Source organism: Zootoca vivipara, chromosome 7, assembly GCF_963506605.1.
Source record: "Zootoca vivipara chromosome 7, rZooViv1.1, whole genome shotgun sequence".
Lineage (NCBI taxonomy): Eukaryota > Metazoa > Chordata > Lepidosauria > Squamata > Lacertidae > Zootoca > Zootoca vivipara.
The window spans coordinates 54,359,463-54,936,178 of record NC_083282.1 but is presented as its reverse complement, the minus strand read 5'-3'; the positions used below and the strand labels follow the sequence as shown (position 1 = coordinate 54,936,178).

The window sequence follows — 576,716 nt, the reverse complement described above, 5'->3', positions numbered from 1 at the left end:
CACTAATACGTATTGGAGTCCCCCAGTCACAGCCCCCGTGCACATATCAAATAGCGAGTGGAGAAAAGTAGCTTGTAATAGCTCCACGCACACATATCATACCCTCCAATGTTTCTCCAATGAAAATTGGGACATCCTATTCCATAATAAAGGGACCCAGGTGGCGCTGTGGGTTAAACCACAGAGTCTAGGGCTTGCTGATCAGAAGGTCGGCGGTTCAAATCCCTGCAACGGGGTGAGCTCCCGTTGCTCGGTCCCAGCTCCTGCCCACCTAGCAGTTCGAAAGCACATCAAAGTGCAAGTAGATAAATAGGGAGCGCTCTGGCGGGAAGGTAAACGGCGTTTCCGTGCGCTGCTCTGGTTCACCAGAAGCAGCTTTGTCATGCTGGCCACATGACCCGGAAGCTGTCTGCAGACAAACGCCAGCTCCCTCGGCCTATATAGCGAGATGAGCGCCGGAACCCCAGAGTCGGACACGACTGGACCTGATGGTCAGGGGGCCCTTTACCTTTACTCCATAATAATAATTTTACTATTTATATCCGGCCCATCTGACGGGGTGCCCTAGCTACTCTCAGTGGCTTCCAACATTTTAAAAAAAAATTAACATTTAAAATGGCTTGAGGGTTGGACAACTCCATACCCTCAACATTTGTCTGGTGAAAATAGAGACATCCTAAGACCTAAGGAATAGCAGGACATTCCAGGATCAAATCAGAAGCTGGGACAGCTTTTGAAAATCTGGGACTGTCCCTGGAAAGTAGGGACACTTGGAAGATCTGATATGGCATCTTCAAAACATTGGGTGTTGGTTTTTTCCAAAGCAGTACAGAAACAAAAATTTGCAAGCTCAGCTATTCCATCCCTGAGGACAGTTTTTTTAAAAAAAACTATTTGAGGTTTCTCTTAACATGCATGTGTAGATAAGCTGCAGATAAACTGCCACAATCCCAGTGGCTGAATCTTAGAAAGCAAGAACACCAGACAGGAATAGTCTAATCTGGAATAGGGCATCTCTATAGGTTCCTAAATCACATCTAGAGAAAGCCACTTCAGACAAAGGCAAAAGGAACTTCTCTGGATCCCTTCCACTTCCATATGGCCCTTTAGTACGGTATTTGTCTGAAGTGGCTCACAGGCTCGCCCATGTGCCAGAGAGGCAGAAAAAGCCACAAATCAGTGAAGCTCCTATTAAAGTCAGCCTAGCCTTGCCTCCATGAATCACTACCTTGAAGGTGGCACCGTGATAACATCACTAATCAGGAGGGAATAGTCAGAGGATGAACCGTGCACTGTGAATTATAATGGCTGCAAAATTTTATAGGCCCTGCTTATTGGGACTTATGGGCCACTGTGTAGCTCGTGGCTGAATCCTGTGAATGGAGCAGTTGTGCAGCTCCGCAGGGGGTATATTTTTTGACTGCCAGGCGTAAGTCACTTCCAGATGTTGTCTCACGGGAATGAAACAAAATGGCTCTCTCTAACCTAGCCTCTCTCCGTTTGCTTTATGTTCTTTTCAGAAGCCTGCCACTGGCTGGACAGATCCAGTAAGTGATGGTGCTAGAGGATGCTAGCACAATTGATGCCCACGAGGGTTGTATCCAGAGTAGGAGCCAATGGGCACAATGCCCCATTTGAGCACTGGTTTGTTCCAGTTCAGGTAGGTAGATGAGAGAGAGAGAGAGAGAGAGAGAGAGAGAGAGAGAGAGAGAGAGAGAGAGAGAGAGAGAGAGAGAGAGAGAGAGAGAGAGAGAGAGAGAGAGAGAGAGGTATTACAGTTCGTAATTTCAATTTTAAAAGCCTCTTTTAAAGAAAATGCATAACAAATCAGTGCTCGAGGTGGGGCAGTGCATCCATTGCTTGTTTTTAGAATAGGAATGTTTCTAGCTGGTGCCACCCAAAAGGGACCAGCATATCAAGCCCCACCAACATGACTCAACACAGCTCTGCTTATCCAAAATTTCCCCTGACTCAGAGTAGACCATTTCCAAATGAGCTATTGCCCTAACCATGCTTATCATCACCCTGGGGAAAGTGTGTGAATAGGAAAATGGGTAATGTGGGACTGTTTTTATTTATTCCAGAAAGGTGTGCATTATAAAAGTTAATGAACATCTTTAAAATGTCCTTATAAAGCTTATCACAAATGTATCTCATGCTTCCCGCAAGGAGACATTATTCATGGATCTCCCTCCATGTTATCCTCACAACAATCCTGAGGAGAGATAGTGACTGGCCTGAGATAACCCAGTGAGCTTTGTGGTTGAGTGGGGATTTTAACCTGGGTGTCCCCACCCACACCCCATCTTTGGCCCCAACTGCACTATGCATTTAAAGCAATATCATACCACTCTAAACAGTCATGAATCTTGGAAATGATTGTTTGGTAAGGGTTCTGAGAGTTCTTAGGAGACCCCTGGTGCCATCACAGAGCTCCAGCTGATTGGTCTTTGCAAGATACATTTTCTGCCATTAGGGCTGCTACATGGGAAAGGCCCTTCTTCATTCTGGTGCAGTTGTACAGAGCAGGAAGTGAAGGGAAAGGAAAGTGTGTCTAGGTCAGGCATCCCCAAACTCCCATGATCCCTAGCTCAGTGTTTCCCAACCTTGTGCCTCCAGCTGTTTTTGGACTACAACTCCCATCATCCCTAGCTAGCAAGACCAGTGGTCAGGAATGATGGGAATTGTAGTCCAAACCATCTGGAGGGCCGAAGTTTGGGGATGCCTGGTCTAGGTAGCAGATTCCTGCATATTTTTGTGCCACAGGGATATCTGATCATGAGTGACTTCAAACAGCTATCCCACCTTCCCCTTTCTTAGAACCCGGTTCACTGGTTCAGCAGCACTAGAGTCCAGAAGGAGAGGGCTTTTAATTCATCACCCTTTCCTATGGAAATGTTTTTCAGCCTACTCGTGTTTATTCATTTATAGGATTTATAATCTGCTTTTTGGATACCATGCTCCACAAAGCAGCTCGCATATATAAATGACAAATCCAAGTCCAAGTACAGTATAAAACCATTTTAAACCATTTCATAACAACCCTAAAAGCCTAACCAGTCCAGAAGCAGAACTAAAATGTAGTAGCAGTAAAACTCAGACGGATCCTGCCATCATAACAGCCCTCATTTTTAGCCCTTTCTTCTGATATGAAGCAACGAGGGCCTTGGGACTTCTATTGTTTCATCATAATCTGGGAGAGGAGTTGCCTGAAAGGGAACTATGGGCCACAGTTCTGAGAACCACATCCGATGTATATGAAACAGATTTGACACTGGCACAACATACCAAAAGTACACTCCTATCAAAATTGAGCTGCAATGACCCAATGCCGAAGCTGGTGGTGTGACAGTATTCAGACAGTTCTCCATGGAGGCAATGAATGATTGTGACTGTTATTACACCCAGGGTGGGGGGGGGAAAACTGCACTCCGTTCAGGATTGTGGACTCAGCCATATGATTACAAGGGTCAAGTGAAATTCTATCACACAATCACAACCATCACCTGGAGTTACAACCATGGATCTATGGGTGAATTATACACAGCTTCTGAACAATAAAATGCACTTCATCGCAAGTTATCCGCACACCGCGGTAAGTCCTAGAACCTGTTTTCAGAGCTGGTGCATGAGAGCTGTGGGGAACCGGTCCAGCCACATCGGCTCATACAGTGAGGCACTCATATGCATACTCTTCTGTTCAATCTGGATCTGTGTTTTGCATATCGCAAACATAGATACTGCAGCATTTACAACAATATGTCAAATTCCAGTTCTGGGCTGAATTCAGCACGTGGCTGAATATTTCCTTGCCATGGGCTGATGGAACTAGAAATTCAGCTTGGTCAGAACTTTTGTCCACATCTGCAATGCACTGAAGTGGCCACCCAGACACCTGCATCTTCCTCTGTTTTCTTGAAAAGACAAGAGGCTGTGAGTTTCCATGAGGTCCTGGTGTTGGGGGACAAGGGGCTTTCATACCATTTCCCCAATCAAAATCTTCTCCCCACACAGCTTTGGACTCCGCAATGAGAAAGATACTGGTACGTTTCCCCCCACAGGATGAAAAGCAGCTTGGGGGGGAGGCTGAACAGAAAAAGAGCTGGGAGGGGAAGAGTTAGGCAGCTACATCTTCCACTGGAATCTGCTTCCGGCAAAATAAAATAAAAGTCAGAGAAATATATATGTGGACCCAAGAAACTAAGGGGACATACTTAGTGAAGGCGTCCCAAATATATGACTGCAATGGGGGATGTTGAATGGGTAAATCAGTTATTTGCTTGCCAACAGACATCACTTGCAGAAGCATTTCCAAAAAATACACTGTAGTTCAGCCACAGGTTAATGGGCCGGATGCAAGAATTATGGGTGAATTTCTCTACTTTGTGCTACACGGAAGATTAGAAAACTCATGTTCACAATGCTTCCTTCTGACCTTAAAATCTATAAACATGATAAAGGGGAAAGTTTTATGCTGCAGTTAAGCCTTCCTGAGTAAATAACAGGAACATTAAGAAAAACAGATGGGATGAAGAAATGATCTATTTGGGAGACCAAAGAACGATTCCTCGGCTGATGGTTTCATTTGCAGTGTGAAAGCCTTGTTGAAAGCATGTATCCCTGCCCCACTTTGAGGTCTCATCTCCCTCTTGCAAGCCAGAAGACTTCAGCTGCCACTGCCACTGCCGTTATTATTGTTTACATTTGCTTGGGGAATAACAGTCTAACGCACCAGGCACCTCCATGGCACATTCTGCTCTCTACCTTCCCACCCTCTTCCTTCTTAGTGTAAACAGCTTTGTGAGTTTCATGTGCAATTTATTAAATTCAGGAAAATCCAGCGGAGGGCATTGTGTGCCGCACTCTATTTTAAGCACTTTATTTTATTTTATTCTTTAAAAAAAGTGGAAGAAATTTACTGCTGAATCTTTCTTTGCAAGAGAATGGTTATTGTTTGGATTAATGGTAGCTTTCGCAGCTGTAATCAAGGGAAGTTTGGCCACTACCAGACTGCCCTGGGCTCTATTCAGACTCTATTCAGAGCGTGCAGAAGGGAAGTTACTGATAGAAGGCTCTGCTGAACCTTAAAGGGGAAATCTAGGAGACTGATCCAGCTAAATCCCATTAAAAGCAATGAGGCTCCCTTTACTCATGACCAACACTCCACTTATTTCCATGGGACAAAAGTTTCTTCCATTAATTTAGCTACGTATAATGAATGCATCCAGTGGGGCAGCATCATGATGGCAGGCTCTGGTCCTGATGTACATATGCTCATCATCAGGGCTGGGCCACCCATGAAGCAAGGTGAGGTGACCACATCAGGAAGCAGGATCCACAGCGGCAGCAGATCTGGCCTCCGAGGAATGCATAGCCTGGTGGTGGTGCTGCAGTGACAACAGCTGCAGCACTCCTTGCAGGCTGGATCAGCTGTCTCCTAGGCACCTCGCCTCCCCCCGTGCCACCTCTACAGCAGCCTCTTGGAAACAGGAGGCACAACTGGTCTCCTCCCACCCTTGTGGATCTTTATTCTGTGCCCCTGCTCATCATAGTGTTTAAAAAGATCCTTGTGCATATGACTGCACTCTTGCAGGCTTCTCATGGGCTTCTGGTGGCCACTCTGGGGACAGAATGTTGGACTAGACCCAGCAGGGCTTATTATTCTATTCTATTCTATTCTATTCTATTCTATTCTATTCTATTCTATTCTTCTTCCTGCATCCAGCACCCCACTTTTCCAGAGCCATCCATGAATACAGTTGGAAGCACAATGACCACATGTAAGTTAGGAGCAGAGCTTCTCCCATATACACATTCAAAAACATGTGGGAAAGACTTTAGTCATGACTAGCTTTAGTTGGACTGGGACATATCGCAGCGACAACCTCTCAAACAGAGCTCAGCAAAACAAGCATTTTAAACACAATCAGGGACCAAACTTGTTGAGAGAGGAATTCAAGTGTCAACTCATAAAAGTATACCACATCAGCACAAGACAGATTCATTCCAATGGCTTTGGGGCCAGTAGAGCATTTGAAAAGGACCAAGGTGTGCACATCACAGAAAGATCAAAATGACGTGGATGCTTTGGAATTTGTAGTGCAGCTCTCGGCTTTCCAACAAGGGGAAGCAGCAACACAAAACTATGGGTGTGTTAACCCTTTTAATCCTAGCCCAGACACCACAGGCTCTGGTTCTGAGCTCGCAGCACTTTAAAAAAACAGGCATGGTATAAAATGTGTTCCAAACCAGTTGGTCACAACACCTTTCCCAATAAGATTGGGGTCATTGGCTTCAGAGCACACCCCATCCATCATAGGTCACCAAAGTGGTGCCCTTCAGATGTTGTTGGGCTACAGCTCACATCATCCTTGATCATGGGCTTTGCCGATTGGGGCTGATGTGAGCTGGGGTCCAAGAATTTCTAGGATGATGGAAGGCTACCTTGTTGGGTGTCCCGTCCTAGGATTTGCACACTACCCTGTATGAAACATGCTCGAGTCCAGCTCTATACTAGTGTGCAACCAGACCATAGCATGTAGATACAGAAACACTTTTTTGTTTATCTCTTTAACTGTTAAACATTTATCATTAAAATAGTCTCTTTGAATGCAAGAACAAAAAGACCATCAATTAAAAGAACCCTAGTGATTTCAAGCAGGTAGCTTCCTATTTTAAATGTATGCCTGTTGAGAGTACAAGGGGACAAAAAAAAAATGAAACAAATGAGTCATTTACTGAGCTATCCGATGGGAGGGGGGGTTCATCATAACTAACCTCCCCAAGGGCCCCATGGTTCCAATTTTCAATGAACCATGTTAGGAAATGCAGGCCTCATCCATTGGCTTTATCATCTTTCAAATCTCATTAACTCGCTTATCAAAACTCAGTATGTTCCTCATCAAGACTTACAGCAGGGTCACAGATCATAGCAAGATGGGTGAGGGTGAAAAGAACTGAAGCTATATTTTAATGAAACAAAAGTTGGAAAAAAGATATATATCTGTACTTTGACTCATGTGAAATGCTGACTTTTTTCGTTTAATTAATTAATTGAAACTTTATGGAGAAGTTTTGGGGCTGGTTACTTGGCAAGATCAGCAGGGGGCATAGAAGTTACTTAGGAACATAGAAAGGGACTTATACAGTACTCCCTTGCCCTCTTTGTCCATATAACCCAGTATTTTCTATTATGATTCTTCAGGATCTCATTACTTGGTGTTGGGCCCTTTTAACTGGAGATACTAACCTTTTTGCATGCAAAACATGCGCTCTATCCACCAAGGTGTCTAGAAGGAAACAGCTTCAGGAGCCACAGGTCAAGGTTTCACTGATGTAAATTAACCAGCTCTTCCTACCGTAGCTGTGTGTCTACCTGAAAGGCAAGAACTCAACCACTGGAGATGGATGAACCATTTGCCGAGTTCACCTGAGGAATTAGGCCAGAACTATGACTAGAGAAAGGCAACCCTACAACAGGGTGGGTAACCTGTTTCAGCCTGAGGGCCACATTCCCTTCATTGGCAATCTGCAGAGGGCCACATACCAGTGGGCGGAGCAACAAATGTGAATTTCACCTGTGCCCCCCATAGGCAAGATTCTGCACACACTCACATGCCCCATGCAACCTCCATCCAGGCAGGCAAGAGACATTGCTGGAGTTCAAAGACACATTCTAGCCAGGCAGAAACACTTAGGAGGAAAACAAGGCCACTGAGGGGTGCAGCCTGTGAAGCTTTCTGGAGGCCAGAGAAAGAGAGGCCTACAGTAGAGGGCTACATTTGGCCTGCAGGATTGTGGTTCTGCACCCCTGCACTGGAAGATAAAAGGTTGAAGATCAGAAAAAAACAGTCAGGCTTATTTTGATGCTCACATACTGTATTGTTATGTAAAAGTCCAAATCTGGAGTTGACCAAGAAGGAGTTATATAGGTTTTCTGTCCAATCAGGATGTAGTAGATCCTGCAACAAATTGGGGAGTAGGGCAGAATCAGGAGAGTTCTGCCCCTTCTGATTCTGCCAAGGCCAATTCCCACAGTCTGCTGAGACTGTAATACCTCTCAAGCGCATTGCTTAATGTAAAAAAATAAATCAGCTGCAGATGAATTGCTCAAACCTGAAGTAATCAAATGCGTACTAATTAACATTAGAAATGAAACAAACCAAGTGTGAATTAATTCAAGTTCAAATGCAAAATCTGTAAGCAATTTTTGTTTTTAAATCAAATGAACATCAAAAGCTCAATTATTTTCAAGTCTTAGGTCTTCTCTTCCCAGATCCTGCGTTGGAAAATTGGTTCTCGCCATCTGTATAAACCAGGCACCCCCAAACTCAACCCTCCAGATGTTTTGGGACTACAACTCCCATCATCCCTAGCCAACAGGACCAGTGGTCAGGGATGATGGGAATTGTAGTCCCAAAACATTTGGGGGGACGAGTTTGGGGGTGCCTGGTATAAACTCATGAGTATTATCCTAATTAGCCATGGGTAGTGCTCAACCACTGGATGGCCTCAGGTAGGATATCTGGTTGGTTATTATGTCACTTCCTGTCCCAAATATTGTTTACCTGCCTTTAACAACTCTATAGCAAGGAGAAGTGAAGGAGATACAGGTTCCAGCACCTCTCCAGCATTTCAGAAGGGAGTCATTCTAGCCCTACCTGGAGAATCTTGGATCTTCTGCATGCAAACCACATCGTAGCAGGGGTAGGAGATCCTGTGGCCCTCCGGATATTGCTGAACTTTAGGTAAAAGGTAAAGGACCCCTGCTGCAGAGTTAAATCCAGTCAAAGGCAACTATGGGGTTGCGGCGCTCATATCGCTTTTCAGGCTGAGGGAGCCGGCATCCCCATCTGTATTTACCTTTTACCTGCTGAACTGTAACTCCCATCATCCCTATTGATCACACTGGCTGGGGCTGATGGGAGTTAGAGTCCAGCAATATCTGGAGAGCCACAAGTTAGCCACCCACAATATAAAAAAGGGTTATTTTTATATGCCACAGCCAGACTACTCTTCGCTAGAATGTGGAAAGGAGACAGTATCCCCACACAAAAGAAGATTGGATAAACAAATTATGTGAATTCATAGAACTGGCCAAATTAACGGCAGCCATAAGACATCAGACAAATCAGAAACTTAGGATGGAATGGCAATGTTTTGAGGAAAAAATATTGTTCTAGGGATAATATGCTGATATGCATGGATTAAGTATGTAAATATGATATGAGGACAAAACTGATAAAAACTAAACTTGGAAACAGATTGCATAATATATAAAGGACGCAATGATAAGAAGACTTTATTGTATAAAATCTGTCGAATTGAGGTGGAGGGAAGTCACATGTGTATATTTTTATTTATCTTTAAGTTGGATTGGTATATATCTTTGTATAAGATAGTATAAAAATGGTTTTTTTATTATTTATTTTATAATCAAGCAGCAGCAGCATTTAGCCACCCCTGCTGCAGCATCTATAAGAAAGCTTCTCAAAGAAAACTGAAAGCTCCCCAGGTGTGGTGACCATATGGAAGCACAGAGCTAAACATTCTACTAGCAAATGTGCAATTCCTAAACACACACCTGCCAGATAAAGTCAATACAAGAGCAAGGGAGAGGCATCTGAATAGTAGAAGCAGCCGACACTTCTCCATGGGAAATGCCCCCTGCAGTAGCAACATGAGGAAAAGGGCTTCCCTTGGAAAATAATGCCCCGCACTCAAAAGGAATGTTCCACACTCCAACAGGTCTAATAGAACTCATGCTATTCTACTATATGTATACTGTATTAAAAAAAGTTAAAGTAACAATCATGTTTGAATCTGGACTCTCGGCAAGCCTAGCTTATTCTCTGCAGGTCAACTTTGACTTTGCTGCTTGAAATCTTTGCAACAGGGTAATGCTTGGAATGCATGAATGTCGTCTTGGAATTGCTGCTGTAACACTGCTGCCTAGGTTGGCTCAGCAGCCAGCAAATCTAATTGCTGGCCCAGCAAGCCATAGGATCTGGTAGTACAGCGCTGTAAACGAAATAAAGTAAAAACAGGTAGTGGAGCGAGCAGAGAATTTGAAGAAATGATTTTATTTTTATTTTTACAAAAAAAACCCAATGTTGTCAATTTCACATGTGCATATATGCTTGTGTGTGCTCATGGAAACTACAGTAACTATTTTGTTACACTGTTTTGCTTGTCCAAGTTTACCCAAACTGGCCATAGTACAGACATTAATCCTTCCAGGCTCCGACACAGTACAGTGATTGTGGAGATTATTTCTGTGGCTCTTCCTCTCTAGCCCAGTCTTAATGTTTTATCAGTAGATGAGTTATGGTGCCTGGCCATGCTGTTACCATTTGAAATTACAGCTGCTACAGAAGTTGCTGCAATACAGAGCAACACAGAATAGTACAAAACTAAAAGATTACAGCCTTGCTACAGTATGTTACAGCTTACAGAAGGGAAGCTTGAAACAGGAATGCCCAGGCACCCTGATCCTTAAAAAGGTGTAGCTGCAACACAGAGTTGTACAGACAAGAGCAGAATGCACCTAGGTTGGTGTAACAGCCTTTGGTGCAAGATCAGCAGGGCACAAGGGATGGGGAACCTGTAGCTGACCACTGGCCATGCTGGATGAGGCCAAAAGAAGATGGGGTCCCACAAAACCTGGAAAGTGCTGCCCTATATGTTTAAAAGGTAAAGGACCCCCTGGACCATTAAGTTCAGTCAAAGGCGACTATGGGGTTGGGGCGCTCATCTCACTCTCAGGCCAAGGGAGACGGCATTTGTCCACAGACAGCTTTTCGGGTCATGTGACCAGCAGGACTAAACCGCTTCTGGTGCAACAGAACACCATAACAGAAACTAAAGCACACTGAAACACCATTTACCTTCCCGCCATAGCAGTACCTATTTATCTATGTGCACTGGCATGCTTTCGAACTGCTAGGTTGGCAGGAGCTGGGGCAGAGCAATGCGAGCTCACCCCGTTGCCAACCTTCTGATCGGCAAGCCCAAGAGGCTCAGTGGTTTAGACCACAGTGCCACCCGCACCACCCTATGTTTATCAGTTTGGGGGGCATAGCACTCCCCTGAATGGATCTTTAACCTGACCCAGCAAGAATATTTCCCTTTTGTTTTTATCAGGAGTAGCCAACATGGTTCCCTCTAAATGTTGTTTGACTCCAACTCCCATCCGCCCCACCCAGCATGGCCAATAATTAGGGATGATGGGAATTGTAGTCCCGCAATATCTAGAGGGCACCACTTAGACTTATCCTGCTCTCGTGGTTTCATTCTGCAAACTTAATAGGCAGGCATAGGGAGGTTTCTAAGACCAGACATTAATCATTTCCACCTGAAAGGTGAAGGTGTAACCCAGGCATCCCCAAACTTCGGCCCTCCAGACGTTTTGGACTACAATTCCCATCTTCCCTGACCACTGGTCCTGTTAGCTAGGGATCATGGGAGTTGTAGGCCAAAACATCTAGAGGGCCGCAGTTTGGGAATGCCTGGTGTAACCCATCTATGTAGCACCACCGCAAAAAAAGCCATAGAGAGAAATAAGAGTTGGCCAACAAATGGAGGGCACCCACAGTCAACCCTTACCATTACCATCCCTAAGGGCTGCTTCACGCATGATGACTGACGAATATTCATTGCTGGATGCCACAGTGACAGGGAATAGCAGCCAATCCATCCTCCACCCACTCAGCCAATATACTTGAGTAGTAATATATCAGTTACATGCACACATTGCATTGCACTGATTTGTACACATAAAGCATTTTTATGCGTGCATGTAATACAAAGTAATAATGTGTACCCCCCAGTAGTAGAAAAATGTGGCATCAAATCTCAATTATAGGCCAACTTCAGTCCTAATGGTTTTGGCATATGCATACTTGTCACTAAGCCAAAAGGCAGTACTTGGGAGTGCTACCTGAAACAGACATACAGCATTTGGAGATGGGAAACTTCCACGACATATGCCTGACCTTTTCCTAAACTCCATGGGATCAGTAATATCTGCAGTCAGAAGAAAAAGAGAATGAGATTCTTTTGGGGTGTGTGAGGATGCACATAAAGGAGTCTCCGAGTTATTCTGGCACTTTGAAAGGATGCAATTCCCCAGCCGAGAGTAAGAACATACGGTATGCCTGATGAGCACCTGTAGGTATCAGCACTGATGTAAAAGTCACTGTGCTCTCTCTTTCAGCTGACTGCAATGACCTTGAAACTGTACTGAGATGGGTAATGAAACCCCTGTGGCATTGAGTTAAGATTCTGTCAGACTAGATCTAGGTGATGCCAACCCCCCACCCCTAAAAGCCATCTTGCTTCTCCTCTAGCAGTAACTGTTCCCTTCTAGAGCTCTCTCTCTCTCTCTCTCTCTCACACACACACACACACACAAGAACAAATCAAGTGTCCTGATATGCAGGGCAACCCATGCATGGCGAAGAACCTAGCAAAGGTACAATCCAAGTAACTCTGTATGGGATGTTTTCCTGCCTGCATACCATTCAACCCAAATTGCAGGGTAGATGAATGAAAGTGAGCACAGGTGGTGAAAATGCTGCCAATTGGATGTATGCCACAGCGAACCCTGAACCACATGCCATTCCAAGCTCATGGTATAGTTTAAAGTCGGATGTAAATTCTAACACATCTTTATTGTGGTATATAGCATCTGAGAGGCTACAACTATTTTTGAATGACACTTCCTGGTTTAAAAAGGTATAGGGGCCCAGGTAAGGTAAAGGTAAAGGTAAAGGGACCCCTGACCATTAGGTCCAGTCATGACCGACTCTGGGGTTGCGCGCTCATCTCACATTATTGGCCGAGGGAGCCGGCGTATAGCTTCCAGGTCATGTGGCCAGCATGACAAAGCCACTTCTGGCAAACCAGAGCAGCACATGGAAACGCCGTTTACCTTCCCGCTGTAGCGGTTCCTATTAATCTACTTGCATTTTGACGTGCTTTCGAACTGCTAGGTTGGCAGGAGCTGGGACCAAGCAACGGGAGCTCACCCCGTCACAGGGATTCGAACCGCCGACCTTCTGGTCAGCAAGCCCTAGGCTCAGTGGTTTAACCACAGCGCCACCTGGGTCCCATAGGGGCCCAGGTAGAATGACCTAAAAGCTGAGGAAGTTTTTGGCCTGTTCCTGAGTAAGTCAGATACTCATCTGTGGGACCCGATTGTTAGCTACAGGGCTAACTGAAATGTTAAAGGCTGTTTCGTATATCTCACTGTCTGCATACCCTCCGACATTTCTCTGATGAAAATAGGGACGTCCCATTCCATAATGATAATTTTACTATTCAAACCCCACACATCTTACTGGGTTGCCCCCGCCACTCTAGGCAGCTTCCAACGTAATAAAAACATGATAAAACATTTTTTTAAAAAAACTTCCCTATACAGGATTGCCTTCAGACAGCTCGGGGGTCAGATAACTCCATAACCTCCAACATTTCTCCAGTCAAAATAGCCTAAGGAAAAGTGGGACATTCTGGGATCAGATCAGAAACTGGAACAGCATCTCTAAATCAGAGACATCCATGGAAAATAGGGACACGTGGAGGGTCTGCTGTATGCAGCAGGCATGAATTCAAGAAATGCCAAAGCTGGAGGCTTTTCCTGTAGCCTTCAGTGTTTGCCAATATCTGTATAAAAGCCAGCTTCTGAAACAAACAAAAAAAGGGGGGGGACCTAACCTATAGCTAGAAATGCCCCACATTTCAACGTTCCTTAAAATATTTAAGCAGAAAAGGGGCCACTGGGGGGGAATGAAGGTTCAAAATGAGTAAATATAAACAGATGCACATTGGGGCAAAAACATCACAACTTCACATATAAGAGAAGTTGGTTCATATTTAGAGCCAATGTGGTGAAGCGGCTAGCATGGATGAGGACCCAGGAGGCCAGGCTTTAAATCCCTGCTCAGTCCTGAAACTCACTGGGTGACCGAGGGCCAGTCACAGTCACTCAGCCTAACCTACCTCAAAGGATTGTTTGTGAAGATACAATGGGAGGGAAGGTGGGCTATACATATGATAGATGATAGATAGATAGATAGATAGAATATGGAAATAATTTTTTCCAGGATGAGGGTTGGGAGGGGGGAAGTTCTGCTATCAGGCCGTGTCCATCCTGCCAGACACAAGTCTGCTAGTCTCTTACAACAGGCCCTGCCAGGTAAGATCATTCATGAGCGCAAGTTCAGTGTTTCTCCTCGCAGGCATTTTGCTTGGAGCCCTGCCGATTCCAATCAAGCGAAGCAGCGGCAGGAGCAGCATCCCTCATTTGCCAAGGACGGCCAGGAGACAGGAGGAGCAAGCAAAAGTTCTGTTGCAGAGAAATGCCTTCCAGGCAAAACATCCCGAGCCTCAGATTTCACCCTCCACACCTCCCCCTCTTGCTGTCTTGTAGCCTGTTGTCTGAAGGATGCAGGACTTTTATTATTAATCTTGTTGCTCCCGTGCCATTCTAGGGCCATATTAAAACTTAATTAGGGGGGAAATCTATTTCTGATTTGCATACAGAGAAGGGCAGGATTTGGGTTGATGAGAAATTAATATTAATATGCGCTAACAATCGTGCGCCCAGCTCTGATGCACAATGCAGGAATTGGAGGAGAGCGGATGGGCAGAGCAAGCCGTCCACCCACCCTCAAAAAAAACCCACCCACAACCACTCAGCTGGAGCATTTGAGAGAGCAGGACGAAGGCCCTTTGGAAAGAAAGGCGGACCTGAGCTGACAATCAGGGCCATTTTCTGAGCAGCTTCCGGAGCTAATAGGGATGAGGGCAAGAGGGTCAGCCTGATATGCAGATCAGTTCCACTTAGAAGGGACAAACATCTAATTAAGGCACGTCAGTCTGTCTTCACGCAGCACAAGCACAGTCACTACCTTCCCCAGTTAAAGGGCTCTGTTTCCTTTGCAAAACCCCATCATATCCTTTTCAAACAGGGGCAGGTGTAATCACCCGAAATCATCAAGCACTCACAGCATGGGGCACCTCCTAGACAGCAGTGTCTCTATCTCTGTCTTTGTCTCTCTCTCTCTCACACACACACACTCCAAATGGTGATAAGTGCTGTAAAGGAAATGGGTGAGCAACCAACCAAATGTCAACATCATCTCTGTGAAATGCCTGGTCCACAGGGTGTTTCATGCTTACTGCTGCCTGGGATGGAGGTTAGTCTGACAAAGGTACACAAGAGCAATGCAGGATGGTATCACCATGCTGCAGGAGAGAGATGTGCCTCTGTTATCAAGCAGCAGCAATTCTACCAGGCTACATCAGAGGGGAAGGTGGGACCACAGGACTTCTCCTTCCGCTCAGCTGAGAGTGCAGCCTTTGGCTTCTCCTTCCATCCCAACTGGTCACTACAAGAACTCTAACAAATAATTACTGCCTGAGTTTCCTTTGTCCCTCTTCCCTCCCTGACCCATCTTCCTTTTGTGTTGTGACTTTTAGATTGCAAGCCTAAGGGGAGGGACTATCTTGTTGATATTTGTAAAACACTCTGAAAGCCTCTTTTTTTTTCTTTTTTGGAAGAGTAGAGTAAATCGGATGTCTCTGAAATGACTTCCCCTTGAAGATGCATCTAGCACTGACTTTGCTGGTTCATGAAGACACTCCTTTTTGCCCCATTTTTGGGTGGGGGTGAGAACTGTAATGAGACGCTCAGTTTGAAGCTGCTGCTGATCGATCTGGTGTAATTTGAAGACGTTTAATGGTGTTTTCATTGCTATGTGACTGTTTTATTGACTTTCTGCTGTTTTCTTGTTGTATTCCGTTATTGTATTCCCATTTTTGGACCAGTTGGTGAAAGGCGGGCTAGAAATATGATGTATAAATAAAAAATACTAAGAACTCCAGCAGAACCTGGGAATTATATAAGCAGGAAGTAAGGCATGAATGGTCTCCCATGGTCACCTGACATCCTGTTTCAAGAGGCATCTCTTGCCCAGTTATGTATCCTAAATGTCTAGATATGCCCACAATGTCCTCCTTTGTCCAGATGTTCTGGTGGTATCTATCCTGTGTCCAGGCTACGGTGGAAGCTCAAGCAGTGGTTCAACCAGGAGCTCAGGCCCAAGCAGAAAGCCCAACCATCTAAAACCAGAAGCAGATTATGTTTTTCTACAGATGCATTCAAAAGGCTGGCCACTAACTCTGCCTTCTGCACAATAAGTATCAAATATTTAAGATCTCCCTCCAGTCTGGATCCTGGATATATCTAGAATATCAATCTGGCAGAAACTTTTCTGGGTGTAGGAAGCGATCTGTACTTGTATGAGATGGACACTTTGGGGGACCTGAGGTTTTAGAAGTGGCTGGTTGTGACATTTTGCACAAAGTCACACCCGTTGCAAAAACAGGGTCTCTCGTACACGGAACAAAGTCAAAATGCCAAAAATGGAGTGCAAGGAAAAGGCAGCACAACATGCTCACATCAGGGGTTGCAGACACATCTGTTACACATTCCTATTCAATTATGCAGGATTCTTTGTCCTGCATTAATTTGTTTGGTGAATTATCCCCTGAATATTTCAGCTCATAGAGTCTAAAGACGAGGCAGGTGATTAATAAAACATGGCGGCGTATATATCCCCTGAGCTCTTTGGAGCAACAGATGCAGCGTGTGACCAGTCCCATCAGTCCTTGGCCTGACCTGGTGCATAGCCCAGAACTGAATTTTAATCATTCATGATCTGCTAACACCAGCAAGCCTGTGGAGCTGATCCTGTCTCTGGAGGAAGGGGGTGTGATGCCAATGGACCTTTGCTGGGATAATGCATCATTCAGCACAGAATGCTGAGCTCAGTCGCAACAAAAGCTAGGTCAAGAGACAAGAGAGGTATGCGTAGAGCAGGATGAAGTGCAGAGAACAGACCGTTCAAGGAGCATCTCCAACTCTAGAGCTAAGCCCAGTGTGGGGCTGGAAAGCTTCCAGAATGGGCTGCATCTTAGGCTCCACCGGCACTATTCATTTAAAGCAGCATCATACCACTTTAAGCAGCCATGGCTTCCCCCAAAGAACCCTGGGAAGTGTAGTTTGTTAAGGGTGCTGAAAGATGTTAGGATACTCTTATTTGCCTCCCAGAAAGACAATTCCCATAGTTCACCCTCAAAGAGGAACAGAGCTTCCAAATGTCCCATTTTACAGGGATGTCCCTGATTTAGAGAAAACATCCCAGTTTCTCATTTGATCTTGGAATGTCCCACTTTTCCTTAGGATGTCTATTTTCACTGGAGAAATGTTGAAGGGTATGGAGGGATTGATTGTTAAGCCACTCTGGGAACCGTAGTTCTAGGACCAGCCCACTCATTAGCTTCAGTGAGATGGATTGGTCAGGGCTTCTCTGGAGTGCCTCCAGTCACCTCAGTTGGTGAATGAGGAGGTGGGAAAAACACCCTCAAGTGGTAGAATGTCTTGGACCAGCCCTGTGTAGGTCTGCCAGGGGAACAGGAGTCTCCTAAGAACTCTTAGCACTCTTAACAAATGACACTGCCCAGGATTCTTGTGGGGAAGCCATGGCTGTTTAGTGGCATGCTAATGCTTCAAATGTAGGCAGGAGTCTTCATTCTTTGAGGGATAACTGAATTGACCAAATATGCGCCTGGGAATTAGGACCTCTCTTCTTTCACATACACACACACACCAAGCTGTGTTTTGGAACCACTCTCCCTGTAGTTTTAGAACATTTTCAGCTTACAGCAAGAAACATAACAAATAACAAGATGAAAAAATCTTTTTTAATAATTCCAGTGGCACCTTTAAAAGGTAGAGGGACCCCTGATCATTAGGTCCAGTCGTGACTGACTCTGGGGTTGAGGCACTCATCTCACTCTATTAGCCGAGGGAGCCGGCGTACAGCTTCCAGGTCATGTGGCCAACATGACTAAGCCACTTCTGGCGAACCACAGCAGCACACGGAAACACTGTTTACCTTCCCGCCGGAGCAGTACCTATTTATCTACTTGCACTTTGACGTGCTTTCAAACTGCTAGGTTGGCAGGAGCAGGGACCAAGCAACAGGAGCTCACCCCGTCACGGGGATTCAAACCACCAACCTTCTTATCGGCAAGCCCTAGGCTCTGTGGTTTAACTCACAGTGCCACCCATGTCCCAGTGGCACCTTTAAGATCAACTAAATATAAGCTTTCAAGGTATGAGCTTTCGTGTGTGATACACACTTCGTCAGATACTCTGAAGCAGAGGTCCTCTGCAAGAAACAAATAGAGGAGGGCTGAGGAGTTCCACAGCCTGGGTGCTCCATCAGCTCTTTCGTGTGTTCTCACAAGCCACATCTCTGACGGAGATCGTATATGCAGGAGGACCACTCCAGCTACACCAATCAGAGTAGGCAACACCAGGCTAGAAGAACCAGGTCATTATAAAGGCGACTTCGTAGGCCTTTCTGTGAACAGGAAGATTAAGTGAAAGGAAGATTCCAGCGGCTAAGCAAGTGGAAAGCATGGCATGCTGCTGCCAAATCTGGGCCACTGCCTGAGAAGCTGAGGCCCTGAACAAACAGCTCCCAAACACCGGTGCTATCCAGCCCAAATGCTAAACAGCTTTGATCTTTTACCAATCCTTTCTAAATCTTGAGCTGTGTCTTGTAAATCTTTAATTACAAGAAAATTGCAACCCTAACAGTGAACACACAAACTGTGTTGCTAAATATTTAAAATTGCTACAGCGACAGATCTGAAGGGATTAGGAAAAGATATATTGGAGTGACAGTTATTAAACACTAAATCCCAGTAAATGTTACAGAGCAGATAAATAATGCAGGCCCCTGACAGCCATTCTGATGCTGACAGACCAGGAGAGACATCTGCTCTGGGGGGCGATTGGGGGAGGGGGCTGCAGGGCTGCTTGATGACTGACACCTCCAGAAGCACACCTTTGTGTTTGCTGGGAAGGAGGGAGGGGTGAGGTTTGGCGGAATAAAAAGGAAAGGAAAATGGCAGGCTCTGGAGCAAAGTGTGACTGGGTAAATGGCAACATTTTACAGACTCAAAATGAATGCTGAAATACTTGAGCACCTTGCCTCCGTAACTATGCAAGTGCAGGTGGAGAGAAGAGCAGTAGGCATTTCAGTCATGAAAACCAATTTCAGAATTCTCATTGGTCCAGAACCAATGCTGGAACCAATGGCACTGCATTATCCCAGGTCAACTTTGTTCACCTAGGCCACTATTGTGTACATTGGTACCTCGGGTTTACAAACACAATTGGTTCCGGAAGTCTGTACTTAACCTGAAGTGTACTTAACCTGAAGCGAATTTTCCCATTGAAAGTAATGGAAAGTGGATTAATCAGTTCCAGACAGGTCCGCGGAGTATTCAAACTGAAAATACTCAAACAGAGGCGTACTTGAACCGAGGTATGACTGTACTGCAAGTGTGGGAAACCTTTGGCCCTCCAGATGTTGCTGACCTGCAACTCCCATCATTCCTGGTCATTGACCATGCCCCAGCAAGCACTGACCATGCCCACACCTAGACTACTGTAGCTGACAGCTGCTCTCCAGAGCCTGCAGTAGAGGACTTCCATGTCAGCTGCTACCTGATCCTTTCCAACTGGAGATGCAGCAACTGCACCAGGGACCATCTTCCTGCTGAGCATGCACTCTCCCACTGATGCACAGCCCCTCCCCATCCAGCTATAATTAATAAGTTGGCATCCTGCACATTAAAAATATTGCAAATTTTAAAAACAACAGTTGCAATCTTACTCATTATTGCTAATTATATTTCTTATCTCCCAGCCTTCTTCTCATGAGAGCCCAAGACGGCTAACTACAAATGCAGAACATTAAAATCAAAGTAAAAGCAGAGTAGTCAAGTCAACATTAAATTATACACGGGCAAATGATGTCACTCTCATGGTGCTCCAAAGGGTTTTTGAAAGCCTCGGAAGCTCATTTGCAGAGATCACTTTTGGGTATATCAACACTGTGTGTGTGTTTGTGTGTACATTCTGCCACCTTTTTTGTTACATCTCCCCCCCCCCCAAAAAAAACCACCTGAAAATTGTAGTTTGGCCATGTTGAGAGATCTCTTTTAGAAGTCTCTAGCTCCTACCTTACACACACACACACACACACACACACACACACACACACACACACACACACAAACCCTTAGAGGTCCTTTCTGCTTGAGTGAGGATTGTTCCCATTGCTGGAAAATTACAACAAATGACCACTTATCACAGCATTGCATAAACACCATAGTAATTGCCACTTAACAAATGAATGGTCCTCTGTATCAAACCACTGAAAACATTTAAAATACCCTATATATTTCAAGACACCCTATTTTTTAATATATATAATTGTAAGTTTCAAAAATTGTTTCTAAATATTTTAGTGTTTCTAACATTGTATTGTTGTAGCCCACCCTCGGATCTTAGGGCGAAGGGCAGTTAAATAGTGCCGTTATTGTTACTCAATCATCTGACTTTGTCTGGTGGTCTTAAATGAAATTTCAGAGAATTACACCAAGACAGAGTGCAATCAAACCATGGTTTCTTGAAAGTACATTTGATTCTAAAGGATATATCAAGCCTCTAATGCATGAGTCCACTTCAGACAACAGCATGGGGATGGAGAAATGGTGCCCTTCCAGATTCTGTTGGACTCCCAGCTCCCATCATCTTTGAACATTTGCCTTGTTTGAGCCCAACAACACCTGAAATATCAGTTATTCCCGATCTCTACTATTACAAGAAAAGAGAGGTAGCTATTACATCAGGGGTGGGGAACCTCCAGCCCATAGGTCCAACCTGACATCATAGAGATATCAGGCAACTGAAAGATGGACAGCCCTGTCAAATTTGGCCTAACATGGTTCAAAGAGATAAGAAATTGGCCCACCTTCCAGCAAAGTTCCCCCACCCTGCATTAGATTATATACTGATTTACAATATGGATGGTGGCAAGTCTCAGGGTTACCTATCAGCTGATTTCCTCTCTCCTGAACATAGTTCATTTTCCTTCCTGAGATAACACAAAAATTTAATAAGCTACACAATGACTTAGGAGGCAGTTTTCAGAGCAAGGAACAATAAGGTATTTTCTCTCTACAGCTATGCCTGGCAACTACAGAGTAATCTTCCCACGGAAATCCGCCATGCTAAATCTGTTAACGTTTTTAAAATGGCAAATACAAAGTTGTGTGGGGTTTTTTTAAGGAAAGTTAGATGTTTCTCATTACTGGTCTTTAAACTGCGAGAAGCCTTGGGAGTCTTTATGAAGTAGTCAACGGAGCTGTTACTGCGCTTCTGTCAAAGTTGGCATCAAGGGATGACAAAACATGTCAGGTTTAGAAGACTTTCCTTGTTGAAACTTAAAGACAAAATTAAATCAAATCCTCGGGAGCCTCTACCAGCAATCCCAGCATCACAGGACTCTTGTTTAAGGAGTGTGCTGTTCAATGGAATGTTAATTTAACTTCCTCCCCCAAATATCTAGTTAATAAACCCAGATTTGTGGAATGTAGCTAAGGTGCTGACTGGAGGAGAAGGTGGAGGTGGCAGGCCACAGGAACAGAGTGGAGGTTAACAGTCGTTAAAAATATTTGGATTCAAATTAGTAGCTCAGTTTGAAGTATTTTCCCTTTTTCCAAAAAATGTTTTGCTTAAAACAAAAAACCAGACTCTTATGTGATTGTTCAACAAATATTGAACTATTCTGAAGCAAAATAATGAAATATATATGAGTGGACAATAAATCTTCCAAGAACAATTCAGAAAAAGGAGAGATATTGAACAGGGGCAATCGCAAAGAAACTCTCTAGAAAATGGTACAGAAAGTTGCAACCTACGAATAAGAGACCTTGTTACATATTTTCCATGTTGTTATTACGCCTGCCCTGTGGAACGCCCTCCCATCAGATGTCAAGGAAATAAACAACTGGTTTCTTGATACAAATGAATGGGAGTACCAACATTTCAGATTTCCATATTGTAATTCAGATCTGGGGGTCTGGATTGATCTGGGCCCCAATCCAAATCACAGAAATCAAATCAGGGGTGGCCTTGCACAACTCTAATGCTAACAGTGTGGAATGCAAGTAAGCTTTGGTTCTTGTACATGTCATGTCTCAGCCAGGGGAGCCCTCATTATAGGAGGGCTGGAAGGATCTGGCCTTAACCAAGCCCTAGATCTGGCTCCATCTGAGGGTGAGTAACCAGGATCTTGCAGCAACGAGGGGTCACCCACACCCAGATGAGTTCAGCCTCTAATTTCAAGGCCCAACAGGTGCCAGGTCCGAGGGTGGCAGCTTAAATACTAGGTAGAACCCAAGTCCATCAAGAGAAGTGCGTGACTGCAGGCAAGAACTCCAGGGGTAGAGGTCTCCTTGAGAGTAAATGTGGTTCCCACAACTCCAGCTCAAAAACCCTGGTGCTGAGCTGGAAGAGCTGCCTGAACAACATCTATGTACTAGTTTTGTGCCCTACCTGCTATTGCATCACCTGCCTATGCAAACCTGTCTACAGACTACTCTGACCTTGCCTCTTGCCTGAACCTTATGGTAAACTCTGCTAGCTTGGACCCTGACCTTGGATTGGCCCTGGAAACCACTAGTTGCTGCTCTACTGGTTTTGCCACTGGCAAGTTCCTTGTTTGCTTAGGAGCCAGATGAGAGCAGCTCTGATATTACTTTGGCCATGGTCACATACTAGGAATAAGCAACCAGAACAACCTTATAAACCCATCATTCTATTCTGTTTTAATGATTTCTTAACTGCCTTTCAGGACACATTGCCCTCATGAGGCAGCATACCAAAATACATTTAAAAACACATAAAACATCAGAAATACAATCCGCACAACAAATTACTGTTCACAACCGTCAATTAAAACCAGCAGCAGTTAAACACTTTCAAGCGCAGCATTGCAAAGGTAACAAAATAAAGAAATGTTTTTTGTTTAATTGACTTCAAATTCTCACCAATAAAATTAGCTCCAAACAACAAACAATAAGTTTAAAAAGCTAAATACAGTAGCAGCTGCAGGAAACAAACTGGTTATTAAAAACCTGAGCTCTTAAATGAAATCATTTATTTACCTGGCAGCTGAAAGACAACAAAGGCGGCACCAGGTACATAGGAATATGAGCAAGTTGCTTTCCACCCAACAAGACTGTTGGTGCTTCTAGTTCAGCATTATTCACAATGACTTGCAGTGGCTCTGCCAACCCTACCAAGAAATACCCAAGATTGAACCGGAGACATTTCAAATACAAAGTATGGGCTCTGTCACTGAGCTAGACCCCTTTCCACCAGAGGTGTCTTTGGGGAGCATGTTCCACAACTGAGGCACCATCACCAAAAAGGCCCCGTCTCTGGTAAGAATCCACTTACAATTTGAAGGCAAGTATACCCGGAGCCCAGCTGTAGGAGAGGGGAGCCAAGAACTAAGAGCTGAACTACAGGCAAGGAACTGAGCCAGGAGTCAAAGTCAGGCAATGCTCAACCAAAACAGGAAGTCTTTTATAGCCCTTCCTATTTAGCAGGGCTTGGGCAGGGGCAGGAGGATCAAACCAGAGCCTGAGAATACTTCACTGTTCCAACTACAGTTCTGTGGTTCACCATATGGGGCTGGCACACAGAGTTGAGAGCTCTTGGCCCTTGGCCCCTGGCCCCTTCCAATGGTGTCTGATCATAAGAAGGGAACAGTTTCATATAGGAACTAGTGGTAGTGGTCCTTCAGTAGCCCTGGTCCCAAAGCATACAGAACTTTACAGGTTAAAAGTCATCACATTGATTGTGCCTAGGGGGGAAAACCCCTTTTAGGTATTGAAGATCTTGGAATACCAGTGAGATGGGTTCCAACAGAAAAATACTGTTCAGCAATATACCTGCTGTATTTTGAACCAGTTGGATTCCCTACACAATCTCCAGCTGCGAGTCTCTGTACAAGGTTTACAATAACTGAATCTGGATGTTACCACAGCATGATGAACCTCAGCCAGGTTATCCTTGTCCAGGAGACACCACAGCTTGCAACACACCAGCCTAAGTGTCATAAACTGGCAGGACGACGGGAAAGAGGAAGAGGATCCCAGCCAGGGTTGTAGTCAGGACTGGGACACACCAGGGCAAGCAGAAGATGGGGAAGGAAGTACTCACAAGGTGGCAGAGGATGGCAAGTGGATGGAGGTCAATGCACAGGAACCAGAGCAGCAGGACCCCTCACCAGAGCCAGAGGGACCCCTGTCCCCACGAATACAGTGGGCTCTGGGGTGTAGAGAGCAGCAGGAGTAGAGCTCTAGTCTAGGAGACTAAGGCAGGCAAGGGCCCACAGCCCAGCTCTCTAGCTGGCCAGGTGAGGCTCACTAGGCTCTGGGAGGGGGGATATGATTCCTCAGCTGGAGTAGGCTTGGAACAGGTGAGGGTCGCATGTCTCATCAAGCCCAGATGCTGCAATCAGCATGCAAAAGGGAAGCAGAGCTGATGTGCTGTGTCTGTTCAACTGCTCATGTTGATGAACCTTAGCTTGGATATGCCCAGACCTCAATGGGACTGTGCTTTGGGTTTTACTCTGGACTGTATCCTGACTGTTGGATTTCAGACTTGGCTACTTGGATTGACATCTGGGCTGCGTTTCCTGACCTTTGGACTTTGTTTGTGTGGACTGACCCCCCTGACTTTGAACTTTGGACTTCACATAATGCCTTGGTGCCAGGTAAACCAGAGGTTCAGAACACTAAGCTGGTAAAAGGACGCTTCAATGTATGTCATCTGAGCATCACAGAAAGGACCACTCTCCAAATGCCAACCTTGGTCCTTAGGAGAAGTGTAACCCTTTTATAACACATTGAGCACACTCTTCCAGGTTACTGGAACCACCTATCAATATCATCTCTGGGTTGCAAATTGCAATTTGTTTGCCCACATCCAGCTCATTGCCCACCCTGGTCCCTTGCTCAGCATATCCACTCCCAATCTTCAACCAAATGAAAAGGAGAGCAGAGTCTCATCATCTCAAATGCCTGGATTTATGATAGCAACTTCCAGCCTAGGTACTGCAATAATGTTAAGCCCCAAGATATGCCTCGCTCACAGGTTTACAATGTACAAGCAACATGGGGGAAACCTGCAGAAAAGGAAAACGTGGAGCGCTTCAAGCGGAACGTCTGGCTGCGCTTTCAGGTAAGGATGTGTTTCAGTCAATAGAGTTCTACAAATTCCACGCTGGCATAGTCTGTTCTATTGATAAATCAACTTGACTTGAAGCATCCAACTAGCTAAGGGGCACTGGTGCTGGAGCAGAAAGTCAGTTTGAGGGGAAGGACAGTATCGATGTAAGATCAGGTTACAGGTAGGTAGCCGTGTTGGTCTGGGTCGAAGTAAAATAAAAAAATTCCTTCAGTAGCACCTTAAAGACCAACTAAGTTTTTATTTTGGTATGAGCTTTCGTGTGCATGCACACTTCTTCAGATACCTTATTGATGTAAGATCAATAAGGCATTGGCACATTCTGCTCCCCCAACAGCTTATTGCTCCCATGGCTGATTCTGAACCAAATGAAAAGAATGTCCCTCACTGAAAACACAGATATTGTGCCTCAGCTTCATTCTGATTGGATTTGGGCACAAAACGTCTTGTGAAATTACTATAAAGGTGAGTGCATAATTGCTGCGCACACTTTTTTCCTTGTCCATCAGCAGGATTTCCTTCGTTACGATTTCTTTCTGCCTTGACCACCTTTCATTTAAAGTTAACTAGAGTTTTCATACAGAATTCCCAGCTAACATTAAATATTCATTCATCCACTAAAGGCAAGTAGCAAAATAAGTTAATTATTCCTATCGGCCTGGCCTGCAGTCATGTGGACAGAGATGCAATAAGCAAAATTTAGTCCAGCTTCTCCCTATATCAATTCCCCTCACCCCAAAAAGTATGATTTAAATATGCCCATTATAAACATGAGGATAGATATATCCACAAATGGGCTGGAGGGTTGGTGTGTGCATGCATAGAATCACAGAATTATACAGCTGGAAGGGACTCTGAAGGTCATCTGGCCCAACCCTGTGAAAAGCAGGAATCTCGGCTAAAGCATGCATGACAGATAGCCACCCAACCTCTGCTTTTAAACCTCCAGTGAAGGAGAGTCCACAACACCTCTGTCAGAAAGTTCTTCCTGATGGTTAGCTGGAATCTCCTTTCTTGTAACTTGAAGCCATTGGTTTGGGTCCTACCCTCTGGAGCAGGAGAAAACACACATCCCTCACAGTCCCATCACTCAACGAGGAGCATGATGGTTATGTTCTGCCTCCAGAGCTGGAGACAGTAATCCTTCTGAATGCCAGTTGCCTGACAATGGCAAGACCTGATGGATGCTGCCCCCTGCCTCGTCTGCCTCGCCACACACAAATAAGTTGCTCAGGAAAGTTTAGGAAATGGCAAGATGAGCACATGATGCAAAGCAAACACAAATCTATCTGTGTGAGAGACTACTCCTTTATATTTAAGATGTCTGTTTTCCTGTTTGGTCCAACTGAGTGCCTCAAGGAGGCTTTCAAATTTTATTGGCCTCCCTTTATTACATAAAGGTTGTTTTACAGTGTGATTTGTGTAATGGCAACTCTGTTAAGCTGTTTTCTTTCCCCCAATTTCATTGTTCATATGAATTGCTTATATGGGGAATTCTATCTATTCTCTTCGAATATTTTATTTGTCCTGAACTTTTGTGCAGGATCATATCATTGTTATATTCTTGATGTATTTATACATCAGTGAGGAGAAAACCATGCACATCTACAGATACACACAGGCCAGCCCCTTTCTGTAAGGCTGGATGGCATAACTTTGTTGTCGTTTAGTCGTGTCCGACTCTTCGTGACCCCATGGACCAGAGCACGCCAGGCACTCCTGTCTTCCACTGCCTCCCGCAGTTTGGTCAAACTCGTGTTTGTAGCTTCGAGAACACTGTCCAACCATCTCATCCTCTGTCGTCCTCTTCTCCTTGTGCCCTTAGGGAGTCCTTAATAGGCGCTTACCTATTGAGTCCCTTCATGATATCCTTGAAGGAAAGAGTCTCTACAGGCTCTCGGAGCAGCTTAGTTCATTGCTGAATTGCACTTAGAACTAGAAAAGCACAGTGTCTGAGCAGGACAGTAGCCTCAGGGTGTATGTTGGGGCTAGGTGCCTCCCTGGGGATATTCGGTGCCCTCTCCCTGAACTTTCAGCTTTCATTTTCAAAAGCAAGTCTCTAGCCTTTTCACTTGCAGAGATAAAAGGGAGAATGTGAGCTGGTAGTATTCTCTGCAACTGCTCACCAAGATGCAATGCACTTAAATTATAATAAATATGATAGGATATTCTTATGATACTAAGTTGTTTTACATTGTTTTTAATATTGTGTTTTAATGTTGTAAACCACCCTGGGAGCTTAGAGTGAAAGGCTGGTAGTTAATAATATATGTGCTGTTCTGCAAGGATTCCTGGCCCCTTCATCACAAATGTCACAAATATCTATCTTAATTCACAATAAACAGATGCACTGAAAATGGCTGTGTGGGTATCAAACTGGCGTTTAGGAATGTTGAAAACCAAGTTTCAGTTAGGTCTCTCACTGCTCATGGGAAATATTGCATCACAGTAGGTTTTATATCTTTCCTGCTTCGCTTGAAAACAGGTATCAGGACTAAACTGATGCTGAAATGTGGAGTAGTGTCTCTTAAACGCACCTCCCTTAATTTTTATTCCAATATCTGAATCACATAGATGACAATATATTTTGAATTTTCTTCCCTTCAAAAATGGACTTGGAGGGTGAGCTGATATTCTGATTTGAAACACACAGCTGAATACGCCTACTCAGTTTCATTCCAATATCTCAATGTTCCAGGGAGAAATGATGGAATATAGAGCAGCTGAGTTAAACTACTGGCCTCTCTTTGCCTGGCCAATTAGATTTAGGTCAGATCAGTTGAGATAACTGAATGAAAGAACATAATGGAATGTATTCTGGGAGTGTGTGGAAGAATACAGCTTCACTGGCCAACAGGCTACAGCTATTAAAATTGTTGGAGTTTCATCAGCCCCTTCTAATAACCCTGTGTGTAAGTAAGTATCCTATAGGGATCCATAAAAATGCTGGGTAACCAAAGGCCTGATTAAGACAATCAGCAGCCCCTATCCAATTGCTTACAGCCCTGGGTCACAACACAGGTCACATGGAAGCCACAGCAATTTGCACAATGAAAACATGGTACCACTGTAATTCCAGTGGCTACACATATAGTCCCAACACTGAGGTTTCCAGTTCATACTCGTACAATTGGCACTATCACATGATCCATGCTGTCTCAAGACCTACTGACAGGTTTACAAATTATTTCCTGCCCTTTATCTGAAGTTCCCAGGGCGATGTAACGACATTAAAATATAATTTACATAGCGTAATGATAACAAACAATAAAGCAATCATAGGAGAAAAGCACATAATAACAGTCCCCTGTCCCACTTTTAAAAGGGCACATATTGTTTACAGTCATACCTCGGTTTAAGTATGCCTTGGTTTGAGTATTTTCAGTTTAAGTACTCCGCGGACCCGTCTCGAACGGATTAATCCACTTTCAATTACTTTCAATGGGAAAGTTCGCTTCAGGTTAAGTACGCTTCAGGTTAAGGACAGACTTCCGGAACCAGTTGTGTTTGTAAACCAAGGTACCACTGTAATGGCCAGAGGTCTGCGTAAGTAAATAAGAACATTTTTGCCTGGCACCTAAAGACATGTAATGATGGCGCCAGGCGAGCATCTCTGGGCAGGGCATTCCACAAATGAGGAGCTACCAAAGAAAAGACCCGTTCTCCTATTTTCATTTGCCGAACCCCTTGGGGGTGGGGGACCCAGAGAAGGACCTCCGATCACAAATGCAGGGTCTGGGTCAGTTCACATGGAGAGAGGCAGTCATTGAGGTATTGCGGTCCTGACCCATATAAGTTTGAATTTGGCCCAGAAACTAATGGGCAGCCAATGCAGTCAGGCCAGGACCGGCTTGGTCCTTGGGTTCTGCAGAATGCCTGTCTCTCAACTCTCATTAATTCCTGGCACTTCTCAGCCTTATGTTAAAATATCTAGGTTAGAAAGTCCGGTACCGTAGCAGTCTTTCTATTCAATAGCCATTGCTCACTTCCCACCTGTGAGCATCCTTCCGAAAAGCCCTCTCCTCCAGTGAATGGAGACATGTTCATTCTTAAGAATTGCAGCTTTTCTTTTGAAAAACACAGAACTCTTTGAGCCTCACTCAAGAACGACCCTTTTCAGCATGAAATGGCTGCTGAATAAATTCTGCTTGGCACATAAGAAGTTTCTGTGAAACTCATAGGGAAGTTTTTAATCTGTGATATTTTAATGTATTTTGGTATTTGTTGGAAGTCCCCCAGAGTGGCCGGGGAAACCCTGCCAGATGGGCAGGGTATAAATAAATAAATAAATAAATAAATAAATAAATAAATAAATAAATAAATATAATAATAAATGGGAGCACAAATCTAGGCAGGCACTGAGCCCCTTGGTTCACATTTCCTCTACACCTACTAAGGTATATAGCAGCTGGGAGCTCTTAGCACATTGTGAGCAATTGCTTAGCTCCTTGCAGAATGAGGCCCTTGCACCATTCATATCTGAATTATCGCTATGCCCTTTCCATTTGCTATCTAAGGATTTTAGAGGATAATGACCCTTGTTCAAGCTCTGACTATATTTTCATTTAGATTGGATGGAGGAGACTCTACTGAGCTTAAACGGACTCTTAGATGCACAAGAGGAGTTGACAGCTTCAGCAGGGGGAACAAACCACAACGGCTCCCTGATGGTTATTCCCAGTGATAATGTCTCTTCCACACACGAAAAGCCTACAAACAAAAATCTCATCTAATAATGCCAAGACATGCCCTTTGCTTGGCTTGATCATTGCCTTTGTTTACTTATCCAGTTCTTAGTGATTTGCACATTCCAAGAATATCCAAGTTGCCTATTCAGTTTGTATACTAAGCAGCACAGACTCAGGCACAGAATTTCACTTCCTGAAAATGTACGGTGTTCATCCCTTGAGGAGAGAGTGCAGTCATCAAGTGGTAACTTGCACATGTGGATAAACCACCATACATTAAAACACCATGAACAGAACATTGAACTCATTGCATATTGCAAGGGGAGCCAACTTAGCACCTTCCAAATATTTTGAACTACAACTCCCATCATACAGGCCCCATGGATACAGAGTACACATGTTCCATGGGGCCTCTTTTAGAAGACTCAGCCTGTACTTGGCCACTGGCCATGCTGGCTGGGGCTAATGGGAATTGTGATCCAACATTGTCTAAGTGTACCAAGTTGGCTCCCTCTGGCATATTGCCTCCAACACAATCCTTCATACATTCAGCAGTGAGTCATCATATGGAGTGATATTTAAATACCTGCATGTGTGAAGCAGGCAGCTTTTAAAAGAAAATAAATAAATAAAATAAATGCATCACTAAATAATAATGACGAATTCAGACACCCTTTTAAAAGGTCTGTAGAAATTTAGCTAAGACTCAAATTTAGAGGTAATGGCTACATCGTTTTTTTAAAAAGAAAGGGTAACTTTGCCACATTAAAATCCACTATTTCCAAGGTTGTTGGGGGTTTTTTTGTTTTGTTTTTTTTACATTTAGCTGTGTATGTTTGTTTATAAGTGAAAAAGACTGGTTGATACACACACAAAAAGCCATTGATGTTGATAGGCTATCTACGGTAACTAGCTTTTTATTATGTACAGTGGTACCTCGGTTTATGAACACAATTGGTTCCCGAAGTCTGTTCATAAACTGAAGCGTTCATAAACTGAAGCAAACTTTCCCATTTAAAGTAATGGAAAGTGGATTAATCCGTTCCAGACGGTCCGCAGAGTAACCGTTCATAAACTGAAGCGAACTTTCCCATTGAAAGTAATGGAAAGTGGATTAATCCGTTCCAGACGGGTCCGCGGAGTACTTAAACTGAAGCGTTCATAAACTGAAACATGGGTGTAATTGGTTCCGGAAGTCTGTTCATAAACTGAAGCGTTCATAAACTGAAGCAAACTTTCCCATTAAAAGTAATGGAAAGTGAATCAATCCGTTCCAGATGGGTCCGCGGCGTTCATAAACCGAAAATTCATAAACCGAGGTGTTCATAAACCGAGGTTCCACTGTAGTTTTATATCTTTTGCTTTCCCTCTAAACAATACAAGTTCAAAACAAATAGCTTTATAAGCCTAACCAGTCTAGAAATTTCAGAGGAAGTGGTGGTGGGATTGAAGCAGGGAGAGATGGGGCAGGATTGGGGGAGGGGATTGGAAGGAAGTCCCACTCAATTCAGGGAGATATGCATGAATAAATATGCATAACATAGCGCTGTCAGCCAGGTCTTTGACGATGCTGTCATCAGAGTATTCCCTTCAATGGTATGTGCTGGAAAACTAGTGCAGTACCTATTTTAGTTATAAACAAGTTGCCAGTTGGGCTGCATTGGTACCTAAGCCTCCAAATGAGTGCAAGTGATGTGAGCTTGGATGCTCCTGGTTGTGCATCTGCTTCACGATTCTCCTTCATCCTTTGAAGCAAATGAGGATGCCTGCAATTAAACATTAACTTTGGCACTGCGGACACATTAGCTGGGCTGACAAATTTCAGAGGATGCAGAGTCAGTCTTGCATTTATATGGCTGTGGGATTACTAATTCCTCCCTGTATTTATAGGGTTCAAGCCCTCCTTCTGCTTGCGCATCAGCATCTCACATCAAAGAAGCATATTTTCTATCTCATTTCAGCAGATGATTTGCGAGTCCCGCAGGGGTACCTTGTCAATTGGACTTTGCTGTATCAAGAACAAACTGGAGCTACTGCTCCCTTCTGCAGATCCCTCTTGCTTATTAGCAAGTGCTGTGCATTAATATTGCCTAGATCCATAACCTGAAAGAGTCCTCTTAAACTGGCATAGGAAAAGATAGAGCAATAGGCTGTGTTTCAAAACAGCCTAATCGTATTTAAACAGAGAGAAACCCACTGTTTGCTAAGAGAGGGGGGCTGGCTCTGTTGAGCTTGAAGGGGCACTCTTTGCAGGCACTGCTTGTTAGGAGCAGATTAGGAGAACTTGCAGAAAGGAAGAGAGAACATCTGCTGCATGTGTGCTCTGTAAGCAAGCTCATTAGCCCTCTCTTGGCTTCATTTGGCTAGAGAGATGACACTTGGAGAAGTAGATGTTGGGGCTTAAGGGAAGGCAAGGAAGCAGATGGGGGAGCAGGGATGCAGGATAAGATGCACCCAGTCTCCAATCCTGCTCTGCAAGAGAAGGCAAATTCTTTAAACACACCCACCAACACCAGGCTTCAGGATATTTAGCATTGTGTTTTCCCCCCAACTCGAGGGTCTTACTGCAACCATAGTTTACCAGACTTCAGCTCCAGAACTTGCTTTGAACTCCAGGGTTCAGCCCAGGAGCATATGTGATAATAATACAGTAATTTAAAAGCAGTAGAGCTTACAGGGGAAATAAGGAGGAGATGCTTATAACTCAGTGACAGAGCACCTGTTTTTCATGCAGGAGGTTGCAGGTTCAATCCCCAGCGTCTCCAATTAGGGCTAATAGCCTAACACTGGTAACATTTTCGGTGCTTGCACATTTTTGCATGCAACAAAAATTTGATGGAAAGTTGGGTGGGGGAAGGAATAATTGAGCAAGCAACTGTGACTGCTGCCCCCTCTCCTAGTTGCTATCCCTACGCACATGCTCCAGGGTAAGTGAGCAAACAGGGAGGCGGTCACAGGGTTGAGGCAAAACAGGTATCACTTGCTCACTTGACCTGTCAGGTGAGAGAGTGAGCAACTGGCAACAGCAATGGCTGCAGCTCCCATACCACCTTCTCCTGGAACAAGTAGGTGGCAGTAAGAAAGTGGGTGCAATATGGGAGGGGAAGGGCCCTGCTGAGGCACTAAAGTAATGGGTGGTGTGGCATGGCAAGAACACTTGTCTTGACCTCCCAACAGCTGTGTGGCTGCTTCCTGTAAAGGAATGGGGTGGGGAGGTTGACATGGTGCAAGCACATCAGCAGAGTAATTCCTGTGATCCTGCCAGTGTATTTGCACTGTACCAACCTTCCTGTTGCCTTGCCCCCTCCCCATTGTAACGTCTGATAACAACAAATGAGCAACCTAACATCAGATCCCCCCCCCACAAAACCCCTGTTGCTTTTGTTACTTTTATTATTCATTCATTCATTCAATTTAGCCTTACACTAAAAGTGAATTACAGTATATAAAAACAGCCAATGCACTTCAGTAACAATCATCTAGCTATAAGAGACATAAAAATAACACAATCAACAGAGCCACTAAAAATAATCACCACAATAATCAAAACTACCTCCCCGACATGATAAACACAATCACCATTAAAGCCAATGGGACTAAAAAAAACCTGAGAGCAATAAAAATGTTTTTAAAATCACCTTAAGGGAAATAAGAAATGTATTTGCTTGGTGCCAAAAATATGTTAAAGTGGTCACCAGATGAGCCTTCTTAGAGAAAGCATTCTATAATGGTGCGGGGGGGGGAGGCTGACCACTTCTCTCACACATAACCTGTCTCCTCCATTTTGCTGGAGATGGGGCATGCCACTTTCCCCAGTCCAAACACATCTCTGTATCAAGAAACCATTTTCTAACACAGGTGTAAGAAATCTTGGGCCCCCCCCCCCAGATGTCGTCGAAGTACAACTTCCTTCAGCCCTACGAAGCATGGCCAATGACCAGGGATAGTCGGAATTGTAATCTAGTGGCACTTACAGGGATAACAATGAGCTCTCATAAAGATACATCAACTGACTATTGGAAAGCATTGTTTCATCTAATGATGTGTGATGTCAGGTTTAGGGTGGGAGCGTGTGGCTTTCCAATATGGTTTCCAAGGCCAAAGTATGGCCCACAGGTCAGAAGTTCTCCACCTGATTCAATCCCAAACTCTGATCAGCCATCATGTTAAGATAAAGTCGTAGTAACAGCCCTATTCAATACAATCCAACAGCAAACCCTCAACAGTATTATGATGGAATTTGACTAGCTTCCTTTCTGTGAGAACACTGCTGCCAAATTAAATTAGTGCAAAGGTCAGGATTCTTGAAATTGGAAGGCTCTGCAACACTGCTCAGCACAGAATCTTCTAACGTAACACTCAGATTCTTGAGAATTTTATATTTTTAAAGGACCAGCCTTCTAGCCCTTACGGCTATAACCCTTATGACTAGCACTTGTGGCAGTGTAAAAACCAAACCAAACCAAACCAAACCATAAGGTGGTTTGCACAGGGTTTTCAACATGGGGTGGAATAATAGTTTCCCTACACCACTTTATGGACCCATCCCACTAGAAAGGACCAGAGCTAGCTCTGGCAAAATGGTCCAGTAGGCTATCGTGGTCAACAGGACCACAGTCAGGCCAGAGGCCAGCCTAGAATGGATCCAAATAAATCAGTATCATCTGGAACAGTGGTTCCCAACCTTTTTTTGGCCATGCCCCACCTAAGCATCTCAAAAATCCTGATGCCCCCTCCCCCGTGACATATATTTCTTATTATTCAAAAAGTGAACTCCCCCAGGGACCCAGGTGGCGCTGTGGTTAAACCACTGAGCCTAGGGCTTGCTGATCAGAAGGTCGGCAGTTCGAATCCCTGTGACGGGGTGAGCTCCTGTTGCTTGGTCCCAGCTCCTGCCAACCTAGCAGTTCGAAAGCACATAAAAATGCAAGTAGATAAATAGGAACCGCTACAGCGGGAAGGTAAACGGCGTTTCCATGTGCTGCCCTGGTTTGCCAGAAGCGGCTTTGTCATGCTGGCCACATGACCTGGAAGCTATACGCCGGCTCCCTCGGCCAATAATGCGAGATGAGCGCGCAACCCCAGAGTCGGTCACGACTGGACCTAATGGTCAGGGGTCTCTTTACCTTTACCTATTGACGCGGAGGAAGCCTAAAAGGCCCATGGGCGTAGGCAGGGGGGCAGGAGGGGGCAGCTGCCCCCCCCTAGAAGCAAAAAAAATTAATGTATTTTACAGACCATAACCAGCACTTTTCCCCTCCAAAAACTGAAGTGGAAAGGGCTTTGCTTTAGCAAGAGCATCTAAGTCTCCGCTTGCTGGGGGGGGGGAACACAGCAGTAACAAAAACACATCAAATAAATAAAGCAAAGTGGCTACCAGTAGTTAAGCAGTTAAGACAATGGAGCATATATCCCCAGGCAAGATTCGATAGCTGACCATTTCACCCTATTGTTCTTAAGTGGGAATTGTTAATGAGCATTCAGGAGCATTAAGAGTTCTATTGGCGATTTAATGAGGGTGCAGACTCAGAGGATTCAATTTGACTAAGGTGGCTCTGCAAGGCTAAAAAGAAGTGAATAAGAAAGGGGGGAGGCTGTAGCTTTGACAGACAGTGATGTTTATAAAAAGCATTGGTGTTCCAGTCTGCCCCTCCTCCTGCATCTGTATACTGTAAATCAGGGGTGGCCACCTCCCAAGAGACTCTGATCTACTCAGAGTTTAAAACTGGGGGTGATCTACCCCCTTTTGGGGGGTTCAGGTCAAAGCTGTTGAGTTTTTTTTAAAGGAAGGGAAGCTTCTTTTAGGAGGGAGGGAGGCCCATTTTTGTTTAGGGCTTCAGGTCATAGTTCAACTTTTTTGAGAGAGGAGGAAAATTTTGGGTGAGCTTTTTTTAGGGGTGCCAGTGACCTACCAGTGATCTACCACAGACATCCAGTGATCTACTGGTAGATCACAATCTACCTGTTGGACGTGCCTGCTGTAAATCAAGCAGAGAGAAAGCTGCTTACAAGGCTCCTGTACATGCAGAGTTCCAGCATCACAGTGTCACCCAGAGGCACCCACAAATATGAGTTATCCCTCTCTCTATTTCTTCCTTCCTTCCCTCCCTCTTCCATCCTTAATAAAATACGGGGGAGGGCAGATAAGCCCCACATAGAAAGCCCATCAACATGGGGGGATGACTATTTCAAATACGGTATTTACCAGTAATTGGGGGGGGGGCACCTAGGCCTCTAGGAGTTGGCTGCTATGCCTAGGAGTAGGACAATTCAAGAAAGCAGAATGATGCATATGCTATGGTAATATATCAATAGAATCATAGAATTGTAGTCGGAAGGGACCACAAGGGTCATCTAGTCCAACCCCCTGCAATGCAGGATTTTTTTCCTAAGGTGGGGCTTGAACCATGGTTGAAATATTATGCTGATATGCAGCAACGCCTCGGAGCCGTCGTGGCTGCGGCCGTGTCTTGCCTCGCCCTCGCCCGCCCTGCCACCCCCTCTCGCCTGCCTGACCCTCCCGTCCTCTCCAGCCAACGCTACCAGCCCCAGAAGCACAAGGTGGCCGCTGCTGCCGCCGCCACGATGTCATCAGGCCCGCTGGCCCTTTAGCCCCGCCCACTTTGTGGCCCCTCCCCTTCCGGGCCTTGGCCCCGCCCCTGAACGACCATGGCTTGCCCCCCCCCTAGTTTTGATCCTGGCTACGCCCCTGAAAAGGCCATTAACTGTTAATAACTCATTCTCGAATTGCCCCCCCCCCTATAAATCAAATTTACCCCCTGTGGGGAGTGTGTCCCACATTGGGGAACCATGGATCTAGAACTTCCTGGAGTTGAACCATAAACACATCCCTACAGCGCCTTGCCCAAGAATAGCAAATTCAATCACTGGATGACAATTATATAAATCTGCCATGAATCAAGCCTGGTTTTCTTTAAAAGGGGTTATCACCACTTTCTTCAAGAAGAGCAGAGCCCCACCATTCCTTAAGGAGGCATTGACCACCTCCAAGGCCCAGTATACAGATCTGGCTATTTCTACTTGTTAGGATAGAGAGTGATTCAGAGGCAAGTGGTAGGCCTCAAACCTCCAAGCAGCTTGCCAACATACTCCTGCTGCACAGACTTAAAGGTTCAAGTGATGTGTGATTATTCAGAGAGATGTACTTATGTGGGAATAAAGCTCACTGAATTCAGTGGGATTTCTTTCCAAGCTGATATGCCCTTATCCACAGGTATAAAAAAGCTGAAGTCAGACAATACCTACTATTAGGGCCAACATCACCCAACTTGGTGTCTTCCATGTTTTGGGAGTACAACAACATGGCTATCCTGGCTGGGGCTGATGGAAGTTGTAGTCAAAAACATCTGGAGGGCATCAGGTCAAAGAAGACTGCATTAGCCGGCGTCTGTCTTCTATAAGCACTCCTAGCACAGCACAGGGAGAGAGCCTCAGGTGGCCAGTTCAATGGAGCTTGATCCCATTGGAGCGATGAACATCTCAAATCAACATATATGCAGATGGCCCGACGTCTGTGCATCCAGCTCGGCTCACTGCACTCAAATTGTTAATTTGTAGCTGCTTAGGAAGCATCTCTGGAGACAGGTCCTATGGCCCGGGGGGGGGGTGGTGAGAGCTAGGAAGCAGAGACATTTGTAAATGTGAGATGAGCAACAGCCTAACTTGAGAGAGGTCATGAGCTGTCTGCTTTTTAGATCATTTTTAGCTACAGAACTGGAATGGGCATTTCTTGCAGATACGTGGCACGGCCTTCAGGTATTAATCCTTTTCTGATCAACCTAAAGGGCTTTAAATCAGGTGATGTGAATTCAAACGCACAAACGGGTGGGGTTGCAGAGAGAGAGAGAGAGAGAATATGAATATATTTCACTTTCCCCTTCAGCGACTGAACAGGAATGGAAAGCTTTGGGCTGCTGCTTAAAATTTCCCTGGTTCTGCTAGCATGAGAATCACTAACTGCAACCCAAACCTGGAATTGCACAAGCACAGGAACACAACAAAGCAACACAAGTAGCCCTGCTCTTGCAAAAATTACAGATAAATATCCAGTGTGAGATTGCTTTGATCCAAATCTGTTCATTTCTGCCACCATGATAAAGCACTGCCGGGAGCAGTTTGTAATGATGTAGGAGGGAAGGTCTAGGAAGCACAGCACAGATGTAATATGGGTTCAGGTGAGATTCTGCAGTGCTCCAGAGGGAGGGTGCCCCCTGCATCACCCTATCCCTAAAGCCATTATAAGGTGGCAGTAACCCTGGCACCATGAATGCCCATTGGCTTTAGCACCGTACCTTGGCCAGTTATAGCAAAGAGAGAAGCAGTAATTCCTAAGGTTGAAAAATGACAGATAGGTTTTATCTTATTTTATAAATGTGCATTCATAGGAACACTACGGTAAGTCAGACCATAGGTTCTTTTAGCTCAATATTGTTGACACTGACAGATAGGGATCTCCAGAGTTTCAGGAAGGGAACATGGCCAGCCTTACATGGAGATGTTGGGGATTGACCCTGGGACCTTCTGCATCCAAATCAGATGCCCTACCACTGAGCTAAGAGTCCTTCGCCAAAATCCATGTTCTCATCCCAACAGAGAAGTTGCATGTGAAATGTAATAGAAGAGTACAGTGATTAGAGGCAGTTATCATCACCAGCTTAAAAGGTAAAGGTACCCCTGACCGTTAGATCCAGTCGCAGACGACTCTGGGGTTGCGGTGCTCACCTCGCTCTATAAGCCGAGAGAGCCGGCGTTTGTCCACAGACAGTTTCTGGGTCATGTGGCCAGCATGACTAAGCCACTTCTGGCAAACCAGAGCAGCGCACGGAAACGCTGTTTACCTTCCCGCCAAAGTGGTACCTATTTATCTACTTGCACTTTGACATGCTTTCGAATTGCTAGGTTGGCAGGAGCTGGGACTGAGCAATGGGAGCTCATCCTGATCGGCAAGATCTAGGCTCAGTGGTTTAAACCACAGCTTCACCCGCGTCCCTCATTACCAGCTTGGATGGCTTTAAAAGAGGAATGGGTCAATTTATGGAGGATAAAGCTACCCATGGTTACTAGCCAGACTATGCTCCTGCCTTCATGGTTAGAGGCATTAATGCTTCAGAATACAAGTTGCTGGAAGCTGCTGGTGGTGTGGATGCCCTTGTGCTCAGGTCCTGTTTTGGGGTTTCCCACAAGCATCTGGTTGGCAACTGTCACAACAGGGTGCTGGACTAGCTGGGGCACTGGCCTGATCCAGCAGCCTCATCTAATGTTTCTACAGGCTATTATCTTTGGGTTACTGGCTGTGTCATAAGAAAGCTTTCACTCACCACTGCATTTCCTCCACTACAAAGCAGCAAGTAGAAAAGCTACCATTCTAGTTCTTTTGCACAGCAATTCAGTCTGTTAAAGATGTTAATGACACCTTAGCAGTCAGCCACTGGGGACATTTCCACGCACATTTCTCCTTGTGGCAGATGAACAAAGAGAAGTAACCACACATTTGACAAGTCTACCCACTTTTCTGTTATCCAATGTAAGAGCAAAAATGGGAGGCATGGGCAAAATCTGATTAAAATCTGTACAAAACTGCATGTGGCACTGGTGGTTACCAAGAAGTAAGGCCCACTCCTTGTTTCTCATGGAACTTAGCATGAGATAAAAGGATAGCTGAACACTACTAATGTACACCAAAGGTATAATGGCTACCACTTGATGTGCACAGAAACGACAGCCCTGTGCTCTAAAAGCAGTGGCGCAACCGCTGTACCGTTGAAGGCACTAGAACATCACTACTTTCAGGGCACTCAGAAGCTTTAACAATAGAGGTTGGGGCTCCACAAAATCAATAGCTTCTACAGTTCTCACAGATTAGAGGTCTGAATGTATATTTGAGCAAGAAACCAGAGGCAGGAGCACTGGCGAGAAAATAGAAGCCTTTATGTTACTTCAAATGGCTAGAATCAGAATCCGAGTAAGGAATGACAGATTGCAACCCACCCAGAGATTACTCCTTCACCGTTGCTCATGCAGTCAGAGAGGTCGCCATCAGTATGCCTTCCTCTTCATACCTGGCCCTCCAGCCCTGCTTACTGAAGTGAGGACAACTTTGGTTTTGCCCCACAGCAAAGAGAGAAGGTTGCGTGAGGATGCCCCGGACGGAAGTGGGCAACAGCAGCCTCTCCCATCACATATGCCAGAGATCGGGAACCTCTGTCCCCACCCCCCACAAATTCCCATCAGCCTCCATTGGTCAGGGTGATGGTGGTTGCAGTCCAACATTTGAAGGGTTGACAGGTTCCCTGTCCCTGACATGCGTTAAAGATACAGTGCCAATATCTGGGTTGAAGTCCAGCTACACTGTATCTAGGGAAGCACAAGAAGGGCTTGCTCACAGAATTTCAGGGAGGTCATAGAATCATAGAGTTGGAAGAGACCACAAGGGCCATCCAGTCCAAGCCCCTGCCATGCAGGAAACACCATCAAAGCATTCCTGACAGGTGGCTGTCAAGCCTCTGCTTAAAGACCTCCAAAGAAGGCGACTCCACCACACTCCTTGGCAGCAAAGGTGACTTAGACCACTCAGGATCTTTGGTGCTTTGAAGCAAAGTGTTCTCTCCTGATCATCTTACACACACAGCTACTAAGACGAATCTCTCATGCACAGAAGCGTAGCTAGGGGCACTGCAGGTGGTGTCCCAACACAGGGTGCAAGATCTGTGGCAAGGGGCGCGCAAGACTGGCCCCTGCCTTTTGTGTACATACCGCCTTGTGTAATGTACGCATTTTAAGAGTTTGTGAGCGTCAGGATTGCCAACACAAGACTGCCCTGCAAATTATTGTTTTTGTTTGTTTATGCAAATAGCAATGGGGTAGGGGGTGCACAACATATTGTTTGCACCCAGGCACAGTTATGGTTAGTTACAGAACTGTTCCTATAAGAAGCAGGCCTTCAGCCCCAAGGCCTAGCAAGAGCTATTTTTGTGTTCGGAGTGTCTGGGACATAGATAATGATGAGTCTAAAGCATGAATGGTAGAGAAAGGCGAGGAGCAGCAGCTTAGGATTTGGCAGTCCCGGATAAATTCTGGAGGGGAGGGTCTGTGCAAGAAAGATCAGGTCTATGCACACTAACTAAAAATAAACAAATACCTATTTAATTGGCCATGTTTCCAGTTAAACCTGGTTGTGATTGGGCTGCAACTTTTCTCTTGAAAGGTGAGTGCTAGAAAAAGCCTAGAGTGTTTTTTCTTGAATGAGGAAATAACACACACCCCTCCCCAAGAGCCTGTGTGTTACGCATCCAGAATTCCAAATTTCCTGGACATGTTCAACTGCATCCTTCCCCGGTCTGTGCTATTAATTCAGCTGAGTGGCTCTGGGAGAAGTGTTTTCAGTTGCCATGGTAACGGGTCCATGCAAAGTTGAATTTGGCGTATCACTGCCACCTACTGGTTGAGTGCAGCAAATGGGCACGAGAAGGTCTGTTTTAGGTCAGTTTCTCAACCTGTGTACCTTATTATTGATCTCCATCTTATCTTACTGGTTTCTAAAATTAGGGGGGGAATGCTAAAAAAAAAGTTGTTATGAATGTGTTCAAGAAATTCAATTAAAAATGAGCTTTTTTTTAATAATGGAGGGAAGTGCATTGGAAGCTGCATTATTCAAATAACCTAGTGCCAAGGGTTAAGAAAGGTATTACGTCCTAGCAGAGGGCGAAATATAATCCAGTGCATTAAAATCCCCAAACACAAGGAGCTCCAAAAGCCCTGATCAAACTGGGTGAGGGGCAATGGAACAGCAAATGGCCGTCAACATTTATGCCTACAAAACAATGTGCACCGCTGGTGTTTTAAATTGCCTACAACTCACCCAGGAAATATCTCTTGGTTATAACAGGAAAAAGCTGCAGCAGCGGCAAGGGCAAGCATTCAGTGCAGGGAAGTCTTGGGAAAAGGGCTGAATTTAGTGATCTTGTTGTACAAATACAATATTCGATTGCAGTCCCATTGGAAATGCTGAGGCAGAAGGTAGGGAGCTCCGACAGTGAAGTACAGCCAGATCCAATGACAGGTGGAGTTTTGTCCTCATCTTCCTCCTTGCTGTGTTCTACAAGGGCAGCACTGAGACTGTGGAGGAGGAATCTGACACTGGTGTAATGGTTAGCTTGTCAGACTAGGACCTGGGAGACTATTTGAATAGCCCTACATGTATAAAACTTAAGAGAAGATACAGAATAGCCCAACTAAAATCATCAGAGGGATAAATCGTGTTTCCTGTGGTGAAAAAGGCTTTTCTTTTTTAAGGACAACCAAGCTGAATATAGGGATGCGGGTGGCGCTGTTGCTGATCAGAAGGTCGGCGGTTCGGATCCCCGTGATGGGGTGAGCTCCCGTTGCTCGGTCTCTACTCCTGCCAACCTAGCAGTTCGAAAGCACGTCAAAGTGCAAATAGATAAATAGGTACCGCTCTGGTGGGAAGGTAAACGGTGTTTCCATGTGCTGCTCTGGTTTCACCATGATGGCCACATGACCCAGAAAAACTGTCTGTGGACAAACACCAGCTTCCTCGGCCAGTAATGCGAGATGAGCACCGCAACCCGAGTCGTTCGCGACTGGGCTTAACTGTCAGGGGTTCCTTTACCCTTACCTTTTTAAAGCTGAATATGCAATTGGTGGTATTCAACTAATGTACCTAACTTGCGTCATCTTCATTCATTTCAATGGGTCTACTTTGAGTAAAACTTAGTTGAATACCACCCAATATAAATCTGGCTGGTCTGGAATGTGTAAATAGACAAAACCTGAGATGCATGATTAGCCACATCTTATATGCTGGAAAGAGCCCAAACTTTAGCATCCAACAGAATTTTTCAGGAAGTCAATCAGTATGAAACCTACCTTCCTGAAGAACGGTTTCAAGGGCCAGTTCTACACAAATCTACCGCAGTAAAAGGATACAACTCCCCCTTCCATGCCACATTGTTTAGGGCAGGGGCCCCCAAACTAATGCCCGGGGGCCGGATGCGGCCCAATCGCCTTCTCAATCTGGCCCGCGGACGGTCCAGGAATCAGCATGTTTTTACATGAGTAGAATGCGTCCTTTTATTTAAAATGCATCTCTGGGTTATTTGCGGGGCATAGGAATTCGTTCATATTTTATTCCAAATTATAGTCTGGCCCCTCACAAGGCCTGAGGGACAGTGGGCCGGCCCCCTGCGGAAAAAGTTTGCTGACCCCTGGGTTTAGGGCTTGAACTTTTCTAGAAAAACGATGCAGTGCTTCCCAACCCCATGTATGAATGGCTACTTATCATTTTCCAGGAAGCTTACCTCTACCAATTCTCCATGGGGGGGGGGGAGACTTGTGCCCCACTTTGCCTCCAAGTCACAGCTCCTTAGAGGGCTCCCAGCTGCATAATTTTAATATGTTTTAGTATTTTAACTTTTGTATATTTTACAGTATGACTGCAATTTTTTTCTTGATTTTCTTGTTTTTTTGTTTGTATCTTTTTGGAAACTGCTTTGAGGGTTGCTGTTGGGTTTTGGTAGGGGTTTTTTTTACAACCGAGCATGTAAAAAAATTTTTTTGTAAAATAATTAAAACTGACCTGTCTTCTGAAACTATAGAGGAAATGAGCAGCACAGAGGAATACACACTTTAAAAAAATCCATTGTTTCTTATTCTCACTGTTGAAAAGAAGCTCCCTGGTAGGTTGGATACACCTGGAAAACTATGCTTTGACACACTTCAAATGCTACATGTATTTCAAATGCTACATACAAACGCAGAGTTTCTCCAGATAGTCCTTCAGACTCTATTAAGTTTAATGCCTACAAACTTCACTATGAATATTTGGTTTGGGATTGTTAGTTTCTTCAGCAAATACCCAGCATGCCTACATTCACGACAGCCTCACTGCTAAAGACAGCTCAATATTTTTAAAAGCTTTTATGTTAGGTTCACTCTACCAGATCTGTGATAACAAAGCACCTACAAAAAAAAAGAGAACTTCTAGCAAACCACCACTGGACAAATACACCAATGCCCACCTGCTTAATCTTTAATTAAAAGAAGAGAACAGGCAAGGGTGAGAAGGAAAAGCAACTAGTAAATATTTAATCTGGGCACGGTGATTACGTTAACAAGATCACTGGGGCTAGAGGAATGAGAAGTGGCACTTACTGAATGGTAAATCCCGACAAAGCCACCAAGGAGATAAATAAAATAACCCAATGAGGCAGGGATAAAAGTGATGCAGACAGCCAAGGCATTGATTACTATTAATGGGCAATAGATGCTGGGGAAAGCATTAGAGGGTTTTTTCATCCAAATGCTTAAAGGTGCAAAGCAGTTCCACGCGAGGATTAAAACCATGAAGATAAAGTGAGCAATAGTTCCAAATTGGGGGTCTGCAGCACCCGGGTCTGCGGCAACATTCACATAACAAAAACTACCATAGAGATACCATATTTTTTTTCAAAAGTAGGGCATTTATTCTACATTCTACAGCGGTGCCTCGCTAGACGAATTTAATTCATTCCACGGGTCAATTCTTAAACCGAAAAAATCCTCTAGCAAATCCCATAGGAATGCATTGATTTTTTTTATTTTTTTTTTGCCCATGTTGTTGTTTAGTCATTTAGTCGTGTCCGACTCTTCGTGACCCCATGGACCATAGCACGCCAGGCACTCCTGTCTTGCACTGCCTCCCGCAGTTTGGTCAAACTCATGTTCGTAGCTTCAAGAACACTGTCCAACCATCTCGTCCTCTGTCGTCCCCTTCTCCTAGTGCCCTCCATCTTTCCCAACATCAGCGTCTTTTCCAGGGAGTCTTCTCTTCTCATGAGGTGGCCAAAGTATTGGAGTCTCAGCTTCACGATCTGTCCTTCCAGTGAGCACTCAGGGCTGATTTCCTTCAGAATGGATAGGTTTGATCTTTTTGCAGTCCATGGGACTCTCAAGAGTCTCCTCCAGCACCATAATCCAAAATTTTTGCCCATAGGAACGCATTAATTGAATTTCAATGCATTCCTATGGGAAACCGCGATTTGCTAGATGAATTTTTCGTAAAACGAATTCGTCTAGCGAGGCAACCTCCGCTAGAAAAATCCTTTCGTTAAGTGAAAATTTAGTCTTACAGGGCGTTCGTTAAGCGAGGCACCACTGTACGTTTATTTATTGCTGGTGTTGCTGTGGCTGATTTTCACAAGGACTCTTTTGTCTTTATTTTGTTGCTTTAAATACTTAGTTTTATTTTAGGATGATGTCTGAATTTAACATGTTTTAAGCCACCTTGAGGTTGGGGCATAATGAACAAACAAATGGGGGGGGGAGTGAACTTCACTCACCATTTTGAAATAACTGGCTGAAAATGCCCTTTCCCCATTTCCCCCCTCATATTTCTATTTTTTTCCAATGCAGCAAAAAAATATATCTCCATATGGGCGGGTGAGGGGTGCAATAAAGATGCTAAGGAAGTGGCCCTTAGGGCACATTTTGTGCATCCCAATGAACTGAAAACAGCTTACTTCCAGGTAAGCATGTACAGTATTGGATTGTAGACTTAGGGATCTCTGCAGCTTTCACATAGTTGAACTGTGCAAACATTTACTTCAGAATCCAGTAACATTTTGACCGACCATTAGTGAAATGAGTACAATCAAAAGCTTTTAGACCAATAAAATTCAACTATATTAGCTTACTTGAACAAATATTCAAATTCACAACCTTGGTGAACTTTATCTGAATGGCTTCAGAGTTGGAATATCTGGATTTCATTCCATGTGAATTCAATCATTTAAGCAGCCAAGTAATTATTGCAAGTAAGTCAACCTGCATTAATTTCATTTTAAAATTAATTGCCTTATTAATGAGAATACTAATAACATTAATTAAAATTAAAATTAAGCAGTGGTAATTATGTTTTGTTTAAGCACAAGCCTTTAATGTTAAATGATTAGCAAATCCTAAGTCTCATAATCACACTAAACACAATGCACATGTGATTATAGCCCCTTCTACGTGGTAAGGACTTCTGGAAGTGAAAGTGCCCAATTATCCAAAATGTTTTCACATACTCACATCAAAAGTAATTAAAAGAGCTAGCCATTCTTTTCCCTTGACTTCTCTCAGGACCAAACAAATCCACCTCACCTCGCAAATCAGATATATTTTTTTCAGCACAGCCAGACACATCTAAACCCAGGCACACCTGTCTGTGCCACTTTAAACTTGGCGTGGTTGTCATAAGGTAGAGTGGGAGGCTAGGAGTAGGGAGACCCAGGTTCAAATCCTGACTCAGCTTCTGGGGGGGGACACTATCTGGAGCTCCTTGCAGTGACTATGGAACGGAACCATTGCATTCAGACCTTAAGCCAAGAGGTAGAACTGGACCTTGAGACCTTATAGCAATCTCAGAGACAAAAGATGCATACATATATTAGCTGCCAGGTGGTTTGCAGGCCCAATTTAAGGTGTTCAGACTAGTGTTTGCAGGCATCCCCAAACTGGGGCCCTCCCGATGTTTTGGCCTACAACACCCATGATCCCTAGCTAACAGGACCAGTGGTCGGGGAAGATGGGAATTGTAGTCCAAAACATCTGGAGGGCCGAAGTTTGGGGGTGCCTGGTTTAAAGCCTGGTGAGGGATCCCCTGATTATTCAGCTGAGAAGAGATGCTGAAAAGGAAGCTTCAGACAGGAAGGCTTAATGGAGACAACATTTCATCTATTCTGGTGGGAAGGGCCAAGTATCAGTACTAGAGCTTAGGTTTTGTGTGCAAAAGGCCCTCTGTTCAATCTGGCATTTCCAGGAAGGGATGGAAAAGATCCATCTCAAGAAACCTGGAAAGCTGTTTCCACTCCACGTAGAACATGATGCCCTGCAGATGTTGCTGGACTACAATTGCATCATCCCCGACCAATGGCTATGCTGCCTAAGGACTGATGGCCGTTGAAGTCCAACATCTGGAGGATACCTCTGGTGCTGATCATACTGAGCTAAATGGGCCAGTGGCTTGGACTCAATAGAAGGCAGGTGCCCACACTCCACTTTACCCTCTGAGCAGTCCCTCCGCATCCCCGTTGGTATGAATCTACAAGAGCTCAGGCACCCCCAGAGTTTATGGGGAAACCCTGTGCTATTGCAGCAGGGATGGGAAACCTGTGGCCCTCACAACTCATTTCTAACAATTAGCCGTACTGGCTGAGTCTGATGGGAGCTGCGGCCCTCCAGATGTTGTTGGACTCCAGGTCGCAGTGGGTGAGCTCTTGCACTGCACCCTGTGGGAAGGGCAGAGGTGGGACTTGTGTGGGCCTTTCCCACCTAATTGTGGTCCAGTAGGAAAGGAAGTGCACACCTGGATAGCAGCTCCATGCCGCTTTTTGTGTACAGATAGCAAGAGCCATGCCTGTGCACTTGTCTCCTATCAACACCTCTTGCCGATGACAGTAAAGAGCAGGTTTGCAATGGGAAAGATTGCTCTAGATAGCCTGCCAATTTCTTATTAGCATGTCACTGCAATAGTTCTCTGCTCCTGTGTGATGGCTGTCCCTCTAGGCCTTTTGCCAACACAACAAGCAGTCAGTTCCTTAGGAATATAACCTGAAGTATGTCCAGCTTTTGTCAACTGCTGTTTATTACTTGCAGGGATTTGGGATCTCTTCACAGGCCTTCGTTAGGCAGAACAGCAGGCCTCTTGTACTGTAGATTTTACAGGAAATTCCAGAGCCAGCTAGCTAGCCCACATACAATATTCGTCTACAAATGCGGCAAGTTGCTGCAGTTCAAAAATGGGGGGATTCTGGTGACATCAGAAGCCATGGAAACACACACAGGAGATACGGCATCAGCATTAATCACAAAGCCATCAGTGTAGTTGACAGCTAGAAAGCAGGAAATAAAATGGAACATGGAAAAACTTCAAGAACATACATTACTCAGGCAGGCTCATCCCTCAAAGATTTCTATCACCAAACAAGTTCCCGCTGCCTCATTTGCAGTTTGTTCAGATTGGAAATGCTGAGGAGGAGGCAGCCCAAGTTACAGAGTGTCCCTGTATTTCTCATCTCTTGGGAATTGCAGGGAGAATCTTCAACAGAGGGTTCAAAGGCAGAAGGGGCAGTTGGCACAACTGAGCTACCAGTCAGCATGGCAGAGCAAGGATAGCCAGCATGGTGCCCTCCAAATGCTGTGGGACTCCAGCACCAGCTACCCAGTGTAATAATCTGGAGTTACATATTTCAACATATGGGGAGCACCAGATTGGCTACCTCTGTGGGAGAGGGTAGTTGCTCCACCTTAAAACTGGACCGACAAGCATGGGGGTTTTTGGCAGTAATTTCTCCACCCTATCCAGTTCAATTGAAACAGTGCATATTTATTTAACAGGATTTAAATACCACCTAATCATTAAGTAAAGGTAAAGGGACCCCTGACCATTAGATGCAGTCGTGACCGACTCTGGGTATGCGGCGCTCAACTCGCTTTATTGGCATACAGCTTCCAGGTCATGTGGCCAGCATGACTAAGCCGCTTCTGGCGAGCCAAAGCAGCGCACAGAAACACCGTTTACCTTCCCGCCGGAGTGGTACCTATTTATCTACTTGCACTTTGATGTGCTTTCGAACTGCTACCGGTTGGCAGGAGCAGGGCCCGAGCAACGGGAGCTCACCCCATCACGGGGATCCGAACCGCCGACCTTCTGATCGGCAAACCCTAGGCTCTGTGGTTTAACCCACAGCGGCACCCACATCCCACTAATCATTAAGTAGTTTACATAAAATATAAAACATTCAATTAAAATACATATGAAAAGTACATGTTAAAAACCAGCTGATCTAACTTTATCAAAGTGAAATCAGCAGTTTTTAAAGTCTTGGTAAGCTTGAATGAATGAAAGAAGTTTTTGGTGCTGAGAATTCAGCCATGGTACATGTTTCATTTTTTATATATATACGAAAAAAACATTTCACCCTTGCTAGTAACTTTATTAGGACAAAGGTTTAAGAAGCAGGAAGTTCCAGAGAGCAGGTATACCTAGGTCTGCCTTCCTATATTTGCAGAGAGCTTCATACAGCAGGACCTTCCTGGGTTTCTAGGGCACTTCAGCAATGCCTTAAGCCGCAATGGACATGAAGCTCATCAGACAGATTTCTGCAGATTCCATTGCCACATGTTCTTCTTTACTGAATACCAAGAAAATGCACTAAAAGAATTGGAAAGCATTTCCTTGACAAGATATCCCATCAAGTAGTCAGATGCCAAGGTGAACAATTTCATCACACTCTAATAAACTCTTCTATGTTTTAAAGAAAGATACACTATGTCTACAAGGCAATCCAGGGCCAGGTGTCTCCTTTTCAACCAGAAGCAGGTAAAAAGGAGCTGTTCAGGCAAAAGCAATGGTGCAAATTCACATAAATATATCCTCACACCTGGAGTTTTGTAGGGGAGAGTGAGCTAGCCAGGTATTAATAGCGCAATTCAAAATGGATGCAATTAGGAAAGACCGCAAACTGCAAAGTCCCCCCCCCCAAGCAAATAAGGACTAGATGTACTAGGTCACCAAAATTATTATTTGGGGGGGGGGCTCAGTATGACCAAGATTGTAATTTGCATTTCCAAGTAAAAATTCCTTTGCATTGGACTGCCCTGTAATTGTTTGAAAGAGAAAGGTAAGTAGGTAGCGAACCCAGCAGTGAGGAAAATAGGAAAGCTGTTAGCTTAGGGATGGAGAACCTGTGGTCCTCTAGATGGTGTCAAGACTCCCAACTCCCATCAGCCTCACTTACCACAGTGAACGGTCAGGGGGAAGTATAAATGGTGGTTGTTGCCATTTGTCTGTCTCAATATACAGTGGTGGCGTGTCTGAAATCAAACCTCTGCATTAGCAGCACCAAAGTAACCTCCCCCAGGTGCAAGACTGAGCAGCCTATATGGAGGTCCTGGGCTGTCTAGATGACAAGATCTCCCTCTCGGCCTCACTGATGTGGTCCAAAGGAAGGCAGAGCAAAACATTTGACACCAACGTGGCTGAAGTTGACGGAAGGAGGCGTACAAGGATCCATCCGTCTTAGGGATAACATCTGGAGGGCCATAGGTTTCTCATCTCTGCCTTAGCTAAATGTAACCAAAGTTTAACTGGCCAAGAGGTTTCAGAAAAATGTGAAGTGGGTGGTTATCCATTTTGGAACTGGCCTTAAGTTTTAGAAATCTTGTTTCCTCACATTTATGGAAAATATTTCCTCTTGTGGTCAAAACCCAGTTCCCTCATTGCCATCTCTGCAAATCCAGGGAGGTTGTGGAACTCTCCTAAAGATTATTGTGGAGGTAGTAAAGCGGGATAGAGAGAAACTTCATCCAGACAGGATATAGCAGTGTGAATTTGCAGGGGTGGTGGAAAGAGATGGCAAGCCCTAGATGGCGGATGGGAGGTAGTCCTGGACTCAGCACCATCTGTGGAAGCACAAGTAATGGCTCAAGCTGCTATACTAACCACTTGCCTAGAAATTGATTATTCACTAGCCACATTGAGTAATTAGCCCTACCTTTGAAAACAGTTTCGAAACTTCCAATGGAGCAAAATGCTACAGGTAAGGGAAAGGTGATTTGAGCACATGGAACCTATTCCGACACCAGTTCCCTGTGTGTTTTGTAGCCCAAATCAAAGAGTGGGTTCTGATCTTTTAAGAATTTGGGATCAAATTATTTGAAAGGCTGCTGCATCCGTACAAACCTACTTGGATGTTAAGATCTGCTTCGGAGGCCTGGCTCACCCAGCTGTTATGCCTGCCATAAGGTCCATTCAGCTGGCAGGCATGAGGAAGAGAGCCTTTTGTGCAGTACCCTCCAGACTGTGAAACCATCCCCACCCTCCAAGGTGTGTATGACCTCCACACAAGAGTTTTCAACTGGGTTTTAAAGACTAGTATTTTCAAGATGGAGCAAAATAGAGAAGATAGCTCTGGTAGCTATTGCAAGTGAGCTGCATCAGTTTTTGGTTTTTTTTAGCTGGCCTGTTTTAAAGAACTGTGGGTGCTGCTGTGTTTTTAAAGCTATTTTGTTAAGAGCAGCCTTGGCTATGCCCCCCAAAGTAGCACATAGATTTTGTAAGTAAATAATACATAGGATTAAACTTGTGTGTTCCCTCAACCATTAGTGAATACAGGCACTCGCAATGCACTTCTACAGCCTCTACCTGACAAGGAGAGGGAATATTGCTGCCACAATTCCACGCCGCTGAATAACAGCTTCTGTTCCTTATCAAATGAATACTTCTCTCATAGCATATTTGACTCCTGTGTGTGGCAAATTTATGCATAAATTTAAAATATGTACCATATAAGGCAGAAACTTTCAATGGAACTAGATTTTTCAAGGCCTAACTATGTTTAACCCATTTATGATACCAAGAGCTTAAAGGTTGTCACTTTGGTTAACTTTGCTGAATTTGACATTCTCATTCCTTCATGCACTAAAGTTCCCTAGCTAAGCTGAGAATGGTCTAAATGCTACAAAAGTTTGAGCAGGAGGTTCCCTCTTGTAAGTAACTGATGCCATCTAGCTGCAGCTTCAGATATTTCTGTAGAGCAAAAAGCCTTTTTCCTTTTCAGTTGTGGGTAATTTTTATCTCCTCTCTTACCATCTGAAGATGTTTACGATGGAGGCGGGGAAGCAATAAACAATGCTCCAGGCTTAGTAACTTTGCATACAGCTGTTATTATTTCATAAAAATTTATACCCTGCTTGATTGTAAAAAAAACCCAACAACCTCAAAGTGGTTTACTAAAACATAAAACAGTAAAATCCAGGAAAAAAAATCACAATCTTACATTAAAATATATAAAAATAAAAATACTAAAACAGATCTACCTCTCAACTCTCTAAGCATCAAGGTAAGCTTGTCTGAACAATTGTTTTTATCAGGCCCCGAAAAGTGTACAGTGAAGGCACCTGCTTAATCTCAATAGGCAGGGAGTTCCAAATTGCACTAAACCAGGGGTCAGCAACCTTTTTCAGCCATGGGTCGGTCCAACACCCCTCAGACCATGTGGTGGGCCGGACTATATTGGGGGGGGGGGGGAATTGAACGAATTCCTATGCCCCACAAATAATCCAGAGATGCATTTTAAAAAGGACACATTCTACTCATGTAAAAACACGCTGATTCCCAGACCATCTGCGGGCCCGGCCCACGGGCCTTAGGTTGCCCACCCCTGCACTAAACAACCAAGTTCATACAAATGGGGAATGGGTATTATGTGGCACCTGTCAACTGTTCAAACCAAGGATCGCCAAGCATTTGCATTTCAAAATGTTACACAGATTAACACATATTCGTTCAGAAGGGCCCCAGAACAGTTGCAGGTCTAGGGAAGAAACTTTCAGTAAGGAAGTTTCAAACCTAACCCAGAGTTCCTCTAATCTTGGGTCAACATTTGAGTTTTAATTCTCAAGGTTCTTCTGTGAGGCTAAGAATATCTCTTTTTAAAAGCCTCGTGCCTCTCGAGCAAGGTCTTTCCTCTAGTAGTAACTGCATTACATTTCCACTTTCCATCTTCTTTAGAAGAGAAGAAAGCATCCAGGTTAGCAAGCCACTGTTATAAGAATTTTAAGGTCTTATGATATATAATAAATGTTCATAAATGTACCAAGCAAACACGTACATAAATATATAAACCACATGTCTGAAGCAGCACAGGAAGACAGTCCTGAAACCATTTTAACTCCCAAACTGACCAAATGTTTCTCTGCAAGAAGGGAGGATTACCATCTCAAAGGAATGGCCAGACTACCAGAAAAGGCAATCAGATAAGGCATTATCAGATAACCTGGCAGACAGGAAAAACATTCAGATTTCTGTTGTTGACCGCCTTTTCTGTGATGTAGGTATGGTGTATGGAGGGGTGGTCTTGAGCTCCAGGGCAGGGTATTTCAAAATGTCTACATAAGGGCAAGCACACATGGTTCGTGGTTCCTCCCCTCTCCTGTGTATGGGGGAGCACCCTGTTGCAACAGTCAATAAAAATCAGGCTTACTAGCTGCTTTGCTTCTCAATATTCTTTGGTTGGTCTTTGTTATTTTCTCCTACCGATAGAGAACCTACAAAAGGACTCTATATGGGCTCTTGGGTACCCCATAAGGGAAAAGGAGCACTATATCAATATAGTGCATTAAGAGCACTACATGTTCTCATTATGTCTATCGGCCAGCTAGCAGGCAGCAAGGACTTTCACTTTTCATTGAATTATATTAAAAGAAAAATATAGCAAAAGTAAAGATTAGCACATTTCCTTTTCTGGAATACGAATACATACATACAAATAAAATGCTTTGACTACCTACGGAGCATTTTTGGCCAACTTCAACAACAGGGTTCCCCACCCACCTAGTTAACTCTGCTCCGACCTACCACTTGGAAAAACAAATGTTTTCAAAAGTCCTTCAACAACACTAATGCAAACACTGGGTGCATCTTAAGTTTGCATTTAATTCATATTTGTGCAGTCAGCCAAGGACACAAACCAGAACAGGAATGCAGTGTGTAATTTAAAAAACCCCAACTATTTTAAAAAATAAATTCTGTGTCATGTTGAAAAATTAACTAATTTGTTATCTACAGCCTACTTCAGTGCTAGGAGTAGTCAAGCAGTAGTGTACGCAGACTAACACCTTTCTTTGGCTCTTACTGCTATCTCAAAACATACACCTATTATTAAGATAAGGATAAAAGAGAGGTTTATACGCTATGCTTCTGACTACTCTCCGTTTGGCAGTTTAGAATTAAACTATGCTTATCTTGTCCCTATTGTTAAACTGCATTCCCACAAATGCTCAATTCTCGTAGCAGCCGAAAAGGGCTTGGACAGGATGCTTATTACATTTCCCCGCCCCCCCTTTCCAAAAAGCTTGTGGTCCTCTCCTTCCTTTACCCTCACCACCACTCTTGACCATGGATTAATGGTGATTTGGATCAGTCCTTCTGATCATAGTCTAACACTCTAATGGCTACACCACATCAGTTCTTATAAATGTCTACAGCATGTTACCCCAGAGAAAAACCCGTAAAAAGTTCTCTTGTACCTACAAACATAAACATGCAATTCAGGTTATGACAGCCATTTCAAAATCACCGAAATGACAAAGACCAGTATTAGCCAGGATAGCAAAAGGTCCATTTATTTAATTTCAAACTGTAATTTCAGTCAGTGCAATAATGAAGTTCAGCATTGTTTAAAGATGAGATGCATTTGGAACAACTAAATTCCAGAAGCTAAAAAGTCACAGGCCTTCTAGTACAGATAACAGTATTTCAGGGGTAACAGTGTTTGCTGAGATTGCTATTTTAGGCGCATTCTGCAGTGAGCATTTGCAGATCTGGCTGGAAGAAAAGGTGCTGCAGCATGCTAATCGTTTTATCTTGAAATTTAACCTCATTGCTGCTCTGCAAGTCAACTTTGCATCAGAGATAAATATTAACATTTGAACAAAGCATCACATGTCTGATCAAACAATAGGGTAGAATTGCATTTCACACACTAGCAATTTTTAATTTGAAACAATGACAGAAAAGTACAAAGCAGAGGCCTGATTAAGCCTGCAGAAACACCCGCCCACCCCCCCAAAAAAGACAACCACTTCCATTCTGTACCACATCCCTCCTCAGCCAGGAGAGGAGGGGATGAGAGGGAGAGAAGGTGGGAGACGGACCAGCCCGGGATTTAAAACAGATCGTGATGTTATGCTCAACATTTTGCTGCTACCAAACACACTTGAGTTATCTCAATCCTTCACCCCACATTAATAAATGTTTTACCTTAATATACATAAATTTTACATTATCTCAATCATGAGCAAGGATGTGGAAATTCCTGAAGAAACATCATAACACAAGGGGAAGGTTGAGAACTCTGAGGCTATTATTTTCAGTGGTAGCCCCAAATTAAGGAGTACATCATTCGGATCTTGGTATTTAGAAGTTTCTTGAAACAAGTAATTCTAAACTGTTTTGGTTTTAAAAGGTTTCATAGGTATATATGCATACAATTTTAATAATGGTTTTGATTATCATGAAGAAAAACTTGGAAAAACAGGTGTGATCAGGGAGATCCCTGGTACCCCTGCACAGGTGGCCTGGCTTCCCAATTACTCATTTGATGAGTTGGTAGAGAACAGATCTCCTCCTCCCCATTAGCTGTGTTTCAACCCTTCTTGACACTAGGGGTGAATCTGGGGAGCCAGGAGAGAGCAGGAATAGCAGAGCAAGAGCAGAAAGAGGAGACAGGAAAAACAAACAAAAGAATAGCCAAGGAAAATCCCTTCCAAAATGGCATTCCCGCCTTTTCTCTTTAGCCGTGCCTAAAGCTGCTGGCAAGAGCAACCTACAGTGGAGCTGACAGGAAGTTGAACCAGTCAGGGGGCTGGCCCTATCCACCAGGTGTGCCCTCTCGGAAGTCTGACTTCAGTGGGTGGTGACAACCCACACTCCTTCCTCCACTGAAGGAGAAATAAGCCCCTCCCTTCACCCACCCCCACACAATATTTATAAACAGCATCTCTGTAATAGACAAAAACTCAGCAGTGGTACTTCAGACCCCCACTGCCAGGGGCCTTTTAAGGAAAATAGGTTTCTGCTTTCTTCTTATTTCAAGCTCCCCCATTTGGGAAATATTATCAACCATAGGCAGCTTGCTGGCAGGTAATAATAATATTATAATAATTTATTATTTATACCCCGCCCATCTGGTTGGGTTTCCCCAGCCACTCTGGGCGGCTTCCAACAAAATATTAAAATACAATCCTGTAGCGATCCCAAAAGAATGGAGTAAACACTGAAATAGCAGAAAAATTAAGAATCGTCCATAAAAATGCTTGCTAAACTCGCGCAAAAAGCCACCCCACCCCAATAAACTAAGTTGGTCAACCTATGCTGCCCAAACAGAAATTGTTAATGGCCACAGAAGATGAAAAAGTTACAGCGGTTCCATGGCCAGTTAAACTGCATGCCCTCAGGGGATATCTTGGTCAAAAGGGGCTTAGAAGAGACCAGGAAGCGTTTCTAGCAGACAACATGCCTGAGGGAGGTCAATGTCAGGTGGATTACCCAACCAGTACCATAAAGTTGCATTTGAAATTCTAAAGCAATAACATTCACTATATATGCCAGTTTCAATATGACAAAGAAAACTTATGGGAACAATCCTGTAGCGATCCCAAAAGAATGGAGTAAATAGATGACAAGATGTATATTATAGGCTTTAAAGTGCAAGATGCCTCATTGTAAGACTCGCCAACATGAACCCTTAGAAGGAACAAAAGGTGCCGAAAGAGTTGAAGAATATTGGTTTCATATTCAGGACTATTTGAGTAGGCCTATCTTTAGGGTTCACAGAGCTATTTGCCTTTAAACTTCAGAGATGGGGAATCTGCAGCTTAACAGATGTTGGTTGCCAACACCTATCAGTCCCAGCCAGAATGGTCAAGGACCAGGATGATAGGAGTTTAAGTCCACAAACATCTAGAGGTCCTATTGTTATAAGGTCTGCTTCTGCCCAGCCCTGATTCTTCCTGAAAAGGTACCCCATACCCTTACATCAAAAGTGGGACAAGAGTTAGCAATAACGAAGAAGAAGTAAGAGCAATGCCATCTTTTTTTAAAAAAAATCCCCCAACCTCCCCCCCCATTTACCTCTCTTCCCCTCTTTTTCCCAATGTCTCAACAAATGAAACTGATTTGTAAAAATGATAAATGGAAGAGAGAGAGAGAGATTGCACATACTTTTGTAAATCAAGAAACCTTTAATAAAAATACTTTTTTTAAAAAGAGAACCCGATTCTCTCCCTCCTACGGTGCACCATTACTCCAGATATCTACAATGGCAAGATCTTTGGCAAAATGACTAGTGGGGTTATGCTGCATTGATGAATATAGACAGGGCATTTATCTTTTCATCTAATAATTCACGGGTTCAAAAAGAATGTCCATCACGGCTAAATAAAACAGTTTTTAAATTATATTTTATGATGGGCAACTATATTTGCCCTTATTAAATATGTTTTGGCTTCTCAAAGGCTCTAGCCCAGGCATACCCAAACTGCGGCCCTCCCAATGTTTTGTGGCCTACAACTCCCATGATCCCTAGCTAACAGGACCAGTGGTCGGGGAAGATGGGAATTGTAGTCCAAAACATCTGGAGGGCCGAAGTTTGGGGGTGCCTGCTCTACCCTGTCACTTTTGAATAACTATCCAAAAATCAAGGGTTCTTTCAGATGCTACATAAATTGTAGACTATTCTTAAAGCTACAAATAACTTAGAAAACTGAAAGAGGGTGTAAGCCAGCCTTCATCAAGCTGGTGCCTTCCAGATGTTTTCAATTGCAACACTCATCAACCCAAGATCTGGAAGGCACTCGGTTGGTGAAGGGTTAGCTACATTATCATATTGTGAAGAGCCAACACCCAGAGAGGGACATGGAGCACCACCGCATTAACATTTCACAGAAGAGGGGCCATCATTAAGAATAGCCCCATGCACATAAACTCAAATTGAAGGTGCTTTATTCCCTAATTATGAGGGGTGAGAATTGCACAGGTATATTTTCTATCAAGCATTCACACTACCTTTGTGAATATTTTCAATACCACAATGAAAGTTATGCAGAGAGCAGGTATCTCTGCTCGTGGGTTAAATGGTACAGTAAGAGAAAAACACAGCTCAATACACCAGTGTTTCTCAACCAGTGTGCCTCCAGATGTTTTGGGACTACAACTCCCATCATTCCTGACCACTGGTCTTGCTAGCTAGGGATGATGGGAGTTGTAGTCCCAAAACATCTGGAGGCACACTGGTTGAGAAACACTGCAATACACAATAAGATTCCTGCACTTCAGAACTAGCACCATTGTGCACAAAGAATTGCTCATCTTACGGCTTTTACATAGTCAGCTGACATAGTTTTAACAAAGAACCCTTTGCCAGTCAATCTGATAAAAGCAAGCATGTTAATTTCCAGGCTGTATAAATGGCCAAGAAATTTGGCTCACAGGTTCACGTTCCCCTCTCTGATAAAAAAATATATATAAACATACTTCTAAATATAAATCTTTATCCTTTAGTTATAGTCCACTGAATGATGATCCTTGCTCCGCAGCACCTGAAAAGCGACATTGCTATGCTATAAAGGTCCTTATCACCATCTGAATCTGTCTCTTACACACTGGGCAAGGTGACCGGCCTTTTTTTAACATTTTTGCGCAAGTGAAACAGGCGACCAGATGAGCTGTCCTTCCATGGACAATATTCCCATTCCGTGGCCTCTTCTGACACATAATGCAAGGTTTCAGCAATTCCTTGCTACTCTCAAGGGACCACTTTTCTTTGTGCTTACCAAACTGCAACAAAGGCTCTTTGCCTGCAAGATCCAGAGAATCCACAGAGCTTCCAGGACGTGGGTTGGGTTTGATTTCTGATCTGCATGGGTCTTTGGACTGCATAAGTGGAGCAGATACTGTCCTTCGGCAGTCTGGGACATCTATCCCTTCTGTGTCCTCTTTGCTTTGCATTGTGGCAATGTTGGATAAGGAAAGAGAATGTGCTAACATGGGGCAGTCAGAGAACCAGTCTTTCCGTAAGGCCCAGCAGCGGAAACAGTATCGTTTAATGGGAGAGTTAAACTTCTTGCATTTTGTGCACTGCCAATAGTCCTGATGAAAGAAAGACATTCAAACCAATCACAGGTTTGTGCATTCATATAAAGGCTTTCTTACAGTAAAAACAGTAAGCAGCACCATCAACTGCGATATTCTGTTCTTAAGTCATGGATTAAGAGCATGGTTACTACATACTCAAGAGTGTCCACAATCACTCAGGACCCTCAGATGCCCACCCTTAGTTCCCACCAAAAAAAATCCTCTTCCAATTCTAACTTTCTTTCTTTCTTTTTTTAAGGAGATGTTTCTTTGGGGGGGGTGTCTATGTTTAGCGCTCTCTGTGTGCGAGCAACACAAGTTTTGTTTTGGTGAAATTGGTATTTTTTGTGTAACAATTTCTTTCGATTTTCCAAAAAGGTTGGGGACCATTGTGGTTGAACCCTCTAAATGAGATGTCCTTTTTGCTGAACCTCATCTTTATTGTGCCCCCTCCCACAATATCTTTGGAAGAACAAAGTCTCTACCCTGTTCTCTATACTGTATTTAATTTTCAATGTCTTATTCTAAATTCAAGAGTAGATAGCTCCTTAAGTCAGTTAAAAGCATATTTCTCAGACTCTATAAATATATAAAATCTATTGAACCTACACAATTGATGGTGGCTTACTTGATTACCTCATATATCATATACCTCATATACTTTCTGAGTTCAGAGCTATAGTTCAGTTGTCTGGTGCCAGGGACAGTCCAATTTGTCAAACTGGCACAGACTAAACTATACTCAAGCAGCAGCAAAACTTGGTTCTGCATGCTATGAGGAACAGGATGACTACTACTTCCATTGCAATGCAAAACCAGAAAAAGGAAAAATTGAGCAGAGAATAATGAAATAAAGTCTGTTGTCCACTGATAAGTACTGAGAAAGTGTCTTTGTGCTGGGATTAAAAGGGCAATTTCAGAAACTAACCAGAACACTGCCACAATGATAGAGATCATATCTCTTCCCTCCCTTGATTCATTTGGAATAGAAACCATGAAACATCTGTGCTGATCCACTGAGTATCAAAATGCTCCCACAATGACACAGAACAGTGTAGTCATGTTGTGAGACTATATTCAACTGGCTCTGTAAAAATATCCCAATGAATATATTCCAGGCAGCAAAAGGTTTTTTTGGCTCTTCTCAAAATGTGGAAAGATGATGACCAAATGAGACAAGATGGGATGCAGACACACACTTCTTTTCACATCTGCATCATTCACATTTAACATGGGGGTGGGGTGCTTTGCTTTAACTGTCAAGGAATGTAGGTGAAAAGGCCTGAAACCTCCTCTCTTCCATAGCTTACAGCCCAGCCTATTGCTCCAGCCAACTTTTCACTATTTCAGACTCCCTGAATCACAGCAAAGAAGGGAAAGCATACCTGGAACAACAGACTCTGGGGAGGCAAGGTTCCCTTCACTAGCACACTATTTTTACTGCTTAAGCAAAACACCCCTTTCCAAACCATACTAAAAGCATAGACCCATGAATGATGGTGTACTTTGGCCTTCAGTTATCAGTTTAGATATTTACTATGCTAGAAGGCCCTCTAAAAACTTTATAGACACTCTAAATCCCTCATTTCTCAGAAGATTTGAATTGGTCACATATCAGTTTTCCTCAGCCACTTGCTAAAAACTGGCCTCTGAACACCTGAGCTGTAAGCTATGAGGTTAAAGTAGTCTTCCATACAGGAAATAAAGTAGTTTTTTATACTGGTCATAAACATAAACATAACCAGCTATCGGAAGAATGGGAAAATGGTAAGAAGGCTGAAAGCCTGCAACTAAGCAGACTGCAACTGTTGAACCATGGAAACTATTGTGTTCAGTTTCCTTAGCTCAATCTTTGGATGATGACAAGCTGAATTACCACCAGTTCAGATGGTCCAATAAAACCTACAAATTGATTTGACACATCTGCCCTTTTAAACACAATAAAGGGACAAAAAGATGCACTGTATTTTGTTGTTATGGATGCAATAAGGAACTTCAACTACCTGAATAAAAATGCTTCTAACTTCTGATACTCAACTTTGTAGCCAAATTACGGCTATTAAGCTTCAAGTACATTTACCTTGGAGGGAGGATCTATGTCTGTGTCATCGTTTAAGGACTGTGTATCTTCAAAGTCATCAGATGATTCAGCTTCACTCACCTGCAAAAAGTACATAAAACCAAAAAGGAACATGTATGGCCATTAAAAAATGTATTCTCTCCCCTCCCCACCCCAATAAGAAAGACTTCTTTACTGTCAATATTTGCATGCTGCACAACAAAAAAATATTGCAATAAATAAAACAATTTGGATAAAAAGAACGATGTAAAACTGTAAATTCAAGGCAGGTGTCAACACTGATGGTATTCTACTATGACTACCAGCAATTATGGTCAACTGATGCCTATTTTGGCCTAACGTTGCCTACTACTTAATTCCTTCTGCTTCCAGAATTCCTTGCAGCCAGGCCCTACATTTAAATTTAAAATGCAGCAATATGGAAAGAGTCTTTCGTTTGACAAGCACTAGTTAAAAGCCCACTTGCGTGCGATTGGCACAAACGCTCCTGCTAATGCACGTGTTGAAAATGGACGAGGCCAGTGGCATGTGTGGTAGCCCAGAATGGAACTCCCATGTAAGTGTGAACTCCCCTGTATCCCACAGGGGAGCTGCAGAATGAATGTGGTTTGTCAAAAAGATTGAAAGCCACTGCACCAGATCATTGTTACACTTTTAGTGACTATATTCTCCCCTCACAACCCCCATGTCATCACTGCTATCTAGAGAATGGGAATAAATTGCATCTCGCAAAAGATCACAAAGCAAGACCACTTTATCACTACCCTAAGGAGTCTCAAAGTGGCTAACAATCTCCTTTTCCTTCCTCCCCCACAACAAACACTCTGTGAGGTTGAGGCTGAGAGGCTTCAAAGAAGTGTGACGAGTCCAAGATCTCCCAGCAGCTGCATGTGGAGCAGGGACACGAACCCAGTTCACCAGATTACGAGTCCACCGCTCTTAACCACTACACCACACTGGCTCTTGTAACACTGGTTCTCTTTAGTGCTCCGATGGCTTACACTTCCAGCTTAATATCCATGCTCATTTGGTGGAACAAGCACCATTCAGTTCCTTTGCTCTCGGGACTTACAGTTTTGCTCCCATCTTTTCCATCTTCACTGGCATGGTCACGGTCAATTGTTTTAGCTGGGATTGTAACACCAAACTGATCCGAAGCAGCTTCATTGGGGAACCACAAGTCATCAGTGGTATCTGAAACAATGGTGGTGTCTACATCCTAGAGCAAAAAGGGAAGACAGACATGGCATTTACTGATCTACAAAGACTTGTTCTCATTATATTCAATGATGCCTGAATAAAGCTACAATGTATGATCTTGCAAAATTCCTTCACCACGATATCAGACATGGTGCAAAAATGACTTGGCAGAGCATCGTAAAGACATGCTCTTGTGTTGCCACCCTTAGGAGGCAATACACTCATCCAATACAACAGGACTAGACAGTGCTCTGGACACCTCTTGAGATTCAACTGCTGTAACAGTGGAATCAAGATCCTGGCAGATGCAAGTAATTTTATCCTTAAAATAATTTGCAAACCAGTCACAGCAAGCTACCATTGGTTGTTACCTCCTTCTGGCCAGACCGTAAAAGGCCCTGCACTACCTGGAAAAGCTCTGCTGGCTGGTACAAAGAGAAGGTAATGGGAGCAGCAAAGTATGCTTTCTTTGCTGTCTTCACTGCCACTACATAGGCTCGATGATGAGCCCTCAGCAGTGTTCGGCGGCATTCAAATGGATGATTCAAAGTCTTTGCAGGTGCCATTTACCCTGCACTACTTGCAGGCCCCTTCTTTCCTGGAGTCTATCCATAATCAGCAAAGTCAAACTATGGAGAGTCTCAACAGTAAAGAAAGCTTGAGCTGGAAAGAGCCTATAAAGATCTCAGGAATTAATGTTGAACAACATTTACCTGATTCGTATGTATATCGGTTGAGCCGTTACTTCTAGACTTGTAGTTTCTCAGATTCCCTAAAAACCACCATGGAAGACCAGCCACATCCCACTCTTCAAGCACCAGATCCAGTGTGGGTTGTTCTTTTAAAAGGTTATCTACAGGAAACAACCAAAGTTCAGATTAAAACATATTTATTGTGAACTGACTGATAATTCTACGCATTGAGACACAGCTCACTCTCAAATTAATATCCTTCTGCCTGAGGTACTTTGGCAGGGGTAGCCAACATGGTTGTAGATACCAACTCCCATCAACCCCAGGGAGAATGAGCAATAGTTGATATGAGTGATAATCCTCAACATCAGGAGGGCACCATATCAGCTACACTTGCATGAAGAAATAAGGCAGAGCAAAGCATGTAGATACTCTCAAAACATAGGAAACTGCTCTATATACCAAGTCATAACATTTCATCAAGTTTAATGTTGTTCACAATGACTGGTAGCTGATATCCAGGGCTTCAGACCACAAGTCTTCCCCTGCAGACCCACCTGGATATGCCAAGGTTTGAACCTGGGACGTTCTACATGCAAAACAGATATTCTACTACTGAGCCACCCACCTTCCCCATGGAATAACTAAATGACTCCCCAGCAAGACTCTCTGCCATTCCTTAAAGATTATACAGATTGTATGACCTTCAAGTTCACTTTTGCTCACATGCAATATCAATTTTGATAAGGGGCTGTTGTTTCTATAACCATTTCCCACCTTAAACTCAGCTAAAATTAAAGGACTCACAGACAAGATGATCAGAGCAGGATGTTTTTAAACCATGTGACTCCAGCTACAAAAGCTGATGCTGCTGTACAGATTCTAGATCTGGAGTATTGTTTAGGACAGAGGTTTTAAATCTTTTTGAGTCCATAGCTCCCTTGACCAACTACATTCTTTCTGCAGCACCCCGTGGACCTCAGGAGCACAGTTATGTCACCCCTTGCCTGCAAAGCTGGCAGCCTCTTACCCTTTTTCCAATACCCTCCCTTGTAGAGTGTTCCCTCAGCATCCTCTCCCTTCTCCTTGGGAGTCCTCTAGGCAGCTGCTGCTGCTGCTGCTGCTGCTGCTGCTGCTGCTGCTGCTGCTGCTGCTGCTCTGGTCTTTGAGCTGTCCCCCCTGCCCCAAAGAGAGGTGCCTCCTTACACTGCTCCACATGGGCCTGGGACTTGTCTATCTGTTCCCAACATCAAGGGCTGGTGGACTGGCTGACTGGGCTCCCTTGCACACTTGCTTACTCTGAGGTCGCCTCAGCTCCTTGCAACCAGCACCCCAGGACCAGCCTCAGAGGCACCATTCACCTGCAGAGCTTGTAGCCAGGGCTACTGCAATAAACAGCTGTGCAAGCCTTTGGGAGGCAGAGACACAAGAGGACATCAGAAGAGGGAGGGAAGGGAAGAGGGACAGAGACCAGTGTTGCATGCGCGGCACCCCACTGGTTGAAAACCACTGGTTTAGGAGGTTTCTTTGGGCGTTTTTGTTGCTGTTACTTTTTTGTTAGATCTTATTATGACTTATGAGGCATAGTTCAATTTTGTCACATCTCTTTTGATTTGTTTTATTTATTGTCTATGACTACTTTACTACTTAAGTAAATCTTTTCATGTTGTAAGTCACCTTGGACATGGTTTTAACTATGGAAAGGCAGCATTCAAATAAAATGATGGTGATGATGCATCATACTTGCCCCCAACCCTTGTCACAAGATTAAGCTCCTGCCATCCAAAGAAACTTTTAAATAAAAAGGCACATTGCCTACAGTGAGGTGCCATCCCTATCTACCACCAGTCAATACTACTGAAAGGACGCATATTTCTACAAAATGCACAGAAGCAATCTAGTGAGGATAAATAACCCACCTGTTACAACAGAGATGAACAGAGAACTGTGACTTACTCTCAGTGCTTGTTGACCAATGTGTGAAGTCTGAACATGTGCATATGATCACATATAAAGGAAGCAATACTGAGAATAGAGCCCAGATCCGAATATAATAAAGAACAGCAAAATCTTGGCCAAATGTAGAACAAAGGAACTCATCTTGTGGCAGTCATGGCTTTCATCAGCTTCAAAGACTTGTACAGTACTCACCTTCATCCTCCTTGCACGTATTTGAGACAGTCAAGGCAGGTGTGTCAACTTCGTTCTCTTTTCGCCCAGAAGTGCAGCTTATGTCTGTGCTACTCTGCTTAAAGGAAGAAGGAGAGAGATAATCATTAGCCCAACAGGTCTTAAAAGAGACACAGGGATGTAACACTTCCTTTCTGAGTCACCAGTTGCAGAGCAACACCGAGGAGTTAAGAGTGTCACGGTTTGAGCATACAAAGCAAAATTAACAAAGCATATTAACCAATCAAGAATCTGGTAATATCAAGCAGCATTTCTACGTTATAAACCAGCAAAATAAATAAATAAAGTTGCTATCTACTCAATGACATCTAACTTCTTACCTCCATCACAAATCATATAACTCTTTCTCAAGCTGGCCTAAATGTATCCAACAATAGTACCAGAAAAAAGATCTGCCAGGTATTAGAAGCGTTTCAAGAAGGACACTACTAAGTAAATCTAAATCACCCTCTGTTCAAAAAATCCCATCCAGGAATACTGACAACAACACAAGCTGGTGTGACTGAGGACAGGAAGTGTTACACCCCAAAAAACATGTTCAGAGAATGGAACTCTGCTGGGTAGAGAACAGAGAATGGTCACTCTGTCCCTGGTCTGTGGACTCCCCAAAACTTCTGAGGAAGGCAGAGGCCCCCCTGTCAAGAAATTCAAAAGTTCTAGCAGTCCACCGTGCACAGGTACAGAGAAGGGGCAACTCTGTACGACAAAAGAAACCACCCATCAGGGTTTACCTTCAGTTGGTCTTGACTTGGATTATTCATGCTTTGATCCTTTGCGAGAGCAAGTCTCTGTGCAGCATCTAGACAGCAGGTAAAGAAAGAAAAAACCTTCCCCGGTAATAACCATTCTCACAACACAGAGGGGTCCCTTGACAAGCAACCAACAAATAGGTTTGGCAGCTGTAGGGTTAAAAGTGTTAAATGTGAGGGCATATAGTCCTATCCATCAAAAACCCTGCTCAAATTCCTACGCTATTCACAACTGAGGAATGGAATATGCACCTTCAAGCTCCTGACCCTTTAACTGCTCATGTTCTGGCCTCCCACATGGCACTTTGTGCCAAATCTTCCTAGCACTTTCAAGTGACAAACTGCTGTAAGCGCCTTGACATTAGAACAGCAAGTTTAATGGGAAATAGAAAGGGGTTCTAGATCCCAGGCTCCAATTCTGTTTTCAAGCAAGATACATAAACCAGCTTATTAACCAACACATAGAAATGTACCAATGCCCATCCAGTCATTACTTCTGCTAATGCTCAGCAAGGGAGACAGTTTAGTCCAGGCACCCCCAAACTCGGCCCTCCAGATGTTTTGGGACTACAATTCCCATCATCCCTGATCACTGGTCCTGTTAGCTAGGGATGATGGGAGTTGTAGTTCCAAAACATCTGGAGGGCTGAGTTTGGGAGTGTCTGGCTTAGTCCTTTCACTGCTACAAAGGAAGATCTGCTCCAGCAAGGCCTCCATCCTTGTGAGAAGGGTGGATAAAAATCATTTTTAAAAAAATTAATAAAATCAGTTTTTTTATTTAAGTTGGATTTTTTGAAATAAAATGCTTTTGGAGGAAAAAGCTTTCCAAAGATAATTTTCTATTTAAGTTACATTATAGTCCAAAGGCTATTCATCAGGAAATAAGGATTTGTTTTTAATAATGTAGCATATGCTATGTTTAAATTTTTTGGTAAATGAATTCCATTAATCCATTCACAATATCATGCTCTTCCAGAGGTTTCTGCAAGATTATTTGGGGCAGTTTTTCTAACAAGAAGATATTATCACAGATGCTTGTTTTTGCAGTTCTCAAAAGTGTGAATTTGTGTCTGCAGAGATAACATGCCTTTTCCTCACAGTAAAAATGTTATAAAATAAGCATACAGAGTTGAGGAAAAAACCTTAATCCCAATGTTTCTTTGCAAATTTATATACACAGAATCAACCCCTTACCTCTTAAATGCTAAGTTCCAAGAGATTCAATGAATAGATTGTTTGGAGTGGAATAGATCTGCACAAGTAGCTAAGAGTGAGTCAGTAAAAATGAAAGTGCAACCTTGTGAGCAGAATACTCAAGTCTTGGGATCTTTGCATAATACTTGTGCAAGTCAGTTGCATGTCTATGCAACTCAGACTTGAGGCAAGTGCTGAAGGCACTTCAGGGCTGGCAACCTCTTCTCAATCCAGTAAGTTCCAACAACTGCACTAACACTTAACTGTACAGAATAAGCACCTGAATGTAGAAGCAAATCCAAAGGGATGGTGGTGGAAATAGTAACTGGGATCTGTAAGTCCTTGGTGAGACTTTGAAGTGCTTGCCAGTCAACTTATAAGAGTTCACTGGTTCCAGGCCCTTCTTCCCAAGACTCGCCTGACATTGTCCAAACAATAAAGTCTCTACTTAGAACTTCAGTCCTGCAGCAGGAATCTCTGAAGTTCTCTGCTCCAGTCCTTGGTTTTCCTTTTCCAGCTTTCCACCAGCCTGTTTCTCCTCAGTCTGTTCTTCTGCAAGCCTGTTCCAGCCTAGGCCTACCAACTGTCTCTCTCCTCCCCTCTAGAAAAAGGAAGGCCAGACTCTCCAAAGCCAGGGCTGCTGGGAGATATAGCCCCTATAAACAGTTAACTTATTTAACCTTACAATAATTTCATATTTATCTATGTATTTCTAATAGTACTGTGTTTCTCCAAAAAATAAGCCACACCCCAAAAATAAGCCATAGTGATAGGCAGTTTAACCTTGTAGGTTAAACTGTACCATACTTAATAATAATAATAAAAGACATCCCCTGAAAATAAGCCACCGTGTGTGTTTTTGAGGAAAAATATAAGACGGTGTCTTATTTTTGGAGAAACCTTATTTCTGGAGAAACACGGTATAACCAAATAAATAATTTTGATAGAACTGTAAAAACTACTCTGAACATTTATTATTCCAAAAATGAAACCTTCATCTGGTTGCAAATACCGGTATTAAGATTATACCAGCAAAAATTTCTGTAAAAAATGATTAAAATCAAGTCTAACTAGTGATTTAAATTATGATTTAAATTGATTTGATTTAAATCAGATCCACCCTGCTTGTGAGCATTTACAGAAACACATACTGTTTCACTTTGTGTGCTTTAACACTAAACTATGGACTTGGCAGCAGTTTTCCGAAAATGTTCCAATAAATAGAACGGATTGAGAATTGAGTTAGGACAAAAGGATGGGAAGTTCACAAAAACTCGGATCTAGTTGCACAACCAGAAACAGATAGGTTAGCAACAAATGAGGCTAAATGAAAAACTGCTCTCTAGCCAGAGAATGATGATTCAGGGCCACTTGACAGGAATTTCATCTTTCAATACTGGTATTTGAAATGTGCATATCCACTCAAATCAATTAGCTGTAATTAGCCAATAACAAAATTGGAGGGATAAAACTACGGTTAGGAATACTCATGCACTGAAATTCTATCGTGTATTTATTTGTTGCCGCAGTTGCCATGCCCAAAGTGCACTGATTGTTCAAGCCTTTAAATGCTTGTTAATTTATTAAACAATAGTTTTCTTAATTTTTCAGGCCATCTCTCCTCTCTTGATTTTATTTGGTAGCATCAATAAATTTATTAAAGTTCACTTTTTCTATATTTTCCCCAATACAGTTACCCACTGAGTTTTTCTGAGCCACCCATTCGATTCTACAAAGATCTCAAATGCTAGTGAACAAGACTGCCCACTGAACTCAGGATGGCTTCAGAAGTCTCAGAGTGGTTTGCATATACTGTAATCCTGACTTGTCCTTTATTAAACTATGGTTTATTAAACCACGGTTTAGCATTATGTGTGAACTGTGCACAGCAGCTTAACTGGCTTGCTTAGTGCCAAGAAACCATACTTTGTTGTTGGCTTACGGTCTTTGGATTTTTTAAAACTATAGCTTAGTGATATGCATGAACCCAGCACCCTTCCTTAACCATAATTTAGCCTCCCAGTCCAAGACACTCACCAAACTATAAAGGTGCAAGGCAAGAGAACCTAGAAAACAAATCAATTTTTAGAGAAACAAAGTATAGCTTAGCATTATCTGCAAACCAGGCCAAGCTATACTTTCTACTGTAGTATAAGCCCACTTGTTTGCTCCTCAAAGGATTCTGTAGATCACTCAAGAATGTGCAAATGACTTCCAATAGTACCAATAAAGAACTATGCCACAATTAATCTTCATTAAAATTCCAAGAGAACCTCACCAAAACACACCTTATGAATAAAAACCAAGCTGGATGTAAAATGTTACGAATGCAAACTAAAATGTGTATGTTATATAAACAGTGGTGAAGCCATGGCAGCATCAAGACTGTGAGAAGTGGGGAAACGAAGTTTAATTCTCTCATTCTACCAAGGTTCTGAAGCTACTATTTTCATTTCAAATGAAACTCCCATTTTCATCTGACTGGCAAATATGGCCAACTGGCACCACAAAAGTGATGAAGAAAAGTTCTGAAGCCTTAAATCACTGGGTGTTGGAAATAGCTACTTACATCGTACATGCTTACATCTTTACTAATGCACAATACAAGGGCCAGCCAAGTCAGTTTTGCTTTTGGATCTTGCACCAGCACAACTCAAGGTGCATTCAGGCAATACTCAAATTCAACCTCAGGATATCCCCATGGTTGTCACCTAGGTGTGAATCACTATTACAAGAATGAACCTTCAATAATTGTTTATCACAGGATTTGCTCGGGCTGAATTAAAATGACTAATGAAAAACTGGTGCACAACTAGCAGATCACTACAAAAAAAATGGTTTTCCTTCACATTTTATTTGTGTTTCTCATGATTTCTATGCTTGCCATTTCATACAAGGTAAATACAGTCACGACTTGCAGGATATAGTTTGACAACTAACTGGAACAAATATTGTTAATTCGCTACAGTGGTACCTTGGTTCTCAAATTTAATCCATTCCAGGAGTCTGCTCAATTCCCGAAACGCCTCGAAGACCAAGGTGCAACTTCCGATTGGCTGCAGGAGCTTCCTGCACTCAATCGGAAGCCGCATTGGATGTTCAGCTTCCGAAAAACGTTCGCAAACTGGAACACTCACTTCTGGGTTTGGAGCATTAAGGAGCCAATTTGTTCAGGAGCCAAGCTGTTTAACTACCAAGGTACCACTGTATTGTGTTCTATCATATTATTTATCGCTTGTAAGCCACTTTAGGATTCATTTGAATGAAAAGCAGCATAGAAATAAAATTGTTTTTTCCAAATGACAGAAAGTGAGCAAATTGAGGACCTTGCCAAAAATGAAGGAGCATGGGAAGAGTTCCACAAGTAAATTTTTGTAAAGTTGCCAGACAAATAAAGATGAAAAATTGTATTTGATACACGTGTTGTGTTAAAAATATAAGAACTGGAAATAAACCAATGGTAGAGTATGGATCAGGTGTGGGGAAACCTGTGGTCCTCATTGTTAGTGGACTACAACTTCCATTTCACCAACCAATCGTCATGCTAAGTGGAGAAGATTGAACAAGAATCCAACAATAACTGGAGGGCCACAGGCATAATCACTCATTTTTAAATCTCAATGATGGATAACCTTTGGGATTCTGCTCCCTGCCGAGAAATTAAGCTAGTTCATCCATTTAGCAAAATCTAGAGAAAGTTAAATGCACTCTAGCCAGAGGAATAGAAGGCATTTAAATACCATAAATAAAGGGTTAACCACAGTGAGTTCACTCGGATTGAACGTTCTCTCAACTGTACTCACAGGGTTGTGTTTGACTATTACTCAAAACAGACCCACTGAAATAAATCAACTTAAGTCCATTGAAATCAGACCACCACCAACTGTATTAACAATCTGATCATTCTAAGTCTTGACACTATTGCCCAAAATGTGTTGAGGGTGTGTGACGGCTGTAGTGTCTCAGTACTTTCATCAGCAGACCTTACATGCTTTTACTTACCAAAATTAATTTTATAAAGCAATGCATAATAAACTTAGATAATATTAAAAGAAACCTACCTGTAAGAGTAACAGTAACAGAAGTCACATTCCGTTTCAGCATGTCATAAAATGGTCTGTGGAAAAATTATTTTTAAATAAGTATTTTTGTTCAAAGGACAGATTGTGGTATTATCACACTTATCAAACCTTCTCACCCTTCCACACCTATCTTTAAAGCAGGCATCCCCAAACTGCGGCCCTCCAGATGTTTTGGCCTACAACTCCCATGATCCCTAGCTAACAGGACCAGTGATTGGGGAAGATGGAAACTGTAGTCCAAAACATCTGGAGGGCCGAAGTTTGGGGATGTCTGCTTTAAAGAAAGTAGAAACAGCCAACACAGCCTGCAAATTTTCATTAGCCTAACTCATACAGTTGCCACCCTAGCTAGAGTACAAGCACAATTAAGCATCCCAATGATTTTTATGTTAACAATGCGCTTTTTGCCCCCCCCCCTTAAAAGGAATCTAGCTGTGGTGGGTTGACAAGCAATTTCTAAAAGGGATCATCAAGAGAGTAGATTTTACTTGTCTTTAATTACTTATTGAGAAGTATGGCCTTTCTTTGGACTCCAAGTTTCTTAACGACTCGGGTAGACAAAATAAGTAACAAAAAATGAAGTAATGTTGGGAGGCTTTGTTAAGCCTCCATGCAAGGCCAACATTTTGCCCCATTCCATGCCTCATGAGAAGAGAAGACTCCCTGGAAAAGACCCTGATGTTGGGAAAGATGGAGGGCACAAGGAGAAGGTGACGACAGAGGACGAGATGGTTGGACAGTGTTCTTAAAGCCACCAACATGAGTCTGACCAAACTGCGGGAGGCAGTGGAAGACAGGAGTGCCTGGCGTGCAGCGATCCATGGGGTCACAAAGAGTCGGACACGACTAAACAACTAAACAACTACAGTGGTACCTCTACTTACGAATTTAATGCGTTCCGAACTAACATTTGTAAGTCAAAAAAAATTGTCAGTCGAATTCCATAGGAATGCATTGGGAGAAAAATTTGTAAGTCGAAGCAACCCTATCTAAAAATTCGTAAGTAGAAAAAATCTAAACCGCATCCAAGATGGCGGACGGAGCTCCGTTCGTAAGTAGAAACATTCGTAAGTAGAGTTATTCGTAAGTAGAGGTACCACTGTACAATGCCTCAAGGTCTGACCTACATATGCAGCATAGCCAGGTGGTGTTAAGTGGCAGCATGGAGCAGGTCACAAGGCAGAAGTCATTTTTTGAATGACCACCTCTCCCCATTCTAAGAACTCCTTGCAAATAAAAATCAGCACGTAAGTTACAGAACAAGGCTACAACTTCTCTCCCTGGCATGCTGGTTTTCTACAGTCATACCTCGGTTTGCGACCGCAATCCGTTCTGGGGAGCCATTCGCTCCCTGATGAACGCTTCTGCGCGCACGCAAAGCTCCGATAGAGCGCTTCTGCGCATGTGTGCGCCACAGAACCCGGATGTAAATACTTCCGGGTCCGCGGTGGTCGGAAACTGAAGCGGTCGCAAACGGAGGCGGTCAGAAACCGAGGTTTGACTGTACTTGCAGTGAGGGAAGATGGAAATTGTAGTCCAAAACATCTGGAGGGCTAAAGTTTGGGGGGTGCCTGGATTAGATAGTTGCTTTACACACAGGAAACTTATTCTATTTATGTTTTAGAGATTTCCTACCTTGGGTCATTCACAGAGAAGCTTTCACAACCTAGAAGATCCCCCAGCTGGTCTCCTCCACAATACACGATGTGCTGCTGTTTTTTGTCATATAGCTGCTTCTTTGAGATATACTCTCCAAGGTAATGTACAAGCTAGGCAAATAAAAAAAAACCTTAATAAGAAATGCAGCAAGAATTAAACCAGTAAGGACTGTTCTCTATTACAACTGTTTCAGCATTTGTTGAACTTTTTCCTCTGTAAATAATACCACACGATAGTGCTCCTAGTCAGTAAAAACACTGTTGTAATTTTATATGGCTTCCACCATATTTTATGGCTCTCTTATTTTATGAATTAAAGCTTATCACATCCCTTGAACCAACGTAGATACTGAGGGTTGGATTCAACTAACACAGGGAGCTAGCAGAATGCAGCACAAGTGCAACAGGGCTCTCCCATGCTCTCCTGCCCCAGTTCCACTCTGGAGGGTCAGGAGAATCCCCAGAATAGTGATGGTGAGGAGAGGGGGAATCACTCCATCTGGCAAGCAGGAATGCTTGTGCTGATGGGGCAATTAAGACAACAGACTTTTAATTCCTCCAATTTCAGTCCTTTATCTTTCAGCTACCCACATGGCATAAGAGGGTCATAAATACATCAAGTGCTCCCCAACCTGCAGGTCATGGCACACAAGCCTGTGCAAGTAGGTCATAGGGTTGACAAGTAAAATCAGAATAATTACCACCTTGAACTGGGCCTGGAATCATAATGTACAGTAACTGTTTTAAAATAGGGGTTCGCAGAATTGGAGCTCTAAAAGGAACTCCACAATCCAGCTAAAATGGAACTCCCACATCCAAACTGCTTTCCAAGGCGAGAAAAAAATGCTCAAAATTTTTAAACGGGAACATTTCTCTCTCTCCTTAGAAAGCAGTTTGCATTCAAAGCGCTGGAGAAAGCACTCCAGGGATAACTCTGCAAACCACTTAAGGCATCGGCAACTGGGGGAGGGGGGAATAGGAAACACAGAATAAACAGACGTGGGTAGTTTTTTATAGTCAATATTCATTCCCTAACTAGAACCCCACTGGCTGGAGTTTGGATATATTGGGATCTCAAAGATGGCACAACTGTAGTTCTGTTTAAGAGGAGACTCTGAACATTGATATCTGTGCACCTTAAATTGTCTGGAAATAGAACTAATCTAGAGCAGGACTGAGAAACCACTGGTCCTTCTAGCATTGCTGGACTATAATGCCCATCATCCCTAACCACTGGCCATGCTGGCTGGGGCTGGTGAGAATCAGAGTCCAACAACAACTTGAGGCTCAAAGGTTCACCATCCCTGGTCTAGAGCTTAACAGTGGTAAACAGAAAGTGGCACTGGTTATAATGCAGGAGATGGTAATATGTAAGTAATACATATGATCAATGTTTATTTTATTGTATTAGGTAGATTTTTAAAAGCTGGGAATTCTGTATTAAGCAGATGTAAAGTACCGTAGTTGTCATTATAACGGTCAGAGAAGATTTTATATATATTCACAGCGTAATAAAGATTTGTCACAAATACCCTTCTGAGAAGCTTAGGGCCACTTTCCCATGGGTGTCCCAAACACTGCTCAGATACACTGCATCCCTTCAGCAGCCAAACCATACTATGGGCATTCAGGCACAGTGGCAGATTCAGCATCTAGATCAAGTATTCCCAATCAGCTAATTTTTTATTATTAACTATTAATTAATTATTATTATTATTATTATTATTATTATCATCATCATTACAGTATTATTATTACTTATACCACCCCACTCAACTAGCTGGGTTGCCCCTTCCAATCTGGGTGGCTTTCAACATATATAAAAACAATGAAATATCAAACATTAAAAACTTCCCGCTACAGGGCTGCCTTCAGAAATAAGGCCAATAGACACAGAGCCCCACTGCTTGCATGGTTTAAAATTAAGGCAATGACACCACAATCAGATAATGTCTGAACTGCAATCCAGATCCAACTGAAATAGTGCAGCCACATACTAGTATATAACACACAAGTGGAGCCTATCCTTCATGTAATACATTAAGCATAAAAGCCTAGTCTCCCCTCTGTGTCTCCAGCAAAAGGGGGGGGGAGTCTCACCTAGAGAAGATAAATGCAAAATGAACAACTACTAGCAGCTTCCATCCACTGCTGGGGGACAAGCCCTTACTGCGCTAAATGTAGGCTGGTGTGGCAAATTAACATTTTAACACTAAAACCCCTTCCATTCAAAGTATTCAATTTGTTTTTTGCAAAAATATTAGAAGCTAAATAAGTTATTTAAATGCATAAGTGTTTAAAGTAAGTCACGGAGCTCTACAGGAATATCTGACACATTCCTAATGAAAAGCCACTGCATTTAATTCCTAGCTGACAGGATACCCCTGTAAATCACAGCTAGTGTCATTTTTTAATCTTGTACACACTTTGCATTTTCATCTTAAAATAAATGATTTCACAGGGTTTCTTGGGTTTAGCTGACAAGACATTTCCAATGAAATGAGAGGAAAATATAAAAGTATAATTCAAAAACTTTCAAGCATCAATTGGCAACAAGAAACATTTCTAACAGTCTCTCAGGATTACAACTAATGCAGTTTCCCTCCCACTCTTAATACTGACCGATAGCCCTAAATCATTTTATAATAGCTATTCAACAATAAAAAAGCTGCTGCTCTTTTAGCATCTGCAACAGGCAGCTCAAAAAACCTTCCGATGAATAAAACACACACCCATGGCAATAAGGATGTGCCTATTTCACATGAAAGGTTCAGAAGTGCTGAGACCAAAATCTGCCCCTCCATATTTCAGCCTCCATGCTCAAACTAGGGGATGCATTATTAAGAACAGTTACAGATAGTCTTTAGGGACACCCTCCCCCTAAAAACCACTTTCACCAACACTGCTCACTCAGGTTATTGGGAACAAGCAGAAACATTTCATTCTAGCCACTAAATTATCCAGAATAAACTTGCAAAATTACACACAGAAGTATATCAATCACCAGAAGGAAATCAAAAGGTAGCAAACTGGAAATGTTAAGAGAACAGATGAAACAGCATCTGAAAGTGGCAAATGCTTGTGTCAAATAAACACTGACTACCAAAAAGAAGTAAATATTAGGGAGCATAAAACAGCATATATAATTCAAAGACCATATGCACAGTCCTCATTTTGTAGAAGTTACACTTTCCTCCTTCAACAGCCTAAACATGGGAAGTGAGAGGGGGTTTTCCAATAGAACTGAGCCAAAATCTATTCACAACTTCATTTGTTTGGGCTATGAAGTCAAAGGGGAGCATTTCAGCAATATTAGGTGTGGTTGAAGATTGGCATAGAAATACATAAATAATAATAATAATTTATTATTTATACCCCACCCATTTGGCTGGGTTTCCACAGCCACTCTGGGCGGCTTCCAACCGAATATTAAAAACAGTACAGCATCAAACATTAAAAACTTCCCTAAATAGGGGAAAAGTAAAATAAGGCAACCATCAAAACTGTTTCCAATACAGAAGAGTGTATGTATCAACTCACCTCCTTTAGTGTGAAAATTTCACCTTGAGCACCTGCAGCTCGCAGAATCTTCAGGAGTGGCGGTTTCGGTCGTAGCTAAGATATGGGATAAAGAGAGTTTTGTAAAAGCCATGTTCCATAACTTATGTGAGGTGACAGATTAAATGCTGCACATACCTATCCCAGAACAGGAAACTAAATGCTTCATGCAAGCCTGAAACACACAACTGCAATGTCCCATCCCCACCAATGTGCCTTTGGAACAAATAATTCTAAGGAGATGAAGTGACTAACAAACAATGCATAACCTCAATGTAAATCATACATTTCACTTTACCAGAGAGAGAGAGAGATTTAAAGAGAATGAGCCTGAGAGGCAACAGCAACATATCAAATCCCAAGTATCATAACACACATGTTGCTTCCCCACCTTCTCTCACTGCAGCAGTCATAATATCCAATTAGGGCCACAATGATGTTATAGCAACTCCAAATGAAACTTTATATGAGAGATACCCAGGCAGCTTCATAAGGCTGAAACAATGAAATTGCCTGAAGCAAGAAGGCCCATAGGTCTGTATTAAATACCTCATTACCCTCTATATTCCCAATGCTAAAATGAGAGACAAAGGTGAAGTGTTGATATGTTCAGGCTAAGCGGACAGAACAAGGGAGTTAGCAGCCTGCAGTCATTCTAGACCAGTTTCAAAATTACACTTGTCGTACTGACTCCCATTTTCCCACACGTCTGTGGAGTTATGCAGTTCTGTGTCACCAACATTTAATCACAGTTTCCAAACAGTACCCAGGCATCCAATGAACTGCAAATTCCAAAATGTTACCCATCTTTAACTCAGGATTTTGTTGGAAACTGTTTCCCAGAACTCTCACTAGATACTGTCTATTTTACAAATTGAAAAGACCAACCATTTGGGGACTCCTGTGTTTTCCGAAATCAAGCCCAAGGGAAGCATCAAAACTGCATGCCTGCTTTTGAAACCCGTTTGCGGACAGCAGGACACAAATTAAGCTAACTTAAAGTTCAGTGCTCACAGTAATCTAACACAAGGCCCATACACAACCAAATAATTAAATATAATTAAATTAGAGAATAGTTCCAACCTAATGGGCCTCTGTCATATGGGTTGATTTATTCATTTTAAGACATCCTGCCCTCTGCATTTCATTCTAACTCCAAATAGGAACACCTGAACCACCTCAATGTATTTCACTTGGGACCCTAAGAACTCCAGCATAGCCAAATTGGATATAAAGATTATTCTCAGCTCCCCAGGATACTAAATTTGACAGCTAATATATGGCCATTAACTCAAATGTCTTTATTTAGTCAATATTTTCTCCCAGCAGTGAGGATAAACAAACATGTCTAATCATAATATCTGGGAACTATGATAGTACTACTTCTAAATTAATGTGCTAGGGAACTAAATCCGAATGGAAAAGCCAGTTGTCATTAATGGCAAATAAAATTAGAAGTTGAGCTCCTTCTTCCTTGATTAGCACCCACTGTTGACTGCACTTGTCTTTCACGCTTCCATCTATATTGCTGCGTGTTACACCCCCTTTTCCAGCCACTTCTGGGTCGTTGTGATGCATGTGCAGTTGCGCATCAATTGGACATGTGTAAATTGGTTGTTGCCTGTATTTATACATATATACAACCTGAGCCTACGATGGAGGGGTTCACAGCATTAACAGCCAAAAACAGTCTTGCTTCTTACATACCTGCAGTTTTGGATTCAAACCAAATGAAACATGGCGCTCTCTCTCTCGCTCTGCCTTTCCAGTCTGCAACTTTCCTTCCACCTTCTGGTTCACATAACTCAAGTCTGACCTTTTGTCTTTCTAACAGACAGCTGAGGGAGGGTAGCTCACCCATTTGCCCTCTGACTGGAGCCACTCCCTTTGTTCCATTTAGGACCCATATTTAGCAGGCCTTTAGCAGGCTGGCCTGGCTATTCCAGCAATAGAATCCATGCTGGATCCAGGAATTAAAATGAGGCCCAGGCTTCAGTCAAACCCCTCCTCCCAAAAAAACTCATAATAATAGTTTACCCGTTTGACTTGTTGAGGTGGTGTTCTGCAGGCACTCTCTGGTGGTAGACATTGTGTAGAGGTAGAAGATGACATTTTGGCAGTGAAGTAGCTGTCTGTCTTCAATACAAGCCTAAAACCAAAATAAGATTTATCAATTAGTCTGAAAGAAAGAACACACAAAACTATCAGAACAGATGCTATTCATAAGTCTTAGGAAACCATTTGGCACAAAATGAAATAGGATCCTAGGAGTACTTACATGCCTAACATTAAGACCACCCTATTACTATTTTTTAAGTTTGGCTAACAACTTTAAAAAATTCAACACCTACTAGTCTAATATAAATTAGGGTATTATGAAGGAAAAGCCTGCAACTCCTCATTTATTACACCTTAACTAGATATCTTTCCTCTTCTTCTAGACAGAGACTAGTGTCTGAAACAACTTCTTCGAAGTGCAGTCCGAAGCAATCTTTACTCTTCTGACCCTTTGAGCCCAAATATAACCAAGTCCCCTCTGGCATGTTGAGGCAAATCCCTAAAACAGTGAATGTGTTAGGATGAGTCACTTGAACACTAACAGCTGAGTCATTAAACTAGTACCCAATCATGGTTAACTTGGTCAGCAAGCAGGGCTGGGGCAAGCAACTGAATGTACTAGTGCTTAAAGCTCATGATATAAATACAGTTTATCCTATAAACTGAAAAGTTCCACAAGTGTTTATGAAAAATACAGTATGCTATACGCAGAGCTTTCAAATCAGCAAGCTTTATTTTTACTCATTTCCAGCAAAGAAAGCATGAGATAGCAAAAATCTCTTAATCAGAATCCAGAATTATTTTATTGTTGCACCATTTACAATAAACAGCCAGTTAAAATTGCACTATCAGAGCTCTCTCCTATAGTATTTATTCTGAAGTAAATCATACTGAAACATGTATGGACATGAGCTTTATTGCAAATGTTGGGTTTGGTATAGATATTGCAACGTGTGGAGAGACTGTGATATCTAGAGGCTAAATGAGATTGCTACTAAATGATAAGCATGAGATTTCAGTAGATCTATGGATTGTGTATTATCAGATTTAAACAAATCAGACTGAAAAGTCTATTAAAAAAACCTATGCAACCTATGTGTAGACAGAAACTTAGTATGTATACATTAATTCACTTTAAATAGAAAAAGGATTACATCCAAATTCCGATATTTCAGAATGAAATTAAGGGAAGACATTTTTCATGTACTGAATTGACAGCTTTGTTCTCTAATGTGGCAGTTTTCAAAAATAACTATAAAACGTGTACAGACCTCATGTCCTAGTGGTGGGGTTTAAAATAACAGGCTAGGAGTAATGGCAGTTCATGTCATGTTTCTTAACCTCTGATGGAATAAGTAAATCCCTCCAGCTGGATTTTTCATGGTGCTCAGTAAAGAATACTACCGGTAATAGGCTAAACCAGGTTTGGATCTTTGGATAACCTTGTAATGATGGCTGGCAAAAAGTATGACATCTATGTATAACTGACTTTCTCTTAGAGCTCACAACAGTACTTGAAGTTTAAGAATTCAGAAAATAGTTTTCAAACAGCTAAAAAATATATTTAACTTAACAGAACATGATGGCTACAAAAAACCATAAAACACTAGACACATGGACATACTTCCCACATGCAGGTACTGTGAGGATATTTTCCATTTGTCTGTTGACCTCCAAAATAAAGGAGGGCACCCCTACTGCTCAAATTCAAATACAGAAGAGAGCTTATTTTTGCCTAACTCCTGGCAACTTCTAGACATAACACATATAGTAAATATGCTGCTGGTGATTTATATAGACATATTTTGTCTCTTGGGTACCCCATAAGGGAAAAGGAGCAGTTGTTTTTTTCTCATAACAGGTAGAATTTCCAGTACTAGTTGAATGACTCCACTGTTCACGTTCAAGTGACTCATCTGAACACATTCACTGTTTTAGGATTTGCCTGAGCATGCCCTAGGGGACTTGGTTTTCTTTGGACTCAAAGGGTCAGAAGAGTAAAGATTGCTTGGGACTTCACTTTGAAGAAGCCATTTCATAGGAAAGATAAATACCCCATGAAGGTCTAATAAATGATGAGTTGCAGGCTTTTCATTCATAATAGCTTTATTTATACTTGACTGGTAAGTGTACATGTAGGTTTTTTAAGTTGTCACCAACTGAAAAAAGGTAATAAGATGGTCTTAGTTTTAGTCATATAAGTATCCCCTAGGATCTTATCACTTGTTTTGTGCCCAATGGTTGAAATTGCCATATGAGATTAGCAGTTATAACAATATTGGAGGGGGGGCAAAAACACTGTTGCAAGCTGGTACTATCAAGCATTGCAGGGGGTTAGGGTTGGACTAGGGTTGGGATAGAATTCTACAATTCTGATTCTACAAGCATTCATTTATACCCTTTAAGATGACACGGAAAAATGCGAATAAATACCATCCCACACCCTCTAACAGTCATCCAGCATTCTGAGATCACAGAAAATGATCAGTCCCCCGTGAATTGTTTGGGACTTAAAATCATACAAATGATGCAGTGAGAATGCTCCTGTTCAGGATACTACTTCTACAGTGGTACATCGGTTTATGAACACAATTGGTTCCGGAAGTCTGTTCATAAACTGAAGCATTCATAAACTGAAGCGAACTTTCCCATTGAAAGTAATGGAAAGTGAATTAATCCGTTCCAGATGGGTCCGCGGCGTTCGTAAACTGAAAATTCATAAACCGAGGTGTTCATAAACCGAGGTTCCACTGTATTCGCCTTCCACCCATCTCCAACAGTCAGTTAATATTCTGTTGCAATGGAGGATGCCAAGTACTCATTGGGCTATTGAGTTTCCCAAACCTTGGGGTCCTTGTTTTCATGAATACAGTATGTTTTTTTTTATTTCTGGGAACCTTGGACATTCCCTCAAGCCTGGTAATATCTCCAGCTTGTGTATGGAAGGTGCCGTTTCGTTATATAAAGACGGGCACTCCTAGAATTAAGATTGCCGCACGATTATGACTACGAGCATACATTGCTGTCTACTTATTGTTCACTTTCCACTGCATTACTAATCTCTTAAAAATCACTTCCTTGTTTCTAAGCTTTACTTAAAATGGCTAGACAGGGCAACTAAGCAGCAAATGGCGACTGTCATTCAGCAACTTTCATTTCAGCGTCTTACGTAAAAATGACGGGCGCACTGAATGATGTAAGGACCTGCGCACTCCCTCATTTTTAAACTTTCCCTCTAAAATATTTAACACGTTCTCCAACCATTTTTCCACGACGTCAGAGCCACCTCCTGCTTAGTTATAAAGAAACTCAAAAAAGTAATTTCAAAAGTTTCGGGGGGGGGGGGGCCAAAAAAAGCTACTTTAGACAAAGCCCTTAAGTGATGGGGTGCTTACACAAAGCACAAGTGCATGCAAGTCAGATGAAAGATACCCTTCCTTAAAAAAAAGGCAATGTGCCTGAATTGGTGAGTTTAATTATGAGAAACGTTAAACCTAGAGCTAAGCATGCGTGCAAATGCCAGTCCTTTTTAAACAAAATATATACCTGCTTTAATTTTGCTTTTCGGACTAGTGAATGCTGTAATAATGATGCGAATGAGGACATTCATTTCTGTTAGACCCACCCCTGTGTTATCCCCTCCTTACACTAGGGAAAGGCAGTCATAAGTCCCAGAATACCCAAGTGCTATTGATTCAGCAGGGACCTCCCCTCTCCAAAGCGGTGCCTTCTTCTACAGCCTGGAACTGGGGACTATGGAAGGCAATCTTACTCGGCTACGAGTGATCGCCAAAGAAGACGACTCTTCTACGCCAAGGAAAACAAAGCGTCTCATAAATGCTTGGGGTCCAAGGCAGCGTCCTCACAGCCCCCCTCGCAACACGCCACCTCCAACCTCCCAAATTTGCGCCCGCAAAGACTCCAGGAGCCACAGTTGCCAACTGACCAGGGAAGAAGAGGGGGGAGGAGCAGCCTGCCTGCCCTTGCTTCCCGCCCCCTCCCCTCCCACTAGCAACCGTTCCCTATATTAGCATCGTGGGCGCAAGTCGATGGGCAGCTCTTTTTACCACAAGGGCTTTTCTGTACATCCCAGGTCAAGGGGGTTCTCGAAGCGGCCGGTCCAAAAGGTCGGCAACCGCCGCCCGCCGCCCCGTGGCTTTTCCCCCTCCTGCGCTTCCCCGCCTCAGCGCCGCCACCAACCCGCCTTTTCCCAAAAAGTTCCTTTCGCTGAGGTTGAAGTTGGAGCCCCCCCCCCCCCCGGAGCTTTTCGGCACCCCGCCCACCGTTCGCCCTCCTACGGAGAAACCGCGAGGCTCTCGGGCCCCTCACCGCCTCCTCCGGGACTCACCCTAAGGCCGTTCTACGAAGCCCAGTAACTCCCGGCTAGTCACGGGGGGTGGGGCGCTTAACACCTCCGGCGGCTCGTCTCCTCCATCTTAGCGAGGCGGGAAGGCAGCAGGCCTCGGTTTCCGCCCAGCCGCTCAACATGGATACCCGCGCACTTCCGCCCAGGCCGCAGGGATAGGCCAGCGCCCACGTGCCTATGGCGGGACCAGCGACACGCGGGATCAGCTTACAGAGAGTCTCCCGCCAACTCACGCACTACACCATAGAGGTTAAAGGGAAACAAAGGCTAGAGCGGAATGGGCGGGTAGAGTGGAAGCCACAGAGATAAGGAGGAGAGGGATGCTCTGCTCACCTGCAAGAGGTTTATACGGAGCTTTCTTCGTCGCACAAGGCGGGCTGTAATTGCTGCAGGTGATTGGCAGCAGCTGCCTCTCGCTCACACGCGGCCTAAACAGGTGTCCCCTGATTGAGGTGTATCCCCCCGCGTCCAATTCGGATCTTACTCCCAAGTGGGAAAATTGGGTTCAGTCTCTGAATCTTTAAAAGTGCTATATTGGCTGTATGTAAACCAGTGGAGCACGAGGCTTCTGCACGGGAGACTTTGGACTGGGAATCTGGTGTAGTCTCAGCCCCACCTTTGTTTAAAAAATTCACCCGGGAAAAGCTGGCTGGGAAGTCCTGAGCTTCCCGGGAGGCTCTTTTGTTGGTTGGGAAGAAGCAGGAGATGCCAATTGAGTAATTCTGAGCAAGGCGGCTGCTAAGCCAGGTATTTATTAGAAATACTGTTGAACAGGGTCCTCACTCACAACTCGCAGGAAAGAGAGAGAACCTGAACAAAAAAAAAGTTCCATTTATACCCTTTGAGTTGGGTGGTCTGTAGGTGCCCACCTAGAAACGTCAGGCCAGCGTCACCGAAGGGGAGGCACCACATGTAAGGTTTTTACAGGTCATCAGTTTATCAGTCCATCCCAGGTGTTCCTTTGCAATAAGATAACAGGAACAATAGTCTTGCATTGTTTCCCTTTAAAATGAAGAGATTTGCATGAGATAGCCAAGGAGTTCGTGAAATTTGCATGAGATCTGACAGATCACCACTTCATGTAACCTTCCCTCCCCACCTTTTCCCACACTGTGATATGAGTGAAATAAACTTTGTGTGTAAACTTTATCAGTTACCGTCTAGATAAGCAACACCTAGCTTTTGGGGTTCATTTGAACTGGGAACATTTATGTACACGGGCCCTCTATTACCGTGTGAGATGAAGTTAATAGTTTGCAATGTTAACAGTGGATTACATTGCAGGGTAAATTATCTAAACTAAATTAAATAAATTATCTAAGTAAATTATATTTTAGCATCGCCCCCTAACCCGCAGTTAGGGTTAGCCAGAGTGGGGTGTCAGGAGGCTCACTTCACCTGCAGCCTCAAAGGGACCCTCAAAATTAGGCACTTGTTAATTTTTATTTGAAAATTTTGTAACTTTGAATTGGTATAAGTAAAAAAAAAACCTGCTCCTTTTCCCTTATGGGGTACCCATGAGCCCATATAGAGTCCTTTTGTAGTTTCTCTATTGGTAGGAGAAAATAACAAACCAGAGAATATTGAGAAGCAAAGCAGCTAGTAAGCCTGTATTAATTGTTGCAACAGGGTGCTCCCCCACACGCAGGAAAGAGGAGGAGAACCCTGAGCCATGCATGCAAGCCCTTATATAGACATTTTAAATTTCCTGCCCTGGAGTCCAAGAACACCCCCGATACATCATACCTACATCACAGAAAAGGCAGTCTACAACAGAAATCTGAGTGCATTGTTTTTACCCTGTCTGCCCGGTTACCTGCCAATGGTCACTTGACCGGACCACCTGGGGAGCCTGGCCATTCTTTTGTAATGATAATACCTAATTCCTGAGCCAGGTCACAGGTTCACCCCACTCACACCTTAAATGTGCCCCCAAGGCAGGACCCCTGAGGACAGAGACAATGGGGAGGTTTCTGCATTTCCTTCGACCTTGTAGAGAAATATTTGAGGTGACTGAAAGAGTCAAAATGGCTCCAGGACTTTTCCTGTGGGTTTTGGACATGTGGTTTATATATTTACAGTATGTATGTTACAGAAATTACGGGGAGGGGCACATCTTTAAAGTTGTTAAATGTTACAAATATTATGCCTGAATATATACTTTCAACTTGACAGCTTAGGGAAGTTGTTGTTGTTGTTGTTTAGTCATTTAGTCGTGTACGACTCTTTGTGACCCTATGGACCAGAGCAAGCCAGGCACTCCTGTCTTCCACTGCTTCCCGCAGTTTGGTCAGACTCATGTTGGTGGCTTTGAGAACACTGTCCAACCATCTCGTCCTCTGTCATACCCTTCTCCTTGTGCCCTCCATCCTTCCCAACATCAGGGTCTTTTCCAGGGAGTCTTCTCTTCTCATGAGGTGGCCAAAATATTGGAGCCTCAGCTTCACGATCTGTCCTTCCAGTGAGCACTCAGGGCTGATTTCCTTCAGAATGGATAGGTTTGATCTTCTTGCAGTCCATGGGACTCTCAAGAGTCTCCTCCAGCACCATAGTTCAAAAGCCTCAATTCTGGACCATAAAGCCTTCTTTATGGTCCAGCTCTCACTTCCATACATCACTACTGGGAAAACATAGCTTTAACTATACGGACCTTTGTCGGCAAGGTGATGTCTCTGCTTTTTAAGATGCTGTCTAGGTTTGTCATTGCTTCTCTCTCAATAAGCAGGCGTCTTTTAATTTCGTGACTGCTGTCACCATCTGCAGTGATCATGGAACCCAAGAAAGTAAAATCTCTCACTGCCTCCATTTCTTCCCCTTCTATTTGCCAGGAGGTGATGGGACCAGTGGCCATGATCTTAGTTTTTTCGATGTTCACCTTCAGACCATATTTTGCACTCTCCTCTTTCACCCTCATTAAAAGATTCCTTAATTTCTCCTCACTTTCTGCCATCAAGGTTGTGTCATCAGCATATCTGAGGTTGTTGATATTTCTTCCAGAAATCTTAATTCCGGGGAAGTTACCTAGTTTTAAAAATCATAAAGTCAACTACTTTGCCAGTTTCCTCCATTCCAACGCTATTTGCCCTTGGAAAAGGGACTGGGAAGTGCCCAGAGGCAGGGCCGTCTTAGGCCTATCCAGCGCTGTGGTTCAAAGACCCCTCCGCTGCCGCCGCCGCCCCCCCCCCCCCGGTTTTCCAGAGTTGCTGTCCTTTTTACAGCGCTGCTGGCAGCTTTGTGGGGCTGGAGGAGGCGGGCAGCGGCTGGAGGGCAGCTCCTCCGGTGGGGAAGAGGGCGGGGGCACCGGGCACGGCACTGCTTCAGTGCAGTGGACGAGGGCAGTGAGTTGGTGCCGGGAGGCGCTGCGTCCAGCCTCCACCTCCTCCCAGGCGCCCTCCAGAACTCAGCGCGAACTTGGTGCCCTGGTGCCCCACGCCACTTGCCTCTATGAGCAAGACGCCCCTGCCCAGAGGTAACAATTGCTGAGCTGATTGTTGGCCAAGGAAAGCCTAATCCCATCACCAGACTTGCCTAGGGGTCCAGACATGCAAAGGAAGTTCTATTGTACTTTGGGTGGTGGGACTTCAGAGGTGTTTGCCTAGGCTAATCTTATACCTGGGTCATGCCCTGACATGTTATGCCTATGCTAATATCGGACCAAGGACTTATCTGGACATGTTTGCCCAAGGTTAAACTAGTGTAACCCCTGTCTGCCCCTCTCCTTTGGTGACACATCAGTGAGATAAAGATGATGTATCAATGATTCTGTGCGAACTGTATTCTGGGATGTGGTGGGAAGTTTTAAAAGTCAATGTCGCCCCATGCTCGGGGTTCACTTGCTGCTGTTTGAACCTGTTGCAATAAAGGATCTAAGTCTACTGACTGCTGTTTTGCTCCAAATTGCTTGGCTGGAATTTCCTTCTTTTACTAACCGCATGGACTCGCAGAGGACTTGCACCCTGACGAGCTGGGCTGTTGAGTAGTCTCTCAACCCAGAATTTTGCTTCGTACATTTATGAACATTTATTTTATATACACACACAGTGGTACCTCTACTTACGAATGTTTCTACTTATGAATGTTTCTACTTACGAACGGAGCTCCGTCTGCCATCTTGGATGTGGTTTAGATAGGATTTTTTCTACTTACGAATTTTTAGATAGGGTTGCTTCGACTTATGATACAAATTTTTTCGACTTACGAATGTGCGTTCGGAACGCATTAAATTCGTAAGTAGAGGTACCACTGTGATACATATATATATATATATATACATACATACATACATACATACACATATATATACCACTGTGATACATATATAATGTATGACCTTAAAACTCTTATAACAGTATTCACATCAGACACAAAAGTGACTTACTCAGCTAAGAGCTTAAAGTTTAAGCAAATAAGAAATGGCCTTCAAGTTCTATAATGCAGAAAGATCAGAAATCTTCTTCCTTGTCACATCCATCGACTTTTCTATCAACTTGCCAACTACTGTTTTCAATTTCGGAAAAACTCCTGGCTCCTGTATTAATCAAAAACGTGTGAAGAGAGTCCTGTTGGCCCATTAAAAAAATGCCAAAATGCACATTAGGGCAATACTTTTGTTTTAGGCCAACCAAAATATCACAGAACTGTACAAGGTTTTGAGTTCTGCAGAACTCTTCTCAGGCTAGATCAGCCTCTGCCTACCTGGTGCCTTCCACTTGGACTACAACTCCCATTAGCCCCAGCCAATACCCGCTGGGGGTTGGCTTCTATAGTCAACAATGCAATGCAATGGGTGGGAATAGGCCGACGTTGAAGCCATGGAATCTGGTCACAACCTTACTGTCAAGTGTGTGTGTGTGTGTGTGTGTGTGTGTGTGTGTGTGTGTGTGTGAAAAGTGGTGTACCAAGCTGCAAAGGAGGCATCAAGGGGGTAAAATATGGAGCGTGGCCATGCTTTTGTTATTCTAACTACTCAATTCCGGAATCTAGGTCCAAGGTGTCGGGCTCACCCCATTCACACCTTAAATGTGCCCTTAGGCAGGATCTGTGAGCAGAGAGACAATGGGGAGGTTTTTTCATTTCCTCCCTCCTTTCAAAGAGAAAGACCTTGTCATGGCTTCAGGACTGCCTTCTTGGACTGCTTCAGACATGTGGTTTATATATACAGTTATGAACATTTAATTTTTTATATATCACCTCAAAATTCTCACAACACTGGCGTTTGAAATGGGCTTTAGCCCACAGCAGCTAATTAGTGGCATTAAAAAAATGTGTTCTTGTTGTATGAGATGTCACAAGGCTGCCCCTACCGCATTGCAAGCTTACCACCAGCAAACAATGAGGCAGATCCATGCAGTGAGCAAAATAACCCTCGTGGCCCCGAGCCGCTGGTTACTGCAAACGACTAAGGCGTGGGATGAATTGGGAAGAGTGGACTTATTGCTAAATATAAAGAAGGACTTTGATGGACTTGCTGCCTTATTCCCTGAGACAACCTTGTTTTGGTCCACACTGCTCAAGAGGAGAGTGTGGCGCGATAGCTATAACCGTCTGGCTTTGGAGAAATCCAGGAAACTCTTGAATTGTGTGGTGGCACGCAAACTGTGTAACATGGGTGGCCATGTTATTGAGCACCCTGAAATTCGGTTCAGCAAGGCTGCTCTCTTTCGTGATGATGGCGTCCATATTTCCAATCAAGGAAATGACATCTGGCTAGCTGATATCACAAGAAGCATTAGGGCTTGGTTACAGCGGTGAGGGTATTGGCGGCGAGCCTCTTGGCTCGGGTGGCGGTTAGGCATTGGAATATGGAGTTGTCTGGTGTGTTGTCTGGACTGGTTGTGGCCATCATCCAACCCTCCTCTTATAGGGGTATCACCTTAAGGGATCCGGCGGTTGTGGATCCTGTCCGATGTCCTGCTGGGCATGGCACGACCCCCGGTGACACCAGGGGGAGCTTTCAGTTGTATTTGCATCAACAGGCTCCTCCCTCAGGGTGTTAACCTTATATGGCCCCCCGCTGAGCGGGATGGAGTCATGCTTGCTAGGGTGTCCAATGCCTAAGCCAATACCTCTCACTTGCTCTAACCAATAAAGTTGTGGCCTTATTTTACCCATTAACCCAAATCCATGTGTCACTGTGTCTTTATTTCTCGTGGGGGGCAGGTCCTCAAACCGCAAGTGCAGTTACAGGCTTGTCCACTTTTGAGCATTATTTGTTAACCCATTCAAATAAGACTGGAGTCGTTCACACCCACATGTATTTGAATCTGTATGTAAGTAGCAGCATTGCTCTGTCCCCTTGAAACCAGTGGATGTTCTTTTTTGCGTTTGTCACTACCTTCTAATCTGTTGATTCTATCATGCCAATTAAGTACCAACAGGGCATGAGCATAGAAAACCGCACACACACCATGCTTAAAAATAGATGTATCCTTGGCCAAGAAATATGCAAAAACACAGACAATTGTAAATTTGCTACCGCATTTTTTCTGCTTTTGTGCTGTTACGGAAATTACAGGGGGGGGGGCACGACATAAATTGCTTGGCTGGAATTTCCTTCTTTTGCTGACCCGCGGGGGACTGGTACCCTGACAAGCTGGGCTGTTGAGTAGTCTCTCAACCCAAAATTTTCCCTAACAGTGCAAATCTGTGGGCTCTATATATACCTATGCACCCGACCTTACTAGCATGCTGGAATGGAAAAGAAATGAAAGCAATTGTAAATTCTCAGCACACACTTTTTAATTTGACGTCCAATGTTATCTGGTGAAGAATTTTATTCTAATGTTGTTTACCTTTGCAGTTTCCTACTTTTCCAAATCTGAGGGGATGGGTGTGTGTGTGTGTGTGTGTGTGTGTGTGTGTGTGTGTGCAGGAATTTATGTTCAAGAACTCCCCAGACATAGTTACAAGCACAGCCAGAAAAGAAATAAAAGCCCTGGCAAACAAGGACAGGCATTGGAAAACGAAAGCTTAGAGCTCAGTCCCTATGCCTTCCGAGCTGAGATATTTCAGCTGGCTGCTGCACTTTTGGAAAGATTGAAGTGCCACGTTGCATTCATTATACAGTATTGTTCAGGGGGAGCCCTACGGTAGGCTGCAATACACCCCCTTACCTGGGAGTAAGTAGTACTGAACTCAATGGCATTTACTTCTAAGTAGTCAAGTTATAGGATTGCAGAGTTAAAGAATATTAGATATTTAATACGTGCCTTGCTTGTTTAAACAGTCACATGGGGGGACTGAAGTTGGGGAAACACTTTGCTAGTATCTTGTTATTTGCAAAAGGTTCGCCCCCCCCCCCCCCACGCTCGCTTTTTTAAAGTACGTATATAAATTGAAGCCTGGTTATTCCAATGTTTTTTACACTTTCCTTCATTACTCATGCAGAACCAGATATTTTTTTAAAAAACGAGGCAGGAAGGAAATATCACTGCAGCAAGAAATTAAAAAAGGGGAGAGCAAGTAGGCTAATCTGTACTTCTATACACATGAAGAAAGAATGCACATACTGTACAGTGTTCAAATACAGTACAGAGACAGGTTGCCAGGATGAACGAGGAAGACCATCTACAGTGTGGAAACAAAAGTTTGTAGAGCGCCCGGATAGCTCAGTCGGTAGAGCATCAGACTTTTAATCTGAGGGTCCAGGGTTCAAGTCCCTGTTCGGGCGAGTACGATTTTTAATAGAAAATGGCAAATAAAAAGTCTATCGAACTGCAAAGAGGTGGTTTTACTACCGGTAGGAAAAATTAAGTTACAGGATTCCTTTGCAATCTGTTTCGGGGTTTTCTTTTTAATGCACGTTGGAAGAGTAGCTTCTTGCCATGAGCTAGTCTCTAGCATAACACAGCGAAAAAAACTATTCAAGGGAAATCGGACTGCAGAAAGTTGTAAGAACCATTTAAACAAAAAAATTAATGAATTTTTTTAAATAAAAAAACGGAATCCGCCCGAACAGGGACTTGAACCCTGGACCCTCAGATTAAAAGTCTGATGCTCTACCGACTGAGCTATCCGGGCTCCGTGCTGAGTTTCTCCACTACGGCGCTAGAGAAAGCGAAGCTGCTGGAGTGTGCGCAATGTGTTAATTACCTTCATTGCCCTGCGATAACCAATCAGAGCAACGGAGGTTGGTATTTCCCCCGTAAACTCCTGCCACCATTTCCGCCTGCCAACCCTCGTTTCGGGAAACAACGTATCAGTTTTGCATTGACAAAGACACCCACAAACAGCTGCACACGGGGCGGAAGGTATATTAATTTGCACAGCGGCTCAGGGTTATTTTATATGCACACTGGTTGGCAGGGAGCAAAATAAATAAATAAGTCAGTATTTGCGCAGGCGCAGCCTAGGAACCTCGGTTTGCAGCATGCATGCAAGAACTGTTGCTGCATCAGCTCCCCTAGTTTTGCTTTGCTAGCGGGCGACGCTTCCCCTTCCCTCCCTTGGAACCCATAAAGACAAAAAGGTTCCCCAGTTGGCAAAGAGACGCGCAGAAGGCCAACGTTCCACCCGAGCCTCCACTTCCGGATCGGGAGGGAAGCCGCCATGTGCGGGGCAACAGTGAAAAGAGCGAATCCTCATTGCTCACCAGTCCCGCTCCGCCAAACTGGGCAGCGTTAGAGACCTTCCTTTCGCCTTAGTCGAGTACCCTATATAGGCATTCGACTTCCAACGGCCCAATTTCTTGATCCTGTCTGTAGGGAGGCCTAAATGTGCCACAGAGGTGGCAGCCCCTATCCTGAAAGAATGGGGGGCATATTCTTTTGCAGGAAACCCGCATGCGTTAATTGCCATACGTAGGACACACGTGAATTGGTGCCTCATCAGCCGGGAACCATCCTCGTGAATGAATAGTGGGCCGGAGCCAGCAGGTCTCAAATACAAATAACGCCTAGTGTCCTTTACGGGACAGGGACCTTGATGCTTGGAAGCTGCTAATTTTAACCAGGCACCCTTGCCACACTGATCTGTTTTTGAACTCCGAATATGCACTAACAGTCCAGAGCTGGATAGCTGAATGTCATTTAAAAGAAGGCCACGGTAACCACTGTCTGAATGTTTTTCCACCACTATCTCCCCAACCCTGAGGGCACTGAAGAAGGAGATGGCGCAGGCTGCTGAGAACAAACGCGCTTCATATTTCGACCAACAGATAGACCTCAAATTTTTGCGTACTAAGCAGAGGATGTCATAAGTTATCGGCCTCCGCCCTTCGACTTTTGTGGGCTGGAGCCTGCCCCAACCCTCAACTGCCCTGTGCACAATGAAATCCACACAAGGGTCCAGAGAAAATATTGATTTACTGAAAAATGTGATAGCTGCTGAATGAATTTTTAAAGTTTTAGCTTGGCATTGAACCTATTATTGGAGGTCATATTAAGACCTTTCTCTACTCCCAGACATTTAATGGTATCTGCCGTGTTTCATAAGCTACTTTTTTCTGTTGAGCCTTATTGGCCAGCTGGTGGGTGGATATATTACAGTAGAGTGGGGTGCTTTTAAAATATATTGTACTGTTCCTGTGTTGACTTTGTTGCAGGAATTTATGTATAGGTTGGGGGGGGGGGTGTTGCCCCTCCAGCAGATATCATGCACATGCACGCCACTACCAAAATCAGCACAATTACTTTTGTGACTTTTGTGATTTGTTCCCACAAAACACTTCATCACAGTTTCTTCCTATCTATTCAAAGGGCCTCTGCTGCACAATACCAAATGGAACAATTCACTGATAAATGTATCTATGCACTGGCTCACTGGGAATCACTGGGAATATGCACTGGTATCTGAAGAAGTGTGCATGCACACGAAAGCTCATACCAAAATAAAAACTTAGTTGGTCTTTAAGGTGCTACTGAAGGAATTTTTTTTATTTTACTGGGAAAACTTCAGAAATTCATATAGACATGTGAGCTCAGCTACTCAGCAGCCCCTCTGCTGATAATCCCTGGCATCCTGATACCTGAGTGCCATTCCATAAATAACAAACCCAGATGAAGACAAAAGGGTGTGATTAACTTGTCTGGGAAACAGGGAAATGTAAATATCTCTTTTGTTGGAGTGCAAGGGGAGGAATGTGGCAGGGTCCAAGGTGCTCAGATTACCATAGCTGCCAAGTTATCCCTTTTTTTAAGGGATTTTCCCTTATGCTGAATAGGCTTCCTCGCGAGAAAATGGAAAACTTTGCAGCTATGCAGATTACTGCCACCAGAACTCCCCTTCACTTCCAATTGTTCCATCTGTGCAAGAAACTTGCCAGACAGAAATATCCCCCATACTCCCATACACTACATGCTGTACTTGGGGTTCTCAAGTCACAACCCCCAAGGTTGATTTTAGGGCATGGGGAGGGAAAGGGGGGGAATCCTGTTGCACAAACAGAAGTCCTTGTGCAAAGATTCTGCTGACAGAGCTGGTTAGGTGAATCCCTAGGGTTGCCAGACTCAATAGAGGACAGGACTTCTGTGCCTTTAATTGCCCTGCTCTCTTTTGAGTCTGGAAACCTTAAAGAGAACCAGCAGACCCTTTGCTTGGAAATTAAACAGGGCAATTAAAGGCACAGAAGTCCTGTCTTCTATCGAGTCTGGCAACCCTATGAATCCCATCTAATTATTACAGCATATTTTTGTGGCTTTCTGTTCTCAGATGACAGGAGTGCTCATCAGAAGCCTTGGTTCATGGGATAACAGCAGTGATCGCTGTACAAATACTGTACAATGAAGGGACTAGCGCAGCTACCCCTCTGGAACGAATACTGTTTGTTGTAGACTGCATTTCAGAGTTCAGGCTTAATGGTCACTTATTCTCACTTGTTTGCTCTTCAGTGAATTGTTTGGTTCTTTCCACTAGGGGGCAGGTTTTACCAGCAGATTGTGTGGCTCTTAAGGGCAAGAGATCCAAGCAATCTGTTTGAAAGTAGAATTAGCACCATCTGAAGAGGCACTACAGACAAGCTGACTTTCAGCATATGCTACTTACCTTGCAGCAAATGTATAATATCGATCGCCTTACCCCATTTTGTTTTCTTCTGCAGTGTCTGCATCGCACCTCGGTGTCACTCGGTTTTGGACATGCATAATATACTGCCTTTACATTACCAGTTTAGAATTCAATGCCGATTTAGCAAAGCGTTTTTAAAGCTTCCACAAGACGTAGCTGCGGGTGGGTTAGAAGATCTGCAAGCATCAGTGACAAAATAACAGTGCAGGTGATTCCAGGCTTCACAAGCCTTAAGATGGGCTATAGTTCACCGTTCCTCTTTCCATAAGACTTGTGAGCTGCACAAATGTGCAGCAACCTTTTTCAGCCGTGGGCCAGTCCACCATCCCTCAGACCATGTGGTGGGCTGGACTATTTTTGGGGGAGGGGGAGGGGGGAATGAACGAATTCCTATGCCCCACAAATAACCCAGAGATGTATTTTAAATAAAAGCACACATTCAACTCATGTAAAAAAACACCGATTCCTGGACCGTCCGCGGGCCGCATTGAGAAGGCGATTGGGCTGCATCCAGCCCATGGGCCTTAGGTTGCCTACCCTGCTTTAGGCCATGTGTAGGCAAACTAAGGCCTGGGGGCTGGATCCGGCCCAATCGCCTTCTAAATCTGGCCCGCGGACGGTCTGGGAATCAGCGCGTTTCTACATGAATAGAATGTGTCCCTTTATTTGAAATGCATCTCTGGGTTATTTGTGGGGCCTGCCTGGTGTTTTTACATGAGTAGAATGCGTGCTTTTATTTAAAGTGCATCTCTGGGTTATTTCTGGGGCATAGGAACACGTATGTGTTCAGGATGGTGTGTGTGTGTGTGTGTGTGTGTGTGTGTGTGTGTGTGTAAAAGCTGTCTTCCTCTCAGCTCTACATCAAAGAAAGAAAGAGGCTGGGAAGATAATTATGGATGTGCATTACCATGTGCTCATCACAGCCAGCCCATTTATTAGTTGTATCACTGACAGCAACCTCATCTGGCATGGCATGAGATCAGCACAATAAATGGCCACTTAGTTACAAGCACACAGGGGCTCATTTTCTCTGTGTGCTTTGACATTTCCATTTTAATTAATCCATTTCTGGGACATAATCCCAAGCTGACAAGCCAGAGGTAAAGACTGTCTCTTGGCAGAAGTATTATTATTTTTTGTTTATTGCATTTCTATTCTTTGCCTAACCCAAGGAGCCCAGGGCGCAAATTCACTCCCTCTCCCCAAACACCATTTTATCATCATAACAATCCTGAGGAGTCGGTTGGACTGTAAGAGTGTGACCGACCCACTGAGCTTTAGGGATGAATGGAGAACTGGAACCCAGCTTCCCTAAGTACAATGCTTGAAACACAATATATTTGTTTTGTATTTTGTTTTGTTATTATTTTGTATTTCATCATTATATTGTAGGGTTTTGATTTTCCTTGCTGTAAACTGACACTACGGGTGTTAACTGCAGACAACAGGGTATAAATAAATTGGTTTTTGGATTGTAGGAAGCTGGCCTATGTCGAATCACGCCATTGGTCCATCTAGCTCAGTATTACCTACACTGATTGGTTGCAGCTCTCCAGGGTTTGGGGCAAGGATCTCTTCCAGCCCTACTTGGCCAGGAATTGAACAGAGGATGGTGATAGTTGTTACACTGATAAAACATCTAAGATGACTTCTTCATCATTCATTTTCCAGTGCCCTTAACATTCTTAGAGCAACTCCAGTCATTCATTACAAATTGTCAAAATGCGATATTTAAGCCATTAGTCAGAATAACCTTCACAATGTTCATAAGCAGTTTACACTCTTCCATACTGGATTGGATCAAGAATGGCAACCAACAGTGTCTCCAGCCCCATCATTCAACCCAGACACCGAGGTCCAGGACCTTCTGGCGGTTCCCTCACTGTGAGAAGTGAGTTTCCAGGGAACCAGGCAGAGGGCCTTATTGGTAGCAGCACCCACCCTGTAGAATGCCCTCCCATCAGATGTCAAGGAAATAAACAACTACAGTATCTGACTTTGAGAAATAGGACATTCTATACAAGATCTCAAAGCAGCTGTTTTATTACAGAAGAATTTCAGGAACAGACTGGAAAGAGAAGTTGCTGAATTGGAACTCATTACCAAGCTTAAAACCATGGAGCCACCTGGGATGAAGAAAGACATTGGATTCTTATCTCATTATACATGATCAAGCTTTCTTTAGCGCCTCAGCCCTTGCTTTTCCCCTGCAGGACCAATTGCAGCCATCAGCAGTCGTTAACAGCCACCTACAGGTTTACCACTCCCATCAGCCCATCACCCATTCCCACCCACCCACCCCCACCCTCTGCATATACATAAGGGTCTGACGCTTCTGTTTCAAGTGTATCTGAAGAAGTGTGCATGCACACGAAAGCTCATACCAAAATAAAAACTTAGTTGGTCTTTAAGGTGCTACTGAAGGAATTTTTTTATTTTGACTTTGAGAAGACATCTGAAGGCAGCCCTGTTTAGGGAAGTTTTTAATATTTGAAGTTTTATTCTGCTTATAGTCCTCTGTTGGGAGCCGCCCAATGGGCTCCCAGATAGGCGGGGTATAAATAATAATAATAATAATAATAATAATAATAATAATAATAATAATAATAGTGATCCTCAAAGACCATCCCTACCCTACCACCCCAGAATGTATCTTGACTGTGACCCAGATCAAAGTACAAATTCCTCTCATGATGATCAAGGATCATTAATAGATATTGATGGAGCTATTCTTTTGCCACATACACACTCCTCTGAGATTGATTAATATTGTGGGGCTCAAAAATCCCGCTCTTTCATTTTCCTGATGATCTGCTTGCCCTTAAGCTTAGGATGAGGACACAAGTGAAGACTGCAAATGTAATCCTCTCAGTCAGGCTTGTTGAGAAATACGTCTTACAGAGTTCAGCAGAGGTGACCTCCCTAGGAAATATGCATAGGATTGCGATCTAGGTAATTTTCCACACTAACCCTTATTTTTTCTGGTATCGACAGCATCATTTGCTCACACATGAACCAGAAGCATCTACCCCAGGCACCCCCAAACTGCGACCCTCCAGATGTTTTGGCCTACAACTCCCATGATCCCTAGCTAAGAGGACCAGTGGTCAGGGATGATGGGAATTGTAGTCCAAAACATCTGGAGCGCCAAAGTTTGGGGATGGCTGATCTACCCCAATCCAATGTATTCCCGTGTTCTGCCTATTCTTCTCCTGTTCTGGTGGTGATGGTGTTTGGTTGTCGTTTTCTCCCTTCCAAGTGCTAGACCAACACGGTTTATCAAACAAACAAGACAGGAAGAGTACAAGGCTTTCAGGTGTGAACTGACTGATGCTGTTGACTCAGCTGGTTTACAGGCCTTACTTGTGGTACAGCTGGAGAAGGTGTGGAACCCTGCCTGCCTCCCTTGTGTGGCAGCATCACCACTGTCCCTTCCTCTGCTCTTTGGTGAAATTGACAAGATGGGGGGAACCTTTCCTGTTCCTTACCTCAAAAAAGAAAGAAAAAACTCTGACTGAGAACATACACGCACTTGTATGCAAATATAACCTAAAAGACCCCTGTGAATTCTCAGAAAGGATGTGCCATGGGGCAGAAGCAGGCAGAGATAGGCAAGTTAGTTCCCACCAAGGTTCTGCAAAGTAATGCCACTCTCTGCTGCACACCCTATCTGGGGTTGCAACATTGCCTGCTTCTGTCCCTTTGCCCTTCCTTGACTTGAAAATATTCATTTTTGTTAATGCGTTATGCTTCACTGCTGTGCACAACAGCCAAAGTTAATGCTACTTTAGGGTTAGTTTCACATCAATAACCTTTTGTTAATGCAAAACTAGAACTAACTCTGTTCTGTTCAGCTTGGCAGCTGCTGTCATCTGAATGCACCCCCTAAATTTCTCTGAAAGCCAGTTGCCAGAGAGCATGAGCTGGAGAGAGTGATGTTGGACACGTGTCCCAATTGTGGGCTTTCCATGGGTATCTAGTTGGCCACCGCCAGAACAGAATGCCAGTTTAGACGCATCCAGCGGAGCTCTTCACGTTCTTACCTCTTGTTTTGAGGAGGCTTGGCCATTTCAGGACCAAAGGTCAACTCCTTTTATCCATTTAAAGCCTGTGATGGAATGAAGAGAAGGCAATGAATCTCAGCAGCAATATTTTTACTATTTGTTAAACTTGGCTGCTGAAATTAAGAAATAGGGTTATGGAACCAGAAGCAGATTTCTGTGTGTAATTGTAGGGCTTTTAAACTCGGGGACCAAAGAACATGGGACATGAGTGGCACTGTGAGTTAAACCACAGAGCCTAGGGCTTGCTGATCAGAAGGTTGGTGGTTCGAATCCCCACAACGATGTAAGCTCCCGTTGCTCGGTCCCTGCTCCTGCCAACCTAGCAGTTCGAAAGCACCCCAAAGTGCAAGTAGATAAAATAGGTATTGCTCTGGCGGGAAGGTAAACGACGTTCCTGTGTGCTGCTCTGGGTCCCCAGAAGCGGCTTAGTCATGCTGGCCACATGACCCGGAAGCTGTATGCCGGCTTCCTCAGCCAGTAAAGCGAGATGAGCGCCGCAACCCCAGAGTCGTCCGCGACTGGATTTAACGGTCAGGGATCCCTTTACCTTTACCTTAGAACATCATAATCCATTTGATAATATCTGTTGTAAGGAGTAGGCTTATTACTGTATTATTTACTAGATTTTGTTTGAAACATGTCAGTGTTGATAGTGCTCTAGCGCAAGTCACTCCCATATCTGGGAAATGGCCAGCTTCATTCAACTCGGGTCTTGATGCAAACTAAAAAAATCATTGCCATTCTGATGAAGTGGGCGCAGGCCCACAAAAGCATATGCCACAGTAAATACTGTATGTTTGTCTTCAAAGTGCAATAGGGCTACCCCAACTACCTTCGAGAATTGTCATTTGGGGCCTCTCAATGTCTGTAAACATCTACCAGAAGCCTGTTTTGGAATCTTACTCTTCAAACGATTGTAGGAAAAGCAAAATCTTCCATCCAAGTCCAACTTCTCTTGTTAACTAGGACCAATCATGTAATTACCATCAGCAAAAGGAAATACAACTGCCCAGTAATGAGAGGACTTGTTTAATGAGAATTGATTTGGATGTGTTGGTGAGGTTAGACAATGCTGTGTTAAACAAATGTTACCTCTGACTTTCCAATCATTTTCCGTACTGCAAAATGTCCAAAGGTTTTTTGGTGGGTGGAGAAGTGGGCTTGTTGTGCAAGAGCTCCAAATCTACTTAAATTGTGCAACCTGAATTGACTAGTATTATATGACTGAATCCCATCCCAAAACAGTGACATTTTGAAGAAATGAAATCAAGCTGCGGTTTTCTTTTTAAATATTTTGAGCTGTTGCTGGTCGTCTAATAATTTCAACGGGGCCGTCCACAAAACCCCTTGGATCGTGTCCCAGCAGGAAACAGAAACCCGTAATTTATTTTTGCGTTCATGCATGCAAGAACTTTGCCGTCGTAAATACAAGGGGGCCCGTCGGTTCCCCCGCGCGCAAGGCAGCATCAAACTCCAGCGAAGGAGCTTCTGCAGAAGGACAGAAAGGCGGACACGAGCCTTCGGCTCCTCCACAAAGTCCAGAAAGCAGCCGGAGCCCTTTTTAAAGCGCCAGGGTTCACGGCGGCCGTGCGCGAGGTCTCCAGGAGATGGCGCGTGCCTTTGCGGCGCGCCTCGTCTCCATTGTCTCGCTCGCTTGCATCGCCCGCCTCGCTTGGCTGTGCTGGGAATCTGCAGCTCGCCGCTTTCGCTCGCCAGCTCCCCTCCGAAGAAGAGACCTGTTCCCGGAGCTGCTGCTTGGATTTTAATGCCAGATGCACGAGGATTAGCAGATCGCCCCGAGGAGCTATCCTGGAATTACCACAGGAGGAGGCGGAGGAGGAGGAGGAAAGGGGGGAAAGGAAAAGGCATTGTGGAAGAGAGAGAGGAGAGAGGGAGGGAGGCGCGCAGGGAAAAGACGATCGCTTGGAAACGGCAGCAACAGACCAGGAAATCGCGGCGCAGACACCAGGTAAGCTGGGAGCAGGAGGCCGGCTGGAGGAGGCGTTTGCGAAATGGATTTAGGGAGGCATCGGCAGAGAAGATGTGCGAGACCCAGATTTGGAAACCAACCAGTTCTCCCTTTCGCAACATGGAAATCGGGAAGGGAGGGAGCTTGTGCAGGGAAGCCGCTTCCACTGCATTCCCAGCCTTGGATGCAGTGTAGTAGGCGCAGCAAGCCTTGGCGGGCAGGTTGCGCGCATGGAGGCTGAGCCTAGCTTGCAGAGGAATGCTTCAGGAGCGGGATCCTGCTCAGTTCCTCCAATAATCTCTTCCCCAGTTGCAGCGATCTCTCGCTCTTTAAAAGCTAAAGCTGGCTTTACTTTAATCTTTCCCTTGGGGTTGGCCTTTCTCTCCCCACCCGTATAGCTTGAACCACATGTGCTCGGATCTCCTTGCAAATGCTTGCTCGCTTTGCGTTCCTCCCTCTTACAAAGCGACGAGCTTTGGGCAAGGCAAAAAGCGGGGAGAACGGACCGCAAAAGGGGCGCGGTGCCGGAGGGTTGGTGGGGCGGCGGCGGCGGGGGGGGGGTCGTGTAAGAGGGACAAATCCAGTAGCTCGGACATGGGCAGCAGAATCTCCTTTTCTGGGCAAATTTCCCCAATGGCACGATCGATGTCTGACTTTTCTGAAAGTTGTAATACTATAATTCCTCTTCTTTCACTTCCCCGCCCCTTAATAACTCTCCGAGGAATGGGCAAGAATTGCCCATGCTTGAGCGAGAATACAAGGTTGGGGCACTGTTCCTATAAGTGCATTTATGTTGGTTAGTTTCTGCAAAATTCCTGGGAGTAATAATAATAATAATAATAATAATAATAATAATAATAATAATAATAATCTTTCCCTTGGGATAATCGATTCCAGGAGCCAGTAGCAATGTTAGCACCATTATTCCTTTGTCTAGTACTGTATTATTATTATGACTACTATCTGTGTCATGAATATGTATTTTTAAAGCCTGGCTCTTGCATTTAGGAAAGCATAAGGAGCTTATGATTCCCGCGTGTAGACTGCTTTATATGTAATTTATAGGGCTCTTACTATAATCCTGGTTAAAATGATGAGCAGGGGAGCAGAATCCTGAATTAGAGGGTCATCCCTGTTTTTCTTTTTAGGAATGCATTGGGGGGGGGGGAGAGAGAGAGCCATTGACCTACTAAGAAAAATAGTGTTGTGGGGATTTTTTTTTAAAAAAAACAGGCTTTGGGTTGTTTTTCCTTTGTGCCAACTGTGCTGTCGATGCCTCTCCTCTGCCCAAGCAACATAAATGCTAAACATAAAAAGCAAATGATAAAACTGGATTTGGAAAAGATTTATGTTTTCAACTGGTTGGTGGGAATGGGTAATAGTAGAAAGCCATTTCCTTTACAGTACTTGCAATAAAAATGATTCCACAATTTATGAAATTGCTCACCAGTTGTAACTTTAGAAACCTTGGACAGTGAGACATGCTGCCTTCTCAGGTGCCAAACTGGAGCAATGTTTACATATGTGCTTCTTAGACACTCCCTCCATGTAGCGGAGATAGACAGGGATATGATCCCCTCCCAGGCATCCCCAAACTGCGGCCCTACAACTCCCATGATCCCTAGTTAACAGGACCAGTGGTCAGGGATGATGGGAATTGTAGTCCAAAACATCTGGAGGGACGAAGTTTGAGGATGCCTGCCTCACACCAAAACAAGTTTGCTGTGTGTTGATTTGATATTGGCGTAAAATGAATCAATGGCCACACTGAAATTGTGTTATATAGTATGCAGTATAGTTTCCTGCTTCATAGGCCTTTTATGTCACAGGTACGCTTTCATTTAAGCATAGATGTAATCCCACCAAATGCAACGAGTCCGTTCCTGACAGGGCTGTTGGAACAAAATAAAAAAATTCCTTCCAATAGCACCTTAGAGACCTTAATGTATCTGAAGAAGCTCATACTAATGACAAACTTAGTTGGTCTCTAAGGTGCTACTGGAAGGATTTTTTTTATTTTGTTTTGACTACAGCAGACCAACACGGCTACATACCTGTAACTAGGGCTGTTGGAATAATTGAAAGCTTTGCTATTGATTTTCAGCAACCTTTAGAGAAAACCAGTAGCGTTAGCATCCATGCACGCACGAACGCACACACACACACATTCCATTTTAATGCCCACCAGCGGAGATTTATCTGCATTGAAATCTGATTGGCAAGGGAGGATGTCTAGCCCAGCTAGCAAGGCTGTCCTGGTCCAGGCTCATTAACTGCATTACCATGGATTTCTGCGAAACAAAATACAGAGCGTGGTTGGGATCAGGCTGAACATTTGCATGCGTTGTTCCCAGGAGGAAAGCTGAAATGCATTCCAAGGCCAGGATAGCAACCATTAAAGCTCCATGCCTTTGCGGATTGAGATGGAAAGATGTTGTACAAAGTATACATTGCTGGCTCCCTAGAATGAAAACTGCTGCCAGTGTGTACAAGTAGTGAGCAAAAGGAACCAGTGGCCTGACGGTGATGGAAGGTAGTTTTTGAAGTTATTAAGAAATAAGCAGATCCAGAGTGCAGGGGGGCCACAGACCAGAGGAACAGACTCTTAAACCGGGGTGTTGTTTCAGGAGTTTTGTTGGGAGAGGGGTTGTTGTTGATATCAGTTTTTTTTGTATCTTTATTTTTATATCTTTTTAGATTTCTGTGGAAAATATTCAATTTGGTTGTTTACTTTTTTATGAGTTTTATTTATTGTTTATGACTACTTTTGTTATGTTTGTCATTATGCACTTTTTTCCCATGTTGCAAGCTGCCTTGAGCATGGTTTTACTATGGAAAGGTGGCATGCAAATAAAATGATTAATTAATAGAATGATGATAAACCACTTACATTCTGCATGGCGCACTGTAGGTAGCTGCTTTATATCAAGTCAATATATTGATCCATCTCACACAGTGTCGTCTGCACTAACTGGCAGCTGTATTACCTTCTCCGGGGTTTCAGGCAGAAGTCCTTTCCCCCCAGCCTGACCAGCAATTGAACCTGGGACCTCCTGCCTTCAAAGCTCTTCCACTGAGCTGTGGTTCGGCTCATATTGCATTCGCGTTTTGGGTGCTTTGAGCAAGGGTTGTACCTCGATGGTGGAGCACATGGAAAAGGTTCCAGGTTCCAACCCCATCCTCTCCTTATTGGTCTGGGAAAGCTTGTGTGGAGCCCTTGGAGAACCCCTGACACTCAGTAGACAATACTGAGTTATACAGACTGGAGCTCTGTCTCTGTATGTAACAGATTCCCGTGTGCTTAATCTGATGGCAGCGAAGGAGGTCCACAGCTGCTCCAGCTATAATTTGCCAAATATGGCCTACTTTAGATAATGCACACAGGCAAATGCTCTCCTTTATTCCCTGGAGGAAAAGTGTCTCCTTGTGGTGTTTCTAGTACCTGCTCTTACTCTGTAGCATCCTGTGAATCAAAGTGAGGTGCTCAGCATGACACCAGGAATGGCAGAAATGGAACATGAGTGAAAGAAATGAAGCCAAGGATTTCTTGGTAGGGCGGGGTGGGGTGGAACCTATGACCTAATGTAGGGTATTTCCTCAGAAATATTACCCAGAAATGAATCTGACATTGGACTCAGCACTGCCTGGGGGACGTTGCAAAGATTTACAATTCGCTCATTTATAAAAAGTCAGAGGGAAAAGAAGGCATATGAAAGGGTAAAGCCCTGCTTCTCATGTGGCGGTTGATATTCCACCTATTCTCTCCCCGACCCCCTGGCCTTGGGTGTCTTCGTTTTTACTAGGCCTTATTTCCTGCAGCCTGAAAGTATGTTTATGGCTGAATCAGGACCTGTGTTTGCAAAACACAGGAGTGTGTCACTCTAGGACAGGACCTGACAACCCAGCCTTCTAGTGATTCAGAAAGTGAGTTGAGAGAGACTATGCGCAGGGTGCATAACCTCCTGTCGTCTTGCTGTATTACCTCTCAAGGAAACTTACTTTGGCTCCATCCTGCTGCCTGTTATGAATGTCATGCGTTTCGGTCAGCCTTTTCCCTAACCTGTGGTGCCTCCAGATGTTCCAGGCCACAACTCCCATAATCCCCAACCACTGACCATGCTGGTTGTGATTGATGGGAACTGTAGTCCGAAACTTCTAGAGGGCACCCGACTGGGGAAGGCAGGTTTAGGTGATGGTTGGAAGGATATGGCTGCGCTGATGCAGCCAAGGAAGGCTATGCCAACGAAAGATGGGCATTCCAGTTAGGATGTTGCCTTGGATTTGGAGCCAACTCACACAACTGTGACTTTGCACACAACTACTACAACTCAGTACTATCTGCAGCTTGAACTTCCCATGAGGTCAGGGACAATCTGGTTAGATTCATCCAGAGAGAGACTTGGGAATGGGAACCGTAACACAGAAGCACCGAAGTCCCTTAATTTCTGCAGGAAGGTGATGCTTTAAGTATCAGAAGTGTTTGAACATCTTAATGCAAAAGCCCTTCAGCAGTGATCAGAGAGACTGGGATACAGTGCTGCTGCTGTTAGCCATGCCCCATTGCAGTCACACCTCCTCTAGGTTATAACAGGTTACATTTACATGTATTCAAATGCGCCTGTTCTTTTGCCTCCTGATAGTTAAGAACCAGATTTTCAGGATTGCACAGAAGGTGGAACATATGTACTCAGCTGGGAAAAAATGCTTGTTCTTTCAGTGCGTAGAATTTTGTACAAAACCAGAATTTGGTAGTCATTGCCAAGCAGCTGGGTGCCTAATCTTGCACTCCTCTGCAAACCTGCCCCCTTTTCTGTCTTTGTCCCAGAGGTGCAGCTGCATGTGTCTGCGGCGTGTGCATTGATATGCACAGCTGGTCAGTTCTGCAGAACTGAAACTTCTGCATCGGAAACAAAAGGTTGTGCTGAATTTGACGGTTAGGCGTGGCTTCAGGAAGTGCCGCACCAGGTAGCATAGTTGCAGAGAGGTGGCTGTGCAGAGCAGCGAACCTTGCAGGGATATTTGCTTAGCTCAACACTACCGACATAGAACTTCCAGGCCTGGTGGCGATACTTGCCAGTTGCACAGAGCAAGCAGGTTTCAAAGCAAATGGAAACTGCACAATATGTGGGAAATTATGCAGTAGATGCTGGCAAGATGGGTACCTTTGTCAGGTATCTGTTCTGCTTTCTACAGGCATGTAAGACTGAAAGGGTGCAACGTGGGGGTGGGAGCGAGCCGTGTAGAGCCATGCTCGTCACTGAGCATGAGGCTTAGCCAGGCCTTGCTCCTCAAATACAGTATAACTTTACCCTGGCGGATGTGCAGGGGTCAGCAAACTTTTTCAGCAGGGGGCCGGTCCACTGTCCCTCAGACCTTGTGGGGGGCCGAACTATATTTTGAAAAAAAATATGAATGAATTCCTATGCCCCACAAATAACCCAGAGATGCATTTTAAATAAAAGGACACATTCTACTCATGTAAAAACATGCTGATTCCTGGACAGTCCGCGGGCCGAATTTAGAAGGTGATTGGGCTGCATCCGGCCTTAGTTTGGGGACCCCTGTGCTAAAACAACCTCGTCAGAATGACAGTCTGACCCCTCACTTTCCCTTTTTAATGGTTCAGTGTGCTCACTTTGAAGCCATTTCAAGGTAGAAATCAGGCATTCCGTGGTAATAATAATAATAATAATAATAATAATAATAATAATATAATAATAATAATTTACTACCCCGCAAATCCACTCTGGGCAGCTTCCAACAAAATATTAAAAATACATTAAAACATCAGTCATTAAAAACTTCCCTAAACATGGCTGCCTTCAGGTGTCTTCTAAACATCAGATAGTTGTTTATTTCTTTGACATCTGATGGGAGGGCGTTCCAGAGGGCGGGTGCCACTACCAAGAAGGCCCTCTGCCTGGTTCCCTGTAACTTCGCTTCTCACAGTGAGGGAACCGCCAAAGGCACTTGGAGCTGGACCTCAGTGTCTGGGCAGAATGATGGAGTTGGAGACGCTCCTTCGGGTATACTGGGCCAAGGCCGTTTAGGGCTTAAAGGTCAGCACCAACACTTTGAACTGTGCTCGGAGCCAATGTAGGTCTTTCAAGACCGGTGTTACGTGGTCTCGGTGGCTGCTGCCAGTCACCAGTCTAGCTGCCGCATTCTGGATTAGTTGCAGTTTCCGGGTCGCCTTCAAAGGTAGCCCCACGTAGAGTGCGTTGCAGTACGGTAGTCCAAGCGGGAGATAACTAGAGCATGCACAGCTCTGTTGAGACAGTCCGTGGGCAGGTAGGGACTCAGCCTGCGTACATGTAAACAGATGGCATAATATTTTGTTGGGAGCTGCCCCGAGTGGCTGGGGCAACTCAGTCAGATGGATGGCATATAAATAATAATAAAATTATGGAGTCAGACTGTAGGGCACTGCACCATAGTAAGAAAAGAAAACTATATATTTCACAAATATTTCACAACTATGACCAGTTCTGTTCAATTAAGGGAAAGAACACTGAAACACAGCACCAAGATGGGATTGAAATGACATTTCTCCTCCTTTTAGTAAATGGCACCTGTTCATCTGATAGGTTCATCTGATATACTGGGGGATGACGTGTTCAGAGAATTCAGGGAGGACTGTGTCATTATCTTGAGTGGGCTGCATAGGATCATCTGGTTATAAAGTGAAGAGGAAAGATCAGTGATATGAAACTCCATTCATGCTATTAAACATTACGTGCCAGTTTTGGCCTTTGTGGAGATAAAGGAGCACAGCAGTTCAGTTTAAGGATCAGCAAATCGGTGGCCATATGTGATGATGCCAATAGTTCATGAGATCCTTCCTCCTCTAACGATGGCAATGCTGGCGATTCGTTTATTTATTTATTGCATTTTCATCCCATTTTCATTTCCTCTAAGGAGTTCAAAGTGCCATACATGCTTCTCCCACTTCTCATTAGATCCCAACAGCAACCTTGTCAGGTTGGTTGGACTGAGAGGCCATGACTGGCCCAAGATCACACAGTGAGTTTCATCATGGCTGAATGGGAATTTGAACCCTGTTTTCCCAGCTCCTAGTCTGACACTCTAACCACTACGCCATGCTAGTTCTCAAGGAGGAAAAGAAGAAGAGCATATACCGTACAACACACAAGCTCTACTTCTTTGGTTTGCACGCCATATTCAGATACCCTGTGCATGCATATTCTTTTCTGGCAGCCTGTTCCTCAGCATAGCAGCAAATGCTGCCCCTGGAAAGAATTCCTCATAACACCTACACACCCTCTAACTGTTGTTCTGGTACAAGTGAAAACACACACATGTTTTACACAGTACCCAGAAAGGCAGCCATGGGGAGGCTTGCAGCAGCGAAAGGGCAAACAGTGCCAGTTTGTGCTGGAGACTTGCTGGTGCATTGTGGCAAGAGCAGATTTGGTGGGCAGCAGCCTGCATCAAATCCATGAAGGAGATGTATTGTTTTACACAAATCTTAGTAATGGAGTAGAAAGCAAAAAAGGTATGACCTAATTGTGGAGGGGGGGGGAACTATTTGGGGATTGGATGTGGCCCAGACTGGATGTAGCTGAACATCTTTGTCCAAACGGTAAAGTAATGATAGGTGCTGCCCAAAATTGCCTTACCAAAAACAGGGCAAAAGATGGCACAGAGTTGCACAGAATTTGCATGCACTAAGGCAGTGTTCTCCAAACTTGGGTCTCCAAGCTGCTTTTGCGCACTACAATTCCCATCAGCCCTGACAACTGGTCCTGCTAGCTAGGGATGATGGGAGTGGTAGTGCAAAAACAGCTGGAAACCCTGCACTGAGGAATGAGCATAGATGCATATTTATGCATGAAATAATTGCTATTATTTAAATATATCTTACCATAGTGAGGAGGAGGGTGACCCACAGGCCTGCTCAGGCAGCTGACTAGGTGCTCCCTGTGGATGAGCAACTGCTCTGCCTTCCTATGGTACTTTTTCTTTAAACTGGATGTGAGCTAGATATCCCATCAAACAGAGGCAGGCTTCGAGTGGAGGATTGTTCTTTTTAAAGTAGGACACGTGGCCACTCTGGGTGAGAGCTAATTGTCTCGATTAGCTTTATCCACGACTCACATATGGAAAACAGCAGGCAAGAGATCTTAAGTGGCTTTGTCCAAATCTATTGTGGAATAAGGGAACTCAAACTTGCAGCGGAGCTTGAACCCAGGACCTGTGGAGTTCAGCCTCTGTGCCACTACTGAGTCTCCTGTGCTGCCAGTAGACCAGAGAAGAACTTGTGAAAAGGCTTGACCCTTATAAACACCAGGAAGAACTTGCTGATGGTAAGAGCTGTTTGACAGTGGGACAGACTCCCAAGAGAGGTGGTGGACTCTCCTTCCTTGGAGGTTTTTAAGTGGAGGTTGGATGGCTATCTGTCATGTACGATCTAGTTCAGACTTCTGCATTTCAGGGGGTTGGACTAGATGACCCCTGGGCTATCTTCCAGTTCTACAGTTCTGTGATTCTAGGAGCTTTTTTGAGACACGGGTCTGCCTCTTTGGCCTGAGCAGCAGAGGGACATGTCCCAGATCTGTGTGGCCTCATTTGCATATTATGTAAATTGCTTGCTAATTATGCAAATCAAGCATCTTAATTGGGTACGTTCTACCAATTGCTTTGTGTTTGCTCCTGGCTTGAAACTTTCACAAAATTTTGGGGGGAAGAGATCGAGCCGCTTGCTCATGCCAGGAGAGAAGAGTGGTCTTTCTCATCTGTTCCGCCTGCCTTTCTTCTCTGAGTCTAAGAGTGCAGTAAAGGCAAATTCTTCTGAATGGGCTGCAGCTTAAAAGCTCTGTACATGCCAATGAGGACCAGAATAATGTGGTATTTCTGAGCAGGTACACCCGGAAGGGGTGTGAAGTAACCACCCCACTGGACTGTATGGCTGATGGAAACAAATGGCCTATGAGAAACAAGCCAAATTTATCAAGACAATTCAGCCGCCTCATTTCACTTCCTGGGTGAGAATGATCCTGACTTACTTGAGCTCTTGATATAGTTGGAATTACGTAATATCATGTGTCCAATTGATTTCAACTTACTCGGCCTAGATGTAGTGCTTTCCTGTTTTCTTGGAGCTGTGAGAGACTGGAATTTTGCCCTTGCAAGGTGAGGAGCTAGGTCTTGCCTCACCAGGGTGGTCTGGGGAACCATGTCAACCCTGGTCTGAAACCAGTGAGTTATTTCAGAATCGGGCCAAGCTGTAGGTCTCAGCTGGCAGGTGAACAAATTAACAAGAAAGCAGGGAAGGTCAGAGGTCAAAACTAGCCTACCTTGCAATTAATTCCAGGACTTTGGTAGGCACAGAGCATTTTGGGGGCAGGGTTCCTGTGCCTAGAGCTTGAGGAGGGGGTTGGTTCACAGATTGGTCAGCCAGGATTTTTGAGACGCTGCTTCTGACCTTGCTGTCTCACATCATCATCTGAATCGGAAGCCCGATGGTGGTTTTGCCAAGCTGATGTTCTTTCCTCTACAACAAGGGTGAGTTGTAGCAGTGGCGTAGTAATGGGGGGGGGGGTGCGCCGCCCCAGGCGGCAGGCTAGACGGAGGCCAGCAGGCTGGATGGGGCTGACCACCTCCGATGGCCGCTGCTGTGCGATGCGGCTGCCGCCATTAAGGAGAAGCCCCGATGCAAGCGAGACTGCCTCATGCATGCCTCCTGTGTGCGCATGCGTCATGCGTCAGGATGCATGCGTCATGACGCACGAGACATGTGCACGACGGACACCCCGCCCCCAGCCTTCAGGTTTGCCGCCCTGGGCAGCCAGGCGGCGCTGAGTCGTAGCCAGATCGCAAGCCCCTCGTTGGACCTCTGACCACTGCAAACATGGGCCAAGCCTGCCTGACTTTCTCATTGCTTAGCAAGTAGCTACCCTACAAGAGAAGGAATGACATGTACTGTCTCCCAGTCTTGTTTCTGGGCCCAGTTCAAGGTGTCCAGATTAACCCACAAAGCCCTTAGAGACTTGAGGCCAGTATTGCTGAAATATCAGTCGTCATCACCCCCCCCCCTTGTACCTTTCCACATATTGAGATCTTCTTCTTCAGGGGACCTCCTCTGAATGCCTCTCTGCCAACATGTGAAGTTAGGCAGGTGTTTATCAGAGGGTGGGTATTCTTGGTGGTAGCACAATTCAAAGTGTTGGTGCTGACCTTTAAAGTCCTAAATGGCCTCGGTCCAGTATACCTGAAGGAGCGTCTCCTCCCCCATCATTCTGCCCGGACACTGAGGTCCATCGCCGAGGGCCTTCTGGCAGTTCCCTCGCTTCGAGAAGCCAAGTTACAGGGAACTAGAGGAAAGCACATCAGCTTGGCAGAACCACCATCGGGCTTCCGATTCAAATACTTCTCGGTAGTGGCACCCACCCTGTGGAATGCCCTCCCACCCGAGGTCAAAGAGAACAATAATTACCAGACCTTTAGAAGGCATCTCAAGGCAACCCTGTTTAGGGAAGCTTTTAATGTTTGATGGATTCCTGTATTTTAATATTTTGTTGGAAGCCGCCCAGAGTGGCTTGGGGAACCCGGCCAGATGGGCGGGGTATAAATAATAAATTATTATTATTATTATTATTATTATTATTAGCTGTCAGGGTTGTTGTGACTACTCCTGAGTAACAACCTTCCACATGCTTGTCTTTATTAGTGCACATTATTTACAGTGTAGCGAGCTACTGGTTTCATGTCTCCTCATTCCGAATCAGAATCCGGCACTGCCCCCTTCCGTGATTTGGACCAACATAAAAGCCTCGGGACAGTGAATCTCCTCCCTTTTCTCCTCCTCCTCAATTCCGGTGTTGGGGGGGAAGGGTCTGCAGTCTGCCCTATTCCTGTCCACTCTTTCCGCCTCTCTCTCTTCCAAGAGGGGGCTCTTGGATGTTGACAGAGGTCTGGCACTCCCTCTCCGTTTCCTGACTCACCCCTTCAGACCCCTTGCTCTCATGACTGCTTGGAGACAGGCGGCTTCTGATGGGGGGGGGGTTATTATTTTATTTCTGACAATGCTAGTGAGTAGCCTTATAAATATGTAAGTGGAACTAAAATTGAATGGAGGGCTGAAGTTGAACAATGGTAGGAATCGAGAAAAAGCTCCATTAGGTTTAAAAAAAGGGTGGGGGGATGTAGGAATGAGAGGATTTCACAATTTTGTTGAAGTTAGAAACAGCCACGGAGTGCTGGTTTTGATTGGAACAGTGCTTACCCACCAACATTTTTCCAATGAAAATAGGGACATTAATAATTATAATTATAATTATAATAAATAATTTTTACCTTGCCCATCTGACTGAGTTGCCCCAGCTACTCTGGGTGGCTTCCAACATATATAAAAACATAATAAAACATTACAAATTAAAAATGTCCCTATACAGGGACATAATTCCTTCACCTGTGCCATTTCCCCCAAGGTAAATTGTGTTCTTAGCTCTACTTGGGGTTGGCGGGAAGGTACCTGTATCATACCTTATAAGGGACTCCTGCGTTCAGATGAGTGCTGAAAATGCATCACATTCTTTCCTTGGAACTTCTTAAGCAGAAGTTGGATGGTCATTTGTCACGGATACTTTAGTAGAGATTCCTGCATTGCAGAGGGTTGGCCTAGAATAGATGACCCTCGGAGTCTCTTCCGGCTCAACAGTTTTGTGATTCTATGATTCAAGCCAATTAGAAAAAACGAACAAACTACACAATAGCTCTTCTTCATTTGTAGTTACACATTACTGTATTCTTATAGTGAGTTCCCACCTTGGCTAGAATGCTGAAAGGTAAGAAGATGACATACCCTATGAGTCAGGAAAAAGTATGCAGCCTACACATTTCCCCTAGCATCTCTGTCACTGTTTTCTTCTACCTTTTTAAAATGAAAATTAAGAATTGGGGCCAACCAGTGTCCTTAATGAGTGGGGAACCCCTGGCCCACAGGCTTATTTAGGCACACGAGGTCTCCCCATTTGGCCCACAAAGCTGTTTCTGCCAAGCCACACCCACCTGCCCTACAGCTGACCTCTCACGATGTCGAGTGAGGATCTGGTAGCAGTGGGGCTTGCACAAAAGGGGCTTTGCAGCCCTTACAAACCATCTGATTGGTGGTGCCTGCAAAGCCTCTTGGAGGCTTTCAGCACAAGGCATTTTGCAGGGGCCTAAGTGGACCCTACAAGGCACGCTTAGAACCTGGGCAAAATCTGCCTATCAGCATGGTAACTCTCTTTAACTTGCTTCTCCTCCCCACCATTGCTTGCCTTTCTTCCCTGTCCCCCCCCCCCCCGACCTTCCTTTGCTCTTCCCAGCCTTTCTTCATCCCATGAACCAGCAGCAGCCACTGACACAGATCCTGAGTTCCCTGTAGAGGGGGCCAGAAGAATGTGTGGTGATCTGGGAAGTGAGGGAAGAGTTAATGGAAGAATTGCAATAGAAGCTGCAAAAGCTGGCACTTTTTACCTTCCAATTCCCGCTTCTCTCCATTATTGGAGGAAGCAAAATTTCAGCTGTCTCCCCTTTGCAGGCATAACCTTCATCTCTCCAGTTTGGATAGTCTTGGGTGTGCACTGTTTCGATGACCTTGGGAGCTTGATGCCCTACCAGACGGGTCAAACATTAGCAACTGCCTCTGCACATCACACCGGGAACTTCCGTGCACCCCTCCCTCTGCAGGGCGAGGAACCTCTGCTACATCCCCCCACCCCGTTCCCCCCCCACTCCCCAGCTCAGCTGCCAGCAAAGCCATCTTCACACACTTCAGTTTTTGCTGCCTAATTTGGGGTGGGGGTGGGGAGGGTGACGGGCTCTGCTCTGAATTCCCACGGACTTTAGCACAATCTTTCTGCTTGTCTTCCCTTGTCTGTCCCCAGAGCTGAGCAGGTGGTGCTCAGCTGCGGCAAACACAAGAGCACGGGCCTCAGGCTGTTCGCATTTGGGCTGGCGCGAGCCCTAAAGTGTGCAGACACACATGTCCCTCGTACCAGATGGGCTGCCCTCCCCGCCCCTCCAGCTCTCCTTTAATGTTCCGCCTCTTTGCGCGAGGTTTCCTGCAGTTGTCAGCAGAAAACTGGGAGGGCAAGGTTAGCTGGGATGCTTCCCTTTCTGATTTTGCTGCTCTTTCTGGGTGTGCTAGTCCTTTCTCTGCACCTGTCCACTACCTTCCTGTAATCCAAAGCAAAATATGTGATCAATGCAATACTTGTAACAGAGCAGATGGAGCTAGTAAGGTTTTTAATCAAGACCTGATGGAAAAGAGAAGGTGGCAAATCGACTGTTTTCTCTATTGCAGGACTAATGCTCTGTATAGCATGGGGTGAAGAGCCTTTTCATATGAGGGCTGCATTCCTTTCTGTGTAACCTGCCAAGGGCAGTATGGTGCAAACGTGGGCAGAGCAGCAAATGCAAATTTCCCCTTTGTACAACAGTTCAGTTTCTGTACACCCACCCATGTGGCAGATTTGAGAAGTTTCTAAGAGAGAATCTAGTACAGGGGTCAGCAATTTTTTAAAGCTGCGAGCCGGTCCACTGTCCCTCAGACCTTGTGGTGGTTTGGAGAACCAGCACCGGGGGGGGGGGGAGCTGGAAGAAGAGGCGAGGGGGGCAAGTAGTCCTCCTCCCTACCCCCAGCCCCAGCTCCAGCCGCTGCACTTACCTTCCCAGGGGTTGCTGCTGCTGCTTCTCGTAGGTAGGCAGAGCGAGCTCGTCCACTTCACTCTTTGGCCCACAGGAGCACCAGGGCGACAGCGGAGGAGGGAAGATGAGCGGTGCAAAAGGGCTGGCTCCGGAGACGGGCTGCTTAAAATGGCGCTCAGCCAGCTCAGCCCAGCCCCCTTCCTCCTCTAGGCAGGGCGGGGAGAAGCCAGGAGGAGGGAGGGAGGAGGTGTGGTGTGCTGCCGCGGTGTGTGTGTGTGGGGGGGGGGGAAATGGAATGTCGCAGGGGGAAAAAGGCGCAGCCCGAACAAACAGAATCCCCACGCTGATCACGGACAGTCTGCAGTCCGGATCCTGAAGGCAATTGGACCTAATCTGGCCCGCGGACCTTAGTTTGTCGACCCCTGATCTAGTACATCTGGAGGTGGCCTAAGAAACTTTTGAAATGGATGTGTAATCGAGAGGAAGGCGTGGCTTTTGATTTGGCAGTGTCTGCTGATTCAGGGGGCCTGGCTAAGAAAGAAATGGGATTGCATTTTGAGCAGTACTAAGATTGTGGGCATCTGCATAATGCCAGGCCACAAATCTAGAGGTTTTCCTAAACTTTGAAAAACCTGTTGGCCACCTGCATGGAGGATGGCACACTGATGCACTGTCATAGGAAGTGGCCTTATACAGAGTCAGACCATTGGTCCACTCAACTTGGTATTGTGCATCTTGCTGGCAGGAGCTGATGGGAATTGTTGAAAACAACTGGAGGGCAGCAGGTTGGCCAAAGCTAGTCTACTCGAACAGTTACAGAGTCTCAGGTTAGAAGTCTTTCCAGGCACCTACTACTGAATCCTTTAAACTGGCAATGCAGGGTTTGCACTTGCAAACAATCCATGTGCTGTACCACTGAGTTGCCATTGCTCCCTGAAAGTTTTCAGGGGATAATCTGTGGCCTCTGTCCATATAGGGATCTTGACATCTGCAGACTACTGTGCCCAAGCTCTAAAGGGATTGCTCCTATCTCATATCATTGACTGCCCACTGTACGGACACTGTGAAGCAGTACAGCAAATGGATTCCAACTTCCAGCTCTCGGCCATTGTCCCCCCCCCCCAAACTCTTTCTCGTTTCCTGTTTTCCCTGTTAGGTTGTTTCTGTAACTCACTTATTACAGAGGGCAAATCCAGGTCTGCAGCAACTCTGCCAAATCTGACTCCCGGACCAAGGTGTACAGGGCTTGCGTTGTTGCATTCACACTTTTAATTTTGGAGTTGGGCCCTTGTACACTTAAACTATATTGGGAGGCACTGTTGCTGCAACTGCCTGTGACACAGTATTGTAGAGTTGGAAGGGACCCTGAGGATCATCTAGTCCCATACGGAGATTGAACCTATAACCTTGGTGTTATCAGCACCATGCTCTAACTGACTGAGCTATCACATGCTCTGCTATGGAGAGGTATGTTTCAGCAATGAATTACCATGACTGTACAGTGGTACCTCGACTTACGAACGACTCAACAACCGAATTTTTCAACTTACAAGTGGGGCAAATGGCCGCACTCTTACAAATTTCTCGACATCCAAACGGAAACCGCAGCGGTTTTAGATAGGTTTTTTTCGACTTACAAATTTTTAGATGGGGTTGCTTCGACTTACAAATTTTTCCGTTTCCAATGCATTCCTATGGGAAATCACGTTTCCAATGGCGCTTACAAATTTTTCGACCTACGAAGGTGCCTTTGGAACGGATTCAATTCGTAAGTCGAGGCACCACTGTATGTATATTTCAACTATACAAAGTGTGATTGACAAATTGACAAACTCTACTCCAAGGTTTGTTTGTGTTTATTGTTCTTCTGCAGGAAAACCAATAAAACACATTTTAAAACAACAACAGCAGCAGCAACTTGGGAGAATTCCTAGAAATATTTCCTGCAAAAGATCTGCAGTCACAAGGGCAGCAGCTCTAATTTGTTTTGCTTTGGGAGGACGACCTTCAAAGTCTTGCCTGTTCCTTTGGAGCTCTGTTCAACAGGCTGTAAACAAAGATACTAGCCCAACCCACAAACTCTGCAAGTTGCTTGTAATATGCTTTCCCCCTCCCTCCATGAGAAGTGCTGTGTTGCATTTTGCACATTGACAGGTACCATAACGGGGAATGCAGTTAAGCATAAGTTGAAAGAACTTGAATAAGCTGTACTAATGCACAGACACGTACATACACATGCACAAATCCAAATTTCTTTGTGAACCTTTGGCACACTTCTTCCCAGCTTCAGCATCAAATAACTAGGTTTTTATTCTAAGCAATGAGGCTGCTTAGTTACTGAGAGAGTGCTAAGGCATCAGTATTACCTACTCAACTTGCCTCGTGCACTCTAGGTCAACAAACACTCTGAGATTTAAGATATGTTCCCGCCTGCCCAGTGATCAGTTGGAGCCCTGCTCAGACTTTCCTAACTAAATTTTCTGAGCCTTCTATAGATGTTTCCTGGCCATCTTCAATTTCACAACAACGTAGATTGGAAACATTTTTAGGCTGAAATTTGGATTCTCAGGAAACAAGTCTGCAGCATATTCTAGATATAATATCGAGTGGAATGCTTATACCTTTGAGATCACTCAAATGTCAGGCAGTTTTTAAAAGAAATAAAATACGAAAGACACTGGGAACCTTGTGCCCATTCTTTGGAGAATTGGGTCTTCTCAGAAAAGGGGCATCCCTTGCCTTTTCTGTGAAAGACAGATCTGTGAAATGCTGTGAAACAAGACAAGCCCAGTGCAATCCTTTAAAAGAAGCACATCACCAGTTCATTTCTTGGCACAAGGCAAGCAGGAATAGAAGATGTCAGGGGGATAATAATACTGTTAATTTGTAAGGATGGAAAAAGTGTTTGTCTTGGCTCTTCATTTTTAAGGATTGAATCTGCCTTCTTTATTAATAGTATCCCATGAGAATTTCCAGCTGGAATACCCAGCCGGATCCTTATCTAACTCACTTTAATTGGAAGGGAAATGAGTCGTATTAGCAAGGGAAGAGCAGAAAACAATGAGAGAAATCCTTAAAAAGAAAAGTCTTCTGGACTCTCATCTTATCTACCAACAAAGGCCTGTGGCTGGCTGTTCTCAGAGATTGTAGGTACTATTTTATATACCGTTTTATTTCCAGTCATTTCTAAGCTGTGTGCAATCATATCCAGATGGTGCAAGGTCAGAAAATACTTCTTTAGTTTCTGGGTCGTTTCGCACGATGCTTGTAGAAGCTACAACTCTTCCTATAGGGAGACCTACCACAGAGAACAGGAGTCAGTTGGCACCCAGGAGCAGCTGGCAACCTGCCACAGCTTTATCAAGCAGATAAGCACAGAGGTATAATGCAGGAAGAGTCATCAGATAAACCAGTAATAAGAGGCTGCTGCAATTGAAGGCTGAAGGGCAGCCAAAAAGCCACCACACTGGCCTTTCATGTGGTTTCTCATTCGCCTTTGATCCTCCTCGGTTGCCCACACACACACACAATGCTTACTCCCTTCCTCAGGACTCAAATCTCTTAAAGAGAGCAGATATTTCTCTTACCACACACTGTCAGATTGGGCTGCAGTTCTTGTCTTCCTTGTGCTTCTCGGGAGATGCCTGAATGAAATCCGTTCCTTTCCATCTGGTGCCTGTCCTGATTGGCAGTGGCCCTGTGAGGTCTCAGGCCTGAACTGGATGTGCCCAAGGACTGAACTTGGGACGATGTACATACAAACCATATGCTCTGCTACTTCAAAGGTGAAGTTTTGGTACCGATTTCCATGTGCAGAAATTTAGAATCATAGAATTGTAGAGCTGGAAGGAACCCCAAGGGTTGTCATCTAGTCATCTAGTACAACCGCCTGCACAGGCAGGAAAAAAGGCAATTCTTCAGATATTCCAGCTTCAAGCCATAAAGGGCTTTGAAGGTCAAATCCAGCACTAATAGTTGTTGTGGTTTGTTACTTTATTTATAGCCCATCCTGTAGTTCTCAGGGTGGCTTACAATGAGAGGTGGAGGCTCTGTAGCTTTGCTGATAACATGCCAAAAAGTGTGCTTTTTAGTGATATGGTAGCTCTATCTATGTTAGAAAATAACTGGGAATTATCCCTTTGGACATGCAGCTATATAGGCTTGGTTGAAGTGCCTCCCCTTATACTACAACTTCCTGCAGATGCATCTATGGCTGTTCCTGGTCCAGATGGTCCACCTTACTTGAGTCGGTGTTAATCTGCCTACTGAAAATTTGCATGGAGCAGGGACAGGGAACCCTCCTTATCACTGGCATAGATGACATTCCGAGATGAGCCGGGAAGATGAGCAGCTATTGTTGCTGGCATTTGTCTTTCTCAGGAGACATTGGAGGAGTGCGACTTTGGGAGTGAAGTCAAACTGTTGGAAGGTTGCAGCCTGGCTGTGTCTGTAGAGACATGTTTTGTTGCAGCTGGGGCAGATGAAGGTGTCCAGATGTAATGCTGCAGATATGCCATAGTGTTTCTTCTCTCTGTACTCCTCCCTGGTCACTGCTACGGATGCACAACCTGACTGTCTGGTCCCAGGCGTTGCAGTCACCCGCAAGGAGAAGATGCAGGGAGGTACCTATCTTCCATTTAGCATCTTCCATTTAGCATTTACTCTGTAAGCTTCCATTTATTAGAAGAAGAGTTGGAGTAGAAAAGGGTGAGTTAACGCATAGCAGACATGCTGTGTGTCATGGCCCTTCCTCACTAGTAGCCATTGGAGCACAAAGGGGACCTAATGCATAGAACACAATCAGGTTGTGCGGATGCCTGATGATCGTCTTCCAAAGCAACTACTTTGTTCCAAACTTAAAAATGGAAAGCGTAATGCTGGTGGTCAGCAAAAAGACTGTCTCAAGGCAAAAAATTTTTTAAAATGTAGTATAAACACCAACAGTTGGGAAACACTTTCCTGCAAGCGCTCCAGTTGGAGAACAGCCTTTACCAAAGGTGTTGTGGGCTTTGAAGACACTCGAACTCAGGACGCAAGGGAGAAACGTGCTAAGAGAAAGGCACGCTTGGCAAATCCGCACCGTGATCAACTCCTGCCCAGAAACCAATGTCTCCACTGTGGAAGGACGTGTGGATCCAAAATTGGCTTCCACAGTCACTTACGGACTCACTGTTAAAACCATGTTACTCACTGTTAAAACCATCTTACTCGGCTACGAGTGATTGCCAAAGAAGTAGAAGAGCCAATAAAACATTTGAGGGGGCTGGGACACACACACTCCCAAAGTTGACAAGCATTGCCATTCAAGTGGTGTGCATGCACCACGTCTTGTGATCGATTATGTAGGGTGGCACTTACCTGCCCCCCATATGTTATTCATGTTTGCACCCCTGCTAGGAACAAACAGAGCTGCCTTATACCAAGTCAGACCATTGGTCTGTCTATCTTACTGTTATCTTCCAACTGACTGCCAGCAGCTCTCCATGCTTTCGGATAATGAGGTTTCCCCAGCCTTACTTGGAGATTCCAGGGATTGAACCTGGGACCTTTTGCATGCAAAGGATGTGCCTTACCATTGGGCTACACCCCACACTCTGTTTCAGCATTCACATATGTTCAGAAGCAGGAAGTGCTGCGTCTTGCCTTCCTTTTGCAGATGGTGCTCACATGCACATCATGGCTCACGGGATTTCTTCTCTCAGTCCTACTGATTACTGCAGTGACTTAGATTAAGCCTCTTTCTGCTGTTCTAGTGACATCCAGTAGCTGTTAGGGGAAATGGCTGCAGCTTCATGGATGGATTTGAGCATGGGAAATAGCTGGTTCTAGGAGTTAAGGGCTGATTTGTGTACAGCCTTAAAGGGGGGGGGGGGTTAATACAAGCACAATAGCTTTCTGCGTTCAAAGTAAAACCCAGATGATGAGGACTGGGATAAGGATCTGTGTTCAAATCCCAGCTAAATCATGGAGCTTCTGGGGTCACTGTGCCTGACCCAGTTGCTTTCTTTCAGCTTAATGTAACACAGGGTTGTGATGAAAGAAATTACCTTATTTTATTTCTCTCTTCAGCCCAATATTGTCTCTGCTGATTTCCAAGTCTTATTAAAACTGGGAGACAGTGGTTTACTACAACCTAAGGTTGCAACCCATGGTTTGATTGCGGCTGCAAACTTCTAGGATTGTGGCATGAGCTTAAATGCTTGGACATAACTGGTAACTATGGCTTGACCTAGCAGATCCACAGGTGTTGGGTTAAAAATAATAATCCAGTCAAGGAATAGAATAGTGTTGTGAAGTGGTTGAAGTGGTGGATTGGGATCTGGGAGGTCCAGGTACAAATTCACATGCAGACATGAAGCTCACTTAATAATCTTGGGAAGTCAGTATCTCCTGGAACAGGGGCAACCTGCTGAATGTTGCTGGACTACAGCTCCCTGACCACTGGCCATGTTGGCTAGGGCTGATGGGAGTTCAAGAGCATTTGGAGGCCAACACATAGGCTACACCTATCTCAGACTGACTTACTTCACAGGATTGTTGCAAAGATTAAAATAGTAGGACCTAACCTTTGAATTTGTTCGTCAGCCTGACACCAGTTGTGCTGGTAGATGAGATTAAAGTTGCTTATGACCCATTGTACAGTGGTACCTCGAGTTACAAATGCCTCAGGTTACGAACCATCAATCAAAACCTTTATTGGCATTGTAAGGGGGGAGGGCTTATAGGGAACAGCCCCCCCTCATCAGGTCATCAGGTTGAGCTCTTCGCAGAGCAGCAAGTCCAGTAGCGGATCAGATTACAGGAACCAGGAAGTAGAGAGGGAGGGGAGAGGCTCTGACAGCATGCGAGAGCCTCAACACCGTGTAGAGAAGGAAGCAGCTGGGAAGGAAATGATGGGATTGGCCACTGGAGAGCAGTCAGAAGGACGGCCCTTCCCCCCGACGCCTGAATTGAGGCGCACGACACCCCGTAGGGCGAGAGGGAGGCGCTTTGGGGTTCCCAAGCTGTTATGTTGGGCACGAAACAGAAAGAAGCCATTGCAAGGTTCTAACTCGGACTAAGCAGACATGTTTTCCAGACTCTTTGCACTGTAAATAATATGCACAATAAAAACACCTTAAAGACAAGGAGGTGTGGAGTGTTGTTACTCAAGAGTAGCCGCAAGAACCCCTGACAGGCATCATTTACAAACATTTAAAATACTGTAAATAGTCCAGTACGATCACGTCACCAACCCATCAGTACAGTCACTTGCCAAAAGGGAGGGGAGGCCAGCAATCTATTTTACCTCTGTGGGTATCCTACAGGGGCAGGATCCTGTAATGTACTTCGGCGACAAAAGATCAAATTGAGGAACTCAGTTATAGTCCTGGTACGCTCCTGGTCTCTCCCCTGTAATAGGAAGTGTGTAACCTCTACCTCTGGTTTCCAGTTTGGAATACATAGTTGGTCCAAGTATTGCTGGCGGATATCAGCATACATTTTGCATTCAAGGACCATGTGAGCCAGAGTTTCAACCGGGTGGGCGTTACATGGGCAGATCCTGTCTCCTGCCGTCCCTGCGAACCTACCCCAGAGGTGGTTAGAGGGGTTAGCGTTGAACCTAGCCAGCGCAAAAGCCCTTCTTTCTTGCGGGTTGAACAGAAATTAGGTTACAAACGCTTCAGGTTACAAACTCCCGCTAACCTGGAAGAGTTACCTCGAGTTGAGAACGTTGCCCCAGGATGAGAACTGAAATTGTGTGCTGATGGTGCAGCGGTAGCAAGAGGCCCCATTGGTGAAAGCACGTCTCTAGTTAAAAACCGTTTCAGGTTAAGAACGGACCTCCGGAACGAATTAAGTTTGTAACTAGAGGTACCACTGTATTGCAAAACTGTTGGGCAGGCCCCCTTTTATAGGAATGCAGAGCCTCTGCAGTGCTGCTTGAACCTCCTGAGGCTGTTCTGCCCTTTGTGATCTTTCCCTGCACCCAAGGCAGAGATTATTCTTCCTCTGAGCAGCCTTATGTGGCCTAGCTGGAGCAGATCTCGGGACCTCTACTCCAGGAAGTGGAATTCCAGGGTAGGTGATCAGCTGACTGAGTGAGATCTGGCCGCCGTTGAGAACTCTGTGGTCGCTGTGGTTTGCGAGGTTTTGGGCTGGGGCCAATAAGACAAGTGGTGTGTTTATTGGTTTTTCTCCTCTTCTTTTTAAACTTGAGTCGTGAGAGGAAGAGAAGCGAAAGGACTATATTGTGCATATCTCAACAGCTCATTGTGTGATCAGCTCTTTTCAGGTAGCAGGCTGCTTTGACCTCTGATAAAGATTATGCATAATCCAGTCACTTGCATATTTACTTTGTCGTTTAGTCGTGTCCGACTCTTCGTGACCCCTTGGACCATAGCACGCCAGGCACTCCTGTCTTCCACTGCCTCCCGCAGTTTGGTCAGACTCATGTTGGTAGCTTCGAGAACACTGTCCAACCTTCTCGTCCTCTGTTGTACCCTTCTCCTTGTGCCCTCCCTCTTTCCCAACATCAGGGTCTTTTCCAAGGATTCTTCTCTTCTCATGAGGTGGCCAGACTATTAGAGCCTCAACTTCAGGATCTGTCCTTCCAGTGAGCACTCAGGGCTGATTTCCTTCAGAATGGATAGGTTTGATCTTCTTGCAGTCCACGGGACTCTCAAGAGTCTCCTCCAGCACCATAATTCAAAAGCATCAATTCTTTAGCGACCAGCCTTTTTTATGGTCCAGCTCTCACTTCCATACATCACTACTGGGAAAACCATAGCTTTGACTATACGGACCTTTGTCGGCAAGGTGACAAGCTTCAGTAGAGCTAGGTGAAATAGAAGGACAAAAGTGGGCACAGATTTGAATGAAATTTGCCTAAGGTCATTTATTTGTATGGATACAAATTCAGAAATAATTACTGTACTTTTAAAAATCTTGCCATGGTGAGGAGGACTGTGACCAGGTGGCCTCTGCCTTTGCTCAGTCTCTGCTCTCTAGGTGCTAACTGTTGATGGATAATATAAAGTCTTCTGCTATCACTTCTTTATCCTCCTTAAACCAGATTTGGATCTGTCTGAACTGTAGTGTCTTATGGGCTTTCACTGTCTGAGAATCTCGCAACAGCTATGGCCTAATTCAAGGAAGCATCAGGATAACAACTTCAGTTATCCTATTTACTGGTGCACAATACGTCAACACTCGGCAGGGCAGCGAGGACTTGCTAGACAGATGAGACTAAGGTTCCCACTGAACTATGGAGGGAACCACATCGAGAAAGGGGAGGGGAGTTTCTAGGACAAGCCACACTCGCTATGCAGATGGCCCTTCAAGTGTAGGATGTCTTCAAATAGAGGACTGCCCTGTGCCCCCCGTGAGGTAGGACACATGGCCTACCTCGCAGTAGGGTTTACTCCCAAGTAAGTATGTATAGGAGCACACCCTTAGCTTGTCTTTACTTTACAGCCTCCAAGTGTGTCAAGAATATAATAGAAAACTAATGGAGTGTAACAACAGGCATACTGCATACTCAGGAAGCCCTTTAAGACCAAATACTGGAGTTTTAGCTGATTTAAGCCCTGCAGATGGGGCACAGCATGCATCTCCTTTGCCATCTTCCCTTTCCCATTCTTCTGTCAATCTTTAACTTCTTCCCTTGCTTCCAAACAATGCTGCGTTGTTCAATTACGGAAGAGGTGCTATACTTTTTGCATAGCATCTGGCTCTAAAGGAGTCACATCATTGGTAGAATACGGTCTAAAGAAAACGAGGGCTTTCTTGACAATATGGGGAAATTGACCAGAAGGCTTCTGGGCTTCCTTATCCTCGATAGAAAACAACTATCTTATTTTGGTCTCATCACTAATCCCACAGGTGGCTTCAAGAAAGTCATGTGGATGCTCTGAAGTAAATTTCAAGGTAAACTTCAGTCAGGGCTTTATTTCAGCTGGAACTTTCTGGAACTCAGTTCCTGCACCTCTCAGGTGGGTGCCATTGTCATTATGAGAGAACGAGGGGGCATGCATTGCATGGTGAGTTCTGGCATCTATTTCTCTAGAAAAATAGTTAATTTAGTTACTCTTGTTGAGTGTGCACCTCCTATACTTTTCATCAGAAACTGGCAGAAGACATGTCCTCCTGAGGGGCAGATAAGCACTAAGAGACCCAGCTTCACTTGAGGACTTCCGTCCCCCCAAAAGTGCATGCCAACCAAAACTCTCAGTAAAGCTGATAATTTTCATGAGAACTGGCCTGTTTACACTTACTTTTGGTTTGTTCACTTGTAGGTGACTGGTGGCACAGCATGACTTTCTTCCTAAGCCCTGAACTGAGCACCCAATAGTCACTGGATTCAGTGGCTTCCCCCCTGCCCCCCCTTACAAGAGATGTCTGGAAGTAGAGGCAATGGAGAGCACTGGAAGTCCTTGGAGTCCGTGGGGATCAGCCACAAGGAGCTGGCTCTTGCAGAAGCCCTGCAGATGGAGTATGATGCTTTGTCCCGCCTGAGGCAGGACAAGGAGGAGAGCCAGGCGAAGCAGAATACTGACCAGCCTCTCATTTCCTGGGATGATCCAATTCTGGATTACAACAAGCCTGCTGTAAGGAACGACTGCCACAATATCAAGGTCATGAGAGGCCTGTCTGGCTCAGACTCTACCCTGAACTACAATGCTCTCTCTAGCCAGGAGGTTTCAAGAGCTTTTGGGACCAACAACTCTACCTCATCCAGTCTGCTGCCTGAGCCAGAGAGCCAGCCTTGGTTGAAGGGACCTCTCTCCAGCGACTACTTGTACATCTTTAACAGCACGGGGGGTGACTTCCTCACTGACCCCCCCAATAGCACACCCCACCAGAACAGTAGTAGTGGCAGCTCCCCTAAGAAGCTTTCTCCTCCCCCGTTGCCCCCTCGCATTGCCATCTGGAATGCCTCTGAAGTGAACCAAGCTTCCTTGAAAGGCTCCCAACCCAATGATATCAACATGTTCTCCTCAACTCACGAGAGGGCTGATGGGAAACTGCTGGGCCGTAGAATCTCGGAAGAGGACCCGTACAGTACAGTGGACTACGATGGCATCAACGACGCCATCACCCGGCTCAACCTCAAGTCCACTTACGACACCGACCTTCTGAGGGAAGCCCCGTGGAGCTGGAAGGAAGGCAGAAGCATTTTTGAGAAAGAAAGCAGCGGGAAGCCAGTTGCCCGCAGCAAGACTATGCCTCCTCAGGTACCTCCCAGGACCTACATCTCCAGGTCTGGTGGAAGGAAGAATTCTGGACCCAACAAGAACCGGAGGATATCAGCAGATCCGGTAAGGCAATTTTTATGTAAGCGGAATGATGTATGGCTACATACAACAAGTCCTTCTGCTGTGGTGTGGCAGAGGGATGCACATAATGTTCCCTGCCTCTATGTTTTCAGATGCAGTGTGTATCATTACAGGAGTCAAATTATTTGGTACCTTTCCTAGCATTCACCAAAACCAAACTCTTAGTCCTTAGTAGAAGTTTTTTATTCCTCCAGAGATTATTTGTAGCTACATCTCAGAAAATGTGGCATCTCAATGGATATAACTGTTTTCTATGCTAAGTTAAGCCATCAGAAAGTGGTTAGGGAATGCCTGCCATAAGGCTACCTACTCTGTCCCCGTCCCCCCCCCCCCCGCTTTTCCCCACACATATTATGATACAATTGTTCAAGGATCTCGTGGAAGCTTTTATATGTGCAGCTATAGGTGCAAAGGCCACCACCCAAGGATGCTTGTGTTCTTCAGTGTGGACATTTGGGTAGAGGGTCAACTGAAATGGTGTTTAAGCCCAACTAAGTACAACCAAGCATTATAAAAGGAATTGAAAAGGAACAGAGACAAAGTTTGCGTGTTTTGAGTGATGGTTTGTGAACCTATCATGGTTTTGATCAGCTTTTGATTTCTAGGCATTTGAATTTGACAGCATTTGAAATGTACGAATTAAATGCAAGGCTCTTTAATATTGCTGTAAGATGCTTATAATGTTTCTGTCCACCAATAGCAGCTCTTTTCTGTGGGGGGGGGCAAAGGGTTAATTGCTGCTCCCTGTGTGCTACGCTTCCGATTCTGATCACCCCCAACTGCTTCCTTTCTTAAAAGAGCAACAACCTCAAGCCCTCCCCAACATACTGAATAGATTTAACATAGTTTGGTTGCTTAGATTTCAAGTCCCCATGGAGCTGTATCCTGTGTGGCTCATAGGCATGCCTTTTCACAGTAATCCAACCCTACCAGTCTGCATGCTCCTGGTTCTCTACCCATAGTACCTGCTTAACATATGGAAACAACATATCACTTCTCCATTTCCCCAGGTTATGAAGACAGGACCTTGGAGGACAGCTATTGCTTCATCAGTGAGGCAGCTCAGACTGGGAGCTTACATAGGAGCTGGTGGCTCCCCCCCCTTCCTGGCTCTCAGCCAGGCCCCGATTCAAGCAGTTGTTTCCATATGCTTCTTGGTCCTTCTGAGTAGCCTTAAGTATAGCTTAGTTGGACACTTCAGCAGCAGCTGGTACTGAAGGTCCTGCTTTTCTAAGTCATTTCTTCTGTTTATAGGAAGTAGGGTTGCTCTGGGAGGCAGAAGGAAACCTTGTCAGCCTGTGAGTTTTGTTTTTTCTCCAGTTCTCATTTTTCCAATCTTAAGTTCAGTTTGCACCAGTTTGCATTTTTTTAAAGTCCTCATGAAAATATGCGGTTGTGCTAGTAGGCTCTTGACCTAACATGCAAACTTTTGCAAGCAATTTTCCCTAATATAATTCATTTTACGCTGTTTTCAGTAATATGTGTGCTTTTATGCATGCATCCTCTAATATACACTGACTTTTCAGGATCCCTGGCAGCATGGAGATCTGCTGAAGGGTCCTGCTCCCCTTTCTGCTCCTCTAGGAAGACCATTTGTTGCATTCATCACCCAGTCCCACAACATTAGGTCTCTTCTCTGTGCGGGACCCACTTTCCGTTTGACCATTTTGCACGAAAATGCTGAACTGAAAGGCAGAGCTCTTGTGGAAGTGCACAGAAACAGCTGCCTAGGATGCTTCTGGAATAACAGATTCTGAACTTCTTTCCTGTTCCTCATCCTGACTTAAATGTCACCATGGGAATTCATTGTCCCACTTGTATGTTGCCTCTACTGAAGCTTGCTGGCACACATCGGCCGCCTTGAAAGGGCTGTGTACATCTGTTGTGCTATTTATATGATCCACACAACAGCAGTCAACGGGAATGACAGTGTCCAGTAAAAACTTTTTTCCAAAAGACGTGAGTTCATCCTGGCTGTTATAGGTCCTGTTTCCCAGAAGCTACAGCTTCTGAAATGTCCCATGATCCTCGGGCCAATTGTTTCCTGTCAGTAAACAAGGATTGGATAGAGTATTTGCATCTTCGCTTACCTTCCCAATCCTTTTTTTAAGGATCCTAAGAAGAATCGCATAGCAATTATTTTATAGAAGAAATCCTTTGCTGTAAAAGATTCTTGGAAACAGGGGGTATCCATGGGGATATCCTTTCCTCGCTGCTGCTGGGATTGTGAATGGGTCAATGGTGTATTTTTAGACATAAGAGTAGATGACAAATACCTCTGGCATCTGAAGGATATAAATACAAGCAAGCTCTGCATCGTCACTAAACTTCACGGGACCAACTCTCCCCGTACGCTCAGTGAAAAATGTTGTCAGAAGCTGCTGGCAGAGGTTATGTAAGTCGTTCTCTGCTTTTGCTGTGCAAGAAACTAATTATAAAGGAGCATTAAAATTGTCTTTAGTGTCTGTTGTGTTCTGTCCCTTTCTCCTTTTTTTTCTCCCTCTCTCCCCGTTCCTCTAACTATTTGGTGGGTTAATTGCTCTGACAGTGGGACCTTTGTTTGCTTTGAAGGAGTGAATTGAGGCTCTGAGACCATGCTTGCACTCTGGCCTGGCATTCACAGTGTTTCTGTCCTTGCTCCTTATCCTACTGTAACATTTGGGAAGGAGGCACTGGAAACAAAAAAGAAATGTTTTTGCGAATTCTCCCTCTTTCTTTTCTAAAAATAAAAACTTAACAACAACTAGCTAGCCTGTGTGATGACAATGATGGTTTTTATTATTTTATTATTTTAAATGGCATCTGCTTCTGCCATGGCTGGTGCATAACAATACCAACACCATCCCAGCAGAGCTACAGATCTTTGAGAGAGATTGCATAAGAAATAACCCAAATGCATATGCAGGGGGTATGAATCTATGTGCATTCAGTCTTCCACTAGTTTCTTTCCAGAGCAGAAACTTTAGCAAAGTTTCGTTTTTGAGGAGGATCCTTTGTATAAAAACTGAGTCTTTACAAACCAATACATTCCTATTTTTCTTGGAAAAACCACTGAGGACACTGTTCTACAAAGACTTTCCTTTCTATGGGGTCGTTGATTAAATTCTGGCCAGTTTTCTTTTAGGCTGTGGAATACTATTTAGTTCATCTTTGCCATATGATAACTGTTTAACGTTGTTTACATTGTGTTTGTACATCTCTTTGGAAATGTTTTTAGAAAAGTGATTTAGAAATATTTGAAATAAATCCTATAAATATAAATGTGGTGAAGATCAGGCTGTGGACCAGTGATAGGCTGCTGGATGTGTACCTACAGCTACCCTCAGAACTGCTAGGTTACAAATCTGCTTTATGGTATGTTCAAGCACTGAACTTAGAAGATCATTTCAGTTCATGTGGCATTCAAGATTTTTCTTCATTTCTTTTTTTTAAAAGACGGGCAACAAACCCAAAGCTATTTGCAGCAGTTATGAGTTCTGCATTGGTTCAAAGGAGTGCAGTTGTTGTCTTCATATCAATAACTGATATTAATCATTAAATCAATAGCTGAAAGCCAAAGCAAGAACCTCCTCAATACAGTGAGCTGGTTAGATCTGCAGCATAAGCTCAATGTACAACTTAACCCACATTTATCAGAGCACTACAAAGCTGCCAAGGCTGTTAGGGTTAAGGTGGGTTGAATTGAAAGGAAGTCATATGGAGAAGAAACACTCTCACACTTCATCATGTGCAGACATCTGTTTTTTCTACTCAACCATTTATTTTTATTTTTATTTTTTGGTACCCTAATTTTGTGGGTAGAGAAGATGAGAAAGAAATTTGATTCAGTTCACATTTAAAGACAGACTTGGAAAATTCACACTTTTCAAAACACTATGCAAACTGAAACACCGCCATCCTTCAAAACTCAAGTTTTCAGAATTTTGCAGTGCTGCTCTATAGCCAAGCAGTGCATACAAAAATACATAATATTAGGCCAAAATATGCATATAAATCCCTATATTCATGAAAGTTACATGTGCATTAGGGGAAATCGTTTGCAAAAAAAAAAATGTTTGTATTTGTCAGAACAGTGTACAAAAATGTGTTGGTTGGGAGAAATTCGTATTAAAATGCTGATGAATTTTCAGAAGGTTATGTTTTGTTTTTGCAAAAAATTGCAAAGTGCTGCATAAATGTGGAGAACTGAATTTAAGATTGGAAAAAAATGAGAAACAGAGAATCAAAAGCTGACAGATTCGCCCAGTTGACAGTGTAGATTGGTGCACCTTCTCCATGAATTGATCCTAAGCACAGATTATATGAACCAACAGCACTTCCTCTTGCACAAGAAGAGCCGAGACTTTTCTCTGGCTGTAGCCCCACCCCCCACCCCTAGGCTACATCCCTCATCATTCCTGAGGGTCACTGACCATCAGTCAGGAGTGGCTGGGGTGAGATGAGGAATAAAGTCTGCAGCATGGAGGAAGAATGAATGCCTTGTTCCAAGAGGAAACTTCACTTGTGGTGATTAGGATCCAGTCCTGTATACTGAGTTATGGAAAGAAAAGAAATCTGAGATTGGGGGTGGATAGTAGAAACTATATTTCACTGAGAGTATTGTCTCTATTTCCATTTCTTGTTTGGTATCAGACCACTTCTCAGCATTACCCTGTGGCCAATGGCTATGAGCTGTTTGAGGTTTCTGAGGAGAAGGATGAAGAGGTTGCTGCTTTCTGCCATATGCTGGATGTGTAAGTATAGGCAACTCCCCCTTTGTGTGGGGGTTGCTTTGTGGATCTTTGTGTGCGTTGGCATAAGCCCAACCCGCTCCATTCTGCCCCCTTCCATGGCGCATGTGTATTGAATGGGCACAAAATGGTCACCACCTGTACCAGTCTAGGACTCGTCAAAGCACCCTACCAAGGGGATCCTTTGGCTGCAATCCTCCTTGGAACCTAAGTATCTACAAGGGAGCCCTGCATCAAAATGTTGTAGTGCAGAGTGCTGCTATTCAGAATTCCAACCGGTCCATTCCAGCACTGCCCCACAGTCGGTCAGCGTTCTGTGCCCACTAGCATGCTCAGTCTTCATTGGCTTGCCTTTGCTTCCCATCCCCTCCAAGGGGGCTCCATAAGGACCAGAACTTACAGAACTGTGGTTGTGGTCAGTATCTGTAAGTGGGACCTATGATAAAATGTTCCATTGTAGAGTGGTCCTGTTACAGCCAGCCAGCCATACTCTACTGCATTCCATTCCCCTTTCCATCTAGTTTTCCATTATCCCCACCAAACAGTCATAATTCCTTGGCCACTGAAAATATCTGAAGAAGTGTGCATGCACACGAAAGCTCATACCAATGACAAACTTAGTTGGTCTCTAAGGTGCTGCTGGAAGGATTTTGTTTTGTTTTGTTTCGACTACGTCAGACCAACACAGCTACCTACCTGTAACTGAAAATACTCTGTCCTCATTGGGTTGTTTTTTTGAGGATCTTCCCCCTTGGGGCTCCCCTACCCCCCCCCAATTTTCCAAAGCTTGACATTTCTCTTGGAGCCTGCCAGGACCTCCCTCTTTTGCATGGATAGCATCTCCTTGGCTACCTCACCTCTGAACATCGGAAATAGAAGGAATTAAGATAAGCAATGGCCTAACTGCCTCAAGCAATTAATTACTGCTGTTGATTAATCCTCAGCGACTGGGAAAAAATCCTCTTTGTCCCTAGAGTTTTTGTTGCACTTTGTTTAAGCAATGGCTCCAGTGGAAAGCGTCTAAGCCTGCAGTTGATTGGATGAGGATGAACCTATTTGGGATTATAATTCCTGGCATGGCTTGCGATAATGCAGCAACAGAAGGCAGAAGAAGCATTCCTCCCATGCTTTGAAAGTAAAGACAGTGGGGAATGTCACAAGGCCCATGACATGGATTACACACACAGCTCAAACCAGCACAGAGTTTCAGTCTGTTGGTCTGGCTAAGAGTTACCCTGTTGTTAGAGAAAAGAGAAGTCAATTTTTCTGACATTTGGCCAGTGTGATCCTTTCGCTCTCTCCATTTTCTTTCTCTAAGTAGCACATCTCAAAAAGATTCAGTATTCTTCAGATGTACATACATGATATTTTCCTTTCCCATCCATCCTTTTGCAGTCTACTTCAGCATGTCTAGAGTTAGATGAAGTCTAGGTTACTGACAATCAACACATCAACTATCTGGGCTTCTGCACTACTTGAGATCATCGGCAGGGGGTTGGACTGGATGGCCCTTGTGGTCTCTTCCAACTCTACGATTCTATGATTCTATGATTAGCTGTCAGTGTGGCGGGACAGTACTATGAAGCTGCCCTTCCAGCATGGGCATTGCTACAACTTACCTGGATGGGGCAGGGTGGCAGATAGGTAAGGGCTGCGTGGGTGCCCCTGCCAGTACATTTGTGCAGCTCCAACCTCACTGCCACACTGCCCATCCAGGACACAGGTGTAGCAATGCCAGTGTCAGGAAGGCAGCTTCCTGGTTAAGCCCTATACAGCTACTGCTTGGAATATGTTATCATGCTTGAGGGCAAACAAAACTGAGTTTCATTCATTGTTCAAACACAAATTAATCTCTAGGTCATATGCTCTTTCATACTCACTCCATTTGATTGACCTCACAAGGTAGTTATGAAATTCAAGATCCTTTAAGGCAGGAATCTTAGATTTGGTGTTAGCTTAGCCAAATACAGTATTTCAGAAGATCAAATCAGTTATTTGAGTAAATGGGAAATTTAGAATCTCAGTAGCATAATAAATTGTATAAATTTTAAGAGGGGTCAAAGATGAGGCGATCAAGTGCAAAGACCTTTGACAGTGTCCCCTTATTTAAAAAAGAATAAGGGAAAAGAGGAGATCCTATCAGATGCCACAAGAATGGGCATTCGGTGGTAATGGAAACTAATTGTACCCATCTCATTTTGCCCACAGACTTAGATCTGGCTACAGTACCAAGGACTATTCCCTTACTGGTTTTGTCTGGAGTGCTGTCAACCTCAGTCGTGAACACCTTGGCCATGGAGTCAGCTTGAAAGTGACTGTGGTTTACGACAGCCTGCAGGAGCCTCTCACTTTTACTTGTGACTGTAAGTTTTGCTGGTTTGAACTGGGGTGCACTTTCCACTCGTATCAACAGAGCAAATGTTCCCGAATTGTGGTCTGTGGACCACTGGTGGTCCATAAACTCTATTCATAAGGTCCACAGAAAGATGCTGGAATATATATATTTGGTCTTGCTCTTGATTTTTATTTTTGGGAGATGACAGAGACGGGGGCCAAATAGACCAGGGATATATTACCAAAGAGGCTAACAAGGACTTGTGATCTTTTATTTTTAAGTAATCCAAGGAGAACCCCAGCAATTTTCAAGTGGTTCCTGGGGGCAGGAAGTATTGAGAACTGTTTCAATATTAGGTATATTATATTCTACTTTCCACAGCAATGAAACAAGCTGTGCTAGAAGTTAATACTACAGACGTCTCTTCTAGACCTAGGTTGGGAGTGTCTGGGTGGTTTTTTTTGGCGACATTTTGTACTGCTGTGAAGGGAACATAAATATAATCAGGTTCCAAGAGCATTGTGGAGTCAGTGATGCCGGAGGCTTAGGCGGGAATGGCCCAGGATGGTGAATTCCAGGGAATGTTGTCTTGAAACTCATCATGCTGTGTTTGTGTCCCCCCCCCAATCTTGGCAGGCTCCTCCACCGTGGACTTGCTCATCTATCAGACTTTGTGCTACACTCATGATGACTTGTGTGACATCGATGTGGATGACTTCGTTCTCAAACTGTGTGGCCTTGAGGAATTCCTGCAAAAGTAAGTCAATGGGCAATGCTTGCCCAAAAAGGTTTAGGCTGCCATCCTATACTCACTCACTTTGTAGGAAGCCCCATTAAACTCAATTAACATCTGAGTAGACACATAGAGGCATGTGCTGTTAAAGACTGTCCTGCTTGTCCTGCCTGGTTTTCCCTTTTTCTTTGCCTCAGTGGTGCATTCTAAATATTGTGTTCACATGGTGTGCTGCAGAAATGATGTTTTGTGGGGTGGGATGCTACCTATGGAGTGCTCCCCTAACAACCACAATACTTTACCTTTTGGTTTGCAAGCTTTGCACATATATTGAATGGTAGTGGTCAGTAGCGCTGTGTGGCAGTGCTTACCTGACTCCATCACTGGTGTCACTGCCAGATACCAGGTGGAGGAGGGATGAGGTGGCAGTGAGGTCAGCCTGGTGCAAATGTACTGGCTGAGGCAATCCAGTGCTACTGCTGGTGCATTTGCACCTCACAAACCTCATCCCTCTTCCTTCTGTTAAGCTGCAACAATGCTAGTGATGGGAGATCAGGTAAGTGCTGCTGCCCCATTGACCACTATTGTTCTTTAACCCTCTTACAAAGTGTGTTTTATAGATCCTCCCTCTGATCTTCAAAGATTCCCCCACCCCATCTCACAGAATGTTGTGTTAGGCCGTTCCATAGACTTTTCCCACCACTGAAGAAAGACTGAAGGACCACATTGGGATAGAAATCTCTTTAAATAAGCAGAGAAATAGAAATCTGGGTTAGTCACTGCCATGTTTGTCAGGACGGCATCAGTCACAATTTCACAGCCTCCATTCGGGATACTTCTGTGACTTCACCCATTTGCTGCACACACAGTTTCCACTAGTTTAATCATTGCTTGGCATATAACACCCGCTTCTTCCCAGTGCAGGGTGATGTGAAGACTGGATTATTTTAGCACCTGTTAGGAGCATAGTTAGGGCTGTGTGATGTATTTTACTTCCTTATTTCTTAAATCATTGAGCGATTCCTGCCAAGACACCCCAGTGGAAGCCTTGGGCTGTGGAAAGATATTGCTAAACCTCATTGACTGAGTTGAAATTCATGTTCCATGGAAGAGTCACTTCATGAATTAGGAAGGAAGAATTTAGATGAGTGTCATGCTTAGTAAGTTGATAGATGAGTCAAATAAGTTGCATTTCTTTAAGTTATTTGTCTTCAGCTGTGTATGGCGGTGGGCTGACTTAGTGCTTTTTAGACTGATTGGGCTCCTGTAGTTCTCTTCCAGTTCTAGCTGCCAAATGGAGGATGTGCATTGCTTTCTCCCTGAGCCCCAGCACAACAGAAATCTTACGGAATGGTCATAAATGAAGCAGACTCACAGATAGAATGTGCTGGAGACTGATGCATTCCCTGATGTAATCATCAAGCAGACATACTGTAGCTGGAAACGGCATTTAAAAGGCAAAAATGGTTTGCTGCTATACTTCTGTCTCCAACTGCTTCCACAAGACAATTGGTGCACTTTGTGATATGGAATTGTAGACTGAGCGCTTTTGTGTCCCTTCCATACGTGGTTCTGCTTTCAGCAAGCTGAACAGTGGGGCACATATCTCCTTCCCGCATTTACTGCCTTTGAAAAACAGTCCCATCTTTTGGGCTCCTTTTTTCCTTCTCTTTGGTACTGAGCAGTGTGGTTAGATGAAATCTCCTCTGGGGGAATGATGAAGATACCATCTGCTTTCAGGAGAAAAATCAATAAACCTTGCCTATGGGTTGGCTGTCCTCCACCCGGGAGCTAGCATTCCAAGCTCTAGGCAGACGGTTTAGACCACCCGACCTGCCCTCCTTGACCATGGTGTGCTGCACTTCCACCAAAAAATTACTCATTTATGTACGGAGGCACTGAGAGTGGCTTTGCCGTTTTGATCTTAAGAGCTTGTGGTCCAGTTACAGCGACTGGGAATGCAAGCTGGCAAGTGCAAACTGATTATTACTGGGACTAGCTTGTTAGTGAACAGACTTAAAAACCACAGAGCCCTCTGCGGACAACCATCTCTCTCTCTCTCTCTCTCTGTGTGTGTGTGTGTGTGTGTGTGTGTGAGAGAGAGAGAGAGAGAGAGAGAGAGAGAGAGAGAGAGAGAGAGAGAGAGAGAGAGAGAGAGAGAAGGGGGGTGCAAGGGAGAGCTCAAGCACTGAAAGCCAGATCAAGGGAACAAATATCCCAGATTTCGTTATTTATGTATGGAACACTATGAAAGTGTTTTTGTAAGGCTATTTCGTGCTCTTGTGGAGCCCTGGCAGTGAGCAAAACGACCTAATCCACTGCTTAACTTTCTCTGCATTGATGAATGACAGTAAGAGAGAGGGAGGGAGGGAGTGTCTAAACGGCTCAGATATCTAACTACGTATATCACTTTTGGCACCACAAGATCTCTTAGCACTTTTGAGCAGGCACTGTCTGCGTAGCAAATCTCTTGTGGCTGCAATGGAGTCCAGGGAATGGCTGCCTGTCTGAAGAACTCAGCCAACCACTGCAGGGGGGAGTTGGGAAACAATGTCCCAGGCTGAAGCCCATAGAACCAGTAGGAGCTATTGAAATATTTCTTATTAGTCCTTGCAATGCTTTCTTATTTTTTAATGGCCATGTTGCCACCAGCAGAGAAATCTCTTTTCTTTTCATGTAACATGCCTTAACTAAAAGCAGAAACAAGAAATTTGTATCAGATGAGTCGAAGTTGCACTGCCAACCTAGAACCCACAGGCGCCGTGAGTTTTTTCCCCCTTTTAAGTTGCTTTCTTTCTTTTTTTCCTTGCAGAGGCATCTGGCACCATATTTATGGAAAGCAAAAGGTCTATTCATGAATTACAGTCTATATCATAAGTGCAAGCTAGCAAGGCATCTGGTGGCTGCACAGGCTGCAGAGGGGAGGCCATCTCCTTGCTGTTGAAATAATGGTTTGGTGATTAATGAGCTGGACTGGGATTATTGAATCCAGCCACTAATTAAATTGGCTATTGAGCCCTGCACATAATGCTTCCTGGCCACCCTTCCCTCCCATAGTGACCTTACTCATATTTGTGTACTCTCCTGCACATCTGGGTCCCTGATTTGTTCTCATGGGTCGCACCCTGCCTGGAGGCTGTTTTTGTAGTCCCAGGTGGCTACAGCTTCCCAGCTTGTAAACAAGTAATAGTGAGACTTAGCCACAGCGGTAGAAGCAACAAATTCTGGCTCCCGATCCCTGTGGAGAACCCTTCTGTTAGGGCTCAAAGACCATGTGCAGAAGGCAAGCAAACTCTCTTAAGGTCCTTAAGCCAGCTTTCTTCGACATGTGGGAGTTAAGGCTGCTTTTAAGACCTGGAGGGCTGAAATTCGCCTCAGGGCTGTGGTGCAAGGGCCGTGCTGCCTGTAGCGCTTGAGAACAGGGCGAGTTTTGTTGGTGTGTAGTAGGCCCTGTTCAGTCCCCTTGCTCTCCTAGAAAGACAGCTTTGTAGAACTATATTCCGTGTGCGCTGCCTCATGTCTCCTGTCAACCCTCTGTCTTTTAAAACTCATGCTTTGCAACATAGGGGCACACTTTTATTGTATCCGTTTGGGAAGCTTAGCACAATAATCTTGATATGAATAAAACTGGTGGTGTTTATGGTCCTGTAAAAATCTCTGCCCGAGCTAAAAAAATGCAGGCATTCCCTGTGCAAATTGGTACACAGGCTGCGCCCCCCCCCTTTTCCGCACGTAGATTGAAATGAAATGAGCTGACCCTTCTCTCCGCCTGTGTTGTACGCCTGCTGCCTTGGCAGGACACAAAGTGCCGGATGCAGAAAGCAGAAATGCTCCTTGCTTGACCTTCCATCCGGATGGAAATCTCTCTAATGTGTGCAAATGCCCTGTTCTGTGGCAGCAGCGCCTTCAAAAGATCTTTGGAAACCTTTTTTAAAAATCGAGCTTCTCGTCTTCCCCAAAACAAGCCCCCCCAAACCCCTTTATTGTTTGGGCCGCAGGACTCTTTGCTTCTTGAAGACAGAGAGGTTTGTTTTTTGACAGGCCTTCCTTCAGTTCTTCTCATGCCACCAGATAGAAAGTGGAGGAGGATGAAGTAAGGGTGTCATCTTTGGACAGCTGCCCTGTGCCCCCTTTCCCAGCCCTCCTGTAGTGAGGGATACTGCTTGGCCACCAGTGAAATGCCCTGCAGCAACACTACACCGCAGCAGTGCTCTTTGAGCACTACTAAAAATGGTAGCCATGTGGCGCTTTCCGGAAGAGTGCAGCCACTGTCCTCCTCTAGCAATGGTGAGCCTGCCTTTCCTCCACTCTGTTGGAGCCAAAATAAATAGCAAGGGAAGGAAAGGCTTCTGCTATGTGGTGGTTGGGGACTCGCGTCAGCATGGAGGGACACCAGGGGGTCACAGGCAAAGTTCCTTCACATCTGGAGTTCATTTATTTAATTTATTTCATCAAATTTATGCACTGCTTAATTGTAAAACGAAAACGTCAACAACGTTCCTCTACAACCAAGCCTTTGGCTGATTAATATTCTACGGCCTTTTAAATGTGTTTGGGGGGAGGGTATTTTTGGGGGTTTTAACTATTTTGTGCTTCTATCCTGCATTTTTATCTTGAGAGCCGCCCGGAGATCTTCAGATGAAGGGTGGTATTAAAAAAAAACAAAATTAAAAATATATAAAGCAATGAAATCAAGAACAAATTGATAACTGTACTTTGAAACATGCAAAAGCTGGCCGTGAGATCCTGTTTGACAGTGCTAGGCAAGCTGTTAGCAACTAAAAGGCAAGCTATAAAGCAGAAAGGGACATAGCACAGGCTTTCCACATTCTGTCCATCTTGGTGCAAATGGCCAATTTTTTTTATTCCTGCATGTGACAATCTCTGAAATAGACGAAGTGCTGTTGCCAGTGTACAGTTGAAATGGTTTTAGTAACTAGTCCCATTGTTACATTGGGAATATATGGCAAAAAGAGGAAGGCTTTGTTTCCTACAGTAATGTTGTAAACTGCTGGCCCCTCCTTCCAGGCAAGCTTCCCCTAGGACAACTTTGCTGCAGTTTCAGCTTGATGCACTGCAACAATTTTGTAGCTTCTTTTGCTGACTTGGCAGTTAGCTAGCAAATTGCTTTAATCTCAAACCACATGCGCTTTGGGCATGTACCATTTTTTTTATTTATTTGCTGAAGGCAGTCTAAGAAATAAAAGCGAAAGAACTCTGCTTATCTTTTGTATTTTTAAATGTGCTTATTTGGAATTCCATAATGATTTTATGATGTTCAGAATAATATTACAGCACTAGAATGGGGGGGAATTTGTTAGGTTTTTGTCCAGGCGATACCACATGAACAAATCCCAGTCTCTGTAATAATAATTTTCCCGTGAACATTTTGATTTGTTTGAGCGATAAAACCTTTTGAGCACTACGTTTCAGTTCCAGTTCTAAAGGAGAGATTTTGAAGCATTGGATAGCATGTTAGAAAACTAATGACTGCTTTTATTTAAACATTTTGTACATGTCAGCTAACAGGCGGGACAGATGTGGAAATGGAGGACATGTCTGCTCCCACAAATTGATTTAATGGTCATTTAAATCCTAGAATGCTGTCCAAATCCAAAAGACTTCAGTGGGATTTAGAGTTGAGATACACGTGTCTTCTTCAAGAAGAGACTGTTGATTTCTGTTTGTTGTGAAAATGAGCTCTTAGGCTGTGTGTTGAGTTTGTTTGTTTACCCCTTTTTCTAAAAAAAATCCTGGTATGTTTATCCTTTTATATATATATTAATTCCCTCCCTGTCCGGGCATAGAAGGCAATCTTAAAAATAAAGAAACCCAAAGCATGGATCAGGGTGAGGGGGAAGAGTAGCTTCCTGAGTCCCGCAGTGACTTGTGAATCAGCACTCGGCACAGTCCGGCAAGGAGGCAGGAGGATGCCTAAATCCCACGTAGACTAGCAGGCAGCATTCTGCATAATAATAATAATAATAATAATAATAATAATAATAATAATAATTTATTATTTATACCCTGCCCATCTGGCTGGGTTTCCCCAGCCACTCTGGGCGGCTTTAATTTATTAAACATTAAAAGCCTCCCTAAACAGGGCTGCCTTCAGATGTCTTCTAAAATTCTGGTAGTTGATTTTCTCTTTGACATCTGGTGGGAGGGCGTTCCACAGGGCGGGCGCCACTACCGAGAAGGCCCTCTGCCTGGTTCCCTGCAACTTGGCTTCTCGCAACGAGGGAACCGCCAGAAGGCCCTCGGTGCTGGACCTCAGTGTCCGGGCAGAACGATGGGGGTGGAGACGTTACTTCAGGTATACTGGATCAAGGCCATTTAGGGCAGGCATCCCCAAACTTCAGCCCTCCAGATGTTTTGGCCTACAACTCCCATGATCCCTAGCTAACAGGACCAGTGGTCGGGGAAGATGGGAATTGTAGCCCAAAACATCTGGAGGGCCGAAGTTTGGGGATGCCTGATTTAGGGCTTTAAAGGTCAGCACCAACACTTTGAATAACTGACGCATCCTGAAAACAAAAAACAAAAAGTTGCTTCTGTTCAAGATTCCATGCCGAAGTTTATACATCTGTCTCAGAATGTCTGTACAGCGGTACCTCTGGTTAAGAACTTAATTTGTTCCGGAGGTCCGTTCTTAACCTGAAACTGTTCTTAACCTGAAGCACCACTTTAGCTAATGGGGGCCTCCTGCTGCCGCCATGCCGCCGGAGCACGATTTCTGTTCTCATCCTGTGCCTCTGCCTTTAACTAAGCTCTCATCTGCACAATTTAAGGTGAGGGGTTTTCTCAAGCTCCAAGCTCCTGCGCTGTTGGTTTCCCTCAGCTTTTGACACGAGTGCCCTTCTGTAGAGAAAAGCTAACATTTAAATTTTTTACACCTCACTGTATGCGTTTGATAATGCCTCTCATATATATAAAACAACCATTCCTGTTGCTGGTGCATGTCAGATACTTAAAGAACTTCTGGAACTTCATGTAGTTCACACTTGAGAGGTCAGGCAAACTTACCTGTGGTTACTCCTTACCTGACATGCCCAGACTTGAGCCCAGATACCAGGCATGGGCGTTGAATTGGAGGGGGGGTTGGGGAGTCTACCTACAGGAGACACACGGAAATAAATCTTCCATAAAATATACAGATCCTTCTTTTCATAGGGTTCAAAATGCCAACACCCATTCAGGTTGCAGCCTCGAGAATAGAAGCAGCAGAAATTTAATCTGCCAGGCAGGCAGGCTTCTCCTGTGGGACAAACACTTTAAATTGCACAAGCACCAACAGTGATAGATGCTCCTTTTAATTGAACACATATACATACTTTCAAGCGCGTAGGAGCATAGGCAGACCATTGGTCCACCTAGCTCTAGATCTTTTACACTGACCACCAGCAGCTCTCCAGCGTTTCGGACAAGGACCATTCCCAGCCCTACCTGGAATTGAACCTGGGAGCTTCTGCACACAAGGCAGATGCTCTACCACTTTGCACTGGGCCCTTTCCCCAGAATCTGAAGCACGCCAGGTAGTCCATCTAGCCCAGTATTGTTTATTCTGACTGGCAGCAGCTCTTCGGGGGTCTTGCCCCATCACCTGCTACCTGATTCTTTTCTAACTGCAGATGCCAGGGATTGGACTTGGGACCATCTGCAGGCAAACCCAGGGGTGTAACACCAAGCTGTGATCCCTCCCAAGGCCCCTTGCCCTTCTGTTAGCTCTGTCTCTTCCTTCTCACTCCCTGAGTTGATCAGGGAATATATGAGGAGCACCCCCCCATTTGCCCACAGAATAGCTGGGGGTGTGGATGTGTGGCAGGACAGGAGTGGCAGCAGAGCAAGCCAATGAGAGCAGCAGCAGCAGCAGCAGGCCCTCCAGGCCCAATCCAAATTAAATGTTTTCAGGAATTCCCTATCTGCTTAGGGGCAGGTGTTACAAGCCAACCTGAATAAGAATACCTTGCAGCACTTCCTGAAAATGAATGCAAAATCTTCCTTTGTGACTGTACTGTGGGCGCTCCTGACTCCCTTTTTTTGGCTATCTCCTTTTTCCAGCTGTTGAGGTCTGAGCTTCATTATTATTACTCTACTTTTCTTTCTTCCCTTTAAAAACAGAGCACTTCTCCCCCCCCCCCCTTCCCTCTCTCCTGCCTCTGCAAACTGGCTTTCTTGTGTGGTGGCAGCTGTGCCTAGTCTAGGCCAGGATGCAGGCTTGACATAGATAAGAATTGACCCTTTCCTCTGGCCGGTGAAAGGACCAGACTTCCTTTGTGTCACTCCCCTTCCAGCATAGCTTTGCTTCTTCTGTGGGCATGTTTCATTAGAATCGCAGGCTCAGAGGTTGGCTCCAGGGCTTTATGTTATAGATTTGGGTTTGCAAAGATGCATGTGGGTCTTAAGTAGACCATGCTGAGAGGTCATGAGCTACAATGAGGTTGCAGGACAGTTAGGAATAGCGAGGTCTTCAAATTGTGATTTGGCTAATCTACCTCCCAAAGATTCTCTGCTTCAATACATTTTTATCATTGTTGCAGTTCAGGGTTAAACATTTTTTAGAATTCACCTGGTGTCCATACGGTATTATATTTAATCTTTCATTCTTTGTCATTCCTGAATCTCTCAAGTTTTCTTTTGGACATTCTTGAGAGTTGCTATTTTTTACACTGGTGGGGGAAAGTATATACACTTAATTAAAGCCTAGCTATGGAATTTGTAGATCTCTGATTCTCTGGGAGAAAAACTGAAGTATATAAAGATTACTTGACGCACCCAGTGTCTTCAAGCCAAAGCAGTTGCAGAGCTAGGATATATTAGATGCTAGAGGCTCCAAGTAACCTGCTCTTTCCTGCCTGGTTTATCCTCCATACAGCAGCACAGAGGGAAAAGCCGTTTAGTTACAATTTCTTGATGTGTTTGCATCCTTCCAGCAAACATCCACTGGGAAGTCATGAATATATCCAGCACTGCAGGAAGTTTGACATTGATATCCGGCTGCAGCTGATGAAGAGGAAGGCTGTGCGCACTGACTTGGCTAGGACGGTAAGTATTTGCTTGCCAGTGAGCAACAGAACTATGTGTTGTCTCTGCCATTACTAGTACAGATGGAATATGTGCTCCATCTTGCCTAAGGTCCAATGGTGCATCTAGAGCACTGTCTGTTCATCCATCCTGGATCTGTTTCAATTATTGCAGCTTAAGGATGCGGACCGCCAACCACCTGCCTCCTTGACCCTTGCCCATCTTGGATTCTTGGAGCTACCTGTAGGGGGTTGAGTGGGTGGGTCCCAGGAATGATTGATACCTCACTGGAGAAGGGGGAAGTAAGTACAGGGAGGTCCTTTTGAAGGAAGCAATGTTGCTCCTGCTCCTTAAAAGGACCTCCCTGTACCTCCCTGTTCCTTAAAAGGACCTCCCTGTACCCAGAAGTGTTAAACCACTGAAAAGCCCTCTCCTTCCATGTAACTCTCGGGTTTTAAAAGTGGGTGGAACCAGGAGGGGAGTGGTCTGGGAGAGGGGATTCTCTCTGGCAGCCCCTAAGTTGCGGAACCCCCTCCCCACAGAGGTGCGTCAGGCATCTTCACTGTTCAGCTTCAGCAAATACTGAAGAGGTACCTATTAATTCTGGTTTTGACACCTGAATTGTGTATTTTTAAGACCTGCGCTATTTTTGTGATTGTAAGTTACAGTGGTACCTCTACTTACGAATGACTCGACTTATGAATGTTTCTACTTACGAATGGAGCTCCGTCCGCCATCTTGGATGCTGTTTAGATAGGATTTTTTCTACTTATGAATTTTTAGATAGGGTTGCTTCGACTTACGAATTTTTTTCTCCCAATGCATTCCTATGGGATTCGACTTACAATTTTTTTCGACTTCGAAAAATAATAGTAATGCTAAGCCGGCCCATGGCTTAGCTGCAGCAGGACCAGGGGAGGCACACAGTAACGGCGATTTTGCTCCAGGAACCTGCACATTTCATCGTTCACACTAAGCCATGGTTTGCCTTAGCATTACATGCAAACGGGGTCAGGATGTATGTGAGTAATTAACCTACACTTATGCAGGTGAACGATGACCAGAGTCCTTCCACGCTCAACCACTACGTTCACCTCCAGGAAAGGCCAATCAAGCAGACCATCACCAGGTAAAGATGAACGGAGAGTCTCAGGGTCATGGGTTCAAGCCCCAGGTTGGGCAAAAGATTCCTGCATTGCAGGTGGTTGGACTAGATGACCCTCCAACTCTGCAATTCTATGACTTTATGGAGTGGCGGCGGCAGCATACTTCGGGTGGCCTAGGTACAGCCAGTGCTTTTTTCCAGGGGGTACTCAAGGGTACACAGTACCAGCACCTCTTTTTGTTGTTGTTAAAAAGTGTGGCACTTACTGGAACAACTTCATGGTGAGTGCTGGCACCTATTTTTCTAGGGGGAAAGCACTGTGGCCCCCCCCCAAAAAGTGAAAAAAAATAGACCCAATGCTAGAGTTCTTAATTTAGGCCTTCCATATTGAACTCCCTCCAGCCTCTTGGGAGAGAGGGCCCTGGCTTAGTGGTAGAGCGTGGCTTATATGCGGAAGGTCCCAGATTGAAGCCAAGCATCTCCAGGTAGGAATGGGAAAGTCTTCTGTCTGAGAAACTCAGGAGACACTGCCAGTTCTGAACTAGATGGACCAATGGCTTTGGGCTGTTGCTTAAGAACTCGCCTTGACAGAGAACTGTTTCCTCCATACGTACCAGCCGTGACTTGCTTCCTTTTTCTGTGCCAAGCTGTCTGTTGTTGTTTCTTCCAATAGGCAGGCCTTGAGTCTCCTCTTCGATACCTTCCACAACGAGGTCGATGCATTCCTAGCCGTGGAGGTGAGAAGATAGCATGGGGGTTAATGTTGTGGTTGAACATACGTTGAACTATGATACAACTTCGGTGGGCTGCAAACGCCTCTGTGTTGATGAATATTATTAGATGTAACCATTACACCTTTGGCATCTTCAAGCTATGAAATCCATCCATAAGGAAGCCAGTAACCCTCAACCACTTTCCCTGAGACACCCTGATCGCCAGTCTTCCCATCACTTTCCTCCTAGCTCGAACCATTGCCCCATGTCCTTTGAACTACATCTCTAGTTCCTGGTCTTCTTTGGCAGCAGCAAGATAAGATGCACGTAGCTTTGCACTTGCCTTGTCCACACCCACCATAAAACCCACCATATTGTTTGGCAATGAACAGTAGCAGCTGGTGGGGCAGCATAGACCCAGCTGTGTTGCTGAGTTGGCTTTCGAAAGGCTCCTGCCACTGCCGGTTAACAAGAGAGAGGCTTGAAACAAAAAATAAAAAAGTTCCTTCCAGTAGTACCTTAGAGACCAACTAAGTTTGTCATAGGTACGAGCTTTCGTGTGCATGCACACTTCTTCAGATACACTGAAACAGAAGTCACAAAACCCTTATGTATATTCAGACCAGGTCTCTCCATGGTTTTAAGCTTGGTAATGAGTTGCAGTTCAGAGAGAGGCTTGGCATGGTGTGGGCGCAGCAGTGGAGCCAATCCGATGTTTCTGGCACTGTGCCCACACTTTGCCAAGCTCCCTGCCACCTTACCCCTCTCCCTCTTGGTAAGTGGCAGGGGCATATGGCGCAGGGAAGCCAAATCAGCGTTGCTGCCCTGCTGGTCACTACTGCAACTACTGCACCTGGTATGGGCATCACAGGTACGTTTGAAGATGCCAAATATAACAGGCCATTGTATGATAGAAAGTATTTGTGAAAACAAAGGCTAGGATTAAATGACAATGCAAGTATTTTTCGACGCTGCAGTTTCCTCCAGGCCCTTCCCATTTCCCTATGTTGCTCACATTGTTTCATTTCCTGCTTCAAGCTGATAAGGTGCTAGTTTGTTTGTTTGTTTGTTTTTACTGTTTTTGCTAGAGTGAAGTTTGCCTTATAAAATAAATGCCCTGAACATTGCTTCTCCCGTTTCATCTGACAGTCTACTGCTTGCCTGCTTAATAATAATAATAATAATAATTTATTATTTATACCCCGCCCATCTGGCCGGGTTCCCCCAGCCACTCTGGGCGGCTTCCAACAAAACAGAAATTCTAAAATACAGAGATCCATCAAACATTAAAATACAGAAATCCATCAAACATTAAAAGCTTCCCTAAACAGGGCTGCCTTGAGATGCCTTCTAAAGGTCTGGTAATTGTTGTTCTCTTTGACCTCTAGTGGGAGGGCATTCCACAGGGTGGGTGCCACTACCGAGAAGGCCCTCTGCCTGGTTCCCTGTAACTTGGCTTCTCGTAGTGAGGGAACCGCCAGAAGGCCCTCGGAGCTGGACCTCAGTGTCCGGGCAGAACGATGGGGGTGGAGACGCTCCTTCAGGTATACCGGACCGAGGCCGTTTAGGGCTTTAAAGGTCAACACCAACACTTTGAATTGTGCTCGGAAACGTACTGGGAGCCAATGTAGGTCTTTCAGGACCGGTGTTATGTGGTTTCGGCGGCCGCTCCCAGTCACCAGTCTAGCTGCCGCATTCTGGATTAGTTGTAGTTTCCGGGTCACCTTCAAAGGTAGCCCCACGTAGAGCGCATTGCAGTAGTCCAAGCGAGAGATAACTAGAGCATGCACCACTCTGGAGAGACAGTCAGTGGGCAGGTAGGGACTCAGCCTGCGTACCAGATGGAGCTGATAAACAGCTGTCTTGGACACAGAGTTGACCTGTGCCTCCATGGACAGCTGTGAGTCTAAGATGACTCCCAGGCTGCGCACCTGGTCTTTCAGGGGCACAGTTACCCCATTCAGGACCAGGGAGTCCTCCACACCCGCCCGCCTCCTGTCCCCCACAAACAGTACTTCTGTCTTGTCAGGATTCAATCTCAATCTGTTAGCCGCCATCCATCCTCCAACCGCCTCCAAGCACTCACACAGGACCTTCACCGCCTTCACTGGTTCTGATTTAAAAGAGAGGTAGAGCTGGGTATCATCAGCATACTGATGGACACCCAGCCCAAACCCCCTGATGATCTCTCCCAGCGGCTGCATATAGATGTTAAAAAGCATGGGGGAGAGGACAGAACCCTGAGGCACCCCACAAGTGAGAGCCCAGGGGTCTGAACACTCATCCCCCACCACCACTTTCTGAACACGGCCCAGGAGGAAGGAGCGGAACCACTGCATGACAGTGCCCCCAGCTCCCAAACCCTCTAGACGATCCAGAAGGATGTTATGGTCGATGGTGTCAAAAGCCGCTGAGAGATCCAGCAGAACAAGGAAACAGCTCTTACCTTTGTCCCTAGCCCGCCGGAGATCATCGACCAGTGCGACCAAGGCAGTTTCAGTCCCATGGTGAGGCCTGAATCCTGACTGGAAGGGATCCAAATGGTCCGCTTCTTCCAGGCGTGCCTGAAGTTGTTCAGCAACCACTCGCTTAATCACCTTGCCCAAGAATGGAAGATTTGAGACTGGGCGATAGTTGGCCATATTGGCCGGATCTAAAGATGGTTTTTTAAGAAGCGGTTTAATAACCGCCTCTTTCAGCGGGTCTGGGAAGGCTCCTTCATGGAGAGAAGCATTTACCAACCCGCGAAGCCCATCGCCCAGCCCTTCCTGGCTAGCTTTTATAAGCCAGGATGGGCAAGGATCAAGGAGACAGGTGGTTGGTTTCACTCGTCGAAGCAGCCTGTCCACATCCTCGGAGGTAACAGATTGAAATTGATCCCACAAAACTTGACTAGACAGGACTCTAGCACTCCCCCGCCCCGGCCCTGCTCCCACGGTGGAGTCTACCTCTTCCCGAATCTGAGCGACTTTATCTGCAAAAAACTTTGCAAAATCATTGCAGGAGATCATGTGGCCCGTACTGGGCCCGGATGGAGCAGGTGGTTCCGCTAAATTGCGAACCACCTGGAAGAGTCTCCTGCTGCTGTTTTCTGCAGATGCGATGGAGACGGTGAAGAAGGTCCTCTTCGCTGTCGCCATTGCCACTTGGTAGGCTCGAAGTTGAGCTCTAGCCCGTGTCCGGTCTGATTCAAAATGAGTTTTCCGCCACCGGCGCTCTAGCCGTCTCAACGACTGTTTCATCGCCCTCAGCGCCGGGGAAAACCACGGGGCTGTCCGGGCTCCATGCAATCTGAGAGGGCGCTTCGGAGCCAGACAGTCAATAGCGCTGGTTAACTCCGCATTCCAGCGGGCCACCAGGGAATCAGCTGAAAGGCCATCGACATGGGATAAAACATCCCCTACCACTCTCTGGAAGCCAATTGGATCCATTAAGTAGCGGGGGCGGACCATCCGAATCGGTCCCACCTCCCTGCAGAGGGGAAGGGTTGCGGAGAAGTCCAGTTGCACCAGAAAGTGGTCTGACCATGGCACTTCTTTTGTTTCGCTTTTACTTAATGTCAGATCACCAACATCCATAGAGGTGAACACCAAGTCCAAGGCATGTCCGCGGCTATGAGTTGGGCCAGACTTATTCAGGGACAGCCCCATGGTGGCCATGCTTTCCACGAAGTCCCGAGCGGCTCCTTGTAAGGTCGTGTCGGCATGGATGTTAAAATCCCCTAAGACAACCAAGCTAGGTGTCTCCAGGAGCACATCCGACATGACCTGAAGCAGCTCGGGCAGGGAATCCTTGGTGCAGCGGGGAGGTCGGTACACCAAAAGGAATCCTGTACTGCCCCTATTGCCCAACTTCCAGAACATGCACTCAGAAAACTCCGTCTTACCAATAGGACGCCTGGTGCAAACTAATGACTTCCTAAAAATCACTGCAACCCCCCCTCCCCGCCCAGATGGCCTGGGTTGCTGTGCATAAGAGAAACCTGGTGGACAAGCAGCGCCAAGAACGGGCCCATCGGCTTCATCCAACCAGGTCTCTGTCACACATGCCAGGTCAAATCCTCCATCCACAATCAGGTCGTGAATGGCAGTGGTCTTATTCATCATCGACCTGGCATTGCACAGCAGCACCTTCAGGTCATGTGGGTATCCCTTGCTGATTCCAATATCCGTCCGGTCAGGACCAGACCCGGAGGCAGGGATAGTCCTCAGACAACGACTAAGTCTGCCTCCTCGGTAATGACGTGGTCTGGTCTTAGCGTAACTCCTCCTCCTACCCGTGACCACTGAGATCGGTTGTCCCAGTGCATCACCCCCTGGGGAATCTGCCCCAGCCATTTTGCTTGCTGGGACCCCCTCCCGGGCAGCCCTGACCCCTCCCCTTAAAAACAAAATAAAACCTCTGTAAAAACAGCAAAGAACAGAACAAAAGAAAAACACAAAAAACACAATAAAACAATAAAACCAAAAACAATAAAAATTACAAATACACTAAAATTTAACAGATTCCCACACCCGACTAAAAATCCCTCCCTAAAACCTATGTAAATCAAAAAATACAGTAAAACAATACAAAGACAGAAAATTACAAACTAAAATTGACCCCTCCCCTTAAAATCAAATTTAAAACCAATACAGAAAACAAACTAATGCAATAAAACAATACAAACAAAGACAGAAAATTACAAACTAAAATTAACCCCTCCCCTTAAAATCGAATTTAAAACCAATACAGAAAACAAACTAACAGACTAAACGATAAACAAAAACCAAAAACAATAAAAGTTACAAACACATCAGAATTACAAGAAAAGCTTGCTTGCTTCTCCTCTTCCTCATTCCAATCTTGAATCCTTCATGAGAGTCAAATTTCCCAGCATAATGTGAGGGCTGCCAGCCACAAGTGTGCTTGGGACTACAGCCAAGAGGCGGATCTGCATAGCAGCGTTTGCTATCAGAGCAGAAAACAAACTGGGTGTAGTGAAGTGATCCCCAGGTGCTAATCTTGAAATTGTCAGCAGCTTTTAACAGCAAGTTCCTATCTACTGTTTGTTTCGGTTTCCCTTCCCTTGCGATAAATACAGTCAAAAACATACTTGTGAAGGTAGGCAAAAAAGAAACCCAAGACGTTGTGAAGGTTAAATTTATCATGATGGTAAAGGGTTCTCCCCCCCCCCCCCCATTTTGAAACCTCTACATTATCGAGCACTAAATGTAGAGAATAGAATGTGTGTTTTAGATCTTGGGAGTAGTGAATTTAGCGAAAGAAGAGGGGTAAGCAGGAGACTTTGACAACCTTCTAAATTGCCAACACTGAGGTTGCCAGCACTTTATAATTCCAAAAAATTATCAGGGATAGTGGATTCAAGTCCTAGCTTAGCTTTGTGAACTCTAGCTGAGAGTGCAGGAACGATAATATATGTAACCGAGCAGCTAGAATTGTCTTTAGATATCTCTTTTGTGTGACTGTCTGGTCCTTGCTAGTGAGGAAGGTGAAGGGCCTTTTAGCAAACTGATTCGAACAAGAACTAGTTTGGTCCCTATATGTGAAAGCACCCTCTTTACAATCAGATCGCCATGACTGGGGGCAGAAAGTATGTGTGTGAGAGAGTGAGTGTAAGAAAGAAACCATTCTCCTCCTTTCAAGAGGTGAGTCATAACAAGGCTATCTAGGAAATCTCAGCTGAATGGAATGTAGTTCACTACCGTGTTTCCCCCTTTTTAATACGTAGTCATAAAGTAAGCCAGGGCAGGATTTTTAAGCAGTTGTGAAATCTAAGACACCCCCTGAAAATAAGCCATACCTTGTTGCGTTCCTTTAGAGCGCAAGCGCTCGCCTGGCAGGGTAGAGTTACACGGAGGGATGCGGAGGAGGGAAAGCGCTCCCCCATCCCCCATCCCTGCCAGTTTCCATGTCCTGAGGCTGAGCGGCGGCGGGAGGCCCGCGGGTCCTTCCGCGCCGCCGGGGCGACGGACGCCGGCGAGAGCGCTGCTGGCTCCTTCTGCGCCGACGGAGTGTCGTGGGCTGCATGGCCCAAAGCTGAGCGGCGGCGGGAGGCCCGCAGGTCCTTCCGCGCCGCAGGGGCGACGGACGCCGGCGAGAGCGCTGCTGGCTCCTTCCGTGCCGACGGAGTGTCGTGGGCTGCATGGCCCAAAGCTGAGCGGCGGCGGGAGGCCCGCAGGTCCTTCCGCGCCGCAGGGGCGACGGACGCCGGCGAGAGCGCTGCTGGCTCCTTCCGTGCCGATGGAGTGTCGTGGGCTGCATGGCCCAAAGCTGAGCAGTGGTGGGAGGTCCGCAGGTCCTTTCGCGCCACCGGGGTGACGGGCGGCGAGAGCACTGCTGGCCCCTTCCGCCGGATCAAGGAAGCGGCCTGCCGGGTCGGTGCCCAGCAGCGCCGCGCGGAGCAGCAGATCGAGTAAGCGGCCTGCAGAGTCAGCGCCCAGCAGCGCTGCACGGAGCACCGCCTCCTCAATCCAGCTCGGGGCTGCTGGGCACTGACTCGATCTGGTGCTCCGCGCAGCGCTGCTGGGCACCGACCCGGCAGGCCGCTTCCTTCATCCGGCTGAAGGGGCCAGCAGTGCTCCCACTGCCATCCGTCATCCCGGCGGCGCGGAAGGACCCGCGGACCTCCCGCCGCCACTCAGCTTCGGGCCATGCAGCCCACGACGTTCCGCCGGCACGGAAGGGACCAGCAGCGCTTCCGCCGGCGCCCTGGTGGCAGGGAAGGACCCGCGGACCTCCTGCCGCCGCTCAGCTTCAGGCCATGCAGGCCAACCAGACCCAGTAGGCCGCCTCCGGGATCTGGCAGCAGCAGGAGGCGGCTTGCTGCGCGTCCCGAGCCCTGAGCCAGCAGGACCCAGTAAGGAGGTACCGTACTTATAGTAACAATAAAAAAGACACCCCCCGAAAATAAGCCATAGGCTTATTTTCTTGAGTGAAATAAACATAAGACGGTGTCTTATAATGTGGGAAACACGGTAGTATGTAATCTCGAGGTGTGTGATAGATCCTGAAAATACCACATTTGAGAAATGAGCAAGTTACTTGATCCTGTGGTTTTTGACCAGGGAAAAGGAAAAGCTTTCTAGGTTCCAGTAGCTAGATTAATACTATCTGAAGATTTTGCTCCCCCCCCCCCCGCCCATGGTCCTACATTCTTTCTCCCTTCCTGCATATTTGTATGGAAATGTATGTCTGTGTATGTACTACCTACAGCAGGGGCTGGCAAGGTTTATCTTGCCTGGGCCGGATCGGTCCCCGGAGATCCCTCTGTGGGCTGGATTGCACACATGCCCGCAATTTCCAGCTTCTGCACATGCGCAGACGCGATTTCTGGTGCCGTGGAAGCAAGTCCACACGCCGCGCTGTGCCGGTTTAGCCCAGCGCGCAAGCGGACAACTCAGTTCAGGGGGCGGCTTGTGGGCCAGTCAAACAACCTTCCGGGCTGCTTACAGCCCATGGGCCTTAGGTTGGTGACCCCTGACCTACAGTGTCAGAGGCTGAATACCAATTGCTAGGCATAACAAGGGAGAGATGGTTGCTGCCGTCTTGCATCCTGCTTGTGAACTTCCCATTAGTATTTGTTTGGTCACTGACAACAGGATACTGATCCAGCCGAGCTCCTCTTTCTGGCCCTAACCCCACTATTCCACAAGCTTTTGCTAGAGCTGTTGTCAGCATGGCATCCTTCCTTCCAAATGAAAAAAAAAAAGTTACGTGCCGTGAAGTTGGAAAACTGTAGGTCCATTCTTCTACATCCTCTATAGTGCTGACTGTTGACTCTTTTGCCCCTGCAAACCATATACTGCAGAGTATTATCAATCCAAATGGATTGTCTCTATAGAGCTTCATGTGCAACAAGCAACAGTGCCCCTTAGTGGCAATTCTACCTATATGTTCTGAGGTTCCCAGGCTGAAATTATATTGGTGGAAGGAGCTGGCAATATCAAATGTCTTCATGGGTTCTTGGAAACTTGGTGTTGACATTAGGACAGTAGTTCCATCAAAGCAGGGCTTTAGAACGGAAGTCCAGGGTCCTATTACTTGCACCAGTGCATTAGAACATGCTTGAACACAACAGAGTAGCTGCTTTATTTCTCCAAATCCTATTATGTTGAAAGCCAACCTTAAGACGCAGAGCTGGTGGCCACGATATGGAAATGATGATGATAAGACCCATGTGTCTTCCACTTTTATGGCATTGGTTGAGTTTGGGGTAAAAGGAGCAGGAACAAGCTCTTTTGTGCTTTGTTGAGCAGCTCTCCTAAGATCTGCTGGAGTTGGTAGGCTCCTCTTTATGTTCTTTATGTCAAACTCACACAAGGTACTGGGATTTTACTGCAGAAGAATCGCCCAGTTTATGTCCAGGGAAGCCAGGTTTAGTGATAAGGCAGTTAAGGAAGAGGTAGATAAATGAAGTAAATTTATGGCGGGGTTGCTACTCTCATTCACATCAGGGGTGGGGCACCTGTGCCCTCCAGATGTAGGGCCCCAACTCCCATCACATCCAGCAAACATGGCCAGTGGCCAGGGATGATGGAAGTTGTAGTCTAGCAACAGTTTGAGGGCTCCTGATTCCCACCCCATGCCCTAGATGCTGGCTATACGCACAACTCTTTGAGGTGGCACGTTGTGTTTTGCTCTATGTGCTGTTAAATTGAGACATGAGACTTTCCATTCTTCATCCAGGGAGATGTCCAAGTGAACGCAGAACGAGTGATCCAGTCTGTCATGGCCATTTGCAATGCTCTGGCTGCTGTGGAGTCCCAGGAGATCACAGGAGCCCTGAATCAACTGCCACCCTGTCCATCTCGCATGCAGCCCAAAATCCAGAAGGTAAGAAGCAGGAGTTGATGTCAGTAAGCAGCAATATTTAATCCGAGTGCCTAAGCTAAATATGAGAGAAAGAGGAGAGTAGATTTATTTTAGCAGACTCTTCCATTGTCTGAAAAGACGTAGCTAAGAAAGGACAAAAAGTTCCCTTGTGACAACTTAGTTTTCACACTTGACACTAAAAAGCACATTTGAGATTCTCTTTTTTGCCACATGTGAATACTGTTAAGGCAAGATAGCTGTGGACAAAAATTCAGGTGTGAATTCTAGCCAGTGTAAAGTTTTTGCATTCACACTGTGCGCTGACTTTGAGCACACCTGATTTAAACCTTGTGTGTTAATTTGACCTTGGACAGTTTTGTTGCTGATAACCTTTCTGCATTCAGTATGGAGTGCATATTTTAAAATGCCCTCTTCCAGTACATTCTCAGGAGCTGGATCTGCCTTAAGTGCCATTACATTGGCTGGTGCTTTCCGTAGCAGCAAAAGGTAGAGCGTTTTCAGCAGTTGATCAAGTATTTGGAAATCCCTAGGTCCTTTGTTCTTTGCATTCAGAGAACATTCAGAGACTTTTCCCTTTTCAGAAAACTTTTTAATTACATGGATGGATTTTCAATCAATTTCATTTTTTTAATAGATCTTGAATTTCTCTTTATTTTAATGGGCTTTGTGTGTATCTTCTGGAATTTTATTTTATTGGCGGCTTTTAAAATGTTTTTGATCGTAAGTCCACTTTTTAGCTTCTGGACAGAAGCAAAGGAACACACATTTTACAATAAAGGAATAAACTGGTTAGAATTTTCCCCAAACCTGGGAAAACGTGGCTGCTATTCCCACAGTTGCTTGGCTTGAACTGCTGGCAGTGGAAACACATTGACATATGTTATATAAAGTGTTTGCTCAGAGTTGCTTGCCTTTCAGTTTGATTTTCATAAAATATTTCTCTTCTGGTTTCTCTTTCCTGAGCAGGATCCAAAGGTTTTGGCCATGAGGGAAAACAGAGGTAATAATTTCTCTTCTCCTGTTGTTGCTATTAAATTCTGAAGGCTTTTTACTTTCCACTGCCTCCCAAGAGCACTTTCCCAATTATTGCATACTGTTATTTATTGAATAAATTATTATCATCATCATTATTAGTCCTTTGAATCCCAAGCTTCGACACCTTGAGTCCCTAGAGTTGATATGCCATTATCCAGACTTTTCAGAGCAGGGTGGTTTCCTAGTAATAATGAAAATTCAGTTCCATTTTTCAAAATTAATGAAGCCCCAACTGCACTAAAGACCTTGAGGGATTGTGCTTTGGGGTCAAAGTAAACATAATGTGGGAGGTCCTTGAACAGGAGCCTCTGCAGTGATTTAAAAAATAAAAAAAAAGTTGAAAGGAGGTGTAGGACCCTTAGACCATGAGAGACATCCTTCCATGCCATTTATACCCCACTCATCTGGGTTTCCTCAGCCACTCTGGGTGGGTTCCCAACAGAACAGTAAAAACAGAATAGAACTTCAAACATTAAAAGCTTCCCTAATAGCTGCTTGCTCACTTCAGATTAATAGAAGCAGAGTAAATTACGCAAAACAAGCAAATTTATGCAGCTATAATCCACACAGGGCATTCTTGGTGCCGAATGCCGGTTTCTTTTTGGAAAAGCTGCAGACTATGACAGCCCTGCAGAGAGGGAACTATAGGAGCCATTGGGAATTTCCAGAAAGGGTTAGCAACTTTGAAGGTTGGAACTTGGCAGGTCTTTCTGTTGTCGGAGTGCCTGCTAAGCATATTTGCTCTGTGGGGGGATATTGGTGAGTTTTCAAAGTGCTTCTGTCAATTCTCCCCCCTCCTCTTACAGAGAAGGTTGTGGAAGCTTTGACGGCCTCCATCTTGGATCTGGTGGGGCTCTACTGCAACACATTCAATGCCGACTTTCAGACCGCGATTCATGGGAACCGAAAACATTGCCTCTCCCAAGAGGCCCGGCTTCTCTCCTGCCCCCTCTCCTTCACCGTCTATGCCACTCACCGCATACCCATAACCTGGGCGGCAAGGTGAGCAGCGATGTCTTTTCTCTGGTGCTGGGGAAGGATCGCCTGACACTTTGCGTTAGATCTTGGGGGTCAAGTGTGTGTACATACATAGCAGCCATAGTGGGGGCATTATACATATTTGGATCAGGACCGTAGAGCTGTGCAAAGGTGCATCTCCATTTTCCTGATTTATACACAGATATCCCCGAAGTTTCTGCTTCCACAGCACACAGATGCTTATTATCCTTTGGGTCACCCTGGTCAGAAATAACTTCTCGACCTGGCAGGTTCACACATCACAGTAAGCCAGGCTATGATGGGACAGTGAAGCTGTGTGGGCTCCTAGGGAGGAAATTTCAGCTGTTTTGCTCTTCCATAGTCCTTTTCACTCAGCATGGCATGGCAGCTAAACCAAGGTTTGGCTTAGCGTGTCATTGGAACCTGAGATTGTGGATAAGCTTTACAGCACGTGGTTAAGGGGGAGAGAGCTTTAACTATGACAACACACTAAACCAAGCCTTGGCTTAGCTGCTGAGCTAAAAAGACAAGCAAGGAGCAAAGCCACTGTCCCGTCCTCCATGGGAGCTCACACATTCATGCTAAGTCATGCCTTGGGCTCAGCATTACGTGTGAACGCAGCCATGCTGTTTATCCTAACCATTTCATGACTTCCTGGTTATATTTCAGATTCTGTTTGGCTGCCCGAGGTCACCATCAGTGGGGAGAAATTGTTTCAACCTTTACTGGCTAAATGAAGCCAATTTGCCATTTAAATGCAAGTTGCCGTAAGATCAGCTTCATGGATTCAGTGTCGCATGTTCCCAGCCAGGGCCGTCTCGAGCAGGTCGGGCGCCCTGGCGCGGAGATCGCTCCGACGCCCCTGCCCTCGAAGTGCACAGCGTGGCTTCCGCGCGGCTTCGTCGCGCAGCGCCCCGGCGCCCCGCGCCACCGAGAGTGCACCTAGAGCCGGGCCTGTTCCCAGCCCCTTGCTCCCCCATTTCTGACACATAATTAGAAATCAGGCTGGTAGGGATTTAAGCAAACACAACGTTTTGTATTCAACCCCCCCCCCCCCCAGAAGAACGAGACTGGCTAGCTGAGGTCAGAAGACTCGAGGAAAGCTTGTGTATAAGGGAGTTGGCTGATCTGGCTAAGCAGCCTTCTGACTCTTTTGGAGGCTCCCTGGAATGCTCTGGGAGAATCCTTTGGTCTCGGCACCCCGCCTCCCTGGCTCGGTCCTACAGACAGTGACAGATGGCTGCTTCTCAGCCAGGGCTCTTGCCCCTTCAGCCAATGACTGAGTGGAAGGGAATCGCTTAATGGATATAGGGACAATAGGAAGTCTGGGCAGGGAGGGGACATTCCTTTGTAAAGCAGCCTTTTGCTTGTGTGTTTGTGTTTTTCTAAAGGCACGGAGGCAGTGCCTGGGAGGTGCCCCTTGGTAATCCACATCCCCAGCAGCAGACACATGCAAGTAGGGGTTGGGGGTGGGGAGGGTCGGGGTTGGGGAAGTGATGGCAACATTAGCCGCCGCCCCTCCAGGGACCTCTTGCCTTTGTACTGTCCTTAATGTATTCCAATGAGTGACTCTGAACAAAGGCAGTAGCCTGGGAAATCCAGGCCTGTCTTGACCTTCGTTGCCCCGCAGCCCTCCCTGCACCATCGCTTGGCACCTGTCACATGGCCGGTCCTTCTGACAAGAGCGCCATGTGATGGCATTCTCCGTGGCGTATGTCAATCCAGCTGGCTGGGAAGGAAGTTGGGAGAGTGTCTCTCAAAAGAGCACAACCTGAGGGAAAGACTCTAGGAAATGGATTGAGTTCTGCCATTGAGCAGACAAAAGGGTTTCTGCTCAAATTTGGGTCCTGCTTGTGGGAGCTAAGTCAGGGTTAAGAAATCGCCTGACTTGAAATTGCAACCCTGCCTGTGACCTTGGAGGATAGGCTGTCGGTGGCCACTAACCACAGTAGCTGTTCTCTACCTCTGCTGTCAGAGGCGGTGTGACTCTGAATACCAGATGCTGGAAATCTTAGGTGGAGAGAGTGCTGCTGCAATTGGGTCCTGTTTGCAGACTTCCCTTGGGCTTCTGGTTGACCACTGTGAGAACAGGATGCTAAGCTAGATAGGCCTCTGGCCTGGTCCAGCAAGCTTTTCTTATGACCAGAGTTTTAAGAAGAACATGGTTGGCACAGCCCTCTTTTCATAGCCCTATTGTTGCTTGTTGTCAGGGAGGAAGCACCTAGAATCAATCTGTGGACGCAGGGCGAGGACTCTAAGCTTGTAAATGTATAGGTGTATAGAAATCTAATGATTTCTGCTGTGGCAAAAACATAGTTAGAAGAGGAAGTTATTAATTAGCCATTGTTTCATTTTAGTATATTAACATTTTAATGACTGTTCTTTTTGAAGACTGCCCTGGAAGGGTGGAATAAAAATAAATAATTCAACCATTTCCCCCAAGCATATTAGTGAGCTATGCAAGTGAAGCTGACTGTATTTTGAACAGTAGGTTAAAATACCAGTATTTTTTGCCTTACGTCTGTCTGCTGGGCATATTTTATACCTGTGCAATGCAGCAGGAGCAAGAATATTCCCGGCATGTGGTAAACAAGCATGACACTCGGTAATGTACATATTGACTATTGTTTTATAACATGTGGTGTTATAAAAGGTCCCTGCCCCAAGTGGCATACAATCTAGAAAGCAACGCCAGAATAACAGCAGAGGGAGGGAAGGGGAGTGGAGGTAAACAGGAAAAGAATATGTGAATTTTGCAGTTGCAATACTGAATAGGGTATTGAGGATTCAAGGATTGCATCAAGGGGGTTCGTGGAAAGATGTATTTATGTTTTGAATATCCCCCAAGGCTCTTTCCAACCCCAAGGCTCAAAGGTGGTTAACTGTAGAATAAAATGCAAACATAAAATATCCTGCAAAAATGCCGCTGAAACAAACAAAGCAGCACAGATTGTAACCCTGTCCCAGTCTCTCACTGTCTCCCCAGCCCCTCAAAACTGAGCTGAAATAAAAGATCTAGCAAGGCTTCTGGCCTTGATGAGTCTCAAGGGGCAGGCGAGAAATTTCATAGTTGGGGGTCATCTACCAAGTCAGGATGCCTCTAATCGAATGGACAAGATTTGTGCCTATCAACCAGACTTGAACCATCTGGGGTTTGCCTGCCATTCATTCATTCTCCTTTGTGTGAGGGCTGGGGGGAGCAGGGGAGGACTAGGTGGGGCTGCTCCCGGTTTGGGATTGAAACAGATTATCACCAGTGACTCAGCTGCTGAGTTTGAAATAAATCAAGTCGAGTATTTATTTCATGTGTTCCTCCTGTTTGCTATTCGACTGCAGCTAAGAATTGTATGTAGCAGGCTGCTTCCTCCCAGCCCCTGCCTCCAGTCTTTCGGAGATCAAGACCTTTTCTTTTTGCTCTGTGAGATAACAAAAATCAACCCATTTCTCCTTTTTTTTTTACAGCTATGAAGATTTCTATCTCTCCTGCTCACTCAGTCATGGTGGCAAAGAGCTCTGCAGCCCCTTGCAAACCCGAAAAGCTCATGTGTACAAGTACCTCTTCCATCTCATCATTTGGGACCAGCAGTAAGGCACCTCCCCACCTGCCCTCCCCTTTCTGTGTTGAGAAGGGTATAAAGGAAAGGGTGGGACAGCGGCTGGAGAAGGGCGATCTCATGTGTTTTTAATGCAAGTTGATAAAGGAGGTGGATGAGAATTAACTCTCCCCTGCTTGTAGCTGCATAGCTTTGCAGGCAAAAAGTCCCAGTTTCAATCTACAGAGTGAATAGGGTTGCCAGACTCAATAGAGGACAGGACTTCTGTGCTTTTAATTGCCCTGCTCTCTTTTGAGTTTGGAAACCTTAAAGAGAAACCAGCAGACCCTTTGCTTGGAAATTAAACAAAGGGTCTGCTGGTTTCTCTTGAAGGTTTCCAGACTCAAAAGAGAGCAGGGCAATTAAAGGCACAGATGTCCTGTCCTCTATTGAGTCTGGCAACCCTAAGTGAAGAAAGTGTGTAGGGTGAAGGGGGTTCTTAATCTATTGCTTACTTTTAATTTCTCTGCCCTACATCAGCCTACCCCACCCCACAAGGCTTCAAGCCCCATTAGGAAGAAGTGGTGTGTGTGTGTGAAAATGGAGTGAGGTATGCCCCACAGGTCCCCCATCCCTGCTCTAAAGCAACATTGTTGTTGTTGTTGTTTAGTCGTTTAGTCGTGTCCGACTCTTCGTGACCCCATGGACCATAGCACGCCAGGCACTCCTGTCTTGCACTGCCTCCCACAGTTTGGTCAAACTCATGTTCGTAGCTTCGAGAACACTGTCCAACCATCTTGTCCTCTGTCGTCCCCTTCTCCTAGTGCCCTCAATCTTTCCCAACATCAGGGTCTTTTCCAAGGATTCTTCTCTTCTCATGAGGTGGCCAAAGTATTGGAGCCTCAGCTTCACGATCTGTCCTTCCAGGGAGCACTCAGGGCTGATTTCCTTCAGAATGGATAGGTTTGATCTTCTTGCAGTCCATGGGACTCTCAAGAGTCTCCTCCAGCACCATAATTCAAAAGCATCAATTCTTCGGCGATCAGCCTGCTTTATGGTCCTAAAGCAACATGCGTAATGTAAAACAGTGATCCCTAAAAAGCATGCAGCAGCTATCAGCAATAAAGCAGGGCTACCACTCCGTGTGGTTGTGTATGTGTAGTTTGGCCTTCCCAATCTTACAGTGCTGGTTTTCCAAGGTGCATCTCCTGGCAAACGCCGTAATGTCTGAAGAGGAGAGATGCTGGTCCGTAACGCAACAAAGGGGCAAGCGACAGGCACATGCCAGGGAACTAGGACTGCCTGTGGCTTTTGGTGCATGTCCACTGGGTCTCCTCTTTGATCTTCCTGGGGGCTTCCTGGGGAGACAGAGAGTGGGAAAGCAGCCAGGTCGTCTGCTGTGTAAAGCGTGACTCGGTCCCTCGCTGCCTTTGTGACTCCACAGAATCGGCCCTGCATGCCTGGACAATTCGCCCTCACAGGCAGAAGTTTGAATCCGAGAACCTGGGAAAATAACTTCCGATGGGTGTAGGATTACAGAGGAGTGGGAGGGGGGGTGTCATCTCCAAGACCTCATTGCTATACACTGTGCAGTTGCTGAAGGGGAAGGGAATTTGATCCTAAAATAGCCTGGGTAGCAGAAAGGATGCTGGCCACCCCCCTCTCCACTGAGGTCCAGTAACATTTGACATTTTTTTTTTAGGCCAGCAAGAGGAGATGGGGGTGGAGGTAGGAAATAGATAATTTTAGAAGCTGCCTGTCCTGCAGAAGGACGCACAGTGAAGCTCCATGGAGAGTGTTGCCTCAGCTCCGCTCGGTGTGAGTGCTTTATTCGGTGGATGAAGAATGGAATAAGCCCCAGGATGGGAACAACCCAAATGAGGAGCCCGCCATGTAGCAGTTTTCCTACTGGCCCTTAGACAGCTGCACAAAGGGCTTTCAGGCATATGTAGCACCCTCGGACTGCCTCTGGGCGGGTATCAGGCCGCGCTGATCTGGCACACTCCCCAGCTTTTCTAACAGTACGGGATCGGCTCAGGGGACTGACTGGTGGCCCTTCCTGTTAAGATGGCTGAATAGAAAGGGGAAACCCGCTTGGACAAGGTTAGTGTTCATGTGCCTCCCCCAGCTCCTCCCAGGAAAGCTCCAGATGGAAATGGGCAATGCAGGGCGGTTGCACTCCCTCTTGCAACCGGAGATGTCCTTGCACAGCTTCCTCCGAAGCTGGCCTCACTGTATCTCCAAAGCCTGCTTTTTAAAAAACAAAAAAACCCCACAGCACAACCCTAGAGCATATGAAATGTTTAATAAAGCATTTCTGAACACATGCACCGTGCCATTTCCTCAGCATTTAGTAACGGGCATGTCAGTTATTTGAGGGGAAGCCTTTTGGAAAGAAGGCGTTTTCCTAATCTTTATACAGCACCGAGAAAACCTTAGGTATTTTATTAAGAGTAGTGGTAGTTGTGGGTGATTAATGTATGACTTCCAAACATGCTTGAGCCCCAATATCACTCAATCTAAGAGTGGCAAGCCTGTGTGGTTCACTAGCCAATGCTTGGATTTTTAAAGCTTGGTCACCTCGCTTCAACTCCCTGTTCAGCTGTGGACTTCACCGAGTAATCCTAATCAAGTTACTACCTGTAAAGCTAAAATAGTGATTTGTGAGGACAAATAAGGGAGCCTTCACTGTAAAGGTCCTGCACTTTATGATAAGCTAGAACAACCTCCCTCAACCTGGTGTCCCTCTTCGAGGTGGCAGTTATATTCCAAAAAATCTAGAGGGCACCAGGTTGGGGAAGGCTGAACTAGAATATCAGGGTGGAGGAGTGTGAAGGAAGATGGGCGCATTTGTTTCAAGGACTCTTGGTTTTAACCTTTGTATACAGGCAGTGGCCTGAAGTTACGAATTTTAGGAATCTATAACTGATACCTGCAGGCTGAATCTATAACTGATACCTACCCTTGGTCATAGATATATGTATCAGTATATTTAAGATGTGGCTTCTCCTTCATTAGAGGCTCTTAAGCAGAGCCTTAACTCAGCAATGGCCAGAGGATTGGAGAAGATCAGTCTACATCCCAATTCCAAAGAAGGGCAGTGCCAAAGAATGCTCCAACTACCGCACAATTGCGCTCATTTCACACGCTAGCAAGGTTATGCTTAAAATTCTACAAGGCAGGCTTAGGCAGTATGTGGACCGAGAACTCCCAGAAGTGCAAGCTGGATTTCGAAAGGGCAGAGGAACCAGAGACCAAATAGCAAACATGCGCTGGATTATGGAGAAAGCTAGAGAGTTTCAGAAAAACGTCTACTTCTGCTTCATTGACTATGCAAAAGCCTTTGACTGTGTCGACCACAGCAAACTATGGCAAGTTCTTAAAGAAATGGGAGTGCCTGATCACCTCATCTGTCTCCTGAGAAATCTCTATGTGGGACAAGAAGCTACAGTTAGAACTGGATATGGAACAACTGAGTGGTTCAAAATTGGGAAAGGAGTACGACAAGGTTGTATATTGTCTCCCTGCTTATTTAATTTATATGCAGAATTCATCATGCGAAAGGCTGGACTAGATGAATCCCAAGCCGGAATTAAGATTGCCGGAAGAAATATCAACAACCTCAGATATGCAGATGACACAACCTTGATGGCAGAAAGCGAGGAGGAATTAAAGAACCTTTTAATGAGGGTGAAAGAGGAGAGCGCAAAATATGGTCTGAAGCTCAACATCAAAAAAACCAAGATCATGGCCACTGGTCCCATCACCTCCTGGCAAATAGAAGGGGAAGAAATGGAGGCAGTGAGAGATTTTACTTTCTTGGGCTCCTTGATCACTGCAGATGGTGACAGCAGTCACGAAATTAAAAGACGCCTGCTTCTTGGGAGAAAAGCAATGACAAACCTAGACAGCATCTTAAAAAGCAGAGACATCACCTTGCCGACAAAGGTCCGTATAGTTAATGCTATGGTTTTCCCAGTAGTGATGTATGGAAGTGAGAGCTGGACCATAAAGAAGGCTGATCGCCGAAGAATTGATGCTTTTGAATTATGGTGCTGGAGGAGACTCTTGAGAGTCCCATGGACTGCAAGAAGATCAAACCTATCCATTCTGAAGGAAATCAGCCCTGAGTGCTCCCTGGAAGGACAGATCATGAAGCTCAGGCTCCAATACTTTGGCCACCTCATGAGAAGAGAAGAATCCTTGGAAAAGACCCTGATGTTGGGAAAGATTGAGGGCACTAGGAGAAGGGGACGACAGAGGACAAGATGGTTGGACAGTGTTCTCGAAGCTACGAACATGAGTTTGACCAAATTGCGGGAGGCAGTGCAAGACAGGAGTGCCTGGCGTGCTATGGTCCATGGGGTCACGAAGAGTCGGACACGACTAAACGACTAAACAACAACAACAACAAGCAGAGGCTTGGTGGCCGCCTATCCAAGATGTGTAGGAGCTGATTTCCAGCACCGACAGTGGGTTGGAGTAGATCACCTGAGAGGGGAGTCCTTTCAACTTCATGGTTCTATGCAATGTCTAGGGAGGAAAGTCTGCACCCTAACACTGAACATGTTTGTAGTGTCATGGTGGTGCTGTGGTCTCAACCACTGAGCCTCTTGGGCTTGCCGATTGGAAGGTTGGCGGTTCGAATCCCTGCGACAGGGTGAGCTCCCGTTGCTCTGTCCCAGCTCCTGCCAACCTAGCAGTTTGAAAGCACGCCAGTGCAAGTAGATAAATAGGGAAGGTAAACGGTGTTTCTGTGCACTCAGGCTTCCGTCATGGTGTCCCGTTGAGCCAGAAGCGGTTTAGTCATGCTGGCCACATGACCCCGGGAGCTGTCTCTGGACAAACGCTGGCTCCCTTGGCCTGAAAGCGAGATGAGTGTCACACCCCATAGTCGCCTTTGAGTGGACTTAACCATCCAGGGGTCCTTTACCTTTTTACCTTTTAGTTCCCGTCCTTTCACTGAACTGCTGCTTCTCAATGATCCCTGATCACCACTTTGTAATTTTTCCTTCTGTATCTCTGATCTTCAAGAAGGGAAGTCCTCTGCTCTGCTTATCTTTCCCCTTTTCCCTTTGTTCTGATGAAAAGGACCAGCCTACTTCTTTCTCCTGCCAGGAGTGACTGGAGCCAGAAGCTTATGTGTCATGCAGTGCATTTTTTTTTTTTAGATTTCCATTGCTGCATAGCAGGGGTTCAGACGCTGAGTGTTAGAGCAGTGATAGTCTTTCAACATGACCTATTTCTCCTTTGGCTGCAGCTACAGTCTGAAGCTTTTCCAGAGGAATAATTGGGTGGTGGTTGTGCTGTGTATGTCCTGGAAGTGTATCCTACTTTCTTTCTGCATTTTTGTGGGGAGAAATGAAATGCAGAAATACAACACATATAGGCTAAGCCACACAAAGTTAGAGGTGGAGGAGAAAAGAGCAGGAGGAGGATTTGTTACAGCCGAAGCCTGTAGGGCAAGTTGGGCAGTTTGAGCAGGTCCTCGCCAAAGTGGTGGGTCCCCTCCTATTCCAGTGGGTGCCCTGATGGTTAAAAAGGGGGCTTGGGGCACCAGTGGGCCCTTCTGAGGCATTGGGGTTTGTCCAACCAGATGAGGACCCCACATGCTGATACTCAGGCTCCTATAGGACATAGAATCATAGAATTGCAGAGTTGGAAGGGACCCTAAGGGTCATCTAGTCCAACACCCTGCAATGCAGGAATCTTTTGCCCAACGTGGGGCTCGAAGCCACAACCCTGAGATTAAGAGCCTCATGCTCTTCTAACTAAGCTATACTGCAGATTTAAAGCAGGCTTAATAGTAATTTTCTTTCTCCGGGCAATCCTGGGATTTTTCTGCACCCTCCCCAAACAATATCCCTTGAGATGCAGCTTGTTGGACATAACGTTCCTTGAAATCCAGTTTTTGGTGTCTTAAAACTGTGCTTCATTGTTCCTACGTTCCCACTCTTGACTGCCTCAGAGCCTTGAGGTGTTGCTTATCTTTGAAACCCAGACTGTAAAAATGAATGTTGATGGCCTGGCGTCCCTATAGCTGTAGGATTAAGGCAGTAGAAACAGGTTTCCTCCTGGAAAGGAGATAACAAAATGACACATTTACACAAGTGCGCGCTCTCTGTGTATGTTTCATTTGTGTACGGTATGTGTGAGTGTACACGCACGCACACACACAGACACACGGATCCAATTCTGAGCAGTGATTTATTGTGTTTGTCATACATTTGGATGCTTTGCTCTCTCTTTTTTGTGCAATTGAGCCTTGAATGCAAGTGCGAGCGAGGGAAAGGAGGAAAAAAGCACAAGCCCAAAGCTGGCTAAAGTACACAAGCTTCCTACAGGGTGAAACAAGGGCTTATGTGGCCGAATGTTAGCAAGTGCTGGATTTACGCCAGGAAGACACTGATTCAGCCGCTGACGGTTTGGCACTGTCTTTCAGTGTCTGCTCAGAACCAGTCAAATAGAAACCACCATCACTTACCTCACAGCAAATGGCATAATTCCACCGCCCCCTCCCTGAAGACTTTGTGTACTAACCATGCAGCAGCACAGCCTTCTCTAGCCTGATGCCCTACAGATGTTTGGGGGCTGCAACATTAGCCCCAGCTAGTACATGTGCAATACATCTGGATGAAGGCTGTGCTGTAGTGCAAGTTGTTTAATTAGATAGTTTCTTCTTTCAGGGAAATGGATGTTAAGCTGTCGTCCTTGCTCATTGGCTTCTACTTCTTTCAGAATCTGCTTCCCGGTCCAAGTGAATCGCCTCCCGCGAGAGACTCTCCTGACAGCCACGCTCTATGCCACTCCAATCCCGCCTCCCGGGAGTTCTTCCGAGACCAACAAGCAGCGCCGTGTCCCAGAGGTTTTGGGCTGGGTCACCACACCACTCTTCAACTTTCGGCAGTACGTGTGCCTGCTTCTGTGTGGGAATGAAGCTCGGGAGAGAATAAGCAGTGTAGCTTTCCGGGACATCTGTTTGGGATGAATTCCAAAGGGGTAGGCCGTGTCAGCCTGTTAGATCAAATGCAAAAGAAGAGTCTTTTGTCAGCTGGAGGCCACTTCATCAGTTGCATGAAACGTTGTGCTCAGCTGACAAGGATATAAGCACACATATCCAGATATGTTGGTGCAAGTGGGGGAAATGGCACATGGTGAGGCCAAAATGGCACAAAAGGCCGTGAACTGCAACAGGCACAGTCTGGCATTACTGAGCAAGGCATGAGATCAGGCATCCCCAAACTGCGGCCCTCCAGATGTTTTGGCCTACAACTCCCATGATCCCTAGCTAACAGGACCAGTGGTCAGGGATGATGGGAACTGTAGTCCAAAACATCTGGAGGGCCGAAGTTTGGGGATGCTTGCATGAGATGATCACAGTGATCATCCAACAACAGCAGTAGCTTCCTAGTCAGTCTTCCTAGTCAATTTCTGTTCTATTCCAATTGCACATGTATAGCGTAGTGGGAGAGGAAACCCTGGCTTTGATTAAGTCTTCAGTGAATAGAATCAAATTTGCAGGTCATAAGTGACCCAGGGGATTGAATAGAGTTGTGGGCTGTTACATGCTTGATGCTTAAGGTCACACTGTTCCTAATAGCCCCTTTTAAGAAAAAGGCAACTGCTCAGGAAAGCAGGCCAGCAAAAGGGTCTTGAGTGATCATGTGAGCAGGATCATATGGTGGCTAGAGGGAGAGAAATTCAGGAGCTGACCCTCCTTAATTTGTAGAGAGAGGTCCTAAGAGGAACAATTCAGGGTTTGTCAGTCCAGCCATCATCTTCCAGACAGTGGTAATGTTGCTGAGGAATGGAGTGTGGTAACGGAAAACAACCCCTATGTTCTGTGGAGTGATTTACTTTGATAACTGGTTTTTTGTCGGCACTGCTTTTTGCTAACCAGGTCTTCTTAACTCCTACTACTACTACTAGAGCCTGAATCTGGTGTTAATGTCTGTTTTCTTCTGCGTGTGCATCCGTGCAGGGTCCTGACCTGTGGACGGAAGCTCCTGGGTTTGTGGCCAGCGACTCAAGACCCGTCTAGTGCCAGGTCAAGTGCTCCCAACTTCAACCAGCCTGACAGTGTTATTCTGCAGGTGAGTCTCTTCCTTGGGCTCTGTCACCACACACAGACAACCTTAATGTACTTTGTTTGTGGCTCTTACTGTTTGCCTCTTAAGATTGGGGATCCAGCACTAGTCTCTGAAAGGTTTAGCTTAAGCTCTTATTCCACTATGTGCTGAACTTAGTATCAGGTCAGGGCTGTATTGATTTATGCACCCAACCAAGCAAGCAATTGCAAAATAATTGGGGCTAGTATTAGTCCCAATCCACTAAGAGTGGCACAATATTGTGTCCCTACCTAAGAGATTGAGAAGGGGAATAGACTGAGTACATAAGGATAGGAGTGGTGCCAGGAATCTCACTGTTTTCTGAACAGGGGGAGATAGGCACTCCACTATTGGAAAAGGGGCATGTTTAGTTGTTTTTAAGGTGATGGCATTGCAAGAGATTGCTATGGGGAGTCAGTAGGCTTGCTGGTATAAGTTTTTATTGTTCACTATTTTATCATGTTTTTAATATTCTGTTGGGACCCACCCAGAGTGGCTGGGGAAACCCTACCAGATGGGCGCGGTATAAATATTTCATTCATTCATTCATTCATTCATTCATTCTCTGTTGAAGGGAGGGTTCCTGTACTGAAGCACTACAGCAATGGCAACTCAGCCTTATATATTTAAAGCAACATATAATCCTTTGAAAACATTCATAAAATGGTACAAACATGAAGGAAGAGGGCACATCTTGTTAGCTGTGGTGTAATGGCCACTTCAAGTCACAGTTGTTAGTTGCTGCTAGGGAGATAAATGACACTTTCTCACTAGCCAAGGCTGGATGGTGGTGCAATAAATGGCATTTTCCTAACAGCTACTGTGAATGACATTGGATTCCTTGCTACAACTACTTATTTGTTGCATATTCATTCATTGTAGAAATAATTGAAATGAATTATAAACTGTGCACTTCTGTGATATGACAATTCTCTAAAAAGGCTTGGATTCCAGCTTTTGGTTGATCTGGTAAAAATTGAGATAGGGAGAACTTTTCTCCGAATAAGCCTGGTGCTTAGATGTATGAGATTATTGTCTTCTAGTAAATTCTAACCCCAAAAAATGATTATGCCAGTCTTTAAGATGCTACAGGACATTTTGTTGTAAAAGTGACTGAAAGGTGACTTTTGGAGGCCTGATTTTGCATAGGCTGTAGCCCTAACAATGTCTACTCAGAAGTAAGTTCAATTGAATTCAGTGGGGATTAAGATTGCAACCTGATACTGTCATTTTGGGCAGCTCTGTCTCTCTGGGCCTTGACAGCCTGAAAATCCTTGTGCTAGGGAGTTGCAGTCGATTTGTGACCCAAAGCACTTGCCTAGTCCCAACACAAGCAGAGCTTTCTCTATTTTTCTTCCTTTCTTGGATTCATCTATTATATCTGTCTCTCCTCCGGCTCCAATGTCCCCCCGCCCTCCTTTTTGCTCATTTCTGTCTTCTTTTTCCCTACCCTCCCCTGTACTTGCTAATACCCTTTTGGCTTTGAAGCTAGATGGCAGGACCCCAAGCCTGCTGCTTAGGGTGTGGACAGAAGGAATGGAGGGAGAGGCCGCCGGTGGAGATTTGGTAGCGGGAGGCGGTGGGGAGCTGGATCCAGCTGGGCTGGGTCTGGAGAGGTTTCCCCCTGGGTCATATCGTGTGCACTATCCTCCTTCCCTGCTGATTTGAAGCGAGCAGGAGGATTATTACTAAGCATCCGAACCAAGCCCTGCTGGAGCCTCAATTACTTCCCTTCCCTAGCCTCCCTTCCCTTCCCTTCTGCTGCAGTTCTCTGACCTGCTTATACGGGACTGATTTCTTTGGCACGCAACCACTGGTTTTTCTTTTCCAAAGCCACTTACAAACCCATCGAGTTTTGCTTATTTATTTATTTTAAACTCAAGCTGTTGCCGGTAATCCCCTAAGTGCTGCTGCTGCTGCTGCAAAGGACCTGCATTTGAGTAAACGATGCACATTGCCGGTGGCGCCATTGCATCCCACCCCATCGGGGCTTTTCCAGTCCAAAGCTGGGTGTGGTTGCAACTTTCTAAGGCTCAAGAAAGACTGAGCTCATTTTCCACCTTTCCTTTTGAAAGATTTCAAGGAAATGTTCTGTTAAACTCATCCACGGCTCCAAACCTTGATATGCTGTAGGCTTATATAGAGCTTCCCCAAGCATGTGGAGGTCAGCAAATAGCTGCCACTCTAAAGCGCGGACAGTGAGTATCTAATTTGAGAAGGGGTTAGATTGTAACACCCATCCTCCCTGGCCATGCTGGCTGGGTCTGATGGGAGTTGCAGTCCTGCACTACAGGCCCCTCACTTCCAGTCTAATGCCTGTGCTGTTTGCCTAAAAGAAGCCAGGGATAGGGCATGCCTTGTGGAGGCTTCTTGGTGTCTCATGGCATCCAAAAGGAAGGAAGGTCAAACGAAAGGACCAGCTCTGTGTATTTGGATGTTTAAATCAGAGCCAAAAGCATAATATGATCATTCCACCCAGGGCCCAGATTGGTCTGGGCACACCAGTATTCAGCTGATTTTGGAAGTTTTGGGATGGTGTAGTGAGTCACAACCTGAGCACATGGTGTTTGGTGGAACAGCCAGATGATTCAGTATTTGCCACTTCCCCAGTGACCTAGTTGTGGCCAGGCTAAAGGGGTGTGTGATTTGGCCTTAAACCACGGTCAGTTCCGCTTCCTGATCTGTTATTCGGCCTTCTTGCCCAGAAGGTATCCCCATGAAGCTTAGTTTCACAGCACCCTCGCAGCTTTTCTACAGCCCCATACACATTCGGACCTCTTTGTTGCAGGAACATTGTTTAGAGCTACGAGGAAAACCTGCTAAAGCGTCCCAATGGAAAGGAAAGCATGTGAGAATTGAAACTGCCGTTTCTGGAATTCAGTATGGGCAGCATATGCCCAAGTGGCAATGCATGGTGCTTTTACACGGCTGCCACTATCAAGTAGTGCCCCAGAAGAACAGGGCTCCAGTATTCACTAGATGGCAAGGTACTGTCACGGTCCGGTTGGCGGGCAGTTGAAGCCCCAGCTGAGGACGTCAGGACCGGGGGCAAGATGGCGGTGTGGGAGCAGGGCCAAGAGTCCAGGTGGCGAGGGGGCCGAGGGTCAAGCAGGAGTTGCGAAGTCGAGGGTCCAAAGGTCAAGAAGCAGGGAGTCAGGCAGGCGAAGGTCAGGAGGCAGGAGTCCCAGAGGTGAAGGTCCGAGGGTCAGGAGGCAGGAATCACGAAGGTGAAGGTCAGGAGGCAGGAGTCATGAAGGCGAGGGTCAGGAGGCAGGAAGCAAGAGGTCAGACGCAACAAGGCAGGGATCGCATTGCTGTGGCAAAGAGCTGAAGGGAAATGCTGGGCTTATATCCCTGCCACCAGGTGCAGTGAGTTATCAAGTGGCTTCACCTGAGCAGCCGCGCCTTGCTTCCCCAGAACAAGCTCAGGAGGGCCCCAGTCCTGCAAAGCCCATACTCCTGACATGTACAGTCAGTTGTACAGTGTACCCTGTGACTTGGGGGAATGTGCAGGTCTGCATACACATTACACCCTGCCAAAGGGTGAATGCATGGCCCCCCACAGTAGTTCTGAACGGTGTGGGCAGAAAAATGGAAAGAGAAAACATATTGCTTGCATTACAATAAAAATATGACTACACAAATGTCTTCATAATTTCTTGACTGGTTTCTTGGCTGTCCATTTCACAGATGTGTGCATAGGATGGAGCTGGGACTGCAGTGTGACTCATTATTGTGTCTGCTTTTCCTACTTCTGTGCAATGTGTCATATTCTGTGTGATGTCTGCCTGGTACCCAGGCACATGAATAATAGGATGCTCAGGTGTAGGACTCCTTTTCAGGCTACTTCCATGTGCTGATAGTGGGATAAGGCATCCCCGGTATCAATCTGCCCTTTCAGGGTGGCAGTAAGTATGTGCTTAAAAGGCTGTTCTTGTCTCCCTACCTTTCACAGATTGACTTCCCCAATTCAGCATTTGAAGTCAAGTTTACCAGTCCACCGGCAGCCGATTTCAGTCCCCAGTACAACTTCAACAGCCTCTTTGAGGGAGACCAGCAGAAGCTGAAGGAGGTGATGCAGAAGGAATCGTTTTATTGGTGAGAGGATGGAGAGTGTGCTTGGGCACATTGTTGTATCAGGGGAGAGATTCTTGGTCACTGAGTTGAACATCTCGGAGGGGTAATAGGCAGGGGTCCCTCCAGATATTTGCTGGACTATCATTCCCATCACCCCTGACCATTGGCCATGCTGGCTGGGGCTGATGGGAGTTGGAGTCCAACATCATCTAGAGGGCCAAAGCTCTTCCCCATCCTTGGTTTAAGGGGTGAAATGGTTCCTACTAGGCTGGTCCCCTCTGCTTCTACTACCCTCGTTTAATATAATCACTCTTGCTGCAACATACATTATGTTCCCTCCCTCTTTCTGTGGGATCTGTCTCACATATTGTCTAGGCTTCTTATCTCCAGTGCTTGCCCCTCTCTCTTTCCATCACATTCTGAGGCCAGCACTCAAAGTACTTTCTACATAGTCTGCTCTATAATCATGCCCAGGCATGCAGTCTTCATCCAAACTTGTTCAGCATATGTTTCGCTGCTAGCAATGTACTACTGACCGCCCTGCTGGGTACTGAAGAGTGTCATCTAAATAAATCTGTTTCCTCCATAAATAGTCTCCAACTGGCAGTGGTGGTTTCGATCTAAACACACATAAGAATAGAAGGGAATGTAACCCTAATAGGCAAACATCTCAGAGTCTTCCTTGTTCCTGTTAAACTTGATGAAAAGATTGTGGAGAAAGGTCTACAGATTAATGTTCAAGGAAATGCTGTAGATAAGGAAGGATTTCAAATACTTCCATTATAGCCTGAACAAGTTATTTGGTTTCTAGTTTAGAATCTGCTCAATGAGGGGCAGCCTGCCCCCACAGTTTATTCTATTTTTTAAAAAGTTTTGTTTAATGGACCCTGAAAATGGCCCCACAAGACATTTTACAGCACTATAAAATGTACAGTTAAAAACCAGGTAGCATTGAAACACAAGTAGGAAACAGCTATAAAACTGGAGGCTGGATCCACAGTAATGCTGTTCTCATCCTGGGAATCTCCATGGCTAAAACCTTAGATGACTTGGAATATGAGTGGCAAAACTCAAATGCCACAAAAGCCAGTAAGAACTGCTGTCAGGCTGTACCCACCTGATATATTATTAACAACATTAACACTGATTGCTTCCATAATTGATCCCTTTAGCGTTTCTTTCCTGTAATTAGCCTGAAGTGGAATTAAAGCAGAGATTCCATACAAGCATTTAATAATCTAGCACTATATAATCTAGCAATGCTCTTCTGTTTGGCCCAGATTCTCCTATAATGGGCTGAGCCTGCATGCAGGTAGTTCTTAATTAAAGGCACATGGGCTTTAAGAGCCTCAATAGCACTTAGTCCACCCAGGACAGGCTGCTGTGGTAATTGCATTTAAATTAGCCAAAATAGTCATAGGTCAGGTTTGCAAAACACTGAGGGACACTGAAATGCAGCAGACGGACAATGACATTGTCCGGACATGCCATAAAAGGCAAGTGAACAAAGGAGGGCAATTTCAGAAAGAAAGTCTTAATATGAAAGTAGGTGCTGCTCTTAACTCTCAAAGCACAGTGGTACCTTGGCTGTCATACTTAATCCGTTCTGGGAGCCAAAACATCTGAGTACCGAGGCGTTCAACAACCAAGGTATGACTGTACAATAAAACGGGGGGAAGTTTTGATTTAGTAATTTTCACCTTCTACCCGGTGCCTTCACTGGCATCATTTGGGTGCCAGGTAAAGACCTACTTCTTTTCCCAGGCCTTTGATGGAGTTAATTGATTTTGTTGTTGTCAGTGTGTGTCTAACACTTCCTGTTGTTGTTTGGGTGGGAGGGCTGTTTTCTGAATGAGAAATTGTTCATGTTTATATCATTCTTCTTTAAGTATGGTATAGTATATATGAGTGTAAATCTTAAGTACTTAATTAATTTGTATGCCACTTTGATGCAAAAGTGGCCAATATATTGTAATTTGCTTGGATAACTTTTTGGGTAAAAAGCAGCTAATAAGCCCAGATCATTATTACCACCACCATCATCAGAGCTGCAGTGTTTTTCTTTGAAGGTTTTTATTCTGGGTGGTTGGGGTCATCTCCTTCAATTTATTGGCTACCTCCAATCCTGCTCTTTGTCCTGAACATATTGGTCTATAAATAGATCTGATGTCAGGCTGCCCTCACCCTTTTGCCTCCTTTGGCTGAAAGCAAGAAAGCTTTTTGCAGTAGTTTCTCGGTGCTCAGTAGGGGCAGACCACCTCTTCCTGGCATTGTACAGTAGGTTGTGCCACTTCCTTTCCTGTCTGCTGGGGAGGGAAGTTCTCATGGATGGTCTGTGCTTTTCACTCTCCTTCATTTTTGTTCTGGCCTGAGTGAGTGAATGTATTTCCTGGAGGTGGCTTAAGGAAACCTGTGGGAATGGAGCTAGCCCTATTATGCAAGTGCCTTGGCCATACTGCTTTGCCAGCATCCGGACATTCAGCCCCTCCCTGTTATTCCTCTAACACTACGGCTGGGCTGATCTTGATGGCCTTGGATCCTAGCTGTGGCCTCTCACAAAACCAACCCTGGTCTCCCTCCAACTTTTCTGTGTGATTCAGTTTTCCTCTCACTGCCTTGCCAAGACGGCTCAATCAGTCCTCAGCCCCTGGGAAATGGTTTACAATGCAAAAGCTCAACACTGGAACACATCAAGTCGTTAGTAAGTGGCTCAATGGCTGCTCACCACTAAGTAGCCACTCCAACATATTTGGGATCCAGGCACCTTGAGCCACTCTACTTCTGTCTCTCCAAGCTATTTCATTTTCTTTGGCCTTCTGTTCTCTTCCCCCCTGCCCCCGATACTGCAGCTTCTCCCTGTTCTATTCCAGTTCAGGACACCTCCAGTTGCTCCTCAAATTTTGGCCTTTTACCTTCCCTGAACACAGGCCTCCAAATTTCTCTCGTCTCCACCACTTACCCTTTTGAAGTCCTGAACTGCATGTACGAGTTCTGCTTAGTCCCCCGCCTCTCTTTAAGACTGACTGCCTTAAAAGATCTCTTTTATACCCCACACTTTTGACCTTTTCCCCCTGAGCTGCCCCCATGAGCTGCACTGACCTTCAATATGGAAATACCCCTGAGGCACCGAACAAAATCAGTGCATGCTAATTTTCTAGCTGGAGCCTGAGCCACAGAGGGGCAAGCATCATTTCCAGGGCTTAGCCATAGAATCATAGAACTCTACAGTTGGAAGGGGTCCCAAGGGTCATCTAGGCCAACCCCCTGCAATGAGGAAATCACAGCTGAGGAATCCCTGACATGTGGCCACCCAACTTCTCTTTTAAAACCACCAATGAAGTAGAGTCCACCGTCTTCTGTGGTAAACCATTCCACTGTCAAACAGCTGTCACCATAAGAAAGTTCTTCCTAAAGTTTTGTCATAATCTTCTTCCATGTAATTTGAATCCATTGGTTCAAGTCCTACCCGCCAAAGCAGAAAACAAGCTTGCTCCATCATCCATGTGACAGCCCTTCAGATATTTGAAAATGGCTGCTGTATCTAATCTCAGTCTTTTCTTCTCCAGGCTAAGCATACCCAGCTTCCTCAACCATTCCACGTAATGCTTGGTTTCGAGACCCTTCATCATCCTGGTCACCCTCCTCTGCACACATTCCAGTCCATAATCCCTGTTTTTAGAGCAGGGCTTTGATTTGAAACATGTAAAGAAATAGTGTCTCATCACTGGGTGACTGGGGAAACCCAGCCAGATGGGTGGGGTATAAATAATAAATTACTACTACAAATTAGCCCATTGCCAATCATCTGTGGTTGGCCAGGATTGATTGGTAGGCAGAACATCTGGATCAGAGGATGTGCTTTCTGAGCCCCATGACTTCATTTTCTCAAAATTAAGCACTACTAAGTTCATTCTTTCCTTTAATTATTGCCAGACAGTTGTTATATCAAGTCTAGGTCAGGGTTCCCCAAACTAAGGCTCAGGGGCCGGATGCGGCCCAATTGCCTTCTAAATCTGGCCCGCGGATGGTCCAGGAATCAGCATGTTTTTACATGAGTAGAATGTGTCCTTTTATTTAAAATGCATCTCTGGGTTATTTGTGGGGCCTGCCTGGTGTTTTTACATGAATAGAATGTGTCCTTTTATTTAAAATGCATCTCTGGGTTATTTGTGGGGCATAGGAATTCGTTCATATTTTTTTTTCAAAATATAGTCCGGCCCCCCACAAGGTCTGAGGGACAGTGGACCGGCCCCCTGCTGAAAAAGTTTGCTGACCCCTGGTCTAGGTTGTGTGTTTTTTATAGGGTTGCCAGACTCAATAGTAGACAGGACTTCTGTGCCTTTAATTGCCCTGCTCTCTTTTGAGTCTGGAAACCTTAAAGAGAAACCAGCAGACCCTTTGCTTGGAAATTAAACAAAGGGTCTGCTGGTTTCTCTTTAAGGTTTCCAGACTCAAAAGAGAGCAGGGCAATTAAAGGCACAGAAGTCCTGTTCACTATTGAGTCTGGCAACCCTAGTTTTTTAAGGTAGCAGCATTCTTACAGTGCATGCAAAGCAGTTTTTCAGGAACTTTAAACCTGCTCCTCCCTAATTCAGCTTCATGTCGCATCATCATTGCTGTGGTGGGGAGAAAGGATGCAGGTGGAACCTCAAGCAAGAGCAGAGGTATTTCACTGTGCCTGGATGGCTCCATTACTTCCAATGAGGAAGCACTTGGTCCTCTTCCTTAGGGCTGCTGCATTCATCACAGGCAGCAGCTTCCTTTTCTCCTGCTGCTCTTGCGGCAGGAGAACCTTTGACCCCATTAGACTGGGGATGGAATTGCTTCAAGTCACCCCATTAGCCACCTGATCCCATCTTCCCCATGGAGAGAAATGGATTGACTGGTAATTGAAGCACTCAGCCTTGTTCTGTTTGAGATGAAGCAGTGTGCGATTGTCTTTCTGTGTCTTTGCTGCTCTCTGGTGGAGGCCCAAAGCAACCAGTGTATGATCAAATGGCACGAGGCTCTTCTCTAGCAGTCCTACATGAGAATGGGCTGTTCTCTCCTTCTCTCATGCAAACACACTGCACAGAAATATATTTCCCTTGGCCTCCCCCTTCTCCTTGTGCCTTTATTCTGCATCAAATGGGCATAAGGTTCTCTTAAAGGCACAAGTGCCTTCCTCGATCAGGTCAAAGAAAGGCTCAAAGTCCCAGCATCAGCCAGTTTGGGTGTTCCTGGAAATTTTGCAAGTGCCGTAGCTAATAGCCCTTGTGTCCCCAGACTGATCTTAAGATTTCTCTTGTCCCAGGCTAACAGATGCCGACCGGAAGCGGCTGTGGGAGAAGCGCTATTACTGCCACTCTCAGCCGGGCTCCCTGCCTCTGCTTCTTGCCAGTGCCCCGAGCTGGGAGTGGGCCTGCTTGCCTGACATCTATGCCCTGCTGAAGCAATGGACTCACATGAATCACCAAGATGCTCTTGGGCTACTGCATGCAGCGTAAGTCATCTTCCTAGGTTTGGGTGGGGTTTTATTGTATTTTGTGACGGTGGTTTTATGCATTGGGGGGAGGTTCGCTTTATTGTCCGTGTGTCTTATCGCTGCTGTATGTTGCTTTGAAGGTGGTTCTTGGGGAGAGAAAGAGGGGAACTGTTAAGTTTTATACATAATGAAAGGTGGCTATCAACATGGAGGTGGAGTTGTCCTGTAGTGAAAATCTCCTGGTATGTTGCTGCAGGTTCCCAGATCAGGAAGTGAGGAGGACAGCTGTGCAGTGGATTGATTCCATATCTGATGCTGAGCTACTGGATTATCTGCCCCAGCTGGTACAGGTAAGTCCCATGTGCCGACCAGGCGAGCAGCCATAGCATTGTCATGTTACCTGAGAAATATTTCCGATCCACTTGGGAGCCAGAGGCTTGTGTGCTTGGACAGCATTGTATCTTGGGAGGCAGCTGCCGTGGCAGAGGGCTTAGTTCTTTGGAAGCTCAGAACCTGAGCAGCAAAACCTAAAGCAGCTTTTCTCCAAATGGTTGGAGTTTCTCAGAAGCCTTTGTAGAATGGCCAGTTTCTGATACCCTAAGGATAGGTTGCTGGGCTCCAGTTCACCTGTACTAAAGATCATGGAGCATTCAGAATTAAAGCAGGATGGTACTGATGGAAGAACTCTTAAACAGCAAAACCTTCCAGTAAGACGTCAGACTGCTGTCATAGGTCACGTTCTTCAGTTCGTTCTCTTGTATTCTACACTTAATTAGAAATAGTTTTTGTTCTCACAATGAGCAGTGTTTAGATTTGTCTGGGAGGACTGTTTCAAAATCTTAACATTTTGCCTTGATGAATTCCTACTAAAAAAAAAACAAAACAAAACCCCGGTGTAATATAATAATTTTGTTTCTTGTCCTTTGCTGCCTGAAAGGTAGAGAAACGTTTTTTTTTCTGTCTTTTGGTGAATGCTTGTACTGAGGTGGTCAAGGTTTGCCTATATTTTCTAGGCTAATTTACCTCAGGTATTCTCACAATTGCAATGCTGAGCAGAACTATCACTACTATGCTTGTTTCTTTTTAAGGCAGGGGCAAGATTTTAATCTTCTACCATACTTTCAATGTCCCGATTTGTGCTCGCATAAAAATGGTTATGTTTTCAACACCCTGTGTGAGAAAATAAAGAAATAAATATTGTCTTGAAATGTAAGAGGTAACATAGTAATAGGTAAAGGAAAAGGGACCCCTGACCATTAGGTCCAGTTACGAACGACTTTGGGGTTGCGGCGCTCATCTCACGTTTAACCCACAGCGCCACCTGCTGTCCCAACATAGTAATAGTGCTACATTAATTGATTTTGGGGTGATTTCTTGGGTGCTTTCCAAGCTATAGAGACAAAAGGAAAAAAGCACATGTTTTTCCTCAAACAGGAGACACAAAAGGGATGGTGGTGGAAGCTGTTTCTCCACCTGTGGTAGTATTTTGGTGGGGGTCCTCCTTCCTACAGAAAAAAAGGCCAACAAAATTCTGAATTCTTTACGGTTTTTATGGCTCACATGTTGTATACCAGCTTGTGAGGGCTGTGCCCCCAAAGGCAGACTATTAAAAGAATAACCAATCTGTTCTTTCCTCTCCCAGGCTCTGAAATATGAATGCTACCTGGACAGTCCCTTGGTGCGGTTTCTTATGAAGCGAGCCGTCTGTGACCTGAGGATAACTCACTATTTTTTCTGGTAATGTTGGTGGGTGTGCTGTTGGCATAGGGAATGAATTAGAAACAAGGGTGGGTGGGTAGGTGTTTAAAAAGAGAGAGAGAGAATTTGAAGAAGTTACAATCATCAAGTTTGATTCTTTCTAGCAGAGGCTAGAAAATGTTCAGAACATTTTGCTTCCATTCACTGTTACCAGCCTTTGAATAAATGATTTCTTTCCTAGGAATTGCTTAGCATTACACTCATAATTACCTTTGTTCAGGACTGGATTTCTATGCTTTCATTTCTTTCTTTTAATTAAATCAAGCTCTTTTTAAAAATTAAACCAAGTTTCTAGGCCTCATGAGGAGCAGTTTCAGGAGTCCGAGAACCTTAGCCCCCTCTGTTTTGCGTTGCATTATTCTGGCTACCTTTAACTTATATTTTCAATTTTTGCAGACTGGGAGGGGGGGCTTTTAAAAAAACAATAAATTTGGTTTTAGTTATGAAAACTTGGTCTGTCTCCTAGTTTGACTTGGTCTGTCTAGGAGTCAGGAGAAAGGCTTTGCTTAACTGTGCTTGTGTTGGTGTGGATGAATGGGTCTTTTACATAAACCCCACTGCTTCCAGTGACAGTGTGTCCATGTCTCTAGGCTGTTGAAAGATGGTCTCAAGGATTCTCAGTTCAGCATCCGTTACCAGTATCTGCTGGCAGCTCTGTTGTGCTGCTGTGGCAAGGGCCTGCGAGAGGAGTTTGACCGCCAGTGCTGGCTAGTGAACACCCTGGCTAAGTTGGCTCAGCAGGTTCGTGAGGCCGCTCCTTCATCGCGACAGGTATGTGTGCTTGCAAGCACCTCATGTCGCCCATGAGGGTGTGATGGGGAAGGAAGAATGAAGCAGCAAAGCTCTAGGAGACTATTCACCAACCTGGTTCCCTCCCAAATGTTCTGGACTGCAGCTCCCATCAGCCAGTGTGGACTGGAACTGATGGGCTTTGTGCCACAATACATCTGGTTGGTGGGCACCTGGTTGGTGAGGCCTGCTGTAGGAACCGCCTAAAGTCTATTTTGTTTGGGAATGCAAAGGCTGATGTGAGAACTAAATAAATAATTATCAGCCTCTCTTAGCAAGAAGCAAGGCTAAAGTTCAGCCATTACAGTTTTCAGCTTCTTCCATAAGTGGCTTTTTAGGTCCACCTTAAGATCGCCCTGAGGTCCAGTGCCAAGGGCCTTCTGGCGGTTCCCTCACTGCGAGAAGCCAAGTTACAGGGAATCAGACAGAGGGCCTCCCGGTAGTGGCACCCGCCCTGTGGAATGCCCTCCCACGAGATGTCAAAGAGAAAAACAACTACCAGACTTTTAGAAGACATCTGAAGGCAGCCCTGTTTAGGGAAGCTTTTAATCTTTAAGAAATTGGTGTATTCTAATATTTCTGTTGGAAGCCGCCCAGAGTGGCTGGGGAAACCCAGCCAGATGGGCGGGGTATAAATAAATTATACACCAGGTTGTGTCAGCAATAATCAAACTCAAGAGTAGACCCAATGAATTTAATGGACATGGTTAATTTAGGTCCAGTAATGTCAATGTCACTCTGAGTTGGATACAACCTTTAGCTCCCAAGCTCTTCCCCTCCCACCACCAATGTCATGCTTCGTTCCAGATTAAGACGAAAATTCTTTAATAATAATAATAATTTTATTATTTATGGCCCATCTGGCTGGGTTTCCCCAGCCACTACCAAGAAGACCCTCTGCCTGGTTCCTGTAACTTCGCTTCTCACAGTGAGGGAGCCAGCAGAATGAGGGTGAAGACGCTCCTTCAGGTATACTCAGCCAAGGTCGTTTAGGGCTTTAAAGGTCAGCACCAACACTTCAAATTGTGCTTGGACATGCACTGGGAGTGTTTAAAATCCTAAATCCCGGAAGCAGCAGGTACTCCTTGAATCTGCAAAAAGTAGTTGCGTATTTGAACATGGCACCGCATTTGCAAACTTTTAGGCAAATTTTGCTTTAACTGTACAATTGAATGTGGAATTTGGGTGGTTCTTGGTACAGCATTGGCGGAGGGAGATTGGAACAGCAAATATGGCATTGTTTAAACATTATGTCAAGAATGGGCTGGTGCAGCAACCTGTTTTGGGATGGCTTCCAAACCCAGACCTGCTGCATAAGAGGTTGGACAGGTGCCTGGGGAAGACAGCAGATCAAATATGGTGCTCTTTACTGAACAACTTTGTGCTTGTGGTTTTCTCCCCCTCCCTCAGGCCATTCTTCGTGAGGGGCTGGAGGATGTAAAGCAGTTCTTCAATGTTAATGGCTCCTGCCGCCTACCGCTCAGCCCCAGCCTGCTGGTGAAGGGGATTGTGCCCAGGGTATGTCTCTAACTGCGGGAAACACTGGTCTGGTGTGTTGTAGCTTTCTTCCTCTAAGTTCAGGCATCTTGGATACTTTGAGCTTCTTGAAGATGCCCAGGCTTGGCTGCATTGTTTGCATTGGCAAGATCTGAAAGTAGCTGCTTCCTCTCTGTTGCAAAGCAAGCTGCTCTTGAGGATAGGAATGATTGGCTTCCATCCATTAGCATCCTTACCAGTTAACTTTTCAGTTTCAAATAATTAACGTCAAATCCTCTTTTAAAGCCATCTGAGTTGGTGTTCACTCCCTTGTGGGAGTGAGTTCCATAGTTTAACTAATACACTACATGAATAAGCACTTTCTTTTATCTGTCCTGAGTCTGTACATTAATACTGCACATTAATTAGGGCATCATCAAAAGGCCAAGAGGAAGAAAAGCCAGGTACAGTGGTACCTCGGTTTACGAACACCTCGGGTTACGAACTTTCGGTTTACGAACCATCGAAACCCGGAAGTAAGTAACCCGAGGTTTCCGAGGCCCATGAAGGCCTCCACGGAGGCATCGGAGCGTCCGCGACTGGGACGCAGCCAAGGAAGCGCTCTGATGCCTTCACGGAGGCAAACTGCGCAGAAAGAAGCCTTTTCCCGATGCAAGTGCCCTGCACTGCGGCCGCGTCTCAGTCAAGGCGGCTGAGTAAAGCGCGGGAAACCGGGGGGGTTTCCCTTTGGAAGCTCTTACCGCGCGTTTAGAAAAGGGCTCCCAGCAGCAGCAGCAGTGAGAGGCTTGGCGAGTCGTTTCACTGCACGGCGGTGGTGGTGCTCGCAGCTCTCCTTCCCTCTCTCTGCGGTGCTGGCTGGGCAACCTTCCTGAAGCCTCCTCAGAGCAGCCGCCGCCGCCACCAGACGCCAGGACTGGCCGGGGTGGCTCGCGGTGCGTCTGGCTTTGGTTGGAGCGGCGGCGGCGATGGCGGCTTCTCTCAACCGCAAGCCTCTCCACTCTGCAGGGGCGCAATGGTGAAGGCCCGGCCTCGCTTCTCTTGACCCCTCCGCGAGGCCGGGCCTTCGCCGTCGCGCTCCTGCGACGTCTCTCCAACTTCGCCGTCGCTCTCCTGCAGCAGGGCTCAAGAGAAGCGGACCTTCACGCTCCTGCAACGCCTCTCCACAGGAGTGCTACAGCGAAGGTGGAGAGACATCGCAGGAGCGCGAAGGTCCGCTTCTCTTGAGCTCTCCACGAGGCCGGCTCAAGAGAAGCGGGCTTTCGCGTCGCGCTCCTGCGACGTCTCTCCACCTTCGCCGTAGCACTCCTGTGGAGAGGCGTTGCAGGAGCGCGAAGGTCCGCTTCTCTTGAGCCCTGCTGCAGGAGAGCGACGGCGAAGTTGGAGAGACGTCGCAGGAGCGCGACGGCGAAGGCCCGGCCTCGCGGAGGGGTCAAGAGAAGCGAGGCCGGGCCTTCACCATTGCGCCCCTGCGGAGTGGAGAGGCTTGCGGTTGAGAGAAGCCGCCATCGCCGCCGCCGCTCCAACCAAAGCCAGACGCACCGCGAGCCACCCCAGCCAGTCCTGGCGTCTGGTGGTGGCGGCGGCTGCTCTGAGGAGGCTTCAGGAAGGTCGCCTGGCCGGCACCGCGAAGAGAGGGAAGGAGAGCTGCGAGCGCCGCCACCCCCGTGCAGCGAAACGACTCGCCAAGCCTCTCACTGCTGCTGCTGCTGGGAGCCCTTTCCTAAACGCGCGGTAAGAGCTTCCAAAGGGGAAACCCCCCCCCCCGGTTTCCCGCGCTTTACTCAGCCGCCTTGACTGAGACGCGGCCGCAGCGCAGGGCACTTGCATCGGGGAAAGGCTTCTTTCTGCACAGTTTGCCTCCGTGAAGGCATCAGAGCGCTTCCATGGCTGCGTCCCAATCACGGACGCTCCGATGCCTCCGTGGAGGCCTCCATAGGCCTAGGAAACCTCTTGGTAGACAGTAAATTTTTGTTAAATTGCTGCTTTAGGGGGTGTTTTTCATCGTGTGGAACGGATTAATCCTCTTTCCATTATTTTCAATGGGAAAGTTTGCTTCGGTTTATGAACACTTCGGTTTATGAACAGACTTCCGGAACCAATTGTGTTCATAAACCGAGGTACCACTGTATCTGGGATAAGCTGGAATCCTTATCATGGGGGAGATAAAACATTATATTTCTGGCATGATCCTAAGCCTATTGTTCTCTGTCCTTCTGTCGATGCTAGGGGGCACCCACTTCTCATGCAGCTAGGGTGAGAAAAGCACTGGCCATTCTGACCATTCTGACCACTTGCTCCCCCATCTCACTCTCTTTGGCTGCAGGACTGTTCTTATTTCAACTCCAATGCGGTTCCTCTGAAGCTCTCCTTCCTGAATGTTGACCCTCTTGGGGAGAATATCCGTGTCATTTTTAAGGTGAGCCCCGATGGTTTTCTTTGCCCAGATGCTTCTGAACAAATCCCTGATCTAGTGTGCAGGGTGCTAGTGTTCAAGCAATATATTGTAAGTTCTTCTTGTGCCTTCTAAGATCCATCAGTTTTTTTTATTTTTAAAAAACATTATTAGAGGTTTTTAGTCTGTGGCAAGCAGGCTTGAAAAATAAACTATGCACACATGAAAAAAAGCATGAATGGGCTCCAATGTCACTGGCTAGGAGCTTCAATGTGTGTTTCTTGTTGTGTACTGTATTTGCAAGGTTAAGCAGGCTTCAGCTCTACTACCCACAGCAGGTGGGCAGTAAAGCCATAGCCTCAGACAAAGGATATTTTATAAAGCCTGCATGCATGTTGCTGACTTTGGGACTTCAAAGTGCATAATCATCTAACATCAGGTGATTGACAGGTGGACCAAATTTGGCATGCAGGCCTAGGACTCTTGACCCCAGGAGCCAGAAAGGTTCTCCACGCTTCAACAAGCTGTTCTCTTAACCTCTAGCCTCTTTTCCCCAGTCCCCCTGAACCTACCTGCCAAACAGTAGTTCTCCAGGGTCTTATATACCGGTATCAGGAACCTACTCTCTTTCCAAATAGCTTCCAGAACCTCTGGGAATCCACATCATTGCCTCTCCACACTTAAATAAAAGGTTTTGGAAGCAGGGATTTGATTTCCAGTACTGCCTCTTGCCTTGCGCTGTTTCACTCTCCACAGTGCGGAGATGACCTCCGGCAGGACATGCTAACTTTGCAGATGATCCGCATAATGAACAAGATCTGGGTGCAAGAAGATCTGGACATGCGCATGGTCATATACCGTTGTTTTTCTACTGGTCGAGGTCGAGGTAAGTTTTCATAAAAATGCAAAATGAAACTTTTACAGTTCCTCTTCCTCAGCTGTGCTCACGTTGTTTTTAGGCTAGTGTGAGGTTCTTTGAGAAATTTGTTGGAGCAATGCTTTCAGGGCTGGGATAGATAACCAAGGTTCTATATCTCTTCTCTGGATGAAGGCCAAGAACTTTTTAAAAATCCCTCTTAATTTGTCACCCTACAGTAAATAGCCAGAAAACCTGCTTGCCCTCAGTATCTGGTAATCAAAGTCAAGTGCCCTTGAAAGAAGGGTTTGGAACATATGGACCTCCAGCTGTTGGACTACAATTCCCATCACCCTGACTGTTGGCTGTGTGCTCCAGAGCTGATGGGAGCTGCAGTCCAGCAACCCTTTGAGGGACAGAGGTTCCTCTGCCCTTCTCTAAAATATAGCACTACCATACAGGCAGCCCTGTTCAGGGAGGCATTTAATGTTTAATAGATTATTGTGTTTTATTCTTCTGTTGGAAGCCGCCCAGAGTGGCTGGGGAGACCCGGCCAGATGGGCGGGGTATAAATAATAAATTATTATTATTATTTATTTAAAAAATCAAGTACGGTATGTAAATAGCCCCCACAACATTCTCTAGTAAAAGAATTCAGTAAGTTGCCGATGACAGAAACATTGTTTATCCATAATGCCATCCTTTGAGGCTTGCTGTGCAAGTATCTCTAACATTCTAGAGAGATCATGGGCAGGTAGTCCAGCCTGGACTTTGGAAGAACCGTAGAGTTCCCTTCTTGGCCATTGCAAGTAGTGGTTGCTTCTCTGAACATCAGAATCCAGGATGGAGAACCAGAAGCCCTCCAGATAATGTTGGGCATCAGCTTTGTCCGCTCCAGCCAGCATTGGTAGGGGTGATGGGAATTTCCCATACCTGTTCTAAATGTAGGCTGCATTTTACGTGCAAGAGGAAGATGATTCAACATTTTACAGTAAAAAAAAAAAAAAAGACCAGTCTAAGTTGGGTTCTTTGTTGGTTATGTGTGTTAGATGGGGGAAGGAAAGAGGCCCTTATTGCCCATCTTGTAGTCATTTGCTGTGTTTCACACAGGGATGGTAGAGATGATTCCTAACGCAGAGACTCTACGAAAGATCCAGGTGGAGCATGGGGTGACAGGCTCCTTCAAGGATCGTCCCCTGGCAGACTGGCTGCAGAAGCACAACCCCAAAGAGGATGAATACGAGAAGGTGAAGAGAGCGAGAATAACATCATTTGATTTAAGTTAAAAAGCCAGGCAGCTCCGAGTCATGATCAAAGATTGTGCTAACGTCAAACCCATTGTGCCCTCTGTTGAGTCTAGTGGTTTTAATAATTCCATCGCAGCTTAACCTCGCCCCCAAAGGCACACTCCTCCATTGTCTCCCAATACAAATGCCAACCCCAATAAGCAAAGTTGGAAGCATTGCAATGGGGACTTGTGGGTGTGCACCTGACTTTTCTTGCAGGCCCACATTTTTCTTTGTTTCCGTAGCAAAACATTGGATTGGAGAGATGCCACCTTGGTTTTATTTATTTAAAATTTGAACGGTTTTTAACATCTGGCCGCAAGGGAGATCACAAACACAACATCGGGAAGCTAAAGTGCACTGTAAATAAGCAACAAGCAAGCATTTTAATCTTAAAATCTTGTGTAAACATAAATGTTTTCACTTGTTATTCAGAATTATATGAAATGTGGCTTGGGGGTAGGGAGCTTTTCCATTGTACTGAAAAAGCCTGGCTACAAGTTCTGACTTCAAACAAAGAGAGCACAGTAGAATGCCAGTTGTAAATACAACTAAGGGTAGGTTACCTCAAGGTAGATTTAGGTGCCTTTCCGTCATCTCAAGTTCCCAGGGTGTTCTAGAAAACAGAGTAGTATATATTAAATATATAGGCAGGTAATATAATATTCCTAGATGACCCTAAATGCAGGAACCTTTTTCAGAAAAATTCCCTCCAGCATTTTGTCTGGCCCTACTGCTTTCCTGTTCAGCTTTTCACATTGCTGTGTTAATAACATCCCTCTTCATCTGCCAGGCAGTGGAGAACTTCATCTACTCATGCGCTGGCTGCTGTGTAGCTACTTACGTGCTGGGAATCTGTGATCGGCACAACGACAACATCATGCTCAAGACCACAGGGCACATGTTCCACATTGACTTTGGCAGGTTTCTGGGCCATGCTCAGATGTTTGGCAACATCAAGAGGTGAGCACCCTAAGCAAACTAGAGAGGCTGTGTGTGCGTGGCCGACTGAATTATCGGTGCTGGGGGCGGGCATGTATGTTACTTTTGGAAACGAAGGTGGAGTTAAACTAGTACATAGATTAGCTTCACTATGAAACTAATTGTTTCAGTTTTTCACATTACAGTGGTGCCTCGACTTACGATTTTAATCCGTTCTGAAGGCACCTTTGTAGGTCGAAAAATTCGTAAGTCAAAAAGCGCCATTGGAAACACGATTTCCCATAGGAATGCATTGGAAACGGAAAAGTTTGTAAGTCGAAGCAACCCCATCTAAAAATTCGTAAGTCGAAAAAACCCTATCTAAAACCGCTGCGGTTTCCTTTCGGATGTCGAGAAATTTGTAAGCGTGTGGCCATTTGCCCCATTCATAAGTCAAAAAATTCAGTTGTCGAGTCGTTCGTAAGTCGAGGTACCACTGTAGTTTCACATAGAAATATTTCTGCAAATTGATATATTCCTGGAACTCCTGTGTGTAAGGCCTTCACGGCGCTTTAGCAGAAATGCTCAGAGTTCCAGGTTCTTCAGTGCAGTGTATTTATTGTGAGCTATATACAAATATGTACAGGCTATGATACACGAGCAGTTCATACAAATAAGCAGGGTATCTGACTGCACCTTAAGGCATGTAGGAAGACTTCTCTCTCTAAACCTCTCACTGGCCACACCCTTCTACACCACACTCGCTGCTGGAAAGGTTTCCCTTTTAAACCGATAACAGCCAATCAACTGACAGCACATTACTGCTGAGTCATACTGACCCAGCACTTCTATAGAAAGTATTGCATCAGCCAGTTGGATCAGCTAGTTTCACTTTATTAGTACACTCAGGCCTGCAGACTTACTATCTAACACAGCATTCTGTGGATCCCGACAAGGATGACCTGAGAAAAACATTAATTCAGTGGCTGCAACAATCACGTGGGTCCTCTTTGTCCAATCTGCCTGAAAACTGGCAGTTCTGATGCCCTGGAGTGGTAGTAGAAGCCCTGCACATTCCACAACATTTGCATGGAAAACAGAATTTGTTACAAGGAGGAGAAATGCAGCTGTTTCTCTCATTTAAACCAATGGGAAGCTTTATAGGATGCGTCTTTTTAAACATTGCTTATAAAATGCAGTTCCTGTTTAGTGCAGCACCTGAAAATGCCATGCCATTTGGATGGAAAATGTCACGGTTATTAGCAGCAAGCTGGGTTTTTGCACTCAGTGCAAAAAACTCAAATGAAACTCAAATGAATGTGAAACAAAATTGATGCAAATGAAAACAAAGTGAAACTAAATAGGGTAGATTTTAAAAACTTAAGACATTTCAAGTGCACACTCCTAGCCGGTGTTCAGGAATGAGCCCTGGAGTTACAGGACTCACAGAAGTGGGCTAAGCTGAGGAAGGCACAAGCCTGACAGTTAACTCTTTATTGACAACAAAAACACATACAGCAAGCTTCCACAGTGTTCGAGATACACACACAGAAACACGCTTCTAGCATCTAGGCAGCTGCCCACAGGTCTAGGCCCTGTGGAACAGTATAAGCCCCGGCTGGCTTATATACCCTCTCGTGACAGGTTGCTTGCCCACAGTCTGAGACTTCTCTTGTCTAGAAATTGTCACTGCTCTTCCCTTTTCAGGACCCTCCTGGATCTAGGAGGCAGTGGGGCAGGGCATGGTGGGGAGTCTATTGACCTCTTTGTCTGCTGAACAGCCTCTTCTTCTTCCGCCTCACCCTGTGTATGTACCTCCATCTTGGACTGCCCTAACTGCCCCTCCTCCCCTGGCTCCTGCCTTGAGGGCAGCATGAAACCCCATAAATCACTGGTCCCCTCTCCTGGGTCACTCTCCTGGTCCCCTGCCTCCACCCCACACCCTTTGGAGTTCTGCCAGCTTCCAGTTTGCATGGATAAACTAAAGTCTACATTGCAGCAGGAGCTAATGAATAATGATGTGGGTGGGTGTAGATTGTTGGTACCCAATACAAGTTTTTACCTGCCACGCATATTTTGCAGGGCACCATATTACTTGCTTTACCTGGGAAGGGAATCTGACAATTTGGCTTACAAATGTTGGACTTGAAGTTCCAACCTTTTTACTACAGATTTTTTTTAAAACAAGCTTCTATTTCCCACCTCCTAAGCACCTCCTAAGTCCAACATTTTCCAGCCTGTTTCAAAATGTTCTTGGTGGAGCAGGTTGCCGGTGGAATGTGGCTTATCTGTTTCCACATTGTGATGCCTTTGTTCAGTGAATGCAAAACCCATTATCTGTCAAATGCGTTCAAGCTTTTTCCTGCTGTTGATACCAAGCATGTGGCTTTTGTTGCAAAGTCCTTCAGAACAATGTGTTGTGTGTGGATCTAATGGGATCTAGCACTCTCTGGGTCAACTAAGGTATGTTCGGAAATGAAAGCATAGTGACTCTTTTGTCCCTGGGATTAGCCACATCACTGTGGCATTTGCACATTTCTTCCGTACAGGGACCGAGCTCCATTTGTCTTCACATCAGACATGGCTTATGTCATCAACGGCGGTGACAAGCCCTCCAGCCGCTTCCATGACTTTGTAGATCTCTGCTGCCAGGCCTACAACCTGATCCGCAAACATACCCATCTCTTCCTCAACCTTTTGGGCCTGGTGAGACACCCAGTTTCTACTTTCCTGCTGCCTCTGCTCTCCAGTAGCAGTGCATTTGCCCAGACACTGCATCATGGCCATGGCTATTACTGAAAAGATTTCCAGCTGATCTTTGCAGGAGTTTGGCGGGTTTGCATAGGGAGACAGAGACAATGGTGACCATCAGATTGGACCTGAGGAGTAAAGAACTGCCTTCTCTCTTCCAAGCCTGCAGTTCCCCCATGGCAGAACCTTCTCAGTCTATATCCAGACCTTCTTTGTATCCGAAACAGGAAAGGGTATAAGCTAAGTATTTGTCTGCGTAAGAGCAAAAATCACTTTGCAGATGCAGCACACAAACGTGTAGGCTGTCAGATAGGAACTTGTTGCTGCTTTGCTGCTCCCTGGATGAGGAGCCGCATGTTCCTACAGTCAAGCTGAGCTATGGTTTGACTTAGTATGTTGTATGAACCAGACCAATGTCTGGATTCACACACAAAAGTAAACCCATAGTTAAGATCAGCAAGCTAACAACAAACTCCAGGTTACTTTCACTAACAAGTCATTGTTTATTTGCCACTCTCACTGCCCTGCATGTGTGGTTTTGTCGGCTTATAGTGAAATAAAAAATGTCCACTTTTTTACATCAAAATCAACCAGTTCTAGTAAAAAATAAGCAATAATTTTAGTGCTTCCCCCTCCCCTCCAAGTGCTGGGATAAGGACATGCGCTGAGACTTGGTGAGCATCAACCACGAAAGCCTCCTATTGCATTGCCGAAGGCCCCTTTTTTGTTCCTGAGTCTGCAGCAGACATTGCTTGCAGATATGTATGCACCATAACTAAAAGGATTGGGAACTTGCCTTTCCTGTGTTTTAAAAGAAAGCTGAGGGTTTTGGGAAATCGAGTTAGCATGTGGCACATTCCAGAATCCATGAAATTCCTACAGCTCATGTCTGGAGTGTTTGCATTTCTTTATTTTCTGGTGCTAATCCGTGGCCTCTTTGGTGCCCAGATGCTCTCCTGTGGGATCCCTGAGCTTTCTGACCTTGAAGACCTAAAGTACGTTTATGATGCGTTGAGACCACAGGACTCTGAGGCAGATGCCACCACCTATTTCACCAGGTAAGGGGAATCCTGATGGCTGGGAGAGGTGGAAAGGGAAGCCAGGATCCACCTTGGTGTGCCAAAGCTACTCCCGCAGAGTAATCTTGGTTCTCAGGGTCCTTTTTGAAAGGTCAGTTGTAGTCTTTGAAAATGCAGGGGGGGAAACCAGCCAATTCTATGTCAACCCACAAACCAGATGTTTTATCCTTCCACGCAGGTTGATAGAGTCCAGCCTCGGCAGTGTTGCCACGAAGCTCAACTTCTTCATTCACAATCTGGCGCAGATGAAGTTTGCGGCTTCCGACTCCCGACCGATGCTCTCCTTTGCCCCCCGTGTGCACACAATCAAGACGTCCAGCCGGATCCTTGATGTCTTCCTCTGCCGTCACGAAAAAGTCTTCAATCCCAGCAAGGGCTTTGTGAGTCCCTTCCGCAGGCATTTTGGTGCAGCAGGTGGTCAGTGGGGTGGAGGCAGTGTTAGGGAAGCTGGCGTGAGGCTGCGCTCAAGCGCAAGAGCAGGTTGTACCGTGTGCTGGGGCAGCATCTCCAGAAGGTGCTGCTGAACCATAAGGACTGCTTCCTTCTCTGCCTTGCAGATATACATTGTGAAGGTGAAGCGAGAGAACCCCTCTGAAGTCACCTACATCCAGCGTACCTTTGAAGAGTTCCAGGAACTGCACAACAAGATGCGCCTCATCTTCCCCTCTTCACATCTCCCCAGGTTAGCCCCCTTTGGTTTACAAACTCCCTTTTTCTTTTGGCACTCTACTCTGCACACCCTCTGTAAGAATCGCAAACCTTTGAAGACTAGTTTTGTATTCATTTCCCGGAAACTTGCTTATGCTCCCCTGATTTTGTGCGCTTAAATTACGTTTTCTCCTTGGGAAGTCTCAGCGCTTGGGCTTTGTTCACATTTAGGATCTAACCGAAAGAATCTCTCATCCCTTTCACCAGATTGGCTAGTGATCCAGTGGGTATGATACAGCAGACTGGCCTCTCAAAATTATATGTGTGCTTAATTGAATTGTTTGTGTGTGAATGGTCCTCATCACAAGACGTTAACCAAAAGTTTTGTTTCTGAAACACTCCGAATGGATCCATCTGACAGCCGTAATCCGTGTGACATGAAGAAATCCTTTAACAAATAATTTGTGTGTACTGTTGCAGCTGGAAGCAAAGAAATTTGTCAGACCTTCTGCTTCGGTTGAGATTTTGCTTTTCATTGATAGATTGGGCCCAACACCTAACTGTTTCTTTACCCTCCCACCCTCCCCAAATTCTCCAGCTTTCCTAGCAGGTTTGTGATTGGACGCTCACGAGGAGAAGCAGTGGCTGAGAGGAGGAGAGAAGAACTGAATGGCTACATCTGGCATCTGATCCATGCAGCTCCTGAGGTGGCCGAGGTAAATTGGCAGGAACGAGGTAGTATTAGCCAAGACCTTTAGGATGAACTGCAGGCAGACACAGCAGTGTAGAATAGTTTAATCTAAGCACTTCTGCAGAAGCCCGACCATGGAATTATTCTACAGACACTTTTTGCCATTCCGCTTTAGCAAGCTTTGTTAATACATTTGGAAGCTTTGCGTAGCATTCCCTGTCCTTGCCTACATGCAAATCAAGGGACCTTCTTTAACCACTGCTGGAGAACACTCGGCACATAGGAGGCAAGAGAACTTGCTTGGTAAGTATAGCATCAAAAACTGAGCTGAGAGTAAGGAAAGTTCTGATGGCCTCTGGGTGCCTGGGTGGGCAAACTGGATTGCCTGTTATGTATTCGGGTTCTCCCATCTATATAACTGAGGTTATGTGCTACTGTAGTATTAAGATTCATAACCAGGCATAGGCAAACTCGGCCCTCCAGTTGTTTTTGGCCTACAACTCCCATGATCCCTAGCTAACAGGACCAGTGGCCAGGGATGATGGGAATTGTAGTCCCAAATCATCTGGAGGGCTGAGTTTGCCTATGCCTGTTCATAACCATTCTAAGCAAGTAAGGAACTGCAGGAGTCTTCATAGATGGAGGCCTAAGAAATAATTAGCTGATTCATGAAAGTAAGTTGTTATGTGAATTGAAGCAACATGCCCAACCAAGCTTCTCTTTTCATGTCAGAGGGCATATCAAAAGTAGGTGACTTGCTACTGGAGTAAAACTGTGGCCTGACGGTGTGCTTCTCTTGCAGTGTGACCTGGTGTACACGTTTTTCCACCCCCTCCCAAGGGACGAAGTTGCTGCAGGTACCAATCCAGCACCCAAACTGCCTGGTAAATATTTGTAGGACACAAGCAGCAGGATTTACCTGCTTCAACACTCTGGCTCCGCATGCTGGCCAGTACTGAAGGAGGGCAATGCTCTCATGCAGCTGCCTTGGAATTGAAGTCGATCATAGCCACAGCTTCATTCTTTGGCAAATAAAATGAAAGTGCTGGGCCCATGGAAGGGATCTGCCTATTCAATGGAGGCTGGAAGTTTGTGTCAGGACCTGACTGGGGGTTCAGAATGGTGCTGTTAGTCTAGTCATTAAACTATGTTATGCAGGTATAGGGTAGTGCAGAGGAGAGATGTTGTATTCATTAAAACAGGATAAAGCACAACAGTGGCATAATATAGTACTGATTTTGATTTTACTGTTTTTGTTTGTATTTTTTATTTTAAATAATAATAATACCAAAGTTTTCCAGAGTATGGCCTTTATGGAAAGGCACTAAAACCTCTTTACTGTGGGTGTAGTGCCTTTCCTCTCTTTTTTTTGCCAGTAGACATGGTGGTTTTCCATGCCAACACTGCTCCCTGTTCCTTATTCTTAGATGCATCATGGTCCCAACCTGTTGGAAAACTGGGCGGGGAGGTGAAGCTGTCTGTATCCTACAAGAACAACAAGCTATTTATCATGGTGATGCATATCCGAGGCCTGGTAAGTGCTGAACTGTAGCTATGTCCCAGTGGCAGCCACTGGCCAAACTTCTCAAATCTCTGCAGCCTGATGTGGCGCAAACAACTGACGACTGGGCTTGACTTTCTCTTTTCCAGCAGCCTATTCAAGACAGCAGTGATCCCGACCCGTATGTTAAGATCTACCTTCTGCCCGACCCCCAGAAAACCACCAAGAGGAAAACGAAAGTCGCTAGAAAAACATGCAACCCTACTTACAATGAAATGGTATGCTGCTGCACACCTTGTCTTAACAGGCTAAAAAAGGGGTGGGTGGGGAAACCCCCGACCCACAGTTGCTATCAAACAATAAATTAGCTATGAAAACCAACATTCTCTCGTGAAAGATCCAGCTGCTTAGAAAAAAAGTCCAGACATATTTTGAGTTAATGTATCACAGGGTAGGGGACAGTATGAACTGATTCTCCATTATACATCTCTTGACATTCTATTAATGTTGCTATGGAGTGGCAGCATGGACAATTTATTACAATGTAGCCTTACAATATATTGGGGGGGGGGTTGGCTCGAGAGCCACATTCACCCTTGGCCAATCCTCTGGCGGAAGCATGCCAGCAGGGGATGTTGATATCCTATACACTCAATTGTGTGAATTCACACATGCAGGTTAGAGAATGGGTTATTTGCTTCCCCATCAGGGCATTGGGGTGTGCAGAAAGATTTAAGCCACCTACATTAGCACTGTCTTACTTTTAATCCCCCCTCCCTTTGTCATTGTTGTCAAATTTGGGGGTCTTGGGGAGGTCAGAATTTACTTGGGGCCAGGCCATGCTCCTGGGCCAGGGGTTAAACACCCCTCCTTTATTTAAAATTCCTATCGAGACTGCTGTCATAGTTGAATTAGTTCAAGTTTAAAGACTCAGTATTGTGCGTGTGTGCATTTATCATTTTCAGTTTTCTCTGACAGATTTCTACCCTTGGTCTAAATGTTAGAAAATATATATACAGTACTAGATGGGTGTCTGCATTAGGATGCATATGTATTACTGAAGAATACACAGAATTACTATAGCCTTTTGCTATAGAGGCTAGAGACTGCTGTTCTAGGCAACTACCTCTTCCACCTTTCCAAGGAGAGAGTGAGTGAGTTTTAGCTCATGTCCTGAAACTTCCTGTATCTTTCAGCTTGTCTATGATGGGATTCCTAAAGGAGACCTCCACCAACGGGAACTGCATCTGAGTGTCCTGAGTGAAGAGGGCTTTTGGGAGAACATCCTCCTTGGGGAGGTCATTATCCGACTGCGGGACCTGGATCTGACACAGGAGAAGATGGGCTGGTTTGAACTGGGCTCTAGGAGTCACGGGACCATGTGAAGAGGAGCAGCAAGGCAGTCACTGTGTCTTTGGAACCACTCTGGCCCCATGGGAGTCCCTGGGAATTGGTGCATGTTCCAGGAGTTCTATCCTGGTTTATCGGAAAGGATGTAGTTTCCTGCAAATAAGGACGGACGGATGTAGTTTCTCTGCAAATGAAGGGTTAATTTCCTGTGGAGAGTGAGCATTTTGGGGTGGAGTCATGATAGGAAATTCATTTGTGACTTAAAATGGCTGCCATAGACTTACCTTTTTTATACATTTTCCTTGTGTCAAGGGAGCAATGACTTATGGGGGGGTGGAGAAAGAATAGGGGGCACCCCCCTCTTTGGGATATTTTAATTTTTTAAGAAAATCAACAAATGATTTCAGTCCAGATGGGACATAGGAGCACATGCTGAGAAGGAACTTTTCTAGGCAGGATATATCATCAGTGGGATTCTTGCTGGACTTTCTCAAAAGTTGTTGTTGTTTGTTGTTGTTTTAAGTAAATAAAGGAAAGTGTGCATAAGAACTTGAGGGGCGGGAGGGGAAATGTTTGGGGTGGATATAAATAGTAGATGAAATCCTTATCTCTGGGACAGGAGCTGGTGTGGTCCAACTCAAGCCATCTTGGAGAATTTGCTTCCAAAGGAGAGCTATGTAATGTATATATGTGAAGAGCTTACAGTTCTCGATTTCCTGCTTGGAGGTGTAACCTAAAAGGCATGCTCTCTTGGACTAACATTTAGACTTGTCTTAGGAGGCAAAAGGCAACCATATTCCTCTTGATTCTAAATACCTACTAAGGCCTTTGGCATGGCAACTAACTGAAGAGCTGTGTGATATTTCCACCTTACTTCCTTGCTTGACTGAACTGAATTGCCTTTTGCACATGTTCATCTGGCCAGTCTGAGGAGCTGGAACTGATTAGATACGGTTGCCCTGCATCTTGGAATCAGAGCGATTTTCCTGGTCTCGCTTCTCCCAAGCTGTGACTTTGGAAAACGGGTTCCTTGAATTAGCCAAACCGCCTCTGTGACAGTTTCCTGTGTATGGCCATTTCTTTCCTGTTGCCTAAAACCAGATTACATTAGCTAAGACTTAAAGCCTTTTCAGGATTCTCATCTTCAGTGTCACCGCAGGCTCTTCTTCTGAGCTAGTGGGGTGGGAGGCAGAGAAAAAGGCAAACTAGCTGGAAACCCGGTTAAAAGGTTACCTGGCATTTTGCCATGACATACTGAAACTTTTGCATACACCCACTGCCCTGAAATGCCTTTTGTAGGCCAGGTGGCCTCGAGCGGTTCCTTTGTAGCCTTTTCTTTGAGAAGTAAACCTGTGTAAAATAAAATAAAAAATAGAAAGGTGGGGAGGGGGGAATAGCCAGCTTTTAAACCTTTGTCTCTTTGCAATTATATAAAGACCAGAATGTGTGTTGTTGGATCTTTTCTCTCTCTCTTTTAAGAATCATTCTTAAAGGATGTCCTGTTTGCGGGTTGCCATTTGCCTCCTTGAATGAAAAAGAGAGCACTTCAAAATGGAGGGGAAGATGTTTCGCATCTCAGGCAGGAGCCTTGCACCATTGGGCCTAGCCCTCTCCCTCAGAGCTCGTCATCTTCTAGCTAGCCTGAGCTGTTTGTTTACAGCAGGGACTCCTGTACAGATGAAATGTTTCTCAGGTTCAAGAACAAAAAATTAAAATATTGTATCTGAGAGGTATAAGCGAAGTTTTTTTAACCATTCCCTAGATCAAGCCTTGCCTGAAACTTGGATTTTTAAAAATCTGCACAAGAGGTGCAGGTGGATTTCAGAGTCAGATAAGCAGTTACGTGAGACAACCTTGGCCTGGTCATGTCACCTGTTCTGTAGGAAATGAGGGAGAGACGGTGTCTTGCTGATCCCTGGATCCTTCCTCTGTTGTAAAATGGTGGCATTATTTGAAGTAAATAAATAAAAGGAAATGGAATTCAGTAGAAGCTGTGTCGTCTCATCCTTTGCAGCGTTAGGGTTATAAAACAAGCATGGACTTTTTCAAAGAGATGCAGCATCATTAACCCCAAATAGATTTTGGTAAGTTGATGCTTGGCCAAAGAGGACACATGATGCTGCATTTGGGCTGGCTAGAAAAGTAATGACTGAGCTGTTCAAAGGAGTCATTTGACTTTTAGTTTCCCATACTCAATGTTTGAAAACAAGTTACCATTAGCCACAGCCAGTATGGCCATTGGTCAAGGACAATGGGAGTTGTAGTCCTAAAATCTTGAAGGCACCAGGTCGATCAGTCCTTCCCATTTGGTCTACCTTTGTCCATTCACAGTGCATTTTGGGGGAGAGGAGATAATATGCAGGATCTGTAAGAACAGGTTGGCTTCTGCATCTTTGCTCTCTTAATTCTACCATATATTTTGATTCAAAACATTTGCAGGCTTTAACATCAATCTGAAATGTGGTGCTATTGTTCGGCTTACCCGGGAAACAGTATCTCTGTGTGCCTAAATATTGACAGGATGACCAATGACTCTTCTTCCCCTGAACAGTGAGAAGCCTGTCAATAGAGGGCCAAACTATCACCATTTGTACATGTTGCAGTATCAAATCAAATTATGTAGGAGGCTTAAAGAGAAAGCCTAACAGGTATAGATATTTTCAGGCTGATTGCATCCTATGTAATATAGTGCAGAGGAAAGACACCGGAAGCATCCATCGTTACCACTGCTTGCACATTCATGCCACGAGGCTGTTGCAATAGCCGTGCAATCTGTTACCGATGCTATGTTACTAGGTAGTTAAGATAATACATACTTTAATAGGCTTGGGCACTGAATCAGTCATAATCACCGCAGCACATTCCTACAATGCCTAATTAGCAAAAGTGCATACATTTAAAGTACTGTGGAGTGTGTATGATGCCACAGTGACACGCCAGCCATAGGTACAAAGGCAGGTGCTGAGAAGTGACTGAGCTTGATGGAATCTGGAGAAACATAGCCATAGACAATTAGGCTGTTAGAAACCATGCCACTTGGATGTAGTTAGAAAATAATACACAGAGATTTCATGCTGGGAAGAGGGGGCCAGAATCACTTGAGTTTCCAGATTCCAAATGGAAGGGAAACCTGTGCCGAGAGTGGTTGTGTAGTGAGGATGCAGTTTCATCTATTCCCCCTTCTGTGCAGTTATTAAAGGCACAAGAACAGGCAGGACACCACAAAATGCCCCTCAACACAATTTTTATTTACACATTTATCCAAATGTTCATGCTGTCTTTTTGTAGCCTGGGCAGCTTACGAATAAAAGGTTAATGGAAAAGCACCAGAATCGCATCTCCAAAAGCAAAAATTCATGGGTAAGCAGAAAATAAAAAGATTGCCCAGCATTATTCAAAAGCCAATTGCTCTCCACAATAAAATAAATAAATAAACTGCATTCTTTTTTTAATTAGATAAGAATTAGATTGGAAGAGCTCTGCATCTTCCATTGGGAGGATATTCCAGAGTTTGAGGGAAACTCCTAAAGGTCCTGCTTTGACCAGTGTATGTTCTTTTATGAAAGTACTTGGGGTAGGACCTCACCCAGTGACTGCGATTGTCATAGGAACGTAGGCAACTGTCTTATATCAGGTCAGGTCAGACCCTGGGTGCAATATTGTCTAGTTCAATATTGTCTATGCTGACTGAAATAGGGAGGATCCTAAAAACAGACATCTCATTGCTCATGGCCAGATTTTAAAAAGTGCATCTTCTACATTTGTCAGAAACTCAGGTTGCCAGGCACACTTCTGTGGAGAGAGAGTTCCACAATCTAGAAGCTACCACAGATAATACCCTCTCCTGGGCCACCCCTCCTCTACTGAGGGCAATAGAACTACCAATAGGGCAGGGTCTGTAGGTGAGGAGGTGGTCTTTCAAATACCAGGGACCTAAGTCCTTTAGGGCTTTAAACACTAATGTGAACACCTTGAACTGGGCCCAGAAACAAACCGGCAACCAATGCAGCTGTTTTAAAACTGGTTATGTGAGATCTAAACAGAACCTCAGCCAGTAATATGGCTGCTGCATTTTGGAGCAATTAACATTTCCGAGTCATCTTCAAGGGCAGCCCCTCTTAGAGTCCATTGAAATAATGCAGTTTGGAAGTTAACAGAGCATGACATACAGTGGCCATATCTGTCCAGAGGGAACTGTAGCTAGAAAAAGTAGCCACTGGGGAAACCTGAGTCTCCAGCGACAGTGTTTGTTCCAGGAGTAGGCTGCAGAACATTCCAAAGCCGTTGACCATTTGTACATAGGTACTAAATTGGTTCACGTTAAGAGTGAGATTATCATTGCATAACATTAAAGATTGGGGCTGAAAGTAACTTTCCAATAGCTATGTGGCAAAGCTGCTTCAGAATAGGCCAGGTGCTAATTCAGTGTCATAAGAACATAAGAAAAATTCTGCTGCATTGGACTGAAGTTCTATCTAATCCAGCATTCTGTCTCCCACAGTGGCTAACCAGGTGCCAATAGGAAGTCTGCACGTCAGACACATGCTTACAGTTCTTGTTACCCTCCTTTGTGGTAGGTTGAGTAGCAACTAAATCATAGAACTGTAAAGTTGGAAAGGACTCAAAGGGTCATCGAATCCGACCCCTTACAATGCAGGAATCAAAATACAGATAAATTTGGCACAATTTAGATGTTGCTTTATTTCTGAGTGAACTGGAGGCAGCCATCCAGTGTGAGAATAAGCAGAACTTGAACCCATGGCTTTCAGAGATGCTGCCAAGCTCCTTAACCACCGGACCACTTTGCCACTGAGAAAAATATTTTCTTACCTAAATCCTAGATTGTAAAAACAACAACCCTGGATTATCTCCGAGCCTCTCCGGTAGCATCCTTCTTTTGGGAAAGGCTTCTGTTTGTTTGGTGGTTGGGTGCATGTTAGGCAGAAAATCAACTGGCGTAGCATTTCTTGGCATGAAGATGGAATACACTGGGAATGTTGCACCTGTTTGAATTTTGCCTGTTGTGGATTCCCTGGCAGAAAATAAGGAACAGAGGCAACTGTAATGTAGTTTCAGGTAAATTAGCTCCCTAAAGAAGACGTATGTGTTAAAACCATGTAAATGACAGAATCAAATTTTCTCACTGTTCCTTCAAATCACAGTCACAAGTTAGTACATATAGGCAATGCTATGTGTTGTTACCGTATGATCTGTATAAGCAGGATGCCTGTAACATTAAAGTAATTGGATTACTAATGACCTTTGTGAGTTTTAAACATGCGCACATGCCACAACTTTTTTTAATTGGTTAATCATGTCATATGACAATATGACTTATCCTTAAAAGAAAGCACTTGCCTGATCACTTCATCTGGGATAACTCACTATAGTGTGGTTAACAAAATGTTTTGCAGCAACCATGAGGAAATATGGTTCAAGACAGTTTTTATAATGCAACCTATGCATGTCAACTCAAAAAGAAGGCCCACTGAATGGGACTTAACTTCTGAGTAGACAATTTTAGGATTGCACTGTTACCAAATCTCCAGTGCATGATAATTTTTAATATTTATATTTGAAGCCCAGTTGGAATGGCACATCTGCCTGGATTATTTTATGTTATTTTTAAAGAAGGGGAGGCAGAAGCATGGCATCTCCTCTGGGATCTGCTGCTGAAACAACTGCCTCCTGGTAAAAACAGCCCTGCAAGGGTGCACTGTTAGTTAGCATTGCATGGATATATGTGCAAGTATATGTGCCTCGATCTTCCCAATGGAAACACAACCCTGGGTAAGCGCCTGGAACCCCTGGAATCTTGCACTGCTTGTGGAGACTGGGTTGGTGTGTAGCAGAATCTTATGAATTAACTTCCAGGGGAATGCAGAGCTGGAGGTAAAAGTAGGTGTGGCGAGAGGTAAAAAGTAGGCAAAGCAATGGATGTGACCCTTATCTTTATACAGTAGGCTGCAGTCCATATACTATGCAAATATCAGGGATTTCTACACACACACACCTCCATCGAAGCAAGGAAGGCATACTATGTATGGTTATATGGAAGTGTGGCTAACTTGCCACAGGATGAGCCTTAAAAGGCTTGTACCCTTCTTAAACCAATGACCTGATGCAGCTGACCTCAACACACCTCCAGATGCCAGTTATTAGCAATAGGCACCAAGGGAAGGCTATTTCCTTCACCTCCTGCTTGTGAGCTTCTCAAAAGCAAACTGGCGGAAACAGAATGCTGTATTAGAAGGACCTTTAGTCTGATGCATCATAGTACGGTAGTTTTTATGCTCCTTAATGCTGAGACAAGGTCATCTTATCTCTATTAGCTTCTCTTGCGTAACTGACCTTTGGCAGGGTAGCTACCCTACCGTATATTATCATTGTTTGCAGAGCAACCTTATCTTTGTGCTGCCCTTAAGTGTACTTTTCTACATTTTTTGTTTCGCTTTGACTTCTTTCTGATGTTCATACAGAGAGATGGGGAAAGCGTGGCTAGACACAGGCAGTTCACCACCAGTTATTAACAGACCGTGCTTCCTAAGTAAGATGTTTTGAAATACAGTATGGGGAACAAGTTGGACATAAACCAAACATTGCCGTTAGGGGGACCAAATGCAAGAGGACAGAGGCTTTGAAGCTGTGACAACTGTGTAGAAGGAATTTCAGCAGGGGCAGCTTGTCTTCTGTATCTGGCCACCCTTGCAGTGTGGGGTACTCCTATACCGTAGATCAGTGCTCCCCAACCTTTTTATCGCTGCGGACCAGTCGACGTTTGATAATTTTACCGCGGCCCGCTGAGGGGGGGGGGAGACGTTGATTGTTTATATTTTATTTAGATTGTTTTGATTTAATAATTTTAATTTAATTGTATTTAAATGTTCCTTGGGCGGCCTGGTACCAATTGATCCACGGACCGGTACCGGTCCGTGGCCCAGGGGTTGAGGACCACTGCCGTAGATAATACCCACCAACCAAGATACTCTACAACATTATCCTGCCTCATATTTTTCCATCCCAGTCCGTCAGCATTGCATTGGGCTGGTTTTATGTACTTCTGAAAACCTTGGGGTTTTGAGGCCTGCCGATACCTTGGACCTTGTGTGTGGATGGTATCGTTTTTGGCTACAGAAGTCACCATCCTTGGGGTTGCTATGAACATATAAGGCAGCCTCCCACGAGCTGTTGCTCTCCAGATATTTTGGACTACAACTTCCATCAGCCACGGCCAGCATGGCTGACGTTTAGGGAATGACATGGTTTGTAGTGCAGAAACATCCGGAGGGCGCCGGGTTGGAGAAGGCTGCTAAATAGTATGATTTCTGAGGTAACTGGGAAGTGTTTCCTCTTTTTCCTTGATCTTAATTTCTTTTGAATGTAATTTTGCTAATAAGCTCCACCTCAACAGGTATGAAGCGCCTTTAAAAAAACAAAAACAAAAGTTGCAGAATGTTTCTATAACCCTCTAATAATTTAGAAGAGCAACCGGCTGATGCAATCGCCCGCCTGCGCCGGCGCTCAGTCACCAAAGTGCGCTCTCTCGCTCTCCCTCGAGGGAGGCGGGGCCGCGATTGAGCAGGGAACCAATCGCGAGCCTCCGACTGCTATCTAGCTTCCCCGGATGTTACTCGAAGCGCCACCCGGCCTTTAATCTTCCCCTTTCAGGTGACGAGAAGAGACGCTTCCTTCGCTTTTGCGCTTGCTGAGGGGGGCTGCGTGTGCGCCTGCGCTCGGTAAAGTGGGGGGATCCTTCCGCCCAGCGGCCTAACTGCTGCGCCCTTCTCCCGCCGCCATCTTGTTCCTCTCGCTTCAAAGCAGCGACTTCCATCCCGCCCTGAAGCGGCCGCCGGTCTTCGCCGGGAAGGAACATGGCGTGGCCCAAGCCGGGGAGAAGCCACCGCCGCGTCCTCAGCCATCCCCGAAAAGCCTCAGGGTGGCCGGAGCGGCCGGGCGACGCGGGGCTGAAGCGCTGAGGTGAGCAGCCCTGGGCGCGCCCGTCACCATGGAGCCGAGCAGGGAGCGGGAGCAGGCGGCCCCTCGCTTCGGCGCTCGCCCGACTTCCTTGCCGCCGCAACCGGAGGCCGACGCGCCGTTCTCGCTGCTGCGGCTTTTCTCGCAGCTCTTGCAGCGCATCGTGCCGGGCCAGGCTGCGCCGCTCTTCTGGCTCCAGTCCGAGGCCCACGCCACGGGGCTGCCGCCGCTGATCGCCGTCCAGCACCAGCTGCGCCTGGTCGCCGCTTCCTCCTCCTCCACCTACGTGCTCGGCGCTGCAGACAAGGGCTCGCTGCCGGGCCCTCTGAGCGCTGCTTGGGAGGAGCTGCCCGAGCCCCGCTCCGCGCTCTCCAAGTTCCCCGAGATCCTCCAGCAGGTGCATCTGCGCGGGAGCAAGGCCGGGCTCGTCGCGCAGGAACCCGACGGCGGCTACCATAGCTTGGAGGTAGAAGAGGAGCAGCAGCGGCGGGACTCCTGGGGCCGGAGAGACTCGTTGCCTGCGGATGGCCGTGAGGAGGAAGCTCAGGAGCACCCAGGCTCCGGGGATGCCTGCGGGCGTCCTGGTGCAGGGGATCCGTGCGGGGAGGAGGGTCTTTCCGAGGCCCAGTCCGACTCGGACTCGGACATAGAGCAAGATATCCCTGCGGTGACTAGGCCTGCCTGTCCTAACAAACTGATCGATTACATCCTAGGGGGTGCTTGCAGCGGGGAGGAGAGCGATGGAGAGGAAGGCTCGGGTGGGGAAGAGGATGAAGACGACGACGACGACGGGTTTGACAGCGAAGGCTCCCTTTCCGAATCCGATGCCGCCAGCCAGGATGGGGAAAACATTCACTTGTGGAACTCCTTTTGTAGCCTGGATCCTTACGATCCTCGGAATTTCACAGCAGCTGTTCGAACTGCTGGGAACATACCCGAGGAAGCGCCTCCTGTTGAGTCAGAGGAGGTGGAGGATACTTCCTCATGGACTGAAAGTTCCTGGGAGGAAGAAGAGTGGGAGGCCAGCAGCGTGGATGAATCAGAAAACTTGAAATTGTGGAACTCTTTCTGTAACGCTGAGGATCCTTACAACCCTTTCAACTTCAAGGCAAAGTTTCAGACTGCAGAAAAGAAAGGGAAAAGTGGCTTGAAAGGGCTGTCAGGGACAGGCCTTGGACCCTCTCAAGGTAGCATCTTACTTAGCTGTCAGGTGCACCTGATCGATAACAGAGACACTGAGGTTACGGAAAATGTGAAGCATGGTGTCCTTTCTAGAGAAAAGTGTAAGAAGAAGAAAAAGGTATGTTTTACATTGGTTTATTTTATTATGCAAGCAGGAGGTGCCATTTAAACATATATTATATGTGTATCCTTCCCAATAGACCTGTAGAGTGGCTTACCACAGAGCTGTAGGGGGTTGTACTAGATAACCCTCAGGGTCCCTTCCAGCTCTACAATACTATGATTCTATACCAAAGTAAGTTCCGGGAAGCCTACAACGGTAATAGGGGGAAACTGGCCTTCCAGATGTTTTGGACTACGACTCTCATCAGCCCCAACCAGCTTGGCTAGAAGTCAGGAATGATGGAGTTGTAGTTGAATGACATCTGTAGAGGTGCAAATTCCCCATTACTGAACTATGACCTAAATTACTAAAGTTATGGTGTCACACTCTGGTAATTCCTGGCATATCTGACTTGTTCTTTCTACTTCATTGAAATTATTGTTCCTAAAATAGTACACTTTTTTTGCCCAGCACTGAGCTTAAAATAGAGTAACAAGTTGGGTATCCCAAATTGGCTACCACAGGATCAGGATAAATTTCCATAGAACTGCTTTACAGATTAATTAATCCTGTGGCTGGAATAAGAATGTAAAATGTCTTGCGAGAATTTGTCTTTCTCTTCCACTTGCAGCACACATTGTGAAATCACATTTGGGAGCACTGTATGTATTGGGGCATGGGATACACGTTATATCATGTTTCTTAGAAGAATGGAGATTTTCTCCAAAGCTAGCATTAGACCAACAATGCAAGTTAGTACTCAAATTACAAAGCTGCACATGAAGGGGTTAAATTTGTTTCAAAGTGATTTATGCTTTCTTGTCTTACCGTTTGCACTTCTGTACTTGCCTTGCATTTCAGGACTTCCCTTCCCTTCATTGCATTGTGTCATATTGTAGATTCTGTAAGAATGGGGAGCTGACTCATGGGTGACAGGGTCCATGTGACTGGCAGGAGTTGTGCACCCTCTGCTTTCAGTCACAGTTCGGCCACTCTGTTTTATCCTAGACTCCATTCTCTCCCCGCCTTCCCTTGATAAATCCCATTGATTTATGTGAAACAAAGCTAGAAATGCTTTGAAGTTAGTGCAAGTGTGGGCCTCCTTGTGCACCAGTCTGTTCTTTCAAGCCTCCAGTCTGTTTGGGCTAACAATGATTAGCTACCATGGCTTTCTGAGGAATTTAATATAATTACTTGACTCACACTTCGTTTGCTTAATTAGTTCTATCACACCTAGCTTTCCTAGGAGAATGCTGTAGTGCAAAATTATTGTTAATCCTCGTGGATACTTAAACTTAACGCTGTTCAATGTAGAAACCTCAGAAAGGAGAACTCTTCTGTGACACATTAGAATGCAGTATCCATCTGTGTAGTCATGTTTGAAACAGTCTGTTTTGCTGTAGTTATTTGTGTTGCTCAGCGAAATAGCTAGCATGTAACTGCGGCAGAATAAACATTTTCAGGGTCTTCAGAACTGACAAATACATTGTGTGTTTTTAAATCTGGAAACTTGCTCTGTTTAGGAATAGGGCAAGTGGCCTTAAGCTAGAAGAAGCTGGATCTTTGCATTCATTTAGTTGTGTTGCTATTTGTCAATGCATTCCCCATGATGTATTACCTTAAAATTCATCGTACAGTTACAACAAAATCAGGATAATTATCACAAAACGTCTGTTGTTTTCTTTATTTAAAAGGGAGTATTTATAATTAGATCAAAATTCTATTCTAGGCAATGACTATAATGTTTAGTTTTTAATCTTTCTTTTTCTCCAAGTAGCTCAAGTGCATGGTTCCTCCTAATTTATATTATATTTCATTTATATTTCATTTTTATTATCCTGTATGATAGGTTACACAGAGAGATAGTGATCAACCCAGTCTTCCCAGGCCTAGTTTTGCAGCCTACACTTGTTTTTCCTGACTCCTGCTATAAAGCGAGGCAATGTGACAGATGGAGGATAGCTCAGTTGGTAGAGCATAAGACTCTTAATCTCAGGGTTGTGGGTTCGAGTCCCACATTGGGCAAAAAGATAACTGCATTGCAGGGGATTGGTCACTAGATGACGACCTGGTCCCTTCCTACTTTACAAGTCTACGATTCTATGAAAATAAAGGTAGACTATGCAATAACATGAGGATGATAAAGTGGTTAATAAGCTATTTCTAAAATCTGCACAATTTAAGTAAACTCTGCGACCCTGATGTGCTACTTGAGCTTTGGTTTTCATTAATATCAGTGTTCTCCTGAGAGATTTATGTTGTGGGTGTCATAGGCTGCAATCCAAGCCCCATTTGTGGCTGGCTTGGGTGAGTGAAGGATGTTGGGCTGGGTGGAGACATCTCTTCAGCTAACCCTGCTGGCATGGAGCTCCTTGTTTCATGGTGACATGCAGAAAGCCCCAAAATGGCATTCTGGCTATAGGGCTGTCACGTGACAGCATTTGACTGATTTGGGTGTGAATGCAACACCAGGCTTCTGTCCCTTCCACTTCTGTTCTGTGCCAAGGTTGGGATTGCCTTGCCTAGCTGAACTTTGATATTAAGGATTGCAATACAGTTAGGAACTAAGAGATGTTTAGCAAAAATATGCATAATAATTCATGGTGTCTAGGTATACATGGATTACCTTTCTGTTAACCAAACATAGAATTTCAGAAATCCCTGGTGTTGTGAAATTACACATTTTAACTCAACCTTCCTTGTAAATCACTCACAGTGACTTCTCTCAAAACAAATTCAACCCCCTTGTGTATTTCTTTCTAGTGACATAGTAAACTAACAAGGATCTGTGTGCAATATATACCTTAATGTTACATGACCTGGTAATGGTGCCCTGGAGGATACCTTGGAATGATGTAAATGGCAAGAAAGCATAAAGCAGAGGCAGAAGCTGATGTAACTATCTAGGATTCTTGTGTCTCACTTTTTGAATGAAGATTATTATAAACTTTAAGGGACCTGATATTATAAAATATGTATGGGTGTGTATTACATGCTCTAATCTTGACAGATTAAGGAATTCAAGTATTAAATTCATATTTTCTAGCTGTAAAATTGCCTAAGTAATAGTTAAGACTGCTTAACAACAGTGTGTGCAGTGGTGATTAAAGAGAAGGGAGAAAGAGCCATGTTAGTCCTTAGAGAGAAATCTGCAACACTAGGGTAATAACGCTATTAGGCCTAGTTAAATGGTCACAGTAAAGTAAAAACATTTCAGATAAATAAAAAATGTTTATCAGCATGGGAAGAAAAAGACATTGCTTAGCAAGATGAAAAAGCCATAGTCTGCACTGCAGTTCATAATAATAGACTGATCCCTTTGATGTATCTTAGACAGACAGCCATACACAGTGGTACCTCGGTTTAAGAACAGCCTTGTTTACGAACTATTCAGTATACAAACTCCGCAAAACTGGAAGAAGTGTTCCCGTTAGTGAACTTCACCTCGGTTTATGAACAGAAGCCGAGTGGTGGAAGGACATCTGCGGCGGTAGGCCTCATGAGGGAAAGCGCACCTTGGTTTAAGAATGGCTTTGGTTTAAGAACAGACTTCTGGAATGGATAAAGTTTGTAAACCGAGGTTCCACTGTAGTCATAAATGTTTTTAATAAATGGTCTCTTCTGACACAGTTGATTCATACTGGCCGTGGAAGGAGACCAACATTCGAGATTGGTTCTGTGTGTTACGTCTATAGTGCTGTGAGTGCATTGTTGTCAAGCTGGGGAAAGATTTCATAACACATCAAAATTTAAATGTGAGCTTTGCTGACTTCCATCATATGACATCTGGAAACTTCCTTCATAACTATCTTGTCTAGTCCTCTCACCTAGGTGATAAATACTTGGTAACTGTGTATTTATGATTTTCCTTTACTGTGCTTTAAAAACAAATGTAGAATTAAAATAGATGCTACTTAATGCAAGTTGATTATTTGATCTGACTTTGTCTCATGTAGGTGACCTTCCTTGAAGAAGTTACTGAGTATTATGTGAACAATGAGGAAGATCGGAAAGGACCCTGGGAAGAATTTGCACGTGATGGGTGCCGGTTCCATAAACGAATTCAAGAAACTGAGGCTGCTATTGGATATTGCTTAACAATGGAGCACAGGCAGCGAATATTTAATAGACTCCAGGAAATGTTATGAAATTATGTTTTCTAGCACCTTAATAAAGTATAAAAATAAAAGAGTAATGCATTTTAAGGACACAAGAGCTTCTTATTAAAATGACAGCTGCTCACATGATGTAAAAGTTGGGGGGCAGTAGTTGTTTAATGCTGCATCTCAGTACTCTGCAACAGATAATGCTGTATGTGTATGGATGCAGGCTCCATTTGGTATCATCAGGCATGATTAGTGCATAGCTGTTCCCTTCTAAAGCCAAGTGTATCTGCTTTGGCAGAAGCCAATCCAGAGATGCTTCTCTCTGCATGTGCAAAGAGTGCTCTCTCGCATATAAGACAGACAAATGTATGTGTGTGGATTTTTTGCACTTTTTAAAAGGGGAAATATTTTGAAGTATATTTATTGGGTTTGGAACCCATCAATGCAGTTCTGATTTAAAGTTTGCATATTGCAGTCTATTCTTTTTTATTTAGAGCTTGTGTATAATAGAAATGGCAAATCTTATAATAGTATATCATTCTTGAATCAAACATTACCCATCCTATATGTATGTATTTCCCATACAGTCTCTAATGTTCAAAAAGACAAGAATGATACATGTTTGTTACATCTTTAGTTTTAAAGTATTGGCTTGTTCCAAGTCATTTGCAAGAATCTGCCTCTCAAACTGTACCGTATTTGTCTCTTATGATCAGCAACCTGAATTTAGGCTGCTGAAAGAAGGTAACAATAGTGTCACTCTTAAGAATGGATTGCTTAAATTCTAAGACAGTTCTGCTTATACTTCTTGGACAGTGCCCAGCTAACACAGCCTGTTAGTGCAAGGAATTCTGCTTATATAATAGGATTTTCCCCCTCCTCCCCACCTGCACCTAATGGCAACCCCAAATTGCTCTGGAGGGTTGGGGGAACCCTTACAACAGATTTTAGGGGTCAGTATCATTGGCACAAGTGGAAATCCTTACACTGATGGGACTGTGACTTAGCATTCCTTTGACTACAACCCCAATTCATACAGGCACCTATAATCAGCTGAGCACTGTGGAAAGAATAAAGCAAGATGTTAATTTGATTAGTGTCTGCTCTAGTACACAGATAGATCTACGCTCATAGTAAATAGGATTTAGTCATTAACAATTTGTAATTCCCATCAGCTCTGTTTACAAAAAATCAGTATTAATGGAATTGATCATAATAGCATCATAACTGGTTGTAAGTCTAATTCAGTCACTAATTCTTAAATGCATTCATGTGATTTGGGATGCATCACGTTTTGTAGCTATTGGTCAAACTTTCTGTTTGTGTTACCAAGAGTTGGATGCATGTTTGTATTACAAACAGTGACTTAATGGCCTAGATAAAATAGCTCAGAGTCCAGAGATTTTGGAGTAAAGCTCAGTATGCTACTCTTAATAGTACAACTAAAAATAGTGCTCTGTTCCTTCTGATTTAAAGCCACACAAACATTAATTGGAACCATTTTGCCCTATTTATTTGCCCTGAACTTTTTCAGTTGTAAATTCTAATTGGATAAGCTGTTCACTTTACAAATACAAATAAAAATAAATATCAGTACAATGCACATGGAGGGAGGTGTTTCTGATACAGAAGTGACTGATTTTGATAGCTTTCATTCACATTATGCTTTATTTTAGACGATGCTTATCTTGAAGTGGTATTTTTAAAGCAGGTTGAGTTGTCAGCACTGGCCTGCTGTAGAATTTCATTAATCAATCTGGATCTGCTATGACTGCAATACATTTACCTGGGACTAAGTAAAGATGAACTCTGGATTAGGCTAAATGAGGAGGGGGAAGGGAATCTTTCTCTTTTAAGGGCTGCATTCATTTGGACGTAATATGTGAATACATGCAAGCAATATGTGTAGCCTCCCCCTTTAATCTAGCAAAGTGCATCTCCCATCTCCCTGTGTTCAGCTCATTACAAAGTGGCAGGGTCATCTTTCTAGATTAGTGATTACACTGAAAATAGAATATCTTCCCAATTATTGTTTTTTACTAGTCATCTGCAGACTACTGAGTAGAAAGGAGATTCTGGTTCTCAATTTGAAGCCATCAAAACAGGACAGCAGACTTCCTGAAATAGAATTAGTCCATTCTCTTTCTGTAGAAACATTTAATGGTGCTAAATGTGGCAATGAAGTATGTCTTTCAGCTCGTTTTTTTTCTGAGCAGCAAGTCATGAAAACCCGCTACTTCTAAAACTTTAAATCAAAACCGTAATTGATCAGAATTTTATTTTTATATTGTTTTAGGAAGGCAAAGTTAAGAGCCAGATAACCTTTCACTTTATACAGATTTAAGTGAATTTGATTGTGTATCATTGGGATTTTATATTTAAAGTTATATTTCTGTATATAATAAAACAATTTCCAACTAATCTGTAAAAGTAATAAATACTTTGCAAGCTACTTTCCTATTGTTTGGACTATTGATACATAGCTCCTGTAATGGAAGAATGGGGGAACTGGTGGTTTCAGAGCTGTGCAGTGTTATTGTGCATTGTCTTTGGGAAAACACTTATATACTATACAATATACTATATAAAAATAGTATTTGGGAATCGGCACAACAGCTTATTTAGTATTAAACAAGGGCTGGTTGATAATGTGTTATTAAGATTGGTTCTTTTCCCCCCTCCCTCCCGCCAATTGATTGGTTGTGTAGGACCTTCAGCTAGGCCTTGCTTTCCCTGTGCATATATCCCAACTGCCTTTAACATGGCTTTAAGATAGATAAGTGAGATAACAATGTGTCCTCTCCTCTGACTCTCTTCCTAGGCATGCCACTTTCAATACCATGTTGTTCACACTTCTCCTCTCCACTAACCTGCTCATCTCTGATCATATCAAAGAAGAAGCAGTTCAGTCTCCTTGTGGCAGTCAAGTTGTGAGCACTGCCTCTGAAGAGGTGGGGAAAACAATGAATCTGCTAGTTAAACCAAATGAAATGCTACAAAATGTGCCAATAACTCTATAAGTCCTCTAGAAGGCACGTTAAACTTAGAACCAGTTTGGTACAGTGGTCCAAGTGTCGAGACTTGGAGCTGGGAGAGCAGGGTTCCAATCCCCACTCGGTCACTGGGTGACCTTGAGCCAGTCACTGCCTCTCAGCCTAACCTACCTCACTGGGATTGTGAGGATAAAAGGAGGGGTGAGTGGGAGACACATATACGCCTTCTTGAGCTACTTAGAGGAAAGGTTTCCCTGGCCACTCTGGGCAGCTTCCAACAATATTGAAATACAATAGTGCGTCAAACATTAAAGGCTTCCCTAAACAGGGCTGCATTCAGATGTCTTCTAAAAGTCTGGTAGTTGATGTTCTCTTTGACCTCTTGTGGGAGGGCGTTCCACAGGGCGGGTGCCACTACTGAGAAGGCCCTCTGCCTGGTTCCCTGTAACTTGGCTTCTCGCAGCGAGGGAACTGCCAGAAGGCCCTTGGCGCTGGACCTCAGGGTCTGGGTGGAACAATGGGGGTGGAGACGCTCCTTCAGGTATACAGGACCAAGGCCGTTTAGGGCTTTAAAGGTCAGCACCAACACTTTGAATTGTGCCTGGAAACGTACTGGGAGCCAATGTAGGTCTTTCAAGATGAGTGTTATATGGTCTCGGCGGCCACTCCCAGTCACCAGTCTAGCTGCCGCATTCTGGATTAGTTGTACAGTAGTTGTAATTTGTGAAAAGGCCCAAGATGCTGAAAAACTGGAATGGCAGGATATAAGGACCAAGGAAGGGAATGGGTTAATCCAATCTATGTTCATCACAAGCCTTCATAAAGCATGATCTCAAGGGAATAAAAACACCATGCACACACAGCATTGTAAGGCTGAAAGCTGGATTTGGTGAGGTTTGTGTATCTAAGGGAGAAAATGGCTATGTCCACAAGGTGGCAATGACCACCTTTTAGTGATAAAATCCAGTGCTGCTGCTCTCCCTAGAGAGGTTCACCTGGCACCTTTAGGTGTCAGGTGAAAATGTTCCTCTTAAAGAAGGCCTTTAGCTGATTACCATCCAATACGCTTTTAAATGTGTTGTGGGAGTGGGGAATTTATCATTTTGCAATTCCTATGATGTTGCTGAGAAAGGCAGAAGCCAAAATCTTTAACTAAACAATTGCAAATCTGTCTCTGTGTGGTCATTCACATATAAATATTCATGGTTTTTTAAAAACAAGCTGATTTTTATTGTTTTCCAATAAACATTAACATCAAATTTCAGTTAAACAACAGCAACATCAAACACTAAGAAGAGTAATGTTCAGTTCATTCATGAGCTCCAGAAATATTCCGACAACCATGGACGTAGCTTTGTGCATCAACATTTCCACACAGTGATGGATTTAAGTCATTAGGAATTATATTTCTGATGATGCCACAACATGTCTTGCTGGGAGCAGTGACTAAGTACTATGTATACCCTACCTACCAGCCAGAACACAGAACATTAACCCATTGTTTCCTATGCTAACTTGGAGGTGGACTTTTTCACTGGTAGCACCAGGGTGGTGGAATGGTCTCCCTGCTGAAATATGAGAAGTCCCATCAGAATTGGCATTGTGCTGGCTCTGGAAGACACACCTGTTTAGATAAGCATTCCTCTGATTGCCTGACTTGAACCTCCTGTTTTAATTGCTGTTTTAATTTTTTAATTGTTGTGTTGTTTAAATGGTGCTGTTATATTGCATATTTTAGTTGTGCATGGCTATTTTTATGTTTTGATTGCTTCATTTGGCATTTTAAGTTTTGTGTGCTCATATTTTTTGTAACTGGTTTTATGCTTGTACGTAAACTGCTTAGAAGCCTCTTTGACAGTTATGTGATATATTAATTAACAAATAACAACAGCACAGTTGGGCCCAGCAATATGACTGCATTTGCTCCAGTCCTTCAGAAGAGTTGCCTTGTACAGAACTGGTGCAGCAGAGAAAATAACAGAATCAATAGGTAACGCTTGTCACCACCTTATCTAAAACTTCTCCAGCTGCATCATCAAAGCCCTACAGCTGTACTCTTAAATGACCCTCCCTTTCACAGGTTTTGCTTAAAGACAAGTCCCTCCCTCCCCCACTTACTTGCACATGGGTCACTAACTGGAAATGCAAAACCAGGAACAAGCCCTGCAACTAACTCCATCCCCTGCCTTTACTTGAAAAATACTACCACAGGACCTGCAGCAACAATGGCTCCTTAACTTGAACATCTTCTAGCATGTAAATTATGGTCTGTCTGCTCCGTACTTTTAAAAAAAAAGTTTCAAAAGAAGACTCTTGCTTGAAGCTACTGAGTTGGAAATCATCTGCTAATTTGACACTGAGGAACTTGGAACGCAAGAGATGTCCTATGAATTTTACCACTGCAGAAAATAATCCTTTTTCTTCAACTTGCTATGTCTGTTCATCACCAGCAGAGGGTGAGTCATACCTATGTTGAATGGTTCTTCTCTCCATTCATTCTCTGTTTAGTAACATGGAACGCCTCTTGCCATCACAAATGAATGGTTGATCCCAGTTAGCAAATCTTCCTCCTTCTCTTGGCATGGTGTGTGTGTGCGTGTGCACATGCATAAGATTAGAGCTTTCGGTTTATTCTCTTCGACACCTCTTCTGGAAGCACCCTTTCAGCGGTTGACAAACAAGTCCAGTTAGCCAGTTGCTGCCGTCATCTTCTAATTCAATCTGGTCCAGTCTTTCTTCTAAGTGCTGGGCTGTACCAGTCTTCTAGTTAAGAGAAACCTCACCCTGACACTTGCTCATTCTTGAGAACTCGCTCATTCTTCCTCACACCCTTGCTACAACCTAACCCTTTAAATAATGAAGAGCTTGCTCCACAACCCACATGCCATGAAAGTGAATAGGCCAGTTACGAAAATGCTTTGTGCTCATGAGGAGCTGAGCAACATTTTAAGAAGGCATTGCCTTGCATTGAGTCAGATAGGCTTGCTATATTTCAAAAAAGTAAAATTCTTGACGGCCACAAAGTTGTTGAGCTTTTTAAAGGGAATTGGTGATTTAAAGCTGTTTCCAATACTGTACTTTTTCCATTGCAGTGCCATACAACTGGGTTTTCCCTGGCATTTTGCCAATTCTGCGAAAATTCCCCTTGATGCCATTTTTACACCCCAAAATCAAGGCGTGTCAGGAATTTTCCTGACATATGGCAAGCCTAGAGTCACAGCTGATGTCAAATTACTAGAACAGGGCTCACTGATTTGGCATTCCACAGCACTGGTACAAGCAGTGGAAAAGTCCACCTCCATCTTAGCATAGGAGCAGCGGCAGATTAGGGGCTTTCAAATTCCAGCGGCCCCCTGTAGAACGCCAAAATTTGGTGTCCCACCTCTCGCCTTCCATTTTAAGTCATTGTTGCCCCCCCCCGGTGGTGCCCTCTCCTCTCAGTGCCCAGTGCCTTGTGCTCCCATAAATCCACTTCTGATAGGAGACAATGGATTATCCTGTATATTGTGGGTGGGAGTAACTGTCACTGATATGAGAATGTGGACTGATATGAACCACATAGTTGCACAGTTCTCCTGCTGCTCGAAGCGGTCTAGATTCAGGTTGATAGTGAGCTTTCCAGGCAATGCATTTAGGTTACTATTAATTACATTGATATCCAATCTGTTCTCTGAGTTACTCAAGATAATGTACATTTTTATCTCTCCCTGTTTTACATCCACAGCCAACCCTGTTAGGTAGGTCAAGCGGTGGGCTTGTAACAGTCCCAAGGATACCCAGTGAGCTTCATGACTTAGTCAGGGTTTGAACCTGGATCTCCCCAGTCCTAGTCTAACCATCTAATCACTTTGAATGGCCTCTCTGCACCCCTCCACACCAGTGCGACTAAACTGCTCGAACGAATGAAATGAGATTTTTTAAAACCAAAAACAACAAAATAGACGTTTTTGTCCTTGCATTTCTATATGAGTTGAAATATAACAGCGCACACGAAGAATGTGTCAAAGTCCTTCACAATCCTATGCGTTGTTTACTCAGTACCGCCTCTTTAGTGTTGATATTGGATTAGATTAGGATACAACTTCAGGGTGCATAATAAACATTAACCCTCCCCAATGATTCATCCTTGCAAATGCCCCTCTAGTTCCGCCCACTTTCAGCCAGGTTTCAGTGGTAAACTCAAGAGTTCTTGGGGGCAGACGCCCAAGACCCCACTTAGTAGAAGGTACTTAACCACACACCAGGACTGGTTTGTCATGTTTTGAAGTATGTGAAGCATTATGTTTTACAATTTAAAGATCCCACCCTTAAGACCACTAAAGTACAGTGGCTACCTACTGCAACACAACTATGGCTCATCTGGTTTATAAGCTTATCTGTTGGAAACCTCCTTCCTTAGAGGTTTTTAAGCAGAGGTTGGATGGATGCTTTAGCTGAGATTCCTGCATCGCAGGAGGTTGGACTAGATGACCCTTGGGTCCCTTCCAACTCTAAGAGTCTATGAAAACAGTAACAAAATAAATGAATAGAGGAGCATGGTGGGATTTATCAGAGAGATGCATTAATCCCACAGTTCCATGCACTAGTTGTCTTCTGAAAATTCCCTCAGGTCCCCACTACCGGTATTATGTTACAAGGAAAACATGGTGTTGTGATCCTTAGGTTTGCTTCGGAACAGGTAGTTCCACCATCAAGGCTTAAGGACTACAATAGGGACACATCATGGCAGTTATCTCGTGCCTTTTAAACACACCTTTGTTGCATGCATGCTGTATTTTTACATATGCTTATTATAAATGCAACGTAATGCATGAAGCATCTTGGGGATCTTGAAACTGGCCTTGTATCACTCAGCACTGGCCTGTCTTTGACAGGGTGGAGTGGGAAGAAGAAGCTCTCTTGATTTAATACTGGTATAGACACATTGTGACGGCCAAGCCTCAAGATCTCCCTGGTTTTGACTGGTGTATTCTTACTGGCAAAATTCTGCCTGTGCCCTCCAGATGGCCAGTAAGAATTCAGAGTGCTTTCTATTGGACAATTGCAACTGACAGCCTTGCTGTGGTCTAAACCACTGAGCCTCTTGAGCTTGCCGGTTTGAATCACCGTGACCGGGTGAGCTCCCATTGCTCAGTCCCAGCTCCTGCCAACCTAGCCGTTCGAAAGCACACCAAAAAGTGCAAGTAGATAAATATGTACCACTCCGGCAGGAAGGTAAACAGTGTTTCCATGTGCTGCTCTGGTTTCAGTGTTCCGTTGCGCCAGTCATCCTGGCCACATGACCCTGTTATAAAATCATATTGGGGGGGGGGTTGCAGGACACCATTATTAATGAACAGAGAGGGGTGACAGAATTTGACAGCTGCAATACCCAGAATCCTGTTCAATGCCATCTTCCCTGTCTCCCCACCCCTCCTGCTAGGACGAGACCCTGCCTGAAGGAAGGCTTAAGGATCTGCATATGCACAACAGTTAGCATAAACTCACACATTTCCCCTCTCCACCTCCCCTCCGCCCAGAACAAAACAATGTTTCCAGAAGAAGGGGGGGGGGGGAAACCGCCCAAATCCAAAGTGACACTTTTCTATTCAAGTTAATAATACAGCCTATTATATGTTCTCTTACCATGAAATCTCTATCCGCTGCCTCTGTATTAGAATTGCTGTTTTATATCTTAGAACTGTATATGTCAGGACTGCTACCTTTTAATTAGAAATCCCTGTATTAGGTATGTTTTCCAGGTATATTTTCTGTATGAACCCTGTATGATCCCAACCCACCTGAACCTTGCCCTACTACCACCCTACACCCATTCAAGGACACACGGACAATAGAGGGATTAGCTGGAACAACTTTATTCAAATAAATTGCCATCCTCTACGTAGCCCACCCTTCCATGGCCTGGAGGAAAACACCTGCCGGGCGGACTTCCACCCCACGGAAATCGCCAGGAACTGCCCCACCTCTGCACCCATCTCGACTGATTGCCCCTCCTGCCAAACAACAGGGAGCACCATCAGCGACAGGAGAAGAGCAATTGACACCCCGCCATCTGAAAGAAAAAGTCATCTCCCCACCCAGCTAATCCAATCACCACCCATCCTCCTTGTCCTTCCCCTCCCTCCCAGTCCAGGGATTTTCACGCAGGGACAGGAGGGCATAAAAAGGGGCTTCACCATTTCCCGGGGTTCCTTCCTTCTTTCCAGAGGCAGGGACCCTACAGCTGTAGCTTTGCATTCTGCAATAAAGGGATCAGTTTGTTTTTCCTGGAGGCTTCCGGTTCAGCGCCAGCGCCGATCGGCGGGGTCCCGTCTCGTCTCTGAGACGGCCCGTCTCTGCTAGGAGTGGGGAGGGCAGCGAGAGCGACGCTGCGCCCCTTAGAACCTCGGGAAGGGCTAAGGATTTTGGGCATAATATTGAATATGACGCGTGGTTGAAATTATGGAACCAAACAATAAAATTTACAGCATGTACTGCTTTGAAAGAGAATGTTTGGAAGATGATGTATAGATGGCATTTAACTCCAGTGAAATTAGCAAAAATGTATAGAATGAGTAATAGAATGTGCTGGAAATGCAATGAAAAGGAAGGGGACTTTTATCATATGTGGTGGAAATGTGAAAAGGTTAAAGGATATTGGGAAATGATATATAACGAACTGAAAAAGATATTTAAGTATACCTTTCCCAAAAGACCAGAGGCCTTTCTGTTAGGACTGATAGGCCAAGAGATAACTAGGGAGGACAGTACCCTTTTCCTGTATGCGACAACCGCGGCGAGGACACTACTAGCCCAAAAATGGAAGACCCAGGACTTACCGACAATTGGAGACTGGCAGACAAAAATGATTGAATATGCAGAACTAGCGAGACTGACTAGCAGGATTCGAAACCAGAGGGAGACAAGGTTTCTAAGGGATTGGAGTAAATTTGTGGACTATATGGAAACGAACTGTAAAGGTTTAATGACACTTGCAGGCGTGAAATAAATCCTACGAATTGACTCTAAAGATTAGATATAAAGGAACTGCGAGATAAGAATTGATTAGAAAACCTTTTGAGGGGAGGGAGGGAAGTCAAGCTCGGCGGAGCATGTTTTTTGGTTAAGAATAATAAGATTGGTAAAAAGAGGGATGTATGTATTTTTGAATGTTTGTTTGTTTTGTATAATGTTTTAAATGTGTTTATTTTGGAAAATTTAATAAATAATTACAAAAACAGAACCTCGGGAAGAGCGTCCCGGGGGCGAATTTTGCTCGGCAGAGCCCCAATCCGGACTCCCCAACTCTCCGGCAAGCTCTAATAAGAGCTCCGGAGCGAGGAGGGTAGAAGTCGCGGGGGCCATCTTGAGCGACAACGTTACCCTAGCGGAGAGAAGCTTCAAGCCGAAGGCGGAGAGCGCTGGATTCTTCTGAAAAAAAACGATTGGAAGTAAGAGTGTAAGTAATCTCACGATTTGGATTATAAAATAATTTGGATTTGGGAGAGAGGGGAAAAAAGAGGAAGCCACACCCCCCCACCGGCAACCTAAGAGAAGTAAATAGAAACCCGAAGCCGCAAATAGAAGATTTCAACTTAAAAGGTTCCCTCAAAGGCATCAAAGAGGATCTCCCCTAGATGCAGGGTAAAAGGGGAGAAAGACTGCGGTGGTGAATACCCTGCAGAAAGAGGTTAAGATCAAGAAAGACCTTTCTTTTCCCCGGGAGCCGGCAGCCCAGACAACCCAGTGAGCTGATCAGGATCTATAAGTGGAATTTTATTTTTATTTCTATTTTTGGACTTTCTGGAAATCCTTTTTTGATTTATATGCTTTTGAAATGTGAGTCTGAACTTTATTTCTAATAAGATTTGGAGAATGCAGCCAGCTTGTTAAAATGGAGTCGAGAAAATAAACTGTGACCATTTTCCACCCCATGTGACAAGTTTTGACCTTGACAGGATTGAACTATGTCAACAAAAAGGTATTCGCCTGAGTTCCAGCGGACTGTTTTGACCATAATGTGGGAAGTAAGAATAGGACTATGTCAAGAGGAGACACAACAGCAAGAGTTAAAGCAACAATTCCAGATGGTGATGGCAGAATATGACTTCTTAGAGGATGAAGCTACTGAAACTGAGGAAGACGAGTGTGAGAATGATAGTGACAGTGATTTGGAGGATTTTGACAATGATGGGGACGGTGACTTGGAACGAAAAGATGAAGATGAGGACTGTGACAATATAATACAAAATGAAGCCCACCACGAAAGAAAAGATGATTTTACTCTACAAAAAGTCAGGTGGAGTGCCCCTCCTTTGAGGGGGGTACGATTGGATTTACTGGAACTCCAGAATACCCACAGGGAAGAGGGAAAAATAAGCAGAGAAGAGAAGAAACTCAGGGGTGCTGTATGGAGGCCTGGATGGCAAAATACTGCAAAAAGGGGGTGGGGTGAAGGGAAAGTGAGGTTGTGATTAATAGGATGGATTATTAGGATTAAAACTGGACTGCTGACTACGGAACTTGCTGGATTGGGGGGTTGGAGCCGGAAATTGGGGATGAAAGGTTAGATTGGGAATAGTTATAGTTTAAAAGTGAATTGATTTTGGAAAAAGGTGAAAATATGGAGGCTTATAGAGGGGGGAAAAATTAGGCACGGGAAGAAAAAATGGGAGTTTGATTTTTCAGTGATTTGGATATTTGGTGAAAATGATAATAGTCAAGTTTTAAAGTAGTATAAGGTATAAAGGTAATTATTTCATAGAATAAGAAACTGTTGAAGAGGATAAAAAAGGGATGAAAACCGGGGAAGGGGGGAGGTTGGGGAAGCCCACAAAATATGGTTTATTAATTATGAATGGAAAAAAGATTATTTTTGTTTTGTTTTCTTTTTTCTTTTTTGTCTCTTTTTTTGTCTCGTTTTTTCTTTTTTTTACTCTTTTTTGGTATGAGAACAGATGGTTGGATGGATGCCTTCCTGCGTACTGCCCTGGTTTCCTGGAGCTCTCTGGTGGCAGGGGGGGGGGGCTTTGGGGGCAGGGGAGGGGGAGGAGGACAGAAATCCAACCATAAAATGGACCATCTCTGACTGTTCACCTGCGTGGGATACTTCTGTGGCAGGGGAGGACCCATGGAGGGGGGTGGGAAGAAGGTGGAAAAGGTGTTCATGTATGTACCGTTTTTTGTAATTTGTAAAATCAATAAAAATTATGTTTTAAAATAAAAAGTTTGTTTTTCCTGACAGCATCGTGTGGTCTCTGTCATTTTCCCGGCGGAGCTGAACTTAGTGCAAATTTTGGAGCTTCCGACCCGCGTCTGTCCTTCTTAAAAGGCAACGCATTTTGGGGTACATTTTTTCATAACAACCCAGAAAAACTCTGCGGACAACTGCCGGCTCCCTCAGCCTGTAAAGCAAGATGAGTGACGCAACCCCAGAGTCATCTGTGATTGGACTTAACTGTCAGGGGTTCTTTACCTTTACCTTTTAGTGCTGGCATAGTGGTATAGGCAAAATAGGCATTGTGTGCATGCAGCATCATAGAGTCGTCACTCTGGGGCACAGTGCCAATCTGAAGATTTCAATACCCTGCCACTGTTGTGTCCTCTTACTCACTCTCTCTTTGCAAATAACCTCAACTTGTTAAGGAAGTTACTCAAAGGAGCAAAACTCATCTGAAAGCATTTGCATAGCCAGCCTTATAGAAAATGAAACTTTGTGTGTGGTGTTTTTTTAAGAGGTTGCTTTAAAAAAAGAAAGAAGCAGAATAGCATCAGGATGGATTATGAGATAATCCCTTGTACTGCTGATGTTGCAGAACAATTTATGAATTGCAGCTAAGCTAAAACAAGAAGGGGAGAATCTGTTCCAAAGGCAGCGTAGCTGCAATATTACTCGGTTATGTTCTCTGTTTCTTGCATCTTTAAAAACACCACAGCAATTTAATTTGGCAAACTTCTTCATGAAAGTTCATTCTTAAACCAAAATCACAAACCAACAGTTTTGATCTTAAGGAGAAATGGTGCTTATATTGCCCCCCCCAAAACAAACAAACAAACCCTGGTATGCTAGGCTGAGAGTGTGGGGTGATTGTGTTCTGATTTATAGCTATTCTAGAAGCAACAGTTGGACACCCAGATTTTGACAGCAGTCATTAGCTGCTAATGATCTAGAATGTGTAATGTGTGTGTGAGAGAGAGTTCATTGTATGTCTAGCATGTATTAAGCAGAAATATCCATAAGGCAGTTTAGAAAGAAACCCCCCCCCCACACAACCATGTTAGAGTTAGTAATTAAAGAGAATTGTAGAGCAGATCAAATTGCAAAAAACTGGTTTGTGAACAGGCATCTAGCCAATTTTAAACAAACCATCCAAAAGTGACAGTGTATGCTCAGGGTTAGAGGGATATTGGGAAGTTCTGAAATTTAAAGTCTACCACTCATACAGGAAGGGATATGTTTCCCCTCTGATTAAAATTAAGGATGTGCTAAAGAGGGGGAAGGGTTAGTATATAATAGTAGAACTGGAAGGGGCCACAAGGGTCATCTAGTCCAACCCCCTGTAATGCAGGAATCTTTTGCCCAATATGAGGTTCGAACCCAGGACCCTGAGATTAGGAGTCTCGTGTTTTACCAACTGATCTACCCAGCTAAAGGAATCCATGGACCTAATATCCTGTTTCAAAATATGATACTTAAAAAAATAATAGAGCTAGTATGTGTTCATCCATTAATCCTGACGATCACTCAGAACCTGTAGCAACTGGACATTTGAGTTCCCATTGGACAGGGGTTGAACCTAAAGCTCCACTGGTACAAGCTAAGCCTTGTTAATGCACTAAATACATGTGGGCACTTAGGGCAGTTCCTATGGAGCTTGCCAGAGGGCTTAGTCACGTCCATTATACTACATCAGTAACATTGTATGTAGACAGATGTTGGCAGGACTGGTTCATAGTTTGGGTTATATGTCATCATGACTCATCAGCTTTCTTTATTATCCTCAATTCTATGAAACTCTGTACAGTTTTGAATGTGGGAATTTGTAAACTATCCATTAATGGACTCATGCAAAAGAGTGGTGTCCAAGATTTGGTACCCAAGTGGTATCTTTAGTTCCACTGGGAAATGGGGCAACTGAGGTTTGATACATATTCCTGGCCAGAAGCATCCAATATGATGGGGTGTTGCTACTGGTGTGTTAACTGCTCCTTAGCTGGATCTTGCAGGGGCAGGGCAGGGTGAGGTCACAGTTGTAGAGGTACCGGTATACTGGTAGAGACACTCCAGTGCTTCTGCTGGTGTGCCCACACTCCGCCGCCCCATCCCAATAAACAGCAGCAATGTTTTGTTTTGTTTTGTTTTATTGGGTTTTAAAAACAAGAATAATGTTATACAAATAAGTATACCAAATTTTCCCATGTCATAAAATAGCATAATAAATGTGGAAAATATCTACAACATATGTTCCATTATTAGTGGTCAATGTATAAGTTCTTGGTTTATGAACTGGAGGAAGAAGAAGAAGAAGAAGAAGAAGAAGAAGAAGAAGAAGAAGAAGAAGAAGAAGAAGAAGAAGAAGAAGAAGAAGAAGAAGAAGAAGAAGAAGAAAAGGGGGGAGTGGTGTGGTGTGGTTGTGCTTCTATTATTCTACAGTACTTAGTGTGTGTGAGGGGTTGTGTCAGTGTTACTTGGGTTCTCCTACTATTCACTTGTTGTATTTCCTTGGTGGTGAGAGAGGTTGGGTGTGGCTGGTTGTCTTTGGTTGGCTGTAGTGAGAATTGTTTTTGTGCGCGAGCGAGGTGAGAGTGTGTATTTTTGAATCAGCTTAGCCAGATTGATTTGTATGCTGTCGGGGGATTTAGCAGCAGCAATGTTGATGTCAGGAGGATGGGTCTTAAGCAGTGCTCCCTCCCCAACTCTAAGCACTACTGCTCATAGCCATTGGGCATAAGCATCTAGAAAAGGGGTAGTCAACCTTTTTATACCTACCGCTCACAAATGCAGCTTCCTTGATGGTAACATTTCCTTACCGCCCACCAGTGCTCGATGGAAGGGGGATTCAGCTTGTGCTGTAGAACCCCCTCCCGCCCACCTAGAATCCTGAAACGCCCACTAGTGGGCAGTAGGGACCAGGTGGACAACCCCTGATCTAGAGTAACTCATTTTTTCTTCTAGAAGCCTGCAACAGTAGCAGTACAGGCAGAAATTGAACTATTGATGTTCTTCCCCCATTGCTACACCTCCATAAAGGAAAAAAAATGCCCCTTGCTAGTCTGCTCTGTCTGTTGCACAGCTTTCAAATGGAAAGAAACCATGGCGCGCGCGGTGGGGGGGGGAGTGTTCTTTTCTGAATTCTGGTAACTCTGGTAAAACATGCTTTAGAAATGTTTAAGGTTCTGTGGTAATCTGTAATGGTACTTAATTGCAAACGTAATTTAGCACAGATTTCTAAATGCATTTTTAAATGATGTGTTCAGGTGAGCTGAGGGTGCTTCCACACTGTTGTTGTTGGATGAATGCCCAATAAACACACAATCTGGACGTGGCCTGACTTCACCACTCACACAGATATCCTGCACTCACTAGTGTGGACGGAACATAGCGAGAAACACCAGTGCTATGCCTCTGAATTGTGGAGAAATAAAGGCAATTCCGCACATAGCTTAACAGCAGAAGAGCAATGAATGGGTTGTGTTGGGTGCCACCAGTCTAGAAGCACATACCATATATTTAAAGCATGTTTCAATCACGTGGCTTTCCCCTTAAAGAATCCTGGAAAATACGGTTTTGCTAAGAGTGCTGGAACTTATAGCTGTGTGAGGAGTAAACTACAGTTTCCAATATTCCTTGGGGGAAGGCCGCATGCTTTAAGTGGATGCTGTGGGTGTGACCTTAACCACATGGCTGTCTATTAAAAGAGCTATAATCTTACAATTAAGCATCATTTTGAAACAAAAACAAACACCACCATGCTGTGTGTTTATTGGACATCTTCCCCCACACCCAACAGCTGGGCCATATTCCAGTAGCTCTGGGCAAACTGGTTTGTGCCAGTCTAAACAGGGGAGCAGATACCTGTGATCTGTGATGATGCTTCAGCAAAGCAGCCTTGCCACGTGGTTATGCCTTGCTCCACTAGTGCTCAGGTGTCTTCTCCTCCTGGATTAAGTGCACTAGTGAGGCTGTCCTTCTCCCTTCCTGGTTGTGGTAAAAGAGCTTGGAAGACATGCCCCTGGTGATAAGCAGGCATTTATGACCTCTTCCTCCTCCCTCCCTCCCTCCCTCCCTCCCTCCCTCCCTCCCTCCCTCCCTCCCTCCCTCCCTCCATGGAGGGGAAGTTCTCAAACCCCACCTTTCCTGGTGAATAAGCTCTAATTGATGACTACGGTGAGACAGAAGATGCCTCCCGCTTTGGAAGGCGAGAACCACAGACACGGTACTCAGTTTGCAGCCCGGCAGAACTCCCTCACTCCTCACTCAGAGTTAATTTGTGGTAATTAGATTGAGTAGGCAGTGGAGGAAAGAAACTGCCTTCTCAAACCGTCAGGCAGTTTTAGCATGTTTACCCTTGCTGCTGCTGCTGCTGGAGAGAACCCTGTGGTGCTCCAGGTTTTTGGTGGAAGATCAACAAGCAGGTCTTGGAAGGGTTAACCAGCCGCTGTGTTTTTCTTCCCTCCTGGGCTATTTGCAGCAAAACAAGAGTTTCTGTGGAAGGGCTGGGCAGCTTGCATCCTGGTGGGACTGGCTCAGGTGGGCTGGGTATCTGTGCTCTCTTGACTAGGCACCCCAGCCACTGTTCTTTCCTGCTGAAAGCAGGGGGGCAGGGGTAAAGAAGGGAGCAATTTTGGCTCTTTTTCTTCCCTGTTCTTGGTGGATTTTGCAGTGAGTGGAAAGGGCTTTATGGCCACCGAGGACATTGACTGGCTCGACCTGCCTGGCAGGTGGACTTACGGAGTTTGCAGAGACGGGAGAATCTTCTTTATCAAGTACGTTCAGTTCTTGCTCTGTTGTTGTTTGTGGTTTTCCTGCAGCTGTGGATGGTTGGAGGAGTCCCTGTTTGTAGCCAGCTGCCGGTGCTTAGACTTCTGGGCCAACTCTTCTGTGGGAATGGCATGTGTGTTTGTGGAGAGACAATCCGAAAGAATGCTAACAGTCCACACAAGAGAAGGGCAGGATTGGGCTTTAAATCACTGCACAGAGCAAGGGGTCGTAGGCCACTTTGGCAAATGGCACTTTATTTAGTTTCATTTCATAAAACGTATACACCACTCGTTGGTAGAAAACCTCAAAAAGTTTGCAAAAAAGAGAGAACAATAAAATTATCAAAAAGAAACATGAATACTTGCAGCCTGATCCTTAGCACATAGCTGCCAAGTTTTCCCTTTTCTCGCGAGGAAGCCTATTCAGCATAAGGGAAAATCCCTGTAAAAAAGGGATAACTTGGCAGCTATGCCTTAGCACAATCACTTGGAAGCAAGTTCCGTCAATTCTAAGCATGTGATTGTAAATGTATTTTGGGATTCCAACTCTAAACTGCATTTTGAATTTCTGTTTATATGATCTGAATACAAAACTTTCATTGGGGAGAACCTGCTGGCTCTTTCCTGTTTTGCATACTGCGTCTGCATCACTGATGTTCATTGGCATTTCATACTAAAAGAAAATTTAAAAATGCCCTTAGTCTAGCTTGTGAAATGTTCCTTACCTGCTGCTGTAGGCTTCTCAGGCTGCTGTTTCTCGTTGCCCAGACAGCATCCCATGAACTAAGCTGTGAACCAGGAAGTCCCCAGTTCAAATCTGGTTTCTGTCACAAGATCACCAGGTGGCGTTGGGCAAGCAACTTTTTCTCAGCTTCTGCCCTGATGTCTGCAACACAGGGATGACAAAGCTGACCTACTTTGCAAGCTTGTTGTCAGGATTCCTGAGAATATAGAATCTGTAAAAAATTAAACATTCTAAAGCTGTTGTTGTTGTTTAGTCGTTTAGTGACCCCATGGACCATAGCACGCCAGGCACTCCTGTCTTGCACTGCCTCCCGCAGTTTGGTCAAACTCATGTTCGTAGCTTCGAGAACACTGTCCAACCATCTCGTCCTCTGTCGTCCCCTTCTCCTAGTGCCCTCAATCTTTCCCAACATCAGGGTCTTTTCCAAGGATTCTTCTCTTCTCATGAGGTGGCCAAAGTATTGGAGCCTCAGCTTCAGGATCTGTCCTTCCAGTGAGCACTCAGGGCTGATTTCCTTCAGAATGGATAGGTTTGATCTTCTTGCAGTCCATGGGACTCTCAAGAGTCTCCTCCAGCACCATAATTCAAAAGCATCAATTCTTCGGCGATCAGCCTTCTTTATGGTCCAGCTCTCACTTCCATACATCACTACTGGGAAAACCATAGCTTTAACTATACGGACCTTTGTCGGCAAGGTGATGTCTCTGCTTTTTAAGATGCTGTCTAGGTTTGTCATTGCTTTTCTCCCAAGAAGCAGGCGTCTTTTAATTTCGTGACTGCTGTCACCATCTGCAGTGATCAAGGAGCCCAAGAAAGTAAAATCTCTCACTGTATCTAAATTAAATATTGCAATTGCAAGTGGAAACTTCACCAAAATGTTGCAGTATGGAGTGGTCTGTTTGGTTCTTTTCCAGGATATTCCATTCTACCATCACACCATTTTTCATCTTTTCTTCATCAGTCAAATCAGCTTCCTGTGCCCGTTAAGCAGGCTCAACCCCCATTACTCTCCCTGTGGTAGGTTCCTTCTTGTGTGTAGATTATGCCATTTTTGCTAAGTAAGGTTCCACACTTCCATAATGAGTTCACTCTTTGTATACGGGATACATTTTCCCTTGCCCTTCAGGCATTTCAAGGTGACTTGGGTGATGTTCTCCTCCCCCCTGGCACACAGCAGACTGCCAGTCTATGGCTTAATTTTTGGCAAAGGTGTCAGAGTTTAAAGTCAGGGAGCCCACACGTACCGGTAGCACATTTTATTAAGCTATACAGCTGTATTTCTCCTTCTAGTAGCCAGTGCAAAGTCAGTCTTAAGTCTACCCTACTATAAATGCTCTCCTGTATACCAAAGTGTAACAATCTGGATTACTCTTGGCCCTTGGGTTGTGGATGTTCCTTGAATATGGTGATAATCCTTAAACTTTCTAAGTGTGATTGTTTTGCCCTTTGCAGTGATGAAACAAAATCTACTTGCTGGACACACCCAGGCAGTGGTTGTCCCGTCCAGAGTGGCCATTTTACTTGGTCAGGTAAGGAGATGCTATTACTTCCAATGCAATAGTTGTCTTCTTCTGTTGATAATTATCCTCCCTTCTTCTCACTGACAGAACATCTTTTGGCCAACACTATTTGTCTTAGAATAGTATCTGATGTTTCTGATGTTTCTTTCGGAGAGGTGCTGGAAAATATTAGGAATCCAAGGCTAAACTGATGAACATTGGTTCAATAAATGCAACTTGCTTATGCAATGATAACACATGTACTTTATTTTGTGTGTGGTGCATCAGGACATAAGTACATAGCACCCTCATAGAAAAGATGTCCATTATTCAGGTGTAAAAGACTCTACTTCGGTTGAGGAGAATCTGCAAGCAGTAGGCTGATGACACAGGAGAGGGACTTTATCTGTAGTGATGCCATGATTTTTCCAGTTTTAAAAGTTTTGTTGAGAAAGATTAACTTTGTTGATTAGTGCTGAATGTATTGAGGAAAGACAGATAGTATGGTTAAAATGCACATTCCATCCACAAGTGTTTCCATGACCTTTGAAATCCCCTTCAGTGACAAACGTTTTAAAAGTCTCATGCAATATGCAGAATCAGACAGACACAGATACTAGAGTGTATTGGGTTCAGCTTATGGGAGTGGAGTGCTGTAAGGTGAAGCTGGCTGCAAATAAAAATATTGCTTGGCTGTACGTGGACTGAGAGGAGCGTAGAAGCTGCTGGCATGGATGTAAAAAAACGAATTGAGCTTTCCATCAGTTTTACAAGCCATATCAGAGAAAGGAAGATTCAAGCATTCCAATATGGTTGGAGGAATCCAGTGGGGCCTGCCTGTTAACAGCAAAACCACAAAATATATAATCAAAATAAAAACAACAACCCAATACCCATTTGAGAAACCACCATTTATGGCACAATGCTATGTACACTTAGCAGATAGATGCACAAAAAAGTAATATCAATAACAGCATCAACCCTCCGCCAACAAAACTCTAAACCAGGCATCCCCAAACTGCGACCCTCCAGATGTTTTGGCCTACAACTCCCATGATCCTTAGCTAACAGGACCAGTGGTCGGGGAAGATGGGAATTGTAGTCCAAAATATGTGGAGGGCCAAAGTTTGGGGATGCCTGCTCTAAACAGTACCCCAGCCCAAGGGTCTGTTTAGCAGCCTCAGCTTTTGCAGCTGGAGGTCAATCAGGTGGTACCTCAGGTTACAGATGCTTCAGGTTACAGACTCCGCTAACCCAGAAATAGTACCTCGGGTTAAGAACTTTACTTCAGGATGAGAACAGAAATTGTGTGGCAGCAGTGGGAGGCCCCATTAGCTAAAGTGGTACCTCAGGTTAAGAACAGTTTCAGGTTAAGAACGGACCTCCGGAACGAATTAAGTTCTTAACCCGAGGTACCACTGTACTCTGGTGTACCATTTTGAAAGTCAAATGCCAGCACGTGATTTGGGAGAGGAGAGTACAAAGATGGGTCGGTTTCAGGTGAAATTTCCTGAGATGCAACATTCCACACAGCTGAAAATCAGGTTTGTAATTGGGAAGCAGAAGAGTTGTCAGACAGGAAGGCCTCTTTCATCGAGGATCCCACTCCCTCCCTCCCCAGGGTTCACCTGTGGCTGTCCTTTCGAATATAAACTGTGAAAGTTGGGGGTGGGGAAAAAACATAGCCATACTACCCTTTGCAAATTTTATTCTACAGAAGACTCTTCTGAACTAACACTCTGCCCTGAAGACAGGCAGTCTACATTTGAGTTTTGGGTCCAGTCAGGAAACCATTTCAGATTCCAATGGGGGGATTTTAGTATGTGTTCGGGGTGGAGGAGAGCAACAATATTTTTAAAATATTAACAAATTCTAGTACACTTGAGGTGAAATACCGGTAGTAACAAAAAAAAAGTGCACCCCCAACAACAGCTGGTGCTGTTCTATGGTGACTCATTATATCCCACCCTGTGTAGATTTTTCCAAGGCACGGTTGTCAGGTGTCTTATTTTTACCAAGGGCAGGCCTCTATTTGAAAGAGTCCTCTGTTCAAATATGGTAAACCTACCTGATCCAAATCAATTGCTTTTTGAAAAATTAAAATAAGTCAGGCGATCCAACTCTGGATCTCTTGCAGAACATTTAGTTTGCCCCTCAATGTGTAGAACTGCTATGCTGCCGGCCAGAGATATATATGGTAGGTCTTCCTCCTTAATAATGTCACCCCTATAGTGACTAAAATGGGGGGCCTCCCTGCCCACTCTATAAAACAAAGAGTTCCCCACTTCTAATGAGTGTCTGATGCCTGCTTTGTCTTTTTTTTTCAGAGATGCCCAAAGGCTGGGAGATGGACACCATGTCAAATGGAGCTATCTTTTTTATCAAGTAAGTTAGTTGCTAATTTTTAGGATAAGTCAAGATGATGGTCATACTTCATCCAGTGCTGTTTGGTGTTTTAGCACTGATGGGGTTCATCTCCTCTCTTTTCTTATTGCAAGGGGAGCCAGGATGGTGCCCTCCAGAAGTTTTGGACTACAATTCCCATCAGTCCCAGCCACCATGACTATTGTCCAAGGATGATGGGAGTGGTAGTACACAGTGACTGGAGGACATCCAACTGTCTACTCCTGGCTTATCTGTTATAGGAAGGCTTGTTAACATATTTTTATTGTGGTTAACCACGTTGGGTGCTTTGTGTAGAAATACACTGTATGAATTAAGATAAATACATTTTAGCATCTTGTCCGGCCTGCATTCTCCATGGCCTTCCCTTCTGGAACCTATTTTGGCTGCTACATTCCTCCCTGGAGCCAGCTGGCTTCATGTCAGGGAGTTCATGTATTCTTCAGTAGAGCTCATAAAAGACCTTGTTCAGTTTCCAGAGCAGTAGTATAAAATACATTTGTTTGCATTCCAGAGTAGTGTCTTCATGTTCTTGATCTCTCTACATGTGAAGTAATTTTCCACAAGGTGGTGCCAAAGCTCATGATTTATACAAAAAGAATGGTTGGGTCATTGACTTTCTGTCACTTGTCTAGAGCGGAAGGTGTTCAGCGACCAACTTTTGCAATGGTGTTTATTGTGCAGAATCTGTATACTGTGTGCTGCTCTTTTCTTGAGTAAGTCTAAGGTCTTTCTGTTTATGCCAGATTAAATGACTCGGGATTCTCAGTTTATCCTTTATTGCACTTATATGCCACTTTTCCTTTAAAGAGCTCAAAGTGGCATGCATACATGGTTCCTTCCTGTTTTCATTAGCACAACAACCCTGTGAGGTAAGATAGGCTGGGAGGTAGTGACTTGCCCAAGGTCCCCCAGTGAGCTTCATGGCTGAGTGGGGATTTGAACCATGGTCTTCCACCAGTCAATACTCGAACCACACTGGGTATCAGAATATATTGATAGTGACTCTTCCTTAGTTTTGCACTCACAATCACTAACATGTACTATGTTGCTACTACTACTCTAGAAAACAGGTATGGAGGCCCTGCTATCGATGTCTACTTAGAAACAAGTCCCATTGAGTTAAATGAGACTTGCTCCCAGGTAAATGTATATGTAGGATTGCAGCTCAGTCTGGATCCAAGACCCTGATTTATCATAACCAAAGTTTCTTAAACACAAAATAAATTACTTGGATTTAGAACCTAACCCCATACTGGAGCCCATTCAACAGCTCTAACCAATGTGATCAAAAACTGTTATTTACCTTCACTTGATGTATATAGTAATGTTCCCTTCACTATTTGGTGAGATGATACACAAGGACAACTCAAAATTACAGAGAAGAAATCTCTCTTTTCCTCTGTGTTCCTTCCCCACCCTCACAAGGGACAAACCAACACAGCTGCTAAAACTGTTCACACATAAGTCTAAGCCAAACCATGGCTAAGTGTGAATACAGAGGCATGTGGATACTCAAAATAAAAATCATGCTGCTTTGCTCCTTTCCTTGCTTCTGTGGCTGCCTGGAGCTATAGGCTTAGCATTATATCTGAACCCAGAATCATGGGTTGTCTCCTGCAGACAAACCTCAAGCAAATAACCAGGAGCAAACCACAGCTCATGGTTTGCCAGAAGTGAAACAGTACTAAGTCAAACTGGGGTCTAACTTTGGAAACTGCAGTGGCAGCAGGATCAGGGGATGAGCAAAGCACTGCTATGATTTTTACTGTGAGTAAAACCCAGGACAGGATGCTACCTTGTCATTTGTCTCGGGGAGCAACAGATTTGTGTATTTGTGCTGAGCAATGGTTTAGCGTGATGTAATCCATGAACTGGGCCACAGTTTGGATTGTTTTGGAGTAAAGAAGTTTGCACTAAGTGATGCCCATTGTGTTTAATGGGACTGTTGTGATTTTTTAAGTGAAAAGCTTTGCTGCTTTTTTTTTAAAGACTCCTTTGGCAGCCTGCAAAACAAGGCCTGTTTCTCTCCCTCCTCCTCCTCCTCCTCCTCTCAAGCATGGCTGGCCGAAGCTTTCTTTGGCTGTGTTTAATAGCCAAGTGGGCAGAGAGATAGTTAATTCCTGGCTGCATCCTATCTGCGGTGTGGGAGTGGCTTGGCAATATGGGGCGCAATGGAACAAAGCCTCCAGTGAAAGCCAATCCACTCCCATCATCCCTTAAAGCTTTGAGGGGATTAGAGGCTCAAGAGTGGTTATTTTTCCTTCCTGTGACCCCTCCCAACCCTGTACCATCTGTGGCGCCAGCTCTGACCATTCAGAAAGAGCAGCTAGATGCCAGCCACAGACAGATGCCCCATTCTGAAGGATCTCTCTCTGTAATTGGAACTGCAGGTCTTCTCATAGCCCCTCCAGACATCTTTGGACATTCCTCATGATTTGTGCTCATAATGGTATCAGGGCAGTTATACACAATCCTGTTGTCAATGCTGTTTATGCCTGCAAAGGTTTCAGGGCAGACATACTCCATTTGTAGTTGGTGCATGCTCTATAACAGGCATCCCCAAACTGCGGCCCTCCAGATGTTTTGGCCTACAACTCCCATGATCCCTAGCTAACAGGAACAGTGGTCAGGGATGATGGGAATTGTAGTACAAAACATATGGAGGGCCGAAGTTTGGGGATGCCTGCTCTATAACATCCTGCTCAAATCCTTTAAACTTTTTATATTGGAAATGTTCTGGATTAATTTTTGTCTTGCTTTTCTTGCCCTCTGGGTAGCAATAATGCCGAATGATGCCAAAACAACTAACAGCGTGGCATGCTGTGTGGATGGTCCACTACTAATTTATCAATGACATGCTGCAGAATACATCTGACAAACAAGCAAATAAACCCCAAAACCATTAAGGAAAAGGCCCTTAATGTTTCAGTAATGCCTATTGGAAAACATTTGGTCTGAGACCAAATTTACCCACAGAGGAGCTGCATATCAAGGCTGGGCAGCCAGCCTTGCAATATTAGGCAGAGTCAGTACTTTTCTTCTAGAAAAAGGGTGCTGGTACTCACTATGAAATTGTTACAGTGAGTGCCACACTTTTAACCAGTGCTTTTCTTCTAGAAAGAGGTGCTGGTACTGTGTACCCTTGAGTACCCCCAGAAAAAAGTACTGGGCAGAATCAGGTGGTTGCCTCAGGCAGCAGATGCTGGGGGTGGAGTGGGGTGGGCAGCATCCATAAAGTGTTCCAGGACATACCTGGGTGTGCCTACAACCTGCCCTGTGTTTATTTGGCCAGCCTGCTGCCTTCCAGTACAGCAGAGAAAGCTGTCCCTCCACTGCTGTGGAAAAACCCAGTTGTCTTCTGTATGTGCATGTTTGGAGGGACAGGGCAGGGCTCTATCTTGTCATTTGTCTCAGGCAGCAAAGTGTGTGTGTCTATAGATGATATAGATATAGATAAATAAATAAATAACAGCTTTTCTTTAGAGGCTTTTCAAAGAGGCTTAACTGTTTTCCAGCCCTTGACATTTGAACCCTGGTCTCCAAGGCCATACTTGATGTGTGAGTGTTTATGTGGGATATAAAGCATAGGAAAATGTTTTTAAAATGAAATTGACATGCTAGCTAGTCAGTATAGGGCTCACCACTCCAAAAGGGTGGATATTTATCTCTTGGGTGTACAGAACACCCAAGCCCTGCCTTTTCCTGCTTAAAGGGACTGTCCAGTGAGGGGGGCAGGCTCAAATTTCACCAAAATACCTCCTGAAGCGGCAACTGAATGTTAGGTTTTGCATTCACATTACAAATGGGCGTCTGGTGCAAGCCTATGCAGATCTAATCAGGTCAGCTGAGTTCAATGGGGCTTACTTCCAGATAAGTGGTGAATACTGGTAGGATTGCAACCTTAAATCCTGCATGCTGGAAGAGTCCCTGGTCTTCCGTTGCGGAAATATAAAGTTGTGAGGAAAACACAGAATCTTGCTAAATTCACACAGTTACCTAAACCCCTTGCTATAATGAAGCAATTGGGAGTCCCAAATATTGGCACAGTATCGTATCCTATTGTGCAACCTTCTCTCTGAGGAGTGCCAGCGTGGGGTGGGGGTTGCCAGAGAACTGTGAGAATTAAACTAGACTTGACATGGGAGACCCGTGAACAAGATTTCTCATGGTTTGCTTTTTAACAGTTGGGGTGAGTGTGTTCATAGCTGATTTGGACAAGACTATGCTGTTATTGGAGCTGGTGGCTTTTAATCATTCCTGCATGCCATATTTCCTATTAAAGTACTCCCCAGTGGTTGTTATTGACTGGGGTGGGGGAGATGGCCCTTAATGCAATCTGCAAGTCCTACTCTTGACCTGAATTTTAGCCCTATGATGCAGCCACCCTTTGTAGCCTTGTAATGAAAGTACCGTAGCTAAAAGAAGAGGCACAAAAGGTAAGGGAGGTGGGACCATTCTGGGTACCCTCTTCTCCAACTGCGATTTGCCCCATGGGTGTACAATACATAGGTACCATGTGCCACAAAAACCCTCACAGCTGCTGGTAATAGTGGTGCCCTTGGGGGATTTGAGACTCAGGAAGTAAATAGTTTAATACACTGTGTATCTTTACCTACCTGAGAGAGTAAGTCCCATTGAATAGAGCAGGAGTTACTTCTGAGTAACCAGGCAGAAGCCTGTGCTGCGAAGTGCCCTCATTGCCCCTTGTTCATCACAGCCCATTTCCGGAGCTGGGAGCAGGTTTCTCTCAGTAATACAGCACTGTCTGTTCTCCCATTATCTTTTCCTGGGATCAGAGGTTAGTTTCTCTGGACTGAATACCTTGATTGCAACTTGGGGATTGAGCATGCAACTCTTAGCTGCCTCATTCATTCATTCATTCAGTGTGTGCGCGCGCATATCAGTGAAAGAGGACTGTATGGTGCTACAGCCCTTTGCGGAAAACCTTCAGGGACAGTCGTGAAGGAAAGCTACAGGAGGGCAATTCCTTTACGAAGACTACCCACCCCCAAACTGGGTCTCTGCCCCTCCTGTAAGGAGCGCATTGAAAAGATGGCTGAATCCGCCTCCCTCCCTAAACGACGCAGCAGCACCTGTCACTGGAAGAGCCGGCTAACGCGATCTGCTCCTTGGAGGAGCCTTTGCCCGGGACCCGTGAATCTAATTCTGAGTCTCTGTCTCTCTGCCATGGCTGGACACTGACTTGAAGGGAGGAAAGAAGCAGCAATACCTCCAGATATGAAGGAGAAGAGAGAGGGAATGCCTTAGTTTCTGAGAGTGAATGAAAAGAGGGTGAGCATCGGTGGTGCGTGTGAGCACAGAAGAAGAAAGACTGTGGCTGTGTACGTACGCAGTATAATTTAAAGCACCCCCACCCCAGCCCTGGGCACTGTAGTTTACCCCCCACAGAGCTGTAGTTCCCTGCACCCTTCACAAACTACAGTTCCCAGTATTCTATTTCTGGGGTGTGTATGCGCGCGCTTTTAATGTATAGCGTGTGCCCAGGGACTGCAGCTGCATTGCTACAGTGATCTCCCTCTGTGGTCCGTGGTTCGAGTCCCTCGTTTTGGTAGGGTGGGATTGGAAAACAATGGGGAGAAAAAGATCACGGAGCCTGCATTTGCTTGCTATTGCTAACCTCACATTTCCAAAAGATGTCTGGACTTTTGGGTGCGCAAAGGGGTCCTCTGCATCGCCCAAGCCCCAGGGCTCTAACAATGGCCAGTCCCCCGCCGTGCCCGTCCCAGAGCCCCCTCCCACCCAGACCCAGCTCTCTCTCTCTCTCTCTCTCTCTCTCTCTCTCTCTCTCTCTCTCTCTCTCTCTCTCTGTGTGTGTGTGTGTGTGTGTGTGTGTGTGTGTATGTGCGCGCGCGCACGATCGGGGGTGAGTAGGTGGGGGTCGCGTGCGCCCCGCTGACGCAGCACCTTTCCCTGCCGGCTAGGAAAGGGTTAACCCCCGCTCGGGTACTATTTACTCCTTGCGCTAAATGACAGCTCGAGCGTCACGTGACGTTTAAATCCCCCCGGAGAGCGCATGGAGCATGCCCAGCTCGGGCTCCTGGGGAAGGATGCCGGATTCGGCGGCAGCGGCGGCAGCATCTCCTCCTAGCTCTTCCATCTTCTGCTCGCTCTTCGCGAGCCCTGGTGATGAATGGTGGCCGCGGGGAGAGAGATGTTGAGGAGCGGCTAGCGGGAGAGGAGGACGAGTGATCCATCCGAAGGAAGGCTTCTGCTCCAGCCGGGCAGGGGGAGAAGGGAGAAGGAGGAGGAGGAGACGAGGGTCCTGGCTTGGAGCGAGCAGCAGCAGGTCATCGCCATGGCTTGGAATCTGCCCACCCGAAGGCGAGCCGCCCGGAGCCATTGCACGGTGAGTGTCTCTCTCTTGTTCCGCTTCTCCGGCTCCTCCGAGAGCGACAGCCTGGTTGCGCCGCGCGCCCAGGCAGCCGGGCAGCCTTGGACAGGTGCGGCACGCAGCGCCGGGGCTTCATTGAGGATGCTGGCGAGAACCAGGGCAATGACAAAGAATCTCCAGCTTCAGGCTCCTTGCAGGGGGGAAAAAGTGGGGGGGGGTGGAGGGATGAAAGAGAGGCAGCAGCTCTGGGTAGCTTGCTTTGCAGCCCCTCTCCTGACACCGCCTCCCTTTCTGCCTCGGATGGACATCCTGCTGTGGCGTGCCGGGAATGCTACTGAGCCTGCCTGGGCTGGCAGAGCCTGGGCTGAACGTGCCTCGGTGCGTGTGTTGCTGCTGGACATGCAGTCTGCCTGCTAAAGCGGTTGTGTGCCTGTGCTGAGCAGCTCTTATGGCCCAAGGGTGTATGGGCCTTTTGTGTGTGTGTGGGGTGTACTGAGAGGCAATGCTGTGCCTCCAGGTACTATGCCCCCCCCCACCAAAGGCATGTCTATCTCCCTCAATAGGTTTTGACATCCCATCAGTGTTGGGGATCCAACTCTGGGAAGCAAGCTGAATGGGAGGAAAGGAGGGGGGATCTCGGCAGCCAATGCCAGCAAAGAATGGCCATAAAGGATGCCCATTAGCTTGCTCCAAGATAAGGGTGGGCAAGCTGTCATTCCCTTTGCAAGGCTGTGCTGGAGAGAGGCATCTGTAACACACAAGAAGTGAGGAGAAATAAAGTAAAGGAAGAGGCAAAGAAGAAGAAGAAGAAGCATGCTTTAAAATTCCTGGCAATTATTATTATTTATTAAATTTTTTAGTTGCTTCATCTTGCTCAGGGCACCCAAAGTGACTTAAAACCAGTCAACCAAACAAAAAGGCCCAACATAGGAGAAAGAGGGTGGGATACACTGCTAAAAGATGAAGGTTGCAACCCTGTGCACACTTACCTGGGAGTAACCCCCATCAAGCACTTCTCAGTCCCTGTGAGTGAGGCCTGCTTTGTGTAGCCAGTAACATTAAAAAGAAACGCCGGATACAGTGTGTGTTTCATGATGTTTGCTGGATGGGCTGCCAGCACTTCGGGTTTGTCAGAGCAAGGAGGGAAATTGGTGTTTCCTCTTCTTAAGGGGCAGCGAATGCATGACATAACAGGGATGGAGAGAGCGCTCTGTTTTCTTGGCAGAACTAGGTCCCTTGAGTGGTGATGCATTAATGCTGCCTTCCATTTATCAAAGATGCTATATTCAAACGCTCAAGCAAGAGCCCACTTTCAGATTAAGGAGCTGCATCCAGCTGCTCTAAACTTGGCCTCGCATTTTTTGCTTTAAAATCGTCCACAGGCATCATCTTTCAGATGCTAGTAAGAGGCTCTGTGCAGTTTATCTCACTAGTGTGGACATGAATCCTGTGTGTGTCTGGTTTTTATAAATCTCTCTCTCTCTGATCCTTCAGGATGAGATATGGGTAACGTAATGTCAGCACATATTTGGCTGTTGTCGCTGTCTACTTGTGGATGTGCTTTCATTGCACACCCATGCCTGGTCACAAGAGAACAGGCACAATTCCCACTTATGGCAATGTAACTGGAGCTGGGACAGGTCCAATGCATACAGGCACCTAATCTAATTTTGGTGTCTTAATTCACATCAGAAAGTGTGGCTCCTGACCCTTTGATTTTTCTCTGCCAAATAGCTGCCACTGCTAGTAGCATCAACAAGATACTGCAGGAAATTGAGCTGCCTTGAAAATGGGCAGATCAATAGCAGCTCCTTGAGCTTCATCTGGTAATTATTTGATTTTGATGTAGGATTCCAGTTCTGTTCCTCTTCTTGACATGAGATCCTGGTGCCTAGCTTTGGGTTCATGGATAGAAGACACAAGTGGTTTCCCCTTTTCCTCCAATTACACTATATAGGGTGAACAAATCAATTTCTTTACTTGCTCACTGTGTTGGGTCTAGTCTTTGACTTGGAGACATGCTTTGCTCAGATTGTAGCCTAGACATGCTACAATCAATGGAGTTTGAGACTCAGATCCTACCCTTGGGGCTGTCTACTCCCTTTTCTTCTTTCCATCACCAACAGAAACCAATATGATCCCTTGCTTTTTGCATCATCATCATCATCATCATCATCATCAGAAAACAGCTCCAATTCATATCTTCTATTATTAGAGATCCTTAGCAAGCTGACACAGCCTACTACACAAACCAGTTGAGCACTGATAAGCTGAATTAGTTCCATTATGCATTTTAATACCCCAGTCCTAAAAGTGTTACTTGGTATCAGTAATACTGATGCGGCTTGTAATATATTTAGTTAGGATGAGGATATAAATGCATGTATATTCAAGTAACTGCTTTGTGGATCACAGCTCCAACAGGCCAATGAATGCATCTATGTTAATACAGCATGCAGGAAGTCAGCTTCAGCCTATGATCCAGTAAATTCTTATTATTATGCAGCTGTTAAAGCCCGGTAAACATGTTCAGATTCTTCAGATGTTATCTGTCTAACATGCATAATCAGGTCAATTAAATCCTGATGTTTTGGGGTGTTATGGTGTCTGAATGAATTTTAATGCTGTGGAAAGAAGCTGAGTTGATAGCCCTGGGTAGGATAACATTTTTTTTATCTCTCTGCCAGGTATATCACACACTAGCTTTTCATGTACTGTGCTTGTAAACAGCCACTTCTATGATTGCCTAAAGCAGTGGTTTTCAACCAGTGTGCCGTGGCACCCTGGGGTGCCTTGAATGATGGTCAGGGGTGCTGTAGGCAACACTGGCCTCTGTCCCTCTTTCCTTCCCTCCCTCCTCTAATGCCCTCTTGAGTCTCTGCCTCCCAAAGGCTTGCACAGTTGTTGTTTGTTGCAGCAGCTCTGCTGCTTCCACTGCTGCCTCCCATGCTAAAGTGTTGGCCTCATGTTCACCTTTGGCCAGTTTCTGTTGGGCCACTAAGGCTGGGGGAATCCTTTGCCCAAGCCTCTGTGGGGTGCTGTGAGGAGGTACCTCTCTTTGGGATGGGGGTAGCTCAGAGACCAGGGGTGGCAGCAGCGGCTGCCCAGAGGACTCTCAAGGAGAGGAGGGGAGGAGGCCGAGGGAACACTCCACAAGGGAGGGTGTTTGAAAAAGCGTGCGAGGCTGCCAGCTCTGCAGGCAAGGGGTGACATAAGTGGGCTCCTGAGCCCCACAGGGGTGCCGCAGAAAGAATGTAGTTGGTCAAGGGAGCTGTGGACTCAAAAAGATTGAAAACTTAGGGCCTAGAGGCTATATTTTACTCACCATAGGCAATCAGGCAAGGGACCTTGGATAAACTGGAAGACAGTAGTTCCTTCCCACCTCACCCCATTTGCAGGGTATGATGTGCCACAACTGGTTAATATAGGTATGTGGGCAGAGAAGCTCTTAACACTTTTTGTTGTTGGTGTAAGCTAGTTTTTTTATTTTTTGCAGACTTATTTGGAACTGCTGAGTGTGCAGTGACCACCTAGGCAGCCACTGCAAAAAAATCAGGTTTGAGAAGCACTCTTTTAATACCGGTATGTTTGTGAGCGATTGCCTTCTTCCCCATTCAGTTTATCTATTTTCAGAAAGTGAAAGCATCCTATCATTAGCCCCATCATCTGAATTTTTGGGGGGCAGCTAAATGGCTACGCTGTCCTTTTGTACTCTGCGGAGTCTTGTAGGGCTGATCGTACCCTTATTCTCATAAGTCAGTGTTTTGGGGGTGCAGCTATGGGCATTGACTAAACTTGGAAACTGCTGACCTCCAGTTGAGAGCATATCTTTTTGAATTATTAGGGATAAATCTTTTCTGCTGTTTTTTTTTTTAAAAAAAGTTATGCACTTTTCAAATGATTTTTAGAACACCTTACTTTAAAAAAAAAAATCAATGAAATGCAATAGAAAAACAAACTAAACGGCCGCATTAAAAGCCAGCAAAAAAACAACCCCCCAATAAAAATAGCAGACATGGTCATCAGATACCTTCTGGAATAAAGATGTCTTCAAACACCATCTGAAAAGAGAAAGAAAGTAACCTGATGGACTTTCCCAGGGAGCATATTCTATAGCTGTGGTACACCACTTAGGAAGCTCTCTCCCTGATTCCAGTCAGATATAATTCACAATGGGACAAAAAACAAGACTCTAATGCAGATTTTAAGGCTCAGAGTGGCAGAATGGCATAGTCTGCAATTCTTAGGATACAGGTTTTTTGGTCGTTACAAGCTTCTTCAATATGGCCCGGAGAGAAAATTGGAGTTTTCTGGTATCTGAAGAAAGGGATGCTTGGTTCTCGAATGACTTGGCTCCCAAACAAATCAGCTCCCAAACACCGCAAAGCTGGAAGTAAGTGTTCCGGTTAGTGAACGTTTTTTGGAAGCTGAATGTCAGATGTGGCTTCTGCTTGAATGCAGGAAGCTCCTGCAGTCAATCAGAAGCTGCACCTTGGTTATTTAATGGTTTCAGGAGTCAAACGGACTCCCAGAACGGATTACGTTTGAGAACCAAGGTACCACCCTACACTGATGATTTTCAGACTTTCTACCTTTCTGTTGAGGAAGCTGTGCATGACACCTGAAGAATCCATTGCTTATGATAAAGGATTATGCTGGGTTGAGTGAGTGTTCAGGTCAGGTGCTGGCCAGAATTCTTAGGCCTTGGTATTGCCCCACATGAACTGAGAAGGTGCCATATACAATTGCTGACCATGTGTCTGCACATGCTGAAGGGAACAGTAATGGTGGACAAGAGAATTTTGTCCACCATCACCGATCTACTTGTTGTAGAGCCTTGATAAGCTAGTTCCAAGGAACCCGAGTTCCTCAGAGCACATTTTGAAATCTGACTTAACTTTAGTATATGTATGTGACTGCAAACTTGTGTGATATCTGAAAATGACATCCATCCCTTGACCCAGACAGCTTCAAGCCTGTTATTTATCTCTCAGAACTTTACTAGGCTTGGCATATTCTGTGCCAGATGGTGGTTATAATGACTGTATAAGCCAGAGACCAGTGAAACCAGGTTCTGGCTAAAATGCCACAGGAAGGAAGACACAAAGAAGGCCACACTCTCCTTGAGGATTTGATTAAGTCAGTGGTGATACGTTCTGTTTGTAGGTTCATGGCCACATATGGATTTATGATGAAGGGACATGGGCCCCACCATGAAACTGGATGCAGTGGGGAGGAAAGCTGTTCACAAAATGGCTGCCATGGGAGTATGGCTTTTCACAAAATGGCTGTCACCTTTAAAGTAGCAGAAAAGGATGCAATACAAGAAAATGGTGCAAATTTGGGAGACTTTAACTTTAATTCAAAGTCTTTGGAACTAAGGGGTCAGTCTTGTGAAACCCAGCTTTAGAGAACTGCATGGCAGAATCCCAAATATCGTTTTATTGGGGGGGGAATGCAAGTGTCTAATAGGTCTTGAGCAAACATCCTTGTGGGTAGTTAGGGGAAGTCAGATTCATCGGGTGCATGCTTTTGGCTGGGAGAAAGGTTGTCATGCAGAGTTTGTTATTGTGCATGTTGGTCTGTGGCCTAGTATTAATGAACCCCCATTGGTTTTCCGTTCCAGCAGTTGGTTGAAATGGAGGCAGAATGAGCCCCATAGGAAGAATAAGATGTTTTTCATACAGATGAGGGGGATGGAATCTGAATTAATTACCTCCTGTTTCCCAAATAGGCTTAGAACTGTCAGAACTAATTTTCCCATCTGGGGCTTGCAATGCATGGCATCCTCGACAGGGGAGAATATTATCTTGTGGGGGAAGGGAGGTTACTAAAGAGGACGGAGGTACGTTTGCCCCCCTCCTCCCTCCCAGTTCCTTGTAATTCTGCAGCTATCATGGAAAGGCTTTCTTCTGCCTTGAGAAAAGTAAAATAAGGACAGAGCAAGCTGTGTGACAAATGGCTTTCAAGCAATTGCTGTCCCAGCAGCAGGCACCCTGCCAAACTATTTAAGCCCAATAATAATATAGTTCAGCAAATCTGAAACCACCTAGGAAAACAGCAGCATTCAGCTCGCTGACAGGCACACATGGTTAATGCTCCATGCTTAAGTTGGAGGAGAATCTCCCAGAAACATTTACAATATGGCATCTACTGGACTCTACTTCTAACAAAGACTATCTGACAGAGGGCAGTGGTGAGTAACCTTAACTAAGCTCAGTTGCCATCCATTTAACAACTAGTTTTAGATTTCCCTTTGAATATTTTCTGGCATGTTATGATTATTTATCAGTGAAAAAACATGGTGTTCTTTGTTTTGATCTGTTTTGAAAAAATGATCATTTCCCCTTTATTTTTTCCAACAGTTGATTCCAAACACTGAAAGAGTTCAGACAGTGTTTTTGTGGGTGGGTGGAGAGATTGGACCACAAAACGACTGGCTTCAGAGTACATAATGTGATGTAAAAAACACAAGGTGTCCCCCAAAAAACGCAGAGGCTAAATGATTAAAGTAACTGAGCAAATGATATTTCAAAAAGATTGTGGGTCTGAGTACTGTTTTGATGTGCATTGCACAAAATGGCTTCCTTCATTTCCCCTCAGATGTGCGTAGATATTACTGATTCATTGGGCTAAGGAACAAAGAAGCAGGTGTGTGGTATTGTTCATGTAGTGTTATGTTCTTCATTAAAAATGTATCTGATTATAATGTTTCTGGACTGTTCATTATTCATGAAATAAGGGTTTGTTTTTATTCAGATTAAGTAATAAAAACCTGCTGTGATAGTTTCTGTCCTTGGACTGTCTTTGGTTTTAGAGAATCCTGCATGTGGATTCAGTGCAGATGTTGGCTATCATCTGGACAGTTCGCCTATTTCTCGTTATGAAAATATATAAGCCAGAATTACTTTCAGGTTTTGGATCTTGGAATACTGAACAGTTCTGTCCAATTTTTGGTAAGTGTAGAACCCAAATTTGCTGCCAGACTGCCGCTAAGGTGTGTCCATTGCTTTAAAGCAGCCTCATAGAACAGGCCATTAAAATAAATATAAGTTGGGCATTAAAAGAACTGGCTTGGCTGGTTTAAAAACAAGGAAGCAAGCCCCTGCAGGGTTTGGTCATGTCTGCTTGTGATCTGGCATCAGCAGTTACCACTCATTTCCAGCTAAATGCATAGTCTGTCAAGGGCTGGCCAATCTTTATAGCGCACGGGCTTTGACCTGGTGTGGTCTCATGCATTTCACAGGCATTGGTCCCTGAAGCCTTCTGACCTTGCTGTAGATTCATATGGCAGCCATGTTTGCTTTCTGAGTTCCCATGGTAACCAAATAGTAGGAGTAAGTGGTCTCGAAATGGCTTGCAAATGAAGAAGGGATAACAGCGACCCTCAAACTGAAGAGTGCAAGAGGATAGATTCTGTGTTCCAAGGATCAGTTTAAATCTGAATGCCTCAATTCACAGAGGTTGCAGGAGATAGTTCCTATATAGTAGCTGTAATGTGCAAGACAGTCTGCCATGGTGCAGACTGCAACAGCCATTGTATGGAGACTACCTGCCGTACTACCACCAAGCAGTCATCTTGGAGACAGAAGACACTGTGTAAACTATCCACCTAATATAGGCAAGTGGAACCACTCCAAGTTTGGCAGTGTTTTGTCATGACAGGGATGGGGAGGGTGTTTAGATGAAGTAGAATCGGAAGTCTGAGCAGAAATATGTGCTTGAATTTGAATCAAATAATACTGAAAGGATGCAGGAGTTTTAAAATATGCATTAATGTTTCAAAATGAATGTGCACAGGGCACCCTGCTGCTATGATTGCTCGTAACTACTTTGCCCCGTAATGAAACAGATAACTCTTTGTTGATACAAAAATCCACATGAGTGGCTTTTGCATTGCAGTAGTTACCTTCTCCACTCAAATGTTTGGTGCTCAAGTGAATATACCAATGCTCCTTAAAGTGCTGCCAAGCACAGATGCTACAGCTGCACTCTGCGTTTAGGGTTTGAGGTCATGCATCGATTTGTCCCTATCAATATGTAGCATTGCTGCTGTGTGGTAAGATGCCGCTTCCGCTTTCCCCCAGGCTACATTAAATGTGACACATATTCCCCCACCCCCACCCTGGTGATCTATAGCAGGCTGAAGAAATCTCTCTTTATTGTGGAGATAACCGAAAGCCTCTGTTGATCTATAGGGCTGGAATTGATTCATTTATACAGTCCAAACTCTACTACGACACAAGCAAAAAAGGAGGTGCATCATGGTGGTATTCCTAATGATAGCACAAGTCCCTTTAAGCTGCATTTGCTAAATATATTCCTTGATTGTGAAGGGATATTTTGGGCTGCCATACATCCAGATTTTCCCAGACATGTCTGGGAACAGCAGAATGATGTGTGGGCAGATTTTCACTAAATCGGTAGAATGTCTGGGAAAACTTGGTCGTATGGCAAGGAAAGGGGGGCTCAACAACTTTGTCCAGATTTTCACTTTTGGGAATATGGCAACCCTAGGATATTGCATGGGGTGGCGGAGCTGATAAAGTCCAGTTTTTGGTTACTCTGACTCCACACACCCCCTTTTATGATTACCTGTTCATGTCATATTTTACTTTTCATCACAGCAAAGGATAACTGCAGGCTTTTCTTTTGCATATGGCCAGTTGTAAGAAGACACACACATGCCATGTACCTTGCCAAGCTCCTTACTGCCTCCTGTTGGCTGCTTTCCATTTTGGAATCTGAAATACTGCTATTCTTCTTTCTCTAATCACTGACACGAGTTCAGGGTGAGGTTATGTAGCTGTCTGGCTGCAAGGGAGTGTGTGCAGGTTTTATCTCCAGACCTTGTTCATTCTTCAGCCCAGACCTGATGTCAGGCAGCAAATAATTCTGTGCAAACACCAGCCAGACATGTGCATTATGACTTAATCCTCCCTTGTGACCGGCATGAAGGCCTTAATCCTCGGGTGTTACTGAAAGCGTTGTGTGCGTGTGTGCATATGTGCTACAGAACAAAAAAAGAATGTATCTCACTTCTTTGGAAAGCACCTTTTAGAAGTGTGGAATAATTAGAACAGTTCTCAACCCCCACCCCACCCCCACCCCACCACCGCCCAAACGCCATGAACATAGAGCTGTTTTTTGCTGTCACTGATGGGAATGGAGCAGAATGAGGCTGACCACAGGAGTCCAATACCCAGTGGATTCTGTGGCCACTACATTTTGGAAAAGCTTGTGTTGCCGCATGCTGTCTGGGCTGAAAAGTGCTCTGCATGCTGTGGATCTCTTCCAAAAGCCCAAACACTATTGAGGTGGGGTTATAATGGAGAGACCAGGGTTCAGATTCCCACTCAGCCATGAGGTTCACTGGGTGGCTTTGACCCAGTCACTCCCTCTCAGTCTAACCTACCTCACAGGGTTGTTGGGGGTTACATGAGGAAGGGGAGTTACATGAGGAAGGGGGGTTACATGAGGTGGGTATGCCACCTTGAACTCCTTGGAGGAAAAGATGGGATATAAATGCAATCATTTGTCAAATGCACCCACGGTGAAGGGTTCCACCCACCTGCTTTGGGAAGAGGCTGCATTTTCTCTTTTTTGGTCATGTGTACATAGTTTGAAAGCATGTCAAAGTGCAAGTAGATAAATATGTACGCTCTGGTGGGAAGGTAAACAGTGTTCGCCAGAAGCAGCTTAGTCATGCTGGCCACATGACCCAGAAGCTGTACGCCGGCTCCCTCGGCCAGTAAAGCGAGATGAGCGCCGCAACCACAGAGTCTTCTGTGACTGGACCTAACAGTCAGGGGTCCCTTTACCTTTCCCTTTACATGGACAGAAATAAGATAAATGAGCAAATAATCTGATCCGGAATACAGCCGCTTCCTACGAGTGTCTGCTGTCCTATCTGCCCATCTCTGCTTCTCCCTTTAGCTGATGGAACTGTTTCTGATTTTTCCTGCCTCTGTGATCTGATGATGTAGATGGTAGGAAGACTGCCAGGACGTAGGGTGCACAGATGACAGCTAGATTTCCAAAGAAGGTTTTGTTTTTCCTGTTTTACCCTATGTGTGGCCAGATGGGAAGGTGTGCTGAGGTTGGTCCTTTAGAAACCAAAGCAAAATTCTCTTGAGTGATTTGGCCTGTTGTTTGATCCCAGCAGGCGTAGCTTCCATGTGCCTTAAATACAGTTCCTCTAAAAATCACATCCCTTTCTCTACCGCAGAAGATTCTTCCAGGAGCGCTTTGGCTTACTACTGTTTGGTATGCAGTCCAAGTTTCATGCATTGCAGTCAGAGTCCTTTTGGGATGGAGCCTGCGTCTACTGAAGAGAGTTCATCTCTGAGTGCAAAGCAGGAGCTGTGAGCTTAAAGGAAGGAGAAAGAGGGCATTTATCTAAATGAGAACAAATATTCAAAATAACAGTAGAGTAGTCACTGTTTGTGCTTCCTTCGTGAGTAAAGGGTTAGGAATGTTTGGGACAGGGTGTGAAATATGATACAAAGGCTCATATGACAACAAGGGGAGCGGCTGGATTTCAAAGATTGGTAGCGCTGGATGAAGTTCAGGAAAGTCCAGCTGCATGCACACACACACATCAATGCAGGAGTCATTCTGCAAGGCTACCCATCACCCATAGGAGGCGCCGAGATCCCAGGTGTTCTTATGGCTAAAGAAAATAGGGGAGAATCGGTATGATGTAGTGGTTAGAGTGCTAGACAAGGACTCTGTTTTCTTAGGGTGTAACTAGTGTCAGACCATGGCTCTTCCACTATATTTAGACTGGGGAGACCTGGGTTTAAATCCCACCCAGCCATTAAGCTGACTTTGGTGACATTAAAGGCAGCCGTTGTCTGGCAGCCTAACCTATTTCACAGGGTTGCTGGATGAATGAAGCATACATCACTCTGGGCAACCTGGGGGAGATAAAAATGTCACAAATAAAGCACAATAAATTGAAAACCGCATCATTCAGCAGGACATTTCACAGCGCCTGCTTTAAAGGCATGGAAAAGAAGCAGGGAGTCATGTGTCCTAGTTTGTCACCAGGCCTGAAAAAGAGCCGTTTCAAATCTGCATGACAATTTTAAGTACTTCTTTAGATGAAGATTCTAATTTGCAACCTTCTGAAGGAAAAGAAAAGGGTGGACGACTTATTTTATCTTAAATGTAGGCTCTTTTTGTCATGTGAATGGGCTGTCAGTTTGGTGTCTTATTGCAGCCCTCTGTGATCGCAAGGGCCTTTGTCCCATGTCTGCTTATTTGGCTTGGCAGCCTGGGGTGGTGGCAGTGCAGGGCCTCCTCTGAACTGGCCTATCAGCTGCCTGATTGACTCTAATGTGCCTCTAGCCCCACCAGCAGCCACCCAGACAGGCCTTAATTGCAGGAGCTGGAAAAAGCAATAATTAAGAGATAATGAGAAGGCTTTTGTGTGAGTCTGGCGTCCTGCATTCCTGTCAGCAAACATGCTGCTTGGGTGCTGAACCACCCAGTTCCTCCTCTTTTCACACATAGGACCAGCTCTGCTCACTCCTCTTCAATGGAGCTGATGCAATAGGCAGGCCTACAAGCCATTGAGACCCTGGACTCTTGCCAGCAGCACTCCCCAAGCGCCATTGTGTTGTCAGAGGTGCTGACGGAAGAGAGTTCTGAGGGACATAATCCTTTCAATGCAGTTTGGAGGAGTACAATGGAGATTGCTTTGAACCGATAGCTGTCGCCCACATCTCCACTGGGTCCCCGTTGGGTTGCCAACTTCTCAACTGACGCTTGCACTGTGCCTTTTTGACAGCCGCTTGATATGGGGAGGGGGGGGCATTAGGAGGTGACGTTTAGAAATAAACATTGTTGCTTGCTAAAACCAGCCGATCAAGCTGCTGTCAAAACATGGAAGCAAGGGTTTGTAGTACCTCTAGGCGTTTCCACTTCTTACAGCTTATTTTGTTTCTTTACTGCTGTGTCCCCCATGTTTATGAAATCGTATCTCCCTTTTAAATGGGCAGATTGTCTTAGAAGCCCCACTGTGTTCAATGGAGCTTACTTGCTAGAAAATACACATCTCAGATTGCATCCAGACTAGGGGGATGCTCATATTAGTGGCATAACATGCAGTAAGGGACCCAGGTGGCACTGTGGTTAAACCACTGAGCCTAGGGCTTGCTGATCAGAAGGTCGGCGGTTCAAATCCCTGTGATGGGGTGAGCTCCCGTTGCTTGGTCCCAGCTCCTGCCAACCTAGCAGTTCGAAAGCACGTCAAAATGCAAGTAGATAAATAGGAACCGCCACAGTGGGAAGGTAAACGGTGTTTCCATGTGCTGCTCTGGTTTGCCAGAAGCGGCTTTGTCATGCTGGCCACATGACCTGGAAGCTATACGCCGGCTCCCTCAGCCAATAATGCGAGATGAGCGCACAACCTCAGAGTCGGTCACGACTGGACCTAATGGTCAGGGGGCCCTTTACCTTTACCTTTATGCAGTAAGATAATTTGTTGTACACATCAGAGAGGGGGAGATCTCCACCCTGTGTGCATTATGTTTTTGGCTTCCCTTCTCTTGCACTGCCCTCCTGGGAACTCCTATTCATGAAGCTGTCATCTGTGCATGTGTGAGCAACAGTGCATGTATGAAGGCTGTTCAGAGTCTGTTCACATTACCGCTTACTCCGCATTCAGTTTTCTAGTTGGATTGAAGCTGGTTTGAGGGAAAAATACACCAAAGAGCAGTATTTGTCAACAACAACAACAACAATAACAACCCCAGAAGCAACCAAATGGATTATGGCTAATGTCGTGTGAATGTGGCTTCAAAAACTAGCTGTGGGAGCCCACTGGATGCAAAGTAAGCTGTCCTGTGAGCATACCCTAGATCTGCCTCACATCATTCTAGAATGAGTCTTGTGGCACCTGAAAAACAAACCAATTCATATGTTTTCATAGAGTAGAGCCTGCTTCATCAGATGTAACAATTAAAGATGCCACAAGACTGGTCTTTCCTGACTTGGCCACTACCCCTATGAAACTCATTTGACTACAACTTCTCTTTGTTTACTACTAGGAGAAGGCCTCTCCTTTTGTCTTCTTTCTTGTGATATCTATGTGAGTGTTTGGGACCGTTGCATGCGTATGGGCTCTCATTTGCACAGAGGCCTACATGCTCGCACTTCAGTGTGCATAGGATCTGTGTGGATGATCTCTACCCAAATGGAGACTAGATAGCTCGGGCATGCAGAACCTACATTCATGGGTGTGCGTTTGTGTGTGTACATAGGTCCTGGTGCCGGTCGGGCAAAGGTGAAGGGGTGGAGCCAGCAAATAGAATACAGCTCCCCCCCAGTACATTCCTCCACCCTATGCCACTTCTGTTATACTTTTATTTATTTTTTAATACACATCTTTGATGTGTTGCATCTAATTGTGGTTAAAGAATACAAATGTTACCAATATACTCTTCGAGGGCCTTGGGTATTTACCGTAGTGTCTTTTCAGTAAAAAAAAAAAAAGGGGGGGGTAAAGGACCCCTGAAAGTTAAGTCTAGTCACAGACGACTCTGGGGTTGTGGTGCTCATCTCGCTTTACAGGCCGAGGGAGCCAGTGTTTGTCCGCAGACAGTTTTTCTGGGTCATGGGGTCAGCATGACTAAGCCGCTTCTTGTGCAACGGAACACCAAAACCAGAGCAGCGCATGGAAACGCCGTTTTACCTTCCTGCCGGAGCGGTACCTATTTATCTACTTGTACTTTTTGGCGTGCTTTTCAACTGCTAGGTTGACAGGAGCTGGGACTGAGCAACGGGAGCTCACCCCATTGTGGTGATTCGAACCGCCAACCTTCTGATCGACAAGCCCAAGAGCTCCCCCCATCGTGGTAGCATACGGTCCTTTCAGTAGCATACCTCAAATTCCCATGTGTAGGTGGAGCTGAGCACAGCGCATTGCTCTTATTAAGTATTTCTTCTGTACCACACACCAGTAGTTAAACTCTGGAGCTCACTCCCACGGGAGGCAATTTCCTCCACTTTCTTGTCCCTTGTGTTAGCAGTGGTATCCCAGTGCATTGGTTCCACAAGCAGTAGGTACCACTGGAGCAACAGTGGTAATATGGCAGCATGGGTCCTATATGACTGCTTGTCTTGAGGCTCTACTGATACAAGGTGAATTTGGAAGCCAACCTATTCCTGCACAGCACCCTTAAGTCAAGGGTGGGATAGGCTTAAATCACACATCTCATAACCTATGGCCACCCTGTAGGTTAAACATCAAAGGGGATTACGTGCTCATACTTTTTGCCTAGATTATACAGTTTAATTCTTATTAGCGTCATTAAGTACGTCTTAAAACAATAAGATGTGTCGGATGGATTTAGCATAGGAACACTTAACGATCCTGTTTCAAAGTCCGTAATGGATACCCTAAGAGGAATTGATCTAGGTCCCTGGAAGAGAAACTAATCTTATGAGCAACACTTGAGTAAATACAAGTAAAGCTGAATAGCCTCTCCAATAACATCTGTTTCCTATAATATTCACGTTAATGGAAATGTAGAATTGGGATATGCCTGCTCTTTCGAGAATTTGGGGTTTGGTTTTTTTGTTAGAAACAGAAGTAATATCCCATACATTGAGTTTTTGGGTTAGGGGTAAGAAAATGAATGACAATCCTTTTAAAAGCATGTGCAGTTGAAGCATCACAATTTTAATAGCAAATGAAGAGACAATGTATTATTAACGAGAATATAAATGAAAGTGCTTTTTTATTAGAAAGAGAGAGAATACTAATACAAAATACATCTTAGCGGCAATGTACAATTGATCAATACAAACATGAGAACAGTGAAATTGAAGAGAACTGGAAATTGATTTGGGAAACATGAGCTTATATCCATGCTAACAGCATTGTTAATGTGGGCTCTATTTGTTCATTCGTTTTAGCAACATCTCCCCTTGCTTAGGGTAGGGCACAGGAAGTCAGTGCCCAGCTTCTTCCATAGGGGAACATCCAACAATCTATGGTTGTTTTCTTCCTAAGAAAGGATGGGGCTATTTGGAGAGATCTCTTCCTTTGATGCGCATGGCATTTTTGCACTTTCCATGGGCCTTGGGTTGTGTGAAGGGCAGGTTGGTGAAGGTGTTTTGTGGGCAGCTGTTGAACCTGATACAGTACCTAATAGAACAAACAACCTAGAGGAAGTGAAAGTGTGAGTGGGCTGATGGAGCGCATGAGAGCTCCATTTAAAAACAAGGCAACCATCTACTTAACCCCAGGCTGCACTCCAGAAAGCAATAGATTAGCTAAAGCAGCTTTGACTTGACTTCCTCTGATCTTGGGCAGAGTCAGGTGAATGGGGGAAAGAAGCCAAAGCCACAGATTCCTGTGGAGACTGCTGCCGCCTTTATATCAAAATATTTATTTTCTCACAATATTTATAGACCACCCTTTCATATAAAATATCACAGCAGTGTGCAAGTATTATTAAAACACAGTGTCATAAGAACAATAGAAAATAACCATAGAAACTGGCTCATTTGGGCAAAGTTTAAACACCTGTCGACACAAAAAAAGGTCTTCAACAGAAATTTGAAAATTAGCAGGATAGCATTGCTTTGCTTATTGTACCTTTCCCTTCCTTGGAGGTATGACCCAGTGGCTAATAGCTGTTGACCTATCCTGCCTGCATTTGTCTAATCCTTTCAAACAGCCATCTAAAAGCCATTATGTTAGAGATGTGCATCATTGCAGACTTTTTAAAGTGCATGCTCCAGGGACAACCTTTTCCTTCATACCCCACCTTTCCTCACTTGGCCTGCTCCTGGCTGGGTATCTATCTCTCTTTGGGTCATGCTGCAGCCCTCGGATATTGGCTAAGTAGCATCAGTGGTGCTCAGCAGAGCATTTGCTGGGGGCTGGAATTATTATTTGGGGAAAGGCAACAGTGACATCAGGCTGGTTCAGCTCAGCAGCACCAGTTTGTAATTTGGGCTCCTGCTGTCAAAGGGTGTCTTGCTCTGCGTTGATAACCTCCCTTTTCGTTCTCAGTTTGATCAGCCTGATGCTAGGCTGGTGTCTTTTTGGGAGAGATGGAAGCAGCCCAAAAGTGTATGCATGTTATGTGGCATGAATGGAATCTAACTTGGCCTCAAGGAACTGGGGAAGTTAATAGGCTGTTGGCCTCTCACCTTTCAGCTCCCGATAGCTTAGACAAATCACACCATTGTGTTTTGCTGCAGCATCAGCTGCTGCTGTTTTCTTATTGAATGACATGCTTCCCTTCCAAAAAGGGAGAAAAACAGACCTAACCTTTGCTTCTCTAAAGAGAATGGGACTGATTAGGAGTGCAATGTTTGTGGGGCATTGAACAACATTGCCTGCTGTATTGGTGCTTCTTCTAGATAATGATTCTCACTTCACAATCTGTCGTAGCTAATAAAGCCTGCCAGAGGGGATTGTACTGGGTAGGTTCCTAATTTGCCCATACTGGAACAACATTTCTTCTCTGCCAAGGAGAAGGGCTTTGATGCTGAGGTGCACTGCAACCATTAGGAAAAACTCTCTCATAGTGAGAGCTGTTTGACAGTGGGCAGATCCACGCCACACAACGCTCATTTAAACCCCCACAGCAGCCCTGTCAAATTGGTTAGGCTGAGAGGCAGACTGGCCCAAGGTCACCCAGTCAACTTCATGGCCAAGTGGAGATTTGAACCCTGGTTTCCCAGGTATTAGCCCAGCATTCTAACCACTACACCACACTGACACTGGGTCCAAACTTTGTAAATTGCCCTGGGTTGTTGTTGCTGTTTTAATAATAACCAATATATATTCCAAAGGCAGCAGCTAGTGGCCTGGAGAAGCTTTCCAAGGATGAAGGTTGGAAGGCAAGTGATGAAATAATACCAAGGAAAACTCTGCAGGTCACGGAAAACTGCCTGTGGGGCAGGTTATTGGCCAAGGGCAATGTGCAAGCTGAGAGCTGCGCCTGGTTGCAGCTGGCACATCAGAGATGATGGGATGATGATGGGGCTATTGTTGCCACTCAGTGCAGCTGGCAAACATCCCTGCACACCACACCTCCATAACAGGCAAGCTCCCTGCTGCTGAATCGTTCCATTGCACAGTGTAAATTGGGTTAGCATTATGGTGCTCATGGCACCTCAGCTATGGTCACCAGCTGTCTGAGTATCTGGCCCACACTAGCTTCAGGGTTTTCTGCTATTGCCTGTCACTGCATTTCAGTTCCCTCTGTGATATTTAGTTCTAGTTTTTGCAAGGCAGAAGGCCAGCAAGCCTCCTGCTGCACTCAGCATCCCTGCTTGTTTTCTGAATGTCTCTGGAAGGGATCTCTAATATTCTCTATGTTGGCCCTATCAAATAAAGGTTCATTTGCCGCTTGTAAAGACAAAGGTGTTTTTATCATGGTACTTGATCACAGACAATTTGTTTTTTATTATTATTTTAGAGCATTTGTACTCAGCTTTTCTGTCAAGATGCCTCCCAGAGAGGCTTACATATAGTCAATGAAAACAAGACATCCCCTACCTGCAGACTTGCAGTATCAAAAGCAACATACAAGGGGAAGGGAGGGAAGAGGAAAAATCAAAACTCAGACACTAAACAGTTTCTACAAACAGTTGTTCCTACAATGATCAGCTGGCAAAGTTCAGGGGCAGGAGATGCCTGATGGAGCTTGGCCTCCAACAAAGCTGATGAAATGAGCCCTGTTTCCTGTCTGTGCTACTGAGGGAGCCTGATGGATTGGCTGTCCCTAGATGACAGTTGAGGGGAGAAGAGGCCTGATAGAGGCGGCCTGTTTGACTGAGTATAAGGCAGTCCCCTATGGTCCTTCATATGGAATGTTATCCTGTTCTGTGGGAGCTTGAGATTTGAAGGGGAATCAAGAAAAGTCAAAGGTCAAAGTAGAGGACATATAAGAACAGGACCTGGGACAGCTCCAAGGGTGCTTTGCTGCTTGCTTCTCCTTCTGAGGTAACTACAGGCAGCTAGAGTCAGCAGCAGCAACATTATGTCGGCTGACCAGATCTGGACTGTGGTAGGGTCTACCTCCCTGGAGGAGCTGGCTGGCTAAAGGATCCCCACTTTATTTTGTAGTCATTGGCTTCTGTATGGATGAGGAGATAAAGGCACAGTAGGGGAGTCAGGTGGTTGTGGAAAGGCTGTGTCTTCTGGCCAGAGGGGTCCCAAACAATGTACCAGCCATTCTCCCCCCATCCCCAAGGAGGTAGCCTGGACTTCAGCCTTATCAGAGACCTCTGTCATGGATGCCAAGTTCCCCAAATCATGGCTCATAACACCAATAGCCTATTTTTAATATAACGCTCCTAATTTTTATGTGAAGCAATGCTTCAGCAGAATCAGAGCTGTGTAGCTTTTCAGGAGGCAGTGGAGTTGTTGTGCCTTGTAAGGTCTTAGGATCTCCATCCATCTTTGAGGATCAAGTCTTGATATAACTTACCATGGGGACTTACTGTGTGACTTGTTTGGTTAGCTAAGTTCCTTTGACCCCTGAGAGTCCTTTCTTTTTAATAATGTCTGAATTAGTTGTCTTCCTGAGTTACCACCACCAGTGGACATCCACTATATAGAAAACTGAGAAAACTAGGGAGACTGCACTGAATAGGTTTTTCACTGGATCGAGTTTCAGTCAGGGTAAGCTCTTGTATGGCAAATCACTGCTTTTGTCTGTACCCTTCATCATAATGACAATCCCAGAATGTCTTATAGTTTAAATGAATTTTTTTCTTACAAAGCTAGGCAGGGCTATTGGCCTTTCTTTACAGATGGTGAAACTGATGCATACAGATACAATAAATTATGGGTATTATTCAAGTCAGAATCCAGACAAATGGCTCAGTCACACTTCCACTTGTCCTGTGCCTGGAAAGCATGTGTCCAAGGGTTTTTCTGCTTGACCCACACATTCTAGGCATAGATCCAAGAGGTTTCCTCCTCATCCCTCTCCCTTCCCAGAGAAAGCCCACTCTTTAGAACTAAATCGGAGCAAATGTCAATCCAGGGAAAACCCTGTGGGAAAGCAATGGGGCAAGAAGAAGTGTGGATGAGGCCAAACTACCGTATGCTTAGTCTTAACCATGGTTTACTGAAACAAGGCAGTGTCAAACACTGGCTCATGAAGTGGGCTTGTTTCAATAAAACATGGTTAAGATTAATCACAGTTTAGGGCTTAGTCATAATACTAAATTACAGTCAATTGAAAATGAAAGTTTTTGATTTTGTCCTTATGGCTGTACTGCTGGGGGACAGGGGAATGTGCATCTGGATATAGTTGATGAGTCTGTGACAGAGCAGAGAGGTAAATGTCACTGTTTTCAGCCTTTGATACAAGCACCTGTTGAATGTCATACTAGCTTAATATTGCTTCTCAATTGCTAATCATCGCAAGAGCAAATTTATTATCATAAACTGGGGGTTGTGTTTATCTTCCAAATCAGTTAATGTGCTGACCTTTAATTGAACATAATTGAAATTACAACTGTGGTCACTCTGCTTGTTTTCAATCTCATTGCTGGGAATTGCAAGAGCAGTGTGCAAATTGAAGGACCTCTGGGCCTCAGCACTCAGTAGGAATCTGAGTGATGAGCTCCTGCAGGGTTAGAGGGAATTTATTTTGCTGTGGATGTCAGTGCTGACATTTTTGTCCTGTTTTCATCAAAATCGCTTGCCCTCCTCACTGTAGCTGAGATCTGTTATCAGGCATGACCTTGTCACATTGGTTAGAAGACAAAGGTTTTGTTAAGGTCTAACAGTTGCATTTATCTTGGGCACATTTCTCAGCTCCTCATTGTCGTGAACGCACAAACCCTTCCAGCCTTGTGAAGCAGCACAAAGCTACAAAAATGCCTTATTCCCATTGCTATCAAATTGTCATTCAGAAAGAGAGAGGCTAAACCCCAAATATTTTCATTTCAGTCTTCTGACATTCTCGTTCAGACGACTGCCTGGATTTTTTTAGTTTCAGGTTACTTGGGCTTGTTTATAGAGTGGAAACAATACATTTGGAATCCTCCATTGTTCCATTTCTTTATGGTACAAATTGGTGTGTGTCTACAGTCATGGTGGCCCTCAGAATTTAATAGAGGCTACAGCCCTTATCCTTTGGCCCCGCCTATCACTGGTACTTCTTCACATCCCAGGTGTTTTTGCCTGGCTGGACAATGTCCTCTGATAATGCCTTTTGCTTTCCTGGATGGAGGATAAAGAGGGATGCACGAATGTTTGTAGGTGGATGGAGGATAAAGAGGGATGCACGAATGTTTGTAGGAACGAGCCAACTGTGCAAAAGAGCGATCATTTTGCCTGTAGTCAAGTCATGATCTGAGTTGAAGTATGTGGATTACCAAGACCACCTGTTTGGGAAATGGTCCCTAACAAATCTCTCTCTATATTTTTGGTCTTCTTTCAAAGCTGGCTTGTGGTTCTGATGTTGCAACACAGCTGGGGGGGTTGGGTTTGGTTCACTGTGAAGTCTGCTTGATAATGATTCAGACGGGCACCTTTCCAGCCCCTGTGGCCTCACTGTCAGGCTTGCAGACAGGTAGCAGGGGAGAGGAAGGCATAATGTGCCCCAAACTACCAATTAGTTCAATGTAAGTGCAGGCTCAGTGAGGATTGTCAGTGGTTCAGTGGGGCGCTGCTGGCCTTCATTCCTACTGACAGCCTGTCCTGTTTGATTTGTCACCTTGATGCTCCCTGCAGGTGAGTTGTCCCTGCTTTTTTCTTTTTGGTCCTCTTTGCTGAGGTGAGCCACCTTCATGCAACAATGGACTTTCCAGTAGGGCTTGTCCTGTGTTTTGAGATCTGGCATCCAAATATATATATCCATATATCTTCAGAATCACCCATTCTCTTTTATTGCAGCCTTAGCCAACCTGGTGTTTTCCAGTTGGCTGGGACGTATGGGACTTGTGGTCCAAAACTGTTGGAAAGCACTAGGTTGGCTGAGGCCATTTTCCTGGTTCATAGGAATTTTAACTCTTGACCTGCGATAGGAAATTCTTATTGCCAAGCTGCTTATTGAGCAAGGTACAGTGGCTCACTCATTGCAGAATTCTACAGGATTTGCCACCCCCACCCCCAGTGATCTGGCTCAGACTGTTGGGTGGAGTAAGAGGCAAGGGAAGAAGGGTGCAAGTGCTTGGCTTATATTCATTTCGCAACACACCTTTGTCTATTTGGGCCCCTCAGTTCTTATCTGCAAGAGAGAGGAGGCAGCTCAGAAGAATATTAACCTGTCAGGCAACTATGCTGTAGAAGATGAAGTGCTTCTAAATTGTCATATGAGATGCAGCGATTTGACCTAAAGAGTGAATCTTGTTGAGTTTGGGAGGGGGAAGAATGATCGCTCAACTATGTTTTGGGTTGTACATCTGCAGCCTTGCTTTGTAGGTGTGCTTCTGTCAACACTGTGGCATTTGTCTTTTTTTAGTTGGCTTAAACAAGTGCAGGAAACAAAGCACATGATACATAAGTTGGCATATCTTATGATCCTGAAGATGATGCAACATGCTGGCAAGTGTGTGTGTGTGTGTGTGTGTGTGTGTGTGTGTGTGTATGTGAAGAATCCACGTCCTTGCATGTGGCAATCAAGATGTGCTTGGTGTGGGAGGGACTAGCCAGCATCGGCTTGCTTCTTATTTTATTGCAATGGTTATTGTAGCATATAAGCAAGAGAGAGATGGGTGGGTGAGATGTGATGGGAAGCTTATAAAGCCACTAGCGAGGCGGTGAGAACAAACGAGGAGTATTATTCATTCTCAAAATGTGAACATTTGAGGTTGAGCCCCTGCAATTGATTAGCCAGCAGGTTTCAACAACCCCAAAGAAAAAGACTTCATACGGTGCATAATTAATCTGTTGTACTTCTGTTTCCAGAGTCATGTGGTGGTAGTCAGAAGCATAGCTGGCTTTTAGAAGAATTAGGACACAAAGTCTTTCGGAAGCTACTGACAGAAGCAGAGTTCATGGGCAAAGCACCTCTGACTGACAGATGCAAAGAACAAATGGCTGATGGACATTGCCAACGGCTTGGGAACTTCCTTGTGGCATATCCAGCTGGCAGCTTAGGTGTAATGTTGTGAATCAGATGATTTAGTGGCTCCATGGAGTAATAATGTGCTGAGTGAAATTGCATGTGAGCCAGTGTAGTGAGGTGGATAGAATGTTGGACTTAGATCACGGAGACCTGGATTCAAATCCCTGCTCAGTTATTAAGTCCTCTGGCCTTACTTACCTTCTATGTCTGCTGCAGGGATAGCCTCATGTATTCCAGATAGCATGAATAGCATCCGGGTGAAAATGGGTGGTGGTTGCTTTTGAGCGAAATATTGTGACAATGAAGTGGGTGGGTGGGTGGGTGTGTCACCACAATGCTTAAACCACTAAGGACGGAAATTCCATTGGACTTCGTAAAACTTTGGGTTGTATTCAACACACACTTAGGCGAATGTTACACCAGAGCAAGGATGTCTCCTTGCACCATGGAATGTTCTCCCCCTTCCTTGCCCTAAATCTGTTCTAAGCTTTCCACCTAAACCTCTGGAGCAGATTTTGGTTGGGCGTGGAGTGTGCATGCGCAGAGCAGAGGGGAGAAATCCCTTTGTGCTAGCACAAAGAGCACTAGCAAAATGTTAGTGGAATGGGTTGAAAAGGGCTCCCCACTCCTGAGTAGGGGAGCAACTATTCAGTTGTTGTCTCAAGCAACTTGCCCAAAGGTCTGAACCATAAGGAGGGATGCTCCAATATCGCAGATCATTAGGGAGCTGCACAGCATAGTCCTGCTGACTGGGGCTGATTGAACTTGTTGTCCAAAATATCTGGAGGACCCCTGGCTGCTCAAAGTCATAATAAGGAGCAGGTACGTGGCCTACGGTAGTATGTTGTTGCACATGTCTGTCAGCTCTGGTGATCTAGCTTCCTGGGCTGTTCCCAGGGTCACAGGTAAAGTGAGCTGGGCAGGACTCAAATGAGTTTGACTACAACAGCACAGAATAAAGGGTTGTAAAAATTAGCACAATTAGCAAGGCATTCAAAAGGCACACAGGCTGGGAGAGCAATGGGTGCTACAGATGAGGTGGATGAAGGATCAGGGAAGTTGCATGCATGGACTGGTATGGAAATCCTGAGGATGTAATTCAGCCTGGTCCAGCTTGGAAAAAATCCATCCCGCTTCATTTCTTTTCTTCACTACTGAACATGGGCTGTGAGACAGGACAGATGATGCCAGTTGAGTTGAGACTCCTAAGTCCTGATCTGCACATGTGTGCAGCACCACTTGATTTTTCTGCACTTCGGTGATCACAGCGGGAGGAGTTCATTGTAGCACAAAGCAGAGCGCTCCATCAGCACAATCATTTCTGCTTGCCTGATGGAATGGTTCTCCTGCTCCTCCTCTTGCAAGCTGTTCTGAGAGTTCTCCTGACCCCCTGAGCCAATTTTAGGGGGTGCATGGGGCGAGCATGGGGAGGGGAAGCCTATTGTGCTAGTGGAAATCTTTGCATGGTATCCCTTAGCAGGTCATCTTAGTTGAATCCTATGTAGTATGTTTGATTATGAAGGGCAACTGAATGCATGAGCCAGATGTGATGTGAAGAAACCCAAAAAGTTCTCTGTGTAGTGCTAATTTCTGGGAGGGGTCATTAATACACGCAAGTCATCAATTTATATTGCAGTGGTCTAGTGTTGAGCATGCATGTGTGAACCATTCCTTAACAAGAGGCAGCAGAATGTATGAACTCACTCCATTGAAAAATTGATTGCCTTTTGAAGTGATGTGAAGAGATGTGAAAGATCTATGTCTGGTGCTGCGTTTCTTGTGACCCGCTCACACGTCACTTGATACTTCAGTCACCAAACAGGGCTTGTTCAAACTCCTCTTCACTAAGTTGTGATTGCATCGTATTGGAAGTTGACTGTGCATAGGCAAGCTTTCATGCCAGAATTCCTTCTTCTAATTTAACTTTGTTGACAACAACCAACAAAATCCAAAACAAGTGTGCATATCACACAGGGATGGAATGAATAAACTGTGTCCCTCTAGATCAGGCATCCCCAAACTTCGGCCCTCCAGATGTTTTGGCCTACAATTCCCATCCTCCCTGACCACTGGTCCTGTTAGCTAGAGATCATGGGAGTTGTAGGCCAAAACATCTGGAGGGCTGCATTTTGGGGATGCCTGCTCTAGATATTGTTGGACTCTTAACTCCCATCAGTCCCAGTCAGCATGACCAATAAATAGTAAGGAATGGTGGGAGTTGCAGTCCAACGTCTGGAGGGTGCTGGAAAAATACCAGTGGCACATTACAGCCCCACATGCATTACAAAAAGAGAGTACAAAGCACAACCACAGAGTTATTGTGAGAACCTTTTTGATATATGCCCAAAGTGATAAGAAAGGAGAATTGTATAGTTTAGCTTTCTCTCTGAAGCACTCTAGGATTGTGCCCATCTTGCATTGCATGTATCTCTGTTCTTCCCTTTCAGATTGAAAGAAATCAGCAGAACTAAGCCACTCAATAATGGCTGTACACACTCACGGCTTTGTAATATCAGAATAGTCAGTCATGAGTTTGAGGCATGTGAACTGCAGCAAAGGTCATGTGGAATCTTGCAAGACGCGTGCCTCATTTCTTTCATCTGACTGTTCTGGTGCTGCAAAGGCGCACCTCTGCAGCCCTTACCTGGCCGCAAAACCAAGATTGTGGGGAGGGGGGAAGTAAACTAAGAAGTGATCTGGAAAAGAATGCCAGGGGAGGGATGATATCTTGGCCCTCTGGTGTCTATCACTCACTCCCAGAAGCACAAAAATATCTGCCTGGTTTCTTTAAAACTGGGACAGGAGCCCAGTTTACAGTAACCGGTTCATTCTAGTTTGTGCCTTAATATTACATAGCCTGAAGTCAAATTACTACAGAGGAGAGAGTAGACAGAACTCAACCTATATTTCACAGGGGCCAAAGCGCCTTATGTCACCTTTGTGCAAGGATTGTCTTGGCTTCACAAGGATCTGTCAGATTTTTTAGCGTAATATTTCCTTTCTTGTAAGATAATGACCTGATTCTTGGTCAAGGTAACTTAGCCTCCCATTGCCTTGACTAATCCAGGAAAGGGTGGAAGCTGAGTCAGCCATACCTCAGCACTTAATTGGCACAACTTAATTAGCAGTGGTTTCCCCACTTCCTTTGTATGGTTTAAGAGCCTTGGTTTTTTAAGCATGCATGCTGAGCTCAGCGTGATCACAGGATGGGTCCTCCAAGAAATGTGGCAGGACAGCTGTCATTCATATTAGGGGTACTGCAGAAGCTTGCATGGTTCAGAATTTCTACTGAGATGTTTTTAATTTCACGGCCATTTTAAGCAAGAAGTGAGCATTCAGTTCACAAATTCAGCCATGTGCAGCAGGGTTTGGTGAACTGACACTTGCCAATGAGACTAAGTTCTGCCTCTTTACATTCAGACACAGGAGAGCTTGTTGAGTAGGTAGCAGAAATATGATACCAACTAGTAGGGCAAACCCCTTCAAACTCCCCAGGAGTTAAGACTCACACAGGAAGACATAGCTGCTATACCAGTCCTACCTTTCTGCTGGGGAGGTTCTTCTGAGACTAGGAAGAGCCACTACTTCCCCTCACTCCTGGTTCCAGCTGTTCATTAGGGTCAAAGGCATTGTGCTTCTGGTGATGGGAGGGAAGCAGGGAACAGGTGAAGGGCCTCTGGGCTGAGCAGTGGTCTTCCAGATGTATGTAAAAACAGGGCCATTTTGGAGACCGAAACCAAGATCTGAAGTCAATGTGCTCCCAACAACCAGCACTGGGATCTAAAAGCAGATAAATTGCAGTGTCTGTCAGGTTCCATCTATGACCTTCTAAGTTCTGTCCTGGCTCCACGCAAAATCTGACTAATTTGGCAATGTAAAATGCAGGTCTGTGGGGACATCCGTGCTTCCATTTGCTGTTGTTCATCTCTTTCCTGAAACCAGCACAGAAATCAAGCAGGAGGGAGTGGGGCTAGTAGGAGACACCTTGCGGGGCTACAATGGGAAGCCACCAACTAGGGTTCTATCAAGTCCAGGGGCCAGAAGTTCTCCACCTCTGCTCTAAAGGGCCACTATGCCCATACTTCTTTTTCAGCATTTTGCTCACTCAGTTCTTACATCACCAAGTTCTTACATCTCCTTCCTTATTTCTTTATAAACACTCTATTCTCACATTCCACTTTTTTTTGATCAAGTGGATCCCAGTGTAGTCTTGTCAAATTTTCCACTCTGTTCATTCATCAGGATTTTAAGCATGGATTCCTAATCTTTAAACTAAGAATTAGGATAGCTGGAGGAGAGGGGCGGGAAGGATGGCATAGGCAGATTTCCCCTGGGTATGCAGAGTTTCCACGTACCACTGTTACCTACAGGGACAACAGAGGCAAAACACAACAGAGAGGAGAGACAAATTCCTGTCTGCGGATTAGAGCTGTGGCTCCCCCAAATGGTAAAGATGGGCCCTATGCTCCCTAAGCCTACTTGTGAGTCTCCTTTCCTCTCCTCTCCTCTTACTTTGCACCCGGATGGCTTTACAGGAGCTCTGTGCTCCTGAGCTATAAGCTTAGTCTAATTCTATAATAGTGTAATTCCTCTGCATGACATTGCACTATGGGACACCCTTGCTGTGGAGGTGGCAGAACTGCAGGCGGATAAACAGCTGATGGACTTGACCTGACAGTTCGGCACAGCTAACGTGAACTCGGGTCACAGAAAAGACCCCCAGCATCCCTTGGCCAGGACTGCACAGCTGAGCACTAAGGCTGAGGCTCTGCTGGGGGAGGGCATTCCCTTGAGAGGCTGGCATCCTCCCGACTCTTGCCACCAGGGACAGATACAGCATGGAGAAGCTTCACACGCGAACCACAGGGTCCTCCTGTGCTCCAGGAGCTAGTTATTTGGTGGAGATCTTCACTTATTTTCTTCTCTGAAAATTGCCTCAGAGGAAAGGGACCCAAGTGCCTGTGTAGCTGCCAGTGTTTTGGAAATCTAAAAACTGTTGATTGCAAGGCTCTTTCCCCCTCCAACCTAATCTGATGCATGTGCTACATTTCCATATGAGCACGATGTGTGTATTTTGTAATGTGAGAAACAACATACCACTTGAATTCCACACACTCCTGCTTTGATGCAAATCTTAGGAAGCAGATGGGGGATCAAACTTATACCGGAATGAAAAATACACTGGCACTGCCATGTGCATCCCCAAATATAAAAAGCATGCATCTGAATATATCAAAATGGGGCCACGGTTTTGGTGTCCATGGACACCCCCTGGCACCTTCTTAGGTACCAGCTGAGAGGCCTTCTGCCCCTCCTGATTTTAATGTTTGGGGTTTGTTTTACAGCACATTTTCCTATTCACCCTCACTTTTTCTTTTAGCTTAGCTTGAGGCTGGGCTAGTACATCACATCAGTGTGATGCAGCAGCTAAAAAAGCCAATGCAATTCTGGGCTGCATCAATAGGAGTATAGCGTTTAGATCAAGGGAAGTAATAGTACCACTGTATTCTGCTCTGGTCAGACCTCACCTGGAGTACTGTGTCCAGTTCTGGGCACCACAGTTCAAGAAGGATACTGACAAGCTGGAACGTGTCCAGAGGAGGGCAACCAAAATGGTCAAAGGCCTGGAAACGATGCCTTATGAGGAACGGCTTAGGGAGCTGGGTATGTTTAGCCTGGAGAAGAGAAGGTTAAGGGGTGATATGATAGCCATGTTCAAATATATAAAAGGATGTCATATAGAGGAGGGTGAAAGGTTGTTTTCTGCTGCTCCAGAGAAGCGGACACGGAGCAATGGATTCAAACTACAAGAAAGAAGATTCCACCTAAACATTAGGAAGAACTTCCTGACAGTAAGAGCTGTTCGACAGTGGAATTTGCTGTCAAGAAGTGTGGTGGAGTCTCCTTCTTTGGAGGTCTTTAAGCAGAGGATTGACAGCCATATGTCAAGAATGCTTTGATGGTGTTTCCCGCTTGGCAGGGGGTTGGACTGGATGGCCCTTGTGGTCTCTTACAACTCTATGATTCTATGATTCTAGTAACAGTGAATTGGGAAGGGAAAGGAAGGGGGTGGGGCAGCCGGCAGCCAAGGCTTTGCCTTCCAGACTCCCCTGGAAAACTCTTCAGGATGGACCCAGCCTGCTATGCTTGAGGGATGGACTAGCAGGCAGTGTCCAGGGGTTGCTTTGTGTGTTCTTGGGAGAGTTGAGTAGTGTGTTTTGTTTGGTGCGTGTATGTATTTTGTGTGTTTTGGGGTGAAAACGTCTGTTTGTTTTGGGGTGATTTTGCGAGCAGGTGAGTTGGGCTGTGTGTATCACCTGTAGAGACATTCGGGTGTGCGTGTGTGCTTTGCTAGTTTATTTTGGCCTGGGTTTTTTTATTTTGCTTGTTTGGGGAAGGGGGTTAGGTTTGTGTTTTGTTTGAGGTTTTTTGTAGGGGTGTTTCCTTTGTGCATGTGTTTTGGTTTTGAGTGTGTGTGTTGCATCTTTGTTTCGGTTTTTTTTAAGTGTTCTGCCTACTTCTTGGGGGTTGGGGGTTGTACTCATGTTCTTGTTATTTGTTCTTCATTGCTTTTGCAGCCCCCCCAGCAGTCCTTGTGATTACGCAGCCCCCCACATGGCAACCATTTCATTGTGGTGTCCATGACAGTTTCTCAGATTTCTGAATGTGCTCTCAGATTAAAAAAAAAGAGTTGGGGACCCCTCCTCCAGTCTCTTTCCCCAAACCGGTTGCTGGGGGTGCATGCTTTTTTTGGGAGGGGGATAGATAATGAATTTGGAAGTTTTGGAAATCCAGGTAGCCAATTGTATTTGCATATTTAGTTACTTTGGATTAATCATATCCTGCTTTTTAAAAATACCGGTACGTTTTTCAAAATGGTCTGCAAAAGCAAACCAAAATATAACAATAGAAACAAAGCTTAAAATAGATCAAATATAAAACAAACACAAAATCCCAGCAGTATTCGAACCGGAAACCAATGTTTAAAACAACAGAAATTCGTTGAAAATGCCTTCCAGGACACTCATTTTTTCCCTGACACCTGCCTGAAAACAGGAGCAGAGGAAGCTGTTGGACATCTTCATGGATAGATGGTGATAATATTAGTGCCGGTTTACAATGCTAGATGGTTTTTATTACAACTCTCGGTTCCATAGGCCTTGTCAAACAAATGGCTTTTATGCACAATGCAGTTGCAATGCTGGTGTGTCTCAAACAGTATTAAGCACAACCATTGCTTGTGAAATAGAGACAGCGATTAGTGGAGCAGCAGACTGGGGCTCATGAAGACCATTAGTACTTGGTGCTCTCATCAGAATGCCAAATGACTGTCCCCCTCTTTCTGTAGCAAAGAGAGACTGTGTTAATTAACTCTGTGCTGCACGAAATTAATGTTTTTTCAGCACTGTGAACATGTAAAGTGCTATATAAGTGCCTTCCTTTATTGCTGTTATTAAGAGAGCACTCTGCCTCCCACAAATGGCACCTCTTTGCTGTTCTCCTGCCAAACAGTGAGAGTTGCTGCCAGCTGGGTGTATTTTCTTGTTTGAATGTTTTCTATTGTAGCACTGATTGTCTATTGGGTGATGGGGTACTGTTGTCACTTCAAGTTGGCACAGTAAATGGGTGGCACCCTCCTCCAACGAAACACTTGTGCTGGGATTGCATAAAACCAGGGATATGCCAGCATATGCCATATGTGATGTTGTTCAAATATTCCATTCCAAAATTTTCCTCCCAACAAAAAAAGAGGAGGAACATGGTGGAGGCAATAGGGCCAGGACACTGTGTGCTGAATGTAGAAATTTTATACTGACAGATGGAAAAACCTTAGGGAGAGTCCACTGCTTTCTAGGGGCTACTTTGTACATTACATTTTTATTTTAGAGTTAAGGAAGCCATGGTCCTCCAAATGTTGTTGGATTCCGACTCCCATCAGTCACTGGCGATAGAGAAGATGGGCATTGTAGTACAACAACATTAGCAGCTTGCTAACTCAGCCCCTAAGATGTTTTAAGTGTACATTTGAAAAAGTTGGGACAAACTTGTTTATTTGCGTGTAGCTGTGACAAACTTGTTTATTTGCTGTGACAAACTTGTTTATTTGTTGTTTTACAAAGCCTTGCACTGTCTGCATATATTCCTAGTTACAGGTAGGTAGCCGTGTTGGTCTGAGTCGAAGCAAAATAAAAAAATAAAAAAAGTAATGTGCTACTGAAGGAATTTTTTTATTTTGCATATATTCCTGATTCAGGAATACACTGAATCAAGTGTATTCCTGGATCCTGCATTAGGGACAATAATAGGTGACATGCAATGTGATTTCTGTCAGAAACACCAATCCCTAAAACCCTTCACTAAAGAACAAAGATACTGCTGCTCTGATTATGTGCATTAATAATATTGTTATGTCCATGAGCAGCAGTGTGCCTTGGCTCCATGTGCTCCTCCCTCTCCTCTGGCGCAGCTGTGATGAGAAGATTGGATACTTTCAGTTTCTGTTTAAAGGAAGCTTCTTATTACATACTGTACATTGGTTAGTTTATGGTTTGTTTAAAGAAGCCAGGATCATACTCTCCAGGAGATGGGGAGGGCAGGGAGAATTCAGGGGCCCAAGGCTTTTGACTGCTCATGTAGATAAGCTAACTTCCACATTGGGTCCACATCCTGACTCAGGGGTGATCACAAACCATGCTTTCTCTGATTAAATGCAGAACCCATGGCAAACCTTGGCCTTGCTTACCCCGTTCAGTTTCCTCCTTTCTTCTCCCACATTTTCATCAGTGGCTTGTATCAGACTGCAGCATCCCTTTTCTCTTAGTGTATTAACAACCATATATTGTCAATAAACCACAATATTAAACCAGCATCAAAATGTTTTGTGTGTGGCAGTATACAAATATATATGAATGAAGCAGCTCTAGTACCATAACTGCTCAATTATTCCATTTGTCCATCCAATTCTCACTGGTGCAGGCCAGGCAAAGTGCCAACCTCTTCCATCAATACTTTCTTTCACTTCCTGCTGGCAGGGACTGCTTTTCTTCCAGGCCATGCCTAGATTCCAAGGTCTTGCCTCCTATACATTCTGCCAGGAAGATCATCCTGTTTAGGAGCTATCAGAGCCCAGCTACCAAAAGCTGTGTCCGGTCAGAGAGGAATTGGAGTTTTGGGGGTGGGTGTACAGGAAGTTCCTAGTTGACTGTTCCAAATGTCACAGGCCACTAAAGCAACCCCACCTATAAATGTCACAAAGATGCATTGGCCGAGTCCAAGTTTTTTAAATGCCATGCCTGATTGCAACATTCAGCCTACTTCCTGCTTAGCTTTAAAGCTAGTCCTTGAACCTGCAGATGGGTGGCACGGGCCGGCTTTCTTAATCCTCTGCAGAAGTGTGAGGGTGTGCTAGTAGGCGAATGGCAGCTAACAAGGGACAGTTAGCTAGGATATCCCTGCAACAGAAGTGCTTCTTTTATGGGGGAAGGTGTCTGGATTTCCCACAACATATGAATAACGAGTTGACTGTTCATTGTGCTAAAAATAAATGAAATAGAAAGGCTCTAAAAATTAAATTACAGAAGATGGGTTTGTGTGGATTTTCCTTCTGCCACAGAGGCCACCCCACTAATTATGTTTGTGGAATGCTAATCATAACGAGGAACTTCAGGATAAGATGTAACAGGGATGAGATTATCATAAAGGACCATGTTGCATTCACACAGGGACAGGAGATGTGGGGAAGGCACATCTGCAAGTAAATTTAAACCTCCTCAAGTTGAAACAGGAATTACTTGCTTTTCCAGCTCTTAGTTCCAGGTTCTAAGGCGCGGGGCTTTTCCTCATTCTTGCTCTAAGACTCTAAGTCTAAGACTTTTAGATACATGAGGGGAAGCAGCAAATAGTTCTTCCTAACCATGCCAACTGCCAGCCTGGGCTAAAGAGGGAGAAAGTTCCTTACTTCCACAGTTGGAAGGGACTCTGAGAGTTATCTAGTCTAATCCCCTGCAATGCAGGAATCTCAACTAAAGCATGCATGGCAGATGGCCATCCAACCTCTGCTCAAAAGCCTCCAATGAAGTAGAATCCACCACCAAAATACCTACTGGGTTTTGCAAGTTAAAAGTGGGTGCAGGTGTTTGTGTTTGTTTGTGTGTGTGAAAGTGTGTGTGTGAGAGAGAGGGGGGGCGAAGGGAAATGAAGAGAGGTGATTTTGGGTTTTAATATGGAAAAGAAAGAGATAAGATAATTTGGCAGCTGTTAGCTGAAAGGAGGGAGGAAAGGCTGAAGCCTGGAGACTGCCCAAGTCCATTTCCCAGGGATCTTCCCTCTTGCCTTGTAGGAATGCCTGTTCCATTCTCCCCGTACATTTGTAAATAAAGCAGATATTACAAGGACACCATATGTGTCTCCAGAATGCTTTGATCCAAACACAACTAATTTTAGGAGTGCTGCACCTGGAGCTTCTTACCCTCTGGGGATGTGTGGAATAACACAGACACTGTTGCTGTATCCTGCAGTCTCTTGGTGAGCTAAAGTGTGCAGTTCTGCAAAAGACACCTGTAGCTCAGGGATGGCCACAGCCCACATGTCTTGCCGTCAGTCAAAGCACAAGCAACTTGCCTTTGCTGCGCTGTATTCCCGTGGGAACCTGCCACTGTTGACGTGCCTGGGAGGTGATAGAAGGTGAAAGGCATATCCCACCCATGGGTGTTCACCTGTCAATCCTGCAGGCACCCACCTGCCTTGCCATTTGGATCCCTGACCTTGACCTGTACAGCAGAGCTGTCCTAAACATTACCCAAACCATCCCAGAAATTCTTCAGTGGATTACACTGCGGTAGCAATGGCTACAAATTCATTGCTGACAAATGCAGCCCAATGGGATGGTAACTCTTGGTCTCTGTTTACCACTATGGATCCCATCAACAAGAAGACATTCATCTTCAAAGGGAAAAGGGGGTCACGAAACGCAAGGCAAGATGAAATGTTAGTTTGGATGGTTCACTTCTGCCTCGAAACTTTTGTGTGTGCTTATCCCATCTGTATGCCTTGGGGATTTCTTTTGGGGCTGTTTTCTGACCTTTGCAAGCTGCTATTTTAGGAAAGAGGTTAGGAGGGTGCTTGACATCTAATAATAGGCTCCTTTTTCTTATTAGGCTGGGAGAGGTGTTTGGAGGCAAATATTTCTTCTTCTGAGCCTTCAAGCTGCCGTTTCCTTCTAGAGAGTGCTAAGCTCAAACATGCATAAATGTGCAGGTCAGAGGGGCTCTTTATGCCCCTGATCTCCTGCTACAAGAACATCACTGTCCTGGGTGATTTAGAGGTCCCTGTGCGGTGCAACTTGCTCTCTCCATGCACCCCTTCACACACACCCCGGTTTGCCCAAAGGGTTGGGGAACACCCCTGAACAGATTTGGGCGGTGCATGGGGATGTGTGGGAAAAGGAAGTCCTATTGTACAGGTGGAAGTCCTTGCAAGTAACAGGACAACTTAATTTGATAGAACGTCAGGTAAATTTGGCTGGCTTCTAGGCAACTGTCCTTAATGGCCCGTCACGGTTGATGTGTCTACTTGCTACACTGAAACAAAGCTAGAAAGCCAGGTTACCTTGGCGTTGCAGTGACGCTACAACAGATGTGCAGGCCCAGTGAAAATGTTTGGCATTATTAAATGCATGTTTAGATCCTTGTTCCCAAAGATCCACACCTGGCTTGTAGTTTAGTTGTGTTGATCATGTGAAATGATGCTTTAGTTTTCACGTCTTCTACATGAAAGTCTTATTTATTTACAAAATAAACCAAAGATAAAGAGTGTAAAGAAATACTGTTACAGCAGGTTGAAAGCAGAGTAAAGTTGGACATTATCATTGAATTTGCTGTTCCAAAACATTACAAAAGTACACATTTCATCTCCATAAACCTTAACGTTTTAAATTTGAGGAGAAGGGTTGTAGCTCAGTGGCTAGTCACCAGTTCAATCTCTAGCATCTCCAGGTAAAGTTGGGAGAGAACCTTGCGTGAAATCCTGGAGGTGCTGCCAGTCAATGCAGACAATATTGAGCTTGATGGACAAAAGGTCCAATTATAGAAGGAAGTGTCCAGGGAAACCTAGTACCTCATCTACCATATGTGAGAATTAAGCCTCAGCTCTCAGCCAAACAAAAAAAGCTCAACAACTTTTGTGGTGTCCTGGTTTTTAAATTTTTGAAATATGGCAACCCTATTCTGTAGTTTTGTTTTGGTAGGTTCCTCGCCTGCTCAGCTCTTGGTGGGTGGGAATGGAAATGTGGCATCTGCTGAGCTTATTCATTGTTTCAAAGCATCAGATGTTGAGAGTCAAAATATCCAGGGTCCTGGGCCTTGGAAGAGTTGTTGCATAATAATCAAAACAGGGAGGGGAAAAGCCCTCACGGCAGTTCAGGTTCCTCGTGTTTGGCTCCTGTTCTTTTGAGCAGCATTGTGTTATTCTTTCAGGTTGGCTGAGCAGCCGTGATGAGCGATTCCATTTTGCAAACTAAAGCAGCCGTCTCTTCTGCTTTCCCTCCTCCTCCTCGCCTTTCCCCTCCCGCTTTCCCCTCTTGTCAACAGGAATCCTCTGCCAGCTTTTTATGAGACAAATTGTTTGCTTTGGTGTTTTTCTGAATCGGATAGATTGTCTTATTTGGAAACAACAAGCAACTGTTGGGATGGGAGGGTAATGAATTTTTTACAGCTCATCAGCACGAGGGACTGAGAATGTGGTCAGGAGAGCCAGCCATGGCACAGCTTTTCCAGTGGCTTGGCGTCTTGACAGGAAGCCTCCTGTTCCTTTTTTGTCTAGCTGTGGGCTCCCCTAGCCCAACTGTGAATCTCAGATCTACCAGAGATCCCACCCTTTCTTTGTCCTAAATCACACCCCTCCTTCAAGAAGACTGCTTTTTTATTTTCTTTCTTTATGATTATGTTTATATCCCACCTTTCCTCAAGGAGCTCAGCTCAGCGCGAGTAACCAAGTGTCAGGTGTGGAGAAGCACAAGTTGATCATAGGTCATTACACTGTGGCTCATTTCTGTGACTGTGCTGCCCATGACAATGGGCAGCTCAGCCTTTAGTTCTGGGATCAGCAGTGTGGCGTGTTTGGGCAAAGAGGACTTCCCCTGGTGCCTTCAACACTTCCTGGTGATGGGTGGTTGTGTTCCTTCCCACTGTCTGAAAAGAGCTGGAAGAATGACTCTCTTTCCCACTTCCTCTTTCAGCTCTATGTGATTTTCAATAGTTAAATTGGCACCTGAGTTAATTGGCTAGCTAAACAGAAAGCTGAGTTCCTGAGCAGGCAGGAGGGAAAAGGGGACAATTTGGGAGACTGTTGGGGGGAGAGCAAATGGAGAGGAAGTGGGGTGCATGAATCAGAGGACAGAAAGAGGGATTGGAGTCAGATAGAAAGTGTATGCACACACAAACAAACACACACTTGAGATCTAGTAAAACTGTACATTTTCACTATACATTTACCGTACTGTACAACTGTACATTTCCTCCCATGGACTGTCTCAATTGGATCCAAACTCATGGATCTGGTGCTGCCTATCACTGTCATGGCACAAAAAACATGATTGGTAGCATGGATCTTTCCCACCCCCACAAGAGATTCTCTCAAAACCACCATCAAATCATAGGTCACTTCTGTGTCTACATTTGTGTTCTGTGATTTGCTGCTGGTTTTGCTACCACCCTATGGAAAAACCATGAATATCCATGGGGATTTGTGCCATAAGTCAATCTGGCAGGCACCAGATTGACTATTTTTTTCTTGTGCAGTCTACCAATGTGAGCTTTAATTTGATGCTGATATTGGAGGATCTGATGCAAAATAATGCAAATTCAAGAAGATCCATTTTAATTCTATAGAATCTTTGCTTTTCCATGGTGGTCTGGGTAAAATATATGTATGGGATTATCCAGCTCTTTCCAGGACAGAGGTCGATGCTTTAATGCTCCATGTCTGAGCATCCCCACCTCTGAGCTTTTCCCACAAGAACTCCCTCTTTAAAGCTGAATCAGAGCAAACATCAATTCAGCTTTTCTGCAGAAGGACATTTGCTCCAGTTGAGCTTTAAAGAGCAGGTATTGTGGGGAAAACTCCGGAGCAACCAAGGGCACTCAGACATGGAGCTTTAAATTGCCTGGAAAGAGCAGAAGAAAGGTGGATAAGCCCTTAGTGTGTATCCTTTCTTTCTTGGGAAGGAGAGGAATCTGAGGGAGTGGGGTGAGAAGGAGCCAGATGGGGTGATGCCCATGGCCCCTTTCCAAAATGCCTAATATGCCCTCAGTTCCAAATAGGTTGGCAGATCCTGACTGTCCAGTGGGAGAGACCACAATTTGCCAGTGACCAGATTCCTTCTCCATAGGAAGGAATCAAGGTATCCAGACCACAAGGCAATAAATTCTTCTTTCCCAGACAGAATAGCTGAGATGGAGTTAAACAGCCTGTTCCTCGTTGTGCCTGAAATCTCGGGTCAGGAGGGCAAGACCTTGCATGCCAGGACTGTGGCCTTGGGAGTAGGGGGGAACCTTTGACAGACACGTTACTTCCCCAGCTTCTTTTCTCAGGAGGGAGAAACAGATAAGAGCTGTTGATCTAGGCTTCATCCCACACCCAACTAGCATATTAAAAAGCATTGGTCAGTCTTGTTAGGAACTGGGAGAGACAGACAGCCTTCAGTTGACTTTAAGGTGAGCATATTGTGTTTGTCCTCTAGGAATGTCTCAATGATGTGACAGGCTGCTGTCTGGTTGGCAGGACTGCGTTCTCACATCCCACTTTCTGTTCCTGAAAATAGTATTCTATTTAGATTGCACATGTAGATGTGTAATTCCCTGAGTGTGCTAAAATTAGTATGTTTGTATTCCCCCCCCCCCAGGACTCTGATGTCTTTCTCTAAAAATGTAAATCTTGTGAGTTGTTGTGTCTTGCAATCAGTCCATCCATCCACCAGTCTCATTATTATGGTAAATTAGCAGTATTCAAAAAGGAAGTTTGTACAAATATAGAAATTAATAGCAGATAAAAAAAACACGCAACTATAAAAATTACAAATATCTGTGTCATGCAATAGAATGCCAGGTATAGAAAATGAAATTATGAGTTTACTGAAATTAGTCCCTGGTGAATTTTACATGAAGCAGCACAATATGTAGCTAGTCTGGAAGAGATGAATGCATTCTGATCAGGAAGGAATAAAAAAAAAAGCATAAAATGCACCTGATCCTCCTGGGAATTTCCTTTAAATGGGTTCAGTAAAAATGTTGTATGTATGATGATAAAAAGAGCATTGCATAAGAACATGAGTTATCAGTTCTACCTTTTCAGATTCACAGGGCCATTTACATTGACAACAGCAGATATTTTGGCAGTACTTGGAAGTGACACTAGCAGGTATTTAAATATGTTGCAAGTAGTACTGTACTGGTAATAGTATTTCTGGTACAATAAAAACAACATCTATATCATAATACTGAGAACTTTGGGGGGGAAAGGTGGATTTTTTGGGGGGGGGGAATCTCCCCTCCAGAGTTGCCGATGGAAGAATGTTTAAATGCATCAGAGTAAAGGCTTTTGTCTTGCAATATACGGTACTTATGAGTATTCCAATAAAAATTACTTCCATTGCATATAACAATTATTCTTCATAATATTTCCATTCAAATGCTTTGGGCTATTAGAATTTTTTTCTGTGATATTTATACAGCACAAAAGTTAACAGGGCACACTTTTTTTAAAAAAAGTTTTCTTTGCTAAATATAAGCCAAATATGTCATATCAGGAATGCTAAATCAGATCCTGATTGAGTTCAGCCTTTAAAACAACAACAACAACTCACATTGCTAGTTTATACAAGGGTCTGTATTATTTCCTCTGGAGGTTTTTGTTGGTGACATATAAATCCCAAGGTTTCTAATTCTAAAAAAAACCCCACATCTCCTTTAGAAAGTTAAAATTGGAGAGCATTGGATCAAAAACATTTCCCCTTTAAAAGGTTATTTCCACCCATCTCAGAGAATGACTTTCAGGAACATAGGAAATGAGGCTAGAATACTGTCTTTGGAGCCTGGTTCTGTTCACATATCACTGGTGGTGAAGATTGAGGAGTTGCATTTGGGGCTGCTAGGGGTGGGAAACATAGAAGCTTTGCTTTGAGCTCGGCATAGTCTTGGAACTTTTCGGCTTCCTTGCAAGTAGCCCATAATGACTAAAGCTAAAGGCAGAGTTACCTGAGTCTGTGGAGGGAGAGAGGCATATCTTGGAGTCAAGTTTTTTTGTTTTCCATGAGTTCTGGAGAAGTTGTTTTTCTTTAAATGGCCCCTGGGTCTTCCAAGCAATTGTGTGCAGTCCAGGCCCTTGTGCTTTGATTTGTCAACAAAAGGACTCAAATATTGAACGACTCAAGGTAAAATCAGTGGAATTGACACATTGCTGTGGAGTCCTTGACGTCAATGTCACATGGTGGAACTGCAACATCCCTGAAAACATCCCTGAAATTCCAAAGTCAGATTTCTTCTTCCAAGATATGAATCCGAGGGATTAAGTCATCAGGGATTATTGGTTCAACGGCATTCCTGATGGTCGGAGGGCACTGCCAGAATTACGGAGATTCGCCTCTAGGCGTGAGTGACAGCAAGATCTGAATATGCCAAAAGGAGAACTCTTTTTGACATATCAGAAAGAACAGCAAGTAGCAGAAATTTAACATGCAAGCAAACAAAGCAGACTGGCAAAAACACCTGCTGCCCCCCAGTAGGTAGGAAAGTGCAAAGAGGAGCTTGCAAGGAGCCTGCAGCTGCATCGATCCAAACAGGATATACTGCATCCTTCAATGAAGTAAAAAAGCAGGCTCTGAAGTTAATTAAGAATCTGCACATCTCTCTGGCTTTTCTTGGGAATGTGGAAGCCAGGTTTGGTACATCTGGGGACCTTGCTGCTCATTCTGCTGAGTAGTGCCCTGGACTTCTGCCTTAAGATATTACCCTAATGGTGCCACTCATGTGTGTGTGTGCATTATCCCCTACTTCACAGACAAAAGACACAAAACATTTGAGCATCAAGAAGTTGCCAGGTAAATTACTATTGACTCATCTCTTGAAATAAGACCTTGGGTGAAGCATCTACTTTCATCTGAGCCCCCCAGATTCGTTCAAAACCAACCAGAGGCCTTCTGGCTCTACTTCCATGACCCAGGAAGGTTCAAAATGAGAGTTTATGTGCCACTCACTAATGGTGGGATTGCACATTCATTCTTCCTGAGCTTTTCTGTTCACCCAACAATGGTGCAGTGCAAGTGGCAAGTGTGACTTTTGCTTGGGTACCAGACAGTGATTCTATAAACCAGGGGTGGCCAACTCCCAAGAGACTGCGATCTACTCACAGAGTTAAAAAGAGGCAGTGATCTACCCCATTTTTGGGGTTCAGGTTGTTGAGCTTTTTTAGGGAGGACGGCACGTTTTTAGGGGTTCAGGTCAAAGTTGTTGAGCTCTTTTTTAGGGCAGTCAAAATTGTTGAGCTTCTTTGAGGGGAGCCAGTGATCTACCTGTTGGACGTGCCTGCTATAAACCATTCAACCTGGATTTTTTCTATGGCTATTTTAATGGGTATACAGAGACCTCTAGAGACACACAGAAGTGCCAGTTTACCATACTTTAAGCCAACTGATGAACTCCCTGCCAGCATAACAGCCCAAGAGCTTCTTACCCCTTACCTTTTGAACCCCTTCAATTGCCTGCCCAGCCCCATGCAAATCCTTCTGCCCTGCAAACCTGCTGTGCAGCTATTCCCAATTTGGGGAGCAGGCGAATGAAGCCCTTCCAAAAAACAACAGGAGAAGATCCTGCCAAGCACATTAAGCCTGTGCACTGTGCCAGAGGCTAGGCAGGGAGAGCCAAGCTCTGTTCTCTGTGAGGCGCTGAGACTATTTCTTTTGCTGAGTAAGTTTCCCTTGTAGGAAGTAAATAGGGATTCTTGTAATGCTGGAATGAGGAAATGCTACAGCCTGCCTTGGCCAATAACCTTAGCCATCTCCTAAGTGTACATTCCAGAGTGGAAATACCTCTGTGTACTTAACCCAGATTTTGCCTCATTCTTTCACAAGTCACCAAACAGGTGTGGTTGTTAAATTGCAACTATAGTTGTACAACTGGGAGTGGGACAGATTCAGCAGACTTTCTGCAGCTTAGTATCTGCTTACAGGCTTCCTGTGGAGTGGCAGCAACTTCGCAGAGAGCCTACAATCCATACAATCTGGCCATGCAGTAAGGTAAGTGTTAGCACCTGCCTTCTGCCCACCATTTCTATTTGGTTTTTAGTCCCTGCATTCATCTTTATCACATGGCTGGCACTGGTACATTTTGGAATAAGGCCTATAGCGCTTTGCCTATAGCAACTGGATGCCCAAATGCCGGTTGTAGTATCTTCTATATTAGTCAAGAGGGTCTTTTTAAATCCGCTTCTCTTTCCAATTTCTTTGGTTGGCTAAGCTAAATTCACACACGCTGCTCTCATGGAAAAAATAAAAATCAATATATGGTTGTGTAAAAGCCCATTATAAAACCATTTACACTTTCATGGGAGCCTTACAAACAAATTAATAAACTATGTTGAATCACTTATGGCACCCTTGATCTCCTCTGTTATTTCTTTTGCAGAGAGTATGAAGCCCTTTAAACTGAAATGTTTAAAGCTATTTGACTGCAGTCCTGCATCAGGGATCACCAACACGGTGCCCTCCAGATGTTGGTGGACTCCAGCTCTAGTTAGTTCCAGAAAGCAAGACCAATAGCCAGGGATGAGAGTGTAAATACAGGAACATCTGGAAAGTACCACATTGGCTACCTCTGGCCTGCATTTGTCTGCATTTTTGTTGCACTTTCAAAAATTACTTGCACTGTATCAATACTAAACCTTAAAAGAAAAGAAAAATTCAATACACACCTGAAGAACTGTGAGATCCAGTTACAAGGCAGTATTGTCCCAAGCAAAAAGTACAACATGGTTACATTCCTGCATTGTATGTTAATTTCAAAATTTCTATATGGGGAATTGTTTGCTCATGTACCACTTATGCAAAGCCTCTCTGCTCACAATCAAATACTTAAAACTTCATCTAGGTTTTCTCAACTATTTGCATGAGACTTCTTAGAGGGAAAATACAGCCATAATCCAAAGCTTTCCCAAACCACAACCCGTTAGAAAGACCAGAACATATTACTTTGTGCTCCTTTCTTGTTCCTCTGGAAACAGTGAGGAGAAACAAAGCCCCCAGATGTCACTGGTCAAGCCCCCCAAGAACGAGGCTATGCTTTACCTATTCAAAATGAAGATTCTGTAATACAGTCTTGGGAAGGGGAACATCTGGCCATTCAGTTTTTCCTAACAGTATAGAAGGGAACGGGATCGGCAGTCCACTCCTAATTTCTCTGTTGGCTTTCCTGGAGGCCAACAATCTGTTACTGTCTTAGGAGGTTTGCTTACATAAATTTTAACTGTTTTAGTCAAGAACGGGACTACATGGGAGCATCTTGTGCTCCTCTCTTGGTGCTTCCATGCGCAACTGGAAGCAAGTCATAAGGGGATATAATGTGACCTGTGATTTCTTATGCCAACATCGCTCCTCCTTGTGTTTGGACTGTGACATCTCTGCAGTCTACAATTCCCCATGCCTTTAATATAGATAGATTGGGTATCACATGGCAGGACAGAATTCCAAACAAAGATGTGCTCTCCCAAGCCCACATTCCCAGCATGCTCATACTTCTGTCTCAGCGACGTCTACTCTGGCTTGGTCGTATCCACAGAACAGAAGATGGCAGGATCCCCAAGGATGTGCTCTAGGGGGGAGCTGGCTTCAGGCACTAGGCCCATTGGTAGACCAACTCTGTGCTGCAAAGGTGTTTGCAAATGAGACATGAAGGCTGGCAACATCAACCCTGCCATGTGGGAATCCCTTGCAGATGACCGCAGTGCCTGGAGACAGGCTGTCAAGTTGTGTATGCATAGCAGTGACCAGAGGAGAAATGACTGTTGGGAGGAGCACAGAGAGGAGAAATGCCAGGGTGCATCTGCAGAATCACAACTGGATGCCTTCATTTGCTCCAGCTTCAACAAAACTGATCTCTCCCACATCAGTCTCTACGGCCACAGAAGGCTCTGCATCCTTCCAACAGCTTGACCTCACGCCTCCATTGTCTTCCAAGACAGATGGATGGACAGAATCAGCATGATCCAGATCCTGAAAAGCAGTCTGCTTGGCTTTCCAAGGATGCTTCTGCAAGATCAGTGAAGAACAACTGGACTGTGGGCAAATCTTCTCCCGTTGTTTCTGACAGAAATAGGAGGAAGATGTTAGCAGGGTAAAAATAAACTCTGGCAAATGTCTTTCCAGGTCATCTAGTTCCATTTCCCTGCCACCATGAAAGGATTGTTCCCTCCAGCAAGGAAGCTTTCTCAAAAGCACTCAGATGAATTAGTTTGCCTTTTAACAATGGCCAGATTGTGGGTAAACTCTATCCGATTTTAAATGCAAACCCATGGAGCAGGCATGCTTGCTGTTTGGCTGAAAATAAATGTCAAGTAATTTTAGCAGTTCTTTGAAAGCAAGCCCCATTTTAAATGGCACAGTGTGGTATATTTGAGCCAGCTGGCTCAGAATTTCTCAAGTTGAATATCCCATTGTATACAAGCATCCTGAATAACAGGGACATGGACTAGGAACTTTGATTATCCCATGAGATTTGGGGGCTCTCTTCTTCATCCTTTGCGTGCAGAGTGGTCTGTGATTAATGACTTGCATGCAGGGAAATGCAGAGAGCCAGTGTGGCAGTGTACAGTCTGGACAGTTCACTGGTCTTGGGCCACCAAAATCTGGGTTCAAATTCCTGCTCAGCCATGAAGCTCTGTTCTCAGCCTAACCTACCTCCCAGGGCTATTGTGAAGATAAAATCAGAGGAGCAGGGAATGGTGTATGCAGTCTTGAGCTCTTTGGAGGAATGGCAGGATAAATTCAATGCAAGAACCTGAGACTGCAGCCTAATTCCTGATAGCACTGATTCAAGATTAGCACAAATACTTTCCCAATTTGTTGTGAGTGGAACTTCTGTCCACATCCACAAATTTATGAATATGATGTATCAGTTCCCATTGTTCATTGTGTTTAGCCCATACAGCAGTTTCTCGAATTGTTCTTTGGAAGAAATAGATGCTTAACTAAATTTGGGGAAAGGAAGAGAAGTCAAGCACAAGGAACTTTTAAATGACAAAATATCAAAAATTTAAATGTCAAACTTCAACACATAGTTTTTATATCAACATCACATTCAGGAAATGCTCCTTTTAAATTATTGTGGGACTTGCTTCTTAATCCCACACCCACAAGTGTAATTTGGGATTTCAAGTTTTGATGTTCTTTACTTTGATGTCTTTTCATTAGAAATCTTTCATAGTACATTTGTATGTTACGGTATATTAATAAAACATTCGTGCCAAGAAGATTTTGAGGGGGCAGAATGAATCTGTAGTGTGTGGTTTCTTAGACAATGACTGACCTCCTATATGTTGTTGGTAAGGAAAAGGTAGATATTAAAGGAGAATTCCTGAATGCCAAGATCCAAGTTTGGGGCAAGTACTCTTTGGTGAGAGGAGTTCAACAGAGATCTAAAATCTCAAAACATGCAACAAAGTGAAGTGTGGAAACTTGGCTTACAGTGGTGAAAGTTCCTAAATTATTGGACACAAGAGAAACTTGCTAGAGCCATGTGACCTGAGCTTGGAACAAGCAGGGCTGGATCTAGACATGTCAAAGAAGTGATTCAGTTAAATGTATCGTACACTCATACAGGGAAATCTCTTAGGGAAAGACGGGACTCCACAGCGCCATCTGGTGTCACAGTGTTCTATCGCATATACAACACGTATAAAACACTTATAAATAGACTTTAATAATAAAAAGTCTAATTAATAACCATCATGCTTAAGTCTAATTAATGCTTGAAGGGGTTAATGCCATAGAGTACGTTGTCCTGCAAGGATTAGCTCACCTTGGGATGGACTATAGGTAATCAAGGCTTTGTTCCTCCATCTGAAAAGCTTAACCTGTGAGGTCTGAACTGGGACTCAGCTAGATTGGTAAATAAAAATTTGACTTAAGCATGAGGCTGGTTACCCCACACTATAGACCTCTGGCTGATCAAGTACCTCTGTGGGTTTTTTTAAAACCTCTTTTCTCTTTCCCTCTTCTGTAAAATAAAAGGTGGTGTGCATTAACTAACTGCTATTTATTCAGTCAATCTCTTTATAATTATTAATTGGTTGAGTAACAAAGCCATATTGTTTGGAACGTTCAATTGTTTAAGCACTTGGTGAATTAACCCAATTATCATTTATCAAGTAATTAAGGCTGCAATCCTATGCACTCTTACCCGGGAGTAAGCCTTATTGAATAAAATGGAACATACTTCTGAGTCTACGTGCAAAGGATGACATTATATGGCGGCAATCCTAATTTCCTCTCTCTGGGAGTAAACGCCATTGAACTTAATGGGACTTCAATCTAAGTAGACACACATAGGATTGCGTTACAAATGAAATAATGAACCTTCAAAACTTTTTAAAAAGAAATAAGTTGAGAGCGCTTTGCATATTCACAAGGCTTTGCAATTTCCAGAGAGATTTAACATTTAAATAACTCACCCACTTTGATTCATAAATTCGAGAGACCTAATTTCCCTCTCTTCTCCCAGCATACCCGCCCACCCCAGCAAATTAAGATTTATGAATGAGAAGCTTCAGTACAATGCTGCTTCAATAATAATAATAATAATAATAATAATAATAATAATAATAATAATAATAATTTGTATATGTACCTTCTGGAATACTACCTCTCCCTTAGCAACGTAAAAGCACTTCCCCAAAGCGAAGATAAATGGAATGTCAGTTTGACGCCCCTCGCCTGAGCATTTAATCGGCTTTTGTTGCAGACTTTGCGTGGCTGGGAACGGCGTGTGGTGGGTTTGCTTTTGACAGGTGACAGGTCCCTTGCCTCGCTCTTTCCCTAGCGCGATTCTCTTGGAGCGTCTCTCCAGTTTTCCGGCGCGCAGCTAGAGGGCTGCCTTAGCTATTACTAAGCAAGCACAGAGGGGTGGCGAGAGAGAGACAGAGACTGAATGGGTGTGTGTGTATGCGTGTGTTTATATATGACTGGCCCAACCTGCAGTTTCAGATTTCAGACCTACTTTATCACTCTTCCAGTTCCTGCTAGCCTTTGGATGTTGCACGCTGCCTTTTCGCTGACGGATCTCCCGGGACGGAGGAAGAAGCAGTGAGCGCTTCTCTTCTCCTTTACTTTCTCATTTCTTCAGCAAGAGTTTCCACCGCTCCCCCCGCCCCACCCAGCTGTCTTTTACCCAACCTCCACGTTGGACCCTGCCCTGCAAGAGGCTTGCATTTTTATTTTTAACCACCTCGCGTCTCAGCACTGAGGGATGCTGCCGCCTCTTCCTTGAAGGTAAATCCAGGTGTTCGGCTTGTTGACGGTTGTGCTTTCTGGCTTCACAAAAAGACAGACTTTTGCTGCTTCTCCGGACTTGTGTGATCCAGCCAGCCAGCAGGGTTTAGGTGTGCTTGTCAGCTAGTGGTGGTGACAAAAGATGACAGGAAATGGCAGGTGTGTTTAAACAACTGCAGCTAGTCCTCATGGATGGGGAGTCTGGATTGGGGTTTGATGTGCCCAGAAACTTCAGTGCTATCTAGAGATGAACTTAAGCTCTAGTAATACAACCAAGAGTGTTTGAAAACTGCTCAAGGCAGGGGTCAAAGCTTGGAGGTGGAAGCCATGGCATTTTTGCAGTTCCTTCCCTGCTGCTTTGCTGTTAAAATAATATGTGCTTTGTATGCTATTGAATGCCAGCTTGATGTAAGTGCTAAGACTCCCGGCCTTGGTTTTTGCACCTGAATCCTTGCATTGTTTGCTCAGTAGCTTTGGAAGTTGCTTAACACATACACGAGGCATTTGTGTGCTCAGCACTAAAGGGACTCTTTTGGGGGGCTGAAGGAGGCGACCCCGCAATGAAGATCTCGGATAGCTGAAGGCAGCACAGGGTGATGTGGTTCTCTTTTTTTTACTATGTGTGGTTGCATTTGAGCTTTTGTTGGGGGTGTTGCTGCTGTACAAATGGCGTTTGTCTAGTTTGCTAGCAATAGATGGGAGAGTTTCAGCTGAAGCTTATTGAAAGGATGGAAATGCTCCAGTATCTACTCCTTGACAGCTGACCTCGCTGTGCAGGGATTTTACAGGTGCCTTTCAAGTGACACACTCCCCATCAATATATCTGCTTTGTACCCGTGTGTTCAGATTACTGGTGCGTGTGGGTTTATACCCGTATGGGAGGTTACCTGAAACTGTACCTATCTGGTTGGCACACTGCCATCGCGATCAGGAAGTGGAATTCAAAATTTGTTGCTGCACAGAGTCTGTCGCCTTGAAATATGTTAGTGTTTCCCGGGCAAAACCTTGTGTAACTGTAAACATGTACACATTCTCATCTAAATGTGAAAAGGGGCTTTTGGGGTTTTAGTGGAATGCATGTTAGTGAATAGATCACTCGATGCCATGTGTCACCAGACCCTTGTTGATGTGCTTCCTGCCCCATACTATTCAATGCTTTATTCACCATGTTCCACAATAAAACACCTATTTTTCATCTGAAATGTGAGCAGGCATTCCTGATAGCTGATAGCTGAGAACACACAGACTCTGGTTATAGATTCTGTCAGTGAGTTAATATGTGGCGAGGCTAATGCTGGGGGACTCTGCCTTTGGAGCAAAAGGTATGACTGGGAGAGCAATCCCATGCATGTTTGCTCTGGCATTAGTCCCACTGCAATCACAACTCTCCCAGGTAAGTGCATATAGGATTGCAGCTTTCAATTTTGGAAAATTATACTATGGGCACCCAAAACCAAGCACTTACTGCCATTGACTCCAGTGAAAGAGATGTAGGCACTTGCTTAACCATCCATAATCATAAAATTGTAGAGTTGGAAGGAACCCAAAGGACTTAACTTTGCCTGGATTGCACCCTTTGTGTTTTGTTTTCTTGCTGCTTTCGTGTGATTATTAGCTTTACTTCTAAGTTGCCCCGAGAACTTGATGGCAAAATAACTAATATATATGATTAATAAATGAATACAGTAACTATGATTTAATACTGTTGTCTTCTACATAAGTGTACTCTGAGCATAAAAAAATATTTCTAGCCTAGTGAACAATGCCAGCGACTAAATCCTGAGATAAAAGGAACAGCTTTTTCAGAAGATGTTTTACAGCAGGAAGAAATACTACATTCCTAACAAGTTTCTTAAAAAGTGAATATGAAATCTCGGTTTGAAATGCATGTGTCATAGGGAAATATGTCCACAGCCATACACAACTACAGTCATACAGCCAAATCAAAGTCTATCAGTGAAAACTTACTGGCCTGTGTCAACATTATGACAGAAGACCTGCGCCCAAGTGTGCCCGCTTAATGGTACAATGCCAGTTCTCTTACAGGTGCTTCAAGTTCCTGGTGTGTACTGATTTATTCATTTTTTTTAATCTACTGCTTTACCTGCCATGGTCCTTACTTGAAATCTGTTGGACAACTTTGTTTTCAAGATTGGTATTTTGGAACTGAGATGGCCCTGGTGCAAGTTAGAATGTCACCTCTTATATGAAAACATGCTTTTTCAACCTCTTATATGAAAACATGCTTTTTCAACTGGGAAAAAAATGATTTGTGCCTTACCTAGTACTGTGTTTAGAGCTAGAGCATTAGCCACTTGAAAGTGTTCATGAAGAAGATTAAAAAGGATTGGGCGAATTAATGGAGAAAAAGGCTATCAACAGCTCCTAGCCATGATGGCTATGTTCCATGTCCACTATCAGAGGCAAAATGTTGCTGAATACCAGTTGCTCAGCATTGCAGGTGGGCAGTGTGCTGTGGCCCTCATGTCCTGCTTGCTGGCTTTCCCTAGGCATCTGGCTGGCCACTGTGAGAGCAGGATGCAGGACCAGATGGGCCATTGGCCTGATCCAGCAGGCCCTTCTTGTGGTCTCAACTCTTGTGTGTTTGTTTGAATGTGTGCATGTACGTAAATGTGCAGGGTGACTATGCACCCCAATCTCTCCAGCCCTAACCTTGTATTAATTTTCATACTGCTCCAATACTGTTTCATAGTGAAGACTTCCATCTGAACTGGGAGCTGCTGAAAAAGCCCATTCCATTACTGGAAGGTTTTTGACATCCTGTTTCTGCACACTTGACACACAGAAGCCATACCAATCAGGAACTAGTAAGCCAATCCCCCTTTGTTGATTGCTGGCTGTCAGGGCCAGAAACAGAATTTGAAAGGTAAGCTGCTGTGGTGGTGGGGGTGGGGGTGGGGGGTGGGGACGGACGGACAACCCACACTTCTTAGAGGTGCCAGCTTCCCTTTAGAGAGAAAATCAGCATGGAACCTGTTGTATCTCTACACCCAAAGCTCCTGGTTTGCATTTTATGTTTAGAACTGAGTGTAGGAATTCTCTAAGATCACTCAGATTTTCCAATTCTTAAGAAAGGCTAAGACCTTTGCAACTGTTTTTTTTTTTTGGGGGGGGTAGAAAATCCAATAATATTTAGTCCCTCAGTGAATGTAGCCTGTCTGGCTTGGATTTTTCATTTTGTTCCAGATGCAATATATATCCTAGAAAGCTAACAGACCAATCTTAAAACGTCTACTTGGAAGTAAGCCCCATTGTTTTCAGTGAGATTTAACTCTCGCAGAAATCTTTCTAGGATTGCAGTTTAAGCAAATGAGTGAAAATGTATTTAATGTCACAGTGTAAAGCACGCATAATTAATTAACATTAATTCACCCAGCCTCTCCCACTTTTTAATCAATCTGCTCAGTTGCAATCACTCCCTTTGCCTTAATTGAGCTTGCAATTAAACCCAATTTCTTCTCTTGAAAATGCCCCCCCCTAAAAGTTACTGATTTTGCAGGCTGGGTTGAAACTAAATCAGTCCTCACCCCCATCCATACTCATGGGAAGCTAGAGGGGGTGTGTGGAGTGTGTTTCAGCAGGGCTGGTTAATGCCTTGATGGCTACCTGCCTGTTGTAGCTCTGAATTTATCAATATGCTTATTGACACAGTGTCAGTCCCTCGGCTCCAAAGGCTGGATAGGATTTCCACATAATCTGGCCCAGTAATGGCAATAATAATAATAATTGTCTAGAAGTATAGATTTTAGGGACTGCCCTCTCTCTGGATCTTCCTTGACTGGCTACCACCAGGTAAATGGACTGGATGTGATGTTCTTGTCTATCTGCAAAAATTCCAATGCTATTCTAGGCTGTACCTACAGAAGTATAGTGTCCAGGTCAGGGGAAGTAATAGTGCTGCTTAATTTTGCCTTGGTCAGACCACATCTGGAGTGATACAGTTTAAGAAGGATATTGACACAGTTTAAGAAGGATATTGACAAGCTGCAATGTGTGCAGAGGAGGGCATCAAGATGATCAAGGGTCTGGAAACCAAGCCTTATGAAGAACGGTTGAGGGAATTGGGTATGCCTACCCTGGAAAAGAGGGATGTGGGTGGCACTGTGGGTTAAACCACAGAGCCTAGGGCTTGCCGATCAGAAGGTCGGCGGTTCAAATCCCCGCGACGGGGTGAGCTCCTGTTGTTCGGTCCCAGCTCCTGCCAACCTAGTAGTTCAAAAGCACGTCAAAGTGCAAGTAGATAAATAGGGACCGCTACAGCGGGAAGGTAAACGGCGTTTCCGTGTGCTGCTCTGGTTTGCCAGAAGCGGCTTTGTTATGCTGGCCACATGACCTGGAAGCTGTACACCGGCTTCCTCAGCCAATAACGCGAGATGAGCGCCGCAACCCCAGAGTCGGTCACGACTGGACCTAATGGTCAGGGATCCCTTTACCTTTACCCTGGAAAAGAGGAGACTGAGAGGAGATTTGTTGTTGTTTAGTCATTTAGTTGTGTCCGACTCTTCATGACCCCATGGGCCAGAGCATGCCAGGAGTTATGATAATCATCTTCAAATATCTTAAGAGCTGTCACATGGGAGATGGAGCAATCTTGTTTTCTCCTGCTCCAGAGGCTCCTATTCCAATGGATTACAAGAAAGGTGATTCGAACTAAACACCTGGAAGAACTTTCCGAGGATAAGAGCTGTTCAGCAGTGGAATGCACACCCTCAGAAGGTGGTGGACTCTTTTTCATGGGTGCTTTTTCAGCAGGGGTTGCATGTCCATCTGTTATAGATACTTTAGTTGAGATTCCTGCATTGCAGGGGTTGGACTAGATGACCCTTGGTCCCTTCCAACTCTATGATTCTCTGATGCTTTATGGCCACCTGTAACCTGATTCCTCATCCATACCTGTAGACATCCACTATCAGCTCATGGGTCATTGCAACACGGTTGGTTAATATACTTGGGCTAACCTCCGGTGGTGAAACATGCAAACATGATTCATTAATTTTATTTACCTATTATATGTTTTTGTACCCTGCTTTTCCTCTGATCCAGAGTACATTGTGTCATGCACAGTTCATGCTGGAGGAAGTACTCAGACTCAGATTTCTTTTTTTTTGCTAAAAATGTTAATCTCCAAATCAGTACAGTACATGGGACACCGGAGCAGCAGGTGCAGGGCATGACCAAGCAAGCGAAGACATTGGTCCATAAGCTAACATAACATAAGGAAGTGGTGCAGGCACGGTTTCAGTGCTGCAAGCAAGATGCATCTTGGGATTGACCAAGGAAACAGGAACTCCTCCTCCTCGTGAGCTAGACACGAGCTGTCTGTTTGTACTTGTCTGTGTCCACTGTGTCACACTGTGTCCAGTGTGGTGTAGTGGTTAAGAGCGGTGGACTCGGTATCTGGTGAACTAGGTTCGATTCCCCACTCCTCCACATGCAGCTGCTGGGTGACCTTGGGCTAGTCACACTTCTTTGAAGTCTCGCAGCCTCACTCACCTCACAGAGTGTTTGTTGTAGGGGAGGAAGGAAAAGGAGATTGTTAGCCGCTTTGAGACTCCTTAGGGGAGTGATAAAGCGGGATATCAAATCCAAACTCTTCTCTTCTTCTTCGTAGGTGACACAGAAGGTGGCAACACCAGCTTGGAGCCAGACTAGGTGCTTCCTGGGTGGGCAGAGGTTCATCACTGGGATTGCTGAAGGTGGAAGCTCTGGCAGAGTAGCAGGTGGTGCCAAGCCCAGAGGTAGAGTGGGTGGTATTGGGACTGCGAGTGAGACTGGCAGGGGGCGGCTTGGCAAGGCGTGGCTGGGTGACAACCTCCCTGGGATCAGAGTCCTCACCTACAGTGTCTTCCTCCAGCAGCTCTGATGTTTTTTGGGCACAGACACAGCTAGCTGCAACCTGATGAGTCCCCCTCTGAGGTCAACAGCTGGCAACTTTTCAAGATTCTCCTATCCCTTCTTCTGATCTGACCACCCCCTTTCAGGACATCTCCTCAGGGCTTCTGATGTAGGACAGCTTCACTTAGTGAACCACTAGAACAACCATCTAAAATAAACAAAGCAATAAAACCAAACCCTTCAAGTGTCCCTGTTTTCTAGGGACATCCCTGATTTAAAGAAGCCATCCCGGATTCTGATTTGATCCTGGAATGTCGCGCTTTTCCTTAGGATGTCCCTATTTTCATTGTAGAAATGTTGGAGGGTATGGAGTTAGCCAACCCCCAAGCCGTCTGAAGGCAATCCTGTATAAGGAAGGTTTTTTTTAATGTTTAATGTTTTATTATGTTTGTAGTGTATAAATAGTAAAATTATCATTATGGATTGGGATGTTCATATTTTCATTGGAGAAATGTTCGAGGGTATGTAAAATCATTGCATTAGCAGGGCCAAATTCTACATTAGGAGAATCAGATATGATCCATGGCTTCTACTTAACTTTTTCCATTTTATGGGCTGTCCAAGATACCCAAAGATGCTACAAGCAGCACCCTTACCTGGGCTTTCATGCTGCTTGTGTTAAAGCTGATTCCCTACAGAAACTAGCAATATGTGCATTTTTAATTCAACAGGACTTTCGTTGTGCTTCCATCACAGGGACAATACAATATAAACCCCTTGCTGAGCCCTGGATCTATGTACCCATAGAATATCCTCCAACATTTCTCTGATGAAAATAGGGATGTCCTAAGGAAAAGCGGGACATTCCGAGATCAAATCAGAAACCAGGACGGCTTCTGTAAATCTGGGACTGTGCCGGGAAAATAGAGGAACTTGGAGGGTCTGGCAGCTGTTCCATTCAGAGGCAGCTCAAAATCTGCTGCTGCCTGAGGCAGAACATCCAAACAGTGTTCCACACAGAGGTAAAATGACTGAATTAACAGGAAATGTGCTGTCTTGAATGGTACTCCTCATCTGAGTCACTGTGCCTGACGTTTAGGACCCGCCTTGGTTCCGATGGCAGCAAAGTTCAGGTGCTAGTCATAGTTTGCATCCCTGCAAAACAACAACAGCAGGGAGAAGTCTTGGGAGAGTCTCCCCAATGGGAACAAGAGTTAAAATCCCCCCTGCAGGGAGCATGAGGAAGAAGGGCCATCCATGCAGTCTGGCGCCGCAGAGCAGTAAAACCGCCTTTGGGGAGGCAGCTTGCAAGGTGAGCCAGAACAAACAGTACACCGTGCCTTAATCTCGAGCTGCCATCAAGATAAGGCAGCAGAGTAACCACCACTTGCCTCGCCCAGTTGTGTGGGCTTTTTTCCTCAACCCACACCTTGGCACCAAGGTGTGTGACTGGCTCCTTTTGAATCATCACAACATCCGTTAAAAAGAAGGAGACGCAAACAAACAAGTGGTTTTTTTCAATATGTGGGGGTGGCAGCAAACGTTATTGCTGCCGCCGCCACTGCCCTCCCTGACTTCCTTGTCCTGCTCTGCTGCTGGTGCCATCTGAGGCCTGCTGCTTGCCAGTTTGTGTACTAACACTGATGTGCTGTCCTTGTGCAGTACAGGTGGCTGCTAGTGCTCGCTAAAGCTCTCTTGTCTATTTCTGGCACCGGCCACTTCGCTTGGCCTCTTTCCCTCTTTCATGTTGCTTCTGGTAATGATAATCGGGCAAGGAATGTAGTTCCAGGTTGGGAGCTGAGCTGAGGGTGGCCTCCCCCCCCACTTCTTTGTTGGCACATCTGACCATGAGGTTTTGTTTAAAGGGACAGTGCCCCAAGGATATTGGAAGGGCCACTAATTAAAGCTGGTGATTACTGTTATTACTCAGTCTTGCACTGTCTGGCAATCTTCAAAGCAGGTTTGGAAATAACTGCGACATGGCTGTAGAAATGCCTGCTCGGTTGAGATACAAATAGACGTCTCTTGCCACGTCTCTTGTTTATTGCGGTGACATTTTGAAACACAGTTGGTCAAGAGTGGAAGAGCCAGATCATATGATCCATGAAAGCTACCTGCTGATCCCATTTCCTGCTCTTAGACTTGCCTGTTACTCCTTCCAGTGTTAAAATAAGGAAAATGCACCCATGTTAAGTGATTACTGTATCACTGAGCAAGTGGTACCGATTGAGGAGTTCTAGTACAGTATAGTTAAATTATCCTTGCTTCCTTTACCTCCAAGGAGCTTGGTGGCATATATTCTTCTCTGCTACCGCTGTCACCCTCACAACAGGGATAGCCTGACCACTGTAGTCTACCCTGTTTCCCTGAAAATAAGACATACCCATAAAATAAGCCGTAGCAGGATTTCTATGCATTTGCACAATATAAGCCATACCCCGAAAATAAGACATGGACGCTGCGGCGCTCTGATTTTTTTCTTTTATGACTAATGGTATGCAGGGCTTTAAAATAAAAATAAAAATAAAGAAATAACAACAGACCTGTGAGGTACATTAGTCTGAAAGAGAATGACTGAGCCAATGTCACCTAGTGCGCTTCATGGTCCAGTAGGATTTGAATCAGAGTCTAGTTAGTTGTAGTACAACACTCAAATCCCTACACTACACTGGCTGTCCTGTAGCGAATCAAGTAATGCAATCGCAAAGAATCCCATAGTAGTATTGAGAGACTTCTGCGCATATTTTCCAGAGAAGGGTTCTAGATGTATAGCATATGCACCATGCAAACACAGTGGAAGTTAACTTCTAATGAAAGATGCCTAGGATTGCTTTGTTCTTTATCCTGATGAAATTGTGGACTCTGTGAGGATCGCATTACCATTTCTCAGGTAAACTCTTAATGGCCTGAGTTCTCCTTCAGTCTCAAAGAATATCTAGGTGGTGAAAGCAGTAAAACTGAGCTTGGCAAACAGTTCTTGTAATCTTGGGCTGACTTCTCCTGGCCAAGGTGTGGACAAAATTGCTGAGTTGCCTCTTAATGACAGGCTTCAGCCCCAGAACTTCAAAAGCCCTCGGGGGCATAAAAGGGTGTTTAATGACCAGTTGGGAGTGCGCGTGTCTCATTATCTCAAGATCATTTCAGGCTTGCGAAATGATGAGGATGCTTCTTAACATGGTTACTGCACCTGTTTTTCTGCTGCTTGCAGAAATTAAAGGGAACTGGCTCAATTAAGCCACGATCTGGGATGGAGACATTCTGGCTGCAGCCTGTTAGGGGGTTCCATCCTCATCTTTGCTGCAGATGTCAGCATCTCCGGTGTCGCTGCAGAGATGTAGCTCTGTTTATGCAAAGTACAGGCCTAGATAAATATAGTTAGCTCTGTGTTTGGTTTCTAAGGGGTATTTGTATGCTCATTAATGTTAATGCGCACATTTGCAACTAGATTTGAAGTTGCAGCTATGTAAACTCTGGACTCAGTAAGATAATGCACATTTATTCCCATTCATTTTTTTAAAATTGCTTTTTTGCATTAATGATTCAGACCACCTTGGTGCTAACCAAAATGAGCAATGCAGCTTCTTAAATGTCTGTTGTTGGAAAATTAGAGATTATATGTGTTTGGATTTTTTTAAAAAAATAATAATCCTGGTTTCTGAACATGGTGTATGTTTCTGGCATGGCGTGTGCATGAATTAGTTTAAGGGTGCTTAGGATAACACTTGAGTGAGATGGACTGTGGATAGCACCGTTGAAGAGGAAGGTGAGTGGAAGGGAAGGCCAAGGAAATTACAGGGACCCTGACAGTGGAAGTATATTTTTCTGATTACATACCCTGCAAGTGTCCTGGAATAAAGGGACATCGCATTTCCCCCTTGCGAGAGCATGGGTGCCATTTTGGGAGTGAAATTGTGTGCGATCTAGCATTCCTGCTTTGGGACACAACATGTTGGAGGGTATGCTGTTATTGCTTCTTAGGGGCTGAATCTGTTTACTCAGTGGTGGTCTTCCTCACCTCCTGTGCAATCTTTGCAAAAAGATGCACCTCTGCTTTCATGGAGACACTCTATACTGGGAATAAAGTGGGAGTGGGCTGTACTTGTTTTTGTTTTTAAACTAAGTAACCACCCAACTGGTTTCATGCACCAGGGCTGTAGCCAGCCCTTCTTTGTTGGGTGGCTTCTTCTTCTTCTTCTTCTTCTTCTTCTTCTTCTTCTTCTTCTTCTTCTTCTTCTTCTTCTTCTTCTTCTTCTTCTTCTTCTTCATAGAATACATGAGAAATCATTGATTCCCTCTAAATTGACATGAATACCTTTTTGTCAGTTAGAAAAGTCAAAGAGAGGGCCTGTGTATATTTTTCTCTCAGTGCACTCACTGACTATGGCAGTCCGGTGCACCCAAATGAATTTTGGAGTTGCACTCCTTGAACAGCAGTTCCCAGGCTACATAACAAAATGCTTTCTGAAAATGAAGGGAGTTCCATCTGCTATAGGGCAAGGGTGGGGCACATATTTATCAGGCCAAAGAGAGAAATAGTTCTGTGTATAGTATAGTATAGTATAGTATAACTATCCCACCTTTTGTACAGGTGGACTAGTTTGTACACACACTCACAGACCCCTCTCTATGCCCCATCCAGGCAAACAAGAGGCATGATCAGAATTCAATGGCACAGTCCAGTTCGTGCTCCAGGAGGTCACAGAAGGAGGATGTTTGGGGAAGAGTCCTAAGGGTCAGAAAGAGATGCCTGCAGGGCCATGTTTGGTTCCCCCAAGCCCAGGTTTCCTTGCCCTTGCTGTAAGGATATACTATTCAAGAGGGGGATCATTTCTCTTATAAGTGAAGTACTATATGGCCCAAACCATGTTGGGATCTTGAAAGTTTTTGAGGAAGGAATGTGTTTTTTCCTTAAACTATTTAGACAGCAGAATTCCACTTCAGAAGTTTTGTAAAAAAAAATGTAAATCAGATCGTAGGGTTTGGGTGTGACGTCCTTGCCTTTTTACAAATGCCCCATCTAGGGGAGATGCTTGAACATTATTGCATTGAAGTTATGGAACATCTGGAATATGCTGAGCATATATGTTGGGTATTAGCCTAAAACCGCTTTAGAGCAGGATTATAGTCAATGGGAGCATTTGAGACTTAGTTGTAAATATAGCCAGGTTTTGAGTCATGTGGCTTTTATATCTTTATAAGTGAAAGGAACTCCTGGAATTCAGCTTTCTCAAATCAACAGTAAAAGTGTACTCTGTATGTTGAGTTGGTTTTTTTTTGGGGGGGGGTATTCTGCTTCCAGAGCAAAGGGGTAAGGGGCTTTAATAAGCAGAGCCAGACCCTGCAGCATTCAAGAACAGTACTTCATCAGCCTTTATCTACCGTAAGTTTATCTAAGTTATGCTATTAACTAAGACCGGATATATAAAAGGGATCCCTTGTGCATATCCGCATATGACCGCTACAAAGCATCCATAAGTTGAACCAGGAAAGCTTTTGAATGTGCTTGTTCATGTGGTTTTCAGATGGCAGCAGGAAGGAGAGAGTGCCAATTTTCTCACTTGCATTTGCCAATTTAAAGACTGATTCATATGGCTGGTTTTTTTTTTAACCTGCCAGCAATGGGATTGCCCTATTTGCAATGAAACTCATCCATGTTGCCATACTATAAACACCTGTCAGTGCCCTTGCAGGATTAACTGGCCCAACTAACTAGTTAAAATTAATAGTCCACTCAAGGTAGCTTCAGTCATGGCATCAACCTGTGAAGTTGTCATATGATTCAGCCCTAAATTCATAGGAGATGTTAGGATCGCAGTGTCGAGGATACACCCAGAGAATATAGCCACCCAGAGTGGCTGGGGCAACCTAGTCAGATGGGCAGGGGGCTACTGCTAATACATGTCTTTGAGACTTTACACCAGCCTTCCCCAAACTGGTGCTCTCCAGATGTTTTGGATTTCAGCTCCCATCTGCCCCAACCAGGCTGGCCAGTGGTCAGAGGTGATCAGAGTTATAGTCAAAAACATTTGGAGGGCACAAGGAGAAGGGGACGACAGAGGACGAGATGGTTGGATAGTGTTCTCAAAGTCACCAACATGAGTCTGACCAAACTGCGGGAGGCAGTGGAAGACAGGAGTGCCTGGCGTGCTCTGGTCCATGGGGTCACGAAGAGTCGGACACGACTGAACGACTAAACAACAACAGGTTAGGAAAGGCTTCTCTACCAAGCTGAAGGCAAAAGTGCACAGGGATTTATACAAGTAGCATATGCCATTTGTTTACTCCTGCCTGATACTGTTGTTGACAGGTAGAAAGCTCTGTGCAATGGCATGATTGATGAGTTCAGTATGCATGGAATCTGCAAGCATGTTGCTGCCTGCATTGGGTAGTAAAACAGCTGACAAGTAGAGTAATCTGGGATACTTTTCTAGAGATTATCTAAGCATTAGAAAAATACAGCTACAACCGGCCATAATCTAAAACCTGCTGGAAGAAGTGGCAATCTTTTGACACAAAGCAATAGGATACTTTGTGAATATGTTTGGGTTTGGGTTCATCCAGAGAGGCAAATGCATCACTAAGGAAGTTGACATGTAAAAAGAGGATACAGATGTGCACCTGCTAATTTAGAAATAAATTACCGCAGTGTAGCTTAAAACAGTGTTTCTCAACCAGTGTGCCTCCAGATGTTTTGGGACTACAACTCCCATCATTCCTGACCACTGGTCTTGCTAGCTAGGGATGATGGGAGTTGTAGTCCCAAAACATCTGGAGGCACACTGGTTGAGAAACACTGGCTTAAAAGCATAATACACCTCACCCTAGTGGGGAAGACTGTGCCCAAGTGGTGTGCTTGCCTAGTCTGCTCTTCAGCTGCTAACTGTGGATAGGCAACTTCAGGGCTCCAGCTCTGCCTTCCTACAGTTCTTTATCTTTAAACTGGACTAGGACTGGACAAATGCTCAGAACTCCTATCCCAGGCCTCTAGCTAGCTTCCAAACCCAACTCTCATCCTTTCTCCTTCTGAGCAAAGAAAGCTGAGCAGAGAGATGAGATTCAATACTTGGCGTAAAATGGCTTCAAGACTTTTTGCTCCTCCACAGCTGCACTGCAACAAACGATGCTACAGTTTGGTGCTTCCGGCCCTGGTTTTCAGAGGAACCGCTTTATCTTCCTTCTTGGAATTTGCATAGGATTTAGCTTTGCCAAGGACAAAATGAAGTAAAAGCAAGGGCAGTGAAATGTCCAGCAGCTGGTTGAAGTGTGACTGTGCTACAAAAGGCCGAGATCAGCAGCTTAGCTGCGAACATTGCAAAACTTCCTTCTTTCCCTTTATTGAGGATGTCCCCATCTTTCCAGGAAAAGGTGGAATCACCTATGCAGTGGGATACATGAATGCACAGATTCCTCCATGTTCTGGGGTATTTAGGCAGAGAGCTAGCAAGATGCTAATAAAAGAGCTGACAAAGAGCAGTAAAATCCTGCTAGTTGCTATAAGAAACAGCTCTCCTGGGAAATTTAAAATCTGCTGTATTAACTTTGCCTAAATCTCCAGGGTTGACACTTCCCATTCTGTCTGAGACTGGGGGGTGGGGTGGGGTGGAGGAATGAAAACCTTAGTTCTAGTTGTCTCTGGTGCTTTTATTTGGAATCTGTTCCAGTAATCTGTTTATGTCTTAAATTCTGCAATGTCCCTATGCTCCTATGGCACTTGGGTGAAACTCTTGCCCTTGCTCCACAGATGCTGATGCATCAATACTTGTACCGGTAGCATCTTTGCAGTGCAAATGCCTTGTTTTGACAGTTTCTCTGCTTTTGAACTTACCCCAGCTTTCAAAGCAAGCCATGGCAAGGATATTCTGATGCTAATGTTCTCAGTGAAAAAGCTGGTGTAGCACAAATGCTAGCAAACGCTCAGGTGCTCCTGTCATGCTGGTGGGATATCGGTGGTGATGTTTGGTAGATGGTTTGGCTTTCAAAATTTTGCTCTCTCGTTGTGCCTTTCAAACAACTACAGTCTGCTTTATTGTTTATCGACTAGCTTCTTCATAGTATTAGCCTGGCTTTTCTTGATTGGCCGCCTGGCACTACCTTTCCTAGAAGAGCCACTACATCTCAACATCTCTGCCTCACCCTCTGCCCCCAGTTGACACAACTTCACTCTGCTTTGTGAAAATGGGTGCTTTTTGTATCTTTAGTTAGAGAAAATTATTGCCCTTTTCCTCTCTCTTTATATTTTTTTTAATTGCATTTTTGTTTATTCGAGGTTTGGTTGATTTGCACACCCATCTTTGGTTGCTCAGTTCCCTTGAGATACACACACACACACACACACACACACACAGAGAGAGAGTGTGTGTGTATATATATGAATATTTTATGATTTACTACACTCAGTAAACAATATACATGTTCTAACAGTGTTGAAAACATCAATATTTAAAGTTGATGTTTGAAGATTTTATATAAGCAAACTATTTTGCTATTACAAAGCTGCAATAAATATTATAAATGGATAAAATCTATATTTATATTTTTATAGGACCTTATTTTAACTAGCTTTTCCACTATGGAGTGTGTTGACTGGAGAGCAGAGCCTCAGGCTGGGCTGCAAACTGAGCATCCTGCCAAGAACTATTACACCCTGAGCCACACTTGCTTGGGGATCACAGCTCTTTGGATTGGGAGGCAAGGTGCCAAGGATCTGGCTGAGGTTTAAATTGCGCATTGTGAGCCCAGGTTTTCCCAAACTCAGAAGATGGGAGAGATTTCCTGTTTAATAAGGTGTATTGCATGTTTAACACTGTCCATGAAAGGGTAGCAGACAGACTTTACCTTTCAGCTGGCAAATATACAGGAGATGATGAAATAAGCAAGGAATGTTCCTGGGAGGTAAAGCAGGTTGAAGGTCAGTTGCCTTAGGAACAGGAAGCACTTAACTGGAGCCAAAGAAAGGTAGCATGAAAAGGTAGCATGAAACAGTGTCACTAAAGTACAAAGCCTTGTTTAAAGGAAAGTACCTAGTGCAAGATGGGACTGAATTTTCCAGTAGGGTGGAATTGGGTAGCAAACAGATTTAGCCATCATTCAGATTTGTTGTTCCTGTTGTTGGCATCCATCTGTCTCGAGAGACAACGGAGTGTGCCTCTGTGGATGAAGTCAAACCACTGCATTAGCAGCACCGGAGTGACTTTCCAGGGGTGCAAGTTTGGGCAGTGTGTATGGACGTCATGGGCTGCCCAGACAACAAGATCCTCCTCTCAGGCTCACTGATGTGGTCTAAAGGAAAGTAGACAATATGTTGGGCACCAGTTTGCTGCAGGAGTTGCCAGAAAGAGGCATACAAGGCTTCATCCAACCATCTTAGGGACTCCACTTCCTTATTTGTGTAGGGTTTACTCCTTAACCTTTTCTTCTCTTAAATATATCTCACAAGCCAGTAAAGGTCTAGAACCAGAGTTTTCCTTCTTCTAAATGTGCCACCATCCAGATCCCCTCACTTTCCTCTACCACACATGCAGAAAACGCCTTATTGGCTGTTGGGCCCCACTATTGCTCTCATCCGCTCAATCTGTCAGAGCCTGTCTTTGCATACAGAAGTCCCTAACTCACCAAGGGTTTGAGACCCACCGGTTACCTTCACCTGGTTTAGCCAGCCAGTCAAAGCCATTCCTGGAGTGTGGCTGCTATCACATGCTGACAGCTTCTAGGAGCCACAGGTGACAGCTGAGTGCCAGGGTGGGGACCAAAGGGTTGTTGTTGTTGTTGTTGTTTTATTGTTCTATTTGGTGTCTATTTTTAAACACACCTGAATAGCTTCAAAGGAAGATACATCTTATTCTTTCCATTTAAATGGGCAAAGCACTCCCTTGCACTTCAACAGCCTCCAGCATTTGATTGCAACAGAATCCATTAAAATGTCAGCCAAACTATTTAGTGATGAGCAGATGGGGCAGTACATAGAATCTCAAAAGCAGGCCTCCTGAATAAGTGACCCTGGGCCTTTTAGTTCTAAGGCATGTATGTGAGGCAATTTGCAAGCCATCCCACACCCTCTGCACGCAGAATGTGCCACAAGACCTACCATAGTAATTGAGATTTTATCAGAGTCCGTCCAACTTTAATAGTGTTGTAGCAGCAGCTGCCTCTATGATCTCATCTATAAAATGGACTTGACGATATACTGTTGTTTTAAATGAAACTAGGTTCCAGCTAGTCATTTGTATGTGAGTGCTCTTGTAATCCACTTCAGGAGTGTTTTGCATGGAATGCTGCTCTGCATTCAATCTATGGAACATTTCAAGTGTTAACACCGATGCGGAAGCCATTTGGATTTGTGTTGTACTGTAAATCACCTCAGATGCCTCAAGGAAAGTGACTCATAAATGAAAGAAGAAGAATAATTTCCACAAAGGGCATGAAAATTGGCATTGGCATTTCCCTGATCTGTTATTCAAATGCAAAACTTGGAACATTGTTCTATCCTGCATTAGTAGCAAATCAGATATTTGTAGATATAATTTGAGAAACAACATGGAGAGGTGCAGGGTGGATCGTTCCTTAGCTCTGTGGGCTGCCTCACACATTAAGTTGCAGCTTTTCCCCAGCGTTAGGGGAGTTGTGGCCAATAACTCCCATTTCCTGAGTGAATGCTCTGGCATATGTTAGTCAAGTCTATGCATTACATGTTTAAGGTGTGCATGCCAAATTTTTCATGTATATGTCATATGTTGAAACTGTCTGCGGGTCAACAGTTGAAGCCATGTTATAGTGGGCTTGGAGAGACCTTTCCTCTCCTTCCTTACACTTTCAGTTCTCCTTTTGTTCAATAGTCAAGCTGCCTGAAGAAGAAAACTGGGGATGCTGGAGAAGAGTGGAATGAAACACACACACACACTCTCTCTCTCTCTCACACACACACTCACTGGGGGTGGGGTATCTTTCATTTGGGAACCAAGTAGGCCCTGTTGCAAAAGGTAAAGTCAGATCCCATTCACAGAGGGAGTTGTAAGCTGCTTGTCTGATGCGAGCAAGCCAGACATGCTCAAGGCATTCTCCTTGGCAGCAGGGAAGCTGGATTGGAGGGAGGAGGAGGAGAAGGGAAGGGAAAAGAGAAGCCAGGGTATTTCAGCAATGCACATAACACTCACTGCTGTGGAGGTCAGCGCCTGGACACAGCTCTTATGGCAGCCGATGGAATGTAAAGGGCTGGGCTTTGCAGCGGGAAGAAAGCAGAGGAACTTTGATTCTTCGTAATTAAAACAAACCCAGCAGCCGCAGAGAATCAGCCACAGTTCTCTTAAATGCTCTTTGCTCCAGGCAGCTTCTGGGGAGGGGATTTCACAGTCCATCTGTCTCCTCTGGGTCATTCTGGTGCTGCTCAGTACCAGCCAACCCAGAAGTGTAATTCCTTCTGTAAAAGTGGGATGCAGTTTGATTTCCCTCCTTGCCTTGTGCACAAGATTACACTCTTGCACCCTTGACAAAACACAGGTCTATCCCTGTGCATTTCAGTATCAGTCCCAGGCTTTTCATGTTCTTCTAGTATCATAGAGTTGGAAGGGACCCTGAGGACCATCTAGTTCAACCCCCTGCAATGCAGGAATAGGCAGCTGTCCCTTATGGATATTGAGCCTCTAATCCTTGTTAAAAACAAACTGTGGCTTAATGAGAACAAGCAGGGAGTTATTGTCACTGAAAGTTCTTGCGCTGGTTCTCCCCACTGCTGCTACACTATTGAGAAACAAGTCCGTGTCTGGCCTGTTGTGATATCTAAGCCTGGGAGCTGTAACCAAGGTTTATTCTTGGCTTGCTGCTCATGGTTGGGTGTTTTTGTTTTTTTTGGAGAGAGAGAAACAAACCATGTGCCGGGGTGCAGACATCCTGACAAGCCAGACTCTAGGCTGTTTGCTGACAGCATGGCGCATGAGGAGTGAAGCGAGAACTTTTCTGCAGCATCCACTGGCACACTGTACATTCACATTAAACTGTGGCTTCCTTTTCAATAAAGTTTCTTTTACCTGCAGACCAGGCCCCTCTGTTCAATGGGGCGTACACCCAGAATTGCAGCCAGGAATTAGCTAATCCAGAATGATTATCACCTTCTGCTCACAGACTCTTCCGGCTTCTGTGCTTTGAAAACATGAAAGAAATCTACCCTTATATCAACTAAAGCCACTGGGTCTATTCCTAAGTATGACTAATTATAGATCCAACTCTATAATGACACATGCTTTGCTGTGTTACAGGGCAGCTTTATTCACTAAGGGTCTTATTAGTAATCTGCCTTAAAATAAGACCAAAATTGTTATGTGCACATTCGAGGGTGGTGGCTAAAGAAGGAATGCATCACCCGGGGGAAACCAGAGGTCACAGATCTGCATCATATTTGCCTATGTTTGGTGTTAAGTCATACATAATTTACTATAATTTAGATAGAAATACAATCAATCTCCCTATTGTGTTCATTCATGGTTTTTACCTCTTTTGTTAGCCATCTTGAGCTTCTTAGGGGAAGGGTGGAATACAAATAAACAATTGGGAAGGTGGCCACCTGGTGACCTGTGATGGTTTCAGTCTGTTCTCCAGGTGTTCACTGTTGATGGGCAACATCCAGACCTCTGCTCTCCTCCTTAAGCTTTTTTAGTTTCAAACCAAATGGGGGGGTTGTATGCAATGAAGCTGATAGCAACAAGTGCCATGGGACTTCCTTCCCCTCTCTCTGTGTTCTTCCCCCACTCTTTGGGGTTTCCTCCCAGCTCTCTGGAGCAGAAGTACTTGAGGGAGGCAAGATGCAAGGAGATGGAGGAAAAGTCATCCTGCTGCACAGGCAGAAGTTCTTGCACTAACAAGATGCTTTCAAATAGAGGACTGTCCTTAGACTGCCCTTCCAAATAGAGGGGTGTTCTCTGTAATATAGGGTGCCTGGCCACCTCAGTACAGTGAAATGCTCAGCAGGAGAGGCTGTCCTCTCTGGAATATCAATATCCCCTAGAACAGTAGTAGACAGACTTGAAGATTGTGGGATCTTCTTTGTGGTTTTTGGTTTGAACCGCCAGGTCTCAAGTGGTTCAAAAGGCATATGCTTGGAATTAAAAGAAGTCTGAGTCTGAGAATTTGGTTTGAACTGTGGGTTTTATGGGTGTTGTGTAATTTACATGGGCCTGCTTTTGTTTTTGTTTTAAGGCAAATTGGAAGCTATACGCTGGCTCCCTCGGCCAATAATGCGAGATGAGCGCGCAACCCCAGAGTCGGTTACGACTGGACCTAATGGTCAGGGGTCCCTTTACCTTTACCTTTTATGACTACTCATTATGGAGAAGGATCTGCCTATGTGCAATATAACATATATAATTTCTCACAATGCCTGAATCTATCCATCTACCCTACATGCCTCTACTGTTACTTTCTTTTAGAGAACAAGTCGATCCCATACAATATCTCTGTATTGGAGTTATGCACTCAAAAGCAGCCGTCCATGACATGTCCAGATAATACGGTAATTCTTGCATGCATGTGAAAACAAGCGCTGAAAGCCATACATGTGGGAAACCCCATTTGTAAAACCTTTGAGAGACAGGGTATGAACTACAATTGTATTTGATCTTTATTATTTCATCTATGAATTGCTTCTCATGAAACATTCCCAAGTGATTAACAGCAGAAACACCAGCAACAGAAACATATATAAATACAATTTCCAGTTCAGTGGAGATATGGACAGGGATGAAATAAAATCTCCATTTAAAAGGCTTCCATAGGTATTGAAAATATAATGGAGATGGCACCTGTCTGCTATGGAATGGGAGACTGTTTCAAAGGGCCTCATTCCAACTTGTAGAGAGTGGGCCTTCTGATGAGTTGGTAAATAAATTTTTAATATTTTTTTCAAAAACAATAATCAATAAAATAAGAATATAAAAATTAACCATCACCTAACATTTATGATTCTAATAAAAAATCTTACTATTTTACAAACCTTCTTTTGAGGTTCTTGTAACCTCAAAACTTCCTTCCACCCCCTTCTACTGGTTCTTTACATCTTACATAATTCACTGCACTTTGTTATCATTTTTATCCACTTGTTACACCTTTAAATTCTCTAATTCTTTACTACTCACAAGTGCTTAAACTAAACCTGCCAATGTACCAACTCGTTTACAGTATTTCTGCACATACACAATAAATTTTTCCCATTCTTTTTTAAACTTCTCATTGTCAAAGTTTCTGAGTTTTGTCGTCAATTTTGCCATTTCTGCATAGTCCATAAGTTTTATTTGCCATTCTTCTATTGTTGGCAACTGTTCTTCTTTCCATCTCTGGGCTACATAAATAATTTATTCTGTTCTTTGGGAATTACTGTTCCCAGGGGTGTAGGAAAGGGGGGGGGCGGAGGGGCGGTTCATCCCGGGTACCACTCTGGGAGGGGTGACAAGATGGCCACTGCCTCCTCCCCATTTGTAGAGTGGCCGAGGTTGTGTGCAGTCCATATGTGCGCCGCACATGCGCAGTCCGTACGAACTGCAACTTGCATGGCGTCCATACGAGCTGCTGCACATGCGCACTCCATACGGGATGCCACTTGTGTGGCAGCCCATACGGACACCCTGCAAGTGGCAGCCTGTACAAGTGCCGCGCATGAGCGGCAACCCATATGGACTGGGCATGTGTGGCATTCCGTACGGAGTGTGCATACGTGGGATGCCACACATGCTCAGTCTGTATGGGCGGCGCTGCCCCGGGTGCCGGAGAGGGTTCCTCTGCCACTGACTGTTCCTACTACACCTAGTAGAAAAGCTTCTGGTTTCTTTGCAAAAATTAGTTTAAACATTTTCTTCAATTCATTGTATATCATTTCCCAGAAGCTTTTAATAAACTTGCATCCCCACCACATATGACAGGGTGTAGGGTGGTTAGGTGGAAAAAGGATAGTTGTATAAAAGATGGAATTGTAAGATGTGCACCTATCCATCTTGTTTCACTATTTATTTCTCTTCCATAAAAAACTGCTATGGTGCTTTTAAAAAGTACAGTTTATTCATTATGTAAGTTTTACGGCTTCAGGTTTATTTATTTACTTAGACAATTTATATATCTCTTAACTACGATTGTCTAGAAGCAGTGTACAAAGAATGTAATACAATGAAAATAAACATATTTTAAAACAATAAAAAATAAGCCAGGAAGCTATGTTTGTTTGTTTTGGTAGGACTGTCTTGAATTTGAAGATTTGCTTCACTTGCAAACAAGGTCAGGGACACTCCAATCCAAACATAGTAACTGTTACACCCATTAAGAACAATGATAGATAATATGTGTAGAGAACTCTGTGATCTAATAGGACTTTTCCTTCCTAAGCCACTCTAAGCCTGTAATGAAAGCTAAGTCTGCATGAGGGTCAGTGTGCAACAGATTTTATGTTTCTACACTGAGCACTGGTGAAAGGGTTTGAAGTACTTCTAAAAGGGGCCGTAGTTTGTGAAATTAAGGGTTAGACTAGTTGTCCAATGAACTACACCTCAAAGGATGGCTGCATCACTCAACAGAGACACAAATAATGGGCAGAGCCAATTTCTTGCAGTCAGTGCTAACAAATAAATACAATGTTTAATGAATCCTTTCTTCTTCTTGCGCCATCTGACTTTGTCCTTTCACTGTTTTTCTGTCAAGTGAACTGACTGTTTATGCCACAAATTTCTACTGATTATGGGGAGGCGATAGTATGAACAGATTAGTCCTTACCCTGGAGCTTGAAGATCTGGCTTTGTTCTCTGCTCTTAACAGTGTGTGATCTTGGCTAGGTGTTTCAGGGTGGGGCTGCACAGGAAGTTTCCCACAATCCAGGTTTACACTTCAGCGAATATCTCCAAGTGCAGGAAGCACTCTCTGGGAAAACAAGGCATGATTTCTCATTGCTAAAATGTCACCTTCATTTTTCAGAGTTTCCAATAGGCAGAGAATCTGGAAAGACAGCAGTATCGTGATGCTTACTGCCCTTGGGTGCATTGAACTGGTATACCTACAACTTGGGGGGGAAAACCCACTTTGATGCAGAAGTGCTTTCAGTGACTCTCAGCACCTGCAAACATGTTACCTCGTGTCATGGAGCAAAGATACCTGGGACTGTTGTACGTTGATAGCATCTGAATTCCTGTGCAAAGTAAATTTACAAGTTTATGTACAGATTTTCTATTGGTTTCATATCCACTGACATTTAGATCCTATTAATCATGCCCAGGGCTTTTTTTTTCAGGGGGAACTTGCCATAACTCAGTTCCAGCACCTTTCAGGGGGACGCCATTGCCATTATAAGAGAACAAGGGAGGCGTTCATGGGGAGTTCTGGCACCTCTTTTTCTAGAAAAATAGCACTGATCATACTCCAGATTTTTCATGGGAACACCCACTGGAAGAGACAAGTAGGTTAGACATTTTCCTCTGCAACACCATTGCAATACAAGATCAGGAAGGTCCTCTATAGAGTTGAAACAACATAGTAGTTAAGAGCTACTGTGAGTTGGTGATGCGCAGTTTACTTCTGGAAACTCACTGAGTGGAGTTGGGTAAGCCCCACTACCTATTTAACCTCATCTCTCATGTGTGTCTACCTTACAGGGTTGTAGGATTACTGAGGTAATAGAGTGTGAGGTGTTCTGCACTCTTAAATGCACTCTATAATTCTGAAACATATCATACTGTACTATTACACCCCTGAGCATGAATTCTGTCTGCATTGGCGCAGCCTCCCTCTGTCCAGAGATTTGGGGAAACTTTCCCTGTCCTTCTGGCAGTGTTTACAAAGTTTTAGCCTCTCTTTGTCCTCTGGCCTCCTGGGCGGTGGGGCTTGTGGCTGGGCTGTGGGCCAGGAGCTGATCTGACACATGGAAGCGGGATTTATGGGATCCTGCTTTGATTCCAGCTCAAGGGGCATGTAGGGCTGAAGCTGGGAGAGGCGTAGCATTTTGGTCAGTGGCAGGGAGAAGGGTGAGAGCATCCAGCTGCTGCTTCTCCTCCTCCTGCTGCCATACTCTCCTTTGATGCTTTTAAGAACTTTTTTGGATGCTTGTTTCTCCAAATGAGGACTGGCAGGCCGGCTGAAAAATGCATGCAAAGCCCGCCCACACACTTCTGGTAGGAAGAACACTTTGATTCCGTTGTGGCAACTCGCCCCGTTAGTTCAACCCAGGGCTCCTCCCTTCTTTTCTCTGCTGATGCATCTCAGCCTGGTCTTGTGATTTCTGCTGCTGTCATCGCAAGTTTTCTGTAGTTGTTTCTTCTTGTTTCTGTAGTTGTCCACAGTCTCATTTTTCTTCTTCTGGACTTGGAGACCTGTATGTCCAGCTCCACACCTGCATGCACATGTATGTGCGCGCGTACACACACACAGACAGTTTTTCCAGCCCCATAGCCTTCAAAGCAGCTCCTTGATTTCAATTCTGCCAAGTGCTTTATCTTGCAATTATTACACATGTCTGCATCAGTCTTCCTGAACACCAATCTGAAGCTCTCTTTAGTCCAAGCCCTGTGGCTCCCATTCAGTTAACACCTCTGCTGGTTATGCCTGCATTCCCTAGGGGTTGGACTAAATGACCCTTTGAGCCCCTTCCAAATGGTTGTATGATCAGCCTCTGTTGTGAATGCCAGCTTATTGGAAGCTTATTGGGCATTTCCGGTTAGTTAAAATGTTGACTAGGTGCCCCAAAGTCATGGTCAGGTTTGCCATATTGCTGTTTCCAATGAAAACAAGCAGTGTACCACTGAGCACTTTTTAGTTTGGGACCTAGCATTGCCCTGAGATGTGCTCCCTAAAGGGAGATATGCAAGGAGAGGATGTCATTTTGAGTGTAATTACTCATTTTGCATATAGTACATGTGTAGCCTTAGCGATGGGAGCATGTGTGTACCATTGAATGTACCATTGAAGGTGGTTTTATATTCTGATTTTGTTCTGTCAACTACCTTGAAACTTTCAGGTATAGGGCAGTACAGTGGTACCTCTGGTTATGAACCTAATTCGTTCCAGAGATCCATTCTTAACCTGAAACTGTTCTTAACCTGAGGTACCATTTTAGCTAATGGGGCCTCCTGCTGCCGCCAGCATGCGATTTCTGTTCTCATCCTGAGGTAAAGTTCTTAACCCGAGGTACTACTTCAACTGTACCTTTCAGAGCCAGTGTGGTGTAGTGGTTAAGAGCGGTAGACTCGTAATCTGGGGAACTGGGTTTGCGTCTCCGCTCCTCCACATGCAGCTGCTGGGTGACCTTGGGCTAGTCACACTTCTCTGAAGTCTCTCAGCCCCACTCACCTCACAGAGTGTTTGTTGTGGTGGAGGAAGGGAAAGGAGAATGTTAGCTGCTTTGAGACTCCTTCGGGTAGTGATAAAGTGGGATATCAAATCCAAACTCTTCTTCCAGGTTAGCGGAGTTTGTAACCTGAAGTGTTTGCAACCCGAGGTGTTTGTAACCCGAGGTACCACTGTATATAAATTCAATCAATAAAATAATAATAATAATGCCACAACAGAAGAAGCTTCCAATGTGACCACTGTACTCAGCGCTCAGAATTCTCTGCAGTGGCTCCTTAGGATTTCAGACTAATGGCTTTCCCAGCCCTACCTGAAAATGCCTGGGGTTGAATTTGGGTCCATCTGAGTGCAAGGCAGATCCTGTACCGCTTAGCTTGGGCCCTTTTTACTGGTACTCTGTGACCTCTGGAAAAGTGTTGCAAGAGGTTTATGGCAACCTGCCTTGCATTCTGTATGGTTGCAAATTAAACAAAAGTGGTAAACCACAAAGATATGGAAGTCTTTATGTTTCATGTTGAAGATGGTTTGAGTCCAAAGCGTTTCGAGCCAGAAACAGCCTTCTTCTGGAGAGACATTAGAAAGATGATTAAAATATCTCTGTCGGTCCCTACTAACAGATGCGTACCCATGTCACACACAAGAGTTCATTAGCAAGAGTGGTGCTAGGAGGAGTTTGCCGGAGACACATGCAATTCACCAGCTGCTTCCAGTTGTGCTGGTAAAAAGGAAGTGGAATATCTGAAGGGAAAATATTTGTATACACTGCAACTAAAGAAAGTGCATCATAATTTCAATCTCTCTCTCAAAAACAATAAATGGAACAGCTGTATGAGACTCCGTAGATCTTGGCCAAGTTACTCTTCTTCCACAGATCACTTTTCCAACAGTGCCCTGCCTTGTAGGGGCGTGGTGAGAATAAATATTTAGCAGCGTGAGTGGGCAGATGCTTAGATGTTATGGTAATAGGGCCAAATAAATAATTTTATAGCTGACTTTCCTCTTCTCAGTCACCAGGGAGGCCTATAAAATGTGTTTACTGACAAACTCTGAAGCTGTTTTTTTGTGTGAAAGGGCTTTGGTTTTACAATCCTGTTTCAGGCAGGATCGTTCTTGGTATCTGCAGTTTGTCCAGCTCCTGCAGTTCCAGTTTTTGTCTGCTGTGGGTTCTAATTCAGGTGTATGCAGTTTTCAGCTTAATCACCTGAGTAAAGCTTAAGTGGATTCTGAAAACTTTAATAGTTTTTATTCTGGACAAGGAGGTAGGTCTTCTAAAACGGTTGCTATTGTTGTTGTTTTTGTCAGTTATGTAAACACTGACTAAAATTGGCAAAAGGCTTTCTTTATTTCTATATTTTGTTTGCTTTTTTTTAAAAGAACAACAACATATTTTTATTAAAGATTTCTTGGTTTACAAAAGTATGTGCAATGTCTCTTTTTTCAAGTTACATTTTCTACAGATCAGTTTCATTTGTTGAGACATTAGTGTTACCGGCTTAGGAAGAAAAGGGGGAAAGCGTTGGGAGGGGGGAATGGTGAGTGGGGGTTGAGTCGGGCGGCGATGTTTCTATTTTACTTAATGTATGTGCGGGGTTTTGTGCCAGCATCGCTTGTGCAGGTTCTCTTTACTATTCGCTTGTGTTCCTTTGGTGGAGAGAGAGGTTGGGGTTGGCCTAGGGTGTGGTTGTTTGTTTGTGACTGGCTGTGGTGAACTTTGTTTTCATGTGAGTAGGGTGTGTGTGTGTTTTTGAATCAGGTTAGCCAGATTGATTCATATGCTGTTGGTGGATTCTTGTCGTCGTCTTGTTGGGCTGTGTATGTGATATAGGGGAGCCATACCGGGGTGAAAGCGTCTTCTTCCATTTGTCCCCGTGTCAGTTTCAGTTTGTTGGTCAGTTTCTCTAATAAGGATGTTTCCCATACTATTTGGTACCATTGGTCCGTGCTTACTCCTGACAGGTCTCTCCAGTGTGTGGCTATGATGTTTCTGGCTGCTGAGAGTAGGTGGGTTATGAGCTCTTTACGATGTGAGCAGGCATTATTATCTTGGAAGGTGTTTAGTAGGGCCAGTTCTGAGGTGACTTCTAAAACTTATTGTTTTTGTATTCCCAGTGTACAGATGGGAAACTGTCTTCTGAGATGAAGGTTAACAGGTGCATGCCCCAGGTTCAGCTCCTGTATCCCTAGAAAGGGCTGAAAAAGAGTCCCTGTTTGAACCTTGCAGAGTTACTGCCACTTAGACAATACTAAGGTAGATGAACCAACATACAATATATGACAGCTTTGTGTGTCTGTCCTTCCCTATGAGATTTGTTAACAAATGCGCTGGCTTTTACTATCTCAGGACAAAGCACAGTAAGTTGTGAGATCCATTATCAGACTATCTCCAGTTTTCTTTTTTTTGCTTTAGTTTGTGGTAGTTAATACGGTAGGATCTTCCAAATGGGATTAGGGCCAGGGAGTGTCATGGGACAACAGTTAATCCTTTCCTAATTATCTCTTTTACTATGGTACCTCGGGTTACAGACGCTTCAGGTTACAGACTCCGCTAACCCAGAAATAGTACCTCGGGTTAAGAACTTTGCTTCAGGATGAGAACAGAAATTGTGTGGCGGCGGAGCGGTAGCCCCATTAGCTAAAGTAGTACCTCAGGTTAAGAACAGTTTCAGGTTAAGAATGGACCTCCAGAATGAATTAAGTTCTTAACCCGAGGTACCACTGTATATCTTCATTAACTATGAACCCTGAAACTTGGGTTTTGCAGTCATTTTGCAGGGTTTAGAGTGAAACCCCCAGGTTCTGCAGCACCCCTAAACTGAGGAATTGATACATCAAATTGGGGGTTCCAACATCGTTTGTCCAATTCACTCCAAACCACTGCCAAAGTTTTGCAATAGTTTTGCAATGTTTTGCAGTGAAAACCCCACATTTGGCAAACTGAGAAATTGATACTCAAAGGGTGGGTGGGGTGGGTGGGAGATAGCTATCAATCCAAAACTAGGAGAAGTGTGCATGCACATGAAAGCTCATACCAATGACAAACTCAGTTGGTCTCTAAGGTGCTACAGGAAGGAATTTTTTTTAAATTTTGTTTTGACTATGCCAGACCAACACGGCTACCGTACCTACCTGTAACTAAGATAACTCAAAGACTCAGCACACCTACCGTATTCACCCAGTTCTATAGACAAGTAACTGTGACTTTATGAGATTTGGCTCTGGAAGAGGTGGGAATTGAACTGAAAGGAACACTTTCCCCCAGTCAATGGAAGTGCTGATTCCACTGGTACAGGCAGAATTTAAGGGTGTGTTGTTGACACAATCTGTGTAAGTGACAGACTATCACTTTGATGCCTGCCTCCCTTTCTTAAGTAATTGCTTGGCTTGATTGGTCTTTGACAGCTGATCTGCTGCAGCAATTTTGTTGTTGTTGTTGTTGTTGTTGTTGTTGTTTAGTCGTGTCCGACTCTTCGTGACCCCATGGACCATAGCACGCCAGGCACTCCTGTCTTCCACTGTCTCCCGCAGTTTGGTCAAACTCATGTTCGTAGCTTCGAGAACACTGTCCAACCATCTCGTCCTCTGTCGTCCCCTTCTCCTAGTGCCCTCAATCTTTCCCAACATCAGGGTCTTTTCCAGTGAGTCTTCTCTTCTCATGAGGTGGCCAAAGTATTGGAGCCTCAGCTTCATGATCTGTCCTTCCAGGGAGCACTCAGGGCTGATTTCCTTAAGAATGGATAGGTTTGATCTTCTTGCAGTCCATGGGACTCTCAAGAGTCTCCTCCAGCACCATATTTCAAAAGCATCAATTCTTCGGTGATCAGCCATCTTTATGGTCCAGCTCTCACTTCCATACATCACTACTGGGAAAACCATAGCTTTAACTATACGGACCTTTGTCGGCAAAGTGATGTCTCTGCTTTTTAAGATGCTGTCTAGGTTTGTCATTGCTTTTCTCCCGAGAAAAGCAATTTTACACTTTGGGTAATCAAGCGCTGGTTACCAGTCAATAGGCAGTGTGGCTGCAGTAATAAACACAGAATGGTACTCATTTAAATTTGACTTACCATTGAAGCTGGACTAATAAGTTAAAACTGATTGATTGGTTGGTTTACGAGTTATGTCTTGCCAAATGTGGTTCTGTAGAGACCTCAGGCTGGCTAACAGCATGTTAAAAAAAACGATACAAAGCAGCAATACCAGTATTCAATGACAGCTGAATCAGCAGCATCAGCATTGAGAACCTGCCCATCAGAACTGCAAATATACAACACAAACCAGTTCATTGAGTCAACAAATCTTCACATTCCCTGACCTCCCTCCCATCTTTCTTTTCTCTCCTGCACCTTTGCTATTTCAACTGTTACTTGCTATAAAATAATATCCAGGTTACTTGAAAAAATGGCCTCCAGGAAGGGTTTCTTCTTGGCCACTTTTAAACCCATCCTCTTGCTAAGTTGTTTTAGAGTGGCAAATTTTGCTAATAATTGGGGTCATTGTCAAATTGTATTCACTTAAATTGTGTGTGTTTCTGCTGGATAGGCAGCAACTCTGAAATGCTGTTTATATTCTCTTGTCAGACTGAAAGTCCTATTGGGGTGGGTCTTATTTATTTGCTTTGTAGCCATCTTTCTGAGGAGTGTCTGTTCTTTACCTGTTCTTTGCACTGTCTTTCTATGGTTTGCAGGATCTACTTTGTTTCTTATTGGACTCCGAGAATCACCCACCAGAGAGCCCTGTACAAAAGGCATACTTAGAATTAAATACTTCATTAACTATGAACCCCCAGATTTGTGATCCCCTCCAAACCTGCGCCAAAGCCCAGGGCTTTGTTTTGAGTACCAGACCCTCCCACCCCCTCCCCAGGCTTTCTTCATTTCGGCAGTGTGTGTCTGTATTACAGGGAGGGTGTTTGGCACTTTGTTGCTGCTAAACAATCAGAAGTTAGAAATTCTTGTCCATCTACTTCAAACCACACAGCATTTACCAGATCTGAATCTACCTTCTGCCCATCCCTAAAATATGCTAATTGTTGAAGTGGGCAGGTGCATAGATGGAAGAATGGTCTTATCTGCCTGAAGTCAACTAAATTCCTTCCTCCAAAGCTCCTCCCAAGATTTACTTTTTTGTGAGGCCTTTAGTTCAGCCCCCAGTTTCGATGCCCTACTCCTGCAACAAAGCTTCTAACCATCCTAATCCCATATAACTGGGGTGGGGTGGGGTGGGGCACACGTATTACTCCTTCCATCTCTACCCTGTTGTTTCCCTTGGGTTGAGTTTTCACCTGTAACTTCCTATGGGCAAGGCTTGATACAGTAGTTGGAGAAATGATCTCTTCCCCAAATAGAAGGGACACTTGGCGGAAAGTTTCTGTCTGGATCTGCCTCTCATAATGAAGAGCTCACATTGATGATGTGCATTAAAAAAAGGTACACTTGGTCTCACAATTTCATTGTCACGCGCAAGCCTAATGAAAATTGTGGGCTATTCCAGGCCACCTCTGCTAGATGCCATATTCCAGTTTGAAGCCGTATTTCTCACGCAACCTTTTCTGACGAGTCCATCTAAACTTCCATATAAGGCTTGTTAAGTGAAATGGATTATATAAAAATCTGAACACTCTGTGATGTGCCAGTGACACTTGCTGTTGTGCCTTCCCCCCATCTATATATGTTTAGGTTATAGCAGCCTTGTGGTCAACCGCCTTCTTGTTTTGGGAATAAATTTCTGAGCATTTGGGGAGGGAGAGGGAATGGACATGCCTTTCCCACGTAGATTAAAAAACAACAACAACCCAAGGTCCTTGCTGACAGTAGAAAGCTGCAGTTTGAGGAATTAATCTGCAGCTGTACTTTTAGTTGTTGAAAACTTGGGGAAATAGATTTATGGCTCAATGGAAGACAGCATTCATATAGCTAACACTCTGGAAGTTTTTTGTTTTTTGTTTGCTTTAAAAGGCATCAGATTTAGCTGTATGACATCAATATCTGTCATCCATATCTGTCAATATGGATGATAAAAATTCATGCATCTGATGAAGTAGATTCCTGTCCATAAAAGCTATTCAATAATAAATGTGTTATTCTTTATGGTGCTTTTAGAATATGATTTTTGTTGCTTTCAGAAGGTGACAGAATCTTTTAACTGAAGGCAAGGAGATGGGCCAATGTGCCCCGTGAGAGTTAGGCAAAGGCATATTCCTATCTTGAGAGCAAAGAGGAGATATGTCAGCTTGTTAGCCAAAGGCATTCCCAGATGTGGCCTTGAGGCCTGTTCAGATTATCTCTAGCTGTTGCTAAGTGTGTTGTTGTTTTTGACTCCTGCCCAGATTGTGCAATGCACATGACAAATGCGTAAACTGAGCCATTTGCCAAGAGCACAAGCCATAGATTTTGCACACCAGCTGAAACCTTCACGCCGATTGAAACCTTGTCAGGGAGTGAGGATGTGTGGCATGACAAACTGCACTTGGTGAATGTGACAAACTCCAAAGCCAGTGCTGTGGTTGAAGGGCTGGGCTTGCATGGGGGACAGCCATGCTAAAATCCCTGCTCTGCTGGGTGGCTTTGAAAACAACAACAACAGCCTGTCTACTCTACAAAGTTGTTGTGGGATTCAAAGGCTCTTTTGAAGGAAAAGTGGGTTCTAAGTGGAGTTGGGCCCGCTGTTTGTGTGATCTGGAGAACAGCTTTCTCAACGGGGATTACATAGCTGGTTTGCATCAGCTCATAGTTGCCTTGCTGTTGTGATGCCTTAACTTGAAATGAAGAGAGGAGAGCTTGTATGCAGCACCTTTGTTCTAAGAATTGCAAGGGTCTGGATTTCTTTTAAAGGTGAAGTAGGCATGGCTAAAATCATGCCTGTCTGCTTTGCCTTTCAGGGCAATCCTGCAGACAAGAGGTTAAAGCTTTCTGGCAGCATAGGTGGCTGTTAATGATTGATAACAATGATGCTTTCAGTGGGTTTTGAAGGAAAATATATTCCACCAGCAGCTGCCCCATGAGAAGCAGCAATGCTGGACTAGCAGATTTTGGACCGGAATCCAGAGAGGGAGGGAGGTAAGCAGCCATGTCACAACTGTACATGAACATATTATGGTTCACATCATAACCTACACAAGCATTGATGTACAATCCTGCTGGTTGTGGATGTGGGTAGCAGCAATGTTTGTTATTGAGGCAGCTGGGAAAACTCATTGCCTGCCAGTCATATTCACGACACACACACCCCACACACTTTATGTTCATTCACTAAAGTCAGGGCTGCTCATGTGAGCAAGAAATCTGTTTGGAGAATCAGGTCTTAGTGTGAGCACTTGTTCAAACACACAGGCAAGCCTCTGTGGGATCCCTTCTCGACCTTTGATCAGTTGCATAACGGGGGCCAGTGCCCACATAATTAACAGCTGTGCCTCATTTTCTCTCTGGCATACTTGTAAGAGAAAAGAAATCCAGATTTATTTATTTTTTTTTAAAAAACACCCAAAAGGCATTGGGGCTGAACTAGAAATCCAGAGAGAAGCAGAGCGGTGCTTATGAGCTGCCATGCCTAGATTCCCCAGTGTTTAGGTGATACCACAAAACATGCTCCCTTCTTTGATGTTGTGTTGAATCAATTGTGGGAGGATCTCTGCCTGATTCCCTGCAAACTGCTGAGACAGTTGTTGGCAAAGTCCTAATTGCTGGCTTCTCCAGTGCTCATTTAATAGAAGAAACATGCAGAGAGGGCCACACTTCATCTTAGGGATCGAGGAGGGTTTAAATATACAGTACTGCAAGATTTCATAGAGTCGTGCATCCTGGGTGCACTGGTTTTCAGAGAGGGACTTTAACCATTGAAGAACCCTTTAAACAGCGATCAGACTAGATGAGTGATTCCTTTGGCCCATTCTTTCACAGAGCCAGAGTTATTAAAGATATGCATAAACAGGCAGAGGTGTTTATAGATGTTTGTGTATGGTAAAATTAACAAGACTACAACACAGACCTCAGTTACGAACACATAAGGTTATACACAACCGTAAAATTAACAGGCACGTGGTGGGGGCGGGAGGAAGAAGTGGCATTTCGGCAGCAGACTGTGCCCCCAATTTACATACATTTCTAGGGTCAGCTCCAGGTGAGAGTTCTGGTGAGCCCAATCCTGGCATTGGACCCTGGCGGATTTATCTGGCAGTGGTAGGCAGAAGTGCTCCGAGCAGTAGCAGGTAGCTTCAGTGTATCCATCATTTAATTTCCATACAGGAACTCCCTCGCTCTTCCCTTACCCTGCTAATCCTTCTCTCCCCTGTCCTCCTGGCAAGCAAAGTTTGACAGCCATTGTCAGCCCTGCAAAACCCTTTCAGGCCCAAGGTCTGGAGGTTCCCCACCATGCTAATCCCTCCTGGTATTTTACATGCCTCCAAACAGAAGGAGAGCGGGGGGGGGGGGGGGGGAGAGAAGATACAGAAGGCAAAACCCACTGGGTGCCAGAATACTGAATGCCAAATGAATTCCCAAAACGTATTGAACATGCCAGTTCTTGCACAGGGGAAATTAACAATTAAGATACGAAACCAACACTACAGTCTGATCTGTTCTCCTGTGTGGCTTGGAATAACTGGGAGGGTTAGTTCAATAATTAAATGGATATGACAACAGCACTTTGCCCGCCCTTGCAGCATAGAGAACCTGCTGTCATCATGAACAGAGAAGGGCCCATCAAAAATGCTGATGTGATTTTAAAAAAATTAAATTATTATTTTTGGTGGGGAGAAGAGTGCATGACAGAAACCACAATGGCTTTCCTGCTAATGGGTGTGTTTTGTGCCCTCTCCTGGCAAAGGCAAGGCCCACAGGACTGTCGAAACCCCCTAACCCCACATTTCATTTTAATGGAGAGAAGGGCCCCTCCAGATCCAATATCTTCTTTATTGTGCATTCATGATGATACGTGCTCATGATGATATCGGGGCAGCCATCTGTGGTCCCACTTTCAATTTAGTTTGCAACTGTAAGGGCAAAATTTTGCAGGTGGTTTGAAAAAGAGGAATGGAATGGGGAAAGTGAGTGGAGCAATGAATGTAAACCTTAGCTTTGTACAACAGACCAGTGCCTGCACACACTCACTCACTCATTGGTCTTTATCCTCTGTCCAGACAAGCGAGAGTCACTATCAGAGTTCAAGGACGCATTCCAGCCAGGCAAAAACACTCCAGGAGGTTGTGAAACAAGCCTGGTGAAGGGTTTGGGGAAACAGCATGTGGCTGGGGAGAATTCAAAGAGAGGCCTGGATGGCCACATTTGACCCCCCGGGGGCCTGAGATTCCCCACTCTTGCTATCTTGGATGGGATGGAATAATCTCTGCTTCAGAAATACAGCACTATTGCCCACACTCAAAGGAGGCTCCCGGACAAACTTCTTTAGAATTGCTGCACTATGCAGGCCTCCTCAATAGGTATCCTAGAAGGCAGCTTCTGGGGCTGAAACGAACCCAGTGACTTCCTCTGCGGACATCAGGGTCAGGTCCACCCTTCTCTGCCTTCTCTCCTCCTCCTCTGTTGGTCCATCTGTCTGCCTGCTTTCCTGCTTCTCTCCCTCTGCTCGCAGTCTTCCCTTCTGCCTCCTTCCTCCCCTCCTGCCTCCCCGCCCCCTCCTGCAACTCTCACTGGCTGTCTCTGTCTTTCCCCCCTCTGAGCCCCAATTTGCCCACTCTTCTAACAGTGCCACCTGCTGAGTGGGGGAGCCCCCTCCCCCAGGCATGCTAGTGTCTGGATTTCCCCACTGAGGCACCGGGAAAAGCCTGCATGCCTTGCCTGACTGCACAGAGCAGTGGGTGGGCAGGTTCCTGACCACTCTGAGCCAGAGTGGAGAAGCGCAATCTCTGTGCACCCCTGGGCCTCTCCCATTGGTGGGGGCCAACTTAACCAAACCCTGGTACACCCTTCGAGCTGCCCCTGCTGCAGATATACCCATGCTAATATAAGGGAGAGGAAACAAAATAAAAAAATCCTTCAGTAGCTCAGTAGCACCCTAAAGACCAACTAAGTTTTTATTTTGGTATGAGCTTTCGTGTGCATGCACACTTCATCACTTCATCAGGGAGAGGAGGCAGACTCTTTGGAGAGTGGCTGATTCTCACACACTCTAGTAGCAAGCTCTTTAAGAGCGAAGTGTCCCTCCTATTTTAATTCAGAAAAAAATGTGCTTTGGGTCTTGGAAGTTTGTGAAATGCAATCTGTCGAGTGAAGCCCACTCATGCCTATATCCTCCTCCTACCCACACTATTGCCCATGGTGCAGGAATGGGAAACTGCATTAAGGAATGCACCCAGCCATTGAGTCCAGGAAAAGACCACCCTAGTGTGTGAGTAAACCATGCAAAGAGTGAGTGAGTGCAGCTGTGATCGATTTAGCCAAAATCTGGCTAGCTCATGGCTCACATCAAAATTCTGGGTTTTGACTAGACTTTGGTTTTGATGGCACCAAAGGTTCTGTTCCGCAACCCCTCTATGATCTATAAGTGATGCAAGAATTCAGCTGCCCTTTTGGAAGTTGTCTTGGCTCACTTAGATGTTTAACTTTCTTGGTGATGTTTTTACAGTCTCGCTGCCTTAGATGTAGTTAGTGGCCCCAGGAATGCATGAACTGAAATCCAGGAAGGCTGAACCACCCCTTGCCTCCCGTGAGGGGAAGGACAAAGGCCAGCTTCTCTGCCTCACTCACGTCTCCTTCTCTGTGGGGCTGCACTGTGGTGTGAGTTTCCTTAGCTGCCCCGGGGCTTGGGGTTTGGAGTTTGTTTGCGTTGGACAATTGGAAACAGAGAGGAGGGATTTTCTGTACTTATGCGGTTTTAATTCTGCCCGTGAAAAGAAAAATGACCTGCCTAAATGGGGAACCTTGGAGACCACCTGGAAGGCTGGAGCCTTCCAGAGGAGCCTGAGTGGGTGGCCAGCCACCTCAAATCTTCTGAGGCCATCCCTCAGAGATTCCCCAGTTGATCTCAGCTATGGCACGTTGAAGCAAGGCACAATAACCTGATGTAGTGATAGTGAAAGGCAACATGTCTTCTGCAACATGCCATTAATGCAATAATAGTCCATTTGTGGTGCATTTATACTGGACCTTCCATGCATCATTTCACTTTATTAGCTGACCTGCAAAGCCTCTCCAGTAATACCACATTATTGCCTCCTGTAGAGGCACTCTTGTGCTATATAGTGCAACAAAAGCAGAAGCAAAACACACACAAACATTTGTGGTCAGAAAAGTTGCAGGAATGCAGCAGGAATCAACAGGACATACACTGATTGGAAATGAAGCATGTCTCTGCCTCGAAACATTTGCAGGTGCAAGCAGTATGGAAAGCGAGATCACGTATAAATGCTCTGATACCATCATAAGAACAAATAATCATGAATGCACAATAAAAAGGATGACTGGAGGCACCCTACTAATTCACCACAACAGCTGAGCAACAAGTGTGCAAGCTTTGTGTAATGAACAATTGTTTGGGCGCAGATCTATAGTGGCTTGTTTGATGAAAGCAGTAGTAGTACAACAACAACGGTAATGTCTAGAATCTGGCAGCAAAAGATGAATACAGGTTTGTGGTTAAGATTTCTCACTAACTGTAATTCATAACCAAGGTTTGTTATTGGCTGCAGCTCCTGATTAGTGAGGAGTGAGATTAACCACGAACCTGGGCTTGGAAAACTTGCTAAGACTGCATTCAGATGTGGGATTTATTGTGTTAGTCTTTCTGGTTATCATGCTGGTGCTACAGTCACAATATTCCTTTTGCACTGCAGTACCAGTTGCATTGGGACGCGGGTGGCGCTGTGGTTTAAACCACTGAGCCTAGGGCTTGCTGACCAGAAGGTCGGCAGTTCGAATCCCTGTGACGGGGTGAGCTTCTGTTGCTCAGTTCCAGCTCCTGCCAACCTAGCAATTCGAAAGCATGCCAAAGTGCAAGTAGATAAATAGGTACCACTCTGGCGGGAAGGTAAATGGCGTTTCCGTGCACTGCTCTGGTTTGCCAGAAGCGGTTTAGTCATGCTGGCCACATGACCTGGAAGCTGTTCGCCGGCTCCCTCAGCCAATAAAGTGAGATGAGTGCCACAACCCTAGTGTTGTTCGCGACTGGACCTAACGGTCAGGGGTCCCTTAACCTTTACCAGCTGCATTATGGAACTGTGGCTTTTGATGGATAAACTGCCACATCACACTACATTTTAAATGGCAGGAATGAATTTGTAGGCTGCAATACTACCCCCATTGTCAACACAAAACTCTCATGATTTTCTGAGCTAACAGGGTTGCAATTTGATCCCACCCACACCCCCAAACAATTAACACAGAAATGTTCTTAGAATCATAGAATCATATTGTAGAGTTGGAAGTCCAAGCCCTACAGTGCAGGAATATTTTGCCCAGCATGGGGCTTGAACCCATGGCCCTGAGATTCAGAGTCTCATGCTCTACCTGCTGAGCTAACTCTTGGTCCTGTCAAGCACAGTTGCTACCACTGCTTTAACCACCACCTCATGCACTGCTGCTGTCAGGCATCATCTTGTTTTCCTATGTTTCAGGAGTGGGCATGCTCCTCCTGATATCAAAAGAAGATGATGGTACTGGTTGGGTTTTTTTAATTAGTACCTTTAGCCTACCTGATCCTAAAAAGTTCCAGGGAGGTATCAATCCATAAAACATCACCAGCACACAAACCAGTCAGTTAAAGCAAAAGAAACGACTGAAACAAATAATATTACACATACACAAAAGTGAAGAAGCTGAAGGACTGGGATGGGGTATAAAAAAACAGGCAGAGGGTAGATGGGAATTAGTCTTTCATAGATCATAGAGTTGTAAGGGACCCTGAGGATCATCTAGTCCAACCCATCCCTTGGTGGACTTGAACCACCACCAACACTCTGGATTACAGCCAGATGCACCGACACAATTCACCACCTGAAAGCAGGACAAAGGTCTTTTGGAAGATGACATCAGCCTAGGTGTCCTTTTTGGGTAGGGTGGGTGAATCTATTCTGGCCAAAGGCTGCTTTGCACCAATGGAGAACTGTTGGGGGCCACATTCCTGTAGTGGGTGAGGGAGGGGGCGCACACAGTCATACACCCTTTAGACATACACAAAAGCACACACAATGGTATATATTTAATTTTTACCTTCCATTTTCCCCCATAGACTCTTTTTTCATCCCAAGTTTTTTTTTAAAGGTTCTCTCTAGCACCCTTTGTCTATATTGAAGGTCCAAAAGGCAAAAAAGTACTTCATAATTTTAGCAGTTTAGGGAGATGACTTGGAAGGGGTTTGGCCCCTCCAAAATTGCACTGGGCTTGGCACGGGATGCTGATTCCACCTTATGGGGTGGAAGCAACTGAGCTGGTAATTTAACTGTGAGTCATGAGAAATTGATGGCTTATAAACTAGTGCTGAAGTTTATAAGCCTGCAGCTCTTTCAGTTGCAGTGAGAGAAATTGTGGGCAATTTTTATGTGTCCCAAGTTTGTAAAAAATAAAAAGTTTCTCTGTACTTCTAAGGAGAAACAAAGAGAAGCCACAGAGAGTTATATTGCTGTAGTGTAGATACTCCCAAATAAGACCAACCTTTAAAATATCAGGCTCTTATAGTCCTATGCAATCTCTCATATCTAGGGAAACAAAAAAGAGACAGAGACTGGGGAACCTGAGCATTCCCCACTGATCTAATGCAGGGAGAAATTGGGCTACTGTTCAGATGTAGCATTAAAGAAGGGATGGAGAACCTGTGTCCCACCAGATGTTGTTGGACTCCCACTCCCATCAGTCCCGTCCAGCATGGCCAACAGTCAGGAATGATCGGAGCTGTGATTCAACAACATCAGCAGGGCTGCAGATTCCCCTTCCCTGCACCATAGTTTGGCACCATGTAAATTAGCTTAAGCAAGGGGCACGGGTGGTGCTGTGGTCTAAACCAGGCATCCCCAACCTGCGGCCCTCCAGATGTTTTGGCCTACAACTCCCATGATCCCTAGCTAGCAGGACCAGTGGTCGGGGAAGATGGGAATTGTAGTCCAAAACATCTGGAGGGCCGAAGTTTGGGGATGCCTGGTCTAAACCACTGAGCCTAGGGTTTGCCGATCGGAAGGTCGGCGGTTCGAATCCCCACATCGGGATGAGCTCCCGTTGTTTGGTCCCAGCTCCTGCCAACCTAGCAGTTTGAAAGCACATCAAAGTGCAAGTAGATAAATAGGAACCACTCCGGCGGGAAGGTAAACAGTGTTTCCGTGCACTGCTCTGGTTTCTCCAGAAGCGGCTTAGTCATGCTGGCCACATGACCCAGAAAAACTGTCTGTAGACAAACGTTGGCTCCCTTGGCCAATAAAGCGAGATGAGCGTTGCAATCCCAGAGTCGTTCGCGACGGGACTTAACTGTCAGGTTTCCTTTACCCTTTTAAATTAGCCTAGCCTAGGAAGCCACAGTTAGGGGAAAAGTAAAGTGTAATGTGCAGAAAGAAGAAGAGGAAGCCCAGATTCCTGGCAGGAAGCTAGGCTTGTTTGCTTGGCGCTGAAACATGATTTAGCATTACATCAGAATGTCACCACTCGGTAATCTCTGGGAAGTTCATATCCCCGAGGTTCAGTTCTTCACTTGTAATTACAACATCCCTTAGGAACATAGGAAGCTGCCTATACCAAATTGGACAGTTGGTCCAGCTAGCTGAGTATCATCTACAAAGATGGGCTGCGATTCTCAGGGTTTCAGATGGGAGTATGTTCTAGCCCCAGCCAAAGATACAGGGAGATTAAACCTGGGACTTTCTGCATACAAAGCAGTTGTCCTGCCACTGCAGTTGCTCTACAGCCCTTAAGAACCCCAGAAGAGCCTTGCTGGATCAGATCAATGGCCCATCTGGTCCAGCATCTTGTTCTCACAGTGGCCAACCAGATGCCTGTGGGAAGCCAACAAGCAGGGCATGAGCACAGGAGCATTCTTCCCTTCTGCAGTTCCACCAACCGTTATTCACAAGCATACTGCGTCCTACCTACTGTGGATGCAAAGCATAGCCCTTGTAGCTAGCAGCTGTTGATAATCTTCATCCTCCATCCTTCTGCCTATTCTGCCTGGCCCTATCTAACAGGCTGGTATGGAACAGAAAGTAAGACTATATAACAATAATATTGTGCAGGAACAAACCCAAGACCGCACTTTTACGGATGCAGGATGCTTTATTGTTGTAGGTCTGTTTTTTCTGTGCTCCCAAAAAAGTTCTCCATCCTGTGGTTTCTTCTTACAGTGTTTAGCTTGACTTTAATGAACATGGAATTTAGCTGTTGTTTTCTCTTCTAATGTTTTAAGTCCAGCAGATGGTGATGTTTAAAATTCCCCCAAAATCTGCCAATACCTGGGCCAGGCTTTTAAGGCCTGTGAGCCATATGATGTTTGCACAGAGCCAGAACACGAGCAGGCGCTTGAGCTAATTTTTGGCAAGCCACATCTTCTTGGCTGCCTCGTATCTCGATTCTCAGAAAGGTGCAGCACTACCTACATACGCTTTGAGCAACGTCAATAAGGCAGTCCTGCTATTCTCGGACAGCTTCTTCCCCACCCCCACCCCCAGTGACATAAAGGTCATAGCAGAAAACAAGCCATTGTCTTTGGAATCCTGTATATGGTGGTTCAGTGTATCAGACTCTCTTCCCTTTGATGATATAGGTGAGTGGTGGGAGATCCTTTGTGGCCAAGGGCCATGTTCTCTCATAGACAAACCTTCTGGGGGCCACATGCCCATAACAGGCAGATCTAGAAGCAAACATGGCAGAGCAACAGATGTGACTCTCACTTTTGCAAAACACACTGCATTCCGGCCCAAAATTGCAGGCTTCTATACACACACTTTGGAACGGCTTCAGCTACAGAAAACAAAATAACATAAAAAGGTGCCTGAGTATGGTGTGGAGCAGGCTCAGTGAGGGGTGTGGCTTGGGGTGTGTGTGGCTAGGGAAGAGGGACAAGGGCTAGATAGAAAGGATTGGAGGGCCACATTCCCCCTGCCAAGCCTGAAGTTTTCCACCCTGATATAGGTGAATTCGTTTGACCAAACTGCGGGAGGCAGTGGAAGACAGGAGTGCCTGGCGTGCTCTGGTCCATGGGGTCACGAAGAGTCAGACACGACTAAACAACTAAACAATAACAACATAGGTGAATTCAGATGCCCAATCACTAATTGATAAGCCGGTGTCCTTTTATCACTCCTCTGTTTCCCTGGATTTCTAAACACCCATTTATAAACCATTATTCCCACCTTTCGAATATGGTCACAGCCATGCCGTACCTTTATAGCGCATGGCTTCCCCTATATAATTTTGGGACCTGTAGTTTGTTAAAGGTGCTGCAAATTGCAGCTGTATGGACTAGCATTCCTAGGATTCTTTGGGGGAAGCAATCAGAGTTGCATACCCGCCAACATTTCTCCGATGAAAATAGGGACGTCCCATTCTATAATGATAATTTTACTATTTATACCCCACACATCTTATTGGGTTGTCCCAGCACTCCAGGCAGCTTCCAACATGTATAAAAACGCAATAAAACATTATGCCTGTGTACTGATTGCAACTTATAGCACATTGGATGCTTTTGTTTCATACAGTTTTCACTGCATGTCACCTCAAAGCTTCAGTGTAAGGTGATGAGTAAATTGAATAATAGTGGCAATGATGAAATGAATGCACAGCTGGATGGAGTCTCCTATATCCTTGTGTGCACAAACAAAGCTCTCACAACAAGCTTGTCTTAGTAGGGCAGGCATCTCAGCACACACCTTCCTATGCATTTGCAGAACTCCTTCCTCCACCAAACCTCAGTGGAGTAGGCGAAGGCCTGCCCAAGGGAGAGGCAGCTGACACCGCCTTTGCTATCTTTCAGCTGTCAGGCTAAGTTCATCCTGTTCAGCAGGCTTTTAGTGTTTAATCTGTTTCGTTTGGTTTTTTCTATCCTGGCTGCTTTTCTACATCAGCTACGGTACTAGAATTGCTAAACGGCTATATTTTATCTGAATTTGCAATGAAATTGCATCAACTGTTTATTTTATTAGTTTTCACCTTTTCGGTAAATTGCTGTAAAGAAATAAGATGAATTGACATGTGGGGAGGGGGGAGTCCCTACAGTCTGGGGAGTTTCATATATGTTTCCAGATTGCTGGATCAGGTGTTAGAAAAAAAAGAGAGAGTAAGATATCATAGGTGAAGGTGCTTTAATGCCAAGTGTAAATGTTTCAATTTAGTCGTTAATACTTTGGGATGAGTTAATGATGTATATATCCTGCTGTTGAGCAAGGTTGCCAGATTGAATGAACATTTTATAAAACTCAGGGTTTGCTAAACCAGGTCATCCCTCTAACTGGTAAAGATGAAAATAAGACAGAATAAATGAGAAACAGAGTAGCATGACTCAGACTTTATGAATATGTTCCCCAAGGGCTAGTTATTTGTGCAAGCCATTTAGCCATTTGGGTTTAATTCACAAAGTTGAAGAATCCCTGCTCCCCCCTCCCCGCCCCCATGCTAATCACATGTCTTCCGTTACTGACATTTTTTGCTTTGACTCCTGCACTTGAAAAATCTCAATTTTGGAAGCAACATTCAGAGTGTCTCTGTCTGGATCCATCAAAATGGACATGCACGGCTGGGATTTCAAATGAGCGCAAACTTGGGGTGATATCGAGTGCACTTTGGCAGCAAGGAATGTTAGATTTCCAGGCTCCCCATAATAGAGATCCTGTTTTCAGACAGTTCAAATTCTGTGGCATCATCTGTCATGTTCTCCCTGACAACTGTTAGGCTAGATGGTCGCGAAACCCTGTAAATGGGAATGGAACACCTTTGAAAAGCCACTTCCTTAGGATTTATGGGACAATTTAGAAGTGCTCAGATCCTAAAGTGATGGGTGTTGCGGAGGACCCTTTGACACAGCAGCCTGGCTCCACAGCTGCTATAAATCAGGCAGGGCTCTGTTGCAGGCAAACGGCCACGACAGTTTGCTCCTTGGCTACGAGTTGTGTTCTTTGCAAAGAGGATCCAGCTGTAAGTGCCTGGCTCTGCAGGAGACTGGAGGCAGGCTGTGACTGCAGGACCATCAGCCTCTCTCACAGCAGCCTCCCTCAGGTTGTGATGCACCGATCAAGGATGGGAGGTCTTGCCGCTACATGCTGCCTGTCGATCTGCCTTGGGAAAATAAATAAGACACGGACCGTAGTATTGGATGGGAAGCAGCATAGGTAGAGCAATGTCCAGCGATAAGATGCTGCCTCTGCTTGCTTAAAAGCACTCCAGGCAAGGAGTAATAAATGCCTGTTGGTGGGGAGGAGAACGAAACAGCAAGCAATCAGATGTCTGTTTATTATTGTACGTTCATGGAATATAATAAATCCACCACCTCTCTCTCCCTCCCTGCTCTCTGCTGATTGATTCCTTTCCCTGGCCTAGACAAAGCCTTCCCTTTGTGCTCCTGGCCATTTTATCAGGCTACAGTTTTCTGGGGGGGAAAGAGTCTGTTTCTTTTCCTTGGTATGTTTATCTGCCTTAAACCTGCTGCCCCAGGCTGTGCCCCTTTGTTCAAGGAGCCAGAAGCAGCTGCTGTGCAGACGCCTTCAGGTTGGTACCAGGTGGAGGCAGGATGCTGAGGCTTCGTAATCCTCGCTGTATAGAAGGAGATACGGGTTTCTCCCCACCAATACCAGATTTCATGCAACGAAACAACAGCCATGGGGTAGGTTTGTTGTTGCAGGTACCGAGGACCAGCTTAGGAGGCTTAGGTACAGCATTGTTCGGTTTTTCTGTAAAGCGCCTCCCATATGGGCCATCAGTTTAATCAAGGATGTCGCCTTTGGGAAATGTTAGCGAGGACGCATGGAGAGGCATTATTGGTGGCTGCTGCTTCCCAAAGGCACAGACACACCCAGGAGCAGCTGGTGGGGAAGGGCAGTGCCATGGATCTGGCCTCCTTGTTCTGGCATCGCATACTGGGACAGAGCAAAGTGGCTGCAAGGGTTAAGGAGGAGAGAGCTTAACTGTGATCTTGGGTCCAGATAGCACCTTAGCTTAGCTGCTGCACTGCCCAGAGCTAAAAGGACTGGGAAAGGGCAAAGCAGGGCCAATCTTGTTCAGCTTAGCATTACAGGTATGTGCAAACACAGCCCTCTATCTTGTGCAGAGATTGCCCCAAATGCTATGCTATAATGGTGCTTCTCTCTCTCCCTGCCACTCTCCCTGTTTTTCATCTTCACAAGCCCTTAAAATACAGGCGAAGAGCTGAGTTTCAGGAAAAAAATGAAGTCATTTGCATAAGTCTGCTGGACAGAAGCACAGGCAGGGAGCCAGGAATTGCTCACATGTTGTTGCAAGGGATATCGCATCACTTGATATTCTGCCTTGCATTTATTGATGAGCCTGCAGATCCATGAACCAATATCACACGATTCTCTTATAAACTGCAGCTTTATGAGCATTCATGTGTAATGTTCATAAATGATCCACCAGCTGTTTCCAGGATACTCAACAGTTCTGTAAACAGAAGGGAGAATATCTCTTTAACTTGGAAGCTTCCCTGTGCCTGCAGCATCTCAGCGAGTGGATGGTTTTCATGCAGTACCTCTTTCTATAAAGTGCTAATTAGTTCCAGCCCATCCTTCAAATAATAGAGCCGGTGAAGGCTTGCATTTACAATGTTATGCGCCTCCTCCATGCCTGTGTTATGAAAAATGTACCCCAAAATGCGTTGCCTTTTAAGAAGGACAGACGCGGGTCGGAAGCTCCAAAATTTGCACTAAGTTCAGCTCCGCCGGGAAAATGACAGAGACCACACGATGCTGTCAGGAAAAACAAACTGATCCCTTTATTGCAGAATGCAAAGCTACAGCTGTAGGGTCCCTGCCTCTGGAAAGAAGGAAGGAACCCGGGAAATGGTGAAGTCCCCCTATATACCCTCCTGTTCATGCATGGAAATCTCTGGACTAGGAGGGAGGGGGAGACAAGGGCGACGGGGTGCGGAGATGACTCTTCCTTTCAGATGGAGAGATGTCAATCTCTCTTCTCCTGTCGTTGATGGTGCTCCCTGTTGTTTGGCAGGAAGGGCAATCAGTCAAGATGGGTGCAGAGGTGGGGCAGTTCCTGGCGATTTCCATGGGGTGGAAGTCCGCCCGGCAGTGTTTTCCTCCAGGCCATGGAAGGGTGGGCTACGTTGAGGATGGCAATTTATTTGAATAAAGTTGTCAAGCTAATCTTTCTATTGTCCGTGTCTTCCTTCGTTGGGTATGGGACGGTGATGGGGAGGTTTCAGGGGGGCTTGGGGTCAGAGAAGGGTTGCACAGAAAATAAGTATGGAAAACATTTCTAATACATCCTGACGTATACAGTTCTAAAATATAAAACAGTGGTTTTCTAATACAAAGAGATACTAACAAACCTATTTTCTAATACAGAGGAACACTAGTCTAATTAATCAAGAGTAATACTGAGGTTGTGGTTAGGTTCTTAGGCATATAGGGAGGGACGCCTTTCAAGGGATATAAGGGGTTTCTCACATTTAAGGCACATAAGGCCAGCAGACATATAATCACAAGAAGCAAGCATATAATCACGAGAAGGTAAAGGTTCATAGCAAGTTTGTATAAGGTTTGTATAAAATGGTAAGGCTGTATAAAAATGGGCTGCGTTACTTGGTGGAGTTTATGATAATTGTCTGTGATAATTGTCTAGGCGAGGGTTGCATATGCTTGTCCTTAGGCGAAGGGGAAATGCAGATGTCTAGGCAAGGGTTGCATATGCTTGTCCTTAGGCGAAGGGGAAATGCAGAGTTTATGTTGGATTTTAGGAGGTGTTTGAATATGTTAATCCCTGCGGAGGGGGTGCGGGTCTGTGGAGGGAAGGAGAGCCAAGCTGTGGCGGCGAAATGGTGGTGCGAAGGACTCTGGGTAGCCGTAGCTGTCAAGCTGTGGTTACCCCTCTCTGTTCATTAATAATGGTGTCCTGCAACCCCCCCAATATGATTTTATAACAGTGTAAAAATGTTAATAACTTATCAATTGTGTCCTAATTAACAAAATTGTTGTCCTCCACAGCCAAACTAGGTGAAGTAAATTAAACAGACTGAGTAGACAATAACAGCAGTAATTAAATATGAATGATAATAATAATATTTAAATGAATAAAATGCTTAACTATGATCACATATTATTTGCAGCTTCCCAAGAAGAACTTTATAGAATATTTTCCCCTTTATTATTATTATTATTTAACTAATTATATCTTCAGGCCCCAACCCCCCTACAGGCCTATTTTCAAAAGGATGTTTTACAGGAAATCAAATGCTAATACCATCCCCTCACCACCTTACCAACCTGCCAATGCATCACAGTGGCCACAACAATTTATTCCCATAAAAGACTTGAGAAACTAAGTAATTGAATTATGAAGGGCATTTTATCTCTTAGCTATAATGTTTCAGCAAGGTTTAGAAGTGCTGTTAACTTCCTCCCAGTGACTCAAAGGCAGACAAGAAAAGCCCTTGTGCCCAAGGTTGGAAATACATGCAAAAGCAGCAAGAATTATCTCAAGTTCACCCAATTGCCTCAAGATATACAAATGGTGTAGACTTAACAATGTGAAGGTTTTATGCATTATGTGTTATTATGTAGGAATGCTGAAATGTGTCAAATGGGACGGACAAGGGGGGGGGAATGAGTTACAAGGATATTTCTTTTTTTATTTTAGACTGTGCCCTCAAGATTGTGCAACTGATATATAATTATGTTTTATGTTACGTGATATTCTGCAGAAACCTTGACCTATGTCTGACAAGTATATGTTATTTCCACAAAGGGGGGGGGCATTTTTGTGTGTAATTGCTTTCATGTTTTATGTATAGTAAGTTATTGTATAGTGTAACATTCCTTATGCACCCAATGGTGGTATTATTCCTTATACGCCCAATGGAGGACTCATGTTTTCTAAAAGATCAGGCTATTGCATAGTCCATTGTTGAGATTTAGATCAATTTATGACCACATTTCCTTATCTCACCTGGCACTTTGTAGTGTGCCAGCCTTCTTTTTACCAAGAAGCAGTTTCAGGATTCATGAAACCAGCAGATACAAGAAGGTGTATATGCCTTGATTTACCTGGAATGATTCCTTATAGAATTAAATTGACCAATTTGGACATGTGCCCTTTTCAGAATGGTTTTTATGGGGCTGTATAAATTATAATTGGGTCAGTTCTAATTGGGCAAGTGAATCCAAGGTGCAAGTAGCTTTCTCCCTTTAAGAGTAACTGAGCAACTCCCTACTACAGTGCAAGACCAGAGCCTATAATAAAAAAATCCCATAGAAAGCCCAAGGCAAAGGCATCTCTCTCATGACATGTCCAAACCTGTGGCAGCTATGGTGAGTGCCAGGTGACATGGTCGATATGAAAGCCCTAAGGGGATTCACCAGGGATTGTTGCTGCTGTGCCATGATGGAGGTGTGAGACCAGAGGAGAGCTAGCTTTGACACCTGACAACACACAAAAAGGTAAAAACAAACAAACAAACTACGCTTTCCAGTCAATATTGGTGGATCTTCTGGTAAATGTAAAGCATAGACCACTTGTTTTTCCCATAAGTGCTAGAATACTGCTGCATACAGTGAAATGGAGAATGCGTCACTGTCGATTATATGAGGCAATGATTGGTTGTTACACAACAATATTGCCTCAGAGAGGGGACACTGTTATAAAATCATATTGGGGGGGTTGCAGGACACCATTATTAATGAACAGAGAGGGGTAACCACAGCTTGACAGCTACGGCTACCCAGAGTCCTTCGCACCACCATTTCGCCGCCACAGCTTGGCTCTCCTTCCCTCCACAGACCCGCACCCCCTCCGCAGGGATTAACATATTCAAACACCTCCTAAAATCCAACATAAACTCTGCATTTCCCCTTCGCCTAAGGACAAGCATATGCAACCCTTGCCTAGACATCTGCATTTCCCCTTCGCCTAAGGACAAGCATATGCAACCCTCGCCTAGACAATTATCACAGACAATTATCATAAACTCCACCAAGTAACGCAGCCCATTTTTATACAGCCTTACCATTTTATACAAACCTTATACAAACTTGCTATGAACCTTTACCTTCTCGTGATTATATGCTTGCTTCTTGTGATTATATGTCTGCTGGCCTTATGTGCCTTAAATGTGAGAAACCCCTTATATCCCTTGAAAGGCGTCCCTCCCTATATGCCTAAGAACCTAACCACAACCTCAGTATTACTCTTGATTAATTAGACTAGTGTTCCTCTGTATTAGAAAATAGGTTTGTTAGTATCTCTTTGTATTAGAAAACCACTGTTTTATATTTTAGAACTGTATACGTCAGGATGTATTAGAAATGTTTTCCATACTTATTTTCTGTGCAACCCTTCTCTGACCCCAAGCCCCCCTGAAACCTCCCCATCACCGTCCCATACCCAACGAAGGAAGACACGGACAATAGAAAGATTAGCTTGACAACTTTATTCAAATAAATTGCCATCCTCAACGTAGCCCACCCTTCCATGGCCTGGAGGAAAACACTGCCGGGCGGACTTCCACCCCATGGAAATCGCCAGGAACTGCCCCACCTCTGCACCCATCTTGACTGATTGCCCTTCCTGCCAAACAACAGGGAGCACCATCAACGACAGGAGAAGAGAGATTGACATCTCTCCATCTGAAAGGAAGAGTCATCTCCGCACCCCGTCGCCCTTGTCTCCCCCTCCCTCCTAGTCCAGAGATTTCCATGCATGAACAGGAGGGTATATAGGGGGACTTCACCATTTCCCGGGTTCCTTCCTTCTTTCCAGAGGCAGGGACCCTACAGCTGTAGCTTTGCATTCTGCAATAAAGGGATCAGTTTGTTTTTCCTGACAGCATCGTGTGGTCTCTGTCATTTTCCCGGCGGAGCTGAACTTAGTGCAAATTTTGGAGCTTCCGACCCGCGTCTGTCCTTCTTAAAAGGCAACGCATTTTGGGGTACATTTTTCATAACACCTGTGAGGCAGCTCCGCTCTGGATTTCTGTCTGATGTTGTAAAGATGCATCCTTTTAAAGCATTATATCTCCTGTTATCTGCTCGGTCTGTTGGCCAAGATGTCACAAAATCACCAAGAGAGTCTAGATTCCAATCTTATGACACACAAATCTTAGTGGGTGGCTATATTCTTATTTTTAAACCTGCAAAAGAACATTAAATAGGAGATTCCTATCACTTTTAAAACAACAACAACATGTAAGTCACCAGGTGCCAGCACATTTCCAGGATATGGTCAGGTTTTGATTTTTTTTAATAAAAAAAAGCAGGAGGGTTTAACCCCTGAGTCTCCAGAGTACTTAGTCTGATTAATGCCAACAGTTTTTCAGCACCAAATGCATTGCAGCAAGTTGAGTGAAATGCAGTCAAATAGGCGAGCAGCTCTTTAATCAGAGGAACGATATGGATTCTGGAGGGAGGGAGAGGAGAGAGGTGAAGAAAAGGATATGAAAACAAAGAGAGAAGCCAACACGCAAGATTGGTTTGGATTCCAGCCATCCTGGCTCCTTAGTTTACGGCCTGTGTGTCAAAAACACAGGCGAACCTTCCTGATAAAGAGTTTCAGTTTCTGCTTTTGCAAAGGTTGCAGAAAATTTTAGGCTGCAAGTCCCATTCTGTCTTCTAGTGCTTCGTGATCAGAGGCCTCTCTGTCGTGGTGCTTTTAAAATCCTTTTCAAGCGAGACTGGCTCCAGGATGGAGGGTCTCCTCAGAAAAGTGCAGTCTTGATGGGCCCCTTGTATGTTGGTGGGTCGATTTGATGGCAGCAGCAGTGGTGCAATAAGGTGGCAGTTAGGTGCCATTTTCATTGCCCACAAAGTAGTGTTGCTCTGGAACTTGGTAGTAAATGGATCAGTTCCCAGTTACCTAACATCTCCATTCCTTGTGGGTAGATATTAGCATAGCAGCAGGACCCGTTAAAGTGCTGGACCATCAGCAACCCCCCAAGGATGCTGGGTGAGGATGCTGGCCTGCTGATAAGAACATAAGCACAGCCTGCTGGATTGGTCCAATGGCCGATCTTGTCTGGCATCTTGTTCTCACAGTGGCCAACCAGATACCTGTAGGAAGCCCACAAACAGGACTCAAATAGCTGGAATCCAGAAGCATTGCAGCCTCCACACATGGAGGCGGAGCATCACTATCATGGCTCGTGGCCATCAATAACCTTCTCCTCCACGAAACTGTCTGATGCAAATTGGCGTAGTTGAGCCTAAGTGCCTGAACTCTGAAATGAACCTGGAGCCGAGTTGGAGGAAATTTATCACATGCATTTAAACATAAGGCTACTGCAGGATGTGCCAGAATTTTATCACGGCCTCAACACCTCTTCAGAACAAAGGGAAATGATTTCTGTGTTTCGGGGATGCTGAAAAGCTCCGTAACGTGGACCTGACAGGAATTGGGCAGGCAAGCCCAGTCAGGATCAAAGTGGAAATAGATAAACAGGGTCCCCAAACTAAGGCCCGGGGGCCGGATGCGGCCCAATCGCCTTCTAAATCCGGCCCACGGACTGTCCGGGAATCAGCATGTTTTTACATGAGTAGAATGTGTCCTTTTATTTAAAATGCATCTCTGGGTTATTTGTGGAGCATAGGAATTCGTTCATATTCCCCCCCCAAAAAAATATAATCCGCCCCCCCACAAGGACTGAGGGACAGTGGACTGGCCCCCTGCTGAAAAAGTTTGCTGACCCCTGGATAAGGACTTGCACTCCAGTTTCCTTGCCAGCATCCTTCTTTTTTATTTAGCACACACCAGGTTCCACTACTGCAATGGCTTTTCATCTTGAGGGAGGGGGGCAGCCCAGCTAGTTTGTTACTGGTATTTCTCCTGCTTCCAGACAGACTTATCTTGGATATGCAAGAATCTCAGACGTTCCAGCGACTGAGGAGCCTCTGAGGGATGGTTTCCATTAGTGTGTGTGTGTGTATATATATATACTATACATAGGGGTGTTGACCAGGGTCAGTTAACCACATCAATCCTAGCTGTCAGAAGAACATGGATTTGCTCCAGGCTGCCCTCTGTAGGGCTCAGGAGAACATTGTACTAGCAAGGCAGAGTTTCCAATGTCATAAGCCAATTTAATTTTGAAAACCAGATCTGGAATCCATTAAGATAAGATTCTGAGGGGAGATGTTCCAAGGTTAAGGTTATGATCAGATTTATTTTAAAAAAAGTGCAAATGTTTCTTTTAGGCTAATGTTTAAAAATCAGGCTAATGATTTGCTCTTCAAAATAAGTGATTAACCCTCAAATCAGTTTAACATTACAGTAAAACTCTTAGACAAGCAGGGGAAACTTTTCTTCTGAAGGTAAAACTACAGTTTTTAATTTATTTATTACTCATTTATTTTATTCCTTCAAGGAGTTCAAGGTGGCATATACAGTATGGTTCTCTTCTTCCCAATTTTATCCCCAGAACAACCCTGCGAGGTAGCTTAGGCTGAGAGACCGTTACTGGCCCAAGGTTACCCAATGAGTTTCATAGCAGGGATTTGAATCCTGGCCTCCCAGGTACTAGTCTGACACTCTAACCACTACACCACACCAGGTGAGATTTTTATGTTCATCCACCATATATTAAACAGCTGAGTCAACACAGCTAAATGGTGCCCTGTGAGCAAAAGGCAGGCACTTCCTGCGTAGATTCTTTTTTTAAAAAATGTTATACTTATGGAATTTGAGGGTGTTTTCTTGATACAACTAGGTTCTCCAATTTGTAGGGTGTCATTAGTGACATTTTGCAAATCAGAGAACTGAGTTACTTTTAAACCATAACTCCACTGAAATGCTTTACTGAGGCTTACGGTGAGGAAAATGTATATGTAAAAGGTGCACCTGAGAATTGAAATGAAGCAGAGGTTCCATTAAATATGTATCTTTCCTAGTGCCTCGCTGGCTGGGGAAGTGCCCTGCCCTTGTGTGCTGAGGGCTTTTTGCGTCTTTGTTCCTTTCATTATTAACTTTCCTCCCCAGAGTCCTCTGCTTGTTAATTTGCAACACAGCAATTTCAGACAGCAAATAAAAGCAAGGGATAACCAGCCACACAGGTTCGAATGGTAGCCAAAAGGATTTATCTACTTTTGTGTAATAGGAAGTTCTGAAATGGGCCACAGCAGCAAACACAGATAAGCCTTTCAGAGCCCAAACATTTGCTTTTGTAACCCTTTCCTAGTCAGTCAATTGCACACCATGAATTGAAATCAACCGTGCAGAACGGCGAGACACACCTACTTTCTGCTTCTTCTTTTTTTACTAATTTCTTTTTTTTAATGGATTTTGCCAGATTTAAATGATCTTTGATTTTGATCCTAATAATCTCTGCTGCAAGCATGGAGCCTGCTTAGAGCAGGAACAATCACCTTCTACTAATAGTTCTGGTTACAGGTAGGTAGCCGTGTTGGTCTGGATCGAAGTAAAATAAAAAAATTCCTTCAGTAGCACCTTAAAGACCAACTAAGTTTTTATTTTGGTATGAGCTTTCGTGTGCATGCACACTTCTTCTACTAATAGGATTAACTTTATGGCTAGTTGAAACCCATTTTAGGGCTTGCTTGCTTAAGACTTCCTGTGTTGGCACTTGCCTGCTTAATGCTCCCTGGCTGTTCCACTGTGCAGCATTAGCAACATGGCCTAGGTGCTTCCAGATGGGGGTTTATTCTGGGATTGGTGCATTCAAATTTCCCACAGTATTCACATAATTTAATCTGGATTTAGACTTTCCATGGAAAATCTGATGACATTAAAAAAAAACCAACAACAAAAATCCACAACGTGTTGCCAACCATCCATTTGCAATATTAAGTCCCTACCTGGAAGAACCCCTTGCCTTCTCTCAGAGATGAATTCCTTTCATAACCTCCTGCCTATTACGGTAGACCCTCTCCTTAACAGTGCACAAGACTGGGGCCTCTTGTTTTAGTGTGGCTGTTGCAGACTGTCTTCTTCCTTCACTAAACAAATCTTTGGCCCCCTCTGCTTCCAGATTGCCATGCGCCGTGCGCTGCCTTTTGCGCCTCATGCTCCGCCTCACACCCTGGAGTTGCGAAGCAAAGCAACAGATTTTATTCACGAGCCATGCGTCTCTTTGCTGTGGCCTGGGATGGCCCAGAATGAGCCTCGCCCCAGGCCACTGAATCTCTGAGGAACGCTTTCTGGTTCCTCCTCCCAGGAACAGAGGCATGTTTTGTGTCTGCCAGCCAGCCCAGCTCCAGGAAATGGTGATGCAAGAAGGGGAAAACACCTGCCGCGGGCCCAGGCTTGTGCAACCTGAGTTACTGCATATTTTTAGTCTTGGCAGCATGAACGGGGTGGCTTGCCTGTTCTAACAATAACCACCACCATCTCAAACCACCCAGATTTTGTTGTTGTTTTGGTTAATGCTGTACTAGTACAGCTCCTGTTCGAAAGCACGTCAAAATGCAAGTAGATAAATAGGAACCGCTACAGCGGGAAGGTAAACAGCGTTTCCATGTGCTGCTCTGGTTTGCCAGAAGCGGCTTTGTCATGCTGGCCACATGACCTGGAAGCTGTACTCTGGCTCCCTCGGCCAATAATGCGAGATGAGCGCGCAACCCCAGAGTTGGTCACGACTGGGCCTAATGGTCAGGGGTCCCTTTACCTTTACCTTTAGTGTTATATTTCCCTTCTTTCTTTTCTTTCTACCATTGCATATGGCACTAATTCAGGGGTGGGGAATCTTTTTCAGTCTGCAGGCCACTTTCCCTGCCTCATGGAAGAAGAGGGAGGAAGGGTCACTACTAGCAGTATCCTGCCACACAGAGCAGCCCTGCTGGTTAGGCCAAAGGCCCAGTCTAGTCCAGCAACCTGTTCTCACAGTGGCCAACTAAATACCTATGAGAAGCCCACCAGCAGGACATGAGGGCAACATTTATGATTCCTCACAATTGGTAAATAGAGGTCTACTGCCTCCAAATATTGCTAGTGAGTCTTTTTTTCTCCCCAACCGATTTTTCAATGCTGTGGGGCTGTTGCACAAGTCTGCTGATCCATGCAGCCACTGGGCCACGCCATTGATCTGTCTCACTAGGTCTGTAATAATCTTAGCCTTGTTTTCAAAAGGGGGAGGATTGCAGCTGGTGAGTCCCTGGCATGCTGTTCCCTGTGCTTCCAGTGCAATTAAAAGAGGAGAGCCAGTTACCTACATGAGTGGCCAGCAGCAGAAGCAATTACGGTAGCAGGGGAAGATGTAGCTGTGGGGCATGTTAAGAGGCTCCCCGCTCAAGGCCTGTGAGTCAGGAAGAAAGGGAAGACATGCAAGCTAGGAGCCAGTCTAGCAGCTTGCTGAGTGCCATCAGCACTGCAGTGACTGGCTGTCGGTTAACTTTTTTTGCCTGAGGTGCTTCTTGGCATTTCTTCATGGAGGTGAACTGAGGAACGTTCTCTGACTTCTGTTCTCAGGAGGACTCTGCCTGTTTTGTTACCTGGATTCACAAAACAGACTTCACATACATTTGACACCTGAGGTGTATGTTTTTACAACCCACTTTATTGTAAGTTGTTTTAAACCAGGACTTTTTTAAATAGCTATTGCATTTGTATACCACCTTTTCCTTCAAGGAGCTGAAGGCGTCATAGATAGTTCTCCTCTCCCCATTTTATCCTCACGGCAACCCTGTGAGGTGGGTTGGGCTGAGAGACAGTGCCTGGCCCAAGCTCACTCAGGGAGCTTCATGGCTGAGTAGGGATTCGAACCCTGGTCTCCCAACACTCTAAAGTGGCCTCAAATAAGTATCTGTATCTGTATCTATCTGACTGTGATGGGCCAAGGGAGAGAGCATCTATAGAACCCATCAGTGATCCCTGCCTCTCCAGGAACACATACATCTATTGTCTCTTTGACTGCAGGAATCACGGAACCATACCCACACAGGATGCCCTTATTTATGATGGGTTGCATAAGGCTGATATTTATGGGCACAGAAATTATATTTATGCAGACTCTAGGTGATGTTTATGAAGAGCTATGGATAGATCACTGGAGTGTCTAGCCTTGGAGTCAGACTCTGCGGTTTACCTGAGTGCAATTGAGCCAAGATGAAGATGAGATTCCATGAAACGGAGCAATTTAAATCACCACCTATAAATCCCAACTTTGGAAGGTGATGGCATATGCCTCCCTACATAGCAAGTGGTAGATATTTCCTCTCACTCATGCAGATTTTTCCAGTGGAAGGAAGGGCATGGAAATATCAGACTGGAGATATTTTTAATGAAAGGCCTATGATCCCCCCCCTTAGTAATTAATGGGAAGGCTGGAAAAGAATCAGAAGTTGCAAATGGCAGAGTTTACTGAAGGGTGTGTGTGTGTGTGTTTATGTGGAGAATCCCATCTGTGGATTTCAGCCAGTTCTAAAACAGCACTATCAGCTTGGGGTCAGGTGTACATGCCGATGGGTTTGTTTTTAGCACTGCTTGTTGCATCAGCCAATGTGCAGGAACCATGTGTTCCCAACCATGGACGGTACTGAAGATAAGGACACTGTGGCTAATAACCTTAACTTCTGGGCCCCCGTGGGTGTCAAATGGGCAGCACACTGTGCCTGTTTTGAGAACAGATTGGAACAGGAAGCCACTTGCAGCAACGTAGTGATAGCCCATCGTGCTGCCATAATGGTTGCAACAACTGTGGACTTTAGCACTTTGGATATTAACAATGGCCTTTTGGGGAGGCAGGTCTATTTTTCTCCAGGAGGAAAAAGGAGCCCATCTATGCTAGTGTGTGGGGATGACAGGATGGGTTATGCTGCAAGGAGTTGCATAGGTCGAGTAGCCTAATTTGTGAGGGCTGGTGAGAGGAGCTGTCCCTTTCATCCCCCTGATACTCTCTGTATAAGAAAGAGGCAGCTGCGGAGGTAATAAATTTTGTGTGAAGGTGACCTTCTTTTACTTGTCAGCCCTATTTCCTTAGGCTGAAACTTATTCTGTGCTCAGGCAGAGCCAAAAAAAAAAAAATCACCTCCACCTTCCTTTCAAAGAAATGCCGCGTTTCAGAAATGCCCAATGAAACACCTGGGTTGCCCCTTATATTTCAGCATTCCAACTACACTGAACAATGGACTCCAGATCTCTTTGTCTGTAGGAGCCATGTGGGGCATTCCCACATTCAATGAGGTTTTAATATGTGCACATTAATAGTAGAGCTGTATACTTGGATAGTGGGACCCAGGTGGCGCCGTGGGTTAAACCACAGAGTCTAGGGCTTGCTGATCAGAAAGTCGGCGGTTCGAATCCCTGTAACAGGGTGAGCTCCCCTTGCTCGGTCCCAACTCGTGCCCACCTAGCAGTTTGAAAGCACATCAAAGTGCAAGTAGATAAATAGGGACCGCTCCGGCGGGAAGGTAAACGGTGTTTCCGTGCGCTGCTCTGGTTTGCCAGAAGCAGCTTTGTCATGCTGGCCACATGACCCGGAAGCTGTCTGAGGACAAACGACGGCTCCCTCGGCCTATAGAGCGAGATGAGCGCCGCAACCCCAGAGTCGGACACAACTGGACCTGATGGTCAGGGGCCCCTTTACCTTTTACACTTGGATAGTAAGTCACATGCTTGTGTACCTGTCTCCACAGTAGCTGAGCTGCACAAATGAACAAGTGTGCACTCTTTTACACAAACACTTTTTAAAAATAATTAAAAATAACTTTATTAGCATAACAATTTACATGAAATATACATAAAAAATAACACCCACACATACTTACATATAAATATATGTATATTAAAGAAAAAACAATAACAAATAATAACAAATAATAACAAAATCATCACCAATATAATGGAATAATGATAACCAAATGTGATAACAAAATGTGATAAATAAACCAAAACAAAAATCAGAAAGAAATAACAATACATAAACCTACACCTTAAACTTAAATACATATAAAAAACATAATAAATCATATTTGTCTTCAAACTTAAATTAAACACAGAACACATATAAATTTCTCATTCATACAAAAGAACCACACAAGACAAAAAATACTGAAAAAAATTAATGACATTTCTACATTCATCCTCCCCCCCCCCCTAAAAAGATGACTTCCAGCCAACCCTTTGCTCTGGTCTGTCTTCAATCTTGTATCTTTGTACATACTTTCTCCTCTATTTTCCATTTATTCACTTCTATGCCTTTTATACATGCGCTAGAAGCTTGGTTTTTTCAATTTGATTTTTTTTAATATTGTTTAAACATACTCCAACTTTTCTCTAACTTTCCTTCTTTTATACCTTTAGCCCTCCCCGCTCTAATCGTTAAATTTTGGTAGCTTATCAATTTTTCGACCCAATCCTCCCTTTTTGGCACTATTTCGCTCTTCTAATTTCTTGCAATGAGCATTCTTCCAGCTGCTGTCACGTGCATTATTAGTGTTCTATCTTTTACCTTTATTTCCTCATTTAATAGCCCTAATAATAATGTCTCCGGTTCCTTTTTGAAAGAATATTTTAAAATTTTCTTCAATTCATTGTACGTGTGTAGAGGCAGCTTGTCCCTGTGTTCAATGTCATGTGTGAAAAATACTATTGTGATACCTTCGCTCAAAATTTATTACCGCTGCAATTACCTTCTTTTTGCAAATAAAGAATGTGTGTGTGAGAACGAGGGAGGGAGGGAGGGAGGGAAGGAAGGAAGGAAAAGAAAGAAAAGAAAGAAAAGAAAGCAAGCTTGATGCCACCTGCCCTCTTTAGCCTTCATAAACAATATGGTAATAGGCTAAGCCAGGTATCTTCAACCTTTTGGAGACCCAGGACCCAAAAATGCATTCAGGGACCCATTTCTTAACCTTTCACCATTTATATTTGCATGGTGGTAGTGTTCCTGTTGCGACCCAGCTTGAATTAGGGCATGACCCACTAGTGGGTCCCAACCCATCACCTGAAGACCAGTGGGCCATGTGGGGCTGCAGCACTCAGTGAAATTTACCTGCCTGTGAATCCCCTTGTTGTGTGACACACCCTGTGACACCATCTTCAGATGTTTCCTACCCGACCTTGCAAAGGGGCCTGCGGGGAATAGCTCAATGACATGGTGGTTGCCAGTAAAACTCCCAAGCCAGTGTGCCATGGGCTGACTCTGAAAGGGGTTTTTGTGTGTGAGCCCTTTGTGTTTTCATTGTGCAATGTGTCCCCATCACAAGGATGGGGATATAGTTATCATTAAGAAGTGAATTAAGAAAGAATACTCTGGACATGTTCAGAAGTATTTTTTTTTGTAACTACTTCACATTCATAAACTACGCTTCGATAACCACTCCAGGAACTAAACCCTGGTAAGTCATAAAGTGGTTAAAATCAGCTGGTGCCATAGCCTGGAGATATTCACAAGGGTAGTGAAAAAATGCTTCATACTTGTTTCTCTGTTAGCTGTATGTTATAATATTGATTTGTTTAAATTAATTTTAAATGATTTTTTTTCTGTCAAAGAAGAGAGTGTGTATGCAAAATTCCACACTTTCTCCTTTAAATTCCAAACTACAAAGCCTTTGCAGATGCGAGCTAGGAAATGTTACTTTTGGAAAGCTTGCAGCCAATAACAGGGTCAATATAAGGACCTTTCCTTATTGGCTTGTAGACTAGAACTAATCAGGCTTATTGGAAGGTCTTTCCTCCAGATGATCTTTTTTGTTTGTTGTTCAATAAATGCACAGTTGTTACTTATTAGCTGTAGGGACCCTTTCTCAACGTGGTGCCCTCCATATATATTGGATTGCAATTCACATCATCACCAACTATTAGCCCTGCTGGCTGGGGATGATGGAGGTTGGAGTATGTCAACATCTAAAGGGCTACAGGTTCTCTGTCCCTGCTGCAGGGAATGCAGATTTGTTCTCTCAAAGCAGGGTGTCTAACACTTCTCCTAGGATGTACAAAAAAGTGACTGTATTCATATGTACGGTAGTAATAAACTATGTTTGTTATTATATGAGTGAGCCTTAGGCTCATACATCCCCCTTGCTAGCAAAGTCATATATAGAATGCAGGTGGAACCTAGAGAGAAAAGTCACTTTACTGAGGAAATTGAACAGAACAGTGTATAATTTGAGAAGAAGTAAACAGACAGGTTTTGTCTTTCTTAGTTCTGGCCGTGTACATAGCAAGGAGACATTCAACCAAACATACAGAGGAAAACTTCCTCAGAACTGCACAGCCAATTAGACCACATGGTACCCTTGGTGAGGATCATACCACTGTGCTTGGTTGCTAAGCAATACCTCCACTTGCCCCTCTGCTTGGCTAGCTGACTTTAACATTAACAAAATTAACCCTTAAATTACAAACTGAATGATCCCAGTTTTTTCACCTTGCCCCAATTCTCCTCTGCGAGGTGACTGGAAAGTTTCACTTACGTTGTCGATTAACTGCAGTTTAATGTTATGCCCAAACCCTAAACTGTGGTTAATCTAAGGTTACCAGATTTTTTTCAATTAATCTGGGGACACTTTTCAACTTCCTACTAAATAGATGGATTTTGTCAGGGGACTGATTTGTAAATTTGGGGACTGTCCCCGGGAAACGGGGACGTCTGGTAACCTTAGGTTAATCTCAGCTATGGTTTATTATAATGTCTGCTTCTGAAACCAATGTTTGAAATCAATTTATATCAGTAAGCCATAGTTAAAGACTAGCCACAGTTTATGCAGGTTCAGACATAACAGTAAATGCAGTTAGCTGCAAAGAGAACTGAAAGTTTCCCATTCCCCACACTGAGGGTATAGGGTGGTATATAAATTCAACAACAACAACAACAACAACAACAACAACAACAACAACAACAACAACAACAACATCTCCTCCTTGCAGCTGCACTGGGAGATGAAACGAAGGGGGAGAACACAGGAGCCTGAGGCTTGTTCATGTAATAATAGACCACAATGTACCATTTCCTGTGAATTCAGCCTGCACTGTGATGTTGGGAAAAATACATTTCTTCCCCCAGCTAAGTCATGCAGTGCACTTCCAAGTGGCATGTGATATTTGGTACCGTAAGCCTGCCATTGTCAGTGACGAGTGATGCTGCTCACTAATAGATATTTCTGACCTTTAAAGATAAGTTACCTATTTTGAAGCTGAGTACAGTCCACCCACAGTGTACCACTACTGTAGGAACATTTGCCAATCTCCCTCTCGCTCAAAAAACAGGAAAACTAGCAAGGCAATCTTTCCACCCCCCCTTTGCTGCAATATCTTGCATTTCATGAAACTCTTGATTAAAACAACTGGTTTTTTGTTGCCTGTTTAGGTCTTTGAGTGTTGTGCTGTTAGTAAATTGTGGGCCAGGAATCTTTTTCAGCCTATGGGCCACATACTCTTCCATGCAACCTTCTAGGGGCCGCATGCCAGGGTGGCAAAAGTGGGGAGAGTGACAAATGTGACTTTTACCTTTGTACAGTAGGCTAGCTGTATACCCCCCCTTTCTGTCTTGTATTAAAAAATCAATCAGTAAAAATGCTTTTTTTTTTAGATCAATTCATTTTTTAAACTATGTACAGGAGAACTGTGTTTATAGCAGTGTAGATTTTAAATTACAGTCGGAAAGCTTTTAGTGATAATTTTATTTGTAAACTGCTTTGAGGTTTTCCTACAATCAAGCGGTATATAAATTTTATGAAATAATAAAATAAAATAAATAAAAGCACAGCACAGAAAAAAGTGTGTGTTTTGGGCTCTGCGATCTTGTGTGGGTGGAAAGACACACAACCCAATTTTGGGATTCAACATGCTGGAGAGTATGAATCTATTCCCCTTCATTCTGTTGAGAGAGGATAATGTGCCACTAAGCTTCTTTAGGAAGAATGCCAATATATACTACCAAGCTTTTTTTTTTTAAAAAAAAAAGATAAAATATATGCATTTTTAATTATTAGCTCTGAGATTTACTGCCTTCATCAATTTCAATTTCAAATATCATTGAATGGCTTGAGGGAGAATCCTCATGCCCACTTTGCCTTCCTTAAGTCTGACTGGTTCGATTGTTATGAGGGCAGAGTGAGACCAATCAATTTTCTTCTTGATATTGGTTTAATCCAGTGATTTCATGGTGGCTCATTTCGGTTAATTACTACTAGGCAACCTGCTTCTGAGAAAACATGTTTATGATTGGGAGGTTTATACAATTTGAGGGCTTTATATTTACTTATTGTCTTGCATTTACATTCCACCCTCCTTTTGGCATTGAACCCAAGGCAGTGTGCATCTGGTTCCCAGGAGGTCTCCCATCCAGGCACTGACCAGACCCAGGCCTGCTTAGCTTCAGCAAGGTGCTGGCCCTAAATGCCTTCAGTCCACACCCTGGGACCATAGCTGCCAAGTTATCCCTTTTTTTAAGGGATTTTCCCTTATGCTGAATAGGCTTCCTCACAAGAAAAGGGAAAACTTGGCAGCTATGCCTGGGACCCTGCAGCTGATTTCTAGGTTTTATCTTTTGTATAGTATGACAGATGTCTCGTGTCTGATGGGGATCAGTCAATCCTGGGAGACGTATATAGTCTGCTTTGGCTGGGGTTGCACTCTTCCTCAAGATACGGGTTAGTAGTTTGGGGAAGCTCCTTGACCTGACACTGTTTTAGAAAGGCCAGGAAGGTGGTAGCAATGACTAGGGGTGCCTTTCACCTGCTTAAGTTGGTAAGTCAACTGTGCCCTTACCATGTGCATTCATGTCAGCTTCCCAGAAGATGGCCAACTGTTGATTGCCAGGAGGAAGAGGAGACAGGCTGCGGGAAATCAGTGTGGTGCAAACGCACAGGCAGGAACACTGGCTTACACTTCCAGTTTACACCACTGCCTTGCAACAGTGACACACCTTCCAGGAACTAGTGTAGTTGTCCCACCCCACATTCTGGTCCAGAAAATAAACAGGTAACCATAGGAAACAATACAAAATTTGAGTCATATGCTTCTATCCTTCCATTCCCAATCAACACCCTAGTAGCAAAAGGGTTGGATGTAAAATTGGGGTTAAATGCCTCTGAACCTCATTTAAGATGCTGGTTCTTACCTTTGTAGGTCTAAATGTTTGGAATCTGAGCACCTTAAGCTCTGCCTTCTCCTATGTGTGTCTTCCATGCATAATCAGAAACCTTGTTCTGTGTTCACCCTTGTGCAGAAGAGAACCAGGCAGGGCTTTTCCAGAAGCAGCGCAAGTGTTATAAAATGTTCCCCCAAGGGACGCCTTCTTGGCCCCATCACTTGCTAGCCTTCCATCTCCAGGTTTCAAGACAGCTGTTTCACTTTTTTGTTGGTGGTTCTCTCTCTCTCTCTCTCTCTCTCTCTCTCTCTCTCTCTCATATTTGTGCACTCCTGTTGCTGTTGGTTGGATTCTGCTTGCTTGATGCTGTTCACAGGTTGATTTTATTGCTACTGTTTTGTTCGTTGTTTGTGTTTTGATATTTCTTGCCTGTTGGCTGCTTTGATTTTGAAAGAAAAATGAGATACACCATCAACATCAAGATCATTGCAGAGGTTACTCTCAAGACATAATGTAACTAAAGGTGTCATCTGAAGAACAGGATCTAGTATATTGCAGGAATTCTTAGCTTTGAGTTAGTAGAATGTGAGTGGCCTGGCAAACCTAGACTTTCTACCCAGCCAGGCATAGAAAGCATATTATTTGTTGCATAGTTGTTCAGAAATCTCACTAAGTGCAGTGGTGTTTTTTTTTGTCACAAATAAATGTGCATAGGCTTGTAGCTTGACAGTCAGGGCCTGCACATCTAGGATGATAATGCCTGGATAGCAGGCAGTCTAGAATATGCTTCCTCTGTCAGCAGTCAACTGTAAAACACATTTTCCATTTTGAAGATTTGTTAATATAACCTTCCTATTGTAAAACTTTTCTGGTTGGAAGTGCAAATGCTTGCTGCTCTCTGCCCATGGGTCTTTGTTATTTGTGATATGTGCTTTGATCCTGAGATGGTCCTGCTGTTTATTCTTTTAGACATTTTTATTCTGTGGGTTATTAGTGGCTTGGAGGACCGTTATGGGTCAAAAAGCAGTGCAGAGTTTTCATATAACAAATAAGGGAAGGGCATTAGTAGTTAGATTATGGGTCCAGGAGGAAGACTGACAAAGTGTACAAATAATGCAATTACTGAACTTTTCAGATTCATGCAGCATTAAATTGCCTTAGCCTAATCAAAACCAATATGGCCTAATAAGCCAGCATGGAGAGCAATTTAAGGGCATTAGGACCACTTGACATTAAAGGAGCATTAGTGAGGCAAGACAGGATCAAGGAGGAAATCTCGGTGGCAAACCTGAACAAAGCCAGCAGCAAAAAATATTTTCTGTGCGTCTGTTAAATGAGCTGTTTCATATGGTGTTTCTTTTGTGTTTCTTTCTTGATTTTTAAGAAGGTGTTGCAGCTCACACCGAGTCTTAGATAAAGGGCGGGATGGAAATGGCATGTTTCAGAACCAAATATCCATTTGATAGTCGCAATCTATTTATGGGCATCATCGTTGTAGCGTACTTAAGAGAGGAGATCAGTCAGACAGAGTTTCTAAAACTATAGAGCTCAGCTCCCTATTAGTCCCTAAGAATCCTTTGCTAAGGGAAATGCCAGCATTTTATGCTCTTCACCTTCAGCCTTTACAAAAAAGCCCTTCTTCCGAAAACACTCTGATCAGGTTAAAGCACAAGCTGTCTCCTGCTGCACCTGCTGTGTGTTTGTGTGTGTTTGGACACATGCCGGTGTCCGTATACCCTTCACCTTTCTCTCCTTGGGGGAACTGAGCTTGAAATCGCTCACTCTCTCCACCCCCACCCCCCTGCACTCCTTTGCAATGCCTGCTGGCTGCTGCTATTGCTGCATGTGAGGCTGAGAGCATTGTTTGAATGATGAGGCTGGACTAGGTTAGATAGACCCTGGTGCCTGAGAGAGGGAGAGGCAGCAGATCTCTCCCTCTCCCTCCCTCTCCCTCTCTCTCTTGCCTGCCCAGAAATCAGAACAGAAAGACAGAAAGCAGCTGCTGCCTTCCCTGAACTCAAGGAGAGTAAAGAAGTTTAAAGATGGGGGAGGCATACTGGACCACCACATCCCTATCCTTGCCGGCGCAGGACTTTCCGTTATGGCACATTTCCTAAGGGCATAGGGGAACCGGCTGTGCTCTGGGAAGACTTACCTTTCACCCACCTTCCAGGGACATGGTTGCAGGCAGGGATCGCAGCTGAGACTTTGCCACCATGCTCAAGTTCCGAGCGGACCGTCGGGTCAGGTAGGATTTTCCAGGTGATGCTGCAAGAGGCAGCGGGGTCGCGGCCTTGTCATTCTTGCTCTGGGGGCTCATGTGTTTCAAAGGATGGCTCATTGGGAACTTCATTTTGGTCAGTGACTGCTGCATTGCAGTGCTGGGGTAGCAGATGCTTAACTCAGGAGTTTGTGGAATAGGACCAGGAGAGGCAGCTGCTGGGGAGGGAATATTTAAGGCGGTTCTGGGGAAGTTAGCTCGGTGGTGTTAGTGCTGAACCCTGAAAGCTGGAACTGGGGTGGGGGGGTGGGGTGGAGAAGGAGGTGGTTGGACGAGTGCCAGCAGGAGGTGCAGAAGCCACACACAACTACAAAGGATTCTGAAGGGAGGAGGAGGGAGCCCGAGAATAAAAGGCAAACCTGCTTCTGGCTGAACTGATTAAAGAACCCTTCTGAATAAAGGCTGGAAGCAAAACAGTGCAATGGCTCTAAAAAGTCTCACAGGCTATACCTGTCCATGAATAACACTCTGGGTGGTTTCGGCTGCTCCAGGAAAGTTAGTTTTCACAAGGCTTTGTAATGTGTGCTCAAATTGAGTCTCTTTGCTACCGTGTTCCAGTTTAGAAATGAAACAGTACTTGAAGGTAGAGTGCCAGGTAAATTTACACCATAGCTAAGAAATATTATAATGCATGCAATAGCCCTCATAAATAGCAGTAGTAGTAATAATATAGTACAGTACCTTCAAGATACCTGGCTTCTTTACAAGTGAATAAAAAGACAGGCCCCTGCCCCAAGGACCATACACTTTAAAGTTTTAATAATGGGGAAAGTCACAAGGGAGAAGCAGGATGGTAAAAGCAAGGGGAACAAATAATGGATGTGGGCGAACACTATTGTAGGTACTTTGTTGTTAATTGGGAATGGTGATGGGTTCAAGCAAGAGTTTCTGATCTGACATTGTTGCAGAACACAGTGCTAACAGGTACAAACACTAGTTCTCCCTCTGAATTTGGTACTGGGTATGGACTGATGTTGTCCAAGTCAAAAGTTTATGCCTCTCTTCCCATATGAAACACCCCCATCATGCTGGCTTGTTTCTGTAGTTAGGAAGCGAGACTCTGCCTCTTGTATGTCTCATTGCCATCCTTACATGGTCACTAGCTATGCTGTAACTCATTTTTCAAGTGTACTAGCATAAACATAACTGTTTCATTTTCCCCCACCCCATTATTATTATTTTTTAAAATCTGTTTTGGGGACTTTTGTTCCTTTATTTTCTCAATTTAAATGCAACATTATTTATTTGGGGTATGAACTAATAAAAATGTCTTAATTGAATTGGTGGGAACAAAACATGAAATGGAATTATGTACTGGCTATTTTTTTATTTTAAAAAACTTTGCTGATGTGATTTCATGCTTTCTACTGAAACTCTGTGTACTTTGGGAACTTGGGTTTAGTGACAAGGCTTATTTATCCTACTCAAAACACAGTTGCAATATATTCTTGGCTTGCATGTTGACATTGTGCAAGGCGATGAACCATTTGGATAACGTAGCCTAGACCCATCTCTACTAGGCAAAGGAACTGGGGGGGGGGTCATATACCTGTAGAAATAGACAAAGCAGAAACCTTTAATTTAGATGCTGGGCTGGGAAATGAAAGACCTCAAAATAGACCATCACAGTAGCTTTGGAGAAAGTTGCTTCATGTGCTTTGGGCCTCAATTCCTGAAAGTAAAATGGAGATGTGGGCATCCTGACAACTATGATGGAAATTTATCTTGAATTAACAGGTGGTGGATAGCATATTCTTGTGGCATACCAGAGGTAAAACCAGCCACATATTAGAACCCTCAGAAGTCCAGGAAGCAGAATATGCAATTGAGTTACTTCCTCCTCCTCATCGTACCCAGTGTCAGTGTTACTCTGCCCCCCAACTGGAGTGCACTGTTCAACAATGCTTAACGTGTCCATCTCAGAGGATGCAGCCCAGGGCAATTGCTCTGCCCTCCCTCCCAAAAAGGCTATTGTCCTGTGCCTTGCAATTGAACTTATCTTACTGCATTTTGACATGGTAAATTTACCCTCGGAAGATTTTGCCATGCTATTTCTGTGTCATGAATACTTCATTTGAAGGTGCCCTCATTTGGGGACATCTGATATTTGCCATCAGGGTCACTTTAGCTTCCAATGATAAGCTTCAGCTGATGAGGTCAGCAACACGGTCCCTCTTGGGATTTGCATTCTAGGTGCACTACAAAATTACAAGAGCATTATCTGTCTTGATCCTTCATTATGTTTCATACCACCACAAATAAATGCCAAGATAATCCCAAATCATAGACAATTAGCGCAATATTGGATTAGGCTAATGGTTCATCAGGCTATTACTTTAATAGTGGAAGAGCACCTTAAATATTACTGAGTTGTGCATGGCAGTGCATTTGTGCAGGGGCACTGCTTCCGATTTCGGGAAGGGGTGAGGACAAGTTCAGAAATATGTGCTCTCCTGAAGTATGCCTCCTGTTTGAGGATAAATCCCACAGAGGTGAAATAAGCCTGGGGAGAGTATTTATGTGCAATAAATAAATGAATAGGCAAGATCATGGATCAGCAGGCAGGAGGCAGCAGTAATCGTAGTGAACTCACAGTGCAAGAGAGAATGGGAAGAAAGTCGTCAGGACCCTGGACAGAAGCCAGTGGAGCTGGAGTCAGCAGGCAGGTAGTGTTGTTCCAGCACTGGTCAGGAGCCAATTTAAGGCTGAAATAATGCTGCAAGGAGGTGTATAATCCACCATAATCAACTAGTCAAAATTGTAGCTCTTTGGTTCTTAAGTGTTCGCTTCGGTAATGAAGAACTGCATTGGCCACAAAATGTCAGGAGACTAGGGAGCTTCTGGGAGGGAGATAATCCCAAGGTGGCGAGCAGAGAAAACATGGCCTCTGGCAGTTCATCTGTGGGATATTTCTCAACAGCTGTTTTTTTCTGAGATGGTTGATCACTTTGCATTGTTTTAAACCAGCACATTAAATTTTCTATCAATTTACAAGCCTTGCTGTCTGCATGCGGATGCTGAGGCATGCATACCAATTGGCAGAGGAGAAGGGAGACCAAGAAAGGGCAGAAGAGAGTGCCTTTAAAGAGTTGAGATCCACTACCCCAAAATGCCAGTGGAAGTAAGGGGAGGAGGGAACTGTTTTGAGGGGTGAGTAGGGAGGAAACAGGTTTGTTATTCTGGTGATGGAGAAGATGTGCCTTGGAAGAAGATGTGGAGGGGAGAGTGCTCTTCTCTTCTGCTTGGGTCCTGCTTGTGGGTTTCTCCACAGGCATCTGGTTGGCCACTATGAGAACAGGATGCTGGGCTAGATTGGCTGTTGGCCTGACCCAGCAGGCTCTTATTATGTTCTCAGGGTGGGTGATTGGGAGGCAGAGGGCTGTGGAGAAAAATTAGGTGAGAACGGGAGGAGACAGATGGCAGAAGTTGAAGTGGGAATGGGAGGCAGGCACTGAAATTGGGGTAAGCAGAAGGGGGCATGAAAAAGGCTGTCTTCTTTTTAAATCTACCTCCTGCCTCATCTCTCAATTCCATGTTGGTCTCCTCTTGTTTCTTTTATTAGGTAGTTCCTGTATCAGGCTCTGAGTAAGGAATGGCCTCCTATGCACTTTTCCTTACAACTCCTGCTGTTTTGTTATGTAATGCTATTCATGGTCTCATTTCGTACTCTAGAGATAGTATCATTCAGCTCAGAGCAAGGTGAGCCAGTTACAGCTTGTTACCCAGCACCTGCGTTTAATCTGCTCCAGGAAATTTCTGTGGTCTTAGTCCAAAGCTCCTTGAAGCCAGCAGGATCGCCTTGATTGCCATGGTCTCTGCCCTCCCCCACTTCGGCTTATGGATGCTTCACCCTCAAAGCATCTTTCTCCTGTGAGCTAACTGGTCTTGTGCCTGTCTGCTATAATGAACCTGAGTCTGAGTTCTGCAGCTGGGTTGTGAAAATAAGTTAAGGGGCAGGGAGCTCAAATGGTATGTTGTTTGCTTGGGGTGGGGTGGGGTTGGAATTGATAATGCTTAAAGACTAGCCCTGCTCTGCTTCACTGCTTGCATGCACCCCCATGTTCAGTTTTTGTTTTAAAAAAACAACAACAACACAGTTATTAGAGAAATACCACCAGCCTTCAGCATTCCTTTAGCACACAGAAGTTAACCCCTTTCATAAGTTGCAAGTGGTTCAGAAGCTTTGCTGAGATTGGCAGTACCTACTCTGTTTTATGTTGATCTTGGGTTTTATAACCCTACCCACAACTGGCTTTGGGGAAAGGGTGGAGGGTGCTGTGGTTGAACTTGCCACTCCATAAGCATTTCCTAGAAAGGATGTTATCAAATTAAGAAAAACAATTCAGTGAAAGTAGATTCAGGTTTAGCAGGAATGGCAAGTTTGGCTTTAAAATGTGAAAATCATTTCCTGATTTTAAGGACTAGACTTCTGTAGTTGGAATATATTGTAAAGCCTTCATAACACCACGAGGAAGGATTTGTTTTAGAAACTAGTGATGAAGTGCCGCCATGAAGGTGATTGGGAGGGGCAGCTGCTGGCCAAGCGATATTCAGCCTGCCAAGTTGTTCATCCTGGGGAAAGGGTCAGGCTCCAGAGTAATTCTGGGGGTGTAGAGAGAATATGGCAGCCCATGAGCCCAACCTGAGTAAGTTGGCCTTCACACTTGTGTTCACTCATGCCTCACTGATAACCATGTCTAGGTTCCCTGAATTTCTTTGCCGTCCTAGTGTGGTTTAGCTCCTTGCTTTGCAATAAACTCTTTTCTGTGCTCTTCTTTTCTGGACTTGAGTTGCCAATTCTTTGCCCTAAGATGATGCCTGGCCATTTAAAAGCTCAGAGAATGCACAGAAAGAAGATGCAGCGGGTGATGATGAAAGGCTTCCTTTGTGTAAGGGACAAATTGTGTGGAATTACTCATGTGCAGGCAAACTTGTGGTTTATTCTTACGCAGTTCACACAACAGGTTCATCATGTGCACACTCAGTTCATGAGATCAGGGCATAAACACACACACTAGGCCTTAGACAACCTCCCTTAGGGTGGGGAGGAATGAAAACATTATTATTTTTATTTTTTGTAAACAGGCCCGGAGAAGTAACAATGCCCAGCAGGCCAAGATAACAGAATATGTTCTAATTAAAATCTGTGTCTGGAAAAGCACATCACAGAATGATGCTGCCCTGATTTGTTTTGGCTTCTGTAATTTAATATTTTCTGTTTTTGTTTTAGCCAGTACACTGCAGTGTTATTTGGAAAAGCACTAAATGCTTATGGGGTAGGTCTTGTTGTTGGATAGATCTGTTGTTCCGTGTGGGGGTCTCTGTCTCTCTTCTCCCCCACTCCCAGATAGAGTGAGTGTGTCTGTCTGTATCTTCCCTGAACGTGGAGAAGTTAGCAGAAATAAGGGTATCCTAAGCCTTTCTTTCTGGTGTGAATCTGATGCACAGACATGGGTTCATTAGAGGAACATTAAAAATAAGACTTCCTCCTACCTGCATTCTAAGATAGTCTTGTCCAAAACTGTTCCACCTCTGCTTTGCGCAATGTGAAAATGATATCTTAGCTTTAACTAGTTAGCCCTCTCAATGGCAGCATCCTTTCGCTAAATTATCTCTCATTCTTTAGCACCAGTGGAGCGACAGATTTCTGTACCAATGTATTTGTGAAGAGCAGGTCCATGGTGCTTTCATAAATGACACAGAGGTGCCACTTAAAATATACTGGTATATATTGAGGCACTTATTTGACAGCAGATCATGGTGGAGGTGGGGTGGGGCATTTTTGAATTTTACCATTGCAGTTGCTCACTGGGAGACATGAAAAATAGATGGGGTCGTTTCTTTCATTCCTATTGGCAACAATGTTTACAGTATAGGGCTAGTCCTGACCTGGCAGTAACTAGCTCCAAACCTGTAGAATGAGTTCCTATCTTCTTTAGCATATGGTTTAAATCAGTGGCATTTAGACAGAGTTTGCAGTGTTCAAATTATCAAAATGTTTCACTGGCACAAGGTTTGGCGAAGGCTACAAAGCACTCTTTCCAGATTTCTGCCAGCAAACAGTGGCCATTTTAGCCCTTGAACAGAAAAAAAACCCAGGCTGTGTAGCTCTTGACGTCTCATTTAGGTGGGTGCATGAAAAGGACTGTATTAATATTCTCCCTCCACTGTAATCTCCTTTGGGCCTCAGGTGTGCAATGATAATATTTCAAACTGAATCACACTTGCTGTTTGTGGAGACTTTAATTATTGTGGTTGGTGTGTGCATTTGTGTGTGTGTGGTTGAATAACTGACATAGAGAGCTGGGACCACGAGAAAGGCTTTCTTTTGAGTGGCAGGGTGAAATTCACAGGTTGCTGAGCTCACGGTTTGTTTCCTGGTGACTGCGCAAGTCTTTCATTGGTGTATTATGTATGCTGCTTCCTTTTCATTAAAGCCATCAATACAGATGCTGTTTATTCCAAGCGGTGTCTGATCTGTATGGGGAAAACTCCGCGCAGGCTGAGATATGCCTCCACAGAAGTTGACAATAAGGTGCCTTGGCTGCTGTGATAGCATAGCTCCCCAAAATGAGCACTTACATTGAACTGTATGTGCTATTACATGTTGATGGTTGATTCCTTGGAAGCATTCTGTAGGCTATAAGCACATTTGAAACAGCAATGACGGGGTAAAGCTTTTGTAGATTCTCAAAGGTAGATTGTAATTTCCTTCTCTGACATGAGCAAGGGGAAAACATAAACATATTTCTATACCTGCAGTGAAAGTAGAGACGTTTATAGTATCACAATTGATCACTGGGCCAGGTGTAGCAATGAAAAGGCCAGACCTTAAAAGCAAGGGGCCTTCTTGCACACTGGCGCTCCCTCTCATAGTGAAATCAGGTGGTGCGTGCCAACAGAAATGGAGACAAGGAAAATGAGATGGTTATATAAAATTTAAGGGGGCAACCCCACCCACAAACTCAGGATTGAATATACTCAATCCTGTGGCCATATAATGTTGAGTCTCAGTTGTATTTATTTGTATACCCAATTCATTTAACTGTTGATATATTGATATATTGTTATTATTTTGCTGCTGTTGCTACTACTACTATTAATGTAGTTATATACCTTGAATTGTTTTCTTTTTCTTTTTGAAAGCCTTGTGTGGTGGCTCTTTCCCTTTACGTCACTTTAACAGTCTTAATAATTCACAATTCAGTAGAAACAATTAACCAATAAGAAATTATTAATTGATTAATGATTATAAATCAAGTGGCACATGAAGAAGAAGAGTTTGAATTTGATATCCCGCTTTATCACTACCTGAAGGAGTCTCAAAGCGGCTAACAATCTTCTTTCCCCTCCTCCCCCACAACAGACACCCTGTGTGGTGGGTGGGGCTGAGAGACTTCAGAGAAGTGTGACTAGCCCAAGGTCACCCAGCAGCTGCATGTGGAGGAGCGGAGACTCGAACCCGGTTCCCCAGATTACGAGTCTACTGCTCCTAACCACTACACCATCACATGCATTGAAATACTGCATAAAGGAGAGTTTATTGAATTAACTGATGCCTCTGGTCATGTAAATCCACTGCTGCAGAATAGTTATAGATACTGGATGATCATTCTGAAAGATGGATTGTTTGGACAGGTTATTAATTCTGTGGTATCTAACGAATCCTCAGCCAACATGGGGAGTGTACTTCAACCTGAACCACCTAATTAATGCATAGCCCATCTCTCTTGTTTGTTTTTCCAGCCATAATGAAAGACGGAACACTTTTATTCACCCAGTGACTGGCCAAATCCCAGAAGAGAACAACCAGTTTGACTTGCAAAGGTAGGTACTCTCTCCCATTTTGAGCATGAGAGCCGAGAAGGAGCCGAGAAGGCTTAAGTGTGCCACCTGAGAGCAAATGGCATTCTTCTTGCCCCAGAAATTCAGCTCAAGAAAGAACAGCAAGGATTTGCTGCAAGGCAACTTCTGATGGATGTGAAGGAGCATTTGTGCCTGTCTTCCCTAACCTGCAGCCCTCCAGATGTTTATGACTACTGCTTCCATGAGCCCCAGCCAGCTATAGTCCAAAGCATCTGGACAGCACCAGGTTGGAGAAGCCTGAGGACTTGTCCACACTTCTGCTTGTCCTATGCCTGGAAAGCATTGGTCCAGACATTTTTCTGCTTGTCCCATGTTTTCTAGGTGTGGGTCCAAGTGGTGTTGCCTTTGCTCCCCCACTTTCCCCCAGAATACCTTCTCTTTAGCACTAATTTGGAGCAAATATCCATCTGGAGAAAGGCCAATTGATGATTGCTTTGATTCAGCAGTAAACAGTGGGTTTTACCTGGGGAAATGCATCAGCGCTAGTGGAAGTGTAGAAGAGCCCTGAATAATACAACGTAGCTCCTGATATTGTTGAAGCTGATGTAAAGATGCTCCATTGATTTCAATGAATTGTGACTGTAGACAAACGCCCGTGACTTTATTTGAGTGTGCAAATGACAGCATTATATATAAACAAACCAGGCGGCATTATGTGCTAAAGATAGTAGAAAATATTTATTTACTTGTTGCATATAGTCGTGCATCAACAAATTTTATCTGGTCAGCTTACCTGCAAAAATAGAATATTAAAAATGCAAAATGCAGGAATTAAAAGCACACCCACAAACCAGTACAAATGCAGCACAATTCTTTCCTTCTAGCAAAATATGCTGGAATATTATGCTTCTCTTTTTGTCTCTCTATTGCAGATCTGCCTTGGACATGTCAAGCAAATCAGGCAGCAAACGGCCGGCAGCAGTCAACAGTGAATCATCCAATCACACCATGGTTTCAGACTTGCCTCAGGAACGACCAAATGGCAGGGTATGCTTTGTTCTCTCATGGAGACCTTGGTTGTCTCCCCCACACCCTTTGTGGCAATGTTCTGCTTGAGCAACATGCCCAAGTTATTCGGGCCTTAATTTTCTTCATCTGTAAAATGGGGACAGCATTACTGACCTTGCATTATGAAATCCTGAAAGATAAATGACAAACACAGCAGATTATAAGTGACAAGAAGCCTAAAAAACCATGGCTGCCTTTATCCATGGAGCTCTTAGCATAAACAACAAATATTACCCAATCTGGGGTGGAAACATCACTGTGGGTTGGTTTAAATCATGGATGAGGAATCTGATATCCCCCAAATATTGTTGGATTCCAACTCCTATCAGTTTCAGCCAGCCTGGCCTGTGGTCAGGGATATGTAGTCCAACAACTTTTGGAGGCTGGAATACAGGTTTCCCATGGTTTGAATGCTTCATCTTTCTTATATGACGGGCCTTTTCTCTGTGTTAGGAAATCAGTGTTCCACGCAGCATTCCTCAGCCTAACAAACACTATGTTATCCTGTGATTTCTCCTGGAATTGGTTGTGGTTTTGTGAGCGATTTCCACAGAGGAATCTGTGCACTCCATCAGTAGCCTTCCTTCCTAAACCTTTCTCTTTCGTTTCCCAAAGGCCTCGCGCTCCTCTCGGAAGGGGATTGCTTTTGGGAAGCGCTCCAATTCAATGAAGAGGAATCCCAACGCTGCAGTGACTAAGAGTGGCTGGCTCTTCAAGCAGGTACATTACAGAGGCTGTTGGGTACCCAATCGTCATCTATCCACCCATGTAACTCTAGGATGGAGAACCAGCGGTCCTCCAGAAGTTGGGGGACCACAACTCCCACCATCCCTGAACATTGGCTATGCTAGCTGGGGCTGATGGGGAGTTGGAGTCCATCAAATATCTAGCACCACAGCTTCCTCCATTCCTAATGTATCCCAAACTTTTCCTCAGCCAAGGGCACAATGTGAAACCTAAGTCTCAACTATTTGGTATCCACTCCACTTGGAATCTTATCCAAAGTACCACATACACTTGTAACTGAGAATATTGGGCATTGCTATCCTGCCATCCACCTTGTCAGGATCTCAACTTGACTTCAGAGGTCTTCTGGGTTGTTTATCTGGAAATCCCCTAAGAATTCCAATGATCCCTTGCTTCTGCTGAGCTCAGTACCAGGTGTTCCATCTCTTCATGGGAAGTTTTTCAAACTTCTACAACTCTTTATTACATACAGTGCTATAAATGCTGTGGCCTTGATTTGCTTTCAACATCTCTTTACAGGCGAGTTCTGGGGTGAAGCAATGGAATAAGCGCTGGTTTGTACTGGTGGATCGCTGCCTTTTCTACTACAAAGGTATGTAGAAGAACCAAGGTCTGATGTGTAGGCACTTTGAGTAACTCACAAGTGCTGGAAATAGCATGAAAGCAAAGCCATAAATTATGCCTTTATTTAGTCAAGAGCTTGCGTTCATCTCCATGCTTTGGGTGGTCTTTTCCTATTGGAGTCCGGTGACCTGTATCAGCAATGTGTTCATCTGATGAAGATGGCATACAGCCTCTGGGGAAATGCTGGCATTTAAGCTGGCATGAGTAGACACAAAAGCAGCTTTCAACAAGTCTGACAGTGATGTCATGGGTAATAACCAATGGGTGTCTGCGATACTGGCAAAGTCACCTTCCACATGAAAAAAGACTGATTCAGGGCCAAAAAGTGTAGTTTACCAGGAAGTGGGACTCATTATTTGAGTGCACGTAAAACACTAAAATTCTGCCTTTTCTCCTGTGACTGTTCTGCAGACTGCCAGCATTCTGCCTTTTCTCCAGTTGCCCAATTTGCTCAGAAAATTTCAGCGCAAAATGAATCTCAGCAAACGGAGAGAGACAATGTTGTGGGGTATCTGAGGGCTGACTGCCCCTTCTCAGTGTTTTATTTTACTGTTGGAAGAGATGGACAAATGGGTGGAAATCTCTGGTACCCTGTTCCCCCTATTTTAAGACGTAGTCATAAAATAAGCCATAGCAGGATTTTTAAGCGTTCAAGGAATATAAGCCATACCCTGAAAATAAGACATAGTGATAGGCTCAGCAGCAATACCGGCCGCTGCAGGAGGAGGAGGGGGAAAAAAGACATCCCCTGAAAATAAGCCATAGTGGGTTGTTGTTGTTTTTAGCCAAAACTAAATATAAGACGGTGTCTTATTTTCGGAGAAACAGGTAAATGCTTAAAGCTAATGCGTACAGCAACTCTGACTTGATTTGACAATGCACTGAGAAATCCCATCTCTGGTTGTATAGCCTTCCATATATCTGGCATCAGCATGGCATTTTGCAGCTTTAGGAGAAGATTACACATGGGGCAGAAAATGTTTGTTAGTAAACATGCCTCTCTTTCCTCCTCTCTGCATTATGGTAACTTCTAATGCAAGCTGTGTGATGATAAACTGTGGAAGGTCTTTGAAGGCCAGACTTGGTACAGCTATTGCCATATTTCTCTGGAGCAGATGGCCTGGATCATTGGTTCTTTCTTACACAGAGGACATGTGCTGACATTCACACACACACACACCCTTTTGTCAATCATGCTTTCCCCTGAAAAAGGACTGGCACTGGTCCTTCAGGCCAGAGTTTAGTGAACTGAACTTGTAATGGTACAAAAAAAGGCTTGTGAGGTGCCTATAAGTTGAGGGGCCCCAGTCCATGAGGTGTGTGGTTTATTTCAGTCATTGGATGACTGAAAAATGCCCAATGAGAATTCAGAACTCCAGTGCATTTTCATCTTCCAATATTGGTATGTGTGTGTATGTAAGTGTCAGTATTCAGGGATGGAGGACTCGTTGCCCTACTTGTTGGACTCCAACTCCCATCATCTCCAGCCAGCAAAACCCAAGGGTCAGAGATGATGGGAGTTGTAGTCCAACAGCATCTGGAGGGCCACATGTTCCCCAGCCATCTGTCACAAACCCACAATGTACGTGGGGGTTACGTTCCAGGGATCATACCTAAACCAAAATCACATATAGTCAAAACACACTGGGTTCAATGGTGGGTGGGATTGTCAGAGTCATTTTCCCCAGAACCCTGTCCCCTTTCTGGTTTGGTTTTGTTTTGTTTTGGTCATGCTCGCAAAGCTGAATGTGCACAAGTTAAATGTGCTTAAGTTGTGGACTTACTGTACATTCATATATACATACATATACAGGGGTGTGGGTGTGTATAGATTTTATATATATAAATAAAATCTGCGTCACAACCTTTGGTTCTCAGAGACCTGTTGCCTGAACTCCTCTCTGGCAGTGTATCTAGAAGGTGGGGATGAATTATTAACTAGACAGTATTGTGAGCTGTAAACGTAACTGATATGTGTGTGAGGGTGCTTGCTGGCCTGAGACAGAGACAGTAGCAAGTACGGATGTGACAGGGAGAGGAGCCATTTTCCCCAGGTACAGTACGTAGATGTGTAGGCCCACTTGGGGCAATTGTTGTTCTTAATGCTCCAGCTCTTATTTTGCCAGTAAGGAGAATCCTTGGATTCTTCTTTCCCACTGATAGCGGTGAAGGAGCCCATTTGTGTGAGAACCTTCCAGAGCGACAGCATTTCTAGCTTGTTAGCTGAGAGAAGGGGATGCCTCCGTACGTGTCTAATTCTTTGATCTCCCACCTTCCTTCATGCAGATGAGAAGGAGGAAAGCATCTTGGGCAGCATCCCACTTCTCAGTTTTCGTGTTGCAGCTGTTCAGCCGTCGGATAACATCAGCAGGAAATACACCTTTAAGGTCAGTAAATGGCTGAGGTTCTCACAGAGGTGGCAGGATGTTCTTGAATGCGTAGCTAGAAGTGTGGTTGGAAGATGGAAACTGCTCCGCTCTAGCTGTGTGTTAGGATCAGTAGTGGGACTGAGGCTCCTCTTAGGCTGTGGTGCTCATGACCCTGTGAGTTTGGTTCTTGAAGGTGGGCAGTTGACTAGTGACTGAATGAAGAGGTATGAACGAGTTACACAGACCATATACTTGTCAAATGTTACATGTAAATAACTGGATGTGTGTACAGCTCAACTGTTGAATGCACAGATATACAGATTGTACACTTGTTGAATGCAACATATGAACACCTCTTTTGTAAAACTTTATTCCCTTATTCTCCAAGACCATGATATCCTAGCGTTCCTTTCACCACTTGTGGTTATTTTAATTTTGACAACTTTCCTTTGTTGTGAAGTCTCTAAGGGACGGGGACATGAACCTAGAAGTATCCACTTCTAATCTCACTGCAGCTCAACAGGTTTGGGTTTAGGCAAGCCATTTTTCTATTACCCTCAGCCTGACACCTATGCAATATGAGAATGATATCGCGGACCTACTACCTTTCAGGGCCATTGTAACCACTGCTGACATGTATGAAATGCATTGAATAGTTATTGCTGATGATGCTGCTCACGATACTGATGATGGGGGACATGAGGCTGGGGACGTTATTGACCTTAAATGCAATGCAGCCCTCCTGAGGTTGCTGGACTACAGCTCACATCATCCCTGACCATGAGTCATGCTGGTTGGGGCTGATGGGAATCGGAGTCCAGTAACACCTGAAAGGCCACAGGTTTCCTGTCTGTCCCTAAGTATTGCAACAGGAAGTAATGAGCAGCACGTTCAGGGATACCATCACCCACCTCCCATTTCCCTTTGGAAGATGTTCTTACATAGAAGTCTTCTGTGATACTGGAAGACTGATCTGCAGTGGTCTTTAGACACAAGACTGAGCTCTTGTTGGAGTTTCTGGTTTTTGTTTTTTTAAAAACGCAGTTCTGTGTAGTCCCCACCGAGCTGCCTAGGAGAGATATTCACGCCCTCTGACTAATAGCACTGAGGAGTTGTTGCAGAGGGAGGACTGGCCAAAAGGGAAGAGCATGGCAGCTAAAGTACATTATTTACAGATGCTTGACTGTGGTCCCTCAAGCTTGCTTGCAGGGACTTTGAGGCTGTTTCTGAGCCTCGGCATCTGAGAGGGAAGCACGTCTTGTTGACAGACATATTTACTAGGAAGGCTGTGCGTACAAGCTGGAAAAATGCTGCAGGAGCCCTTGCTGTTCTCATTGATTAAACCCACAATGGTAGTTGGATGGTTGATCAGCCAAAAGGCTGCGGGTGGGAGTCTCATGGTGGGCATCTGGGAGGAGGAACCCTTTGCTTAATTTTGAAATGTTGAAAACTATTTTGCTCCTCTTTCATACATTTTTTTTCCAAACAAGAATTTAATATTTATTTGCTTGTTTATTTCCAAAATGGTTGATTGTGCACAGGGCATTGTCGGGTGGCGGAGGAGAGGTGCTTTGCTAGTGGACATCATTTGCTTCCCTTTTAAAGGGAAGGGACTAACTCAAGTACTCATGCTGTACACTCTTGGGAAACACTGACCTTGGAAAATGCTTTAGATTATTAAATAACTTAGTTTCACTCACCCCCACAAAAAACATTGCACGGGACAAGGAATGGTGTTTGTAAACGTGCCTTGTTCATACATTTATCTATTACATACCGTGTTTCTCATATTATAAGACATGTCTTATATTTATTTTTTCCTCAAAAACACACACTATGGCTTATTTTCAAGGGATGTCTTATTTTTTTCCTCCTCCTCCTGCCGTGGCCAGCATTGCTGCTGCGCCTATCACTATGTCTTATTTTCGGGGTATGGCTTATATTCCTTGAATGCTTAAAAATCCTGCTATGGCTTATTTTATGGGTATGTCTTAAAATATGAGAAACAGGGTATGTATATTTCCCCTTCTCCCAATGAGTTTGGGGTGGCATTCTTGATGAACCTCAGAGATTATGGCTCCCCCCCCCCATATGAGGATGATGACTGGACCCAGATGTCCCTGACCCAAGTGCTGCAGTCTAACCTAGCCTTTCCCAACCTGGTCTCCAGATGCTTTGAACTGCAACTCCCACCCCTCCCAGTTAGCACAGACGTTATAGTCTGAAATATGTGGAGGGCATCAGGTTGTGGATGGCTGCTCTAACCAATACACCACAGGGGCTCAGTTTCATGCCTATTATCCAGTGAGTGGCTGAATTTTTCCAATATGCTGGAGTGGCACATCCTCTTTTGCTGATTGAGGCTCATGTCACAACCTAAAGCTACTTGGTCTGCCTCTGCTCCTCAGAGTTGCCAGAGGTCTGAATTCCTGCATGATTCAACTAACAAGGGAGGTATAGCAGCTGCTGATAATTTGAAATGCACGTGCCTCTTCAGCCAGCCCCACTTTGGAAGGAAAGCCCCTTAGTCACAGAAACCATCCTTCTGTCCTGATGGTGGGTGATGCCTCCTCGCACCAGAGCAACAGCAGCAGCTCTCTGGCCTGCTGCACTAGATCTGGGGGGAGCAGGTGGGGAGACCAGAGGTGATGTAAACATGCCATCAATGCAAAGGACATTGCAGGAAAGAGGAGAAGTCGTTCCCAACTTCTGGCATCACATCCTAAGGGCCGTGGCACTGTTCTAGGAGTAGCTGCAACACTCCACATTGCTGGAAGGGTGTCACACATTGGTTATTGTGAGTTAGTTTTGAGGGACGATCAAAGAAGAGCTGAAAGCTCTGTCTATCTTGCCTGGACCACCAAGTTGCTTTTTGATGTAACAGCCCAAGACTGAGTCGATATATGTACATGTGTAGACTCATACATTCAGTTTCCCTTTTGAATGAGGGATACGGATCCCAAGTCTCTAAACAATGTGATCTAATACACAACATCATGTTTCCTTTTTTTTATTAAAAAAAAGCATAAATAAATCAGGGACATTGAAAATCAATGAGGGAGAGTTTAGAAACACTAGCTTCAAATTGGGGTGCTTGAGAGGTCTTCCTACCTATGCAAAACAAATCTTAGTAGACCCAATAAGATTCATGATGTGAACAAAAACCGACCAATCCATATGTTACATTCCTAAATCATTTTGTTTATAGGCAGCCCTTTAGAGGGCTCTTCCATTATACTGCATGCCTGCTACTTACTGCTTGTTGAAATAGCACCATAAAGCTCTAGTTCAGATGTCCCAAGGGTGTGCTATGGTATCTATGCCCTCTTAATGAGAATAAATGGGACTGAAATGGGACAGGGATGTTTTAAGAACTGGAAACTATTGATATGTGGGGTTGTTTTTTTACAAACATTCCTGCCTGCCCCATAGAGGGGGGAGAGAAAAGAAGAATGTTTAGCTAGAGGTGCTGTGGCTCCATTAGAAACAGATGAGCTTTGAAGTATGCTTGTCTGGGCCTCTTGCCTTCCTCTGGCTCAGATGTGTGCACAGGGACCCTCTTTTCTCTCTATAGTGTCACCTTGAGAAGAAGCCTGAGCTTGCCCTCTGGAAAGCTTTATTGGCACCAGTGGTGTTGGATGGGCTGTCAAATCCCAGATTACTAACAAAGCAAGGATCTGTTTTAGGGCACAAGTATCTTCATTTGGGTGCTACCGCACTGAGGTTTGATAAAAAGGTGTTGTCCGACCACTCCAGTGAAGTAGGGATTTGGGTCACGCTTACACACTCCCCTCAGCCTGGAGATACTTCTAAGAACTCAAAGTGCACCCATGCTGCAGAGGACTAGTGATAGTATAATTAATGATCTGTTGAGCACTTTAGGGTAGGGAACCTTATAGTTGGGTCATAGGCATCCTTATGGCATTTTCATGGGGCTGATTACCAAGTAAGTATGGCTTTCAGTCTTAGATGCTGATTCTTGTAGCATCCCCCAGATCCAGACATGTGTTGGGTAGTAAGGTAGCAGAGAATAGTCTCTGGTTGCTTCTGTGTTTTGTTCCTTTGTTTATTATTGAGGGGGATTAGATAACCAACCCACAATAAAGTTTGTCGTAGGATGGATAGACTTAGATTGTTCCAAATAGATAGACCTAAATAGTATTGTTCATTTCCTTCATCCCACATTCATGCTGCAATATTATTTATGGCATGCCCTGCTGCCGCAACCCTTGCATATCTGCATTTCCCCTTGCCTAGCAGGATACTGGCTCAGACCTGTCCCATGGGCTGAGATGGAGAGGAATCGGCTCCCCCAATTTTCTTTTAGATTATTTTAAGCTCAGACAGGGCCAATGTGACCTTTCAGCCTTAGACTCATAAGGCATCTGGCATGTGCCCAGCTACATAGGACGCTGTAGTATACTGAGTCAGACCATCTGCCCATCATCTATCTCGGTATTGTCTACACTGACCGGCAGCATCTCTCCAAGATTTTCTGGCAGGGAACATTCCCAGCCCTACCACAGATGCTGGAGATTGAACCCGGGACCTTCTGCATGCAAAGCAGATGCTCTGCTGCTAAGCTATGGCCCTTTCAGTTCTGCTTCAGCTTCCCTTCCACGGCAGTCAACTCTGCTCCTGCTACGCTTCGCCTGCTTGATACTTCTCCCCATTGGATTGCTTGTTGGGTGTGGCTGACCTGTTCTCTGTCTTCCCTCTTTTTCCGCGTGAGGATGCCCCCGGACAGGAGATCTCTTCTGATAACCCGTCTGCAGTGCCATCACCCAGGCACCAAATAGGTAGTATTTTCCTTCCTTTTCCAAACGCATGCATGCCAGAAAAGAAAGATGAAGCTTGGATGAGTGCAAATTGTCCCGCATGCTTTATTCACCTCCAATCATTTCCCAGATAAAACTTCAGTGAGGAAATCCTAGATTTCTTCATTAGGCTCATCAAACACCTAGAAATTCCTAAACAATGGAGACTGGTGAAAGTACAGAGGTATGTAACCTAATGACAATGCACAATATCTGAATATGTTTGCCTTGTGTTATATGTCTTCATAATAACCAAGCTTTTGGACCTAATCCTTGGCTCTTGGTGTAGAGCAGGCATCCCCAAACTGCGGCCCTCCAGATGTTTTGGTCTACAACTCCCATGATCCCAAGCTAAGAGGACCAGTGGTCAGGGATGATGGGAATTGTAGTCCAAAACATCTGGAGGGCCGAAGTTTGGGGATGCCTGGTGTAGAGCATATGTACTGAAGATATTGATCTGGCTCAGCAAAATGTCAGTCAAGAAGGCAGATTTGCAAGAGCTCTCAGATCTGTTTGCAAGAACCCTCAGATCTCGCTAGGTTGATGAGTGGCCGCTGATCATTAACCAAAGTTGATGGACAAAACTAAATAAATGAATAAATTGTGCTGTACGTTTCTTCTGCAAAACATTCAACTAAAATAAAATAATAATAAAAATCACAAAGAGGGGAGTTTTCTTACATAATGAAAACCAAACAAATGTGAAAGACACAAAACCAGAAAACTGCAAGCAAGACTGTTTTATACTACAATACAACATAAGGTGTTCATGATAAAAGAAAAAGATCTGGAAAGATTTCAGTGTCAATTGAATGGATATGTTGCAAATGATAGAAGCATCAAAAATAAGCTGTTCCAATTTGGGTTAAGAGTTTGGATTGGAAATATTTTTATCTGGGCCTGGAGCCATATTAAGGTCCAGCCTAGGATGGTATTCTTTGAAGATGTTGGGTGCCAATTTTTCGATGCTGTACAAGACATGTCTTTGGTTTTTTTTACAAGTCTTCAGCTCCTATATACACCTCAGAGACTAAGAATCAAAGCAGCATGATGTATAAAAGCCATTTCCTAGGCTTTGCTGCACTCCAGCAAGATGGAAAAATGGCCTCTGCTAATAAAGAGGGATCAACCCTAAGTGGCTCTCAGTGATTTCTGTGGAGCAAAGATCGACTGGATATAACATCGAACTGGAGAAGATGTTCGGTGACATAACAGAGAAGTGGGGAATCTTTTCCTTCACATCAGACACTGGGGTAGTTTGTGGTGTGGGGGTCAGATTTAGTACTCACCCCAGTGGTGTCCTTGACTTCACTCTTGAAAGTCCTGAAATTAGAGGCATTATTGTGGTGAAAGCATAATATTTATTTTTTAAAAAAATATTTTTTATTCATTTTCCATTAATAACAATAAAGAAAAAACATCATAACCAAATTTTACTCATTTACAACCAATAAAGAAAAAAAAGAAAAGAAAAATATAAAAAGACCAAAAACTATATAAAAAAGAAAAACATACACAAAAAGACAAATCTCTTAATTCTAACCATTATCATAGAAAGCATAATATTATGGGGATCACACAAAGGAATGCAGCATGTTTCCATGTACAAGTGGCACATATATCCTTGGAATGGTGCCCTGATAATTCCTGCCTCTTGAAGGACTTCCTGGAGTCAAATAAATATGGCCAGTCTGCAGTCGAACTATTGGCCTATCTAGTCCAGCATCCTGTTTTCACAGTGGCCAACCCGATGCCTGTTGGAAATCTGCAGGGAAGACATGAGCGCTGCCCTCCTGAGGTTACCAGCAACTGGTATTCAGAAGGGTTATTGCCTCCAGAACCGCCGCCTCCATGAATTTTTCTAACCCTCTTTTCAAGTTGTCCAAGTTGGTGGCTATCACTGCCTCCTGTGAGAGCAAGTCCGATAGCTTTAAGATAAGCATTTGGAAAGGATTACAAAAGTATTTTCTTTTCCTGTGTTTCATCAGGAAGGCACAGAGGTGGCCGGATCAGTGGATCCATAGGGAATCTCACTCTTGTTTTGACTCAACTTAGGGAGCTGTAGTTGACCCTGACTCCCCATATTGTTCAGTCAATCTCCAGCCCCAGTGACTTTTTATAGGGGACGGGACACAATGCCCCCCCATTTTTGCAATGGGTGAGGCAGCTATATCATTAAAAGGTAAAGGGATACACACCTCCCCTTGTTTCTGGCCAGAGTTAAAACTATTCCATTAGTTTAACAAGTCCTCCAGATAATATTAGGCAACATAGCTTTTATTCAGTGATGATGCATTTATTTTAATTTATTTGTAAAACTTCTATCCCACATGTCACCATCAAGTAATCTCAGGGTGGGCTTACAACAATAAATGCATTAAAACCATCAGAAAACATTAAAGCAGCTATATTACAGCAATTCAAAGTTTCGACAGCATTCCTCACCACCACTTAGAAAAAGGCAGTTCTAGTTTACTACATCTCCAGAAACCTGATGGGAAAAAAAGAACATTTTCAATTCCTTGCATGCATGTACAGGTGTACACTGATCTGGGGTGATGGGTTCTATGTTGAAGTAGATTTTTGCATGCTATTCCTCTGCTGCATGTGGACCCATGCATGTAAGCAAGTGTGTTGGTGTTGGGAACTGGTTGGTAGGCAGGTGGGAGGGGACTTCTCCAACAGCGGGGGGGGGGGGGGGGAGGTTTGCATGTTGCTGGGTGGGTTTAGTGAAGGTGTCTCTGGATAGGAATTTTGACCTTTGGTGTCACTCCTGTGATTAAGCTGCTCAGAAACTGGGATTTATCAATATATTAAAAGGCAAATTTTCCCCAAAGGTTGTTTTTTAATCTGAAAAAAGTTCTCAAAGAAGGGAGGAGAAAAAACTTTGCATTCCCCCTCCCCAAAAAACATTTAAGAACATAAGAAGAACTTGTCAGGCCAATGGCCCAATCAACTCCAGCATCCTGTTCTCACAGTGACCAATCAGATGTCTGGGGGGGGAACCCTCCCCATCAGGATTCGAACACAAAAACACTCTCCCTCCTGTGGTTTCCAGCAACTGGTATTCAGAAGCATTGCTGCCTCCAACAATAGCCATTGATAGCCCTCTCCTCCACGAATTTGCCTAATCCTCTTTTAAAGCCATCCAGCACCACCAAGGACAAATGCATATAAAGCTATAGCCATTAAGCTGTTTGGCCTAAAAACATGCCTTTTCACTTCAATTTTCCCCAGCTAAAAACTAGAAAATAAAAGTTGGTTGAAAAGTTGGTTTATAGTGGGCAATCCAGTATATGCTGGAAATTATGCCAGATGAAAGAAGGCACAATTTCTCCTATAATCCTTGGTGACCTCAAGCTAATGCTGCAGAGACTAATTGGTGACTTCTCTTCTCTTCTCTCCCCCTCCCCTTTCTCCATTTCTACCTGCTCCACAGGTGACTGTGTGCTGGATGGAAGAGACACCAGGGAATAACAAGAAGTCCCTCTCTCCCCAGGCTGAGCACGCCGGCATCCGGACTTACTTCTTCAGTGCAGAGAACAACGAGGAGCAGGAATCCTGGATTCAAGCCATGGGCGAGGCTGCCCGGGTGCAAATCCCACCTGCTCAGAGGTCAGCTGTTGGGGGGGGGGAAATCTATGTAGAATGTGGTCCAAAACTATAGGGGTAACCAAATGGCGCTCTTTAGATGTTGTTGGACTATAATACAGTACTCAATGTCCTGGACCATTGGTCATGGTGGCTGAGGCTGATGGGAGTTGTAGTCCAATAACATCTGAGAGATCTCAGTTGGCATTAGCTATGTCTTTGGAAAACCAGTAAAGTAAGAGCACCCAAAAAATTATGATTTTCCCCCCTTAAAGCATCGAAGTAGTCACCATGGCAAAAATCAGAACTAGGCTAGACTTCCTTACAGTGTCCACTGTATAATCTCCCATTTTTACGTTATCTTTTTATTATCCTCACCTAAACCAGGAGGGCGCCCTACTAACTTTTGATCAAAATAATGCAAGCAAAGCAGATCCTATCATCTGTTGCAATAAATTATGCTTTACTTTTTTATTACTTTGTAATTTTATTTTATGCGTTAGTATTGTTTTCATTTTGAACTGGGGAGGCACCATAATCTTTTAGTGCTTGGGACAATTAACGGTCTTAGTCTAGCCCCGGGGTGTTCCATTGTGTTCAAGTCACATAGTTTCTCTGCCTCTCCATTAAGATATTTCCTCTGGTCCTTTAAATTTGTGAGACCAAGTCATTGTTACAAATAAGGTTCACAGATCCTGCAGAAAAGTATGGAAACTCCCTAAAATAGATAACATTTAAAAGACATTGAAGCTCTTTGAATGGGATGACAGGAAACATAGCTTTGGAGGTCTTTAAGCAACTTGAAAAATAAAGCTTTTTGGGAGAGTACAATGTCTGGTTTTCCCCCCCAGGGGCCATATCAGAGCTGCAAAGTTAGCAGCAATGTGCTTTCAGGAAGCTAACTAGAATCATTCATAGGTTAGCCGTTAGAGCGCATTTTCTATGTTGCTCTGAATGAGAGCCATGACTGTTTTTTGGCCATTTCTACTTTCCCATGCTTACCAGGCACGAGAAGACTGATTCTGAGAACATCCCTCCAAGCAGGAACCACCAGCATCACCACCACCGCAGTGTCCCAACCAGAGAGGCTGCCAAAGCTGAGCCAGAAGCCAAGACCAGAGGCGAAGGAGATGGGCGTGGCTCTGAGAAGATTGACAGGAAAACAGAGCGAGCCGAGAGCAAGAAGGAGCCTCTGGTGAAAGCCAACGGCATTGACAGCCAAGAAATGCCCTCTGAACCTGGAAGCCCTTATCCTGACGCTTCCCGTCTGGCTGCTGGAGTGGAGAGGCCCACCCAGCCAAATGGCTGGCAGTACTCATCTCCTAGCCGGCCAGGCAGCATGGCCTTCCCGCAGCACGATGGTGAGAGTGCTATGCCTCGCCGGAGTTTTGCTCCGCGCACCAATCCTGAGAAGATTGCCCAGAGGAAGAGCTCCATGACGCAGCTGCAGCAGTGGGTGAACTTGCGCCGTGGGGCTCCACCTCCTGAGGATCTCCATAGGTGAGGTGATTCAAGCTAGGCGTGGATATAGCTTCTCTGCGAATTAAATAAGGGAGGAATCCCACTAAACACAAGACATCACATCTGCATTATGCACTTACAGTGGTGCCTCGACTTACAAATTTAATCCGTTCCAAAGGCACCTTTGTAGGTCGAAAAATTCGTAAGCCGAAAAGCGCCATTGGAAACGCGATTTCCCATAGGAATGCATTGGAAACAGAAAAATTCGTAAGTCGAAGCAACCCCATCTTAAAATTCGTAAGTCGAAAAAACCCTATCTAAAACTGCCGCGGTTTCCGTTCAGATGTCGAGAAATTCGTAAGCGTGCAGCCATTTGCCCCATTTGTAAGTCGAAAAATTCGGTTGTCGAGTTGTTCATAAGTAGAGGTACCACTGTATAGGAGTCTTGAGAGGTATGGCTTCCCACCCTCCCCCAAGGGTCCTGGAACTGTAGCTTGTTAAGGACTACATTTCCCAGGATACTTTAGGGGAACCCATGACTCTGAGGGCTCATCCACACTTACCTTTTGCCCCTTGTTTTCTAGGTGCAGGTCTGCGTTTGAAAGCTCCATGTCCAAACTCACATATTTTTTTGCCACTTCGCTTTCCCTATGAAATCCCATTCTTTAACACTGAATCAGAACAAATAGCAATTTCAGTTTTCCGCAGGCTGCCATTTGGTCTGATTTGGCAGCAAAGTGTTGTGGGCTTTTGTGGGGAAAGAGGTGGTTTAAATGTATGGTGTGGGTGTAATCTGAGAGAAGGTGAGAAAGTGATGTGTACACTTCAAGTTTAAATCAATATACCGTATATTCCGGCATATAAGACGAATGGGCATATAAGACAACCCCCAACTTTTCCAGTTAAAATATAGAGTTTGGGATATACTCGCTGCATAAGAAATACAACCCAGCGTATAAGACAACCCCCGACTTTTGAGAAGATTTTCCTGGGTTAAAAAGTAGTCTTATACACAATAATATACTAGTTACAGTGGTACCTCTAGTTACGAGCTTAATTTGTTCCGGACGTCCATTCTTAATCTGAAACTGTTCTTAACTAGAGGCGTGCTTTTGCTAATGGGGCCTCTTGCTGCCACTGCACCGCTGGCACACGATTTCCATTCTCATCCTGGGGCGAAGTTCTCAACTTCCAGGTTAGCGGAGTTTATAACCTGAAGCGTTTGTAACTCAGGGTACCACTGTATTCTCCCCTCTTCTCCCAACCAGTGAGTCTCAGGAGGACTGTAAGTGCTGAGGACATTCTGTTTTTAACTGTCCCAAACCATGTGGCAATACCACATGAGAGTTGTAATATTTGTGAAACGGATTGGCCCAGTTGTGTGGAGGAGACTGTTAATCACAGCGCTACAAATCTGCTATGATAGCATGGGTGGCTCACAAGATATCTGAAGAAGTGTGCATGTGCACGAAAGCTCATACCAGTAACAAACTTAGTTTGCCTCTCTAAGGTGCTACTGGAAGGAATTTTTAAATTTTGTTTTGACAAGATACAAAGTTACAGAGCCCTCTTGTTTAACTGCTTCCATTGGGAAGTGTTTCTTATGACCTCCACATGGAGGCTGCAACATTTGAATCTCCCCTGACAAAGAACCAGGTTTTAACACAGAGATAGACAGGTGGGTAAGGTAGGGCAGATGATGCTAAAATTCCTTTGCAAACTCAGGGTGTGCATTCATCGCCCTCATTCTTTCCTTCTGGCCGTCTAGCCCCACCAGGTTCTACCCGATGTCCCGAAGAGTCCCTGACTACTACCCCCCCTACTCACCTCAGTACTCTGAAGATTACCAATACTACCCTCCTGGGGTGCGTCCCGACAGCATCTGCTCTATGCCTGCCTTTGAGCGTGTGAGCCCTCAGTGGACTGTGGACGACAAGCGCCACTCCTTCCGCAACAGCGGCTCCTACCAGCTGCGGGACTGGAAAGAGCAGCCAGGCTACGGCAGGCAGGACGTTCCCATCTGGATGTCAGGCCCGACCCGGCCGCCAGTGTACTATGACGAAATGGATGCCGCCTCAGGCTCCTTGCGCAGGATGTCCCTCCAGCCTCGCTCCCGGTCAGTCCCCCGCTCGCCGAGCCAAGGCTCCTACACCCGAGCCAGAGTGTACTCCCCTGTCAGGTCACCAAGCACCCGCTTTGAAAGAGTGCCTCCCCGGAGTGAGGAGATTTATGCGGAGCCGACGACATACATGATGAGGCGATCGGTCAGTTCACCAAAGGTAACCTTCCCTTGCAGTCTCCACTCCTACCCTCGGGGCTTCCTGCCACTCTTTGGGGGAGTACTGAAGCTGTGCACTGAGGGAACCTTAGCACAGTCTTAGTGACCTAATCGTTACCTCTGTTTGTATATGCTGTGTACTGAGACTGAGGAGTATTAGGAAGGGTGAGGGGAAATTACCATGGCCGGAGTGGGAAGGCACACTAGCTTTGGTGAAGGTGAGGAGAGGCAGTCATGAGCAACAGAGGTTTTTTCTGTTGAGGGCCGCATTTCCTGAATTGATTACTTGTTGTGGCTCACGTGCCAGTGTTGGGCAGAGCCAGAACTGGTGGTGGCTGGAGCCAGAGACAAAACTATTCTGGATTAACTGATCTGGAATGGAGACCACCCTGCTTCCTCATGGTTCCTCAGTTTAGAATTCCCAGTTCAATGCATATCTAGTCAGAAGCAAGCCCCACTGAGGGTGATGGGGTTACTTTCAAATAAACAGAGAACTTTTTTTTAGTACCAAAGACCAATGCAGCCACTGCTCCGGAAAGGAAGCCAGAGTAATTCTTACCGATATGTTATTTGACAGTTTAGGGAGGAGAAAAATCTTTTCCCCAAGCCATACAACCGGGGGAAAAGTTTTTAAAACATACACATATAAAAGAAAAGACGACATCTTCCAATTCTTTGTTCTGAAACAACACAGAAAGAGAGGGGGATACTTACAAATGCTGGAAAAAAGGAGAAAAAGGGTAGAAAGCAAAGATTTCTGATGTGATGGAAGAATGGGGCAGCTTCAGGAGACATCAGAGTGGCATATAATATGAAGCCACAGGTTGCATGTTTTCCAAGGGCCACAGGTTGCTCACCTGTGAGCAGAATAAAACCTTTATTCTTAATCTCTGACATGTCAGGGCTTCTTCTGCTCATTCAGCAGTCCATAAATACTCAGTCACAGTCTGTTGTTATTTCACTTGTCCCAGAAATGAAAAAAATTAGGGTCTGGGCCAGACTCAGTTGAAACATGAGTTATAGGGGATTCAGAACTCCCAACCATTGAATTGAGGTACTGGAGTCACATGTTCAGGCTAAACAGAACTGGCGTGTTAGCTGTGCTGGGAGCACACAGTCAGCACCACATGTTGAAAAGGTTGCTGGTGAAACTTTAGAACATTGTTCATTGTGCAGACCAATATTAGTGAATTTCAGGCAGAACTGAGAGTGAGAGCAACCCAGGAGCTGAGTGGCATTGGAAGTTTCAAGGGTAGGAGCCTGGGGGAAAAACTGCCCTTTCTTTTCCTCTTCTCCTAACAGAACTGTACTTCCAGCTTGTAGAACCAACTCCTCTTTTCCAAGAGCATCTTATGTCTAGGCCACAACTCCTTGTCCCTCCTACCATTGACCTGTCCATCACCCTGACCGAATGACCCTGGGCAATTCCTTTGCCTTGCCTGTTTTCTCCATTGTGGGCTGTGCCAACTGTTCTGTATTGTGGGGAAAGGTAGCATGGACTATGGTCACCCTACAGTGATATGAGCCTTCTTCATGCATGTGTGTGGTTTCTTCTCTTTCCTCAGTATGATTATCTGGGTGACAGGAGGCCTGTCCCTGCAGGAATGTTCCCCTTCAACTATCCAGCATCCCCTACGGTCCACGACAAAATGGTATGTCCCATTGGCATCCCAGCATTCCACTAGGGATGCTGGGTTTCCTTCCCAAGGTTGGGATCTAATTCAGAGGTGGGGTGAAGGATGTTATTATGCAATGGGCAATTTCTTCCTGGACACGAAACCACTGTCCTGTAACAGTAATATTCTCTAGTGTTTCAGCCTACAGGGATATGTTAGCTGTGTGAGACCAATCTGGATATGTAATGCACTGTGACTATGCAAACTGACAGATAATTCTGTTGAAGACAGGGCTTCACTATTTTTGGCAAAGGAGGGAAATAGGCATGTGATTTATAGAGATAGTGAAACAGCTCCTGTTCACACATTCAGCCACCAGTTTTTAGTATCCTGCAAGAGGAGAACATGTAATGTAAAATGGGTCCACCCCCCCCCCAGTTGCCCAGAAGAATCATCCATGTGATTCTCCTTTTCCCACAATTAATAAATAAAAAGGTGCAATCAGGAGTTAAAGCAGAGGCTTCATTTCACATCACAAGCTACATCTGCATGACAGAAGGGAAGCCTCCATCCTGGCTTGCCCACCATGCCACTGCGGAATATAAACTGAGGCATGGTGCTCATTGCTGCTGCAAGCTTAACTCAAACATTTCTCTTTAGTGATCATGAGCAGCAGCAGTTCAGAGTTTTGACCTGGCATGTGATTTGAACTCAGTACCATTTTGCTCCCCTAAATCAGGGGTGGCGAACCTGTGGCCTTCCCAATGTTGTGAGACTCCCATGAACCTCAGCCATTGTAGCCAATGGCCCAGGGTTGATGAGAGCTTGAGTCCAAACAACTTCCGGAGGACCACAGGTTCCCAATCCCTGTTCTTAAATGAGCAGCACCTTGCCCATAGCTATAATGCAGAAAAGGGCTTGTTGGAAGAGCACATTTTTCCTCTGGAATTCCTCCCCTATTCCAAGAATGCATTGCTTTGGCAGCCCATAAAGAAGAAATGAAGAGAGCAAAAGCTGGGGCAGCGGCAGCAGTAGCGGCAGCTTCCACTGCCCAAGCTTGCAATCCTCCAGTGTAGTTCTGGGACAGTGCAAAATTGGGTGAGCTTGAAAAGGACATGCAGAAAGCCCTGTTCCCTGTTGCTGGCTGTCGTTTCTTTCAATGCTGTATTTTCCTCACTCCTTCTTGCTTCTCTCTTTTGTTTGGTTATTTCACTGCGGGGGCGGATCCATGTGGTGGGGGCAGAAACCACTGTGAGTGGGACTCTGCCAAGTGAAACTGCCAACTTCCATTTGCTCCATGCCAAGGTTCTTGACCCTGCCTGACACCTTTCACCTATGAGAGCAACCAGTAATTCCTGGACTGGATTAAGGTGCCCTGCGGAACAGATTCTAGTTGCACGGACTGTTGCACGCAGCTTCTCCCCTCACTCCCTCTGCCTTCTCACCAGCTATGCACAAAAAGCGGATGCATGTGGCTGAACCAGGAGTGCACTGAGATGATCCTGGTATCACCGAGCACATCACCGAGCACAGTCTCTCTCATAGCAGGTGCTCTGTCCCCATCTCCAGCTGCTTTTGGGGGGGGGAATGTCTGATGGCAGGAACAGATGTGGAATGCGGGTGCAGGATAGCTCCTTTGAAAGAGCAGCACTAGCAGTCTGGACTCTTTGGCGATTGCTCGTTTCCGAGCAAGTTTGTCTACCATGAACATGGTCTTAGCCTAGCAGTGTGTCCGTAGGTGACTGTGAAGGCCAATTCTGGATCCATATGTCCCTCCACAGGGGGGACATCACGGTGAGGATTTGCCAAAAGTGCCTTCCTCTTGGCTCGTTTCTCCCTTTCGTCCTGAGTCTGTGCTTCTTCAAAGTTCATAATACCTTTGGTAGAGGCTGTTCTCCAATTGTGCTCCAGCAATCTGGACACATATCTGTTAATTACAGACACAAAGCTCAGGCTGCCCAGGCCTGATAGTAAAGCTTCTGTGTGTTTAGAAAGAGACAAATTGTTTCCAAACCAGATCAAAATAATTTCCGTCTATATCTGAGAAGTAGTTTACCTGGGTCAAAAGAACACTGTTGGTATCATGCTTGCAGAGAATAATGCACAGGAGCGCCATTTTTGTAAGGGTCCCTTTGTATGGTGCTCCTAACTTTCTTGCCAGGTGAAGAAGCTGTAGGGAGAAGCTGTAGCTATGCTTGCTGTCTTGGGGGATAGCTCAGTCATAGAGCATCTGCTTTGCATGCAGAAGGTCCTACTGGTAGGTTCAATCCCTGACATCTCCAAGTTGGTCTGTGAGGGACCATGTCTGAAATCCTGGAGAGCCATTTCCAGTTAGCATAGATGGACCAATGGTCTGGCTTGGTAGAAGGCAGCTTCCTGTATGCCTGTATCTAGAATAGGTAGACCATCCCCAGCTTTTCCAATGGACATCCACATGGAGGCTGGGTAGAGATTGAGTAAAAGCCAATTTGCATGACCCAAAGTAATTGCCCCAGGAATGTAGACTGAGTAAATCTGTGCAGAGTTTGACGTGTGCAGAACCCGCTGTTTGTTTCAGCACGCTGCCAGCTTTCAGCTCAGCCAGTTTTTACCGCACAGTTGTGAAGCCGTTGAAAGGGACGCTGAGCTTTAGGAAGAGGCCATATGCATGGAGCCAATAGCACAATCCCTTCTTCCCCTGCAGAACTCTGAATGGATGTGTTGAGCCCACGTTCTCAACATGCCAGCCTTGACATAAAGACTGCAGAGCAGTCACTGTGGACGAGAGAATTTCCACCTAATCCGAGGCTTTCAAAGCCAGGTGCCTTGCTGAGAGAAATGTGGGAGTGCTAACTGTGGGGACAAACTTCTTGGTAGCAAACTTTGCCTCTGCAGCAGGAGTGAATTAACAATTCTTGTAGGCCTATGCCACCAATAAAACAGATTATAATAATGGCTTAATGGGTATTACGGGTGCTATATTGCAATGAAAAGTGAGCCCTATTTGGAGCAAATGTGTGTGGGCTTAAAGTCAGAGGGGGCTTGTGCACCAGCTCCATTTCAGACCTTCCCATGTCAGCAGGAGGACTATAGCTCAGTGACAGAGCTTTGCATGTAGAAGGTCTCAGGTTCGATCACCAGCACTTTCAGGTAGGACTGTCTGAAACCCTGAAAAGCTGCTGCCAGTCAGTGCAGATAGAACAGAGGGCTTATCCACACTTATCTTTTGCCAGGCACAGGTGCTCACTTTAGCACTCCATGGCCCAGCATTTTGTTATTATTTTTGTCTCAAACTCTCCCCTTGAAACCCTGCTCTTTAAAACTGAAACAGAGCAAACACCAATTCGGGTTTTCTGCGGATTGATGTTTTCTCTGACTGAGCTTTTTAAAGAGCAGGTTTTTGCAGGGAATGTCCTGGAGCAGGAACGAAAGGGCACTGGGACACAGAGCTTTAAATCGTGGACCGTGCCTGGAAAGAGCGGAGGAAAGGTGTGTATAAGCCCTGAGCTACATGGACGTGCAGCCTGACTCAGCAGAAGGCAGCTTCCTCATCTGGAAGGTCTGAAGAGGAACTCTGAGTGCGTTCAGTTGAACATGCTGAGGATCCTCCTTCACACTGCATGTAGGAAGGTCTGCAGTGAAGCCGGCGCATGTGGGACTGTTGGAGTGAGGCTTGTGTGTGTGCATGCCCCGCCCCGCCCCACCTTTAGCCCACAAGTGTTCAACCCAAATACCCTCAAAGGGCTACAGAGTCAAAAGATTGCATTCCTTACTGCTGGGGGAGAGCATTAATGTATTTTACCAGCTTGGTGGCCTACTCCAGTGGCCTGGAGGAAGGTAGCATGGCCCTCTTGTTAATCCACACCTGTCCAGCAGGAGGCGACACATGGTATGGGGACAGAGCACTGATGATATGAGAATCTGCCAGGATCTCCCATTGAGAGTCCCTCTAAGGCAGCCTTCCCCAACTGGGCGCCCTTGCAGATGTTGTGGACTACAGCTCCCCGTCGTTGCAGTCTGAAACTTCTGGAGGGCACCTGATTGGGGAAAGCTCCTCTGGGGAATATATCCTGGCCTAAAAGGACCGCTGAGCAGCCATCACTCACCCCACCCACTTACCTCTTTTTGGAAAAAAAAATGCTTGTGAGGCTGACTGTTCCCTTTCCTGTCTGGGGAGCTCTGTGCCTCTCTCGAGCTAAGTTGCACCTAACTGCTTTTGCTTCTTCTTTGTTTTTGTTTGTTTTTGTGTTTCCATTTTGCCGCATGCCTAATGGCTCCTGATAGGATGAACTTTTAGACCTTCAGTTGCAAAGAAACCTAGAGTATTTGGATCAGCAGGTAGGCCAAGCTGGCTGTCTCCCTCTCACTGCTCCCACCACATTTTTGCCTCTTGTCCTGCAACCCCCACTGCCCCCTCCCCAGCTGTGCTGTCAGGTCAGTGTTGCCTTTCCCTCTCCCCTTTATCCTTCCTCCTCCCCAACATCTGTCCCTCTCCTTCTCTTGGCATTGTGGCAGCACTAGCGGGTCGATGTGGTTTGTTCCTTTCATCTTTCTTGTGGACAGTGACACACTTGTTCGTGTGGGGGGGGGGTGTGAATTGGGGAGGGAGCTGCTTTGCTTGCTTGGACATCTATGGATTTTGATGTGCTGCAATTGCAGCTGTTATTATTGCCGTATTTTGTGACTGTTGTTGGATTTCTGTGCAATGTTCTGCACTAGTCTGCAGGATGTAAGCAGGATTTAGGGCAGGAATCAACTCTGTTGTTAATAAGAGAATAATCGTGACCCTAGAACTCTGGGTGGCAACCTATGTGTGGGTTTGGTTTTTTAAATGTGAACTGTATTTTGAATTTAGTTTGCACTCTGCCCACTTATTCATTCCATCCCAAGCAGGGTTATTTTAAATACAGCGCTCAGCACTGTCACATCAGCACCCAATGCTCTCATGCAGTTGCTGGCAAGACCTGCTGGCACCAATGCCTGCTTTGTTCCCTCTCACTCTGGCCATCTTGCCTTCATGTTCCCCCAGCTGCTGGCTTATCTGGTGACAGTGGCTTGATCTGGGAAGTTGCCTGTGTGTGTGTGTAAATTTCCTACAGTGACATGGAGTGCCTGATGTAGCGTATGGCCCTAGGGCATTGTGGGAAATAAAAGCGACAGGTGGCTTCCATTCAGATCTGGATCTTGTATCCAAAGAGCTAATACATTTCATGTTGGTGGCAGAAGACTAAATATTTCTTAGTACAGTATTGGATAAATACTGAAGGAGTAACCTTAGAAAAATGGTATTGGAAATTATGGTTTGTGGCATCTACTGAATATTAAACTCATCCTTTGAAAGTAATGAGAAGCCGAGCCAATACAGAATACTTTTCTTTACTAGTGTTCATTGTTAAGGTGTGCCACTGAATGACTGTGAAGCCACTGTAGATCTGCGAGGGAAATTGGAGTCTCCTATGGGGGAAGCCATGACTGTTTAAAGTGATTGATATGGCTTTAAGTTTAAAGTGATTGATATGGCTTTAAGTCAGGCATCCCCAAACTACAATTCCCATCATCCCTGACCACTGGTCCTCTTAGCTAGGGATAATGGGAGTTGTAGGCCAAAACATCTGGAGGGCCGCAGTTTGGGGATGCCTGCTTTAAGTGTATAGTGCATATGGGGCCTTAGACTTTGCCTAAGCCACCTAAGTCAATCCATTACAACATATTGTGCCAGTAAACCCCATAGTTTAACTATGAGCTGTGTGAAGAAGTACTTTGGCAAGCCCTGGATCTTCCAGCATTCTGCTTCATTGACTGACCCCAGGTTCAAGAATGATGAGAGAGGCAGCAAAAAAAGCTATTAAGTTTTATACTCCTCTGTCATGTTCCCTCTTACTCAATTTTTTTTTCTAAACTAAAAAAATCCTCCTATTATGTAACTTTTCCTCACAGGAGAGTTTTTTCCAGCACCAAAATGGAATGGGCAACATTTCAGGGGAAGCTTCCTTGAAAGTCCTGGCCTTTTACTTCCCATCTAGCAACCCAAATTTCTCTTCCAGGATCACATAATAACATTTCTCCTTAGTGTATATGCAGCATCCAGATTACATGTGACAGGAAGAAAAGACACTGTGTGGCCCACATGCCCATCACAAACTCAACTGCCTATGAGGCCGGGGAGAAAACCTGCCACTAACAAGAGACCCCCAGAGAAGAATCCTCCATATGATAGGATGACCTGAACATCCCTGCTGGCTTTCTACCTGCATTCTTGTTGCAGGATCATAGGTTTAGATATAATAATAATAATAATAATAATAATAATAATAATATATTTATACCCTGCCCATCTGGCTGGGTTTCCCCAGCCACTCTGGGTGGCTTCCAACAGAATATTAAAATACAATAATCTATTAAACATCAAAAGCTTCCCTAAACAGGGCTGCCTTCAGATGTCAGATGAAGAAGGTGGAAGGGCAGGGAGGCATACTATCTGATCTTTTCTCCATGTCTGTTCCCAACAAGAGTCTGGCTGATCAGGTGAAAAGGTGCAGATGGCACAGACCGGGGTGGTGGTGGTGGTGGAATGTGACCCTCTTGCTTTCAGGTTCTATGGGTGCCTTGGGAGTAAGGCATGTGAAGGTCCTTTTGCCTATGAAACAGTTTGGGAGTCTGATAGTAGTTTGTCCATGAGTGGAAGTGAGCCCATGAGTTTTTGTGAACTTTCACTTGTTGGAATATGAGATCATCTGTATGTCTCTGTGAATATATCAAGTTTGCATATGGAGCCTTCCCAACCTGGTGCTCTGCAGATGTTTGGGCTGGGGCTGAATGGGAGTTGTAGTCCAAACCAGCTGAAGAGCAGCAGGTTGGGGAAAGCTAGTATATGACATTGCGGACAAACTCAGCTATCTGATTCATTTAACCTTATCCAACTTTTGGATAGTCAAAATTGGGTTACAGTTTGGGAAAGAACTGAGCAGGGTGTTTCTTTAAAAATAAAAATAAAACCATTCAGGTCAGGTACTTCATGTTTAAAAAACAGGGACAAAACAGATGGTTAATCTGAGGTATTGAATAACTAAGCATCAGATATCCAACATATAAGTATTTTGTGTGTATGAACGTTTAAGTATGTAAAGGTGTGCTAACCAGAAATAATGGTTCAGTGTGCATGTGAAATGCTTGGGGCGGGGGCAGGAATCAATAATATATGTAAAACCAGTTTTTACCATAATGGTTTTGTTAAAAAACAACAAACCCATGAATATAAAACAGCTCAGTATACTGTAATAAGTCAGATACCAAGCAACTAACCCAAACAGCCTTCCCCACAAGCTTTGCCTTGAGCTGAAACAATCTTTCATGCACATTTTGTCATGTTAAGGGACACTTTCTGACCTACCCTTAGAGAAACAGGGACAGAAACCCCTTTTGGGAAAACATCAGCAGAGGAGATTAAGCTGGATTTTTTTTATATAAAAAAATAAAATCTCATTGCAAGTGCTGATGGATGTCTGATGCTGGCCTGAAAAAGTCTGCATTTCAATAAGCAAGCCTGCTCCAGAGACAATCTCATTATAGCTTTGGAGTCAGTAAATCCCCCATCAGTAGAGTAATCATGAAGATGTGCTTGTGTCTGTGTTGGGCGGAAGCCACTGAGGAGGAGGAGGCACTTAAAAGTGCTCTGGGTTGGGCAGCTGTTGTAGATAGTAGGCTTTTCTCCCTATTAAAAATGATTCTTCAAGGCTTTCCATCTCCTTCTGTTCCCTTTCTGACCCACAGAGAAAGACTGGTTTAAAACAGCACAATGAAATGCAACCTTCAGAGCCCTATTTATTTGTTATGCCCTGGTGCCTTCTGTCGAAAGTGCATTTTGTGCGTGTGTGCGCGTGTGTAGAGAGATATATAGCACCATCAGCTTCACTTGACTAATGGAGAAGTATGTCAGCCAAATATCATCTGACTCTTGGGATTTTTGTTTAAGCAACTGTTTTATTATTATTACTCCCTTCCATAAAACCTTATGGAGTTGGAAGGAATTGCAAGAACACACACACACACACACACACACACACACACACACACACACATTTCAGCCACACATTGCTTCTTCCCCCCCTTCTTCCAGAATCAATCTATGTAACCTAGGCTACAGTGTGCTGTGAGCATGAAGGGGATGCACAGTGGAAGAACTCTTCAAATCAAACAGCTCCATATGATTCAAGCAAGCAAGCAAGCAAGCAAGCAAGCAAGCAAGCAAAGGCACAAAAACCAAACAAACCCTGGAGGGAGGGATTTATTATTAAGCCCAGATATGACAACCAGTGAGACTTTGTGCATGGACAAAATCTCAGGGGAAGGCCGGTCCACTGGCGCAAATGGGGCACTGCCCCACCAACCTCAGCCAGACCTCATCTTCCTGCCTGTCTTTCTTACAACCAGTCCAGAGGGTGCTGCTGCCTATCAGCTGCCTCCTCCTTAGCTTGAACATCACCAATTAGCTGGTTCTGCCTGCTGTTGGCTCTGGCTACACCTACTGTTGGGTCTCCTTGTCTTGGTCCCTACTAGTCCTAATGGGCACCAGCCTCCACTGGATAAAACCCATCCCTCCACTCCAAGTGTATCCTAATGAGGAAACTATGAGTCCTCCTCTGCCAGTCCTAAAATCTTGAAAAAGGGAGCAAAGCAGATTCCCACCAGGGGCTAGAGGGGCTTATAGAGACTGGCTCAACTAGCCCTGCATGTCTGGGGAAGGGAGAAGAGGAGGAGCTGCTGGGCATCAAATAAAGTTTAATAAGCTCCTGTTTAATAAGCAGAAGTAGCTGTTTGCTGAGTAAGTCCTCCCCGCCCCCCGGCTGGTGGTCTTTTTGTGGGTGCATTCTGTAAAGCATTCTCAACACAAGAATAGTGCATTAGCGATGAATTTATTCTGCTTTCATTTGTTCTTTGATGCTGCCCCTGTGCCACCACTTTATTGCTATCTGGAAGAGCTATAGGGCAACAAAAGCAGGAGAAAAATGAACCAGGGTATTTGTGGTATAACAAGTTGCAGGATTTCAGCAGGAAGTTACAGCATATGCACTGGTCAGAAATGATGCAGGTGGACTGCCACAATACTTCTGCAGGCACAAACAGTGTTGAAAGTGGGACAGTCCTGGTATCATTATGATTTTGCTTATTCATTACATTTGCATCCCACCTTTCCTCTAAGAAACTCAAGGTGGTGTATATAATACTCTTCCTCCTCGTTTTATCCTCGCAACAACCCTGCAAGGTAGATGAGGCTGAGAATGAGTAACTGGCCCAAGGTCTCCCAGTGAGCTTCATGGCCAGGTGGGGATTTGAACACTGTTCTCCCAGGTCCTGGTCCAACACCTTAACCACTATGCCACACTTGCTCTCATTTGTGCTCTTAGGAGCACAAATCAGTGTGTCTGGCGGGACCTGAAGTGAGGTACTAAGCCTCACTGGGATTTCAAAGCAGGCAGAGGGAGGCCCAAACATATCTTCACTCAAAGTCTGCCTTTTGTATTAACAAGGTAAATCTTTTAAGTACAGCTACACCCCATCCATCATCCTATTGTTAAAGGCTGAAACTGATATGACGTGGGAGATCCATGATCAGATTTCCTGATCTATATATAAAATATCTCCCTTTAAATCATCTGTGGGTGGCTCTTTGGTAGGAGCAGTGGTACTGAGAGAGGGGGTGCCCAAACTTTTGAACTAAATCCCCCCCGCCAAGCTGTTATTATTATGTCCCAAAATACAGCTTTGGATGGGTGTGTGATTAGGGAAATTGCATGGGGATTGGGGGGTTGGGATGAAACATTATTTCCCCAGCACTGCTACTCCTTGTGTTTGGAGAGAAAAGCCCCCTGTGGTGTGAATGGTCTAAGCAAAGGGTGTTATATATGATACACCCGTGTGATATGCCTCTTTGGGAACTGTAGAGTGATGTTTTGCCCCAATCATTTCTTTTTAAAGTTTCATTGGCAAGCCCGTTTGCATGGGAAAGGAGCAATTCCAGAAAAGCACATGGAAGATTTCCTCCAGATGCAAATGGGAGTTAGATGAATGTGTGTGAGAGTGTATCAGAACCCTGTTTTGTTTGGAACTATGAGGGAAGGAAGAGGAGGACTCAGTTCTTCCTCCTTGCACCCCTGTAGTGGTACTCAGGCTTCCTTTCTTCATGATCCACCAAGTGCACATTAAATGCAGCCATGCAATTAGCATCACATCTTGTTTAGCCCAGTAATCACTCTGAACCTTGATGTGCTTTTCAGTCCCGTGGACTTCCTTTAGGTGTGCCTTTGCCTTGTGACATCTGTTCTAAGGCACCGGTCTAGGTCTTTTCAGATTTATATGTTAGCGGTAAGACGTGCTCAAGGCTGAGCTGCCGTGGCTGTGCCTCCGCTAGCATCTTGACGTTTTTCCTTCCTTGTCTGCCGCAGATGAGCGAGAGCGAGACTTTGATCAGTATGGTGAACAGAATGGTGGAGAGCTCTTCCCCTAGGGCTCAACTGTACATGCAAGTAAGACATCACAGCAGCTCTGCCATCAACCATGCCATTCCAGCTGCTTTTGCATGGCAGAACCATTCCCTAGTGTCACCCTTCTGCACCTCACATCCGCATCCATTTGTAAGATGCCCATTCAACATTTCATTCTACAAACGGCATTTATACATGGAGCCCAATAAGGCACCTGTGCCCCTGCCTGTCAGTGATCCTAATTCCCTGAAGCATTTTAAGTCACTCAAAACCCGCAACTTAACCCACACGCTGGAGGCGGATGGGACCCTCAAGATTTGTGCATCTTAATCTTAGCTGCATCAACAGCTCTGTACCACCTTATGCCAACCTTTCTCTCTCTCTCTTGTCTGTAGATAAGATAATAAACATATATTTGGCTCAGGTTAAAACCTAAAACTTTCAGTTATGAACTGCTTGTCATGGCTTTTGGGGCTGGAGAAAAAAAGACTATCTATGGTTTGTTTTTTGGGGGGAAGGAAGACCTTTCCTTTCTGGTATTCCTTTTGCAAAATGTAGTGCACCTCTGGAAAATGGTTAGGTATTAACATTAGCATCTGTTAGTCATCACCTACAAACTTGTAACCCAGTCAGAGCTTTGAGCCAAGACGCTGAAGCAACCCCCCCCCCTCTTTTTTTGCTCCAGTGCTTAGCATTGGAATTTGTGAAGTGGGACACTTACCAGTAAGTTTGCATTAGTATCTCTTGCTAAGGGTAGAGAGTCCTCTACCTTTTGCCCACACCTTTTCCCCCAAATAGTTTAGTATAAAAATCTATGGGGATATGCTAGGATATAGAATAGGATCTATCTAGGCTCCTACCCAAGGAACATATCCGTGCATCAGATCTAGGGGAATGCTCCCTCCACAGAGGGAACGTCCACTGGGAAGCAGAATGATCAGCTTCTGTGCTTAATTTTATTAAAGGGTCATCAGTACCAAGCCCTGGAATTTAATTCAGAAATCAGTGTTGAGCTCCAGAACCCACTTGTTGTAATTATGTGTATGTTTTAAACAGAGTTTATATGTGTATATAGTTTTAATTCTATTAATTACCTAATTGTGTTTTTTTAATGAATGTTCCCCGCCCCCTCTAACTTTTAGCAATTCTTGTTTTTATCTGTAAGCCACCTTGAGTCCTGTCAGGGATAAAGGTGGGGTATAAAATGGATAAGATTAATAATAACAACCAAAGCTTTCCATATCAAGTGCTAGGTGTGTCTGTTTTTTGTATGATCTCCGCCTTGGCAAGAGAAGATAATGTATCTGAGCCCCACTGGGACCAGTTCAATGCATGCAGTCAGGATTATCAGTGTTCAGAAACTTTGTCTTCCTGGCAGGATTGGGATTCTTCATTTTGCCCATTAAGGAATACAGTCGGTGATATCATCATAAAAGCTGCATCTCATTGCCTTACAACAAGCCAACCACCATCCATTTAAATCTCTAAAGCTTCAGTCATCATTTGCTCACCTTTATCACCAAACCAGGAAGACTGCAGCAGAACAGGCTAATAATCACTGGTTAGATGAGATCCTTGACTAAGTCTGGGGATAGGTTCAGCTCACTGCATTACCTGAATTTGAAAACAGAATGGCATGTTTGATGAGACATTGTAGCTTCTATCTCCTGCTTTGTTCACAGCACTGTGCCAAATTGCCCCAGGGAGTAAGGATATTCTGACAGAAAAGTGCCACATAGCTAGAATTTGTCTAACTCCAGCTCCACCTGGGGGTGGTTTTCACCCCCTGAGAGAATGTTCTAACACGGTTTCACATTGGTTCCTTTGTGAAGAGTAGTGGCCTGCACAGTATCCCTGCACAGAGGGATACTGACAAGCTGGAACGTGTCCAGAGGAGGGCAACCAAAATGGTCAAAGGCCTGGAAACGATGCCTTATGAGGAACGGCTTAGGGAGCTGGGTATGTTTAGCCTGGAGAAGAGAAGGTTAAGGGGAGATATGATAGCCATGTTCAAATATATTAAAGGATGCCATATAGAGGAGGGAGAAAGGTTGTTTGCTGCTCCAGAGAAGCGGACACAGAGCAATGAATTCAAACTACAAGAGAGAAGATTCCACCTAAACATTAGGAAGAACTTCCTGACAGTAAGAGCTGTTCGACAGTGGAATTTGCTGCCAAGGAGTGTGGTGGAGTCTCCTTCTTTGGAGGTTTTTAAGCGGAGGCTTGACAGCCATCTGTCAGGAATGCTTTGATGGTGTTTCCTGCTTGGCCCCCTGGATGCCCCTTGTGGTCTCTTCCAACTATGATTCTATGATTCTTATACATAGGAGCCAACTCCTAGGGACTGAAGTCCCTTCGGCCCCTCACCCAATATTATTTTTTTTACCCAATAAAATATTTGAGGGGTCCGCCCACCCCTCCAAGTTGATGGGCATTGCCATTCAAGTGGTGTGCGATTGCCAAACTTGGTGATCAATTAAGTGTGGCGGGGCTTACCCGCCACTGCTCCTAATATTTTATTCAAGTTGGCACCCCTGTCTTTACATATTGATTATCAGGGTACATATAAATATGTGATTAGTACAGGTAAGGGATAGCTGGAACTGACATGAAATCTATGCTTTCCTTTGTTTTTTCATAGGATCTGTTCAGTCTTATCATTCCTCTCGTCAGGAAAATTATGTCCCTACAGCATTGTGCCAAGTAATATAAAGCGGTCACTTACTGGGCAGAGCTTTAGCACCACCCAGGGCAAAACGGTGATCTTAAAATTATAAAATCAGGCACTGAAGATACTCAGATACAACTACCATTCTACTTTTTTCCAGGCTGTATAGCCCCTAAGCCAGGCATCCCCAAACTTCAGCCCTCCAGATGTTTTGGACTACAATTCCAATATTCCCTGACCTGTTAGTTAGGGATCATGGGAGTTGTAGCCCAAAACATCTGGAGGGCCGCAGTTTGGGGATGCCTGCCCTAAGCCCTAAGACAAAGAGCATAACCAAGCCCCACCCCACCCACCCCTCTCTCTCTCTCTCTCTCACACACACACACACACACACCAACCATACGGTCATGTGACATCTGGCAAATTAGATTCTGAACAGACATACAGTAGTACCTCGGGTTACGAACACGATCCGTTCCGGATCGCGGTCCGTAACCCGAAAAGGTCGCAAACCGAGCGCCATTTCTGCGCATGCGCAAAGCGCACACGCCGCTTCTGCGCATGCGCGGGACGAAAACACTTCCGGGTTTGCGGAGTTCGTAACCCGAACTGTTCGCAACCCGAGCGGGTCGTAAACCGAGGTACGACTGTATTTCCATTGCTTTTAGCTACACACACAGAAAACAGCAACCAATTCCTACTTTATAGGGGGAAAGGTATGGCTAGTGATTTAATGAACTTAGCAGTTATTGCTCAATTATTATTTTAAAGGAAAACAATGCAATCCAAAACATTTTCCATTACATTTCAAATAGGGCAGGATTTGAGTCAACATTTAGATTTGATCCCAGCTGGAATCAACAAGATTCACAAGGGGCCTCAGACAAAGATCTTTCCCAGTCCTATCTAGAGACACCACATATGAACCTGGTACCTTCTGCAGGCAAATCATAGAAACATGTGCCTTGCCACTGAGCTTCAGCTCTTTTGCCTAACAATGAAGGTGACGACAGTGTTACAGGTGCTACTTAAATGGAGAGTGACATCTGTAGCAAGAAACTTTTCTCATATCACCACTCTCTGTGTTAGAGAAGCTCCTGTTGATCAGGTTCTGCCAACTAGCAGTTAAGAACTTATTTTCTCTCAATGTATTATTGTAACGTGGTAGCTTGCCTGATAATAATAAAACTCTGGTTCTGATGTGATGCTTTTCTTCTGTGCTGGATTGCATCAATTCTAATCAGTGCCCTCCTGTGATACTTGTACACCCCTTCTGGGTAAGTACTGCTGGATATATCACTGTTCCAGAGGGAAACGATGCAAAGCTGAGTTTTGGTTTTATGAATTCACACCAAAGGCCAATGCTCTAAAACTGCCACCTTTGACCTGGCTTTCTTTCTGCATTCGTTGTCCCGTCTGTAAAATAGTGGGGAGCTGGACATTGTGTGAAGAACCTCAAATCACAACACTACATGGCTGCATCTTGTGAAATCTATTACCCTGGGCTTGCACAGCTTTGAAATTCAAAGCAGGAAATAAACTGGGAATAAAACCAGAGGGGGGTGGTGTCTGACTATAATTCTGGATCAATGCAAAGTCTCAAGTTGAAAACAATACAGGATCCTTCCGTGCTCTTGTTGAAGTTTCACTTTAATCCAGCCTCCCACTTATCCTGGCCTCTCTGTTTCCTGAGGACAGGACTCTGGTTACCTGTTCATCAGCCACCCTTTTATAGCAACCTCCTAGACATTGGCCCCTGTTTGGCATGTAAAGATCTGCACTGTATATGGATAGCCAACACTGCTTTTAGGCCTACAAACCCCAGCAAAAATTCTTTCTGGTCTTCCTTGCGTGCTATATACTAGCTCTGTGTATATCTATTAACTAAGTGTGTGTTAGTAGATAACATGGAGCAGCTAACTTTTGGACCATAGCAATTATCACATTTAGGGGAAACTTCCCCATCATGAACCCGAATTCTGTGACTGCTGGGCAGGCCGAGGGGAGGGGGAGGAGAGGTCACATATTTAAATCTACTCACAATTGCAGTTGCTGTGATTGTGAAGGTGAGCTGCTGTTTATTGTATGACTGGCCATGTGTAATTGCTTGGTGATCTGTAAGGTAATGAAGGTTGCATGTCTTGCGTGTTTAGACCTTTAAACCTCCCCCTTAAATAAATTCACACAAGACTCAAATTTTGGTTTGGTTTTTGGCAGAATTTAGGCCACAACTTTATTGATTACAGTAAGTGAGTGGTTGCATAGGCTCTGGTTCGACTAACTCCCTGCACTATTGCAGGTAGCGCTGAGCCAGGGCACTAACATAGGTCAGCCTAGGGTGAACACCTGGAATGGCGGAAAGCCGGGGACATGCTATGTCCACCACCCAGATGTCCCCCTGGACTCAGGCATGGGCACAACCTTTCTCAGGGTTGACCAAACCATTGAGTCCCTGGATTCCTTTAACGGAATACCCTTCACATAGGGATGGCGAGAGCGTTCCTCCTTCCCTATTACCTGAACCAGATCCTATCCACAACCTTAGAAGTTGTGACGATTTGCTACGCAGCAGGCAAAATCAAAATGGCACCAGCCAATCAGCCAAGTGGGGAAAATTCCTGCCGTGCCCCTGTCCCAATGACAGGCGACACACGACGGCATAGCAAAGTCAAATGCAAGCCCTAAATATAGGGAGAGGTGGGCGGGTGTTCCGATGCACTGACCAAGAGAGAAAGCTCAGGTCATGTGCATAGGCATATTTAGGTCCCTTGATCCGATTGGCTCCCATTGGTCAGATTAAACCCAGCATCAAGGGACCTACCTATAGAGTGTTGTGGCTATCCAATCGTGCCCACCCACAACACAAGGGTTTGGTTGCCAGGTCTCACCGCAACACGTGCCCTCTTTGAGGGAGGGCATGATTAACATGCATGCATAGTAGAATAGCTGATTTGCTCATAATCTGAGCAACTTCCCCATATATGTATGTATGTGTATATATATATATATGTATGTGTGTGTGTGTGTGTGTGTGTGTGTGTATAAACTTGACATGTGTGGGGATAGGAAAAAGAGCAATTCTATGCAGTTAGGAAAAGAGCAATTCTCTCACTACATTTTATGCAAGAGCTGCCTCCCTTGATGAGATGAAAGACGGCTGATTTTGAAAGCTAGCGAGGAGTCTGCAGTCTAAGCTGGATAGATTGGTGGGAACTATGAAGCAGAAACCCCCAGACCACAGTGATGGAAATGCAAGACAGTGTGTGCCTTTCCCTTCGGTTATTCTACCCAGTAAATGTTGCTTAATTAAAAAAGACTTGGGGAAAGAAGGTTGGGGCTTGAGCTGCAGGACCTGAAAACATGGAGGGCTTCCCACCCCTACGCACTAAGCAGAAGCAGCCTTGGATTTCCCCAGGGGCTTGTCATGACATGTCAACTTCAAAGGCAGAGAGAGCAGGAATGATTTGTTCCTGTTTTTGCAGGTGTCTCATTTCCCCGAAGCCTATAGAGAGTCGCTGCACACCTACAAGATAAGCGAGCAGGATACAGATGTAAGAGCACCTCCTCCCTCCCTCCCTCCCTCCCTCCCTCCCTCCCTCCCTCCCTCCCTCCCTCCCTCTTGCCTGTCTGCCTCTTCCATCCCCCCTTCCGCTGCCACCTCTTCATCCTCCACCCCTTGCAGGCTGTGCCTTCCCTCTCCATTTCTCTTGACATCATTAAACAGGCATCTATTCTGCTAGTGGAGCTGCAAGGTCCCAAGCGCTTGTGGTCGCCGTCGTTCACCAACCCTGGGTTGTCGCTTTTCCTGCCCCATCCATACCCATTGTACTCTGGGTTTGTGTTTTCATGCTGGCGCCATTGTTTGTGGGTCTGCCCTGCTCAGATTGTGCAGCCCCAGCAACTGAGGCTCTAATACCTGGAGGCCAGGTTGAGATCTGTCAAAGCAGATGAATGCCTTTTACTATGTGAACCAGGGTGGAGGACCTTTATCCAGCTCAAGAGCCACTTTTGCTCCTGAGCAACCTTCTGGGGGCCACATGCCAGTGCTGGGTGAGGACAAAGGCAAAAGTGGGTGGAGCAATGAATGCACATATTTGGCTAGTTCCTACACACTTGCATCTTTCTCTCTTCTCCATTCACACTTGCAAGAATCTTTATCAGAGTGCACAGACACATTCTAGCGTGTGTGTCTGTGTGGACACCCAAGAAGAGTGCAAGGCAGGGCCAGAAGGGGTGTGTCTGAGGAGGGGATGTGACCTGGGGAGAGCCCAAGAGAGACTTAGAGGGCTACATTCATTTCCCCACCCCAGACTCCGCTATGAATCTTATATTTCGCCTTTCTTTTCTCTCTTTCCTCCATGAAAGAAGCTCCTGGGAAAGCTCTGTGAGCAAAACAAGGTGATGAGGGAACAGGAGAGGCTGGTGCAGCAACTTCGTGCAGAGAAGGTAAGGGGCGTGTATCATAGCACACTTAATGCCATGGGCAAGCTGCTTTCTGATTTTTGGCCAACTTTCAAGAGGCTTTTTGAGGCTGGAATCTTATTGCATTTGCTAGGCTGTGGACAAGAGGTTGTTATTTTTGTGGCAAATGTTTCCAGTTTCCCCAAAATAGGAGGTAGATATGCTAAAAGTGGCCTTTGTAGCAGGAGTATTGCTCATAGAGGGATGTATCCAACAAAGAGTTTGGATTTGATATCCCGTTTTATTACTACCCGAAGGAGTCTCAAAGCGGCTAACGTTCTCCTTTCCCCTCCTCCCCCACAACAGACACCCTGTGAGGTGGGTGGGGCTGAGAGACTTCAGAGAAGTGTGACTAGCCCAAGGTCACCCAGCAGCTGCATGTGGAGGAGCGGAGATGCGAACCCGGTTCACCAGATTACGAGTCTACCGCTCTTAACCACTACACCACACTGGCTCTCAAAGTCATCCCGTTGGTACTTCTGCTGTACCTCTCTTCTCCCTGTGTGCCTCCCCAAATCTTCTTTGGGTTTTCCCCCAACCCTGCAGAGCAGATCTGGGGGCAGGCACATGAGGAGAGAAGTGGGAGAGGAAGTCCTTTTGCACAGGCAGAAAGAAATTTCAGGGAAATGTCTTCATGCAATACCAGGCTCCTTCTTTCCAAGACTGTATGTGTGGTGGAGGTTATTGGGGAGGGTGTGTGATTGTGTGACCTACATCTCTGAATGCTGTGGGAGAAGGCATGTCTAGCTATTCAGGCAGATGAGCAAGTCCAACTCAGCCCGCACCTGATCTTTTTAGCCTTCAACCCAGTTAAGTTGCAATAATGCTTTATCCTACGGAACAAGTGATGGTTTTAGAAATAAGACCCAGAAAGGCTGAATGCCTGAGGCCAGAAAAAGAATTTTAACTATACCTTGGTCTGCTGAGTTCCAGATTGCTTTGTAACCATCAGCTTAAAAAGAAAAACATTTTCCTTACTCTTCTCTTCACTTAGGAAAGTCTGGAGAGTGCATTGATGGGGACACACCAGGAGCTAGAGATGTTTGGGAGCCAACCAGCCTACCCCGAAAAACTGCTGCACAAGAAGGAATCCCTCCAGAACCAATTGATCAATATTCGGGTGGAGCTGTCCCAAGCCAGCACGGTAATAAAGAAAATGCCCTGTTTATTCTTGCAGAAATCCCAGACACTCAGGAGCCTTCAAGGATCAAGAGCAATGGTGGTGGAGGCGGTGGAGGAGGGAAAATACATACTTGGTCCCTATTGATCAAGTATATTTGACCCATACAAACATGCACTGCCACTACCATGCTCAGCTGTGCCCAATAAGCTTGCTGTTAAATGGAGCAGAGAGCACAGTTCAGCCTATGGTTTGTGTGCAGCCTGCATGGCAGAATAGTGCAAAGACAGTCCTCTCTTCTGGCTGTACATGGGCTTTGCCCTACAGTATTTGATGCTTCTGCAGCAGCACGAGCTGCATCAGTGGAGCCTGTGTCCCCAGCTGAGCTGAGCCTGCATGGGCTGCCTGCTCTTGTTGCATTGCCAACGCTGGTGCTGCATGTATCAGGGGAAACCTGAGGGTGAAGAGAGGAATGCTTTGTGGGTTTGGCATTGTACAATAAATCTTTCTTTTGTCTCTCTGTTTCATTTCCTTTTCTCTCATTTTTTTTAAAAGGAAGAGAGAGTGAGAGAGAAGAAAGCTTCTTTCAACCCAATGAGAAGGTGCAATAGCACCCAAACTGAACCCCTCTGGTTCATGAGTGCATGCTGTGAGTTTGCTCTGTGCAAAACACATGGGGAGAACTGGTGAAAACCTCCTGTTTGTTTCACTTTGAGTGAAGTCCTCTTTTCTGTTCTCATTGTATGTCCATTAGCTTCCCCCAGTGCACAAATATCATGCCAGTTTGTGTCTTCCAGAATGCAGCAATTAAATGCTAGCACGGGAAGCATACGAGGGTGATCTTTGTCCTCCAAAGAAGCTATTTGGAAGACAACAGTTTCTACCAATGCAGCTATCACCTCCTAGGTGAAGATTTACTCTGTACTGTGGTGTACAGCCAGGCTGGGCTGGCATCCAGGGACATGGAGAGGAGATTGCGAGTGACTGTGTTGGTATCTTGATGGGACTGTTTGCAAATCCCCACAGGCTTTGGCCAACAGCACCATAGAATATGAGAACCTGGAGGGTGAGGTGTCAGCCTTGCATGATGACCTGTGGGAACAACTGAACTTGGACATCCAGGTGAGAGAACAAAACCTCCAGACAACCTGTGTTTAAGGAAAATGCTAGAGAATCCAGAGAAAACTGGGCACAGACCTGTGGTGGTGTCTAAGCATTTGTTGATAGACAGATTTGATCTCTTCTTAAAAAGTTGTAAATTAAAGAATAAAACCACCTGTATTCAGTTCAGTGGTACCTCAGTTTAAGAACAGTCCTGTTTAAGAACGATTTGGTTTACGAACTCTGTGAAACCGGAAGTAATGTCCCGGTTTGCAAACTTTACCTCAGTCTAAGAACGGAATCTGAACGGTGGAAGGGCACCGGCAGCGGGAGGCCTCATTAGGAAAAGCGCACTTCGGTTTAAGAACGGTTTTGGTTTAAGAACGGACTTCTGGAAAGGACTTCTGGAAGGAGTGTCTCCACCCCCATCGTTCTGCCCGGACACTGAGGTCCAGTACTGAGGGCCTTCTGGCAGTTCCCTCATTACGAGAAGCCAAGTTGCAGGGAACCAGGCAGAGGGCCTTCTCGGTAGTGGCGCCCACCCTGTTGAACACCCTCCCATCAGATGTCAAAGAGAAAAACAGCTACCAGATTTTTAGAAGACATCTGAAGGCAGCCCTGTTTAGGGATGCTTTTAATGTTTAATCGATTATTTTATTTTATTTTTCTGTTTGAAGCTGCCCATTATTATTATTATTATTATTATTATTATTATTATTATTATTACTGTATTAAGTTCGTAAACCAAGGTACCGCTGTACAGTTATCATTTCACATAATTAAGCCATCATTCTCACACATCCATCCTTAAGGAATACTGACTATTGGACTGGGCTACTTTTCCTAGATGCAAGTAAAAACATCAGAGCCAGATTTTAAGCGTTATGCATGCATGTGCACCTAAAATACTGTGCACTACTACCATGACCAGTCACACCTATTGTGCATGCACAAAACATGTGATATTTAATGGACCCATGTGCAAACTTTCAGATAACAACTGGTGTGCAAATCCTATGAGGAAATATGTTAAGAGAAACTCCAGTGCAGTCAGTTTTGATCTCTCCTACAGCAGTTGTTAATACAGAAGCCCCACATTTGCATTTAGTTGTCATTGCTCCCAGTTCATGCTTTGGGAAATTTTTGATTGGGTTTTCCTAACGTAGAGCCTTATATTTCCCCAAACTAGGGTCCATCTTCTTAACTATACTGTACCCTACCAACCCTGGATTTATGCAACTTCTTCTCTGACCCTTTCTTCTGTAATTTTAAAGCAACCAAGAAATTACGTAAACATTTGATGGGGTTGTAGTCTGTTCTTCAATTCCAATATGGGGTCCATTACTTCTTTGTTTGGAATTAGCTGCAAAGAAAATTGCTGGTGCTGGGATGCATCTCACTGATGACCTGCCAGAAGCAGCTTCACAGTAGTGCTTAATTATCCTTAGAAGCCTTGTAAGCAGGGGGTCAATGTTGCCCAATCCAGCTTCCCACCCCTCTTGCTATGCAACTCCCTCTGCTATCATTCTGAAAAGGCAGATGTGAGAGATGTGGGAGACGCTGAAGCAGAAAGCAGGCACAGAGGTTGGCTTACTGATGTTGTCCGTGTCATTGACACCAGATAGAGTAATGATGTCTAATCCTTGCTTCCCTTCCAATGTAAACGACACTTGACCTTCTCACTGCCACACTGAATGAAGGCATTGTTTTTCTTCCTTGCTCTGAGGTCCGCTTAGTCTCCAGACTCCACACATTTAAGCACCTACCAGATTTCCGTGAAACTCTGTCTCTGTGTGCGTGCATGTTCAGTGCAAATAGAAAACCTTCTATTCTTAGTATCTATTTGCAAAGGTACGGAAGTGGAAACAAACAGCTCTTAACCCCCTGTTGTCACCCCCCAGCACACATTCAAATGGTGAGAGGAATGTGGGAGTTGAGTCAACAGGCCTTCTTTTGGTCCTTGTCAGAAAAGCAAAGTGTGTGTGGGGGGGGGGGTGGAGTTCAGTGTTCCTGCTCTGGCAGATGTGGCCAGGGTTCACTTAATTGGAGGAGTGCTTTGGGAAAGAGGATGCTTGCCTTGACCCTAGGAAGCATCCTGTGCTTCCACCTGGATGCTACACCACAGAATCATGTGTGGAAGATGCCACCATCAGGGTGAATTCAAACACTGAGTTGAGCATGTGGTACAGGCTGCACACAGGTATGCACAGAGGAAATGGCTTGTTTGAAACTTATGCATGCATCAAAATTTCCTTCCATGTGCAAAATTAGTCATTCCACTACAGCAGACAGCTAGGCTAGAAGTCTTCTCCCTGATCTGCAGCTAGCCACATGCATATCTGAAGTACAACAGGCCGGTAAAGACTGCTCACCATTTGCTTTGGTGAATGACCCACTTTTAAGGATCCCATATACTCTGAAGTAAGTTCCATTTAGTTTAGTGAGACTTCTAAAAATGCTTGCGATTGCAGGCTTAAGGGCAAACTAGACAAGATGGTGGGGGAATCCATTACTGTACTGGATCTCCTGTGACTGTTTTCCCCCTTCCCCCCTCCCCTAAATTATATCCTGCATTCTCCCCCCCCCCCCGCCCCGAAAAAAGAACTCAAAGCAGGTTTGAACAAATAAGTTACAACTAATCATATTAAAACACAAAAACACAATCATACAGTGGTACCTCGGTTTACAAACACAATTGGTTCCTGAAGTCTGTACTTAACCTGAAGCATACTTAACCTGAAGCGAACTTTCCCATTGAAAGTAATGGAAAGTGGATTAATCCGTTCCAGACAGGTCAACTGAAAATACTCAAACTGAGGCGTACTTAAACCGAGGTATGACTGTATCATGAAATCACATCTGTTCTCGCACTATGTAACAACCTGATGGATGCGGAACTTTTTTCAGTTCATTTATTCCAGAAGTTTGCATCCCAGAGTGTTATAAAACAGATCACTCTTCATTGAAGAGGGTCTGTTGTGTGCCTAGCAATTTATTGCTGTTTGTGTCCTGCCTGAGAGTAATTAATTCTGGAACAGCTCCAGTGGGAGGGAGAGATGTTTTGATAGAGCAGGGGGTGGCTCTCCAGTATGCCCTGCTTGCAGTCCTGGAGTCTGCAGCCTTCCACAGCTGGAGAACATCCAGCATCTGTTCCAAAGTGGCATAAATATCCAGGCCAGGATGTTTGTGAGTGGCTCTTTCAAAGGGAAAGCAAGAGCTCTGCTAGCTCCTGATGGAACTAATTGATTGTAATGGTAGAAAGAGCAGGTGATGTCTGTGCTTTAGCTGGAAGGATGATGTGCTCGGCCTGTTCTCATGTTTTAAGTGATAAGGCTGTGCTTGTATGCAGCCTTGTTCACCGAGTAATTACAATGGGTTTTAAACTCCTGCAGTAACCACTTCATTTCTGGATTGTCTGTGCACACATTTCCAATCTGATCCAATGATTTGAACTGTAATCTCTGTGCTTCAATGGAATAATAAGATCAGAATATTTAGGGCTGAGAGTTGGGTGAGCAGGACATCTCCCAGGTGTGTGCAAAAAGCTACATCTGCACAGATTCTCATTAAAAGTGGAACAGGAAAGCAAAAAATGCCTGTGTGTATCCTCTGTGTTATGGATTGTGCTGTGCTAAAAAGGGGAAGGACTGCAAATGCTGTTTTTAAAACTGCTTGCACACTCGTAGCAATTTAGCATAGTTTGCTCAAACTTTACTACTTGAGTCTGTGAGTTTATGGAAAATTTGTCATGCTGGGGCAGAAATTGCGATGTGGCAGGAAAACAGATATAGGCAGGTGAATATATGAGACTAGAAACACATGGTGGAGCGGCAAGGTATTCTTGCGAGACATGCACTCTCAGCACTGATGTTGGTTGTACATGCAAATGCATAAGTCTGAGCCATTTCCACATCCTGAGCTTGAAACCTGTTTGCTTTAAGAAGGAAAAAAAGAAAGCAGCAATTTCCAACAGTCAACATTTTGAACCGTTTTTTGCACTCAGAGAATCAGTAAGACAACAGTCTTCAGTATGTAACTTCTGTCCCTGGGATGCTAAGCAACATCCCAATTTTTTAAGGGGTGGAAAATAGGGATTCTGGGCCAGTTGCATTGTTTTCATAAACCTCACAACTGATTTCTAAAGCACTCTGGGCTGATCCTTGCATGCCAGCTGGCGGCTTTACTTTTCTGCATCTCAGTTGTCTCTGGGCATGGGGAAATGTAATGTGTGAGCAGGCAGTGAACTGGAGCTACATGGATACACTCTGCTGTGATTGCAGCTGTTCCAAAAAGTGTTGCTGCACTTGTAGAAACCAGAGCAGAATATATGTAATGCATTATTGCTGCTTCACATGTTATGGTTCTCTATGCAGTTCTGCAACCAGGAACATTCACAACTGCCTGGATGATTATATCAGTGTTCTGATAGCCTGTTCTTCACAGTGATTTTTCAATTTGCACTCTTGCTTGAAACTGTACAAACTTCTGATTATAAGCTGCTCATCGGTTCCTTGATAAGAGGACCAGTTGCCCAGGGCTGCCATAGCAAAGTGTGCCTTCTGCAGAACCTAGGCTAAGCTTGGAGAAAAAGATCTCTTAGGGATTACGGAAGCATGTAAAATTGGCAATTTTTGCCAAGAGAAATTGAGTGGGTGCTTAAATCCCCCTTCATCCAGCTGCTTTTCCCATTTGCAGAGTTCTAGCTATATACGTAGACGTGTCAAGCAAGTGGTGGACCTAAATCTGGGGGGAAATATATATAACAAAAAAGTAATCAATTTGACTCAGATCAATGTGGCTCACAAATTTTAAGCAATGTGGACTAAATTGCTTCTGGGGCCCTTCCGGGATTAGGGGCCTTGAAGCCTAAGCTTCATTTGTTTCATAGCAGATTTGCCCCTGGTTGTTGGACTCCAGCACTCATCAGCCCCAGACAGCATAGCCAGTGGTTAGGGATGATGGGAGTTCTAGTCCAACATAATGTTAGCCACCATTTATATAAAGGGGAACATACAGTTTTTACCTAAAAGAAATAGAAACATAGGCAACTGCCTTGTATTAAGACAGATCATGGCTCCAGCTACCTCGGAGTTGCTTGTAGTGACTGGAAGCAGCAATCCAGGTTTTCAGACAGGGGTAGTCCCCAGCCCATCCTGAAGATGGCTAGGATCTGGGACCTTCTTGCAGGCAAAGCATATGCTCTACCAATAAGCTACGGCCCTCCCCCAAGGACTGAGTTCAGGAAGCAGTGGTAGTTTACTTACTATTATTTTGGGTGCTTTGGCCCTTTCAGAATGAAATGCTCAACCGGCAAATCCAGAAGGAGATCTGGCGGATCCAGGATGTGATGGAGGGGCTGAGGAAGAACAACCCATCTCGGGGCACAGACACAGCAAAGCATAGGGGTAAGTGCAACTCCTTTTATTTGCAGGCTCTTTGGAGTAGCAGGCAGAAGTATTGGCATGTTATCTCAATATCTGCCATTCCTTCCACAATACGTACACTCAATCTGCCACCTGGAAATGTTTTGCAACCAGTATAGGAGTATCATTTATCGCAATCTATTTGAAGAGTGGCACTGTCATTTAGACCAGGGGTAAGCAGAAGATACGGTAGATCAGGAACTAATGGTAGATTGCTGTGTAATTGGCTGTGCATCAGCAAGGGTTTCGTAGAATCACAGAGTTGGAAGGGACCCTGTGCCATAAACCACACCAGTCCATTTGCCAGCAGCATGACAACCAGGACATGGGGGGGGCAGGGGGCAGGACAGTCTCGGTATCAGTCTGGAGTTGGCACAACTAGAGGACCTATATCAGGACAAATACCATCATAACTTTTTAAAGGGTACTTTCCTTTGTTTTCAGAAGGAAGGTTCAGTTCGTCCCTCCACCACACACACACTTTCCGTTGGCCTCTCTAGGTAGTCCCTTTCCTGCTGATCCATCCATCTGTTTGCATGAATGGCTTACCTTTTCCATGTTATTTTTCCGCAGTATCCCTTGGCCCATCAGGAACCTACAGCTCCAACAGCCCAGCCAGCCCTTTGAGCTCAGCCAGCCTCACGAGTCCCCTGAGCCCTTTCTCTCTCGTGTCGGGATCCCAGAGCTCCCCTACTAAGCAAGGCAGCAACGAGGTGAGCAAATTTATTATTGCCCAGGGCAGCCTGAATGAAGATGCAGCAAAATGGGAGAGGGGGGAGTGTTCCCAGTCATGGCCAAGATGCTCTCGTAACGCTTTTGTTTCCAGGATTATCATTCCACCAGTAGGTGGCAACCCAGGCCTTGCTCTGGCATTGGTGGTGGAGGCTGCAATACATATTTTTTTTTCAGAGGAAAGTCGAAGGGGCCCTGGCAATACAACCCAACCATTTAAAGTTCGTAATATTGGCTTAAACACCTTGAAACTCTGGGTGCTTCCAGACTTCTCTCCCCTCCTGCCCCTGGTTGCAATAGTAGTTCCAAACCAAGATATGCAGTAGGAGGGAGATAAAGAAAAAGTTGGTAGAGCAGGGTAGAGCTAACCTTACTCATTTGATATCCTGTAGCTGTGTTGATCCTTCTAAGTTTCAAGACTATAAGTATTCAGCAAAGGGATTGGCAACTTGAAGTATAGATTCCAGGTAACTGGCACTCTGATTCAGCGGGCCAATCACCTGCAGCACCCATTAAAATTTAACACAATTTGTGCTTGTGCTCACCTTTTTTAAAAAATCCTTTAGAATCAAAAGACCCAAAGCTGATCACTATACTTATTTATTTAACAGGATTTGTATATTATTTAATCAACAAAAATCTCAAAGCTGTTTGCATAACACAATTTAAAATATACATAAGAAAATACAACTAAGCCAAACTGTAAAACTAATTGATGTAAAATAGATCAAAATATAGATAAAATCAGTAGTGTTGAAACAAATGCGCGCAATGCAATGTGCACACGTCTAGGCAGACTTGCCTAAACGAAAGAAGATTTGAGCTGGTGCTGAATACGGTACCACAGACGTTCTTGCCCACTGCAGAGAGTAGGCACTGCCACTCTAAAGGACCAATTCTTTGCAAGAGCAAAATACCTGTTATGTGACACTTATAAAAGTGGCCTTTATGCAGATCAAAGCAGTCAGGTGGACATGTAGGGGTAAGACAACCCCTCAGGTAGACTGAATTATGGGATAGATGATATAGCCACTTTCACTGCTCCGCTGGCTTTTATTTGGGAAACTGCGGCAATGAGCAATTAGGATAATTATTTGAAGGCTTTTTACTCTGCAACAAGACTCCCTCCCTCCCTTCATTATGTCTGCTCACTTATCGAATTACTAATCCGGAATCATTGCTGGTATCATTGCAGAGCATTAGGCAAGGGCCATAGCTCATTGATAGAAAATCTGCTTGGCATTCACAAAGTCCCAGGTTCAACCCCTGGCATCACCAGGAAGGGCTGGCAAGAACTCCTGTCTGAAACCCTCGAATGCCGCTGCCAGTAATGAGCTAGAATGACTGATGGTCTGATTCGGTATAGAGCAGCGTTATATTTTCCTGGTGAAATTGCTCCTCTGGTGTGTGTTTTTTGGGTGGGAGAAAATAATGTGGTCACAGCCTTTGTGAGCCATTCGTCTCAACGCCACATCAGCAACTGTTTTAAAGAAGAAGATTGATAGCATAGAGAAAAGCTGCTACACAAGCAGTTCTCCATGTAGTGATAGCTGCCTTAGGCTGCAAAATGAATTGGTCTTCACGTGATGCACATAAAAATGGCAAAAAAATGCTCAGATATGACAGCAGCTGACACACGCCTTAGGCTGGGATACTTCAAGCACCCTAAAAGTTTGGAGTGATTCAGTTTCAGTAGTTATGAGTTGGTGGGAGATTAGCAACTTCTTTTACTGTTACAACCTCTGCCCATCCTAAATAGAAGCCCAATCCAATAGATTGGGCCAAAAGGTACTTCCTATGCTACTTCCATGCCTATAAAAGGCATTGCAGATACTGGCATATCGTATTCCAACTTGTACAAATGGCCAAATGCAAGGAGGAAAATAGCCAATGGATAGGCATCTTTTTTGGGGGGGGTCACTCTGGCTACACCTGTCATTGAACCTAAATTTCTGCCCCAAATCAACCATCAACCCCAGACCCACTCATGTTCCACCCCCCCCCCCCTGCATGTTTTGGGGGGTATCATTTTCTGTACGTATTCCCGAAACCTTGAGATTTCAGCATGTATGCAATCACCATTGGGTCATTCAAACCTACAGCTGTTGTGTCTATAGATATAGGTTCACATTGTGGGGCAAGCAGCAGACTGCAAGGATCATAAAATATCTGCATTTTGGACAATGTGCCTTGAAAGACAATGTGCATTCTTGCTTTTTGAAATGGCAGATATTTTGGAAGTGGCTGAAAGTCCCCTCAAAGTTTGCGCCTTTGGTCCAGTAACACCAGGCTCATCCCAGGCTTGCATGGCTCAATGTTGGGGTTCCCCAGCATGAAGAGAGAGGCTGGCCATTTGACGTTGGGACTCCTGGGTGCTCGGTTGCAGCTGTGCCCTGTCCTGGGTGTAACACCTGTCTCTGTTGGAGTCTTTGTCTCACTAATTCTCTTTTCCTTCCCCTTCTCACAGTTTCTCTGCTCTTACTCCTAACACTTCTCGGCTTCCTCTCCACTTCAGGAGCCCGGTCCACCTCGACCTCCCCTCCCCAAATCATATGTGCCCTTGGAATCTCCTCCGACTGTCCCTCCGCTCCCTACCGAAAGCCGCCTCTGGCCGTATCCTAACTCCCCTTCCTGGCAGCAAAGCAGCGAGGCGAAGAGGGGACAGGTATCAAAATGGAGTTTGAGAGCTGGAGGCATGCTCTATCCTTTGCCACACTCACCTGGAACTGGGGAGGGATGTGGAGCCAGGTGCGGGAGCAGCTTGCGGGTAGGAGCCATGCTGTGTCATTGTTGTGTCCTGCAACAGTGCAGGGTTAGGGTTAGGCAGTGCAGTGCAGGTGAACCGACACTGCCCAACCCTTTCACCTTTTTGGTACATGGTAATGGGACTGGTGCTCAGAGACCAGGACCACAGCACTACCACCTCTCCCCACCAGCTACTCCTAGTCAGTTGGTTAACCAGTCATCTTTCTCAAGCAACCTATGCTCCCTGAAGCCCATTACATGATATTTTTCCTACGTGTAGGTTTTGCCCAGGTATGAAAAATGTCATCTGCCAAACAGCCTTTGGGGCAATTTGCCTTTTTGAGAATGTCAGAAGCTACATCCTCTCAGTGGCAGGTTGTGATATACCCTAATCGTGGATGAGAACAGAAGGCAAAAGTGGGACACAGATTTCAAATCAGAGACTTAGACTGGAAACACACAATATTTTTTCTTTACTTTTCTTCAGAGAGCTGAAGCCATCTTGAAAGAGAAATTGCTGCTTGGTGTACTTCCTTAACTGATACAAAAAAAAAATTCTTCCAGTAGCACCTTAGAGAGCAACTAAGTTTGTCATTGGTATGAGCTTTCGTGTGCATGCACACTTCTTCGGATACATTGAAACAGAAGTCTCCAGACCCTTAACTGATCCAGATTCCTTAACTGATGTTTGCTTCAGGTGAAGTGGCTTTGCGGGTTTTTGAAAAAACTCAAAAACCTGTGAAACCTTTTTGACCAGCGGCAACAGTGAGACAAAAGAACTGTTAAGCATACATGCAAAGTGATGCCATTGTCAGACTCCCTTCATCTCTCTCAAAAATTACTGTCTGCCTTCAGCTTTAGATTGCAATTGATTGTGGTCTATATTTATACTGATAGCCAAGTATCCTGTGGCTTGGTGGGCCTCTTTGCCCAGTGGGAAAGTGATATACAAAATACATCAGTCCACAAGAATATCATGAACAATGATATGTTCCTCGAAGAGTAACTCTCCACTTAGTTTGTAAGATAACCTTGGATTAATATCTGCAAAGGTTTCACATCTCCACCAAGCAGAATCTGATCCATGTTAAACCCCATGAAGGTAGTGGAAATGTTTTAAAGCTGCTGAGCTGGTTTTTCATCTCCCATGTTGAGAGGGGATATCATGCCATTGGGATCCCATGGTTGGGGGGAAGCAACCATTATAGGTCAGTTGCAAAGTAGGTGGGGGAAGAAAACCTCCTAGCCTTCTGCTGCTCTCACTTCAAAGCTGCCTTTGCTTTCCCCGAGTGAAACTTCACAGGTTTTGCACATCCCAAAAGTCAGATAGCGGCAGCAAAGTTCAGGGCAAGGCCATATAAAGAATTAAGGAATTAAGGTGAGGAATTAAGGTACCGGTAGTTGTTTTATTTTCTAAAAGGCTGGTACAGTACTGTTTTTTCTCAAACCCAAACCATATTTGTTTTCAATCATAGTAATAAAACTAACCTCAAAAGTTTTAAAACATGCCTTACTGGTGACCATGGATAAAGTTGCCATTATAGGATTAAGTCATTTCTATGAACTTCTCAAGAATTGGATGCTATTGTGATACAAGAGTCAAATCTTCTCTCTGGACCAGATTGAAATACTGTAGAACCCTCAAACATTTTACTGCCCAGAAGTTCAGCACAAGATGCACAAAGACTCATACCTTTTATTCTGGGTGTTTATGTTGTAGCAGGAGCCCAAATACAGAGTTCATTATGATGTACATAAAATGCCCAGGCTGACAGAAAGGCTGTTTGGTGCAAGGGGACAATTTAATGGTTGCAACTGCTCTGGCTCATTCTGCCATTCCTAGCTGTGGTTTTACTTCTATTGTCCTTTCCCTTCCCTGCATTCATCCCCTGTGATAGTCATCTGTGTTAATAGCAGAGATTGCCCACAGAGATGCTCTTGAGATGAAGCAGAAGGAGAGGGATTTGGGGAGGTTCTGTTGCCAATGTTAAAATGCCCATCTTTCCCAGAGGAAGGGGTGGGGGTGGGGAAACACCTCTTCAAGCTGTTGCTTATTTTCTGATCAAGGGGGCAATGATTTTCCAAAGCTCTGTTGCTCTTTTATGGTCTTGAGTCTCCAATTCAGCGGAGTGGTGACGACAGCTTATGTAATTGGCTTCATTCACCAATACTTATATCTGAAATGCCTGCATTCTGCTAGCAACAGGAGTAGATGGGATGGAGATAAACCCCGTACCTAAGCTGTTGCTACCATTTCTACTTGGACTGTTGGCTCATATAGGGTTGCCTTTCAATTGAACAAAAGAACAATAACAGTGGAAATCATTTTTTGATGATGGGCAGGGGGAGAAACCCCTGGCAAAGTTGCATCTTCTGATTACTGCTTCCTTTCGCTGTTTCTGTGTGGGCATTTCTGTTCATTTTTGGCATGTGTGTTTGTCTGTGTCTGAAATCCTGTGTAGTTAAGGAAAGTGGCAGCTGTAAATTGGAGACAGGACCTCTCTTCAGCTTCCCTTGCAGTTCCTCACAGGGAATTGTATTTGCCCCCACAGTCCAAGTCCAGCTTTGAGCAGAACAAGAAGGACCATCACCGGACGTCAGCCTCAAATTCTGCTGTGGAGGCTGGTCTCTTGCAGACAAGGCAAGACCTGGATGCTGATAAGCAAGTTGCTCTCAACAAAGGTACTGGTAAACAATGTGCACCCTAGGAGGGGACCTGATTTGGCTTACTGATTAGGACTCTTCCAGACAACCTGCCTATTGAGTGGTCCTCCTGACTTGCAGATAGATCTGCTCCATATTATTGCCCTTATGGCCTGCTTGTGGACTTCCTTGTGGGCATCTGGCTGTCAACTGTGAGAAGCAGAATGCCAGAGTGGACAGACTTTTGGTCTGATCCAGCAAGACTCCTCTCATGTTTTTAATGAGACTCAAGGAGGAAGCATATCCAAAGAATAAAGCCTCCATTTCCATTATAGTCTATTAAGATGGGCTTGGGAATGATGACAATTTAGTGTTCACAGGTGCAAAAGCAGCTTCACTACAACAGTGCATTTCTAGTGCAAACTGCTGTTGAAATCTGGAAGGACACAGATGTCTGGTCAACACCATTAGCACTCTTCTGCTCTTTCTCACGGAGATGACCAGATGCAGTGTGGGACAAGGCTTCTGCATCTTCAGTTGTTTGGAATCAGGAATTTCGACAGGTGCAGCTTGGCTCATCCCACTAGTCCTATGATATGGCAAGCTGCTCCTGTCCAAACTTCCACATCTACAAAACTATTAAAGATGTAATGAGCCTATGGGCTTGCTTGATCTCTAGATACAAGTCTCTTACACTTCTGTTTCATTTCAATATAACTAGTTGTCGTGTAGTATGGTATTACAATGTTCTGATTGTAAGCTGCCTTGTGTGTAGCTGTATGCAACTGAAAAGTGGCATAAAAAATACTTAGTAGCAGCATTTTCAGTGACAGTTGTGGTTGTCAAATCCTGCTGTTCCAGCCACTTGGTATCTGAAACTGTATGTTTTCAAATCTTTGGGTGGGTGTGGGAAGCCATCTCTCCTTGCAATCAAAGGACCATGGTGTCCCAAATAAAGAAAACATAGTTATGTCTGTCCATAGCTATTGCCATTGCCAGAAACTTGACTTTTTGCTTCTTGCTGATGAAACACCTTTCCCCCTCCTCTGCATTCTCCCAGTTGGCATTGTTCCCCCAAGGACCAAATCACCCATGGATGACGACACCATCCCCATGTCAGGTGTGGTGCGGAGGGGTGCCAGCAACTTAGCCAATGGGCTGAATGCCCGGGTAAGATCAAATTCTGCCGTCTTTTCCTAATTATAATTACCATCAGAGAGATTGAGGCAATATAGGGAGGGTTGTGCAGATTGCTAAAATGGGAAAGGAGCAGGAGGGTGGGAGAGGAATTTAAGAAGATCTCAGGTTATAGTCTCCTTCCTTTTTTGTTTTTTGTTCTACTAGTTAGAACACCTTGGGGCTGCTTTGAAGGGGCATGGCAATTTTGAGAGAGGGTGTTTAGCCTTTCTCTCCACACACCCCATGCCTTTTCCTTGATGTAAATCTCGAACACTCACGCACGCACGCACCCTGGGGGAAGAGACAGGTACTAGGCAAGTCCTGGTGCTGTTCCTGTTAGTAGCTGGAGAGGAGATCCTAATCACGGCTCTTTCACCTCTGCTCATGTTTTGGAAAAGTTGCAAAAGTTTGGGAACGGCAGCATAAAGCTCATAAAAAGATTGGTATTATCTATTCACTTGTGAATTGCCTTCCACATATATGTCCCAAGGCAATTTACTGACATATCCTTAAAAGGAGCTAGAATAATTTTAAAAAAGCAGCACAAAAACAACCAAGTGTATGTTTTTTAAACCCACACAAAATGGACCCCAGAGGCTGGAAAAGATCTACTTGCCCCACCTCTGCACTATGGGCAAAGCTCTAAAGGTAAGCTAGATGGTCTTCTGATTATGAGGAGGAGACTTTGCAAGCACAGCTGGCGTCTACTTCAGAAGCTTGCCTAATGCAAGGAGGGCAGAAGCAGAGCCAGTGGGCATGTGACATTGGGCACTGAGTCCACAAGGCAAACCACCCCTCCTCTGTATAGATGGCTAGTGGCTTAAGAGAACTTTAGTATTCAGAGGGGAGGAATACCAGTCAAGGATATACAGTGGAACTTTGGTTGCTGAACGTAATCCATTCCGGAAGACCATTCGATTTCCAAAACATTCGACAATTGAGGCACAATTGCTGGTCGGCAAAATCCATTGAAAAAATAGAGAAACATGCCTCGGAAGCCATTCGAGGCGCCTTCGAAAACGGAAGCATTCACTTCTGGGTTGTTGGCGTTTGAAAGCCGAAACGTTTGACTTCTGAAGCGTTTGACAATCAAGGTTCCACTGTATTGAAAGGAGTTTGTATACACAATTCCTACCACCTTTACGACAACCCTATGAGGTAGGTCAGTGTTGCTATGATCCCCCTTATTGCAAATAAGGGCTAGAGGGCAGAGTAAATATGGCTTACATAACCTTAAGTTAAGGTCTGAACAGGGATCTTCCTATCCCAGACTCTTAGGGAGAAGCAAGACACGATGGGCCGTACATGGCTGCTGCTCAAAAGGTGGCGCACTCCATTGGCTGCTGCTTGAAAGAATGCAGTGACATCACATCTCTCCTCCTTTCCTTTTTACGAGGCCTTAATAGGTAGAGAAGAGGTGGGGAGACAAGTCTGCTGTTTTTTGTTTCCCACTGTATCTCGTTAGAAACGTTGGAAGTTGCCTTATACTGAATTGCACCATCTAGCTTAGTACTGTCTACACTGGCTGGCAGCTCTCCTGGATTTGAGATAGGGTTCTCTCCCAATAGTACCTGAGCGTGCTGGGAATCGAACCTGGGACCTTCTTCATGCAAAGCAGATCCTGCACCACTGAGCCACAGCCCTTCTGCCCTTAGCCACTGAATTACACGAACTCTCCTCTTTTGTTCCGATGATAGTGCGCCAGGAAAGAGCACTGGGGCTTAACTACCAGTAGATTAGCATTTACTATTCTCTTGCAATGCTCTGGAAACTCTCCCCTAGGGTGCTGAAGTTGGTCAGCATCTGTCTTTTCTCCTCATCCTTTATTTTCACTCAGTAACTGCCGTTCTGTTCCCAAAAAACGCACAAGCAGCAATAAACTTGCAGCTGCAGAGCGCAGCCAATGGATTGTTAAATTGCTTCCTCTTTTCTCCCCCCAAATCTGTCACCCCTTTCAGAATCACAATCTCTCAGACTTACTTTGCCTATCCTGTCCCCCCCAAACTGTTTTGCCTAGTGGCTGTCCATCCCTTGGCTCTCCATCTTGAAGGGCCATGATAGCTCAGTGGTACAGCATTGCTGATTCAATCCCCAGCATCTCCAGGTAGGATGGAGAGAGATCTATGTATGAAATCCTGGAGAGTCACTGCCAATTAGTGTATGTATAGATAATATTCAGCTAGGGTTGCATATGCACCATACATTTAAAGCACATTGCTTCCTCCAAACAACCCTGGGTGTTGTAGTTTACCCCTCACAGCACCACTATTCCCAGCACCCATAACATACTACAGTTCCCAGGATCCTTTGGGGGAAGTCATGTTCTGCAAGCTTATGGTGTGTATGCAGGCATGGACCAATGGTCTGACTCTTCATAAGGCAGCTTTCTATGTTTGCGTATTTCTCTCCTGATATCTCCTCACAACAGAAACCAAAAGGTTATGCATAATAACATTGGGGAATTCAGGGGAGCTATATGAGCAGGGCATTTTCCTACTCAAGATAAACCAGCATCTTCCCATTGCTATATATAACCACGAGGCTCGTGTGTGTCTCCCCAGGACAGGCCAAAGAGTGCAGTATTTTCGAATGAAATGAAGGCAAAGATGAGCGTAGAGGAGCAGATAGATCGCATGAAGCGCCACCAAAGTGGTTCTATGAAGGAGAAGAGGCGGAGCTTGCAACTTCCAGCCAATCAGCAACAGGCAGACAGCCTTCTCTCTAAAGCACCTGCCTCTTACAAAGTGGTAATGTATCCCTATTGTTGTTTATTAGTTACATTCTTGCACTAAGGTGTCTCAATGTGACTTGCACAATAAAAGTATACATTACAAAGACATTCAAACCAGATATGCAGCAATAAACAAAATACTCATCTGAAAATGTATTACAGAGAACAAATCCTACCCTCACCCCCACTTACCCAAAAGAAAAAGAAAAAGCCCACTGACATAACGAACTATTCTCCCAAGACCCAGGTAAATGAAAATGTTTTGGCTTGGCACCTAAAATTGCACAACAATGGTAGAGATGATTTAGCCATGTGAGTCCGCCTACCGTGTTTCTCATATTATAAGACACGTCTTATATTTATTTTTTCCTCAAAAAAAACACACTATGGCTTATTTTCAAGGGATGTCTTATTTTTTTCCTCCTCCTCCTCCTGCCGCGGCCGGCATTGCTGCTGCGCCTATCACTATGTCTTATTTTCGGGGTATGGCTTATATTCCTTGAATGCTTAAAAATCCTGCTATGGCTTATTTTATGGGTATGTCTTAAAATATGAGAAACAGGGTACTTGGTATAAGGCAGCCCACAACACAAAGTTGCCACCTTACCTTTGTATGAGAGCAAGACCACAGATCTGCCCTTTCCCAGCATGATGGGCTTCTGACTGACCTTTCGGGTGACAATTCCTGTTGGACCCAGCCAGCATGACCAAAGGAAGGCTGCCTTAGAGTGTGGCAGGTGGGGAAACGATGGAGGCAATGTGCAAGGAATGAAATATAAAGTACCAGCGAGAGCTTATGGAGAGTGATCTGCATTTCTATTACGTCCCAACTCTAATGCGTGCGTTGGTGGGGGCATGGTATGTTCTAGGTGCGCAGGCATCGCAGCATCCATGAGGTGGACATATCTGATCTGGAAGCAGCGTTACGCTCTGAAGACTCTGGCAGGATGTATGAGACTCCTCGGGAGGAGATTGCGCGTCTGCGCAAAATGGAGCTGGAGCCAGAGCATTATCATGTGGACATCAGCAAGGAGGTGAAGTCCATGCTTCCTCTGTGCCTTGGCCTACAAATCATCATCATCATCAATTTATTATTTATACCCTGTCCATTTGGCTGGGTTTCCCCAGCCGCTACAAAAAATAGGATCCTGCTCCCTCACATGAATTAACAATGTGGTTTAGGTGCCTGGTTTGAAATTCACAGAAGTACATGTAAAGATGGAGCGAGGTCTCAGAGGGCAGTGGAGTCTTTTCCCTTAGGACGAATGGGGCATTGCTCTATCCATCTTAGTCTGACCTCTGCCAGCCTCCACCTGTCTTCCACCAGTCCAGGCAGCACCTTATCAGGTTCCTCCTCCTTAGTCTCAGTATTTCCCTTACAGAACTCAGCAGGCAGAAGGATGGGGACAAAAGCAGATGTACTAAATAAGTAAGATAAAAAAGATGGTCCCTGAGGGTTGCCATTTTGTATGGGGTGTGTGCCCTGGCTAAAAGATTACGCTGTATGTTTGCAGGGGTGGAGGGGATGAAGAATACTATCTTCATGTCAAGATGCCAGGACACACAAGGGGACAATCTGGAGAGAATTATGTAGCCCAATTCAGAGTTAGGGTGCTTTGTGTGAGATCTGATCTAGAACTTCTATTAGAAATAGATGTGGGTAGTATCATGGCCAAGGGTTAGATGCTCAAGAAAGGTTATTATGTAAGTTAATCTTCATCTTTTCAGCTCACAGTCTGTCTCGTTCTGCTCTTCAGCTTTCCACCCCAGACAAAGTCCTCATCCCAGAAAGGTACATTGAGCTGGAACCTGATACTCCACTGAGCCCAGAGGAGATGAAGGAGAAGCAAAAGAAAGTGGAGAGGATAAAGACGCTGATTGCCAAATCCAGGTGCGTTGCAGAATAGAACCTTATTTCGCCTACATCACCTTTTTGCTTTCTCATTATGCCACCCAGTCACTGATCATCAGTCCATGCCTGCTTTTACAATGGACATTTGCTGATGAATAGCCATGCTCTGTTCACTCACTTTTAACAGGGCATCTGCACGACATTGTGAACAAAACATCCGGCTCCCATGTTTTCCCTGCTTAGCTTCTGTTTCTCCCCCACCCACAAGCCCAGATTTTTTGAATATAATAGAAAAGCTGCGCAGCTTAGCCAGTTGTAGATAACCTACAACAAGGGATGTAAGAAGCTGGCAATTTCCATAAATCACATAGCTATTTACATAAGATACATTCATGTCATTGTAAAGGAAATGTCAAAACAATGTAAAACAAAATAATGAGATATGTATAATTTGTGGAACTATGTGAACAAATACTGATTGAATTTGCTTGACTGATTTCCATTCCTGAGTACAGACGAGCACTCGAACTGCTGCATTTTTTGTTTCCTTTTCCATATTTGTCAGAATTCCTCCCTACCACTCAGCTGTTGTTCTTTGAGGATACTCCATTCCACACACACCTCAATTTTCCATTCCTCCCCTCTCAATTAACCAGTTAATATTCTGTGGCTATTGAACATGTTTAATTCTCATGGGGCTGTTTTTGCAGTGGCCCCTCCCCAGGGAATAGTGAGGTTCTCCTATCCCACTGATCTGCCTCTTTGAGTGCTAACTCCTTCGTAGCCAAAACATGTCCTGGGGCAAGCCAGCTGCAGGTAATAACCCCAGGTTCCCTCTCTTGCAGCATGCAGAATGTGGTCCCCCACAACGAGGGAGAAGTGGACGTGACCCAGGACCCAGAAACCCAGTTGCAGGAACAGGAGAAGCGAATAGAGATCTCCTGTGCCTTGGCTGCAGAAGCCTCCCGACGGGGCCGCATGCTCTCAGGTAAGGTACCGGTGCAAGGAAGATTAGGTAGTGGAGCAATGCAGCTGCAAAGAAACAAAAGGCTTTTCCTTCCTCTGCAAGTTCTGTATTTAAGTGTGGGATATATAAGTCAGTGTTTCCCAACCTTGGGCCTCGAGCTGTTTTTGGACTACAACTCCCATCATCCCTAGCTAGCAAGGCCAGTGGTCAGAGATGATGGGAATTGTAGTCTGAAAACAGCTGGAGACCCAAGGTTGGGAAACACTGATATAAGTCATGGTAGAAATGAATTACAGATGACTACGTAATTTCCTTGTGCAGGCAAGGCTTTCAAAATAAGATGGATTTGACAGCTGGCATGCTACGTAGCTGGTGTAAATTAGAGCCACTGCTTTAAATTAGTTATAGTGATTTACAAAGGCCAGAGAATTGTCTTGCAATGCCAGGCGTGCTGCTGCAGCGCTTTACTTTTATACTAGTGGCGATGTGTCAAAAGGGGCATATTTGCATCATTGCTGCCAAGTGCCAAATAATGTCAAACATATATTAATTGGTCTCGGCTGTCAAGTTGCTTGTGCAGTGACATGCATTACATTGAACTTTGCTGTCCTCTTTTTTTTTACTCCTTTAATTTGCAGCCCATAAGGAGCAATGCCTGGCAATTGGCACAAACTTACAGGTCCTGAAGTGATGTGTGGGAAACATCAATTCAATCCAATTAAATATATATCATGTATATATTATGTAAAAACTGGCCCATTCTTTTAGCTAGTCTTAATATAACCAGTTGCATCCCATTATTTTTTCCAAAAAATCTCAGGTAACTAGCTAATGCAATGCAGGGCCCTCCAACAAAGGCAGCCCAGTTTCCGTGGCCCAAAGTACTGAGAGGTCGCCATCCATTTAGAGGGACTAGAGAGTTAGGGGAATTAGATGGTTCCGAGATACCATGTGTAATGCTGCTTCCCTTTCCGAGTGTTTTTGATTCCTATCAGCTCAACCCTGGGAATAGAGTAAGAGACCAGGGTCATGCAGTGATGCTGAATGGTGGGAGATTCACAACAAACAAAACACAGTGTTTTTTCACACAGTGCAGCGCTAACCTATGAGAGCTCCCTGTTCAAATGCAGGAATGCCATTTTGCTGTGGGAACGGTTGGGCAGCAAGCCACTTTAACTCGGCAGCTGGCAATGGGGTTCATGGCCTGATGAAAATGGCTTGGGGACATGCTAGCTGTGTGATTATCATTACATTTGATGGATCTCCCACCACCTGCACTCTACTACCCAGCTACCTCTGGCTGCTGAAGAAGCTGCTGTGTAATGCTGACTTATTTGCTTTGTGGCCAGAGGGAGAATATTATTATTCAAGCCACGTCTGGTCTAAAGAATCTTTGATGAATAGCTGCACCTTCCAGGGTTGCTATGAAGGCATTCCACTCACATGAATATTAATGCTTAGTGCTATTTTCTGATGAGACACCAAGCAATAAAATTATAATTCAGCCTTCCTTTAATGGGCAGGCCCATCTTCCTACAAGGTGGTGTGTCTACCTCCCTACAGGATGAATGGTGTGCTGCTCCCATCATTGCCTTACTCTGCGGTTTTCTCTGTGCAGTGCTAGTGGAAATCACGCACACATAACACGAGGAGGGAGCTATTTTGTGCCACTCTGTGATTTCTGATCATGCTTCTTATTCCCTTTCCTCTAACCCGTTTGCTGTATGGCAGCTTTCGCCAACCTGGTGCCCTCCAGGTGTTGTTGAACTACAACCCCCACCAGCCACAGCCAGCACTAGCTGGGGCTGGTGGGAGATGTAGTTTAGCAACTTCTGAAAGGCACCAGGTTGTCAAAGGCTGCTCTATGAAATGTGTTTCCTTGCCTTTGCTTCCCATTTCTGGCTGAATCATTCTGTGCTCTTCAGACCCTGTCTCCATTTCTTGTTTCCAGCTCAGTGTGCCACCCCGAGCCCTCCCACCTCCCCAGTCTCCCCGACTCCACCGACCAAGTCCCTCTCGTCTGATTCATCCCAGGGCGGCGACAACCATTTTATGCGTGTCTGAGCCATAAAGTAAGCACTTTTTTTACTTTTACTTTTGCTTTGCTTCCCCCCCCTTTTTTTTTTACTATATTCATTTCATATCTCTATATGCCTTGGTCTCTTGGAGAAAAGAAGTAGTAAGCTTCTTTTCCAAGAGCTTCCACTCCTCTCCCCACCAATCCATCTATCCTCTGAGATCCACTAAGGTAACCCTTTCTTCTGTGCTATGTAAGCTCAGTCTCCTTCCGCAGAGTTAAGGACAAGATGCTTCCATGGTGAATCAAGGCGCCATGCTTTGTCCTGGAGTCCCTGGGGCAAAGTGACCTTATTTCAATGAGCAACGATTCCCCTGTGCCAATTAAATCAAGAGAATATTCTTGAATGAGCACATTGTTGTAGCTCAGAGTATGAACCCAGGAGACCCTGCTTTGTCATGTCATGAACACGGTAGATAGCCTGGACCCAAACATGCCACTGGGTGTATTTTCTCCTGATTTTTTGAAATCAGAAAACATACTTAAGTTAAGAACATAAGCAGAACCTGCTGGGTCAGAGCAAAGGCCCATCTAGTCCAACATCCCATTCTCACAGTGGCTGACCTGTGGGAAGCCTGCAAGATGGGCAACTGGTATTCTCAGGAGGCCATAAGTTTAATCAGGGCAATCAAAAGCAGTAGTGGCAGAGCCACCATCTCAATGCCAGTGTCACTACAGCTTACTGGGGGGGGGGCGTTCTGTGGGCAGGGTAGCAGCAAGGTCAGGGCTGCTGGTTTCCTGGCAGGTAGGTTGCTGTTGCTTACTGGGAGAGGAAGGACAATGCAGTGGGGAGGTTAGCATGGTGCAAATGCACCATCAGGAGCGCTCGATTGATTCCGCCGGTGCATTTGCACCACACTGTCCTCCCCACCACTTCACTCCTCTCCCTCCCAGAAAGCAACAGTAACCAACCTGCTGGAAAGCTAGCATAACAGTTTTCACACCCACCCACCCAATGAGCCACTTCATAACTAAGGGAATGGTTGATGTTAAGCTGAACTGCTATGTGCTATGTGCCACCATAGCTGCTCCTTTCACAAACCAACTGGTACAGAACATCCAAAATTTGGACAAAGCTATGCAAATGTTATTTTTTGTTGGATTTAGTCTCCCATCAGCTCCAGCCAGCATAGTCAAAGATTGGAGAATGCAGGAGTTGTTGTCTATCAGCATCTGGAGGGCCACAGGTCCTGTGGCTGTAACACATTAGGTTGCTTCTGTGACCTGAACCAAAAGATGGAGATGGGCATCTATGATAAGCCACAACTCCATCTTTTAGGCTGGACAATGGTCTGGGCATTGGCCCCATTTGATAAAGTAGGACTTTCTTCCCACTATACACATATAAGATTGTGCTGTTAGTCTAGTCATCATCTGTGGTTGACAGACCAGAATGACAGACCAAGAATTCTTACAGTGGTATTCCTCAACCTGATGCTCTCCAGATTGGCTGTGCTGACTGAGGCTGATGGGAGCTGTAGTCCAAAACATCTTGAGGAAACCAGGTTAGGAAAGGCTACTTTAGAGTGTCCTGCTGGCCTGTGGGCTAGAACTCTGACTGACATGTGTTTGACACCTTTCTTGGTGAAGACCTTTAAGGCTTTGAGAGAACTCCCTGAGCAGAAAGGTAGAGCTGTGAATGTCAATGAAACCTCTCTCTAGGACATTCCTTCAAGGCATGTCTAGCAAATTCACAGCCTCTGCAAATCCCTCAAGCCTGCTGTGAGGAAAATGTCAAAAGCCTGTGCAACAGGCCCACAACTTTAGGTTTCAACAACTGTCACTGACTCTCTTCTCTTCTCTCCTCTTCTTCCAGCACAGGCCCTGGCTGCTGTGAATGCTGTGAAGTTCCACGGAGCCACGTTCTAACCCACGGCGTCTGCACCCCAACCGCTGAACAACGCGCGTGGTCATTGTTAGGGTTCTCTCGGCACACCCATCTCCTTCAGTTGAGCTGCGGAAACTTTTCAGGAAAGAAAAGCTGCCATCGAGGGAGAGCAGGGATGGCACTTGCCTTTGTCCCATTTCTTCTTGTCCTGCTGCTGCTGCTATGGCCTGTACCAACTGCCCACGGTTCAGCAGGCTATAGTGCAGGAGCTGTTTCCATTCTTGCTGGACAGGTCCTCTGTATCAGGTGCAGCAGACTCCCAAGGCTAAGGACCAGCAGCAAAAGAACAGCTGCGTCTCAGCAAAGAGGCAGCACTGAGCCAGAAAAGGGATGCTGGCAACAAGAGGGGGAGTTGATGTAGCTCATCTCCTGGAGCTCTATAGCCTGCAAGTGCAGGCAGCAGGGAAGGAAGGTTGTGTGAAGAATGACTTTGTATCTGCAGCCAGGGAATTCATTACCCTCTACTGAAGTGAGCACTAGATGTTTCTTCTCCTCCTCCTTCCCCCCCTCTCCCCCCTTACACACACACACACACACACACACACACACACACACACACACACACTTTGGTCTCTTCTCTGCCAACCAGAATGGCTTTCAGCATCTTTCGCCTGTGGAGCTAAGCAACCCGTGCACGGCCACACTTCCCTGCTTATGCTCACAGCCTTTCACAGGAAAAGGAAAGACAGCAAGGAAGCATGAGTGGATGGACAGAACTTTGTGGGCGTGGCAGAAGGCAGAAGGTTGACCATGTGGGGACCCAAAAGCAGCTTTGGAAGCTTGCTAGGGTTGTGAGGATGTTGCTGTGGCTGGGATAGGCCGGCGTTTTCTTCTTTCCCAAGCTTAGGGGTTGGGTGGATGGAATGGAAGGTGCGGGCAATGTATGTGGACGTGTTTTAGGGGTGCGGGTGGAAGATATAATGGGGGAGGGAAGAGGTTAGAAAAGCTTAGTTGGCTGTGATTCGCCACTAGGTGAAGCTTTAATGCTTTCTGTGACCCAGAGAGGTTGTCTTTTATCTGTAGGGGAAGAAAAAAGAAAACGGGGACTGGGTGGGTGACATTTCTTCTCACATCACAGGCAACTCAGGAGAGTGCCACTGAGCATTTTCCTCCTGGCTTCTCCAGGGCTTCAAGTAATAGGATGAAAACTGTGCGCTGGATAGATCACTGTGTTCGCCAAGCACTTGTCGCTTGCACCATCCCGTGAAGCAGCAGGTACTGCTGATGAAAACTGGATAGGGGACTAGATGGAATATGGATCTAAACTAGACTGGATGGGCCATGAATCAGCCTCCATGGAACGTGTGAAGCAAAGCTCTCCTGGCTACTGGAGGAGGGGGGAGGGGACTGAAGCAAGACCTCTGATGTTCATCATGTATCCTCTTGCTTTATTTCCCACCACAATAGCTTGTAGGCAGTGCTTTTTTTTTCCTAAGAAAAATGTTTAGGGATACTCTCATTTTCCTACTTATATTGAAATACTGCCCCTCAATGAGGCCAAACTTAGATTCACAAACTGTTTAGGGGTATCTGTCCCCCTGCATCCCCCCAGAAAAAAAGCACTGCTTGTAGGTGATTTGGAAGTAGAGTTCTCTCTCCAACACAGCCTTCATCAGTCTCCTCTCTGAAGGGTGCAGTAATCATTGCCGTGACCTTTCAGAGCAATTGAGCTCGTATATTAAGAGCATAGGACTAGTGATATACCTGCTCCAAGCTCAGACCACCTCAAATGAGCCTTCAGTAGTTTCTCAATAGTTTGAGAGCAGAACCAACTCAGAATAGAGATTGGCCAGAGGTGCAGGCAAAGAGAGAGGACTTGGCAGACCTCAAGAAATACCAACCAAACCTCCCTTGAAACGTATTCAAACAGTGCTGATTCATACCTAGCCAGGAAACTTACCAGAACAAGGGTCTAAATGGGATCTTCTTTCACCCCGCATGTTGTCTTCTGAAAGGGGACTTCTACCTGGTAAGGCTTATCTGAATATCATTTAGGGCCGTGGTAGTCAACTTCCGTGCTCTTGGAGGATGGTTTCTTCTCTAGTGATTCATGGGGTGGACATATATTTCACCACACAACCTAGACCTTTTTAACAGTAGTCAAGCTCTGCATTAAAGCTGGCACCAACTTGCAATAAGGGCTTTGCAGTTCTGCAGCATAGCACTCAGGCGTGGATAGGGCATTGCACAGCAAACCCAGAGAGATGTAACATTAAAGCATGGGCTGCCTCACGCCACAACTTTTGGAAATAATTTTACTTCTACTTGGACCCTGTGGGCCAAAGTTTTTACACTCAAAATATTGTCGGGCCATCATGAGGCACATGAAATTGCTTCATACCAAAAATAAGGTCAAGCTGGACAAAGTCTTCCCAAACTGGTTCCTTCATTCTGTTTCAAATCTTTCAGAAGAAATTCAGATTGTTCTAACTCTAGCTTAGAACACAAAAATGCAGCTGGCTTTTCTTTTCTTTTAATTCCCTTGAGCTGGATTTTCAGATGGGGTCTTGGTTATTTTGTTTTTGTTTTTAAAAAGCTGGAGTCCCATTCATTCAATGTTTTGTTTGATTGTTTCCTTGAAGGATTGACACTTTAGATTGAGATTCAACTTCTAGGTGGCAATTTGGTTTGGACAGAAAAGAATGGTTTTGAAGAATTTGCTGGACAGAAAAGAATGGTTTTGAACTTTCTTCCCAATACAATGTTCTAGATACTAAGAAGCTCTACTTTGCAGTTTCGTTCTTTCCTTACCTTGGGTCAATTAGGAGGAAGTTCAGTATCCAATGTATGTGGTTAAATCAGCAGATGACAGGTCAGTGTACAGAACTAAACTAAATGTGAAAGTGACAGACCCATCTCTTATAATGTGGGTCTGCCTTAATCTCATATAAAACCTGGCTGAGTGAGAAGTCCCAGCTTTAAAAGTCTTGCACAGGTGAGAGGAGCTGAGAGCTCTTCCCAGAGCTTCCCGATAGCCCTTTTTCCTCTACCAGGCTGACTTATTTCTAGTGAGAAGAAAAGTGATGCTGGGAGGCAGACTGCAGGAAAGATAAACTGAAGTGGAGCAGAGTATTCGGTTTTCCATACCACGTGCACTATTTAGTGCGCTAAATTGGAATCTGTGTATACACGATTGGGCAGTCCTAAATTTCAAGAAACAGGCCTACCACCACCAAGTCCAGTTTGGCCCTGAGGCAGGGATTGGGGGGGGGGAGGCTCTAGGTGCTGTTAGACTCCCAACTCCTTTTGACCCCAGAGAGCATGGCCCAATGGTCAGGGAAGTTGGAAGTTGTAGTCCAACAACACTGAAGGACCATAAATCCAGGAGATTGGAGCTCTGTTCATGAAATGAAAAGGGACAGTTACAGAAACTGAGGGATGCTTCTGAGTATACATAGATAGAATTGCACTGTGAATTTTATTAGCATCCATTTCCCACGTTCATTTTAACAAGCTTCCACCTCGTAATCTCCCACCTTGGGGTTAGCTTCCTCCTTGACGCTTCTGAGAATCCACCTCAACTGATATTGACCAGAATAATAAGTTCTTGGCAAATAACAAGATCTTTGTCATATAACACAGTGGGAAACTCTTGGCAGGCTATCCTTAAATCAGAAATGTTTTCCACCTCCCTGTCCAATGAAATGATGAAGTCTGTTTTGTTATTTAAATGATCCTTTTGGCAATATGTAGAACACTCCAGGGAATCAGAGTTTTTGTTCCTTCCTTTCTCCTTCAACATTCCAGGATGATGATGTTAAAAATGATTGGTTCTGCTCCTGCAGTAGCACCCATGTCATCTCATTAAAAACAGTCCCTTCATTATCCTCTACATGCCTTAATATATGTTTTATGGAAATTATACAGTGATGTGTGCTAAATATCTATATCTTTGTTTTTACCTCTTCTCACTAAACTGTTTTGTTTCAAGCTTATGTTCTCTCTCAGTGCACAGGGCCACTGAAGCCAGCCCTGCCACTGAGTTACTGAAATGGAGTCACTTTGGGCAGTTTTATCAGAATAATTAAGAAAATAAAAGAAGACATATTTAAATAAATATATATATTTTCTGCTTTTATTGAAAGCAAATTTATTTAAAAATAAATGCAAGCTGTCAATTTAGAGGAATGATGCATTTATTTCCTTGTTTGTTGGGTACGGCAGTTGCTTTTGTATGTCAGGGACCAGTCCTCAGCTGATGCCATTTGGCAATGGCTCATTTGTAACTAGCAAAGCTGTTGACTTAAGCCCATAGAGGCTCTGGCCCAGGAGGTACATTATAGGAAGGATGAGTAGGACTGTAGCATATCAGGGACCGCAAAGATTGTCTTGCTGGTACGCAGCTATCCCATGGGGATTCTTGCAATATAGGTGGCTTTCCCCCTACTTCATGTCAATGCTACTTCTTTTATACTTTTTGTTCACGTGATTGTGTTTTTGTGTGGCAAAGCAGCTGGATTTCATCCTGTCTCTCTCCTTCATGATCACTCTCCCAGCTACTACCATTCCCTTTAATATTGTTGGGGAGAGACACATCCTTCAGATGTGACCTGCATTTTCCCTTGTTGTGAAGGCATCGTTGACATTTTCTAAATGGTGGCAGCTCATTAGATAAGCAAGAGCTGAAGAGAGGCCTAAATTAGCTTCTTGAAAGCTTGTTGGCTTGGGATTGACCTTCCCTTGACATCACAGTAGGCCTCCTTATTCCACCTCTTGAGGTAGTGGTTCTACCTGTGCATCTATTTGAGAGATGTGGAGGTCACCTCGAAAGGGTACAGGTGTCAGTGAAACGATTCAACCAGTGTTCACATAAGAAAGGAATGAAGCAAGGACTGTGCCACTTTTGGCAGCCTCTTGCCTATTTTTCTGTCAAGGAAGTTTTGGATTCTAGGTCCAATTACCCTTCCCCCTTCTTTTCTTGCCATTGAGAAAGGCTTTAAAGATGGCAGGATGGCACGAAGGATGCCAAGGAATGTTCTCCATCACCCCTCACCAGCCCTCTGCTCAGTTAATAGCTAGGTGGAGTCTGTGACCAATTATTGCTCATGTCACTTTAAGTGTTTTGAGGTTACAAGCTGTGAGCTCTCAACAGAATGCGTTTCGCATCACAGTTTTACAGTATTGTGGAACATGTTTTTAAATGGTTTTATTTTAAGTGTTTTCCCTTCACTTCTAATAACACTTTCTTATGCCAGCAGCACCTGTAACCAAGAGGAACTACATTATTTATGCACATTATTTGGAGCAATTTTTATTTTTGTTTGCTTGTGTTAGGTTTAAAAAAACTATCAAAAAAGCAACGTGATGTTGATGTCTTTCTTTTGTATAAAAGTGACCTTAGATGATGACAATTTTAAAAATTAGCAGTCTGTGATTTTAAAAAAAACCAGTATGTCAGTGGCTTGGGGTTCTTCACACCAAACCATGGAATAATCTTTCCAGTAATTAAATCTGCAGCAGCTTGCTTAATATTCCCCTCCCAGCAGCATTTGTTCTAGATGTAGCTACTTAAAAAGGTCAAAATCTCACACAAGGAAAACAAAACAAAACAAATAAATGCATTTGTACCTTGCAAGTTTGTATAAAGCAAATAAATAAAAATTGATGGTTTGTAAATGGACGGTGTGCTTCTCCCCTTCTTCTCAGTGTGCATGTAAAACAGTTGGGAAACGAAAGAAGGAATGACAAAGCAGTGGCCTGCTGGTAAGATTAGTTCAGGCTTCCTCAACCTCGGCCCTCCAGGTGTTTTGAGACTACAATTCCCATCATCTCTGACCACTGGTCCTGCTAGGTCATAGTTGCCAAGTCTCCCGTTTTTCGCGGGAAACCCCCGTATTTAAACCCGTTTCCTGCTGTTATCTCGAATAGAGAAAAATCCTGTAAATCTCCTGGATTTCTTACCTGCTCCTTCTGAGCATGTCTGGACATGCGCAGAGCCAATTTCGGGTGCTGCTCTGCCCGTGTCTGGGCACCGGAAATCGGGCAGCACTGGCACCGGAAGTTGCTTCTATGCATGTCCGGACATGCGTAGAAGCAACTTCCAGTGCCGCGCCGCTGCTGATCCCGGATTTTTCTTACCGGGAGTTGGAGGGTATGTGCTAGGTAGGGATTATGCGAGTTGTAGGCCAAAAACACCTGGAGGGCCGAGGTTGAGGAAGCCTGGATTAGTTTCTGACAATGAGTTTCTCAATACTAAATGCTCTTCACCACCAGCCTTGTGCATCAGACCAATTGATGGCCCTGCAATTCTGTGCATACCTATTAGGAAGAGACTCCCACCGAGTACAATGGGACTTACTCCCATGTAAGTCTGTACAGGATTACAGAGGTTCGCCACAACTCTGTACAGATCTTCTCAGAACTAAATTCCACCGAATTCAATAGTAGTACATTCCAGGTAAGGGGTGGGGGAGTGGATTGCACTCAGAGAAAAGAAATTTAGATGATATATTAATGAGCAAGGTAGTGCATCACAATAACTATTTGTACGACGATTCCATTTTTGCCAAACGTTTGAGAGACAAACTTATAAAATGATTGCAAGAATTTCAATAGAAGCAGCAAGGATAGTTGGGTTATAACATGAGCATGAAAATACATTTCCTATTTCAAAATGTGCTGAATGATTCACTTATTGGAAATGGATTCTCATCTCGTGTCCTTAGCTATTTGTCAAGCACCAAAGGAGGGCATATAGATCTTGTGCCTTAGTGACGCAGATATAGATAATACAGCTGTCCCTGGCCAGTTAATTAGCTTTTTATTATGGTATTTCTTTGCTCGCTGCTTGCATGAGAATGGGACATGTATTCTCTTTTCTATGCAGTAGAAAAGGAGATGCTCCAAGACTGCGTCAGAGGGATTTTTATTTTTATTTTATTTTTTTGAGGCTAATAGATGTTTGCATGAAACAAAGTAGTTGGCAAGATGCTATGTAATACGCTAATGGTCCAATGGCTGGACCCTATATCTAGCTGATAATCCTTTTAGATTCTTTTTTTTGGCCTTCACATCTTTCCACCCTGCCCTCTAAGCTAGGGATTCCCAAACTGGCCCGTGGACCACCAGTAGCCCATAAGATTCATTCAGGTGGTACACATCATCTTGGAATCACAGAACTGTAGAGTTGGAAGAGACCATTAGGATCATTTAGTCCAGCCCTGCAATGCAAGAATATTTTGCCCAACATGTGGCTTGAACCCACAAGCCTGAGATTAAGAGTCTCTCAATCTGTGGATTTGTGGCTGAAGATGGGAGACAGCACATCCATTGCATAAAATATTCATGTTGATTATTAATTGTATTTTTGTTGCTTCTTTTAATTCTAACATTGTATGTTATTGTATTCTATGGAGTAGCAATGGCTACAACTGGCAGGAAAACCATTAAGTGGTCTGGTAAGATACTCAGGATTTTTCAAGTGGTCATGGGAAAAACAGCCAGCAAACTAATCTCCCTTGTTAGCAGAGAGGAGCATCTGCCCATGATGACTGTAATTGATGGGCAGGTTCGTGTGAAAGCAGGTTCCCCCTCCTCGTCATGTACTTCCCGATTGCAAATAGGGAATGTGGAAAGGGCAACAGCCCTCAAGGCTACTGTGCATTAACTTCTAGAAGCTAAACAAACACATGAATGAATGTATTTACTTTATTACGGTCACAGACCAGCATAAGCAAAACATCTAAATAAATAGCATAACAATATCTCTAAGTGGATAATTATTAAATTAATTGGGAAAAATTCCCATTGTTGGTGGGAATGTATAAAGATTTATAAATTTTTGAATGAGATATATGAGAAATTGAAAAGGATGTTAAAAATTACATTTGAAAAGAAACCTGAGTATTTTTTATTAAGTTTGATCCCAGAAAGTATACCAGAAGATAGGGAAAATATTTTTTTGTATGCCTGCGCAGCGGCGAGACTACTTATAGCTCAAAAATGGAAAAGGGAGGAAATACCTACAATCCAGGAGTGGCAGATAAAATTAGTAGAATTTAAGAATTTGGCAAGGATGGAATTAGGCAATTAGGAATATACCAAAACAAAGATCGAAAGCTGAATGGAAAAATGTGGAAGATTGTTTTTAAAAAGAGGGTATAAAAACAGATACCCGGTAGTGATTTGTTTTGATTAAGAAGGCACATGAGAATACGTATATATAGAAAGGTGATTTAATTAATTAGTCTTACATTCCAAATTTATAAGAGGTAAAGCAAGTTATGTGTACAGTATATATTAAGGAAAATGGTGTACTAACGATTGGATGTCAATTTTAAGTTATATTGTATAGGTTTTTATGTTTATATTCTATAGATTTCTGTTTGGGGATTTGCTTTAATTTGTTAATTTGTTTATTGTTTAATTTGTTTAATTTGCCCAATAGGTTTAAATTAATTTGGTTTAATTTATGTATTGTTTTATGTTGGGTGGCTTAAGTTTGAATTTACGTTGTTATATTTTTCTATTCTTTTTTTAAAAAAATCTGAATAAAGTTAAATCTTAAAAAAATAATACTAATAATTGGGAACAAGAACCAAACATAGATTAAAACATATACTGTACATAGAATACTTGATTAAGCATAGGTAATGGATGAATAAAACCAATAAGGAATTTTTTTTTTTAAAAAAATATTTATTATTTAAAAACAAAGAAAAATAAACTGAACCACAACAATCAATCAATTATTATGTTGACAAACATCTTTGCAACTTCACATTTACAGACACAAAAATCACAACACTCTAACACTTGACTAACTCACACATACCTACGTAAATTCCCCCCACCTAAACACACATAACAAAACACCTAAATAAACCCACACTAATCTTAAAAAACGCATTGTTCTATTACTTCACCGTTGCATTCCTTGTAAAATAAATTGCTAGATATTTGTTGGAATCAAATAAATAATACATATACAACTGTGCAAAAATATAAAGGAAATAGATTAAAAAACCAATAAGGAAAATTTAAAGGAGATCAGCTAAAAAAGAACAGCTGTATGGGGCGGGGCTTCAGAAGTGTGGATCTAACAATATGGGCCTTCTATTTAGGACTGATTTGTAGCATAGACCATCCTTCGACGAATAGCTATCATGACAGAGCAAAATCTGGCGACTAAATATGTGACTTCTGGGCTTTCGTCCTGTAGTAATAGGGAGATGTAGTGTTGTTCTGAACACACAGGGAACTTATGTAGGATGGGCTGAATAGACCTAGCTTGAATGTCTATGTAATGCTGTCAATAAAGAAGGGCATGCTCCGTTATTTCCTGCTGCCAGAGTCAGTGGCGGAGAAACCCTCTCAAGCACCCAGGGCGGGACGCCGAGGGGCTGGGTGAACCGCCCAGTGACGACGCCCATACAGAGTGTGCATGCACGACGACCATACGAGCTGCCACGCATGCACACTCCATATGGGCTGCCGCACATGCGCAGTCCGTACGGGATGCCACTCGTGCGGGGTGGCTGTATGGCCTGCCACTTGCACGGCATCCGTACGGGCTGCTGTGCAAGCCCCGTCCCATATGGAGTGTGCACATGCAGCAGACCGTACAGTCACTGTGTGAGAGGCAGCCCATATGGATGGCGCGAGAGAGGCAGCCCGTACGGACGATTGTATGGATGCTGCGCGAGAGCAGAAGCCCATATGGACGCCGCGTGAGCAGCACCCTTACAGACTGTGCACACCCTTGGCTGCTCTACAGCTGGCGGGAGGCAGGAGCCATTTTGTAAAAGAAACACCAGGGTGGCCCACCCCTCCCTCCCCACTTCATACGCCCCTGCCCAGAGCCACATGAGCATAATAATGATTTTTTATTACGATCGGAGACCAGCTTGTGCCACATGGGCATTTCCTCTCCTCATATATGGTATCTTATAACGGCCTTCCTGAACTGCTGAAGGGAGGCCCTGACAACAGGTGAAAGCCCTTCGTTGTTTTGGTATTTCAAGATTAGCCATGGACGGCATTTGGGACCAAACACACACATGAAGAATGTCATAATTTGTGTGGCTTTCTTCTTTCCGTTCATTTTTGCTAGCAGCTTTTTGCCATAATTCAAGCCTCGGGGAGACCTGCTATTAGCTTCCCCTCGCAAGCCCAGGAGAACAGGAAGCACAAGCTGAGCATTTGTGATGGCGCTTCCCCGCCCCACCCGCTTGCAAACTCCAGAGTGACAGCCCCGTGAACTTTAAGAGGTGTCTTCACTGCTGGGAGGTTAATGATTTGCAAGGTGACGCAGGAAGGGCTAAAGGCCTTTCCAAGGTTCACTGGCTGCAGAATATGTGGAAGTGACAGCATCCTCCTGCACCTCACCCCCCCCTTCCGTGACATTTGCATCTGCACCTGAACATCCAGAGCCCTTCTAGGCCTACAGCAGCAAAGATGATAGAGATCACAGAAATCCAGAGTAAGTATGAGCATATCTTACAGCCTGAAAGGAAGAAGTTGCTTCTTCTCATACCAGTGTAATCAGGTTAGCTAAGAAAGAATGATTGGGGCCAATCAAGGCTTCCTTTTGCCAGCTCAGCTTTTAGAGAATGTCACCCTGACCTCTCTTATTTATTTCTTTACTTAAATACTTGCTTTTTCGCCAGCAAGTTCAAGGCAGCAAACATAATGCTCTCCCTCCCCTCATTTTAATAACAAACCTGTGAGGTGGACTGTGGCCCACCAAGCTTTGTGACCGAGTGGGGATTTGAACCTGCACCTCCCTGGTCTTATAGTCCAGTGCTCTAACCACTGCACCACACTGGCTCTCTAGTCCCAGTGTTACTCTGTTGACTGTTTCACAGGCACTTTTTTTGGTTTGGTTTTTTTAAAAGATCAGAGAATGTGCTGTTGGAAAAGGAAGTAAATTAATATCTTTGCCTCTGTTCCCAGGGCACAAGAGTTTCAGTATACAGTCATACCTAGGGTTAAGTATGCTTCAGGTTGCGTACTTTCAAGTTAAGTACTCTGCGGACCCGTCTGGAACAGATTAATCCACTTTCCATTACTTTCAATGGGAAAGTTCGCTTCAGGTTAAGTACGCTTCAGGTTAAGTACGGACTTTCGGAACCAATTAAATACTTAACCTGAGGTACCACTGTACATTGATTATTGCCTTCATTTTATGGATCAATGGTCTCAGTAGACAGGAAAAATTCATGTTGAATTGCTGTTTTAGGGGATGTTTTTCATCGTCTGGAACGGATTAATCCACTTTCCATTACTTTCAATGGGAAAGTTCACTTCAGGTTAAGTACACTTCAGGTTAAGTATGGACTTTCGGAACCAATTAAGTACTTAACCTGAGGTGCAAAAGTACAACCTGTGGGAGGAAAATAGAATCCCTGTGACCCACATGTATGGAGTACTGTATATTCCTGTGTATAAGACTACTTTTTAACCCATGAAAATCTTCTCAAAAGTCGGGGGTCGTCTTATACGCTGGGTCGTATTTCTTATACGGTGAGTATATCCCAAACTCTGTATTTGAACTGGAAAAGTTTGGGGTCGTCTTATATGCCCGGTCGTCTTATACGCCAGAATATACAGTAAATAACAAAAGAATTGACTCAAATCGATTTAAAACGCAAGGCTAAACTCTCTCCAGCAAGAGAGAGCTCCAGTAGCAGAGTTTAAACTCACAAAATAGAGCTTTAGGAATATAGGTTGTTAGACCCATTTAGTCTGCTTGCAAACAGCACTCCTTTCTTTCCACCCCTCTTGCGATGAACAGACCACACACACTGTTAAGGAAGTTTAAAATTCTTTACTTACAAAATGTTCCAAAGGTCAGATTCATGCATTTCACAGAATCATAGAGTTGCAATGGACCACAAGGGTCATCTAGTCCAACCCCCTGCAATGCAGGAACCTTTCACCTCATGTGGGGCTCAAACCCATGGCCCTGAGAGTAAGAGCCACATGCTCTACTGACTGTGCTATCATATCCAACTAGCAACGGAGGGGAACACAGCTTCAATTCCTCCTTTTACGGAGGTAAGGGGGTATGACTTAGCTGAGTTGAGAAACAGACCTCTCTGGTTCCAACCCTTTTCATGCACGAACTAGAATTCATGCAAAGTTATCATAGAATCATATAACTTTAGAATCTTAGAGTTGGATGGGTCCCTAAAAATCACCTAGTCCAGGCATCCTCAAACTGCGGCCATCCAGATATTTTGGCCTACAACTCCCATGATCCCTAGCTAACAGGGCCAGTGGTCAGGGATGATGGGAATTGTAGGCCAAAACATCTAGAGGGCTGAAGTTTGGGGGTGCCTGACCTAGTCCAATCCCCTGCAATGCAGGAATATGCAGCTGCTGCATGCGGGGATTAAACCTGCAACCGTGGCGTTATCATCACCACGTTCTAGCCAACAGAGCTATCCAGACTGCAATTTCCCACAAATTTTAGATTTATTGCTCTGCCCACTTTTGCCTTTGGCCCCATTCATCATTGACACACAGCTCCCAGAAAGGAATGCAGCTTTGGGGTTGAAGAAGGTTCCCCATCTCTCAGCTAGACTGTGATGAGACAGCGAGTTGCAGATCACCAGCAGAGTTTGTGTCAGGGACCTGTTGCTGTTTGCCAATGTATCACTCAGAGGGATCTTTCCAAGACTGCCAACTATCATCATGCAAAGGAACACAGCACATGGTAATGAAGAGCAGGAATATTAACACAGCTGTACAACACTGACATTTGACTATGAAAGATACTTTTAAGGCATTTACGGGCAGTGTCTCTAGCCTTGTTGTTAAACACCAGTCAACACCTCGCTTGTTCTTTGGCTATAGCCCATGCTGGTAAATTCGGGCTGCACCCAATGCTTGCTAGGAGAAAATTCTGTTGGTTCTGAATAACAAGAGTTACGCCTGAAGTGGAGAAATGGATCAAGGGATGGGTGGATGGAGAGACATCCTTAAGAGCAAGGTAAAAAGAGAGAGCAAAACTGAAGGTGGACAAGTACCCACAATCCTAGGCCTGGCCATTAAAGATGACATTGCTTCTGCATTTAGGAGTTGATTCTGCAGATTATTCAAAGTTATTTCCTCATTGAGCCCTTCTCTGGTTGAGAGGCTACCCAGCTTTAGGCAGGCAAAAGATGACAATTGAGACTAAGGGGAATACAAATGATCCCTGATTTGAAGTTCTGCCCAAAACAAGTGCTAGCTTCTGAAAAGCAGAAAAGGAAAGTGCTAAGCTACCTTCCCTTGGGTGGGATCTCCAAAGTCGCGTTGCTAGCTACACTCCCAAGAAAGCCCTGCCCAGCCACCCACCATTTTTCACATGGCAGTGTACCATGTAGCACAACCACCCATACAGATCTCAAAAGAAAAGCAGGACCATGCAAGAACAGGTATTCTGAGCCCAAACTGCAAACGCCAGAAACATATTTTCCCACTATTGAGTTATAAGTGGGCCTTCCTCCCCCATGATCTTCAGAATGCTGTGTGTTTGATTACATTCATTTCATCTGTTATAGGGATTGGTGTGGGACTTGTGGGCTTCGGGGTGTTTTTCCTGCTTTTCGGAATGCTATTGTACATGGATTCGGTCCTTCTGGCCTTTGGAAATGTAAGTTTCTTTCCTATGCTCCAGATGTTTCCTTCCAGATGTCGCTTTTGTCATCACATATATAGGCTAGTTTGCCTTCAAAGCTTTAATGAATCATAAGGATCACTAAGCCCAGTTTACAGGCACTGTTATGGAAGGTAGTTCCATTGACATCAACTGGGAGACTTGCTTCCAAGCAGAATTGTCTAGTCTAAGGTTTTAAGGAATATCTAACAGCCACAATGGCTGTGTTCCACCTCCACTGTCAGAAGACATATGTATCGGTCACTGGAAGCCGCAGGAGGGGAGAGCGCTGTTGTGCTCAAATCCTGCTTTCAGGCTTCCTATAGGCAACTGGTTGTTCAAAGTAAGAACAGGATGCCAGACTGCATGGGCCTTTGGCCTGATCCAGCAGACATTTCTTATTGCATGATCAGGACTGGCAGCCCATTACAGAATTGAAACTTTTGTATTGTGTACCAACCACTATACACAGCACATGCTGCAAGGGTATGGGTGTAAGTGATACTTCATGAACTGAGGAAGATGATGCTCCTCCAGCAACACAGTACCCTTGGTCAGCAGTTTCCTGTGGCTGAAGGCAATGATGTAGCATGGGTTGCCAGTGCCTGGGGCAGTGCAGAGGGGGTAGGTAGGAGGGAGGGAAACAGGCAGAGTACACATGCACATTCAGTATCAGTATCCAACTTTATTTCGGTCACAGACCAGCATAAGATAAAACATACGGAAACTGAACACATAAGACATAAAACAGGTAAGGAATAAAAACTGGTAATTAAAAGGTGATTATATAGCATACAGGGATGCGGGTGGCGCTGTGGGTTAAACCACTGAGCCTAGGGCTTGCCGATCAGAAGTCCGGTGGTTCGAATCCCCGCGACGGGGTGAGCTCCCGTTGCTTGGTCCCAGCTCTTGCCAACCTAGCAGTTCGAAAGCACACCAGTGCAAGTAGATAAATAGGTACCGCTCCGGCGGGAAGGTAAACGGTGTTTCCGTGCACTGCTCTGGTTTGCCAGAAGCGGTTTTGTCATGCTGGCCACATGACCCGGAAGCTGTACGCCGGCTCCCTCGGCCAGTATAAAGCGAGATGAGCACCACAACCCCAGAGTTATCCGCGACTGGACCTAATGGTCAGGGGTCCCTTTACCTTTACCTTATATAGCATACATACTTAAAAAGATAGAAATAGGGACAAACAGCTGAAAGGGAGTGTGAAGGAGCACAGGTCTTGGACTTTGGGCCTAGTTTGTGGTGCAAACCATCCTTCGATGAATATCCACCATGGCAGCGCAGAATCTAGCAACTGAGTACTGTATGTAACACCTGGGCTTTCATCTTGAAATAGCAGGGAGGTATGAAGTTGTTCTCTGTGACCTGGGAATTTATGTAGTATAAGCAAGTACGGTAGTATCCATTTAATGATATGTCATCCCTGGTCCAGGTTTCCTGTATCAGTAAGATAGAAAATCAGTGAAAGAGGTGTTCCTGAAAGATGCAGCCCATCCGACCACATTCCAGGTTAGAAGGGCAACCTTATGCTGACCTGTTGGCTGTCAATCCCTCTTTCCCTCACAAGGTGTTTGGGGGGCTGTTAATTCCACCTGTGCTTTCAAGAGTCATTGCGCTGTCTGGAGAGGTCACTTCCTAGTTTGCAGGGATAAGCTGTTTTCAATGGATCCCAGCAATGGAAGCGTGCAGCTGTATTCAGGCAGCAATGGGTGTTGATATTTTGTGCCCCCTAACAATTTTGCACCTGGGGCAACCACCCCTTGGGGGGCCCCTACACTATGCCACTGGCTAAAGGATCCCCGCAAGACAAAGAAAAGAGAGGCAACAGGACCAATGTTCTCCTTCCCTCCAAAGACAAAACAGAGAGAATTACTGAAGGGGATACAAAGTTCATCAAGCCTGTAGGAAAGATTCAGCCTTTACACCCAGCACCCCTAAGAGAGAATACCAATTGATAGCCAATGTGGTTACTCCTGATGTTGTGCACTGGCAGTTCCCATCAGCTCCAGTCCAACCAGCATGCCCAGTGGTCAGGGATGGGGTGGGGCTTGGTCCAAAACATCTAGAGGGTATTGTGTTGCCTACTCCTGAATTATAAATGATCACTATATACGGTAAAGTGTTTTGTGATTAAAGAAAAGAAAAGCAGTATATACATAAACATGAAAATCAGGGGCAAGGAATCAGGAGCCCTCTAGATATTGTTGGACTACAACTCCCATCAGCCAAACCTAGGGCTGACAATGACGAACAGTCAGGGATGGTGGGAGTCAGAGTCCAACAGCATCTGAAAGGCCGCAGGCTCCCCATCCCTGATAAAGCGCCTACTAATGATAATACACTCCAATAATCCCTGGATTTTGATCTTCTTCTCTTTAGATCCTGTTCCTGTCTGGCCTGGCCATTATCATTGGACTAAGAAGAACCTTTGGTTTCTTCTTCCAGAGGCAGAAGCTTAAGGGAACCAGTTTCTTTTTGGGGGGCATAATTATCGTCCTGCTTCGGTGGCCTGTCCTAGGCATGCTTCTGGAGACCTATGGCTTCATTAACCTCTTCAGGTGATTATTCATACCAAAGCCACAAAGCTTTCTATGGAAACGATGTAGGCATAGTGGTGTCTAGGTAAGTCCAGGATTGTTGATAGCTGCACATGATGCCAGACCTGAACTCTACAAGTTTACAGTTTCTGAAATTGGTGCTCTAAGTTGGAGCCTCATGGGCTACAATCTTACCAGTTCCAACAAGAAGAAGATGGGGACAACATTTGCCCGCCTCCAGTTTGCAGGGACCTCATCTGTTCTTCAAGAATTCTCAAATATTATATACGGAGGCTCTGAGATTATGTCCACAAGCTTCTTTAGTTCCCTTGGGTGCAGCTCATCACCTCCTGGAGATCTGAATTAATTTAAAGTAGCCATGGGTTCCCTTACCACCTCCTTTTTTGGACTGTACCTCCCTCCTTGCATTGTGGATTTCCACTTGCACAATGGATCTTCCCCTCTCCTCTCCCATACAATCCTTTATGATCCTCAAAAACTGCTCTTGAGGATTGGAGACCCTCCATACCAGATTGTTCCTTCACCCACAGATTACCTCTCTCCAGCTACTTTTCTCTCGGCCAGGTATTAGAGCCTCAGCAGGGAAAAAGACGCTCTGCGGAAGGAGCCATGGCTAGAGAAGCTATGGACAAAGGAGGGGGGTCAGCACTCCTTAGCCATCTTTCTACTTTGCTTTCAACACAGATAATTGCTGCTGTCACATCTAGTATAACTCTCGGGTTTTGTTCCGGCTGCTGATTTTCAGCCATTATTAACAATGACTTATTTGTCCTCAGGAGCTTTTTCCCAGTTGCCTTTGGTTTTCTGGGATCATTGGTGAACATCCCATTTTTGAGCAAGGTAAGAAAATTTTTCATGTGCTCTCAGGGGAGCATGATTCTATCTGGCTGGTTTGGTTCCCTTAAGCTTTACAGCAGGGTTGGGGAACCTGCAGGCTTCCAGGTACAACACACAACTCCCATTGTCCCCTGAGTGACTGGGGCTGATGGGAACTGGAGTCCAACAATAGGACTCATCCACACTTCCATTTGTGCCATGATCTGTAGGCATAGGTCTGTGATTAAAAAAACAAAACAAAAACAAAACTTCACTGTATACGGTTGAACTGGAGGAATCATCAGTCAGGTCTTCTGAAGGTTGATGTTTGTTCTGATTCAGTGGTAAACAGCGAGTTTTCGCAGGGAAAGAGGTGGGACCAAAACAACAACAACAACCCATGCCTAGAAATCATAGAAATGTAGAGTTATACAATTCTTCAGAGAAATGTGATTGGTTACAAATGACTTCTTGTTGCAGCTGTTCCAGAAACTTGGAGACACCAGCTCTATGGTATAAAAACTTGGAGACACCTTCTCTATGGAGAAGAGGCTTCCTACCACAGACAACTTCTCCTCCTACAAGCAAATAGACCTTTTTTTTATAGACTACTGTGTTGTTTTCACAGCGATGTGCCATTGAGACCTCCTGCCCAGTTCATACCTTTGAAGGCCCCTGTGTGATCACCTGCAGGAGTGTGCAAGGTTATTAGCAGGTTCCTATCCCAGCAGGAATTGCCTGGAGGTGCTGTTTGCAAGAGCAATTACAACTGAACTGCTGGTTCATAGAGATGATCATGCTGGTGCTGGGCAATGGCTATGGACAATGGCTGAGTGGGCATCAGTACTTGGGCACATCCATGTTCACAAGATTTCTTAGCAACAAACCAACATTTAGGACTTGTCAAATTGCTCCAAGGAAGACACATCCCTCGGGGTCTACACCTTCCAAACAGTTGCAGTTGTGTGAGTAAGCAGAGTGCTCAGTTTCTTTTCTTTTGTTGACATGCTTTACCCACTGATATTTTTCGTCCCTTGTGAGAAGCCATAATGTAGGCATCCCCAAACTCGGCCCTCCAGCTGTTTTGGGGCTACAACTCCCACCACCCCTAGCTAATAAGACCAGTGGTCAGGGATGATGGGAGTTGTAGTCCCAAAACAGCTGGAGGGCCGAGTTTGGGGATGCCTGTCATAATGGATCAGAAATTTGAAATTGAAGGGATTAAAACACACACACACACAAGTTGGAAGGCATAATTTGAACACTATGACACTACAACAACTTGTCTCATCTCACTAGCCAAATTCAACAATAGGAAGGGGGGAAATGAATATAAGGATGAGAAGTGTTGTTCTGAGTTTTCTGTCAATTTCAAAATCCCAGTAAAGAAGATGGTTAGGGGAGGGGATGAGTTCGCAAAATAACTTGCAGTTCAAAAAGACAGACACACAGGCTGTACTTTGGAGCAATGTCTATTTAACAGAACGTGAACACTATTTGATTCCACCGTGTGCATATTTTCTATTTTTTTATTTAACAAAACATAAAACATGTTTTAATGCTATCGAATAAATCATGTTTCTCAAAATGTCACGTGTGTGCGTGTCTGTTTTGCTCAGATGGGGAAATAGGAGCTACAGGGAGACCACTTGATTTGGGAAAGACAGCAAGGGTGGGGAGTTAAATCCACTGGTGAGGGAACAGTGGTTGCATTTTGTCATTTAAAAAGAACATGGGAGAGCCCATCATGGACCTCAAACCATCTTATTTAGTTTGGCTAAAGCTATGGCGATGGTTATTCAGCACAGAGCTATGTGATCTTTCTTCCCAACCTCCACCTTGTGCACAGGGCCTCTGTATGTTGGGTACGTACCCGCCAAAGAATAAGTCCAGCTACTGAACCGCATTTGTACAGTAGCATAGCATGGGGGGACCCACAGAGGAAGTTGCCCTAGGCACAAAATTGTTAGGGGTGAAAAATTTCAACACCTGGTGCTGGGCATGTGTAGAGGAGTGAGAGAGAGAATAATGTGGAAGTGATACTTAGACAAATATTTTAAAATGAAGGATTGAGGGGAGAAATTTGTTTTAATCAGAGCAAGAAAGAAGGGCGTTTCATTCTCCAGAATTACCAATTTATACCAACAGCTTAATAATAATAATAATAATAATAATAATAATAATAATTTATTTGTACCCCCGCCCATCTGGCTGAGTCTCCCCAGCCACTCTGGGCAGCTCCTAATTGAATGTTAAAACAATACAGCATTAAATATTAAAAGTTTACCTAAACAGGGCTGCCTTCAGGTGTCTTTTAAAAATAGGATAGCTGCTTATTTCCTTGACATCTGTTGGAAGGGCGTTCCCACAGGGACAGCTCTGGCTCCATTGTGAAGGAGGAGGAAAGAGGAAACACAACAACAATAATGTAAAGCTTTGCTATCCCATACTGCAAGCAAGAGGGATAGATATGGCAACTGTTTCTGAAGCAGACTCCATTAAGGAGGGAGAGTAGAAGACAAAAGGTAAGAGGTGGATCCATCTCTGCTGATGTCAACTGCCAGGTCACGCAGCAAAGGGGGGTTGGTGGGTTATACTGCACTTGAGAGGGACCTGGACTCCAAAGAGCAGCTGTGCTCTCCTCCTTTCAAGAGATCAAACAGAAGCAGCAGAGGAGTCTTGGCAAGAACATCTAAAAGAGAACTGAGGTTAGTAGAGAGGGAGGAACTTTAAGCCTCAGGCTGCACTTGCACACTAACCTGGGAAAGAGTCCCGCTGAACTGAATGGGGCTCACTTCTGAATAAACATGAATAGGATTGCACTGTGAGGCTAAAATGTATGCAGATGTATACATGGGAGTAAGCAGTGTGACTTGCTCCAGGGCAAGCGATTTATAGGTTTGGGCTGCATGTGTCTTTTTTCATTTTGGAAGAGGTAGATTGCTTTTTAAAGGAATGAAATGTACTCCCCCCCCCCTTGCATGTTGTCTACATGAATGTTAACATATATATTTAATACTGTTTAAAGCTGCATACAAATTATAGGTTTTTTAGAGAGAGGAAAGAAGCTTGGGACAGGAATCAATTGGTATCCACATACCTTTTTTTTTTTGGTCCCACTCTTGTTTCTGGTCAAACAGGTTTGGCAGGATTTGAAATGATACAAAAACCTGACAAACCTGTTTTCTGAATGTGGGATGAGGGTCCATACCATAAATAGCAAACCCATTTTCAAACAACCTTTAACTTTTTTTGTGGGGGGATAAAAAAACCATCCTCTCTCTTTAATTTAATTACCCTCTTTGGATTAGAACATTTAAAATTTGAACAGGATCTATCTTCTGTGCTCTCCGAGGTTTTTTTTTGTTTTTTGTTTAACTTCACTTGGGTTCACAGAGTACTTGAGAATCATGTCTAGAGGATGGAGGATCATAGCAAAATGCCAAAAGAGGAAATCTGGACTGGAAGAGGTGCCTCCTGAACAAAACCCTCACCCCCTTACTCCCAAAGGGTTTCCCCACTCAGTATACCCTGCTCTCTTCTGAGACCCATAGACATGTAAGTGCCAGGGCTGTGGAGTCTGTCACAATTTCTGACCTAACAATAACAATAACAATAACAATAATAATATTTATACCCCGCCCTTCCCACTCAAGACCGGGCTCAGGGTGGCTAACAACAAAAACATCAAAACAAGCATAAAAGAAACAATTCAATTAAAATACAGATTAAATACAATGTTAAAATTCAGTTTTAAAATGGGAATCTACAAGTGGAACCTCATTTAAATATCTGTAGGATAAAACCTATGGGGAGGGTAACACCTAGCCAACTTGTTGCATGATCAGTGGGCATTGAAGAATATGATTATTGCTTTTGTGTCACAGGCTTCAACACAGACTAATGAGGGTTTTTATTATTATCATTATTGAAAGCTGGTGTTTGAAGGTTTTTAAACAGAGGGTGTTTTTAAGCAGCGTTTGGATGGCCATCTGTCATGGATGCTTTAGCTAAGTTTCTTGCATTGCAGGGGATTGGACTAGAAGATGACTCTTGGGGTCCCTTCCAACTTTACAATTCTATGGTTCTATGAAATCTCACCCCAGCTTTGGAAGTCATGGGGCAGGGGTGCGGGGGGGGGGGGCATTAGGCAAGTCTGCCTCTCTTATCAGACTCAGTTTCCCAACTGCAATCATTACAGAGAGAAGATGCATAATATTGCATGTTTGAAGAACACAGTAAAGTGCTGAATAATAATGATAATAAAGAAATAAATATGTGCTCAAGCACAGAAGTGAGGTTCTTAAAAAGGCAGGACATTGCAACAGGAAAAGGGGATCAGGCTTCTTATATCCCTCTAAAGCAACAGTGGGGAAACATTCGCCCTGGAAAGAACTTTTCTAAAAAGCTGAAAACCCCTTGCAAAGATACATGACTTTTCATTATCTTATCTGACGAAGTGTGCATGCACACGAAAGCTCATACCAAAATAAAAACTTAGTTGGTCTTTAAGGTGCTACTGAAGGAATTTTTTTATTTTGCTTCGACTCAGACCAACACGGCTACCTACCTGTGACTTTTCATTGTTCACCATATCAATCAGGAGCCCATAACAGGCACATTAGTATAATCCACTGGTCAATGTGCCATGTGCAGGCAACATCCCCTACTGGTGTGCTCCTATGCACAAAGATGATTCAAATCATATACAACGCATGCTTATCAAATTTAGCTAAACAGGAAAGAGGAGTTGCAACCTTCCAGATCTTGATGTATTTCTAATACAGCTGAACAAGATTCCAAGGCTCTATTTTGCATTCAGATTTTGACTCAGTCCTCCTGAGTCAGCCACTGTATTTTCTTCTTACATACTACATATTTAAAGTATTTTTTATTTAAGATTTCTTGAATTACAAAGGTGTGTGCAGTGTCTCTCATATTTTTACATGCATCATTTTTGCAAATCAGTTTCATTGTTAAGACACTAAGAAGAAAGAGGGGAAACGTGGTAGACAGGGGGTGGGAGGGTGTATGGGGGTGGAAGTAAGTGACAATGTTTTTGTTTTGCTTAATATATGTAGGGCTTGATGTCAGCTTTGTTTGTGTAGGTTCTCCTTTATTCGCTTGTGTTCTTTTGGTGGTGAGAGAGATTGGGGTTGGCCAAGGGTGTGGTTGTTCCTTTTTTAGTAACTGGAGTCATTTCCCTGGACCTTTTCCCCAGCTCTGCTTGTTCTCACAACAAGCATTTGCTGGCTTGAATGGAAAAGGAAATATAATAAAGAAAACCTTTTCCTGCAAACATATCGCATTACCTTTTCTATTAAAACAAAATATTGACAGGTCAATAGAGACCTAAAAGTAATTATAATCATTTAACAATAGGAAAGGACACCAAAAGTAGTGATGGAGAGGACTCTTCCGACAATGTCATTGTCTTTATAAATTACTTGGTTAATTTAGACCAGGACTGGGGGACCTATGGCCTTCAGCTATTGCTGGACTACAACTCCCATCATCCCTTCCCCTTACTCCTGTTGGATGGGAGCTGGACCCCAACAACATCTTGATTAAAATGCTTGATGGCCAACCCATTTCTAATTTCAGGGGGCTGCTGTCTCAATTGTGTCCCTGGGTAACTGAGGCTGAGAGGAAATGAACCACAAAAGTCTAACTGCAACATTTTAAGCCTTGTCACACCATCAGCAGCCTCCCTTTCCTCCCCTTGCCATCTCCTCTTTCCTCCTCTTGTGTACAGTATGTGCTTGTGATTTAGAGATCAGTGGCAAGAAAGTCATGCAGCTGCCCTTTTCACCCTTCCAGCACTGTTCTTCTGCTGCATTTTCTTCCAGCATTTCCCCACCTGCTCTCCTTTCTTTTATCTTTCCTTTCAGATCTGCTACATCCCAGGATGAGCCTGTTCCATTCCCCACTGGTGCTCCTATTACTCTTCAGCGCTCCCTTTGGAGAACCAGCTGACAGCTATTTCCCGCTTAAGGACTCCTGGCATACAGGTAGCAAGTGGTATCAGTTGTGACCCATTCCTACATTTAATCCGCGCTCTTGATTCCAAGATCAGGAGTGTCATTTCAGTATTTTGATCCCCGCTGTCTTCAAACATGGGCTGCATTAGTCCATGCTGAACCCCACCATGCCCGTCTGCAGGGGACCACTGTGGACTCTGCAGTCCTTGTGGCTAATTCTTATGAAGGTGTGGGTATCGCAGATGTACTTACCTCCTACCTGCCTCTCTTTGGGAGAGAACTGGGACTCAATGCAAAAGGTCCCAGCTTCAGGCCCACTGCATCTGTAGGACTGAGAATGAATCCTAACTGAAACCCTTGAGAGCCACTGTCAGTCAATGTAGACCATGGATGAGGAACTCTTGCCCTCAAATGTTGAACTCCAACTCCCATCAGTCCCAGCCAGCATGGCCAGTCGCCATGGATAATGGGATTTGTAGTTCAACAACATAGAGAGAGCAACAAGTTCCCCTGGTATAGAAAATATTGAGCTAAGTGGGCCAATGGGATGACATAAGGCAGCTTTCTACCTTCTCATGCCTCACTATTTGTGAAAGTTCATGGTGGGGAGGGGATAATGCAAACCCTTCGAAATTTATTTTTCAACAGGTTTCTCACCCACTCCAACAGTGAGGCTCAAATCCCCTCTTTCTATCCTCTCTCTCTCTCTCTCTCTCTCTCTCTCTCTCTCTCTCTCTCTCTCTCTCTCTCTCTCTCTCTCTCTCTCATTCTCCCTAGGGGAACTTTCCAAAAACATTGCCAAGCCAAGCCACTGGGCTGATGCCATCCCATGTCCACAAAGGAAGTCCACACCACCTTTTCTGGGCAAGCGGCAGGAGCAGCAGCAGCAGAGACAGCAAGGGATGCCTCCAGGGAAGAGCAGAGTTGTCTCCGTCCCACAGGGGGCCTTGCTGGTGGAACGGGAAAATGACCTCTCCACCTACAACTGGAACTCCTTCGGTTTAAGATATGGCAAGAGACAAGCGTTGCAAGCAAAGGAGAAACTATGAAAGTGTGGGGCTGCCATAGCCAAGTATGGTGGTCCAGGGGGAGACCTCAGGGGAGAGGACCTCAGGTCAAGCTCTGTATTGTGGTGGGTTTCTTTCTTTGCTCTTCTGAGGGAATGGAAGACAGTTTGTGGTTCTCATTTCTCTGAAGTTCACAGTAAGATGCTAGCATTTCAGCAGAGCAAGGGTGGAAACAAATGTTGTTGTTGTTGTTGTTGTTGTTGTTGTTGTTGTTGTTGTTGTTGTTGTTGTTGTTGTTTTTGAAGTAGCAAGCTGGTCATTGTTTATTTCTTTCACCAATTCTAATGGGATATTATAATAATGACCATGTTAATTCTGTTTTCACTAGCTGGTATATACTACATAGTATTACGATGGTGTAAGAAAACAGGGAAGGGGCAAAGCGTTTGGATGTCCACAAGTTGTGGTGTTAAACTTTTCTCTGTCTACTTTGCCTATCTCATGCATACTGTAATTGCATAAACTTCTATTATGTTGACTCTTGTCTTTTCTCTAAGCTCAAACTCCCAAATGCTAAAAACTCTTCCTCACAGGGCCAGCACAGGCATCACCCCTGCAGGCGCCCCACCTGCCCTGCTGCCTCCATCAGTGACGGAGAAGTGGCACCAACACTGGCACCCATTTTGGGCGAGATCTCACCCCAAATTGGTGCAATATTGCCCCAAATCAGTGCTGATGGCAGATGTGGCAGATTGTGTGATGCAGGTGGTGGGAGGTAAAGTACAACAGCTGTGACCCCAGCAGCAGAGCAGCGCAGCGCAGCACTCCTCGATTCACCACAAGCAGCAAAACGGGGTGCACCACCCCTGCTTCCTTGTAGGGAAGTTGCTCCTTACCCCCTTGATCATTCCGACTGCCATTTTCTGAACCTTTTGCAGCTCTACAATACCCGGTGACGCAACCAAAGGAGCTTTGGCCAAGGAACTCTAGGGCTGGAGGCATATGGTCTACATTCCCGTGATGTATAGACTTCATTTCCTAGTCTTCATTCCCATGATGTATAGAAACAGCAACAGTGGCGGAAATTAGTAGTAAGGGACACACACAACCCCTAACAGCAGTTGTTGGGTAAAGGTTTGCGTAGTTGGCAAAAACAACAACACAAGTCTCAATTTAGATTAGACCTCAGATTTTGCCATTAGAATGTTCTGAACTCCCTTAAAACTCAGATGTGACGTGCCCTGCTCAAACCTATAATTCATTCCCAGAACCCAAGAAGCACAAATAAGGCTTTTCCAGAAGCAGATGATAACTAAAGACTGTTACTGCCCACTATTCTGGGTGACTATTTCTGAGTCTTTCTCTTGCCCATCTTGTTTGTCCTCCTCTTTCTTAGCAGTGTGAGCCCCCAGCCCCATTGCAAAGTATCATTTCCTTGCTCATTAATTAGCTGGTGAAGGCTACTGTGTTTGCCTAGCTGCACAATGCGCAAAACCCTTTGGATCCTTTCAATTTCACTTTAGATCTCAGCTGCTAATTTCTACAGAGAGGTTGGGCCACTAAAGGAGGTAATTGAAAAATTCTTTGCACTGACTTGGGCAGCTGAGAGACCCATAACTGCTTCTCTGTGTGCCATGATGGCAAGGACAAACTGCTCCAAGATTAGGGGAGGAAAACCAGGGTCTCATCCAGACTCCCTTTTGTGCCATGTTTCTAGGCACAGCTTCTGTGCAATACAGCTCTGCATCCAAGCAATTTCCCCCTCCCCGTCAGCGCTTTCCGCATGCAAACCTGCTCTTTATTGCTGAATCAGAGCAAACAGCAGTTCATGGAATACCAAAGACCCTCCAAGTGCCCCTATTTTCCAGGGACAGTCCTGGATTTACAGAACCTGCAGAAAGTCCTGTCCAAGCAGTTCCATCAGCACGTAAATCACTTCAGAATAAGCACAGCAAACATCCACAACAACAGTAATGGGGTGGAGAAAACACAATCATGGGGTGGAGAAAGTGGACGAGGGAAAGTTTTTCTCCTTCCATTCCTCATAAACCTAGAATTCAGGGTCATCCAATGAAACTGATGAGAAGAGGATTCGGGATAGACAAAAGCAAGTGCTCTCTTTTCCTTTTACACAGGGCATAAACCATTGATGGAACTTGCCTCTGCAATATGTGGTGATGATGGCTACTATCTTAAATGGCATTAACAGGGGATTAGAAACATTCCTGGAAGATCAATCTGTCAACAGCTACTAGTCATAGCTATATGCAGTCTCCCAGTGGGCTCAACAAAAGGAGAGTGATTACCTTTGTATCCTGCTTGTGAGCTTCCCATGTACATCTGGATGGCCACTATGGGAAACAGGATGCTGAACTAGAAGAGCCATTGGTCAGATCCATTGATTTTATGTTCTGAGCCCAAACAACTCCTGCAACATTGGGCATTTGTTTGCACGAAGAACAGCTACCAAAAGCCCATCAAACGTTCATTGGATCTTTTGGATCTTTTATTGATTTAATTTATATATAAGATTTCCTACTCCCCCTCCTATGAACTGGTCCTCGACCGTAATAATAAATATATGAAACTACTCCCCCCTCACCAGGGATTAATTTCATTTCTTAGGCTGAACTGCTGCATTTCAAATTCTGTCCCTAGGTTCTCACCAGCTCTGATCTGTCTCCTCCTGTTACTTTGATCTACTCAAGAGAACCCTGTCTCCTCCTTTAGTGCTTCTTTCAGTTAGCACTAAGTCGATTAGAAATATTAGAGGGGGAAACGGGAGATCAGAGGAATACAAAGAGAATCTCAAGAATGAAAACTTATCTAGGAAGACCACATACTTGTTAGCAGTCTCTGGCATGGGTCTCAATGAGACTGCAAGGATGACGTTGGAGAGAACTTTCCTGTACAGGTAAAGGAGCCTATCCCCTTAGGAATATGAAATACGGGCAGGTACAAGTGTAATGTGCCTGTGGCAGCCCAGGGCTTTCAACTGAAGTGCCCAATGAGAGGTTAACATCAGATTTAACAGGACACAACAGCAGAACAATGAAAAGAGCTCTCAGACCCAGGAGAAATAATTGGCACATAATATGATACAACAAAAAAGTTGTTGGGATTTGAATAGATGCTATACTCTCATAAAAGTGTGGATGAGCCCTGAGTATCTAACTCAATCATTTCCCTGTCTGGCACAGTTTGATACATGTCGGGCATATGCAGTAAACTGTCAGATGAATGCAAAGAAATAAAATGCAAAGATGAATGCAAAGAAATAAAATGAGAGGCAGGATCAGTGTCCATGTGATGTTTCCATGGGAGTGAACCACATTATGACTTTATGTGATTGAACTGTGGTCAAGACTGGGGATTTTGTCTGTGTGTGCTTGTGTATGCTGATGCAATATTAGTGGATTTATACTGAACTGGACTGCTCGTGTACCATTTTTTTATTAGTTGTGCAATGCTTCCCCAGTTTCACTGCATTATTGCCATCTGGAGGGGCACTCTTGTGCAAACGTGCAACAGAAGCAGCACTAACACTCATCCATCCACCCCAAGCATTTGTGGCATGAAAAGTTTCAGGATTTCGGCAGGAAGCTATGGGACATGCACCAATTGGAAATGAAGCAGTATAGTACGTATGCCTGCCCCAAAACCTTAGTATGTGCAAATAGTATTGAAAGTGGGGACCCTGATATCGTCATGAGCAGAAATCATAATGAACATACAGGTACAATTAAAAGGGACAATTGTAGCAGAACTGTGAATATCAGTCCTAACAACTCTTAATTTAAAACAACTCCTGTATCCTGAAGTTATGTGAAAAAACTGCCGATGGGATTATGCTCTGAATGTAAACATTCAGACCTGGAAGTGCATTTATTTCTGCCATCTCCTCTCCTGCATCTTTCTCATATCTCTGTCCCGGCCAGAAACCAAATGCAAACAGGGGTTGGTGATTTTTTGACCCTCTGACCGGAAGGGTTTGCCTACGGGCTTGCAGGCTGGGCAGTGTGACGCAGTTGCTGGAGCCTTAAAGGGTGGGAGTCTCCCAGTCCCTGCGTGGGAAAAGGCCTCTGGTTCCTGCAAAGAAGAAGGCTCAACAATGACCTTGTGGAGCCTGGCTTACCAAGAATGGGCAATCCGTAAAGGAAAAGGGAAAGGGATTAAAAGCAAGGCAAAAGGCAGCCTATAGGTACCACTACAGTGGGAAGGTAAAGGTATTTCTGTGTGCTGCTCTGGTTCGCCAGAAGTGGCTTTGTCATGTTGGCCACATGACCTGGAAGCTGTACGCCGGCTCCCTCAGCCAATAACGCAAGATGAGGGGTTCTTAGCGTCAACACCCCAAGAGGGTCTTCCTAGAATTTTAAAGTTGGAAGGGACCCTGAGGGTCATCTAGTCCAACCCCCTGTAATGCAGGGATCTCAACTAGATCATACATGGCAGATAGCCATCTGACCACTGCTTAGAAACCTCCAAAGAAGGAGAGTCCACCGCCTCTCTTCAGAGTCCGTTCCGCTGCTAAACAGCTTCTACTGCCAGTAAGTTCTTCCTGTGGTTTGGTCAGAATCTCCTTTCTTCTAACTTGAATCCATTGACACAGCATCAATGGAAGCTGCACCAGTTGTGCGGGGTCGGGAGATGTTGGGGGACCAGTGCAGCCTGGTGACTACTAAATGAGTAAACGACTTCCTTTTAGGCTTTACTTCAGTCCTGCTTCTTCTCAGTCAGTATCAGTATGCGCTAATGCTGTGGTTCCCACACACCCCACAGGGACCCAGGTGGCGCTGTGGGTTAAACCACAGAGTCTAGGGCTTGCTGATCAGAAGGTCGGCGGTTTGAATCCCTGCAACGGGGTGAGCTCCCGTTGCTCGGTCCCAGCTCCTGCCCACCTAGCAGTCCGAAAGCACATCAAAGTGCAAGCAGATAAATAGGGACCACTCCGGCAGGAAGGTAAACGGCGTTTCCGTGTGCTGCTCTGGTTCGCCAGAAGCAGCTTTGTCATGCTGGCCACAAGACCCGGAAGCTGTCTGCGGACAAACCCCGGCTCCTTCGGCCTATAGAGCAAGATGAGCGCCGCAACCCCAGAGTCGTCCACGACTGGACCTGATGGTCAGGGGCCCCTTTACCTTTTTATCAGTATGCGCTAATGCTGTGGTTCCCACACACCCCACAGAAGGGCAATTTGATTTTTAAGGGGGGCAATTCAAGAATGAGTTATTAACAGTTAATGGCCTTTTAGGCTTCCTCCACATGAACAGGAGTTCACTTTTTGAATAATAAGAATTATATGTCCCGGGGGGGGGGGGGCATCAGGATTTTAGAGATGCTTAGGTGGGGCATGGCCAAAAAAAAGGTTGGGAACCACTGAGCTAATGTGTGCTAATTGGCTCCAACTCAGTTGCATGTAAAACCTGTGCTTAGAATGGCTTTTTTGCCATGGACAATAACCCTGACTTTTTCTTTATCCCTTCAGGCAGCAGTCTCACCAGATGATTGCCTTTTGCACAGTGCTGCGGTACATTTGTCAAACTCCAAGAGGGGGAGAGTTTCGCTCCCCTTACCCGCACACTTCCATGGCTCTTTAAAGTGGCCCTCCAAAAAGGCGTCTTTTGCATTCCCATCTGGAGATGCTGGGGATCCACTCGGCTGCATGCAAAGCGTGTGCATTCCCAGTATGCACTCTTCCCATATGTTCTGTTTGGCCCCAATATGCCAGCTGCACCACAAGTTAATGCAAATGTATATTTATTTTGCCAAGATGGGTTTTACATTTGCAGCACAGGCAGATTATTCAAGCTGGCGTAAGCTGTGTGCTTGTGAAAATCCGTCAAACGCTTCCCATGCCTCTCTCCATCATATAAAAAGTCTCACCCAAAGGTTACCGAGGCCATCACAACAGAAGTAACTTGGCTGACACTTGGAGGAGCTCGCTATTATGCTGCCATACTTGGCCTCCCCCTCCCACCAAATCCCAAGTGCCTGTAATATTATTTCATTGAAAGCCCTTGTTGTCAGCCCCTTTGTGGCCTTTAACCTGTTTGGGAGGGGGGGATGAGCTTGGGAAAATCTCTGCTCACAAGCATGATGCCTGACACAGTGTGTGGGAAAAAAGGAGTTTATTTATTTATCCTGGTAACTGCCCACAGAGGCAGAAGGTTGCCTTGACCAAAAAGAGGGCAATTCATTATCAAAAGGCAGTGTAAAGCGGCAAGCAAAACTGGGAACAAGTCCCACTGAATTCCATAGGAATTATTTCTGAGTAGACATGGTTAGGATTGTACTATATTTGATAGGGTGCATGACCAGTTCCTTTTAGTTTACAAACTGTGATACCACAATTTGGGCAACAAACATTGTTTTCCTTCCTTAGCAAGGGCCCATGTTTCCCCTAAAAGACCATAGGCAGTAGGCCTGGCATTTGCCATATGGTTATGTCCTTGTGAAGTTGGTTTGTTAATTTATATCCCACCTTTCCTCCTACCAGCGCTCCCCCCCCTCCTCACAACAGCCCTGTGAGGTAGGTTAGGCTGAGAGGCTGCCACTGGTCCAAGATCACCCTGTGAGTTTCATGGCCAAGTGGGGATTTGAACTCTGGTCTCCCTGGTCCTTGCCCCACACTTTCATCACTGCACCACACTGAGTCTTACTGCTTGATCCCATTGCACTTCTCCCGTTGCAAACAACAGTCATGTTGGTGGTGGTTGATACTAATACAAAGCAAATGGGAGTGAATGGTCATCACTCCCCAAAACATGGTCCTGATCTGGCTCCCCCACTGCCATGCCAGCTACACACCCACCCACCCACACACACACACACACAGAGAGAGAGAGATCGAGAGAGAGAGAGAGAGAGAGAGAGAGAGAGAGAGAGAGAGAGAGATCTAGTTTGGCTCTGAGACACCATATACTTTGGTCCAGCCATTTGCTGGTAGCAATGGTTGGACCCATTACAGCAGAGGCCCACATTCTGGGGAGCTACTGTACCTTACAGCACCATCCCACCCAAAAAGCTGCTTCTGCCCACTCCGTAGCATTTGCCACCTAAAGCAGCTGCCTCACTCTGCCTAATGATAGGGCCATCACTGCTGCAAAGCACTTCTAAGAATTCTTTGAGGTAGAAATGTTGGGCCAGGCCCATATTTATTTATTTCACTTATATCCCACCAACCATAGGACTCAAGGAAGCATACACAGGGCAATGATCTGACTCAGACATTCTCAACTTTAGCAAGGGCTTCATCAGCTACCTCTGTATCATCTAGTAAGAGGGGTTAGGATGAGATCTATACAATTATCTAGCTTCCCCGCTGCTTAATACAGCTCAGAATACTCCGCACCACCACTCAAAAAATAGATACTCCATATTCTGAGAAATAGTACAGGCCTGTTAATTTCAATTTTCACTACTGCTTTAGTAATTGCAAGTGTTCACTGGAGTCCACCTGCCAAGGATCAGGAACATAAATATTTTCTAAGAAATTGTATTAAATAAAAAGAGCAAGACTGACCTACTTAGGGGTATGTTTAAATTTGTTCCACAATACACCTAAGCAGGATCTTGATTTCCTCATTGAGCTACGTACACTGAGCTAATCATAGAAGAGTGAGCCTTCATACGCACGCCAAGCTGCCCTTTGCCAGGAAGTGAGGTCAGGCTTAGCATCCCAAAGGCACCCCCCCCCCCATCCCCTGATCAGCAAAATTTATTACCCTTCCCTACCAATCAGAACTGAGCAGAAACCCAAGTTTTTCTATAAAAGCCCAATGGACATGGCTTCTCTTTGTATACAACGCCAGAGTGGAGGTTCTGCTATCCAAAGCAGCAGTAGGATGCCGTGGTCCCGGGTCTTTGCAGTGGTTGGCTGCTTCTTGTGCTTTTCCAGTGATGCCTTCCAAAGGTAATGTACCATCTCTTTTCAAGTCAAGGCTTAGTATTGGGAGAACTGCCTCCTTCCCAGAGCACGATGAATGTGTAGGCTAAGTACCTGAAGCAGCAGGGTCAAGGACAAATCAGAATTCCCTGATGAGGCGTATGTAGCTACAGTGGTACCTCAGGTTAAGAACTTAATTCATTCTGGAGGTCCGTTCTTAACCTGAAACTGTTCTTAACCTGAAGCACCACTTTAGCTAATGGGGCCTCCCGCTGCCGCCGCGCCACCACCATGCGATTTCTGTTCTCATCCTGAAGCAAAGTTCTTAACCTGAGGTACTATTTCTGGGTTAGCGGAGTCTGTAACCTGAAGCGTCTGTAACCCGAGGTACCGCTGTACTGTGCTGTCCCAGAAGGATCAAAGAGGACTGATGTTAGCATTCACATGTTTTTTCTCCAGCCCATTTTGTATTATATGTGACTGGTGGCAGTTGTACCATACGTAGGAGAGAATAGACCACCATGGTGTACTTCAAATTGGGGGAAGGTAGACTTGAAGAAGTTGAAGGCATGGGTGAAGATGTAATAGGAAGCGAGTCAAAAGGCAGAGTTGAGGAGCAAGAGGATGGCTAAAGCCTGTTAAGACTGTAAACACTATAAAGTACATTTGAAGTACATTTGAAGCCCCTTCTTTCCCTCAAAGAATTCTGGGCACTTGTTAAGGGTTGCTGGGAATTGTAACTCTTTGAGATGGAAACTCCTTTAACTCATTTAATTCCAATACTATGGAAACACCCTTTGGTTTGATGAGTGGGTTATATGTAAAAGGAATTTTAAAAAAAAGTGGACACAGAAATAGTAAGATCTGGTAACAAACTGTCTGGTGGAAAGGTTGGTGAAAACAAAGACTAGACTGTGATGAGGGGACAGATTGTATGGTGATGTTTTTACCAGAGAAGATCAAGAAAGAAGAAGAGGGTGGAGAGAGTACATCTTTGGACATACAAATTGGCATAAATCAGGGGTGGCCAACTTCCAAGAGACTGTGATCTACTCAGAGTTAAAAACTGGCAGTGATCTACCCCCTTTTGGGGGGTTCAGGTTGAGGTTGTTGAGCTTTTTTTTAGGAAGGAAAGCCATCCATGTTTTGGAGGGTTCGGGTTAAAGTTGAGCATTTTTTAGGAAGGAAAGCCCTGCTTTGGGGATTCAGGGCAGATGTAAAGCTTTTTTAGGGGAGCCAAAGTTGCTGAGCTGCTTTGGGGAGAGCCAGTGATCTACCAGTGATCTACCACAGATGTCCAGTGATCTACCAGTAGATCACGATTTCTACCTGTTGGACATGCCTGGCATGAATCACCTCAGCAGAGAAGTGAACAGCTGAATTTGGGAGACAAGCCTGCAATAAGCACATCCTTTCCTTTAAGCTGCTACTTAAAATTCAGTGCTGCATATTGAGAGATGTCTCAGTTCCACTGAGAAATAAAGGCAGGTCTCCAGAAAATTGTGATTAGGTAGGCTTTGTTGCCTAATGTGGACTAAATTTAAACAAGCGTCAGCAAAGCTGTTCTGGAGGGGTGGGAGGTAGAGGAAGACAGGGTGTTTTTTTTTCTACTTTTGAGATTTAGACTGTGACCTTTCAAATGCAAAGCATGTTCTCTACCCCTGAGCTATGCCATTTCCCCCCTAAACAATGAAAGGGTCTCATAAGACTGCTCCCCCCCCCCATTTCTGGAAAGGTGCTAATAATGACATATCCTAGGACCCTGCATGCCATTCCTCCCTGAAACATACTTCCATGCTTCTACATAACAATATACTTTCCCAATAGCTATGCCACAGCAGCAATGCGGAAATTTTTAAATCTGCCAAGTCTGGTTAGCAGTAGACAGTATTGGGTTTGTGAGAGAGGGTGCCGCAAAACAGGTATGGGAGTCACTGTGGTATAAAAGGAAGGAGTGGTTGGTCCTCAGGAATAGAAAAACAAATTGTAGACTAGAGCAACAAATCCAGGTAGTGATGTGTAGGCGGGTGGCAATAAAGAATTATGCTTATATAACAAACACGAAGCATCATTCCTTTTATATTGGAAAAAATAATAATTTTTAAAACATCCAAAATGTAAGGACCACAAATTTATGCAGGTCTGAAGCTGTGGACAACAATATGCAAGACTGAAGAACATGCTTCAAAAACTGCTAAATGACTTTTAAATAAAATAGTGTGATTCTATTCTCTCTCTCTTTTTAAAGATAGCTTAAAACTAGAGAAAAACTGCTTGCTGACAGTCCATTGCAAGCATTTACTGCCATCTAGAGCAAGTGAGAGGTATCTTCCAAGCCAAGGCAGCTGTCATCTGTGAATCAAGGCTGCTTCCCCCTTGTAGCAAAGTCTGAAAGTGGCCTCAAACAATCTGTATTTCCTCACCAGCATGACTTTAGCTCTTGCAGCAGTTTATTCAGCTCATTGTGGGGTGGAATTGGGAGAGGCATTAGACGAGCCCTGCTGGTTCAGACTAAAGGTCCTTCTACTCCATAGCTGTCAACTTTCGGATTTGAAAATAAGGGATCAGCAGCAGCCTCACCTGTCCCGGGGACAGTCTACGGTATATCTAACAATCCAGGATAGCAGCGGGAAACGGCGATGGAATAAGGGAATTTCCAGCAAAAAAAGGGAAGGCTGGCAGCTGTGGCTTGGAATAAGGGAGTTTCCTGCAAAAAAGGGGAGGGTTGACAGCTATGTTCTAATCCTGCACTGCATTCTCACAGTGGCCACCCAAGTTTTATAATTCCTTTCTTAACACCTTTCAGGATTCCGCTCAAGAAAATGCCCTCAATCAGGGAGACCCTGCAGAAGATGGGGATGGAAGTGTCTGATGGCTTCCCTTCCTTGGAGCACAGTCTATACCATCTTGGCGAAGCGCTTCATAATGTGACAGCACCTACCACCCTCACAAACTACAGAGATGTGAGTGTTTGATGATTCCCCTTTGAGCAAGCGAGTCCATGGGCGTAGGCAGGGGGGCAGGAGGGGGCAATTGCCCCCCCTAGAAGCAGGGCCGCTGGCCAGCCTGCCCAGCTGCCCGCCCGGTGCCGTCTCCCTTCTCCCTGGCTGGCTGTGGGGCGGGCGGAGGGAAAGCCCCAGAGCCGCGCAAAGCGTTTGGCTGGCTTTCCCTCCGCCCGCCCCACAGCCAGCCAGGGAGAAGGGAGACGTCCCTTCTAGCCGGCTGGCTGTGGGGCGGGCGGAGGGAAAGCCAGGCAATCGCTTTGCACGGCTCTGGGGCTTTCCCTCCACCTGCCCCGGCGATTGCAGAGGGGGAGGAGGGGATCGGAGCAGCCCGATTTCGGGCTGATCCTGGCTCCCCCTTGCCCCTGCCGATCGCGGAGGGGGAGAAGGGAGTCGGAGCAGCCCGATTTTGGGCTGATCCTGGCGCCCCCTCGCCCCTGCCGATCGCGGAGGGGGAGGAGGTAGTCGGAGCAGCCCGATTTCGGGCTGATCCTGGCGCCCCCTCGCCCCTGCCGTTCGAGGATTTTGGGCTGCTCTGACTCCCTCCTCCCCCTCCACGATCGCCGGGGCGGGAGGAGGGAAAGCTGGCAAGGGAGAAGGGAGCTTTCCTTGCCCCGCTGTGGCCCCTCCCCCTCCCCTTGCCCACCCTGATTTTCATCCTGGCTACGCCCCTGATCGAGTCAGCAGATCAGGGGAGCCCAAGCATCTTTGTAGAGATATTTATGGAACGTGCTGTGATGGAGGGCCCTTCCACCTGTCCTTTTTAACCATGATGATTTGTGCTCATGATGGCAACAGGGTGGTTTTGCACGATCCTGCATTCCTCACTGTGTACACCTGCAAAGGTGGTTCTTTTGGAGGGGGTGGTGGACGCACTCCTTCATCTCCCATCAGTGCAGGTTCTGTAACTTCCTGCAAAAGTGCTGTAATTTTTATAGTACAAATCTTCCAGGATTGTTTGTGTGTTGCACTTTTGTCACGCTGTAGAACAACACTGCTTACAGATTTGTTATAAGATACTGAGCAGCTTTTAAATGTTATAAATAAATAAAATAAGAATGTTCCCCTCCAGATGGCTATACGTAACAGCATTTGGGACACATGACAAAACAACTAATAAAGCAGAATAATGTGTATTCGGTGCAGCATCAGTCTACCACTCATGCATTAATTATAGCATCAATGATATGTTGCCAAATGCAGTCTGGATGGGCACTAAGATTTAGGAATCAGCAGCACCCACTATTTATTTCTATTGCAACAATTCTTTCAGACGCAGTATTTTGGTGAAATCAGCATTGGCACGCCAGCCCAGATCTTCAAAGTCATTTTTGACACAGGGTCGGCCAACCTTTGGGTGCCATCCCACCAGTGCTCCCCACTGTACAGCGCCTGTGGTAAGTGATTGGGAGTGCCATGCATACTCAGGGAAACACATGCCAACAATATAGTATGGAAATGCCTGGATTCATGCTTTTTCATGACGATCAGCTTCTAACCATCCCTGATATACCATAGGCTGCCATGTTGATTCCGGTTCCCTTTTTACTGTTGTTTGTAAATATAACAATAATGAGTTAGTAAGAATCTTCGCACATATGTATTAAACATATTATACAAACCCACCTCTTTATTTCTATTTCTTTTTCTATTCTTTTTGTGAGTGTGATCGAGTGTATGCAAGATGATGTATGTAAATTGTATAATTTTCTAATAATTTTTTTAAAAAAAATTTAAAAAGAAAAACTGCCCTTAATTTGCAATGTAGCTGGTTAAAATTGACTCTAACCAATCAATCAACTGAAGTATTGCAGTACAGTCCTATGCATTTTCACCCGGAAGCATCATTGAATTCAGTGTGGCATTCTCTTAGATAAGTGGGTATGGGATTGCAGCCTTCATTGGAATGTATACCGGTAGTAATTAAAGCATTTGTTCATTGTGGAGTATGATCTGTTTCTGGTGCACCAATTAATGTAACCTTAGTATATTTCTTTCCTACTAGCTTCCCACGCCCGCTACGACTCCTCCAAATCAAGTACATACAGGCCAAATGGAACTCAATTTGCAATCCAATATGGGAAAGGACACGTCAAGGGTTTCCTTAGCCAGGACATTGTGACAGTAAGTACTACAAGGGGATAGAAGGCTCCTTTCTTTCTGTTGGTATGCCTTCTTGCTTCTGAAGGAGGGGAACTGGTGCAAAGCTTTCCTCTCCCCTGGCAGACACAGGGCCATTCACAGGCCTGGATTCTTCTATACCGAATCACTGCTTGAAGGCTATGACCTCTTGTACTCAATCAAGGTGAGTCCCCATAGTCTGGACCAGCCTTCCCCAAGTTGATGCCCTCCAGATGTTGTGGGCTACAACTCCCATCAGCCCCAGCCAGCAAGGACAACAGTCAGGAATGATGGGGATTGTAGTCTGAAACATCTGGCAGGGGGCACCAGATTGGGAAAGGCTAGACCGGACTGCCTTATGTCACTTCAACCACTAGCTCAGGGATAGAGGACCTGCAGCTGACCTGCCAGGTGTTGTTGGACTGTCATGCCCTGACCAGGAGCCTTGCTGGCTGGAGCAGATGGGATGGGAAGCAGAGTTCAACAATATATTGAAATATTTGGCATTCAGCACTGTCACACTAACCAAGTTATATGAATGATGAGAAATTCCAGGGGCACAGTTCGTTATTGTTTGGAAGGAAGTCACAGGAGGCGGTGAAGTTTTGCAAAAAATTATCTTTATTTACAAATATGCAGGTGGAACATTGAGGAAGAAAAACCCATGCCTGCTTTGCACCTTAGCAAAGGTAACCTTTCTTTTCCTTGTTTCTTCTGTCCAGGTTGCTGGCATTCCCATTTTCCAGGTGTTTGCAGAAGCCACAGCGCTCACTAACAAACCTTTCAACTATGCCCAGTTTGACGGAGTGCTTGGTATGGGGTATCCCAGTCAAGCCATTGATGGTGTTACCCCAGTGTTTGATAAGATCATGTCTGAACGGATTCTGACCTCAGAAGTGTTCTCTGTCTACTACAGCAGGTGAGGGTTGTTTGGAAAAGCCTGCATGCCAGATAACTGGGAGCATAGGTGGTCTTCTAGACAAATCCTTCATAAGGAGCCGAAAACTCATTATCTAGTTGAAGCATGTTTTTCCATCCACTTGGGGAAGTGTGTACATTGGTGGTAGAGTACAAGCTGCCTTCCAGGTTCAATTCCTGGCACCTCCATGCTGAATCAGGGGCATAAGAAGGCCTTATCTCTTTGCCTTCTGGCAGAGGGTGTGGTCTGAGGAGTCCTGAAGGCTAGACAGAGAGGCTACTGGGCATGAGGTGCCCCACCCTTGATGTACACACACTGGAGTTACCCTTCTTTGCCTGGAAAGCTCAGTTTCCATTCACGTAGAGTTTGACATTGGCCCATCGCTGCACCACTTTGAGTATCACTCCCCCCGCCACATTCTCATGCACAAGAACACTCTCCTCACATTACTAACTATGCATGTTTTTTCACTCCCGTCATCAAGAATCTAACCAACAGAACCTGAGGTGTATCATGCCAAGTGTGTCAGGTACAAGAGTAGGCAGGAAGGAGAAAGTGACTGCTTGTGATTTTTGTCCTAGGAATTCTGCGCTGAACACTGGGGGAGAAATCATCCTGGGAGGCAGTGACCCATCTTACTACACGGGGGACTTCCACTATCACAGCATCAGCCGGGAAGGCTATTGGCACATTGATCTTAAAGGGTGAGGGATGCTGCTTTTTACGGCTCCAAGTAATTCACAAACCTTTCTAAGCTACATCGCCATGTGACAATGCAATAAACACTCCATTTATCAAACTTGGGTTCCTTTTTTAAAAAAAACAACAACAACAACCTTTATCGAGCTTTAGAATTGTACAAAACGTTGTTGTTGTCGTTTAGTCGTGTCCGACTCTTCGTGACCCCATGGACCATAGCACGCCAGGCACTCCTGTCTTGCACTGCCTCCCGCAGTTTGGTCAAACTCATGTTCGTAGCTTCGAGAACACTGTCCAACCATCTCGTCCTCTGTCGTCCCCTTCTCCTTGTGCCCTCCATCTTTCCCAACATCAGGGTCTTTTCCAGGGAGTCTTCTATCTCCCCAAAATATCATTTCAAAATGATAACAAGGACTTCAAAAGCATCAAGGAAGAGAAGGGAAAGGGTATGTGGAGGTGTTTTATCACACCATTTTATACTTTCCTTAAATCAATATATGATGCAGTTGCAAAATCTACATTGCCTGGAATGTATAATTTTATTTATTTGTATTTTTATGGATTCAGTGCTACATTAACATATCCATGGCCACATCACAAAAAATAGTCAAATAAACTTTCACAGGTGTGCTTGGTCTCTTGGGCTGGGGAACCCATTGCCCTCTAGGTGTTGCTGGACTACAACTCCCATTATCTCTCACCTTTGGCCATGCTGGCTGATGCGTGTTGGTAGTCCAACAACATCTGCAGCGCCATATACAACTCCATATATTAGCACATACATCCTACAGGTTACTTATCTTCTCTAGGTGCAAGGGCGAGGGTGGGTGGGGCATAAGGGTTTGTCTGAAACATGAAAGGCTGTTTTGCTTTCTCCACAGGGTTTCTGTCGGGGGCGAGCTGCTGTTCTGTCATGAAGGCTGCACGGCATCTATAGATACTGGGACTTCCTATATCACGGGCCCAGCTAGTTCAGTGTCTATTCTGATGAAAGCCATAGGAGCTACTTTCTTTGAAGAGAAAGATGTAAGCAAACTGAAAGCTCTCCTCCAAAAGCTTATCCTCTCTTGCAGTGGGTAGGCAAAGAAATGACAGGTCAAAAAAGTCATGAGGAAAAACAGCAGTGGAACCCAAAGCCTGGTTGCATTTTCATGCATATAAACACTCTCTTGGTGCCCTTGAATGCTTTTTTTTGGTTAAAAAGTGAAGTGCTGGGTCTCATATCTTAGCAAAAGTGCCATACTCAATGCCTGAGACTCCCATCACAGTAAAAACACTTGATTGCAGGTGCAATTGTCAAGTCTGAAACTAGGAACCTTAGCACTGCCCCTTCTCCTTGTAAGTAATTTGCTGGTCTTCTCAAAAGGTGAAGAGTACAGACAGTGTGGATTTGGAGGTTGCTTTTGCTTACATGAAACCTAGATTGAAATCTAGGCATGAGGGAGATACTTTCACGGACATTAGATGGGCTTGGTCTTCAACTCTTGCCTGAAGTTCTTTGCCCCACAGTCTTGAGTACAGGACCTAAAAGTTTCATTTTCCAATTAACTCCTTTCTCCTCTCACAGTATATCATCGAATGCAAGAAAATTCATTTGCTGCCTGATATCGCCTTCCATTTTGGACAGAGAGCCTACATACTCAGTGGCTCCGCCTACGTCCTCCAGGTAAGATGCTGGGCAAGATTTGCAATAAACAGGAAATGTGGAGGGCAGCTAGGAAAAACAGGAGTTGGGATAGAAAAAAATCCAGGGGAATTTTTTTGAGGTCTGATAGTTTGAGCAATGGTGCAACAATAATAGGCACAGTGGAAGACAGGAGTGCCTGGCGTGCTCTGGTCCATGGGGTCACGAAGAGTCAGACATGACTAAACAACTAAACAACAACATCAAGAAGAACAAGTCGTCTTAGATTGAAATCAGACTTCACCAACCTGGTGCCCTCTAAATGTTTTGGACTATAGCTCCCATCAACTGCAGCCAGGGTGATGTAAGGCAGGCTTCCTCAACCTCGGCCCTCCAGATGTTTTGAAACTACAATTCCCATCATCCCTGACCACTGGTCCTGCTAGCTAGGGGTCATGAGAGTTGTAGGCCAAAAACATCCGGAGGTCCGAGGTTGAGGAAGCCTGATCTAAGGCAATAAAACTGTCTCACTGACTCACTTCCCTGCTTGGTTGTGCCATTCTCTCTGCAGCATTCTGAATATGGCCAAGAGTTCTGCACTGTGGCGTTCTCAGGTTTTGATATTCCTCCTCCACTGGGCCCTCTCTGGATTCTGGGTGCTAGTTTCATCGGAGAGTACTACACCGAATTTGACCGGCAGAACAACCGAATTGGCTTTGCCACATCTCTCTGACACGGAAGAGTCCTGTTTCAGAGATTACTAACTTTTGAGAAGAAACTGCATAAACTGTGAAAGAGAACAGCTTAATAATATATGGTTTTCAACAGCAAAAAGAGCTTGTGTCAGCCCTTCAATTATTCTGCTGCATTGCTAAAAGCTATAAAACAGTAACATCCAGAATCACATAATCCCTGGATTTCAATGTCCTCTTCCTATATTGTCCACTGGAGTCAGATAGCTGAAAGTTCTGCTTCCTATCTTAAAACTAGGATAGCTGAAATCTTTCCACCTTAAATAATAACCTGTAGACTTCCCTTTCCTGCTTAGAGGCAGCGACTGGGAAGTGTCCATCTTCTGCGGTTACTTATTTCCCTTCACTTTTGTGGTTACTGACATCCATGCAAAAAGCCATCCTTGTTGCGAGAGGGACATTTCATACTTGGCAAAGTCCTACTTGTTTTCAAGTGAAATGTGATCAGGCTAGATATGGAAATGATAGCCAATGAACAAAGGTGAGAAAAAAAACACAGTGTAAGAGAAAAAGAAGGTCCCATGCAACACACCTGAACAATCCTGAAGCAGGGTTCATCTGGCAGTTTCTCTCAAAGAATCTTGGCAATTACTGTCTTGTGGAGCTCCTGACACTGTATCTTCCACTGAATGGGAAACATGACAGGATAGAACTGCCCTACTTTAAGTAGTATATTACAAAACCCTTAAATGACCCTCCCATTCTGATGTGGTAATTCTTTGCATTAACATTGCATGTCTGTAAGTGATTGCATGAGGCAAATTGAAGAACAGAATCTTCCATTTCATTTCACTCACTTGGTATATCTATATCCTGCCTTTCTTCTGTCATGGAATTCAAGATGACATATATGGCATTTCCAGGCATTTTCCACCCAGACACTTGCTAGACTCTCTACACCAGGGGTTGTCCACCTGGTCCCTACTGCCCACTAGTGGGTGTTTCAGGATTCTAGGTGGGCAGTAGGGGGTTCTACAGCACAAGCTGAATCCTCCTTCCATCGAGCACTGGTGGGCGGTAAGGATATATGTTCAAATATATGAAAGGATGTCATATAGAGGAGGGAGAAAGGTTGTTTTCTGCTGCTCCAGGGAAGCGGACACGGAGCAATGGATTCAAACTACAAGAACGAAGATTCCACCTAAACATTAGGAAGAACTTCCTCACAGTAAGAGCTGTTCGGCAGTGGAATTTGCTACCAAGGAGTGTGGTGGAGTCTCCTTCTTTGGAGGTCTTTAAAGCAGAGGCTTGACAGCCATATGTCAAGAATGCTTTGATGGTGTTTCCTGCTTGGCAGGGGGTTGGACTGGATGGCCCTTGTGGTCTCTTCCAACTCTATGATTCTAAGGAAATTTTACCATCAAGAAAGATGCATTAGTGGGTGGTAGGTATAAAAAGGTTGACTACCCCTGCTCTACACTGACCTAACTTGCTTACCCATCAGCCCTCAGACCATTCCGTGTGTTAGAAATCAAGCTAACATTCTAATTTTGTCCATGGCCTAACCGTTAAAGGCATCGACTTAGGATGTAGTCAACTTCTTGAAGTCAATAGCAAGTGCATTAAAACGATGCATAGGGTAGAGAAAGTGGATATAGACAGGCACAGTCCACCCACTTTTGGCACCTGAGGTGAAACAGGAATTGCTATCTCCTGTCTCACCGCCCACCACGATCCCACCCAACTACTGCCGCTTCTGCACCCCACCCCTGCCACCACTGGAACACCCTGGCTCTCATGGAACTTGACGGTAGCCAGGACATTCCACAAAGCATTGCCACTCGACTTCTCCTCTCAGGCGCAGGGAAGCCGGGCAACAACGTGGGATGCAGGAGCACCCTAGCTCTCGCTAAACCCAGCAGGAGTCAGGGTGTTTTGCATGCCATTGCTGCTCATCTGCTCCACCCCAGGGGCGAGGAAGACAAGTGCCAATGCCATGTGACAGAATGTCCCCCTCTCACCAGTGAGAGGGAAGTATTCTGGCAGCAACGGCAACAGTTGGGCAAGCAGACCACCCCCTCTTGAGCTTTCACCACCTGAAGTGAGTGGGCCAGTTCTGGATATACAGAGGTTTTTTCCCCCCTCTCTACAATACTAGAATTCAGGGCCATCCAATGACACTGAACGAAGAGGAGTCAGGACATTCAGACAACAGAGAGTACTTCTTCACACAGCAGATAGTTGAACTATGGAATTTACTTCCAGAAGAGGCAGTGGTGGTCACCAACTTGTATGGCTTTAAAAGATTAGACAAATTCATGGAGGATAAGCCTATCAATGGCTAAGATGGCCATGTTCAACCTTCATAGTCAGAGGCAGCATGGGCATCTGCTTGCCACTGTGAAAACATGTTGACCTTTGGCTTGATCCAGTAGGCTCTGACATTCCCAGAGCCACTCCCCTCTGATCCTAGGTTTGAAATATTACTATCACACCTTGCAGCCATTACAGCCTTATCCTCCACAAATTCATCAAATTCTTTTCCAAAGTTGTCTAAGTTGGAAGCCACTGACACATGGCAGTGAATTTCACAACAAAATAGAACTCAACACATTTCCAGTAACCCCAATGAAGAAGATCTGACACAGTAATCTATGTAGTTTGTGGGATTTCCCCAGTTTACAGAGGGCTATAAACAGGGTTCTAATCACCACCTCAATCCAGACACCTACCTTGAGGGGTGATCCCAACCAACAAGTGGTGCAGCTCTTCCTAGCTAGCCTTCACCAACCAAGATGGAAGATGGACATGTGTCCAAACCATACTGGACACCTTTCACAACTCTGGGCAATGTAAGATTTAATTTGTATCCAGAATTAAATCACCAATAAGTACTTCTGCCATTGGGACTCTTCAGCTAATGCATCTGAATGACCCTTAGTTCAGCCTATTAACACCTCTGCCAATAAGTGGCAGGACAATTTCCTGCCTACCCATTTTGTACAGGACAGAAATAGGGCTTTGGATGACAGCCACTAATGACTGCAACCAGGAGGTATTAGCACTTCAGATTATAACCAACAAGAAGGACAATTATAGCCATTCTGATTAAAATAATTAGAGTCATTCTATTTCATGAGAAAATGAAAATCACTCTGTGTTGCTTCCTAGATGTTTGGGAAAGAAGTTTGGTTAGAAATTGGCACATTACAATTTGAAAAATAAACCAATCAAATGTAAATGATGATCTCCTATCAAAATACTTCAAATATTTTGTGCACCAAAGTTTTTTGGTGGGCTATAATATGTTAAAGCCCAGATCTCACAAAGAGCAGATGTTCACTTACAACAGTTACCAAGGCTGCTGTCTTAGCCCTACCGATCTCGGAATGACTTCCGAGTAGACATGGTTAGGATTGTGTTTTAAGTGCTATAAGGCGATTACAGAAGTTACAGTGCTCCCCTGCTCACAGTCCCACAATTTAATAAACACAATACAAAAGTGGAAAGGAATGAGGAGGGTAGAGGTGAGCATGCAAATTCAGGTACCAGTTCTTGAAAGTTACACAATCTCCACAGTGTCATCTGATCCAGACAGTCAGCAGCACAACCAAGAAATCCTTAGTCCTCTGGGCTATAGTTTAAGCTAGTTCCTTTCTGTTCTGCAGCTCTGGAACATGTAAATATCAATGCTTCAAGCTCTCTCACTCTCCAATTTCTGGGAGACCATTATCCTAACACAGGCTTCCTCAACCTAGGCCCTCCAGATGTTTTGAGACTACAATTCCCATCATCCCTGACCACTGGTCCTGCTAGCTAGGGATCATGGGAGTTGTAGGCAAAAAACATCTGGAGGGCCGAGGTTGAGGAAGCCTGTCCTAACACTTTGTTCTACCCTAGCCCAATCCCATGTCATTTACCTCTTGAGTTTGCTTGTTCCATTTAGGCCCCCATTACATCTTGCAAGATCTCTGGCACCTGCACCTCTCTTCATATGACAGCTACAGACAACTGCACTCCTCCATCACTGGAATTAGTCGAAGGAGCTCTTGGTTCAGGCCAGGCCTTATCTGTGTAGCCTGTATTCATGTAGAGCCCTATTGCATTTGCATGCCAACTAACAATTTGTTTTCTATTAAGTACAAGCTGCTGGTTCTCTTGCTGATTTCTCAATCTCCTGAGTGAAAAAGGTAACAGCCTCATGGTGTGTTGTGACTCCAGGTGCTTTTTTTAAAAAAAGGGGGGGAAAGAAAACATGCTTCAGTGTGTGTTTGCATTTCACTTATGATCAGGAACACCCTTGCTGAGTTAAGCATGGACCTCTCCTTCGGAATTAGCATGGACTGAAGCAGCCAGTGCATTGGTGGGGTTTGAGAATGGTGGTTGCTGCGACTCTTGTTGCAGATAGAGCCTCGCTGAGTATCAGGCAGAATCTCAACAGAGCACCTTTCCAATCACTGCATCTCCAGGTCAAGAAAATCTTTATCGCTTATAGTTTTGCCTGTCATGCACCTGCCTTTAAAGGCACATAGCCACAGTCAGGAACAAAACTGGAAACCTTAATAATTGTTTGAAGAAACTAACAGCTGAGCTATGGATCATTCAGTTGCTTCTAGCTGAAGAAACTGAGTTATATTCAAGCGAAATTATTATCTAACATCACCATTACTTTTATGTTCCATAAGGTTAGACTGAGACTGACTGGCCCATGTGAGTTTCAGAGCTGAGTGGCACTTTGAAACTGGGTCTCACCAGTCCTCTCTCAAATCCAGGGATGGGGAACCTCTAGCCCTCCAGATGTTGCTGGATCACAACTCCCATTGTTCCTGACCACTGGCTATGCTGGCTGCAGTTGATAGGAGCTGGAGTCCAACAACATCTAAAGGGCCACTGTTTACCCATCCCTGCTCTAACCACTACACCACACATAATTGGGACAATTCTTTACAGGGCCGGCATCCCCACTCACCAAAACACGCTGCCTTCAACTGGTGTGTGAATAAGTAAACATTAGACAGGTATAACACCCCCCTCTCCATAATAGGGGGAAGCTGCTCCTGATGAATTCTTGCCTGCCATGCCCCTCTTTAGCTGCCAGATCTCTAAATATGTTTACCTGAACCTGAAAGTTCAGTGGATCTTACTTCCAAGTAAACATGCTTTGAAAATTGCAGCCTGAAAGGCCCAGAGCCTCTGCCAGGGTGGACCCTTTTCTCCCAGGGGACTTAATCACAGCAGCCTCCCCAAAGAGCCTTCCAGCACGAGACTCTTCCATGGGGAGCGGCGCGTTTACTTGATAGAGTCTCCAACGCTGGCTGCCTGCTCGCTGCTGTCAACAGAACCATGGAGCCCCACCTGGCACCTTACCTGGCGGGATGCTGATGCTGATTGCAGCAGCAGCATCCACAGCATCCTTGGAGGAGGCGCGCTCCTGCTCCCTTGCCCTGGCCGCTGCATCTCTCCCCGGCTCGAGCTGGCGAACGACGCCCTCCTCCTTGTGACATCACAATCCGGGCCGCGCCGGCTGTTCCACTCCGACCCCGGGGCGGGGGGCGGAGCGGGCGGGCGAGTGACTCATGGATTCCGAGCGGGGCCGGCTCCTCCCCGGCCAGCCCCTTCCCAGCCCCTCCACATGGGCTCCCTCGCCGGCCTCCTCCAGTCGCGGAGGGGGTGGAGTTGCTGGCGAAGGCTGCGCTCGCCTTCCTTCCGCTTTCCCAACTCGCCCGCCGCTACCGCCGCCGCCGCGCACCCGAAGAGAGCCGCGCTGTGGCCGGGCTGCCTCCGGGGCATGGAGGAAGGAGTGGACGAGCACGAGCAAGAGGACGAGAAGCAGAAGCCGCCGCCGCCGCCACCACCGCCGCGCGTCTCCACCAGCTACCGGGCCATCCAGCGTGTCGGCATTGCGGTGGATGAGACCAACGTCCTGCCGGGGGCTCTGCAGCTGATCCGAAAGCTGAGACCACAATGGGAGACCGAGCGAGTTAAGACCAAGGTACCGAACGCCAGAAGAGCACGGAGTTTTCTGGCCAAAGAAAGAAAGAAAGAAAAAACCCCAAACACGCTCTCTCTCCTCGGGGTAGCTGGGGGTGTGACGCTTGGGTTTGGAGGGGAGTCATTCAGGAGGGGCGTCTGGGGCGGGAGGCTTGGCACAAAGGGCACTTCAGCCCCCAGCCTGAATTTGGAACATTCAACAGGTCGAGGCTGGTTTGGGGATGAGAACCATTCGGGAGTAGGATGCAGCCGGCATTGTTCTCCCTTATGGGTAACAAGATCGTTTGATGGAGGTTAGCCCTTGCCAGAACCGCGCCAATGCTACCTTATTATAGTCACCTCACCCTTTCGGTGCATGGTTCTGGGTCAAGCAAGAATTAGAATCCTTGTCAATACTTCGGAGTACCGAAGGAGGCACTTAATCCACATGGATCCCAAGGCTGCAGTCTTGAATCTGTCGTTCTGTCCTTCCTGGTTTCTAAACACAAGGTGGAACTTCCCATGCCAGTCCCTTGCCCCTCAAAAAATGCTCTGAGTGGTTATAATGAATTGGTCCCCAGGTGACACACCCCGTACTCAGAGCATTGCTTTCTTGTTTTGAGCCTTGAAGACCACTTAGTGAGAGGCTCATGCAGGAGGCAGTGGGTGATCCAATGCTTGGAGCAGAGGGATCTAGCAGTCGCTGTCTGTGTCTGCCCAGGCCAAGGAATTTCTGACTTAGCTTTCACATCTGTAATTCAGAAATGCCCTATTTCCCAGTTGTGGGGCATGACTCCATAGGTTGAAAAGACAACCCTACAGAGCCCTTCACCTTGCATTACAATACTGTATAGGCTGAGATGGAAAATGGGATTCCTGCAAGAAGCATTTCCTGTTCTTCCAAATGAAACAAGATCCCAAGGAGCTGCTATGCTGCCTGGCCCTTTAACAGCTTTGAGATTCCCCCAAACAGGAGAGTCTGTAGAGAATATAATTCCTGAAGGAATTCCACTGGCGTTCACGCCAGCCTATATTGTAATGCAAACATTTAGCTTCCAAAAATATTCATAGGTAGCCATGCACTGGTTCTGTATTTTTTCCAGGTGTAAAAAATATTTACCCTGCCATTCCCTGTTTATGCTCTGTTGGTGCTCAGTTGTGCACACTTCAGGATGACAACCCCCCCCCCCTGTTTGCTACCTGGGGAATACAGAATCCCTGGCTGAAAGGATATAATGGTGCATGCTTGCTCCATGTCCATAAGTGCAACTCTGTTCAGATGAGCCTAACGACTCCCATTACTTTCCCTGCTGGTTCCCTGAATAAAATTGGGATGCTGGGCAATCTGCTCTGGTGAAGATGGGAGAACTGTGCTCAGTTCATTTGACACACCTTCTGAAGAGGCAGGGCAATACCTCACTAACATCATGCTCTGGATTACCTGGTGTGCTTTCATGAGGGCTTTGATCATCCCCCAATCTTTTAGGTTAGGAGTTTATGTACTTCAAAGTGTGTTTGCACCTACATTTTCAAAGGAACAGGAGTTTATTCCCATTTTCCTGAAGTGTATGTTGAATGTCATGGTTATACCCCCCGCGTCAATGAGGCACAGAGAAACTCTGCTCCTCTTTGCTTTGCCTTTCTGCTGAGAAGAAAATTAGCAGCTATTCAGTATTCCCCTGTGTAGCGTAAGGGAGGATCTTTCTGCCAAAGTGTTTCTGCCCAAGGGTGAGGCAGAAGAGTGAGAGCCAGTGTCGTGTAGTGGTTAGAGAATTGTGTTTCCAGGACCTGGGAGACCAAATTTCAAATCCCAACTTAGCCTAAAGCTCACTGGTTTATCTTGTGCTAGTCACTGTCTCCCAGCTTAACCAACCTTACAGGGTTGTTGTGAGGCTGAGTTCCTTGGAGGAAAGGTAGGATATAAAGGCAATAAATAAAATAAGCAATATTCAGCACTTTCCTTTCTATCTTTCAAGTAAAAAGGTAAAGGTAAAGGGACCCCTGACCATTAGGTCCAGTCGTGACCGACTCTGGGGTTGCGCGCTCATCTCACATTATTGGCCGAGGGAGCCGGCGTACAGCTTCCTGGTCATGTGGCCAGCATGACAAAGCCACTTCTGGCAAACCAGAGCAGCACATGGAAACGCTGTTTACCTTCCCGCTGTAGCGGTTCCTATTTATCTACTTGCATTTTGACGTGCTTTCGAACTGCTAGGTTGGCAGGAGCTGGGACCGAGCAATGGGAGCTCACCCCGTCACAGGGATTCGAACCGCCGACCTTTTGATCAGCAAGCCCTAGGCTCAGTGGTTTAACCACAGCACAACCTGAGTCCCTATCTTTCAAGTAGTGGCAGGCAAACTCCCTTTGAATTTTGCCTAGCCAATTGAGGCATTTCCCAGCTCAGTTCCAGAAATGTAAAGACCCCTCTATCACTTTCTTTCTTTCTTTCTTTCTTTCTTTCTTTCTTTCTTTCTTTCTTTCTTTCTTTCTTTCTCTCTCTCTCTCTCTCTCTCTCTCTCACACACACACACACACACACAATCCATGAATCACTGAATTCTGCCCCACTAGCCCGTCCCTTTCATTCCATCTGGTGGCAATGGTAATAAGCGGCAAGTCTTGCTGAGAGGCCTCCATTTCCCAATATACTTGGGATATGGGCTGTTGTTGTTACTGCATTCACAATGCCATGGGGCTGGGAGAGACACGCCCTTTGTATATTGTAATCCGAGCTGAAGAAGAAATGTGTGTGTTTGTGTGAATCATGCCCACTTTGCAAATGACATGAGCTTCTGAAGCTGAACAATTTCATATCCTGGACCAGGTCATTGCAAACTTCCAGGACGTCCCTGCTAACTTTCATGCACCTGGCTGGAAAGAGATCTTAACTGTCACTCTGGCTTCCTGCCCTAATATGATATCAAAAAGAAATTGGGTCATGTGATTTTTTGGTCTTCCACCTTTTTGACATAATTTTGCTAGTGGTTTCATGGCAGATTCTGACATGCAGTTGCTCTTCATTGCAGCCCCCACGGCCCCACCCATTCTAAGACTATGGTTTGTATATGGACTTAATGCAGGCATCATGGCTCAGTGTCAAGTCAGCTTTCCTCCTTTGCTTTCCCCCTTCATTCCTCCCCTCCAACACACCTTTGCTTAATATCCAGCCTAATGGAAGAGTTCTGATTGGCTCAGAAGCTAGCATGTTATTTTGTTGACACATTTTGTGTCTCAATAAAAAGATGCTGTATTTGAATTTTTCTCCCCCAAAGTGGCAGTTTAACCCTTTGCTGTGCATGCTAGCCTTTTCCTTTGCTGAGGGTTTGTTTGGTGGCTTTCTGTTTGAGAAAAGCTTATATATTTGGCATACAGAGGATTGGCAAATAGCACTCCAGGAGGCGACATCATCATCCAGGCTGTGAAATGAGTGCTGGGGTTTCATCCCTGCTTTACTACACCACGGTTGAGGAGGCTGATTATACTACTACCAGTGTAGTATAGTGGTTAGGAGGCTGGCCTAGGCCCACAGTTCAAAGGTGAGCAGGCAGAAGCTGAGCAGGCAGAAGCAGGGTGAGGGATGTTTCCTCTCAATCCTGACCCCCAAAACAGCATAAGGGACATCAGTTGCATTGCCACCTAATATTCAACCACGTGTTGGTGAAAGACAGCAATGAGCACCTGTTCCATCCATAAAGGACTCAAAGGCAAGCTGTGCAGGCCATTCCCTTCTCTGTGCACCCCTCAAAAAGGATAACGTAACCTCAAATGTATGTTTGGAGGGCTCCCACAAATGGAAAGGATAACGTGGGTTTGAAAGGAAGAGAGACGGGTCTGTTATATTTGTTTGCATGCCCAATTTGGCCGGGTGCCTTCAGCAAGCAGATTCCCAGGAAGCCTGGGGAGTCAGTGACAGAAGGATCATTACAAATTTATAAATTGTCAAGTGTAATCAAACAGAAAAAAGCTGTGTGAAAATGAATGGTAAATGTCATCTGCAAACAGCTGGGAAAGAATGAGGCTATAAATGAGGCTGCAAGCTCTCTGGAGCAGAGATTCCGTCTGTATGTTATAGGGCTGCCTAAGCAGTGCTCAGTTTATAGGGGAAGGGGGCATAGGAGCCCAACCCCCTTACCTTATGTGACAGTCCTCTTAGTGACTGTTTTGGAAAGCTACAAGGGAGCCTTACTTTGGCTAAAATTAGTGACTGGAGCTTGAGGATATTTCCTGTATTTTCCTCCATAATTTGAGCTTTGTGCTTGACATACCTGTACAGTATACATAGAACACCCAGAGATCCTGACATCCAAAGCAGTGGTAGGCAACTTGTTCCCTTAGCCCAAGGATTTATGCTTGCACAATGGAACTTTCTCCCCTTTCCTCCCTCTTGATGTCCCCCGAATCTGTTCTGGGGTTGCTCCCGAAACCCTCTGAGGCAAATTTTGGGAGGGCAGGAAGCACATGTAGGGGGAGGAGAGGGGAAGTTCCATTGCACAAGTGTAAATCTTGGTGCTGATGGAAAGAGTGCATTGGATGTTACCCACGATCTCTCCTCCTCACACCCAGGATATGTTGAAGAAACTGGAGGAGTGCCTCTGCTGCAAGTAGGGATGCCGGACTCAATAGAGGAGAGCTCTTCTGTGCCTTTAATTGCCCTGCTCTCTTTTGAGTCTGGAAACCTTAAAGAGAAACCAGCAGACCCTTTGTTTAATTTCCAAGCAAAGGGTCTGCTGGTTTCTCTTTAAGGTTTCCAGACGCAAAAGAGAGCAGGGCAAATAAAGGCACAGAAGAGCTCTCCTCTATTGAGTCCGGCAACCCTAGCTGCAAGCTGCTGCATAGTTTTGGGATGCTAGGAAAGGGTTTTGCCCACCCCCTCATCTTGGGGAAAACAGTGTGTGATCAGCCTTCTGCTTCTACTTACCTGCATCTCCGACTGACCACAGTTCTTGCTTCATCAAGCTTGGGAGGAGGAACAGGTTTGCAAAAGTCCCTCCCCCTGTTTGCCCTTCCAGCCATCGCTCCTACCACTGCCGTGGGTGGTATAGCATGCTAGGCCCACTTCTCCAGATCTGGCCCAGTGCTATGGTACCAGCAAGGACCCTAAAGATACTGGACTTTTTGGGGAGGTTACACAACAAAGTGGGTCCTATTTGCACAGGGTAATTGAGGATTAACCGTTAAGCAGCTAAAATTCATTCCATGGAATGCAAGGAAAGTGTTGTGGGGATAAATGCCAGTAATCCAATTAAGGCCCACAGGAAATATCCTCCATAAGCTTTATAGCAAGAATAAAAAATTGAAAGCACAACCAAAGTTCATGTCATCAGCATGGAGATAACATAGAAATACAGTTGCAAAAATATATGGATAGGTGGCTGCTTGAGGCATTCTTTTGGCAAGGAACTGCTCTCCCCTTCCTCCACCCTGATATTTTTAGATGGAAACTGCCACTGCTTCCCAATAATGATCAGACTCAAGGTCTTCCCAACTTAGCCCAGCTCCCTTCTCCTGAGCCAGTGTGGTGTAGTGGTTAAGAGCGGTAGACTCGTAATCTGGGGAACCGGGTTCGCGTCTCCGCTCTTCCACATGCAGCTGCTGGGTGACCTTGGGCCATAGCTGCCAAGTTATCCCTTTTTTCCAGGGATTTTCCCTTATGCTGAATAGGCTTCCTCGCGAGAAAAGGGAAAACTTGGCAGCTATGCCTTGGGCTAGTCACACTTCTTTGAAGTCTCTTAGCCCCACTCACCTCACAGAGTGTTTGTTGTGGGGGAGGAAGGGAAAGGAGAATGTTAGCCGCTTTGAGACTCCTTTGGGTAGTGATAAAGCGGGATATCAAATCCAAACTCTTCTTCTTCTGCCTATTTCTTAGCATCCTGGGATGTGGAGAAGACACAAGCAGCTTTTTCATATATTGTGTGTCTGAGGACTGACTGAGCCCAGGCAGGATATGGAAACAGGTCAAACCTTTGAGCGTGGATCAAGGTAAACCCGGATCCCTGTGCACAGGCAGTGTTCACTAAGCCCAAAGCAGATGCATGTATGGATGTGATGAAGGTACTGAGGATCTAATGCTGCCCTGTTAGAAATGACCTCATGAGCATGTACAAAGGAGCACAGAGCGCACACACAAGTCCAAGAGCTTGTTTTTTGAGCCTGGGGAAAGGGAGAATTCCATATGCTGAGGCAGGCAGCCAAGCGCCAGGGAGAAGGCAGAACAAAACCCTCTGTCCATCTGTGAGGAGCCGTCAAAGCAACGAGGGATGTGTCCTCATCAGAGACATCTCCATTGATCAGCCCCTCTCAACGCCACACATCTCACTGCTTGTTTATGTCTTTGGGTCCTAAGTTGTTCAGTACCAAATTTGTTGCGCCAATTCAGGGGTGTTTCTCTGAATTGGGGAGGCATTTGCACTGCTGTCAAGTGTTCCACCAGTTAATCTGTCCTTTCATTTCAGTTTGATATGATCCTCAAGGTGGCATGCAATAAAAATAAATCAACTGCAATTACCCTTGGGCTCCTTCTACCCTATTCGGCATGGCTCTTAAGTAGTAAACACATCCTTCCCAAGTGCCCCAGATCTTATTAAGTCGCATCAACCTTTATCCTATTGCAGTCCCCTGAGTGTTGGAAGTTTATTTATCAAATGCAATTTTTTGTGCCACTTGACTTAAAAAGAAGAAGAAGAAAGTCCACTCTTGACTCCCTGGAAGATGACTGTGGCCAGTCTTTACATTGTCCAGGGGCAGAGAGGGCGTGACCAGGTGGAGCACCTGTGCTCCAGGTGAGCTGCTGACCAATGGCTTTTGGTGCTTCAGGGAAATAAAATTCAGAGGTGGTGCAAACAAAAGCTTCTGTTGTTGTTAACTATTTTATTTATAATGTCAGTATCAATTCAAACCAAACCATAAAGCACACACACACATGATTTACTCTCCACCCTCTCCTTCCCCCAGCTGCTGCCCTCCAAATGTTTTAGACTACAACTCCCATCATCCCTGACCAAGCTGACTGGGAACATCTGGAAGACACCAGGCTGCCTGCCCTACAGCGATGCTTTCCTCACAACTTGGGCACTTTTATTTTATTTTTACATTGCACAGCTTTGCCTTCCCACCATGATTTCATGGAGCTTGTATCCCAAGGGTTGTTTAAAATAATCCTTCATGACCACAATTCTGCTTTTGCAGAGATTTCTCTTATGCAGGTCAAACAGAGATGTCCACAGTCCCAGTTTGTATTTGCCGTGAGCTGTTAGGACAGTCCACTCAGCACTGGCACATTGCAGTGCCTGGGCAAAGGGGGAAAGTGACTGGGCATATACAGAGTGGTTATGAAATCTGGCTTCTTCGTGGATCCATTTTTCTTTTTCCCAGCACAGGAACTTAATCTGAAATGCCGCTCAGATGCAGTAAGCCTTGGTGCCTTCTAAAACCAGGCTGGATTACAAGTCTTTTGAACCTATTTATCATTTTTTTAATTGGTCCACCGAGTTTTAATATTAGAATTAGACTTGCGTCATCTCTGTTGTCATCAGAGGACAACTGCTTCTCACTGCGATATCCTGAAATCCTTTTTTTCTTTCATCTGGTACTACTAAAGTGTGTGACATCAGCATCTCATTTCCACCCTTTTCGTATAGCAGCTCCTTTGCTGACTCTCATGCATACTAAAAAGTATGTAAGATAGATTCCTCATTCCAAAGAGTTCACATCACAAATCTGCCTCTTACTGCCGCTCAGCCCTGCCAACCTGATTTCGCCCCCCCTTTGCATTTAGCTATTTTTTATCTTCCTCTTTCCCATTTTATCCTCATGACAACCCTGTGAAGTTGATACAGCAGAGAAAGAGGAGAGAGAGAGAGACTGGCGTAAGGTTGCCCTGCTGAGTGGGAATTTGAACCTTGCTGTCCCTGGCCTTAATTCAAAACTCTTAATAACCATTATTACACTATGTTGGCTTCCGGCACACAACCTGAACAAGATACTTGCTGATGAATAGTGTAAATGAGTTGTCCTGAGGCATATGTTGCCATGATTTCTAGATATGATCATCTTCCTGATACCGTACCTATCCATACAGGTTTGCGATTTCACAAGACTGTTTTGCACTGCATTTTATTTCATTTCATATATGAAGGTTATTGGAGGTGAACTTGCTTAGAAAGTGACATTTTAGGAAATATCTAATGAAACGACAGCATAAGAAGTTGGTAATTGCTTCTTTTTGAATTTTATTCTGTCTACCCAGAGCTTGAGGATCAAATGCGCACAACTGTGGAAAGACAAGACATACAGGGAGAACCTTTGGGTGGTGGAACCAAACAAAGTTGAAGAAGCGGCTGGTGTCGTGGGGTGGCCACGTAGTTGCCTCGGCAGGGCTGCCACATTGGTGGTGGCAGCTCTGCTGGTGCAATTGCACTGCCCTGACCTCACTACTGCCCTGCTCCATTCCAAACCCCATCCAGGTAAACAGCAGCAATGGCTGCGTTTGGAAGGATAGGTCTGTCATACCACATGCCCCACTTCTAAATAGATGATCAGTAGTAGTATCTGTTTCAGAATCTGTGGCCTCGCGAACAATTTCTCGATATCAATGACAGTAAAGTTGATGCAGGATCCAAGTGTCATTCTTCACAAAACATGGAGTCTGTACTTTATTCCTATTCCTAGAAAATAATAATACTTAATAAGAGTAAGAACAATACTTGGCCTTTTTATTTAGCATTACAGGCTATTAAATTGGTTTTCTTTTCATGATGGGCAGTATCCGACTAAATATTTGTGCTAGTGCATTTGTAATGTCAGGATTGGGTTCGTTTATTGTTTTGTTAAGGATTACACATGGTGCTGTAATGAAACGGACTCTGGGCCACCAAAAATTGTGCCATCATAAATTTGGTTAGTCTTTACGGTGCCACCCCTTTGTCGTTGTTGCTGCCATAGACCAGCACAGCTACCCCTCTAGACACTGCTACACCATGACCTAACCACTTCCTCTCTATCTATTCCTCACTCAGCTCTTCACTGAAGGCATCACCAACAAGCTCATGGCTTGCTTCACAGCTGAGAACATGGGGGATGCGGTCCTGGTGAGGGTCTATGGCAGGAAGACGGAGCTTATTGTGGACCGTGCTAATGAGCTGAGGAATTTCCAAGTGCTTCAAGACCACAGCTGTGCCCCTAGTCTCTATTGCACCTTCGAAAATGGCTATTGCTACGAGTTCATGCCAGGGAAGGCCTTGGGACCAGAACATATACGACAGCCAAATATATTCAGGTGTGTGTGTGGAATGGGAGGTGTGGGGTTGTGTATTTCCTACTCTAAACCGAGCCCTGTTGCTTCTCTGTCGAAGGAGTTCCTACACTTGGTGGACATACAAAGAGTTTTGTGGCTGCTTTCCTCCTCCCAAGTTGTTCTGCTGTTGTAATGAATCATGGTTTGGCTTAGCATATTATCCAAACCCAGTCTTGTGGCTTAGCTTTCCAACCATGAACTGCAGCCAGGGTTTATTCTAAGGTTTACAGCTTGTAGTTCGTCTAGGAGAACTAAACTACAAGCCTGGGTCACTGACCAGACTAGCTGTGGCCAATGGCAGGTCTTTCTATTGAAGAAACACAAGATCTGGCAGTAGCCTTGACCAGAGAGAAATCGGTGACACATCATGAGTTTTGTGTCCTTTGGCTGACCTCACAGAGAGGACCAGGGGGAAAATAATAATTCTATGATGTAGTAGCATCCTGTTTTTTCTCACATAGCTGTCACAGTGTGGATATGCTGAACATCAATGAATGGTGAAAGGGAACTTACATATTCTTGCTGAGTTTCCTGGAGGTATAGTAAGCCACAGCCAACAGAGCAAGGAACTTCCCCTATTTGACACACTCAGCAAAGTCTTGTATCCAGAAGGTGATTGGATTTTTGTAGATTTAGAATTGACAGAAATCTAGGGAACTGCACACTTTGGGAACCAAGAATTATTCTCCCACTTTGCCTCCATTTAATAAGAACTGCAACTCCACTGGCAGGCAAAGAAGACTGAAGGCATCAGGGAAATTACTGTCAGTTTGAGCCATGTTAATGGCAATTTCACATGGTTTATAGGCCGCAAGAGGTATGACGACTTTTCACTGTACAGATCCCCTATAGGTAGGTAAGTGGTATAATGTCTAATTGTATCTTGGATTATCCAGTTTGACAGCGAACCAATAGCACAGAGCCTCAGTTGCCCACAATCTAGGCTTAGAGGTAGCAGCATGTTTGAAAACAGAATAAATAAGCAGTCGGTGGAATTCCTGTGATAGCTTAACAAGAATTGTTATATGTGAAAGGCACCCTTTGTTCATTATTCTTTAGGAATGAAACTACAAATCTTACACTAAACCTGAACGATGCTCTTCTTTCGCAAAAAAGTGAAAAGTGAAATCCTTGTTGCTGTGTGGCCCTGTGCTACAGTGAGTTGGATCCAGGCTTACTAATGCTCACAGAGTAGACCCATGGAAATCAATAGAAGTTAAGATAGTCATGACCAACTTAAGACCTATTGATTTCAATAGGTCTAGGGATGCAACCAAGTGTTCTGTTTCTGAGAAATCACTAGACTAGCCTTCACCAATTTGATGCTTTCCAGAAGTTTTGGTCCACAGCTCTCATCAGCCTCAGACAGTGGTCAGGAATGATGGCATTTGTTATCCAGCAACAACTGGAGGGCACAAGGTTTAGGAAGGCTGTGGTAGACTATGTTCTACCATCTTAAATATATTGAAGGTGGGTTAAGGGAAGTAAATTATGTTTGAAGCTGCTCCAATTTACAGAGCATTCAGTAGAATTTTTTTGGACTTCTAGCAGGGAAAACCATGGAGCACTTTTAAAGTTAAGATACCAAATTAGGTGAAGTTGAATTCACACGCCAGACTGGATTTTAAGTGGGTGTTTGGCTGCACATTTTTATCCAGGTTTTGCTGTTTTCTAGAGGCTGCCATAGCTTCCATTAAAAGCAGTGTGTGTCCACTGAACAACTCTACTTTTGTGATTTATTTTAGGCTAGTAGCCCATGAAATGGCTAAAATGCACAGAATTCACACCAATGGAAGCCTCCCCAAGCCTTGCCTATGGCATAGACTGCACAAGTACTTTAACATTGTGAAAACAGAGTTTCCAAGAAAGGCATCTAATTCTGGGTAAGGAAATCAAGAGTTAATCTCTAATAAAGGCATTCGTTATCTGGTAGCTTTGGCCTGCTATGTTGTAGTTATTTCAAGCATATGACACAAGAACTGGAATAGAGGGAACTCACTGGAACTAATTTTAAGAACACAAAACACAGAGCAGAGTAGCAAAGTCATGAATGGATCCTAGATTTTGCCACTAAAATGTCACAGCCCAAAGGATGCAACTAATGGTTCTTGCAGCTATAAACTATAAAGGGGGAGACAATTCTGCCTGGTTTCAAAAACTAAGCCTATTCAACACCCACTGTCAGGGTGAGTGTCAGGAACAGGTGAGCAATAACTCACAAGGTGTCAGTAGAGTTAACTCTTTATCCCAAAGCTCTCATAAGTCGTCTCTTCCCCTGGGTCCTTCCTAAGCAATCTGAGACTCTGACACCTTGTCTGACTCCCCTACACCCTCTTCATACCTCTGCAGGCTCTGGAAGACCTATGGGGAGGGGAACTGGTCACAGCAGCAGGAGGAAACCCTCCTGCTTCTTCAGGAGCCTATATTCATCATTTGACCTGAGTCTAAGTAGCTAAACCACAGGTTTTCCAGTTTTGGGGGGTGTCATGGACTGGCTGGATGCAGAGGAGTGGTGGGAGGCACCAGCTGGGGAACCCCCATGGGGAACCCCTAGGGGAAGAAGGCTCAGAACCAGGGGATTGGTGGCAATATGACAATGAATGGTCAAAGGGAGAAGAGGGAACAGACAGGGAGGAGGAGGTGTTAGAAGCTGAAAAGGTAACAGGTTTAGTGAGCAGGAAGAGAGCAGTTCAGAATCAGAGTATTTCAGGCATGCAAACTTGTCCACCCTTGTGTCACAGTGTGAGGTCACTGTAGGCTTGCTTTGATTCTATGCATTGTCCTGTTTGCAGTAGCATGTACCATGATGAAACCGAGGTGAATCAAGAGCCCTAAATAACCGCTTCCAGGTGGCACTAGCTTATAATCAATCTCTTGAATGTGCAAATAAATTCGAGAGTGAAATAAAAGAAAGGCAGTTGAGCTCATAAAATGTTTTTTTTGTTTCTACAAGGAGAACCTCCTTTGATTTCATGCAGAAGCTGCAAAGAGTCCTTTTGGGGATGATCTCCTTCAGACAGATTGTATGTTAGTAATATCACTTTAAAGTTTCAGGACCTTATAACGATGTTTGTCCAAGTAAGGAAGATCTACACTAGTAATACAGTCTCATTTTGGTCAATTGGGGGGTTTGAAATTTTACAGCTAGTGATCACTGGCCCTGATACAGGATTCAATTCTAGTAGATCCATTTATCATGCTGGCTGGGACCAATGGGAGGTGAAGTCCAACAGCATTTAAGGGACCACAAGTTCTCCATCTCTGTCCTAGGAAAATCTTTCTCCAGAATAAGAAAACCCTGGCTTACAAATCTTACCAGTTTTAGAAAACTCATCCCTTGCACTAAGAAAGGTTTAGCGTCTGCAGGTGGCTTCATTTTCTTTTCCTTCCTAAGTCTCCATCAGGATGTGCACATTCCCAGCCTAGAGGTGCTAGAAGAAGAGATTCGGTGGATGAAAGAACATCTCTCCCAGCTCCGATCTCCAATAGTCTTTTGCCACAATGACCTTTTGAGCAAGAACATTATCTACAACAAGGCAGAAGGTTTGTTGCCTAACCAGCAAGTTACCGGGTTGGGTGTGTGTGTGTCACAACTATTTTAAACTCGGAAATTAAAAACGCTTAAAACAAGCTGCAGTCACAGGAATTGAGTGGGTCTTGAAAACGCATTTTTTGGAGTAATAAATACTTAATGCTTTGTAAAGCACGCAAGACCTAATACTGAGGGGGGAAATCAAAATGCAAATGACAGAGAAGCTCTCCTGTTGGGGAGACACCGGGTCTAACTGTGTTAATCCTCCTCTGGACGTGTTGAAAATAATGGACATGACTGCCTTAAGTCCATTAATTCCAGTGGTTCTACTCTGAGTAGAACTTAGTTGGATACAACCCCCTCTGCCCAAGAATCCCAACTATTTCTCTCATTGCTTTTTCAGGTCACGTCCGGTTCATAGATTATGAATACACCGGTTACAACTATCAAGCGTATGACATTGGGAATCATTTTAATGAATTTGCAGGTGAGTTAAACTCACCTTTGGTGCTGTCTCAGCCCCCCCCCTTCCCTCCCTTCTTCCGTCTCCACTCACTTTCTCTTCTCATTCTTATTCTTCATGGAAGCAGAAAATAACCATTCAATTCCTTTTTACCTGTCTTCAGAGGCATAAGCTGAAGCTTTTTAAAAACTGATTTGCAAATAATCATATTATTACAAACATTATCAAGCACTGGTAATTCAGATTATGCATGAAAAGGAATTGCCTACCTGCCTACCTGTGATCCAATAAATTCCCTCCAGAAAACAAGAGAAACATCTTACTATTCCATAGGTCTGAAAGGTCTACGCCATCAAGATGTTCATTCCTTTCCCATTCCTTTTGTACTAATTTCATAGTAACACAAACTGCCTCTGCTCCTTTAAGGCCCAATGCTTTTGTCTAATATATTGAATTACTGGGACCCACTTATTTAAACTCTTACAGAAGGGCCATCAAAGAAGTAAACCAAATCTACACCTTTCTTGTTCCTGGGACTGTATAGGGAAGAATTGAGCGTAGCGCTTAGCACATCACTCTGTCAGCGCAAGCATTTCCGTTTGCCTGATGCAAAGATCTGCCTTCTCCTTCCCCTGCGTGCAATTCTGGAGTTCTCCCAGCACACCCTGAGACCATTTGGGGGAGCCTGATGGGAGGAGGCAGAGAGAAATCCCCGCTGTGCTATCAAAAGTCCTTGTACAGGTTTTCACCAGTGGGGCTTGCTAACTGAACCCTGCAGGTTATTTGGGTAGGCTGACTGCTCCCTATACTTTGCTAGTTTTATCCTGGATCAAACAATAATGCCAATGGCTCCTTCCCGCAAAGGGTGCAGCTGGTGCCACATGGCCACCCGACACTGACCTTGCCATCCCTCCCCACTAGTAACGGCACAGGGGGCCCTTCAGCCTGGATAACCACTTTGCAGCCACACGAGCTGTTTCCTCTCCACCTCACCTCTTCACAAGTTGCTGCTGCAACAGCACTTTCCCCCCTGGCACCCTTGGGCCCGCCCTCAGTTAAATATACTGCATCCACCTCACAGAACACCAATTACCCGAATTCCTACAAACTACCCCAGATTATCTTGTGTGAGGGGAAACTTAATAATTTGGAGTCTCAGGCAGGATTTGATCAAATAAACAAGAAAGATTTTGTTAAACATTGGAAGTTTATGACACAAAGTGGTGGATAAAACATAGGATACTTCAGATGCTAATATTATTCCACTTCAATTCTTTCTCAGTAGTTGCACAGCTGTTGCCACTTAATACTTTGGTTCTTAAACAAGGTGGTATTTTCGGTCAGTTACACACCCCTTTGACAACCCTACTCCTAAGGTACTCCAGGTAACAGAACCAAGGAATCGCCACACCCATCTTAACTGGTTTGGGAGTCTTCTCAGTGTAGAATAATCTCTCCCCTCCTGACTGGAATGAGTCCTAAGTAGACTGTATTCTCACAGCTTCTACTTCTCCTGGCTCAGCCTCAGCCTCCCAGTTAATTCCTGGCCTGTTACTCTTACAGGACACCACACACTGCCCTTCACACTAAGCTCAGAGACTCCTTTCTCTAGCTTGTGATATATTCCTCAGAGAGGATGTTTCTACCCAGAACCAACTCTCTCTCCTCTCATTCCGTATCTTCCTCCCTATTCTCCCAACTTCTATCCCAACCTATAAACTGTCTCTCAAAATCCTCTCCTTTTCAACCCCCTCTCCTGGAACCCCGGCCAATCAGAGGCTGCCATTCATTAACAGTTTGCTGGCAGGGAAAAGGAAAAAGATAACACTTGGGGACCCAACCTGTCCAGCAAAAACAACCTTTTCCATCACAGCTGCCTCCGCCATCTTTCTTTCTGGAAGTCCAGTCTTGAATAATACTGATGCTCTCTTGTATTATGCAGATGCTCTTTGTGTTAGAAAGTTTGCATCTTCTGTTTTAAAAATGGCAAACTTCTCGCAAACAAGGCTAGCCGTACTAATGTATGGCAAAATTAGTACTTTTGCAGTAGTTTTGGATTGTTAAAAGATTTTTTCCACCCCCCCCACCCCCACCCCTTAATTCTGATTCAGAGGATGGATTAGAAGCAAGCTCCTTTGGAAGGACCTGCATGTAATTATCCAGGTCTCTATATTAATTCTCTGCTAACTGAGCTTTTATATGTAAGACAGGAAATCATTGTGTGGCTAATTACATCTGCTCTCATCTCAGCTTGCGTTCTGTTTCCACGAGGATCATAAAAGCCAAGCAGGGTCAAACTGGAAGAGTTTCGGAAGGGGACAGCAAGAATCAGAGGCAATCATAATATGTGGCTGTTATTTTGAAGTTATTGTTTTTAACTGCTATTTAAAATTGTGGAATTGGAAGCTTGTATTTTGTTGATGTGCTGTAGCCCACTGTGCGGAGGGTATTGGCTGTCTACAAATACAGTAAATCAGTGTTTCCCAAACTTTCTCCCACCATGAACCACTGGAAAATTGCTGAGGGTCTTGGTGGCCCAATTAATTATTTTTCTGCCTGTTATAGCAATTGTAATGAGCTGTGCTAGACACTCTGTGATTTTACAGTTGTATGTTTATTGCTTCTTTTATTTCTTATACAGTCGTACCTTGGTTTTCGACCAGCTTAGTTCTCGAACGTTTTGGCTCCGGAACGCCACCAACCCGGAAGTGACTGTTCCGGTTTGTGAATTATTTTTGGAAGCTGAACATCTGATGGGGCTTACGCGGCTTCCGATTGGCTGCAGGAGCTTCATGCAGCCAATCAGAAGCCGCACATTGGTTTTTGAACATTTTGGAAGTCGAACGGACTTCTGGAACCGATTCCATTCGACTTCCAAGGTACGACTGTATTTTTTACTGTACTAAAATTTGAATTCAATAGGGGGGGAAATATCATTAATAAGGCAATGGCTGTGCTATTTCCTGTTTTCAACCACAAAGACAGGAGAGCCAGTTCAGCTTAGTGGTTAGAGTGTCAGACTAGGACCTGGGAGACTAGGGTTCAAATTCCCCACTCAGCCATGAAGCTCACTGAGTGATCTAGGGCCAGTCATTGCCTCTCAGCCTAACCTACCTCACAGGATTGTTGGGATAAAATGAGGAAGAGAACCATGTGTACTACCTTGAGCTCCTTAGAGAAAAGGGTGAGGTACAAATATTAATTTGATAGGCATGATAAGCACCAACTGAACGAAGGTAGTGGACCACAATTTGGGAACCCCTGCTTTACATAGCATAATAAATCAATGAAGTTTCATTGAAGGCATTTCTCCAAAACTAAACAGATGTGAGCCAGATTGAAATACTCACTTAATACTCAATCACTGTTTGTACCAAGCATAGGGGAGATGATGATGATGATGATAATTTATTTCTACCCCCGTCCATCTGGCTGGGTTTCCCCAGCCACTCTGGGCAGCTTCCAACAAAAGATTAAAAATACATCAAAACATCAGTCAGTAAAAACTTCCCAAAACAGGGCTGCCTTCAGATGTCTTCTAAATGTTATATAGTTGTTTATTTATTTGACATCTGATGGAAGGGCATTCCACAGGGCAGGTGCCACTACCGAGAAGGCCCTCAGCCTTGTTCGCTGTAACTTTGCGTCTCGCAGTGAGGGAACTGCCAAAAGGCCCTTGGTATTGGACCTCAGTGTCCTGGCAGAACGATGAGGGTGGAGACACTCCTTCAGGTATACTGGGCAGAGGCCATTTGGGGCTTTAAAGGTCAACACCAACACCAAAAGCTTGAGGGAAATGAGAGCACAAGGACCAACCACTTTTGCCAAGACATAACACAGACATAGGGACCGTTAGTATTTCCTTCTCCAAACATGTTTGTTTCTTCCATTTTAACCTTAACACCTGCAGCTTTTAAAAAAGCAGTTCAGCTTGAAACTATGCAAGCCAGTTCAACTGCAAGGTGACCCAGTGGTGCAGACAGCTCTTAGCATCCCTCAAAAGTGTCCCAGTGACCTCACTGTGCTTGCCATTATTGTGCTTGAGGCTTAGCTTTCAGCCATCCTGAACCCACTGAGTTGCCCATGCTGTCCCATGTCATGTTCTGTCAATTGCCTTCTCCTGCTCCAGGACTGAATGAGGTGGACTACAGCCTGTACCCCTCCAAAGAGATCCAGCTGCAGTGGTTGAGGCACTACCTGCAGGCCTACAAAAATCTAGGCCAGGAGGACCTGGGGGGAGGAAGCAAAAGCAGTGGAGAGAGTGGAGCTGTGTCTGAAGAAGAGCTGGAGAGCCTCTATGTGCAAGTGAACCAGTTTGCTTTAGTGAGTATGTGCATCACGAAGAAAGGGCAAGGAAAGAGGGAGAGAATATAGCAGACACTGGACACTGATAGCACACAGTTCACACAACTCTGAGGGCCACTTTTAGATTTTGTCAACTCAAGAGGGCCGCATCACTCCCTGTTAATTGTTCACCTCTCCCTTTTCACATTTTTTTCCTCTCTGCAGTCTTTTTCATCATCTTGTACCACCAAAGGTCTGTTTCCTCCACAATGAATTCTTCCCCCCCATCAGGCTTAATGCAGGCAATTAAGACTACATCTTTCCACAATGGTTAACTGCTGTCTCTTAAACTTTTTGTCTGGTTTTAATTGCATGGTTTTATGTGCTGTTGTTGCAAAATTGCTCCGATATTTTTAATGACAAGTGGAATTTTTTGGAAAACTGTTGAAAAATCGCTCTAGTCTTTGCAGAAGATGATTGTGCTGGGGATGTCACAGGCACAAGTCAATACATGCATTTTGCAGCTAGCTTTTTCCTGGTTCAAACTAAGCCATACGTTACACTTGCAGAGTCTTAGAATCATTGAATTGTAGAGTTGGAAGGAATATGCAGCTGTCCCATATGGGGATCAAACCTGCAACCTTTGCGTTATCAGTACCACACTCTAACCAACTGAGCTATCCATGCTGGGTCAGTTTTCGTAGCTTGGCCCAAGACAGAAGCACATGTACTTCTACTAAATGCAGTGAGTGGGTTTTCACATCGCTTTCACAGCTTTTAAATTTGTATGCTTGTCTTCACTCACAGCTTCACCCACTCTCACTTATGCAATCCCAAATATGTATCTTTGATATTTCTCTTTTTTCACAGGCCTCCCATTTCTTGTGGGCTTGCTGGGGCCTGATTCAAGCCCAGTTCTCTACCATAGACTTTAATTTTGCCAGGTGAGTGTGATTTATCTGCATTGGCAAAGGAAATTTAAGGGAGATAAGAGGGATGCTTGTGGGTGTCATTTCTCCCTGGGGCAAGGATGATCCTGAAGCAAGATACCATTTTAAAATTGGCAGTTTTGCGCCATGGGAGTTGCCAGTGACGACCTGTCCTCCATTTTGATTTGATATTGCCATAAGCTCTTGAGTGACCCAAGGTCACTGTGTGATCACTGTGTGATCGAATTGCATCTCCCCCACTCCCAGTCTGGAACATTCCCTATAGCACAGTCACTGTAATAATGTACAAAGCACCTAAAACAGGGGTCAGCAAACTTTTTCAGCAGGGGGCCAGTCCACTCTCCCTCAGGCCTTGTGGGGAGCCGGACTATATTTTGGAAAAAAAAAGTGTACGAATTCCTATGCCCCACAAATAACCCAGAGATGTATTTTAAATAAAAGGACACATTCTACTCATGTAAAAACACCAGGCAGGCCCCACAAATAACTCAGAGATGCATTTTAAATAAAAAGACACATTCTATTCATGTAAAAATATGCTGATTCCCGGACCGTCCGCGGGCCGGATTTAGAAGGCGATTGGGCCGCATCTGGCCCCCGGGCCTTAGTTTGGGGACCCCTGACCTAAAATAACCATACTGTGAGCACTGGGTGAGATAGATCCATATATTAGGGTGTGAATGTAAGGGTGTAAGGGGGTGTTTATCAGTGTGAATGGTGGGGTGAGGACCAAGTGGTGTGTGTGTGTGTGTGTGTGTGTGTGTGTGTGTGTGTGAGAGAGAGAGAGAGAGAGAGAGAGAGAGAGAGAGAGAGAGAGAGAGAGAGAGAGAGAGAAGACATGGTGCTATGAGCACCTGCAAATGACAGACATAAGGCACTGATAAACTAGAGTGGATTCATATAACTAGAACTTCTTTAACACGTCTCTGTCTCACTCCCTTCTCTGCAGGTATGCAGACATAAGATTTAAACAGTACTTTAAAGCAAAACCTGCAGTGACATCCTTCAAAACGTCCAAGTGAGGTTAAGGCCCCAAAGAGTCTTCTGATCCTCAAGATCCCATACTTATTTTCTCTGGGTGTAGAGCACCTGCCCCCCCCCCACCCGTCGTCGTCCTCCTGCAGTTGCATCAACGCTGAGCGGTCAGACATCATGAAACGGGGGATGGAAAAGGAAAAGCACATCTTTTTTTTGAAGCCAAAAATTAAACCAAGCCCCTGGAACATGGCTGTGCCATCCATGGATTATCTGCCACGTGTTGCTTTCAGAAGGTGATGTTAGGACATGGCTGCTGGCAAGAGATTGCATTCACAGAGTCTGGGGGATTAAGGAATGCTTCGAGGGCTTCTGGGCTTAAGGAGTTAGGGGGAGGGGTTGGCTTAGAGACTTGCATAGCCTTGAAGGTCTTTACTAGATGGAATCCCCTCTGTTCCTTGGCTGGGGGGAATGGCTAGGCAAAGAGTTTTTAACAGTTCGGTCCTGTGCATGTCTGCTCAGACGTTAAGCCCCACTGAGTTCAATGGAACTTGCTGCCAGGTGAGTTTGTCTAGGATTGCAGTCTCAGCAAACCGTGGCATTCTGTTATTTTGATCTTGGGCTAAAGTTTGAAGAGAGGGGTGGTAACATCTCTATACTACACTGATAGGAATAGCTTGAGTCCCTCTCAGACCTCCCACCCCTCAATTTCTTTCAAGAGATTGAGATGGGAGAGTTTGGAAGATACCTTGCAATGCCCTGCAATGCTCTCTTTAAATATATTTAGGCATCCAGCAAGCCCCAGACCATACAAATTTAATGCAGCAGCTGCCTGATACATCAGCTGGCAAATGGGTTGTCTACATTGCAAGTCTTACTATAGGGTACTGGAGATACAGCATCCATCAGGTGGGGTATGCATGTACAATTTCAACTACACTGCTTCGTAAAGGGCCAGTGTGCATCAGCATGGTGGGAGGAAACACAGTACTGTTGGCAAAAAAACATGGATATAGCAGGTTTAGTTTACCAAATACTCTGCCATCATGATAGCTGGGGGTGGGACAAGTCCCACCAGTCCTTTGCCTCCCTCCCACTGCTGTTTATCAGTTCTGTGTGACACCACCCTTGAGCAGGACTTTGTGCCATTCAGTATTTAGAGAAAGTGAAATGACATGTTCCTTCTCCGTGTGATTTGATCACAAAAGCAGGCAAATGAAATCAATGCCAGTTTTTGTAGAGAAGACAATTGCACTAATCAAGTCTAACGATGGACTTTTTGACCCCAAAAGCTGCCTGAAGAATATACACGACTACACCAAACAATTGAGGCTGCAATCCTAAACCCCATTTGCCTGGGACTATGCCCCTTTGAATTCAACAGGACTGACTTCTGTGCAGACATGGTGCTGTTAATGGCCCAAAGAAAAGACAGACTGACTCCATGGCAGTGCCAGTTCAGCGGTAGGGCAACGTGTAGATTAGACAAGCCCAAGAGATGCTCAAATGCTCTTCCTGGCCTCCTCTACCACCCCTTTAGCATCCTGTCTTACTTTACATGTCCCTAGATGGTGAAAAACTGGAACCAACTTGAAACATTCCTTATGAACTGTGATCAGCTCACATGGTGCTGTGCCTCACAAGCAGGCCTCTTGGGTTCCTTTGACAAGAGGACCAAACCTACGTACACACCTCCTACTGGTTCTCCAGTCAGAATGGGAACATGGCTCTGGCTTTGCCCCAAGGATGGAGAAACACGGATGGGAGAGGCAGAGTGAGAATCAGGAATCTATCAGACATGAGCAGCTGTCTGTATGCCACCCCCTGTCCCTTGGGATATTATTTTGCTTAGTGAACCATTAATAGAATCAGGAACAACAGATCCCTCGCTTCCTCATGATGTCCTCACTGCTTAGTTAGGTACTTTTATATCCCCAGTGATCAGATTTTCACTGAATATGTATTTTGACAGAACCAACCAGCCTCCTGCAGTCTTTTAATTGCTGTGCTGTTTTAATTAACTTCCTCACCTACAGGCTACTGCTCCTAGGATTCAATTTCCTGTGGTTTCTCTGCACTGGTATAGTTAAGGTAGAACCAATTTCAAGAGAGGACATTAAGTGCCCTGTAGATGCTACTCTGCCAAAGTAGAGGGCAGTCGCAGTTTGTCACAAAAGCAGAACTATGGGGAACAAGGTAGGGGCTGAAGTCTACTGAGTTTTGGTCTAGAACTGGCCACTGGTGAGAACCCAAAGCTTTCCAAATCAGTCCTTAGTGCAAAGCAGGGGTGGGGAACCAGTGATCTTCCAGATGTTTGGACTGCAACTCCTGCCATTCCTGATCACTGGCTAGGCAGCCTGGGGCTGATGGGAATTGGGAGGTCAGCAACATCTGGAAGACCACAGGTTCCCCAAGGAAAGTGGATTGAAATTTCACTGAAGCTTCCCAGAATACCTTGTCACCCATGCAGAGTTTCTCATTTAGGAATGTGGGTTTTAATATTCTTGAATTTTCTCTCATTTACTTGCTTTTGCAAGCACTTGATCTTTTAAAGGTCAACCATATGGGAATTTGTATATGAGAGACTGCAATGCAACGGGTGAAGAAGATAGTTCCAAGATCTTGCCTGTGATTCAGATCCATGAGCAGCAAATATAGCAATCTTGTTGATAGGCAAGATTCATGGGTTTCCACTTGCTGTGTTCTGTCTTCATATCTGTTGTCCCAGGAATTACTTCATTGGAGACGCTGGAGGTGGGAGGAATCATGAATGAATGGAATCGTGATGCACCCTGTTTGGCAAAAACCATACTTTCACTCACAAGCAAGGAGCAGTGCCTTACCAAGCTGCTGTGTCTCCAACCCCAACCCCCTGGCCAGCAGCACATGTGTGCTACCGAAATGTGAACGTAGAAGTGATTTCTAACAACTAGGTTGCTTGGTGCACTTTAGGAAATGAGACCTTCACAAAATCAAGTTCTATGTGATTTCTATCCTGTACCAGAGAGAGAAAGGATCAATGTGGAGGCTGTTGTCTCAACGGGGAAACCCCATAAGCTGCATCCTGGCCTCAGGCCAGAGATTTCACCCCCGTTTTTCTAACCCCTTCCCTTATTCTATAATATTTCAACATTTGAGGTGATTTCTAGCTGTCATACATATTTCCATGTGTCTATCTCAGTGTTTGGTCCACTAGATCACAATGTGCAGAAGTTCTTTTTTGGAGTAAATGTGATGCCACTGCAGTGTGGGAGCTTCAAGCACAGTCCAGACTGCATAAAAACAGGAGCCACTCCTCTGAGAAATGCACGCTTGCTGCGCTTTTGTCCATATGCACCCATTTTTCCTCGAGGGTCAAGTCCCCTCTCCCCAGAGGTTTTGCAGCTTAAAACAAACAAGCTGGAATTAAACAATATTGGTTGTGTTTGTATAAGCAATGCTCTAAACACAGGTAGCCCACTAGAAGCATAAAGGAGGAACCAAATTGGTGGTGGTGGTGGGACCCAGGATTAAAGATACATGCCCTTTGGAAAGTGAAGGCAGGCACTGGGTCCATCCCACAGGGGCAAAGAAAACCCAAGACTTTTTGTGCATCTGTCCAAACCCTCATAGAACCAGAAGCCAAACCACTCATGTTCCAGAATGAAGGATTCTGAGTAGCCTTTTGGTATATTGACTACTATCAATTTACAAACATGAAAATGGATTTTTATTATAAAATGATAAAATATACACTACGCATACGAAGCATGCACTTCCTGTACATTATTCTGCTTATAGACCCAATGCCGACTGAAAGCTAGTGAGCACTCACTTCTAACTGGCATTTGGCCTACAAGCAAGCAGAATTTTGGAGTGCCTTCTTAATGTGTCTGCAGTGTGTATTTCATCATATAGAATATTAAGAATTTATTTTTGTAAGCTTGCTATTGAGTATCTTACCTTAACTCTTGTCTTTTTGTATGCTACCAAGGAGATCGAAGCATTCTGTTTTTATTTTGACTATTGTGCCATGAGACAGCTTTGGAAAACCCTAGAAAAATTACTGTTTGCAGCCCAAGTAGGCTTCTGGACACAAAACAAGTGTACAATGAACTATTGATGCTTATGTGTTGTACTATGAAGCAGGTTTCCCTGTGTTGTTGTGTAGTGTAGAAAGTAGTCCTCAAAATATGACCCTTTTAAAGCTCTTGAGGGTTCCAAAGCTTGACTTGGTTGGGCAAAAGCAGGACATGCCAAGAAAGGTGCGCCCTGTTAAAATGTGTAAGCTTTCCCAGTCCAGTACAAAGTCACCAATCAATGAATGAGGAAAGACTAGTTTACCAAAAATTGGAACTGCATCTCTTAACTCAGGGATAGTTAACATGATGCCTTCATGTTGTTTGATTTCAGCTATTGACCGTACTGGCTGGGGCTGATGGTATGCAACATCTGGGTGCCACATTGGCTATCCCTACTTTAATTGGTTACTGATGCTTCTCCATCTCGTTGCAACCATGTTACATGCTTTCCCTCAACTTGCAGGTGTGCACAGAACTTTCTGAGTTGTGACCCAACCACTTTCCTCATCAGTAGCGACCATGCATTCAGCTGTATGTATATAAAACTGCAAGATTTCTCTGCATTATGGTAGTTGCTGACACTATCAAATCAATTGTGTGTTATTTACAGGAGCAAATGGAATCAGTGACGTTTGTTCCCTAAATGAAGGGAAGAAAGGAACCCTTTTAACACCAACTGTGTCTCTCTTTATCTATAAAGCCAATGTGATAAAATTAAAACGAGTCAAAATGCTCTCCTCCCCCTTGAGCAATCTAATATTCATGGCTGTCGTGCAGTTCATTGCAAGGTTGACTTTATTATTAGATTGCTGGTATTTTATGCATTCAGGAAAGTTTGTTCAGACGTGCTTAAGAGATCCTTCTCTGATAGGAAATATATATTAACTACAGCAGAAACATGTGCCTCTCTGTATATATTTTTTCCAGCAAAAAAAGAGAGAGAGGGATAATTAAGACCCTGGGTATGCATCACTTTGAAAGGCAACTAATGAATTCCAAGAAGTGTTATGCGGTTCCTTCAGCTGGGCTACGTACTGGAGAAAACAGGACATGCCAGTGTGCCCCACAGTGCAAGCACCAAATTGTGTAGCCAGCCACTCCATGCTGTTTGTGTTTTCAGAAAGTAAAATGTTCCATCTTGCCCTTAATAGGCCGGTTTTGGGTGAGAGGGGAGGAGGGAACTGCCACCAACCCAATCTCTGAATGTCAGGCCAACATGGCTAGATGCCTCACCAAGGCAGACTGTATGAATTCTGTCTACCCCTTTTGTCCTCTGACAGGCTCAAAATATCATTCACCTGCCCGAGGTCATTTCCGTCAGCAAACTATCCTTCAGATCAGCCAGCAAATAATTCCATCACATCAACGCTGCGTAGCATTTTGGCACTCCACGGTAGTCAAGACATTCTCATAACGAACTATGCACTAACGATTCAGGAGACCAAAGCCAACTTTCTCTGGCAGGTTAGAATTCGAATCATGGCCAAGAAATCCACATACATTTGAGCTGTTGAGCCTTAAGGCTTGCTTGGCCGGGTGCTGAGGTTTGGCTGGCGAGGCAGTTGCAAAGGAAAAGCTGCTTCTGGCTTTTGCTGTTGCAAAGAAAAGATGGAACATTTTGCTAGATGTGCACCTCCTCTCTGGTGACATGGGGCAGAGAAAATGTGAACTGGGAATGCTGTAGCTGGGACCAACTGGGTCTCAAGATTCCCAATTTCCATCCTTCATTAATTTAAGTGGTGATTCAAATCAACCCTGCTTATAGGGCAGAAGTGATGGACAGGGTGCCACCTGCTTACCTGACCCCAGGAGGGGCACGGTTCAAACATACCAGCAGAGCCAATCCAGCACATCTGTTAGTGCGTTTGTACCACACTAAACTCTTCACTTCATTCCTCAGCAGTGGCAATGATAGGTCAGGTAAGCTACTGTGGAAGGCTGATTCTTTTTAATTTACAGTGGTGCCCAAAGTGGGGTGGTTAAAAACTAGAAGGGAAAAAAGGAAGCGGGATGGTTAGCCCAGGCTCAATTATTTCCAATTGAATAGAAATGATGGCATGGGTAAGTAGGTAATCTCACCCCACATCAAGCAGTGATTTAAAGACTGGATTGGCAATCCCAGCAGTTGGGACATTTCAGCTACACGAGAACTAGGAATCAAAAGCAGACACCCTCACAAAGCAACTAAAGCTAAGGACAGCAGGTGTATTTTGGGAGGGGGAAGTTGAATGCACTTCAAAGACAACTGCTGATTCAACTGGCTCTTTCCTCTCGTAAGCAAGTTTTGCAAGGGGTCCTTACAGGACTGGGCTGCATGGCTCACATCTGCAGCTTCCTGGTCAGTGCCAACATCTGCATATTAACCCAGAGCAGGTTTGTCTTGTCCAATGTACCTGCTGTATTTAAGAGCGTAACCAGGAGGTATTCTCAATCTTCACCTGCAGGCAGAAGGTAAAAAGGGCTGGGGGCTGTTGCATCAGCTTCACAAAACTAGATTTCGGCACAATCCTCTGCTCAAAAACACCCTCTTTATTGTACCACAGAAAAGAAAACCCATTATAAACAAGTATGTTGAAATATACAGGTTAAGTTACTAGTCTTATTAACAAAATAAAGCTCTATCTATATGTACAGATATCTTTGGGGAGGGGGGCAGGGGACAAAACAAAACTAAAACAGCAGTCAGGAACACCAGGGTGGGCAGGTGGGGAGATGGATGTGTTTATAAAAAAACAGCAAGAGGCAAAACCTTACCCATTCCCCAGCTAATTGACTCACTTCCTCTCCATTGAGCCTGTGTCATGCCTTCCTTTGCTCTCATGAAGCTGTCTTTAACATAACTGAGAGTTGGGGAGGAATAAATAACCAGGGAGGTGCAGGTAAAGCCAGTCAGGGGAGCCAAAGCAGCCAGCGCAGGTCACACGGATGATGGGAAGATGATAGACAAGGGCAGATTCCAGAGGGAATTCCTGCATTCGTCTGTTGTCGCAAAGAGAACAAAGAGTCTGGTGTGATATCTCAAAGATTTAACACACTCAGAGAGGAATAAACCTTTGTGAACGAGGGTCCAGCTGCAAGGGCATTAATTAGAGGTTTCACCTTTTTAAAAAAAAAATGGGGGAACACCTTGCCACTCTTCTTGCAAGTGCCATTTTGCTTGTGATGCAAGGAAAGCAATGAAATCTTGGTCCCTTGGGTTGGGTCATGTGGATAAAAAAGGTTGATGTTTAAATACAGTGGTGCCTCTGGTTACAAACTTAATTAGTTTTGGAGGTCCGTTCTTAACCTGAGGTACCACTTTAGCTAATGGGGCCTCCCGCTGCCGCCGCACCGCCACTGCGCAATTTTTCTTCTCACCCTGAGGTACAATTCTTAAACAGAGGTACTGGTTCTGGGTTAGCGGAGTCTGCAACCCGAGGTGTTTGTAACCCGAGGTACCACTGTAAATTATTTTGCTCAAAAGAAGGAAGGACTTTTCAGTTGACATGGAGTTTTTCTTGAAAATACATTTCATCTTAAAAATAGAAGCGGAGCTGAATTGCTTTTACCTCCAACTCAATCCTCCTTTCTCTCCTTGTTCATCTCCACATCTGGAATCCAAAGATGCGGTATACAGGCACTGTTCCAAGATACGAGGGAGGAGGATTCCCATTTGGGACGGCCATCCTGTCAAAAGCCAGAGACTATCCATTTTCACTACTGAGATGAGGCAGAGTAACTGTCTCTACTATTTTTGCTTTCTCGTTGCCATTCCATCTTTGGCCAGTAGAGAGCAAAAGCCTCCCATGTTTTGGAGCATCTCTGCTTTTATATTCTGCATTGGCTTCTGCTAGAACAGGCATCCCCAAACTTCGGCCCTCCAGTTGTTTTGGACTACAATTCCCATCATCCCTGACCACTGGTCCTGTTAGCTAGAGATCATGGGAGTTGTAGGCCAAAACATCTGGAGGGCCGCAGTTTGGGGATGCCTGTGCTAGAACATTGTCAGAGAAGACAGAGAAGTTTAAGAAGGTCATAAGATGTGATGAGGTGGGGGGAAAGGGTGTATGCAAACACACACACACTATACATCTATATATTCTAAGACCATGACCCTCTACATTCCCTCTCACTTCGTTTCACGTGGTGAAATTCAGCATTCTCCACTCATTGGCCAAGGACAATGTGAATCAGTACCAGAACTACTGCAGCTGCTTTGACCAATTCCACAAAAGGATAAATGGGAGTAGAATTGGGCAAGAGGAATGCAGGAGAAGCCCCTTCAGCACTGGGCCAAGGAGGACTTGTGTATAATAAGCAAGGAAGGGCTTGTGTTTTGACCACAGCAGGTACAGAAAGTTGACAGGGTGGACGTCGAAATACATCTAAACACACCTGACAGGGTGTGTGTGATTGGCCCACAGTTTTTTTTAGAGTTACCAATTCATTAAAGGCTTTAAAATGTACCTATTCAAATTACTGGGCTTTGAATGAGTCCCATATTGCTATTTTTCCTCACCATCTCCCCAGGTTAGGAGAGGGGAACTCAAGCACCTGCTGCCTCCCTTGGCTGTGCTAACCATTTCTCTGGCTTCCTTGCCGGAACTTGACCCTGATTCCCCATGGCCAACATGGTAAGCACAGACCATGGCAGTGGAGGCACATCCTAATGCCTCCCTATCAATGTTCAATGGTACTGTCTCTGCATACCGTAACAACCACAGGTGATGGGAAACCAGGGTTCAGTTCCCGAGAGGGGGCCTGGGAAGCAGTCACCACATCCCAGGCAGGCAGCTGCTGTTACCTCTGCCATCTTAGATCCGCTTACCTGGGAGGAAGCTCCATTAAACTCCATGGTATCTGATGCTATGGGGACACATAACCAGGGTGGCATAACTAGAACTAACTCCGTAAGAATCTCTTTCCCGAGTTGGGATTCTCCTCTTCTCACAGATATGGCCAAGGGATCCTGACCTCCACTAAGGACCTAGTTAGTTTTGGACCCTGCTGCTGCTGCTGCTGCTGCTGCTGGGTGTCTCCTGCTGCTGTGTATACTGAGAACTGGCAAGCACACAAGCACAGGAGGGAAACGGGCAGTGCCTTATTTTACAAACTGGGCCAGGGCTGCCAAGGGTAGAAGGTCCGTTGTTATTCATTCAAGTCCAGAGCTAAAAATGGCTCTATGAGAATTTATTGGCAGGGCCGGTGGGAGCAGAAAGAAACAAACACAGGACAAAAGTGGAGCTGGGGTGGGGAGGGAGATGCAGAACTGGCAGGCATCCGGAACACACAGGGAACAAGCGTTCCACCCAGGCCTTTGGTTTGAGCAAAAATGAAAGGCCCCAGAGAGGTCAGATGAATTGGTGGCGACTGTGTGGCTACTAAAAGCTGGTGCAGATGGCCAGACTGCCAGCAGGTGAGGCCTCTGTCCAACTGGCTGCACACACCAGCTTTCAAGGAAAGGAGATCAAGCAAGCAATGGACACAAGGAGAGATTTGCTGCTAAGCCACAGCACAACTGAATGCTGCGTGGAAGACACATGCAGTTGTGGCTAGGAAGTGAACTTCTCCCCAGTCTTGCATTTGCTCCCAAGAGCAAAAAGATCAGTGTTATATTGCTTAGTTGGATTCAGGAGATCTTACATTCCTGGATCGGCTTCAGGTTATATTCCCAGTTGTATGCACTCCCTTGCCAGTCCATAATGGATTTTGTTCCCTCTTATATAAATTCACAGCAGTTTGGGGGGGAGAGCCCTGCGCCTCCACCCAGAGGGCAGGAGCGATGTCCCTCAGCAGTCGCAATGTCATCTGCATTCCAAGACACTCTCCTTGAATGGCACCTCTCTTTGAGCCTGACCCTCATGCACATTCAGCAAGCCTGAGCCAAAATCCCTTCCATTCAAGAGAGAAGATGATGAATGATCAAGAAGCCCTACGAACACTATGGACACCCATCTCGCACAGGTCAAATCCTCAAATCCTCTCTTTCTTCTGCTCCATGTCTGTCTTTTATATAAAACATCTAGGAAAACACTGAGTCAGACCATTGGTCCATCAAGCCCAGTATTGTCTACTTTGACTGGCAATGGCTCTTCAGAATAAGAACCTTTTCATTGGAAGTGCCAGGGATTGAACCTGGGACTTCCTGCCCGCAGAGTGTGCCCTCCTATGCTGCTGAGCTACCGCCCCTCTCCTTTCAGCAGCTCGGTACAACTACCCACGGGCCTGGCTGCTTCCCGGGAATCTGCAGCCACACAGCGGAAGAACCTGGGGGTATTTTCTCGCTTCCTTGGCCCTCTCCTGCCTTCTTCCGAAGTCAGCTAATTATTTTGATGCTGGAAAGAGGACAAAGGCTGGTGAAGTCCCCTGCTTCCACACACCTCCCCCCCACTTTCACACCACCGGCTTAGTCTGTGAGAACCACCAGCTCGCCATCGCTCTTCTCCTCGCCCTCCGAATCCTCTTCTTCGCTGTAGTGGTACATCTCGCCATCGGGCACTGAATGACTGTCCTCAGCCCCGTCCCCTTCTTCTGGCTTCAGGCTATGGGTGTTGATGATGACCGGCATGTTTGCTTCCATGCCACGGGGCAAGTAGTGGTCCATCAGGGGTGAAGCCAGCTGCATCCCAACTGACCGCTGGTACATGAGATCCGAAGAGGAAGGAGGCATCTGGCTGCCCTGAGGTCTAGAAAAGACATTACAGCATGAGAACCACAGCCTCCTCCCTGCTGCTCCTCCACTAACATACACCCCACCTCTCCACAAGGGACTAGGGATGCAGCTATACAGCTGCAAATATAACGTTTGCAGTGCATTATACAAATATGACACTAGATGGCAATAATGAGCCTATGGTAAATTCAACATATTTTTCAAAACTTTTTTTAAAAGCATTTTCACAGCATTTCTAAATGTGTCTAGATTCCACCTAGATTGCAGTGTGTTTGGGCAATGCTGCCCTCTAGGAAATGCAAGTGAAACAGAGGAGGTGTCTGCTACAACCCTTGCTGGATACCAGCTTCCAGATCCTGGGAAGGGCTTTCGGGGCTGCCTGTCTTCTGTGAAGTGCCAGCTATGCTGATGTGATCCAGCAAAGTATTTAATCACATTTGTGATCCCTTCAAAGTCAGCGAGGCTATCCACAGGCTTAAAGTTAAGACCCCCGGTTTAGTGTTTGTCTGGGTCAGAATAAATCAGCTGTGTCCTTGCCACCAAGGCATTATTTTTAAGAATGTGCATGCCTCTCTGTGGCGACTACCAAGGAAGCCTTTGCTGGCCACAGTCAGAGGTTTTATGGTCCCACATTTTGCTCGTGCAAAGGGCACTTTGCAGAGGACGTGCTGGGCTGTCTTTTGCTCCCCAAATCAGCCACTCCCTAAATCGGATTTAAGCAACAGGAAGCTCCTGGCTGGGCTCGGGAGCAAACAGAGGGGAGAAGGGACAGGGAGCCTCACGCAATCAGGTAGCCCTGCCTGGCGTCCTGGCGCCGATTCCTCATCAATGCCTTGTATTCGCCGACACGGAGCCGCTTCCCTTCCACGATGCAGGTGCGTTTGGGGCGGGGCTTGTACTTGTAATTGGGATACTTCTCCAGGTGCTGGCGGCTGAGCCGAGCCTGCTCCTCGTAGTAGGGCTGCTTCTCCTGATTTGACATTGATTTCCATCGTGAGCCTGCAAAGAGGAAACAAGAGGGAGAGGGAGAGGTTTAACCAGTTTACTTTGTTCTTGCTTCCAGCCACGTATAGCCAGCCTGTTCTGCGCTAAGTCAAAATACTGCTTTTTAATGTAAACAGGAGAGGATGCCCTTAAAACAAAAGGAGAACGGGAGGGACGACACAAAAATAAATGGATTTGAGATGTTGGAGATGAAAAATATAGGCAAGCAATTACTCCTCCAAGTCTGAAGTCTGAACTCAACAAAATGGGTTGTTCAGCAGGCCATAAATTACAACACGCAGATCACGTAGTAGTAGTAGTAGTAGTAGTAGTAGTTGAAATAGTTGTACCCTGCCCATCTGACTGGGTTGCCCCAACCTCTCTGGGCAGCTTCCAACAAATATAAAAGCAGAATAAAACATCAAACATTAAAAACTTCCCTATACAGGGAATAGTGTTCATCCACAAATTGTGCAATGAATATGCCAGATGGAGCACCCATTTCAAAAACAAAACAAACCCTACATCTCTGCATCCCCTTGCAAAATGCCATATGTGCCTTTTAAATGAAGAAGAGCAGAAGCAGGTGTCAATCCATTTAAGAGCAAGGACCATAGATTCCTCCATGTGTTCAATTTGCACATTTTTAAAAAGGTATATGTTTTATGTCCTCAGTGAACACTAACCCTAACGTCATGGTTAATATCACTTCACACTACAGAAGGAAACTAAGTTATTAACAGGTACAATGTAGAAAATACAATATACTATGAAATCCATTAAAACTAAACAAATATAATGAAAGTGCTCATCCACAAAAAAATATAAAAAATTACCCAAGCACAAGATAACCACTGCAAAAGGATGAACACCAAAAATCAAACCACCAAAATCCAGAGGAGACTCCGTGCTTAATAAAGACATCTTCACCTTGTAATGAGCACATATAGCTGAAAAGTTTTCATTTGAAACTCTCAGCTATTGTCAAGCAGCAAACACTGACTTAGAAAGGTTGTTTACATATGTTATTATTTCAGAGAGATGCACTGCACATTTCAAACACTGGATTACTTGAGCCAGACTGTGAGGCCCAAATACCAAAACAGACAAGTGAGAATTTAATTAATTTTATTTCTTTCAGCTATTTATATGCCACTTAATCACCGACGTTTCTAAGTGGTGTGCATAAAAATTACAAAAAGCATATGGTGAATAATATCAATGAAAATTAAACATCAAAACAGAGAACTTCCTTAAAATGCTTGCTGGAATAGAAAGGTATTTTCAAATGCCCGAAGTTCTAACAGGGAGGGGATCTGCCTGATCTCAGCTGGGAGGCAGTGCCTCAGAATCAGGCCCACAATAACCAAATGTACAGCTTCTGGGGGATACAAGTCGTGCATCTGAGTCACTGGGGACCACTAACAGAGACGTGACCAAAGATCTACTATTAGTGACCAGGCAGAGATATAAGGGACCGGGAGGTTCTTTTGGGTATCCAGTGCAAACTGTTTAAACCATGGTGTTATGTGCTGCAGATAGCCTGTCTGGACAAATAGCATTTTGCACCAGCTGCTAGAGTTTCCAGACCAAGATGAGGGCTTGCTCCACCTAGAGCCCATTGTGATAATCCAGCCTTTCCATACAAAAGGCCACAAGCCACAGTGAACAGGAAGCCCACCTATTGCTAATGAGAACCCCTCCCTCCTGCTGACCTTTCCTGTCACCTTCCTATGCTGCTTTTTTTGAATTCTTCCAAGCACAAGGTATGGTGAGCAGGTGCAACAGCTAAAATAGGCTGCCCTGCTGTAACTCGAATTCCCTGGGCTGGGTGACCTTTACTGTCATTCCCACCAGAAAGAGTGTCAAGAATGCAGATATGGAAGGTTTCGTCCAAGCAGGGACAAAATTCACTTGGTCAAGGCTTCTTGGAGAGGGAAACTACAGCAAAGCAGGGTGGGTTGACTATTATAAGAACTTAAATATTCTAAGAACTTAACTATTAAAGAAGCTCAAAATCAAAACAATGATGAGTCCTGAGTTATCTCTTCACAAAGGCCAGACTTGCAAATACAGCTGAATGAGGTGGCAGAATGGACCATTATCATTTCTGACTGCAGGTAGGGGTGCCATTTATGAATATTTACCCAAGAACAAAAAAACCCACAAAAACACCCTTCCTCGCAGCAGAAACTGGCACACCATGAAGCATCTCCCTCTTCCCAATTTCTACTTGTAGGTAATAAAAATTAAAATTGAGAGCGTTAAAAAATGGCAACATCCTCATCTGCATTCAGAAGAGATCTAGTCGATTCTACCGCGCCCTTCTGATGCATGATCAGCTCCAACCAGTGTTACATTCATTAATATCTGTGAAGTATTCAGCTTCTGCGGTTCATGTGGGCATGATACAAATTCGCACACCTTCAGATTATGCCAGAAAGATACTGATGCAAATCCCCCAGCCTCTCCCCCCCCCAGCCACCCTGCTTCTCTGAAAATAAGACGTAGCCATAAAATAAGCCATAGGATTTTTAAGCATTCAAGGAATATAAGGCATACCCCGAAAATAAACCATAGTGGTAGGCAGTTAAACCTTTTAGGTTAAACTGTACCATACTTAATTTTTAAAAAACCAAGACATCCCCTGAAAATAAGCCATAGTGTGTTTTTTTGAGGAAAAATAAATATAAGACAGTGTCTTATTTTCAGAGAAACATGGTAGCTCATGAAAACTTTGAGATATGCTCTCTCAAATAAGTAATGTTTAAGTAACACAAATCCATTACAGTGGCTATTTGTAGGTTGCGGGGTGAAAAAGGCAGTCTTCCACAAGGCCCCTTGATGCGGAAGGTCAACGTGGGTTAAGAGCACTCCTTTAAATAAAGAGCCCTTACTTTTATTTTAGCAACAATGCACAAACCCAGATTAAACATGAGGAGAGTAACCCACAAACCTCGAGTGCTGAAGCATAACATGTTCACTCCCAGCAGCAGTGGACTGAGACCTCCTTCAGAAACCACACTCTTTAAATAACCAGCCAGGCTATGTGACAGCTCAACACTAGGCCACATCATGGGAAACACATGCTTGAATGAGACTGCACTGCCGCTAGTGAGGGTTATTTTTGTTTAGCATTAACAAAACATGACATCTATATTAGGTATTGCACTGTTAACTTCTACCTGTGGTGTACAAAAAGACCAGACTAGGAGCTGGATGTCACACAAAGCAAGGGTAGAATCCAGCCTAGCACTAAGACTCGTGTTCCATCAGCACAATGACTTCTCCTTGCACAATGGAACATTTCCTCCCTCTTTTCGCTGCCATGCACTCTCTAAATCTCTTCTAGGACCCACCCACCCCCAACCTTCTGGAGAAGATTTGGGGAGAGTGTGCGGTGTGCATGGCAGAGAGTGGGGGAGTCCCATTGTGCAAGTGGATGTAGCAATTGAATACTGCCCTATGTTTTTAAGGCTCAAATCCTATGCCCACTTACCTGGCAGTAAGCCTCATTGAGTTCAACAGAAATTTACTTCTGAGAAGACATGGATTGCAACCGAGTGTATGCTATTATCCAAGAGTTTACAATCTTCTGCTTAAATTTTGGGTTAAGATTCAGGTGATGAGTGATCATATGATTTCTCAAAATATGCTTATTGGAACAGTCTTCAAAATATACCTGGCAGTGATCTACCCATTGTCATTGGAGGGAGGAGGAGTGTGCGTGGGGTGGATTGCCCAGAGTTGATGAGCTTGTTTTGGGGAGGATTGCACACAGAGTCTTTTAGCTTCCCACCCCAGAACTTTTTGTACATGATAAGGATCCCGTGATCTATCAGGATCAGCCTGGGATCTACTGGTAGATCACAATCTACTGGCTGGACATCCCTGTTATATAGCAAGCTCATAGTACTTTATTCTCACAACCTGAGTTTTCAGAGGTATGTGTTCTTACAACTGGGTTTCCTGCTTACTGGCTCTGATGAAGAAGAGATTACAAAGTAATCTCATTCTAATCTAGTGGCAGAGCATATGCCAATTTTTGCTCAATAGTTTAGGCTGGAAACCACCCACCAGCTGGGAATATGATACAGCTGAGCTTCCTGCAACTAAGAAGAGTTCTCATGTCATCATTCCCCTTTCTTTACTGACCCCATTGTCAACGTTTTGGACAGGCCCCTGTCCCAAGAAGCTCATTGTCTTTCCCCCCTTAAATTAAACTTTAAAGTACCATGTACATATATCTACACTGATGTAGCAGAACAACAGCATACAGCTGCCAGGTCTAAGAAAAGTTGTGGAGGACCAGGCAGGGGTTGGGGCAAGCCACAGTGACTGGAGCAAAAGCTTTCCTTCACCCTCAGGGTTTCCCCCAGCCAGGCCTTAGAATTCCTTAGAATTGTTTACCTGGACTGCTTGCAAAACAGGATGGGAAAGTTGTGGAGGTACAAAAGCTGTAGATCTACTTATTATTTTGGTCCTTTATAAGCAAGCCCCTATGGTTGTTAAGCTTGCTAACAGGGATAATTGCCATACACAGGGGGTTTTCTGTGGAATGAAAAACATGCATAAAGTGGCTCAGCTTGCTATAGCCACTGCAAAAACCTGGGGTTATTTTCTCAATTCAAATGTTGTGGGTTGTCATGGTGATACTTTGTAAGAAACTGAGACCTGGGAGTTGCCTTTTATATTATCATTTTTAAGCGAGATAATCCATTTTATCAGGTGTACACATGTTGTGTGTCTTGCCATTGAATATACTTCGCAGATTAGGATATTTGCTGTTGACACAAAAATAGTTATTGTAACTTTTGGCAGAAAACTGTAAAATTGATCGGTTGACCAACTTGACTGCTCCAAACTAGAACATTCACTTCTGGGTTTGCGGCGTTCGGGAGCAGATTTGTTCGGCAACTAAGCCATTCAAGAACCAAAGTTCCACTGTACTCACTGCAATGGATATGCCATCTCCCATCTTCAACCATAAATCCACAGGAAAACCATGGGCCATCTCAATGAAGCTCATGGACCACTGGTGGTCCAAAGGGCACACTTTGTGGACCTGCAAGCTATGGGATTTGGCCTGACGCACAGGCCTTTGTTTTAAGCATGTGTTTCATGAGTGTTGCTGAGGGCAGAGCTCATCCAGGAGTAGGCAAGGCCTAGTGTAGCACTGTTGGTAGGGAAAATATTGTCTATGGGGAACAGTGATAAAGAGAGATAAATCTAGATGGCCAATAATTTATTGTGATGCCAATAAAGGCACTAAAGAAGTCAATGCAGGTTGCTCATCATTTCCATGTCTCTTTCAGAGCAGCTCCTACACTGATTCATTTAATCCACACCCCCTTCGCTTCTTTGTGGTCCAAGGCAAGATACTTGCACTGCTCTTATCACTTAGGCTGGTTTGTGATAAGCCATCCTTTCTGCCCAATCACCATGGGTTCCACAGGTAATCCCGCATATTAGAATGAATACAGGCATGTTGTAGATTGCCACCTAATTAGTACTCATCAGTACCAACCGATGAGGATTTCTGCTGGCTGTGAATTTCAGAATAACTTCACATGCCGGGCATCTTTAGGTCAGCTGCATGCTGGTGTGAAGAGAGAAAATTGCCTACTGGAAACCTCTCTTCTAAGTTCCAGGTTTTCAAGCACCAGTTCCTTGGGTTGGCGGCAGCCCACAGACTGCCTCCCACCAACCCACAGCTCAGAATCCTGTTCCTGGAAGGAAGCCTTTTTTTGTTCCTTCTTCCAGCAGCAAAGCTCTAAAGAACAAGAGACAGAATAGGCTTGCTGCTGAATGGAAGAAGTGCTAAGTCTGTACAGGCTCGCTACTGGGAAAAGCTGGCTGACTTCACAGCTGCCAAGGAAGGGCTAGAACTGCTTCTCTAGGTCAGTGCAAAGCCAGCAGTTTATGTCACTAGCTTGCATAAAAAAAGGGCCCACAACTATCTATAGCTCCCTGAGAATGGGTTTCCTCTGCACATGTGGGTTTTTGCTCTCTTTTTTTCTAAAGCAAAAAAAGACCTTAAAAAATAGAAAAGGCTGCTTTCACATCTGCTTGTGTGCTCAGGTGTCAGAGCCAAAAAATCAAGACAGCTGAGAGAGAGGGAGAGAGAGAGGGGGGGGGGAGAGAGAGAGAGAGAGAGAGAATATGAGGAGGATTTGCTTTTGTGCTTTTATCCTAGCGCACAGCCTGCTGGTAACCTGCATGAGATTAGCAGTAATTCCTTGCCTGAGGGTGCATGGAGCTAACAATGTGCCTTACAGGAATCCCAAAAGCCATAGAGGGGAAGGGGGGGGAGCAGAATGAATAAGGACACCTGCCCAGAGACTTACCTAGAATCTTACTGATGCTCGAGTTGTGCATGTCTGGGAAGGCCTGCAAGATCTTCCGTCTCTCGTCCTTGGCCCACACCATAAAGGCATTCATGGGACGCTTTATGTGGTTGTTGTTCCTGGATTCGGGGAAATGCCGTGAGCCTGTGAAGGAAAGACCAAGGAACGGTCACTATAGAGACACCGGCAAAGCCAAGCCAAACAGAACTGGCAAAGGATCAGGGCGTTTAGGCGCAACCAGCAGACTCGGTTTAGAAAATAAAATACTTCTTCGTGCAGTGCGTGGTTCAACTAGGGAACTCGCTTCCACAGGAGGCAGCAATGGCCACTAACCTAGATGGCTTTAAAATAGGATTCAACAGATTAATAGAGGAGAGAGCTATAGGTGGTTAAAGTCTGCCTCCGCAGTGAGAGGCAGCAGTGCTTCTGAGTACTAGTTGCAGGAAACCACAGGAGGGGAGAGGGCCCTTGTGCATGAATCTTGCTTGAGGGTTTCCCACAGGAATCTAGTTGGTCAACTTTCCTTTGCCACACATATCTCCCTATTCCTCCTCCTTTGAGTGGCTCCCCTCCTTATCCTCCTTCAGAAGTTATTCCTCCACACATTCCCATTTGCAGGCCAACTTCTATCAGTGTACAAGGCCCTTCACAGCTTGGGAGCTCTTTACTTGAAGGATCCCCTTACCCTCATATATGCCTCCCACTCAACCACCTAGAGCTGTGGAACTGGCGCTTATACAGGTGCCACATACCGTATTTATTAGAGTCTAATGCGCTGTTGAATCTAATCCAAACCTTAATTTTCGCAACGTAATTTGGCCCCAAAAGGTGAGCATTAGATTCAAGTAAATATGGTAATGTTTGCTCCACACTTGCAAGGAAACAGTCTGTTAGTGTGGCAGTTCTTAGACTCTGGAACTCCCTGTGCACTGTCAACAGGCAGGTGCCTTCACTGAACTCTTTTTGGCAATTCTGTTTAGGCAAGCTGACCCAAGATGTGTACATTGCTGATCTTAATCTATAATTTTAGCTTAGATTGTCTATTTGTAACTCTTTGTTTTATTCATTTTGCTTTTTAAATAAGCAAGATATTACATTGATTTTTATTTGCAATCCAATTTTAGATAACTGCTTTGTAACCACTTAAAGGTTTTATTTGCAGTGAAGCAGTGTACAAATTTTGTTAAATAAAAATAAAGGAGTAAAGATCTGCCCCTTTCTGCTCAATTTGCAAAGGTGAAACCTGGAGCTAGCAGGACAAGAGGTGGGGCCAGTTCAAGCAGCCGCACTTCAATGACAAGAATGTGTGGAGGAATAACATTAAGTTTCTATATTCAGTTCCCCCCCCCCCCATGCTATGAACATCTCCCTCATTCTCTTGAACTCCTCTCTCATTCTCTTAGAATGAACCTACCTGAGAGGTGCCGGGACTGTGCTACCTATAGGCCATGTGTGGAGAACCTTTGGCCCTCCAGATGTTGCAGAGCTACAACTCCCTGGCCATGGACCATGCTCGCTAGGGCTGATGGGAGTTGTAGTTCAGCAATGTCTGCAGAGCCAAAAGTCTCCCACACCAGCTATAGATAGCACAATGTGGTTTCTGCATATCAGCTGAATGTGGAACTGTAAAGAAGCTGAGAACTTGTAAAGTCCATGTGGGAGGAATCTCACTAAATGGGATTTTTCAGAAGCTTTGCCTTTCTCCTGCCCCGATTATTGGGCTTTGGAGACCTGAAATATGTTAACTGCAGCAGAAGCACCTGTGAGGAACAGAAAGTCGGGGGGGGGGGAGGAGAAGGACCCAATTCTACCATAGATAATTTTTTATGATCAACTATCATTACCATCCCCATCACAGGTTAGCATGGACTCATCCAGTCTCTGCAAAGAAGTCTCATCCACCTGTTCTTTTGCAGGTGAAGAATCCAAGCTGACGTGGTCCTGAAAGCATATGGGAAGGTGGTTTACTGAATTTTACCAGGGCAAGCAAGGTTAGGAGTGACTTGAATGAAAACTTCAACTGAAGCATTTACTGGCACGCACTTTTTGCTAAATAAAGACTGTATGTTTTTACTTCTTGTTAGTCAAAAGTACTGTATATTCCTGTGTATAAGACTACTTTTTAACCCAGGAAAATCTTCTCAAAAGTTGGGGGTCGTCTTATACGCCGGGTCGTATTTCTTATACGGCGAGTGTATCCCAAACTCTATATTTTAACTGGAAAAGTTGGGGGTCATATTATACACCCAGTCGTCTTATACGCCCGAATATACGGGTAAATGACTTTTGCGAAATAAGGAGCCCCAAAATGCAGGGCTGCATAGCCTAAAAGCTGCTCCTTGACTGGACAGCCAAAGACCACCCCAAGACCAGCATGCAGCACTATCTGCAAGACAAAGGGGCCTGGACAGGTTGTTTAGGACACACCACCATGCTTGAACTCAGCAGGCAGGGCAGGAAAATATCAGAATCCCCTCAATTTTTAGGGAAGCCCCATTAAAACCAGACTGGAAACTCCAACAAGCATTCTAGATCACTTCTAAAAGCATCACTCTAAAGACAAAAGTCATGGGAGCAAGATCTTCTTGTAACTTTATGACAACAGAGCAATAATTCTATTTAGTGATGCTCCTGAAGTTCAGAATTGGGGAGTTCAGGCACAAGCTTCCCAGTTCAGAACTTCTGGGCTAATCCTGAGCCAACACGCTTTCTTGTTGCCTTTGCAGGGTATATTTTGGGGCAAAAAGAAGGGACAGTGGAGGTAATTGTGAAAGCATCAACTAAGAAGCCCACAAGCCTTCTCATATTCCTGATGACCTCGCTAGAAGCACAAGCTTAGCACGTCTTAAGCTTAAAAATGTATACCTAAATTCAAGTCTAAACCAAGTTCCAGTTAGCTCATTATAAATGAGTCCATTCCTAATTTAGCCTTGGCAAGTTCATTCTTTGCTATTACAAAAGTTGACTTTTGGGTACCAGTTACATTCCTTACAGGTGATGGGTCTATCCCACCACAGATTCCACATTATAGTTATTCATATCTACTTCCTCAAAATTATGGTTTTCACACGTGACTTTTAACAGAGAGTGCATCTTCAGGGTGTTGTAGGAATTCTAAGGTCTTATATAGAATAAATGTTCATAAATGTACAAGGCAAACACACATGCGTAAGTATAGTGTCTGAAACAGTACGGAAATCCCGACTCTCCCTTTTTAAGACCAAACCCATCTCAGAAATACCACTTACTTTCCTATAGGGATGATTTGGAGATCCATCCAATGCTCTGCTTTGGCTGTGCAGAAGCTGCCGGGCATCCTGGATTGCTTTGGTGATAGCATCTCCCTCCCCCAGGAACCCTGAAATTTAAAAATGAAATGGAATCAGTGTCACAAGATCCAGCAGGGATATCTGGTGCCCTTGCGCAGAGCCCAGTCCCAGTAAGGTACTTGGGGAAGAAAGGCACGCCACTTAAGTTCCAGTTCCAGCAATCTTAGATCCCTTGTCTTCTAAAGCATCTTCTCTCAGAACCATCAAAAGATTTTTGTCTTATCAGAAAGAGAAAGCTTTAGTTATCTTGTGCCTTCCATTATCATGAAACTGCAGGGTGAGCCCCTCTCATGCAAAACACATTAGATTACATCCAGGTCCTCTGCAGCTATTTATTTGGAAATACTAGCACTGTACCATAAAGAATGGAGATTCAGGTCCCCACTTAATGGAGATTCATAAGGATGCATTTGAAAATGGGGAGAAATCCACTTTTCAGTGTTCTGTATTTGAACATAGCAAAGTGGTTAAATGGGAAACAAACCACATTTTAGTGAATTTGAATATGTGCTTCTAGAGCAGCCCTTTCCTAATCTAGTGCCTTCCATATATATTGAGGCTCACACGTCAGTCCCAGCCAGCATTGCCAATGATCAAGGATTACGCAAACTTTGGTTCAAAACATCTGGAGGACTTTTGTTGAAAAGGCTGCTCTAGAGTGAAAGTATATTTCTCATGGTATCTTCCTTTTCAAAACCAAAGCAAAAAACTGCCATATACAAGCAGGCTTGGAATTTTAAATTACTGAAAATTTTAAAAATATATTAAATGAAACACATTTAAACAGTTACAGGTAGGTAGGTAGCCATGTTGGTCAAACATAGTTGAAACAAAATAAAAAAATTCCTTCCAGTAGCACCTTAGAAACCAACTAAGTTTGTCATTGGTATGAGCTTTCGTGTGCATGGTATCTGAAGAAGTGTGCATGCACACGAAAGCTCATACCAATGACAAACTTAGTTGGTCTCTAAGGTGCTACTGGAAGGAATTTTTTTATTTTGTTTCAACATTTAAACAGAGCATGTCGACATAACTGATATGAAGTTGTGTTATACTGAGTCAGACTAGTACTGAGCATTGCCTCCACTGATTGACAGCAGCTCTCTAGTCTTCCTTAGTCCTGCCTGGAGATGCCAGGAATTGAACCTGGGATATTTTCTGTATGCCCTACCAATGAGCTACAGCCTTTCCCTTTCCAACACTGGTGCAGCAGTACCAACAGAGGAAAACAATGCCAAACAGAATCCCGAGGAATGCCAGGTTCAAGTCCTTCCTAAATCCAGGGATGGGTGCAGATCTTTTCCCACATCAAATCAAGAGACTAAGGTAACAAATCATGAGCTTGCAGTTGTCCTCCAAATGCAGAAGCACTTCTGTGCCAGCTCAGAACCTGAGCAGGGGGAATTTCCATAGCCTTACCCAAAGGGAGGCTGGGAGGGCTGGTCTGCAGCTCCTGAGAGACCCCGTGGTTAGGAGCGAGGGACTGGCAACTGCTGATCTTTAAGCTGGGTGAGCTGGAGGAATTGGGGAGCTCAGAGCCTTTGGGCTTTGCTGTTAAGTTCAGTGGCTGCGAAGATTCCTGAAAAGGAAGGAGAGAAGGAGAGTAGAAGCACATTCCCAGGGGAGTTTGGAAGCACACAGGGAAAACAGTTTGGGGGTTGCACCTGGATCTGTAGGTGGCCTGAGCTTGCGGGTCTCTTCAGTGCGGACAGAGGGGGGCTGTGCAGCAGCTGCATGGGGTATTCCCCTGTAGATGGGATAGGAAAGAGAACAGTCGGAGATTAGTTACTGAATCAAACAGTGGTTCATATCTTTCTCCCAGTGAAACCTCGCCAGGAATCGCAAGCTTTCTGCATTAAGAACTAGGAAATTCAAACGGGGCTCTCAGGGTTAGGCAACCCAAAATAGGTTTGCATAAAATTGAAATTGGTTTAACAGCTAATCAATAGTTCCCTGGTGTGTGTCTCTGAGCATTTGAGGGAGTCATGGTCCTCTGGTGTAGAGTCTTCCTATGACAGCAGCCCCAAGGAGGAGACAGATCCACACACTGGTCCTTCTCATGGGAATCCACTGGCATTGGAGCCTACATCTTATCCCCTAAACTCTGAGAAAAAACCTCTAATAACTAAACCACAGACTTCTCTGAGGATCAGGGGAGCTTTCCCCAAAACAGTCCCTACAGATGCAGCACTTGGTGATGTGTTGGGGGGGGGCAGAGGCCTTCCCTCTTGACTGTGCGGCCCAGACCATAAAGCTCCACCAGTTTCTCCAAGATCCTACCGAGACAATTTGGGATTTTCTGCCACAGCTGCAGGACCACTAACTGTAATCCTGGGTGGGTATCTTGGCCCTTCTCTGAGGCAAGGCTAGCCCCAAACATTTTGCTGACTCAAGTGAAGGCCAAGACAGGTTAGCTGGAACCAGCTCTTTAAATCCAAGAAGCCTGACTGATTTGGCTTTAAACTAAGATACTAATTTGCCGACCGCATAGATTTGTGTGGTCCCATGGACTTTAATAGTTGCAGTTGTTAATGAACCACACACGGAAGACAACTGTGCAGAAGCACCCAGAAATACTGTGTCCCATTAACCAGAATTCAACTCTTTTCTTGGCCTCTTCGTACCTGGTTTGCAAGGGATTGGCTGGATGGGAAGTGCCATTTGAGAATCTGGGGAGACCGAAAGAGGCTGGTGGCTGGGAGGAAAGGCTGGAATCATTACATAGGGCATGTTGACCTGCTGGAGAGAAAAGGGTGAGGGGGACAGACAGACAGACAGACAGACAGACAGACAGACAGACAGACAAAGCCAAATACAAAGTTACCTTTAAGCAGTGCTTTCTTTCAGGAGGTACTCAATGGTACGTAGTACTGGCACCTCTTTTTTGTGTTAAAAATGTGACACTTACTGTCATGGGCGTAGCCAGGGGGGCAGCTGCCCCCCAATCAATACAAATCAACACAAATCTGAGGTTCTGCCCCCACCCTAACAAAAGCCTAGAGTTGCCAGACTCAATAGAGGACAGGACTTCTGTGCCTTTAATTGCCCTGCTCTCTTTTGAGTCTGGAAACCTTAAAGAGAAACCCTTTGTTTAATTTCCAAGCAAAGGAAATTACCCTCCCAACATATCTATGGAGGTACAACCACGCCATACTGCAGTGGAGGGAAGGCTGAAACTTAGGGTCAAACTACGGTGAGAATGAGATGGGAAAATGCATTTCCAGTGCCATTTTTTCCTTTTCTGTGCTCAAGGAAGCCAGAAGGGATGGGATGGTGGGAATTTGCAGTGCAGAAGGGCAATTTGGACAGGGACTGCAGTGCAGGAGGTGAGTTAGGACCCCCCCCCCCTGCACAACAGCTTGGAGTTCAATCCTTGGAATCTTCTGCTAAAAGGGTGACAATCAGCTGCTCATGAGTCCTTGCAAAGAGCCACATAAGGTCTTTTGAAGCCCCAATGATCAGCTGGTTGTTAGGGCTTTAAAACACCACACACACAGCTATCTGCAAACACCAGCAATCAGACAATTGCCAAGGCTTGCAAAGAGCTGTGCAGGGCAATATGCACAGGACTTTGCAGGTGCCACCAGCCCCTTCATAGCTAAGAAAAAAATCTTCACCTGCCCCATAACTGATGCCATAGATGACTTCAGGTGTAAGGCAGGTGGTCTCAGAGACCAAATGGGGAAGCATGGCAAGCCTAATCCGAACTGTGGGCCACAGATTACCCACCCCTGATGTACTGTACAGCATACACCCTAGTCTAAAACACATTCACTTTGAAGTGAGACCCATGGATTTTGATGGGCTTTACTTTTAAATAAGGGGTTTAGATTTCCAGCCATTGGCAGACCTATCTTACGGTTTGAATGCATGTTCAATTCACTATTGTCCTGCTTCTGTGTTAATTTCTGGACAGCTAGAAAAAGAATTAGTGCGTCACTCCTAACCTAGTTACACAGGGAGCATCTGGCAGAGCCAGGTGCCAAACCTTTGTCTCCTGATTTTCAGTCTAACTTCCTTGCTATGTGCAGGGGGGAAGGAGACCCCTTTTACCTGGATTTGCTGTTGTAGCAGGTTGATCTTGTGTTGCTGCTGGATCAGCTGTTGCTGTTGCTTGGCAATCTGCAAGAGGAGAAGACTATGAAGGGCCAAGGGGCCAAATGAACACAGGCAGCCCATGAGAGCTGCTGTCTATGAACCAGGCATTGAGAACTTCAAGACACATGATGCTTCCCATTCGGCTTTCCCAAGCACTTCCCCATCTTTATTACAAAGGAGAACCTCCCAGCCCTTTCACGATCCAAGCTTGAGTCTTTGTAAGGAAGAGGTGAATGAGCACATTATCATAGCTGCCAAGTTTTCGCTTTTCTCGCGAGAAAGCCTATTCAGCATAAGGGAAAATCCCTGTAAAAAAGGGATAACTTGGCAGCTATGCACATTATTTGAATCAATCTGGTATCAGATTTGCACATTATAGAGCGGAAAACAAGTATATAATGCAGGGTAAGGAACCTGCAGCCATCTAGATATCCAGCAACAACTGGAGGACGAAAGGTTCACGTCCCCTGATATAATCCTAATATAATCCTAAAATCTAAACTCTTGGGATTACTTCTAAATCATGAAGGCTTGCTGTCTCTCAAATTTGGTAGCACTACAATGCATAACCACACCTGATGAAGTAAATGATTGTCCTTACTTAAAAGACTCAAGTGGCAATAAATTAGGTAGTATTGATGACTTCACAGGAGCTTTTATCTTCTTTGCAAACTAATATGCCCACTCCTCTGTAATCTCATTTTCCTAAAATTGTTCAGTTTCTCATTCTTCTTAAGACAGCTGAGTTCTTGGGAGTACAGTGGAACCTCTACTTATGAACATAATTCATTCTGGATGTCCATCCGCTGGTTGAAATGGTACGCTAGAAGAGGCGTCTTGTGTGCGTGTGCATTTGGCGGCAGCCACTTCTGCGCACACACAGATGGCAGAAGCCGCTCCCGCGCATGTGCGAATCGCAGCAAACCCGGTGTTTACTTCCGGGTTTGCCGCGGTCTCAACTTGGAACGTCTGCAAGGCTGCAAGTAAGTCGAGGTTCCACTGTATCCTGTCAACTTGTCTTAGTCCTATGACGAGTTAAACTGGCAACAAATTTGTACATAACTATGAATGCTACCTGGTTTATCATTTCAGAAATACGACAGGTGTCAAAGTGCAGCTGACGTGCATGTTGCAATTATTCTTCCATGTCAACAACTGCTTGATCAATATAGACCTTAAAATGGGGAAATGGAACCTTTGAAAAGTCTTGATTTGTGGACTTGGAAATCACAAAGTTGAAACAATGTTTTCTTTAGTTTTGGTGTTTAGTTTTTTTAAACTTTCCTGCTTGTTCTGTATGCTTTCCTAATTTTTCCTCCATATTCACACATCCCATGGAAACTGTACACTTTTTAACATGGGGATCTAAGAATTCCAACAGGCAATGATATACAGAGAGATGCATCAACGTGATTCACAAATCACTGTAAAGTGGTCATAATTGCACTTAACCGTTACAGTTCTATAGACATTGATCAAACAACATTTATAATTCATGTAGCTCATTGTAAGTAGTTTGTGGGACTGAATTCTACATGCTTGGGGGGAAGGTACTATCGTTAATAGCTGGTTCTCCCACTCACCCCCAAATTCTCATTATTGCAAATACTCATTGTTGCAAATAACTGTATTCCATTTTTAAGTCTACAATTGTAATCCTAGTGAGGTGTGCACCAGATTAAATATGCATAGGATTATGCTGTGTATGGCTAGAGCTAATAAAACCTTAAAATCTTCCCTGTCACCATGCAGAAGCCCAGATCTACCTATTCCCACCAGCCTCACCTCCCTGCATCACCAGAAGATAACATTATATGTGACTTGCGAACCTGTTCACTTTACACCGGTGCTATTTTCCCATTCCAAATAATGGTGATATTCAACTCAGTTTTAACCAGAGTCAATCCACTGAAGTTACTGGTCCTAACCAAGTCATGTTTATTAATTTCAATGGATTTGCACCTAGTAAAACTTAGTTGGCGCCTACCCACTTATTTGAGTTGTTTAGTAAGGCATTTAGTTCTTTAGAAGAGATTGTGCGAGTGACTCCCACTTCATTGTGACTCCCACATATCCTATGCGCTGCAGAGCTTCCCAATCCTGAACCATAGGATTGTCAGCACGCCTGCCAAGCAAATCACAGCTTGCAGCAATGTCAGGTCTTGAACACTTTGCAATGAAGCATAGCTTGCCTATACAAAGTGGTGTCAGAAAATGCTTCTGCGTTATCCATTCTGTTCAATACCTCTGTAATTTCCTGGGTCTGGTGTACCAGGTACATTACTTCTAAATTGTTTTTCCCCTAAATCACTTGAGATATGTAAAGTGCCAGTAACCCCTGTAGCACCATTATGTCAGGGACAGAATTGACAAGATCCCTTGCCAAGGTCACATGGGCTCTGCTAACCTGCATCCAAGCCACTTCCTGAAGACCTATCCCAAAGGTTGAGAAGGGCAAACACAGCCCCAAAGTTGTGTTCTACTTCCTACCTGTTCCTGCTGCTGCCTGGCCAGTTCCATCTGTTGCTGCTGCTTCTCAAACAGCATAGCTGCCATGTTCTTCTGCTCCGAGTGGGCAGTCAGCAGCTGGTCCCGCAGGATGGACAGCTGGTTAATCATGACCAGCAGCTGCAACTCCTTCTCTGCCAGGCTTTCTTGGGTTCCTGGGACAAACAAGAGCCCAAAGGAAAAGAGGAAGAGGAAGAAGGACAGGAAGAGAGTTTGTAAATCTAGGTCTGCAACATCTAATTCATTAAGCACTCTGTGGAGAGTGAAGGGGGTTCAAACAGCACACATACATTGAAAGAAAGTGTATGGGGACTATGTAGGTTAGCCCTGTGCCTGATGACAATTTGCACAGTGATCAAGGCTCCCTGTTCAGTCAATTTATGAAGGGGATCTACTCACATGCTCATCTGCACACACAGAAGTCTCCATGAATTGGTGAGAGGCAGCAGTCAGGGTCCCACCTTCACATTAAGTTCTGCCTGTGTACATCAATGGGCAGGTAGAGCCCCTTCACATATCAGCCATAGGTGCAGATGGCATGGGTTGACACTGCTACACACGGGCAATAAAGGCAGGGTTGGCTGATCAAGCCACACAACCGCCTTCACACATTCTTTAAACACATAGCCCCCCCCCCCAGGAGAGCTGGGGAAATCTAGGTCTGCAATGTATAATCAATTAAGCATAGCTGATTGCATCTCTTTTGATTCCCTAAAAAGGTGGCTGTAATTAATCAGGTGGCAGGGTTTTTTTGCTTTAAAAAATAATCAATTCTTTTTAATGCAGGTACCTACAAAATTGGGGAGCGGGGAGGCACCTTCTCAGAAAAGGCATTCCACCGTCACTCTCTCACCCAGGAGAAAATGCCTTTTCTAAGATGGTTCCTGCTGCTGGGACACATGCATGCCTATCCCCCCTTCAGATCTATTGTTCTGTAGGCAGATAAATACAGATTTTATTGATTAACTGCTATACAGATCAATTCAAACTCAGTCAAGAGTTCTGAGGATGAGAGAGGAATCCAGCAAGCTATGATTCCAAAGTGGACAGACCTGATCCTATCTGCCTGGACAAATGTGATGCTCAGGGCAAGGAGTCACTCTGGAACCCATACAGGACTGGATTCTCAATCTCTTAAAAATTTTCTTATGAGGTGGTTCAAGGCTGGCCGGCCTGTCTTCCTTCAAAAACAATTCCAGTTGCCTAAGAGCAGCTAACTAGTGCATGGGGCTATTTCTGCTGTACATATTGAAATCAATGTGGCAAATCCCACTAGGATTGATCCATTTTTAATTATGTGTTGTCACTCTTGGGGGGGAATGTTGCTATCCTACATACATTTTAAGTGTATTTTACATATTTTACAAAGACTTTAAAGGTGGCGGGGGGAGGGGGTGAATGTAAAATATAAAACGTATGCAAAAAATTTCCAGAGAACAGCAACACATCATCAAGACCTGCCATTACTTGTTACACTGATTTCAATGCATGTACTCGCAGGAGCCCTGTGAGCTAGCTAGATGCTCTTAGGCAGATGATTTTTTTAAAAAAAAATGAGAAAAGATGGCAGGCAAATACAGCCCTTGGACCACCTTGCAAGCACACACAAATTTGGACCACCTTATGGTGTGTGTCCCCCCTTAATTTCTTATGTCAAAGTATTCTGTGTGGGATTTAAAGATTATATATGGTAGATTTGTCCTTGAAAACCTGAATGGAAATGGGATGAAACAAACTTTGGTTCCACCTTGCGATGAACCAGCCCAACACGGATTTTGTTCTGGGGCCTATTCCTAGCAATAGCCCTAGGGAAATCATCACATGCAATCAGTTTTGTGAATTATAAATAATATATACAATTCTCACCAAAGACCAGGGACCTCTTCTTGCACCATGTGTTGTACGACTACAACTCCCATCATCCCCAGTCTGCAAGGTCAGGGATTATGGGAGTAGTAATCCAGCAACTTCTGGGGGGCCTCAGGTTACCCACCCTTGTATTAGGGCAGGCATCACCAAACTGCAGCCCTCCAGATGTTTTGGCCTACAACTCCCATGATCCCTAGCTAACAGGACCAGTGGTTGTGGAAGATGGGAACTGTAGTCCAAAACATCTGGAGGGCCGATGTATTAGAACATACATTCGCAACATACACTAGCTAATGATGGGAAGCCATGTCTTATATTTCAATGGTTCCGTATCCTCTGTAATAAGGCAAAGCTTTATGAGCTGTGGTGATATTAATTCAATGACAGTAGGCTTTGTAATTTAACTTGACTGATGTGGGGGAAAGAGGGGCTACGGGTCCAATATTGTCACTCTCTAACCAATAGAACAAATTATGCCTGCTCTCTGTGGCCTGGGCCTTAAAGCAGTTCCAGCCAAACCAGACCAGATGCTCACCTCTCACATCTTTGGATTCCATTGGATTTTTTCCCAGAAGTCTCTCTTTCCAGTCACTGGACAGTAACTTCTCAATGGTCGGCATCACTGTAGAAATAAGAATGTTAGTGTACAACATGTAGGTAGCTTTCTGGTTCGAAAGGAGAAAAGTTTCAGAGTTTATTTTAAACAATGCATTGATCATATGGAACAACAGAAATGATGACTGGATCAATTCATGGAGGACAAATCTCCAAGGACAGATTCCTCAGTGGCCAAGATGATGAGGCCTTTTTACGAAACTGACTGCCGAAAGGTGGGACTGAAGGAAGGGGACAGATTATTCTATATCTAAATACCTCAGTTTTTGAGAGTCTCGGAAGCCGAACCTTTTGGTTTTCGAATGACGAAAACACAGAAGTGAATGCTTCCGTTTTCAAACATGCCTCAGAAGTTGAACGGCTTCCGAGGCGCATTTCTTCGTATTTTCAATGGAATTTGCCGACCGCCCATTGCTCCTCGGTTGTTGAATATTTTGGAAGTCGAATGGTCTTCCGAAACGGATTACGTTCGACAACCAAGGTACCACTGTGCTATTTTCTCTTTAAGTCATGGCACTTGGGTGGATGGATGGACGGACTGTTTGATCCAGTTTGAACATTCTAAAATTATTATACACATTTGTCGGTGTAACTACATCCACCTGCAGCAAAGGAGCTCCTCCAAAAAGGGAATGATTCAAGCAGAAGGGGCCGGCATGGTGCAGCTGGGCTGTAGAGCTGTCCTCCTGACAATGGCGTCACTATAGGTTATCTGGGTGAGGCACAGCAGCAATGAGGTGGGGCCTGCAAGATGCGCTGACAGGAGCACTGGGTTGGCTCCACCGCTGCAACTGTGCAGCCCCAACCTCACTGTTCCTTTGCTGCCCCTCTTCCAGGCAAGCTGAAACAATGCAGGTGCCAGGAGGATGGCTCCATAGCTCTGCCCTACCACACCAGCCACTACTGGATATATGAGAAGCTACCTTTCACTGCATCCAAGCCAATCATCTGCCTCCTTCCTGACAGGACCTCCACAAGGTCCTTCCAGCAGGTTCTTTTCCTACTTTGCAACACAAGGGGTTTTAACTAGAGATGCCGTGAATCTTGTACCCTGTGAATGCAAGGCTTGTGTTCTGCCACGCAATTATGGCCTCTTCCTAGAAAAGATGGCAAGAGTGAAGGAGGTGGACTTAACGCAATGGTTGTAAAGCACCCTTCTTACCTTCTTTTAAGTTTCTGTTGAAATCCAATTTTTCCTGGTTGCTCACTGCCGCCTCGAATGCAGAGTTCCTGGAGTCTAATGCCTTGTCCACTGGAGATGCAGATTCCTGAAAGAGAGCGAGCCATTGTCAATCACCCATAGCCTTCAGGAAATTAAAAAGGAAAGGGTAACAGATAGAGCTGATCCTCATGAAATCTTCCTTCTGTGCAGGGCGTGTTTGAGCATCCTCTTGAGTGAATGAGCTGCAGTGAATCAAGGTGCTCATTTCGAAAATGAGAAGATTGTGTCCCACCCACCCAAAAATCTTTTCAACTCACAAAGCAAGGACAAAATCAAATTGCTGCAATAGTATGTGGGTCAGCCATTAAACTGGCTGAGGGAGGGAAGAAGGAAAACCTATGGAACTGTTAGGAAAAGTTACACCTTTTTCAAGACTGTGGATTTAAAACGGAAAAGTAAACATTAAATTATGGCTCGGGTGTCAAAACATCATAGACGGGAAAACTAACCCAGTACTGTTCTGTTGTGAGTGGTAGTGGCTCACCCAAATCTTAGAAAGAGGCACCTGTAATCCTCTAATTATTTACCTTATTTAACTTATTGGTTGCTCATTACAAAAGGGTCTCTAAGGAACTTGCAAAAAGTTCAGATTTAAGGCCAAGCATTAAAGATAAATATTACACATTACAATAAAGCAATACAATGGCCCCCAAACTGCAGAACTTCAGCAGTAAAAAAACAATTTGCAATAAACAGCAGAACATTGATCACAATCCATCAAATTTCTGGGAGAAGAGATAGATTGTTATCTGGTGCCAAAAGGGTGTTAATAACCCTCACCAGGGAGAGGATTCCACAAGAGAGGAATGACAATTTAAAAGACTGGATCTGCAAGTTATTGAATCATAGTCCCTCCCCTTTGATTAACAAAAAAATCCCCAAATCACAGTCTTGAGCTTTCCCCCCACTTTTATTTTTACTGACATGTGTCTTAAGGGAGCAAAAACTTAATGGCAGGCCATTTCTTGAAAGATGTACACCTAGCCGTTTACATAGGGGTTTCTACTGCTACACATTCAAACTACAGGAGATCCACGATCCCAGCGACTCAGTCAACTGTCAGAACAGTCAAGAGGGCCCCCTATTTTGACTTGAGCAGTAGTGTTGAGGGGCAGCTCCCCGTGCCAACTTAACATTTTTGAATTCCTTCCCGCAAAACTGCTCTTTGCCCCCCTGGATACTGTGTGTGTGTGTGTGTGTGTGTGTGTGTGTGTGTGTGTGTGTGTGTATGTGTGTCCCAAGCAAAGCAAATTAGCAGCTTCGAGTGAAAGAATTGCCGGGGGGGGGGCAATGAAATCCTACATACTGTACAGTGATGCTGCTGGCTGCTTTTATGTGAAAGCCAAAACACCAGGAGGTAGACCACATACCCATATTCACAGATGCAAATGTAATATCAGAAACTCACTCTGGGCTAGTTCAGCCACTAGCTAAAATAAGGTGGCCACTTCTGGAAGCTGATTTGAGGTGTCCATTATTAGTTATTTTATTTATTATTGCTGAATTTGTAATGCAGTGGGGGTGTGTGTGTAAGAATCTCCATGTAGAGACCATGTACTGCTCTACCTGAGGGCCTTGGGCCAGATCTGAGTGGAATTATACATCCTAGTGGCCTGGCTTATGCGCTTTGAGTGCAGAAAATGTGGAGTGCCCTGCCTCAAGACAAGGAGGAAGGATGGAAGCCAATATACTTTGTCCCACCTGTGGAAGCGTTTGGGGCTCAGTAACTTCACTCAGTGGCAATGGTGAATTGTGTGGTTTCTCAGAGCCAGGAGGAGCACCAGTCACCTCCCCCTGTGTAGACTGGTAGCAGCTCTCAGTCTTCTCTTCTATCTTGATGCTGCAGTTCACCATGTTCCCAGCTCCATCGAGCTCCAGCTGAGGAGAGGCAGGGCTCCTCATGGACATCCTGTGGGGAGAAGGAGGTGGGAAAGGGGGGGGAGGTAAGAAAACGTCACATTGATGGATTTGCCAAAGAAACATGCCTTGGCATGATCAGAATTTGGTGTGAAAGAAAATTCCTGAATTGGGTACAAGACAGAGCCCCAGAGTGAAAACGGCATATATATACCGTATATACACACACGGCAGCATTCACACATTGTATGTATGTTTCCTTGCACAGGAGTGGTGTTAATGCCACAGGAGAACTGCCCCTCAGAGGGCTCTCGGCTTGGACTTTCCAGGTCCGTCAGAACCAAAAGCACAGCAATGCAACCACACAGCAATTTCCTGGCGCAGAAGCACAAGAAGGGGGCTTGGGGCGAAAGCAGCCATTGCAACTGGCCAAGTGCCACCAACCCTGCCACTCGGAGCTCTGGAAAAGCAGGGGGCAGTAATTACATAACAAACAAAGCCTGTCTCAAGCTGTGAATTAATCAAACTGCTGAAAATAAAACCTTCCTCTCAGGAACTTCAGACAAAAGAAATGAAAACAACAAGGCTGGCTGGGTAATGAAAAGCCAGCACACTGAATAGGGGACAAAAGGAAGTGGAACAATAGGGTGTTGGACAAAAGCAATAAAGTAAAAGGAAGTGTGACAGCTGAACAATGGGGCACTGTGCGCGCCAGAGTTTCTGATCTTAGCAGGGCTTTTTTATCTCGGTTCCCTGCCCTTCTCTGAACAAATCATTGTGCTTTTCAGGCTATTGGGTTTCCTCCGCCGCTTGGTTTTTGGCTCCTACTGCCATTCCAGTCTGAAGCCTGCGCCCTTCCATTTTCATCCCTGGTACGTTCCTATCCATGCCGCAAGCCCACCAGAGACCAAATAGATTCATCTTCTGGAGACAAAAGCCATCCATGTGTTGGGGAGGAGCACTGATAAGTGACAGCAACTCGACCCCCCCACCCCACCCCGCAAGGCATGCCAACTGCATTATGTAGTCTCTGGCTCGCGCGTCCGATGGCAACAAAGCAGGTCTCTCTCTCTCTCTCTCTCTCTGACACTGGTGCGCCGCTGCCACAGGAAAGAGCCTTTGCTCTCTGCTTCCTACGGCTGCTCCACATCGTGTTCAAGGAGCTTGGCTGGGGTGCCCAAGTCTCACACTGGGCAGTTTTCTGCATTCCTTGACAGCACAAAGGCACGTTGCCGCAGCTTCGGCCACTTAGTGCCAGGTGAGAAGTTAATTAATGAAAAGTTCATAACTTCCAATTTCTGTTTGGCATGAAGAAGGCTAGCTGAATGCATCCACCCCCACAGGGGTGTTTCCAATCCCCTTCAAGCTTGGACGGCAGAGCAAAGGATCAGCAGGGTCAGCAGAACTGCCACGGCTGATTGATTGATTGATTGATTATGGTGGCGGTGTTCAGAATTTGCCAGGCACATTTTGCACCTGGCTATCAGACACTTGCTACCAAGTAATGGTGCCCGGGAGTGCCAAGATGGCGCCTGAAGTCTCCACCATCTGGAGGTACATCCCTGGGGATCCTTGGATCTTGACTGCTTTCACACACTGGCAGCGCATCCAGCAGAATACTATCCATTATATTTCATCTGCACAATCAGAATGAATTTCAGGAACAAAAGCACTGTATTGAAAAATACGGCTTTCGAGCTGTCTGTCTGGCCCTAAAATGGCAACTAGGCATTCCGTTTGGCAACTATAACCTTTTGCTTAAGGAGACATTTGGCGCCTAGCTTACATATCTGAGTTTCTAGCTAGGCGTCAAATGGCACCTGAAACCTAGGTCGCCACAACGGAATATCTAGTTAACTCTTGGGGTACCTTCCAATACTACAATGCTACAATTCTACGATCTCGGCTACATTGCTTGACTGGCGCTTGCTCTTACAACAATTCGCTTGTCCCAGTAAGCAAGAAGAAAAGACACACACAGGGGAAATGGAAATGGTATTAACTATGGACCAAGGCAGAGGATTTTTGAAGTGTGGTGAAATATAACCCACTGTGCAATTCTGTGCTTCTTTATTAAAAGGCAGTGCGTGCCAAACTTCCAGTGTGGCGCTGAGCTGCAGAACCACCAACAAAGCAGGAAGCTGCCATCTAGGCATGCCAATGACAGATTAGATTGGGTGAGAGATTGAGCATTCACTTCAATAAGCGACACAATAGGTCCGCAAAAGGAAATGATAGGGCACCATAGTCTGTGATCTTAGCAAGCATGCAAGAGCACTGGGTGTGTTGTTGAACACCACATTCTTTCTGAATAGATATGGGTTAACATGCCAGTGATCTAAGTTACCCACTGTAGAAGAATCTGAGAAAGATGGCCTCCCAAAGGATTTACTGCAGTGCAAGTTAACTTGCCATGCCAACATTTCATGCCCCCCCCCCGCCGCAAAAAAAATGCAGTGATCAATATGAACTAAATACGGACGAGCTGACTTTTAGGTACACATTCCTTTTAAGAAAAATTATTTATTTATTTACCATTTTACGTATTATATGTGTATGCTGAGGCACTGGCTTGTGCAGTAGAAAGGAAAACTGACGTGATTGCTGACGTTTTAACTTTGATGAATGAATATTGCATTTTAGTGTTTATTGATTGCTTTTATGTGTTTTATTTGCTATGATCTGCCCTGGTGTCCTATGACAAAGGGCAGGATATACACTAAATAAATAAGCATGCAAGCAATCCTGCCTTTCTTCCATCATAAAACCCCAGGTGACATACAGGCGGCTCCCAGATGATCAATGACCAGATCTAGGTCTGCTTAACTTCAGAAAAATGGTGGCCTTGTGTGCTTTGCGACCAAATTCTGCGCCTTCTAAATGCTTGCAAATGCTGAGCAGGAGTGCATATTAACTAACTTACCCAGGAAGGATGGAGATATGCTGAAGATAATCCCCAGTGGAAACCAGATGGGATAAACTGAATTCCCTTGTGCTTGGGGACTCATACTTGTATAAGGGCTCATTGGACTAATATTGTAGGCAGGCAATATCAACTGGCTAGGCCTGATATAAATGCTAGACTGAGCTTGGATTTCTGCCCTTACTTGTTTATGGAGCGGTATCTTCTACCTGCTGTGCTTCAAAACTTCAGCTTCTCCAAAGGCCTACCTGTTTCCACATGGCCAACCAGAGGCCTATAAGAAGTCCACAAGCAGGACATGAGTGCAACAGTGCTCTACATCTGAAAGATCCAAAGTTCCCAGTAAATTATGGTTCCTGAACCTGTTATTGGCCTACATTTGCAAACATACCATTCCTATTGCTTGCAAGATACAAGCCGCAAAACAAAAGGCAGGTTTAGCAGTTGGCCCTCCATTTTCCTTCTCGGATACAAGGGATGTCGGTAGCATAAACAGCCCATGCTGTACATGGAGGACCTAAGACCATCTTTGCCAACTTATCATGCATTTCATTTTGCGGAAGTGCTCAAAGAACCTACAGAAGGTCAGAGCGAAAGAAACGTTAAAAAAAAAAGTTTTTTCAGGGCACCCCATCCCGCAAAAGGTACAATATGCAGAGATGAAAATGAACTGAGCAGAAAGGAGCCCATGCTTTCGTTCCAGTCCTTATTACTTCAGAAAGAATGCTGAATGCATAACCCCATTATGCTGAGGGGGAAAGAAAGCCATATTCTTGTTGCAGATCCCGCTCTCATGCTGGCTGGTATGCAGCCATGTAAGAGGGCTGCATTGTCATCCGGACAATGGGGGAATCAAGAACAATCAGTTGGTGGCCCGCTGAAAACGTATTCATTTTAAAAGAGAACACAAAGAGAAACTTCCAATCCTCCGGCAGGTCAGATTCGTATTGTACTTAACCTTTTGGTACCACTGGAAGTTTACTCTCAAAATGGGTCTGTTACTTTAATAGGTGTCTGTTTGAAAAGGGAGCCATTGTATTTTTATTACATGGTTTGCTGAACAAAAATATAGCCAGTTATCTTGTTACAAGGCATGTTCCAGCACTGGGCCTGTTCCCCGTTCTAATAGTCTCAGGTAGTTACCTCAAGGGAGGGGGGGGGCGCTCTGAAGTGCAAACAATGGGAACCGGAACAATTGGCCTGGGACATGGAAAATAGTCTTCCTGTAATAGGGCTTTCCTTTTAATGTTTCCTTTTCTTGCACTGGGTGGGAGGGCTAAGCAAAGCGTGAAGCCTTCGAATGTACAAGACAAAGAGAAGGGATGTGGCAGAGGCCAAGAATTTCAGCAAGATTCAAAGAAAGATTGGCACTGATGCGGATAATGAAACACCCCGTATGCTAAAATAGTTAAGCCTACAAAGCACTGGCTTTTTAAAGTTATGAAGTAATTGTTATTTGTTAATTTGCATCTCACCTTTTCAGCAAAGGGTTCTCGTTTATGTAGCACTTGCATGCAAAATGTTTGGGGGGTAAGCTTATCTTTTTTTCATCCTGACAACAAGTGGTCTATTTTTGTTGTCATTCCCTTTTCACAGAGACTGGATGGTGAGACATAAAAGGAGTCTGTGACTTCTCCATCTGATTACAAGAAGCCGCCTTATCAAACCATTAGTTCATTCTAACCCAATAGTGTCTATCTCAACTGGCCATAGCTGTCCTTTCAAGGTCCCAGGTGGGGGTCTCTGCTAGCTGTGCAACTTGAGACCCTTTTCAAAAGGAGATGCCAGGATCTGAACCCAGGGTCCCCTGCAGGCAAAGTATTTGCATGCTCAGTCCCCAAGTTATGTTCCCTTTCACCACTGCATCCTCAACTAAACAAATCCAGGTGTCTTGTCTTCAACAGCAGCACTCTGGTGTTCAGTGAATTATGTCAACTTTGAGGCAGGAGGAGGTACGTGATTTCCTAAACATTAGGAAATAACTATGTGTAGTTCAGATGAGAATTACATGAGGACACTGCAGTGCATCATAGCTGCATTCTGAAAATTATGTCAACACAGATTATGGCCACATTCAACAGTCAGATAAATTTACTTGCATTTTTGGGACCATATGTGTCAATTTATCAGGGACCTATTAATTGTGATGTGATAAACAGACCCATCAGAAGCACATAGCTGTCAACTTTCAAATTTGAAAATAAGGGATCAGCAGCAGCCTCACCTGTCCCGGGGACAGTCTACGGTATACAGTGGTACCTCGACTTACGAACGACTCAACAACTGAATTTTTCGACTAATGAATGGGGGCAATGGCTGTGCGCTTACGAATGTCCCGACATCCAGGGGGGAAATGCGGCGGTTTTAGATAGGTTGCTTCGACTTCCAAATTTTTCCATTTTCAATGCATTCCTATGGGAATTCGCGTTTCCAATGGCGTGTTTCGACTTATGAATTTTTCAACTTACAAAGGTGTCTTCGGAACGGATTAAATTCATAAGTCGAGGCACCACTGTATCTAACAATCCAGGATAGCAGCAGGAAACGGCGCTGGAATAAGGGAATTTCCAGCAAAAAAAGGGAAGGCTGACAGCTGTGGCTTGGAATAAGGGAGTTTCCCGCAAAAAAAGGGAGGGTTGACAGCTATGGAAGCAGCTCTGAGCTATCTCTTAACCTAACTCGGGAAGTGTGATGCTGGTCACTTCTTTAGTTACAATGCTGAGCTGACTCAGGATGCTGGGTGCTTCACTGCTGCTTAGCAACAGCCTGTACAGAGAGATCGGTCTATGCTTGACTGAAAGGGTAATGTCATCACCAACCTTTAAATCTAACTCTTAACATCCTGTCTTATACATCATGGGGCGGTTGGGGGGGGGAGAGTTATCTCATAAAAATTTGGGCTTTGAGTGAATATACAATAACCACTGAGAATAATCAAAGCTGGGTGAATTTATTTGTAAGCCCAAAAAACTGAAATCTTGCTATGGCGCCAGACTCTCTCAACAGCGGCTGCACAACTTCTTTCTACTTCCATTGTTATTTCTTTGTGGCATACATCCTGCTATTCTCCCTCCCTGTACTGCCACCCTTCCTGGCTAAAATCTATCTCTCCTGTTTATCCAGTGCCAGTAACAAAAAATAGCCACCCTGGGACTGGCAGCATGTGAACATTTGCAGGCCTCCCATCAGGAAATGGCACCTTCTTGGGTAGGGTGAAATCTCAAGAAACCTTTGGCATAGCCATGTATGGATTTGAAAGTTTGAAACGAAAGAGGCAGGGTGGATGCCATTGCGTATCACTGCAATGTACCCTCCAATTTTGAGGGCTTCAAGTCTGTTAATGGTACTTTCAAATGGATCAACAAGAACCCAGGTTACAAATAGCAAATTCAGAAATACAGCAGCGTAACCGGCCGATATTCTCAGTCACCAATTTATAGACCTATAACACCAAATGACAAAATCGTACACACAAGAATATGTAACATTCAAACATCATAGAAAAACGTACGACAAGATTCAGTCCAAATACCAGTCCAAAAAGTCTTAAATACAGCTCATATAGGGCATCCATACAGCATATGAAAAGGTTCCAAGATCCATACGGCATATGAAAAGGTTCCAAGATGTTATCAAGTAGATGAATAAGGATCTAGGTAACAACGGAGCATCCAAATGTGGTAACAAATGACGGTGGCAATGGAGTATCCAAATGAAAATGTACTCTTATAGGGATGCGGGTGGTGCTGTGGTCTAAACCACAGAGCCTAGGGCTTGCCAATCAGACGGTCAGCAGTTCGAATCCCCGCGACGGGGTGAGCTCCCGTTGCTCGGTCCCTGCTCCTGCCAACCTAGCAGTTCGAAAGCACGTCAAAGTGCAAGTAGATAAACAGGTACCGCTCCTGCAGGAAGGTGAACGGTGTTTCGGTGGACTGCTCCGGTTCGCCAGAAGCCGCTTAGTCATGTGACTTAACGGTCAGGGGTCCCTTTACCTTTATGTACTCTTATGCTTTAAAAAATGTTCCACATCACATACATTCTACACAAACAACAGTGGAGATCTTGCAAAATGAACACATCATGGTAGCACATTTGCATAAGAGTGCTCATTTATTATTGCAATGTGTTGTACGTGGGACAGCCTTAGAAGGCTGTTCAGACACCTCAACCAGTTCAAAATACGGTCACAAGACATCTGACTGGAACCACTTGATGGGAATGTATTGTATCTGTTTTTAAACATATTCACTGGTTACCAGCCAATTTTGAAAGTAAAATTTAAAGTGATGGTGCTTACTTTTAAAGTCCTGCAAGATTTGGACCTGGATACCTGAAGAGATGATTACTTCAATATCAAACTGTCAAATATTTTTGTGATATCATCAATATTGTTAATCATGAAAGTAAATATTTTGCTTACATGTAATTTTCACTATCTGTTCTTCATGCATTTCATTTTCTTCTGACCTCACTCCTCCCATCCCCCAAACCATGTGTATGTATATATGATTGCCAAGTTAGGATCACAAGTCATGCTTCTGGTGAAGTAGACTCTAGTTTGCAAATGCTTGTGCCAGACTACACAGGTTAGTCTTTTATGGTTGTTTTTGCTGCAACCCTCTAGAAAAGATTGATTTGGGCAAACCATGAGCTAGGCTTGTTGATTTAAGCATATCCATCATTTGACTATGCAAAATGTGATGTTTCACAGCTGAATGTGTGAACTGGCTCAACTGCAAGGCACTGTGAGGTGATAAGAAAGATCTGTCTGTTTGATGTGTGATGACTCATTCACACACATATATCAACACTTGCTGATGCAAGTGATCAGTATGCATGGGTGAATTGCTTGGGACAGCTCCTAAATAAGCAAGAGAAAGTTGAACCTGCTTCCAAACATCAATATATTAATTGCCTTCTACACGGTCTCAATGCGATATACGACAAAAACAGAAAAAACAATATTAAAAAGCAACAAACATCAGATACATTTAAAGCAAAATCAAAACAATACAAGATTGTCATTCACAGCAAAGACCCATATATCCTGAGGGGAAAGCCTGCAGGAACAAAAATGTCACCCACTTGCGGATAGTTGGTGCATGTCATATCGGAATGGAATTCCACAACAGGGGCAGCCGCATTAAACTCTGAGTTGTTCCACGTCTTTGGAACTTGCAGGAAAAACTGGATCGTAACATTCTACAGCTAATGGGCATGCTCAAACCTCTCTGAGGTGTTATTTGGAGTGGGGGCTATCACTTTAGGGGATTTTATTATATATTTTCACACTTCTGCAAACCCCAGGGTTCCCTGTGATTTCTCAGTGGCCCCCATTTGGCTCCCATCCTGTCACTATTTACTACCTGAGTTAGCTATTACAAGGAGCGATGAGGTTTTGAAATTACAGAACAATCAAAACAGTACCCTATACTTTTTGTGCACAAAAACTCTTGCTTTGAGTCATTACTAGTCCCTAAATTCAATAATAGAGGGATGTTCTATAAAATTTTATAGTAGGATCAAGAAAATGCAAAATGACCAATTTTGATGTAAGCATGAATCACTGTTGGAAAGGGACAGATGCCATAAAGTGGGATAAAGATCCAATGCCACATCTAGAGATGACCAGAGTGTTTCCATGTGGACTAAAAGAGGTTACTAAAACAAAAACAAAAAATTCAGGCACATGCTTATCTGCACTTACAGTAATTTCTCCAATATCCATTTGTGCCCTTTTTAGGCACCAGAAACACTGCAAAGCACTTTGCAAAGAACCGAAATATTCTTCTATTAAAGTGCTTAGCTAGGAGCAGAGTAGGATAAAAAGGAACCTAAAAACCAACCTTGCCCACAGCAGCTGCAATCCGACATCCCACTACCCTCCAATTGACTCAATATAAATTCAGCATTGATACTAATGGCTGCCCCAGCTGCTGTGCCCGTTTGACAATCTAACAACATAACTTACCAGCAATGTCAGAAGCAGCTCCACATTATATTAAATGTCAGAGAATGCACACACACACACACACACACACACACATTTAAATACACATATTCGAAGACCAACAGGAACTGACTCAAAGCAAAAGATGCTTCCTGTCATTTCTTCAGCCGAAACCAAAGAAAAAAACCTAAAATTAAATCCCCACTAGAATATTTACTGCAAGTTTTTCATTCGTCCTTTCCACTCAGCACTCCACCATGGAGCGCAGTGAGCCTCATCACTAACCAGCAACTTAAGACCAGAGCTCTGCATCGCTCTCTCCATCAAATCACTCTGGCTTGCTCCTATCTACGTGTATGGGAAAGCAACGAGGAAGTCCTTTTGTAACAGACTTTCCCTTCCCATCCCCCAGATCACTTTTTTTAAATCTTCCAAATAAAACTGATGTAATGCAGTTCTTTGAGCTGATGACCATCTCGATTCTCCTTATCTTTGTATGCAATCAGTGCTCTAGCATCATATCAATGTGTGCCAATATGAAGCCTCCCAACCAATTCTAAGTATCAAGACCGCATCACTGTTTATCAGCATTGCAGAGCTGACTTAAAAGTTCCAACTTTGCTCAGAATTTTTATCTGGATATACTCAGAACAGCACCTCATTGCTGACCTATTTTGTTTTCCCTGTTTTCTGTTCTCCCTTGCATTGCCATTTATGAACCCCTCTCAACCTCTCTCCTCAATGTAAGAAAACAAGTGTGGCTTCCTAGGACATGCAACTGTTTTGAAGCAGCTGCCTTTGTTATCACAGGAACTGCATGCACTGAATTTAAAGCATAGCAGTTCAATGTCTAAACAATATCTAGTAAATTAGTCCCGTGCCACTTCACCACACACCTTAGGGCCCACTGTAATCTGGATACTATCAGCTAATTTATTAAAGACTAGCTGGCCCTGCCACACGTTGCTGTGGCTGAGTCTGTGAAATGGAGCCTCAGAGTCCCCCTTCAGACTCCCCTGACCTTCAGAGTGTTCTGTTTACGCAGGCGCATCCCCCTGACTCCCCCCACCCTGTCCCGACCCACGACCCATCCTGGCCCCTCCCCCCCCCACCCTGGCTCATCCCTGTGATTGGCCCCACCCTGTCCCGACCCATGACCCATCCCGCCCCCCTCCCCCATCCCCCACCCAGGTGAGCCCCGAGATGCTGTGGAGATGGAAGTTTCCCTAGGTGCAGTACCAGTGTAGCCGTCACTAGAGGGCGTTGTTTTGCAACCTCTCCTGTGCTCCCAGCATGCACTTTCGTCTGATTTGTGAGTTCTGGAACACGGGGTTTTGGGGTTTTTATGTGGCCCAGGTGTGACATCTGTCTATGCAAACAGTTTTTGCTTCCTCTCATATTCGCATGTGACGTTGTGTCAAAATTTGAACGCAATCGGTCAAGCGTTTTCAGAGAAACGTGGACACAAACACACATGCCCCTTTTACATTTTATATATATATATATATATATATATATAGAGAGAGAGAGAGAGAGAGAGAGAGAGAGAGAGAGAGAGAGAGAGAGATTGTGCATTAATAAGATACTTCCTGGAAACTCAAGAGGAAGTACCGTATCTCATTAAATAAGTTGCAGGGAATTGTAGTTCATCTGAATGCAGCTCAGTATCAGAAATTTTTTTAATATTTGATGTTTTATTAGGTTTCTATATGTGTTGGAAGCCGCCCAGAGTAGCTGAGGTAACCCAGACAGATGGACAGGGTTAATAATAATAATAATAATAATAATAATAAATTTCTGTTGTATCGATCCTGCTGCTATTCCATAGACTAGAATCAATAGTACTCTGATTCGGAGAACAGATCACCTGCAAATGTGATTGCATGGACTTTCTCTTAGTGTGCAAAGTGCTTTACTTTCTCCTTTTTTCTATTTAGATTGCATCAATTTTTGCAAAGTTTCAAAAATAACACAGCAACCAAACACCCCTCCCAGCCCCTCCAACCAAAACTCATGTAATTACTGTATATATAAGCTAAGATTATTTATATTAATACAGCTTTTAAAGTGCCTCCTCTAAGACATTCCCACACTCTATGACCAAGATAGATAGAAAAAGAGGAGGGGAAGAGGGGGAAAGACAGCAAAACATGAACCAGCTTAATTAGTTTGCATTTTCGCTGCCACGAGCTAGTTACCATATAGTTATAGTTTTAGGAATGGAGCCAAAATGTTGCATATTTGTACTGGTGACTCAAGGCAATTGTTCTTTAACTGCTAGGTCTAATAAGTTCATTTCTCTGAGGAGCTGAAAGCCTTCCAACTTTTGAGGCATATGTGCTTGGCTGTGGCTGCTGCTTTGAGGACCCACAATTTATGCCCCTGGTCCATTTTCAACTCCACAGGTAAGCACCCTAAGATGCTGTGAAGTTAAGCATTCAGATCAAAATTAGTCTTCCAACAGCCTTCTCATCAAAAGGATCTGAATAGAAGACAAGATCAGAGCGCATAGCTCCACCTATTGCTGAGCATCTGTCTGATAGGAGATGAATAGGGTATGTGCTGCTACAACCAGAAGCTTCCACTCACTGACCCCTTTCAGTCTAACACTTTCAAGCTTTGAAACCAGAATTGTTTGATGCCATTTCACACTGCATCCAGACAGGACAGGGTGTGGTGGAGCAAGAGGAAGAGACTTCCCTTTGCTAGCACTTAGGTGACAATGAGATTAGCCAAATACTAATCTAAGGACATTTTCACATATGAGACACAAGGCATTTTTTTTTGTTTCAGATAGTTTGTAATGCTAATGTAAAAAATCACAACACAGGGGTTGGCTCAGTGGCACTAATAGAGGAGGGGATGTGTAAGTGTACTATGGTGACACCACACAAAAGCATCCTGCAAAAATCAAAACAATCCTGCAATTGTGAATTTACGATCCAAAATTATTAATTTCTTAAGGGAGTTCTTGCCTGCACTTCATCATAAGGTCCCAGGATTAGGTTACAACAATAATCAAAACCAACATATGCTAAATTCCTGCTCTTAATCAGGGGCATATAAATTGGGTACCATACCAAATGTCCTTAAAAACTTAATTGCAGCAATAAAGATATAACAAGCTACTGAACTTGAGGTTTCCCCCATTTATAAAAGATAGTACAGTCATATCAAAAATATTATTTCTATGATCTCTGCTAAAACAAAGGCAAAGGAAGACCTACATTTACCATTATGATTACTGATATTACATTCTAGTTACAGGTAGGTAGCCGTGTTGGTCTGCCGTAGTCGAAACAAAATAAAAAAAATTCCTTCCAGTAGCACCTTAGAGACCAACTAAGTTTGTCATTGGTATGAGCTTTCGTGTGCATGCACACGAAATGGTATCTGAAGAAGTGCATGCACACAAAAGCTCATACCAATGACAAACTTAGTTGGTCTCTAAGGTGCTACTGGAAGGAATTTTTTAATGATATTATGTTGTTCACAGAATTATTCTCAGAATTTCAACTACAATGTACTAAAAACAGCACATGCTTCTGTGGCATCTTGTAGTTTTGTTATTCCAGAACTTGAGAAATAAAGTCAATTCCCCCATAAAACAGTTATCTCTCATACTTCATTCTCTAATAACATTAGCTAATTGGACTGTATGACAAACCATATTCCCTATCTCTAAGGTCAGGAGCCACTCGGTCAGAGAGTAAGGTTTAGACTATAGTTGTTATCATTATTTTGGAAATAAATATACAGGGTACTACATATCTTCCAGTCCTCCTGTTTGCCAACAGAGTAACTAAATGTCAGCTGGGGGTGCAGGCACCTAATTTGTTCCTGTCTGTTCATCCTGAGGAAAGTCCCCATCTTTATTTTTGTGCCTTGGATATAACTAAGAAAGGGCCCTGCCATTTGGGCAGAAAACAAGTTTTCTTTTATTGCAGAGTAATAAAACAAGAGTGTTTCAAGAGAGGAGGAAACTTTGCCTCTGCATTGTTTGCCGGCATTCAGTTACACCCGACCCACCCTAAAAGTTTAGGAAGAATGGCATTTGTTTTGTTCTCCAGCTCTGGACAAGAGACAAGAGGCTCTTTGTGTCTCTCGGACTCCTGAGGCACCTGTTCCCCGCACCACTCCATTCCTCACAGTGCGCCCTTATTTTATCCCTGCCTGTCCTGCTGTCTGTTCTCTCCAGCAAACAGCTTTGGCAGCCCCTTCCTACACCTGCCCTGATCTGGCACCCGGTTCGAAGCAGAGGGATGTGGGCAAGGCACAGTTGCTCCGCAGGCACAGAGCTGCACTTATGTCAAGCATTTGTTATGGGGAGCACATGGCAGCAGGGCACGGAACAGAGAGGGAGGTGTGAGAGCAAGTGAGAGTTCAGTGCTGGCCTGGCAAACTGGCACTTAGCTGACAAACCCCTAAAGATGCACAGCTGCCACAGCCAAGGATGGCTCTGGGGCTCAAAGGGCACACACCAAAGCCCTATAGCCAGACAACACAGACCCCATCTCCCTGAAAGCAGTATCATACGACTTTAAACAGTCACGGCTTCTCCCAAAGAATCCTGGGAGCTGCAGTTTCTAAGAGTTGTGAGGAGACCCCTACTTCCCTCACAGAGCTACAATTCCGATTGGTTTAACAGCCAATTCCTCTTCCCAAGGAACTCTGGGAATTGTAGCTCTCTGTGGGTAAAGGCCCAAAGAAGATTCCCACTATTGCAAACACTTTTTAACAACTTATCAGTAATTTTACTTCCAAACAGCACGACTTGAACATTTTCCCTCTATTTAGACATCTTGATCTGATAATACTCTCCCTTGCTGTACTTGCCTTCCACTTAAGATCGAGGGACTAAGAAGACACAATGCATATATACAACCCGTTTCATGCTAACATGTGGGCTAGAAGCTTTAAAGAAGCAACCACAGACAGACATCGAGAAGGCAAGTTCTGCACTACACCCAGCATTGAACAGGCGCTGCTTTGAACCTCTTTGCTTCGAGCCATGGTGCTATAAGATGGAAGGCAGAGGTAACTCCTAAATAGTCCTGCATTTTAGGGACAAGGTCCATGCACCCAAGGTGCTGGAGATCAAAGCAGGACAAAATTCCTGCTCTTCCGCCCCCAACATACTCTTTTGTCTCCTAGTTGGGTGGATTTCTTGGTTATAAGCAAGGACACCTAGCAAACAATGTTGTAAACCTTTGAGGACTTTGCACCACCAAGAGGCATATTGTCCATGTACCCACTAATCAATCTCGCCGTCCTCCCCACTCCAATTCAGAAAAAAAGCCTCGTTCTGGCACAGCATGAAAAGCAATGGTATTCCTTAAAGGTGACACTTGCTTTTAAGTGCTCAGCTGGGATTGCTCTCTTCTGTGGACTGGTGTCTCTTTTACTGCCGGCAGCCCTGCTGGGCTCAGGGTCATGCTGAGACTTTTGAAAAGACAGGGCAATTTTCAGTGTCTCTTCTACTGCTGCTTATATTTGCAAGTGAGAATGGTGGCTAAAAGGACTGTCACCCTGCTGTGATGTGTCCTGCCGCCCCGCCCCCCCAATACCTGCCAAAGGTTTCTCAGTATGACCTGGTACCATGACGTGAGCTCTCTTCTTTTTCTCCAAGTGGATGTACAGTCACTTGTTTCTAACACATGAACACTACAAATTGTGTTTAGGAGCCTTCAGTGCTGCAAGCCACCCTTGTGTCAACTAGATCTGCATGCTGTAGCCCAGTTCCTTCAGAAACAAAAGGACCTTCCTGTGGGTCAGTCAGGTCTGCATTTGGTTGGCAGCAGGAGAGGACCTTTCCTGTGGTCTCACACACACCAGGACTCTTTACATCCTTTTGGGGGGGGGGTCCCACTTCCCTACCTCTTTGAAGGCCACCTGCTGTTTTGTGAGGACCTTTCCTTTTAGACAATGGGCATAATTTTAGTTTCCGTATGATTCCTTATGAAACCTTGGCTTTTAACTATTATCCGCTGTCTCTGTCTTCTTTGACTGAAGACACATCTCTTTACCCTGGCCTTTTGTCACCCAAGATATAATATTCAGGCCCAATCTATTCTTGTAACTGTAATTTGTTTTAAGCTATTTTAATGTTGCATTTTAAGTGGTTGAAACTCACTCTCGGCTGACTTGATTTTTTTATTGGAAAGAAATATATACTTTTTTTTAAAGTAAGTTTTTTCTGAAGGTCTTCTGCTCCAAGGACTTTGCCTTTTCTACCTTGCTACCCGTGATGTCTGGAACTGCCTCTGAGAACACTTCCTATATGCTTCCCCACACTCCTCCTTCAAACCCTTTTTCAAATCTCAGCTTTTTCATGAAGACTTTGACACGACTGCTTAGTCCTCCTGCCCTGGTGCAATGGGGGGGGGGTCCTGTGTTTTCTCCACATGTTGTTGGATTCCAGCTCCCATCAGCTCCAGCCAGCATGGGTTATGGCCAGGCATGATGCGAACTGCAATCCATCAATATCTAGAGGACCACAGGTTCTTTATTCCTGTCAATGAAACTCAGCCCATATACGTGCAACAGAAATTGACACACATTATTCACTTGCTTATCCTGGACTCTTTTTCTCTCCCCTGCCTCTGTTGCCTCCTGTACATCAAATTTAAAACAAAAATTAATATACGTAAATGATCCGGATGAGAGGCTAATAGATGAAATCAGCACCTATCTTTGGCTTCACACATATGCTTCCCATGTCACTGAAACCAAGAACCACTTCATATGAATATGCCATGTGTACACCATGTGTGTTCAATGAGTGTAAGGTAAAGGTAAAGGGACTCCTGACCATTAGGTCCAGTCGTGACAGACTCTGGGGTTGCGGTGCTCATCTTGCATTATTGGCCGAGGGAGCCGGCATATAGTTTCCAGGTCATGTGGCCAGCATGACAAAGCCGCTTCTGGTGAACCAGAACAGCACACGGAAACAGCGTTTACCTTCCCGCTGTAGCGGTTCCTATTTATCTACTTGCACTGCGTGCTTTCAAGCTGCTAGGTTGGCAGGAACTGGGACCGAGCAACGGGAGCTCACCCCATCGCAGGGATTCAAACCGCCGACCTTCTGATCGGCAAGCCCTAGGCTCTGTGGTATAACCCACAGCGCCATCCACGTCAATGAGTGTACACATGTCTAATTGGATGCATGTACATATTTTAGGAAGCCCCAGTCCATTACAACTTCCCATTATGCATTGCTCAATGGCAAGACACAACTTATGTGTTGAACACACCTAAGAGCCTCTCATTAGAGTCAATACATGATGAACATATTTTCCTACCAAGAAAATGTTTTGGAAAGATCAATGCTTGTGAAGATGTTCCAAGACTGGAAAGTTAACTTCGATTCCAAAACAATCAGTAATCCAAATAGTCATCTGCATGTTGATACAAAAACCCAGAAAACATAAAAGTGTGGAAAGACTAGGATTCCTATAACCCTAAAGCCCTACTTATACTGTAGCTCCAGCCATATTAGTTCTACCATCAGCTACCAATACATTTCCAGCATAGTAAATCAGAAGAGCTATAACTCCCTAGTTGAAACATGGCAGTAAGATTGCCACAGGCTACAGCTGGATGCTGTGGTCTCTCATAAGAGTCAATACCACAGCTGGTAATAGTTTGCAAGTCCCTTATTACAAGGGTATGAGAATTACGGTAGTTAGCGCCTGATTTGCTTAGTTATCTAGAAGAGCCTGACAAAGAGTTCACAACACTAGAGATAAACAACCAAGAGGGTTTGTGCAAATCGCGTCTGGTCCGCTCTTTAAGTTTCCCATAAAATCTTGACTGTTCCGAGTTACACTGTGTGACTCAGAAGTAAGTTCTACTGTGTTCAATGGGGCTTATTCCCAGGTAAGTGTGCATAGGCATGCAGTCTTAGTTAAAACTCTCATCATACTTTTCAAACAACTAAAATGAGCTCTGGATCAGGTGAAAGCACAACCACCCAAGACCTGGACATGCAACAGCATGGTTACCAGGCAGTGTGTGGCTGATGTTTCCTCCATCTTTTTATATAGTTAGTTGAACTTAATTTTATTCAAATAGGTGGGAATGGAGTCACTGTCCAATTAATTTTAACAGTCTGAATCCAAACCTACGTGTTTCACGTAAGTTGAGCTGTTTGGTAACTAGATTCATACCTCTTCAGAACAGCTTATAGGATTCCACTCCTGTTTTTGCATCATTGGGGAACTATTTTGCCCACTCACTTTAATTACTTCTTGCAAATTTGCACTGGTTCTCTGCTTCCCACATTTCCTGCTGGAAATGGCTCCCTCAGGCTCCCTTGCTAAGCACACACAGGCTAAAACTGTGCACAGGAGAGCAAGGGAGTGCATACCAACATCCTTGTTTCAATCACATTCTGAGCAGGGAAGCTCTACAGAAGCTTTGCATTTGGCTGAATGCAAGTAGAACGCCTCACGCAATCAGGGCCCCTGCTTTGTCAGGATCCCCAGTAACATGGAGAGCTCTACCTATGTTCAAGCAAACATGAATAAAAAGCCCCCAGCAGACATTGCTTGCTCAACATAGGGGAAGTTGGGAGCTGTGCTGGGTGTTGGGGGTGGAGCTTGCACAATAGTTGCTACTTTTAAGTGGAGGATAGCCATCTGTCATGAATGTTTTACTTGAGATTCCTGCATTGTAGGGGATTAGACTAGAGACCCTCAGGGTCCCTTCCAACTCTACAATTCTCTGATTCCCATCCATGGATTCAGTGTTCGAAACTCCCATTGTTCTAGATGCATTTTGCGACAGGGAAATTCTTTAGCGCGAGCAGTTTCTGAGCTCTAGGTGCAGTACTGCGCCTAAGATTTCAGATTAAAACTGCAGGAGTGGAAGGAAAAGAGGACCTTTTCCTGCCTCCCCACTTCCAGCTACTTTCTGAAGACTGGAGAAGAGACCCTCTTAAGAATATTAGGAGAGGTGGGCAGGGGAAGGACTAGACCATGTGAAAAATGAACATAATATTTTAGCTGCAGACATTCCATTGCTGCTCCCATAACCTAGGTTTAAGGTGCCATTTAGCTCCTACCGTAACTTTCATATCTCAGTTTCTAACACTGCATGGATTCACATTTGCTTGTCCAGTCAATTGCTTGAATAAACCTATGGAGGTTGCTGTAATTTGAAAACTGTGTTCAAGTTCCTTTAACACTAGCCTCTCTGGTTTGATAGGAGCTTCTGTTGAAATGCACTAGGGTGGCTAGTAATTCGAAGGTAGGAGGGCCCTTTGCATTAGGATTTTTTAAAAGGAGCGTTTTTATATATACACCCCATGTTTTCATTCAACAAAGGCGTTGGTCAAAGCGGCTTACAAATGTAAAACAAAACAGAAAAGCAGGAAGGAGCCAGCCATTAAACTATCAAAGTAAAGCTAGCGAAAAAGCAAAAACAGAACAAGAACGGAAAGAGCCATTCTCACATTACAATACAATAAGCAGCAACAGAATCAAAAGCTTGCTCTAAAGCAGAGGTCAGCAACCTAAGGTCGGCTCATGGAGGTCGTTTGACCGGCCAAGGAGCCACCCCCGAACTGAGTTGCCTGCAGGGACTCGCTTCCATGGTGCTGAAAATAATACCTGCGCATTCGCATTGCCGAAAATCGCCGAAAATCGCAAGCAAGCGCATGCTCACACGCATACGTAATCCGGCCCATGGAGGGATTGCCACGGGGCCAATCCGGCCCAGGCAAGATAAACCTTGCTGACTCCTGTTCTAAAGGAATGTTTTTGATTGCTGGGTAAACTCAAAATCTCTTACGGTAAGACAGATCTCAGTATTCTTTTGTTTAGATTTTTATTATTGCAAGTAAGTTTGTATAGGACTGATTTCACCCTTTGCTACCACCCCTTGCGCTGTGATAAGCAATTTCCCTATACTTCATACCTGTTGTTATTCAAGGGGAATTGGAGCACTTGTGTCTACATCCATGGATGTTTACATCTAACACAAAGATGTAAATGTTAATGGATACAGGTTCAACTGCTATAATCCAAGCTGTATGTAAACAAGATTTCCCTTGAATAACAGCAGTTGAGTTGCTAAACTGATCTAACCAACCTGAAGGGGATCATTTAAACACAAACATGGCCCAAAGCCCAGTTTTCATGATTCTGAACTAAAGTTAACATAATTTTATTTAAAAGAGACAAAGTTCTCTTATCATTCCATTATTTTTAATTTTTAAAAGCTGCTTACTTGCTTGCCTTACATCTGCTTGCATCCCCTGCTTTTTGGGTTACCAGGCTTTGTCCAATACAGGCAACCTCCCCCCCCCCCGCCATTTGCACGCGTTCAATATGTGCGGCACCATGCACAAGCACATCCAAAAGTGACCCAAAAACATCACAAAAAGGGGCGCAGTGTGGAATGGAGTGTTTGCAGGCTTTTCTGATGGTTTTAAAATATATGTGATGCTTGTGATGCCTCGGACCACAATCCCTGTGTAAATGGGAGGGTTGCCTGTACAGTGGTACATTGGTTCTTAAATGCCTTGGTACTCTAACAACTTGGAACCCAAACGCTGCAAACCTGAGAGTAAGTGTTCTGGTTTGTGAACTTTTTTCGGAAGCCAAACGTGCTCCGTTTTGAGTGTTACGCGTCTGATTTGAGTGCCACACTTCCGTTTTGAGTGTTACGCTGAGGTCTGTCTGTTTTTGCTATTTATTTTGCGTTTTTGTTTTTGCAGCTTTTTCTTTTGTTTTTGTGACTGTGTGGAACCCGGTTCAGCTACTGATTGATTGTGTGACTGCAGTACATTGTTTATTGCTTTTATTTTATGGATCAATGGTCTTGTTAACAATTCATGTTAAATTGCTGTTTTAGGGGTTGTTTTTAAAAAAATCTGGAATGGATTAATCCATTTTGCATTACTTTCTATGGGAAAGCCGCCTTGGTTTTGGAACGCTTTGATTTTGGAACGGACTTCCGGAATTGATTAAGTTTGAGAACCAAGGCACCACTGTATAGTCAATTGCAGGGGTCCCCAGACTTACCGGGCTTTGGGCCGGTTCCCACCGCGCCGATTGTGCGGCGGGCCGGCGGGCGGGGGAGTGCGCGCCCGTGCGCATGCGCACGGGTGCTTACTGGCGCGGCGGCGCGCTTCCAGGTCGGAAAAGGCGCCGAAAATCGTTTGTGCGCATGCGCATGGGCCTCCCCCAACCCGGAAGTGCACCAGAAATGACCTCTTCTGGGTCGGGAGAGGCCCATACGCATGCGCACAAAGGATTTTCGGCGCTTTTTTCCAACCTGGAAGAGCGCCACCGCACTGCGCGCCGTAAGAGCGGGCGGCGGCGAGCGGTGGGGGTCATCGCGGGCCGGATTGGGAGGCCAATTGGGCCGCATCCGGCCCCCGGGCCGTAGTTTGGGGGACCCCTGGTCAATTGCCACAGAGAGCACTTGGAATGCACTGGAAGAATCTGTGGCAACATCTCCTTCATTCATAACATGGGGATAAGGAGACTTGCTAACATCAGGTTGAATCCTGACAAGACTGAAGTACTGTTCTTGGGGACAGGAGGCGGGCAGGTGTGGAGGACTCCCTGGTCCTGAATGAGGTAACTGTGCCCCTGAAGGACCAGGTGCGCAGCCTGGGAGTCATTTTGAACTCACAGCTGTCCATGGAGGTGCAGGTCAGTTCTGTATCCAGGGCAGCTGTCTATCAGCTCCATCTGGTAAACAGGCTGAGACCCTACCTGCCTGGGGACTGTCTCACCAGAGTGGTGCATGCTCTAGTTATCTCCCGCTTCAACTACTGCAATACGCTCTATGTGGGGCTACCTTTGAAGGAGACCCAGAAACTGCAACTAATCCAGAATGCGGCAACTAGACTGGTGACTGGGAGCGGCAGCCGAGACCATATAACACCGGTCCTGAAAGACCTACATTGGCTCCCAGTAAGTTTCCAAGCACAATTCAAAGTGTTGGTGCTGACCTTTAAAGCCCTAAACGGCCTCTGCCCAGTATACCTGAAGGAGTGTCTCCACCCCCATCATGCTGCCCGGACACTGAGGTCCAGCGCCGAGGGCCTTCTGGCGGTTCCCTCGCTGCGAGAAGCCAAGTTACAGGGAACCAGGCAGAGGGCCTGCTCGGCAGTGGCACCCGCCCTGTGGAGCATCCTCCCAACAGATGTCAAAGAGAAAAACAACTACCTGATATTTAGAAAACCTCTAAAGGCAGCCCAGTTTAGGGAAGTTTTTAATGTGTGACATTTTGATGTATTTTAATCTTTGTTAGAAGCCACCCAGAGTGGCTGGGGAAACCCAGCCGGATGGGCGGGGTACAAATAATAAATTGTTGTTGTTGTTGTTGTTGTTGTTGTTGTCGTCGTCATCATCATCATCAACAGAAACACTACACATGGTTAACCAACTCTATACTCCTGAGCGTCCATATATTCTGGTATTCAACTATGTTTTACTCAGAATAGACCAACTGAAATTAATGAACATGACTAAGAGAAGTCCATAAATTTCAATAGGACTGGCTCTGAGGAAAACTTAACTGAATACCACTTTACGGGTTTTACCATCAAAACAAAAGAAGTCCCTGGTCTTTGCTTTATCTGCAAGAAAGCAATATAAAAAACAAGAGCTTTGTTAAGGTACATACACAGAAGAGTTCGGGTTTTCATATTGTAAAATGGGTTTCTCTTGCCACAAATTCACTGAGGGAAAAACCCTAATACCATTATTTGACACTTTGCAAATTCTGGTGGGCATCCATTTATCCTTTATAGACGAAGCAACCCTGTTTGGTCTTTGGTGATGGGGAGGGTGATTTGGAAAGGGAGGCAGTCAGAAAAACATAATAGAGATGGCAGAATCCTTTGTGTCTGAGAGGACGGGAGGCTTGGATTGGAAATATATATGTATCCCAAATACAGCCTGGTGAGAATCTCCTTCAATGAAAACAGACACTAATTTCAGACCCTAAAGTACTGCTATCATCCTCATTCAGCCATGCATGCAAAATCCCAGTCAATTACTTTTCTCCCCTTCCAACTGTGCAAGTGAAGCAGTGCTGATCATCATAAAAGGTTACAGGCCAGTAGATTGCACAAAGGGACTAGTAAACATTCTTCCCATTTCCCCCCACCCAAGGCAATTCAAAACACTATTTAATTTCATAATGAGACTCCAGAATGTAGTAGCTAGCAGAGGAAAGCTTGGCTGAAAAGGTACTACTAGATTATGAGGCACATGAAAAGAATGGACGATAAAAGAAGCATTTTCTTGTATAAAGGCAGGATTTTGGATCCATATATCCCCATTTGCATTTTTCAGAGGTGGCTGGGAATGAGGACCTGAATGGAAGGATATGATTAGGGGCTGGAGGCAAAGGAGAGAAAAGATGGAAATCCTCTCTTGCTTCAACGAAATTAAAACATGGCTGGTCTTCAGCTTAGAAGGGTGTTTAATTGAAGTTGCTACAAATGATGTATCTACCACATTGTTAGGTCTTTAAAATGATGGTTCAAGCAAGCAAGAGAGGCTGATTGCTAAAGGAAAGCAAACATCCTTCAGGCTCACCATTCACATGGTAATTTTTGGATCAATAAAGACATCCGTAGAATGACCATCTTCTAGAATTTTCTTGGTACTTAGGCACCCATTGGCCCAAACTCTGAGCAGTTTGCAAGAGACATTCTATTTCTCTCCCTTCAGAGTCTGCCTTTATTACTGTTACTAGTAGCCCCAAGTCAGACCAAAGGCCATTGTTTCAGGACTGGAGCTGTTCCAGGTTTAGACATATGGCACTGAAGCAGGTGGATTAAGGGGGTGGGGAAGAGTGTGTGTTGGTTGGGGAATGGGGCAGGGGGTGGGGAAAGAGTCAAATGTTTCTGAATAACAGCTAAGTTTCCAAAAAGTTTCAGCCTCCAGCTAGGCCAACTTTCCTCCTGTACAAAATGAAAGGAGTTCTTTGAACTCAACAGCTTCTCAGCCAAGAATCCAATGATTAAATACTCATTAGCGCAAAGGAAACAATCTGGATGGAGGTGTACACAGCTTGCAGCCAAGTCAGCAGCAGAGTAGTTCCTCTATGCATAGCGGGGAGCATATTTCGCTCAGTGGGGATAGTGAGATACTCTTCAAAGTGGGGGAAGAGGGTCAAGAGAGGCTATTGATTTGCTGTGATGTGAAAGAACCATCTATTCCAGTTGTTGGGCACTTAGATAGCTTGCATCTGTCACATGCAATCTGTCAGGCAGGGAACAAGGTAAACAGGACACCACCACCTTTTGCCCCTTCAAATAGTTCTAAAGATCAAGAGGTTAGGAACCACAGTCCCATCTTTAACCATTTAAGAATACATGGGGACCAGGAGCAATGTTTCATTTGTCAAATGCTGATGGTTATGGAGGGATCTGAGCAAATGATGACCTTGCGAACAGCAAAGATAGCAGGGGAGGGTTTCCATAAGCCACAAGCTTCGCATTTAGGGGTGTACATAGACTACGGGGAGGAGTTGATGTAAGAAAGGAAGCTATTTGGGATGAGAATAGGTGGGGCGAGGTCTGTGTGGACCAGCAGGGCAATTTTTAAGTTTTCTTGCTTTAGGTTTTCTCCCAATGCCAACATCACACACACTTTCCTGCCCCACCTAGATAATTTAGATTGGGATTCCTGCCATGACTGTGACCTATTATTTCCTCCCTTTATTAATTCTTTTATATAAAATATTGTAAATATCAGTGTGACCTTTCCAAAGACCCAACACTGTGTGTGTGTGTGTGTGTGTGTCCGTCATTCCAGCTAACATGACCAAGAAACTCAATCTGTACGTAGTTGAGATGAAAGGGCTAAGCCTGCCCCTCAGACTCCAGGAGCACCAGGGGCAGCGGTAGGTTTGCTCCACCTTGGTGATGTCCTCAGATCAACCCCTGTACATTTCATATGGTTGCCCTTCATTCCTATGGAGAGAGAAAAATAAGAACTGCATTTGCTGACAGTGTCGCAGTGTGCACAAACTTCCACAGACAAGTATCCTGTAAGGGGTGCAGTGAGTGGTTATCTGTGCACAAAGATACAATGGATCCCCTAGATGTCTTTGCACATTCCCATCCTTCCTACACACACCCCTCTCTCACACACAATTACAGGCATTCTGTCTCGTACAAATCTAACTGCCACAAACTTCCCATAACATGTTCCACTTGAACACCCGGCGAATGGCCCTACTCAAACTTGCCAATGAAGGACTCCAAAAATTTATGCAAGAGTCATCAGCCGGTCCCATCTCAATCCTGTTGATTCCAAACATATGCACTTCGTTCGGTTTTACAAGTTTCTCAGGAACAAGCGGTTCCAGGCCCTACAAACAGACACACACAGCAGTGGACAGCGTGGTGCAGTGGAGACACTCACTGCTGCTTACTGCAAGGGAGAAATAGTAGGTGCTGGTGAGGTCAGAATGGTGCAAATGCACAGGTTGAGCCAATCCAGTACTGCTGCTGGGGTGACAGATATGTGCCTCCAACTCGCCACACCATCCACTACAAGCATGTACTTACCAGAAAGGGTCATTGTATTCAAAGAGATGTTCTTCAGAATTCACCTTTTGCCTCAGCCACTCTCAGACTGGAGAGTCCTACTGGAATTAATGTGCCTTGATTTAGGATCAAGACGGGAGTATGGGGCAGAAATCTGATCGTTTTAGTTAAATGGCATGCATTGAGAATCAGAGTTGTTCCATACTAGAGACACTAGCTCCCCAAAGCACTTCCTCTCCTCCATTTTGCTACCTGCCACACATTACATTATGTCTTACAGTTTGCAAATGGAACATTTTATCCTAACACTTAGAATGTGCAGGAACAACATATGAAATTCTCAGCTTCGTGTACGACACAGATATACACAAGAGGCAGCTGAGATTTACAACATGCATATGTCGTGGAAACCAAGTATATGCCATTGTATGCAAGTAACACAGGAAGCAAATGTCATGCTTTCACATTAGCTCTGAAAGTGTCTGGACATCCTTCCCAGTTTGTGACCCAGGAGGACAAAAATCCAGACTCAATGGCCTGCCGAGGATGAAAACTAGCAAATCAGGTGGCAACTGGTCAAAGATTTCTAGTGTGACTATTTGCTACATGTCTCTAAGCTACCTATCTTCCTCCTTGCCTCAGGGAGAATCTTTTTGGAAACAATGGTCTTAGCAAGAGACTCATAAATAGTGTACATGTCATTATGCCATGAAATTTCCTCTACCAGCCGGTCAGACTGGGATCCAAAGAGTTAGATTAAGCCTCCCACAAGGAGCTCTGATCTCTCCAGGGAAATATTTTAGTCCCCTCCCCCTGCCTCTTTGTCATATTGCAAAATGCATCTGAGTCTCCCCTCCAATTCCGAAAGTTGTTTACCATGTGGCAAAGGAGGACTGTCCTATGAGAAACACATGCACTTTTGGACACATGTATAACTATGCAGACGTTTCTTTGGATCCTGGTGACAGAATGAATGATACCGGTTCAACAAGCAGATGTGAAAAGGGAGGTTGTGTCTTAGAAAGAGAGGAGGAAGAACAAACTGAGCCCTTGTACTCTCTGCCGCTTCAATGAACGGGCAGCTGACACAACTCCCTTCTCTACAGATACTGTCATGGCAATCACCCTCTTATTTTGGTGCCTTGGGTGCAACAACTCCTCTAGTCCCTCCATTAAGATTCAAATCAGTGATCCTGTGTCTAATTACCATTTTCTGAGTCATAGACTCATAGAGTTGGAAGGGACCCCAAGGGTCATCTAACCCAATGCCCTGCAATGCAGGAATCTCAACACACAGTCCCCCATCCAACCTGAAACCGTAAGAGACCCTGCTTAACTACAAATGCGCTAGCTGTTTTATTGCTGCACCACTCAGCCTTGCAGTTTCCCCTAATATCAATATTACACACTCTTTCTAAGAAGTCTATTGTGCAAAACCCAAAGACAATGAAATTAAGCTCCCTGAAAGAAACAACAGGCTTGCTGTGATTGACTCACTACACACATGCCACGAAGTCCTTTTCAGCACATGCAACAAAGTCCTTTTCAGCAATCCCCCAGCACACATCAAGCCCACTGGTCAGAGTCAGTGTGGTGTAGTGGTTAAAGTGTCGGACTAGGACCTGGGGGACTAGTGTTCAAGTTGATAAGCTTGCTAACCCTGACAAGAACCATTTCCATCAAATAACAAAGCTCTATCCATGATGATAGCCATTTCATGCAACTGAGCTATCATATGAAAGCCCAACTGAGCCCTAGAAATTCCACATACCTTCTTCCTCTCTTTAAAAATCCAAACCACAGCCTAAACAGAAGAGAACTAGGAACACGACTGCCGGTTTTGCTAGACTTCCTTGCATGGTATCAAATTGAAGTTGAGGCTGGTCACTGTCTGATTGTTTCATGTTTATGCTCCAATACCTACTGGTATTACTGGTATCAGTTCTCATGTTACAGACCCATGGAAACTGTTGGAAGTACTTCTGAGCAGCAGCACCAAGCTCATCTTAGCCACCTCAAGAATACCGCCATGTTATGGGTACCACAAGGAGCTACTGTACAAGTGTTTCCATGGAAATGCCTCCCTTAGTTTCCCAGAGGAGCTCTTAATCTGTGAATTTGTCCCCCCAAACCATCATTCTGCTTAGTTGGGGGAGGGCTTAGGAGAGGGACAACATGTCATTTTGGAAGTTGGCGGGGGTGAGCACATAATCATCTTGAACTTTAGAAGAGTTTCCTGCAAAGGAACTAATCTGGCGGGCATCATATGCAAATGATCACATCATACTCATAACTTTCAGTCCCAAAGGACCCCCCCCCCACAATGGCTTACAAACAGATTTTTAAAACAACACATTTTTTTATTTTTTTTTACAACGGCTATAAAAACGTTCAAAATAAGAACGCAACAACCCAGCCTTTAAAGTATCTCAGTATCCAATAGAAATCATAATGCTAACTTCCTCTGAAGGCCTTCACAAACAACATCATCTTCACTGCTCTTCCAGAGCTGAGGTGGGATAAGCCAGGTGGATTTCCAAGACCAGCTTCAGGTTTGGGAGGCCCCTGACCAAGTGCCATAGCTGTCAAGTTTTCCCTTTTCTCGCGAGGAAGCCTATTCAGCATAAGGGAATTTCCCTTAAAAAAAGGAAGAACTTGACAGCTATGCCAAGTGCCCTCCAACGACAACCCTCCTTTGGTGCTGAGCCTTGGTTGTAGTGACGGGCAGTAGCAGCCCTCAAAGCAGCCATGGGGGGTGGCGTCAGCAGCCATTTTAATTTCCCACAAAGCCCCACAGTGAAATATGTTGGGGGCATAGCAGGAAAATAAAAGCAGCTACACTCAGCTACACCCACCCAAAAAATCAGGTGCTGGGGTCCTGCCAGCTGCCCAAGAATGTCAGGCTTTGCTCAGGAGTGACTCTTGTGGTGCCACCATCCAAAAGGTTCTGTTCATTAAGGGTGGAACCAGATGTTGCAAATGACAGAGAGCGGAGGCATACAAACTCACTGGGTGATGATGTCGCATCACACACCAAGAACCTCTGTGTATGTTATGAGAGAGAGAGAAGCAGAAGATGTAGTGGTGGTGCTTTCTTTCTCTGACAAACTTGTATCATTCATAAAGCCTGGCTCTCTTCTGATAGGCAAAGATGCCCCTATATATTTTACAGGTACTTCTATTGTGCTTCTTTGAGTATCATGTGGAACTCAATGGCTGGCACACACGCACACACGCACACACACACACCGCCCCAATTAGGTGAAACTAAGATTAGGACAATTAAAATGCCCAAGAGCAAAAACAAAACAAAACAAAATACTCACATGGACACCTGAACAATGTAGGACAAGTATTACTTTAAAAAAACAAAAACCTTATGCCTAAAATCTGCATGTACGGTAGTAGTGTTAATTCCCATTCACCAATTACTGCTGTGCACATGAATCAACCTAGGTCAGATGGATTGAAGAATTAAGTAATTTTCTCCCACCTGATTGGGGCAACCTTTGTCAGAAGCGTGTTATTTGACACAGGGTGCTAAAGCCTGGCAGGCATCCAAAGGAGTTAGCAGCCAAAAAAGATATTGTTCCACAGGGAGAGCAAAACTGGGTTATAGTATTTGTTTCAGAAAGCAAAGACTGTCCCCAATAGGTTGTTCTGCAATCTTAGATAAGGCTTGGAATTCAGGTGCCAGCATATAACCTTAGGCTACTTGCCTGTTGCCTCCAGATAAACTACATTCATTTGGATGGAGGACAAGTCACAAGCGCAGCCTCGGTGCTACATGGGTAAGTAACTCACTCCAGCCAAATCCTTTAAAAAGACAGAATGAATTCTCAGCAAACATATGTATTCCAAGTAGCACAGTTCACAGTACTTTAAAAGTTGAGAACAAAACACGTCTCATGATTCTGTGCCTCCATCCCTGATCCCTTGTCTCTCTTACTGGCATATAACCACACTTGTATAGGAATCTGTCAGGAAAAAAATAGCCAAAGGATATTAAAACATTTTCATCTTTTACTTGCAAGTATGTTACCAGGCCACATTGGTGTTTTTAATCTGATGTTTAATAGCAGCCCAAACTGTGAATTGCCTACAAAGAGAAATGTTCAAATAAATTACAGGTGATACTGGGGGAAGGGGGCAAATATATTTTCAAATAATAGTCCTAATCAGAGAAAAAGGATCTTAGTCTAAGACACGGGTCAGCAACCTTTTTCAGCCGTGGGCCAATCCACCGTCCCTCAGACCATGTGGTGGGCCAAACTATATTTTGGGGGGAAAATTGAACAAATTCCTATGCCCCACAAATAACCCAGATATGCATTGGAAATAAAAGCACACATTCTACTCATGTAAAAACATGCTGATTCCCGCACCGTCCGTGGGCGATTGGGCCCACGGGCTTTAGGTTGCCTACCCCTGGTCTAAGACATATGAAACTGTCAAACGAGGATGAATCTTTGGGTCAATTCCCACATTATGTAGAGGCCAACCTGGGTTTGCCCCTAAGTGTGCACTTCCTACAGCTCCCTGATGAGTATAACCAGGCGAAACACCAGTTTGCGACCCATGTTTATCATATTCATACCTCGGATTTCACCACGGTCAGTATCCAAAAAGACCAAGGGGGTTGCCAGTTTCTCCTTCTAGTGGCAGCCTGTGATACATCATGGAATGTCGCTCAGAAGCTTTCCCCTCAGCCTGCAGAATAGCTTTTCTGTGGGCAGAAGCTTCCACCAGAGGCAGAGGCCTGGTGTGTGTATGAATCCTTTAGATCTCAGCCCACAGCTGTACACTTTTAAAATGCAATGTGCAAAAACACCTTTTGCAATGGATTTCCTATTCCGCTCAAAGGATTTACGCCTTGCTCTGATATCATGTGAAAGCCTGCTCTGCTGGTATTATATCCTTTCCCACCCGCCCACCCTTTGAACTTTAGCACTCTGTGAACTTTAGCATTTGCAAGTGTCTTGATATTCCTGGATACAGCAGCAAAAAGGAGCTGGAGTTGAAAGAGTCTAAACTCCAGCACATGCAAGGCCTCACTGCCAGAGTCCAGACCTGCCTTAAGCACAGCGCAAGAGGACATAAGATGAGCTTGCTGGATCAAGCCAGTGGCCCATCTAGTCCAACATCCTGTTCTCATAGTGGCCAACCAGATGCCTGTGGGAAACTTGCAAGCAGGAATTGAGCGCAAGACCACTCTCCCTTCCTGTGGTTTCCAGCAACTAGTATTCAGAAGCATTGCTGCCTCCAACTGCGGTGGCAGGGCAGAGCTATCACAGTTAGCAGTCAATAGCCTTCTCCTCCTTGAATTTTTCTGATGCTCTTTCAAAGGCTAGTGGCCATCACTGCCACTTGTGGGAACGAGTTCCATGGTTGTAACGATGTGCTGCAGAAAGAAGTAGCTTCTTTTCTCAGCCACCAGTAGCGATGCTGCACCAAAGTTTTCCTCTTGTACTTATGCATTACAGGGGGAGACAAAAAGCAGGGTCAGGACACCAACCTACACCAGAGAGAGGTCACTTGTGGTCCTTCATTGTGTTGGAACCTAGCTCACATCAGACACAGCCAAAGCGGTCAATGGCCAGGGATGATGGAAACTGTAGCCCACAAACATCTGAAGGACCACAGGTTCCCCTTCTACACACACATCTTTGCACTCCATCTTACACATTATCTGCTTATTCATTTCACAAACAATTCACATGAGCTACAAGCAGGTGCAAATATAACGCCCAATTGTCAAGGTTAGTGAGAATAGAGGACCACAAATTTCCTACCCCTACACTAGATCTGCACCCATTCTTTATTGGATCAGATTATCAATCCTCTAATTGCCTTCACAGAGCCAGTCCTATGGATGTGATTTTCAAGGGAGAAAAAGGAGGGAAGATTAGGCCACGTTGAACCAAAGTTAAGTGCAGCGAACATTTAGGCTTAAATGTTCTTCACTTGTTTTGAAGCTAATGCTAAATGCTGAGTGACTGTCTTCCCTCTGCACTTGAAGCAGGGGCTGAAAGCAACTGAATTATCTTGGTTTCTGTGCCATGCACATGCAAAGGCCCTCTCCACCCTCCCCTTTAAATGCACCTCAGGCAGCCATCAGGTTTGTCAGATAGGTTACATAATGCACACACACACACACACACACCGGTCACTGCATTCCCCTTCCATATACTCAAATTAGAGACAAAATACTGTGGTCATAATAGAAAAACAATTAGAATATGAGTTGTTGTTGTTGTTGTTAAAGCATTGCCTACCCCAACACCACAGAAGTGTCCTATCATGCAGAATAACAGTGCTACACAAAGGGCAGTAAAAGATGAGATCCAGAAACAGGCTGTGCTATCTCCAAAATGTGGGCAGGGGGAGACTCTTTCCCGCATGTTATTTATAAGCAATCAACAATTATGAACATGCTACAAATGACCATTCCAACTCTACAATTCCATGATTCTATGATAAAGGAACTTGAGTGTGATCTACATAAAACAACACATTGCTTAAGAAAGCAAACAAAACAAATCAACTAGGGAGGAAAATTCAGGTTAAGGTTATAGTCCTGCGAGCTCCTCTTGGTAAGTGAGAATTAACCTTTTAGCTGGATGGTGTCTGGCTGCTTATTTTATAACATGCTTGGTGACCTCTGCTGGTGCCTACAACTGTAAGAGCATCACCCTGCCTATCACCCATTGACTATGAAATCATTGTGTTACAGAACCCCACAGACTGGCTGGCGAGACAGTGCCCCTAGTCAGTTATAAATATGCTGTTTTGTTTTGGCCAGGAGATGAGAGGGGGAGAGAGGGAGAGATAGAAAGCAGGCAGGAAATGGGAAGAGGAGAAAGTAGCTCTTATTCTGATTGAAACGATCCTCCAGCCCTGACCTATATGATTAAGTTAGCTCTACCTAAATGCATATATGGCGAGAAGCAAAATCTTATAGGGTCCCTGTCCGCGAACAGAGAAAGCCACACTGAACAGAAAACCATGGGAGACGGTGCAGAAAACCTGATGGTCTGGTTTTATTTCTTGGGGGGGGGGGGTGCGCGGGCGCAAATGATACTTTAACCCCTTCCCTTCTGGAGCATGTTAGGAAAGCAGGGGACTCGCTGCAAATATGATTTTGAAAGCACTTTTATTTCTGGGGATGGAAATCTTGAATACGCGACTTACTCCAGAGTAGCCGCACAGTCGCTCCGCTAAAATCCATGGAATTACTATCAAACGAGATGTCTTGACGACTGTAAGGAGAGATTCACCCGCCCCCTTTGCAGCGCCGTTTGGTTCCCATGGGGCATTCCTGGGTAAGTGCATTTATGGACTGGAAGAAAGTGATTCATTGATTCCCTGCGCTGGAGTTGTCCCGTCGATTTCAATACACGCGTACACAAACATACCCGCGCGCGCCAGGTGAGTGGCCAGCGCACAGAGCACCCTTTATAAGAGTTTGCAAACAGGGACTGGAAGGAGCTTTAAAAGAAATAATATTTCTTTTTTAAAAACAAAACAAACAAAAAACACCACATGCCCTCCCTCGCAAAAAAGAAAAGAAAGAAAGGGCCAACCAGGATGCTCCCCTCCAAGATGAATGAAGTTCCCATTTCTTAGACGGAAGGATTTTTTATTAATCGGTGGATTAGCTACAATTCCGCGCGAGAAAGAACCAAAGCGGCGCGCGCCTTTGCGCTGCGCTCGCGCTCTCTCTCTCCAAACACCCCAACCAGCTACAAGTTCCCAGAGGCGCCCGCAAAACCTTCCAATCCATTTGGGGGGTAGGGGGAAATCTCCAGAGGCTTCCATCGCCCACCAGCCTCGGATCGGAGAGAAATGTCATCCCCTGGGGGTTGCAAGCGGCGTGGGGAGGGTGGGGTGAGGCGGCGGGAGTGGAGTGGGGTGAGGCGGCGAGCGAGCGCGGCTGGGCTTCCCCAAGACCCGGCCGGCGGCACTTACTAAGCTGCTTGGCGCTGGCGACTCCGCGCGGCTCCCTCCAGCAGCAGCGAGCGGTTCCTTGTGTCGGGCTCGGGCTGTTGTCTTGCAAACGCCGCCCCGCCCCAGGGGCAGGCCGGACCCGTCCCTCGCTCCCTCCCTCTTCCCTCCCCGTTGTATACAAGAGGCGGCCGGGGCTGTCCGATCGCACGCGGCGGGCGTCGCAGGCTCCGCGGGGAGGGGAGGAAGAGGAGGGGAAGTGGGCAGGACGCTCCTCCGGCCACCCATCCGTGCACTTTCCAATGAACATCCTCTCCGGCAGCCCCCGCCCGCCAGCCTCGTGGGGAGATAGGATGCTGCTGCTTTCGTCCTCTTCCTCCTCTGTCCCAACCAGCCTTTCTTTGCTGCGCCGAGCAGGCCTTCCTGGGCTGGCGGTGCGCCAGTTGCGTTTCTCTCTCCTTGGCCACCCTTTTGCGCGAACTTTCACGCTGTTGCCCGATTTTTATTTCTTTGTTCGTTCTTCACTTTTTTTATTTATTCCACTTCGTTCGTTCATTTCTATACTTCAATTCAGTATGTTTATTATAGAATTGTAGAGTAGCTCAACCCCCCCTGCAATGCAGGAATATGAAACTGTCCCATACGAGGATCGAACCTGCAACCTTGGCATTATCAGCACGGCACTCTAACCAACTAGCCATTCAATTTCACTGCTTAGAAAGTTGCGGTCATCTTAATCTGTTTTAGTATTTTATGCCACAGCAGGCGCTGTAACCCTCCAATGGTTGGACTTCACCCCCCAAAGGCGTACGCACCCCTCCATTGTCTCCTGAGACAGAGAGATTGTCAACAGCAATGTTTTAAAGAACAGTTGTGAATTTTTCCTGATTTTGCTGTTATTATCTTTTTGCAAACCGCTGTGAGGTGTCTGTTTTTTTTACAATCAAGCGGTGTGCATATTGATGTAGTATTGATACATAGTACAGAACATCCTTCCGTCATGTATATCGGACATCAGCGATAGGCGGGAAGGAAAAACAGAATTAGCATCAAGCTCCAAGCCAGCTCAGCTTCAGATTAAACCTCCAAATCTCCAAAACAATTTATGGCAATATTATCTAATTCATTCTAATCTTTTTTGCAGCCAGTGCATAAAGAGCCACTTTATGTGTCACAAAGCTATTAGTGTCACTCAAAAGAAACAGAACTTTTGCTGCCAGTGTGTAACTGCTTCCATGTAAGAGCAAAGGTTTCAGAAATGGATCTCTTGGATTCCCATATAATTTGATTGATTGATTGATTGATTGATTTCATAACATTTATAGAGTGCTCGATCCAGCATGTAGTGGTTAAGTGTCAGACTAGGACCTAGGAGAGCAGGGTTTATTATTTATTTATTTATTAAATTTGTATTTGTATACTGTATATAAATTTGTATACTGCCCTTCATCCACATATCTCAGGACAGTTCACAATATAAAATCACAAGGGTTCAAATCTCCACTAAGCCATGAAACACACTGGGTGACCGTGAGCCAGTCACTGCCTGTCTCAGCCTAACCTACCTTACAGGGTTGTTGTGCAGATAAAATGAAGATCAGGAGAAACTTGAGCTCCTTGGAGAAAAAGGTAGGATACAAATGAAATAATTGGGGGGGAACAAAATAAAAGAACAAAACTATTAAATTATAAAGAAAAAGAGTTGGAAACAACTACAGTCATACCTCGGGTTATGGCCACTTCGGGTTGCGTGTTTTCGGGTGGCGCACCATGCCGAACCCAGAAGTTCTGGAACGGGTTACTTCCGGGTTTCGGCGCTTGCACATGCGCATAAGTGCTAAATCGTTCTTTGCGCATGCGCAGAAGTGCCAAATCGCAACCCGCGCGTGTACAGATGCGGCGCTGCGGGTTGCGAATGCTGCAGGTTGCAAATGTGCCTCCTACACTGATCAGATTAGAACACCAGTCATTGTTCTATATATCTGGATAGGCTTGCCTGAACAGAAATGTTTGTAGCAGTTGGTGAAAAGAGTACAGTGAAAGCATCTGCCTGATGTCGATAGACGGAGCTTCAAAGTTTGGGTGCTGCCACACTAAAAGATAGGGATTTTTACAAATGCAGAGGAGTATTAATATGTGTGGTTTTGAATTAGGGTCTAGAGAGTTTTTACCTTCTTGGACAAATTGGATAAAAGAAATCTGTTCATGCAGGAGACCCAGCAGTGGTGAAAGGGAGGATGCAAAATTTCAAATTATACTGAGTTCTTCCTCGTGCTAAGCAGCTGCGGGCCCCTTCCTTCTATAGAACTGGAGCTGCAACGCAAGTTGGGCCAGGATGTCCTCTTGTGCAACTTTTGTGGTTAGAGGGGCCTCAGTCTCTAAACACAAAGTTGGGGATCTTTTTGGCCAAACTGTAGGAGCTCACACAGTTTTAATATTTTAAAATTAAGACAGCAACCCAAAGTATTGTTACTGGAAGCGCCATAAAAATCAGCTGAAAGTAAATACAGTGGCACCTCTAGTTACACACTTAATTTGTTCCAGAGGTCTGTTCTTAACCTGAAACTGTTCTTAACTAGAGGCGTGCTTTTGCTAATGGGCCTCTTGCTGCCGCTGCGTGGGCAGAACACAATTTCCATTCTCATCCTGGGACAAAGTTCTCAACTCGAGGTAACTCTTCCAGGTTAGTGAAGTTTGTAACCTGAGGTGTTTGTAACTTAAGGTACCAGTGTATGGTGAGAACCGTCATTTACTGTAAATATCAATGTGACTGTGGTTCTTGAAACCCCAATAATAAGTTGGAACTTCATATGATTTTATGATTTTCCCAAGCATATAATTGTTAGGAGTTCAAGGGTGCCAGATTCCCCTAAATTCCTGGATCCAGTAAGTACTAGAATTTCATCAAGCCTCCTGAACCCCTGGATCCAGCGGGGATCAAAATATAAGCCAGGCTGGCTATCCTGATGAAGTACAGGTAAAATTACCTGGGAGATGAGCCATGAAAAAAGCCAAGGAGAGGGGGCTCTGTGCCAGACTTCCTAGGGCCTCTCCTTCAATTTAGAGTCAGTTAGAAGACAAAGCCAGAGTTTGAAGTAGAGTTGAGAGATGGCTGCAATGTCACCTAAGGGAGAAAAGGTTGCAGGTTGGAAAAGGCAACAAACTGGAAAGAGGGTCAGAGCAAAATGAATGATTTCCATTTGGCTCCAAGGCTGTGACTATGGAAGAAACAAAACCTTTTTTAGGGTGCTAATGCTGTGAACCCCTCCATCGTAGACTCAGGATGGTTAGAGTGTGGTTCCGATAACACCAAGGTTGCGGGATCGATTCAGCTGCATATTCCTGAGTTGCAAGGGATTGGACTAGATGATCCTCAGGGTCCCTTCCAACTCTACAATTCTATGAACGTGTGATTCTATACAGTATGTGCAAATAAACCAGATACCGGTATCATAAATTTGCCACATTCTCTGCTCTACCTCATTCCCAAAAGGAAACACAAATCCTAGATGAACCCATGGAATCTCACACCACTCAGAGATTGCGGTGGCCTGCAACAATATGAATGTACCTTGTTTATATTTATATTTCCCCCTCTTCCTTCGAAAGGAGCCCAAGACAGCAAGGACACGATTAAAATATTAAAGCAACTCCAATCCAGATGTAGACCGTACAGAATTTGGAGTAGTATGTATTTAGACATGTGCAGGGGTGTAGGAAGATAGGGGCGGTGGGGGCAGTGCGCCCCGAGCGACGCGATCCCAGGGGCGCCATCGCCACTGCCCGCCCCGCCCCCAAAACGTGTGGCATGCCCCGCCCCAAAGCACGCGCTCCCCCACTGCACACGGCGCGCCCTGCCCCAAAACACGCACCACGTCACTGTGCACGGCGTGCCCCACCCCCAAACGCGCACGGCACTGTGCACGGCGCCCCCAAAACATGTCCCACTCCACACCCCCAAAACGCGTGCCATGTCACTGGGGAGCAGCTGCCACTAGACATGTGTAAATGTGACTCAGTGGGCTTATATCTGAGTAAATAAAGTGGAATGGAATGGTTTATGACTTTTCATTTTGTTCTCTCTTTTTACATCAGCTGAACACAAACTGCCCTTAACAAAAGAAAACATAACATGTAGAAATTAGAGCATTACAATATTTGGGGCAAGGATGGCTGCCTGACCTTAAGGCCACTACTGTACATACCATAGGAACAGTTTTAGTGAGAGACTGCAAAACTGGAATTCATTAACAAAATAGCTTTTCTTGGAATTGGGTGGGGTTATATGAACGGTGTGTTACAAAAGGCAAGTGCCTCTCATTTGTTTAAAATTCATGCTCCAGTGTTTAAGCAAACACTTCCATTGTATGCATGGTTAGCTCTCCAGGTATCAGCTCACTTTAGCACTCCTGTTCCTTTCAGTTCACACCTTGTCATCTTGATTTAGACCCCAGTGCACTTCAGATCAGTGTAGAAAGTATGGATTTCCTCAGTGCACCATGCGCTTGATGCAACAAGCTATTGCCTGGGGAAACCTGTATGAAACAATAAGCCAGTTCTTTAAAAATGGCAAAAAATATTCTGGTTTTCTGCTACGATAGACCAAAATAAATCCTAGAAACCATCTGTGGGAATTATTTCTTCATTTTTGCAAGCAATTTAGGGCACCACAGCCTACCGACGTGTATTTAGTTTAGACCCATACCCTATTTATTTAGTTTTGTCATGGTGCATTAAATGAATCTGGAGGTCCTCCAAGGAAATACAGATAGTAAATAGGTCTTTTTTTTATAAACAACAACAGGCATTTTGCTTTAAAACTCAGCAGAGATGCCAAGGCTAAAGCTGTTTAAGATGAACTGCTTCCTGACACTTGGCCATGGCACTTTGGGAGCAGGGGATAGCAAATGAATGCTTTTTGGTAGCACAGATTTAACAGTTTCCTTTTTAAGGTGTCTCAAATGAGAAAGTCTACCAACATCTAATGCTAGCAAGTTTTGTGCAGTGTCCACACATTGTTTTCATCAAAATGCCAACCTGTATTTTACTCTATTTAATCCAAATTTACTTTCCCCCCCTAGGAAAATCAAGTAAGTTCAACAACTATATCCTGTTGCCAATAACCCATTTGTGATATCCATTTAGAATAGTAAGCCCCTGTCTGGAAGAACCTGTTATCACATTCACTGAATGTGGGACAAGTCATTACTGTGTTGGTCCTCTTTCTGGTTGGGTGAAAGCGGCAAGAGCTGTCCCTTCACTTTTCAAAATTGTTACCCTCTCAGCTCCCCTGCTTCAATCTGGAAGGAGAGGACAATAACCTTGACAGGCTAGTTATCCCAAAGAGTCCCATTTCCAAAGCAGTTTGTTTTGCCATTAGGGTTTGCACCATAGAGATGCAGGCACTGAGCGATTCCCCCCCCCCATCAATGTCACGGTCATGCCATCTGAACGGCAGCTTTCAATTTGGTACTGAAATTTCAGGCCTGTGAATAACAGGCATCTTTTCTTAGTGCTATATGTTAGACTGCATTGCTACAATTTTAAACTAGAAAATACAAGTCTGATCTACACAGGTTCCTTTTTTTCTATACTGTGACTTGGGGAAGGGAATAATGAACAGGTGTGTACCTTCCTTATCTTCTAAAAATGAAAATATCCTTAGAAGCTGGAAATGCCATTTCTTTAGTAAGAAATGAGATAGAATGGGACCCAATGTCTTTTCATCAAGGAGCCAAGATAAGGGCACATCCATGGAACCGGTTCATATCTGATTTGTTTCTGGAGTTTATAATTCCCTGCCTCAGATCACAGATTTATCCAGCTCATAATACTCATATTATGAACTGAGTGTTGTTTGCCCCATAAGTTATTTTCTGGCTTGGAACAAAAAACAAGAATCAGTGCATAGACACTCAGACTTCAGACTGACCTGGATGCTTTGTGAACATGTGAACATTTTAAAAATACAGCTTTTTACTCTCCACCAAATTTTAGATTGGTGTGAAACTACAGGAACAAGTGCTTCGTAGGTACATGCCGAGAAGTTATTTAATGTTAACTTGTTACTCTTGAGGAAACTCATTGATTGTTGTGCAATTTGTATCCAGAGCATCTGACCAAACAGATTTACTGGGTGTGTACTGTTGTTTTAATCTCTTGTTTTAATTGTGCTGTTTTCACAACACTTTTTGGGTTGCATGTTTTAAATATGGCATATTTTACAATGACACTTAACCAGTTTTTATAATTTGTAAACAGCTCATAATCCTATTTTGGCACTGAACACTATATTCAGTCATTAAAATACTTTGGGTCAATCAGTTACCTTCGTAGTTTCTTGCAAACGTTTTATAGATATGATCTCTAAAAACCCTTTTTCTTTTCCCCAGGTGCATTTGTAGCGGGATGGGAATAGTTGAATTTCCAGGCATCTCTCTGCCTCAACTGGTGTGCTAAGGAGGGTGCAGAGCAGGTGTGAATCATAGAATCATAGAGTTGGAAGAGACCACAAGGGCCATCCAGTCCAACCCCCTGCCGAGCAGGAAACACCATCAAAGCATTCTTGACATGAAGCCAGACTACAGTTCACAGGGCAATACAATAAGGCACATGGCACCATCAGCATGTATGCACCAACACTACAAGCCAAAAGAGCTTCTAAAGCAGATGAGGTTCCCCCAAGAATTCTTGGAGAACATTCATAGTACTGAGCCAATTCAGAATCTGGCTGTGAGAGCTGCTCCTGTGCTTCTAGAGGGATGTTGAAACACTCATTGTCAGAAGCACCCTAGGAGCACACAGTGTCCTTTCCACCATCTTTGCCCACAGTGCACAGCTCCCAAGTGTCTCAACCAGCTGTTTGCAGTGGAGGTGAACCAGCAGCATGGGGGAAGCATGTGTTCAAATGTGCATCTCACTGAAAGCAATGCAGTATGGATGACATCCACATTCAGATTTTCCTCTGGATATAGATGTCATTCACCCACACGTCATTCATTCACCTGGGACATGTGGAGGGAGGGAAACACAAGGATAAACCGTATGCAATTTTTTTAATTCATTCATTCATTGCATTCATATCCCACCTATTTCTTCAAGGAGCTCAAGATGTCTTACATGGTTCTTCTCCCCTTCATCATTTAATTCCCACAACAACCTTGTGAGGTAGATTAGGCTGAAAGAGGCAGTCACAGGCATGTGGTATTCATGGCTTCTTGGCTGAGTGAGGATTTGAACCCTGGTCTCCCAGGTCCTAGTCCGACACTTTAACCACCACACCACACGGGTGTGTAGTGGACAAGTACAAGTGAGTCCAGATTTAGAAAAACTACGTTTAGTGCTCCAGGTGGGCTAATGTGAATGCAGCTTAAGACTCTCCTATCAGAGACCTTCCTGTTCAATAGGGGAAGGTCAGGAATGACATATCTATAGCTAACATTCACCTATTTGTATTTCTACATTCTGTTACAACAGGAAAGTCAGTTTAAAGTAAACATGAGTAAGAACTTAGAGGAAGCTCTAAAATCAGTAAGCTTCCCAGAAAAGCTGTGAAATTATTTTCTTCGGTGTTTCCACCTCAGATAGGATGACTTATCAAGTCTTAGGGATGGGAATAGGGTAGATCATGGGTAGGCAAACTAAGGCCCGAGGGCCGGATCCGGCTCAATCGCCTTCTAAATCCGGCCCGCGGACGGTCCGGGAATCAGCGTGTTTTTACATGAGTAGAATGTGTCCTTTTATTTAAAATGCATCTCTGGCTTCATTGTGGGGCCTGCCTGGTGTTTTCACATGAGTAGAATCTCTGGGTTCTTTGTGGGGCATAGAAATGCATTCATTCTTTTCTTTTTTTCAAAATATAGTCCGGCCCCCCACAAGGTCTGAGGGACAGCGGACCGGCCCCCTGCTGAAAAAGTTTGCTGACCCCTGCTTTAGATCTCCTTTATTTCTGCTTAAAAGTAACTAAAATGGAGTTCATACTGTTCCATTTGAAATACTTTTATATATTTTTATTTGTTTTTATAATTGTAGAGTCTATTGTAACCTGGGATCTCATGGCAAAGAGCTGGTAAAAACTCTTAAAGATAAATAAATAGCATTTGTCAACAAGATCAAAGACAGTTAGTGTGCTATAGTGTGTAGACTGCTGGACTGCTGCATTTTGGAGACTTGGTTTAAGTCTCCTTGCTCACCTATGAAACAAATGAAGCTTTTCATCAGATAATTTGTTCATTTAGCCTAATAATTTCCTGGGGAGCAGGTTAACAAGAAACAATCTTCTGGCATCTTAAAGACAACTGTATATTGTCATATAATCTTTGTATAAAATGTATCTGGTGAAGTGGACTTATGCCATAATGTTTATAAAGGTCCACAAGGTTCATTGATGTTTAGGTCCTGTATGGCTTCTCTGACTGGCGGCACCTCTGCAGGGTCTCTGGGAGGGGTCTTTGCCCTCACCTGCCTGGCCAGTTAACTAGAGGTGCCAGAAGCTGAAGGCAAGACCTTCTGCATGCAAAGCATGTGGCCTGTGGCCTCTAATCCCATATAATAGGTTCAAATGGGAAGAGGGGATGGAAATGGCATGTAAATTGCCATAAACTGCTTGGAATTAAGATTAGACTTAACATCTATAAATGTATTTGTCTTGGGAGACATCACTTTATATTTGGTAATACTGTAGTGGTTTTTTTTTTCAAATTTCCAACGAAGTTTGTAAAAGAAAAAAAGAGATGCAATGCAATGCAATAGATTAATCTGTTCTAGCACTACACTCCCCATCCACTTGTTCAGACCTGTTTCTCTTTCTTTGACATGTGTATGTAATTGTGTGCGCAAACAACACTTTTTTTTTCCAAATCGGAAGCCCATCCTTCTGACAAGAAAATCCAGCCCAAAGAAGGAAAAATTGAAACTAATGTACAGGTTTTTAAAATATGCGTCCGCAGGAAATAATGTCGGCGTTTTGAGGCAATGGGCCTCAGATGCGCTGCTGCCCAGCGCAGCTCTGATCAATGCTCTTCTTACTCTCTGGGGAACTGCCCCAATGAGAGTGCAAGTGTGGGAGATTGCCTGAGAGATGCCAGCGCAAGGGGCAGGGCTTCCCCGTGGGAGACAAGCCCCAGGAGGTCAAAGGCGGCTGATTGCTTTGTTATGAGATGGCCCATCAAAGCCCTTTATCTCAAGGGTCTTCCTTCCCTAAGCATTCCTCGGACCTTTTTTTATTTTTAACCCTTTTGTGGGAGACAAGACTGTTAATTACTCCACCATGCTACAGGCTTTAAAACACAAATAGCCTCCATTGATTTATCCTGGTTTCATGTAATAAAAAGGAGAGAGCTAGAGTAAGCAGAATGGGGGGTGGGGAGAGGCACCCACCCACCTAGGAACAACTGGACAATTAAAAAGGGGGCCTAAGGGGAGAACAAAAACAATTAACAATCCCAGAGGAGGGAAGAGAAAAGGCTTTGTTCTGGTCGCTATAGCAACAGCTGGGGCCAAGAGAGAAGGGAGGCAGGAGCATCACCACTGAACACTTTCACTTTCCTTTCAGCCATTCCAAGCCTTTCTCCTACATCCTCCAGTATTGACAGTGATGGTGGCAGCTTGCATGTCCTGGAGGCAGAGATACAGCAGCAGCAGCAGCAACAGCAGCAGAGAAGCAATATCCAGACCATCCAAGCTCATAGATGCACTCATAAACTCAAGGGGCTTTTCGCAGATTTGCAAGGAAGGGTAGTGTAGGGTTTGCTGGGAAACAAAATACCAGGGCGTTTCTTGTGTGCATATAATTATCACTCATTCCATAATACTCTATCCTGCCCATCTTCCAAAGAACTCAGGGTAGAGCTCGTGTTTCTCCCCCACCCTCCACCATTTTATCCTCACAGCAACATTGCAAGCCTGGCCCAAGGTCCTTAGACTTCTTAAAGCAGCTGGCCTATATTTCTATATCTATATTCTATCTACTCTACATGGAGTTTCTGGGCTATAAAGTGAGTGCACAAGGCCTTCTGCTACTGAAATACAGCAACACAAAAGCCATTGATTGAGCCACAGAGGAAAACGAGGAAAAAATGATCTGAAAACCAGTTGTTAGGTATCTTAAACTCCCTAAACAATGGGAGATTCGTACCGGTACCACATCTTTTAGGGACGCAGGTGGCGCTGTGGGTTAAACCACAGAGCCTAGGGCTTGCTGATCAGAAGGTCGGCGGTTCGAATCCCTGTGACGGGGTGAGCTCCCGTTGCCTGGTCCCAGCTCCTGCCAACCTAGCAGTTCGAAAGCACATCAAAGTGCAAGTAGCTAAATAGGTACCGCTACAGCCGGAAAGTAAACAGCATTTCCGTGTGCTGCTCTGGTTCGCCAGAAGCGGCTTAGTCATGCTGGCCACATGACCTGGAAGCTGTACGTCGGCTCCCTCGGCCAATAACGCGAGATGAGCGCCGCAACCCCAGAGTCAGTCACGACTGGACCTAATGGTCAGCGGTCCCTTTACCTTTACCTTACCACATCTTTTAACTGTCTTAAGACCACTTCACTGTCTCCTCAAGAAATGGCATGGATGCTTCCCAAAGGAGAGTATTTGAATAGTCTAAGACTCCTTTGAAATCTGGAAAGCTATGCTCCATCACTACGATCCCTCAAAGCCTCTTATTATTTGTTAATCCTCTCCTCATGGTATTTAAATGGAATATTATCACATGCCCATGTCACACAAATTAGAAAGGGCCATCTGTTTTGCATGTAATTCATTGGCAGTGGTTGAAAGACTACAGTACTCCCACCTGGATAAGGAAAGGCTAGTCGTCATGTATGGAGCAAATAAATCCCACTAATATGATTTATGGGTGAGCGTTTGCCACTTTTAACAGATCATAAATACTTGACAGCATTATTCAGTGAACTGAAAAATGTGGCACCACAAGCTTCAGCCAGACACCCGTGATGTACACTTTTCCTTGCAACTTCTCAGTATTCTTTGTTGTTCAAGTCTGAACAGGCTCTTGCAAATATAGATGGCCTGAGATAATACAGATGGACTCAGATAATATCTGAGCAATCTGGAGATCTGCGTGCATCGCGAGAAGCCGTTCTTTTATTCCATCAGGCTCAGATCTGCCCCTATTAGAGCAGAAGAATCAGGACTTGGACTCAATGTTATCATAGGTACATAAACTGCTGTCAAATGGTTGCATAGCTGTCAACTTTCGGATTTGAAAATAAGGGAACGGCAGCAGCCTCACCTGTCCCGGGGACAGTCTACGGTATATTTAACAATCCAGGATAGCAGCGGGAAACGGCGATGGAATAAGGGAATTTCCAGCAAAAAAAGGGAAGGCTGACAGCTGTGGCTTGGAATAAAGGAGTTTCCCGCAAAAAAGGGAGGGTTGACAGCTATGAATGGTTGGCCTCCATGTTGTAGCTTAATTTTAAAGCTATGATTAAAGTGTCGTACCAATTTCTTGTATGGATTTTATAAGTGATTCTATCTTGGTTGTAAGCCTCCCTAATAACATGGTTCTGGAGTGGCATGCACATATTTTAAAACAAGTGCTAAATTATAGTAGCACGCTGGTGGTGGGTGCACACTCCCAAGTGGAAAATACAAAAGGGGGCGGGGGAGCCTGTTGCCATGCTTGCAATATCTGAATGACCTGTTTGCAATACAGTACAGTAAGCCTGCAACCTACTCTTACGCAATTGCTACCTTACAGAAAAACACGGGGGAAATCAAAATACATGGTAGAAATACATCAGAAGGAGGTGTGAGAGAGGGAAACAACAGTTGGCCATCCTATCAGCCATTGCAGTCACCTTGGGAGAGTGTTCTGGCACTGTCAGATTGTCGGAGAGTTTGAAGCAGAGTAGGAGAGTCTTGCTCCTAGCAAGAGCATGGAGAGAAAGCGGAGGGGGGTCTGAGAGAACAAGAGGGGGTGATCTGAGCAAGCAGAGGTGGTCTGAGAGGGAGGGTAAGTGCTGGGCGTTCCTGGCTTTCCGCATTTTTGTGTTAGCACATGATTCCCAGGAACCGGGCTTACTGTATTAGGTCTCTGTCTTCCAGAAGCCCTCCCAAGCCATACACGGGCATTCTCACTGATCTCTGAGCGCGAGCATATTTTCTTTAGTCAAACCAGTCATGCCAGTGTATCAAAAGAAATCTAGTTCAGCCAGGAAGTAGAAGGCTGGGAATGGAGAAAGACAATGCATAATGTAAGATAAAGACAGAATGCTAGATCCCCCTTTTCTCTTCCAAAGAGCTGGGAGTGTCTGTTTTGCCTGTGCCTTTTGTCCCTGTAAGACTTGGAAGCATCACAATACAACATCTCTACTTTATGCTGGGCTGGTTACAGTATTCCAGCAACGCGGTCTCAGGTTACATACAACTGAGTCCTGGGAATGAATCGGACAATGATCTGTTCTTTTTATGGTTGATTGGAGGGAACAAACAGTGGAGAACATGCCAGCTTTCTTTCTTTTCTTTTTTTACTTCCTGTGAGGAAACAAACCATTGTTTAGAAGTGGGCATGGGCTTTGCTCCTTGCCAGCCTGTGTGGGAACCCATCGCCTCAACGGCTATATTTGCTCCTTAGGCCAGGGGGTACATGACTGCTTTTTGTCCCTTTTCAAGTGCCAAATCCTGAGCAGGCAAGCAAAGTAACTAGTAAGAGGGAGGGACACAAATTGTGGCTTCCATTGTTTTTACTGTCTTAGATGCCTTTGCTAAAGAAGGTGTATGTTAGCAGAGTGGAACACACTAAAGAAGACCGAGATCATTTTCCTCTCAAGAAAATGGGTGGGTTATTACTTACTTTTAAAGGAGCAGATAATCAAATGAGCCAGGTGCAATTTTCAATCAACAACCAGTAGATATGAAGTAACCTGCCGTGGGAATATAGGAAGCTGCATTTTACTAAGCCAGACCATCAGGGCATTTAGCTCAGTATTGCCTCATAGAATCATAGAATTTAGAGTTGGAAGGGACCAATAGGGTCATCTAGTCTAACACCCTGCAAAGCAGGAATCTTTTGTCCAACTTGGGGCTCGAACCCACAACCCTGAGATTAAGAGTCTTGGGCTCTACTGACTGAACTATCCCACGGTTTCAGACAGGACTCTTCCCTAGCCCCACCTGCAGATGCTGGAGATTGAATCCAAGAGCTTCTGCATGAAAAACATGCGTGGAGAGAGGTAAGGCATCCACATTCTGTAATAGACATAAAGGGGTTCTCATCTTTCAAGTCCCCAGCCCATCATGAATCTAGAATTCCATTCACCTGTGATGATAGGCCCTCCCCTGAATCTCCACCACAAAGATCCCCTCCCCTGAGTTGTTTCTGCAAAGTGCAGAGAACTTCGAGGGAAAGGGATCTTTCACCATGCCAGCCACCATGACTCTCTCCTATACGTTCCAACATACATCCTACCATAACTTCCAACGGGGATTTTTTTCAGCCAGAACTTGCCAGTTCCGGCACCTCTCAGGTGGGCTCCATTGCCATTCCCAGAGAAAAAGGGAGGCGTTCATGGTGAGTTTCGGCACCTTCTTTTCTGGAAAAATAGCACTACCTTCCAACATTCATGCAATGAAAATAGGGACATCCTAAGGAAAAGTGGGACATTCTGGGATCAAATCAGAAACCAGGACAGCTTCTGTAAATCCGGGACTGCTCTCCTCCTGAATCCTCTGGCTTGTGCAGAGGAGGGAATGGGTCAAGCAGAAACTGCAACCCCCAAGCCCAGAGAAAGTATATCTCAAAAATTAAGAATAAATAAATGCTGGGAACAAATGCTTTTGCGCCCATTGAAAATAGCATGCTGGGCTAAATGGGCCTTTGGTTTTATCCAGCAGGGGAATCAATCCATATGACCATGGGGGCTTTGCCACACAGACCCGATAGAGATGTGATGCAACCAGACCACATAATGTCTAAGCAATGAGAAGTACCGGTACATGGATATTAATGCTAACCTCATCTCAAATCATAGTTTGGAAACCTGCTTCTAAATCAGGGTTGCAAATTGTGATTTTGTTCTGTTGTTAGTGAAACCACCTGTGCAGGTGTAACATTAACCATACTTTGCTCTGACTGGGGGAGGGGAGAATGCCCCGCCCAAGAAAGAAAGAGGACAGTGGAACATTGAACTGCAGTCCTCTCCTGAGGTCCTGCGAAATGCAGAGAGACACCTGAGGAGAAGCCACAAGACTTTGGAAAAGAAAAGAAACAAAGTCGTATAGTGGTTAGAGCGCTGGATATGGGATGCGAAGATCCAGATTCAAATTACCACTTTGTCATGAAGCTTCCTGGATGATTTGGGCCAGTCGCTCAGACTCGCCTACCTCACAGGATTATTGTGAGGATAAAAGTGGCGTGAAGCATGTATGCCGCCTTGAGGGCCTTGGAGGAAAAACAAGACACTGTGATTCCTCGACTTACGAATTTAATGCCTTCCGAATGCACATTCGTAAGTCGGAAAAATCGTAAGTCGAAGCAACACTATCTAAAAATTCGTAAGTCGAAAAAAATCCTATCTAAACCGCATCCAAGATGGCGGACGGAGCTCCGTCCGTAAGTCGAAACATTTGTAAGTCGAGTCATTCGTAAGTCGAGGTACCACTATATAAACATAACACATAAGGACACACAAAGAGAGAATATGGGTGGGGAGTCAGTGGTGACAACCAATCCTGAGTGGTTACTTCAAGGTTGGATTGCTGCAATGCACTCTGCGTGGGGCTTCCTTTGAGTGTCATCTGGAAGCTGCAGGCAGTGCAGAATGGTGTAGCATAGGGCAGGCATGAGAGTATTTTACACTTGAGGCAAATTCTGAGTCACTGTCCCTGTCTTCAGCCATGATCAATTGTTCTGTTTATTTGAGAACAATGCGGCTCTGCCTCTAATTAGCTGGGGGAATGGACAGAATCTGAGGAAAGTCAGAAACCATTTCGTGTGTGTGTATGTGTGTGTGTGTGTTTGAAATTGAAAGTCTCTATCCCGAGCTGTTCAGTATTACTATGTGTATATTGAGAGCCAGGGTGGTGCAATGGTCGGGGTGTTACCTGGAAGACTAGGGTTAAAATATGTATATATGCGCTTGTGAATTTTGGCTTAATAAAGGTTTAACAGCCTGACATATTTATAGCAGAACTTGTCTCTGCATCCCTGATGTTGAACTTGTCATCCAAACATGGTAGAAGAGACACCTGGGACTTTCTGAAATCAGAGCGGAGTGGCTTCTTAGGAAGATGAAAACTGATATTGCTGTCCTCTGTACCAATTATTATTCGTAGCAAGAATCCTTCTGATCCCCCTTCCCCCATGAACAACCACGATTACCAACTTCAGGGAGAAAAGAAGTAATCGCAAGGAAGAACCTTAAGAAAGGACACAAAATCATTCTCCCAAACAAGAGAAACAAGAATTTAAAAGACAAGCAGGCCCAGGAACATGTCATTTGGAACCAAGTGGACAATGCAGTCAGAAAAATAAAACCCCGGGCAAAAGCAGCATTGAAGGAGAAACAATTGCAGGCTTTGGAGAAAAAATATATATACAGGAACTAAAAGCATAGTGATGAAGAGACCAACAAAGCATCAAAGAGAGGAATAGCTAAAAGGCTCAACAAAGACTAAGCTGGAACAAAAGACCAGAAGAGACAGAGAAAGAGAACAAAGAATGGAGAACAAAGGCACTACTTGGAAAACAAAGAGATGGGGCAGGCTCCACCTACTAACCCCCTCCAGGGATGATGAGTCGGTTTTAAAGAAGAGGACCAAAGATGTTTAGTTGGTAAGCATGAATTGGTTTATTCGCTTCCTCTTGTTGTGGAGAAGAGGTTTTGTGGTACCTGAAAGTGGGCAAGCGAAAGACATGTGTGTTGATGTGAGAAGTGGCTGCAGCACAAAGATGCACAAACATAGCAACTGGACATGCCCGATACATGGCTACACTGACTGCGGTACCTGGCACAAGTTTCACCTAGAGGTCCTTAATGAGTTTTAAGAATAGGTCTGCTAGTTCAGGACTACAATGGACATCCCAAATATCATAGCCCATCCTAGACTGGCATAGACTTGAACTGGGAGGGAGGGTGGATGCCCACACATCAGTCAGAGAGATGAATGGTCCTTGTTGTGATTGGTAGGTGCCCTGTGCGATGCCAAAATTCAGTGCCCCTCCCTGCCTCTCTTCTTCCATTCTACATTCCCCCACCCCCCAGGCTCTGCGCCCAGTGCATCCCTCAGACATGCAAAAACTCTGTACCTCACGCATGAGACATAACACTACAGCTTCTGTTTAGTTCTGGTAGAAGGGAAATGGCACCCTTCTTCTTGCGTCTTTTTGCCTCCTGGTAAAGATCAGTGCCCCTAAGCTTCCATGGTGACTGGAAACTCCGCTGGCCCTTTTCTCCTCCCATGTTAAAAACATTCCCAGGCAATGTGTTTCTCTGCATCTCACTGGCCAGGAAATATTAGCCGAGTGGTGGGAAAAAGAAAATAAAAGGCACTGAGGGCAGACATGCAGGCCCACCTTGCAAGGGTGTCACGCACAGAGGTATTCTCTATTCTCTACTTTCACCAGAGCTAACTAATGTGATGCATGTACTGTACATTAGACCATGCTCAGCCCTCCCTGGCCCATTAGGAAGTGAGGCTTTGTTTTGTCTCCCAGAGGAAGTGAGATTGGTAGGGCCTCTTCCATGGTAGGGCTCAGTCTCTGGAACTTTCTACTCAGACGCATCCGCCTGTTCATTTCCACTGACAAGTGATTTTTATTTTTATTTTTTAAAAAGTGATTTTTAAAAAAAGAATTTAAAAAAGATGCACTGGACCATTCCCCAGCTTCTAATAAATGATGACACACATTTTTCATTCTATAACTTCCCACAGTACATGGCTTCTAGGAATCTTTTTAAAAAGTGGTTCCATATTGCTATGAATAAACTTCATTAACTGGAAAAAGCATAAACATGTAAATAAGCAACTCACAACTGAATAGCTGAACAACCTGGATTGAGAAGTTTTGTGTCTGGGATGATGTCAAGTGATATGAAAGCTTTGTCTCTGGTGTTTTACCTGTGATGGTTCATTCAAACATGGAAGTCAACATCACGAGTGATAAGCATATATGCGTGATGCACTTAATCTCAACTGCAGTGGGTAGGGGAAGACGAATATTACCACCTTATCCTTTCTGAGAATCACAGGTGCCTGCTCCCTGAGGCCCTGGGTGTGTGAGCACCCACAAAATTCCCTATGAAGAGGCTGCATGGCACCCACGGCCCCAGGCGCATATCCAAAAGGGACTTGCATAGGACTGCATGCTTCCTCCATAGGTTCCCCTTAAGCAAGTGTGCATTCAGCTGGCAGTACAGTACTTCACAGTGTCCAAAGCCACTTGGGTATCTGCCCATGACCTCCACTATCTGCTTTCATTAGCTTTTTATAGATAATTTTGAAGTGAAATGGTCCATACTATGCAGTGCACTATCATCAGTTTGTAAACTCAATGGGTAGCTATCCCAGTTTTTTATTTCCCGTACAGTGCCTACGGTAGTATACGACTGGCCCCAATAACTGCTCAGGGAAGTTTAAAGTAATAATCCATTATGTTAATATGCAATTAATGATTAATATGTGATTTATTTGCAGGCAAAGTCCATGCACTTGTCCCCGCCTTGAGCTCATTTCAACCATCGCTGTTAGAAGCTGAGGAAACAACCAGTTCTAACAACAGGATGCATCTTCTTGATAAGACAATCAAGATCAAACAAGAGCCATGTCAACTTGAGCGCTTAAACCCATCTCCACAAACTGGGCTGCCTTAACAGATCAACACTGATATGGGGCATCACAGCAGTCTCTATTAACAGTCTTAATTCTCCATACTCACACAGTACAGTGGTACCTCAGGTTACAAATGCTTCAGGTTACAAACTCTGCTAACCCAGAAGTAGTACCTCAGTGCCGCTCCGCCCATGCCTGGGCATCGAAAATCAAGTGGCGCTGGCACCGGAAGTTGCTTCTACGCATGTCCAGACATGTGTAGAAGCGACGTCCGGTGCCGCGCCGCTGCTGATCCCGCATTTTTCAGCGGGAGACTTGGCAGCTATGCTCCAGCGGCACAGCAGCAGCAGGAAGCCCTATTAGCTAAGAACAGTTTCAGGTTAAGAACGGACCTCCAGAACGAATTAAGTTCTTAACCAGAGGTACCACTGTACAATGTACAAACTCCTTGATAAAGTTCCTGACCAACCTTCAAGTCCAGAAGGGTGAGAATGCTCAGTGCATTTGTCAATAAGGGTTTTTTGAACCAAGTAGTTGCCTTGCTGTACCCATAGCATATGATATAAAGGTAAAGGTAAAGGGACCCCTGACCATTAGGTCTGGTCGTGACCGACTCTGGGGTTGCGCGCTCATCTCGCATTATTGTCCGAGGGAGCCGGCGTATAGCTTCCAGGTCATGTGGCCAGCATGACAAAGCCACTTCTGGCAAACCAGAGCAGCACATGGAAACGCCGTTTACCTTCCCGCTGTAGCGGTTCCTATTTATCTACTTGCACCGTGCTTTCGAACTGCTAGGTTGGCAGGAGCTGGGACCAAGCAATGGGAGCTCACCCTGTCACAGGGATTCGAACCGCCAACCTTCTGATCAGCAAGCCCTAGGCTCAGTGGTTTAACCACAGCGCCACCTGGGTCCCATCATATGATATAGAATCATATGATATAGCATATGATATAGAAAAGACCATTATTCCAGGCTTTGTTGAACTGGCTGAAAGGACGGAGGGAGGTCTGTCAACTTACCCGTTAACAAAGGAAGATTTAACTGTGACCTTTTACGGCAACAGGCCCACACTGAGTAAACCAGGCTGCATCTTCTAGAGAAAACCTAGAAACAACTTGCCATATTGATGACACTAACAGAAAGTTGACTTGCACTGGCCTTGTCATGGGTTCTAATAAGTGCAGCTAGTAGCTTCTGCGATCTCCACCTAATACTGTACCCTGTCAGACTTTGTATTTCATCTCCAGGATGTTTCAAATGATAATGAAAACCTTGCAAAACAGGTAGCAACTTGACCACACTTTCTGTTAAAGCTAGCAGTTGTTGTTTGGATAAAGAGTTTCACAACTCCTTCCACCACATCATTTTTATCAGGGTGTTTTATTTATCTTTCAGAAACTTTTTTTTTTTTAAAAAAAATTCTGGTTGTGCTTATATCTGTCTGTTCAAGAATCTTTGTTAACCAAGACCTCTTTTTAGCTTTGTTTTCTTCCTGATTTGGCACATACTTTTATTTCATAGATCCCTCCGCTCCAGAGATGTCTCCGTGGTGACCCGCCTTCTTGTTTTCTTTTGCACAACCCTGAAATTAGGGTAGCGTCTGAAGAAGCTGTTCTTGCCTTCTTAGTGTAATCCTAGGTGTGCTTTAGCTTTGCTTACTCAAAAGTAAATTCCTTTGTGTTCATTGGTGCCTACTCCTGTCTACGTATTCAAGATGGCAGCCTTTGGCCTTTGCACGAACAGTGTATGGTGTCATACTTGGGCTGGAGTCAGCTGACCCCTGGAATAGGACACTGGCACTGGATCTAGACACATCAAAGAAGCGTTTCAGTTTAAAGCGTTGTAAATTTAAACAGGGAAAACAGGTAGAGAAAAGCAGGACTCCACGTCACCATCTGGTGGCACATACAACACACATGAATTGCTTTTTCCTTTACCAGTCTAGCTGAGTCCTGGCAGTAGTGTGCTGGAAATTGAGAGGTAACATATACCGTAAACTGGTTACAGATTAAAACCAGAGAAACATCCCCCATACTGATGCTAGCCACAAACCTCCTTAAATGAGAATGTCTTCGGACAAATGCTCGAGTCATCACTCTGATGGGCCAGTGTCATCAGCTGCAGGGCAGGATGGGACTCACTTCTGCACTGGCTACATGTGCCAGTTCCCTAAAGAGGGATTAGTGGGATGGACACTATTTCAGCTTCCCCTTGAATTTGCCTTGGATCCTAGAAAGCACTCCTGTCCCGCCAAGAAGATTCCTGAAAGGGGTTGTGGTGGCAGTCTATGGAGCTTTGAGCATGACCTGTCTTGAAAGGCAGTCATGGGAGAGAGTGTAAAGGTTCTGTACCTCCTGCCTTCCATTACAGGCCACACTTCACATATTATTCTTGATGTCTCCATTCCAGCTCAATTTAGTCTTGACATAAGCCCTGTTCACATCACATGTTTTTCCATGTGTACACTAGAAACAAGATGGTGGGGACACCACACTCTGCTGATCCTGGCCCTGATACCTGCATGCAGAGGCACACGAAAGCAGTTCATATTACTGGGAGCCCAGCACAAGCAGGGGCTTTGATTGCATGGAGTTGCCTACACGTGTACAACAGTATGCACACAGGTGACTTTCCCCAGATATTCCATTCGGTTGGCAGACACTGGGGAGATGTGAACAGCTGGGGTATGGCAGGGCCCTGCCCCGCTTCCATGGGCTTCAGTTGCACTGAAAATGAGTGCAATAACTTGCACCCTATAGGTTTTAATCACACGTAGTCACACTCATGACTAACACAAGCTGTATCGGGCACACCGATAAAGTGAGAAGCAGGAGTGTTGTGGATTTTCTCCTGGGGAGAAAGCTGTCATCTGCCACAATGAACGGCGGAAGAGAAGTCGTACAATATCTATCTACCAATGAGACTGGTGGACACAGCTGATAATTACATTTTAACCTTGTATGCTGATGTAAGAAGTGGCTCTGGCAGAAAGACACACAAACGTAGAAACTGAACCATTTATTATTTTACTACTTAGTACCACTACTATTTGTATCCCATCTTTCCAAGGCGGCTTACAAGCATCATTCAGATCCCTTTAGAAAGTCATAGTAATATTGAAATATAAGTTTACCGGGATACATCTCACAGGGCAGTCGGTGGTAGATAGCCCCCTGGGTGGGGAAGTCCAGCTGGAACAGGCCCTGATACATGGCTGTGCTGCCTGCAAAACCCAGTCCAAGGTCCAGCTGAGGCTGTTAGTGGTTTAGGAAGAGAGCCATGAGTTCAGTATCACAGTGAGCATCCCCAAAAGCAGGCCCTCCCTTGCATCACATATATACTGTCAAGGGATGGTGTAGAAGGGATATCAATAGCTACATACAGGCTTGTTTGTTGTTCCGCTGTTGCATTATGCCTGGGCAGGTAAGACCCACATAAACCCATGAGAACGTAAGGAGTGAAATGTACTACCTGGGAGGCCTGTCTTTCTTACTGGGTTACACTTTCGAGAGTTCCTTTTGGTTCCAAAACCACAACATCCGCAGAGAAAGGACGATTATGCCAAGGGAGCAAAACCCACCTCTCCTGCCTGTCCATAGACAACAGGGCTGTGCCTGTTTACACTACTACAGAGTTGACCTCAAAGATGGGGGGGGGAAGGATCACTCCCCCCATCTTTTCTATCTGCAACCATGCAAGGAATATTGTTCAGCATTGCACAAAAAGCATCCCTGAAAATAGAAGCACCAGGACTGAGCCTGCCAGTGGCTGTGTGAGATAACGTCTACTTGCAAACACTGGTGCCTTTGTGTTGCTGTCACTGTCCCCATTGTTCCGGAGCCTATTGCCTCGGGGATATTGTTCATGTCTTTTGTCTCAGCCAGGCTCCTTTTTGTTTGACTTGACTTATCATTTCATTCCTCTCCTTTGTGCTCAGGTTACCTCTTTTGTCTCTCTCTCTCTTTTTCTCTCTCTCCCTCTCTCTCTTTCCTTTCTCTGTGGGATTTGTATTTAGCAATTGTTCCAGGCCCATTGGAAAAAAACAATGCACCCAGGGGCTCCTATTCTCTCTCCATGCATTACCTATTCAGGTAGGGCAGTCTAGGAGGGAGGGGAAGGGAGAAAAGGGGAGCTCCAGAGCTCCAGGACTGGAAGGCCCACAGAACTGGGAGGGGTGAGGGAGAACCAGCATTAGAAAACACCACATGAAACCACCTAATCATGTCTATGAGAGAGAGAGAGAGAGAGAGAGAGAGAGAGAGAGAGAGAGAGAGAGAGAGAGAGAGAGAGAGAGAGAGAGAGATCCAGCCAGTCTGTGCTCTCTCCCACCCTATTCTCTGAAGTGGTGGTTCATTAACAATTGGAAACAGTATTTTCATATAACTTTCTGCCACCACACAAAGCACAAGTTTTCAGATGCTCGGCACTACTGGCAAATCTTAAATGAACAGATATTCATGCAGAATTCTTCTGTCTCTGAAGCAAGTAGAATCCCATATGTATTCCAGTCCCTATTTTACAGATGGAAAAGCTGAGGCACAGAAGCTGAAGCAGAATTATCTGTCACGCAGCCAAGAGCAGAGCTGTAGTTATGAATGGAAATTTCACCCTAGCTCCTTGTGCTACAGATGCATTGTGAGATCAAGACCCATTGATTACTGATTAAGAAGTCTCTATTGTTGTCTCCCTGCTTATTTAACTTATATGCAGAATTCATCAAGCAAAAGGCTGGACTGGATGAATCCCAAACTGGAATTACGATTGCCGGAAAAATATCAACAGCCTCAGATATGCTGATGACACAACCTTGATGGCAGAAAGTGAGGAGGAATTAAAGAACCTTTTAATGAGGGTAAAAGAGGAGAGCGCAAAATATTGTCTGAAGCTCAACATCAAAAAAACTAAGATCATGGCCACTGGTCCCATCACCTCCTGGCAAATAGAAAGGGAAGAAATGGAGGCAGTGAGAGATTTTACTTTTTTGGGTTCCATGATCATTGCAGATGGTGACAGCAGTCATGAAATTAAAAGACACCTGCTTCTTGGGAGAAAAGCAATGACAAACCTAGACAGCATCTTAAAAAGCAGAGACATCACCTTGCCGACAAAGGTCCGTATAGTTAAAGCTATGGTTTTCCCAGTAGTGATGTATGGAAGTGAGAGCTGGACCATAAAGAAGGCTGATCGCCGAAGAATTGATGCTTTTGAATTATGGTGCTGGAGGAGACTCTTGAGAGTCCCCTGGACTGCAAGAAGATCAAACCTATCCATTCTGAAGGAAATCAGCCCTGAGTGCTCACTGGAGGGACAGATCCTGAAGCTGAGGTTCCAATACTTTGGTCACATCATGAGAAGAGAAGACTTCCTGGAAAAGACCCTGATGCTGGGAAAGATTGAGAGCACAAGGAGAAGGGGATGACAGAGGACGAGATGGTAGGACAGTGTTCTTGAAGCTACCAACATGAGTTTGACCAAACTGTGGGAGGCAGTGGAAGACAGGAGTGCCTGGCGTGCTCTGGTCTATGGGGTCACGAAGAGTCAGACACGACTAAATGACTAAACAACAACAACAATTATAGTAACAGATTGCTGAACTACCACCAACACCCTCACCCCAATTTCCCCAACCTGCAGCCACAGGAGATTCATTCACAACTTCGGCAATTCACTTTCTAATCAGAATCTAGGACGGAGATTCTCTGCACCTCAGAGATACTTGCAGTTAGATTAGCTAGATCAGAAACACCTTTCTGAATACCTTGATATGATCTACATCAGTACTTTGTTGGAACAGTTGACGGCTGTGGGTTGGAATGGCTCATTACTCATGAGAATTTCTCCTATTTCCTGATTGATGCTTCACAAGATACAGTATATCTATGCTACAGTTTCCACCTACTATGGGAAAAACTTGATGGGTCACCTCCGGGCTGGTATTATGGATTAAAAGAAATGAAGTACATCTGATCATTAGACAAGGACCTGTGAAAACACACACCAATGCACACATAGGTACAATCTTACACAGAGAAAGCTGGGTGGTTTTTTGTGTGCATTCACATACTTTTCCTCTGCATTTCCATAGGGACCAAAACAATACCAGTCTCCTCTGTGTATTTGCACATGCAAAATCCTCCTGCTACATTACTCAAGCTCCTGCTCTTGGTGAACAAGGCCTTATGGTGTGGAGGATGGGGTCTGTGTCATGGAGAGAAGACCCACGCTAGTATGCAAGGATCACATTCACTTCCAGAAGCCCTATGCCGGGGATGGGGAACCTGTGGCCCTCGGGGTGTTGTTGGACTACAGCTCCTATCAGCTCCAGCCAGCATGGTCAATGGAGAAAGAAAGCAATCACTGATTTCTAAAATGCACAGGGGCTCAAGATGACTCCTTTTTAATCTCAGATGTATGGAGGCTGTAAGCTGTTGTCATGAAATAAATGGACATTGCTGGCAAAGTAGCCTCTTTTGCATTGGTGTATAGCAGAGATAGAAAACCTGGGGCCCTCCAGATGTTGTTAGACTTCAACTCTCAATTGGCCAATGGGAGTTAGAGTCCCACAACAATCTAGAGGGTCACATATTAGCCACCCATTTGTCCACCTTTGGTCCCCACCCTGCACTAAGCTCTCACCTGTGGCTCAGAGAAGCATGCAACATGGGAAATGGCTTTGAATCACTGGCTGAACCAGGTGAGGGTAGCCGATAGGTCTCAAATCCTTTGTGCGTTAGGGACTTCCCCGCATTTGAATACAGGTTCTGGCAGATGAGATCAATAGTGGGTCCAACATTCAAAAAGGCGGTTTCTGCACATGCTGTAGAGGGAAGTGAGGGGCAGGTGGGGCTCATCAATCTGCGAAGGTAGCCCATCTAGAAGACGGAAAACATTTATCCTTAACCTGCTCTGTCTTGCAGGATCTGTTAGGCAGAAGAAAAGGCTGGGGAGTAAACCCTACATAAATCCTGAGTGGAGTTCCTAAGATGGTTGGAATGCACCTTGTACACCTCTCTCCGTCAGCTTTTACAGCCAAGGTGATTCCAAATGTATGGCTATGCTTTCCTTTGGTTCACATTGGTGAGTCTGAGAAGGGGGGTCTTGTTGTCTTGGCAGCCCAGGACATCCATACAGGCTTGCGCCCCAGAGAGTTCACTTTGGTGCTGCTAATGCAACAAAAACAAGCGGTGGGATTCTCCAGTGGTTTGACTTCGCTTCCAATGGAGGGGCACTCCATTGTCTCTCGAGACACATGGCTGCCAACAATTATGTACAAGGAATCTCAACCTACTCATGGACATGCACATACCTGCAATGCAGTGTATACTCATGAACCAGTGGGTTGTGAATGAAGGGGCCAAGGAATTTACAAGATACAATAACCCCTTTTCACAATCACAAGAATCAGTGTCGGACGTAATCACATCCCTCTGTTTTACATGGTACATTGCTCCAAAGGAATGAATTCCTAAGGACTGGTGGTATTGCTTACATATAGGAGTAGTGGACAATGTACTACTTGCTTAGGACAATGGGGGCAAGCAGCTAGTGCAGTGCCAGACCTGAGCAAAGGCTTCAGAGATGTATGAGCATTCTTGCACTGGAATTCTTAGCTCTGTACACATGTGTAGGTTCGGTGTACTAGACCACATGCTATTCCCCCTCTCCAATTTCCCTCTTTTCATACTGCCTACTCTTTGAGTCTCCTCTGTGGTCAAAGAATTGGACTGAAGGCTCTGTTGTTTATGGGCATTCCCACCCCCAGAAAGCATGAAGCAACAGGAAAACTCCATAGACTGTAACCAGAGCAAAACCAAACAATAGCCACCCCCAGAGACGACAATGCTCCATTGTCTTGCGTGGCCTTTTCAGTCTTTCCTATTCTAATGCCTGAGAAGCCACAGTTAACAAAGCAGCAGCTAGAAGCCACTTCCTCCTCCTGAAGCAGGACACATCCTGCTGGACCTAGAGGGCCAATATGCAGAGAGGCATCTTGATCTAATAACAAGGGTGGTTAGTGCTGGCAGTGCAGGGAAAGCCCTCAGGATAGCGCTTGGGACACAGCGCTTACGCTACAAAATGGATGAAGTGGACTGTGGCCTGTTTTCACATTGTTATGGCTTCGGAGAACAATAAAGCATTGTTGTCTCCAGGGGGTCCGGTTGTTTGAATTCATAGCACAGAACACGGGAGAGGTTCTCCAGAGGGCCAGTAGGCAGACACTCTCTGTGGGAGGTATCAGATAATTAGCAAGGCATAATTTTCCAGGACATGGTGTGTGGTATGTGTTTGGGTACTACTACAAATGAGAACAAATAAAAGGACAGTCACCAACAGCCGGCACAAGCAGTCAAACTGAACCGCAAGAACGAGGCAAAATATTTACAGTAGCCAGTGCCTTTTGACAAAAACTTGGTGTGAGATATGCTGAAAGCTGTTCGCAATTTGCTTCCAGCAAAGAGACACCAAGAAGGAAGGTGTCTTTATAGAAAGAAAGAAAAAGATTGCAGAAAAAAATGCAAAGATAAGTGGAGCTCTGACCCCCACTCCAGTTCTCTTCAGCTTTTCTTGCTGGCATGAGGAAACCAAACTCTGGGAAACAACCCTGAGAATTTTGCACTGCCCAGACACTGGGGTGGTGTGCAAGAGTATTTACTTGGAAAGTCAGTGGCATATTTGGTGGGTTCATACTCTGCAAATGCTATAATGTTTGAAAGTCTGGTGCCGAGGGCGGTGGGGGGGGGAGCCAGTCACTCATTATTTCCTCCACATCTGCCCTCCCCAACGGAAAGTTTTCAAAGCAAATCTAATCAGAATCAAGGTTAAGAAATACATTGGTCAGGACCACAGAGAAAGCCTGTAGGTAGGCACAGATATGCTTATGGTGAGATTCAGTAGATTATGGTATACTGCTCCTTTTTCTGCAAGTGTAAAGTGCTGTGCTAAATGCTGCATCTCATTGCTTTTTTCTTTGTTCTGCTGTATTTTATTGCAATACAATTTGAATTCCATAAAATATAAACCACAATGATAAATTATGAAGTACAATATGAGTAATAAAAGAAGACAATTAAAAACCAATACGAGCATTTAATCCCTCCATTCAGTGCCACAGCTTCCACTGTTCTTCACAGATGTGAAGAACACCTGAAAGAAGCTCGCAGACCACAGTTTGGGAACTTCTGTTAGAGATCAGCAATCTACGGTTTTAATGCACTTCTGGAAGTTTTGTGAAATGCCCTTCAGCTCCTTGAACTGGACACTCATTCTAACAACCAGGAATTAGTTTCACTGTGGCTTTGACACTTATACTCACCCTGCAATTAATCTATACACTTTTAAAGTGTTCATGCATGCCTCTATACCCCTCACTAAACCAGCAATACACATCAAGAAATCTGGGGCTCTCATATATGTTGGTTCACTTTTTTGAATTTGTTAGTCTTTCTTCTGCATGCAAATGGTAGACAGAATATAAGGGTAGAACTACACATTTCCAGGTATACATGGGGTGCTCAACCGCATGCTTGCTAAGGCATATGCGAGCGAGAATGAGCATAACGCAGTAAGTGTGCTTAACCATGCTAAACGTGCCAGTTCTCCCTTGTAAATGCTTCCCTCTGGGCATTTTAAATCAGTTTTCCAGCAGCTGGGATATGATGGAAATGTGCCAAACTAAGGAGGAGAAAGAACCAGGAGCACATTTGCTGATACTCCGCTATGAATGCCCTGACTTTCTCCTGCATTTGAAACTATTGTGTTAAATAGTATATACATTTTTAAAAATAATAATAGAATTGGGAGCACACATCCTTTCAGATCTTAGGACATGTTGCAAGCCCAAATGACCAAGGTAGACAGGACTGGCTGGGGGGAAAGTGCTACTATTTCAATATCCCAGCTACAAACAGACATTAAGAGACTTTCTCTAGGCTACATAGCTAGCACACGAACCAGATCTCAAGCCATCAGCTCAGGGCCTTATAGGGAAGCTGCCCACGCACAGTCCCGAAACCAGCCTTGTTCATCACTACACTGTGCGTTTTCAGACAGGAAGTGTGATATTATGTCCCATCTGACATTGCAAGCCTGCTTCTCTCCCCAAAGCCTCATGAACCTTAAATCAGGCATCTTTTCTTCCCAAAGGGAGAATAGTTTACCCCAAATATAGTAAAATATTTTGGGATCAGTAAAGAACAGCTCCTGTTGATTGCTTGACAGGGAAGGCATTTGTTGAGATAGCTAAGGGCTAGTTTATACATGCATAAATGACTTGATCGCTCAGTATTTGATCAACGCAGCCAAATGTGGGAACTGACAGTGAGCGACGGGAAAGTTCTGTCTGTGATGATGAAGCTATAATGCACAGCTGAGCAACTTGTGGCTCTCCAGATGTTGCTGAACTCCAGCTTCCATTATCCCCGACTAGCAGCCATGCTGGCTAAGGCCGACGGAGGTTGGAGCCCAACAACATTGGGAAGGCACCTTGTTGACTATGCCTGGGTAGCACTCTACGTAGCAGATGGAAGAAAGTACCAACTTTAAAAGTAAGCTTCGTGCCATGGCTTGTCCACATCTGCCTGTTGCTATTTGGCAATAGTGATGATTGTGAATTGGCCCTTCACCGTTCCTATCATGCACCAGCATATTTGGTGGCAAATAGCATTGTTCTCTTGCCAGCTAAAGATCTTGCTCTGCGGTGGCCAAGGTGACATCTTGTGGATTTCCCCTAACACCTACAGATGCTCTGAGCAGTTCCTCACTGCCTGCTTCGTCACAAGGCGGCACAATGCTTGCCTTACCCCACCACAACCAAATAAACCATTTCCAAAGACATTCCAACATCTTCAAGCGCCTTTATTGTAGCACAAAGGCCATCAGCAGTCACCAAACTCCAATCTACTCTGCCATTATCCCGTTTGCCCAACAACCCTCCGCCGAAGCCATGTGCATTGCTCTTTACATAGAATATAGCTTTTTTATATAGGAAATTACTGTATGGGAAGCAAACAAAGTCGAAAGAAAGTCTCATCTTCATAGCGTACAAATTCCCCCTCTGAATTTGTGCTTGGCAACATCACTCTCAACAGGATCCAGATAACCTTGTGACATCAGGCATAGCAGAATAGGTTAGGTAGGCACTGATGCACCCTCCCGACAAAATAAGGCTACCAGTGGCTACTAGTCATGGTGACAGTATGCTGCATCCAAGATCAAATGCAATATGCCTCTGAATACCTTTGATAGGGAACAACAGCAGGAACAGGATATTGACCTAGTTTATTGACTTGTTTGTGGGCTTCCCAAGAGGCATCTGGTTGGTGACTTTAAGCAACAGGATCCAGGATGAAACAGGTCTTTGATCCAGTAGGACTCTTTCTACATTCTTACACTGCACCTGCTGAAATCCTTTATTCTTTACACAAATATTAAGGACCCTGTCTGCTGCAATAATGTGTGATGTTCGTAGTTGCAGTATGGAAAAGGAGGCATTTCTCCATGAATCTGACACCTTTTAAAGATAGTTCACATCAACCTAACTTGTGTCAGTGAATTCCAAAATTTAACTGTGAAGTGGTTCTTCCTTCTGTCTGGATCTCTTGGTGTTGTAGCCAACTAAGCTCTACTCAAAGTAGAGCCATTGAAATCAGTGGATTTAAGTTGGCCATGTCCATTAATTTCAGTGGCTCTGTTCCATCATGTTAGTTGTATGCCCCTAGATTCTAGTTATGAAAGCGGAAATCTCATATTCACTTTATCCTCACCTTTTAACTAAGAAGCCCCAAATGTTTTAACCATTCCTCCTTGACCCTGTACGAAATTGACTCTTCTATAGAACTATTAACAGAACAGCAATCTGATCCTCCACCCGAAACCCAACAAATGTTTGGTTTACACACGATTTACCATGTTCTGTTTTTAATCTCTTCGATTATATTATTACAGAAAATTGTATTACAAATACAGTAAAGTAAAGTCAATAAACAGAAGCTCATTGCAATGAGATAGCTATGGCTGATGGTTGACTGGCTCTCAACACTTGGCCATTACACTATTCATCTCCTACAAATGCAGTTGGTGGTAGAGCAGCTCTGCCTCATTACTTAACATGGGATGTTAATAATTATGACATTGAATATTTTTACTGACCACAACAGGCAGGTTATCAGACATGTGGTGGGCTCCTGACGTAGCATGGTGTGCATAGTTTTCAGAATATGCTGCACAAAAATGTCTCCTCTGACACTTAATAGCAGAATGAGACACAGATCAGAGGAGACAACTGGAGGCTTTTGCTTTTATACCTTATTGTAGGAAACTTCCTTGATGTAGCACTGTGACTTACTTCCATAGTCACATGCAATGAGATAACCTGTCAACAATGGTACCTCTGCAGTTGATTGAGGGCTGGCCTCTGCTGAGCTTACCTCTCTCAGGACCAATGTGAGATACGCAAGGATTCCCACTTTTCACTTAAGTGCAGACAGTCCTTCCTGATAAAGAGTTCCTGCCACATGCACTCCATTTCTATCTCATCCACCCATTCTGTATCTTACTTCATGATTGCCTCTCACTTCCAAGACAGATGGACCAATGGTATGTCACAACACAAGGCAGTTTAATATGTTCATAGGATTTTCATTACCATCATCGCCACAAAACCATTTCAAGTCTCCTTACTGAGGCTTGGGATCCTTACTGTTAAAAGATTCCGTCACCATGCAGTGTTGTGAGTGTATTTCAGAGTTGGCAAAACACTAGATACTATGAATTTGATTATTGCCACAACATCATAATGCAAATTGTGATTCAGCAACTTCTGCAAGCATATTTAAAATGGGTTCTTATCAAAGGTTTCTGACATGATGCCATGCTGTGAAGAGACTGCAGCACCTCAGAGTTTGAGGTACCCGAGATCAGCAGTCCTAACAACTCTAGCTTCTGTGCAATTGAAATACAGGCCTAACATGTTATGGAACAAGTTGCAAAGCAAACACAACAGGCTTCAGTGAAGCAGAAAGCCAAGCACACACAGTTTGTTGCTTTTTAATAAAAAAGTTGGAATTTACCTTATTTGTTCTCGCTGTCACTTAGGAGAGCCTCCTCCTCCTTAGCAACAGGAATCTCTGAGGATACAGCAATGTCAGAGATTGCAGAGCAATGATTAGAAAGGCAGGCATGCTCTTTTGCTACTGCAGTGGTCAGAAGAGCCTTACACTCTGCAACTCAAATTCATCTTCCTTCCAGGTTGCTGTGGAGCCAATAAAGCAGCAAAAAACCAATGCTGGAAGAAGCATGCTCCAAGCAGAGGATTATGGCTCTTTACATGAGAACTGGATGGTTTTGCTAAGTGCAGCTATGCCCTCTGCTGTCCAAGACTGACACTACTTTCCCCATCAAGGTTGTGGTTACAATGCATTTCTTCAGAATAAACACCCAATTTCATTCTTGGAAGGATGGTCAGCAGTGCTTGGCAACACTCTTCTTCCTTTGAGGTTTCTGTCACCTGATGTAATAGGACATCAGGTGATAGCTGGACAGCCCCACAGAGGTTTCCCACTTCTGGGTCCATGTATCTTCCTTCCTAGAGCATTCAGATCTTGAGTGCACATCAGCCTGGCTATCCAGACATCAGTCAAGACCTTTTCCTTACAATTAATTGCAGCACCAATTTTCTATACAATTTACTGTCCATACAGCTAGTGTCAACACAAAAGGGGCTTCACAATCGAGCTGATTAGACTACACTTCCTTCCTTGTACAAATTAACATGAAGATAGAGCATTGATTCTGATAACATCAGAACAATGGAGGAATTAACAAGCAAGAAACAAGAAGAGATAAATGCTGAAAAAGCATGGTGTTCTTTTTATCGCTCAGCATTTAAGATACTTTCAGTAATTGATTTACAGACATAAAGTTAAGAAATACCTAATCAGCATCTCAAGTCCCTTCCTTAATCCTCCAACTTATTCCATTTGTATTTTGTTTTATTTTTAACGGAGTTTTCTCAAAATCAAAGTCCTTTAAAGCCCATCTTCCCTACAGCCAAACCTCCCACAAATACATTTAATTTTCTGACCAATGTAACCATTAATATTAGGTGATTATTTCTATTGTTTCTTTCCACTGGGGGCTGCACTGTTTTGGTTGCTGAAAACATGAAACAATGCAGCCAGCAGTGAATGAGTAATTTACAATTGTGCACCCAGAAGCAGCCACAGCAAATAATGAATTTTATCATTTATCATTTAAAATCATATACTGCTTAATATTTCAAAAATCTCTAGGCAGTATAGTCGAAAAAAATAGTGTCATCCAATTCCAAGATTCTAGGAGTAGAATGTTTTCAGGTTACTGTGTCACTGCCCTATATATCATGCAACAAGCAGAATTTCCCCAGGTGATCCAGCCCATCTGTACACAGGCAGGTGAACTTTCAGGTAACCTGGTCTCAAGTTGTTCAGGGCTTTCTATGTTAAGACCACCTTGAACATGGCCTAGTAGCCGACTTGCAGCTGACACGGTTCCCTTGACACAGGTGTAGTATGTGCACATACTTCACTCAACCTGGCTGCAGTCTTCTGCACCAGCCACAGCTTTTGGACCAATTCCAAGGCAAGCCCCACAGAGCACATGACACTAGTCTAATCATGAGGTTAGAAATGCCTGAATCATAGTGGCTAAGATATCCTTGTCCAAGAAAGGGTGTAGCTGACATACCAGCCAAAGCTGGTAACAAGTGCTCTTCACCACAGGGTTCACCCAAGTCCCCGGTGAGAGAGATGGATCAAAGAGCGCCCCCACGACACATATTCCTTCAGGAGTGCAGCTCCTAACTCCCAGGCCTGGGAACTACTCACCCGTCTTCATCTTAGCAAAATTCAGCCTGAGTTTATAGACCCTCATCTAGCCCACTTTTTCTTGAGTCAGATGCTACGGACAAATACAGCTGAGTGTTGCCAGCATATTAAAGACACACTGCCCCAAATTTTCTAAATTCAGTGGTTCCCAACTAGCTAAGGAATATGGACCAAATTTTTCAAAAGTCAAGCCATGGACCCCTTACTTTTCAAAATTTTGTATTTCTATGGTATGTATGGAAGTGAGAGCTGGACCATAAAGAAGGCTAATCGTCGAATAATTGATGCTTTTGAATTATGGTGCTGGAGACTTGAAAGTCCCGTGGACTGCAAAAAGATCCAACCCATCCATTCTGAAGGAAAT

The 576,716-nt window shown here is 44.7% G+C and overlaps 9 protein-coding genes, 1 long non-coding RNA gene and 3 other non-coding genes across 41 annotated transcripts; 8 read left to right on the top strand and 5 right to left on the bottom strand.

The window, feature by feature from the left end:
• Positions 1–54,037: 54,037 nt before the first annotated feature.
• Positions 54,038–82,547, bottom strand: MDM4 (MDM4 regulator of p53). 2 transcript variants are annotated; one of them, XM_035122378.2, is made up of 11 exons: positions 82,383–82,547; positions 78,014–78,125; positions 75,959–76,033; positions 72,396–72,529; positions 70,740–70,795; positions 65,467–65,534; positions 64,697–64,793; positions 62,567–62,706; positions 61,726–61,872; positions 60,654–60,734; positions 54,038–58,588 (listed from the first exon to the last, which is right to left on the bottom strand). In XM_035122378.2, the coding sequence occupies exons 2-11, from the start codon at positions 78,086–78,088 to the stop codon at positions 58,055–58,057; spliced, it is 1,407 nt and encodes a 468-aa protein (XP_034978269.1). In that variant the 5' UTR covers positions 78,089–78,125; positions 82,383–82,547; the 3' UTR covers positions 54,038–58,054. The 2 variants fall into 2 exon arrangements, with proteins under 2 accessions (XP_034978269.1, XP_034978270.1); XM_035122379.2 differs by having other exon boundaries at positions 64,697–64,790; positions 82,383–82,546.
• A 7,449-nt stretch (positions 82,548–89,996) lies between these two features.
• Positions 89,997–90,069, top strand: TRNAK-UUU (transfer RNA lysine (anticodon UUU)). The gene has a single exon. It is a non-coding gene; the product is annotated as a tRNA-Lys (tRNA).
• A 277-nt stretch (positions 90,070–90,346) lies between these two features.
• TRNAK-UUU (transfer RNA lysine (anticodon UUU)) lies at positions 90,347–90,419 on the bottom strand. The gene has a single exon. It is a non-coding gene; the product is annotated as a tRNA-Lys (tRNA).
• Positions 90,420–99,072: 8,653 nt separating this feature from the next.
• On the top strand, positions 99,073–196,864 carry PIK3C2B (phosphatidylinositol-4-phosphate 3-kinase catalytic subunit type 2 beta). 2 transcript variants are annotated; one of them, XM_035121407.2, is made up of 33 exons: positions 99,073–99,434; positions 123,365–124,387; positions 129,038–129,138; positions 131,344–131,498; positions 132,107–132,227; positions 141,137–141,248; positions 142,277–142,356; positions 143,006–143,069; positions 151,734–151,880; positions 152,847–152,880; positions 153,722–153,917; positions 157,377–157,499; positions 164,186–164,353; positions 165,429–165,540; positions 169,511–169,653; positions 174,926–175,114; positions 175,353–175,446; positions 176,739–176,833; positions 177,445–177,625; positions 179,054–179,161; positions 181,464–181,556; positions 182,289–182,418; positions 183,499–183,635; positions 184,468–184,637; positions 187,145–187,301; positions 188,295–188,404; positions 188,604–188,805; positions 188,983–189,107; positions 189,672–189,789; positions 190,567–190,648; positions 191,192–191,298; positions 191,415–191,543; positions 192,462–196,859. In XM_035121407.2, exons 2-33 carry the CDS (start codon positions 123,464–123,466, stop codon positions 192,648–192,650), a joined length of 4,896 nt encoding a protein of 1,631 aa, XP_034977298.2. In that variant the 5' UTR covers positions 99,073–99,434; positions 123,365–123,463; the 3' UTR covers positions 192,651–196,859. The 2 variants fall into 2 exon arrangements, with proteins under 2 accessions (XP_034977298.2, XP_034977300.2); XM_035121409.2 differs by lacking the exons at positions 99,073–99,434; positions 123,365–124,387 and adding an exon at positions 124,416–126,800 and having other exon boundaries at positions 192,462–196,864.
• Positions 196,865–200,237: 3,373 nt separating this feature from the next.
• PPP1R15B (protein phosphatase 1 regulatory subunit 15B) lies at positions 200,238–211,208 on the top strand. Its single transcript, XM_035121410.2, has 2 exons — positions 200,238–201,889; positions 205,831–211,208. Exons 1-2 carry the CDS (start codon positions 200,621–200,623, stop codon positions 206,020–206,022), a joined length of 1,461 nt encoding a protein of 486 aa, XP_034977301.2. The 5' UTR covers positions 200,238–200,620; the 3' UTR covers positions 206,023–211,208.
• A 4,036-nt stretch (positions 211,209–215,244) lies between these two features.
• On the bottom strand, positions 215,245–216,427 carry LOC132592503 (uncharacterized). Its single transcript, XR_009557972.1, has 2 exons — positions 216,197–216,427; positions 215,245–215,357 (listed from the first exon to the last, which is right to left on the bottom strand). It is a non-coding gene; the product is annotated as an uncharacterized LOC132592503 (long non-coding RNA).
• A 5,955-nt stretch (positions 216,428–222,382) lies between these two features.
• PLEKHA6 (pleckstrin homology domain containing A6) lies at positions 222,383–413,987 on the top strand. 20 transcript variants are annotated; one of them, XM_060277077.1, is made up of 28 exons: positions 222,385–222,938; positions 225,130–225,206; positions 227,504–227,561; positions 350,786–350,866; positions 351,778–351,892; positions 352,529–352,633; positions 353,180–353,252; positions 355,571–355,671; positions 363,970–364,085; positions 365,067–365,561; positions 367,291–367,801; positions 369,366–369,452; positions 373,680–373,733; positions 386,027–386,095; positions 386,910–386,990; positions 388,000–388,149; positions 389,152–389,247; positions 394,520–394,631; positions 395,223–395,362; positions 397,897–398,046; positions 400,679–400,808; positions 401,830–401,939; positions 404,510–404,695; positions 405,549–405,713; positions 406,437–406,570; positions 407,377–407,519; positions 409,450–409,570; positions 411,392–413,987. In XM_060277077.1, the coding sequence occupies exons 1-27, from the start codon at positions 222,853–222,855 to the stop codon at positions 409,560–409,562; spliced, it is 3,738 nt and encodes a 1,245-aa protein (XP_060133060.1). In that variant the 5' UTR covers positions 222,385–222,852; the 3' UTR covers positions 409,563–409,570; positions 411,392–413,987. The 20 variants fall into 20 exon arrangements, with proteins under 20 accessions (XP_060133063.1, XP_060133060.1, XP_060133059.1 ...); XM_060277076.1 differs by having other exon boundaries at positions 363,910–364,085; positions 386,913–386,990; XM_060277075.1 differs by having other exon boundaries at positions 363,910–364,085.
• On the bottom strand, positions 316,085–316,160 carry TRNAQ-CUG (transfer RNA glutamine (anticodon CUG)). The gene has a single exon. It is a non-coding gene; the product is annotated as a tRNA-Gln (tRNA).
• Positions 413,988–421,806: 7,819 nt separating the features above from the next.
• GOLT1A (golgi transport 1A) lies at positions 421,807–430,097 on the top strand. Its single transcript, XM_060277074.1, has 5 exons — positions 421,807–421,883; positions 424,951–425,042; positions 427,431–427,609; positions 428,386–428,449; positions 428,906–430,097. Exons 1-5 carry the CDS (start codon positions 421,859–421,861, stop codon positions 428,942–428,944), a joined length of 399 nt encoding a protein of 132 aa, XP_060133057.1. The 5' UTR covers positions 421,807–421,858; the 3' UTR covers positions 428,945–430,097.
• Positions 430,098–434,333: 4,236 nt separating this feature from the next.
• On the top strand, positions 434,334–435,455 carry KISS1 (KiSS-1 metastasis suppressor). Its single transcript, XM_035122277.2, has 2 exons — positions 434,334–434,436; positions 435,184–435,455. Exons 1-2 carry the CDS (start codon positions 434,334–434,336, stop codon positions 435,453–435,455), a joined length of 375 nt encoding a protein of 124 aa, XP_034978168.2.
• Positions 435,456–446,111: 10,656 nt separating this feature from the next.
• REN (renin) lies at positions 446,112–452,393 on the top strand. Its single transcript, XM_035122280.2, has 8 exons — positions 446,112–446,258; positions 447,571–447,694; positions 448,303–448,421; positions 449,141–449,337; positions 449,919–450,041; positions 450,918–451,062; positions 451,604–451,702; positions 452,232–452,393. Exons 1-8 carry the CDS (start codon positions 446,118–446,120, stop codon positions 452,391–452,393), a joined length of 1,110 nt encoding a protein of 369 aa, XP_034978171.2. The 5' UTR covers positions 446,112–446,117.
• Positions 452,394–457,961: 5,568 nt separating this feature from the next.
• Positions 457,962–482,628, top strand: ETNK2 (ethanolamine kinase 2). Of its 3 annotated transcripts, XM_035123500.2 has the most exons (9): positions 458,217–458,344; positions 464,190–464,302; positions 467,338–467,597; positions 469,361–469,498; positions 471,010–471,158; positions 471,551–471,634; positions 475,740–475,933; positions 476,765–476,838; positions 477,794–482,628. In XM_035123500.2, the coding sequence occupies exons 3-9, from the start codon at positions 467,368–467,370 to the stop codon at positions 477,864–477,866; spliced, it is 942 nt and encodes a 313-aa protein (XP_034979391.1). In that variant the 5' UTR covers positions 458,217–458,344; positions 464,190–464,302; positions 467,338–467,367; the 3' UTR covers positions 477,867–482,628. The 3 variants fall into 3 exon arrangements, with proteins under 3 accessions (XP_034979388.1, XP_034979389.2, XP_034979391.1); XM_035123497.2 differs by lacking the exon at positions 464,190–464,302 and having other exon boundaries at positions 457,962–458,344; XM_035123498.2 differs by lacking the exons at positions 464,190–464,302; positions 469,361–469,498 and having other exon boundaries at positions 457,984–458,344.
• Positions 482,629–487,003: 4,375 nt separating this feature from the next.
• On the bottom strand, positions 487,004–543,884 carry SOX13 (SRY-box transcription factor 13). 6 transcript variants are annotated; one of them, XM_035122772.2, is made up of 14 exons: positions 543,726–543,884; positions 511,206–511,413; positions 509,445–509,550; positions 508,203–508,289; positions 505,781–505,953; positions 503,246–503,314; positions 501,817–501,931; positions 500,857–500,939; positions 500,612–500,771; positions 499,112–499,221; positions 497,708–497,804; positions 495,864–496,007; positions 489,315–489,531; positions 487,004–488,545 (listed from the first exon to the last, which is right to left on the bottom strand). In XM_035122772.2, the coding sequence occupies exons 2-14, from the start codon at positions 511,410–511,412 to the stop codon at positions 488,266–488,268; spliced, it is 1,848 nt and encodes a 615-aa protein (XP_034978663.1). In that variant the 5' UTR covers position 511,413; positions 543,726–543,884; the 3' UTR covers positions 487,004–488,265. The 6 variants fall into 6 exon arrangements, with proteins under 6 accessions (XP_034978663.1, XP_060133052.1, XP_060133051.1 ...); XM_060277069.1 differs by having other exon boundaries at positions 489,333–489,531; XM_060277068.1 differs by having other exon boundaries at positions 501,817–501,928.
• Positions 543,885–576,716: the final 32,832 nt, after the last annotated feature.

What these genes read in the sequence shown, in the direction of transcription:
- MDM4 (XM_035122378.2), bottom strand. Translation starts at nt 78,088, where the DNA reads ATGTCATCTTCTACCTCTACACAATGTCTACCACCAGAGAGTGCCTGC. An exon ending in CACCTCAACAAGTCAAACGG is followed by an intron (nt 76,034 to 78,013) that starts GTAAACTATTAT and finishes CCCATATCTTAG; the next exon opens with CTACGACCGAAACCGCCACT. An exon ending in CCGATATACATACGAATCAG is followed by an intron (nt 61,873 to 62,566) that starts GTAAATGTTGTT and finishes TTTTTGCTCTAG; the next exon opens with GATGTAGACACCACCATTGT.
- PIK3C2B (XM_035121407.2), top strand. Translation starts at nt 123,464, where the DNA reads ATGTCTGGAAGTAGAGGCAATGGAGAGCACTGGAAGTCCTTGGAGTCC. An exon ending in CAGAAGGAATCGTTTTATTG is followed by an intron (nt 169,654 to 174,925) that starts GTGAGAGGATGG and finishes CTCTTGTCCCAG; the next exon opens with GCTAACAGATGCCGACCGGA. An exon ending in TCAATCCCAGCAAGGGCTTT is followed by an intron (nt 188,806 to 188,982) that starts GTGAGTCCCTTC and finishes TCTGCCTTGCAG; the next exon opens with ATATACATTGTGAAGGTGAA.
- PPP1R15B (XM_035121410.2), top strand. Translation starts at nt 200,621, where the DNA reads ATGGAGCCGAGCAGGGAGCGGGAGCAGGCGGCCCCTCGCTTCGGCGCT. An exon ending in AGTGTAAGAAGAAGAAAAAG is followed by an intron (nt 201,890 to 205,830) that starts GTATGTTTTACA and finishes TGTCTCATGTAG; the next exon opens with GTGACCTTCCTTGAAGAAGT.
- PLEKHA6 (XM_060277075.1), top strand. Translation starts at nt 222,853, where the DNA reads ATGGCCACCGAGGACATTGACTGGCTCGACCTGCCTGGCAGGTGGACT. An exon ending in CCTCCTGAGGATCTCCATAG is followed by an intron (nt 365,562 to 367,290) that starts GTGAGGTGATTC and finishes CTGGCCGTCTAG; the next exon opens with CCCCACCAGGTTCTACCCGA. An exon ending in TAAGCGAGCAGGATACAGAT is followed by an intron (nt 386,096 to 386,909) that starts GTAAGAGCACCT and finishes CCTCCATGAAAG; the next exon opens with AAGCTCCTGGGAAAGCTCTG.
- GOLT1A (XM_060277074.1), top strand. Translation starts at nt 421,859, where the DNA reads ATGATAGAGATCACAGAAATCCAGA. An exon ending in AGAGATCACAGAAATCCAGA is followed by an intron (nt 421,884 to 424,950) that starts GTAAGTATGAGC and finishes CATCTGTTATAG; the next exon opens with GGATTGGTGTGGGACTTGTG. An exon ending in GGCTTCATTAACCTCTTCAG is followed by an intron (nt 427,610 to 428,385) that starts GTGATTATTCAT and finishes ATTTGTCCTCAG; the next exon opens with GAGCTTTTTCCCAGTTGCCT.
- KISS1 (XM_035122277.2), top strand. Translation starts at nt 434,334, where the DNA reads ATGAGCCTGTTCCATTCCCCACTGGTGCTCCTATTACTCTTCAGCGCT. An exon ending in TAAGGACTCCTGGCATACAG is followed by an intron (nt 434,437 to 435,183) that starts GTAGCAAGTGGT and finishes CATTCTCCCTAG; the next exon opens with GGGAACTTTCCAAAAACATT.
- REN (XM_035122280.2), top strand. Translation starts at nt 446,118, where the DNA reads ATGCCCTCAATCAGGGAGACCCTGCAGAAGATGGGGATGGAAGTGTCT. An exon ending in CTTTCTTTGAAGAGAAAGAT is followed by an intron (nt 451,063 to 451,603) that starts GTAAGCAAACTG and finishes CTCCTCTCACAG; the next exon opens with TATATCATCGAATGCAAGAA. An exon ending in GCTCCGCCTACGTCCTCCAG is followed by an intron (nt 451,703 to 452,231) that starts GTAAGATGCTGG and finishes TTCTCTCTGCAG; the next exon opens with CATTCTGAATATGGCCAAGA.
- ETNK2 (XM_035123497.2), top strand. Translation starts at nt 457,985, where the DNA reads ATGGGCTCCCTCGCCGGCCTCCTCCAGTCGCGGAGGGGGTGGAGTTGC. An exon ending in CCGAGCGAGTTAAGACCAAG is followed by an intron (nt 458,345 to 467,337) that starts GTACCGAACGCC and finishes TTCCTCACTCAG; the next exon opens with CTCTTCACTGAAGGCATCAC. An exon ending in AAGTGAACCAGTTTGCTTTA is followed by an intron (nt 475,934 to 476,764) that starts GTGAGTATGTGC and finishes CTTTTTTCACAG; the next exon opens with GCCTCCCATTTCTTGTGGGC.
- SOX13 (XM_035122772.2), bottom strand. Translation starts at nt 511,412, where the DNA reads ATGTCCATGAGGAGCCCTGCCTCTCCTCAGCTGGAGCTCGATGGAGCT. An exon ending in AGCCCCAAACGCTTCCACAG is followed by an intron (nt 509,551 to 511,205) that starts GTGGGACAAAGT and finishes GCTCTCTTTCAG; the next exon opens with GAATCTGCATCTCCAGTGGA. An exon ending in GGAATCCAAAGATGTGAGAG is followed by an intron (nt 505,954 to 508,202) that starts GTGAGCATCTGG and finishes TGTTTGTCCCAG; the next exon opens with GAACCCAAGAAAGCCTGGCA.